Below are 576,716 nucleotides of genomic sequence, written 5' to 3' on the forward strand. Positions count from 1 at the left end.
CTCTTCAAAGCTCACCCATCTCTGTCCATCCTCTGCATCCTATCACACACACCCTCTCTTTCTCTCTGTTCCCTTCTTGTGGCTGTCCCTTCCTCTCCATCAGCTGTTTCCAATACAAAATCCCACTCTTCTGTCATAGTGGGGAGTTGAGGTACAGTATGGTCTGTTTGCATTTTGATGATTCTTCACCGATAATTAATGACGAACAGCGGGACACTGCGCACAGCAAGAGCTGGGATCAATTCACTGCTTTGCCAATGAGAAATGAGTGAAAGTGCAGTGTTTTTCATTAGGAAGGGAGCATTTGGTCCTAATTATTTTATAATGTATTTCACCCAATCCCATTTAGGAGGAGAGTGCGTGGCCTGCCTTCTGAGAGCCATTGTTAGGTTTATAACAGAAAGGGGAAACCAGGAAGGAAAATGGATTAGTGTCACAGGCTGGAGATTATGTACATGTGTTTGGAAGAAATTCTATTGTGGTATTTGGGGTTATAGAGGGAAAGAGAGTAAAATGTACTGGTGCAAAGGGAAAGTGAAAAATTATTGTTAGGGTGTCATGGGAAATTAAATGGTGGGGGACCTGTGAAAAGGGGGGGGGGGGGGGGGGGGGGGGGGGGGGGGATATACAGCAGCAGATGCCAATGTCTGAAGCCTATATCACAATAAAATAACAGAAGGATTATCCACCCATCAAGCGCACAGACACCTCTGTCTGCTGGTAGAAGGGACATGTACCATACATACCCCCTGACATAAACGCCATCCAGAGAGAAACAGGCTTTTACGTTCACACACGCAGCAGTAGTGTAAAATGGAGCATATTGACTCACAGTGTTAACAGAAGCTGCTTAGACACCCCCCCCCCCCCCAGCCCCTTTCTTCACATGCTACAGCAGACTGAGGCTGGACACTACAGCGAGCAGTCACAGTGCATGCGCGCCGTGCCGTGCCGTGCCGTGCGTTGCCGCTCATCGCCGAAGTAGCCAAAGGGAAAGGCTTAACCCGTCTCGCGCAGGCAGCGACAAACCCGGCACATTAACATCTCGTCTGCAGACCCTCCGCCGGTCGCGCGCATTACTACTACAACTCCTGGTGGTGCGCTGCTGCCCGGTGCTGGACCCCGGAGCGCACAGAGAGAGAGAGAGAGAGAGAGAGAGAGAGAGAGAGACGCGCGCGCAAAAGGTGTGGAGGAGAGGGCACAATGGAACCGAACCAGAGCCGCTAAACGGTTCGAGGATACACACAGAAAACACACACAGACACACACAGGACCTGGGGAGGATCGCGGCGACATGGCGAAAACCGGCAAGATCTGAACTTTGGAGGATCCACTGTGAGGATTACCGTACAGAACCAGCATCTGACCGGTTAGAGGAGGATCAGAGTTAGCATCGCTGTGTCAAAACGAATTAGTCGGTCCTATGGCGCGCTGTGACACTCGTCTGTGGACCTGGCAGCTCATACTGACCATCTCAATGGTCATCATCCCCCTGTCTGCTCACGGTAAGTCCGCTGCACTACCGGAGTCCCACCCTGTGCGTGCACGCCTGTATATATATGTGTGTGTCTGTGGAAAAAAAAAATCAGATCACACCTGCATTGGCATGACATTGTAATGAAAAGTAACATACCATGGTCAATATTGTCCATGCATGCGACATGGGGTGTCATACAGGTGTCATTTCAAATTCGAGTAGTAATAATGAATCAGTCATCCACCTGCTGTCAGCACGGTCCTTCCTATAACTGCTGGGCACTGATCAGCTGGTCCTGAATTCTCTAGTAATGACACATTTTAACATTTTAAACGCATTGATGGCCCAATCGTTTGCATTCAGACATTATTAGGTTGATTGGAAGGAGACCAGACATATGAAACTGCGTTTTAAAGGCCGTCAATCATTTAAAATGCGGTGCAGCCCAATCCACTGGTATGATCTGATGTTTTCTGTCCCTCATGCTGAGAGCTGCTGGATCGATTACTAATGACACTTGAACCATGGCTGTGACCACAACCCGGCCAGTCTCCATTCAGAGTCTGAGCACCCCTCCACCCTCCCCACCTATTTAATACAAAGGTAAATGACTTGTTCTAGATATGCTGTAGCATCTTCATAGAAAAGAAAGACCTGTGGGTGATCAGACAGCGACAGCGACATTTGACAGATCAGTGCTGCAGCTGCGGCTCGCTGCGGCGCTGCGTGGCCCAGACAAAGGCTGGATTTGTTGCACCGTGGCCAGGCTGCAGGAGGCCCATTCACCCAGCTGAAAAGACCAAATTCCTCCAGACATCCACTGGGTCCGCTACACCTCGCCCCGCCTTCTCTCTTCTCAGTGACCGTCCATCCCTTGAGACACGAGTGTGAGCGAAAATCTCACACAACCAACCTGGCGCGCACACAAACGCGCACACACACGCAAACGAAGCACTGGAAAGTGAGAATATAGAAAATCTTAGAAATTCAGGAATATGCACCCCTACCCAGCAACAGGGTGGCTCGTGCACGCGGAAGGTCGCCGGGGTTCACGCGAGCAGGCGCTGTACCACTGTACCGCCCCCACCCTCCTCGCCGCATCTCGCGCCCTCGATGTGTAACCAGGCGTTAACACTGTGGCATATTGACCGGTAAATACGCGCCTGGCGTCTCATGCAATAAACCCCCGGAGAGCGTGGCTGTGGATGTGTGATTCATTAGGAACAATATACATGACCATTTAGAAAGCAATAAGAGAGAATCTCTTCTTCTGTGACCTTTAAACAACAGCTAATAGTCAACCCATCTTAAAAGAAAAACCACAGTACAGACATAAAAAGAAAAATATGACTTTAACACTCCTGTAGTGTTCCTCTACCTGCTTCATATAGGCCTCACCATGATTCTATCTAATCTAATGTTTCAGGTTGACTGCGCTGTAACTCCTGCAGACTCCTGCTTTCACAGAAGGTCTGAACATAGAAATGCAGGATAAATGAACATACAAGCCTAGAGCTGCACCAAAACCTTATTGTTTTAACACTGGTTATAGTGGCAGATGTTTCATTGATGATTCATACAGCCATTTGGCCTGTACATGGGGGGACTAAGATTAAATACATATTCCTGTTTGTGAAGTCCAAATGTTTTATTTTGTGTCACCTTTGCTTAAAAAAAAACAAAAAAAAACACTTCAGCGATTATAGAAATGGTTGCCAGGTTACAATATATTCTGTCAATCAGCTCACCAATCAGTCGGTCTACACATGTATGTACCCTGGAACTCACATTGTCTCATTGTTGACACTCATGTAACGCACTAGGGATCAAATCCAGACTCTTGGGTGCTCTGCCATATGTGTTTGTGTGTCCACTGTCTGAGTGACTGCATACTGTGAGGTCCATCTGCCCTGTAGCCCAGGAAAGCTCATAATATGTCACAATAGATTAGATCAGCGTCTCCTTGCTTGTTCTCCCACAGAAGACTACTTATAGTTTAGACAGCTTCAATGCACACAGGTTAATAGGTGGAGTTTGCACCAATTATAGGTCTCAAACGTTTCAATAGCGATCAATCCACTCAGATTTCCCATTATTCACTACTAGATAAATTGTTTCTAATTTATAGATGACCTATTAGAGCTGTATCCATTACCGTGGTATAATGAAGTTTGAATGATGAGATCTTTGTCTTGTCCATAGCCTTCCAGCTATAGGTGTCCCAGAACAGTTTTATATGTGGATATGTTTCAAAACAGGACTAGCTTTGTCAGCACTTTGCAGGGTACGGATCCATAGTTCACGCTAGCATGGCAAAGGCTGCTGGGAAACTACACTTTAGCCAATCGCCCCTCAGGTGAAACTTGTTACTATGGTGACATATGGAGTTGCCAGGGGTGAAGAGCTGATTCGCAGTTAAAGGTACAAATCGCACCATTTCAAAAAGCTGAGCAAAGGCTTGTTCATTCAATTTGCTCATCTTCCTCTTGTGATCTCTTTGTTTTCCCTTTTGCTCTTATAATCACTATAAGACGACCAGCTGCCAACAGGATGTGGCAACCAAGTGTCAACAGGGAACAGATTGGCAGATTCAACCTCTAAAGGAAATTTGAATCAGTTGTATTCAGTTTTAACCAGGTCGACTTTTTCACAAACCGTGAAGCATTTCACGTCAGCTTTCCGAGAAATGGAGTTAGCCTACTGATGGCGGAGACAGAAAATGAACACTGGATTCTCTGTCTCTGCTGCAACTCCCTCTTTCCACTGCTCCTTTCTACATGGCACCTCTTTACATCTCACCATGGCAACAAGTCTGTGTGTGTGTGAGGTGAATCTCATGGTTCCTTGGCCACCAATAGTCTTCGTGACTCCAGGCACGTTCAGATGGTTTTTGTATTAGGTCTGAATGAAGAGCCAGACACTTAAAGCGGTGATCCCATTGGACCTGGTGATTTCAGGGTGGCCATGGGAGAGGAGCTGTCCAGCAGATATATCAGGCCAGTGGAAAAGGTGTGAGAAGAAGTGGCTTCTTAAAAATCAGTCATCTGTGGCAGAAGTACTAAGGCCATGTTTGTCTTAGTTTTTTGCTTTCTTGCCAAAAGAAGGATCAGAAGATTAACACTACACTCATGTCTGCACACAAAATACGAAGCTACCACCAGCTACACTTAGTTGTGGTGTCGTAAAAAATGTTATGATGGTATGGTGGTGTGGTAATGGGCATTTGTCACTTCATAGCAAGAAGGAAGGGTTTGAATCCCAGTCAACTGTGGGGTCTTTGTGTGTGGAGTTTGCATGTTCTATCTGTACTCGCGTGGGTTTTCGCTGGATACTCCACAGTCCAAACACATGCAGGTTTGGTTGACTGACTCTACATTGCCTGTTGGTGTGAGTGTCTGTCTCTCTGTCAGCTTTGTGATACCTGGTGATCTGTCCAGGGTGTACCCCGCCTCTCAGCCAGTGTGAGCGATGATTGGCTCCCTCCATGCCCCTGAATGCACCAGGTTAAGCAGTAAATCATGGATGGATTTTTGATAACCTTAAAATCCACTTAATTTTAAAATACACTTCTGTGTGTTTGAAAAAATGTCTAGCTGCATAGCATGAGTTTGTTTTGATGCATGGGCAAACAGGTGTGTGTTACAAGATTTTAAGAATTCCTATTTGTCTGTATTCTTCATGTTTTCCCTTTTCTCTCTGAGGTGATGTGTGTGCATCTTTCTCAGCAGATTGTAGTACAGGAGACGTGCCTGACCAGTCTGCCTCTAACCTGTAGCTCTAAATCCTAATCTAATCCTCGGTCACCAGAGCACATTAGTCCATCACTCAGTGTGCCTAATCCTGCATCACCAGTCTGATTACACGACAATCTTCAGCTCTTCTTTTGAATTCTCTGACAATTAGTCACTTAACTTTTAACTGTGAACCAAAGCATCTGTTTGCTGAACCACACTTTCCTTAAATCAGCTCTCATGAACAGATTTTTTGCATGTTGCACTTTTTTAAATTTATAAAATTAGTGAGATATAGCTGACTTTGCAGTGAAGGATCCAGTGACATAATATTCTCCTAGAAAACCAGCCAGGAACAGGCTTTAGGCATTTCTGCAGAATACTGTCGGGGTCCATTTACATTTTTCATGCCTCTTCCTTGGGCCTCAGTAGTTATTTAACAAAACAGAGTCAGTCCCTTGGGAGTAACTCTATTCCCAAAAAGGGATATGTGTGTATACATGGCTTTGTTTATTCATGTGTCATTTCCCACGGTGCTCTGCCACTGGTGCAATGTTGATAATAAGATTATGTTAAGGTGGCACTCAGTCGATTTTGCAAAGTCAGAGTCAGTTCACCTGTTCTGTGGAGGACTACTAAGCCCATGAAAACACCTGTATATTGAAATCTGTGGCTCTGGAGGAGCTCTGTCTAGTCAAAGCAAGTAAAACCTGTAGTCACAGTTTAGAAGCTATAAATTTGTAATCAAAAGTCTTAGTTGCCCTTGTGGGAAATGTAGGATCCAGTGTTTTCAAAGTCTAATCAATGTTATGGACCATTACTAAGTCTGGGGTTTGTGAGTCAAGTGCAATACTAAATCTCTGGACTACCTCATAATGTTTTTGTGCTTGGTTGACAGGGAGGCATTCACTGGTTAGGCGCCATCATCACCACAACCAATCATCTGTCAACAAGGAGGCCCTGAACACCAGGATGGTGCTCAGTGATGACTCAGCGGAGAGAGATCACCTGATCGAAGCAGGGGTTGGAGCCAAACCACCACTCAGCTCCACCAAACATCACCGCTCTCATAAACATGTCCACCTAGACTTCGTAGAGGAAGACCCGCCAGTGGGGGAGGAACTCACTGCTGGTGGGGCAGGTCCAGACCAGCCTGGAAACCCCTTGTCTGATGATGTCATCACTGTAGAGTTTCACAGCCAAGAGCCGGATGTTGTGCCCTCTGATGTTGCTGTGAATTGGGCAAAAGCCCCAAAACCACAGAAACAAAAAGGGGGAGACCCGAACGCATGGACGCTTAATGACTTTTATGAATATCTGTCCCCTGAGAATGATCTCTCAGCGCTAGATACGACCCCAGAACCTGAGCCCACTCCTTCACCCCCAGCCGACATGGAGGATGAGAATCCCCTCCTTGCTGGTTCTCCTGCCGTTCCTGATACAAAGCCTAAAGAGGATAGCAGGCTCCCATTACCTGCTCCTGCGGGGCCACGACCGGACAAGAATGATGGGTTAGGCTTAGGTGGTGCCATGGGTAGTGACGGCTGCAGGCTGGGGTTTGTGCGCACCGGCCCAGGCGTGTGTGTATCTCAGTGTGACATTGAACCCAATTTCTGCTTCAATGGAGGGGTGTGTACGGTGGTGGCGGGGATGGGGGCATTCTGCAGGTGAGAAAAACACGAAGAATGTATATTATGTATAACAACAATTTATGACTGGTTATGTTGAACTTGAGTAGATCATCATGTTTAGTAATAAAGAATGAGGAAACATTTTTTTATTAGCATTTACAAGCAGGGAATGACATTTTAGAGGAAAAGTGGCACACATTTTAGTGCAAGCAGGTGGTACGGGGGAGCTGAAACATTCTTCCTTTTAATTTTGTGTTGATGGAGTAATTTCCCTCTCCAACACAAAAGAAAAGATTAAGGGCACTTCAGACAAGAGTACAGGCACTGAAAACACACACCAGCACAAAGACAGAAGGCAGGCTTAATGTGTCATGAGGGTTCGTCAAGATCACAGCAGGGTCGCCAAAGGATTAGTTCTGTTTTGGAGTCAGACTGTATGTGTGTGTGTGTGTGTGTGTGTGTGTGTGTGTGTGTGTGTGTGTGTGTGTGAGTATGTAGTTCTTCCTGTCTGTCTGTGTGTGAGTTGGCTGGTGACACCTGATTAAGATGTGCACATAGAAAGTATGAGAAACATGACAATAGAATAAGGTCAGGGAAGAACATGCACACATCATGCTTTAGTAGGACCATCTGTTCTATCCTGCAGCATCACTGTAAGCTTAGAGGTAAACTGTTGCTCACTTTCTGCTTTAAATGTACACACACATGTACATACACTTATGGAAGCGCACACACACACACACACACACACACACACACACACACACTGGGTGCTTAGCGGTCAATTACCTGCATTGTAATAATCCAGTGATAAACAGGAATAAGGAAAAGATGCAAACACACACACACACACACACACACACACACACACACACACACACACACACACACACACACACATATGCATGCATGCACGTGTCCTGATCCTTTGATCTCATTGAGGGCTAGGCTGCTGGTCGAATCCCTGCTTTGCTGGACAGACTTCAGGCCACCATGTCATCAGCACTGCATACTATTTTACAGGCTTTCCTCTGGATAACACACTGTGGCTATAAATATGGTAAACATGCTACGGCCATTGGCGCACACTGATGATGAATCTCTTGGCTTTTAACTTTTTGATACAGCAGGTCAGGAGATAGGAAAGTTAATTACCAAAGCTCACAAGTTGACAAAACTGGTTCCTTGGCCAAGACAAACTGCGTGATGGTTTAAGAGTGGACAGTCCTCTTTTTTTCCTCTTTGTGTCCAGGTGCAATGTGCAGGACTACATCTGGAATAAAGGCACACGTTGTGATTGGGCGGTGACAGAGTTTCAAGTGTTGTGTGTGGTGGTGGGTGTGACCTCCCTGGTGTTCCTCCTCCTCTTCATGATCGTTGTATTCTTTGCCAAGAGGCTGCACCGCCTCAAGAACGAGAACAAGCGCCTTCGCAAACGCAGGTGTGTGTGATGTCTGACTGTGAGGTGAAAATGTGTGACTCTTTCTGTGTCAGTTTATTTGGCACAAGACTTTACAGCAACGGATAAAGCAAACAGGAATTAACTGATAAAGAGAAGAAACTTGATTTTAGAGACAGCATCCACAATGTAGTCTTTAGAGTTGACCTAATTCCTTTTGGTATCCACTGATTTATTTACAATCCCCAATTGTGATGATATATTTTTGTACATCCTATGAAAGTGTCTGTGTACGACAGAAGTTTTGACTCCAGTTTCACACTTTCCATAGCAGTGTAGGTAAATATAGTCCTGGAAAGATACAAATGAATGCCAAAATAAAATGCTGCTGGAAGTATTTCTCACTCAGCATCTCACTCTCTCTTCTATCCTACTGCCCCTCCTGCAGCAAGTACCGCCCACAGAGCAGTGAGCCACAGACGGACGGCATCTCGGTTTCTACAACAGCTGATGGCTCGCAGCCAAACGTAAGGAAACTGTGTGACACCCCTCCGCCCGCTCCCCAAGCTCACACTCACAACATGGCGTACTATGACAACATTATCTGTCAGGTATGCCCCTACTCTCCTCATGTTTTCACCCATTCCATTCTTCTTCTTTTCCAATGACTTGTTTTGCGTTTTTTGTCATTTTCCTCCATTTTCCTTTTCTTCATTATGCTCTCTCCTTTGTTGACGCTCTCACTTTGAGTAGTGATTTTGTCCATGTATTGCATTTGCCTGTCAGTCTGATTTTATGTCTGTATGCATTGCTATCTGTACTGACAACATCCACAGAACTGAAACTTGCAGTGCTACACACACATCAAGCTTCCATAATTTCCTTATTAAATCAGCAATTTCACCTTGGATTTTTCACTTGGGGTCGTGCATGTAGAGCATGTGTGTGTTTAATGCTCTTCACACTCACCGATTCCCTCAGAGACCATCTACAACCAGCTTTACCTGGGAGTATAAACCCAGAAACCCTTATAATCACTTCCAGGTAAGATGACCATAATGCCTGCAGCAGTTTCCCTCCCTGGCTTTTCCTAGAACTTAGCCACTGCTAGATGCCAGATTTTGGCTCTCTACAAATCCTGACTTTCATATACTCCTCCCTATCTTGTGTCACCTGTATTCCACATATGTCTTAATCAACTCCTGCAAGCCTTCCTGCAACCAGTTGTTCAGAGGTGTTATGTAGAGGTGTCAATAAATAACAAGTTCACATATTTGCTGCTCTTTTTAAATGTGCCTATGCGGGTTCACTGAAAATCCCAGTGAGTAAAGGGATCCTCCATTTTGTTTTAACTGCTAACTTCACTCTTGGGTTCATAAAGCCCAGACAGCCATTTCAGGGTCCCTGTGCAGCAGTTCCCCCCTTAGAACCCATTTTTTCTCCAGTCGTGCATGTACAGCTGCTGAACTCAATAATCTGAAATTATTTACTACAGAAATGTACAGCCCATAAACAAAGCAATTATGGACTCATGGCTTAGAAACTTTTTGAACTTGTTGTCTCTGATGTGAAAGGGCATTTAGTGAGTAGTGTCCAGCAGCAGCCAGTGTGACTGATCGATGGTGCTCTACTTTCTCTCTCCTGTGCCCATGACCTTCAGATGTCTGTGACATGCCAATCAATCAATGGCTTGAACATTTACAAGCTGACACATATACACGGACACAACAGTTTCTGTAGTCATGTAAGCGAGTTCTCTCTTAGGCATTTAGAACATTTAACACAAATGCACTCACAAGCACAAGCGCCAATTCACATGTTCGTTTTCAGTCCATTACCCATACTTGGCTGGGCTTAGTGAAGTGAACAAATTGTGACTTGCTGTTTTAATATAACCTACTGCTCTGGCATTTCAGTGCAGTTGTTATAGATGAGTTTCTGTGATTTTCAAACGCTCTAAATGTCGGGTCTAGAGGCTAAAAAGCCCCTGCAGGCACATGGTCGACAATGCAGTTATTTAAATGTCAGAGGTCTGATAGGTATGCTGAGGTATTATTAGTTGATTAGATAAAGGTCTAAACATACTGTTCATGTATTAGTCCATACAATTACCCATGTTATTTCAAGGTGATCATGAGAAAACAGCTATCGGATGGGTGATTTTGCTTTGGGCATTACTGAGCTGCATGATTTTAGCTTCAGCTTAGAGTTTTAGATTTGTTTTTAAGTTACATTTAATTTAGTCACATTTTGCAATTACCCTGCAATGTGCCTGTCACTGCTACTTCCACTGTTAACTTGGGTGCAGACTCCCATGCACTTTCTCTAATGCACATAGTGTGAAACTAGTGGCTTTTTCTTTTTTAATCTAGTCTTGTGAATTGGACATGTCCAGAAAGTGTGTAAAATATAAATGTGATATGAGAGATTATACAGTACAGTAACATATCAAGACAGGAACAAACATGATTTTATTGCTGCACAACCTTGTGTCCCTTATGTTCTGTGTGTCTTTATATCTCAAAGTGTGTTTATAGGTGTAGATGTAAGCCGTGTGTAACAAGCAATTAATTCTGCGTACAGGATGAGCCTCAGAAGCAGGAGGACCCAGCAAAGTCCCCGCAACCTAAAGAAGAGGGGTCCATGAACATCCTCAATTCTCATTCCCCAAAGCACGAGAACAACCGCCCAGCCTCTGTCGTCCAAGAGCATGGCCACACCCCCAACAACCAGGAGGAAAATGCAGAGGTAAACATGCTCCAGAATAACCTGGTATAGTGTCACCATGTGTAAAAGTGTGCTGCTGGAGATTAAAAATATTTAATGCGCACACAAACAACAAATCACTATAGGATAACATTGTTTACACCTTGTAAAGTACATGCAGTGTGTTTTAATCAGGCCTAATGTTAAAAGAAAGCACAATATGAATTTAAGGATACAACTTGAGAAGCACAATAGTTCTGTTTACAAGGCTATGCCAACGCTGGTCACATAGTGGTGCCGCTGCCTCCTCCCTTTCCTCTATCCGCCTCCTTTGCTGGACTAAAATCTCTGGCTTGGACCAACTAATTACAGACTTTCCACTCTACTGATGCCCTGCCTTGGTCTTTGACCAATGAACACTTGCTCCTTTATTGTCTCTTTTCCTATTTATCCAGACCTTCCCCTTACCTCTGCCTTTCCCGCCTTACTGTCTCTCCCTGCCCGCATGCATTGGTGTTACATACAAAAAGTGTCTGAAAACGTAATATTTGCTAAAGAAGTATGTGGAAATCAAGTGAAACTGTATTTGAGAAATATTAATGTTTGACATTGCTAATAAGTGGATATGTCTAGATTACACAAGGTCAAAGTAATAGCTTGGAGTTGATATTTGAATCTATATACATATATATGCTGTGTCTTGGTTTTCAATGTAATTTATAATACTTTAATGTACTTGAGGTTCTTTTGTACTTTTTTTGGTATACATGGAGGATTATAGCTCACAGTTGTTGAATAAATCTTTTTAATTTAATCCAGCTTGCTCCTGTGTGTTGCTATGAGCTCTGCTTACCCTCCAGACTCTCTCTCTTTCTCGCGCTGTTTTTCTCTGCATGTCTCCTCATTATGAAGCTAACTACTGCCCAACTGCTTCCATGCTAATAATAACTGAACGCACGGCTGCCCCTGCTTTTGTGCTACAGTAGGCTGCTCACAGATTATGCTAAACACACAATAGTGACCGTGTGCCCATTCAGCACCACGGACAGCTCTCCAACTTCTATAGAAGCCACTATGAGAGATTGGTACTTTTATACCAAAAATATGTTTTCTTGCACAAATTTCAACTTCTAATATTCAATCCTTTAACGTTACATATGTTCACACTTAAACACACATACATCATTGGTTTTCCTGTATCTGTGGATGAATTGCTGAATGGGCCTGCTGGTTAAAGGCACAAGGATCTTACCTGCATTGCACCTTTCAAATAGTGTCAATTTAAAGTTTATTTATATAAAGCAAATAAATGTGTTAGAAGAACATTTAATATCCTGACATGAATGAAATAAAAATTTCAGTAAAATAAAATTAGATAAAAAATAACATAACATAAAACACAGAAAAGCATCACATATTATAAAGTGCAGTTTAGTGCAGCAATAAAATGATGGTTGAAGTTGTGGAACAGATAATCAGAAAGCTGGTAGTATTTGTGTGCAGCTACCAGCAGATTCATAAAAGCTGTAGTAAAGTAACTGAAATATGTTTGACGCATGAGTAACTCTGTTTTAAATACGTGTAACTGGCATTACAGATTTTCTTTGATGACTTTCTGTAATATTTTATATTGTATGTTGTAGTAGTTTGTATCATGTCCATGGAGAAGTGTGTGAGTGTGGATTTGATGATTTATATGGTACTGTGTATCTCAAATATCAGCAAAACCCCAAAACCAAAACCCTAAAATTATAGTTCTGTATAAAAACCTCATTGTACCCTGCCTGCTAGGCGCCAAAGAGCAGATAGACTGGTGATGACTAGATGTTGAACACAGTGGAGCTAAAGAACCAGGTATTTCTCTCAGGAGTTGGTAGAACCCAAAACAGGCATAAAATGAGAGCAAATATTGGATATTCATTTCAAAAACATAACTCCAAATGAACGATGATGTTGCTCCATGCCCTCTGGTTATGTAAATGAATAAAAGTATGCTAGGAAGTCATAGTAACTGAAAAGGTGGGTGTCTTTTCATTGCTGTGGATGCTAAAATGAAGCAAATCAGTTATTGCTATGTTAAGATAGATATCAAATCTCTGCTCAGAAACTCAATGTCTGAAAATCCATTTGTGTGTATTGGTGTGTGTGTGTCTTTATTTCATTATTTTGCCTCTATGACTCTCCCTACATTGTTGCATCCTTCTCTACTTGCCATATTTCCACATCAGGATGGGGTCACTATCGGCCTAGAAGTGCTCCTCCCCAGAGAGGCCAAGCTCCACACAGACACCAGCTCACCCCTTCAGTATGATGTCTTCCTCTACAAGGTAGCCAACAATGGAGACTCTGCCTCTCACAGCCAAGCTCCTCTCGCTCATGGCACCAACTCTTGCTCTAGCTCTCATCTGGTTCCCAAATCACCAAAGTCACCTAGAATGCCTAACACACCCAAGACCCCTCAGTCATCCAGGGTGCCTAAGTCACCAAAATCGCCCAGACACACCAAGGAGGTCCCACCCAGCAGCCACAAACCCTTATCTGGAAGGCATTCCTCTCCTGGCCATCATAGGTCGCCTGGACGTCACCCATCACTCAGTCGACACTCTGCACCTGGGTGTTATTCTTCCCCCACCTGCTATCCATCTTCCCAACACTCTCCTTCCCAGCACAAATACATGCCCACCGCTAGCTCCACCCCACCCCAGTTACGCCACACTGGAGGTTGCGCTCAAGATCCTGGGACTGGGAGAGGGTCCCAGAGTGGACACATTCGTCCATCCCCCTCTTCACCTCATCTTACCCAGCCTCCTCCATCACCTTGCAAGATGAAGTACAGCCCAGTCAGCACCCGATCCCTGCCACCGCTCTCCTGACCAGGTCACACCCAGTATAACTCAGTGTCCATGCATACCAACACACAAACTTTTATCATAATCTAATCTACCCAGTGATCTGATCATCATGACTCTAACTCTTTCATTAGTGATTCATAGCTCATTTATCCATCATCCATTTTTGCACTGCCCATTTTTATACCCAGAGCACAAGAACAGCACCTGGTCCTGGTCCATGGAGCCGGAAAACCATCACTGGGACAACTCCACATACACTAACCTCACTCAAACACAGTTAAATCACTGTGTAGTCAGTGCAGCTGTACATTCACACCTTCATGTAAAAACAATCTCTCAAAGCTCAGGTGACTGCTCACACAAGCACAAAATGAACCACTACATGTGAACACTATGGTGCCAATGTCTGAGACTGCTGAGGGTAATGTTCATAAAAGTTTCATAGAGGTTTGCTACAGTAGCTCTAGTTTTATCAATGGTTTATATAAATCTTTTCTTATTCAGTGTATATGATTATTTGATGTTTTCACAGGCATTTTGTTATGTTTTTCATGTTTGTAATCCTCAATAAATACATGATATAACAAAAAATGCTTTATTGTGTTGTGAAGATGGGAAAAGCTGAACAGAAAAAAATGGAACAAAGACCAAAAGAGACAGCGAGGGTAGAAGGAATAAAGAATGAGGATTTGTCTTTTCTAATTTTAGTGCAGCCAAGCATGTTAAAAAAATATGAGGAACTCTGCTACCCCCTTGTGGACAATGCAGGTATTCAAACTTTAACACATTAATTACAGAGTCCCACGGTAGTTACACAACAACATCTATCAAAACATTTGCTAACATTAGCCACAATAATGATGTTATTATTCTATATGAATGCTTTTGTAATGAGAAGAGAAGTCAAGTACAGCTTGAATGCTCAGCTAAAATCATAACTGACTCTTCCTTTTTGTAATCAAACAATGTCAAATCAAATGGAAGAAAAAATGTTCAGCAGGGAAACAAATAATCTTAATTTTCTGGTAAAGGGCTACAGAGGACAGAGAACCACGATGGTAAAGTGAGGCCCGGGTGTAAGGGGGCCCTGGAGCTCATCTACAAAATATCTCAGAAAGAAACAACAACCACAATGAAATACAATGCAACTACAATTAAGAGACAAAAAAAAAAAATAACCAAGAGATGCAAAATGTCTTTACGGTGACACACAATGACAATACCTCTGTGGACGCTGTGTGTTCTGCATCTCTTTGTAGATATTTTTACATATTTTTCTGTTGGCTCTATGGTGTGTCTTTGTCTTTGAACCCTCAGGCTGCCCTGTAGGTCCATTCAGTGGTCCGTCCATGATGCCATTAAAGACTAGTCAACTGGAAGAACATTGTTTCTATGATAACCTGCATTTTACATGCCCTTTTTTTTTCCAGAATCAAAAATCTTTTGATTCATAAATTCAATTGAGAGTCATTTTGACCACGACCCAGTTAACCTTGATGGCATATAACATGGCAGCACTGTGACATGAGGCAGAGAGATTATGAGGAGATTTGACCCTTTAGTCTCACATCTCTCCCATAAGGACTTGGAGACCTCTAAAGCTCAGAGCTGAGCTGGTCAGAGTCTCTGCTCCAGGCTAACTGGAGGGCAGGTGCCTGGGGTCTTTCTGTGTGGAGTTTGCATATTCTCCCTGTGTCTGCATGGGTTTTCTCTTGATACTCCAGCTTACTCCCACAGTCCTGGGTCATGCAGTTTGAATTTAGGCTAAGTGGTGACTCTAAATTGCCTGTAGTTGTGAATGTTAATGTGTTTCTTTGTCTCTATGTGTCAGTGCAGTGACAGACTGGTGATCTGTCCAGGGTGTACTTGCACAATGTCAGCTGGGATCAGCTCCAGCCCAACCTATGTGACTATGAATGGATGGATGGATGGACTAAGCTATGTGCAATCACACTGGGTCCATATTTCATATGGCCCCTACGGACAAGGCGCATACAAAAGTAAAAGCACAAACATTAAGAAAACCCATTGCAATTCCAAAAACCCAGGCATCATCAATAAAAATAAATATACAATTGCATATGCAACTAATACCATAAATAACAGCAATAGCAATTCCTCAATAAGCTGTGCAATTTGATGTTTACATGATCTTAATGACACAAAGTGTTTGGGAGTATTTTTGGGACCAACAAATCTGAAATGTTCAAAGAAATAAAGAAATAAAGCTAATAAAACACTTATACTTTGTATACTAGCAGCAAGTGGTGACATTTTTTAGGAAATGTTGCAACATTCCTTACTTGTACAATATGACAGTGGAAGTGTCTGGTGTATAACAATGTAACCAGAGGCTTTCAACAAACCTGCCTAGTTCTCAAGTTTAACTTTGCTAAAGTCACTGTTAGTCTTATGGCAGTAATTTATGTTTCCACACCAGTTATTGTCCATGGAAGCCTATTTTCAGCCTGGTACTCAATGTTTTCATGGATCCAGTCAGTGAAAGGCTGCAGGGGAATTTCAGCACCATGGACAGAGACCAAGGCCTGCACTAGCAGTAGGCTGACTCTCCACCTTCCTTTATTTCATCAATAATTAGTTCTGTCATTCACCAGATGAGTGAAATACTGAAATCCTCTTAGCAAAACCTTGTGTGATTCTTTGACTTTGAGTAATAATAAATCCTGTGTAATAAATAGTCTTCTCTGAGTACTGTTTCTTCTTCACACCCTTTTTAATGGGCAGCGATTCCCTACTGTCCCTATTTCCTGACAGAGAGTGTCTGTTCTAGCTCAAAAGGCATTAAGATCCAATCAGCTATAGGCCACAGTAGCACAATAGCTGCTCCAGTCTCCCTTGAGGTGCACTCACTGATCATGCTGAAGCTCCTACAATGCTGTCCTGCAGGCTAAAACGTCAGGAGTGCTCTGTAAGTTTGCTCCAGAACATTAAAAAAATCATTCTGGTGTAACCTTGAAGGGCCATTTGCTTATACCCGGCAGGAAAAATCCCCTTACCCTTTGCAAAAAGTTCCCAAAACTACAAATTGTCTTCTGGAAGATGTTATTGTGCCAAACTCAGAGATATGACTGATATAGCAGAAACACAACCTATATACTTTCAAGATAACAATTTAACACAATAATATTTATTTCCTCTGTCTCACTGTGTGTGTGTGTGTGTGTGTGTGTGCAGCTCCTGTATGAACCACTGAGTGGCAGTGTTGTCCCACTGTCTGACTTGCACTGCTACTGTATGTACAGATAAGACCTGCTGGCACTTTGAAACCACTGATCTGCATCTTCATTAGCATTCACTCTGTGTCGACTAAAGGAATGTGTGCTGATTCAACATGATACTGTGATAATTGATATTGTTATCATGTAGTATATATCAGGATGATGCCAGGCATGTTCAAAGCTTTGCATGGGATGAGCTGGGATAGTGTGGATGGACATTTGTGCAGGCCTGGGCGGATACCATGTGAGTGAGTGTGTTTGTGTGTGTGAACTCCTATTGTCATTAGGCAGCTTCATTACCGCCTCTTTAAGGAATGCTATAGTATTTTTGCTGACCCAAAACAGATGCAGACACACACACACACATGCACACGCACGCGCACACACACACACACACACACACACACACACACACACACACACACACACGCATCTCCTGAGATGCTTTCAAAGCAGACGAAGGTTTTAAGAATGAGTGAAATCCTCACACAATTAATTGAATTGACTGCTTTTCCATAGAAAACCAATTAGATTCTTTTTTTTTGAAACAGCTTTGACTCTTCTGTTGTATTTAGTGTCACCAGCTCAAGAAAAGGTGATGAAAAACATGAGAGTTAAAAATATTGTGTCTGTCTGTCTACTCTGCACAGGCTATTATTAATCAGTATAATCTGGATAATTGCATGGAGTTGCTGTTTCTATTGTTCACCCTCAACAGATACACAAATCCTGCTTTGCTTTGCTTTGAGGTTTCAAAATGATGCTTTTAAATGTATTTAACTTCTCACAATATTAAACCCCCACCAACACGACTTTCTCTCTCCCTCTCTCTTTGTGTGTCTTGCCTTTGTGTCAGCTCCTCTCTGTGAGTCAGGCTAAATGGCTTTCTATTCAGAAATGAGAAATGTCATCACTTTCTGTGTGTGTAGGTGTATGCAAGAGAGGAGAATGTGTACCTTTGAGGAAATGAGAAGGTGAAATTCACTACACTCAAAACACTAAAATATAGAAGTTAGTGGCGTCCAGTCACACGGTCAATATTTGTTTAAAGTGCATTTTTGACACAAATGTTTACAAGCCTCCACTGTAAAGCACATAGCACATAACTCTACCTACGTCCTTCCGTACCACTGAGTTTGTGTGTGTGTGTGTGTGTGTGTGTGTGTGTGTGTGTGCTTTGGGTGAACTGACCCTTTCATACACATGCACATACACCTCTGCACTCAGATAATGTTAGATTAACCTGCTCCTGGAGTTTTAAAGGTCAGACAGGAAGAGTTAACCTCTTTCAAAATATAATCCTGACTTCGGTCTCCTCTTCCTCTCGTCTTTCTCTCCTCTCTTTTTTAAGTCTCTCCTGCTTCTCCCCCTTTTGCTGCTGTCATTCTGTTTTTCACCTGCAGTAATATCCCTATCTTTTTACCCCCCCCCCCCCACTCCTGCCCTCATCCCATGGCTTCCATATTGATTTACTCGATATCCTGTGGTTACATTCTTGTGGCGAAGGTTTCCGGCTGAAAACCGCTGACATTTACCTTGCAATCACAGCACAGCTCATTTAAACTGCACAAAATACTGCTCGCTTTTACAGTGCATGTGAAAGTTAAAGGATGATTGCAGCCGTTTTGAACATCAATGTGAACCACATTGCTATATCTAAGAAAAGTGAGTCAAAGGCTTGAGTGATTATAAGCATCTAAGAACATGTATAAACATGCTTGTCTATATTTGTCCCCAAAGTTTCCCACCTTCTTGTTTCCTCAATTGGTCCTTGTTACCATGGAGATGCATTAGATTCAAGGTGGGCTTTAATTGAGGGGAAAACCAAGAGACACAAAGATACAATGAAAAGTAATGAAAAGACTGCTTTCTGGAAGGTCACATAAGTAGAAGCAATGTGCACACACACACAAATATCTGAGGGCAGGTTAGGGACACCTGTGGTGAAGATGATGGGGACCCAAAGGCTGCACCCTGTTCTCACCCAGGGGTGCTGGGAGGAAGGAACCCGAATTTACCAGCGCGTGGGTGGGTGGCATCACACGCAAACACACACACCGATGAGACGCAGGTGTGTACTACTGGGAGGGGCTAGGCGCAGCAGGATCACCGGTAGTGAGGGATGTGAGATTGTGCACGTAATTAATCAGCAGGGTTCTTCTCTCTTTCCCCATTTAGTCCTGAAAAAGGCCTCACACTGTAAATATAAATATCTATCTATATCTTGAATAAATATATGTACATAATTTGAAAACTGAAATGAGCAATGCAGCTCCTAGGAACAAAAATGTGTCATGGCAAAACATTATGCAGTACATGATGCAGTGCAAGAACTCCAGTGAGTCAATTCACAATATTCTAATCTCCAAATGTTACTCGGGCGCCTGTGTTTGCAGAGGGTGATTAAATCCCCTAATAAAAAATAACGAATCTGGTGAAAAGATTACTTCAATTTATTGCTTGTGTTAATTGCTGTTACAGCTCTAATGAACACTGTATAATATCATTGCCTGCCAATATAAGTCAGTGTGAAATTGCATTAACAATCTCCCATTTCATTTTCTCCTTCTCTCCCACTTAGTGACTTGCTCCTGTCACTGTAGTCTTGTAACTGGCTGTCTGACTGAGATAGTTAATGTGTTCAAGAACCAGCTGTCCCTCAAATAACACACTCAATAATTCATATTGCAAGGCCCAGGGAGATGTGTGTGTGTATGTGTGTGTGTGTGTGTGTGTGTGTGTGTGTGTGTGTGTGTGTGTGTTGAGATCAGGGCCAGTTCAACAGTTTTTGAGTAAACTCGGCAAGGAAGTAGGAACATAAGCGCTGACGTGTCTTAGAGAACCTTTGCTTGTTAAGGAGGCAATCAAAGAAAGTGTGTGTGTGTATTTGTGTGTGCTATAGCAACAGTTACAGCAGGTGTGTGTGTGTGTGTGTGTGTGTGTGTGCAAAGCAATCGGAGAGAGGCTGTGTATATGTGTGTGTATGTCCTCTTTGCTAATGGAAATCAGATCTCTCATGTGTTGAGCCAGCAGAAGTAGAGCAGTAGATCCATCTTGTCAGGTTCAGGGTAAAAATCAGCAGGCCGACCTTGACTCAGACACTCCAAGTACTCTCTCTAAAATGTTTCGATTCAGCCCAAACTTGGCCGAACTCTTTTAATTAGCAAATGCAAATGTATTTGGGGGATAGATATTAAGGAAAGGATTATTTACAGGAAAACAAATGAATGGGGTTAGTGGGATCACTTATCTAGATTTGCTGTATTTAAATATATAGATTTGCAAATATGTGTGTTTTCCACTGACTCCCATGAACTGCTGCCTTAATGGAAATGTCATGAAATTTGTTTCTTGCTCCCACAACATCTGCTGCATTTAGGTGCTGCAGGTCAAGTCAACGTTTGCCAAAACAGGTCTTCAAAAGCAAACTGCTTGCTTAGTGATTCATGACTGCTGACCATAAAAACACAAACTTTTTCCTTTCTAAACTGTCTTAACACAGTGTCTTTGCACGGTGCCATGTAAAAAACACAATAGTGCTTAGTCAATGTAAAATTAGCTGATCAGTTGATCGCCTGAAAATTAATTAAAGAAATCTTGCTTAGAGAGGATTGAATTACCTTCATTCAACAAAATTACAAAAATTCTTCTGGTTCTAAGAGCTTATTGTGAATATCTCTGATAATCAGCAGAACAATCACTAATGAAGGTAAGTTAGTTCCAGCCCTAGATGACATGAATGTTTTTTGCATTCGTCAATTTGTAGATTAATGTGAAATTCACAGGACATATTCATGTTCCCCTAAAGATGATTTTCATTTCTGTAATCTCTGCTTTTCATATAGAACCATCAACGGGCCAAAACGTCAAAACTTAAACTTGGAGACATTCCCATCAGCCCCAGCTAACACCTGATTTGTACTAATAAGTGTTAACTGGCGAATGTTGATGATGATGGAAGCAACATCAGGAAGATGTTAATCTCATTTGAGGCATGTTAGCATGATGATGTTAGCATTGAACAGGCCCAAAGTAAATCCTCACAGAGCTGCAGCAGCATAGATTGAGACTCTGAGACCTGATTTGGACTCTGCCACTGGTGTTTGAAAGCACTTTAATGTGGTAAACCAGTAGCTCAGAGTAAGATGCTGATATCCGATTGTTCTGGGTCTCCTTAAACTATTATGGCATTAGCTATTTCTATTTATTTATTTATTTATTTGTTTTTCTATCTCATGCAAGCACCCACACAGTAAGCTAACAATCCTCAGCTGAATCAGAGGAGACCACAGCTACAGACGCTGGGCTGGATTTTATTGTCTTTTTCTTTCTGCTCTGCTGCTTTAACAGGCAGAGACCCCCCCCATCCCCCCACTCCACCTCCTCTCATCCACCCCCACATGAGCCTGATGATGTGCAGACTCCACAGAGCAGGACTTTGAAACGATATCATTACCATTTCAAAGAACCTGCTGCTGCCTTATGGACCTACAAGCTGTGGCATGTTATATGGAGCAGGACGTTGCTTGTCACAAACTGCATCATCACCTAACGTCTTTTTATCTAAATGACACCGAGCTACTGTACGTTACGCATCCCCGAGCCTGCCGGCTCTTGTGTGTTGTTTCAATTAGGGGAAAGGCATCAGTTCTGAGTGTGTATTGTTGCAGGGTACCCTGTGAGGCTTGGCAGCATTTCAAACAAAGCCTTGTTTTTTCTGCTGTCAAATTATATAGCAGATATAGATCAGAGACCAAACCAGAGGGACTGAATCACATGCAGGCCTCTGAGGATACATTTACACTAAACAAGAGTCAAACACCTAAGAGAACATGATTCTCATTTGGTTATTTGTCGCCTAAAATGGGGAGGAGGGGTCCACACAGCGCAGGAGGGGATTTGTCAGCCCCTCCATCCCCCCAGCTTGAGATTTTTCTCATTTCAATACCACCGAACACAAACACACACACAGACTTAAGCGCCCAGTGGTTCCTGCTGCAACATTAATGTCCTCATTTATCCTCTTATGCACAAATGTCACCCTTTGTCAACCCCCCATAACTGTCTCTCCCTCTCTTCCCCATTTAGCTGCCCTCCACACCTTCAGCAGCTTGTCTCTCCACTTCCTCCCCTTTCTACTCCTTTGTATTTGTTTCTGTGCCTTCAGTTCCATTCATTCCTCCACCCCCTACATACCCTTTCCCTCCTCTGTCTGCATTCACCTAAGTCTTTCACTGTTTTCTGCAATTTATTGTATCCAGCTCACGCCCTCCCTCCCCCCTACTGCACATTTCCCCACCATTTCTTTCTGTCTCTTGTTTTATTTCACTGCCTTTTTTCCTCCTTTCTCGCTCTCAGCTTGGGGATCCTCTAATGACATCATCACTCCTACAGTTACCATGGTTTCGAGGGAAAGGGATCATAATAATTGTTTGGATCAAACAGACAGGGCTTCTTTATGCTCTTGTATCGCACACAGAAAATGAAATAAAAAATAAACAAGAGGGTCTTAAGACATTTGAAGGAATCACACTTTATTACAGGATCCAGATACGTTATGGGGGTATAAGTGTAAAAGTAATGTATGCAAGTGTGTGTGTCCGTGTGTGTGTGCAAGAGATCAGGATAGTGTTAATGATGGCTCTGTGTGAATGAACAAGTTGTCGTCATACAGGTCTTCATCCAGGTCGCCTTCCTCTTCAGTAAAGTAAGTAGGGAAAGGAGGGTTGAGTAATGTGGAGCTCCTGGTTGGCAGCACAGTATCTCTTACCTGAAAAACACACACACACACACACACACACACACACACACACACACACTTATAACAATAGGTCTGAGGACAGTCTCATCTTAGGTGCTGAAAGAGTCAAAAGACAAACTGTTGCTAATAACTTTGATAACTGTTCTCAAATTGGAGGATTTAATAGTTTTCTCTTTTGATTGATTCAAAATGACATCTTTTGGATCTTGGATCTTTAGGAAAATCACCCACCATTATTATACCATTTATGATCCTTTTAATATGCTGTAATGGCACGTTACATTCTTAAAAAATGCTTCTACAAAGCTACTGTTTGACTACACTGTTAACACATACACTCGCTCAAAAGATGTTTCCAATTAACTGGGACTGACATCTTGAGGATGACAATTTTATTTCAACAAATCATGAACAAAATAGGCCTTTTTTTTTTTTTTTTAAGTATTTAATAAAATTTGTGCCATTCATTCTTTCGAACAGTTTTCAACCTGGTTAAACGCACCAACCCTGCAATGGCTCTGTGTCCTCACTAGACCATGACAACCAATATGACTTGGCTAAATGATTAATCAATTTACCAAAAATGTCATCAACAGATCAGTCAATAATGAAATTTATCACTTGCAGCTCTAGTTTTACTTGTAATCAATAAAACATATTTGTTCCTCATTTACACAGAAACATTAGGGCTGCCCACAAGAGCAATAACAAATAATAATGAATAAGCATTATTAACCTGCATATGTACCCTTTAGGGTAATTTGGAGTGGATCCAGGTGTGTGTGTGTGTGTGAGAGAGAGAGAGAGAGAGAGAGAGAGAGAGAGAGAAGGAGAGCTGAGCTGGGTGAAATACAAAGCTCATTTGTATTCATTATCGCTTGTCTGCAAAACAAATAATAAGCTGCGGGTGTGTCTGCACACATACATCCGCACACATGTAAGGTGTGCACAACATGCTGAGTATGGAGATGGATGGTGCAGATATAACTAATATCATTAAGATACACTATAATTTTCCTCACAGTAAATACAATATGCACACACACACACACACACACACACACACACACACACACACACACACACACACAGACACACAGACACACACACACACACAGACACACAGACACACAATGCTGATCTAGCACAGTGTTGATGAAGATGGATCGCACTGTCTTGCAGACGTGACAGTGTTTTCACAAGTGCAAGGTCGCTCGTCCCTGTCAGAACACTAGGCATGCTGGGTTTGACCTTCGACTTTACACTTCACTGCTGAAAGTGTGCATGATTGTTTTTACCTTCACTAAGCAGTTTCTGTGGCCGGGGACAGAGCCGTTAACATACAGCACATTATACTTGGTATTGACTCTCCATATCTGAAGACAGAGAGACAGAGAGGGGGCAGATGAAAAAAAGAGTGAGGGTAAAAACTATCTCTGTGTGCGTTTGTCTTCTTGTAAGTGTGTGTACCTTCAGTCCATAGGCTGTGATGTAGATGTTGCCCATCATGCCAGGCATCTTCTTCCCTTTGAAAACTTTGGCTGGATCCTAGTCACAGAGGATCAAAGACACACATGCTCACTTTGCTGGATTATGAAGGCCAACTGTTCAATTCTGGCATGGATGAGTATCTTATACAGTTTTTGTGTGTGTCTTACCCCTCCAGGTCCAGAAGCTCCTGGCCTGCGATGTGTTTTGGTTTGGCCGTGGCTGGCTGGCTGACCTTTGAACCCCCATCGCTTCATTACACCTTGAAAACCCTTACCGATGCTACACACAAAAAAAAAAATAAACATATGAACTTGCTCATATTTTCAGATTACTTCCATGCTGACTTCTGGCACCAGAGGTTAATGAAATAAAAAGAGAAGTTTACAATTTCTTGGAAAGTCAAAAAATAATCTGTCTATGAAAAGTGATGCTGATGCGAAAAGGCCATGAAGTAGGAAAGGCAGCAGAGAAAGAGAGTGCCAGGGAGGAGGGAAAGCTGGCAGAACATAACTTACGATTTGGCTGTGACGTCCACAAACTGGCCTGGACGGAAATGTGCTGCATACAGAGGAGTGCCTGAACACACAACAAACAAGATAATATTACTAAACCAATATAAAAGAGTCTGTTGTGGAACATGGGAAGTTTAGAAAATGAGTATGGTTTTAATTATAAACTAATGCATTGTGTGTACCTGGCTTTATGAGGGCATTGTCTGTGACTTTAAAGGTGGTGACTTTCTGTTTTGGAGGCACGCCTGCATTCCTGAACATCTCCATCTCCTTTTCAGACCTCTGTAAGTCAAAAGTATCATGATGACAAGAGGGAAATGAAGTGGATAAAGTAAGAGCACTGAGCAGCAGTGGGAATTTGGCATTTTAAAATTAACTGTGGGCCTGTTGTGGCTGTACAGGAGCCAAACACACACACACTCTTGCCGGGCATATTCACGCACACTTGGCAGTGAGTGTCTCTGACATTTGCTTTCACTCGGCTCGCTCTCATCTCAGCCCCTCCAGTCACTTGACACTCTCTCTCTCCCCTTCTGTTGACTGAAAATCAGCTTGCCAAAGCTTCTCGCTCTGACAAACTCTGCCTCTGACTGAGGAGTGATGTGGCTGTGTGAGAGGGATTCAAAACAACTTCGACAAGAAACCCTTACAGCAATCCATCAAGAATCCATCAAGACCCAATGAATAAATTACACTTTGATTTATTCACCCATGTTCTTTTGTGTTTATCTAAAAGATGAATGCAAAATATAAAAGGAGAGATTCTACCTCATACACAGGTGTTTTTCTTAAAACTAACTTCCTTCAAACTGTCTGCCTTTTTTGTGGGTATTGTATTGTGGGTTCACAGAGCAAAGAGCTCGTACGCTGACTGTCTTGTCAAGGTTACATTTTTCTAGCTCTGAGAATCGAAGCAAGAATAAGACCTTGGAATATATTACAAACCTGAACATCAATTTTTAAATGAAGTGTGCTGTGAACTGTTTGGGGAGGGACATAGCTGCAGTGAAACCTGCCATGAGCTCAACACTACAGGAAAATAGCAAAATTCATTTATCTTTCCGTAAAGCTGTCACACACTAATTTGATTTTAACAGTATGAAATGCAGCCAGAACTAAAATGAGCCAAAGTGTTAGGTATGTACACTAGTGAACAGAGATTGAATCATTAATTATGTGTGACAAACACTGCTGATAACATTTTGATGTGGTAAAATGTTTTGGCACTAGCTGATTGATTGTGGCTGAGTGCTGAGAGTGGTATAATAAAAAATGACATTCTCACATGCTACAACTTAGTAAAAATCCAGAAAATACAAACAGAATATTACTGTTGCAGACCATGATTAATGAAGCTGACATTTATGTGCCACGAGAGCAGCCTGATTATAAATACCGGTGTCTCATCACCAAAAACACAGAAGTTTTTCATTATGCTTTTTCCCCTAAAATGTTTCTGTTTACAAAAGAACTTTTCCACTACACTCAAACCATTTTATGTTTCTGGAAATCAAGAATATGCCATTTCTGAGATGATAATTTTAACAGCAGTTTCTTACATAGAATGGTGATATGTTTTTTCCTCCTACAATGAGAGCAGCTGTATGTCCATCAAATTCCTCTTTGGACACAGACTTTAGTACATGGCAGTCCTGCACCTGGAAAAACAGATTTCAGGCTTAGATTAACAACCAGACGAGAGTATGAGTGCAGTATTTCATTTAATGATCATCTGTTTGCAACACTAAAAAGTACTCAAACATGCAATTAGATGAAAATTCCATGTTTTAAACATTTTTAGGTTTTGGTTTCTTTATTATTAGATTAGTCAATGAGATTCAAATGTTCTCTAAATAAACCAGATCAAATATCTCCTATTTGCACTGTGCTGTAAGGGAGGAGTGGATTGCTAAAGAACACAGAGGAGTAGCAATTACAAAATCTGATCAGTGTCTCCAGGCAAGATTTAAAGCTGTTCCTTTGCAGCTGTAGCTGGTTTGGTGCAAAGCTAAGGCCCAACAGAAAACATGACAGGTGTGTGTGTGTGTGTGTGTGTCTCTGTGTGTGTGTGAGTTACCTGTAACATGGTGACTACATGTCTTTCTCCTGTTTTCGTCCAGATGGGAGCCATCCCCAGCTTCACGGCAACTAATCCAACCCTTCGACTACCTGGGAACAGAATCAGATGAAAAGATGGTAAAACTGCGAGCCAACAGGAAGAGTACTCATTGTGAACACAGCTGTCACTAAGCGTGACACCTACCCTCGGCCCATTCATGTCGCTGCCAGGGCTCGTCTTTGAGTGGATTGAGTTTTTCAGCTGTCTGTCTTCTGTATTCCTCTGCTGCGGTCTTCCTCATGTACTGCTGGTTGTCTTCTGTGAGGTGCTCCTCAAACCATGTTGTGGTCTTCAGTGTCCTGATAGAACCTACAAATTGTGCAGGGCTGCAAGACAAAAGATTCAGGGTATCACGTACTGTCATTTACCTGGAAGACTGCCTTCCATTATCCATTTAGAGTAATAGTGGCCAAACACATACTCACAACTGTTTCCCAACAATACTAAAGCATTACTTAACACAAACACAAACACAAACGCACATGCACACACACACCACTTATTTATTGGGCTGGAAATAATGATTATTTTGCCACATCAATCAATGTTTACATTTTTACCTGAATTCCAAAGGAGTGACTTTTGACGCTTAGTTTGTTTGACAAACTTTCAGCAGCTACTTATTTACATATTGTAAGATGGCTGGACATTTCTGTTATTTTGACAAATGAATTAAATAATTATTAGAATTGTTGCTTAATTGTCTGAGGATCATCATTCCAGACCCAATTTATGTACACACTGAGTCACTTTATTAGTTACCAGTTTTTTTCCCTGCAGAAATAAAAAATAAAACTGAGTTAACCCTGGTGGCATTTTGTCATATTAAAGTCTTCCCACGTCTGCTTGATGGTTATCAACACATTACTCATCAGCAAACAATCACTTGACGTAGCAAACTAAAAACATCAGTGTTTCCATGCAATTACAATATAGAAATACCCAAATAATAATATGAGCTATGGCAAACAACCTGCACAAATGATAGAATATATTGATCATTAAAAGGTAATGACTAAATAATTTATTACAGACTCACAGTCCAGAATAATAAATAAACATACATACCTAACATTAAAGATATAAAGACATAAAAAAGATATCTCATAACTGACAAAGACACCTATACCAACGACTGATAACGAGATGCACTACATATAATGTTGGCCAAAGCCAAAATAATCTCATTTTCACATCTGTCCACACAACAAATAAATGTATACATGAGTTTTCTTAACACTGCTTGAAAAACATTGACTCATAAAGTCACAAAGAACTCACTAGCACTACGCCATCCAGAGCTCCTCTCATTATACACTACCTGATGTCTTCTCATGCTAACTTTTTAAAAACCTGTCCACAGGTGTGGACAGAACTGTACAAAATCCTTTAAAGAGGATCACAACACACACTAAACCTGAACTGTCTATAAATATATCACCATCATCAGACAAGTTATCAGTAAACAATGTCCAAGATTGTTTACTTTGTTACAAAAGCTATGATCATTACCTGCAAATTTAAACAAGTATTTTATGATTAACATGATTGAAAGCTTTATCAGATGAATTAGCTAATGAGTAACTCATACAGTCACCATAAGGACGCAATGGCTTTAACGTTACTGTAATGGCAACATTAAAACACTAGCAAATATTAGAGAGTCAGTGAATTAAACTGCAAAGCTCTCTGCATTGACATTAGCCTAACTAGCCTGTTAGCATTAGCACCTGTGAGCTGCCGCTGCTCGGAGACAGATGAGCGGAGCTCCCCGCTGAAGAACAAACCGACAGCTCCACGTCGCCATTTTGCTATTTAACGGGTCCGCTTATACATAAATATAAAAAACAACCACGGACAAAAAGGACACGGGCTCTCACGACATATGGACAGCCATGCCTGCGTTTTTGTCCCGTTCTAAATGTCACCCTCGAAACTTCCGGTACAGAACCAAAACACTTCCGCAGAATTGAGGATCATGTCAAAGGTTCCGCACAGCCACAGTTATAATTTTAAGTTTACCGCTTAACTTGCTGACCTATTAAACTTAATATGCACAAGTCCATTAAACTCTGCAGTGTTTTAACATTGTTGACGGTTTGATACAAATACAAACCCAGCAGGGACCTTTCTGTGTGGAGTTTGCATGTTCTCCCTGTGCTTGTGTGGGTTTTCTCCAGGTGCTCTGGTTTCCTCCCACAGTCCAAAAACATGTATGTCAGGTTGATTGGTGACTCTAAATTGCCCATAGGAGTGAGTGTGAGTGTGTGAGGTTGTTTGTCTCTATGTGGCCCTGTGATGGACTGGTGACCTGTCCAGGGTGGACCCCTGCCTTCCACCCAAAGAGAGCTGGGATAGGCTCCAGCAGATCCCTGTGACCCTGGTTAAGGAATAAGTGGGTATAGATGATGAATGGATGGATTTTATATTGTTCTACCATTTAAACATAAAAAATAGAGAATGATATTAGGTTTCAAAAAAGAAGAGGATTTTGCTCATTTTAAATGGTTTCTACCAGCCTTTATAAAACTGTTCCTCAGTCTCTCTCATTGAAATACCTCTGAAATCAGGAGGCTCATGAGGTGAATACTGATCTGGTCATCAGAGACTGAGGCACATAAGGAGTGTACTCTCAGGACAGCCCACCTTTCGTTTGCCCTAATCACCTGCATGGAGGTTAGCAAAACAACTTATCCTTGCATTTTAATGTCTGACTAGCAGAGAGAGAAAGGGAAAGAGAGTGAAATTCTGTAGGGCTGACAGCGTTATTTTTGTCTGTAGTAGAAGTACGTGTTGCAGTTTAAAGTATAGGGGAATGCTCATTCATCAGCACCAAGACCAAACAGGGCTGTCCATGAAAGAAAGAGATATGTGTGATATGTAATCTCAGTGAAGGTGTGCACATACATCTATTCAGTGGCAAACAGGGAGAGAAAAAAAACTGGAATGGAACTGGAACTATAAATAACAAGGTACCAAGTTTTTCCTCCAAAGTGTATGTCTGCACAGATACACACAAAGTTGTTTTTCTCCCCTTGGAGGAAAATTTTGTTTAACATAAATTTCTTGGATACCTGAAAAAACATTGGCCCTAATCACAACCTGCCTAACTACTGTGTACCAAACACCAAGCTCTAATTTCATAGTTTACCATGAGCCCCTCTTTTGTGACAGTGTGGACATAGTTATGTCCCCATAGTTAGGTAATTCAAGTATGCACACACATGCACACAAACATGAGATCGAACCAAATTGAGAAAACCAAAGTTTCTTTAATATAATCATCATGCAGAATACATAAAAAGTTGTTCAGCTCACAGATGAGTGTCTACCACATTGCTTAGCTATCCTCGTAAAACTCTTTACAATGTAAGAAGGTTATTAAGAAATTATTACAATTATTCAGTTAATTTCCATTTAGTAAAATCTCAAAAAAATCTGTAGAAAAAAACCCAAAACACCCGAGACAACCCTGAATGTCACTCAAATGACAGAGATACTTTATTTCATAACTAGCAAGCAGCTACTAGAGATTGGATATTAGCAGGTTTTGAATTATGCATGCATTTATGCAGTGCACTAACAGGGACACTACCGTTGCCATAAATAACATTTGCAATGCTAATTCTAAGCATTTCAGGCTATACAGTCACATCTTTTAGCTTTTCTGCACACAGATCTTTTGGTCTATGTACTTGCTAGTTACCTAAATAAGGTAAGAGTGTCATTTCTTTGGGTGGGCTATTGTCTGATCCTGCATGCTGGTTCAGAATACTGCTTGTATTTCTATAAACATCATTCAGATATGCAGTAGATATTAATAATTTCCCAAGTAATGCCACTGTGGCCAAACATGCAATAGTCATGAATGGAGTAGTTCAGATTTTTTTTTCACCAGAACAAGCTAATTCTCTGAGCTAGACTATTGTTAGTAGTATGAAATATGTTTGTATGTGTATATGTGCTTGTGCTTCTTGTATGTGTATATATATTATACAGTACATCATATATATATATATATATATATATATGTTTGCCAGAAGTCTATTGTCAGGGGCTGAAGGTTCTTGTGGATTCGTAGTCTGACATACACTTGGGTTTGATGCCTTTAGCATTGTAGTAATCCACCACCTGGTTAGGAACTTCAGCCAAAACACTCTTAGCCAGGGCGGCTGGGGAGGCCTGGAAATGAATATATATATAGAGAGAGAGAGAGAGAAAGAGAGGAGGAAAGAGGTCACAAATACACACACATGACCAGTCATGCGTGATTCTTGAATGCCAGCATTTACTGTTTAGTCCGACGCTGTCAAAGGTCTAGACCAGTGAGACTGATGTGATCAGACAAGCTCATTTGACAACTTCGAAACATCCCTGCTTTCACCTTTTTGTCCTCCAGTACCGAGCTCGGTTTCATAGGTATTTAAGCAAGAAAATGGCACAGGAGAAAAAAATGCAGCAGATCCTGTTACAGCCTATGCATAAAACACTTTTTACCATTAGACAGTTGCTGTATGAGGAAAACTAAAACCTGATGTAGTCCAGCTGTGTTTGCCCATATTCACTCTATGGATTTTGCTTTTATTTAAATGATTATAACTTCACTTATGGTGGATTGACATAGCTTAAAGAAAGCCTTTCAAAGTATTCATGAAAAGGGTATTCCTAGAAGGAACTACTATGCAAACACTGGACTTTTCTTATCATTTTGAATCATACTCAGGACACATTTTATTAAAAAAACTGAGACCTTGCCGTTTAGTCTATTGAAAGTTAAAGAAAGGTTATAATCTCAACCAAGATTTAAATATTTTATTGTACTCCGATTATGTCCTCCAGATATTTATCTTTAGGGGATGTGTTCAATATTTCACTATGTTGGAACGTCTAAGTGCCTGTGTATGACATTTCACCTGTTCACTTTTTTGTCTTATTTATACAATATATATACTATATATATTTATGCAATTCTTGATCACATTGTTTATGGGCTCAGTTCATGTCTCCTATAAAACAAGACTGCCAGATTGTAACCCAGCAGTAGTAATATAATATGACTTAGATAGTAAATCTATTTCATAAATTCAATAAGCTAAATGTTTTATTTTATCAGTGAACTTAATGTTTAATGAAGAATGTACAGACTAAAAACACAAGATGTTCATATACAGCAAAAGTACACACCACTATAATTAGTGAGTAAAGACCCTTATTGCAATGCATAAACAAACACACACATACATAATTGCACACACCCACTGGCCAACCACTTGTCTGCACAGGCACAGATACTGCCACACCACACGCTCTTCCAAATCCTCGCAGTCAGAGAGCCTGTCGTACTCCGTCTCACATAATTCCCCGAGACAATGCATCATCAAAGTGCCCCCCCCACACACACACACGCACACACACCCTCCTCCGCCTCCTCTCATTTCCACCCTACCTCCTGCTCCTCCGCTGCTATCTACCTGTTATCCCCCTCTCTGCCTGTCACACAGCTGCTCTGTCCTACTAATCCCTTCTGAAAAGAAACGACAGAGCAGAAAATCACCTCTCCACCTCTGTCACACACTCCCTCGCTCCCTTTTGTCTTTAGCTCTAGACTCCTATTGACCTCCCCTCCAACACCACCAACACCACCAGGGGGCTGACTCTCTCTCCACCCCTCTGTGCTGTCTCCCCATTCTTCCCTCCAGATTTACAGTATTCTTAACTTCTTCCCTCTGCCTGTCACTTTAAGTATGCACTTTTGATTCACGAAATGTTTCTTCTTGTATTTGCTGAGCAGTCACCTCACCTACCCGCACCCACACAGACATACCCTCTTTCTGTTTAGCAGCTGAGTAATTGGTTGACTTTTTATTCCAACCTGTCACAGACCAAACTCACCGTAACAGACACAGCCAAACAGCCTCTGTCAAAGCCAGGCGAAATTAATGCCATCAGAGACACGCACACAACGCAGTGACACACACGCGGGCAGTGTGTAGACAGCTGATCTGTTTTGACGAGGACACCAACTATATTATGCCCACACGGTCGCAGCCGCGACCCCCCTGGATACAGCACTTCTTACCACCCACTCCCTCAAACACACACACACACCTACATCCTGTTGAAATGTAGCTTTTTAAAATTCTGCTGCCTATTTGCTGCAAGTGAACAAAAAGAAAAGCCTAACTTATAACTATGCTGGTTATTGAATCTTAATACATTTAGGGTAATGACCACACCTGGTTATGAAACATCAAGTTCTGAAAGCTAATGAAGATAAGATCATCTGATGTATTAACTGAAGCAGCAAAGTTGTAGCTTTTATCAAGTGGTCAAATATTTAGCTACAATGCTGGATTTGACTCATGGGTTGCTATTTGCCTCCTACGGGATAAGTGATATAGCTAATGGATGGATACCAGTACAGGACAGTACCTGCAGTATTGCACTGGCATCAGTACTGAAACAGTTAAAGCCACACACCCTACTTATAGTCTTTATTCACTTTGTGGCCCTGATGTGAAATTTAACGTTTTATGAGTGGATATGCCTCTGTAGATGCTTCCAACATTTCTTATGCTCTTTAATGTTGTTATTCAACTTGAGAAAGCTTTAAGGTTTTAAAGTAAACATGCTTGGTATTCACTATAGTTATGCTGGCTGTGAGGAAGTACAAAGTACAAAAATAGCTGAGAAATCGCATCTACTACAAAAATATGTTATAAAACTAATTTTGCTGCTTTTTTTTTTTTTTTACTGTAGTGAACTATCTGCACATCTTGATGTTTCCTGATTTCTCCAGGGAATTTGTCACATTTTCTGACCTGAATGCATTTGCTGACGTTCTATGTTTTTTCCAGATATGCAGGACTTCTACCCTCAACCCATCACCCATTTGCCCCACTGCCACCCACATGTTTGAAGTCCTTGAAGGGGACGAACTGGACGATGTCACGAAGGACAGGCTCGCCTTTGGGTGAACGCAGGATCCCGTCGTCCCCGTCCAATATCTGCATGTCTGTGAAGTCTGCGTTGCCCACGCCGACAATGATGACGGACATGGGCAGGTGGGAGGCATGAACGATGGCCTCCCGTGTGTCTGCCATGTCGGTGATGACGCCGTCTGTCAAGATCAGCAGGATGAAATATTCCTAATGGGATGGAAGCGGGAGGGGAGAAATCAGTGGGTAAAAAGGGGAGTAAATGGGAGGTAGGAGTACATATTAAATGAATTTTATGTTTTGACAGTGGCTTCTTGTAAGGGACTAATTTGAATAAAAGTCATTCTAATCCACTAGAGAGCCAGAGAGAAGCAGAAGGCATTAAGGCGGAGAAGAATTTGTCCTCTAAAACTTGACTGGAATTGAATTAATATCAATCACCCCCCTCCCCTTCAATTCATCTATTTGCTCTTCTTTGTCTTTTTGCTCCTCTGATGTGTCGGTTTTTATCTTTTTATTGCTATTTGTCTTTCCAGCATACCAGTGCAAACACAAACAGTCACAACAACAGGAAAGAAATGATATAGACTTTCTTTTTTTATATCTTTCTCAATTTCACTCTCACCATGGCCTCTTTGGTGTGCATCTCCTCTGAGGCAGCCGAGGCCACTTTCTGGATAATTGGGGCAATGTTGGTGGGCCCATACAGCTGAATCTTAGGGAGGCAATTCTGATAGGCCTCCACCACACCTTGGATCCCTGCAACACACATGTGGAGTTTTTTTTTTTTTTCTTGTTTGTTGTCCTGTCTACTTGTCTATATATTCTACTGCAATGACCTTGCCAAGTCAAAGTTCTTGTACTTGTAAATATCTGCTAAAACAAATCAGATTCGGTGCATGTGATTGCACTCCAAGGTGACTGGGCATTTTTCAGAAAGCATTCTTTCATAGTCCACACAAACACAAGGTGACACACACACACACACACACACACACACACACACACACACTCCTTCATGACGGGAATGCAGCTATGTGGGGAGCACAGCGCAGAAGCCCATTTCACACATACAGATTAGTGTTGTTTTTCTCTGTATCTTAGAGCCTGAAATACTTCCTGCAGAATAGTGACAAATCTCCCAGCTGCATGTGTGCGTTTGTACCTAAGTGTGTGTGTGTGTGTGCGCATGTGGATGAAAGCGAGTGTGAGGATAGATATAGAGAGAAAAATATGGGACTGACAGTGACAGAGAGATGAGAAGCGTGCTGCAGCGATACTTTAGGATTGTTTTGGTCCTGCGATGTCTGTGATGCCCCTAAGTAAAGTGTGCATGCGTGTGTGGGAGCTCACCAGCACATTCAGGATTGTCCTCATCGAAGTTCACAGCGAAATCATGTGAAACCTTCGAGTATAGAACACAGGGCTTTTCACTGCCATGGCAAACCAAACATCTTCAGTCTAATTTACAGGTTGACAGATGCATTTTCCTTTCATGGTGATCAAAAACAAGCTGTGCTTCCGAAAGAGATCTAAAATCTGCACCTATAAACAGCCATCCCATATGTCCTACCTTAAAGTCAGGTGGTATCAGTGCTCCAAAACCAAATGCTGGGAACATTTTATCACTGCAGAAAAAGAGATACACGATTTATTGTAAAAGATGAAAAAATGTACAGAGGCAAGGACAAGTTATGAATAAAATCTGTGAAATTTATAAAACTGTTTACCTATAAGTATATAGAAATCCCTTTTTGCAACCTTTCATCAAAGGTCAGAGGAAAACTCTGTGTGTGTCTGTTTGGATGTGCATGACTGTGTGTCAGCGTTAGCTAAATGATGATTGATGAAGTGGTGATTACCTGTCATAGTCTTGGCAGATCTCCCCTACAGCCACCAGCGCTTTGAGGTACTCATTGGGCTGGTAGGGGTGGATATAGTGGAGAGAGCAGCTGTTTCTGGGATCTCCGTTGGATGCTGTGAAGTCTATTGCCACCTGGGACAGAAACAGAATACAGCATCAGTGGGCACAAACAAACAATGACATGATCCTGTAAATACTGAGGATGTTGAAATGTTGAGAGAGCTTACTGTGAACTGAATTTGGCAGCCTCCCATGATGTAATCCAGGAAGGAATACATTTTAATGATCTGAGAGTGAAAACACTGAAATTTAGGTTCACTAGATATGAAAAGATACATTTTTAGTCTTTATTGACCCATAAGGAACAGATTTGGAGAAAGGAAATGGATATAAGACTGATATTGTATTACTTCACCTTACAATGGTTGAGAATAACAACACCAGAGTTTCTATAATTCTTCTTCTTCATCTGATATTTAGGGTTGATGCACTCCCACTGAATCTAGGAAACCAGACACACACTCACGTTTAATGTTGGTGGTGCAGCTTTGGGTGTGGTGTGAATATGAAATGAGTGTAATTACACATTCATCACACAAAAGTGTAAAACTAAACAAAAATAGCGCCTGCGGACAGATTCCAAACCACAAACGTATTTCCAGTATGGACAATGTCGGGAAAACCCAAGAGTGTTTAAAAACAGCCTAATTGAATGTAACCCAGAGGCATTTCACTAAAGCACAAACACCACAAGAAATATAAAATGTGAAATAAAATCATTCTTGCAAATGAAGATGTATTTATTATTGTATAGATTCTTCTTGGTAGCTGCCCATATCCTTTTACAGAAAAAAAACATGAGACAGACTGTATGTGTAAAAATTGTGCAAACAAATACATTGTTAATGCATTTTCTCCACATGGCTTGAGTTTGTGTGTTTACCTGTTTGCCCTCCTGCTCTGCCCTCATCTCCTTAAAAGTGGTCTGAAACTCCCCAATAAAGTCGTGTTTTCCATTAGAGTCCCAGTCCCAAACTGTGCACTGGAATATAAGGAGCACACAGCCGTTCAGTTAGAGCGCAGCTGCGGCCGTCACCTAAATGCACACAAACACATGCACTCACAGGCATGCAGGGAAATGCCATGCTGAATGATTGATAAGGTGGTATTAGTGGGGGGGCAATGGAGCGGTGAAATATTAATCTGAGGCTGCTGAGAGGGACGCGGCTTAAGAGGCAGGTTCATGTTTATGAATGTGTGTGTGTTTAGTTGAAACAGTTTGTTTCTCTCAAAGGAGCTACTAGACAAGATAAATGGGCTTAATCAGTGGTGAAATGTGACGGTCGAGGCTTAGCACATCATAAACAAACAAGCCTATAATTTCAAAAGGTGACAGGAGGTATTGGCCCGCAGTGTGTACAATCAATAAAATTCAATAGCAGTGGTCAATAGAGACGTACACTCCAACACACACGCAGAAAACTGCTTCCACCTTTAACACAGGTTTAATTGCTGTGAATGAGTCATTTCGCTTTAGAGCTTTGTGACCTTCTTGTCTGAGGTCACCCAAGCAACTAGAGATCAGAACCAATCCAACAAGACCTGATTAACAGCAACGACCAACAGTAATCCCCTTATTTCCTGTCTCCTCCTCAAGCTTCCAAGAGCCTGTACCTGAAGTGTGCGTGTCTTTTTTTTGCCTGCCTGTGCGATCATTTGTGGACCGTATGTGCATCTGTGTCTTTGACACTGAGCAAACACCCAATTTTTTTGCAGCCACTTCAAGCTGCTGAGAGCTGTGGGAGAGCGTAATGAAAAAATGAAGAACCTCGGTTCCATTCGCTGAATACTAACTGCTGGATGTCGAGGGAACGACCAACAGAGGGACAGAAAGAAAAGTAAAGAGGTGGAGAAACTGCTAAGGAGAAATACAAAGGGGAGAGACAACCAGACACTGCAGAGAAGGGTTATGCATTTATGTACTGGTCAGTTAAGAGCTTGGTGAAAAGGAAGCTCTAGTCTGAATAGAAATCTCTGCTGTGCCATTTCTCACTATAGCTCTGATGCTTCAAACAGGTAGCCCTGGAAACCATAGTCGATGGCACGCATGAGCGTGCATGTGTGAATGTGCAAGCCCTTTCTCCTGCTGTCAGGAGCCATGCAGAGTTAAGATGCCTCTGAATATTTAATGAATGAGCTCATGTTTATTCATGATGGAATAACTGTTTGCAGTTGGTGTATGGCCACATATATTCTGTCCAGCAGCGGTGAGAGGTTAGGATGACCACTGAGCTATTTTACACCCACCCAGGTTTATAACTATCACAGTTAGTGGTGTTACAAAAGGCAGCCCCATGACCTGAGCTCAACTTCCTGACTTGAGGAAGAAAATTAAAGGAGATGACTGAGGCTGATTTGTGATTTGCTCACGTTGTTCGGTTTCAGTTAAATCCTTGTGGGTATGTGGCACTCAGGCAATGCCTATGTTTTACAAATCTCATCATTTGTATGCTGCACCAAAAGCAAAGCATCCTGAAAAGAAATACCTGCAGGCCTTCGGGTGCTGTTTGGGCCTCAGCACTTTAAGTGTGCATTGTGTCTCACTGGGGAAGCTTAAATAATGAAGGAAGCTGTGGCCAAGACTTTGTCATACTGAGTTTGTTGCAGATTGTGTTAAAAAAATGATGTTGGCCATCTGCTAAAAATAGATACAGTTGGATACTCACCTTTAGCTCCCTGTCATGGTCACCGCTACAGAGTGTGTTGAAGGAAACTTTGAAGGATTTCCAAACTGGGCTCAGGTTGTTCATGACCGTCTGTGGAAATACAATACACAATACAATAAAACCAGAATTATTCGTAATCACAGATGTGAGGTAGTCAGCTACATCTTTATTGTTTTGTGTTTGCATAATTACCTCGGTCCTGTGCACGAGCGACTCAGTTCCGTCGTCGTTTATTCTAAAAATCTCCAGGAAAGGGTCTGATTTGCTGAAGAAATCCTTCAGAAAAGAAAGGTATAAGGTATGAGTATATATGGAATGAAATATAAGGTATTGTCTCAGAGCTGCCTCTGATCACCTTAAATCATTCATACGCTAAGTGAATCATTATTTCACCCCTCTTTACTCTCTTTCTTTGCTGTTTCTTCCACTCATCCTCATCTGGTCCTCTCCAATTTATCCACCCCTCCTGCACTTTTTTCCATCTTTCCCCTAAGGCACAACTTGTTTGGATTAGTCATCCATGGCCGTGCATGTGTGCGTGTGCGAGTGGAGGCTGAAAATTAATATAGTTATCTGTGTGTGGTGCGGTGTGGGGAGATAGGAGGGGGTTACTGGGGGAGGGGAATGCCCACCTATCTCGCCAGGCCTCTTTCAGTCCCAGATTGTATTGTGCATGAGTTGCTTCATCATCAAGTCCCATAACCCCTCCACCCACATAATTAAACACACATTGCGAGTGCCCTCTACTTTGCTGTAGCCAGTTGGGGGAGCAGCACCACCAAGAGGGACATCAGTCGGATCAACAAACTGATCCGGAAAGCAGGACACATTATTGGCAGGGACATGGAGACGTTCGAGTCAGTGAGGGGCAGGAGGACACTGGACAAACTGCTCTCCATCATGGACAATTCTTCACACCCACTTCACCAGATCATAGAGGGTCACAGGAGCTCATTCTCCAACAGACTCATCCAGCTCCTCTGTCACAGTGAACGGTACAGGACTTCGTTCATACCGTTCTCCATCCTTCTGTTTAATAACTCCCCCCTTTGCAGCAGATGACTCCACCATCCTCCACCACAGTCTCTTCTGTGGTGTTGACTATGTATGTTTGTATATAGTGTATATTTACTTCTATATCTGTGTATATTGCACATATTCAAGTGTGTCTGTATGTAACTGAGCTACTGTGACCAAGGAATTTCCCTTGTGGACCAATAAAGTTTATCTAATCTAAATCTAATAAACATACAGATGTATGACAGAAAACACAGATATAAATATATATGTGTATGTATATATATATATATATATATATATGCACAGTTGCACAAACCTTGTCATCTAGTTTACGAGCGCTGAAGGAGAGTTCAACGTAATCATCATTACCAGACAACTCCTCTGCTGTCACCTTTATGGGAGGGGAGCGGGAGAAGGGGAAGAGGGGCAGGGCAGACAGAGACAGAGGTAGAGAGAAGAGAGGTAGAGAAGGAGATGAGAGAAAATTAGATGGAAATGAGGAGCTGAGCAGATTGAACAGGCAACATCATCAAATTAATTATCTTCTGAGTGTCTGAGTGCAAGAGGTGGTGTACGTGTGTGACTTTGGCATATGTGTGTAGCTGAGTCGGGCTCAGTTCTTCAGAAACAGTATCGTACCGTTATGGAAGACTTTCCAGCGGTGTTTCCCTGCTTCAGTAGAGCTTTGGTCAGTTTCCTCTGTGAGACGATCTGAAACAAACAGAGACTCCATACATGTCATCCAGCGTTTCACTTTGCTCATGTTGACAAGACAAAGTTGGTGAAATCTACTGGGTGTCAACCACCAAAAGAATAAGCTGCAAAACGTTGCAGAGTGGGGTGTTGATTCTCAGTCGAATCAGTAGCACCACCTTAAACGTGAAAGGACTCGTTTGATTCAGTGTTAATCCATCCATCCATCTTCTATACCCGCTTTTCCTGGCTCAGGGTCACGGGGATCTGCTGGAGCCTATCCCAGCTCTCTCTCGGGTGGAAGGCAGGGGTACACCCTGGACAGGTCACCAGTCTGTCGCAGGGCCACATATAGACACACAAAGACAGACAACCACACACACTCACTCCTACGGGCAATTTTAGAGTCACCAATCAACCTAACATGCATGTTTTTGGACTGTGGGAGGAAACCGGAGTACCCGGAGTAAACCCACGCAAGCACAGGGAGAACATGCAAACTCCACACAGAAAGGCCGGGATTCGAACCCACGACCTTCTTGCTGTGAGGCAACAGTGCTAACCACTCATCCACCATGCCCTTCAGTGTTAATATAAAATGTTTTTTTACATCAGAGGAAATAATGCTTTCATACAATTTAAACCTGCAATAACACATTTTTGGCCTCTTGGGGGAGACCAGAAGGAAGCAGTAGTATTTTTAAATATTTTCACTGAAAACAGCCTCCTACAGCTCATCACTAGAACTAGACACCTTCATGCACTTTATTGTAAATATAAAAAATATTGATTATAACTTCTTTAAATATCTATACCTTCACAACATAGTATATCAAATCTCAAAACAGGGGTTTTTATTATCATAGCAATTACTTTTTGTTTCTTTTCAGAATGTTGCTGTTCACACCCAGAAACTTCTCTGGCTCTTCTTCCATGTCTTTTATCTCAGTTCTCCCAGCTATTCTAAATCCCCCATCTTGACAATGAAAACATGATTCCAGTGGAAACCAACATGTTTTACTCCCCTCCATTGCCGTCTGGACCTTAAAGCTATGAGCTGCTGACTTCTTTCCATTCCATATGACAGTTGGTAATTCCCTGAAACCAACTTATCCAACTTGGTATTGAGCACTACTGCAATTCCAATATTTACTTTAAAGACTCTTGGATGTTAAGTGAAGAATGAAAATAAAGCAAATCTTTAAATATTGATTAAAACTTTATTTTAAAGAAGGGCAGTAATACCTTTAGGTGAGCAACAAGGTCATATGCAATAGCATACACACCTATAAATGCTTTAAAAACACGGTGTGACACACCCTCAGGGCGTTGCAGAATTAAGAACTCAAGGACAGTGAAAACACAGTGTAATTGCAGATGGTGAGAGTAACCAAACATAAGTGAAAAGATCACATTAGCATTCCATCCACAGCTAACACTGGTCTCACTAATCTTAAAGTTGCTCTTTCACCCTAATTAAAGCAGACATTACCTGATACATCCCAACAAGCTCAAGGGACTTTACAATGGATTATATATTTCAGCTTGTTATTCTTATACTCAAACCATGCAGGCTGCATTCATACATGTATAGGACTGACACAGCTGCACACTGATAAAAACATACTGGTTAAATGCAATTTGGTGGTTATAGCCACACACATTTCTGGTTCATATGGTGAGCACACGCAAACCATTATATGAATCTCTCCCACATGTATACAGACTGCGATGCATTGACCAATCAAATGGTGCGCTAACCTGTCCTAAGGTGCACTCCATGGCTCCCAGGAAGTCAGCATCGCGGAGGCCATTGTTGCCAGAACTGATGTCATGAAGTTCAAAGCGAAGCCTCTGGACCTCTTCAAAGTAGTAATCCACCAGGAAGATCTTGGAGAAAACTGGGCTGCTGCTGCTGCGGATCACTTCTGTACGGTCCACCTGCAAACACACACGTGCAATGAAAACACACAGGGATCAGAGAGCATGGAGGCAATTCTAACGCAAATGAAGATACACAATTAATGCTATTATTGTTTGGCTTGGATTTACTTTGTTATTTTACCTTTTAGATATTTCTGTATAAATCAGTCAATTTTGTTCTCTTTATACTCCAATTAATGAATATTTTGTTAGGCTATCCCATTGTTGATTAATAATATTTTTAATCAGTAATTAATCAGTATTTATTCAACACTTTTCATCCCCAATTAAAGTTAGTGAACTACTTTATATCTATTTCTGACACCAATGAGGTCTTTAATTATAAGTTGAAATAAATATTAAACTTCATATGTTGTGTTACTTTTATATGAAATACTTTTATTTTTCTTATGGTAAGGGCCCGTCCATGTAAAGCTAATGTTTTCTCAAACTGTGCTATTTTATTGATTCCATTTATATCAAGTGAACTGAGGTACAAGGATTTGAGTCAACCACACTGCTACTGTGCCTTGTTTGGGACTTCAGCAGACCTTTCAGCATTGCAGCAATTACCACAAACAGTCATTACCCCATTGTTTACGCTTATCAGCTTGAGAATTGGGATTATAGATTTTTCTTAATGGCTAAAAATCACACAAGCTGTTTGACTATATAGAAAAGCATCAATGGTTTTAATATTGATTTCACATTTTTTCTCTCTAACTGCCTGACATAGAAAGGAATAAAAGCCAAACAAAAGTCTATCTCAGTACTGCCAAGAAAACCTATCCAACACTAGCAGCAACAACTGGGTCTCTTTTATTGTTAATATTGGCACAAGCACATCTACAGAGACAAAAGTGACTCGAAGTACATACAAACATAGAGATTTGGCCTTTTTTGACACTTACCTCAATGGGCTGGCATCTCATTAAAACAAAAAGAATCATGAGCACACAAACACACACACACACACATATAAGCCCAGTGGTTTAAATTCTCTCTCTCAAGCAATTATTCAATTAAGAAACTCTGAAGGGCAGTGATAACATTTGTACATTTCCACACTACAACAAAGGGGCTTATCGTAACACATACATACACATTTACACACATAGGCAGCCCAAAATCACTTTTTCTGGTGTCTCCGTCTCAAAAGAAAGAATAATGCTGCACTTCTTACTGAGCACTTGATCTGGAAACACAGTGGAAATGGTATCTGTGTGTGTGTGTGTGTGTGTGTGCATGTGTGTGTGTGTGTGCATAGTGGTGCCTTTGTGCCTGTGACAGTGTATGTGAGTGTCAAATGTGCAAATCCACATAGATGTTTGTACATCTGTTAGTGTGGGTCTCTGTAGCACTGAATGTGTGAGAATGTGCATGGATGCGTGGGTGTAAGTACATATTTTAAAGGAAGGCAGGACACTCAGCATGTGTCTGTCCACTGTCTTGCAGAGATTAAAATGCTAAAAAATAAATTCTAGAGTGATAATTTTCCATCTATTTGACCTATATTACTGTGCACAATGAGCCCAATAAAATTGCCCATAATTCTAGTAGCTTGGTGCTCTCATTGTTTTCAGTATTATTTGAGAGAGCTAAGATTAGCTTAGACATAACGGCACTTATACACCCCTTTTTAAATGTTTTGAATCAAAAGCATTTGATTGGATAAATACAATCTGTCTGCAAAAGTTATTATTTTTTCTGCCGTCTGTGACGATTAGCATTCATAATTTAAAAGAAACGAATACAACCCGCAATCACATCTCTGTATGACAGCCAAGGGCCTTGATTACACATAATAATTTAGTCAAACATGAATTCAATTCAATGCTTCAATAATTTCAAGTGCTCTCTGAAAAAAAAAATTAAAAGGAATAATCTGTAACAGAATGTGAAAAGTAGATAAAGAAACTTTTCACTCTTGTACATCTCATACTGGTAATCAGGCTATTTACAAAAAATCTATCAGTTGTATTAGCTTCATGCACACATGCCTACAGTTCTCATCAATTTTTTTTTTTACTGTTATCAAATACGTGTTGTGTGAGCTGACTCTTTCAGCACACCTTCATCTTCCAGCTATGCATCTCCCCCTCTCATCCCACCCCATTACTATACCTCAAACCACTGCCCGTGCGACTGCATTTTCAGTACCACACAGGGGTCAGGTTTGGAGAGGGCGTCGCGGTCCGAGATCCCCCGACAGGCAACTCTCAGCTCCACTTTGGTCAGGCACGGAGAGCTGATGAAGCCCAGCGTGGCCTCGGCAGACTCATAGATGTTACTCATGTTGAACACACAATTACACACTGAAAGGAGGAGGAGTGAGAAGAAAAGATGGGTTTAGTTTGGAGATAGATAGATAGATAGATAGATAGATAGATAGATAGATAGATAGATAGATAGATAGATAGATAGATAGATAGATAGATAGATAGATAGATAGATAGATAGATAGATAGATAGATAGATAGATAGTATGCACTGCAGTTCATTTAAGCTGCTGTTTGCGTTGACATGAGCAGATGCAATGGCCCTGACTAAGCAGACAGTCGCCAAAGTGTTCAAGGTCAGGACTGTGAAGCTGCACTTATAATCCCGGGCAAGCTCCCCAAATACAAACACACTATACAATTTAAACACAAACACACACAATCATGCACTTACACTTATATATGCCAACATACGTTAGCACATTTCAACATGTGATATACCGGTTAACAAAAACCTGCACATTCAAACACACACATGCTCACACACACATATATATAGAGTGAACTATGCTGAGTGACCAGAACAAATCGTTAAGTTTCCGCTCAGGTTTCTGCAGAGCGTATTGTGTTCGTTGTCCCTAAATAGAATAATGTCAAGCATATAATCACTGCATCACAGATGTTTTCTCCTGTGAAAATGGGAAATGAATTATGTATAAATCACATCTTACATTAAAGTTTCCAGTGTAAAATTATCTGTTGTTTGTGAGAATGCATCTTAATTTAAAGTGAGGAAATGTTGCATGCATCTTTTAGTAGCATTTCCACACAGAAATAAGTCCGTATGGCATACACATGGCAATAACATTTAATAGGTAACAAGGGATAAGCCTCTTCATCTTAAAGGGCCCACAAATCCATCAACCGCCATTCAGGTGTTTTACATCATTCTGCTTGGTAGACTCAGAACTGTGTGGGAGTGGGCACACTCAGCTTGACTGATATCTTCCTCACTTTCCTTTCAGTTTTGCTGCTCCCTTGTGGAAGTTACACCTTTATAGTTCATAATAATACACCAACTTTAGTAATCGCACATAATTCCGAGCATAACGCCACCCACCTCTGAATTGAAATATAACTCTAATCACCTTGACGTAATGAAAGGCCCTGTGTGGGTATGCAGGATCTTTAAAGGGATAGATCAGCATATAGAGAAAAATGTTTTTTTGTTTTTTTTTGTCTAGGCCTGTTTAATATGAAGCTGCAGCCAGACTCAGTTAGAGGTAGCTTAGCAATTAAGACAGAAATCTGGGGAAACAATTAGTCTGGCTGTCTAAAGATAACAAAATCTGCCTACCAGCACCTGAAACACCATCATACTGTATCTCATGTGATAAATAATTAGGTGTAAAAATTGTGACATATTAGTGAGATTAAGAAGTGTTGAAAGGCAGATTTTTTTTTTTTTTTACCATCCAGCTGTTTCTAACCAAATCAGCTTCCAGCTGGTAGCTTTAATTTAACAAACCAAGTGGGCAGGTTTCTTTCTCTGAATGCGTTAAAACTTACTAACAGTACACTCAATAATAGTAATTAATTTCCAAACAGTCTTTTTAATAAAAGGTTACAAGGTTGATAATTTACTCCAAGCTATAAATGCACTGGGAACATTGTATTGTTGTATATTTAATGCATGGGTCCATTTTTCCTGAGCATATTGTACATGGAACACTGGACTGAAACCTCGAGTACCCTCAAGTCTATAGTCCAAACTAAAGGACAACCGCAGGTCTGTTGTGCTAGATGTTACAAACTGAATATTAATGCCGTGGTCTAGTAGTATCATCCTTTGGGAGTGAAGCTGTTGGAACTGGGTCTGACTCTGACCTGAATCTCTCTCTCTCTCTCTCTCTCTCTCTCTCTCTCTGTCTCTCTTCCATAATTCATGTTCCATGTGTGTGTTGGCTGGTGGTAATTATTTTTAGCTGAGCATACTGAATAAGACATATATAGACAAATGGGTGTGGACAGAGGCACCTGACAGGTATGTGACATACAACAGGCCTGTGTAGGTGCCGTGTGGTTAGTTGTGTTTTTATATACGCCCATATGGGTGGCGGTTCATTGCTAACTGTGTGTGTGTGTGTGTGTGTGTGTGTGTGTGTGTGTGTGCGTGTGCGTGTGTGTGTGTGTGTGTGTGTAAGTGTGTGCGGGCAGCAGCAGATGTCTGTCTGTTCCGGTTGACAGCAGATGACACTGATAGTGACAGCCTATGTGGAAGATTTCTCCAGCCAGAGCTACCATATAAGAGCTGTGTACAGAATGTGCCTTCACAGTACAAACGGAAGCTGTCACATGTGTTGCTCATTGCCAGAGGTGACAATCAATTTACATATCACACTTCATCACAGGAGCATGTGGCTTCTTGGGGGGGGGGGACAGGAAGGTTTAAGTATGACTGTCCTTACTTTGACTACATTTGATCTTTTTTTTCCCCTCTTGTCACAAGGTATGTTTCAAATATTTATGTCTCCCTGTTACTGCACATAGAAGCTACCGCCACAAACAGAACAACCTGCTGAACAAGAAGCTAAATCTTTCTAACAAACTGGTTTGTGTGAGCTGAAATTGATGTACAAATCAAAATAATGCCCTGACAAATGGAATAGTAATAATTGATTGCAGCGTGGTGAAAGACGTCTTTAAATCATTCCAAGGCCCATCACTGTGTGCTCTTATTTTCCACACTGTCGTTGCTCAGAGCTCAACTGACATGACCCGTTAATTTATGTCTCAATGTGTCGCCCGTATGTGAGCGTGTCTCTTCACGCATGTACAGGTGTATGGCAGCATTAAATAAAACTCTCTGCCCTATATATAATATTTGTCATGACAGGTTACAGCGATGTGCTCTGAAAGCACATGAAAAGATTGGACACATAAAAGGTAGCTGGGTCTGAGAAAAGACGTAGAGGAGTATCAGAAGTGAAGCAGTCTGGTGTTGCAAACACAGAGTGTTATTAGAGTTGACGGAAAGAGGGAGAACCAGTGAGAGTGAGGGAGGCAGGGGTTGTGAGAGAGGGGATTAGAGCTGGAGTGAGAAAAAGAGCTGGAGAAAAGGCAAGCAAAGAAGAGTGAATGAAAGAGACACGAGAGAGGAAAAGCAAGAGGGACAGAGGCTGAAGTGGATAGCCCCCTCTTATAGGGCTTATTTTAGCACTCTAGCTGAATAAAAATAAAGCAGGGGTTTAGAGTGACCAAGGTGTTTTCCAATATTTTCTCAAATAAATCACAAATCTCAAGTCCCTGTAGATTTCTTTAGAATAATATTTTTGTTGCCATATCATTGTCTCTCTCTCTCTCTCTCTCTCTCTCTCTCTCTCTCTATATATATATATATATATATATATATAGATAGATAGATAGATAGATAGATAGATAGATAGATAGATAGATAGATAGATAGATAGATAGATAGATATACCCTAAAGTATAGTTTATACACCTATAAAGTCACACAACCAGTTAAAACAACACATAAGTAGCTGCTTATTTACACCTTATGATGCTGTACTAGGATAAAAACATCTAATGGCATCACATCATTTCTAAGACAATCCAGAGAAAAGGGTGAAATATTTGGAATAGTACATCTCTCATGCACCGTGTAAGACATGCAGCATCCAGGATGTTCTTGTTTCCTGCAGTGAGAAAACTCACCTCAACGACCTGGAGAAAAGACCCGAGCGGAGCAGAAGAACTTCGCCGCCGTGTACTTGATAATTACGGATACCTCGCCGCCTCCGGACCCATCTCCCTCTTTTCACCTTCTTTGTCTATATGTTTTCCTCAATCCCCTACACTGCAGAGCTCGCTGGGTTTGGCGCTCACAGCCAAGCAGAGCTGATTTCTAACTCCCACAGGACGAGTGCGGTGAGGCTGCGCTCCGTGCGCCTGGGTACACTCTGGGTGAAAGATGGGGAGGAGGAGGAGGACGGTGCGCCACTTAACTGGAGTTTCTAATCCGCTGGCTCCATCGGGGGCCGCAGAGAGCGCACCTTACCCAGGGACCAGTGGCCTCGCAACACAGTGTGTCAGCGCCATCTAGTGGTTTTCACTGCGAACTGACACTTATAAAACGGATTCTTCCTCTTTGATTGGCTGCGATACGCATCAGTGGTTTTATAATAAGCGATGACCGCACACCTGAGACCAAATGGTGGTTAATTTAAAGTTCAGGGTGTACCCACCGCATTTATTGGTTCAGATAAATTTAAACCGCTTGAAAACAGGTTACTTAAAAATAGAAATAATAAGAAAATAACGGATATCATAGGTTAACTTTTTATTTTTATCGTTTGACACTGTGTGTGCATTAGTTCCCAAATGTTTTACAGTTCAGATTTAGTCAGTTTTAGTATCAGGTTACCAGTCACCTCTTATAGGAAATAATCAAAATTAAAGGTGTTCTACAAATAAACAGGCTACTGATGGATTGTTACTGTGCTTAAACTACTTCAACGTCAACCTAAATTAGTTTATTTAAATAAATGTAGGCTTCTTATGATTTATATAAGCATTACTTTGGGATTTTAAAATTAATTTCTTGGTATTATTTTGGGCAGAACGGTGGTTGAGTGGTTAGCGCTGTTGCCTCACAAAAGTACAAGAATATGAGAGTGTGTGAGGTTGTTTGTCTCTATGTGGCCCTGTGATGGACTGGTGACCTGTCCAGGGTGGACCCCTGCCTTTCACCCAAAGAGAGCTGGGACAGGCTCCAGCAGATCCCTGTGACCCTGGTTGGGAATAAGCGGGTATAGATGACAGTATTATTTTGTCTAGTGATTTTGCTCATTATCTCACCTTCTAATATATCTTATGCATTTGAAATGCATCCATTTTCCTCCAAGGTATTACAGGTTTATCCAGATCCTGTAGGCTTAGGCCCGGTGCCACATTACTCATAAATCAAGGCACTGATTTGAGGCAATGTATTAAAGAGGATATTTTGTTAGCAATGGATTTGTGTGGCTCAGTGGGCCAGGTCATGCATGCACATCATTTTATAAAATGCTATAATGTTTATAATAGACAAGGCTTTTTGGTCCATTGTTTATTTATCAGCCCTAATTATAACAATCAAAAATGCCCTGTAGCCTGTTTATTGCAGCTGTGTTTTTGACTTGAAGAGCAGACTCCCGAGCACACGGCTTGGTGTGGTCCAGATTTGTCACTTCATGGATGAGATCATGTCATGTCTGCGGCTGAGAGCCCAGCTCTGTGCGGGCGGACCACGCCCCGGCCCCGGCGTGCGGTGCACCAGGCTAGGTTAGCTCGCAGATGCTACATCCGGGCGCTCCACTCGGTTTACTAACCGTGCGAAGATGGCGACTTCAGGGAGGAGTGCATTATTATCCTCCAACTCAACTGGACCTAAGAGCGCACTGGAGAACTCCAACTCAGACGAGGACGATGGGCAGAATTTATGGTGGGTGCTGGTTGATCCGGTCTGGATTGTTGTGAGCGGGGTTTGCGGGTTTAGAGGCTCCATTGCACTGGGATGAGGATGGTTTGACAGCTAGCCTGCTAACCAGGCTAGCTAGCATCAGCACCAGACTCACTGGGCACTGACTGGCTTGTTTTGTTAATGAATGACCAGACTGGTTTCGCTGTGTTTTAACGGGGCCGCTGTTTCTGCAGGTCCACGATCCTGAGTGAAGTGTCAACCCATTCAAGATCGAAGCTACCGTCTGGGAAAAATGTCCTGGTCATGGGTGGGTATCTGTGTCTGTGTGTGGTTAGCTGGAACAGCCCTGGAGCAGGTGATCATCCCGGAGCACTTAATACTGCTCGATAGCTAAGCTAACGTGCTCTGGACCCATTGTGCTTTTTGTGCTCTGCCTGGTAGCCGGTGCGTCGGCTGGCAGAGGGAGACAGGTGTATTCTCCGAGCGCCTGCACGCACACGCACACGCACGCACAGTGATTTTATGTGGGAGAATCGGGCCGCTTGGAAACACTGCAAGTCATTCTAGCATCCAGGGAAGCTAGTAGCAGCTAGGTGGAGGTGATGCTGAGGGGGGACAAGACAAACCACCAGGTCGTGTTTGGAGCGAGCCTCACTGTGTCCCTTGGTCCTCATGCTGTCCACACACACACAAACACATAAACGCATACTAACCAAGTCACACATCCACCTTGGATAATCCGAAAACTGCTACCCTTTACCACCAATCAGTGGTGCACAGTGTAGCTGTAAAGCCACTTGTCTGTTACCACCAAAGCAAGCTGTGCTTTATGATGCATTTGAGGCCCCCTGTCGGTTTAAGTTGATATGAATGGATGCAGCACAGACCTTATACACAATAGCAATGGCCATATTGTCAGGTTTGGCGTTTTCCGTAGTGCTGGGCTAAATGCAGAGACAGTACTTTGTCAGTAGAGGTGCAGTGCATTAGAGCTGCCTTTGTGAAAACTGCATAATAAGTGGTGCTAGTTTACCGTTTGTGTGTAAACATAAATATCCAGCTTCTCAAACACAAATATGTCATGTTTTTCGTTTGTTTTCCATAACTGCTGGTATGACAGAAAAAAATTATTTTAAGATGTCACCTTGATGCTGAGGGGGGACAAGACAAACCACCAGGCTTAGACTTTGAGGACGATTTCATAAATTAAGAAAGTAATCAATAATTAAACTCATTTTAAATTGCAACCCTCTATCTGTGCAGTTTTGTGCAATTTTAATGGTGTTTTGTGTATGCTGGTGCACACTATTCTTTATATGAACCCTTCAGTGTTCCTTTTCTTCTTCTTCTATTATTGTTGTTATATCAGTGATTGTTGATTTGGAAAAGGCATGTTTTAGTCTGTCTGTTTGACCAGATGCTGTGATTTCCTGTGCATATCTGTTTAGGGGAGGTGGGCTCGGGGAAGACGACTTTGGTGGCAAAGTTACAGGGGGTCGAAGAGTACATGAAAGGGCGTGGCCTGGAATACCTTTACTTCAGTGTCCATGACGACGACATTGATGGTAACCAGTGACTGCTTGCAGTTACACTTTCTTTTTGTTATGCAAAGCACTTGTTATGCATTTGTTATGCAAAGCACTTCTAAAATAGGAGTGTGTATTTATCTTGGTGCATTTTGTGTGTTCATGTGTTTAGACCACACCAGGTGTAACGCTTGGGTGTTAGATGGAGACCTTTACCACAAAGGTCTGCAGGGGGTAGCTGTACCAGTAGACTCCATCAGCAACACGTTGCTGCTCATAACGGTTGACATGTCACGGCCATGGAACGCACTGGACTCCCTCCAGAAGTGGGCCGCTGTCGCTAGGGAACACATCGACAAACTCCGGGTCGCCCCAGAGACGCTGCGGGAGCTGGAACACAAACGTGAGCCATACTGACAACTCAGACCAAGTAGTAGAATCGAATACAAAAGAGTATGCAAAAATGTTTTTTTAAAATGTTTTTAGAGGTATAAACACATTTTTTGATGGAGAGCATTTCTATCATACTTGTAAAAAATACATTGGATGAGACTCTCATAGGATTTTGTCAGGCCCACTGATGAGAATAGTAATTTTACGTCTTATGTGTTTCATGTTGTTTGTGGGTAAAATGTTGTTTGTGTGTGTGTGTGTGTGTGTAGTTGTAAAACAGTTCCAGGAATACACAGAGCCAGGTAGTGGGGAGGACGGCACCCCGCAGAGGAGGAGTGAAGAGGAGGAGAGTGTGCTGCTGCCGTTAGGAGACAACACACTCACACACAACCTGGGGATACCAGTGGTGGTGGTCTGCACCAAGGTACCCACACTCACCGCCCAGATTATAAGTATAGCTTATGCATGGACATGTATATCACTCATAGTTGTTCACGGCCAATGAGTAATATAAGTTGTGTTATTTTAGAACTTCAGAAAGCCATTGTTTGATTAATAAAACTAAAACTTAAAATCTTTTATTGTTTGAAATGAAGACGTTTCATCTCAAAGCAACATAATGCTGCTTTATTGCATCTACTCACATATTGACCTCTGTCTGACACCTACTTATCCGTCCTCAGTGTGACGCCATCAGCACATTGGAGAAGGAGCACGACTACAGAGATGAACATCTGGACTTCATCCAGTCCCACATCAGACACTTCTGTCTGCAGTGTATCCTTTCTCTTAGATGTTACCTTTGGCTGGTGTAAGCTAAAAGTTGTTTACACTGAAGGTTTTACTGTCACAAGGGCAAAATGAAATTGCAGCATATTTGCAGGGCTGCTGATCAATACCACAGTGTCTGTAATTTCCTGGTGCTAACAGATTCAGCTGTTCGGTGATGAGGGATGGTGATACAGCTGAGTGACTGGCATTTCAAGGTGTTTTGTTCTTAGGCCAACAGCTATGTTCTCAGCTGCATTATTATTATTTTAGTATGATGGCCTACATATGCTGTGTTGCTTTGTTGAAAAGACAACTTGCTAAAAGTTGTAGATCACTCAGAGCTTTTTTAAAATTGCTTCTTTTTCAGAAACATTTCTTCAGTGGAAGAAGTGTAACATTTTTAAGGGTTATTTTTTTATTGCTACAGTTATTATGAAGACTTTCTGTCAGTACGGTGCTGGTTTTTATTTCTGCTGCTTCTTTAGACATTGTGCTGTTAAAAATGTCCTTGACACTGGTGTCAGATGGGGCGTCTCTGGTTTACACATCAGTGAAGGAGATGAAGAACCTAGACATCCTGTACAAATATCTGGTCCACAGACTCTACGGCTTTCCCTTCCACTGTCCCGCACAAGTGGTGGAAAGAGACGCTGTCTTCATGTAAGTCTGTATAAGTTTTTCAATGGTTGCGTGGACACGTTTCAGTGTGATACCATTTTTGGGTGGACTATTCGGGGTTGTGGGGACCTTTTGGCTGGTCCTTACAACTTCAAATGTTTTTTTTTTTTTTAGATTTAAAACCTGGTTTTAGGGTTGAGGTTAGACTTAGGTATAGGTTAGGGTAGGAGGTGGGTTTAGTCATTACAATTATAATGTGTATTATGATTAAGGCTAAGGGGTCTAGTGAATACATTATGTTACTAAGTGTCCTCACAACTATAATGAGATAGGACTGTGTGTTGTGTGTTGTGTGTTGTGTGTTGTGTGTTGTGTGTCCATCCTAGCACTGTTGGACCTCTTCTATTTGATTCATATTCCTCTCTCTCCTTTCCCCAGTCCATCAGGTTGGGACAATGAGAAAAAGATTGCCATTCTACACGAGAACTTCCAGACAGTCAAAGCAGACGACAGTTTTGAGGATGTAATAGTCAAACCACCAGTCAGAAAGGTATGGATCTCACAAAAAAAGGACCGACTCAAAGAGACCCTGCTAGGCAAGCTAAACTTAGAGCACAGCGGATTTGTTATATCATGTATCATTACCTTTCTAAATTATTTTTGCAGCCACTGCACTAATCTTAATCCCATATCCCTGCAGGGATCATGCGAGTTCTAATGTATTAGCTGTTGAGCTATGAAGAAGAGCTGAAAGTAAAAAAAGACTTTAAAACAACAATTTCTTTTTCCTGCCTGTTTTCAGATTGTACATGAAAAGGAGATTCAGGCAGAAGATGACCAAGTGTTTCTGGTAAAGCTGCAGTCGTTGCTCGCCAAACAGCCCGCTGTGACAGCTGGGCGACCAGTGGTGAGTGCTACTTGTTTCTGGTTTTGGGTTGTAAGATAAAGGGGACCGCCTTCCAGGTGTGTGAAATAAACTGTCGTGCTTCACAGGACACCACAAGCAGAGCACCCACGGGCTCCCCCAGGACGAGTAATCGCTCCGCAGCGGCCAACGTAGCAAACGCCATGCCACAATCGGGTATGTTGTCCATGACCATTAGCTGTTCCTAAGTCAGTGCGTGGTTGTGTGTTTGAACTCTAATCCCTGTGTGCTGCAGGTCAGACCAGTGAGGGTGTATTGGCCAACTTCTTCAACAGTCTACTGACAAAGAAGGCGGGGACAGGGGGGCCTGGAACGCCAGGTGGTGGCAACAACACTCCAGGAACCGTACGCAAGTCAGGTGAGAGAACCACCAAAAAGTGATGATTGATTTGACTGAACACCATCCTTACCCACTCTTCATCACTCAGCTTCTTTTTGGTTTTACCGTCCATCTGCCACCCTTAATTTTCTCCCATTTTTACTCTACCCTCTACTCCAGACATGACCATAACACATGGTAAACAGAATTACAACATGCTCTGAGCCCAGAGCAGCCACACCCATCATCTCTATGCCTGTGTGTAGCTCTGTGTTACAGTGTCTTTCATTCTCATGGTCTTTGTTGTGGATTTTTCACTATTAACATCATTAATGTATGTATGTGTATGCACTAGTCAGAGGATGCTGGCCACGTTAAGGTGTGTGTGAGAGAGAAATTCTTCATTTATTATTGCTTGTGTCTGTCGTACAATCTGAGAAACGTCCCCCTTTTTTTTTTTTTTTTTTTATTTCTTATTTCTTTCTCTGACTCACTCTTCCCTGAGCCTCCTACTTTCTCCAGCATCCAAGGAGGAACAATGCTGGGACCAGTCCTCCTGTATCACATGTTTACCTTATGTACAAACACACACAGATTATGCTGAGGGCTAGAAACTATTAATTTGTTGTTTTCATATATAATGTATATATGTATATATACACACTTATATATAACCTTTCAAATTTGCACTCAGAAACTACCCAAGCTAAGATTTGAAGTAGTGGTCCAGGAGATGATCCCATCGCTGTTTATTTACTTTTGCAACACGTTTTAATTTTGTCCATTTTATTGATTTCACACCATAGCTTCTGCTAATAAGTCTTTATGAATGCCACCAGAAAGCTCAGGCATATCCATAACAACAGGTTTCTTGGATATAGTGCAATGTACCGTATTGACTGCATATAATTGGACAGATCCATGACCATGTGGAGTTAACCAGCAAAAAAATCAAGCAGGTCTCACAGCTGCAATTCCTTTTTTTTTTTTTTTTTTTTTTTTTTTTTTTTTACATGCCTGAGTGGGGAGGAAACCATTTCACCCCAGATCTTTCCCCTTTTGTCTCTACTTTGATCCCCTACATTTGATTTCTTTTTATGTTTACGGTTTTGCATGTCGCATTGCATTTCTTATAATTGCCACAACAACAATGCACATGGTTCTAACCAAGGCTGGGCAATATTGACAAATAAAAAAATATCTTGACACTGTCAGACATATTGGTTATTGACATCATACACCTCAACATTCCTCCAAGGTAGATATTTTTCAGTTAGAGCAACATTTTCACCCATAAGCCTATAAAAAGCTTCAGATTAATAAAACACACAAAATTCAGTCAGTGTTTTGGGGAAAAGGTCCAGCTTGGGTCTAAATAAAAAAAAAAAAAAAAAAAAAAAACATTTAAAAGAATTTCAGTATGTAATGTCTGTTTGAAAGTTAATAACTACACAGGATGCATCCACAGTGAACTAACACAACAAGGTGGAATTTCATTTCATTTGTCACTTATTGCAATAAGGCAGAAAGGTATGAAATGATCAAATTTCTATTACTGTAATATGGTGCCACATTTTTACCCAGCTCTTATTGTAACCATGTGTAATTGTCCTACTGCACTGTGCCTTAATCCCCCAGTGATTCACTGGATACATGCTTGTGTGCCTCTATAGTAGTTTTCTCTCTCTGATATAGTCCTAATATTTATGTTTTTATGATGTAGGTTCCAAGCTGGGCCTGAGCGATGTACAGGCAGAACTCGACCGCATATCCAGCCGGGACACTGACTCAGATCTGCCCAATGCCAACGAGACCCCTGCCACTGATGGCCAGGACACATGAAGACCTAAACACTTCACCCTGCTCTTCTGCTCTCCTCCCTTCCATCTCGCTCACCCGCCACCTCCCTTGTCCTTCCTCCCTCCACTCTCACTCTCCATTTCATCACAAAGATGTGGGGGGGAATAGGACACACGGTTTTTTCTTCCCATCATCTTTCACTCTCCTCAAGGAGAAGACTTCACCTTTTCTTCCCCTAAATCTTTTTCCACAACTCTTTCTCCTTCCCTCCTCTTTCATCTTCTCCTGCCTGTTATGCTGAGGGCGAGTATTTGTCACTGTTACATACAAGACTGTGTGCTAAACAAGAGTAAATGGGTATGTGGGGAACCAATTGGGGTTGCGAAGGTTGGAATGTGAGGACATGAGGGGTGAGATCGAATGGAGATTGATTGCAAGAATGAAAGTGAGTGTTTAATCCATCCATTTATTGTGATGGTACAGTTTGAGTTTTTACAGTAGAAAATACTGAAGGGAACAAGACACTGCACTTAGGTACTGTAGGGATGATGGTGTGTTTAAAGTATGTGGGGCAAGTCACTGTTACCCAGTGTAACAGATTCAGAACAAAAAAAAATTTGCAAAGTTTTTTTTTTTTCATATGAAGGAACAAACAAATCAGTATTTGTATGAGTGTGAGAGGTGTGGCACGGGTGGCCAAAGGTGTGTGAGAGTGGCACAGATACAGAAATGTAAGGAAGTTGCTTCAGCCTAGACCTGTATGTCGAGATTTTTGGCTGTTTGCATTTCAACCAAAAGGCAACAAACATTACTATGCTCTTTACACTACAAGCTCTTAAAACAATGCATACACTATTATTATAGCAGCCTTGTCTGCTAAACTACACAAGCCAAACCTGGCAAAAACAAGAGACATCAGAGTTCACACTCAAGCATTAGTCCTGTGCAGCAAGCACCCAAAGTCCATCATGGCACCCAGTTCTACAATTGGCTAAACTTCCCCTCATGGTACATACTGTTCAAACCTGTAGATAATAGACTGTGCACTGTAAAAAGAGGGTGGCAGAGGGTGGGTGGGTAGCTGAGCTTTACTTGTACAGAAAGAAACACTAGTAATTCAGTTCCATAGTTACTGCGGGTTGGGTGGTGGGTGGGCAAAAAAGGTCAGAACTTTGGAGAGTCACTTCAAGAATGTACAGTCATTGTCTCGCTGATTGGTCCTGTTATTTCAGAGCTCTGTGTTGGCGTTTGTATAATCAGATCTGTTAATCAGTCAAATAAAAGGTGTATTTATTCGGATTCATCCACCTGGCTTTGCATGGTTTCTTGACTATTGTCATTCCTTTTCTTCTCACTCTAAATAAAAAGTGATATTTTGAAATGGTCCCAAGAATACAAATATGGCACAGTTGAGGATCTTTTATCTAGATGTCTTAGGTTTGAACCCTCATTGACAAGCATACACCTAGTGATCCTATGCAAGTATATAAATACTTCACTTTCAAAGAAAGAAAATATTTATGTAGCATCTGATGTGAACAATTTCACCAGAGCACAAATAGAGGTGATTTAAATTGAGAACTCATTATTCAGGCCCCTTTTCCCACACTTTATGTTCCTAATGAAAGTTGTAATTCTAGATAATTAAAATTGCAATTTTGTCTATCAGATTTTTCAATAATCCACAATGACATGACATGAAATGATTTTTTTTATTTTTTTGAGAAGATATTAACCTAAATATCCATGGAGCCCTTCAGGTGACATTTGGGAAAAAATATTCTTTGGTCATGACAGCAAGATACTGACGTGTGGCAATCAGTTATTAACATGTGGGAATGAGATATTGAGTTAGAACAAGATATTAATGTGTGGCCACAAAATATGGGGTTATTGCATTCTGAGTGGTTTCTGTTATTTTGTTCACCTTGTCAAGACACTGTGGCTGCTACTGTCTTATCTGATTCTGATCTCTAACCACTCTCCATCAGGGTGGATGGGTCTCATATAGTTTTATTCTTAAACTTTGATGCTAGTAATAATGGAAATCCAAAGGCAAAAAAATGTCATTGCCTTATGAGATTCATTTTAAGCAGGTTATGAAATAATATATTCTTACACTTCCATTTCCTCTGGTACTGTAGCATGTCGTCTAACTTATTACTCTGCTTGTTCTGATATCATTCATGCCCCTTGCAAACATGTGACTGAATATTTTTTATTAGCCTTTGAGAGATGGTATGAATAGAAAATGTGTTTCCAAATAAGACTTTGGATTTTGAAATTTTCTGATCAGTGGCATGTGTCAAACATATGACCATACTATGCATGACATCTTCCGTTTTGATGAAGAACTGAAACAGATGTAGACTGTTGCTTATGTGTCATGAGATCAAGATTTAGGTTTTTGTAGAAAACTTAAATTCAGTCATAAAACGACACACCTTCCTCTAAAGTTACGTTTGTGGTTTCTGTATATTTATCTTCTCTTACTTTTTTTAACCACCACAGTTTATTATTTGCAAACAAGTACCAGTTTAATTATACATATGTGAAACATAATGGACAGACTGTCCTCTTCTGGTCAGATTAGTGATTTATATAAATGAATGAATGATATATATTAACAGGAGGAGAAATGTTTATCAGAGTTAACTGCATGCTAATAAAACCCATCTATCATATCACACAGCACAGCAACTCATGAATCACATTCCTCTCTAATGAAGACCCCCTCCCCACACACAAACACACACATACACACACTACCATGACATTTTACATAAGTGAAATATCTCTAAAATGAAATGGCCGACGGATCTTAAGATAAAAATCCACAAATATCTGATCATCCCGGTTAAATAAGAGTTTGGCTTCTGCATTTAAAACGCGACCTATTTTTTCCTAGTGCGGTAGAATACGGTATTTTCTCCTTCGCCATCTTGATGTTCGATTGCACAGGCGGAAGCAACATCTTCGGCGGAGCAACAGCGGGTGTGGTTCGGACTTGTACGGGTGGTTCACCTAGCAGCCCTTTTCCTATTTTCAGCCAAGAGAGAGAAGAAAATTTTCCTGACAAGAACCACGGAGGAGCCACTCGACTCTGGTAAAGATAGCATGTTTACTACAGCTGTTATATAACACCTGTACCGCGCGTCAAGGTATATTTCGTCAAAGAAAATCATCTTTGGCCAGGGAGGGGGCTCCGGTGGGGTTTGATTCGACTGGCAGCAGGTTTTGTACGGTGGCGCTTGGATCTACTTTTCATACGTCCTGGCTAGCTCTGCTAATCAGCCCAGAATTAAACATTTGGACTCTCTGCTTGGAAGCACGATCCCTGTAATGAACTGACTTGTGTCGATAAATGCTTCTAATACTAGTTGCACCTCGGGCAACACAAAACATTTTGACTTTGCGAGTGAAGCTCTAAACAGGATTTGTTTATATTAGCTGGGCAGCTAACTAGCGCAGGGGTTAGCCGCGCACGTTAGGTTAGCTTAGCTAGTCAACCTGTTAGCTAGCGGTGGGGGCTAATAGCAGCTAGCGCTCCGGTCATGATTTGCCTAAATGTCAATTAAATGTTTGTGGTAGATTTAAACAATGTTTTTCCGTTTAGTTTTGATTAGGCAGCGTGTTAGACTCTTAGACCCGCCACGAGAGGAGGAGTCGTGGAAGTGATTGCGGGGCGGAGGTGGTAGTTTCTCTCATTGGAAACCCAAGCTGCGAGGTCGGAACTTGGCCGTGGTTAGGGGGGAGGGGGGAGAAATATGCCTTTGATGTGCTTTGCAGCTGAATGGTGAATTGTGTTCGTGCTGGCCTTGGAAATACCCACGGCTTTGCGCTCTCGGCTGGAGGTGGAGGCTCGGTATTTCCCCTCATAGCTACGTTAGCAAGCCAAACAAGCGTCTGAATCAGGGGGAGCTGGTACAGGTAATGCAGAAGCCTGTGGTTTGTAACGTTGAGACCACGTAGGAGAAACGCAAAAACAGTACTATTAGGTTTGACTTCGACAAACAAGACGTCAAGGTTGAGTGTGTCTTATTTTCCCCCTGTGTACTTATTTCCTTTTATACAGACATATCTGCTGTGCGGGCTGAGGGCAGGCAAGAACAATGGCTACCCAGTGTAAGTATGAAAAACTTAATCAGACAAAAAAGAAAAAGATTTGCTTTTTAATATGAACAATTGCCTTCATCATTACTTTTATGTTCCTCATAAGAGTTTCTGTGTACATAACAAAATACTATAAAACTGTTGGATTTAGAAAATGGGAGCCGACTGAACACGTCACATTTTCTTTTTCTCAAGAAATTGAGTTTAACCTTCAGGGGAAAAAAACAAAAACTTAGGGGGCACAGAGGAACATAAGGGTTTCCATGGCTTTTTGTTTAGTTATGTTCCATTTCTCTAAATAGATAGATTTTAAATTTTCTCATTTGTTTTTTTCCTTTGTTCTCCTGACAGTAAAATCTCAGCTCATTAAATTCTACAGCTTCTATCATTAACATTCATATAATACACTAATGTTAAAGATCACCAACACTCATAACGCTTCAAAGTGAGAAACCAAGTTAATAATTAGTTGTCTCCTTATATCATTTCTTGTGTTTTACTTTTTTTTTAATTGTGTAGCTGATTTGATGGAGTTGGACATGGCAATGGGAGACAGCAAGGCTGCTGTGAGCCAGTGGCAGCAGCAGTCCTATCTAGACTCAGGAATCCAGTCTGGAGTCACCACCACTGCACCATCTTTGAGCGGCAAGGGGAACCCTGATGCTGAGGAGGAGGATCCAACTCTCTACGACTGGGAGTTCAATCAGCCTTTTACTCCTGAGGCCACAGGTATACAACATACTGATCAGATAGATATTACAATATTTACAAAATGTAAATAGCTATAAACGGTGTTGTAGAACCTCTGATTGACATATTTCAATAATCTCCTCATATTAATTGTCACCTCACGTTGATTTCAGACATTGAGGGGTATGCCATGACTCGGGCACAGCGTGTGCGTGCTGCCATGTTCCCTGAGACTTTGGAGGAGGGCATCCAGATCCCACCTACCCAGCTGGATGCTGCCCACCCCACAGCAGTGCAGCGCCTGGCAGAGCCTTCTCAGATGCTGAAGCATGCTGTGGTTAATCTCATTAACTATCAAGATGATGCTGAGCTGGCCACCCGTGCCATCCCTGAGCTTACCAAGTTGCTCAATGATGAGGACCAGGTAGATGAACATATGTGTGAATTACATCACATGAACACATACAAATGTCAAAACAGTAGTGGCAGAGTAAAACAGTGTATCATGTGGATATGCAGTTTTTCATTCCTGCCATGACCCTGTCTCCCTAACAAATATTGCTTCTTCTCTAGGTTGTTGTTAACAAGGCAGCTGTAATGGTGCATCAGTTGTCCAAGAAGGAGGCATCGCGCCATGCCCTGATGCGTTCACCACAAATGGTTTCGGCAGTTGTTCGTGCCATGCAGAACACTGGTGATGTGGAGACAGCTCGCTGCTCTGCTGGCACCTTGCACAACCTTTCCCACCACCGTGAGGGGCTCCTTGCAATCTTCAAGTCTGGAGGCATCCCTGCCCTGGTCAAGATGCTGGGGTAAGAAATTGGACTAATTTCACTGTATAGTGATAGGAGATATTCAGTGTCCAAATCCTATTGGTCAAATTCAGCAATAGGAATGTGGAGAATTTTTTTACATGTCCATGTTGCTGGACTTTGTGTTGTGTACAGTACTGCTTTGTCACTCATAAGGCAGACCCTAAAACTATGATACAGACTTGGAACTCAGCTCATCAATGTTTTATGCTCAAATGTATCCAGCAGGCTGCAATTTTTGTGCTTGTGTGCAAAATGAACTGAAATATACTGTCACTCTGATGAAGGCCAAACCACTAGCAGCTAGAGCCTTAACCTCAAAACCAAAGGCCAGCGTTGTAATGTCAAAACCCTGACTGTTGCTCACTCTTCCCTTCTCCCTTTCTCCCATGCTTTGCTCTGTGGGTAAAGGTTGTACACTGTTAAAAATGCAACACTCTACTTTGTCTACTACTGTGCAGTCATTAAGTAAACAAGTCCAAATAAAAACCAAGTTAGTCAACCTCCACATGCACAGAAAGCCAGATCTTAAAAGAATCAATGCAGCTAGCAAGTGTTAGAGTACCAGTGTTAAAACTGATTTATCAGAACATAATACCACGCTGGTGATATCCTTAAAAAGCCAACTCTTAATCTTCACCATCCAGCCACATTTCCATAAACAGAATACCACAGAGCTCCTTTGGTAACAGTTGTCTTCCTTCATTATTTTTCATGAAAAGTCAAAACACAACCATTGCGGTCTGCAAGTTCCAACCTGTTAGATATCACGTGTGTTTGAATTTGCACCTGGGATCACAGTACTGCACTGTAAATGGTGGCTAGATTGGGTGGGCATTAACTGCCTCATCTTATTTAACTACAGAGAGGTGATCACCCAATAGATATGAATGCTGGCAATCATTTTTATTTTTAGGATTATCTAACGATCCTTTGTGAAAAACAGACCTAGTGTAGTAATTGTTTTGCATCATAGGGACACTAGAGTGACCAACAAATATGCAGTGCTTGAATTTTCTCCTTGTACTTTTAAGTTCCTTGATTCTTGGATTGTTGGGGCGGATGTGGACTATAGCAGACTGTCCTACTGGTTCCGTGTTCCAGGGTACCTGCAGTAATTTGCACTGCTATACAGTGATTGTGAGCACCAGGTCATATCAGAGAGTAGACAGCCTGGTTTTCTTGTGATTTGTGATTTAATCATTGGTCTAAAATTTACTTTGCAGTTCTCAAGAATGCCATGTGGGTATTAAGAATAAATCTTAGTGTTAACTTTTAGTGGTTGAAATCCAGTGTTTATTTCATCAGTGAAAATCAGCTAATCAGCAATGCAAATTTTAAAATGACTAATTGAAGTCTTTATTTCAATTAATTTTTTGGTCACAGTCTGCAGTGCTGATTATGTGGCTGTATGATGTGTAAGCCTGATTTATTTTATTTTTTCTGTCATCTGCTGAGTTTTGACAGATTGTGGTCATCATGTCCAGTGTATGAAAAACTTTCCACTTAGTGTGTGAATAACCTGAAATGCTAGTATTTAAAATTGTTTGTGACCCTGGTTCTGACTGCATTTGTTTGATTTGTATTTATTTTGTTTTTATTTGTATGGTTTTTCAGCTCACCAGTGGACAGTGTTTTGTTCTATGCCATCACTACACTACACAACCTGTTATTGCATCAGGAAGGGGCAAAGATGGCAGTGCGCCTGGCTGGAGGACTGCAGAAGATGGTGGCCCTGTTGTCTAACACAAATGTCAAATTCCTGGCCATCACTACTGACTGCCTGCAGATCCTGGCATATGGCAATCAAGAAAGCAAGGTATTGAAATAAAAAAATGATTTACATATATATATATATATATATATATCAGTTTTATTCCTCTCACATCTGCTCAAACCACTTGACTGCCAGCAGTTTGTAGCATGTATGAACATAAACCTGTCTTGGTTTTAGCTGATCATTCTGGCCAGTGGTGGCCCCCAGGCACTGGTCAACATCATGAGGACATTCACATATGAGAAACTGCTGTGGACCACAAGCAGAGTGCTCAAAGTGCTCTCTGTTTGCTCAAGCAACAAGCCTGCCATCGTAGAGGCTGGTATGTACATGGTCATTTTCAGAAATGGAACGGAAATACATTTAGGTTTAAAATTCATAAATATTTTCTGATCGAACTCATTGTACTCCAACAGTGGGTAATACAGCAGGTCTTAGATGCATTTTGTGAAGTGGCTTTGTTATGAAGGGTGAAAGCTCTATGATGTTCTTTTGGCTTGTATGTGTAGGTGGAATGCAAGCCTTGGGGCTTCACCTGACTGACCCCAGCCAGCGTCTGGTCCAGAACTGTCTCTGGACTCTGAGGAATCTTTCAGATGCTGCCACCAAACAGGTATGGTGCAGTTGTTCAATAGTCAGAAATGATAACATCATACAAGGGCCAGATTCCTAGTGTAAAGCAGATTTACCAATGTACAAGGCAGAGATGTTTCATTAATATGCAGTAACATATTGTGTAAAACTACTGGGAATTTATGGATTCCTTATCCCTGTTACTCTGTCCTCTGCATTCTCCAGGAGGGAATGGAGGGTCTCCTAGGGACACTGGTCCAGCTTCTGGGCAGTGATGACATCAATGTTGTGACATGTGCTGCTGGCATCCTCTCCAACCTGACCTGCAACAACTACAGTAACAAACTCATGGTCTGCCAGGTACAGGTTGCACACACAGCTTACGTGAAATGTATTTGTGGCAAAGAAACAAACATTGACACTATCAATATTTCAACCATCACTGTTTATTTTGATTAAAATTTTGTCTGCAGTTTTTTTTTTTTTTTTTTATACTCATTAATGTCATACATCTTAGGTTGGCGGTATTGAGGCTCTGGTTCGAACAGTCCTTCGGGCTGGTGATAGAGAGGACATCACAGAGCCAGCCGTTTGTGCCCTGCGTCACCTGACCTCCCGCCACCAGGATGCTGAGATGGCCCAGAATGCTGTGCGCCTACATTATGGCCTGCCTGTGGTGGTTAAACTACTGCATCCTCCATCCCACTGGCCACTAATCAAGGTTATTAGGCATCTCTTTTTTCCACATGTACACATTTTTCAGAATTTCATTTCATCCAACTAAGATATGTGCGATTTTCCTCCTATCTAGGCCACAGTTGGTCTGATCCGCAACCTGGCTCTTTGCCCAGCCAACCACAGCGCTCTGCGGGAGCAGGGAGCCATCCCTCGCCTGGTCCAACTGCTTGTCAGGGCTCACCAGGACACACAGAGGCGCACCAGCATGGGAGGCAACCAGCAGCAGTTTGTGGTGTGTAACCAAGCCAATATCCTCTCAAGCTTTCCTTTTGTGGACATAGAGAATTGTTAGTTTTAATTAACTTTTTTTTTTTTTTTTTCCTTCCCTTGTAAACATTTACAGGAGGGTGTGCGTATGGAGGAAATAGTGGAAGGCTGCACAGGAGCTCTCCACATCTTGGCCCGGGATGTCCACAACAGAATTGTCATTAGAGGACTCAACACCATTCCACTCTTTGTCCAGGTAGAACTCAAGCCCTCAGTGTGAAATTTTACTATATATGAAATCTCAGATGTATATATATTTTGAGACAGGATTACAAGTAACCAGTCTGTTTATTTGCAGCTTTAATTTGCATGATACCAACTCCCTTTTTGTTTTTATCACATTTCTGCCATCTCCAGTTGCTGTATTCTCCAGTGGAGAATATCCAGCGTGTGGCAGCAGGTGTGCTGTGTGAACTAGCACAGGACAAGGAAGCTGCTGAGGCGATTGAAGCTGAAGGAGCCACTGCACCACTCACTGAGTTGCTGCATTCCCGTAATGAAGGCGTTGGTGAGTGTATATTTACACACAAACTACACACATACAGTGTCACCAACAGTAACTTGACTTGTTTTGGTGTCCATTCTCCACTTCAGCAACCTATGCTGCAGCTGTTCTGTTCCGCATGTCTGAGGACAAGCCTCAAGACTACAAGAAACGACTGTCAGTGGAGCTGACCAGCTCTTTGTTCAGAACTGAGCCTATGGCCTGGAATGAGGTACACAGACACATTATCAAACAAACTATAGCCAGGTACAATGCAAGACTTAGGTTTTGAGTATGCAGTGTCTTTATGCTCAGGGAGTGAACTAACATACTAAACAAGGTTTTTCTTATGTATTTTACAGCATTGTATGTAGGAAATGGGACAAAGACATACTCTATCACAGACTGGCTTATGTTGGGTTGTACTTAATCATTTGCCTTTTTCTAGACTGGAGACCTCGGCCTGGATATGGGAGCTCAGGGAGACCCTCTGGCTTATAGGCAGGATGGTGAGTGTTGGTTGTATCTGATAAAATCACTACTCGTCTCATTTGATCATCCCTCCGGTTTTGTTTAAATTCATAATTAAACACATTTGATTTTGTTGTTTAATTTTAATGTGATAATTCTAGTGGGTCTGTATTGTATTTTTCCCTAAGTCAAACACAATAATATATATTGATTTATGAATGTAGCATTAATTTTCATAAATTCCCACAGAATAGCTAATTGAATCTAAAACTCAAGTTCAGTTTTTTTTTTCCTCAACTATATGACTGTGATGACTGTCATTTTATGCCACTTACAGTTAACAGCTGTTAGCCTTGCATTTTATGAGAAACCTGTTTGTAACTGGAATTTTTGTACTAGTTTTAAAATTTTTTTCTTTTTGCCTTTCAGATGCAGCCTATCGGGCCTACCCAGCTGCTTATGGTCAGAACACCCTGCTGGACCCTATGATGGAAGGTGCTGACTACCATGCCGACACACTGCCTGACTTGGGTCACCACACTGACCCATTGCCAGACCTTGGCCACACCCAGGACCTGATGGACAGCAACCAGCTGGCCTGGTTTGACACCGACCTGTAGGATTGGTGAGAGATTTTAACAAAATGTTTAAATTAGTATTTTAGATGAAAAAAACTGTATTGATTTAAATAGCAACACAATAGGTCACATTTTTTTGTCCTGTGCTCTTTTGCAGTTTTTCTTTCCTGATAGAACCTGTATTATGATTGGCCTGTATTATCTGAAGCAGCATTATGATTGGCCTTTAGAGTTGTTAAAGGTAAAGGGAGGAATAAGAGGTCTTGGGAAGTGCCTGACACAAGAAATCAAAGAAGATGGTTGCCATGGGAATGTTTAAAGCAAGTTGAGATGAAGGAAAAGAAAGAGTTAATGTATCAGAGACATGGAAATCACACATTGGAGGTCTTGGATCATATATGGATGAGTGCACATGAGGTGGATCTTAAAAGTTTGAAACACATATGTTTTGGCCTTGCCTGTATTCCTATCAGTTTTGTTTCTAATTTTCTTATTCTATTTTTTTATTTCTTTTTGTAATACTCATTCTCTGTTATGGTACTGACCCAGCCTGCCTTCGCACTAGCCATCTTCATTTTATCTTCAATGCTAATCATTTGTAATTTTCTAAACGTATATTACATGTAGTGTTAAGTTATAGTGATATTATACAATGTTCCTTTGGTTCCTGGCCGAATGTGTAGAACACTAATAATCAGTTGAATTGTACTCTGACTTAAAGTGTAACATTGTGTAGTTTTTTTGTTTTTCTTTCTTTCTTTTTCTTTTTCTTTTTTTTTTTTTTTTTATAATCTCGACAATGGAGAATTATGCATTCTTAATATGTGCTTGTTTAAGCATAAAATATGTCAGTGTCACAAATGTTCTAAAGAGGGATATGGGTGAAATTGAGGGTGGGTTGGGGATAAATCTAAAGACAAGTGTTTTATATACAGTATCACTGGTAGGTTAACTATTTTGTATGCTATCATTGGATGTCTGATAGAAAAGTCTTTAACGCTATCATTGGTGGTCTGATAAAACCCAGTTTTATGTGCTATCAAGGGTAGCTAGGTTGACGAACCAGTTGTAGTCCTGCTGTGCTTGTATTGGAGATGAGGTTATGACACGGCTGAACAAATAAAATGGCATTTTATTTCAATTAGTGTGTCCTGTGTTTTCTGTAGTAGACATGCCTGTGCTCTTATAAGCTTTCATTGTGCCAACAGATGGGATGTGAAATTTTCAAGTTGTGCCACACTTGACAATCAAAATTCAAGTATTTCTCAGGACCTGAACTTTATTTTATTTTTTAAGTGCTGTTTTTGCCCATGCTCAAAGTCGGTGTCTTCGGCACTCAATTGGTGACATCAGCTGGACAAAGTATTAAACCTGCAATACATGTGTACTTAAATTTAGCCAAGGTTAACAACCACAATGAGCTAAAAAACTGAGCTGAGGCTGTAACTGAAACATCACCTCACCAATTTAAAAAATAAACTCTTTAGACTTGTTACTGTATCCATGTACACCTCTGTAAACAAAATCATTAAATTCACAGATGAAAAGATGTGTTCAAATTTGTTCCATTCTTAAAAATAGCTGTCATATTTAACTAAGATAAACATTAGCTAAAGGACAGTTACCATAATATAACTATATATATATAATCTAGATTTTTACACATCCACCTTTGACAATTTGACAAGCCATCACTCTTATACTGGACTGCCAGCTGAATGGAAAAGCAAAAAAAAAAAATCAGTCCGCGGCTGGGTAATAACTCCCAGCAGACCTACAGGTCTTTAGGGCTATCAGGAGGCAGTTAATGTGTGCACCCAGAACTTTTTTGGAATAATTTACCATCACAAGACCTTCAGACAGGCCTTTCAATTAGATGTAAAAGTCAATGTGTGTATTCCATGTTAAGAAGTGAATCACTGGGTGGGGCATGTACATGATAATAGAGCCTGTTCAATGGGTCACCTGGATGTTCAGAGGCTTTGTCAATGTAATCTTTCCCTGTTTAGCTCGTTTGTGTACAGATCTAGAGGATGACCTGACTGTGGGCCTATACTTTACACCAGCAACATTTAACAAATCATACTCTTTCAGTAATAAGGATATGGATACTCAGTTACATACTGGAAAACTGGAATGAATGTCATCCTCTTATGAAGAACAATGTTTGCTCAAATCAAAAGCAATTGCACTGCTTCAATTCTGACCTTGTTTTTAAAGGTGCAGTCAAATAATTTTAGGTCTGTATTTTTTTTTTTTTTACCTTTGTATCAGTTGTCAACTGACAGCAATAATGTTTCCACTGCAATATAAGTGTTGGCCTTGTAAACACACAGTTTTAAAATAACTGACCACAGATAAATACAGAAGACATGTAATAGAAAAGCACAGATGAGTAAAGCAGTACTTCAAAACTGTTCACTGTGTGTCAAAAAGCTTCACCTGCCTGGTCACACCTTTGAATCTTTGCATGGGGTCTGATTAGGTGAAAACCACTGGAATGTTGCTGAAAGCTTTCCATGTAAAGAAACTTCAATTAAATCCTATTGTTCTTGTTTAATCACCCACATTCCAGGGTTTGTCACCTCATTTATTCGAGCCGTTGTCTCTGACAGCCCTTTCTGTCTTTTTCATTGTGAAAAGACAAACTCGGTGTCCTGGACTGAAGAAAATGTGCAAGGATTGCAAAGAGCAGTGAGGGATAAATTAGGAGCATTTCACTGTATTAAGTCTGTTTTGTTAAACTTTGGCTGAAATGTTGGCTTCTGCAGAAGAAAATACAGTTTAGCTGGGGTTATATTAATCCTTTAAGGAATCTAGTGTTGTATGGTTTATAATTTTTCAGGTAAAATAATTGTATTATTTATACTTTATAAATAATAATCTAAATAAGGAAGGGAATTAATCATTTGCATCATTTAGTGAATAGTTTTTTTTTCAGACAAGTTGTTTGACTAGTGTTATATGAACATTTTCATGACCCTGTTGGTTTCATGTGTGGGGGAAAAAAAATAATATTAAGGTTTTAAAAATGTAACTTTTCATTCTTACTGAAAACAAACACAACAGTTTTATTGAAAACATTTTATTGAAAAAATAAAGTGCTCCAGATATATGGACTGTCAGGTACACAAGACATTACAGCCAGAAATGGAGAGCATCATGGGTAAATGCTGGTACAGAGTAAGTGATGTAACTGCTCTGTGGGCTGGTGAAACAAGGAGCAAAACTGGCTCTACTGTACATGGGGAATGAGGGCTCAGTGCACACATGCATCCTCTTGGGAGCTCCAGCAGCAGTGAGTCCATGGTGTGTGCTGCCCCCTGATGAGCTGATGGGGGAACTTCCAGCTGAAGCCTGAAGCAGCAGAGGATCCTCACAGTCCCAGCTGAAGCTCCTCTTTGTCCCGACTTGTCTGCGTGTGGGCCGAGGCTGCAGCTCCGCTCTGACCGGGACACTGGACAAAGGAGACGCTCTGGACGTCTTAGCAGAGGGACTGTCTCTGTTCAGGAGGGATTCGATGGAGAAAGGACTGCTGAACTTCACCTCACATCTGATCTGAACAGCTCTGCAGGCTGCAGGTTCAGCAGGGTGGAGACCTGAGCAGTGCTCTGACGGTCTGCTCACGGTCTCCATTTCCACTTTGGAGGCCAACTCAGGGAAGAGCTGCAGGATTCCTTTGAAGTGACGACGCACCATCTTTGCTGTGATCTGACTGGAGTCCAGTTTCCAGTAGTTCCTCTTACTCACCAGTGAACCTGCAACCACTGGAATCTGAAAGACAACACGGCAGAGTTAAGACTTTATGCAGACTGAGGCTGTTTGACACAGTTAATAGGTTTACCTGACAAATTCCAACTTTCCCATTAAACACTCACCTTCACGAAACATTTGTTGGTTGATAAACAGACTCTGATTTTGTTCTCAGCACATTTTCTGTCTTCACAAATTAGTGGTGCCAGCTTGTCCATCAACTGGAAAAAGAAAATAAAAGGTTTAGAAATGACAAACTGCATTTGATATGAATGTCTTCTTAAAAACAACAATCATGAGATGTTGCCTCTTCCTTACCTGAATGAAAGTCAGCATCTTTCCTGGAGCATCCTGGAGGACGACAGCAATCTTAGCCAGGTAGGTGGTGTTCTTCCTGAACAGACCTCCCTGCTGCAGCTGATCTCCAGACATCTCAGTCCTGTTCTGCATCTTGTTCACAGGAGAATGGGTCTCACACACAGAGTAGTGCTGTCCCAGTCACTGCGCACAGATATGGACCTGAGGTGGTCAGCTCTGAATATAAGTCCTGTTGGGACAATGGGACATGAAAGGGTGTGCACTGCAGGTTAATGGGCACCTTTCAATGAGCAGATGAGCCATTACTGCTGGAGGTGGAGCCACTGAGCACAGTGTTTGTTTCCAAAAGTTCATCTGCATCTTTGTTCACAGCAGGCGACACATTTCTCCATTTGCTCCCTCTAAACATTAAATAACACAACATTAAAACTTTGCTATTTGTTTTACTTTAAATTAATCCAAGATAAGCAGACATTTATATATTTTATACATTTTTCTATAGGACACCTTGTTTTGAGGCCTTGTACAAATGACTTTTACTTATCACCAATTATCTCCAAAAACTTTCTCCTATCTTTGTTAAAAGCTTTTTCTTCAACATAATAGAGATTCAGAGATTACACTCTTTATGTGTTTGTTTCTCTCTGTCATTGTTTTGTTTTGTTGAACTTTTTGTATTATTTTGATTTTGGTTGTATGATGTGTATCTGCCCCCCACTCTATCTTTGGGGCATGTGGTGGTGGTGATTTATAATTGGAACCTTTTGTTTTTTGCCTGTTTTTGGTATTGGTTTCCTACTATAACTATTAAAATCAGAGGCAAAATATCATCAAAAGTACCAAATAAACTTTGACTAAAAGTGGCTCTTTTACACACAGGGTCTAAGATCTGCATTGACACGTCAGTATGTTGCCACATCACATCTGCCAGAAACTGTCTGGCACAGTCTTCAGATGGAAAACACTCTAAGTATTAAAAATGTTTCATTTACTGTTCAGACTTGTGTCACATCAAATTGTTAAACTTCTTTGATTCAGTCCATTATAGTGTCTTGAAAAGGCTCAATCACATTCTCTCAGTTTAGACAGGTAGATTTTTTTTTTTTTTTAGGTTTGACAGTGACTGACCTGGAATTAGATTAAATTACATCAGTAAATCACTTACTTACTGGATTTAACTGTAACTACCTTAGGATTTTAGTAGTTTCTTTACTGCTGGTCAGTTTGTGAATGTTCTACCAGGGAGTCTTATGATTATACTAAATGTGGGATTATTAATCTGATTATAAGTAAGTGAAGTTACCAAATAAATGCTAAAATGAATAAGATTTAGTGAAGTATGAAGTAGCAAAAATTGGAAATAGTCAATAACAAAAAGTTCCAAGGTATTTATTTAAACAAAAACACTTTCATCCAGTTACCTTCTGTGTGATATTGCTCCTCACAGAGCACAAAGATCAATCAAGTAATTACTTTTTAAAAAATGTATCAAGCTGTATTTGAACTTTGTAATACTTCACAGACAAATAAATCACTTTTACAAACAAAGGCAGTGATGATGAGGTGACACAGTGGACTGTAACACTTCAGTCGAGTGATTAGAATAAACACAAAGCTGGACATTCCAGTCATTTTCACCTCATCTGAGCTTCATTCACATTGAATTCAATGGCCTGAGCAGACAGCTAAAGCATTTCTCTAAGACACAAACAATATGTTTTACATTTTGAGATCCCAATTCAAGGTCATGCTAGCACTTTTCTTTTTTAATCTCTACATGAACAAATGTATTGAAATATCAAATGTGTAAATGATAGAAAAAAAATTATATTATATAATTATATAATATAAAAATTATATATATATATATATATATAATATGACAAATTGATAATCTGTTCTTGGCAAGTTTTAATATTATCCTAAAAAATGACACAACTACAACCAAGATGAGAAGTTTTTTGTTTCTTGCTGGGGATTCTTGTTTCACGGATCTTTTGCTCCTGTTTTCATAAGGGATTTAATGATTTATGAAGTGAATATTGGTTATTTTCTTTAAATTACCTACACACCAAACCTCCCTGAACACTACTACTAACCTATGGCATCTGGTTCAATTTCTATTATTTCTAGCTAAAGGCAAAACCTCTGTTCCAAGTTCTCAAATTCTCCTGAATAAAACTTGCAACTTGGTCAAATCTGAATTGACCCATTGTTCATACAAAGATGTTCTTCTGTTTACCTGACAAAACCTGTCTCTTGGGACTAACCCCAGCTGATACTAGCGGTGCACCTTCAATCAAAGACAAATGAAACCAGCTGCTGTAGTGTTTGTTCAAACTGGAATCCCCCAATCTCATAGTGCCTCCCTCTGAATCTGGTCCTGAAGCCATTTAGGACAGGTAATGTGTTCATGCATCTGAATGAGGATCACTGATGTAAATGATCTTTGTCAATATGTGGGGTAATGGGTCTGACTTTAAATGAGTGATGATTGGTGTGTTGAAAGTGAATAGATTGCTTAGAGGAATGTCAGTGTATTGAGTTTTACTAGAGTCTGGTCCTATTTATATTTGTCACTTTAAAGCAGATCATAAAAGCTCCTGAAGTTTTCTTAATCATATACAGAAGTTGACACTTCCACAGTCTAACAGTTTGAAACAGGATCAACACACCCCTACATGTGGTTGAGACTAACTAGAGGTCTGGCTGCTGCTTCACTGTGACTTCAATGTGAGTACTGGCTTCACCTTTACTGAAAACCTTAACATACTTTAATAAAAGCACAATATTATGTATATATTGACTTAGTATATTAATATAGCAACTATTAATTCTTCCTGTCAATAGAGGAAAGTATTTAGATGTACAGGGATTTCTTACTGATCAGTTGTGGTTATCACACAAATAGAAATACAGCACAATGAAATACAAGAGCAGACAAGCAGCAGAGTTGATCAACTTGGTGTCACTGTATGTCATGTTGAGCTGTGACTGCCTGGTTTAAAGTTAGAGCTAAATATGAAGGCAAAAGGTAATATAGAGATCAGACTCGGCACATTCGCATATGTTGATGAACTGCTCAGGGAGCAAATGGAGAAATGTGTCGCCTGCTGTGAACAAAGATGCAGATGAACTTTTGGAAACAAACACTGTGCTCAGTGGCTCCACCTCCAGCAGTAATGGCTCATCTGCTCATTGAAAGGTGCCCATTAACCTGCAGTGCACACCCTTTCATGTCCTATTGTCCCAACAGGACTTATATTCAGAGCTGACCACCCCAGGTCCATATCTGTGCGCAGTGACTGGGACAGCACTACTCTGTGTGTGAGACCCATTCTCCTGTGAACAAGATGCAGAACAGGACTGAGATGTCTGGAGATCAGCTGCAGCAGGGAGGTCTGTTCAGGAAGAACACCACCTACCTGGCTAAGATTGCTGTCGTCCTCCAGGATGCTCCAGGAAAGATGCTGACTTTCATTCAGGTAAGGAAGAGGCAACATCTCATGATTGTTGTTTTTAAGAAGACATTCATATCAAATGCAGTTTGTCATTTCTAAACCTTTTATTTTCTTTTTCCAGTTGATGGACAAGCTGGCACCACTAATTTGTGAAGACAGAAAATGTGCTGAGAACAAAATCAGAGTCTGTTTATCAACCAACAAATGTTTCGTGAAGGTGAGTGTTTAATGGGAAAGTTGGAATTTGTCAGGTAAACCTATTAACTGTGTCAAACAGCCTCAGTCTGCATAAAGTCTTAACTCTGCCGTGTTGTCTTTCAGATTCCAGTGGTTGCAGGTTCACTGGTGAGTAAGAGGAACTACTGGAAACTGGACTCCAGTCAGATCACAGCAAAGATGGTGCGTCGTCACTTCAAAGGAATCCTGCAGCTCTTCCCTGAGTTGGCCTCCAAAGTGGAAATGGAGACCGTGAGCAGACCGTCAGAGCACTGCTCAGGTCTCCACCCTGCTGAACCTGCAGCCTGCAGAGCTGTTCAGATCAGATGTGAGGTGAAGTTCAGCAGTCCTTTCTCCATCGAATCCCTCCTGAACAGAGACAGTCCCTCTGCTAAGACGTCCAGAGCGTCTCCTTTGTCCAGTGTCCCGGTCAGAGCGGAGCTGCAGCCTCGGCCCACACGCAGACAAGTCGGGACAAAGAGGAGCTTCAGCTGGGACTGTGAGGATCCTCTGCTGCTTCAGGCTTCAGCTGGAAGTTCCCCCATCAGCTCATCAGGGGGCAGCACACACCATGGACTCACTGCTGCTGGAGCTCCCAAGAGGATGCATGTGTGCACTGAGCCCTCATTCCCCATGTACAGTAGAGCCAGTTTTGCTCCTTGTTTCACCAGCCCACAGAGCAGTTACATCACTTACTCTGTACCAGCATTTACCCATGATGCTCTACGTTTTCGTTTATGAAACTGTTTTTTTTTTTTTTTGTTTACAAATTGCACTTTTTATATATGTCATGTTTTTGACTGAAACCTAGATTTTAGAAAGACCAGACACACACTTTCAAATCACAACTTTCATAACCTTTCATTTATTTGTGGCTTTTTGTTATTAGAGAGCTCATGTTTGAAAACATATTTGTATTATATGGCCATTAGGGTTGTTTTATAAATTTCTAACAATATGTTTTTGCCTTTGAGGTCAGACCACAAGGGAGAGGATCTTTTTTTTTTTTAACCTTAAAATGCAAGTCCCTTGTATTAAACTCAAAAATAAAGGTGTTTGTTCTGCAGCCCAGTCTGTTTACCAACTATAATATATGATTTTGTTGATCCTGAAAATTGTTCATGTAAAATTGTATTTTTCTTGTGCCCCCGGTCTCAGCTGGACATGTACTGTAGTTGACGCCATTTTAAAGGTGTAAACACTCTTTTCATGAAGCCTGTGCATTAAGATGCGCACTAGAAAGTACAAACCAGTCCTTAAACCAAGTTAATTAGTTACATTTGAACTTTAAACCATTTTCTTCACCCTATTTAGTGAGTGACATCATGGGTTGATTGACCACAGTGGCGACGCTGAGCTGAGCAACCGTGCAGTCAATGAAATCTGCAGCACATCTGAGGCACAAGGTACATTGACTGGCCTGAACCTGAACCTTCTTAGTCCATCCAACATGTTTTGCCACGATTCACACCAACACTTGTTCACTTCTCATGACTGGAAATGGGAATTTGCAAATAGAGTCATCAAGGTATTCCTGAATCATCTTTCCTCTACTAAAATGTGATGACTGGTGGATGAATCTCTCAAACACATTATGCAACTTTAGGCTCATAGGTTGTAAACTCTGTAGGGTGGAGTCACATTAGAGAACCAGCCATGTAGGATTTAGTGAGGGTACTAGTGTCAAGAGTTGGGGATTATGAAAAAATAATTAACTTTTGCTTGCACTGTGCTATACAATATGGCATCCTGACGAAGTTTCATATGGTACAGCACAGACAACACGCAGCTGATATGTCAGTGAACCCGGAGGACGAACGTCAACATTTCGCCCTGCTAGGTCACTGAGAATGCATAAATACAGGCAGGATCTTTGATAATTTATGAACCACTTAGTCAGCACAAGACATGAACTCCCTAAACAGACTTCAACAAATGGTGAGGGAAACTGTAAATAGTGTGCAAGTATCATGGGAAATATTTACAGCCAAGAGCTCACTTAAGGGTATTTCAGATCCAGACTGACAATAATTCATATATGCAGCCATATTTAACAGTTACAGTATAAAGAAGATGATACTGTCTTTGCGCTCACGTCCAAACTCGCCATCATTTTAAATCTTGGCTACCAAGTTGATGGTGAATACGTTTTAAATGGTACATCTACAGTTTTAATCAAGTTTGGTTCGGTTTTCATTCCTGTGATTTTGTTTTATTTTAAAAGCAGTGATTTTGAGTTATGAAACAAGAAACTTTAAGAGAATGAGGATTTTGAGGGCCTTGCCCACACCTCACAGGCCTTATCAAGGTCAGGAATCTTTCACAGATAGCATCAGAGCATGTGAGTCCAGGGCAAACTGTGGGAGGTCTGTCAAAGGAGCTTGGTGAGCTCAGCATTCAGCACTGAATGCCCACGACATACTTCCACTCCGTGGGATTACTGGTGGACGACCTAGATTGCGGCGCACCCCTCCTCCCCTCCATCTTTTTTCGTACTTCCACTGACTGGTAAACAGAGATTACACTCAGAGAGCAGAGCCTGGCAGTCGGTCAGAGCAGCTGAGCATGTGACCGATGGGAGACAAAAAAAACCCACTTTTTTTCCTTTTCAGCACTGCTTTTTATTTATTTTTTTGTCTCTAACTTATTCCTCATTTAATGTCATTTACACGTTGCCTTTCATCCTCAAGAACCAATCTGGGTTATTTTTCAAAGGTCTTTCCCAGGATACAAAAGGTCTTAGATAAAAACCCAAACTGCTTTGTTTACAAACCCCAGATTTTCCATTGAAAAGTGAAATTTTATAGGAGTGATGTTAAAATTATACCCAGAGATTTAACGTACAAGATTTCCTTTAATTGCACAGTCAGACGAAACTGGACCTTGTCTCTCTCTGTTGTTAAGGATTAGCCTGAGTCGCTGGTTTGTATTTACTGACCGAGTAAACTGGTTCAAGCATTAATACCCTTGAATGCTGCATTACGCAGAGGATCCTCACTTTTGTTCTGCTAATTATTACCCCTAAAACTAAATGTTATTGCAATTATAATTTTGATGTTAGTCCTTGCCACTGAACCAAAACACACCACTCTCTTTTTAAAATAAAAATTAACCAGATTCTTGCCTTGGCCTTTAACAAGCAAGTGCACAGTCACGTTAACGTGTTATTTTGATGCAAATTTACAGGAATCAAGTTACGGTTGCTGCAGATTTTGCCTGATCACCTTTGGCCTTCCCCTCTGACCCAGTGCATCTATGTTTAAGCCTGTAGCTCCTTTACATGTCGTCCAGGAGAGACCATGTGACTGGAAAAACAGCTTACTGTCATTATTTCTCAATGTCTCATGCTATTTTAACAAATACTAGTAAAAATACCACCTTTCCAAAAGTAAAAGTAAAGCTGCCCATTATGCAATAGAATGATTCCTGACACAGATATGTGATTATTGTGTTAATCAATTACTAACTCCAGTAACTATAATCTATAGTTACTATAGTATAGTAATAGCATTGGCTTGATTTTTCTTAAAGGTACAGTAGATATTATAAAACCTTGGGATGAAATCAACTACATCAACTCATGGAAATCCCTGCAGGCCTAATGCCATAATGCCTTGGGTTAAGTACCGCAGTTGTCCTAAAGGTGTGGCCCTGGGACGTAACAGGATGAAGAGACCACCACGCTGACATCCGTTCACGGCAAATAACAATCGGAGAAGTCACGTCGCGCTCGTCTTCCTCGTCCCAGACCCGCCCCACACCTCCGCAGCAGCTGAGGAAACGCTGACACTGTTATCATTACAAGCGCGCTCATTCATGCAAGACTGTGCTGCATTCAAGTGCGCCACATAAAAATCATACCTTCTGGTGTTTTGACTGAGTAGTCATGTGCCTGTTGTTTTAGTAGAAGCTTTAGCTACAGGAAGGAAGTCTGAACAGTCTTCTAAAAATAAATCCTTAAAACTCTTTTCTACGCCATCATAGATTTTAAAAAACAAAACATGATCGGCTTAGCAAATATGATTGTCATAAATGTGAATAGGCAAAAGCAGCCCAGGTTATATAAATGATGGAAATTGGCCTCAACATAAACAATATTTATAGCAACGCTAGAAGACAACATTACAGGCAGTTTGCAAGTGTTTTTAAAAAGCACTGGTGAGTTGACATAAAACTGGTTCAAGTTCACTTGTACCCGTTTGTTTATTATTTATCTACACACATGGTTTGTGCCAGAAAGCAGAACTTTCCAGTACTGGGAACTGTTTTGTCTTCAGGCAGTCTAGGGGTGACCTTTGATTTACAGCAGCAATATTGTGGGATTGTTTTACCCACATCTGAAGAGCTTGCTGATTGTTTATTCTCATTATAAGGTTAATGAAGAATCATTAACAGCTCAGCTATCTGGGGCCATTTACTGACTACTAACTTACTAACCAATATCCACAAACTATTAACAACAACTCAGGCAGTGAAATAGGTCACACAATATCACAGTGCTCCTGGTTTGGGTCCAATGTTCCCTAAACTACAATGTGCAGTTTTTCATTGCCTTGAGCAGTGAGCTGAGTTAATCAGCTGTAAATTTTCCTTGGTCATGAATGAATATATAACACAGTCAAAACATCACACACACACACACACACACACACACACACACACACACACACACACACACACACACACGTGTGTTTTCATTCCTCATGGGGAACTTTACATTGACTAACACTCATTTCTTGGAGACTTGACCTAACCTTAACCATAACCACTAGTTGCTTAACCCTAACCCTAACCTTAACCTCACCATAACCTTTCACTAACCTTACACCAAGCCATCGCAGTTAATAGAATAGAATACAATCCTTACTGATCAACATGTTGTGTCATCTGTTTATGCTGTACAGAAACGGAAGCATGAAGCCGTCAAGTTGCAGTTTCAAAGGGACTTACACATGTGACTATTGGTGAGAAGCAATACTTCCTGAAGTTTCAGCTCAGTGCTAAGGAAAGCTTACAGCTGCTGGTGCTATAGTTTCATATGTATTGTGCAGACATGAAAGGGGTATCAGTCTTCTCATTTGTTGGCAAGAAAATAAATAAGGTCCATTTCCAAAAAAGTCAAACAATTCCTTTAAAGAATCTTCTTGATATTTCCCACATCTATCTGTGAGGTGACCCTCAGTCCATAATCTCAGTCCTACTGTTCGTTTTGTCCACTTTCTCTATCCCGTCCATCCCATTCTTTACATCCCTTTTACTCACTCCCAGTTCAATAATCCAAACAGCTGTGTCCACTGTTTATATATAAACCCTGTTGTTATGCTGTAAATCAACTAATTTTCCTGTGTGGAGGACTAATAAAAACAGAGTCCCACCTGCGACACAGCAGGGGCTGTTATCACAGTCTTCCGTCCAGGACACGGACCTCCCCTTTAATAGGTCCAGAAAGAGGCCCAGGTGCAGGGTTAGATATGAGATTTCACCATTACACTCTAATGATTCTCAAAAGGATTTTAATATAGGGGTGCAGTCTCACCTACCGGATAATGTCCTATCATCCTGACCTCACATAGTTTCATCATGAATCAAAACAGAAGTTGGAAAAGTGCAGTTTTCATTTTAGTAACTGTGCCAGTGTTATCTAGGGGGAGGCTAACCTGCTCTCGGTGGAATGCATTGACCCTGCCAGGCCTAAATGTAGAAAAATACCTTTGTAATAGGTGCAGATTTTAACATGCATGAAAAGTGACAGCGTAGTGGTCAGCTTGGAAGAACAGAAAACAATCTGTTACCAGTGTAGTTTACATATTCCCTGTATCTACACTTGGTAGTGGTGATAAAGATATTGGAGATTTGATGGAGAACTTGAACAGTGAATGCCACTTTGACAGGATTAGTTCAAGTCAACTCATGGCTTATGTTAGTTCTTGTACAGTCAGTCAGATGCTGGTCATTCCTACAACCACCATCCCCTTTGTGTTCAGTGGCAGAGCTGGATAATAACTATTACTCATTTTTACTAATAATTTACCTGTTACACTTACCTGTGCACTTTGGGTGGGTAATGCAATTTCCCCATTGTGTAACTAATAAGGGTAAATAACTTAACTTAATTTATTGTGGACTGACATTAAAGGGCAACACTACACGCCAAATTGTAACTTGACTGCACTGTACATAACAATTTGTACTTAGTGTGAATACATGAATCAACACACTCATTTGTCACTGGTCTTGTGCCTTTCTTAGAAACAGCAGACTGTCGTTCATGACCTTTTTAGATTATGGTCTTTAATAATTACACAGACCTGTTTGTCTGAGAGCATGTCAGCTGATTTTTAGTGGCTTTCACTGAAAGAAAACCAAAAAAAAAAAAAAAACAAGAATAATAACAATAACATATTTTTTTCTAAAAAAATTCACATACAGTTTTTGAGCATTTGGACCATTTTCAATCAGATTCAGTCAACAGTAAATGTTCCTGAAGTGTGTGTTCACATTAGATATAGGTTAACCGTTCTGCGCAAACTCTTATAGAACAAACAAACACGGTCACTGAGGTTTTACTGTTTAATGCTAACTGTTATACATACGTATTATTTTCCCAGCCTGGTTAGTCACTCAGTAACAACCTTATCAACATCAAGAAATAAGAGGAGAGTCTTATCATATCTGTTATTGCACCTTATTGAGACAACCAATACTTAGCACAGGTCAGGCTGAGGAAATGATCCGAAATATGCAGGAACTGAACCCTCCACTGCTGGCATATACAGCTAAATAAAAAAACAAACAGGTAGCGTTGGTGTATTGACATAAAACAAGGTGCTAAACTTTCATGCTCCATCAATACAGAAAACACCAAGCAGTTGCTATCAAAAAAGATCTATTTCCCTGATAGAAAACCACAACATGCTCTAAAGTGCTGATACAACAATCCTCAGTGACAGGGACAAGAAATATTCTGCTAAGCTAAACAAACATAAACATGAGTGCTAGCCTGCCTTTTACACCAGAATAGCCCATTTGGTACATGTAAACACAAATTAGTGAGTTATTCAGCATGTTTTAAATGTGCTAGTTGGTGTTGAATTTGTTAGCTTTGAGTAAAACCACATTTTCCAGTGTTTATGCATAACTAAGCTAACTGACTACTTGCTCCAGCTTTATATTTAACATGATGGTAGTACACATCTTCGTATCTAACAAGAAGAAAAAAAAAACTCAGCATAAAGTATTTTTCAAAATGTTGAACTATTCCTTTAATACTATTTCTGACTAACAGGAAGCAAAACTGGGCCACAGGATCTACATAATAATTTATCTGGACTCTACAGGTAACTATGGAAAGTAGCCAAAATATACAATACACCTTTCTACACTGGTCACAAATTGACATCACTTCACAAAACCTTTCACTACGTGACCTACAGACACATTCCATGTCATGTGTGTCTGACTCACCTATTCTAATGAGCCTATTTCATCACTATTGCTGGGATTGGTTGACTCATGATAGCTTAGAGGAGAGTCACACAAAGGCTGTGGAAAGGGTGGCTGTTTGCCGTGAATAACACCTGAACTGAAAAACAACAACAAAAAAAAAAAAAAAAACCAAGATGTTGAAAAGCATAACCTGTAATCTGTAATCACGTTGTATTTACTGTAAATACTTGTGATCCACAGGATCCAGAAGTTGTCAGTGAGATGGAGCAACTCTGACCTTTACCTTCTGTCTTTTATTAACCGCTCTGTTTACAGTGAACAACTCTGAATTCAGGTCATGATCTTCAAACACCCTTCAAATGGATGATCCCTGACAGGCATACAGCAGATAGAAAATACAGAGGGTAGGAGGCAGTCTCAGCTTGTGCTGCTGCTGGATAGGAGGTCTACTGTTTGAAGAAGGGGAAGAAGGAAGCAGAACGAGAAGAATGGACGACACAGTGATAAGGATCTAATTTGCTCTAATGTTCCTTGAAATTATGTTCCTCTTTTAGCCTTTCTGTTTGACAGGCCTTACATGCCATGTCCGTACACCACTTGGTCTTATGACTTATTTCTGTTTACTTGCCACCAAGCTCCTAGAAGTCACTTTACATATTTTTACGGAGAATACTAATAGCTGCATTTGATTTGCATTGCCAGGGTTTGAAATCAGAAAAGTGTTTCACAGGATTAACAGTGAGAATTTATAATATACTGTACATAACTAACTCTGACATAAAAACAACAGAGAAATAAAAAATGATTAGAATGACGAAGAGAGAGAGAGAGAGAGAGAGAGAGAGAGAGAGAGAGAGAAGGAAAATAGAATAATGACATAAAAAAGAGAAACTTAAAAACCCACAGTTTACTGATGCATTTGAGACAAGCGAAGTAATTTCAAACAGATATCTAATCTGAAGTAATGTCTATATCTACACCTGAGGAGCTCTGGCCTTGGTTTAAATGAGGCTGCAGCTGCACCGATACCACAATCAGTCAGGTGAAAGTCCACTAGTTTTATCAGTCACTGACACATTCACAACTGACCCACATATGCAGCCAGAGGGCTCACATATTCTATAGGAGGTGTGTCACTCACTCACACACACACACACACACACACACACACACACACACACACACACACACACACACACACACACAGATGCTTAATATGGAGTGCTTTTATTAATGATCTGTAAGAATATTTTTCTTTAATGCATTGCTCCCCATCCTTGTGCTCAGTTTCCAGTGCACTTTGTGACTGACCTGATATTAGCAGAGTTCTTATATTTTTCCTTTCCAATGCAGCTATTGTCAAATGTGCTCCTATTGAGGGCCTCACATTACAATCCCACAGTGCAGCTATTGTATCTTGACAAGGACCTTTCACACACTCATTGCCAATACTAACACTTACTGGCAGATTGTCAGTGTAACAGTCAGTCATATGCAGGTGTGGAAATTTCCATGAAGATCCCTGCACTGGGATGCAGGGATCTTCATGAAGCACATGCCTAGTAAATGGAACACATGCGCCTGGAATCACAAACATCATGTTTATGACATGCTGAGGCATGCATATTATTGTATTTACACAGGGCTCAACACTCACACAATACATGTGCTGTTAGAATGTGTCAAACCACAAACAGGCAACCTAATACAACCATTACCGCAGATTAGATATCTGTTTGAAATCACTCACACAGGGGATATTAGCCGGATAACATGTCTGTCATCTGAACAGCAGCTCACACAGCAGCAGACTCTCCCTGTTTTGCTATTGATTAGTGCATGTGTGGAAAAAGCTATCTTTGATTAGATGATACCAGTGCACTATTAACGAAAGGCGGTGTGATCCAAGACAAGGGAAGGGCTTCCCTTTGTACAGACTTATCTCCACTTGGCCTCAAATAAAGGTTGTAGGCCTTTCTGCATTCTTCAGCCTCATCTAACCACACCTAATTATTGGATACATTTAAAAAAGAAAATGTTTGAGCATAAAAATAACATTGTGAATTCTGCCCCTCTGTTAAGAGTGAGAGGAGTTAAATACAACTTTGGGTCAAGATTCCTGTCCACACCCTGTAAGTGCATAGTGGAAAAATGAGCTCTGGTGATTTGAAAACACAGGGACATTTTTTTTTATCTCACAACTGAAAAAAATACAACTGCACAACTTTAAAGGAAATATTTTAAAAAGAATATAAAGTCAAAAGTGAGTTTTTAAAAAGAATATCACAGGAGATAAAGCGTCACTGAAGGCAGAATAAATCCACAAGTGAGTATCACAGGCAATTCGGTAATCCCGTGAGTGTATTGGTGATATCATGGAGAGATCAAATCGATTTTGGCATTTCACCCATGAGTCGGTGCCATCAGCTTCCTCATCGTGCCGCCTCTGGAAAGAGTCACGCTGTGTTATCAACCCCCCTCCAGCTGCGTCCGCCCAATTGCGAGAGCAGCGGGGGAAAGTGGGCAGGACTTTATAAGAATTCGTCATACATCCGCCTTACCCTGCGCGTTATAAACAAAGCAACGCTTCTATCACGGCGACAATTTGCGCTGCTTGAAAAGACAGAGAAAAAAAAAGTTACTGTGGACATTTTTTTTTAGGGGGGAGTGTTCATCTCAGGACAATCAGAAGTTAAATCCTCGGGTAGGTTTCTTCTCTAAATGATACCCTTATTTTATACTTTTGTGATCTTATTTAGAAATGAACCATACTTGAAGATGCTTTGCACATCCAGAACGCCTTGTTAGACCAGTTCAGATTTCCAGTTCATATCAGTTTATTTTAGACGTGCCAGTTTTAATCAACTACAAACAAATAAGCAAGGCCGACGCATAAAGCGAAACTTTTCCCATGTGTTTGGGGATGTTTCCAGATTTTTTTTTGGTGCACATTATGGAAAATGCAGAACATGTTTAGTACACGCACTTGTTAGGAGTGTGTTTTCAAGTGTCCTTTAAAAAAAAAAATATATATATGTATATATATATATATATATATATTTCTAAAGTGCATGTGTTTCTGTGGTACGGTGGAGCACTCCCATGTGTGGCATGTTAATAGATACAGGAACTTGTTCATAGAGCGACAAGCCTTTCACACGTGACTGTGAAGCGCGCGCGTGCACGGAGCAGGAGGTTTTTATGTCAGTTGTTGCAAATATAATAGGTCGATAGTTGCATAACAAACCCTCTTTGCTTTCTAGCCTTTAAGACAACAAATAAAAACATGCACATGGTGCAGCTGGAAGAGCTAATGTCTTGTCAGAATTTGTTTATGACTTAATGGCATTCAGCCAGGATAGACAGCAAATCCTCCAATGGTGGCTATTCAAAGCAGACAGCATCCCTGACCCGTTTTCAGCCTGTGTTTAGTATTTGCAGCTAATTCCTATGTTGAGATATGAAGTAATCCTGTGTTGAAGATTATAAAACTGATCTCAGATGTTCACAGGCGGCCTGGTGCTGATACCAGAGGATACTTCTCACAATAGTTATTGTGTTTTTCAGATTATGGGGATCCCATCTTTACAGCCCTCCCCCTCCTCCCTCACCACTACCACAAACTTACCATAGAGATGGAGACACCCACATTGTTATATATCTTTTACACTCTGAAAATGTAGGTCTGTGACAGCTTAGTCCTGCAGGCTTGCTGCTTCTGCTGCTGCAGCGCGGTGCTGATATTTCAGAACCAGGGATTTGACAGATTAAGTGAGGTCCTAAAGATTAGGGAAGCAATCATTGTTTCTGCAGATGGATGCCACAGGATCATGGATTTAAAAGTGTATGGATGCAATAGAGGAAGGATGGCCTTGATTCTGGATTCCCTAAAGTTGAAACTCACTGTCCAGCTCTAATCAGTACATATGTTGGTCTCTGTCAGCAGAGAGAAAAGAGTTTGAGCTCATGCTGTTTTGTAACACAGATGTTCTGACCTTAAGTAGTTTGTCGTGCCTGTGGATTTTCTGTGGGAACAAGCGTGGATGCGTTATGTAGGCCTGCATCAGCATTGTTTTCCTCTCAAGCAACATTATCTCGCTGTCAAGTCAAAACACTGGCTTTGCCAAAAAACATCTACTATTTAGGAATCAACCCATACAACCTAATCATAAGAATCTATGATTACTGTCAAAGTTGAAAGAGTAATTGAGTTGTACAGTGGCGTGGTGGTGAGACAGTAAATTTATGCTTATCTTTGAATTTTGATTGAGACACACCAAAACCTTATCTGTCAGTGTTTCATAGAAAAGTGAAGCCAAGTGTTTATGTTCTTTGTCATGCAGAAAACTTTGGATGACAGATCCTGAATCATCCTTAGACTGCATCCTCCCACTGTTTCCTGTTCATGTTTGCGCAACGCAGTCTCACTTCTGCCAGGCTGAAGATGTTCGACTGAATTGTTTTTTCTTGAAGAAAAAAAATCTTAAGTGAATATCAACAGAATTGGTTTTACTTGGTTTAACACAATGAGTGAAAATTTAGTTCTTAATGTTTGTCCTGCTTATTGGATTTTATTGTAAAAAGTATGAATTTTCCCATGAGAATCGTTTGACATTAAAAAGCTATGAATGAACTTGACAAATCAGCACATGAGAAAGGCCAGTGGAGCAGCTCTCACGTCTCTTTGCTTGGAATTAGGAACCTGTGGGGTGTAACAAAAACAGCTCGCTCCCCGTGCTCCTGTCCAGGTGAAACATTAGCTCAGCAAGACAGAGAGTTAGAGGTGCATCACTGGTGTAAACAGCAGGTGACCTATTTGTCTCAGCCTGTAGCCCAGCCCGACTTGGTCTCTGCTGCCAACCTCCTAACAGGTGGAGGCCAAGGCCAGAGGAAGTCTCCACGAAGCTTCTTTCTTAACAAGCTGATCCGGCTTTATGTAGCTGTGTTGTGTTGTGGACGAGCTAAAGGGATTCCCCCATGTTGACAGTGAACTGATGTTTCATATTTCTAAACTGAAACACCCTGAGTTGTTTCATCTTTGATCATCACATGATCATAAAACAAACTTTTTCTCTCCCATGCCTGTGGAATCTCAACGGGGGCTGATCCCTTGTCCTCCTCAACAAAGCTCCTGCAGTGTGATGGCGGCCATGTTTTTGAAGGCCTCAGCAGAAAAATGAACCTGTTGTTTGATACTCTTCCTCTGTGCTATTGTGAGATCCGGCTGGCTCCGGTCCCTTTTCTCTAAGTCAGAGGAGTGTGTGTGTGTGTGTGTGTTTGTGTTTGTGTGTGTGTGTGTGTGTGTGTGTTTGTGTTTGTGTTTGTTTGTGTGTGTGTGTGTGTGTGTGTGTTTGTGTGTGTGTCTAGAGCATTATCTCACAACCATCATCTCCACATTTGAACTGTAATGAATCACTTCCTCTAAAAGACCACCTTGCTCTGCGTCCCTGTAGGTTGATGTTGATTATTTTTCTGCCTGGGCTGTATACAAACAGCATGGCAGATTGCACAAAACAGATGGAAGGAGCCTGGAAAGAGCAAACAGAGCGACTGCAACCAAGCAGAAACCAAGACAAACAGAGAAAGGCGACAGAATCCACAGAGCTAGAAAGCCAACACAGAGATGAAAAGAGCTTGGGATGTGTTGATTGAGACCAGGGTGTCTGTTGTTTCCTCTGTGTGAGGGTGTGTGTGTGTGTTGGTGGGGGGGGGGGGTCAGTTAAGGCGCTGTTCAGTAGGCGGAGGGAGGAAGGGCAGGCCTCAGGCTCTCAGGAGCCACTGGGGCCTGTGGACAAAGACCTCTCTTAACTGGCTAATTTGATTTGCATGCAGAGCAACAGCCTGCCTGCTCTTCTCCAACACAGCATCCTGATCCACACAGCCTGGCTGATCTTTCTCGGCCTCTTTCTCTTTGTGTGCCCCTCTCTCCCTTTTTTTTATTCTATTAAAAAAAATCCCCATTGAATATGACTTGAGTGTTTATTTGTTTTTTAAATATGTTCTGAACTATCATCTTAGAGGGGAGTTGCATTGTTATTTAGCCTTGTGTGGTACATTTAGTCTATGAGTCAGTGTTTTTTAGGCATGTGTCCATAGGGTGAGAATAACTCAGAAATAACAATTCCTCTTTTCCCTTGTAGCAGCCCAACACCCAGTGTGTCAGTTGAGACTTTGTATAGCCTGATAACCTGAGTTCAGTATAATTTGGAAAATATGTGACCACACCCCCCCCTCACATATTATCTAAACGTATGCAAGAAAAATTTATTTTTGAAGAACTGACAACACAGGTTGAACCAGCCACTCACAACAATGTCTTATCTCCACAGTCTCTGCACATCTTGGAAATGGATGAGATCCAGGTTGTTGAATCCAAACCCTTGATGGCTGACAAGGAACTGCAGGTATGTATTCTGTTCTCAGTGTGTTTTGACCTGCATTCTTCTTGTTTTCTGTTACGGACTGGTTCCAGGTAGATCACGTCAGTCTAAATTACGACATGCTTTTCCAAGATTTTCTTTGTTTGACCGATTCTATCCAAACAGTTCACTCCATCATTGATTGTCCGTCCCCACCTACTGTACAGGTTGTTCTTTGTAATACTCTGTGGCAATAATCTGTGGCAGGATGATGCCTTCAGGATATTAGATTATATCACGGCACACTGTAATTTCATTAGTTTCATTACTCTGTTCTTTCTCTTTAGGGCTTGAGAGAGGCTGTACAGCAGCTTGTTATCAAGGTACGTTCTCATAAACATGAAATGTGATCCTGCCTTTATCATTCTCACCAGTTATCTGATTTATTATTGTCTTGACACATAATACCTGTTATCAGTTGTATACATAGTTGGTATTCTATAGGTTATTATTTTAGCCTGTCTAGAGCCATCTAGTGGTTGATAAAAAGAAATACTCAGCTTCGAAGCAAAAGTGGTTGCAGTGGCTCATCTATCTTGGTGATGACTTTTCATCTGCAGTGGTTTTATTAGAATTCAAATCTAATTGAGACTCCACTAACTCAGTCAACTACTGAAAATGATGAAATGCACTTTGAGTTGGATCTGTAAGATAACGCAGCTACAGTGCATAGACCTTTCTACATTTTTCTCCAACACGTATTTATGAGTGTCAGTATATAAGTTTGTTTGTTATGTATGTATACCAGATATGTATATAGGTGCTGCAGAGCCTTGGGGCTTCTCACTTTGGACAGTGCTCAGACCCCTCAGAAAATGTTTGTTGACACTTACTTGCTTTCATGCTTCTGCCATTTACAGTAAGTGCATGTGTGCATAATATGAGACATGCAAACCCACAGTCTTTCTCATTCTCGGTTTCACAGATGAATACATTCATGCAAACCAAACATACACGTGGGCACTTGCAGGATTATCTCATCTGTGTAGCCTACGTGATCGTGTGCTTCCTGCAGGGGCGGAGGGTGGGTGGAGCCTAGGATAGTTATACGTACCTTACGTCCAGTAAATCGGTTATTTGCTTCCTTGGATTTTCTTCTAGAGCGGATCCCATGCAGTCAGAACTGGTTTGAAAACCATCCAATAGGTCATCTTGTGTATTGTTACAGACATACAGTACAGTTCAAACCAGATCACCTTGGGGTAGCTTTGTGTGTTTTTTTTTTTTTTTTTAATTTTTATTTTTTTATAAATTTCTCACAGAAACAGATTGATTTCAAAATGTATAGCTGTTTAGGACTTTTTATTCTATGTCGTGATTGTTCTGAGATATGAGACAAACAGCTTTATACTGAGATGAAACAATTTTCCTGTACTATTGCATTGAAAACAATTTTATTTTAATGTTTTTGTGATAAACTTTGGGCATCACCTGTGTGTATGTTTTACAATCATGTTATAATCTATTCCTTTTCTTGGAGAAAACACCAAATATTTAACCAGTCACTGACTATATATGCAGTGTTTTTATCAAACATGTAGGTTTCCGTTGCTCTTTATAGCTTTGATAGACACTTTTCTGCTATGTTCAGCGTTGCTATATTTTGCATTTGTTGTTATACTCAACTCAGCCATCATTTAGAAAATATTTTCCCTAAATATTGCGTGATGGCTGCTGACTTCCCCTCACTCATTCATTCAGCATCTTTACCCATTGGTCATACATCCATGCTTACTTGTCATGTCAACACAGTAGCTGATGGCCCTCTGTCTGACATTGGCTGATCCAATTTAGGGATCTCTTCATCTAGAATTAGCTTGTTTTGACCGGCCTGCAAGGCACCATGGGAGCCTAGGAGATTAGACCAACTGGTAAGCAGCGGGGGTATAAAATGCAGCTCTGAGAGAGAGACGCAACAACTTCAGAGGTTTACCAGCATTTGGATCTGTAGCTCAGAGAACCACTGCAGCACTTTTTTCACTAGTGAGCAGCGTTGAACTTCTCTCCTGCAAACATGGTTCTGGAGGATTCCGATGTGGAAATGATTGTTGCCGAGCTTGAAGTCACTGTGAGTCCAACAAGGCTGTACTTAAATGTTGCACTCAGTAGCCTTCAGAGGATTTTTTGGATTATACTGCCATGCTGGACAGCAGGTTTTTCTTTTGCAGAGTTGCTGTTTCTGTGATGGAGTTTTGGTTAATGTTACGTTTGTGTCTCACTGGGAGAAATGGACCGACTGTTAATCAACGCTTGGTTGGAAAGTAGTTTAAGAAATTAAGAAATGACATGGAAAAAATCAATAACTAGACGAGGCAATAATGAAGTATTATGTAATGAATTGTAGTACATGAATGAAAGTCATGTAGTTTGGTTTTGCAATTTGTGTTTAAATTTTGGTGGTAATGGCAGTAAAATGATTCACGTCTTTTGGAACCTAGTGCTGAAGCATGACATACTATTTGAATTGCTTTAATGCCTACTTTTTATGCTAACTTGGTCTTTTTTTTTTTGGCATCTGAAGGAGCATGATGTGGAGACTCCTCATGGAAGAATCCACTGTACAATGAAGGGGGTTCCCAAAGGAGACAGACCAGTCATCCTCACTTTCCATGACATCGGACTGAACCGTAAGCCCAGCTCCTTATTCAGCTCTCTCGATGAAAAATCTGCTGTAGCACATAAAGCCTAGGGCGTTTTGAACTACCACACCATGTGGGATCAGATTAGGTTCACCAGGCTAAGTTTATCTTGTTACGCCTATTGCATTATAATATGTAGATTCTTCCAAACTTACTTTTTATGACAGTTTTAAATGACAGTTTTTTTTTTTTTTTTTTTCCCCCAGACAAAACCTGCTGGGACACGCTCTTCAACCATGAGGACATGTCGGAGATCATGCAGCACTTTGCCGTGTGTCATGTTGATGCCCCTGGGCAGCATGAGGGAGCTAACACTTTTTCCACTGGGTGAGCCAGATGTACAGACACAGACTCACACTTAATGTATGCCAAGCAGTCTGTGACCTTTGATTCAGTAGGTAGCTCAGTGCGGATGTACTTAAGACTAACCTAATTTGACAGGTGTGTTGTAGGGACAGGTGTTTATCTTGTTCAGTCTAATCTCTGCTAATGCAGATGGCTGCTCTAGTCTCATATCTACTTACTCATTATTACATTATTATGTAAATGTTTGTAATGACATGATGTTTGTTTTCCAGATATGAGTACCCATCTATGGACCAGCTCTCTGAGACTCTTCCACTGGTGCTGAAGCACTTTGGGTAAGTTGAGCTGCCGTTTTCACACTGACTGCTTACTCTCATATTTAAGATATTTTCTAACCTGTCGTTCTAACAGTATCCATATATCTTTGTGTACACCAGGCTGAAGAGTGTTATTGGAATGGGCATTGGAGCCGGGGCCTACATTCTGACCAGATTCGCTGTAAGTTTCCGCCCTTGCCCTCTCAATCAGGCTTAATAATTATTTTAATCAATCTGGGATTAGCACGGCCAGCTAACATTTATCTTCATTTTCCTGATTTTGGCAATATAACACTACTTATTGCTTGAGCCTGCTGAGCCATGAAAGCCTCAGGAATGTTCCAGATCAGCTCAACACTAACACTGTGCCCAGTAGGAAGTCTCACTGTTGACACAGGGCTGAGATGCAACCTTTAACTCCTTGGTGCAACTTTCTCTTAAAGTAAAATAAGTGTGCATTATTGCACAATATACACATGCTATTTAATATATATTTAGCAAGGAAAGCCTCTTTGGTTTAAAACTATTTTGATAAAATCATGAGAAAAATTATAATGCAATCATGTGAAAGATAACATATTACTTGCTGTTTAGCTAAATGCAGCATTGTGGCTTACAGTATGTATCTTATGTTGTGTGTGTTTTAGCTGGACTATCCAAACATGGTGGAAGGCCTGGTGCTCATTAACATCAACCCATGTGCTGAGGGATGGATGGACTGGGCTGCTCACAAGGTACCAAACCAACGCTAATAATATATAGATGTTGTTGCTTTTTAAATAATAGTAACTGGAAACTGAGAGTAACTGACATGAAGAGAATCGCTGCATTTAAGGTAAATGTAGTTTTTATTTCTAATTTAAGATCAGTGGCTGGACCCACGCTATGCCTGACATGATCATCTCCCACCTCTTTGGAAAGGTACGGATTCATATCCTGTTTTAGTTTCTTATGATGTTCACATCCATAAATTTCACTGCACTGTTGTTAAATAGCTTTTTGAGGTCTCATTGAGTTAACTGACTGTGTTTGGTCACGATAGGAGGAGATCCACCACAACCATGATCTAATTGGAACATATCGCCACCACATCTTAAATGACATGAACCAGTTTAACCTGCATCTGTTTGTCAAGTCCTATGAAAGGTAAACAAAACAGAAGCAGGTTATTATGTTGCCTTTGCAGGTGGTAATAGTGGATTAATAAGTGGGCATTAAAGGCTGGAAAAAAAAAACATTCAATGAAGTACAACAGAGATGCAACAGTTTGTATGGTCCTAACTTTTAATTAACAGTTGAAATTGGTTTTTTCCATAAAATATGTATGTTTCTCTCTTCAGTCGGAGGGATCTGGAAATTGAGAGGCCAGTCCCGGGAAGCAATGTCAGAACCCTCAAGTAAGTTGTCAAGAAGCAACACGCAAACAGCAATTTTTTTTTTTTTGCACCAATTTGTAATCGTATGCGTTTCCCTTAACCAGGTGCCCTTCTTTGCTGGTGGTTGGTGACAGCTCCCCTGCTGTGGAAGCTGTGGTGAGTTCACACGGCTGACGTTCACACAGCCATTACAAACAACACTCCAACGCTAACGACTGGACTTCCCACCACTATAATCCGGCTAACGTGTGCTGGACGTGTTTTCCATTCACTTCAGAGCCCTGTTTAAGCCCAAGAGATATGCAAGATTAAGCGCTTAGCAACAGTTTAACATGACTTGACAAGAACAAAGTTGGAAGCAAAAATCAAGTGACAGGTAGAAATTAACTATCAAAGTTGAGAAACCTCTTTGACTGTTGCTGCTTAAAGAGTATTCGTACATTGTTACCTTTTATTAGTATTGAGCAGTGCATATAAAGCCTCTTTAAAACCAGATAAGATATACTTTTATGAAAGATTGAGCAATTTTATAATGTGCAATAGATAATCACATGATGTATCTGATAACTGAATGTATCTGTTTTATCTGTATCCATAGGTTGAGTGCAACACCAAGCTGGACCCAACAAAAGCTACCCTGCTGAAGGTAAAGAGAACTGTTCCCCTCTGTCCTCCTGTTAAACCTCCTGTCCCATATTCTCATTCAGATTATAATAACCTTGATGGAAACGCATCACCTGATAAGATTCCAGTGGCTCAGCATTTACTTGGTGACATATTAACCCGGGGTAGGACGGCTGAATGTGTGCTCAGTTGCACAGTGTGAATGCATGTTGCCACCTAGGAAGCATTAAGCTGCAACTGACCTACTTGTAGTGGCCTTTGGCAGCCATTTATGATGCACAACTGAAACCAAATGACTGTTTGAGCTGAAATGGGCACATTTTATTGGGGTTAACTGTTTAAGGTCTAGAGGAACATTTGATTGGAGATAGCAGCGACAAGGTGTTCAGCTTGTTCAAATGGGACATGCTTAGTGTAATGGAGGAATAATGATGTGTGTGCATTGCAGTGCGAAAGTACAAGCTCCAACATGCTAATGTTGTCTTTTGTGTTATCTCTCCTCCCTCTAGATGGCGGACTGCGGCGGCATGCCACAGGTTGACCAGGTGTGTAAGTGTGTTTGTGTGACAGCTTTGCAGTACATTATTAGCATTGTAGAGCATGTTGGACGGGGCTGAATAATCAGCACAGAGTGGTCAGGTAGATGGGTGGATGTCATAAGAAGGTTCCACTTAAGAGCATTAGCAAGTGACGGGCATAAACCACAGTTGTCAGGTTGTAATCCCCCACCCTGTGCAGCACCTACTCATAGCAGCTGTCATATCTCGGACCCGAACTGTAAGCTGCTGGATGAGAGGCTGAGTCTGTCAATGTTACATAAGCAAATGTGTTAATTAACAAGAGGACTGATTATCTCCCTCCTTGTGTTCTCCTTCTCCACAGCCTGGCAAACTGACAGAAGCTTTCAAGTACTTCATTCAGGGCATGGGATACAGTAAGTATTTAAAATATGCAGTATTTTTGCGTTGTTGCTATGCATTTCTCAAATATGTTGAAGTAAAATGTGAACTCTACATAATGATAACTCTTCACTTTTGTAAAGTTTTCTGCCACCTTGTGGTGAGATGAAACACTTCTGGCCTTACAGTTTACATTCTCCTCTTCACACTGGTGTTGGTTAATAAATAACTCAGACTCACTTGGGTATAACTTGAACTCCCCTTAAGGTCAGCTGCAGATGTTTATTGTATTACATTTCTTATTTATTGAAAGTAGCATCTCACTGGAGTAAAAGCGTTCAGTAATGATTTTTATTAGTAAAAATACCTGCTACGCTGTTATATATTATACCACTGGATAGTTACTACTGGGGCATTATGCTGAGAGAATTTTAATGTATTTAATGCATTTGCTCAAAGTGGAGTTTATTTGAGCTACTGTTGAGTGGTTAGAGTTACTGTGGAACAATACATTGTATTTTGTGCACTCTTAAATATGGAAAGTATGAAAATGTATTAAGTTATTGGCTTGAAATTGCAGTAGGACCACCTTCAGTTAAAACAGGGAATTTGGTAAACTGTAATCCTCCTCTCTTCAGTGCCCTCTGCCAGCATGACCCGCCTGGTCCGCTCCCGCACTGCCTCCGGCTCCAGTGCCACCTCCTTTGACGGCAACCGCTCCCGCTCCCACACCACCGAGGGCAGCCGGAGCCGCAGCCACACGGCCGAGAACCAGCGGGGGCGATCCCACACAGATGGCTCCATGGACGGCACGGGCAACAGCAATGTGGACCCAGCCGTGCCCAAGTCTACCGAAGTGTCCTGCTAAGTGAATCTCCACTCTCCAGATGTCCAAACCCGTCAATGTCCCTTCAGTTTGTGCTGCACTGCCTCTAACTGACTGACACACATTCCTACGCGCACACACACGCACACACACACACACACACGCACACCGAGATGGAGAAGGACGCCAGGAAATCAAACCTGGATTTGTAAAAACGCACAATGGACACTCACCTGCAGAATATTCAGTGCAGCTGAGATGCCCCAATTTGAAAATATGATGTCTTTTGATTAAGAAGTCGAGGACCAGCTCTGTGCATGTAATGTCATTCTGAGGGACTCGACCATTCCTGAACATCAAATGCTCCCGAGTGTGCAGTTAGGGGCAACGCAGCATCTGGGGACACCGAACCAGAGAATGTCAAAGAAAGCTGTGGCTACGAGTACACCAGCTTGTACATGTATCTTTCATAATCTCTCATACATTCAAAAGAAAGTTTTCATTTTCATTTCTGCATTCCTTCATCCCTTCATCCTGTTTTTATCCACCTCACCATATTGACACAGCTTTCTCCAATATACCTGACTGTAATTTACTGTTTTCTGTTCTCATGTAACTGTTTAATCATTTATTACTTTATTTTCCATGTCTGAAGTGTTGCTGTTTCTATGTAGGAGCAAATTTATAGATGTGGAGAGAGAATGGGGAGGCACTTAGATAAATTAAAAAAAAAGAAAAAAAAAAGACAGTTTGCAAATATATGTTTGAAAATTAAGGGACTTCAATTATATCGTGTGTAAACTACAAACAATAATGCTTCATTTTACCAATGTGTATTATCCTTGAGGTTTTTCAAAACAACGGTAATTGAACAATGTTCTAGAAGTTACACATCCACCGTGAATCTTTTCAAGAATCAAATGATCATTTTTAGTATATTCTAATGAACCTATAAGCTTTGCCGTTACTCAAAACACACAATGAAACAAACAAAAAAAAGTTTTTACAACCAATGCTTTATTAATGGATCAAGGCTTTTGACATAAACTTCTTTTTATGATGATTTCTATGCAATCAAACACAGTGGAACAAAGATGTGCCATTGAATTGCTCACTTTTATAGATGTGATGCTCCTATGTGGTTGTGGAATTTTGGATGAGTGAAATAACAGGTCCATATGTTAACATGAGCGTAGCTGTAGGACTTACCTGACACCTGCTACTCCTATATTTTACTTGCACTACAGCAACATTTTGCTTCGTAGAACACATACACAGTTTTGTAAAGATGTGCTGCACAACTGTTTAATGCCGTAGAAAAGCATTAAAATGACATAACAGTTTGTATTTATTAAAAAAAAGACAATATAAACCTCATAACTGTTCATCCCTGATTGTGTCTTTTATTTGAAGATGTCTTAAAAGTAAGCTCTTCTCAATCCATCTCTGCCTTTTTAATGTTTATTATCAAGAGAATTTAATGATACAAGGGAAAATATATATAGTCAAGCCTTATTACCAAAGCGTAAATTTAAAGGTAAAGAAGGTTTGATGGTTCTCAAAAGCATCTGATGTGTTATTCTGCCCACCAGAAGTAACATAAATAAATTAAGCTTTTAGTCACTGACAGACCGAATATTTCTATTTGTTTTATGAGTCCATTCTGGAGACTGATATATTTTATATTTACAGATTTTTCCAATAGGAAAAAAAAGACCACATCAAAATCCCTTGTACATTACAAATACAAAACATTGCATAAGAAAAATAAGTCAGATATAAGTCAAAATGCTCCTCCAGGCAGAGAGCGTGACTGGCGTCATTTCTTTAGTTCATCACTTCTGGGTAACCATAGTAACTCTCCAATTCAGCAAAGATGTCATTGGGGTTTTTGCAGCTGAGGTTGCAGAAACAAGCTTGGACCCACAACATCTTCCAGGTGAAACCCGTCCCATTAGGACACTCGAACTCTACGTCGATGGTTTTGGACTTGTAGGGGATGCAGCAGCGCTCGTCTGTGCAGACGCCACAAAATTTGGGTCTGTACTGTTTCTTGCTGGTGCAGCCAGAGATGGTGAGGTTGGAGGGCTGGTCTTCCCTGTATATGTTTAAACACTTCTTTCCTGGCTGAGGGAGAAATAGAAGAGAACAATATTAAGTCCGGTGTAAACACTAATTCAGTCTCAGTTTAACTGCCTGAGATGAACTTGTACCTTGATGTGTTTGGTGATGTCGACCTCACAAGGCCGCAGGTTACAGAGGCGGGACTCTTTGACCATCTCACATTGATCATTGGCGTTAGAGATCCTCATGGACAGGCCGCGGCCACAGGTCTTTGAGCAGGGGCTCCATGAGGTAGTCTGGGTAATGCAGTTCTTGTGCCAGCTCCTGGTCTCAGCTGGGAAATCTGGATTCATGTAGAAACAGAGAGGTGAACCGATCATGTCATACCCACAAACTGCAACAAATTTCAGTTTGACATGCACTGATAGATTTGGTAAAGTTTAAAATCACAGTTTCCACAGCCAGAGGTAACTTCTTCAAATGTCTTATTTTGTCATGAGGACAGTCTAAAAACTCAGAGATGATGAGATTTGATTTCTTATTGAAACAGTTACAGATGAATTTTCTGTTGATCAGACTAAAAATTGATTTTGCTGTATTGTAACAGGTACAGGTTCCAACAATGATGAATTTAAAGATAAGTAAAAAAAATGTACAACTTTGTGGAATGCCTTGATCATCTTGTTATACTTTTTTTAAAAATCAACAATCACTTGTTCCCACATTTGTCATTTTACCATAAAAACAGAGGAACACTACAGCTCCTTGTACTATATCTGTTTTTAATCTGACGGTTTAAAACCTGTTTTCCTAACAGTCTGGATTTGATTTGTGTCCCTTCTGCAACACAAAGAAATCATTCGTTCACATTCTTCCCTCCACGGCTCACAGCACAGACTGGAATCTGGATGTGACCCAAAAACACTCTGAGGGCTTCCACAGGAAGGGACTGGCCTGTCCCTGCACACACACACACCCAAACCTCCCGATCCTCCCGAATTACAAACTATGGGCTTTGTGAGTGCAAGATTAAAAACTACATGAATTCAATGAGAGCCCACAGAATGCATGTATAGTACAAAACCTTCAATGGTAGAGATCAAGTTATCTAGAGAACTCAATGTATTGTGAAAATGAACAATTCTCCAGATAACAGGAGTCCTCCGGAACCTGAGAATTACTTTATATAACAATGCCTTTAATACAATGACCTTGTGCCAGAGTAAAGAACAGTCTCTAAAGGCCCAGGCTTTATTTGAATTAGAATTTTATGTAGTGTTTGTATGGTCTTACATACTTTTAGCATACGGAAAGGGAAATAAAGGGATTTGGTGATACTATGGGAAATTGTAAAAATGAATTGAAGTAAAATGAGGACAGCTTGGTTAATAATTTCCAACCTCCACAAGTGAAAGAATACACCTTCCTCCAGTAGTTATAGCCTACCCTCTTCTGCATGTCGCGGGGCCGTCTTGCGACCTCTCTTGGGTTCATCACAGATCCACTGCTCACAGCACTGTCCCCGGACTTTGACCCGGCGTGGGGTTTGGCACCACACCCGGGGAGGCTGGGACTCTGTGCACAGCGCAACACAGCCGATGGCACCGTTCACACACACACACTGGTATTTACAACTTGGCTTGAAGCTCTGCCCGTTACGGTAGATCACGCCATCATGCTCACAGCCTGTTCCCACCATATCTGGTATCGTAAAGAGGAATGACGGGCAGTCATATAATGAGTTACAGAGATGTACAGCAAACACCTGCATTAATTAATTTGTATTAATGTATGGCATTCATCTAAATATTTATGAAAACATTTGTTACGAGCAAAGATCTGTGACATTCTAGGATAAACAACAGCCTGGTTCGATGCTTTTTCTTACAGGCTCATATTACACAGTAGTGGGACCAAAGCCACAATCCAGTAAAATGAAAGATTTTACAGGATCAATAGTACAAATATCAGCATTAGAGAGGCCTTTCTGCATTTCTACATGGACAGTGAACCTAACATACTTCAGCAGACACAAAGAGTCATTTGTTTTGTTGGTTTTGGCGAGGGACACTTACATGCACACACTCCTTTTTCGTACCTAGGCTTGTCTGAGCTGTAGTCACAGTACAGTCCCTTGTGGTAGTCGCATGTGTCTGCTTCGTTGCACACCTCGCCCACCTGCCGGGCGCAGGCCTTGCAGCAGTCGCAGCCGTCCATGAGGAGGCTCACACCTGGCGGACAGGTAGGAGTGACCTGAGGGCACTCGCAGGGCCACTTGCAGTACTGCGTCCGGTTGTACAGGTCTCCAGATGTGGATGTGACAGTTGTAGCAGGTGGCATTGCAGTGGAATTCTGGGAGTAGGCCTGGAGAGAGGAAAGTCGACAAAATAAGATTAGAGAACAACTGTTAATATGTGCAGCTCATTTCTGTAGCACTTGACTGAAACACTGACATTTTGTCCATGACATGACTCATAGAATTTGTATTAAACATATAGTTAATCTCTATACCATCATGAATAAGACTTCTTTACACTGAAAATCCAGCTGCAGATCACACAACCTCTTAGGCCTCAGTAGCTGCCATTTCTTTGTCTATTCAGAATCCAAATGACATTTTTTTATGACATGAGAGGTATTTGACACATTGTAGTGAGACAATATTTTTAATCCTGAATTCTTTCCCAGTTCTTTAGCCACCCGTCTTTGGTAAACCTGCCCCAGTACGTCACTGAGCCGATAGGTCTTAAATCCCTTGTTTGTTATTCCTTCACTGCCTACACAGGTGATACACATGGCAGCCTGCTAACGTCTGGTCATGCTGTGCAGTAAATTAAATAAGACTGTAAAAATGAACAGAACATCTCAGTGGAAATAATCTCATTAAACCAATGACAAAGTCTTGTATGTACCAAACATTTTGGAAGTGCTCCATCATCATATTTAAAATCTGCAACTGTGCTGAACGGTTATAAAACTCCTGCCAATGAAACCTAATTAACATGTCTCCCCCTCAGTGTGTTTTGACTCTTACAAGCTGCTGTGTGAAGCCAAAATCACACAGTAAAGCTGATCTGCTGCTCTTGAAAGCAGATGTCCTTCCCAAAACAAGCCACATGAGACACATTAACAGCACAGCACATGGAGGTTAGTTTTGGACAGTAGATGCTAAGTCTCAGCCGAGGAATTTATGTGTTTGTTTCGTTTAACCGGAGGGGCTTTTTTGACAACAAATCGTACTCTTTAGAATGTAATTTCAAATCAGTTTGTTTTGAGAACATGGTGTGCTTGAGAAAATGCCAGAGAATGATCTCTGGGTTATCGTTTAATGAGTGAGAACCAAAATTTTCTTCTTAGGCCAAGACACCTCTACATATTCTCAGTTAGAAATATGCTAAGACAAAACTAAAAGTTCTATTTCTGGTTAAAAAAAAAAAAAAGACACTGTAAGCAAAGTGTTTCCATTCAATTCAAATGCAGTTAAACCTCACAAAGCCTTTGATTAAGACACTGAAGCTTCAGCAGCCACCACATCCATCATAATTACCACGGTGCTTCTAGACAGGGAGTGAAACATTTGCGTGGAGGTTCAATATTATTTGTATAGTCATAAATCATCATATGATCCATATGTCTGATAAACTAAAAGATTTCTTAGTAAACTCTTGTTGCATGAAAAACACACACACCCATACCCACATGCAGAACGTGCATGCAATTAATTGTGAGAAAACCTGCTTAATGCGTGGCATACCGTGACATTTCCCTGACCTTGTTCTCAGAACTTCAATAGAATTATTCTCATATTAATAATCGCTGCTTACGGTCTTGAACACTAATGCAGATAAATTAGTGTTAGTCATGGTCATGCCACTAAGCCATTTCTCAGAAGAGTTAATTTACCCTGCAGGCTGCAGAGGGAAAAAAAATAGAAAAACAAAACAAATTTAGCTCAAAACCTATCACTCTAACAAAGATAGGACGGCAGAGAGGGGTGGGTGTTTCACAAGTTAATTACGAAAACATGGACTGAAATTAATCATCAGCCTTGAAATCGTTCATCTTTAGTGAGTAAATACAGAATCATTATATTTAATAGGTATTTAATCACTGTCAGGAAAGAGCACCACACCGAATGAATTAGATAAACACATAATTTAACCCAAGAAACACAAGCAGAGAAAAACGCAGGAATAATTTAGTCCTCCGCTCAGAGGCTTAAGCACATGTACATCCTCTCTTATCTTTTTTCCCATTCTGACCATATAAATAGCTGCCATGTTTTGATAAAGGTGGTTAATAGAAACTTTTTTTTTTTTTTTTTTTTTTGTGGCCCTGGCTCTCCTGCTGGTTGGAGGGTTCCTCCCTGTCAGCCTCTGGTCGGATCAGATGACTCTGGGAGCATGCGCACAGGCATGGACAGACCCTTCCTCAGGGAAGAAGAAAACATAAAAAAATAAAAATTAAAAAAAAATGCTTTTCCAAATAACACCAGGGGTGAGGAGGAGACTGCCACTCAACCATAGCTGTTTCACACGTTAAAAATGGATTCAGACTGGGAAGGAAGCTATAAAAATGCTGTACCATATTTTTTTATTAAAATTAATTAATTTTATTATAGTTTATTATAGTCACCAGTTGTGAAATGGCTTTAAGACCTATAGAGGAAACAAAAGACACTGCTAAAGGCTAGTTTATGAATAAATGATAAAATGTGCCAGCAAATATTGACAACAGATTTACTTTCTTTTGTTTTAATTTTTCGAGCATCCAATTTCCAAAAGCTGAAAATCAGGCTGCTCTTTGAAGTTATTATCATTAAAGGCTCTAGACATATAAGGGCTCCCTGTGTACAGTTTCCACTATATCCACCAGGTGGCACTAAAATATAACCAAAGTATATAAAAACGTAACCAAGCTGCAGACTGACGAGTACCACCACACTGTCGGTTCAACCTCAGGGTGACTGACGACAGTGATGACTACATCTGCAAATACTAGAAGAAGAATGAAGAATAACAGTGTAAAATGTGCAGGGCTGTGGCTGTAAGATGTTATCTGCTTGTTTACAACAGGGAGGACAGCAGCTAAACAAAATAAGTTATGATGAGGTCACTTTGGACTCATAATTAAACATTCAAGTGAAAGGCCCTGCAAGAGTAGTAACGACTTGGTTATACCTCTCTAACTATAGACTATATACATATAGCGCAAGACACGGACGCTTTAGGGGGTAGAGCCTGCACAGTCTGACTATAGTAAGAGTTAGGAAAGTCACTAAGACTAGCAGCTTTTCTGGCACTGCCGAACAGAGAGGTGTATTTTCAGCTTTTTATTATTTTCCTGCAGAAGAATCAAATGAAAGTGATCTGAGAAACTCATCCTCCGTCCCACCTGTTGAATCCCGGCTGCTGTTAGAATCCACAACAGGAGCCAACTCATCCCTGGTGAGGAAATGCAAATGCATTGAAGCCAGAATTACTCCCGTTTTAAACGCACGGCACGCAGCTCTCCGCAGGTGTGCTACATCCTCTCCCCGCCGCTGTCCTCTCCTCGCACATCCCGTCTGCGTCCGAACCTGGCCCGACAGCCTGTTAAAGAGTCCGGGCTGACGTAAGGTCTGAAAGGATGAGCCTCGCATTTTTGTGACAGGGGACGGTTTCTTCTCTCCCTCTGCTCCACTTTCACCCGATCCTCCTCCTCCTCCGAGCCCTGGCAGCTCCTGTGGCTAGGGCGTGTCAGGAAACCCAGAGACTCTCGGGGCCACACTCAGGTTTTGAAACACTTTTCTTACTTCATTTAAAAAATAAAGGACAGAGCCACATTTTTCATGTCTGTCTTAAACCAGTATCCCAATCATTTCTCCTCTCCATGATTAAAGACATTACAAAATCCACTGTCCACATTATGCATTAGCCTGTAATGTTGTACACTCATGCATATATGCACATTTTAAACACCATCATTTAGATTACATGAGTCTGAGCTGGCTTAGTACTTACTATATTAGGTTTTAAAGCCTGAATTCAGTAGGTAATATCAGAGCAAAACACTTCATAAGCAATGTACTGAATATTTACAGCACTGAACTGCCCTACGGGCCCTATTTTCACTGTTTCTCTTTTCATGCACTATTCTTTGTTGACTTGAGGTTGTTATTCTCCAGTCATTAGATTCAATTGGTTTCATTCAAAACGTTAATAAACCCACCCACTGTTTTAATCACACCCTTGATCTTGTTCTGACCTATGGCATCGAAATTGAACATCTAATAATTTTCCCCCCAAATCCTGTTTTGTCAGATCATTCTTTAATAACTTTCGAATTTAAAATGATGGATCATGCAGCGTCTGGAAGAAAATTCCACTACAGCAGATGTTTATCCGACAACGCTGTTAATAAATTTAAGAAAATGATTCCATCTTTATTTGCATCTATGCCAAGTATAAACATAATGGAGGGCAGCTGCCTTAATCCTACTCCCTACCAAATTGATCATGTTGTTGACAGCGCTGTAACCTCACTGCGTGAAACGCTTGATTCTGTAGCCCCTCTGAAAAAGAAGTTAGTGATTCAGAGAAGACTAGCCCCATGGTATAATTTACATGTTCGTACCTTAAAGCAGGCATCACGAAGGCTGGAAAGGAAGTGGCGTTCCACAAACTTAGAGGAAATTTTTCTAGCCTGGAAAAACAGTCTACTAACATATAAAAAAGCTCTCCGTAAAGCCAGAACTGCATACTATTCATCACTAATAGAGGAAAATAAGAACAATCCCAGGTTTCTTTTCAGCACTGTAGCCAGGCTGACAAAAAGTCACAGCTCCGTTGAGCCCAGTGTTCCCTTAGCTCTCAGCAGTGATGAATTTATGAGTTTCTTTACAAATAAAATCACAACTATTAGAGATAAAATTCAGCAGATGCTTCCTATACCTGCAATAAATGAATCTTTTACTACAGTAGCTCTTGAATCATCTGTAGGACCTCAGTTATGTTTAGACTGCTTCTCTCCTATAGATCTCTCTGAATTTACATCAGTAGTTGCTTCATCGAAATCATCAACGTGTCTCTTGGACCCCATCCCGACTAGACTGCTTAAAGGCACCCTGCCATTAATGAACTCATCTTTATTGGACTTGGTAAATTTATCTCTAGTATCAGGCTACGTACCACAGGCCTTTAAGACTGCAGTAATCAAACCTTTACTCAAAAAGCCTAGTCTTGATCCAGGTGTCTTGGCTAATTATAGACCAATATCCAACCTGCCATTTATTTCTAAAATCCTAGAAAAAGCTGTTGCTAAGCAGCTATCAGACCACTTACACAGGAATGAACTATTTGAAGATTTCCAATCAGGATTTAGAGCACATCATAGTACAGAAACAGCACTGTTGAAAGTTACCAACGATCTTCTCTTAGCCTCAGATAATGGACTTGTTTCGATACTTGTCCTCCTAGACCTTAGTGCAGCATTCGACACCATTGACCACAACATCTTATTACAGAGACTGGAGCATGTGATTGGTATCAGAGGAACAGCGTTAAAGTGGTTCCAATCCTATTTATCGGACAGATTCCAGTTTGTTCATGTCCATGATGAACCTTCCACACGAACAAAAGTTAGTTATGGAGTTCCACAAGGTTCTGTGCTAGGACCGATTCTGTTCACCCTGTACATGCTTCCTTTAGGATATGTCATTAGGAAGCACTCTATTAATTACCACTGCTATGCGGATGACACTCAGTTATATCTATCTATTAAACCTGTTAACACAAACCAGTTAACCAGACTTCAAGCCTGTCTAACTGACATAAAGGCTTGGATGACCAGTAACTTTTTACTTTTAAACTCGGAGAAAACAGAAGTCATTATATTTGGGCCTAAAAATCTCAGAAATAACTTTTCTAAAATTATAGCTACTCTAGATGGCATAGCCCTGGCCTCCAGCACTACTGTAAAAAACCTTGGAGTTATTTTTGACCAGGACATGTCCTTTAACTCACACATAAAACAAATTTCTAGAACTGCATTCTTTCACCTGCGCAACATTTCCAAAATTAGGAACATCCTGTCTCAAAATGATGCAGAAAAACTAGTCCATGCGTTTGTTTCCTCAAGGCTAGATTACTGTAACTCATTACTATCTGGATGTCCTAATATCTTAATAAAAAGCCTCCAATTAATCCAGAATGCCGCAGCCAGAGTCCTGACAGGAACTAGCAAGAGAGATCATATTTCTCCTATATTGGCTTCTCTTCATTGGCTCCCTGTAAAATATAGAATAGAATTTAAAATCCTTCTTCTCACATACAAATCCCTTCATAATCAAGCTCCTTCATACCTTAAAGACCTCATAGTACCATATTATCCCAATAGACCACTTCGCTCTCAGAGTGCAGGCCTACTTGTGGTTCCCAGAGTTCTCAAAAGCAGAATGGGAGGCAGAGCCTTTAGCTATCAAGCTCCTCTCCTGTGGAACCAGCTCTCAGCCTGGGTTCAGGAGGCAGACACTCTCTGTACTTTTAAGGCTAGACTTAAAACCTTCCTCTTTGACAAAGCATATAGTTAGGGCTGGCTTCAGGCAACCCTGAACCATCCCTTAGTTAGTTATGCTGCTATAGGCCTAGACTGCCCGAGGACCATCGGTGCACTGAGCTCCCCTACCCTACCCCCCCCCCCCCCCCCCCCTCTCCCACCTCATGTATATTCCACCATTGAATGTTACTAACCTTGTGCTCTCTCTCTCCCCTAGTTTGTGCTCTCTCCCTCCCTCTCTCTCTCTCTCTCTCTCTGTACCTTCTGCAGGTGTCCCTGGTCCTGGAGCTGTTTATCGCTGATGTGCAGTTACTGGCCCCACCAACTTGCACTGTCTATTTGTTGTTTATTGTTGCTGTTCTTTTCTCTCTGCTCTATCCACTCACCCCAACCGGTCGAGGCAGATGGCCGCCCAAACTGAGCCCGGTTCTGCTGGAGGTTTTTTTCTTCCGTTAAAGGGAGTTTTTTCCTCTCCACTGTCGCCAAGTGCTTGCTCATAAGGGAATTGTTGGGTTTTTAGTTTTAGTTTTTGTAAAGTGCCTTGAGATGATTTGTATTGTGATTTGGCGCTATATAAATAAAAATTGAATTGAATTGAATTGAATTGAATTGAATTGAATTGAATTGAATTGAATTGAATTGAATTGAATTGAACAGCATGCCATCCTGTCTCACCTCACCTGGTCTCAGTTCGTCTTTACGCATTCAAAGGCCACAACGTCTCTACCTCAGCTGACCTAGCTGTATCTGTTCCAAGATAAAGCATCTACCTGAACTGCAAATAAATTATTTAAACGATCGTTTGCTTCTAACAGCAGTGAGAGGAAATGTGCCTTAGGGGTCGCCTGCCTCTTACCTAAAGGATCTATTTTATGGCTGGGGATGTGTCTGGCCCACAGATGTTCAGTGTGAATCAATGATGTCATCTATCTCACCTCTTTGAGGCCAAAGTCAAAGGCCGAAAGAATTTCGCTTTGCACGGCCATCCAAACATTAGGGAAATGTGCATTTTTTCATATGCTGTCATGCCACTGATCTGCTAAAGAAATCATCACTGAAGAATTAGGTGTTGTAGTTAGTGGAGAGAGAGAGAGAGAGAGAGAATGATAGATAAGAAAAAGAGCAGTTTGTCAAGGAGGAAGGTGGCCCAGGTCTGAACCCCTATTATTTACAGGCAGTGCTCTAATCCCTGTCAGAGAGCTGTCAGCCTCTGAGCTGATCTGAGCAGCATTTCTCCCTGTGCTCAGACCGGGATGAGCTAACCCCTCCATAGCACAATGTACCCACTCTCTCTCCCGCTGGTGTTTTCTTTCTCTCATGCTCAGTTTCTCACTCTTTTCACTTTTCCATCTCTGCTCTCTGTCTTTCTTCCACTTCTGTCCTTTTCATCCATCTCAATTCACTTCAATGGTATCTTTGTCCCATTTTATTATAGATACCTATGCTGCACAATCTAAAGTTTTGCATATTTTCTGTTTAATTTGATGTTGTTTTTAAAATTATTCTATGAAATATTTGTGAATTTCTATTATTTTTTTTGCTTTTGATGATGTCTGCAATCCTGAATCTATCAGTGAATAAATGGTGAAATTTCACATACACAGTACCTCTTATGCAATTTGGACATTATCAGTTCTCAAATTGTATTCATGTAACCAGAAATAAAAAAAGGAGATTTTCTGTCATTAAAAGTTTCTGTGCATTGCTCACTTTCTCTTACTCCTTTATTTTTCCTCTAAACTTCCCTACAAGTCCGTCGTCCTTTTCACATACCCAAGGTCTTTCCATCCGCCACTGAGAAAATACCAACACAGGGAAAAAAAAAACACATATTTATGCTCACATCTGCCTTTGATACAAAAGTCGGTGTGAAGTGTGGACCTTTAGATGGACCTACAGTATGCCTCATTAAGTGAAGCCAGTCAAAGCAGTGGAATGTGCTAACTCATCTGTGTTCGTCATTTGTCTGTTGTGGTATGTTGTGGCAAAAAGAGCACATAATGAAAGTCAGGTGACTACTGCTTCACTCACACATGAAGTGGATAGTGCTCAGTTTGTGTGAATATGTGAATGAAGGTTTAAGCTGCAGGTAGTTTAAGAGAAAGGCTTAACAAAGGGAGGCTTCTTCATGTGTTCGACAAATGGAATCACTTGGAATAGATTATTTTTGGGAAATCGACTTAGTTGTTTTCTTGGCCCATGTGTTAAGCTAACTGGCTGGAGAGTCTAGTTTTGCATTTAAGTGTATTTACCAATATCTGATGTCCTCTTATGCCCTTGAGAATCTCCCAGCATGCACTGTGTGGAGTGCTGGAAATGCAGATATGTTGCCATTAATCATTCAGGGGCACTGATGGTGAATTAAAAAGTCTCCAGGTGATTTGAAAACATGCAGTGTGTATGGAGCATGTCACCCAATAATAACATGGACACCTGCACTTTCTTTGGGTGTGTCTCATTCTTGTGTGTGTTCTTTGCAGGTTAAAATAGCTTGACAAAAAAATTGACTTTTTTTAAGTTAAAAGAAATATTTGAAAGTTACTTTAAGTATAGTAGTTAATGCAAAAACAAATAAAACAAAAACAGTAAAATCCATCATCTCATCCTGACACATGAAATGATGGATACTACTCTCATGTTTGTATGGTAAAGAAGCTCCTGCCAAAAGAGCAGTGGTTTAGCACAAACTGAAAACAAGAAAACAGGCTGGCTTTGTTTGTCAGTAACAAAATTTACATGCCCACAAATGTAGAAGTCAACAATTAACGTTTGGCTTGTTCTGTACAAATACCAAAGTACACAAAGAGAACCCTGTGGTTTCAGGTGGGGCTCTGCAGGAAGTGGTTGTACCCTGCCAAATGGAGATATAATGTGTTATTGAGGTGCTGGTAGAGAGACAGAGCAGTTTGTCACCTCTGACAGAGACAGGATAGCTGTTTCCCTGTTTCCAGTCTTCATACGAAGCTAAGTTAACCACATGTAGTCAGGAGCTTCATATTTTTACACACAGAAACAGTCATGATATCAATCATCTCATCTAACCCCCAGCAAGGTGTTAGCTGTGTGTTTCACAAAATCTTACAGCAACTGTTCTTCTAAAATGTGACTGAACTTTGTCAGCCATGTGGCCTTCGTGCCGAAGCTATATGAGTGACTTGTTGCTTGTGTACATGAGCGTGTGTGATTGAGAAAGGGCATGGCAGGTCTATACTCAGACCAGTCCAGTAATTATGCCGTCTTTATATAGCTGTGGGCTGAGACTCCTGGACTGAGGAAAACATCTGTTGAGCTCCACAGATACAATTCCACAGCACACACAGTACATGAGCTCAGAGCAGTTTAATAGTGATCATGTGGCTTCCTACGACGTATGCATTTGTTAAAGGTTTTTACCACTGAATACTCTAGGCCTGTTATAGCAGTGTTGGCCTAATAAAGCCAACAACACACAGAAACAGTTCAAACAATGCTTAACACTGGGTTCACAATAAATATGTTAATAATTCATGTATTATTGTTCTGTCAGTTTGTGTAACACTGTGAATAATCCTCCACCTTTAGTAGCTTAAAGTTCTTGAAGAGAGATGTTTATATAAAAATCAAATTTCTGTTCTTGCCTAGTTGCTCTTACGTGGAAAATCTGACAGGCTTTGCAAACATTTAGTAATTCAGTGCTCTGCCAAACACAACTTTTATTTCACCTCTTGTTCCAAAGCTGTTGGGTCTCTATAATAGGCATTGTATCAAAAGTGACGCATTGCTCGGTATGTGCTAATGCATGGACATATTTACACACACGTTTACACACCGAGCGCTAAAAGCAAAATGTTAATTTTCTTATGATTAGAATAATTTATACCAAAGGCTTTAACGCCTGTCATTATTGTCTCCTAGGAGTTTATTTCCACTGGCTGACCCAGTAAAGCTGGATTTATAACTTGGAACATTTTTGTCTGACATGCCCTTTTTCTATCAGAGATCTGCTTTAATACATCCTAACTGTCTGCAGCTTCCCACCTCAACAATAACAGATCAGTCATGATAGTACTAGTCAAAGTAAATGAAAATAAAAAGTTTAGAGATGCAACCTTAAGTTCAAGCCATAGTTGACACGTATATTTTTTTCTAGTTTTCTTTGAAACTTAAAGGACTATTTCAGTTTGATGCTGAGTTTATTGTTATCAAAAATACATCTGCAATAGCTTTGGTGCTTGGGTAACTTAAATTGAAATACCTCATCTCACTTCAGCCTTGTCCTCTGACTTAAGTCCAGGCTCAGACATGTCTTAATGTATTGCACATACTGGTACTGTTCCAGCCTTCAAGCACTATATGTGGTGTGTATGTGAAAAAGACAGAATCCATGTATATGTGCCATTGACCTCCGTTCCTTATTGTGTGTAGGAACATGTAGGTAAGAAACTAAAACTCCTCTCAACAGACTGGGGTTCACATCTCATCCATGAATTAAGGGATAGCTGCACTGAGCACCGAGCTTTAGCTACGCTTTCTTCATTGTTTGAATATCAGCTATGACATGGGATATGACATGGGATAGGATATGACATGTAGGCAAAGCGAGATGGTACGATAAGATCCCAACTGCTCCCAAGATCATTTTTCACAAAAGCTGTCTGTGAGAGCCTATGTGATCGGGTCAACACCAGGCAGCCCAGTGAGGCGTATATGTTTCAGCTCAGTATGGTCTTGGCTATAATTCAAATCAAACACTTTGTGCTTGTGTTCCTTTTAGCTTTGTGCAAACATTGTTTGCCATTTAACATCAAAAACAGAAAAACATGGCTGTTTTTGGATATGACTTGGTGATAAATGAGTGTTTTGTTGAGGTTCTGGCATTTTTTGAATTCACAAGCCCAGCCCAGTGTAGGAATGCTTTGTCTTAAGAGTATTTATCCTGGCTGACCTGCTATCTCTAAAGGACTAGCCTCAGGATAAGTCATTATGAAGAGCTTTAATTTGCAGCCATGGACCAGCACAAGGTGCAATCTGAGTTACAGATGAGTCCATGGCACAGCGATCAGGACTCTGCTGCTGCTTTTCACCAGATGTTTATCACAATCCCACAGGGGTAAATGGCTTTAAGGCCACATCCCTTACATCAACAGCTAATCCCTTCAGCATTCATAGAATCAGTCATTCACATTTTTGCAGGTATTTACCTTCACTGATTGTGATACTATCAAATAAATGGATGGAAATGACAAAATCCCAACATAATTAGTTTGTATGGCTTCAAATGTAAAGCTATCATATTATTATCAAAATGCTACTGTACATTTTAGACGTCAATGTCAAATGAAGTGAAAGAGGGCAAAGATTATGACCAGCGTGAGGGTCCAGTCTGCATATTGTTGCTAAGTATTTTAAATATTTTCTCAAAGTGAAATGAAGGCGTTTATAGAATTTGTTGAACTTATCCCTGGAGAGCCTGCTGTTGCTAAAGCTGCACATAAATCTCTGTGTGGTTTATGCAAACACAGCTTCAAACCTACAGGGAGCAGTTAAAAGTGAACCCATATGACTGGGTATATTTTTTTTTTTTGTTTGCTCTGTCCTCATATATTTGTAAAAGAAAGATAACTGTGAAAATGCAGGCAGTCATTGGTGATAGCTCCAGTCTTTTTCCTTTGACCTGCTGCTACTGTGTAAAGTTGGAAGAAGGGTGAGTGAATGAGGGCCAATTACACAGTGAGATGAAATGAAACCTGTACAGAGCGGACATCTCTCCAGTAGCATCTGCACTCAACCATGAAATATGTTCCTATTTAGCAGTTAATAGCAAGACAATATGTCAGTATATAGACCCTGTGACCCTGGGTCAGATCCACCTCGGTGTATGTGCCTGCCAACAGGTTATGCATGGCCTCAAGTGCTTTCTGTTTGATCAGTACAATTTGTTCCATTCATGTACAAAGTATTTGTTATTGAAACCACCTCATGGTTTCCATGACTCTGATGTCATTAAATGTTAGGTCTTACAAACAAAAAAAGGCTTAATTGCATTTCGAGGTATCCTCTTGGAGATTAAATAAACCACTTAAGTGAAAAAGATGAAGGCAAAGTTGAGGGATATCACGACAACCGAACCACTTTTTGATGGCAGAGATAGCTCGTAAGCATCTTGTCCAGGATGCTCTGATGAAAGAAATGTGAATGAGCACCAGGTCAGTTCGAGATACAGTACCTCGATATGTTGTACACTGTACACCAAAAGACAAGGTGAATCCCAACATTAAAAACATCAAGCAGGAATGTCAAGAATGAGGGAAATGACAGGAATCACACCATATGTACTTAGTATTGTTCACATCAGTGGAATGAACTCCAAAAAGCATTTGGATTTTGTGTTTTTTCCTGCATTTAAAGCTGCATCATATGTTTTTGTTATTGCTGTTATTGCATTAAGAAAACACGTAAGTATATAGTGAGGATAACTAAATATTTCCAAGAGATATTCAGACAGATGTCAGTTCAAAGAATAACGGTTATGCTAAGTAACATTAGGTAAACACCAGCCCATGCTTTAAATGCTAGCATTAGCCACCATAATTTACTGATCTTTACCTTCGCCAGCTGTATGTCAAGTATCACTGTCTTCATTAGTTCTTTTTCTCTTCGAACACACTGGTATGTGTGACACTGGAGATTTTCTCCACAGACAGCTTAAACTGTTGGCAATTCATTTTCACAGTTCCATTGTGGATTGTTTCTCAGAAAAGTAAAGGAGCAGAAGATCTGCCTGGAGTGCTAGCAGGCGATGAATGATCTTGAAAACCAGCCAGTGGAAAAGTACGTTTTAAAAGGTTCCTTTTGTTATGTAACATGTGGCTTTAGTTTTCCTTTTACGTATCATCAGCTATTCAGGGGCCACGTAATATCACTTAGATGGTTCAGTGTATTTGTTTTCATTCACATCCTTACTTTGAACAAAAGTGAATGACTGAATAAATTATTATATTCCACATGGTTATACATCACTCATTACATGTTTGCAGTGAGCCAACACATGCTTACACTAAAGCTGACTACAGCATTAAAGTCTTTATCAGATGGGCTCTTGGGGCTTTTTTTGGGTTTCGCCTGTCTTAAAAACAGCACTGTGCCTGTATGTTTGTAGGGGGGTGGATGTACTTTCACAGGTGCACAGTGAAAACATGCATCATGAAAATAGCTTGCTGGCCTGTAATGACTAGGTAATAGGTGATGATGCAGCGATAAATGTTAAACTCCCATCTGGATAGTTGAAGGGAGAGACTGGGTCCACTGATGCACACACTTAATTATGGGCTTGGCAACGCTGGCTGGCAAGGTAACTGATAGTTACCCTGCCCTGGATGTGAAGGCTGGCATTATCATTTATGTGTAGGTGTGTTAGCATGCGTGTTGAGGTGGAGGGTGGGGTGGCAAGAATACACAGGTGGCCTACATGGAATCACTGAATATAGAGCTTGAATGATGACCTGACATTAGGAACACTTTCCCTCTTTGCAGAGCACACCTTTAGGGATTACACTGCAGGGAGAATTTAGTTTAATGGAGCAACTAGTGCAAGGCTGTATCTGATCCACTAATGGATGTATGATGTCAAATTTGCCTTAGGTTAACTTTACAGTATACTTAACATTACTGACTTTAAGACTTTGAACAAAACCAAGCTTGATGACTTTTCAGCTGGGGCTTGCAACCTACAAATTCAGAAATTCATACAGGATTTAGCAAAAAATGTTACTAGGGTGCATTATGGGAATAAGTTTAAGGTAAGTTTAAGGTAAGTATATTTAAGGTAGGTTTAAGGTAAGTTCTGGGTAAGTTAAGTTTAAATTTAAGGTAAGTTTAAGGTAAGGTATATTTAAGGTAAGGGTTGGTTTAAGGTAAGGTATATTTGAGGTAAGTTTAAGTTAAGGGTAAGTTTAAGGCAGGTTTTGGGTAAGTTAAGTTTAAGGTAAGTTTAAGGAAAGGTAAGGGTAAGTTTAAGGAAGTTTTGGGTAAGTTGAGTTTAAGTTTAAGGTAAGTTTCAGGTAAGGTAAGTTTAAAAAAAGTAACAGGATTGAATGCATCATTTTTTGTGAATTAGTAATGCGTGCACAGGCAGTACGGGAATAGTGGACTCAATTACAAACAATAAAAACTTAATTACAGACCAGAAATACCTTAAATGGTTGTTGCTGAGAAAGGCCCAACATAAATAGCACTAAAGAGAGTCTAATTTCATGAAAATCATTCAGTATATGAATGAAGTTGAAGGCTGGCGTCAAAGGATCAGTTCTGTTGTATCCATTACTGCAGTTTTTCTTCATGTTAGTTATTTTTCCAAGAGGGTCCTGTCACACTTCTCTTAAGTAGGCTCCCATCAGACAGCCCCGTACTGGATTTTTTTTAATGGTTGCCGCGGTTCACAGTAATGTCAGTGATCTAAATCTTACGAGTAATAGTTTCCTAAGCCATTAAGTTAAGTCTCATTTATGGTGACAGACTGGAATGAATGTTTCAGGTCTGGAAAGGTTTTCAGGTCTAAAAGTTGTTGATTTACTGAAGAACCCGTGTTTTGCTGCCAGAAAGGCCTAAACAGAGGACAACTATGCAACTGTGCATGTGCTTTTCTCACAAACTTTGTGATAATGATACAGTAGGTGCAAATACAGGATCACGATTTCATAATGCAATTTCACCCAATTATGTTAACATTAAAATCACCATAATGATTATGCTGCATTGCTCAAAGGGACAAAATAATATGTTATTAAAACAGTTCTAAATCACTAAATAAGCAAATAGAAAATAACACTGCTGCTAAAACTCATCAGAGGAATATTCTGAGGAACGCTTTTAAAAGCTCAGAGGAACACATTAATGCATGTGAGAACTAGGGAGGGTTGATTTCTTGTGCAGACGGTTTGGTGGACAAGACGCTCCAGATGCCTGAAAGACCCACATACAGCAACCACATTGCATTAATGATTACAGGCTGAATGGTTTGGGGTTTTTTTTATATAAGTATTTTTGGCTCAAAATCTGTGGATAAAATGATGGCTAAAAAAATTCACATGCAGATACAGTACAGCCACACACCCCGTTCCTGTCAATCCTGTGGTTTCGACTCCAGTGGGGTCAGCGTTGCTTCTGTTTTTAGATACTGCTTATTACAGCAAGAGATCCCAGCAACCACATGGGGACTAACTACTGGTGCCCAACCAAGAGAAATGTGTATTGTTTTTAGAAAAACAGGAACAGTGGAGAGATTCACTATAACAACACTTACCTCTTCCTTCCAGTCCCTACCAGCCATATCAACAAGTCTTGATTTAGACTTATAGAAAAAATAAATTATGATGGCACTTCCTTACAGTCAGTAATTTTGTAATTTTAGATGGAGGGTGCGGAAGTCACTTCTTGAAATGTTCAAACAGATCCAGGCTCCACCACAGCAGCAGCTGCTGGCAACGGTGTCCGACCAGTCACAGACACAGAACATCTGTCTTCGTGTGTTGCCCAGAAAAATGTGATTATAAACCACTGACCATCTAGTTGGAGCTGTCAAAATCCCCCAACATTTGTTATAAACGGGCACTGGGACATCACTCATGTAAAGCTCTTTAACAATTATCCCTGTGAGGAAAGTCTCTGACAGCCAAATATCAGCTTCACTTCCAACATAACACCTGCAAACACCTGTTAGACGGCTTTTATGAGTAATATGTGAATAAAGACCATTATTACATTATTTTTTGGTTCACTCAAGATAAAGGGGTAATATTTTAATGCATGTTTGTCTTATATAATTTCTCACTTTCATCTTAACTGAACTACCCTAAAAACACCATTCATGGAATTTGCCAATTTTAAAAAATCTTTGTTAGTGATTTATTATTTAGATATTGATTATGACCTTTGTTACATCTAACCATGACAATTGTATTTTACTTTGTGATGTGTGATAGTGCATTCGCTTCACATAGTGGCAGTTGTTTCAACAGTCAGAACTGCTGATAATGAGGTCCAAGTATTAACCAATGAAACACACAAAAACCTTGTATGTGAAACGTCAATATCATTCAGGAACAGACAACGAATTCATCAGTAAATTTCAGTAATTTTCAGTAAAAGCTATTATGAAATTTAAAATTGTATGAAACTTACCACAGGAAATACTGCAAATACTAGTTTAAAAAACTGTGAGCACATGACACCACACTAGCTACATGTACACCACTTGTATTTATTTTCATCTGAAGCCGATAAAGACTTCCTTTCTTGTAGCCACAACAACAGTCACAGTCCTGGCATCTAACACTAGCCACCACCTACAAGCCACAGTAGCAGCATATTTCTACCCATAGCAGGAACATTGTTCAGTTCAGCCTAAAAATATTGTTTAAGTACACCTCGGTTTAGCTATGACCTAGGATTCCTGCGTATTTAATATGAAGAACATTTATCTCTCCAGACTGAATCTCCTTTTCACAGTACACACACACACACACACACACACACACACACACACACACATGCACACACACCGGCCAATGAGCCAACAAAAGGTACTGCCAGCTCAGGATTTTCTGACACAGGAAAAGATTCTTATGTCACATTTATTCATCTAAATCCCCAGTGAATTTTATGATAACTTAAACATTAAGATCAATCTCTTCCCGTGGACTTTTTTTTTAATTGCATTGTGCTTTCAGAAATGAAAGGTGGCAGGAGAAAAATACCTAATGGTCTTGAGCAGAATAATCCTGGTTTTAAAATGGAAAATATAAACGAAGTTGTCCTGACAATAAAGTGTGGCGTAAAGTCGATAAATATAGTTATATATAGCTTTAGATACACACAATGTGTTTTTAAGTAATGATTGAACTTGATATTATTTGGTATTATTTTGTGACCTTTTGATTGATATTTTTACAGGCCTGCTATTTAAGACATAAAAGTAGAAGAAAAAAGAAAGAAAGAAAGAAAAACCTCTGCACCAGACATGCACAGCCCATATAAAATATGATCATATTATATGCAGCTTTCACACACATATATATATATAAAAAAATGTATATAAATATATATATATATACATATATATTTCACACATATATATATATATAAATATATATACATATATATTTCACATATGTATATAATATATATATATATATATATATATATATATATGCAGCTTTATATAACATAGATCTTGGTACTAGTCGATTCACTTCTGTTTCTGTTTGGTATGGTATAGTATCACTGTGATACTTTTTCTAGGCTTGGACATATTTTTCCATGACACATTTCTCAACAGTGGCAGCATGTCATATAAAACCTCTGTCTGTCACACCACACATGAAAGCTAGTTAATGCTGACTTCCTTTGGGGCACACAAGCAAGCTGTCTGACTAAAAATAACTTCATGGTATATGTAAAACATGTTAGTTCCAGTAAATCAAAGGTTTTGCTGATTTATTTGAATATTTTATCTTGTCTCCCTCTCTGAACATCGTTAAAAAAGAGGAATTTCGATTTGTTCCTCTGTTTAATACAAAATGTCCTTAAATGTTTAAGTTCGTTTAGTTGTGTGAAGCAGAGCACTCTGCTGCTTGTTGCACATCTCAACTTATGTATCACAGTAAGAATATGGTAACAACGTGTTTATATTTGAATGCATAGTAGAACTGATAGAACTAATGATCATTTTCATTTGAGATGCAGCAACAGTCATGTTAGCTTAACTTAGCTTTATTTTGTAGATGGACAACCCGGTAGGATCTTAGTGTCACCCTGGAATGAATAACTTCAGGAGTCTTAGCTTCTGATCCGGCCAAAAGATGAGCCACAGAGCCTGTATCGCCAAAAAGGACAGAACTGTGGAAAATAATTTCCTAAAAGCCCCAGACGGGCTCTTCAGATATCTTGTCCACATATGAAAAATATTCAGTTTACTATTATATAAGACAAAGAAAAGCATCACTTCTTTATGATAGAGAAGCTGGAACCGGGGAATATTTGGTATTTTTGTATTAGCAGTCACTCAAAGTTCAGATCGATTTCTAGTTAAAAACATTTCCTTTTTTTCTGCAATAACAAAGAATAGTAGCAAACAACAGGTAAATTAAAAAAATTATTGTACCATTACTAAGATTACCAGCGTTTTGACATAATAATAATTCTCATTTTAAAAATATCTGGAGGAACACTGGCCTACAATAACACTTTCAGATACCCTAAATAAACTCTATATAGCTGTCATTTACTCTCTTCTTTTGTGATCTGTGTGTGGGTGTGTAACTCTGTTTTGGTGGCCCTCTTCCTCATTTCATTACAGGAAGTGAGTTTGCAGCCGAACGCAAAGCTCACCACACTCTGACAGAGCATTTCTGTAAGCTCATGAACATGGTGCCTCTGTAGTTCCAGACTTCGCTGCTGCCACCATGGCCTGCATGGGCCATCATCTTTCTTATCACACTTGATGACATCACACCAGACGGGCTTTGATTTGTACAGGTAGGCATTTATAGTTTACTTCTGCTTCTGCTTCATATCAATTGCAGTGTCTGTGCATAAAGGAACTTAGTTCTCCATAATAATAATATATATCACATAGGCCGGACGTGTTGAAATGTAGGCGCACAAATGTCTCCTTGTAATTATTATTTAACTCTGACTTGCATTTCACAGTTTCGAGCATGATTTTGCAATATGTGAATTTATTATCACTGTTAGATGTCAGTACCCTGAGCTAGGTATTGCAATGGAAAATTCAGAGTGATAGCATCTAACCTCCGCTTCCCCATTCTGCAGTGTGTCAGTTAAAGTAGTTCAATGGTCAGCTTAGGAAGTTACAAACATCATAGTGAAGCAACAGAGAGAGGTTTTGCAGCATAAAAAAAATAACAATTAGTGCATGACCCAGAAAACGGAGAGGACTGGATGCTTATATTCGGATCTCTTGAGCTTCAGGTTGGCGTCTGGTCCATATAGAGGATGGGGAATATGATGAAAGCTGGGAGTTTCAGGGACAAGATCAACACTGAAAACCCTGACAGCCCTCCAAAGAGTAAGATCTTCCTGCAAATTTCATGACATTATTTGTAGTTTAAATATTTATTAAGAGAGCGGAGTGGAAGATTTGTTACAACAACTGATATGTGCTTTTTGTGATAAAGTTGTTTCCACTGGCAATATTTTGCATGATCACTGCACTGAAGCTTGCTGATTTCATAGAAACTATTTTCATTTTGCCAAACTTTGGTTAACGCTATCAGAGATATCTTGATATATTCAAAACCTATTCAAAACAGTCACTGAACCTAAATTTATTGACTGTTCTGACTGAGCTTTATTCTTGGACATTTCCATTTCATTATGTCTGTGTATCAGCATTTGGCTGTTTGAAAATGCTGTAAATATTGTTGTTGGCAGGTTTAGAGGATGACATGGTGGTGGTGCTTCAGGACTACCCAGCTCCTGAAATCAGCGAGCCCATCTACAGGATGGGGGAGAAGCTCAGACTCATAGCACAGTATGATCAAATTTTGCGTTCTTGACTAAAAATACTGTAGTTTTCCATTCCAGATGGAAGATCACAAATAAATATGAGGAAATAAAGTTACAAAGAAAGAAAGAAAGAGTTACATGATGCTTTAAGTTCACAATAACAGGAAGTGCTCAGACGAAAGGTCAGTTGCTGATTCCTCTTTGCCTCTTTATCATGGTCAGGGAGGCTTATTGGTGGAGAGTCCGCTCTGTCCAAACTGGGAAGGAGAACTACATACCCAACAGCCACGTGGCAAAAGTGTACCATGGGTAAGTCAAACAGTAATGATACAGACTTTCATTAATGGTCTTGTTGGTGTGATTAAACTGGTATTTTTAACATTATCTATGATCAGTGTCTTAAGGGAGGTAACATGAATTTTTATTAACAAACTACTAGTTGTGTTGTATGTTAACAGCTGTATCTGCTGGTTTTTGTGTTGAAAATGCCACAAGTACTTCATATGATCTCTAACTGATATGTTTAGTTGGCTGTTTGAGGGAGTGGAGCGGCAGAAGGCCGAAGAGCTGCTCCTCCTACCTGGGAACAGAGTGGGCTCCTTCCTAGTGCGGGAGAGCAGTAGGGAGAGAGGTGAGAACACACTTTGTCCCACAAACACTTAATCTGAGTTGGCCTTTTAGTGATGGTTGGAAATATATGCTTGTCAACAACTAAACACGCACCAAGATTAGATCTGTATGAGGTTGAGATGAGTGTGAGAGTAAACACAGGCCAAGGCCAGGTCTACTTAGATCTAATTAATGAAAGAGAAGGGGAAAAAAAGTTTCCACTTAAATATTTGCATTCTTAATTAATTAAATTAAATACCTGGAATAGGTCGATTTTATTCTTGGCTTATTTTACACTGATTAAAATTAAACAAAATTTCAGACCCGGGGCGCATGTTTCTTTATTGATGCGTACATCACATGCGTAAATCAATTATCCCTGACAAATTCTGAGAGATCATATTTTTATCTGAAACCTTGCTTTTCTTATTAACACAAAAAATACGGACTACGAAGCAGAGGAGATGCACATTGCAGTACCAGATTGGCCTTCGTGTTACTTCTGCTCTGGCTCGTTAGCAACTTATTATTGGATTCTGGAAAAATTACAGTGACCTCATACCATTAATACCACTAATTACTTGTTTTTAAGAACAGAGCAGCTTGGTGTCATAACTGAACGCTTGTATCATTAAGTGTATGTGCATGTCACATCCTCAGGTCTGTATTCACTCTCAGTGAAGCACAGGATCATAAAGCACTATCGTATCTTCAGACTGGACAACAGCTGGTACTACATCTCCCCCCGCCTCACTTTCCAGTGCCTTGAGGATATGATCAACCACTACTCTGGTGGGTTCATACACAAAACACAAACAAGTACATAACTGAACAGAAAGATGTTGATCCAAAAATTAACAGGAAGCAAACATCACAATATGTAGTGAGCTACAAATAAACACACAGCAATCATACATTCATTCACCTATCCATCCGTTCTCCACAATGCTTAGTCCAGTTCAGGGTTGCGGTGAGCTGGAGCCAATCCCAGATGAAATTAGGCGAGAGGATACACTGGACAGATTGTCAGTCTCTCACACGGCTGACGGGCAGAGACAAACAGTCACACTCACGTCCACGGACTCCTAGAGTCACCAGTGACCCAAACCCCAAACTTCATGTCTTTGAGTGGGTTTTCTCCGGTTCCTCCAGCTTCCTCCTGTAGTCCAGATAGAGGAAGAGCATGCATACCCCCCACAGAAATCTCCCAGGGTCAAACCAGGTTCTAACCCAAAAACGTCTTGCTGTGAGGCGACATTGCTAAACACTGTTAACCACCATGCCAACCATCACAATTTATCATGTTCTTAAATTAGAATTCTTTCTTATCAGTGGTTGACTTTCTATACATTTCCTGCTCCAACAGCTCATTTTTGGAACAAAACAGGAAATGAGATTAATATGTGTGCTTTATAGTGACCACTGATGCATGCACATTGAAAGAAGTGTTCTCATATACTGTTGCAGGAGTGGAGTTATTTAATGCAAACATAGATGATAAACAAACCCACTTCATAAGTTTGGTTTGTGTGTATGCTTGAGCAATAGAGTAAGAGAGTGGTTAATGCAAATTATGCAATGTAACATTTCTTCTTTTTGTAAACCTGACAGCAGTATTTTACTTCCCTATCTTTGTCTTTTCAGACTCTGCAGATGGCCTATGTTGTGTGTTAACCTCCCCCTGTCTGTCGGGAATGATGCCACAAATAGATGAAAGTCCTGGACCTCCACCTGTAGTCATGCGTCACAACTTTGACTGGAAGCAAATAGACAGGTAGGCTTAGTAAATTTCAATCATATCAGTATAAAAGTATTTAATGGATGTTGAAATAGAAAAGATCGGGTGCAACAATATATATTACTGCTGCAACTAACAGTTGTTTTTACTGAATATTGTAACACATCACTAATCTAATTAATCTCTAATTAATCTAATTAAAAATTCAAATGGATTGTTTCATTTTAGTTGTAAAAAAATCAATTTAAAAAAAAAATTATTTATAAAGCACATTTTATTTTATTTTATAAAGCACATTTAATTTTTATTATGTATTAAGCACATTTAAAAACAACCCAAGTTTGACCAAAGTGCTGTACAGACCATAAAAGTCGAATAAAAATACAAATTATAATCTCTCCCACAACAAATATAAAATAAAAGGTAATAAGTTAAGAACCCATAGTGAGAAAGTGTGTTTTAAGTTTTGATTTAAAGGAGGAGAGTTAGGATAGCATTTTTTTCACTTCACTATCAAATGTGTGAAAGGTAAGCAGCGTTTCCGTGAACGTATTTACAATGACTAACTAACTAGGTAATTTTCACAATAGTCAATTTTGACATTTTGAAAATGAATTTTTTTCTCACTGGATGAAACATTTCAACTGGAATATAAATATTCAAGTAGCTCTTTGTGTGCTTGTTTGTTTTAGCTGATTTTAGATTTGATAGGGAAATTGGGCAGCAATTCCATCCTTATTTCACAGATCAATAAGAATTGCAATGCAAAGTTGTTCATTAAATTCATCATCTTCTCCCTTGACAGGAAACAGCTGGTCAGCACAGACAGCTGCGGTGACAACATAGTGAGCTATGGCGTCAGAAACAGTATCGCTGCCTACCTATCCTTTTCTGGGTATCAAAACCCGGCAGAGACGGGGGCAGACAAAAGGAAGAAAAAAAGCAAGTCTGTTTATGTTCTTCCTGAAAACAGCCTTTCAACCATTGACTATGAAGACAATATCTAGAGACAGCAGTGCGGTTCAGAAGCCTGGACTACCTTTAATTGGAGGGCAGTGGAGGCCACTGTCTCACAGTCACCACGTTTTTTAAAGTGGGCTGAACTGAACCTGGATTTGTCCGAATGGCATCCGAAAGTGTCAAAGTGTGTTTGAGTTCCTAATGTGAGCACTTTGAAGTACTTTAACATTAATGTAAATTGCATTCACTTCCACTTTGGCTCAGCTAATAAGAAGGAGCTATGAGGAAGAGAAATGGACGATGGTGCAATTGAACTATCATGTGTGTGTTGTGCACACAAACCAGAAAAATAAAAATACAGCCTGGCATTATGATAGTGAAAAAAAAAAAAAACTTGAATGCTGTGGATATTGTTGTAAATATTAATGTGTAGGCTATATTAGTAGTAGTGCCTTTCAAACTATTTTAATAAATGTTAATTGGTGATTTTGATTTTGTGACACCAACTTAAACTTACATTAACTATTTTTTTTTTCTTTTTACTTTTTGCTTACAATTATTCTTATTGTGCTAAGAATTTAAGCAATAATTTGGGCTTGTTTGTGTCCACCTAGATGTCCAGGATTAACTCTTCTTTTAGATCTGTTTTGGTCTTAAACAACCCCTGAGGGAAATACTGTATCCAGCTCTTTAGCAGCTGAATTCTCCACTATGTTTACCAGCTGCTCACTAACTTTGTCTCCCTTTATTCTTGGCTTTATACAAGTTTTTTTTCTTTACAACATCCTGTTGTGACTGGAAACTCAATATTAAAACTGTGGACTACAAAATGAAACAGTGAATTAAAATCTCCTATAAACTTCCATACATATAATGGGAACTGTAAAGATGAGGGGTTTCTGTGGTTATTCTAGTCTGAATGACCTCTTTCACACACACATATAGTCATTAGATCAACTGTTAATATAGAGCAAATTTGTATTAGGTGAAATGCTGGGTGTTTAGTTGGTTGAGATGAGACATGTAAAACTTCACAGATATATTTATATCATGATTCACTAAGAGGAAGAAGCAGCTCGCAGGAACAACGCACAATCACAATGATCTACACTGTGTAATTATATTTGAATCATACTAAAAACATCAGAAACTGTATTTTTCATGTATGTGTAATTTACCAAGTCAGTCACTTTGGGCATTTGGAAAAATTTAGTGTTTTTTGGGGGTATACACACACACACACACACACACATTAACATTTTTTTATTTGCGCTTGAGCAACTTCCTCTTTCATGTTTAGGAGTGTCATTTAAACATGTTGAACAACTAACCCTCAAGAACAAAGTGACATTGAAAACAAAATGTCTAAAACATGATAAATATGTCCAAGAACGTAGACAGACGCACGGCTGAGTCGGTCACTGAGGAGAGGTTCAAGTCAGCTGATGCTCTGGTTTGAAGAACCTATGACATTTTCGTTACCAGTAATAAAACACTGGATGTGAAACCTCACTGCTGCTGTGCTAACTTCCCTGGGAACATTAACAGAAACATGCTGTCAAAGACTCAATTTACGTACATCTCCTCAAACTATGACAAAGTTTGGAACCTGGCCAATGTTTTTTATTAGTTTTCATTAAACTGTGTGACCGGTACAGATGAGCTCAGCACTTTTAACTTCAGTTACAGAGAAGGAAAACAGTTGTGTTTTCGGGTTTTAAAGTCTCATAAAATACCTGCATGTAGCTGACTGGGAGAGAAGTCATTCAAAGTGTGTATGTGTTGACTGGAACAACCAGTGATGCAGACATACACACATCTGGGACCCTACTGCTGCACCCTGTGGAGACTCCTGTCCAGTCAGCATTAGTCACACGTCACCTCAGACTGCCTCTCCACAAGCCACGTAGAACCAGTCTAGAAAAGACTGGAGACCAACCCAATGTCAGATGGTGCTCTTAGGTCTATGTTGATGATCAAAGACGATTGTAAGTTTGAGAGTTCATCTCAGAATCTGAATGAAGGGAAAATTTGGGGAAAATACGGTTCATAAAAGGCCACATTTGAATTCAAAATAAACGTAACTTTCCCTTTATCCCATTTATTCATCCATATTGACTCAGGCAAACATTCAACAACTTCCCCGAGATCACATGAGTATTAGTTGTAACAGCCATGTAGATTAGAAAGACAATACTCCATCACCCTGCCAATCATCACACATCTGTGTGTACATGGTGAAAAAAAAAGGCTCTTGGTGGGGTGAAAAATGGCAAAGTTACAGCTCAAACGTAATAAAATCACAGTGCATGTTGTCTTATGAGAAAACCCCTGGTTCAAGATGACTTTATGATGAGACAAAAGGGATTCTAAGTTGAGTCCCTAGTTCTCCTGTTGAATTTAGTTTGATGTTGCAGAGGGTGTAAGCACCAGGGAAAACACTTGAACAATGCACTCGGGTCTTTTTTTTCCTCCCCAGAACAAAAACAACAAGAGGAGGATGAGCTGAACCTCATTCATGTTACTGTCTTTAGGAGTAGGATCATGGCACAGAGAGAAAAAGAGGTAAGTGAAGGAAATGAAGTGATGGAAGGAGATTTTGCTTCCTTCAGTCTGTTTTCTCTTAATCAGCCTCTTCTAATCTCATCACATCCTCTCCTCTATCCTCAGGCCCAGCTGTCCAAACCTCAGAATGCTGAACGCTCTCTGCTGAGCCTCAAAAACAGTCCAGATAAATGTTTGCTTTGCTTGATCAAAAACACACTTGTACATTCATTAAAACTACTTGTTTCACTCTCGATACCACTGCTTTCATAGCAGTGAGATCATTAAGTATAGCTGTAAAGATCATTCGGAAAAACTCTTGTTAGTTTCCCCCCGTGTTCTTTGTTTGTTAGTCATCTATGTATAGTTAGGTTGTTGCTTTCTCATGAAAGACCCTTCACACAATGTGCTGATGTGACTTTGTGTCTAATTTGGTGCAAAAAGTGATACCCTAACGCTGACCACTTCCTCCAGATGTAGAAACAAAAGGAGCTTAGATTTCTGTTCTCTAGCTCCAATATAGACACACATATGGCAGCTACCGACCGAAAGATAATAAAGTTTTTAGAACCAGAAAGTAAGGAAGAAAGAAATAGTCCACTTGTGCTGGTGATGGTTAAACAACTAGAAACATTTATGCAAAATGAGACCAAACTTGTGAAATAACCTCCTCAAAACTGTGCTGTCAACAGTGTGCAGCGTTTGCCCTCAGAACACATGAGAACATTTTCTTTAATGCTGCAGCAAGGGCCTCGGCCAATACACACAGTCATATCCAGGGCTGTCCAAAGAGCCAGAGCAACACAAACAACAACTGAAGACTGCAAAAAAACTCCAAAGGACCACATCTTTGCCAGAATGGGAATGTGCTGTTCTTATGTGACCTACTAGGAATCTGTGTCAACTCCCAGTTTCTTCTAAACACTGAACTAGGCTGTGATTGTGCTCCTATAATAAACTCATTTTGTCACATTCTGTAATATAAAACTAAATTACTAAGGGAAAATCAAAACAATGATCAATGAGCTTTGTAATTTCTGCATAAGGAACATTTTGTTTGCTTTATTAGCCAGACATGAGTGATCCTGATCCCTGCTATTTAAAGCAATAATGTTGAACAAAACTTAATGAAAAAGCTGAAAAGCCTATCTGAACTGCCAAAACCTGAAGAAATATTTTTGAAGAAAACAACCATTGGATCTGGAAAGTGTCAGTCAGACAGTGGCATAAATGAGTTTTTTATGGGAAGGAGTGGAAGGATAGATCTGTGGATAAAAAGCAGCAACCTTGCTCTGCTGTCATTCAACCGCCAGCTGAGTAAGAGCCCAGAACATCCTGCTTGCTGCTGCACTACAAGCAAACACCAGAGGTGGAGAGTTCCTGTTGGAAGAAGGTTCACTTTCCATGAGAAGATTTTCAAGCAGCTGTTTGCCACGTGGCTTCATACAAATAATTAGCACAGGCCCTGTTCTCCGCAGGCACTTTCTTATTAGAAATTCAATTGTTTATTAAACCTAAATAAGCCCAGTTGGAGTATTAATACATATGCATACACATTATCCCTTTAATAAACAGATCTTGTTCAATTTTACTGCTTTGGCAAGAGAAAATATGTGGTTAGAATCCAAAGCTGAAATCTCCCAATACCTTTAAACTACTCCTCATGTGTACAAGAGGATTTTGTTCTTTTCATTGCCATCAGCTTCTGCTGTGTCTGGCAAATGACAAGCAAGATGGCAACTGTGAACAAGATAGTGTCAGAAGTGAGTCACGAGTTGTTTATAGTGAAATAAAAGAATAACAGAAGACAATGAAGACGGACAAGCTAGAACTCAGACATTTGGTGGAAAGTAGATCCACAACACATTTGCAGGTAGGTATGCAGCCCAGCTTGCTTTTACAACGTATTAATGGAAGTGCAACATCATGAGCTGAGAGTCAGCAGCTAAACCAAACCAGTGCAGGCTGCTTCCTTTTGTTTTCACACTTGTGAAGCCAAAGTGAAATGATATCATTGTCTGGGGTGAAAGGCTCATGTATCTTAAAAGCTGACTTTTAAGGAAACCAAAAGAGAAAACTGTCTAGCTACTGTGCATTTTTCCATTAGAATGTTTTCCACTCAACACAATGGATGACGTTGGAGCATTTTGGCTCAGACGGTCTGTAAGTTCAACATTTAATTATTTTCTCTCATGTGTACTGTAGATGCACACTCATGTCTAGCTGATATCTCTTATATCCTTTTATCTCAGCAGATGTCTGAGCAACTGGTTCTAGTTATTCTCTCTGTCCATCAATATACTGCCCATGCAAACCACTGTGTCTTTAAAAGAATAGTTTGACACTTTTGGTAAATGCAAGTATCTGCTTTCTGGTTCAGAGTTAGATGAGAAGATAGATGTCAGTCTTGTATCTGTCTGTGAGAAGTATGAAATGGGAGCCGCCAGTTGGTTAGCTTAGCTTAGCATAAGAACTGCAAACAATTCTCCAAGTGAAGTGAAATAGTGTAATGCACAAAATGTTCAGCGAGACAAAGGAAGCAAGAGATCAAGGAAAACAATACGCTTTGTTGCTAATGACATCTGTGTTGTTGCCGTGGTAACAGTAATTCACTTATAACATAAGCCAAAAATTGTGATCATCTGCTCAACATGCAGTCTGATCTTTTCAGCTGTAAATTATTGGAGTGTATTTCATTTATTGCGTTGTGTGTGATGAGATACCACTTCTTTTTCTGATGAAATGTGTTTGAAGCTGACAGGCACACACAGACACAGACACACACACAGACACACACACAGACACACGCACACACACACATTCTACACATTTTCTAGAACCTGTGGCCTTGCTGGAGAGTGGCCAGAAATAACAGAAGCAGCGCTGACATGATTGATGGACCCTTTGACCACTGATTACCAAGGAGAGCCCTAATAATAAATTAACATGGGACAGGATTATCAGAGCAACACCACTCCTCTCTGTGGACATGACATTTGTAAAGCTCACAGGATTTTCAAACTATGCTTGGGGGCTCTGGGTTTTGTGCTGTTACAGTGCATGTTGGCACATGCACTGTCACCAGACTGACAGTATCATGCTTTTCCATCTAAGGAAAACTAATCAATTAGGTAAACATATCCTCAAGGCTGTGACACTGTAATGGCTCAGCCCTTTCATCCATCCATCCATTATCTATACCCGCTTATTCCTTAACCAGGGTCATGGGGATCTGCTGGAGCACATCCCAGCTCTCTTTGGGTAGAAGGCAGGGGTACACCCTGGACAGGTCACCAGTCCATCACAGGGCCACATATAGACACAACCTCACACACTCACACTCACTCCTATGGGCAATTTAGAATCACCAATCAAGATGACATACATGTTTTTGGACTGTGGGAGGAAACCGACGCAAGCACACGGAGAACATGCAAACGCCACACAGAAAGGTCAGGACCTTCTTTCTGTGAGGCAACAGTGCTAACCACTCAGCCACTGTGCTGCCCTAGCCCTTTCATTAAAGCAGTAAATCTGCTCTTACTATAATCAAATTTGAGACCCAAAAGTGTCACCCTGGAGTTACACATGCCATAGTACTGAATCAAGAATGCTTTAAATATATATTTTGCAAGCATATGTCTTGATCTGTTCAATGGAAAATGCATGTGTGTGTGCCTTGTTGCTCTCCAAGAAAAAGACAGCAAGACTGCAGTATTTCTAACTGCAGCATACCTCTCTCTATTTTCCTAGACATTTATTTAATGATGAGATACTGCATATAATTCTCCCTCTGGACAATGAATTTCTGGAAGTGTTATTGATAGCTTGTCTGCATGAACCACTTAGAGGGAAAAAAAATCCTCCTTTTTGCAATAATTCTCTCCATCTGCATCACAGCAGAGGAATATCTCATTTGTCGCGCCTCCTAAAAACATAGCTAACTATGTGTTACAAACCAGGAAATCCTCAATTTTCTAGTCTGCAACTTTTCTTAGATGAGTTCAGTCCTAGTGAGAAAAAGAAACCAAAGATTTCTATAAGTCCAACAAGTCTCACTCCGATTGGTCAGAGCTGCTCCCTTTCCTTATCAGGCTCTTCTCTGGCACAGAGGACCGTCTACAGAAACAACCTGGACAGCTTCCAATTGGAGACAGAGAATGCTGGAGCCAAACACATAAACAGCAAGCCAGAGAAGAAGAGCTCCCTGCTGCAGAAGTGGCTGACGTGGAGCTACAGTACCTCATGTGTACATCTCATGCATACACACACACACAACCCCGTGCAGCTGGAGACACTTGAGATGCCTGTCTGATGGCCAGCAAGTGAACCTAGAAGTCGAGTCTTGAAGAGCTAAAGACCTCATTTTCATTCCAACAATATACAGTTGTTAAAAGGCTGGGAATGTACACAAGCTGACAGATACAGTAAAGAAAAGCAGTAATAAAACTGATACACTCATACACACTCGTGCACATACCATTCGGTATGGTTACCTGGAGAGGATGGTCAGGCCCATTTCCCTCCGATTTTGTGAAATGAGAACATTTTTTTTAGAGGATCTACTGTATACTGTATCCTCTACTGTAGACCTATTGCATATACACAAGATCTACAGTATAGTCTGTGTGACAAATCACACTGAGGTGATTTCAGGTATTGATCATCTTCTTGTTGCTTTAAAGCAGCTGTAACAGACAGTTTTCTGTAATAAACCTCAGGAAATGATCACAAGGACAAGTAGGACAAGGATGAGCTTCTTGACTGGACATGGCTCTGTCTATGGACATAATGGTTTTGTGTTTTCATGTGTTTGAATTAATTGCAGATGAACTACTGCCTACCACAGACGAAGGAGTAATGGAAAAACTCATTACAATGGGTCTTTACAGTAAAACTTTCCAAGACTTGGTAGTGGTGATACATGGAAAACTCATTGTGCCCCTAAACGTTGGCCAATTCTCTCTTGCTCCTGCGCTCTTTCTCTCAATTATTTGACCAAGATGAAGTCATCATTACTTAATCTGCCATATGCCAAAGCCATTCCCCCAAAAATGATCCCTCAGCATTGTCCACAGTGTTTAAGTAGCACATCAAGCCAGATATGTTCGGTATGTGACTGGTCTGGGTCAAAGTGGTGCTATTTGACAGATTTGGGAAGGGGAACGTTCTTTCTCTCCTGCATTCATTCCCTTTCAGACCTCTTCATTATATAATCCAGAATGAACGTATGTCAGTCTGCCATCTGCAAAAATCATTAGAGCTAAGTGGAAAAATAACATGACAGTTCAAAGTATGGAAGCTGGACACATGACTGCAGACCTGTGAGATGGCACATAACAACTAGAGTAAATTCTTTATGCTGTGGTTGTTTTTTATTGTTCACATATAATATAAATGCACTTGAGTTAAATATAAACAGGTTTAGTTGGAGAGATTTTAAAGCTATGGGTATAAGGAGCAGCATCAGGCAGAGGATCTGCATTTTTATTAACACTGATGTCATCTGAGCAGTTTGCATGTTTAGCATTCAAACATAGTGACTATACTTTATCCTGTAGTTGTTAGCGATAGTCTGACATCTTGTGGGGGATGTGAAAAACTGTTCTTACAACGTGTCCCAAGGAGTAACAGTTTACAACAGCATGAGCACAACCAGACCTGCTACAAGGTCTGCCAATGCAAACTTAGAAAAAAAAAGAATCAAGAAAATAATTAATTAAAACTTGCTTTGGGAGCTTTTTGGCTTCCTATTTCTAGTATAATTTGTAATAAAGTTATTTAGCAGTACTGTTGACCCAGAGCCCTTCTACAAGACTTTAAGCCGAGTTCTGATTAACTAGTGATCAAATGATAAGTAATCTACTTCCATAAAGGTCTGTGTGTAAGTAACTGTAAGTGAAGCAGTTATTAACCCTGTCTCTTCTGATTGACAAGTATATTTCTTATAAATAAATACGTGATGTTTGGTTCATTGCTGTACACGATAAAGATTTTATTCAATGTGCTCTTCTTTTCTAAAATGTCAAATTCATTACTTCACCCCCTACAAAAAAACACCTCCGGAACCATTTGCATCTGAAGCTACAGGATTCATTTGAAGGACGGACACAGCGCAGTGTCACACAATATCCTGCCCGTCCAAAACAGAGCAGTAGACAAATTGAAGCATTGTAGTGAGGTGGTCTTTTTGTTTTAGAGTTTGTGTCGTCAAAACGTCAGATGGACGGCACAGAGCAGAAGGACACGGAGACAAATGCTCCGTCTGTTATCGACCGATATTACACACGATGGTACAGAGTCGGTAAATAAAGTCTCACCGATATTATACTGATCTTAGCTAAGTTAGCCGTTTGGTAGCTAAGTTAGCTAACGATAAGTTAACTTAAGACTTTAGAGAGAAAGAGCACTAAGTGATTGTTTTAGCCTGCATCGTTATACTGAAAATATCACCAATATGTCACTTGTATTGTTTTATTTAGATATGAAAGGGAAACCGTGTGAGGACCATTGCATCCTGCAGCATTCAAACAGGTAAGTTTGGTGATAATTAGTCGTGTTGATAATAAGGTATAACGAGAGATCATTAATGTAAAGATGGCTGTCATGAAATGTAATCTCCTGAGCTTTATGTTTCATTTCTTTACCTTATATGGAGGCCCAGGGGTGCAAAAACACAAAAACATTTTGCAAAAGATAAAACACTTTCCATTTCACAAAACACTTAACATTTCACTAAACTCCGAATTGACTTGGGTCTTGTCCCATCACAAATAAGAACTGTTGTCCTTCCTTTACTATAATTTAAAAATGTCGTGCTTTGTGAAGTGTCGTCTTTTATCTTTTGCTGTAACACTTCCAAAGTGTTAATGTTTGCACCTTAGGGCCAGTAGTATTTAAATGTTTTGTGTCCCGTTGTTTTAACAGGATTTAATCCACAGTGAGTGTGTCTTACACACACTGACACTTATAACCTTCTGTTTTCTGTTTGGTCTGAACAGAATATGTGTCGTCACGTTAGCAGAGACTCACCCGATCCTTCAGAATGGACGTGCGATCAAAAGCATCAATTACCAGATCAGTAATGGCTGCAGTCGGCTGAACAATAAAGTTTCTGGAAAGTCCAAGCGGGTAAAGTCATAACATTGCAGCTGGTTTAGTGTATGAATTAGTACTTGTGTATCTAGGCTTCACACCTTTTCATTAAGCTAGCTCAGTTTTGTTTGTTTTTTCCCATTACAGGGTGGTCAGTTTCTCACTGATTTCGCACCTCTGTGTAGGATAACATGCACAGATGAAACTGAATACACTATTTATAGGTGAGGCAACAATTTTGCTTTTTAATAAGTCCATTCCACATGCTTGTATGTCCCGGTCACTAACAGAAATGTCGTCTTTTCAGCTGTATCCGTGGGCGTCTTCTTGAGGTCAATGAGAATATTTTAGAAACACCTCACCTATTGTTAGAAAAGGTAAATATATATGTTTATGTTTGACCATCTGTAAATTCATTGATTCAAAATGTCCACATTTTTAATGCTATTCACATTTTTAAAACATGTTTTTAAAAATATTTAACATATTTCAATAGGACTTTTTTTTGTCACATTTGTCATCAACAGCCATCCACTGAGGGATACATCGCTGTTATCCTGCCAAAATTCGAGGAGAGCAAAAGCATAACTGAGAATCTTTTGAGCAGAGAGGAGTTTGACAGTGTTGTTTCTAAAAGGATTGCTGCATCACAACCTTCTTGACAGGAGTCCATTTTCCTTTTTAAGCCCAAACTGCTTTGGAAAAGCTTCTCTTCCTATAAATTCCATCAGGTTGGGTAAAAACTGTGGACTCTATATGGAGAGTGATGTTAAAGTGTGGTCACTTCTAAAGGACTTTCACATGTAAAGCAAAGAGTGGCAGACTGCTCAGTACAGTGCCTCTAAATGAGTGATTTTCATTGTTAAAAGAATTTTGATGTTTGAGGAAGCACTCATCTTTTGAAGTGTTTTATTTATTATTTGGAATACGTGACAAATTATTTGAATTCTGGAGTTAAATACTCAGAATATATAGTTTGAAGTATTTTTGTTAAAAAAAAAAAAATTAAAAACCACCAATGATTTAAGAAAAATATTGTTTATTTTGTCACTTTTAACTTTTCAATTGTCAAAAGAATAGATGGTCCAAAACTAGATCTATGATTTCTTCACATCTGTAGAGCCTCTACAATACCCAGCATCCTTAGCTGTTCTCAAGACTGTACAAAGCATCACTAAAGTTTAAACATATGTTATTCGTTTCAGTTATTAGCATATCCTCTCATACAGTACCAAAATCATTACCATAGGATAGATACTTTGTATATATCTACGATTCAAGTACCATACCATACATAGAATATACTAGGCAGCTTCACAATGATAGTCTTCATAACCAGTACGCTTCAAGGTTCCATTTGACGCAGGTGCTGTTATCTTACATTTCTGAGGAAAAAAAAGTCAAAAGTATAACAGTATACACAGAATATGGTTTCATAATACTCAGGACGTTATGATGTAAGGTCCTGACTTCCCAAAAGAATCTGAGTGAAAAAAAGATTCACTAACAGTTGATGTTTTGGAGAAACCAGGCCCAAATAAAAATTAATCTCCAGTAATTAACACTGAAAGAATAAGAGCTTTATATTTCATACTAGTAGCAAGCTGAAGATCACAGCATCTTAATGAGGACCAGTGTTTTTGGCATAAAATTGTGATTTTTGCATTTTGTTCCAAACATGGCACATATGTTCCATAGTAAATGTTATGGAAATTAGCAGTAGATATTAATCACATGATGTGGCTGACTTTTAAAATACTTATCCTTACTTATGACATACTGACTACAGTGCCAGTGATCAAGGACAGAATGTACCACTATAGTTAGCATTACATAACTGTTAACATTACAAGCCTATGACACATTGACCAGAGGAGACAAACACAAGGATTTGGTGATGATGGCATCATGCATTGTGGGTTTAGAGTGATTTCACAGTCTTTTTCTCATTTGGCTAACATGTGCAAGACATTTACAGTACACCACAAAGCAAACAGGCTTGTTACACAGAGGCACGTAGTGAAGACAGATGTATGGCTGAGCTGAGTACTGAGTGGAGTTTTTTTTTTTTTTTCCTGATTCATGATCAGTTTATCAACTCAATGGCCAGAGCAGCCATAAGAATGACTCTAAAATCAGTTTGTGCCAAGCCCCACTCTGGGGACGCTCACTGCTAAGGGCAACATCTGACTGTTGGCTGATTGTCTCCATCTTGTGGGCTGGGGTGAAACTGGTGCTTCAGGTAAAACTGCCCCTGAGCGCACAGACCTTGAATCTGCCTTTTTCGTCTGTAAGTCATATAATTGATCATTCAGACAGCACATATAAACTCTTAACAGACCCAATGCAACCATCTTCACCGCATGGCTCTGGTCCACACTATGGTGGGTGCATGAAGATGAGGGGAGTAAAGAAAATATTCTGGATTGCATGTACTCCAGAAAGGTCAGGTTGGCTATGTGCTGCTCTAAAGAAGAGTGGACAAAGGAGGTGCTTAATTTCTAGATTATTTGCTCTCCAGTAGGTTGAGACCGGCCATGTGCTTCTCCAAGGATTTGACACCAAACCCATTGCTGTTTTTGCTGTTATGAGCGCCGTCCTCTTTGGCCGGTGTGGATGCATCCTGCCTTTCTCTCCAGTCTTGCGGAGAACCCAAGCTACTCCTCTCAGACTTACACTAGCGATGGGCACAAAAGGAGCAGAAAAGTGAAATGTGAAAACTTGTTATTAAGACAGACTTTCATAACAATAAACACATGTAAAGACGCTATATGTCTGAGTAATGTTTTTGAACGTCAAAGAGGTTGTAAAGAACTCTCACCAGCCAGCTGCTGAACACTGCACTTCCCCTTATCTCTATGGAATATGTCTCTCTTTTTTTTGTTGTACAGCCCACAACATTTAAGTGTTTGGTTTACTCTCACTTCTCTGACTGGTGATATTTTAAGACACAGCAGGCAGCTGTTTTCAGCGAAAAACCTGCTTAGCAAGCAGACACAACTGGAGTCTAGTTGATGCACTCAGAGGATTTAGCAGCTAAAGAGTCAGGTATTTCCATAAACAGTGGCAAGAAAAAAATATGTGAACTCCTTGGAATTAACTCATTTTCTGCATCTAAGTCACAACAATATACAAACACAATGTGCCTAAGCTGATAACACACAATTCAACTTTCAAAGTGGTGAAAGAAAAAGTAAGTGATCCCATAGGCTAATTTCTTCAATGTAAGTTTATTGGAGTCAGTAGTTTGCACACAGATCACATTTAATGGTAAATTAATTAAGAAAAACACTTAATTCCAAGGGGGTCACATAGTTTTTTTTTTTTTTTTTTGCCATTATAGCAGTTGAAAGAGACCGAAAACAGCTAAGAGAAAATTTTGAACATATATTTCCCAGGTGGCCATGACATGACTCCAATTGCATGCTAATGTAGTTTCAAACGTCTTGGATGTAGAAGTAGGTAACTCTTCATAGATTTGCCACTTTAACTTACACCCTCCTGTTCCAGTTATTCAGCCATAAGTCTTGTTCAATGGGCATTACCTTTCTGTTGAGCTTGTTACACAACGGAAGGAGGGAGAGGACCACAGCCAAAATGCCTCTGGTTGTCTGAATGGATGAGTCCACCTAGAAATAAAGAAAGAAAATGATACATCAACACTTTAAGATTAGATAACACAGATACACATTGGATACAAATGCTCATGCACAACCCAGCAGCCAATCAAACACACACATGCACACCACCATCTAAATCACCTTTGGCATTTCATTTTTTTAAACATTTTTCCACCAATCCTGTGCCAACCCCTGACAAACATACGCTGTCCTGTTAGCGACGAAGCGCTAACGTGAACATCAAGATAAAGAGACAGAGAAACAGGAGTCAATACATATCAAAGAGATGCTCATTAATCAGCAGAGGACACACCATTCTTCATCCCATCCTTCAGAGTCCAACCTTTTATTGCAGGGTGACCTGAGGCGACTCATCTCTGCTCAAGATGCTCATTAATTCCTCATAGACATTCATTAATCTGGTGCCCTGTGTTAGATAATGGTGTTACTTGCATATCACATTAGTCATGCTCTATTGTGTGTTCCTTCCTAGAGTGATGCCTGTCTGTTGTTAGGGATGTAGTTTGACACTGTCAAGCTGATTGCACCTTTAACCTAGAGTGAGTTTGTCCTGCGAGCTCTGTGTGACATTACTATTTTTTTTTTTTGTGGATCAAAAAGGAACAGTCTCGATGCAAAAACAACTCACTGATTATTTTTCTATAGCGACCGTAGACAAATAAAAACAGATGCAAAGAGGGACACACACATGCACACACAGACGTAGTAATGGTACCTTCTGGAAGGTGGCAGTCTTGCCCTGTGCAGGAGTCTTGGCCCCCATCTGCAGCTGTTGGCATAATGCCACCAGTTTCTCCATCTCTGTCATCACCACAGACTTTTCCTCATCAACCAGCTGGAACAGAGAACGACACATAAAGAGGGGGAGACGTCTTTGAGGACTGTACCAGATTTACACTGCTATTGGTTAAACATAAATCAAGCATCGCAAGAAAAAAAAAAAAGAAAAAAGGATAAAACAAATTAAAATTTTGTTGCTTGATGTAATTTATCGCCAACAGCCAGCTCGTGATCTACTGCTTAAATCTGTTATCCAGCTGAGTTAATCCCCAGAGCTCAGTCATGCATGTCATCAGTCTCCTTCAGTTACATGTGTGCACAAATAGCCTAAAAACACAAACTTTCTTTATTCGGGGGAAATACCATGACTGACAAAAGTACACAAAGCCTGTTCAACCTCAATTAAAAACTCTTAAGCTCATTTGCATAAGTAGCTTCATAATTTTCGGCGAAGGCAACACAGGTGTGCTCCAAGCGTGTTGGATGGCAAAGAACTATGGAGGAGGAGGGTGAGACAGGAGGACTCCATTAGCACCGGTTTGTTTGAGGTAATTAATCAGAAAGCATGAGGCAAGTTGAAGAGCCCATCCTCCTTCTTCTGAATTAGTCCTGGGCGGTCGCAGTAAACTCCACTCCCCCACTCTTTTTCCCTTCACACACACACACACACACACACACACACACACAATCACACACACACACAATCACACGAACATACACGCCCACATACACAGCAGTGACAAATGCCAGTCGTTAATGGCTGTCAAAAATAGCCGTTTAATTAAACTTGGAGGACCTGGGAAAGAAGTTAGTGGAAGGTAAAGGGAAGGAAGGCATCGAGGCTACATTTGTTTGTTGGATCCCAACTGAAGGGGGAAAAAAAAAAATCACAGGGAAAGTGTGTGACAGCCTTAATTTCCTGCTCTCGCTGTCTGATTTATAAGGTGGATCTGGCACCGTGACATGCCAGAATGGGTGATATGGGTTTGTATGTGTGTGAGAGGTGTAACAAAGGTGGGGGCACAGGTGTCAGTGTGTGTATGTGTCTGCATACAAATGGGTTAACACCTGAAGCTGTTCAAAATAAAAGAAAGTTTATTTTCTCTTTGGCTTTATCTGTTACTTATTGCTGACGTCTACAGCTTTCTACCAATATACTGTAATCAGATCCCAGTAGAAGGAGCAGTATAGTAATGCATACAAATAAGTATATATATATATATATATATATATTGTTTATTTTTAATATTCCATCGCACTAATTTTGTTGCTGTATCTTCTTTGTCTTATACAATGTTCATTCATTTATTTTTTTTCTAAATGCTTAATGTGCAAAGTGCACAATGATTTGGTATTCAGCCTTTAACTGCGTGGGTGTCTACATTCAAGGAAGAGAGATTTATTGCATTAGTATATACCTGAGTGGAAAAAGTGCGGAGAGATGAGCACAGCTGGAGCCCCTCTTCAGAAAGAACCTTAAGAGTGAGTCAGAAAATAGACAAAAATCAAAAAAAATGCAAGAAAACAATGTGATTCTTTTAACCTCCACCAGGAAGACGTTCACTAATAAAAAGCCATAGTCAGTAAATGTTGCAGGATCTTGCTCTTTCTTAGCAGTACGCTTTCCCACGTCTTCCCCTTCTTGTCCCTTTTCCTCTCTTACAGTTTCTCTCCTGCTTACTGCAAATGAAATTAATATCGGCTGACATTTTGGGCCCTGATTCTACAAATTGATCCCAATTTAATAAGATTCCTCCCTTTTGTTTTTTTTTTTTTTTTTAATCACTGGATGTATCCAAGGTGGCCAGGAACATGCTGCACTTTTTTTACATCACCTGATGAGTTCTTGTCTTACCCTGTCAGACCTGCGAGATGGAAGGTAATAAAGGGAACCTTACATTTACCAACCTATTGATCTATCAGCCACAGAAAGTCTTTGGTTTAGTGCAACAACAGATGCTTTCATTTCCAACTTTAATAGGGCAGGAGGAAAACAGAAAACGAGAAGGAGAAATTAGCAGATACAGATGTTCATACCTCAGCTTGATGAAAAAGATCTAGGGTTGTTTTCAGCAGCCCCTCCCCTCTGGAGAATCAATATCGGAAACACAGAAAATGAGGAAGGGAAATATGATGAGAAAAATGGATGAGCACAAAATGCATCCACAGCTATCAACCAAAACGGCAACTTAGATTACGGGCAACGATTTTATTGTCAGAATGACTCATAGTCACATCAACTTTGTCACTGCGTCTAACCATGCTCGAGAATCTCATTAACACTAAGCTTCTGTGGACTCGTGGACGTTTAAGAGGCTTTACAGAGTTGAGTTCTGAAATGACTGTAGTTGTTCAGCAAGCTGCAGATATAGCTCTGTGTAGTGTTTAGTAGCGGTGGGCTACCTGGTGAACAGGTACATGTTGTAGGCCATACTGGCTAGGCTCTGGCTCTGACGGACAATGTCATGTTCTTGATCCTCCCACTTTTCCAACTCGGTGTCCACGTCTGATGACAGCAGACGGAGCTCCAGACCCAGCTTGGCTATGCTGGTCTGTTCCTGCACACACACGCACACACACACACACATGGATCATGGATGTCATTTTAGAAATGTATATTAACAAACATGTTTTTTTTTCTCTTTGTTAACACACTCAAATGTTCTATAATAAGCACAATTCTGCTTCCTGTGGTGGTGCAGGACATGAAAAATTGCTGGCCTGCAAAAATGCAGCCTATTACCATACGAACATCATTAATCCTTCAAGCCAGCGATGCAAAGTTTGCTGAAGATTAATATGCTGCTGCCAGAACAGGGTGCAAGATGTGACATGATGTATTGTGCCAAGTTCATGGTATATACTACCTCTGCATCCAACTTGACAGCCTTGGCAGTCTTCAAGTTAGCCGAGTGTTTCTGTGGGGAACGACAACTGCATTGATCACAGGATCACAAACCATTGTATCATTGGAGTTTTCATGAGGATGGATGTGAGACTCACCCCGGGTCTGGGAAGTGACAAATAAGGTCTTTTGTCTCCTGGGAATAGAGAGTTAATGTGTTCATCTGAGGCCACAAGTTAAAAAAAAAAACAAAAAAAAAAACAGACATGAAATAACGTCTTACATGATTTAATAATATCTGAATCATTTAGAGAAAATAATATAACTGCTGTTGTTACAGCATTTATTTTTGAGTAATGTGTGTAGATATTCAGCTGTTTTTCAACAATTAGGGTGGGAATTATGGCTATTCAGTAATTCTGGTAATAAAATACTTTATCTTTCAGCAATGTCCATTTTTATCTCTTAGCATAAATACAAACAACACGGTTCATTGCAATCGACTATGGGGGCTGATTAGATTAACACAACACAGCAGCTCGCTCTATGGTGTCTGTAACATTTTAACACAGTATTTTGGTTTTGTGGCAAGATGATGGATGTGATCCTTTCACCCACTGAGCTACACTTCAAAATATTTACTGCACTTTATGTGAGAGTCACAATCTGGAAAGCAACCATGTCTCGAAAATATGCCAAAACATTGTTCCCGTGTTTTAGAGATTCCTCAGTAGTCGAAAGCCCAGGGTTGGTAGCTGTTAGATCCAGCACTTCCTGATAAAAAAAATACATCTATCTGTCTGCAGTATATGCAGCCACATAGGCCTAAGTATCTACATGTTTGAACAGTTTAGATAACTGGCACAATAATGTGTAGAGAGGAAGAAAGGAGGAGGAATACATGAGTCCAATGGTATTGACATTTCTTTCACGAAATGATTCCCACAGCCTGTGATGATTAATTTTATAATGTATGTTCTCACTACTTGCTTTGCATCAACTTTTAACTGTAATAAAAATTTTTATTGAAGTGTTCAGGGTTAAAAATGAGTCACCAAGGTTTTAAAGCAGTTTTTTAAAATCTGATTCTTTCAGTCAAAAAACTGTTTACTTATGTTTGCTCCTGCTTGTGATCTGTCTGTCCCGCCCCCACCAAACCAGCCAAATGCACACAAGTACCATTAACTGGACAAAAACGTACCTCGCTTCCCTTCGAAGACATCATTGATCTCTCTCAGCAGCATAGCCATGTCACAGAGCTGTGACTCCCATGCCTCGCAGAACACCTCCAGGTTCTCCTTAGCGATCTTACTAGATGGGTGGAGGGCCAGTGTCTGGGCTGCCGAGATGATCTGAGTGTGAAGAATTGTGACGGGAGAGAAGGAACCATTAATTGACGTTTGTATAAAACCAGAGACAAAAATTACAAAGGGCAAAAAACCAAATGTGGTGTAATTCTCAGGCTTGGGTGATTTCCAGTTCAATCAGTTTCAACTAATGGACCAAATGTAAAACATCTAAAAACTAGACAAAAACTAAACCCAAGTCATTAATAAGTAGGAACTAAACTTATCTTGATGCACAGGACCTGAAGAGGTAACTTAAATGTTATACATAACAATATTTTTAGAGTTATAAAGAAGTACTACCTGTGGGAGTAATAACAACAAGACCACTATATAAAACTATATAACAGTACAAAGATAAAATAATGGAACTAATATGAGCAATGTTAAAGCTTGTTTACATCTGTAACAGGAGTAAAAATAGTTTAGATTTTCAATTACTGCAACTAGTCACACAAAACGTCGACTGCATTAAGAAAAACTTTGCTAACGTTTACAAAATTATATGGTTGAAAGAATTAACCACTGGGCCTTTAAGGTCTGTCATTAACCTTTAACATTTCTTTTATGTTTTACAAAATAAAGGGACCTGCCATGCTCAGTGACTCACTGTGTGCGGAACGGAGCTCAAGCTTGCACAATGTTTGACACCTGGCTGGATCGTGGATATTATAGTCTGTTTCATAACTCATTGTATCAGCAGTCATACCTTTTTTCTAGACTCAAAAGAAATATACTTTTATATACCTGAATTTGACAAATAGAATTTAAAATAACATGCACAATAAGTGTGCAATACTCATACACACACACACACGCCCACACACACACACACACGCACACACACACACACACACACACACATGCCTATCCCCTAAAGTGTAGTATTTAATAGCCAATTACCCCCTGGGCCATCCCTCTATTACTTTGGGTAGACGCAGAGTGATATCACTACCACCACCCTGTACTGCAGTGTTATTGATTGGTTGACCTTTGAACTTAGGAGGCGAGTCATTACTGCAGAGTCATGCGGGGCCTGACATCAGTGCCCCAGGACAGGAACATTCTACATTGCTGGATAATTACTGGCATTGATGGTTTCCAAGAACAAACATAATTAGATTGGGGATAGGGGGACTAGGTGGACAGCATGTTCTCAGCCATCTTGAAGGAATGGCAGGTGTAGGAGGTAGTCATAGGAGACCTGAGGTAATTTGTCTATTTTCCCTCCCCTCTGCGTCGAAGTAGAATATTACAGAGGTTTGATTTCACTCGCTCAACACTGTGAGACCTGTTTGACTTTAATGACTTACAATAAAAGGGCTGAACTGAACAAGATGGGTCTTAAGTTTCATTAAACTTTTATGTCTTTCTATATTTCTCCGCTTTCCCTTGTTTGCCGCCATTTGCACATCAGGTGAATGGGGCATGATTTTAAGAGGTGCCTGAAAACAACAATCCATACAGAAGAAGTTTTTGAGGATTACCTGCGGACCAATGACATGGAAGGTCTCCTCAGCGTGTATACAGGTAATTTCTAGTGGCTCCGTCCCTGAAACGTGGCACAACAGCCGACATGTCTGGAGTGAAAAAGAGGAAAATTTTATATTAATGTAACACTCGATGACTGAAATCACAATCGTAAATACATTACAGTCAATCCATCCATCCATCCATCCATCCATTATCCATACCTGCTTATTTCTTAACCAGGGTCACAGGGATCTGCTGGAGCCTATCCCAGCTCTCTTTGGGTGAAAGGCAGGGGTACACCCTGGACAGGTCACCAGTCCATCACAGGGCCACATAGAGACAAACAACCTCACACACTCACACTCACTCCTATGGGCAATTTAGAGTCACCAATCAACCTGACATACATGTTTTTGGACTGTGGGAGGAAACCAGAGTACCTGGAGAAAACCCACACAAGCACAGGGAGAACATGCAAACTCCACACAGAAAGGCCGGGTTGCAAACCCAGGACCTTCTTGCTGTGAGGCAACAGTGCTAACCACTCATCCACCATGCTGCCCTACAGTCAATCCTAAGACCTGAATTTTATGTATTTAGAAGTTGCAGAATATGTCTGTCCTTTTTCCAGTTACTTGAATTTCATTGCATCTTTGAGAAAAGTTTTCATACTGAAACACTTTTTGTTCACCTAAAAAAAATAAATAAAACAGTCCTAAGAAGCTCTTCATATTTTCTAAGACTACCTTTACCCACACACATTGTGAATGTTTTTCAATCCATACTGTACATTCTGCTTGTTAGGGCCACTAGCAATGACATGACAAAGCCTGCAAGACATTTCTCTGCTCAGCATTTACATAACAAAGCTACATGGCTTTCATTTGGGATTTAAAGTGTACTCTACATTTTCATTCATTACCAACAGTCTGTGTTTGCTCACATAAACAAATGGGCTTCAGGATGCTGGTAGCACAGGAATTTCAATGTGTCTTCAACAACTTTAACTGGTGGCATATTTTTTCATGTAATAAGAAGGATGACTGATAAGTATAGACATACATGAAACTAAACTAAACTGCTCTATAGATATTTATAGTGTATTTTTGACCTTCTACAGGGCGGCACTACCACCAAATCTCTCCCAGCCTCCCTGCTCCCTTTGCCCCTGTCTCTGCCTACCTCCACCAGCTGTTCCTTCTGCTCGGTGAGCGTGCGCGAATACTCCGCCACTGCCTCCAGGTTTCCCTCTGCGCCTGCAGCCTTGAGAGCACGCAGAGGCAACTGCTCCCCGTGAACTTTGAGCAAGTCTGAGGCACGACCGACTGCCACCTTATGGAGCTGGAGGAGAAAGGAAAGAACCAAAGATGAAAAGTAAAGTAAAAAGAAGAGAACAAAAGATGAGTGAGAGGCAGGAATTAGGGTGGATTCGAGGAGGCAGAAAAAAGGAAGAGCAGAAGTGACTGTGACATACCGGAGTTGACAGAAAGATGGCAGGTGAGTTGAAGAGTGATGTGAAAAGAGAAATGTGGGAAACCAGCTACTGAGGCAGAATAGCAAGTGAGAGACATCCAAGTCATGTCTGTCTGTTTCTGTAACTGAGTACATCCATTCACACTCAGAGAACAGAGAGAGCGGAGACAGACTGCTGCTCACCTCACGTTTGAGATCACTGACACTCTGGCATGTCTTCAGGATGGCCACCTCCATGCTCTCTGTGGCCTCTTTGGCATGAGCAGACTGCTGCTCCGGTGAGACAGAGAGAGGTAGGAATACAACATGAAACCCAACGCACTCACAAGCCTACATGCAAACTTGCATTGTTACCAGGAAAACAATATATTCCAAAAAAAGGCCAGGATGGAAAATTTAATAGCAAACATTTTGACTTTCCAAATACATGCGTGACCTATGATGTTATTATTTAAATATTGCATGAGAATTTTCCAAATTTCAGACTAGGTGAAATAAAAGTGCAGCCAAAACAAATACATATTCAGCTAAAGTTAAACCACAACAGTCATCAAGAACACAAATTGGACTGGACAGAACCCCAAAGATTATTTGCACATTCAGATGCTTTCTTTGCCATTTCAAAACACCGGAGTGCTCTGGTCTTTTCAGTTCTCCTGATGACCTTCAATTGCAAATGCTAGATGAATCACTACTGTTCAATTATGTGGCGGCAGACTTTCTATGTGTTCTGAACACACTGAAAAAGAAACTTATCAATGAGAAACTGCAACATAATGACTTGTGTTTCATAAGTCCATCAATTTTGAAGACCAAGAAATCTCTGCTGAATGGCAGGAAGACAAGGAACACCACGTGATGTTTCTTTCAGCTGAACGAGCTTTAGTAAAAACTGCTATTCAGGTGGGTTATTATCATAAGTTGTTCCAGGAGAGATGTGTGAAAAGAAAGTGAGTAGGCAAAGTGAATGACTGAATGAGCCAAGGAGAGTCTTAAAGTGCGTGGGTCTGTCTTTATGAGTTTCTGCCTTTGTACCTAGCCGTGTGCGTGTTGAACAGCCCGACCTAAGCCAAATCTCATTTTCTTTGCTTGGATAGCTCTGTTTTGCACCTTATTAGTAGACTTTTCTTTTGCAAGTGTTGCAGAGAAGGTAATCATATGGTAGCAAATGTTTTTTTTATGAAATATTCCTGTAACTGTGTGTGCATCTGTGCAAGCGTGCCTGCTCATGCCAACATACCGCTTCAACCCAGGCGTGCACCAGCTGCTGAGTGTCCTGGCGCGCCAGCTGGCACAGACTTAGGATGGCCTGTCGCTGCTCGTGGCTGGTATAGGCTGAATCAGTGAAGTCCTCTGTCCGCTCAACCAGAGCCTCAAGCTGACTGTCCATGCTTTGAGGTGACATGGAGTACAGGTTCTCCCGCAGGCACTCCACACTGGACTGCATCAGGGTGGAGTGAGGGGAAGAGGAAGGTTGGGAATTGGGGATATAAGTTGAAGGAGCAGTTGAAAGATGGGTGAGTAGAGAAATGGAAAGATGTGAAGCAGAAACACACACAAGAGCTTTACTAACCAATGTCCTGGGGGAAAATATGTCCTGTGATAACAGGTTTACATAAGCTTTTAGTTGAACTCTGCTATTAAGTGCAATGAAGCTATTTATTAAAAGCCATAAGTATTTAAAGGTCCTTTCATGAAAATACCCTTTTCTTCTTTCCTCTCAATAGAAGAGGCCCCTTCACAGTGTTTTTTAAGTTAATTCCTTTCACAGTGCCAGTGCACAAGGAAGTGAGGGAAGATTAGTCAGAGTGATGTAGGTTTAGTAGTGGTTCACAAAACAGCATTAACCAAATTAAAAACTATAGGTCTGGTGTTTTTTTTGTTGGATTTTCTGACTCACGTCTTAACATGTTTACAGCGCACTGACTAGAGACGGAGCTGGAGTGTGTCCTAATAATGGGATCAGATTGTGTTTCTGTTATTTTCTCAGCAGGTAGTGGTTTTTAAACACCTATAAAAGACTTGTTGACTTGACTTGTTTGGCTTGATATGCTCCTCACAAGACCACCATTACTGAACTCCACCAGCCACGTCAGCATCAGCATCACTAATCTTAAACCTTTGCCACGACATATATCGACTTCTTCGCTAAGTCTTGTTTCTAAACCCACCTTGAAGTCCTTGATGCCATTGTAGATGCTTGCAGGAAGGATCTTGGTCTCCCCACTGCTCCGCGCCTCAGTGACTATCTCGATGACCTGCTCCAGGGCACAGCGCATTCGGTGGAACACAGCATCTTTGTTCATCCGCGCCGACTCACAATCTGGGTGCCTTAGGCAAGTCTTTGGAGGGAAATAGATGTGAAATGTCAAAGCTTGTGCCCTCTTACTCTTTTCATCGTCACCATGAGTGAGAAACCTTGAACTAAATAAGACTTGAGAGGTCACAAATATTTAAGCTGGATGTAATGATGTAGTCCATAAACGTGTGTTGGTGCACCAGTGGTTTACCTTGGAGGCCGTGAGGAGCATCATGGTGCATTTCTCCAGCACTGCCCTGGCTGCTGCCATCCGTGCTTTCTTCTTCTCATCCTTCAAGTCCTGCAACACAAACAAACAAACACACACACACACACACACACACACCAGATGGTAATGGGTGGCTTTCCTCCAGCTACAACTCAGAATTCTCGGGGTGTCCGAGGGACATGAAGCATCAGAGGTATTCAACAAATCTCTTTAATGCTGAAAAGGGATTCATAAATGAAACACATTCCTCTCCACGTTTACACACACACACACACACACACAGACGCACGCACACACACACACACACACACACACACACACATATACACACACATTCAAAACCCACTGGATTAATTGTCATCTCATAAAAAGAGATGCTACCAGAATAAGAAAGAAGATAGTGTGTGTGTGTGTGTGTGTGTGTGTGTGTGTGTGTGATTGCATCCCTTTCCATGTATTCCAAACAGAAATAGCTCAAAATTAGGTAGGTTTGGAATTTGGAAAATGCAGCTGAATCAACTCCTCTCCAGGCACTTTGCCATAGATTACAAAGATGATGCGATTATCTGTCATTATTTTTGCCTCTGTGCTTGTCTGGCTTCAATAGATGAAGATGGTAGATTTTCTAAAGGACTGTGTGCTTTTGCATGTGTGTGCATGAAAGCGCGTTAGTAAAAGTGAAAAAAAACGATTAAAAAAAGCATGGTGGCAAATGAGGAGAGAGAGCAATAGCTGCAATGAGAAGAACTGGAGAGAGACGTGATGTGTGTGTCAAAACACAAGTCACGATAAAATTCAGAAAGAGGCCTGGTCGATCCTCTCTCCGTGTCTTGCCATCGCTGCCGCACTTTAAATCAGCTCCTGCAGAGGCTGAATGTATGCATCAGAGTAGGATTAGCAGCCTTTGACAGTGCAATGTTAGAACCCCTAAGCTGGAGTGTTTTTCTCGAGCTTTGAGCAAACCTTTTGTTTTGCAATTCTGCAGAAAGAATGCATCACTGAAAGCATGGGTCAGCTCATATCGACACTGAATCATGATGTAAACAGTCTGTGAGGAATTTGAGTCATAACTGACCTGTATGTATCTTTTACGGATCAAGACATGGATTTGAACAATGTACAGACACAGACAAATAAGAAAATCTTGCAGAAATAAGACGCCTTGTTACTTCAAAGTTTTTGTAAAGTATAAATATTTGGCTTAAATTATTAATATATTCTGTGTTTCCCAGCATAATCATACTGAAACTATGACAGGCTTCACAGTCTGATTCTATCACATGCTTGCAAATTCAAAGTATCATATTTAAAAAATCACTGCTGGCTTCAAGATTACATTACAAAATTAAAAATGTGTTCGGTGTTGCATGGCTTTTTGCATTTTTCACATGTACATTTCACTGACTGAGAGATATTTAAAGGAAGCTGATTTGGACACTCACAACAGAAAAGGGTTGGTTTTTGCTCATGCTACTCACGTTCTGTCTGTCTCCTGTGAGGTGTGCAAACTCCACCATCTCATTGCCAAACTGACTGAAAATCTGTACAAATTCCTGGAAGGTGCTGACTCTCTCCAGATGGTCAAGGGTTACCAGGACCTGAGAGGAGTGAGATCAGAGTAGTGTGTTGAATAGTTTGTGCTGTTTTTGTCCATCCACGCTGTAACAACTTATTTCTGATATTGCATCACATAAGCAGGAAGTCTAAGAGCAGCCCAGAATATTACATAGCATGTTTATATCCCAAGAGCAACCCTTACCTTACATCAAAACTAAAAAACCAAAACAAATAAATGAAATCTATTTGACTTCTGATGTGTGATATATTTATTTATAATATTTTTGACTTTGTACTTTCCATTTGTGTCATTACACTCCCCCTCTTTGTGGTATTATTGCTTAAATTTGATGTAATTATACCGGTAATACCTTAAAATAAAAGCAGCAGATTAAGAATCTCCTGACCTGCGTTTTAGTTAATAGTAGTCCATGTAGCTGCTAATTTAGCTGTTGAGGGTAGACTAGCTGGCAACGTTATTGCTGCAGCTTTTAGCCATGCCAGACAAAGAGGAAGAAGAGATGTAATTGTGTTTGCCAGTAATGGAGAACAAGGGTCTGTCGACTGTCCGTCCAAACGAGGCTAACCAGTCGTGATTAGGCCCCCTGTTTCCATTCTTGGCTCAGTCTACAGCTACATCCATATCACACTGTCTGCCTGAGAGCATTGCCAGGTATGACCAGAGAGAGGCTCTGTGTTTTTGTGTGGTCTCTAAATGTGCTGCTTACCTTCAATTATCTCCAGAGTACTCTTTGAGAGAGCCAGTGCTCATCTATTAGAAAATAAAGGACTCAGGATGGAGTGTATGTACTCATGTGCAGGCAAGTGTGTGTGTGTTTGTGTGTGTGTGCAAGAGTGTAAGAGAGAATAAACAAGAGAGAGTTTATGCTTTTGGTACAAGGTTGTGCCAGCTTACATGGATGTGTGTCTTACCTTGTTGCGTGACGTGATTATCTGTTTGATGACAATGCGGTCAGCTAAGACCAGAACTTTAGTGACTGAAGAGAGGAGCAAGCGCGCAGCTTTCACCATCCCCGTCCGATCACTGAACACCGTCACACGTCCGTCCGACTGAGAAGGCAAAGTGGCTCCCACATCTGTCAGCTGGGCTATGGCATCACCTGAAAGAGGACAAAAAACACGGCACAGTGAGCAATAGCCTTCGTGGTCTCACAAAGAACAATATGAATAAGCCTGATGAGAATGGAAGTGATTTCTATTTCAGACTCCTTAATCAACAAAAAGCTAAGTTCGAAGCAGTCAACAAATATGGCTTTTGGTTTAAGACTCTGGTTTAGTGTCACACAAAAAAGTCTTCTCCCAGTTGGGGCAGCAGACCCAGAACATGCTGGAGGGTTTACATATCCCATCTGGTCAGTGAGTGCCTTGGGATCCCCAAGGAAGTGCTGCAGGATGTCACTGGGCAGAAAGACCTCGAGGCTTCTTTGCTTTGCCTGCTGCCACTGAGATCTGGACCCAGATAAGAGGCAGAAAATGGGAGAATGGAGGATCAATTGATAATTTTCTAAATGCCTTCTGAGTTAGCCCAGACTTCAGATTACACTGTGTCATCGTGTTCCTGCAATCTGCTATGATTTACCTGCAGGAGAACATAATTTCCTGGACAGAATGAAACACAATGATCTTATATTCAGTACAGTGGCACAACAGCTATGCCACCCTGACCCAAACACTGCTGCCATGTTTTCCGGGTTATCTGAGTCATTTTGGCAGCCGACAGCATGACAGGATGAATTCATTCTTCTATTTTTATATGTGGAACTGTTTTTGTATGTTGAATATTTTCTCTCTCTCTAACTCCCTGACACTATACCCAAAAGTGTAATAATACAACATTTTTAGTCAAAAAATCCATCACCGAAATAGTCCCTATCTAGAGACAAAACGTTCAGTGTTAAGAGCAAGAGCGAGGAGGAGAGAAGTCTCTGAGAAAAAGAGAACTCAGGAAGGAGGGGGAAGGGGAGATAGGTCTCTATCGGGTCATGCAGCTTGGCTGTCTATTTGGTTTGGCTGGTCTTTTAAAAGAAGCGGCACTGACGAACTGATTGCATCCGACAGGCTGCTTTTTGGTGCCAGCTCTGCTAACCAGTTAAAACATCAAGTCCCGGCTCACAAAGAATAATGCCCAACCCTGTGACATTAGCAGGGTGGAAAGCAGAGGCCTGAGCTCAGAGGTCCCTCTTCAATACCTGCCTTCAATCCTCATATATAAATTGTACGGAGTATTAAATGTCATTATCTCAAATGTGAAACACTGATCCTACTGATCCTTTAGTCATCATCTGTATTTAGTCAAGACAACTGCAGCTTTTATTCTTTGTAAAAAGCAGCATTGTTCCCAACAGGGAAAATCATGTGTCAAGTATCAATTCAACATTTTCCGCATGATCCATATCCATTTATTATTTAGAAATGAAAACTTGGAGTGTTAGTACATAACTTCTAAGAAATGAATCTTATGTTGCTCTATGGATGGACTATTGATGTGATCTTTCTGTGGCACAAGGGGAGAGTGAGATGGAAAATGCACAAATCTGAGACTGACACTGACAGACTGAGACAGAGATCCAGCACAGATTGCCTTCGCTGACCTGCCTCATTGGATCTCTCCAGCGCTCTGATGATGGGTAGCATCTAATTAAACTACTGCTTTCAGCCTGCCTTTATTTCATTCATTACAGCACACAAGGCTGAAGCCTGCCTGATTAAACTCTCCCTGTGGCTAGGTATTAGAGAAATGTCAATCCTTTGCTAACTAGCCCTTCTCTTGCTGGGATACTTAAATACTCTAAAAAGACTTTCTTTTTCATCCCAGAAGAGATGCATCCACAGTTTTTGAAAAAAATGAATAGCAATGAGACAGAAAGTTCTTTTTTTATATAATCAGGGAATCGTTGTACAGAGTGTGTCAGGATACGTGTCAGGAAAAACTAGTCATAGCCTCACCTACAGTATGCACACACACACACACACACACACACACACACACACACACACACACACACACAGACTCACATTTTCTCATCAGTGCACTCTCCTCCTCCCACCAGCACTCTCTTTGTGTGAGTTTTAGCTGTCTTTACAAATCAGCACTGTGTGAGGATTAAACACTCAGCTACGCAAGCTGGTTTCCCCTAAATAAACCTATTATCACAGTGTTGTGTCTAAATTCTTATCATGTGTGATACTGTTTCTGCTCTGCTCTATAGAAGGCTAAATGAGGTCCTTGTTTTGGGGCTGGTAAGAATGAAGTTGCTAGATATGAAGAAGAGCTTCCCCCCAGGCAACTCTCTAACCAAAGACATGTAAAAAGGTTTAGGCTGATGGGAGGACACAGTGTTGACGTGTGTCTTCGGTGTGTATTTCTAGACAGAATCTTAATAGTATGTCTTGCAAGAAAATGTAAAAACAGAGAGAAACACATTTCTGACAAAACCATCACCTCTTCTTTCTCGGGTTCAGCAAAAGCTGACAGCCCCAGTTAGGGTGAGCCACACTTTCTCGCTTCTTCACAGTACTTGTCACCGTTTCTGTGGCTCTTTGTCTCTCTCAGTTTTTATTTACACTCGATATATCCACCATTTAAAAGGATTATCTGTTCAGGTTTTGTTGGGTGATGGAGTCTCTTGCAGTGCACATGCGAGTCTACCACCTAACCTGCGTGTAGTGGAATAGATGGAAAACTACAGAAATGAGTTAAAATTTAAACTCTGCACAGAAAATCACAGCCAGAATTAAACCCTGGAAAAAATGAGGAAGTCTGACCTTAGGCTTAGAAATATTTTTCTGTGAAACACAGTAGCAACCTATGAAGCAGTGACTATGACTTCTTCAATTTTCCCAACAGTCTGATGCATTAAGTTTCCAGGAGCCTTTCTATCATAATCTATTATGCAGTGCTTTCCATGCCTGTGCAGACACATTCATTACTTCTCAAACTACAGCACCCTTGGGTGAAGAAGCACTTTTTCAGCCTTTACTGTATTTCCAACCTAATAACAACAACATCCTTAAAGCACTCTGGAGAATCTCTGGTGTAATACTGTCTAACAGGCAGGTCGTCGACACTAATCACAATTTGCACAAAATCAAAAAATCAGGTTGAAGAGCCCTCGTTTAGTTTAAGAGTGTGATTTTGTGACTACAAGGTGTCACTGTTGTCTCCTCCAAAAGAGAAACACTTGACAGTGTTTAAGTGCAGTAATTGAGTGAAATGTCGAGTACATCGTGAGATCCAGCCGAAGCAGCCTACCTGCTCTGCGTGCCTCGAAGCACGCTTGACCCATCTCATCCTTCAGCTCTTGGTTCTCCGCGGCGATGGCCTCTCCGACTGCGACAAAACGCCCCACTGCTGCGCTTACCGCCTGACCCACCCTGTGTATGGCTGTCAGGGTGCGCTCAGACTTTTTTGGCTTGTCTTTATGGTTGATCAGAGTGGTGATCTGCAGAGACAAAAAGCAGAATGTTATTTATGTGAGAAAACAAAAACAAACAAAAAAATAGTTTTTTGTCAGGTTTCATAGATCTAGAAATTTTCCTAAATATATAACCTCAAATTTAATTACATTGCTTACTGATTAATCTTATAGATTAATCTAACTTTTTTATGGTTGACTGTTTAAAGGTTTAGTCTATGAAGAAAACAGACGATTTTTTAAAATGCACATCACAGTTTCCTATACCCTAGTGTTTCAGTGGTCAATTTCCAATAATATAAAACAGAAAAGCAGCAGCAGGAACAGGAGAATGTTGGCATTTTTATTTGAACATTTTATCAAATAACTGATTATCTATCTTGCTATTTAAGTAATTGTTTCAGCACAAATGACATTGCTCAGATTTCACAAAAGAAATAAAACGCCTGATAGTCGAGCATCTGTAGAACTCAGTAGGGCTGGCTGTGCCTGGGGAAAAGATTAATGAATGTAAAACTCGCATGGTTGCACATTTCCAAACTAGATTCATAACTCTTTGTTCAGCAGTGCATGTATGCTGTGATTATATCCAAACAACATATTCGATAAGGGAACATAGTGAATCTGGAGCATGCACTCCATTTGCTTATCAGAGGAGAGGAGTTTCCTGCCAGTACAGCTACAAGTGGAGATAACACTATGGAATACAGCAAGTGGATAACTATGCATGTCAGATAGAGAGAAAGCATCTGTGCAGCATGCACACATCCCCAACATCACTCAATACGCAATAGTTCATAAAATGGGAAAGAACAGCAGACTTTACAGAACAGTATGTCACTTCTTCTCTGACATACCGAACAAGACAGTCCACCACCAGGTACACAGAAAAACGCACACAACGAGGTGGGGCCTCTTAGTGATAATTGAGGGTATCAATTATGAATGTGTAGAGCCAATTATCATCTATTATTTATTAATTGCTTCTACTCTCTCCAGCTGTTGTCGTTGTAAGTGTTGTGTGTTGTGTGTGAGTCAAACCATTTGGGTCAAGGAGTGGTGGGTGGTGATTTTAATTGGTCCGCCGTAGGTGGTCCAGGTGGGGGATCTTTTACAGTAAAGCCTTTGTGCGCTAGAGAAAACACGCTAGTCCTGCTTCAGCTCAGACAGTTGTTTGAATGTGATGGTTTGCTGACACAGGAATGTAACACACCAGGCTGTTTCGGTCATTTGTTTCCCACACGAAAGAATCTGAATGAAACCCTTTTGAAACATGCTCAGTGTTTTTCTTGTGGAGAAATACGGTGCTACAATCATTTGGTAATTAGGGGAAAAAAAGATCATCTTAATTCTAATTCGACAAAACAACATAGAAACATGTATTGCTTCGATCCTTTGGACAATAAAGATCTTAAAGGCATAAAGGCATATAAAAAAAAAAAAACACAATTGCTTTGGTAACTGCACTTAACAAGAATTTCCTATCAACATACAAACCTTATTGTTTTTTCTTTAAAATAGCAAAAAGTATGTTCCTTGTCAGGGATATATAGTAATTCTGTTATTTAAGGCATGAAAAAGAAACATTGGGAACAAAAGGGAAATAGAGTTGATAAATTAGGGGGGAAAGAATATATAGCACAAGATGTTTATTTCTACATCACCCTGTATGTTATGTGCTTTGACCAAATTCTATACCCAACAAAGGAAGAGCACAAAGTTGCATTAATGATCGTGAACATGTGAGAATGACATATTCAGGTTAATGGCACAGGTTGAAAGAAATGTAATTTAATGCTGGTGTTCTCTCTTTTAGTCTACTCTGTAGCAAGATGACAACCCTCACAAAGCAATTTGGTCCATCACTCATTACCTAATGTATCACTCTGTCTTTATTATCTCAGCAATACAGCTTCTCTTCCTGCGAGCCTGGTGTTTTTCACCAACTCATCTGCACAGAGTAACATACTCCTCAGAAAACACTAGCACCGGCTGGCAGGACATTATGCATCCTAACAAAAGGAATTCGGTCACAGTGACACATAATTCAGATCTGTGTCATAAATGGACTGTTCAACATCAGGTGGGATTCATGACAAACCACCTCATTAACACTTCTGTGATGTTACAAATAATGTTTTAGATAACCAAAGCTTTTGTCCTGTCCCCTCAGGTCCTCAGCTTTTCTTTAGTACTAACTTGTGTGTGTCTTGCGAAGAACTCAAAGTGTGTACATGCACGATGTTGTACATGTTTTTTTAATGTCTGCAGGGTGCATGCAGGTTTGAATTTGGGAAAAGGCAAGTTTTCCCAGAGGACAGGCAAATGGTGACACTCATTAACACCCACAGGCTGGAGTTGATCCAGAAATAAGCATCTAAAGAAGGGTGACAGCATGAGGGAGGAAGTCAGCCTGAAAGTATCTGCTTGTGCGTCGTTATACAAACACTAACACCTCTAAAAGCAGTCCGTGATTCACAGAGTGATGTGTGGAAGAGAAAGTAACAGAAAGAGGTTGCAAGAGAAGAACACAGAGGAAAAAGCAACGGTCAAAAGTGACATGGCAAGAGGAAACCTGATTATAGCGCTTCCTCTGTGAAAACGTTGCAGTTAAGGAGACTAAAGTCTAACAAGCTTAGGACAACTTGTCTTTGAAAAACAGAGAGAAAATGACTGTTACTTACAAAGAGAGAGACAGAAAAAGAGAGAGAGAGAAACAGCGACAGAGGGAGACAAAGAGAGAGAGTGAGAGAGTGAGAAAGAGTGAGAGAGAGAGAGAGAGAGAGAGAGAGAGAGAGAAAGGGAGAGAGAAAGAGAATGAGAGAGCGAGAGAGAGAGAGAAAGGGCAGAGAGAAAGAGAGTGAGAGAGCGAGAGAGAGAGAGAGAGAAAGGGCAGAGAATAACCACTGCCTGGGATTTCCTCCATTAGGGATTACTAGGTGGGTACATTTGTGCAAACAGGAACAGAGCTGGGTGGAGAGAACACAAAGAGACAGGCCTTTGTGAGTTTATGTGTGTCAGAGGAACTTATTGTGCAGAGACAAAGAAAAGTGTGTGTTCATTCTACACTGTCAGAAAAACAAAAGAATCAGTGAAAACAACACTCTAATTTCAGGAGCAGAAATTCTGTTGAGTATTAAATGAAAATGTTCAATACCACTGCTAACATGATACCTGGGTACTCTTCACCTTCTGATATCTTGCCTTGAGGAAAACATTTTTCTGCAAAACCCTGTATTATCTGAAGTTATTCACTGGACCTCTGACCACTGGTGGCCTTGTGAAGCAATGTTTTGCAGAGCAGCCCAATTCTGCAGGTTTCACACTATTCTGCCGATTGACAGTTGGTGGCGATAATGCAATGCAACAATTACAAAAAACCTAGCAAACTCCAATTGAAACAGCAAGATTTAAAACATAAAAAATATAAAATATTAGAAAATATATACAGAAAAAAAAAGTTTGCAAAAGTTTTAAGAACACTTCAGGCTTCAAGGATGCACAAAATATAATACCTGTCAATAAATAAATATACAAGATATAATTGTACATTTAAAGCCATCTTTCTCTGTTCTACAAACTTCAGGTCCATACCACAAAGGTACAGCGGTTCAATAGGCAGCTCTACTGCTCAGTCTTTGCCTTTAGGTCAAAGGTTAGGAGTTCATTGAATGTGGCTGTCTAGTCATTAAAAATGTCTTCTCGGTTCATTCTTCATCTCTCTGTTTCTCACACACACTCTCACTACACTGGGCTGCTGCGCTCTGCTGCACTCCAGCAGTGTTTGAATACCAATGAGCACAATCAACCAAGCAGGACTCGGCCCAAAGCCTCCAAAACCCACCAAGGATTTACACAATTTGAAATCTGTGAAATAGGCACAAATGTTGTTTTAGCTGCAAAGTCAGATGTCCAACAGATTTGTTTATTGACAGAATTTCCACAACATTAACAAAAAGTCTTTACTCCTGCCTTGTCTGGCTGCGCTCCCCATGCTATATCAATACGGGTTTTCTGTGGAGAGAAACACCTTAATCAGGCATCTAATGTGATAAATATGGAAGTCAAGTTGAAATGCACAGCAAGTGGCACATATGTCCTCATTACTCTCTTACATCACCATGAAGAATGTGACAAAATATCTGATGTCCTTGGTTTGGGAGGAAGCCTGTGTGAATTTCACACACACACACACACACACACACACACACACACACACACACACACAGCATTCTGAACGTAATCCCACAATGTGTACATCTCCCACATGAACACAGCAGAGCCCTATTGTGCTGTCCATCCCCTTCTCCTTACTTTCTCCCCTGATAGACAACCAGTAAATTCCCACCCATTCACCTCTCAGCTCTTTGTTGCCCATAATTAGTGAGGACAATTACAAAGCCATAAAAAACACATCAACAGCTTACTCTGAGCAACACAATACACGAATAGAGCCCACCCATTGGTTAGTGGGAAATCTAGACTAACACCTCAAGGACACAGTGACCAACTATAAATCAACGGTGAACAAAAGCTGGAAACATTTGTGGCTGCCTCCCATGGCTACTTACTGAGATTCACTGAATGGCAATGCTGGGAGAAAGTTTTATCAGTCATTCTTTCTCTCTCTGCCTGTTTTTCTGCTCTGAGTCTTGGACTGTGCAGTTTCATAAATGTGTAGATAAACAGGTGTGTTTTGGAAGGGAAAGTACTCAAAACAGATCAATTCAAAGCCCATTTGCCAATGGCAAATTTACATCACTCTTGTCATTCAATAACAGCTAGAAATCCAAACAATGCCTGTGAGATAAAAGTGAGTGTGAACAAGCTCATCCTGGAGGCCTGACAGGGCTTTTATTAAACACACACTGTAGCCATTTATCATGATAATTGCTTGCTTGGCGAGTGTTGTGTTTACTTGTTTATTTGCCTAATTTATGAAACTCTGATTCCTTTTTAAACTTTACGTAGCCTGCAGACAAGAATAACAACTCAACCTGAACTTTTTCTTAGTTCCTGAGCAAATGTAGAGTTGAGATCATAAACAGAATCTAAGGAAAGGAACTCACATCGGATTCATCCACTCAAGCCCAATGGTTTCCATATGTGTGTGAATGTGGTGGTGTAAATCAAAAAAGAAACATTCAGCTCAGTTCAGTCTGCTTAAGCATGTGTGTGTGTGTGTGTGTGTGTGTGTGTGTGCAGACACAATTTATTTTATTGCAGTACTGCTGTATGAGCTGTTTTGGAGGCAGGAAATAATTGGGCAGTACTGTAGTTAGTGTAAAGAGAAGGAGACAAGGCAGAGAGAAATAAAGGTTAAATGTCTGAGCTGTATTTACTTGATAATCAGATGAAACTGTCAGCATTATTATGTCTGTGTGAGATTTCATATTTCTGCCTTGTTAATGTGAAAAAGAAGGTTTTCATCTGGTTAACTCTGGTAGCTTCCTGTTTCTGCACCCTCAGATTACACAAACGCTGCAGCATATGGATCAGTTTGTTAAAACGAACAGGAGTACTTCCAGTACTCATTTCAGGCTATTGCAGCACAAAGAGATCATTGTTGAAGGGACCCAAAAGAACAGGCTGAATGTTTGTCCTGTCCATGTGAATTTCTCCTGCAGGTTTCCAGACATTATTTTTGTCTTCCACAGAATCTGAACTTTGGTGCCCTTGAAAAAGCAGAGCTAGTGTTTGGTCTTTATTGATGCAAAGCAAAGATGTTGTTGGCTGTTCTCTGGGGAGCATAAGAGAAAGAGAAGAGAGAGAAAGAGTGAGAGAGAACATAAGAGGGGAGGGATGAAAGTTGCACTGAACATGCACTTTAATGGGCGACCAAATTCCTTCCAAATTGGCCCAGGCAGACAGCAGTTCGATGCTGCACTGGTCGAAAGCCAGACTGGAGAGGGGATATGAGTAGATGAAAGAAAGACAAGGGAGTGAGGAGAAGAGCAAAATACAGAAAGATGGCAAGAAGTGAAGAGAATAAAGAATAGGACATTGCATCTACATCGCACATTCCCCCGTCTACTATCTGCCTCACCGTGTATCGAGCCTCATTCTTCTTTCTTTCAAACCTCCCTCCCTTGTGACTTTACCAATCTGTCTTTGTCTCTCCTACCTTCATCCATCTCTTCTTAGCTGTCTTTGGTGCACAGTAAGTGATTCAAGTCTGTCCCTAGAGCCATGCTGCAGCAGTACAGTACAGTGTGCGATGTTTAAGCTGCATCCTTTGGACTATACTGTAAAACCGAGTGCTCGGAGCAGCAGAAATATAAAATAGAGGTGCTGCACTATCCAACTGTTACGCTGCCCTTTCATTCCCTATCAAAATGAAAAAAACATCTGGGATCCTAGTTTTAGGTGAACAATGCATAAACTGACGACAAACTGAGAAATTTGTTGAAACAAATATGGGCAGTTTTCTAAAAGTTGTTCACCAGTTGGTCATTACAGACCAAAAACATACCAGGCCAGCAGCCAGTTTACAGCCATGTTCTGCAACAGTGAGTCGTGCCCTCATTCAGCAAAGTATGCTGTAACTCATTTTATGCTTTTTCAGCTGTTTAAAGATTCAATGGAAACAGAGGCAGCTAATGGGAGAAGAATGCATATTTTCTGGTGTACCCTGTTAAATTAGAAGCAGCAGTTAAATTCTGCATAAACACTATGCTGAACCACACCAATATATAGTCTTGATTTGGAACTACAATGCATATACACAGACATTCATCATTGAGTGGCCTCTGTCTCTTAGACACAGACATACATGCTGAAACATTAACCCTGTGGATGAGCACCCCACTGCTCGCTCAGTGTCAGCTGGGATTGAACCCTGTCCCCCATGACCCAGGATGTACCAGGATACGCGATAGATGATGGATGGATAGTTATTTTACCACTTATAGATAGTTTGCACACAGCAAGGCTTTCTGGCCGGACGCTTATAACAGTTGTTCAGAGAGTTAATACGTTTTGATTAATAAGTCAGCATGTGTGGGGAGAGAATGGGGGAGAGATAGAAAAAGCAGAAAGTGAAAGTATTTCTTATCAGCACAGACAGGCTCTGCTTGTTGTAATGAACCTGCGCAGGCTGCACAAAAAGCACCTACCAAACGGAGGCTCCAGATTTCCCAGAGATAAAGAGGGAGAAAGCAGTGATTTGCTGGTAGTAGGCTCTCTGGGATGATTGAAAACAGATGGTTTTACCCAGCAAAGCAGATAATTCCAGCGAAAAGTCAAACCAGTGCGTGCCTTTACAACCACAAGATGACAGGGATAATACCAGCTGACTGCCAAAGAGAGAAGCAGAAGGGAGAGAAGGGCACCACACACAGAGGAAGTGATGAATGTGGGAAGACTAGAGAGGCCAACAGACAGGCAAGCTGACAGCCATGACTTGTAGCCAACAGATAAGCATCGTTGTGGATGTATGACAACGGTCAAACATCTCTGTGTGCTTAGAGGATTTTCATTAGATTCTTATTGAACTTCAGTGCAGTTGCATGAGAATGCTGCTTTTTTCTATATTTATGCATTCATTTGATATCAGTATCCTATTATAGTTTCTAATAGTCAAGGTTGAGTGTAAATTTCACCCGTGTTTGTCCCACTGAGTCAAGTGGCATATAATCAAAATCTTTCATTTGTTCTTATATAACATCACACAGTCTGGTAGAAGAGTTTAATTACAATAGTATCGCGTGGACTCTATAAGTTCTGTTAGTGCCTTATTGCTTATGGTACCAAATTATTCATATATCAAATTACTAGAGGAGGCATTTTACTAGTTAGTAAAGATTAGCTTCTGATTCCCCTGATCATTTTAAAGGATATAAGAGTACTGGTACTATTAATCTTCTCATCTAACAAATAAGTGTAATTCTGTTGGAAATACTAAATCCTCTGAGGTGTATTAAGCTGTTATTTATCAGCTGAGCTCTATTTGATGGTTTTGTTTCATGTTAGAGACTCAAAGCTGACAACCGTGCAACACAGTTTTCACTTTGACTAAGGGGCGACATTTTGACAGTTAGAGATCAGAAAGCGAGCGCACAACATGAACCTTAGCCCACTGGCTCGTGTAGGCCAACAGACATGCAGCCGATGAGACAGACACCGAGAGAAATAGATAGAGAGAAGTGGTGGAGTGTAAGCAGGAACACTGAGAGAAAGGCTGATGGACAGTAAAGACAATCTGAACACTATGTGGGCTAGCAGTTGAATGAGTTTGTATTTTTATCAGATTGTACCCCATTGGAGTTGTTTGAGAAAAGGGCACTGTCTGGCCTTCAAGGTTTTGGCTCAGCAATCAGAGCTGACATTTGGATATATGGACAGAGAGCACGAATCCATAGCAAACATCAGTGAGAAGGTTATCAGTGATGAATAATAACCAACAACTCAAGAGGAACAATGACCAACAATAGAGTATCATGTCTTTAGTGACTTGGAATAACACAGTGAGTCTCTTATAAATGCACTGTTGAGGCCTGAAAGAAATTAGAGCCAGAAATAGTCAATACCTACACAACCAGTACCACTTTACAGCTGGGTAATAATTGAAATGTATTAATCCTAGAGTTAATACAATTCTCTTTAATACCAAAGAAACCAATCTCTGTAAAAGCTGAATGGTGGGTAAACACAAGCAGCAGCATAAGAACTCTTAAGAGTCTGATTTAATAGTTTAAATCAGATATTATGACACCAAGGAGTGAGCAAACAAGAGCACAAACCTGTCAATGCTAACGCTTTTGGCACTTGACTGTTTCCAATACTACCCTCCATTTCTGTCAGTACTGAAGGAGTATTAAGGGTTTTCAATACCCAGCCCTAGTACTAGTGCATGATATTCCCATTTCCAGAAATGGTGAAAACATAAACCCCAATCCTCTTCTCCACAGGAAACAATTTTTGCTTGCTTTTAGACTCATGTTGGGGGCATGATGAAATATGTCTTCATTCTCACTGTGAGTAATCACATATGCCTCCACTTGCATGCTGCACAGAAAGAGGCCAACACATAGGCAGTACTGTCTAAGCAGTATGTTAGCAGACTGTATTGTGGTTATGGGCTCTTTTCCAAAACATTCTGCCAAGCCATTACTATGAGGTAATGTGTTATGTTTAGTGTAATTTTACTAGACTATGTTCCACTATCTACATTATTCAATGGCTAAATGAATTTGTAAAAATGTTAGGTTGATGTTACAGCAGCATGTGTGTTGCATGTGAGAATGGACTCTTAAATATGGAAAAGATGACAAATATGACATTGGATAAAACATGTTCTTTGCTTCTTTGACCACTGTGGCACGCCAAGGCCACAGTGTGTGCACAGTTACAGCTCTAGAGTAGAGAAAAGACAACCACTGAAAAAGAACACACACACACACACTCACACAGCTTGCAATCAACAGAAAACAATACCTCTTTTCATTCCCTCTTGCTCATGTTAATTCTCTGGACAGTAGGTGGGAGGGAGACAGTAGTCAGAGACAGACAAAGTGAAAGTCAGGGACAGGGTCAACCAAGGAGAGGAGGCATGTGCCCTGAACACAGTGTGACTGCCGGGTCAAACTCCCTCTGGCTGTTTCAGCTGTTGTCTTGACCCATCTCCAGTGCACCTGGAGATGCATCTAGGAATATACTGTGGGGGTAAGCATCAGATACAGAGCACCCTGAGGTGGTAGCTCACCCGGGCCTTGAGACCTACATGTGCTAATATGACGGGGTCTCCTCTGTGCTCTAGCCATTTACTTTGCTGCAGAAACTGACTGCATTATATGCATTATACATATTTTCAGCAACCATCAATACTATGTACTAATTCTAAGTGTCTATTATTATTTTTCTTTGGAAGTCACGACTAAGGTGGCCACACATTTTGCATCAGTAGTGTCAAGATAATATAATATTCATCTTTTTTCTACACACTGCTTTTAGAAAAAAAATACCACATTACTCAATGCATCAGTCTTGTCTTAAAGGAGTATGTTTTGGAAGCTATTATAGGAAATATGTTTCTTTTCTTTCTCGATGAGAGTTAAATGAGGAGAATGATCAGGCTGTAATGTCTGGTAAATATCTAGCTGGGTTCAGTAGACAGTTAGCTTAGCTTAGCATATTTATCATTTTTACATGACACCCTGAGGACAAAAAACAAACTTTTTAATCACTGTTCTGGTGCAGGACTGAGATTTCAGCAGCTCTTGCTGTGCATTTTCACGGTCAGAGAAATAACATGATTTGCTAACCAAAGTGTTATATCTGTTCTCTTTGCAGTTAAATCTCTGCAGGTGACTGTGACTTTCCCATTAAAGCTGAGGCGGCATCTAACCCTTGAGTAGTCAACTGAAATGTTTGCTCCAGGCTGCTCATATGACTCACAGCACGGCAAAGTGTCAAACACTATACTCTTTCTCTCCTGTTTCAGCTTCCACGACACAACACCAAGAGCTGCTGCAGTGTGCATCATCACTTTTTAGTGTAAAGAACTCAAGCTCAGTCAGATTAGCTGACTCAACACTAACCCCCTTGACTAGAATGAAAAATGCAGATTTATTTTACTGGACAAAGCATCAATTTAACATTTAGTCCATCAATCAAATATATTTTCAAAGCTGATTATGTAGACTCGCTCTCTAACTTTGTTTTGGCTCTGCCTCTGAAACAATGTCAGGAGTAGATTTCATTGGCGGGTTATTTAATTCGACAAGGTTACAGTGAGCTGAATGTTGGAAATAAACATGTTTTTAATCTGGTCTGAGGGCCTCGGTTGCTTCTTTTGCAAGTGCAATGATTGCGAAGGGCAGCTGTCTCTATATTACTGCAATCTGACAATCAATCAGCTATCTCTACCCACGTGTATGCAGAGAAGCCAAGTCAACACAAAAGAATAGACTGTATGGTTGGCACACAGTAGACAAACCAATAAACTCAACTCATATTTTCTTAGGGAGCATTCACTGTCAAATAAACGACAAATATAATCCCACTTATTGCGTGGTATTACAGCTTGGCATCGATCCTTGGTGCTCTGCCACAGTTGGAAGTGTTCACAGCCTCTCTGAAACCTCTCTGAGATGCATTTCCAAATAGAGGAATGGAAATATGGCCCAGGGTTTCCAGATTACATTTCTGTGATTGTTTCACATGAAGAGAAATATTCATCTCTGGGGCCTGGTAGCAGACTGCCTTACCATTTGTGCGGCAGATTAGTGTTTCCACTCAGGAAGTAGAAGCTACAAGGAAAGCAGAACAGGCTTGTGTGCTACCTGGTACTCCATCTCTTCTGTCATAAAATAATGGGAAATCTATCAAGCCTTAAGTGAGCCCATTGAGCGTGCTGAGCACCAAGCTCACCAGAATCACTCTGACCTGAGCCGGTTGCAGTTTCCCATATGACAAATTCTGACAAGCTGAATCAAATCAATCTCTATTAAAACATTCGCCTTTTATTAGCAATGCCCTTAGCGTGCTTTTCTTTTGGTTCCCACATGCACGAAAGCCTTATTTGGTGGCTTATTTGAGTGGATGCATTCCTAAATGAAATAAAGAACATACTCTGAAGAGAAATAGGAGCCCACTGACCTGGTTTGTTAGTGCAACAGCTAACAGTAACACGTAATCTCTCTTAAAAGCAGAGCTTTGCTACAGTGTAATCAGTCATGCTGATATGAGGTGCAGGAAGCCTAGAGGAACCAGCAGCAGCTGATATGAGAGAACGATAAACCTAGGAGCAAAACAGATGGACAGCTGTGATGGAGAGATAGACGGGAGGATATACAGTAAATAAGACAAAAGGGAGGATGGCTCAGACGGAAAAATAAACAAAGAAAGGCTGAGAGGAACTATAAAAGAAAGACACCAGATTGAATCTTTACCAGCTCACTTAACTGTTTCTAAAAACTTTTTAAAAAATTGCTCTCTCCCAGTTAAGAGTGACACTGGGGTGGATGAGGTGAGACAGTGTGAGTGAGAGTGACCTCTGAGTCAATGGTCTTTGCTGGGGGGTGGACAAACACAACATGGCTGTGGATCAATTTTTGCTCTGTTAACCACAATCCAAGGTTAAATAAGATGGGAAGGGGAGCAGAGGGAATTGATCTCCTCTGTTTGTAGAGCACCAGAGTGTGACACAAACTACTGTTTTGGTTCACCGCCCTTGTTTCTCTTTAAAACCTTTTACAGTTACCGTTGAGAGAACTGCCAATCCAAAAATTAGATTACATCATATTTAACATCAAATATTAATTAAAAACAGCAAATGAACACATGCAGCCATTACAGCTGAATTCCCTTTAAAGACACTGCATCAACAAAAAAAGGAAGCTATCTTCCAAATGTTGTTTTCTTATAGTACTGATATGATCTCACTGTGAATGTTCTCACCAACAGATTTGTGCTATTATGCAGTTACATCTCTACAGTATTTACATAATGTCATACGTCATAATGTCATACACTTACATGACATAAGTCTAAAGCAAAGCGTGTAAAGCAAACAGATCTCATTACCAAAGGCTTTAGTGGGTTAAAAAGGGACCTGATTGTTTATTTAGCTGATGACAGTGATGGTATTCTTATCATGCACCAATGCTCCCATTTTACTAAGCTCATTGAAGGTTTACAGTTTCTTTTGTGCTTGATTTGGGCAACGCACAATATGATGCTCCCACATGGCCTTCAATAACAAAAACATGCATATTTTTATTTCAAAAAGTACTGTAGGTAAAGTGGCCTAAAAAAGAAAGTTTGCAACAAACTGAAGACAGAGCACAGGAAGCCGATGACACAAACAATTTACTTGGTTCTAACAATTTTCCATGGAATCACTATCATTGTGGAAACACAGCAGCAGCCTGACAACACTGACGTCTTTGATCAAAGCAAGTTTTCATAAAACATCCAAGACGTAATATCAAAGACATCTCTGACCCAGGCAGCAGGGCAATACAGATGAGATCCCACCCATTTGGAAATATACACCATATGCAGTTACACGTTTCTCCAGGCTACACTGGCGTCTTTGTTCCATAGAAGACCTGGTTATTTCAAAGAGATGTCTGCTTCATACTGTTGCCTGGGGCTAAATCCTTTTCACAGATATGGCAGTTGTTTGATTTGGCAAAGAAATGGAAGAAAAATAAAGCAAAACACATCATTGAGACATTACATATTATACCTGGATGTGAGGTCTCTTGACTTTCGGATGCCAGGAATATTCAGGAAACAGCAAATCTCAGAAAAAAAAAACAAAAAAAAAACTGCCTGGATTTTGGATTTTGTTTCGCCAACTGAATAAAATTTGCAGCTCTGCAATTGAATATTCATATAATTGTATTAGGCTAGTGGTTGAATTCCAGGGAAAGGAAAGGAAAAAAAATAAAACAAAAACAGGATTTCATTTGCAGACATCACCTGCTGTTGGTGTGCATAAACAGTCCAAAATTTGCAATTAATGAATAACTAAAGCTCATTATCACAGAGTGCGTGGTGTTCTGTATTAGGTATAAGAGCAGACAAGCTCCTCAAAGTCAACCGTGAAAACAATTTTCTTCTATGAGTTGAATAATTTAGATCAGTTTCACCTTCTGACATGAAGCACCTTCAAAAGAAATAAGGGGGGAAAGTAAAACATTTACATAGGCTGTAACAAATCTTTTTCTTTGAAACCATTGTAAAAAACACGAAGTGGCCCAGAGCACTGTTCTTACTTCGTTCTTTCTATCTGGCCCCAAACTTTGATTGTCCCCCTCCATGATTACTTTGTGTTGTTAAAATCGGATGTGAAAGCACCTGAATAAGGCAGACTCCAGTTCTTGATGAGAAACTTTTGTATTCTTCATTTTGCTCATCATCTACCTCAGTGAGGATCTCCTGGGCTGTCAATCAAGATTGATTAGTGACTGTTGTAAAACCAAAGAGCTGTAAATCGATGCCATCTGTTAGGGATAGATCTCAAAATCCATCACTGACCAATACCTTTCAGGTGAAACCACAAGTTCAATTAAAACTAGTGAAGACAATCAGAGCCTCCATCCCTTGTGCTCGAGTCCCTTTCTCGGATGCAACATAGCATGACGGCAGCAGCCTGCTCCAGCAACCTGGAGGTACGAACACGACAAGCTAGCTGCCGGCATGTCGCCCCCCTCAGGTTGTTGTCACACTGAGCCGTGTTTAATGACTGGGTAATTACATAAAGTCCTCACCAGGATAATCCTAACTGCTTGCCAACTCAGCCTCAAAAACATTCCATCAGTCATCATGATGGGTAATTACAAGTAATGGACAAATAATAGTGTGTGGTGAACAGTGTGTGAAAAAGGCTTAACCAGGCTCTGTGACAGCCTCCCACAGCATTGGCATGTTCTGTAGGGAAAAAAGGATGACTGCAGTAGCTGCTGGAAGAACCCGGACCAAATACACCTGACACAAGGGCAGTGGCTGACATCTAAGTTAATAAGGCTTATTGTTTTTAAATGAAGAAACAAGGGGTTGTTTCTGAGCCCACTGAGGTTCAAATCAAACATGTCTGATAAAAACACTAACATAATTCTTACAAGCTACTAATACTACTACTAGTACTACTACTACTACTAGCCCTTCCACCTTTGGGTTGCTTCACAGACGAAAGGAAGATAACATGTCAGGTGTGGAAGAAAGTCAACATAACTGCAAACTACCCTCACACCGAGACAAATCCTCACCCAGAAGGAGAAGCAAAAAAAAATTTCTGCAGAATGTGGCATGGAAGGTTTGACATTTGAGAAGAAAGAGACTTTAAAAAGTGAATAAATGCATTAATAAATCAATGAGGTGTGTCAAACCAAATATCAAAACCCCTCAATGGACAGAGATAGTGGCTGAGCAGGATGATTCATTGATGAAATCGGGGATGAAAGAAGTGAGGCGAAGTTCAAGGACACTCAAGCATACCAACCAGTATAGAGTGCATAAAGGTCTCACCATTTGAGACTTTGTCTTTTGACCCCAACCATGATGCCCCTATAAAGAATACATAGACACAGTCTCAGAAACCAGTCACTCTGATACACATTGTAGGAGCTGGAAACATGAGCCCATGAAGGAATGCAGCCCCCCTGTCTTCAGACTGCATAATGGCCTGTGTTGTGACATAAATTCTCTCACACATTCACTGGGGGCTTAGGCAACATGCTTTCACTACATGACACATACTCATGTCTTCAAGTGATTGGAGTTCTACTAGGATTCTGTTTGAACCTCACTTTTTAAAAACTAGGACCTAGAGCCTCTATGACCACATGCAGCAATTTGACCTAATCACAAAAATGAAGTCCCATTGCTCAAATCATTCTTGATATTATGAAACACCTCAAAAAGTTGCTTTCGCCCTCTTAGATAATGGACAAGCAAACATCCAGAAGAACCAGAACTATATTTATAGGTGAGTGACTTTAACTTATTTATAGGGGTTGGCACTGTGTGTTTCTGTTTGTGCCCACACAGAGCTGTGTTTCCAGGCTGGCTGGCCCTCAGCTGTCACCCGCCAACTCCAGTCTCCCAAAACAGAGACAAGATAAGAACACAGTCCCCATACTGCTGGGGTTAGGTATTGGGTACATTCAGTGCATTGATCAGGGACGAGCATGAATCTGTAGTGGACTTTTTCTAATATTTGTAAATTGCCAAAAAAAAAAAAAAAAACTGGCAATTGCACTGCATTTGAACAAATCCTATTTTTTCAGAAACAACATACCCACTGTGTAACTTTATCAACTTCAAATGACACTGTCATATCTTTTGTCTTTTCATAGTGTTTACAATGCTATCTGCTTAGATTTGAGCTTAGAATTGTGCTGGCTCCCAAAAACATTTCCCTTGAGGTTATCTGACACACAAAAGACAGAGAGAACATCATCTTGATCACTATTCTATGTCATAGAAAGGGGGCAGCCAAATCTGGCTGGGCTGGTTACATGCTGTTCCTGTTACTGTTCTTCAGAATAGGTGCAAGTCTGAAGATTACATCTGAGTTTACAGCAGTAAAGAAAAATGGAAGGATCCTCAATGAAACAGTAAGACTGTGCTTTTAAGCTCTGTGTGCTACGTACAGCCACTGGCTAGGTTTTCACTGAGTTGCATAATTAATAAGGTGATACAGGGACCCTGGACTCTCTAGAGAGGTTTGAGATTAAAAGTGATAAAACAGGGGGATAAGCAAAGAGAGCTGGGAAGAAACTAAGCACAAGGTTGAAGGCAGAGAATGAAAGAGCAAGAGAGTAAGGTGTGTGACAGGAAAACAAGATCAGGAAATTGGGCAGAGCACCAGAAGAAGGGTGGAAAGCATATAAACAAGGTGCTATAGCATCTTACATGCTGATCCTTACAGCAGCACCCTCGACTCACATTACAGAGTGAAGGATTCCTAGTTCTTAAACGATTTTCTCTACTGGGTTTTATGGCTTCACACTGAAACCAACGCTGATGCACAATGTCAGAAGTGACACTCTTGCAAATGTGAAATTTATTACAATCTTTCAGATAAGTCAAACAATTTTAGTCAACAGGCGGCTTAGTGTTGGCTAGCACTGTTGCCTCACAGCAAGAAGATTCTTGGTTTGAAACCTGTCAGAGACCTTTCTGTGTGGAGTTTGCATGTTCTCCCTGTGCTTGTGTGGGTTTTCTCCAGGTACTCTGGTTTCCTCCCACAGTCCAAAAACATGTATGTCAGGTTGATTGGTGACTCTAAATTGCCCATAGGAGTGAGTGTGAGTGTGTGAGGTTGTTTGTCTCTATGTGGCCCTGTGATGGACTGGTGACCTGTCCAGGGTGTACCCCTGCCTTCCACCCAAAGAGAGCTGGGATAGGCTCCAGCAGATCCCTGTGACCCTGGTTAGGAATAAGCAGGTATAGATGGATGGATTTTAGTCAATATTTTCAATAAGAATAGTGTGGAAATACTATTACAATACCTTATACAGTAAGTATAAGGCATTGTAATACCTTAAACAATACCTTATACTTACTGTATAAGGTATTGTAATGGGAAGAAGCTTGGGGTGACAGCAAAAGAAAAATCTTGACTATTCTGAATTTAAGAACGATAAGAAAATGTTTGGTATTCTACGTTCTCTGTGTCCTTCACACTCTCTTTGTTCTGTCATGTCAAACCTCATCTCTTTAAAAGAACTCATTATCGAGAGGGGAGAAGTTCAAAGACGCTAGAAGAAAGCAATTAACACATACAAGCCAGACTGAAGAATTCCTCAGTGGTACAGTCAGCAATGTTGCTGTTAGATGAGGAGAGAAGAACAAACATGCTGACTTGAAGAGCTTTGGAGTGTGCATCAGATATTTTTTGTTTATGACCTTAAAAGATCATAAATCATTAAGATAGTTATATTTCACTCATTTAAATAATACCACAGCAAACAGTATTCAAGAACTGCAGTTTCTTTTCTAGTGTCACTAGAAACCTCCAGTAAATCAACATCTTAGAAAACATCTTTTCTTTGTTTGTTTCCTAGAGATGAAACAGTGACTAACTAAATAAATGTTCAACATGCCTGAGAATCCCCATGTTTTTACGTTTTCTGCTGTGCTGAGGTAATTCAGTGATAGTTAACTGTACAGTACATGGATGTGGTAAGAGTTAAAGGGGACATCTCAGTTTTGTCTGAGGTGAGGTCTGAATAAGTCAGAGTGATAAAATGTTTTCAGTGAGGATAAGATAATAAGCGAAATGTATGAAGGCAGATTTTGAAAAAGCTTAATCTAAAGACGACAAGACGAATTATGATACTACGGTTTGGTGCAACATTTCATGACTTGGGAAATGCTGAGCTCTCATAATCCTGGGTGAAGGATTTGCGGAGCTTCCCCTAGCAAGGCCCAGGACCACATGGCGTGAACAACTGTCCTAGTCAATGTCATGTGCTTATGTCTGGAATCATCACTACACTGAGCCAAAAAACCCTAAAACGGAAAAGCAACAGGGGACAGACTGCTGCCCAGTTATAATGATCTGTTTACCTGCGGTTGTCCAGGCAGCAGACATTATAGATAATGCGAATGAGATCTCTCACAGTATGTGAGGAGTAGGAGCGTACATGCCTGCTAGATTACAGTAAGTGGGCTATCATGTCACACTCTTCAGTCTCCTCTGTCCTGACAGCAAAAATAGTCACACTTTGTTTCTACCTTTCTATCTCTGTACCTGCTTTTAACTACCGTAAAGAGAAAGCCAGATGAAAAAGCAATTCTCTTTACGTTCATTACAACTTGCATCATCATATAAGGTACTCCCGTTATAGTGGCATAGTGGAAGTAATACCTCTATATACAGCTACAGATGGCCTATGTGTGCCTATAGAATCTCAATAAGTGTGTGGCCTCGTCCGTGCGTTTTAGTGAATCTGTTTCAGTTCACAGGGTGCTTCCAGTGAGCACACTTTCCCGGGAGAATCCTGTTATTTCCTACATGGTCAAAATTCTTCCACATTTTTCCCCCATTTATGACCAAATTCCTCACCTTCCCCCCCCCTTTTGTTATCATAACCTGTTCATAGTACTGTGCATCGTAAGAGTATTGTTTCCACCCAGATAATACAATTACACCCTCTTGGCATGCATACAACTCCTCCCACGCTACATAGGAAATGGAGAACAAAAGAAAGAAGAAGTCACAGGAGTTCACGTTTCTCACATAAAGTTTTGGAAACGGTTTGCAAAGCAGAAGACAACTTAACCTTCTTTCACATTAGCTCATTAGGCTGACAGTTAAAACTGCAAGAAATCTCAGGCTGTTCATCACCCTTTTTATAAATAAATGGTTGATTAATTGTGTTTTCAGGGTGTTCTTTGACATCTTCGTTGTTTATTTGCTCTTTTTTTTTGCTTTTTAATTAGGGGATTGAGCTGGGTTATGAAATCATCCCTGTTTTCTAGGTCTCAAGGTTGACAAGTGTGCCAGTGAGGCTGATCAAGACGAAACACCACACTACATTAGGCCCAACATCCCTGCTGATAGAGATCTCTTCCTGTGTGCCAACACATTTGAGACATCTCATCGTCTCATCATCATAAACTGGGAATATACTGTAAATACAAGCTGGTAATGAGCCAAACAGCCGCTTGATATTAAACCACAACACTAAGGCTCTAATAGCCTTTGCAGGACTTGGAGGACATTTCACACTGGATATATACAGGCTGGGCATGGTGAAGAATCATTTTTCCAGGGAACTGAATTTCATTTTCGGCAATAATTGAATTAAGAATAAAATTTGAAAAATTAATACATTCAGATGTTAGTGGATAGTTAGGAGTTCATTATCACCTGCTTGTGGGGATGATTCCTTTCACAGAAATCTCTGTGTTTGACATCTCTGAATAATCTCCATGAGTGAAATCCACTAAAGGACCCTACTTTCTAAATACCAGCTCCCTGAAATTGCTTTCCATTTTAAGTTGACAGAATGGAAGACTTTGAGCAATGTGAGCACAGGTAATGCTACTTCCAAGTCTCTCTGATAATAGGAAGAATGTGTAATCAATACTTTATCAACCTCCCAGCTATAGCAATAGGTCTTGGTCAGAGGCAGAAACTTTCTTTGAGACAATTAGTTATCGCTATTAGCGACAGCAGTCAGATAACTTAAATGGCAAAAGGGTGAGATAGCTTTTTTCACCATTAGGTTAACTTCACTGTTTGCTTTTGGTGGCTGATCCCTTTAGGCTGGGTTATTTAAGGGTTTCCGACACTCACACACAAACACACACCTTTCTCATCTGGAAGTATATTAGCTGGGGAAAGGTCAATGGATCGACATGTGAGACAGACTCTTTTATCGACACTTAAAGAGAACAGCGATCTGTAATGACTCCCCTGATAGCAATACTGAGAAGAGTGCAGGAGGGAGGGCAAGGGGGAAGCAGTGATGACGCTAGTCCTGCATGTTTATTTATGTACTGTGTGCATGTCTGTGTCAGAAATATATAAAACAGAATACTACAGAGAGTGAATGTAGAAAAAAAAAAAAAGAATTCTCCAAACTGGTGCAGTTAGATGACTAATGCAAACACTCTACCAAACAAAGAGGGTGGAATTACATCTCATTTCAATTTGATGGTGCTATGCGTTTGACCATGTGTATACTTCTTATTGCTGGGTGGGAACTTATCTCAGAACCCCTCGTTTAACCAACAATGTTAAACAATGTGAATCAGGTTCAATGTGAGTTATATAGTTAATGTTTGAACCAGGTGGGATCTGGTTAAACAAAACACTACACTACACGCCAATCTCAAATTTAAGGAGAAGAAAGGTAAGCAAAACTATTGGGAAGTGAATGAGTGTGAGTGTTGGCATAAACACAGGCTGTTCTTCAAAATCTTCCGCTGATAAAGGCGTGACAGGAAACCCGGCGGCCCTGTGGTCCTGTGGCCCTGACCTGCACTGGAAAAATGTTATCAGACCCAGTACTCTTTTGGTTGAGGCCTCAAAGGACTGAAAGGTGATAAGGTGACTAGTCATGGTGGGCATGGTACACATAACACGTCAAACACCAACATATTCATTTAGTTTCTGTCGTCCAAGAACAAACAGTCACACATACCAAAGTGCCCAGATACAAAAGCACACAAACCACACTGGAATCCCCCACCCTTCTTACACACAGTAACAGACACAATAAAGGCTTATTTTGTCCCATTCCCAGGAGGTAAATATATTTAGGTCTGTGAGTGTGTATGCACACACATGCATGCTTGTGGGGCACTGTAATCCCTGTGTGGTTTCACCTTCATGCCAGGGACCCATTTGTCTTCATTATCATCATTCGGCTGGAGGAAGCAGATCTGCTAGGGCTCGTGGCAACAGTAATGTCTCTCTGTCTGAGTATAAAAAACAACTTCACTACCTGGACGTTTGTCATGTCACCCCACCACAAGAGCAGGGACATTAAGAGGGAAAAACTGCCTCGTACTTCAATAAAACTGCATTTCCAGTAAGACAGATGAATATCTGACTTGCGGCCGTGCTTACAGAGCTGTTAAGTAAGGTATATGTTTATACAGTGTCTTTTTGTCAGCATTTTGTTTAATGTGGAATTTATGTGTGAAATTGCTAATGCTTTGAGCAAATCCCATCCTCAAACCTGCCACTGAGCTTTCATATGGGTGATAAATACACTATTTTCAGTCCAGTTTGTGAGAAAAATGTACATGAAAAAGCTTTTTTTTTTTTTTACTCACATTCATTTCTAGCACATCAGAATGCAAAACTGCAAACATTAGAGAACCCCTGGAAGCATGGCAAAGTTGATGCTAACAAACTTGGATGGAGATCAGATTTTGAAGGCCCAATTATAGCTGAAACTACTGGCTTGGCCTTGCAGAAGGGAAAAAAAAGAAACGATGGAGCTGGCATTTCTTTGCAAGAACAAGGCCAACGTGATACAAGTATTTAAATGTTCACCTATCAGATCAAAGCCTCAGATATTACTCTCTTGCCCTTTTGTTCCCACACATCTTTTCGTCAAAACAACACCCCTCTTCAGCCTGAGGACCACCATGCCCACACCAAGACAGGGCTGTTTTTACTAGGAACACACCTCAATTATAAAGACCCAGGAACAGAACTGTTATTTCACTAATCACTGCTTCAAAACAGGAATGAGATCGCACGGAAAAAGCAGCCAGATTATCACTAATTGCCTTCCAGCTGGCTACAGACCACATCACAGGTAGGACACACACAAGAGCAAGCGCATTCGCTTAGTTTCCCTTCTTTCTGTGTGAGCCCCACAGTGCAATTCATTACCCTTACCATGCTACTCACAATACAAGTCCATTGGTGTTGAGATGGCAGAAGGAAAAAGTAAAGTAAAGCACATTAAGAAATCCCCTAGCTGAGGAGAGTGCTCCTGTTAAATTAAGAAAAGCCTCCTTCTGTTTTGAAAGGGGGTGAAGTGAATGGTCAAAATGATGGAGGGTGCAGCCAGGAAACATCCAGCTGGCCAAATTATGAAAACAGGACTCAGACACATTTAGACAGAATTTAAATTGCAAAATCACAGCAGCAATAATGCTGAGAATGAAGTTGACTTTCAGACTTGATGTCAAAAAGATAAATGCATACACAAAGAATCAGTTTGACAGGTGAACATACAAGCATGAAAAGAGGTGGGTGGGACTGTGTGCATGTGTCTATCTAAAGCGTACATGTGTGTGTCTGTGTGCGCAGTGCAAGGCCAGGAGCCTCCCAGGCCTATAATTACACCCTGGTGGGAGTGAAGCTGATAACAGAGGCCTTAGGATATCAAAGTGGTAGCCAGGAGAGGAGAGGAGAGGAGAGGAGAGGAGAGGAGAGGAGAGGAGAGGAGAGGAGAGGAGAGGAGAGGAGAGGAGAGGAGAGGAGATACATAATGAAAGAAGGGGATAGTTCACAACATAATATCTTATCAAACCCCAGCTTTTCTGGCTGACACTGCTTTTTCATTTCCTCCTTGATACTTATCTAATGACCTCTGTAACACATGAGCATGAATGCACACACAAAAACACACACACATACATACAAAACTCTTTAAGAACAAGATCTGTAGAAACACAACCCACGCTTATTATAACAATTCGATTAAAACCAATGTAAGGCAGTACTGATTCTCAGAACCATCACGTAAACCCCTAAACCAAATTATGTTACCAACATTAAGCGAATAATCAGAGTAGCCAGTGATTTTGATTCTCTGCACATGCTTCAAACACACTAATATGGTAAATGCAGAAAACAATAAATCTTTTCAGCTGTGTGTTATACTCCTATATCATATTAGCCAGTATGCTGCTACAACTAGTATTTTCTTAATCATTTTGTCTATAGAATATCAGCAAGAGCAAAAAATGTCCACTGCTAGTTCCCAAAGCCACTGGCAGCATCTTTAAAGGACTTGTTTTGTTCAACCAAAAGACAAAAATACTTAACTGAATCAAAGAGAAAAAAAAACTGCAAATGTTCACATTTTGGCAGCTAACTATGTGGCATCTCTATTTAAAAAAAAAATTCAATTATTCAAGTGAAAAATTAATCAACAAATCATTGAAGTGCTACAAGCTCTATGTCTGAGTAATCTGCACTGTCAACAGGAGAAACTAATGGTCTGGTCATCCCTGACTTAGTGACCATCCTCCCAATGACATCACAACAAGAACAGCAAAATATCACATATGGATGTGACGTTCCTTAGAAGAGCTGTTTATTTCAGGATTGGAGGGCTATGTTGCTATGGGGACATGGCTCACACTGAGAAAAGAAAGTTAGGAAACATTGTCCTTGAAGTGCACTATTCAGTAGTGGACCGTAATAATCTGAATGCATTACAGTGTACAGAACATTGTTCTAAAGTATAGACTGGAGCACAGCCAGTCTTTCTCAGTGGACAGGAGTGCACCACAAATTTGCTGCAGCATAAATATTATTAAGATAACACAGAGTACAGCAGATTTACTGGATAGTTTTCCACAATATTCCACCAGTGCTTACTATAAATATTCTTAAAGAAACTGCCGCTTGCATCAAAGGTTAAAGTTTACCTGGAGATTTACCCTTGATTTCTTTCTAAACTTTTCTGGTGTACCTATGAAAAAACTGAAAATCAAAATGATTTCAAATGAACAGCATGCACAAAAAGCAGACCCCAGGGGTCAGGCACTTTCCATCGTGGTATTGTCCAAACTCTGTTAACCCAGCGGTGACATGCCTCTCTCCACCACTGTCTCTCAGTAGAAAGAACAGAACATTTAAAAGTTTCCGCCCCTTTGGCCCCCTGCACAACAAGGGGATATTTGCATTTATAAGACTAGTGCTCATTGCCTTATTAAGTAGATCCAACCCACCTCCCACCTTTGGTGACATGCAACATTAGAAAACATCCGCAGTTGTTGCTCAAATGGAAATGAACAGCCTAAAAATGACATCATCGTTTGTTTGGTTTTTTTTTTTTTTAATCCTTACAAAACACCCCAGGAGTTTTAGCCCACTTTGTTTGACTATACAGTACAATGATTAATTAACTGATGGGCCTAAACACCATACTTCTAAAGCTGGGGCTACTGATTCCAGTGTTCAGCACAAGAGTTGTTGAAAGACTGCAGTGGCCCTAAGTGGGTCTTTCATCGTCTTGTGTTTATTGAAAAACAAAGCACATGCCCTGAATGTGGCTCATCAGAGAAAGGGGAGCCACAGTGGGGACTGGCAAAGGGGAGCAAAAAAAAAAAAAAAAAAAAAAACAAACAAAAAAAACTTGTATGCCCTCTTGAAGAGTGATTCCTGTTGAGTGTGAGTTCTTCCAGGACAGTTTCTTATGATCTCCAGCAAAATAAGACACTAATATGCCCTAAATCGTCATTTTATTGGTTTTTGGGTCGTTGGTTTAATTGCTGAAACGTTTACTTCCCCATTTACAGTACAGTAGCTTGTTATGTAATTCTCAACCAAGTCCTGCCTAACAACAAGAAAACCTCTCTTTAGGCTGCATGGCTCAGTGGATGCCTTACATGTTGAAAGTTTGATGACACAGAGTATGTTGTGAAGTCTGTGTGCAGCTTGTAAGAAGTAGACAGCAGCAGGCTGCAGTGCGCGGTCGTTACTGATAATACATATAGCTTGGTTACAGTGTAAGTATAGTTTAGTTACAATGTACAAATCTCCACACGTGGGAGAGTCTTTAAACGCAGCACAACACGGAAACATGCAGTCTGCCACACAAACAGGTAAACAGCGGGAGCAAAGTTGGCCTCATGAGTCAGAACAAGACTGTTGTAGTGCAGCCGGAGTGCGTGTTAAAAGTACACAAGGTTCAGGAGACACGACGCGACGTGTTGTTGTCCGTTACTCACCTGGGACACTAAAGGAATAAGCGTTTGCTCCACCGAGCGAGTTTTGATTTCCAGCCCGGAGTCAAAGTTACTGTTGCCGCACGGAGATGAAGCCATTCCCGCCGAGCTCTCCCTGCTTCACGCACAAAACACAGCACTACTCACTTCACCAACAGCTTTTTCCTCTGCTGTTTCGCAGCTGTACACCTCTATTGCTTGTACACGCAGGGGTTTCTCACTTGGTCCCAGTGGGGGTTTTTTTTTTTCGAGTGGAACCTCCACGCACGCTGTTCTAATCCACTCTGGCTCGGTGGTTGTGCCGCTGCGCCCGCTAATGTCCATGTAGTTTACTCAACTACGGCAGGGAGCGGACTGCAGCACACCACTGTGGGCAACCGCACACACACACCAGAGCACGCACACACACACACACACACACACACACGCCTTTTTGGGTTTCATTTTGCACAATCAGGAAAATGAATGTGATGCATTTAATCTGCGTGTTCGCTTATTTGCTGCAGTTATGTAACTGTAGGCGAAGCGGTTTAGGTCAAATCAAACAAATTTGGATTTTATTTTGTAACACCAGTAGTTTACAGCACACGCAAGAAGGAAGAGTTTTTATTTAACGGGAGTTTAAAAGCGTCACATCCAAATTCAGAATCCAGCACGCTCCAGAGGCAAAGAGGCAAAGCTCTGGTTTGATCCCTGAGACAAAGAATCCCATATTATCCCCCTGGAGTTTGAGAATCTCTTATCATCCTCTCCAAACACACAACAGATATGCCAATCAAACCCAGCTGCACTGAGCTACATGGAACAGCTGCACACTAACTGAAATTCAGGGCTTATCCTCAAAAGTTGCAATCTTTGCCTTTTGTATGTCTAGAGAAAGCATGAATTCAGCTCTGAGGAGCTGTAGATTATCCAGGATCCAAAACTGAGGAAGGGGCCCTTAAATAAATTGACCTAAGTGGTTCCAATGTGCAAACCAGATTTCAAGATAGAAGATGTTATAAAAGGAGGATTCATAAATGCCAGAAGGGATAAACCAAAATATCAGCAGATCAATACATAGCGTTTTAGTTTTGGTTTCTATATATATGTTTGTTTGTTTATAAGGTTTTAGAGGGGAATGTTAGAATGGAGGCGAAGATAAGTCATATGGATGGCTACTATTTCCAGAAGAAATCATTTTGGTGTGGGGATAAGAAGATCCAGTATCCCCTGTGTGTGATATAAGAGCCTTAAGTACTACCTATACATTTGATATTTGTATCTGGCATCTTTAATATGTGCAGTTTATTTGCATCAGAGGTTCTTTATATCCTGCTGTCAGATTCTAAACGTTTTGTTCTACAAATACACCGGCCTTCTTATTTTCCAATCCACTGATATGTATCCAAAATAGGCCTCAATATACTTCAGTGTCATCTGGATCTAAGCCTGGCCAAACTATTGCCAAATTCTTTGTATACTCAAGAGGCACCAGTAGCTATTTCTAACTTTATAAGTGCAGCCACTGGATGACAAGTGGTGACTAACATTTCGTATCACAAACACAGCAGATAGCTCAGAATGCAGATGTGACTTATAAGCACTATGGTTGTGTCAGTGAGGGCTTTTGCTGCCTGCTTGATCATCAGCTATAGTGGATGCCTAGCTCTCTGTCAGCGGTGGAGACAATGGTAGTGTGTTTACAGTATGTGTGTGTATGTGTGTAAAGACTGTCTGCAGCTCACAGGCCCTGCTAGTATTTATTTAAAACCCCAGAGCTATGCTGTAATTTAACCCCCTTTGTTTACATAGGTTCCACTCTACAGACACACAGGCATATATGCACAAACACACACACACTCTTACACTGCATCGTTATGAAGTCATGCAGGCAGTTTGGCGCACAGGGTTGTGTTCTACTTTGATGAATGGCTTTACTACTAGCTAGATAAAATCTGTGTGTTTTTTTGGTAATCCGCTCCGAGGCTCTCTTCCAAGTGATAAGATGATAACAAGCTCCACTCCGGCTACTTGCATTGTGCTGTATCAACTTGTGTTGACTTAAATTATTCTGGTTACAGCAGATAAGTTCAAGAGGCGGAGTAAGATAAGAAATGATATATCCTGTAACTTTTCATAGACACAGTTTAGTTATCATCTAGACAAATAGTTTTCTATGCACAATCTCAAAAACAATAGTGTTCATATTCTTGCTTAATTTGTCTGTGCCATATACTTCTAGCTGAGAAACAGGCTTGTTTTTCTAAACAGTATCTCATTTGTTCTGGAATATTCAATATTTGCTCCTCTGCTCCTTTTAGGCACATTGCATTTTGACGATTTGCCTAAAACCCCCATACAAGCAGTAAGTCCCATTTGTGTAAACTCATCTGCACAGTATAAGGATATTACTCATTAAATAAAAGATGCTTATGCATGGTGTGATTGTGTTACTAACAGCTGCTACTGTCTCTTTCCGTGTGTAAAAGTGCTGACTCTCTCTGGATCATTCCTTCTGGCTATACTGCTCCTGGGACAGGGTTTGCTGAGCTTAAATAGATAGTGATTTTGCACACTGCAAGATGTAAAATGAGTGCACTCACTCATATTCCCCAGTTGGATAAGTCGATTGAAAATTTTGGGATTCACACAAAGGAATGTGGTGGAAGCTTAAGGAATTTCTCTCCACCTTTTAAAATGGTAGAATATTTCCAGTTAGAGAAAACATTTCACGCCTGCATGAAAAAGTGTGCTTTTATGAGCGTATAAAGTGTCCTTACATGACTACAGCTTCCTTATAACTATACATTCAAGATTGTGCTGTCGCATTTGTCTCCATAACCTTGAGCCTGTTGATGAGATGAACTTATTTGAAAGAAATCACATTACTAAGAACACTTGCATGTAAGTTGCTATGGCCTTCTCAAAGACCTGCAGCTGAACTCACCCTCTTTGTGTGATACAGTGACCGGAGAGGCACTGTGAAGGAGAGGAGGTCAAACTGAGGTGAGGGATCCTGGCTGGATGTTTAGTTGGCTGCACACAGTTTTTACTGACTGACCCTGAATGCCTTTACAGTTTAAAGCTTCAGGACTTCTTTTTTCTAACATCATAATACTCGATGACTTTAATCCTGAAGGGCTTATAGGTGTTTATGTTAATATGCACTCTGGTCTAAATTATACCACATCTAGTATAAATAATATACACCACAGAAACAGATAGAAACCAGACATTTCAATATCTTAAAAAAATTAAAGCTGCAGTGCTAATAATGAATAGGTCATCTGTCTGTCATCTGCCACTCTCCTGCCAAGTAGGTACCCTCAGGGACAAAGCTAATTTAATTGCACATAAACAAAGCTAGACATCTAGACAACAGCAAAGTGCATTGCAGACACCCAGCCCAGTAATCTTAGCTTTTCTGTGTCTCCATTTCTGATGTTACATAATCATGGACACTTTTCATACACTCATTATCTTTCAGTTACCACCAAGAACAAGAACAGTAAAGTAATACATTAACAGATAGTTTATACATGAGCTGCAGGCCTACTGTCACCATATGTATGCACTCACCTTCACTCTCAAACATGGAAATGTGTCCATGGACATCAGAGGTATTAATACACTATATAATCAACAAATACAATAGAACTGAATAATCCTAAATTCAGTTCTTAAGAGTTTCAAGCGAGATGCATCCTGATGAGAAAATTTGCAATTATCGGGTTAGGATTAATGTGATCTGAATCAATGTCAAAGAAATAAAACTGTTCAGAGATTCCAGTATAAAAAAGATATTACTTCAGGATTTAATGTGTCAAGAAATATAACCTATGATTTTGCAGTTGAATTTTATTATTCAAACTTGGAAACTGACATGTTGTACCTTCTTCACGGTAAATCTAGGTATTTTACATTTACACAGTGATTTACACAGTGAAATCTTTCAAAATACTGTGCTTAGCTGCAATCTTAAAAGTGTTATAGTATAATTATAGAGTCATTACATGCAGCTTTAGCCTGTTCTAACCACAGTGTTATAATATGCCTCAGGAAAATGGCACTGGCATTGTAAAATCACAAAGATAGGTAAATAAATAACAGTAAATAAGAAAGGTCTCTTTATCATTATCCTTTAAATCCTTAATGAAAGTTCAGCTGACAAAAATATGGCCAGGAAAGGTTAGGAAATCCAGATCCAGCCATCAATTAGTTACCATTTATCCTTCTAGGGTCGTGGAGGGGCCTGAGCCAATCCCTGCTGACGCTGCGTGAGGCAGGGTACAGTCTGGACAGATCACCGGTCCATCACAGTCCATCACAGTGCTGACACATAGAGATAGACAAACACTCTCAATCACATGCACACCTACAGGAAATTTAGAGCCACAAATTAACCTGTGGGACTGTGGGATGAAACCCACACAGGCACAAGGAGAGCATGCAAAGTCCACACAGAAAGGCCCTAGGGCTGAACAGGATTCAAACCTAGAACCTTCTTGCTGTGAGGCAACAGGATTATACCTGTTGGGTAAGAGAACCAGTTTAACTTAGTGAATATCAAGGGCCATTATCATCCTGGTATAAAGACATGTTCACAAAACATCACAGTCAAAAATGTATCTGTATACTCTTTTGTCCAGGGAAGGGAAAACAACACAGGCTCTGTTTGAAATAAATCTCTTCATTTTTTTCAATGATCAATTACATTTGAATGAATTTATCTCACAAAATGTAAGCAGGTAGAGAGATGTCACCGCAAGAGGTTGATAAATGCATAGTCGAAGCAGTACATAATAATACATAATAGAAATGTTTTTTTATATAGACACAGCTGTTTGGCTGCATCCCCAGCTATCATCTAGCTGCCACTCGTGTGATGAGAACCATAGATGCATGGGTATCCTCCACTGAGAGGTCGTCTCACCCTGCCAATCCTGTCCAAATCCTGTCTCGCTGAGACTGAGTGAGGAGGGACAACAATAGCAAGATGAACACAATCTATTTTCAACCCAAGTGTTGATGACAGCGCGTCTGTTTTGTCTTTGTCGCACAAATATACCACAATTCAGCACGATCCGAGGCAAGCCAAAAAAGACCCAGCCGCCCCTCTTTCCTCCCTCCATCCCTTCTCACTTCCTCATATTATTTGGCTCGATCTCTGTTTGCTACATTGTCATTTATCATATCGTCTCAAGGGTTCACAGATGCCCCTGATCATGTCAAGTGGCTGTCTGGAAACTCCTTGTGACAAAAGTGTCGCCTCAACCTTTGAAATCCAAAAGGCCCAGGGGATTTTTTTTAACAAGCAAGGCTGTCGGGCTGGCAGCTAGCTCAGCTGCAACCAGTCACCCTTAGTCAACATTTGGCAAGAGGATAATGCAGTGCGATATAGCAATGTGTGTATACTGTGGCAATTTGATTGTTGATAGAGCAATTTCAGTATAATGTGATGAATCATTTAGTTTGTAATCACACACACACACACACACACACACACACATATAGTGTTATATATTTTCAGTTATTCTCTGCCTTGATCAGCCCAAGGCAAAACAGATAAGCAATCATAAAGTCTGAAATCTTTTACAGTGCTAAAAGAGCCTGAATTATGTTGCCCCATCAAAGAAACACAGTGTGGTAGATTAAGCACTTGTGCCATAATAGCTATCAACTAGAGAGCAATATTACCATTTCCTATTTGTATACTGTAAATGCATGGTTCTCCACAGTGCTATTTACTGACACAAGACAGATGCAGCAGAGTGGTTTAATGAATGTGGGGACCAACATCTTCCAGAAGACCAATGTTCAAATCTCCAGACATCCATTCGGGTGAAATGCGCTCAAACAAGGCCAAGTTAAGCCCTAGAGCTAATAAAATATTAATAAACAAAAAATTGGCAATCAATAAAATGCCTCTATTTTTAAATTCCAGTAGCCTCTCATCGGTTTGTGATTGTCTTCTGCCATCTAGTGGACATTACGCAGCAGTGCACTCTATTAGATAATTTATATACGAAAAAAATATCTAGAGCGATATCGTGTGCGTGTGTGTGTGTGTGTGTGTGTGTAAAAAAACTTTATTAAACAACGTTTGTTAAAACGTAGACCTTTTGAAGCGGAACTCTTGTGACGGAGCGGTTTACACGGGGTGTTATTGACAGTAACGCCACAGTTTCGGCATCCAAGATGGCGGCGCCAGTAATTGAAACATGCCATGTAGCTTGTTGTGCAAACAGGACACCAAACGTTGTTTCTTGGGGTCGTGGAGGGATTATTGCTTTTGGGACGTGTAACTCAGTGGCTCTGTACGACCCACAGGTAGTAAAATCCGTCTTGTCCATATGTTTTTTTTTATCTAATTAACGATAACCGAGCACGTGCAGACAGTTATTTCAGTAAACTCACAATGTGCTGACACTTTAGGAGAGAAGAGTCGGCGCTATACTGAGCGGACACACGGCCAGAGTGAATGCAGTCCGCTGGGTTTACAGGCAGGACGGTGGTAAGTGTCAAAGTCCGTCTTCTGGGTCAGGACAGCTGGACTTCTAACTAGTTTTTAGGTCGAAACGTTTCACCACTCATCAGGCGGCTTCTTCAGTCCAAGAGGACCTGGTTAGAGATCTCAGACTTATCTGTCAGGTTGGTTTCACTCCACCTCTAACCCTGAAAAGGTGTGTTATACAATAGAAGATCCACAAACTGGGTGTGGACTGTGTCCTCCCTGCACGACATGTGAACAGTTCCTGAACCCCCTGGGAACAGATGACAGGGCAGCCTGTTAGACTGAAGACAGGTTGTCTGGATGTCTTGGACATGTATAGTCTGTCTCTCTCAAACCATCAGCCCTGTCTGTCCAAAATATGTGCATCACTGTCTTTTAATGAGTGTCTGATTCTGGTCCTGAGGAACTGCTCCTCCTGTGCTGGGCCATCCCCGTTAACTGCTTATTTAGTTTCTTCAGTGTAGAGATCTGAGCTACACAGGACCACACACACTACATTGCTCACCCACCACATAGGGAATGACCAGGTTTTTCCTCTGTGGATCACAAATCTCAGCTTGTTTAAGATGGTAGAAGCTAGTGGCAACTATCTATTGATGTTCAGTCACAAACTGAATTCTCAAATGTGCTGCATGGGATCAATGCTGGGTTCAGTGCTGCCCAGTTAAATCTGAAAAACCATCCCCTTCTGGACTCATAGAACCTTGCCTGAACCGCTGCCTCAGAGATGGAGGCACTCCATTAAAAAAAAAAAAAAAAAAATACCAGTATGTATCAACCTTACCATCTACCTTGGTTGTAGCTAAATTTCATAGCCAAATATGTAAATAACACACCCTGACTTCTAGTCACATATATGTAGTGTATTTTCACTGAAATGTGTAGTTTTGTTATCCCAGCCCTGGAGAGTCATCTTGTCTCAGGAGGCTCAGACAATCGACTCATCCTCTGGGAGGCTCAAAATGGGAAGGTAAGCCACCTATTGCATGAGACAGTGCTTCTCACACACAGTGCCCAGCTGCTCTTTACAGATCTATGCTGTAAAATGCGCTCTGCTTTCCCTAGTTCTACCAGTCAGTGGAGTGCAAGGGCCACACTGGTCCAATTTGTGCTGTGGATGCCATCTACATGGAGGACTCAAATATCCTGGTGGCCTCCGCAGCATCAGACTCCACTGTCAGACTGTGGCTCTGCAATGAAGCTAAAGAAGGTAGACGATATATAAAAACACTGGCAAGTGCATTTTCCTCGCTCTCTGTGGAGTTGGTGTGTTACAGTACACTGTTGCCATATTAAAGTTGGAAATGGTGCAAAAGGCAAAAGAATTGTCTTTAATAAGTTTAATATGGATAGTTTTGCTTGTGTCCCTCTTATAATGAAGATGCTTGAGACCCGTTTTACAGGCTTTGAGTTCTGTGCAGTTTATCAAATAGTGATTTTCATTTGTCAGGCTTTAATTTTAAAGGCATAAAGTGCTCCTTAAAATAAAAACCATCACTCTCAAGCTACCATCTGCCCCCTAATGGCTGCTAGTGGACCTGACAGTGTTTGCTACCAGTGTTGCTGAGCTGTCGAGGGTGCACCGCATCTATGATGGTTTATGTTTTTATATCACAATAGACTGTCAGAATTGAAGGATTACTCAACAATGTTTTATCTGAAAGACAAAACAATCCATCAGTGATAGACAAAAAAATGCTACACGTTTTTCAACAGAAATGAATATAAATATTGCACATCCTAAACCTAAATGATGTAAGCTGACAGCTGCGTTTATTTGACATTGCCTTAATTTCTTCACATAGATGAATCAGTGCTGTTCCAAGCTGTCAGCCATAAAAAGATTCCCTCTGCTCAAAGTTTCTGTCCACCTGTCAATGTAGATGTTGATGTTACTTGACAGTCAAGGAGAAAAAAAATGTGTGTGTGCAGACTGAGTAGAACCCTGGGGTGTATTCCCATATATGTTATATTGGTGCTCATATGCAGATTGTGCCAGAATGAAAGACCCTTAGCCTCCCTTGGCAGCTTTTTCTCAGAGTAACACTCAAAATAATTCTTTACATGTGCATCGTTCACACAAAGACCACAAGCCACGTATTTCACCACAATATATAGTGTTTTTAAATGTGCTGAAATTGAACTCATTCTGTATCATGAAGTTTAATTCCATGTACATGTGTGTTCCTCAGTTGAGTGCCTCCATACCTTATCATTTGGCAGCGGTTTCATGATGGATGTATCTCTGGCACTGTTGCCAGGCAGCAGCGGTAAGCCTAATCCTTTAGGTTGTGCACCACACACACACACACACACGTACACACATACACATTTTTCCTTTTATGACATCCATTTCAATTTGCATCACTACTTTAGTGCCTGTAGCCAAATGTCACATTCAAAACCCAGTCTGTGTTTGAAGTGTCTCGTATCAGTGTGCCTTTCTGTTTTTTTTTTTGTTTTGTTTTTTTTGATGCTATAATTCATCTTTTCTTTACACCTTCCTCCTAGATGTAAATGTTTGAGGCTTGCCGTATGCTTGTACTTCACATAACTCCTGAAAAGCCTCAAAAAGCTAATATGCCTTGTTTTTCACAGTTCCCATTCTGGCCTGCGGGGGTGATGACTCTCGGGTGCATCTGTATGTGAGGTCCAACGGACAGGTAAGCTCAAATCAATACTCACTCAGGGGGAACTCATTCATGTATTCTGTGCAAACTCTTTAATTTAAATGTCTAAAGTTTTAAGGCAGCATTTGACCTTTTGAAATTGCTCTAAAACAGCTCCAGAAAGTTATGTCACTGCAAGGACACGAAGACTGGGTTCGTGGAGTGGAGTGGGCATTTATAGGTGAGTGCTGCGGTTTGGATTAAAAGTTACTGCTACAATGCTTTTGTAATTCAAAAAACATTTGAGAACAGGGAAAGCTCACATCAAGTCAACTTGAAGACATTCTGCACAATAGCCAGCCTGTTAAACATCAGCTGACTTTTTTATGGTACCAGGGCTGAGATCTGAGCCCAGGATCTTAATATGTGGTGACAGTAGTAGTGCCAGTTTCAATGTCCTGTAGAGGCCTGTAATATATGTGTAATATAGTAGTCTTCTGTAGTAGTCTTAGTTCACTCTTCACTGAAAATTATGAATCATTTTTTGTAAGTTCAGAGTCAGTAAATGGCAGTAAACTGTAGTATTTTCTAACTTCAATATGTAATTAGAAATAAATATGTGGATTCCAGATATTCCCTTAATGAGGTAAAAACACATTTAGAATGTTTTCCAGTTTTATACGTGGATAAATGCATCTAGCTTTGAAAGAGTCAGGTAATGTGATGGTAATGGTGTGCAGCAGGAAGAGATTTCCAGCTTTCATTCACTTTGATGAGAATGGCAAACAACTGAACTTCCTAAAGGAAAAAGCAAGCAAGCAAAAGAGCAATAGTACTTTTAAAAAAAAATCTAAACTATGCACTGTCTCTAGTCTTTTATACCAGTTATTTTCAGTCCAGTTTCACCAACCAATGTGCTATTCATAGTATTGTGATAGCACTTGCCAATGCATGGATCCAATCCAAGCTCTACTAATTGTGTAACCCTATTCAAGAGCACTTGATTACTTCGCTGTTCTGAATGTGAAAAAGCTATTTCATCTCCTTAACCAGCTCTCTCCACCAGTGCCTCCTTCCCACTCACAGTCTATGACTACTTTCTTACACTATGCTGCCAAAGCAGGAGTCTGCTAAGAGACAGAGAAGTTTGTTTATGTGAAATATCCCCATAGAATGACAAAACCCTCTCTCCACTGTGGTAGTAGTTAAATAAATCATTCTGGTTTTATGAGTCAGCAGATGGCAAATTGCAGCACTAGAGGAGCAGCTTATCATAGCTAATAAATACTGGGGCATGTATTCAGATTCAGTGTTCTCATCTTTAATATGTTTTCAGAATCGTGTTTTATCTTTCCATCAGCCTCAGAGGTAGCTTAAAGTCAGTACTAGTTTAAAATCATCTGTCATAAATTGAAGACTTTATGAAAAACCGACTGTCTATACCGCTTTGGTGTTCTCTTTGAAATTGTATTTTTATTTGCTGACATAATTAAATTATCCCGTATTTGCTGAAAGATTTTGAAGAAGCAAGGAAAGCACAATATTTGAAAAGTTGTAAGTAATGGAAAGTTAGTGTAAAAGTTCATTTGGAGTTTCTTGCCAATGGATAATACTGATTATTTTAAGTTTCAGAAATAGTTTTACATAAAAATAGTCTGCAAGGCTTAAAGATCAGCAGTGCAAGTAGCTTCAGCAGAGTTTCAGGCAAGTAGCAAAAGACTATGCCATTATTATCTGGGCCATGACACCATGATGGCAAACTACTCTGGGTATTCTCTTCCAGCATTCAGGAGGTCTTAGATGGCAGCAACATTAACTTTTATTCCGTGTTTGTTTTGGCAGAGGCAAAACTAGGCCAGTGGAGACTGTACGAAGTCTGAAATACACAATGTGAGAGACGGGGACATTCAGGGATAGTGGCATGTGCTTTGTTTACCACCTGTCTGTGTATATTTGGCCCCTGCTCCTGCCCTCTTATTGGTCACATCACATTCAAGGGCGATCTCCTCTTTGATTGCAGCTCTAACAGATAACTCATCAAAACAAAAACCACAAGTCTATAGACATGCCACATTACTCTCACATTACTGCTGAAAACTCGTGGGAATGTTAGTATTTCTCTTTACATCATATTATATGACACAGGTTTCCCCAAAGTGCCAACGGAAGAGTAAATAACACAGAGTCAGTTTTGATAAATTCAGTGATAGGGTCGTTTGGGGAGCTGACAGAAAATGTCTTTTGGTTGCCAAGGTTTTCAGGTACTCTCTGATTCATTCAGGTGGGGAGCTGTTATTAGCCAGCTGTTCACAGGACTGTCTCATCAGAGTGTGGAGGCTGTGTGCCAAGTCCGGGACAGACGCCCACACAGAGGACGGTCACACCATCATCAAAATGAAACAGGATGTTTTCGAAGTGAAGGAGAGAGGTGAGCAGGTCACACTGACTTGATTATGAAAATGGTGCTAATTAACCAAATGAAGAGATTCCATGGTTTAATGGCACATGGTGGTTGCCTCTAAAGAGTCAAGTGCACGTATGTGTTTATCATTGTAACACATTCTTCATTGATTTTTTTTTTTTTTTTCCCCAGAATTACATGTAGTTGACCATAATAATCAACAGATTTTTTTTTTTTTTTAGGAAGAAAATATATATAGCCTGTAATTAATATACATTCTTAATAAGTAGTTTATGGCATGAAACTGATATTTTGGTAACATTGTTCACCTTGCCTCTCTTTCTTTCTGTTATAAATGTGTCCTCAGAGTTTGCTGTGTCTCTTGAGACGGTCCTGGCAGGTCATGAGAACTGGGTGTATGGAGTCCACTGGCACCCTCCTTTCTATGAAGGTACCTTGATTTAAAACCACAGAATGCATAGAGCATAAAGTACCTTTTTAGTACAGTGAAAGATAATTAGTCAATACCTTGCTAGAATCTTCTTTCAAACTTTTTCTTTCAGTTCATTTGAGTGACTTCTTTTATTTTCTTATTTTGTATTTGTTGCAACCCAATGAAGTGAATTGATTGGCTTTCTTGCAGTGCAAAGAGCCATTGTTGCTCATCTTTAGTCTTATGAAGTTATTGCTTACAAAAGCCAGGAAGAGACTGATCATTTCTAAGAGAAAGAAAAAGTTATTGGCTTAATTAGTTCTCAGGGGAAAGGCTGATGGCTGTGCTAAATGTTCTCTTTAAACTTCTGGGTGCCTCAAAAGCTCATTACATCCAGTTCACTACTGTTTTAAACCATTTTTATTGCCGTTAAGAATAGGTTATAATAATTGTAATATGACCAAACGTATAAAAATGCAAATATAAACAAATCTCCGCATAAACCTCTACATAAACTCATTGCACTTTCTTTGCAGTCAGTCCTTAAGGATAAATGCCTGCAGTTGCTTAATGTTATTGTATTTGTCCTGTTAACCACTCACCTGTGACTGGTCAGTCTTTTTTACCTGTGAATGCATACTGGGAGCAGTTGGTTTGATGAGTTGATCTAGCAGAGCAGTTGAAAACCACTGGCATCATAGCTGACTGCTGTCAGTTGTCCATTATTGACAGCGTCTCCCCCTGCAGGTGGTGAACTGCAGCAGCCTCTTAGTCTGCTCTCCGCTTCCATGGACAAAACCATGATCCTGTGGGCCCCCGAGGAGGGATCTGGAGTCTGGGTGGAGCAGGTCAGTTATGACTGTAATACAGTCTTGGTATCAATCACTGTCTGAAGGGAGCACAGGGTTCAGGCACATTCCCACACACCAATTTCCCACTCTGTTTCTGCTAGCTTCCCTTTCAGCAGCTCTTGACATGATCTGGAGCCCAAGCCCTCCCCCAGTATCCTCTCTCCCGCTGTCAGTGCCACAGCGTCAGCTTCCACTCTCCCTTGACATTGAGGTGTCAGGAATAGAAGTGAAAGACAGTGATGAAGAGGGGCAGAGCCTGGCACACTACTGTGAGTTTAGACAAGCAGAGGTTGTCCTCCCCCATCTTCCCTTCTATCACTCACTCACACCAAAGCCCGTGTTTTACGGTCTGTTCCCCAACACATCTGGCAGAGAATGGAGGGGATGGTGTAAGACATGGCATAGCCTCTGCGTTGTCTTTCCTCCTTATTATTTTTTTGTCCTCCATGATCTGTTTCTCTTTCACTCCTGACTTCCATTATTCCATTATTTTTCTCCACTGCTTGACTTCCCTTTCTCTTTGGTCTCATCTCCCCTCTCTCACATGATGATCTGTCTCCTCCTTTCCTTTCTTTTCCCTTTACGTCGTCTCTCTCAGCTACCAACAGCAGCTGTTGTGCCAAAAAAAGGGGCTAAATTTAACACAAGTGTGGACTGCAAAGAAAAAGCAGTTTGCTAACCATCTGCCCCACAGCTTTTTTTTTTTTTTTTGAATATGACTCGCAAATTCTCAGGTGGTTCAGGATTACCTCAGATTACCTTTCCACACATCTGACCAGAATATAGAAACACTCAAAGGCAGAAATATCAGACACAAACTCCTGATGAAGACATGCTCACATGCGTAGACATCCTACAGTGTGTTCCATAAATGCACACACATTACACATCCCAGAAATGGTTCACCTCTCCATGGCAGGCACCTTGAGCGTGATCACACTCTGAGGTGATGAGAACGATTCCACATTTGATCAGTGACATTTTTGCGCCTTTGATCTCATCATTCACATCCACAGTGACAAGCAACAAAGACCCCAGAAATGAGCAACCGTAAAAGTCTCAGTTCTCCTCTTTGACAATGGGACAGTGATTAGGGCCTGAAGCGAGAGCTGATGTCACATGTTCTTCTCAGTATGATTAGACAAAGATGGCCAGTGGAACCGAAAAGCAGCGGCTTTTGAAATCAAGTCTGGTGTGGCCAATCTCCCTCCATAGCTCAGGTTTTCTCTCTTGGTGCCCAAAAAAAAAAAAAAAGAACCCCACCCCCAACCTGGAATAACCTTTTCGTTGAATGTGAAAGTGCATAGTAAATGAATCTCTTCTCCATTTCTCTTTTCCTCTATTTCTCTTCCTTCTGACCTGTTTTCTTCACTTTTCAAAAGAGAGCCAAACCCTTTGAACTGTCAGGTTCACTGTCTATAAAGGAGGCTTAACCTCTGAAGCTCTGTCACATACACACACAAACACACTTATGCGACAAGGAAACGTCAGTGAATTTAAGCTATATATACATTTTGTCTCTATCTTTAAACGTTAGGCCGAGTTAAAAGCCTTTGGTCCCATTTAAGTGTTTTCTGTAACCTGAATAGGCTTTTCTACGAAATGGTGAAATTTTTGGCAAAGCAGCTCTAAATGTGTGTCTTAATTAGCTGAGTTTTACAAAGAAGTGCTCCACTCCTTCACGCTGATTAGAGTAATTGGAGAGATTTAATGGAGAGCGGGGTTAGCAGTAGGGTGGCCGGAGCCCACCGCAGCGTAAAGCACATCCTACTAACGAGACACACTGGTAATTAACATCTTAGTCTGACCACAGTGGGTCACCACAACGCCTGGAGGGGTAGTTGGTTTATATGTATGTGTGTTTGAGAAATAACCTATTTTCATTCATCGCCTTCCAATGCAAGTAAAACCAAAATTCATATTTTTGAATAGTGTGTGTGTGTGTGTGTGTCGGATGGTGTGAATGAGATCAGTAGATTATTTCATGTCATATTAATAAGGAAATAGGTGTTAATTTGGTAAACTGATAATTAAGGAAAGAAAATTTAGCAGTTGCTGCAGAAACCTGAGATATGGACAAAGATTCAGAGGGTGTGATAACTGAAAATATCAAACACCTGCTTACTAAATATGTGGCTTTTGTACATTATTATTATTACTATTAAGGATGATGATAATTATAATGTAATATATTTGAATTTTTACTGTTGATCGGACAAAACAGAATTTGGAGAAGTCACATTTGACGTTAGAATTTTTTCAAAATTTTCTCATTTTTGTTATTTTTGGAATTTTTTGCCTTATGTATGCCAAATGAACTCATGAACGCATATAAAACACGTAAAACTGTTTTCCTTCACAATCTTTTCATACTGTGCTCATTTTAAAGAAAACAGTGAAATTGAAAATATATGATCAGATATTTTATTAATTACCTTCATGTGTTTACTGTCACAAGAACTAGCACAAAAAAATCTGCAAGTTTAAACCAAGAAAGGTTCATTCCTCCTAACTATCATCTCTAAAATCTAAAGCAATGAACTGTCTCCATTAATAAAGGAAGCTATTAGTATAGTAATCCTCAAAATCGCTGTCTATTGCATAGAGAATATAGTCATGTTTTGTGGACTAAACAATTGGTAACAGTCGATCAATCACAACGTATTATGTTTAAAATGATCTTTAGTTGCAGCCCATATTTTATGTCCTACAGCTCAACATTAAGAAAAATTGAAGGAAAGAGTCATTGGTCAGTATTTCAAGCAGAAAAGCTGAAGACCTGTGCTCCACACTGTGTGTATGTATTTTCCCTGCTTGCCAAAGCTCATTCAGACCTCACAACTCTTTTTTCTCTCCCTCCAAGAATGATATATGCCTTCCCTTCTTTGCTGTCCTTGTTCCATTCCTCCACACCCCCGCTGGCCAGCGATAAGGCACGGCACGCATCCATATTGTTCCCCCTCTCGTAAACAAGACAGATGACGGCTTTTTTGCCTCTGTGAGTTTTTGCATGATTTACGGCGGGCTCTTGTGTGCAGAATTTTAAAATCAATCTGCTTAATGTTGCATCTCATTCTCTCTCAATCTCGCCATCTATGTTTCTACCTGACTGTTCCTCTTTCCCCTCTCTCTCTTTCTTTACGGATAGCTGGAGGATCGTGCCATTCAAAGTGAAGGCATGCCTTTATGGTTGTCATCAGTTCCGCTGTGTTGCTGCCTGCAGACAGGCGTTATTTTGAAGGTCATTGATGACCAGCATAAGCTCACTAAGAGCGCCTCATGATTGAGGACAGCATTTTACTGCCACATACAATAGGCAGACGTAATGTGTGTTCCTTCCTATGTGTTTCTCCTGCAGCTAAACATGCTCTCACTTCCTGCGTTAACATACCAGACTAAACTCTACATCTTTGCAGATTTTCATTTTCATTGAGGATGAATTTACCACAGTTTATGTTTCCATATCATTTAAGGCACAAGCTAATTAAAGATGGAAGAGATACAATAGGGCGTTATCTGGATACAGAGTGGTGCTGAGGGAGCAGTGTAGCACTGTCTAGGGTTGGCTCTGCTATCGATTTGAATCATCCCACTGGGCCCAGTTTACCTCCAAGGCCGCAGGGCCTGATAAAGCTTTTAATTGTTTGAATTCCTCATGACTGTGAGAGTCTGGCCCAGTTCATGTAATACTCTCAAAATCCTTTACTGACTGTTTTTTTTTTTCTGGTTAAGGGTCAGGTTAAGGTCACAAGAGCAAGTACATAATGAAGATTTCTGACAGTGAATGTGAACACGAATTTCTAGATGCAGATATTGTACTGTTTATTATATTTCCAGGTTCATTTTTTTCGAGAACAAGCCAATTACGGCTGTAGCCCATGATTAGAAAATCTGTGTTTCCGTTAAACAAGAATTTTTATAATATGTCAATTAATTACAGCCTTATTTCAAGTTATTTTTGCCTACTCCCCTTCCTGCATTGAATCTTACTGCTTATACAAGCAACAAGAGGTGATATTGCCTTGTTTCTTCTATTACAGTATGCAATTTATGTTCTCTATGGCTATTACTTATAATGAAAGGACTAATGAAAGCAGCAATTTCTATTTATGTTTTTCAAATTGAGAAGCTTTTTATTATGGTTGAATATGGTTTTTAGCTGTAATCATTTTTTACCTCCTACACTTGTGTTTACTTGTGTCCTCAACTCTTCAGAAAACTCTAAAGTTTTAGAGTGACCTCAGAGTATGATTTTCCATTTGTCAGTGTAATTGGTAACTGCATGCACTGTAAATCAAAATGGGCTTTCTATTCCAGGTGGTGATTTGAATGTTCAAAATTCAATACAGAAATTGTTTTGACATACAAAAAATGAGCTGTCTGAGAGGTTTTTTTGAGCACTGCTCTGAGCCGAGAGGCAGTGATTATGGCCGTTTTTAAATTGGATTGGTTTTGCAGTGGAAGCTCAAACCCCATGGAGGGTTTACACTGTCTATATGATCTTCACTGTGAACATGATGCAAGGGTCACAGGCTCTGACCCAAATCCAATTTATGAAAATCCTTCTCTGTTCTCAGTCTTTGCCACTTTTCATGATTATTTGTTTAATGTGATGCTCTGTGCTGGAGTTGCATTCATTTTGTATTAGACAGATGTATTTTGTTTGAAAAAAAAATACAACACAGTTTATTCAACTCTAATTAAACCCATTTTGCATAATTTCTCATTTGACTTGTCAGCTTAATTTACTGTATTTTTCTCTCCTTCTACCAGCTATTATGGAGGGTGTTAGTTAATAAGCCATAGAAAACAAATTTGACAACCCTGACTTATTTCCCGTCTCCCTTCTTTCCTATAAATCCCAGGTGTTTAATGGAACAGATAGGCTACAGTATGTTCTGCGTGTCATATAGGGTGAGAGCAGGTGCTGAATCCATAACTCAAAAATAGCTGCGTTTAAACCCCCCCCCCCCCCCCCCCCCCCCTTTAGTCAGTTGCCTTTTGTTGCCTCCCTGTGTGGCAGTTGATGCACCTTTATGCCGTTGCAGGTTACTTTTATCTTTCTCTGCAGCGAGCCTGTGTCTCTGACCCTAAAACCAAATGTTCTTCACACAGACACATAGCTGATCCGAAAGCAGATGATGTGGTCATTCTGACTGGCATAACATGTGTTTTTTTTTTTTTGTTGTTTTTTTTTTTCTCACACCAGGTGCGTGTAGGAGAGGTTGGTGGCAACACTCTGGGTTTCTACGGCTGCCAGATGAGTCCGGATGGCTCAATGGCTGTGGCTCATGCTTTTCATGGGGCACTGCATCTCTGGTGCAAGGACCAAGACAAAGAGGTGAGAGTGATTGCCTTGTTACAAATCAACATAATGCTATTAATTTTTTGTAGCAATATGTGTTAGAATTGTTTCTTTGATTTGCAGTACAAATGTATAAACTGAAAAGTGTGTCTGAAGTAAGATTCAGTGGACTGGAGAACAGCACTTGAATTGTAATCAACCACTCTCGTGTGATTGTCAATCACAGGCACTAACTGTGGGGCTTAACATTATGTGGCAGGCATGGTGGTCATTGAGGGGACTTAGATGGAAATTTAGTGGTTGAAATAAGTGAACTGATTATTAAAATGCTTTCTGCCTAAGGGAGAGTGGAGACCTGGGGTCGTGATATCAGGTCATTTTAATGCAGTCCAGGATCTGAGCTGGGATCCTGAGGGTGAGTTCATTCTCAGTGTGGGCTCAGACCAGACAACCAGGCTCTTCACTCCATGGAGGAAACAAGATGCTCCACAGGTAAAATACACTCAGTGTTACCTATAACATATTGAAGTAGAGGAAAATAGTAGCTCAAACTTAGTGACTGTTTTAGTTATTAGTTTTAAATAGTTAGGTCAAATAACCAGATGGAAAAATCTGTTTCTGGCTACTTAAAGATTATTTATCAAGCTAATCCATTCCAACTATTTTGTATATCTAATATTCTGTAAGTCATTATAACCATTAAACAGTCTGGCTCACTGCTGGCACAGTATTACGCACACTGACCTTATACACTCAGAGATAATAAATGAAAATGACATTATACATTTGTATAAATGTATATTATACAGTATATCATCATATTATTCTGGCCTATTAAGAATATAAGGGTACACTGTTAACACAAATTCATCAGACATTTTAGAGGTTTAAATAAAAGTACTGTTTGTGGTTTTCTTTGAGGGTCTTGTAGTGTATATGAAGAACTAGCATGGCACTTTTCTTGAGATAATATAGAATATAGGTCATGTTTCTTCTTGTCTCCTGTGAGGACTGGCTGCTTGTTATGCTTCTTTCTTTATAACATTAGCTAGATGTGTTAACCTTTGTGGGATAAAGTCAGAGGCTTATATGTATTCTACCTTCTGCCAATGTATTTTATGTTTTTATTATGTAGGATACTTTTCTGATTGAATTATAGTACGCTGTGATTTAAATCAAGACTTTCTTCTTTAGAGGTAGCAATATAATTTTAAGAGAAGAACAGGATTGGTTTCATTGGTCACCTGTGGCAGCACTTCAGGATACTCCTTAAAATGACTGCTGACATCAGAGTAAAGGGCTACATAGCCCTCTTCAATCTTCACCTCTTCTTTATCCAGGGAAAAGTACTAGGAGAGTAAAACATGCCAGTTTGGTGTACAGATTAGGCAGGAACATGAAGAGTGTTCTAGTCTTCAAAATACTTTTGAGTGATCTTAAATCTTTTTGCCAGGAAAAACAGCCATTGTAGTGAAGCTCTCCCTCATGAAAACACTTAGCATCTGTGATGGAAATATTATTCTGAATGCACTTGAACAGGAGAGACAATGTTGTCTGTCTTAGTTTCAAATGCCTGGATTTTGGTCGAAGAAGCCCAGTCCCACAACACTGTAGATTCATTAAAATGCTGCCACATCCACTGGCCATATGTAGCTGGTTAGGGTCTTCATTTATTCTTATTACTTTCTTAATAAAATCTGTTTTTTTGTCCTGCAGGCCACCTGGCATGAAATCTCACGACCACAGATCCATGGATATGACATGCAGTGTCTGACTATGGTTGGAAGGTTTCAGTTTGTGTCTGGAGCTGATGAGAAGGTCCTGAGAGTGTTTCAAGCACCTCGTAACTTTGTGGATAACTTTGCTAACATCTCAGGGACTTCAAGAGAAAAGCTGCTGGCCTCCAGTGTGAGTGCACAATTCAATTATTAATCTGTGGTTATATTTGTTAAGTTATTCTTACTCTCTGTGTAAGTGATTAAGATAAGGTCACAGTAGCAAAAAGAGAAGAATAGCTGCAATACTGTATTTACAAAGGTATATACAATAACAATATAATAAAAAATATAAAGTCCATGACCTCTAAATTTACATTTGCTCTCTGTCCTACATTAACATCTAATGAAATCTTTCCCTCCCATTTCTTCTTCCTTTTTTCTTCCTTTAAAATGTGCTGAGTGGACTGCCCACTCTCCATAAACGCTGTGCATTGTTATTGAATGTGTGTCTCTCTTCCTTTATTTATTTGCTCCTTTCCAGGACTCTGCCAACCTTCCAGAAGGAGCCAGCACACCTGCCTTAGGTCTGTCCAACAAGGCTGTATTTCAAGGTAAAACCCTGTTTCAGTGCTCAGGTTGGGGCCAAGGCTTGTGTGATAATCAATTCTCATGACAGACAGTTTCACATTATTAAACTGAAGGCTTGCACAATACATTTTGTATTTTCATCACTGCTGTGTAATGTGATTGTTAGAACAGTTTGTTAAAATACAGTTTTAATGTACAGGTGACCTTGTCCCAAAAAACAACGAAGGAGCCGAGCAGTTCAACAGTATATCTGATCAATACCAGGAGTCTTACTTCCAACCGCTCAACCTGACCGGTACTGTATAGCCCCATAAATTACACTCTCAAGTTTTTCTCCAACACAAGGTACTAATCTGAGTAAACCTACATTCAATCTAACCCTCCCTGATGCATAATCTTAGTGCCACAATGCATCTCTCTCTCTCTCTCCCTCCCTCCCTCCCTCCCTCTTCAGTCTGATGTAGTAGTCTGATTCATATTCCTCATTGCTCAGCAGCCATAGCACATACTTAAAAGTTTCTGTCAGCCTGTCGCTTGATGTTCTTAGAAGAGACGATGATATGCAGCCAGGCAGACAGATAGTTATTACTTATGGTGTTAGGAAAGTTTTTTTTTTTTCTTTTCTCAATTTGGGTGGAGGATAAGGAAAGAGACCAGAAGTTGGATTCTTAGTTAAGGTTTTATTGATGAGCTTGGGACAGAGGCCCATGGACAGATTGGACAAAGATCAACCTGTCTGGAGTCATATTTGTACCAGATATTTACATAATGCTTATCATTTTCAGTTCCAGCACATCAACTAGGGTACAGGCTGCCAACTATAGACAAGTCCCAAGCTAAGATCCTACACCATCCTCAATAGCTTATGGAGAAGAGACAGCATATTTGCTTTATACATAGTTACGCTTCTCATGCCTTCTGCCTTTATGTCCATCCTCTGAAGCTCTTAGTAATACTCCAGCATAAGCCATAAGGCATTATCATTATTAAAATACCCTTGTATAATCAGAAAAACCCTTCTCTGAGCTCTGGCCATGCTCCACTACCACAGTACCTGAGGTCAACTGGAGGCCACCAGCAGGAGAAGAGTGGTGGGTGATAGAGGACCAACCACGATGTGACAGCAAGAAGTGATGTATAGGAAAATGACATGAAAATTGCATAATGCCTCCAAAACGACTGAAAACTGGAGCTAAAAAAATAATATAGGCAGATTCAGGATGGAAATAGCATTGAATTTGTGTGGAGAGAGGGCACAGAGGAAGTGAACAACACAAGAAACAAAAGGAAACTAGAGAAACTAATTGTAGGAAATGGGCAGATGGGAAATGGATGAGAGTCACATGAAGAGAACGCAGCACAGTGCTTTAAAACCCCTGGGCTAGAGGGTATGAAGGGCTGTCATCAGCATGATTGAAGCCACTCCTTAATCTGCAATGCTAATTAGAAAGCAGGCTTATGTGATTGCAGAGTTTAAGTATTGATGACCCCAGGCTATGTAGGGAGCAACCAAGTGCGGAGACTGTTGTTAACAATGCATTTTCATTCGTTTGATTGGTTTCCGCAGGCAGGGGGAGGAATGAATAATTAGGCAAAATGGAAAGCTGATGACCAATAAGAAAAACACAAGGAGTGTAGCTTTCAATTACATTCAATGTGAAAGCAGCACAGGCTTGTGCAGGGCCTGCGGTGTGAAGGAAAGGACTGGCGCCCAGCGAGATTTGATCCCCCTCAAAGACAGCAGCCATTAAGAAAATAAGAAATAAAAATGCAGTTGTTGCAAACTAGCTGTGTTGGGTGAGAAAGAAGCAGCAGTTGCAGGGTTGTAGATTTTGTGCAGGCTACATGCTAAAAGAAGCTGTGAATTTGAGAGAACATTTTTTCAAAGCAATCAATCATGTTCTCAGTCTGCCGTGTAGCTTTTAGTTTACTTTTCTCTCTCTGTGTCTCTTTATGGTTTTTCCCCTTAAACTTTACCCATGACTCCCACATACACACATTGTGTGTCATTCTTAGGGTTAACAGAGGGTAAATTTTAACAGACATGTGGGTAATCCTCATCTAGTAAATTGGAAACTGTATTTGAATTTTAAAACGGTTCAGTTTTCATGTCTTTCCAAATGAGTTATGTAAGGATTTTTGAAGTCTGTGGTTAACTGTGTGTCTGTGTGAACAGAGCCCCCACCGGAGGATCATCTTCTCCAGAACACACTGTGGCCTGAGGTCCAGAAACTGTGAGCATTCCAATGTTTCTCTGCAAACAGTGTATCCAAAGCCTCTCTGCTTGCCTACAGTTTCACTTAGCTGCTAGTACAAACAATATCCACAATCTCCACATCCTGTTCTCTGTTTTGCCTATATAGGCATCACGATTCTGTATCACTTTAAATCAAGCAGCAATTCCAAATAGAACTGTATGGTTTTGCCCAAAAGGTTTAATTGTATCCAAAAATAATGAACCTCTCGAGACATTTGGTTATTCCCCCCCCCAATAGTCCTCCACCAGTAAGAATCTAGCATCCTGTCATACTATGAGCATCTTCACCAGGCTGAAAGTGCTAAGTCCCTTTACCTGCATAAATATGACACATGTAGTGGCTGTTTGAGGTGTGGGCACCGTGTGTGTGTTGAAAAGCAGTTTTTTTTTACCTCCATTTGGCTTCACTGCCTTTAATCATTCAGTGCATAACAGATACATTAAAATGAGTAAGTGGCTGAATTAGTTTTTGTGGCATAAATAACACCTCACGGTTGTAGCCAAATTGCTGCAGCATTTGAAAGCTTCCTGGTTGGGGAGGAGTGACCGTCCATTGAGTTGCATGCTGTGATTTCACTTTGATGACAGTTTTAAAGCAACCAGGTGATAGTCAGCAAGCTAAGAGTAATTAGGTTGTGAGTGATTAGCTGGAGCATATTCATTGTTCATCTCTGTCAGCGGGAAAAGGGCCAGTCATTGCAAATCAGTATTTTAATTTCACACTCCGTCTGCTTATTTACCTGTCAGCAGAGATGGCTCGTGCCTGGAAGCTCCTCGGGGTGATGCTTTGGAATAACAAAATACTAAATTCACTGCCAGAATCGGAGCACGGGCTATGTTGTTGTCCAAACTTCACCCGCCTGTCTTTCAGGTCTTTTGTGTCCTTGCACATATTAAGCTTGTCTGTTCATGATTTATCTCTGTGCCATTGTCCTCCTCTGTCTCTTGCAGGTACGGCCACGGCTTTGAGATGTTCTGTCTTGCATCTGACAGCTCCAGGACAGTGGTGGCATCTGCATGCAAGGTCAGTGTGATCAGACCAAAACCAGACACCATGTCACAGTCTGCATGACTCACATGAGCAAAAGGGCTTTAGATCAGAGAAAAGAGAGCATCATGACATATTTGCACATATTCGCTACCTCACATGCACCAGCAAGGTTAGGCTGTGCTGTCAGGTATTGATAGTAGTAACTTTGTTCTGACCTTGGTTGTACAGATGCACTGATATACACACAGCCAGTAGCCACTAATTATGTTTCTGTTTCCTCTCTTCCTATGGCACAGTCACTCGACTTCACTTTGGCTTTCTTTGTCTGCCTCAACCACCTTCTCCCCGTGTTTCTCCCCTTCTTCCCTTTATCTCCTCTTCAACCAGCCGTCCTTCCTCATTTCCTCTGCCCATCTTTGCTTTATTCCTGTCTCCTCTCACAGTCATGTTTCCTTTTATTCCGTACAGCTATCATCATCCCTCAACCCACTATTTTTTCCAGCACATGGACTTTTAAGATGTTTTTTTTAAATATGTGCCTAATCTAAACTCTCTTCACAGGCATCTAAAGCCGAGCATGCGGCAGTGCTACTGTGGAGCACAGCTACATGGCGTCAGCTGCAGACGCTGCCCTGCCACACCCTGACTGTCACACAGATGGCCTTCTCACCTGACGCAAAGTTCCTATTGGCTGTTTCTCGGGATCGCACCTGGTCTTTATGGAGACGGAACCTGCCCACACCTGAAAGGCCAGGTGAGAATGAGGGGTCGGAAATAGACAGTAAAGAGAGGTCCAGCCTAAAAGATGCCATTATCGAGTTTTTGTTAGACTGTTTTCAAATCTACTTTGGGTGAGATTATAGTTCTTTGTGGTCTTTGAAAATAAATTAGCTTTAATTAATAATGGTTTAAGGGAATTTCAAGACCTACAGAATTACTAACAGCCATCCCAACATGAATTTGATTTCTGAATCAATCCTGATTGGAAGGACTCCCCTAATTAATACTCTGAAGAGCCAAAAAGGACCCAGTAAAGGAAAAAAAATAACCAGATTTTCTCTGCATATTTATGCAGTTTTGTGCAGTTTGCACAGTTTGAATGTTACTGTCCCACCCTGTCAGGTGATATTTTGCATCGTAGATTCAACAATGTCATGGGGGAGGGGGAGGTTCACATGAACACTATGCAGAATACAACAGATGTCTTCCTGTATATTTAATTCAACCTCATTTATTGCCAGAAGGCTTGTCAGTGTAGCAAAGTTGCAACAGATTGCAAGAGCTGATCAAATCTGTGCTTGAATATATATCATGTCAGGATCAAGATGAAGAAGAAAACTATCAATGTTGTGAACAAATTTCAGTGTTGTGAATTGTGCAACCCTTGCTTGAAGAAGTTCAACCTAAATCCAGTAGTAGCAGCCTGGCTTGACCTTTGGTTTAATTTCAGGCTTCTGTATCCAGCACCAGAAAAACCTATAACAATATATAACCTGATGTTATTTTGTCATATTACAAGTAACAACCTATAAGCCTTCTCTATCACTCACTTTTCCTGTTTTGCTTGACCTTTGCCCTGTTTGAGATTTAACTCGATGGCAGTGACATTAATGTTTAGAGAAAGAGATTTGTTTCTGGAAGGTCACCACTGTCAGCATCCACACGGTCTGAGAGATTAAGTGAGTTAGAAATCATCTCTGGACCCAAAAACTCTGGACACTCCTGAAGAAGTAGACTACCAGTGAGGTTTATATGTTTTTACAGAATAACATCAAGGAGGAAAATTTAAATATTATACTGAAATCAAAAACAAGTCACAATTCTACAGTGAGCAAAATACTGTTAATAATCTCACACACTTTGCTTCATGTGTGAGCATCTTGACAAATGTGTATATTCTTTACACAAAGCAAAGGACTTTTTTTACTCATGATTTCACCCATGAGCATAATCTTTTTGATGTTTTATTAATATGGGCCCAATCATCACTCTCCATTCAACTCCTGCAGGGGCACTGGTGTAAACAAGTTTGTTTGTATGGCAGAATCTGAGTACTTGACTCAGACAAAGTAACCCAGTCCTGCATCCAAGGAGAGCAGAATGTGAGATTTAAGCTCACAGGATTACCTCCCACCTGCACCTAGTAACATCTCCTGGCTCTGCTCAGGGTGGGGCTTAATGGGCATTGGCAGCAGCTCACCAGTTCTGCACTCTCCTGTTGGCCTGTATGGTGGACTGCAAAAAGACAGGATGTTATGTTTGTGAGAGGGGAGGGTGGAGGGTCCCGTCTGATCTGATTGGCTGCTGAATCACTCAAGGTGATTGTGAAGAACACATAGTCTCACAGGCCAGACCAGGGAAGGTTAAACAAAGTCAGAGCTGATCAAAGGAACTGACTCCCTCTGTCCTCACCTCTTCTTCATACCTGTCTTGCCTTTCTCTCCCTCATGAGTCAAGCAGCCAGACGCTATCACTAAGAAGGCTTTGGTCTCCATTTTTGTGTGGTCAGACTGAATAGCCTGTCATTTCCCTCAGATGAGAGCGTTAATGGAAGGAGGCGGGGGTGCAACACCTGCGCGTCCCAGACAATACACTCTCAAAAATGTGTGTGTGTGTGTGTGCATTTTGCAGAGGGAGAGTGTTAAGAGTGAACAGGCAGACACAACATGGTGGTTAACTCAGACTTTTGTGGTGACACTGGTTTTATGGCTGTGTGTACATGTCGCTTTGTGTGTGTCTGAGTGAGTGAGTGAAAACCAGTGGAGAGCAGCACAAGTACGGACACACAGACAGGCGGCTGCCAGCAGCATACAAACAAGCTCTCTGGGGAAAACCAATCTGGGGTCTGAAATGACTCAGGCTGTGGAAATAAACAGCAGCAGGTCATAAACTAAACTGACTGGAATGGAGGGCTGCAATGAGGTTCTCTGTCTTGTTGGGTTGTTTATATGTCGCTCGGGAGAGTCTTGGTCTCTACAGTGCAGTGAGACAGCGATCTTCACATGCTGATGTCATGCGACAGTAATCACGACGAAGTTTTGACTGCCAGATCATTGTAGTATGTAGTTATATATAAGAATGTTAAGTTTGAATTTGTTATATAATCTCAGTTATTGCTTATGTTTGCTGTTTCCCTGCAGAGCCCCAGTTCTCACTGCACACACACACTGGAAAGGAAACAGCCATACACAGCCGAATCATCTGGTCATGTGACTGGAGCCCCGACAGCAAATATTTTGTGACATCCAGCCGAGACAAGAAGGTCATTTTCAGATGCTTAAAATAAAAATCAACCTTTTATTATTATGATGTCATCAGTTTGTTCATTGCTCAGTGTTTTGTGCCCAGGTGATAATTTGGGGCCCCTGCAGACAAGATGACTCTAGAGAACCTGTGCTTCCACCTGAGATTAAACCCTGTTCCTCCATCTTGGATGTGGGTGATTCTGCTACTGCTGTGGCTTTCTGCCCTGTACTCTACTCTAATAACAGGTACATATGCACAAACATCCAATCTTATATATTGTATTTATGTATTTTTTTACAGGTTGCTGGTTTTGTGGAATGGAAAGTCAGGCTGTTAAAAAGCTCAGAACTAATAACCTGGCTGTTTATCTTTCATTTGATAAGACATAACTGTGATGCAATAGTAATAAGTAGTTTTTAAAGCAGTGTTAATACAATGGGCTAAGGGACTGAGTTACCTACTGACTAAAATAGCTCACAGCAACCACATATGTGAAATATCTCTATAGGCAGTAATACACAGAGCACTAGTGGTGGGTGGGTCTTGGACATAATGGGTGTATTTTTTTTTTTTTTTTTTTTAAGATGCCAACATCAGACTCACTTTGAGTGTTTTTTGCATCTGAAGGAAACAGGGGAAAAAGTGAAAGAAGTGACACATCAAAGCAAGTTTATAGGTGTTGAATTTGGAAATGGTGATAAAAGATAGAGGGGGAGTAATTGGTTCCAAAAAGAAACAGTACTGGATCCATAGATGGCACTGGTGTGCGTATCACATTTCACTTAACAGCTAAAAGCCTATGTGCGCAATTGTCTGGTTTGAACAAATAATGCTTTGTTAAATTTTGTTGCGATTACTCCTTTTTGCATGGAAGATTAAAATTGTTCCAACAGGAACCATTATTGAACTTTGTTGAATGTTTTAATAATGTTGCAGAGACTGCTGGAATCATAAGTAACATTTATAATAAAGGTGTAAATCACATAATTTATTGTTGCAAGATGTATCATGAATTCTTGATCCTCACATTATCAAAGGCGCAAGTCACTATGGTTTTCCTTTATACTTTGTTACTGGCCTTCATATACTTTTTTGTAATCATTGTTTGTTCTAGCTTATATATATATCTATATCTATATCTCTATATCTATATATATATAGAGATATATATCTATATATAGATATATATCTCTATATCTCTATATATATATATATATATAGAGATATAGATATATATCTCTCTATATATATATAGAGATATAGATATATATCTATCTCTATATATATATATATATAGAGATATAGATATATATCTATCTCTATATATATATCTATATATCTATCTCTATATATATATCTCTATATATATATATATATATATATATATATATCTATATATATATAGATATATATATATCTCTCTCTCTATATATATATATATATATAGATATCTATATATATAGATATCTATATATGACATGAATACAAATGGGCGGGCCAAGCAGCAACATTTCAATGAGAACAGCATCTGCTGTGCTTAAAGAAAAGCACATGCATGAGTCTGAAATGAAACTTTATAACTGGATTGCAGCTAGTTTTGCAGCATATCAGTAAAAGTAACTGATCTATTTAGTATGAACTAATGACTTGATCCTCTGTTATTGGTGAGTAACAGGAATTCAAGACATATCTTGCAACAATTCATGCAGAGTCATACAATAATTGAACATTTAAGTATATGATTTGTACCTTTTAAAGTGTTACCAATTTACCTGGCTGGTGTGATTGCATGCATCAAATGGTTAACCTCAAGCATTTACAAAGATTCAAAAATATTAACATATATAACTTATATTGCAATATATTGCAGCTACCTGCTTGCAGTTGGCTTGGAGTGTGGCAGGATCCTGCTGTACAAGTGGAGTACTGGTGAAGAGCCTGTCAGGGGACACGACTGGAGCAGCTGTGGAGAAACAGACAGCTCGTATCCTTAAAACTCATGATCACACAAGTCATCAGCTGCAACATTGAAAGGCTTCCAGTAGTGACCGGTAGATGACAGAACATAACAGGCAGCAGCCTTGAATTGAATGGCTGCAGGTACTGTGAGCCATTATCTGTAGAATCCAGGAAGTGAATTTAAGACCAGTAGCTTTATTGTATCATATGGCACGCAACCACATTTTGCTCCTTGTGAAATCAAGTCTAAGCAAATCTTTACAGTATAGTAAGATATTATACAGTATAAAATAGGCTTTTGAGATTTTTATTCTAATGCTTATGTCCATCCAGGGCAGTACCCTCGTTTCCCTTCATTCTGTCCTTTCTCAGACAAAGCCACGCTTTGGCGGTTAAGAGGCTCCGCTGGAGGCCGCGGGCTGGCCGAGCAGGTCAAGACAACAAGAAGGATGGACAGACTGGTGGAGAGAGTGAAATCGAGGAGAAGAGCTCCTGGGTCCAGCTTGCCAGTGCCAGCGCAGACCACTCTGTCAAAATCTTCAACATCAACAAATGGGCTGTTTAGCACCACCAACACTGACACTATTATGTCTCTCGCATGCAGAGAGACACTTGGACTGAGGGCCACAGGCCTGACTGGGCCACCAAGGCCACAGCTGCTGGCTGGCAAGCAATTCAGTCCCTGTGACAGCAAGTTAAGTCATGGGTCAGTCGCAGGACAGAGCCACAGAGCACATACCCTGCAGTCTGTCTGCACACAGCTGAACACATTTGATGGGTGGAAGCAAGATGGTGAAAACACCATGACCTAAGAGTGGAACTTTGCTTAAATATTCTAAAGTGCTTTAGATTCAGAGAAGGAGATGCTGATGGGTATGTATTTAAAATATATAAATATATGTAGTCAGACAAGTTATCCAAGTAAACATTAGATGGTGAACTGTATGCTATATCAAGTAAGTGAACAGGTCATGCTTTTCTTTCTGCTTATATAGGGTGTCATTAATTGCTTTACTTGGAAGGTGTTTTTTTATGCCCAATAAAATGAAATGTTTTCTATATTCACAATTTGACTGTTTGATTTCTAAATGATGTTGCAGTGACTAACAGAACTGTTAAATACAAAGTTGTGTAAAATCACAACACATGAATAGTGGGTCAATTTAACTGGGCTTCTGTTTTAGAACAGTACAGTCAGTTCCTCCTATGCTGTGCACAACACAGGTTAACACACGGCATCTAACAGGATAATGTGAGCAGTATGATATGCTAGTGTATTCATACTTTAATACGTCACTGTTTTTTGGCAAGGTATTACTGGTCTACATTTAACAACCTCACTTTAATGGAGACCATGAATTAAATCATTTTCAGGACTAACCATTTCCTTTTAACCTGTCACAGCTGCAAACTGATGCAGCCCCCAGAAAGAAATAACAAATACAAAACCAAATGTAGGTACAAGAAACAAATTTCCAAATGTTCTCACTTTTTCAGAACATAAAGATTTTGAAACCAATACCTATAGTAGGTAATGTATGGTTGAACCCTGCAAACTATATCCAGGGACAAGATATATACTGCATATTCACTTGCCCTGCAAAGGGCACAGCAGGCTCAGCAGACAGAAAACAACATTAGAACAAGGCAGCCTGTGTACAATACAAGAGGTCTTTGTTTACCATAAACTGTGTGGGTGTGTCTGTGAGTATGCCTCTGAGTCTGTGCATGGTTAAAACATGCTTGTTCTCCATACAATGAAGTGACGGTTAAGCTGACATTGAGTGACAGCTTCTTGATGTGAGAAAAGATATGCAATAGATCCATACCTCCAATGGATGCACATGAAAGGTACCTCTCTAGTTCTCCTGCTTCTGGTTTTTCCCAACCCCATAGATGCAAAGAAGTCACCGTCATCAGAGAGACTGCTGTTTGTGCTGACATCATCTAAGCCTGTGTGTAGGTTATGTCTGATGAACTCAAGGCCTGTGGAAAGATGAATGACCAGTGCATTATTCTTCCTCTTCTACTGTATAGGCTGCCAAGCTGCAGATGTTTGACATGAAAAGCTCCCTGAGCTTCTAATTGTTGCCACCCTGTGGTTTTGTCAATGACACTAAATGACATTGAACTGATAAACAAGTATATTTACCAGCTTTTAAGATGTTCTCCTCTGTGGTCCAGGATGTTCTGAATCTTGGTAGGACTATTGCTGCTGCGATCAGCTCAGGCTCTTTCATGAAGTCTCCAAATCGTTTCTGGGTCCTTTCCTACAGGCCATCAACAAGAGGTCTACACATTTTGCATGATGACTTCAGCCTCTTCAGCTTCTCCTGCAACTGGTAAAGTGTTGGCAGCAAGAAGCCCATGTGCACAGATGATACCCCTTGGAGGATGTTAAGGGCCATAGCAACAGGCTTCATCACAGCAGTGTATTCAGCCAAAAATCCCATTTCAGCAGGACTGAACCTAAGAAAGATGTACTGATTAAAAAAAAACTCATAACTAGCTCATAGTTATTTCTAGTACAATGAATTTACTGTGCAGTGTCAATGGTAAATACACAATTAATACAAAATAAGATTCATCCATTAATTACTGATTGGGTCGGAGAAACAGTAGCTTGCATTCACACACCACTGTTTCATAAGCCATGGTTGACCTGCTGGTTTTAGTCCACAGAGCATGACATTTTGCATAAGCAGGCCGAGACAGCCTCTTGTATTTTTCATTGGCAGCTCCTGCGGCAGTGGCATTAACTGTTGATGTAAGCTTGAGTAGATGGCCTGCATACTTTTTGTGCCTTGGAGGTTGCTACTCAAGGCCTGTGTTTAAATCGATGTCATTAAAACAGCAGACACACCTTGATACTCATTCTCTTCTGTTGCATCTTCAAGGGTGGAGTCTGTATCCTCTTGTCCATCAGCAGCTTCTTCCTATTTTCCCTCACCGTATTTTCAAACGGCTTTAAGGAAATTTGAACCACTGTCTGTTGTTGTCCTGGTCACTTTTTCCGTGATTTGATACTCAATGTATTTCCTCTATTGTTGCAGCAAGAATGTCAAATGTGTGTGAGCCTTTAAAAGGTCTACCAGCCAATGCAGCAGAATGCCTCTCTAGAGTGGTGTCATCTATCCAGTGACAGGTGACACTAAAGTAACTATATTGTCTGGTAGACCCACAGTCTGTTGTAGTAGCAACATAGTTCATGGTGCTCAGCTTTTTGATGTTTATGCTCTTCATGTTGTTTGCAGCTTTCTGTATTTTTGAACATAACATTTTCCTTGTCATTTCCGTACACTGAGGTTGCAAGGTTTCCATCATAGTTTTGAAGGATGGCATCTCAACAACAGAAAATGGTAAGCTGGCCTTACACACAAATGTTATCACCAGCTTGTCAAAAGTTGCCTGTGTTACCCGCCGAGGACCAGTGACAGAATCTGTGAGTTCTGCATTCTTCATAGGTGGCTCATTAGAAGAGGAGGACTTTCGCTTTCTGTGGGAGTCTATTAATTCAGTAAACGTCTTCATTTTGCTGGGGTGAACTCTCTGGTGACAGAAAAAATATAAATGTGGCTACAGGGAATTAAGCCATTAAGATACACTCATTATCACATAAAACTATATAGATGTGTAAATCATAATGCTTTGTAGCAGCAGGTTGCTTATCAGTTGGAAAAACTATCTTGATTATTCATGCAACCAAGCTTTCAATTATAATAAATAGGGAAATAAAAATAGCCTCTCAATTCCAGGGCAATTAATTTACATTTATATTTTATATTTGCTATTTGGAGCCTAATGCTCCAGAGTCAACGGGACTGGTGGTAGCCCACACTCTTATGAGAGTGAATGATGGTGCTACAGTGGCCTGCCTCCTCAACACCACAGGAAAAGAAGTGGGGCTCAGGGAGGGGCTACATCTTGGACAATTTTATCCCTTGACAGCGGATGACCTAGCACCACAGCAGCCCCCACTCTCGGAAACTGCCAAAGAGCCACGATCATTGAGAGCACCTCCCTTTTCGTTGGAGGAGTGCCTTATTACCATAGACCAAAGTGCAGTACTTGCCACCCTTTTGCAGAGATTCAAGAGTGTTTTTGACCTGTCTGACAGAAATACTGGTAGATGCCCACTTCTAAAACACTACATTAAGACAGGTGAACATCCACCTATTAAGCAGCGGGCATACCAAGCTTCTCCAGAAAAACAGGCAGAAGTTGAAGACCCAGTTGCTGTATTACTGGAAGATTTAGTGGTGGAGGAGAGTTGCAGCCCATGGGCTTCTCCGGTGATTCTAGTGAGGAAAAAAGGGGGACAATGGCGATTCTTGATTATTGCAAACTCAATGCTGTGACAATTAAGGATTCTCATCTCCTTCCCCGGACGGATGAAAGTTTAGACGCCCTGGCTGGCTCCCTCTGGTTCAGCACATTGGACTTCTCCAACAGCTACTGGCAAGTGGATGTAGCCGAGGAGGACAGGGAGAAAATGGCTTTTACAAATGGCAGAGGCCTGTACCAGTGGAGACCCATGCCTATGGGCCTGACCAATTCTCCAGCTACTTTCCAATGTGTGATGGAGCTAGTTCTCAGAGGTCTGCCATGGCATGCTTGGTGTATGTTGATGACATACTAATATACAGTCCCACCTTTCAGGATCACCTTGCACATCTGCAAGAGGTGTCCAGGTGTCCAGGATACAGTCTGCTCGCTTCAAATTGAACCCTAAGAAATACCATTTTGCCTGGGACCATGTAGCCTTCTTGGGTCATGTGGTCTCTAGACATGGTCTCCAGCCGGATCCCAGAAATACGGATAAAGTGAAATCTTGGCCACGTCCTTGCACTCCCTCCGAAGTCAGAGCCTTTGTGGCGTTGTGTTCATGTTTCTCTACATGCAGACAACCCGCTGTAGAACACGTTTCTCCTTCTTTTTTATTAACAACACCTCAAACACTTCCTGTTACCCTGACAACCACCGATGTCCCGGAGGGACATCTTCACTATAACACCCAAAACACGAACAACATGTTAGATTCATATTTTGCGACATTTGGTGCCTGACGCTAATACATTCCCCCATACAAAACGTGTCGTGGTCTGCTTAGCTCATGGCACCATTTAACATAACGTTTATTAACACTAAAAGGGTACGACAGACTCCTTTTTAAGACTGAATCTGTAACCTGACAAGACTAACATCCGCCTATTCACAGCAAAAATGAATTTAAGGAAAACTTACCGCGACGTCAAGGTAAGTTAGACGTTGAGTTTTTGTATGTTGAAATGTCGCTTTGTTTCGTCAGACACAGCAGACACCGCATTATATAACTGTTCTTTTGCAACATGCTTTGTATGTGAGGCCAGGGGTGTTCCTCCTTTTCACTTTCAGCATTGGAGACAGTCGCCTCTGACATTTTCAGCTAAGTGAAGAGTTTGTGCCGCTATGGCGCCGACAGTTTGTATGTGGTCATGTGACTGCATGGCTACGCCTGATTGGGAAATAACGTCATGTGATGATTGTTGCTACGTCTGATTGGTGAACCACAGTCATGCGGCGGGTAGACACTGGCGACAACAAAGCGACAATAAAAAGTTACTTAAGTAAATGTAACGGGAAATAAATGTAACTCGTTACTACCCACTTCTGCTTATATATCACTGTCCTGTCACTGTTATTTTTTATTTTCCATGCTAGTCACACAGAAGGAGACAGGTAGAAAGAAACTGAACCGTCACTTTCTATGTTTAATGGGTTAAATAAAGACCTGAAAAAATTATGACTTTTTTTTTTAATCAGCTTACAAATATTGTTTTTGTTGATATTTGTGATAAGACAAGTGACCATTCACCTATTAAGTGATCAGATCACATTCATACAGAAAACGAGATTGCAAACATTGTCCCAACATACTAAGATCATGTATTTATATCATGTATTTAAACAACATATTTTTATGGTATGATATATATATACAATGTGTTTAGATGGCGTGTTTAGGTGAGCTTGATAAGGTTTTTAGGGAAAACTGTCTTGTGTCTCCTCAGTTACCTTACAGCCCCCATTTATGGAATAGTCTGCATTCAAAAACCTTTAGCAAAATTACAAGTACACATGAATTGTTGTTAAGGGAATAAAACACAGGTATGGTCCTTTACAGGCAGCACTATAAATATCACAGCAGCTTAGGATAAATCAAAGCAGCAATGTCCAGGTAGTGAATACTGCAGCCTTAGATAGAGGTACATCTGCTTTTTGGAGTCTGAGTAGAGACCTTAACAGAATTCTCAAGGACAGAGGAATTCCATGTTTTGGATTTACTGTGGGCTCATTCGAGTGTGCCGTCATTATATTGTATGTCAGCTATAAATTTATCTGCAGGAGATTGTAACTGCTGGCCATAACTCTCTCTCTAATCACATATCCTGGTATGTATGGAGGCATCAGTCAGCCCAGGCCACACAGGCTGCTCCAGGAAATGGCTGTTTTTCAAAGAGTGAAATGAGGTTTTGGGACAATACAGCCATATATCACTGCATTTTCTGCATCATATATAACTTTACGTAATTATTGAATCATTATCAGTGATGTTTCTATTTAAACATGAAGGATCATCTTGCTGGTGATTTTTTTTCCCATAGCGTTTGCGTGAGAAGCCCACTCAGCCCTTTGCCCTGACTAGCATATTAATACACAGGGCAGGCATATGCTCAGATGTCTTCTCCCATGTGCCCTTGGCCACTAATCTTGATGAGGTTGGATTGCCTTAATGTGGTACTAAAGCGGGATTAGAAGTCATGTAGAAAAATCCATATATGCTGCAGATTAATGGGAAAAATGGTGACCAGTGCCACAGATGATAAACCACTAACAAAGGTTACTAAGACCTCAAAAACCCAGCTCTTGAAAGGGACTGAATGTAGGAATATTGGAGATGAATGTGTTTCTGTGTCAGCATTGGTTCTCCAAGGTGAATAGTCTGAGATTTTAATGGAAATTATAAGTCTGTTTTTTAAAATTGTGATGTTTCAACTTGTAGTAAGATAGTGTGGCAAAACATGCTTTTAAGGAAAATTATTGTGATTATAGTTCTGGGTTTATTGATAATATGCTATAAATGTGAGTGTAAAGTATATACTGTATGTACTGTTACCTTATGTTTTTTATTTTACGTCATATGTCAGTATAAGTTATTATTACGCATTGGAGTGTATGTACAGTATCTTCCTGCCTCAGTGCTTCCTAGAGGAGTGATGCTTTCCATAGTAAGATAAACTTACAATTAACTGTGCAAAAGCAGGTGTGGACTGCAGGTCTGGATCAAAGATAATCTCGAAGGCAATTTACAACAAAACATCATTAATCACAAAATCCTATTAAGAGTGGACAAAAAAATCGAAAAGAAGGCGCAACTTCTTTAGCCTGTAAAAGTTTCACACTCTTTGCCATCTGCTGGGTTTAAAAGAACTACACAACACCATAATTCTATAAAAACCAGCTTGCTGATGTCAGTTAATTAGTCCATCAAAGAGTGCACAGCCATGCAAACGGGTCTCTGGGGTTATGGGTCTAGCCACTGCAGTGATTTGAGCTAAAATGCAGGCACACTAACCTACAACAACAGACTTACTGTCATCAGCATCTAAACTTTTTTGTTATAATGGGCATTAAACACAAAGTACAGTTGATAACAAATAACTGGACAAACTAAAAGTTAGAACTGATAAGTTTTTTCTGTTCTGGGACATGAGTCTACTAAATTTGCTCAGAAGCACAACTATAAAGGTAGCACTCAGTACTACTCATCTGTGAGTGTGTAACAAAATTTCATGGCAATCACGCTGATACAAATCCTGTTCATGCTGTCCAGTGAGAGAAGAGAGAAGAGTTACTGAGAAGTCAAATTCAACACATGAAACACATTGTAAGTTAATGTTACTCCCTGTTGGAATTGGAACATCCAAAAGCAGTACAGAATTTGGTGTTTACAACTATGTGAAGTCTACTATAAATCAATATCTCTGAAAGTCAAACACTGGTTTGGAGCAAAGTGAGAGAGAGACTGACACCCAGAATGGCTGAATAAATATTTCTGGATGATTCTACACAAGACTGAAGATTTGTCTATGCTATGTTGGTCAACACACATCCAGAAACCTTCTGTAAATATAGTATGACCTTGATGTTGCTTTTCTACACCCTCATAAAATGAAGTTATTGTGGCATAAAAACTGTCATAGAGCTCCTGTGAAATTCATGTGTGTCCTTTATATTAGTCTGAAGCTGCATCCTACATGTTTGTGCATGAGTTGGGTAATTCAGATACAGGAGTGCAGGTTTTTGTACTTGGCATTTTTGTCATCAACCAAGCCTACCAATACAGCCATCTCCTGTGAAGGAGGATACATTGAAGCCTCCCTTCCACTGACACCCAGGTCAACTTAATCAACCCGCCTTCCATTTGCACAGCATGATCCTGCTGAGATGAGATAAAAGGTCATGCAGCATTTACACACACTCCAGCGTCTCTTCCTGTGGAAACAGATCTGCAAAATCTGTGGTTATCTTTGTATCAGTAGGCAGCAGCAGAGACATCACACAGAGTTTGAAAGCTTATGTTCACCTCATGCTGCTGAATCGTATGGACAGAGCAGTAATAATCATTACAGGGTGATCAGTTGCTCTGTAAAATCTAATATCCAATTTAACATTTGGGAAAATATGCTTATTTACTGCAAGATGCAAAGACTAATGCTACTCACAGCATTTATTGCTGTTGAACAATTTAAATGTGACATTTTTCATGTGAACAGCATACATGTAAATCTATTCACCTGTATTGAAAGAGAAATTACAGAAACTAAGTAGGCTAATCAAAATGTATTTACCTCCTGCTAATAAATCACCATCTACAAAGGGTCTGTGGGCCTATGTCATAACTAATGGCTTTATTAATGGTTAAAAAGTCATTTACTGATGCTCAACACAGTAGCTGTAAGCAATTAATAAAAACATATTTTAAGTTATTGGAAAAAATCCTGCTGCAGTAATTTATCCTCCCCAGGGCACTTGTCTTTTGTTATATATTTAACTGTACCATGTAATAGCCTATAATGGACTGCTTTTTTGCAATTTGTGTGAACTGACCCTTTAAATTTAGCTATTTTTCTACAAATAGGTATATCATCTTAGTGTAAAGTATGATAACCATAAAAAATTCTACAAAATATTAAAAAAATATTTCATTCTGTCAATCATTATGTCTGGCTACATCATGTTTTTAGCCAAAGTCAGTTCAGGAATAGGTACAGTCTTTGTTACTTACTGCCAGATGACAATAGAGGATTTGGTCAACCACGGTTCCAGCCAGCTGCTCCACTCCTGCACACTGCACCCACATGCTAAATATTTGAAAGTGAGGATAAAGCTTAGGATCTGCACTCAGACACACTGCACACAGACAAATGACAGACAAACACAGATGCAAACACACAGTGACACTGTCAGGAACACACTCAGGCACACACTCTTCCCCTCCATCCTGTTTGCCACTGGGTACCTCCTAACAGTTCAATTATTTATTGACCTCGACATACAAGGCTTTTCATTACAAATTTATTCTTCCTTCTCAGTGCCTCTCTGTGTGAGGGCAGCAGGCAGCTCACTCACCGTGTGTGCCTTTTATTATGCCAATTTAGAGTCTTAATGTTGATTGGCTGCTGTATCACATGGGTGCACTTCCTCCATATTAATTTTTTGCTTTTGGAGTGAGAGCTTTGAAACCCGCAGCAAAAGGGTATTTGACAGCTCTGTACAGTCACAAAAGAATGTGTGCATGTGTGTGCAACATGCATTGTGGTCTTACCTGGACTACATGGTAAGCTGCACTGATAATTCTTGCTGGATCTAGTGAGAGAACAGTGGAGGTGGATAGACAGTTATACTAACAAACACTACAGACCAACATTTGGCATATTTCCACATGAAAAAACAGAACAATAAAATTGTTTATGGCTGAATTCCATTCAGCTGTATATGTCTCAGGATATTGGTACTGTACACGACACTTAAAACACAAGCAGCACAGCTTCACCTCACTTCAAACAACCTGTACTAGGTGAAAACAGTATAGAGTAGAATTTCATAACACTGGGTAGCTCTGTGTCATTTTGAAGTTGTGTAGCAGTAAACTACAGTGAGACAGAGAGGAAAATGATGCATTTGTTTGTGATGTATTTTCCAAAGGCTCCGACAAGCTGCTACTAAGGAGTTTTTTTCTTACATCGTCAAAACTAAAGTGCAGACTGTCGACTGATTTTCCATCGACTGCCTCTCACTCAGCATTAAAATTCAAACATGCTTTAGAGCACCACACGTATTATCGAAAGTCTTGTGTGCAGATGAATCAAACACCGCAGTATTTTCAGTCTCACTTTATTTAACGATGATGTGAAAAGTAAAAGTTGTCCATAACATTCAGACAATAAAAGAAAAAATGTTATTCAAATCCTCCCATGACAACTAATGGCTCCAAAAATGTTCAGGTGATCCAAGTGCGATACTTATTTTATACAACTTTTTCATATCTATACCTCATCTGTACATAACATAGTTACATTAAAAAAATGACTTCCAAGTATCCATGTGGCGTATTTGTGAAATAATTCTTATGTAAAAATGAGAATGTAGGTAAAGATCTTTACATATACATATATATAGTTCTCTATTCTTTCTGTAATAAGAAAACAAGTTATTGCCCCTCTTGAACATGTTGCATTTAACAAAGGTTTTGTTTACCGTTTTTAACTCGTAATTGAACTTAACGCCATGTGATACCACATATCAAACTGACAAAACAGTAACAGTATGGACCTGTGTGTTTTTCCACTTAATATATACGTCATATTGTTATATTTTTGGACACATATGTTTCATGTTCTCCAGAAACCCTGATAATGACACATACAAAGATATAATTATATACGTATATGCCGCTTTGATCTTTAAACCAAAAAAAAAAAAAAAAATCAAACAGGCCTATGGCAAATTAAACCATTAGCATGATGTAATTTATTACAGGAAATTATGAGCCCTTGACCATTTGAACAATTTCTCATCCACGTGGAATAAATATCGGAATTAACCATATTGAAAGGAAAAAAAAAAAAGATCAGGGCACATTTTTAAAAAGAAAACAAAAAAAACACTAAAACAATACCTGATGATCTGCATTTGGCATTGTGGATGAAGCAAAAAAAGATCGTATCATAATTTGATAAATGCCAGGAGTGAAACCGATCATTTGCTACTACCTTCACTTTATTGCCCTCAGTGAATAACTGCTAAACCAGTAGGATAGTCGATATGATGGTGTTGAGTTTTTCCACTGAGAATCTTGGCATTGACGTGTGAGCTGATCAACAAGTTAAAAGAACTTATGTTTTGTAAGAAAGAAAAAATGTGCCAAACCAAATTGTGGATGAGAGGATGAAATGACGAGTGGGTTTGTCACGACAGTCGCAAAAACAGAGATAACTCTGAATTATACATTTTATTTCATGCCGTCTTGAGAAAGCCAAATACCAAATATTCCATACATGGACACCACCATCAGGGTATCAGCAAATTGTACACAATCACATATAATGTATAATATAAAATGTGCAGTTGGTTTTTCTCCTCCTGAAGAAGAACCAACTCTCTGTCATTGTCTCTCACTCACTTGTCAAGTGTTTCTCTGGTCGGCAGAGGTGCGGGAGAAGCCGTGTTTCCTTGGAGGTCAGTGCTCGGGGTTTCCCTGCTCCTGTGCTCGCCATGGGCTGAACGGGGAAGAGCTCTCACAGGAAGTCTCCCTGATATGCCCAACAGCAGGTGGATCTGTGTCTAACTCTGTGTCCTCCACTGGCCTTTGAACTGAACTTTTGGATCGGACACCAGCTTGCAGAGGAAATCTACTCAAGTGGAGCTTTCAGCAAGTTCTCCCACACTGTCCCACTGAGCCATTGAATTCAGACCTGTCTATGACACATACAATTAACAGATCTGTGGCCAATGTTGTAGTTTGCTGGGTCTGCGCCATTTTCACCCTATTATGTACTGTGGGTCCTGCAGGCTACAATATAAGACAACAGGCACAGCGCTCAACAAACGGTTTTAAAAACTAGAAACCAAGACACCAATGGTGAAACATATGCTGAGAACAAATCTTCTCACTATCCATAAAAAGTCCTTTTTTTGTCCATAGTCCCTGTTTGCTTTAATCCTGCAGGAGGACAGTTTAAAAAACATAATAATAATAAAATTAAAAAAAAAAAAGATGAAAATACGACACCGTGTCGATGACCATTGCTCAGCATAGCCTTCTTGGGCCAAGTTCAACAGCACAGAATTACATTTCCATAGCAACTGAGGTACGTTCACTGTTGCTAAGTGTGAAGTGATGTTTCATGACACTCAATATTATCTGTGAAGAAAGCCCTGTGTCTGTGCTTTATGATCTATCACTGTGCCCAGCAGTGGTGTCATCACCGTCTACTACACGAGGCTCCCATGTGTCCATTTTCTTTACTATCGCTCACGGAAATTCAGGTCAACCATTTAATCCAAACTGGTAGACCTACATCCTTTCCACCATCACTTCTGGAGTTTTGAGTCTTCCGAAAATGTTCTAAGTCTTGTGCCGTTTTGCTTTTCACATGAACCCCATCGCCCTTAACTGTGCTGGTTAGCTGTGAGGGCAAGATCAGATGGACATCTTAACAGTCTACAGAAACCACTCTACAGGGATCAACGAGACCAAGCCCCTCAGTAACGCCTTGTCTGTAGAGCACCTGAATTCGTAAGGTGCTCATTTGCGTTTTAAGTGTATTTCTGAATGTGTGCATTTCTTGGCATATAACACACATAAAAGACAACTGTGGAACACTCTTGTGGTGTCTTTTATCTCTATTTTCTATTCATCATCAATATTCTGTATAACATGCTTTCTGAGACATATTAGGCAAGTTGTAAAACATGAAAGGCCTATGCAGTCTGATGTGTAATCTCTGACAAAAATCATTGGTGCAAAATTAGCAAAGTGGAAAAAAGAGCCATGTGCATCTTACTCCAAGTCAGAGGAATGGGCCCCTGTTGCCTTTTCATGTTCTGTAGCTTACAGGCTTTGATGTAGCTTACTTTGCTGCCCATAAGCTTTGTTACACAAAACAATTCATATCTCATTCATACATATGCCTAATTGTTTGCAGGGTGCCATGTTTTATAAGCTTTCACTTGAAATTTTCATGACTACCTGTCTCTGTAACAAGCTCCTGACTAAGGACCCCTTTAAATGTCCATTCATGGCCTTTACAAAGCTTACAGTACATCAAAATCAAAAATGATGATATTTACATGTCTCCACAAAGTTGGAAAGGCGAGGGGGAATAAATTGGATGATTTCCTTTGTTGGTTTCCACACTGGTATCCAGTTATTGAAGCAGTGTAATACTCATGTTAGATGAGAAGCTCACATGTAGCCGCAAGCACATACATACAACAGGTAAGAAACATAAACAGACAATCCCCTCTGAAGCAGATAAGGCTACACGTCAGGTCAGGGCTGGTCCACTGCTGCTCTGCTATTGGGGGGGGGGGCTCAGTGTGTTTGTGCATGTGTGTGTATATGTGTATTTGTTTGTGCATATGTGTATATGCCTAGGCAAGGGGAACAAATGAACAAGGGGACATTGCTGTGAATTGTGAGAGCTTGACAGGGTCATCCAGTGCCCACTCTCTCTCCTCCCACCCCTTCCTGATTGAGGGTTTCAGTTCTCAAGAGAGGCCGGGGTGAAGAGGTACAAAGAGTGAAACTCTGCCCCCCCCTCCCTCTTTTCTCCCCCTGTCCTCCTTGTTCCAAGACGAAATACGCACATACGCTGATGATATCAGTCTATTTTTTGTAGAAAAAAGAACCATATATGTCTCCTTTGCAAAGAGCCAGGTGGGAGAATAAATGAAGCTCACAGGCCAGAGACCATTACCCGATAGGAGGGGGGCATGTGTCTGTGCCGTGGGCTGGAACCAGGGCTGCCATTGGGGCTGGTGCAGCTCGCATCAACCCCTCCTATGGAAGGTAGGTAGGCATGGTGCAGGATTGGCAGCTGTAAGGACAGTCGACGTTGTATGCTGCAACAGAGAAGGAAGGTTACAATGTAAGAGACTGATAAATAAAGTAACTAACGTAAAGCACAATGACTGAAGTTGACTAATTTTGAAATTCCACATGTCCATTGAAATTTTAAATGCCAGAATGTTCAAAATGGTGATGTTTTTTTAATAAATGCACATTTAAAATCATTTATTAAACCAAACAAAAACATCTCCAAGCTATGGCCTTATCTCACTATTTGATTAAATATAAAGCGAGGCTATTGTATTGAGTTATTGGGTTTTGTCTTTTGTAACAAGCTGTCAGTGTCTGCCTTTTGCCTTCTACTTATTTGAGCACTCAACTTCAGTATACATTATTTGAAAACACTCATCAGGTCTCAAGACATAGCATTTTGGTGGGAACCTACCACAACCCAGAAGTGGTACATGTAGTGAATCTCCCCAGTTTACTATTCACAGTTTTGGATTGGTGTTTTTTAAACGGAGTGTTAATATAATCACACCCACCTACAGAGATAAAACTGGACAAACACATGAATGAGGACTTACAAAATATAATTCATATGTGCCCTCAGCAATTTTTCAAATTGTTTTCTCTGTATTCTTTAGCACCTTCCACCTCCTTCCCTTCTTCATTTCTCCTTCCTAAACCCCTAATCCACCGAGCCTCCCGGCTTTTGGGATCATCTGACAAAAAGAACATTTCATGCTTCCGCCTGGTGCGACAGTTCGCACCCTACCTCATCAGAGCCAGCACCAGTGCCAGCCGTTTGCAAGGAAATTACATAACCAAATGCCAGTTATGTAAAAAATAAAGAGGGAGAATGAAAAAAGGCGATAGACCTAGAAAAATGTCTTAATTAGGTGACTGAAATATTAATGGTCCTCGGGCCTAATCAGTTATCCTAATGTCTCAGATTTCACATGGAAACAATCTTGCTTGCTTATGAAGGATTTTTTGCGTTACTGATGTTTACCACATGACATGCAGATGCAACACTTAATCACATGCACTTAGTGACTATGAATTCATCCTGTCACAAAGTATTACCATTTGTCCTCCTTCACCATCCCTCACTTCATACCTCTATTCTAACTATTTTTGTGTTTTCTTTCTTTCTCACTGCCTCTTCTTCTCTCTTACCTTCATGAGATCAAACATTCATGCGGCATGGGAATAGCTCAGTGTTCCTTTACTTGTGTTCTCCACCCTGTCTATGTTCAGAGCTGCTTCCAATGCATGCTGTAAATCACTGGTTATGTAAGCCTCTGTGAGTCTCTACCTCTTTCTTACTCTCCTTCTTATCTGCCTCACTTTCCTATCTAGAAATCCTTCTCTCTCAATCCATCTTCTCATTGCAAGTGTTATCTCTTCAATATTTTTCCTCTCCCTTCTTTCCCTTTTCCATTCATCTGGCCCAATATGTTGTGCATTCTTCTGGTCGTGGTTAAATTGAGTGTGGGAGGGAGAGTTCTCAATCATGCATGGAGTGTCCCCCCTTATTTGTTGCCTTGTGAATAATAAGTGAATGTAGTCTGCTTTTGTCGCATGAAGATTTTGTATATCCAAGACCACCATCTTTTACAAGTTGGAGCCTGACACCAGTCGGCTGCATGTACATGTGAGTGTGCTGTACATGCACATTAGTTGATGTTTTTATTCAAGTGCTAACTACACATGGTGCGGTAAGTCCAGCGTGGTGGCAAAATTCATGTAAACTATGTGCTTATATGCATGTTGATGTGCGTGGGAGCAAAAAGTACAGAGCCGGCCCATGCTCTTGCAGGGCTCTGTTGCCAGAGCAACCGCCTGAGCTGCTGGTGGTTGCGGTACATGTGATGTGTAGTCTGATGAGAAAGCTGACAAGAGTGAAGTGGAGTTTGGGGGGGGGGGTGCATGGGGGGAGAGGTGCTGAAGAAATGGGAGATCTCACTGTTCGGGTGAGTTGATATCCTCCAGGGGACCCCTGTTTATTCTGGAAGGATCCATGGAGCCCCACTGTGCCTGAGGCTTCTGCTCCAGGTGGTTCTTCAGTATTGACTTCTCTCCATCTGCATTGAAAATACATGTAGGCATTAAAAAGCATATGATAGACTGTGTCAAATGAGCTGTCATACTGAACTGCTCAGCTGTTATAAGAGGAAGATATACTGTATATATAGAGAGACAACATCTCTGGAAGGACATTTTTTCTGCAGTGGTGAAACATAGATGACAATAGGTTTCAAACCTTGGGAGCCAGTAACAGAGGTGCTGTTGAGTCACTGAGTTCTAAGCACATTTTTTAAGGTCAGAAGTTGAAGTGATGGTTGTCAAATGTAGTATATTTTTGACTTAGTGGTAACTATCACAGACTCAAGCCGAGTGTTTGGAATATTATTTTGGCCAAAAGGTGTGTGACATTATATACAAAATATTGCACTGGAAGATGTCCATTGACTAGAAAAAACAAACGTGTCCAAGTCTTAATCTTAACAGTGATCTTTCATCAGATATCTGTCAACTGATGTTACATACACATATTTTAATTGCATCACATGTGCAGAAGGACAATTGATGCACAGGTAAAAAATAGTAAAAAAAAAACTGGTACTGTGGGAGAAATTCAAAAACCAAAGAGATAGAACCAAAGTAAAAGAGCAGGGACAAAACAAAAAAATAACTTCCTAACATGAATTCAGCATTCCTCTAATGTGTCATGGGATGCTTCTTGACAGTAAAACAAATTAAACAAACTAAAAAAAAAGGTAACCTTGAAGTTCTCTGAGCAGTGGTTTAAGCACAGACAGACATTTAAACTCTAAAGTTATGCATTCAGATGCAGAATATATATGTGTGCTACACAGAAAGTACTGGGAGCTGAGTTTCTTTTCTAACTGACACAGAGTACCTTTAATTAAGACATTTATTATAGTAATTACTAACATCAATCTTAATATCTGCTCAGTTTGATACTTGATGTAGTGTAGACGGAAAAATAGTACAGAAATTCATGATATTTTACCAAACTAAATAGGGCTGAAACAAATTGATTAATCCATTTATGAAAGGAAATGTTTAAAACATTCACATAATATTTAGGTTCCATCTTCTCATGAGAATTTTCTGTTTTCATCTTTGGTTTATCAACTGTTTGTCAGACAGAACCATTTGAACCCATGTTCTTCAGCTCTGGTAACTGTGATTAGCAATTTTACCACCTTTAAAAATGCTCACAGCACTGTGAATCAATAACACGATGTCTAAATTCGAAGTCTAAAATCAGGCCTCAGCTCCCAATCATGCCAGAGAACCACACCTTAACTGCTATCTGCTGGTGCTCTCCAGCATCGCCATGTGCTTGTACATATTTATGAAGTGAGACAGAAAGAGAGTGAGAGAGACCGAGAGAGACAGAGAGAGGTGGAGTGTTGCTTCTCACCCTTTGTGAGTGAGTGTAATCGCTGTTGACACGTCGTTCTACTCTTATAACAGTCACTCATTCACGGCCCCCAGTACATTTAGACCTGCATTCTGATGAATACTGATGACTACAGTTAGGAGCCAGTGATGATGATGATGATGATTGTCAAACACAAGAAGTCTGAGGCTGGTGGTGGTGGTGGTCATCAGAGGAGGCTTAATGACCTGTGATTTGATTTCCATAATGTGCATCAGACTGATGGTTGCGAGCACCACCTCATGTGCCGTCTCTCATTGTCTGAACTCTCAGAACTAGCTTTGTCCTTCGCTCTCCAAGAGATTGTTATCAAGAACATCAGAACAGCCTACACACTGGCACAATCTTCTCTGTATGAGTTTCAAAAAGTAAAAGTTAAGGCAGTAAGTGGCTGAATGTATGACCAGCCTTCAGTCCACACAGACCAGATTTAGTATATATACAGTACATACCGCAAAACAAAATGAATGTTTTAACAACTTTCTATTATGTATACAATATATTATCTCATGATTAACATAATTTGATGCAGTTTACTTTTTGGGATTCTTTAAAGGATAAAAATAGGGTGTGGATCTGGTGCAAATGAAACAGAGAAGGAACAACAAAATAAAGCACAAAGAAGAAGCATTATACACTTTCTCACTGAATGTACTCATTAACTTCAGTTCATTACATAACCATGAACTTACACAGGAGAAACTTCTTAAACATTTCCAACACTCTGTTGACAATCCGCAGGATGAGAGCAGCTGTCTTACTCTTTTACCTTCCCAAACTCACAGATCCATTAGACACCCCTGAGAGCAGCTTTGTGCATCAGATGTGCCGGATGTTGTCTGCTGTACATCACCATCAGCCCGTGTCTGTTAAAATGTTGCCTAATGCAAAGCAGTGCTGCTGGGGTGTAACAATTCACTGGTTCAGTTTGAGGAACATAACTACATAATGTCTAAGACACAGCTGAATCAATTCAAACAGCATGTGTCCGTAAAAAGCTGGGAGCTCTCTCTGCTAGAAAAGTAAGCGATGACAGGTTTTGTTTCTACTTTAGCACCTGACAGTTTATTCCTTGTGTCTCCGCATGCTTGTCTCCCCCCAGTAACAATTTACCTTAACTGTTCCCTCTTCATTTTTTACTCCTCTCTTTACGGTTTTCTCGACTGCATTGTTCAACATTCAGCAAACAACACCCTAAACACCAAATAATTAGGTGCAAATTCAAGTGTGGAGTCACTTTGGCCTTTACACCAAAAGGTGAGTGGATTGATAAAGTATGACTACGTGTAAAACTTGCCAAGCAGCGGTGGAGTATTCTGGTACTGTAGCTGATCTCATGACTCATCCTAAGAGACGTCACAGACTCGCTGTCAGACAGACACAGCGCACCTGTGTTCCTTCTTCACCTACAGCTGACAGCCGCTCCAGCAATGAAAAAAAAAAAAAAAACCCGTCAAGATATTGCTTCAAGCTGCAAATCCTTTGCCTGAAGAGTCTAAACGTGTAAACATAGTTAATACCTGGAATTATTATTAGCTAATATGTGAGAGGACTAGTTTTCTATTTCTTTTCATACCATTCTGGATTCTGGATGCTCTGATGGTCGTGAAAGTCTGATATAAACAGTTTAAAGTGCATTATCTTTTTCGGTAATGAAATAGAAGAATATGCAGAGACGTGAACATCATCACAGCAGTTTGCATTACTGTACGCAGAGTTGCATCAGACTGAATCACTGCAGTGAGACGCTGAGCTGCTCAGTCCTGGCTTATAGTGAGCAGCCCTCTTGTCACTGAGTGAGGAAGAAATGAAGACTGGAACATGTTCCAGGACGCAAATGCTATAAGAATTAAATGCGTCAAATGAGTAGGGTCACACAGATAAGCCAAGCAGGATGGTGAGATACAGTGTGACAAAGCTCAAGGATTAGGGTTACATGCAAACATAAAGCTGACTTCTCACCTTTGCCCTCTGTGAAGTTGCGTATGCTGAGAATGTTGTTGGCGTCCGGGTAATGGTTCTGTTTGGTGTAAGGAGTTTTCTCTGGGGTGTCCTGCAGCTGCATGGTCACTTCTTCCAGCTCCTTGTCGAGCTTTTTTTTTTAAAAACAGAAAAACATAGAGATTGTTAACTTATGCTCTTTTATTTTTTAAAAGTGGGTAAAAGCAGTATAAATACATTGTGCAACAAAAACTTAATGTTTTATTACATCAGGACTGAATAAATCATTCAAGGACAACCCAGCTCAACTCGGGTACAAGGTTATGAAACAAATATTACTTAGTGCTGAATCTAATCTATGGACAACAAACTGCAGCAACTGCTTCTTTAAATTTCAAAACACAGTGAAGAACGTAACAGGCCGCTGTCTGCCAAACACATAATAAGTTTACTTGTCCTCCAGGAGTGTCTGAGTAGCTCCTCATTTACCACAAAGCAAGGACAAAAGCAGTAATTCATCTCAGAGATATGATAAAAAAATACTGGCTGCCTATTTTTCAAATGTCTCTCAGTGTTAGTGAATGTTTTTAAGTAATGAAGCAGAGTACAGCTCCGTACAAAGACCTGCTTATTTACAACATAATGTCTGAGTGCTAAGAATTGTTTTTAACAACTAACAATGATTTCATTCTAATTAATCACTGATATTTAAAAAAAATAAAATGGCTACAGGAGTGTTAGTTACTTTTCAAATTTGGTGGAGTTAAAAGATTTGGACATTTGGACATTCATTATTCTGTGCTCAAATATTGTAGCTTTAATAATATTTAAAAGCTTCATCGTATCCCACAGTTACGTTATGGGCTCTGCTGCCCAATCACTCCTCATTCCACTGTTGCATTAAAAGCCTTGCTACCCACTGAGCATTTTCCTTCTCTTGTAAAATGCTGATGGATGGTAAAAAAAAAAAAGGTGTACAACATGTCTGCGTGTTCAGCTCAGACCTCTGTTATCCTCATGCGGAGGCGGTGGTTATCAGTTTGAAGCCCGTCCAGTCGCGAAGTATTAGCCTGGTTAACACTGGTGACTGAGGTTGAGGTTTTGGAGTCTTCCTTCTTTTGGTTCTGGGTGAACTTTAACCTCCGATTCTGGGTGGCTGCATCTGGGTTGGTTCTCATCGTAATTAACTGGAAGAGGGGTTATATGGGTTTTAGTCACAGCTGCATTCTGGGACAAAATTATGTAGAGTAAAAAAAAAAAAAAAAAAGCCACTCATAACTGTTTACGCTACATTTATAGCTTCCTGGACTTCCCCTGAAGTGTGATGTGTGAATGTGGTGATAATTAAGCACTCGACATTTTGGCAATGCAGAGTGATACAATCACACACTCACACACTCCCCTCTTTCCCACAAAAAACTGACCTTGGGAACAAAGACGAGACAAAGTGTAATGGTGCTGCAAAAGATGATGACCAGTGCTACAATGCAGAACTGGACATTGGGCTGGTCTCTGGTGAGAAAAGACACTGCGGCACCGATGATGCACATGATGCCCACGTTGTACACGCTCATCCCGATGTATTTGCTGTCATTGAGAGCAGGGATGCTCACGTTCCTGGTCTCCCATGCCAGGAAACACCCAAACAACTAACAAGGAAAAGAGAGGGAAAAAGGGAAAAACAGTTTTATAAGAAGTCTGAGAGAAGGTTACACAGATATCAACTGAAATACTGCAAGCGGCGTTTGACTTTGCTTACAGAAACTCTGAACTCGTTTCTCTGGGTCAGTGCACACGAGTCAACGGCATCAGTCAACCTCAGTGTTTTAAAAGTATGCAGTTTTCTTTTTAGTTCTCTTGCTGCTAGTCTAAACATGAAAGCTTTATAAAACCAATCAGGACTTCCTAAATCTTAATTTTTTATTTTGGTGCTCATCATTGTTCTTCATAAATACTAATGGGGTGCAGGCTTCAGAACCAGTAAAAACAAAAATCAACTTCATTATATGATAAAGCCTTAATGAGGCAAAAAATGAGCTAAAGACACCAGTTTAAAGCAGCCCCAGGTCTCATGCTGGTAAAATGTTTATTTAGCGAGAGTGAATTGTTTGTTTAGTGCAACATTAGAGTTGCTGCAGCAGCAGTAGTGGTCGCCTGCTGAATAATTCACTGTGTGCTGTGTAAGGCGGTCTGCCTGCTTATTCTAAAGTCTAAATGAGAGTTAGTGGAATGTCAAGCAGCAGAATTAAAAGAGCAGTCATCAAGGATTAGTGCTCCTCAGGTGTGTGTGAGTGTGTGTACACAAATGTGAGCTACTGTGAGGTGTGTGTGTGTGTGTGTGTGTGTGTGTGTGTGTGTGTGTGTGTGTGTGCAGGAATGACTTAAGCCTTAATGCTTCTTTTTGCTGTGCTGTCTCTCTCTATGCCTCATACAGATGTAGGATCCTGTCAATCACTTGATACAAACTTATTTTTACTGCTCCAGTTTTTTGTTCGTGTCTTATTATTTTACATCAAAGCCCATCTACTTGTTACCCTACAATTTTCTCACTCCTTCCATCTTTCTGCCTTTGACATTTTTCAGTAGTATTTTTTTTTTTTACTAAGCCTCCTCTGCAATCTCTCAATGTGCTTAAGATGATTTACTGCTCTGTCTCATTCTTTCTCCTTCACCTCACCATAAATGTAGTGAGGTTTGCATAATTTACAGGTGTTCCTGCTTTAAAGAGGTTTTAAAATATATTATGTGGTTGGGAAATGGGTTTTTTAAATGTACATTACACTTTAATTAGAACCCTGTGTTTCAAATGCCAAATGCAAATATGTGCAGTCCCAGGTAAAGTTGTGGTCCTTGCTCCTTTCATGCTGTTAGTCCTTTAGTGCCCTTGTGAATCGAACTCCTTAAATGTTATTAACAATGATAATAGACATAGAGATAAATATTCTGTGTCCGTCTGTATTGTACTGTTCTCTGTTGCTGTGCTTGGAATAAAGTAACTCAAAATCTGTACAAACAACAAACAGTGGTTTTTCAGAGGTTAACATCATCAGAGTCAACTCGTAGCAATAAGGAAGAGACTGGTTGTAAAGAAGGCCAAGATGACCACCTCATATCTTTTCATGTCCCTGTCATGGCGAAGACTGTACCTATGTGTTGTCTTGCGTTCGAGGATGGTAGGTAGTTACACCCAAACAAGCACACACACACACACACACACATCCGTATGTTCACATAGTATTGTCAGGATCTTTGATGCATTTACTCTTTGTTTAACACTTGCACATATTCTGAATTAACATTACATAGCAACATTAGTTAAAGAAGGTCTGGTATCAGCAGATACAGTACAGTGCAGATGTTTTAGGCACTTTAGATGTTCAGGATTCTAATCACACAACACCATCAGGGGTCCTAGTGATCCCAGGTTTATTGTGCAGACCACTGTGAAGGAGAACATGCCCATAAAGAACCCACCAGAGTTCCTTAAGAATTATTTTCAGAAGCAAGAAGAACCAGGAGTCCTGCAGCAGATGGTTCCCTCTACTGCACTTTGTATGACGTTAACTGATAAATCAAAAACTATTTTTGTAATTTATCTTAAAAGCATCCCCTGTGTATTTTTAGTGCCCAAACCTTTTGCACCGTACTGTACATTATTACATCATAATCATATTAGACTGTAAATGTCCAGACAGTGAGAACGTGAAGAATGTTTTTTTTTTTTGTTCTCTCACCATTAGCAGACCCTTGTAGGCATAGACAATGCCCAGCCAAATGGTCATGTGGGTGTTCTCACAGTGCTCCAAGAAGGGACGGATGGCAATGTCTCTGCCCTGGGGGTCCGCCTGTTGGCAACACACACACATAGACACCAATGAGAATTAAGAGCAACGACTAAAAAGTATGTTAACTGTGTTGTTAAAACAAATTAATCCGAAGCAAATGCCAAATGAAATCGAACAGGCAGCATTTTCCTTCAGGAAGGTCACATCCAACAGAGAAAACTTTGTAAATTAAAAAGGTGCAAATCCTCAGTAAGACTGTGAACTGAAGGTGCACAGTCAAACTGTATCCCACCATGGCCACTGGGCTTCTCCAATATCAGCTGACGTTAAATTAATCCGTGTTTAGGACGCTAATGGGCACGACTAATGAAGCTTATTCATTAATGTGATTTGCATCTCCTCCTTTCTTTCTTATTTCTCATCCAATCTCCTTCACGCTATCTCTCCATCCTGCCCCCATCTATCCATTTCTCTTTCTTTCACCACAGCTGGTGACACAGGTGACTTACAGTGTAAATTAACACCTGCGGTGGATATTGATGAGCTAAGATACGTCACCTTCTTTCTCTGACTCCCTTCATCACTCTCTCACAGGCAGAGCTTTCAAAAGTCTTTAGTAAGAGCATGAGTTTGGCCTGCATGGACTCATCAGAGGCCACAGCATCCGATCCTGGGCACAATGCCCTGCTGCTCTCTAGGTGTGTATATGTCTGTGTGTGTGTCTCTTCAGGATTATTTGCAACAGATGGTTTGTGTGGATAGTATTTGTACACATGCATCTACAGTTTTATCAAATTCCTTTAAGGTAGAAAACAAGATTAGAAGAATAGTGATGTTAGTGTTGTTTCCATCCACATGCATAGCAGGAGGAAATAGAGGTCCTGTACAGTAGTTTAATGTGCTCCCATCATTGATAACTACACGCCCACTCTCGCACATCTAGGTGCTGCAAAATATCCACTACTCATTTTGATCCGCATATTCTCAGTTGAGGTCACATTAATGAAAAGTGCAGCTGTTTTTCTGTTTGACCTGGATGAATTTACATTAGTGGTTCTCCATAGGATGATCACTTAAAATAGGAAATTATTGGTGTTTAAAGAGTTGCACAAATTCACCTAAAAGAGCTGAACAGAAACGGGTCAGTACCATGAAATTTCTAGATATCCACTCAGTGTTGAATTATAGTACAGTTTTCTAGCTTTAATTTCTATGGTACTACCTTAGAAATCCAACTTTTACACAGAGGTCGTCATCCAGCTTGTGTTTGCCATTTTTCATTTTTATCATCCAATTCTGCAAAGGATTGTGAATGCAGTTACACATCATACAGCGTTAGCAAGAAGACACCATAGCAGGAGGAAACCCCACACAGCTCAGATGTAGACTCAACTTTTCCACCATCTGCTGAAAAAGTTCAAAACGTCAGATGTCTCAAAACAGAAACACATTAAAGAGTGAGGATTGCTTCAGCGGCACTGAGCTCACACACTTTGTCAAAGCACATTTGTAACTCGCTCTGAGAGTTCCCGTTGCAAATGCATGGCTCATGTCACTCATATCTATGAATAATCTGGGACTTGAGTATTGGATTCTTGTTAACTTTAGGTGAAGGGTTGGAGAAACCGTGTTTCTGCCTTAAAAGCCATGGAGGTGGTAGAAAGACAGAAAAGTGGGGCAGGAGGTGGCACACAAGGAACTGCAATTAGTTGACACAGAACAGAAAAGGGTTCCTGAGATTCAAACATGAGATTTTTATTGTACAGCTAAACAGAACTACGTGATGAAAGAAATAACTTCTTTCAACCTAAGTCGTGTTTTGAGACTTTGCATGAGAAAATCATGGGTATGGGAAAATCAGCTATAACTGTCTCTTCTGGAGAGTTTTTGGAGATTGGTAGACTGACTACAATGAACTACCATGTTTGAAATGAAATTAAAAAAACACTGCCGTGTCTCTGTGACTACACAGCCACAGTCTGGACACGGCCATTCAGGTGGATTGGCTAACTTGTTACTGAGACAACTGGGAATCATAACAGTCCAGCAATAGTCATGGCGGTGAACTATGTGCTATTATCAACAAGCAATCGTGCACAAATGCTGTGGTTGTGTCTAAGCGGTGTCTCTCTGCTGGTGGAGTTTATGGCCGTGACGTGCCGCCCATCCTGTCTGCTGAGGGAGTTCACTGCTGTTGTTACTGTGGCTCTCTACCTGCTCCACTGCATCAGAGATTAACAAACAGCACATCCTGATGGATTTTACATCAGAGCTGGCTTAAAGAATCCACTAGTGACAGGGGATGAGTGTCATTAATTAGAGTTTTAATGACAAGACAAACTTCAAGATCCATGAGTGATGCAGCCCGTGAAAGAACTTTTCATGGTTCCTCCTTATCAAAACATACAAAATATCCTGCCTGCAATGTGGCTCTTTCCATCAAGGCCCTGTATGGTAATAAGGACGATTTAACTTAGGGACACCTCATCACATTTAGTGTAATATTAGCTACATATTCAATATGCATTCAATAAAAAAGAAGTTGCTGTGGAAAACCAACCATTACATAGGAGAAGATACAACAGGTTCATAAAGATTGAATGAAAAATCTACAATAAGACAGCATCAGTGTTTGTTCATTCATGCTGTACATTGGTGCTACCTTTACTACTGTCAAGGTCTGAAGGAGCAGCAAGGCTCCAAAAAGTCATACTTCTTCCAAATCATTTTGTTCATGACTCTAAGCAAACCAGTGTCATTAAAAACAATGCTAATGGACAATAGTAAAACAAGACAAGACGTAAAGCTTATAAAGCTCAGGTCTCTATCGCAGCAGAGCAGACAACGCTTGCATTTTGGAGGGAAGCTCTCTGGGGAGTTGCCAGGCAACAGGGCTGTAGGCATCAAGCGGCCCCAAAGCGGTGGTGATGGCAGTAAAAGTGCTGGTTCACTGTCATTTTTCACAGCATTAGCCCTCTAACGGGATCACTCTGGGAGGGCCGGAGTGAGCATAGCACTGGCAGATTGTCAATGGAGAGATGGAGCTAGATGAGGCGATGGGACTGAGTGATGGAAGGAACAAAGAGAAAGAAATGGAGGGCAGGAGGAAGAACTATGGATAGGAAGATGGAAGCCGAATTGAACTGTATAATAAGGGGATAGCAGGATAAATTGAAAGAAGATAAAAACAATGGCACAGAGGGTTAAGAGGGATTGATGCTGTTAATTTCTCATTCTGTGTTTCCTTAAGTCAGTATGGGAAGGATTCCTTAAAGTAAAGAAAAAATAACCCACAATAAGAGCAATAGACAGTGCGAACTATGGAAAGGCAAAGCGAAATAGAGGTCAACAATGAGGAAAAATAAAGTCTTAATGTTTGACTATTTTGCCATCCAGTTTTGATTCTTTGCTGCTCCAACAAAGCTTATGAAGGTGATGCTGTGCTGTGACTCTTTAGTTTTCAGTTATCATTCAAGGATGTACAAAACTTTGATGAAAAATAAATAAAACTAGCCATGTATGCATTTGTTGTGATGAATTACTTTTCTCCAGTGACTCTAAAGTCTCTGAAAGTTGATTTTCATATTGTTCTGAATGAATTAGAAACCAGAGGTTAACGGAAAAGAACCGTATGTTATTTTAAAAGTGCAAAATCATGAAAAAAAAAAACCCATACATCCTGCATCCATTTTCTTCCACAACAGCTACAGGGACTTGTATTAGATATGGATCTCACACTTACTGTATGATGTCCTCGGGCCAGTTAGGGAGCAAGGACAGATAAACCAAGTGGGGGAGGAAATGGAGAGCTCGCTCATTGTCACCTGCAGCTACTTCACACAGAGGTGTGTATGTGTGCGAACATATGTCTCTGTGGCTGCCAATGTTTTCACATTCTGTGAGCACACATATGTGATATGATTGTGTTAGTAATTGTGTGTGTGTGTTTGTGTACAGGTGAGCTATCAGGTGAGCACTGACAGAAACACTCCATCACTCAGTGGATGGCAATGGCAATTACAACAGAGAAGATTCCACCAGGGTGACAGACAGCGAGAGAGATGAGGACAAAAGATGAGTATTGCTGGTGCAGCTTTGGACTTTATGGCAGCAATTTATGTCACTCTAGTATTTTGAAAAAGCAAAGAAAATGACAGGAGATAAAAATGACACAGGGAAAGTCACGAAGGCTTGTGCAGAGGAGGGAAAATGAGAATCACTGCAAAAAATAGTCAACAAATGATTTTTCTGTCCACAGGGGAGATCATAAAAGTTCTCTCACAAAAACACAACAGAGGTTACATAATTTGTATTTATTTATGCAGAGGCTGTTTAAAGTGTCTATCAGGACTGTACAGTGTCATATGTTGTACATTAAATAATAATAAACCAGTTCTGATTTTCTGATTTGTCATTGGTAATATGCTAAACAACATCACATTTAGCTGATGCCCAGGGTTCCAGCCTCGCCAAATGTTTGCCTGGGCACAGAGTCAGGGAGAGAAACATGGTGATGCAGTGCTGTCTGATAGAGATGTCACACAAACATAAACACATCATCCTGTGCAGCAACAACTGTTTTCATACATGCAAAAATTACCGTAATTACGGCTACGGTAGACCAAAAAAGTGCCAAAAATTGAAGTAAAATCTTATGCGTTGAAAGTAGTTCTAAGGAGACCCAAGAAGATTCATTTTAACTGTACTGGTGTTTATCAAATGCAGTTTTTAGCACCCAGTGAAAAAATGTTAAAAAGGATAGCTGTATTTAAAGAATGAATAGAGGAAAGTAAAAAAAAAAAAAAAAAAAAAAAGCCAGGATGAGGGATGTGGAGAGTGGCAGGGGGAGGAAAAAAAAAAGACTTCAAGAGCACAGAGGGCAAAAAGATAGGAAGATGAAAGGCATCCTGGTGCTGGAGTAATTTGTAGGAAATAATTTGAAAAGCAGCGAGCACCGTTTTCACAGGCCCTCCATGAAATTCTGAACAGCAATAATGGCCTTCAGACAAGAAGAGAGAAGTACATAGTGGGTGATTAGCTCCGCTGGTTGGATATGAGGAGGTTGACGCCACTGATGCCAAGAGATTACCCATTTATAAGATATTTTCTTACAGGCTCACTGTGAAATGCAGCAGCAACTGCATGTCCAACCATAACCCGGATGTCAAATTTAAGCTAATTGCAGAATTCAAGACAGCACCTCAGATGGCCTCATCCTGACCAAAGACCCTGTCGTCTTTTTCTTTTGAACTTTTTCAATTTTGCCCTAAATCATTCACATGGTAGCCTGGGACTCCTGTAACCATAATTACACCTAATATGCACCCAATTTTCCCCTCAAATTAATATTCTTCCTGTGTGTCCTAGTTTACGTGTAGCCAGTGAGTAGCCTTTGTCACTGTGCAATCTGGTCGTACTGCTTTTGCACTGACTGATGATGCTACAAACATGTTGTTGCCAAAATGCTGCTTTGTACTTTTAAAGCACAGAAAGTTAAAGCCCCAAAACAGCAATGGACAAAGATAGCACAAACAGCAAGTGCAAATCCTGTGATGACAGGGAACTTAATTTAGATCTTCAAGAGTTTGGTCCTACTTATGAAAATAAGTTTAAATTTAGGTTTAGTAAAGAAGGAAGGCCTTTAGCATTATAAGTGGCATACAGAATAAACTAATGTAATGTACATGAAAACTTCAAAAATGCTTATATTTGTGTACAACTGCTTTATAGACCACTTATAAACAACAATGGCCAAAGAATTTCAGGGCAGATACTGAGCAACTTTAGCCTGCAGGCTGTGATCATGCAAACTGTGCAGTGTGTAATGTCACCTGCTTCTCAGCTGCTATGAAAAGTGATGTGACATTAAAAATCAGCCCTGGGTCCTAATTTAAACCTCACCCTCTGCACTGAGGTGATGAGATTATTAAAGGACCTTTTCTTTGTTTCTGATGCATGTGTTTTTGTGCAACAACAACAAAGCACCTGATTCTATCAGCTGATGAGGCTCATAACTTAAACATCAGATGACGAACATCAGATGACGAACATCAGATGACGCACAACCATCACCTGCCACGGACTAAAAAGTTCTGTATAAGTGGAATCAGCCAAGAGAACTTCATAAGGAGGCTTGCACTGCTTCCCATGATAATATTTGCTTAACTTAAAATATTTACATTACATAACATATGTATCTTTTAAGTAGATTTTAGTACTTTTGTTATGTGATGTGGTCCATCTGGTTCTCATTTGTGAATGCAGCTGGTTTCTATTTCCATCCATCCATCATCTATACCTGCTTATTCCATAACCAGGGTCACAGGGATCTGCTGGAGCCTATCCCAGCTCTCTTTGGGTGAAAGGCAGGGGTCCACCCTGGACAGGTCACCAGTCCATCACAGGGCCACATAGAGACACACAACCTCACACACTCACACTCACTCCTATGGGCAATTTAGAGTCACCAATCAACCTGACATACATGTTTTTGGACTGTGGGAGGAAACCAGAGTACCTGGAGAAAACCCACACAAGCACAGGGAGAACATGCAAACTACACACAGAAAGGCTGGGTTGCGAACCCACGACCTTCTTGCTGTGAGGCAACAGTGCAAACCACCAATCCACCATGCTGCCCAATTTCTATTTCATTGTATGAAAAAATCTTTTGTTTATTGACTATTACTCCTCTTTTTTTATTTTCTTAATTGGACGGTTTGGAGATGTTTTGAGAGTGCAGGAAAAGACAAATACTAGCACTTTGCCTGTGGCCAGAGAAACAATGTGTCTTCCAATTTGAATTTTTTTAGATTAACTAGAGGACTAAGTGTTCCATTACAGGTTGTCAAAACTCTCCTCCTTTTTAAGTGAAATTAGGAAGTTGGTGATTTGGAGAAACATTATTTTCACAGGAAAAGAAAGCTTGCTAAATCAAAAGAATATCAGGCCTACACCTGCTGAATAAACCATGGGATGTTAATGTAATACTAAAAGGCTGCATTATGGTTTGACATATGACAAAGTAAACAAAGGCAATGTGAGGAGAGTTTAACTGAGGGAAACTTTAAGTATTGTATGAATAACTGAAAGTCCTTCCTGTAAAAAGAAAAATGTGAGGAATCCAGTGATGATGGGTTGGAAGAAGTATTGGAAGGGAGCTGTGAGAGAGGGAGGGAGGGATGGAGGGAGAGTAAGGGTGCCCCTGGCCAACGCTGACCTACATGCAGAGGGGCTGTGGTGGCAGGACAGCAAGACGCCGCTGGCGCTCCAATCCATGTGGGTGTCAGCCATCCCTCTTCAGTGTGTGTGAACACCACTTAACTGTACATGTGTGTGCCTGTGTGTGCTTTACTGTAATATCCTAGTCACACTGGATGGGTGACCAGGATATTCCACCCCAGTGCGTCTTCAGAGATATTATTCTGGCTCACTTAAGAGAGAAAGGAAAAGGTAGAGGCAGACAGAAAGAGAAAGTAGATGAAAAAAACAGAAGTGATAATATAAAGCAAAACATAATTTCACCATTCTCTATTACACATATACTGCACACACACTGTCAAATCTTTCAAACTTTAAACCTCAAAAAATTACAGCTCTCACCATACACTTAGAGTTAAGACGGTCTCCTCTCCCCTTCTTCCTCCTTCCCTACTAATAACAGAATGATCTCCTCACTACAGTTTGGTTTTCTCAGTTTATTCACTGCTGATTGTCTGTGTTTAAGATATGCACCTTGCTTTCCTGTCCTGTTTCCAGCTGAGAATGTCCAACATGCTGTTTTTAGAATGAATGGATTGGTGTTCATGTGTCAATGTACAGTACCATAGAAATAATGTCTCACGTTTTACCTCAGCATCACATTTTAGTGCCTATGCTGGGACCTGATGGCTTGTGAAGTGAAAATCTTATGAACCGTCACATTATTAAAGAAAACAATGAGTTGTAAATGCACTTCCATAATAAAATGTCAGTGTGGTACATCAGTTACGGTCAGCACAGACGGCAAACACCCTAGCCAGCACAAAGCCATGTTCTACATCAAAATATAATATGTTGAAAAGACCAAACACATGTAGTTTATGTGTGTTTTTGATTACCCTGTCATTTCCATCACAGCTACTGTACATGACGGTTGAGTAATAGGTGCAATGCAAGCACAATCAGTAAAACATATGACAAAATGTGACAGAAGTAAAACTGTACAATACACAGTAAATGCTGGAAGGTCAAGTTTTTAAACAGAAATAAAAGGTGAAGAAATAGAAAATCTTTTTTCTGGTGAACTGGTCATACCACAAAAGAAGAAACTTCAGAGTACAGGTCCTGGAGACTACTGCTGCTTTCGCATGCACAACCACACAAAAGGCATGCAAAGCACACATCTAAATGCAGACTAAAATATGCTGGGACAAGCACTAAGATGGAAACTGGTAGATTAGTACTCACAAATAGACATTCACTCACTTATGTCTTTTTGCAAAATGACAACATAACAGCACACAAGAAAAAATAAACAGCAAAGCACACAAATACGCAAAGCTACATTTGAATGAAATATGCACAAAATGTACGCACACACGTGCACGCGCGCGCACATACACAAACACAGACACACACATGGGTTTCAAATCCCTGGGCTCCAGCAGGGAGCTGCCTTAACTGATTTATTAAGAGCTAAACGCGTCATTAGTATAAGCAGCTAACCCTGAACACTGGACTCATTAGAATATGCAAATGCTGTGCTATAGCCTAGCAGTCTGCTAAAGTGCAAGCTAAGGCTTTTTGTTATCATAGGCAGCAACTGATTTTATGGCTGCTATTCTTTAACATAACTCCCTATCATAATGCTAAGTTCCATCACAGCACCCATCTGCACACTGCATAGCTTAATGCTGTATGGTGCAACTGTAACTGCTTTACGTGATTGTTGCCACAGTTGGGAAGGAGGTGGGTACATCATTATGTGGATTAGGTATATTTCTTCAGAGGTGGTATGTCACAGATGTGGGGATGCTGTTAATGACACATGTCTACTGCTGGGAGGAGGGTATGGCAGTATGCTGCTGCAGAGGCAGAGAGGGAACTTTCTCTTCTCGGTGTACACAGTCATGAATTGCACTGGATGCATCAATTTAAAGGTAATCCAGGCCTTTAAAGAAAAGTCACTGACAGTCAGTTAGCACTGATGAAGAGCCCTTACTTGTGCCAACTTCCAGCTTTAAGAAGCTCCACATAAGCAGACCAGACTCACTTGATACTTGCTCAGTTGGAAAGGTCTCAGATTCAAATTATTATTTTGTCCCCCAGCAGAGTTTTATTTCGCTGAAGAAACACAGTTGCATAAAAACCTCTTTGATGATTTTACTATTAGTGATGTGCTGTTCTAGCATCATATGCCCACCACCGTATGTTATTAGTCATGCTTACAGTGGTGTTGCGTCTATCTTTCACATTACACGTACTGTGCCTGAACACATCCTGTGAAGACACATTTGGAGGACTGAAACTGCTGCTACTCTGCTAATGTGCTTTTCCCCTATGCAGGCTGTGCACACATGCCCCTCCCCGTTACCCAGGGAAAATTAAACCAACCACTCCGCACAAACCCAGCCCTTTAACAGGTGAGTGCTATTCTTTATCTGAAGGACCATAAGCAGGACTTGTAGCTGTGAAGATGCCCGTAATTCTTGGTCGATTTCAGTGACAAATGAAAAGCACCAAGAACCTGGGATAAGCCATCAGAATATGACAAGTTGCTCTCCCACATTACCCCACCTTAGGCATTTCCCCCCCTCAAGCAACTCTCTTCTTGAAGTGCATAAAATGCTCCTCATTCTGGCTTGTTTGCCAGCTTGCAGACAGGTCGGTGGTTGATGACTCCAAACGTCATCTGCAGGAGGACAGACAGTTTAGTCCAGGACAGATTGACCCTTTACTGTCCCTCTAAATCAACAGTCCCAGAGATTAGTAGGTGTGTGACTAAAGCGAGGAATAACACGCAAGGAGTAGGTTTTTTATTCTAGGTTTTCTAACAACAAACACACACCTCTGAGCTGCCTGCCACAAAAAATGATACAATGCATAAATCTCTTTTTAATGGCAGATATCATATACATAATCCTGCTCCAGCTCCTTATTGAAGGGCTGAGGATGATATTCACTGATGACCTTTTCCCTCTTCTTATTTCATCATTTCACTTGCTATACTACTCTTCAACCCATTTTCATTTCTTTCCCTTCTTTTCTCCTCAAGGTGATGACTTTCGATTTGGTCCAATGTGCTTTGGCCTTTGGTGCCACTGCACCTTATTGCAAACTCTATGTAGTAATTATAGACTACAATACTCCAAAATAAAAGTCCAGTATCATTATGTCCATAATAACCACATTTTCATTTTACCTGCTTCACTACATATCCCATCATTCTTTCACAAACAAATTCAAGCCAGCCTTTACTTCCAGGAAATAATTTCCATTGTTTTCCATTCATTTTATTGTCTGTTTACACTGTCTGAAACAAGACCATCCTGTTATATCATATAATATCTTCCTCAGGAAATTACAAGAAATGATCTGCCATGTTAAACATTAATTGAACAGGCGGACCTCCTGTATTTCTAAACCCACCACGAGTGACTGGAATTTGTTCACAGAATGAAATTAATTTGCTTGCGGATACTTCTCGCTTCAGTACCTAATAACATCAAATGCAACAGTGACTCAACACAATAAGAATGCAGGCGATAAATGACCTATTTCCAACTTTCTGCGAATATTAATTTTTCTTATCCTTTATGCAGAAGGAGAAAATTGTATAGAGAAATCCCTACCAGGCATTTCTGAAATTCCAAATTAAAAAACAAACAAACAAACAAACAAACAGGCCAACACCATTATACTGTGGAAATACACTATAATCATGATATTTGATTACCCATGTTGCATATGGACAGTAATAAGAATCTATATTTCCAGCAGAGGGAACCCACACTATTCTCTGAGGAGTGTGTCTCTTTCTCTCTATCTCACCCTCTGTCCCTGCAAACTGAGAGCAGTAATTGAGTCCTGGGAGGCCCCAAGTTGCCATGAGCCCTGTGTGTTGTGGCTGCTTAATTGGCTGTGTTATTCACAAGCGAACCACTGTGTACTGTACTGTGTTAGTGGAAGAGGCCTCTGAGTGCTGTTTCTCCACTTTTCCAAGGGAGTAGATGGCAATATTTATACTGACTGCCATTTTGCAACTTCTACTATGAGGCTGTGGATCTGTGAAGGGAAGTGTGCCTTTTACAAAGACCTTAAACTTTTCTCTTTTGTTGTTATATAAATCCTCTTACTCTTTCTGCATTTTATTTGCTATACCCCTTGTTATCTTTACCATCTCAGCTATCCTACTGCCACTTCCTCCATCTCTATCTATTTTCAGTTTATTTCTATTAATTTCAACCTAAACTCTCCCTTCAAATTCTCACTCTTAACATATCACTTTCCATTGCATACTCAATCTTAAATCCTATTTTTACATGTGAAAATCAGCCACTGGGTAGGACTAAAATGTATTGTGGACTAAAACCTATAAAAATAATTAAAATATGAATAAAACAACAGAAAAAAAATTCATTAATTATTCAAAAATAATAATAATGTGCCAAAACGCACACCAGATATTTCTGCAGTGGCTTCGAGCTTAAGTGTGTGTGACAGTGTGCGGATGCTGATGGGAGCAGGCAGCATAACACATCCCCTGTACTCTTTAGCCCTGCATCAGCTGGCCTCAGCTCCAGGACGCAGGTGTTGGGAGAGCCATTCTGCAAAAAATATTGTACTTTCTTTTCCATCTTCACACAAGTGAAATGCTTAACCTTATGTCAACCTTATATGGTCCCTTTGATAAATGCCTCTTTGCAAGTAGAAGGACATTAAACCCAATGAAATTATTCCACCTCACTGGCAGTTTGCAGTTGTTTCAAGATATGCAATAGTTTAAAGCCTCTAAATTAGATTAAACAACACATTAACAAGAATGTTTTCCGCAGTACAAATGTAGAACCTCTGGGCTGGCACTACAGTGGTTTTCAGTTCAGTTCATCTTTCTCACATACAGTTTATTTTCCTCCTTCCCTTCTGTCTGAAAATTTTCTTCGTGGTCGTCTCATTCTTTTACACCTTGTGCTCCTTCACTGAATCTCCATATTTTTAGTTGCCACAAAACCCTTGTAGTTCTATTTTTTCTATTTTTATAAATGGTTCACTCATTCTCTTTGCTTTCTAGCTTGCTCATTAATACACTGTTGTGTTTCAGTTCCTCCTCCATTCCTATCTTCTCATTCTCGCCATGCTTTCTGTTCTGTGGTTCCAATCCACTGCCTGCGGAGTCCACCCTCTTGTTCAACCTTCGGGAAAGACCTAATGATGCAGAAATGCAGCAGTGCTCCGCAGGAGCGCCGTGATGTGCTGGATGTGGTGTGAGAGCAGGAAGGAAGCACACGCAAATGTATGCACACATACAGCCCTGCACACATGGGCACAGTTTCAAAGGCGCAATTGCAAATGTAGTCCCACCTGTCCGTAAGCACATGTTAGGGGCAAGTAGTGACAAGAACGTGGCCAGTGTGCTATGCTGAAGGCAAATAAGAGAGAGTTATATGATAGGAGGATCAATAGCAGCCTGCAGGAGCTGACACAATGAGTTCAACCCCATTGGTTTAATATGACAGCCCTGCCAACACCTCACAGCCTCTGCATGGAAGACACGCGCACGCACTCACATACCCACAAAGCCATGGGTGACTCAGACCCTCCCAGGAGGCATCTCTCCACCTAGCTAAGGCTTGGCTCTGACAAACACAACACCTTATGGTCAGCTCCTGGTGCCCAAGGAAAAACAGCAACACAGACACCATAATATTTCCATTCCTGTACTATATATTTTTATAATAGTTTATAATACTATAACTGTAAACACGGTCCAACCACGTCCTACTTCTACTTTGTATACAGCACATTATACCTGCAGTGAAGGAGGCATAAGCCACTATAAGATGTACACCTCGCATTGTCTCGCTAAAAGTGTGAGAGAAAGATGGTGGATAAAACAGCATTGTGTATACAGTACAGGCTAAATCAGTAGCAGGCAGGAAATCCATAAGAGCTAAACAGTCAATTACTTCACCTGTCACTGGCTTGCCACTGCCCGCCTCCCCAAAGACAGCAACCACTCACACCCAAGAATGACACAGCACCACTAATCACAGCACAGCAGGATTCCACCACAATCATGGAGGTATGTTCTCAGGCAGGAGGTGAAGCCAGATATTCATTACTACAATACTGGAATGAGGACTGTTCATGGGCGCATAAATAGTTAATTACAGCGCACCACTACTCCTGAATATTGAGTGCCACTGCACCACAACCTGTGCTTCCTACACAGTGAGCAGCAGCTGACAGTGGCTATTATGAAACAAAGGGGACCATAACACACAGCCATAAACAAATACAGTACACGTCATCTCTAATCCAATACAGGCTGCTTGTAAAAGTATGTGTATTAGTGGGAAAATGTAATTGTTAACATCACAAAAAAACTGAAAACATGGGTCTTAAACTTTTACTAAGCGCAGTAAAGCCAAATAGAAATTACAAACTAGTCAGGGTTAAAGTAAATCAGGGTTTTGTTTTGTGCAAATGCTTGTATAACCTTAATAACAACAATTCAAAGGTCATTTTAAGATATTCCTCATCAGAGATGTGTGCACAACAGTACCACTGCTGAAAATGATTCTAGGGGACACACTAACTTTTATTGTCGCATAAGGTCGCGTACAGGTCTTCTGGTGACGCGAAGATGAACATGAAACAAAAAAACAGAGTTATATTTTCAAGTGTGCTGTCCTCAAGGTAGGGACAGCTTTAGTCCACATTGAACAGAGCTTTTCCCTTTGTCAAGTATGATACATACTGTACACCATAGTGGCAGCCTCTGAAGCACAAATACACATTCATGCAGCCTGAAACACTTACTTTTCATCCAATTTTAGCCCATTTTCTCACCAATTCAATATATCTGTGCTATGGTTCAGAAAACAAGCTCATTGGACCTCTTTCACTGACGACTGCCTTCTCTAGTCCAGTTGAAAAGGGAAAAGGATGGTGATGATGAAAAAAATGCCTCTTTAGAAAGGAGATCAAAGCACAAGACAAATGTTTTTTCAACAACTAGTGCCCCATTGTGTTCCTCTTTTAGCAGGAACACATGCTCTTCACAGTGATGGAGGGAAACCTGTTAAGGGTAACACTGTGTCCACACAGCCATCCAATGTGTCATCAGGAGCTTTCCGATATTTTTTGCATCAAATCAGCAGTCATCGCCATTATCTGATGCACAAAAATAACCGTCTGTCTTAAAAGAGTCACGGGCCTATCACTCCTCAAACCAAAGAATTGTTACTGGTACTTACAATCATACACGTCATCATCTTTCTCTTTTGTATCACATGCTATCCAGATTCATCGCAGTGAGAGCTTCATGCAAAATTCAGGGGTCATAGGTAGTGCAGGTATAGTGGTTATGACAAGGTGAGCTGAGTAACACCTGCTTTAAAGAATTTTCTTTCTTTTAATATGCTGCACTTTGCTTATGCATTTTTTTTTACTGTGCCATTCATAGAAGTAGACAGGGTGGAGGGGGTAACTATTTCTATACACAAAATATAGCATCCACCATTTGAACAGAAGAGAAAAATAAATTCAAGTGAGTAAATCCCAGCTAAGTAAGTGAGTAATGGCCAGAAGATGTCCTGACCACATGGAGCTGGCAGTGTGACAGAGAGATTATTATTATCGTCGTATGGTGGTTGTTTTAGGGGCTCAGCTGTTTGAGTTTGGCCATCGGGATCATCACCAGGTGCTGCCACAATCTCTCTGGGCATAGACCCACCATTGGAGGGCACTGCAGGGTTACCATCCTTATCAAGCAAGGTTGTGACTAGAATAAAATTGAAAATAATATATATATATATAAAAGGAAGGCAGAGCAGGAATTAAAAAAAAAGGGAAGGCAGAACATAAAAAACAAGGGATGAAGAACAACAGAACAACTGACTAAGAATAAAGAAAATAAAGAACAAAGGGAAGAAAAAAGATTGGAGTACACAGTGTGTTTGAGCACATGTCCTTGAATTAATTTAATCCAAAATGTAAGAATAGAATTTCTATTTTGATTGAGACAGATTAATTAAAACCAAAGCCTTGTTAATTATACCCATCTATCTCAGACAGATGAGCCAATGTTGTCTGTCCCTCTTTTTGACGCTGACCTCAGCTCCTCAGGCGTTGGCCCACTTTAGTTCCAGCTCCTCTGTATCTAATACATTTATACTTCTGGGATGTGGGTTCACATTTCAGACAAACCCATCAGCTCTACATTGCTCTATGTCCTGAGAACTCTTTTACTGTTAATTTGAGCTCAAACATTGTGCTTTAGTAATAGATGAGGTTTAACTACTGTACATTATACATGCTTTAAGAAGCATAATGCAAAAGTACTTCAGGGAAGAGATGGGACTGTGCTGCAACAAAACGGTACTACTCTCTCACTGCTGCTTCTCTCCTTCTTTTCCTTAATAGGTGTAATGAAGAACAGTGAATACATCTCTCCCTCTCTCTCTTTCTTGCTCTCTCTCATCTCGTGTCTCTCCATTTCTCTGCCACCTTATCGATCCCCCCAATCCAATCAGGCTCTTGTGGCTACGTGAATCTCATTCTGAGGACATGGCAGCACATTTGATCTGAGCACCAATCAATAGGACTATGTCTTGTGAAGGAATGCAAATTGTATATGTTGTATTTATGAATTATGAAAATATTTTTGTGTGTGCATAAGGACAATATACTGTAAATCCAGCCTTAAAATAAATAAACATGAACTGACTAAAACAATTTTTTCCTCAATTTGAGGGAAAAAAGTGTTTTAACCCAGGGCAAAATAAACAAAATACATTTCTAACAAGATAAACCAACATATTAATGCTATATACTTTTAACTAAACTAAATTATACTTTGAACTAGCTTAATTAGGAAGATGCTATGCAGATCAGTATATAATCTGTTTGCTAGCATGATCAAAAAAACTAAATTAAGGTTCATGATGGGGTAGAGAATCATACAAATTGAGTATACAGATCTATACTTTGTAGTGGAAATGATATAGATGAATAAGGTAGCACAGGACAAGCAACTTTTCCATGGGTGCTTGCAACAAGACACCTCACTGCAGATACACTACTCTTTTTATGAGAAATGCTGCACTGCTGTTATGGCTGTTTTGAAACTGCAAGGCAACTATTCCATCTCTCTCTCTCTTTGCCTCTCTCTCTCACACACACACACCATATACCCCTCCCAATTGTTTATAAAGTGCATGGCAGGGTAAGTCTGCATTTCTATTTTCACAGAGTATGAAATATTAATGTGCCTGTGTTAGGTAGTAGCAATATTGCTGTTTCACACATTCACTGTCCTCAATCACATACTGCTGTTTTCCTCTTGTACTTTCTCTCAGTAAGTATCATTACATTCAGTCCAACCCTCCCTCCTCTCACTACCTTAAGTAAAAGAGTTGTGTATATGTAGGATGCTGTAAATGAATGCCCCCCCCACCCCTCACCCCCCGTCTCTGCATCAGATTAATCACAGCAATGAACACAGGCACAGAGTGTCACACATAGAGGACAGCCCCATCCATTGGGATCAGAAGGTAAGAGGTAGCTAGTGTGCAGGCGAGCAAAGTGAAAAACAGGTGGACAACACACACACACACACCCTCACACACACACACACACACACACACACACACACACACAAACAGACACGCAGTTATTTGGTGAAGGGCAGTAAGGCAGTCGATACAGCACAGCATGTCAGTCAGGTTAATTACCGGACAGATGGCTGTCAGTGATACTGAATGGGTGTGGATGTTGGGAACAGAGGGGGGTGCCATGCCTGAAATATAACGACACCTCTTCTGTAAACATAGCCTACATATTGTACATTTACAGAGGCAGGTGATAAGCAAATGCGCAGACACACATAGACGAACCAACCGACAATCAGCAGATTCCGCTTACGGCCTGCAAGGATCTCTTCACTGCTATCTAATCATCTCCCAGCTATTTTCTCCTTCTCTGCCATCGCCTCTTCTTGCTCTTTCTCTCTTTCTCGTCGCTGCCTGCTCGCTAATCCACAGTGACACATCTCACCATTCAAATCTCACGCAGAGAGCGCCTGCCTCGCTGCAGCTGATAATGTGCAATGCGCCACAGAGAAGCAATCAGACGATTTAACACAGAAATAAACAAGCAGTTCACACATGACAGGTAATTCATCATTAATGACTGTAATTTTCAGCAGTCATTTCTAGTTCTGGGCCTTTGTAGTTAATGTGTCAACATGCTACTGCTGCTCTATTCCACTGTGACAATCATACAGTGAAAATAACACCTAAAGCTTTTGGATGGGATTGAATGAAAGGGATGACATGGAAAGTAAAAAAAAACAAAAAACAAAAACAGATCACCCGACTTAATCTACTTTGATTCCACTGTCATATTAAACTTGAAAAACATGCGATTTGCTTAACATATAAAGAAAAAAGTAGCCCTGTAAGAGCCAATAGCTAAGTGGATGGACTATAGTTCAAGTAGCACCATATGGTTTACATCCTCTCTTTTCTCTGATGTACTTTCTGAGTGTATTGATCCAGGACATCCATAATCTCCCTCTGCTCTTTGTGCTTCCGGAGGTTTGTGGATGGCAGAAGTGGCTGACGGACAGAGAGGGAGGGAGGGAAAAGGAGGCCCGTGAGCTGAGATCAAGCCCAAGGACAGCTTGTTACACTCACTGGAGTGTAACAAAGATCACAAATATGGCCCATTTACTGGTACATTAGAAAATTATAACTATCAGTTGCAATGCAGTGATGCTGAGTGCAGAGATTTTTTTTTTATAGCAATCGTATAAAAATAGGCAGGAGACAATAAACAAATTTGAAATATCTCCTAAGCCTTATCAGGCTGAGACTAGTTTAACCGAGGTTTATCAGAATGAAGATATCAGTGGCTTAACACAAATTGGAGCCATTTGCTCCTCATGAATGTTTTGTTCCCATTACCTTCGCATCCCTTGTTCTTTTATTTAAAGAGCAATATTAATATTCCCTGAAGAAATATTAATGCTCTAACTTCCAAGCTGACAGCAAGAAGTACGCTGTCTCCTTTAAAAAAAAAAAAAAAAAAAAAAAGATGCATGCTAAGATCAAAGTAAGTGGAAAATTCACAGGGGTCAAATCCAATCTCACCGTGCTCCAAAGCCTAAAAAAAAAAAAAAGCTCTGGGCTCTTTGAAGAGTCGACTTTGGAAAAGGAAAGGGAACAAAATCACTAAGGGTTTACACAGAGGTGAAGTTGACATGCACACAAACATGCAATAGCACATTCTGACAGGCAAGAACACTGTCACAGCACAGACAGATGAGAGAATGGCAGATTCTTTGCTACATACAGTCAGTCGGCAGTTTATTAAGTACACCAAGCTAAAGCTACCACAGCCTAATAAAGCAGTCCTGCAATAAATCCTCCCGTCATGAAGGTGATTATGTTTTTCTGAAACTGTTTCAGAGACGTAGAGAGAGGTATTTATTCCTCTAGTGAGCGTTTAAAGTAAAATTAACAGCTGCTTATATAAACAGTACACGCAGCACGTGCTATCAGTCATGTCATTTATTATTTGTGATGCTAGATTATGCTCTACAGCAGTTCACTTTCTGAAGCTATTTCTTACTTACTGTATACTGTATTCCCCCCTTACACACTGTGCATCAAACCCACACATGTCCACGTACATCAAACACAAGTGAACACAAATGCAGGCAACAACAACTGTTCGTCTCATCCAGCTGCAGTGAGTTTGGGGCGGGAATGAGACCGGCATAGCGCCAGCATGTTGCAATGCCGTTGAGTTTAATTATCTGACCTTCCCGTCGACTGGCTCATAGGCTCCCTGCCGATGGCAAGTGCTAATCAATGTCACCCTCGGCAGTGTGATGATAAGTAGCCGTGACACCCCTTATTCTCCCTTCCTCCTTTCACTCTGCCTCTCATCAGATATCTTCAGCTTCATCCCCCCTAACGTCTCTATCTCATAGTAGTAGCTGCTCTGCTGGCAGACCTCTCCTATTTTGGCTCCTTCTATCTCCTTGTACCCCTTCTTCCCCCCCTTCTTTCTTTCTTTCAGCCTCTTCTTCCCTCTCACATGCTTCTTTTTCTTTGCTCTTTCTTCACCTTTCTTTTCACTTTTCTCCCACTCTAATCTCATTTCTGTGTCATCCTTCAGTCTCCTTGAGTCCCCTATCATTCTTCCCCAGTTCTCCTATCTTCAGGCCTCTATACTGTTAATGTAAAGTCTGCAGTGTGCCGAAGGCTCAAGGTCTTGTGTAAAAGAACCCTTCCACTTAGTTGAATGTATTTGTATTCCTGGGCTCATAGTGCTGAGGCAGCGCTGGTACTTTGCTCAAGCTGTGGCAAAGTGCTCTCATCTCCCCATCACTGGCCGACCTTGGTGGTCTCCTATACCTGATTCCTAGGGGCAATTGTGGATGTGTGCTAAGTGTGTGTATGTGTGAAATAGTGTGGTATCAGCGATTAACCTTTCTCTAATTGACCCGTCCCCACACATAGCGTTGAGCACCAAAGTCTGTCAGAGAGACCTCCTTGTTCTTGAGGTGAACGCAGGTCTGGAGAGGCTGTGTAATGTCAGTGCAGTGAGAGTTCATGCAACAGCTTCTGGGTTCACATGAAAAGTCATTAGGAATAAGAGTGAAAAAAATCAACAGCAGTGAATCTTGCATCAACACCACTCTCATCTCACACTGCAGCTCATTTATTTATGGATCCATCATTGTGGTTTGCAGTTTACAGGATATTCTAGCTGAATTACATCACACACAAGGAGAATAGTAGGCACATTCATGATATGTCATAAACACCACTGCTTAAAAATAATAATTGTCCAGATGAAATTACAACAGTTAGGTGTGATGCCACATGTGTCATTTTGGGTATAATGTGGTTACTGGACACCATGGACATTCCAAAAAAAATGAGGCACAGTACAACCAGACACTTAATGAGCCCTAGATTCATAACAATTAACTCACAAAGTTTTTTCCTGTACTGTAGTTTCAGGCACACATTTGTGCTAAGACAGTCTGAACTAAAATCAGTCCAAGTACCACATTGATTGAGGCTATTGGATGTTGCAAATAAAAAAAAATCCAATCCTCCACCTAGTTCAATTTCTGGCTGCAGTATTTTCAGCTTGTCCAAATCCTGGGTGGCAAGCCAGCAAAGGTCATACATTATCCTTGGCACTGGTTGGTCGTTCTATCTTGCTTTGTGCTGTCTACACAGATATTAACAGTAATAATGATGGTGGCATAATTTTTGCAATATTTCCATATAACATGTTTTGTTTTAAAGATGCATGTTGTCATTTGAGAAATAAATGAATTAAAATAAATAAAAAATGCACTCAGCAGTCTGTATTATATTCTATTCTCTCTTTATTGCAAAAACAAAAATCCATAAATAAATAAATAATAAAAACCTTACTTGGACTTGTGCAGTAATTAGTCTGCATGTTTAAGAGAAGATTAAAAGAAAAGAATAAAATAATCCTTAACATACTACAAGGTTGCTCGGTAAAAAGCACCTGCTGGGATTTAACTGATCGGCTCGGGGTGAAGAGTTGCGCACTACATTCAGATTCACACTTTCTTCTCAAGACAAACAGCTTTCTGGATGATAACAAGGCTAATGGTGGTCAAATGGATTGAAGGGCTGAACAACTGTGAGAAACAAAGCTGTGCCTAAGTGCCTCATCACTTCACTGCCTCTGGGAGCACTACCACCATCACCATCATCATCATCATCACTGCCATCAACAGCTGCATCACTATCCTGAGTTTCTAACTAATCACGTCATTGCTTGTGGCCAGACGAGAAAGAGCAACCTTTCCCTAAACTGTGTGTGGACAAATCTTATTTCGATACATTTGCGGTGATGACATTTTGGCAGGTTCTTACAGCTTCAAAGCATTTCTTGAGGGTTAAGACTTGGCTTTAGGGTTAATGTTAGAACTATGTTGAGGTTAGGGTTAGGCATTTAGTGGTGGTTCAGGTTAGGGTTAGTTGCTAGGGGATGGCTTATGTCAGTGAGTTCCTCACATCTGTAGAAAGACAAATGTGTGTGCATGCGTGTGTGAGTGTGTGAGTGTGTGTGTGTGCGTGTGTGTGTGTGTGTGTGTGTGTGTGAGCTGCAGAGCCATAATGGAATCCTCAGGGCTGTGGCTGAGCAGACACGAAGGAACATTTATGGATGTGTCTGGGCATTGATGGAGGGTGTCTCTGGTTTGAAAGGCCGATGGAAAAGAGGGAGGGAGATGGAAAAAGACTGAATGAATGGAAAAGAAACATGAGAAGGAATAAGACCTATAGGAAATGGGCAGAGAAAACAGATAAAACAAAGAGAGACAGCATTATAGTAATACTCAAACATGAATGCAAGCTGACGAAGCTGGATAATATAGATAAGTACATATGTGTTTTAGATATTATAATAATATAAAAATTTCAGATACTATAATGAACTGAACTGAATTTTCTGCAATTAAAAGTCCATTCTGAAAAAACCCAAAGAACGACAACAGTTTCTCTCCCATACATTTGTACATGCACATTTACACACATGTAAACAGAAATATGTACATGTACATACAGTAGCCTAAATTATCAGTTGCCTTAGCTGTAACCGCGAGAACCACTTTTCATTTGGAAGACTTCTAATTGGTCAGTTGCATACCCCTCATGCTCAATCAGCTGTTGCCTAGCAACTGTAGTCTGGGGGAGCAGGAGGAGAGGAGCAGGGAGGAAAGGGCTTGGAAAAAAATGAGAGGAGCCCAAAAGAGTGGTGCGGGTGATTGCAGAGGTCGGGGGTAATTTGATGTGTTTTTGCTTATTTTGTTAGGGAGAAAGAAAGATGTATGGAGAGCTGAAAAGAGAAAAGCAGAGGGAAGAAGAAAAATCACATAGCACAGAGATGGAGAGAAAGCAAAAGGAGGTACATATTGCCACCCAATTCCATTTTCAGCAGATTCACTTGAACAGGCTCAGTCATGCACAGCCACATGTCCAATTTACCAGCAAGAGTGTCAACAAACACTGTACCTCTGAAGCAGTCCTTAGAGTGCTTTCCCGCATGATTCACTGATAACGCTGTCAGCTTACACATACCGTACCCTGTTGTCCCTCACAAGACAAATAACAGTGTATTGCCAAAGCATGACAAAACATACTGGGTAAATATTCTCCACAAAAATGATGAAATTCTGTGTAAACTGAAACCTCTGTTGACTCGCCTGGATATCCAGGTTCCCCTCATCTTTTTCTCCCATAATACAATGAGGCAGAGATCTACACAAAATAAAAAAACAAAAACAAAGCAAACATAAAAATGCTTTTAGACTTTTAAACAGCTTTTTAGATTTAACAAGTTGTTGAACCACTGCAGACATAAAACCACTAACTGCAGACTATAGAAAGAGTGGAGGAGGGTCTGTAGCATTAAAGGCACCTGTATTAAACCTACAACAGAAGTTATATCTGTTGGTCAATTTGAATCACTTCTTTTTGCAGGCTCCCAATATAATGTGAGAATATTGGCCACACATTGCACTTTTAAGAGCAATGTGACTTAGTCTCTTAAAAGTGCAATGTGTAAAACAGAAAGATTTAGCAGCATCTAGTGGTGAGATTGCAGAAACATTTGTCCTTTCTGGGCTACTATACTATAGAAACATGGAGATTCAACTTGGCTGCCTCTATGAAAGGAGACCTGCTCCCAATGTACATTTAAAGAGTTCATTCTAAGATTAAGAAAATGCAACAGTTGGTATTTTTCAGTGATTACACACTAATGAAAACTAGTAGATCGCTCTAAATATTACACCTTGAACCTTTAAATTGTCTTAGTTGTCTGTGATGGTGCCAAAAACCTTACTTTAATTTCTTTTAGATGATTTGTTATAGTTAGGAATATATCATCAATAAAGAAAATTATGTTAGTTGGTTTAACTGTTGTCAAGTCTTACCGTTCTTTGTGTCCTACACATTTAATTACCTGAAGCTTTCAGCCACATGATTTATGATGCTACTGAATTTACAATAACATTTGATGCATATCAGCTGATTCTGCGTCCATATTCTTGCAGTACAAATATATAATGACCACTGTACAATGCTGACATGCTGTTATTTTGAAAGTTTGGTTTTTCTCATGTAATTTCTTTTCCTCTGGTTTGGTTCTTTATGTGTTGCATTTTTCACATAGCTGATTACAAAAAGTACATGTAGAAATATATTCAGCTTCCATTATCATCCGTTCAAATTGTGGCTCTCTTTATTCATGTAGGTTGATGTTTTTGTCCGGTCCAGGTGGAGTTATGTCGTGACTCCTTGTGCTGGCTGGGATATGTAAAGGCTATAAACAGAAGCGGGTATCCCCAAGGTAAAAGCTATGACACACCTACTTTGGATACCTTTGAGGACTTCAAAATAACTGGCTAACGTCATGCTGCTCTGTTCCCAGCACAAACATATGGCCAATCCCTCCACAATATTGTACTTGCAGAAACCGTTACAAGAAAATGGGACCGTGGAGGAGCCTCATAGCGTATGCATGTCTCTCTCTGAAGTTGGAATATTGAGGTGGTTGTAATAATTTCCTTTCAGCTGGATGATCATTACAACTTAGCCTCTTAGAATAGGTTGTTAAAAATGCAGTTGCCTAGAGTAGGCCCACATGTCTTACATTCACCACAATACTGGAACTTGATCTAATCTAATAATGCAACACATGTAGCAACAATGCCTTACTATAACAATAACAATGCATAACCATCCTTTTGGGATAGACAGGCTCTCAGACGCTTATGCAGCCATACAAATTACCAGGAATGTGTGAGGTCTATCTGCCCTTCCCTTTTGTTCTCTTCCTCCCTCCTTTCTTCCCTCCAGAGGTGGTCGATGAGAAAATGCCTAGGTGGGTGGTGGTTATCCCTTAATGACCCAGTTTACTTTGAAAAGGCATTGATCTCAGCCAGCGCTATACTCAACACTAACAAAGGAGCCTCAAAGCCTATCTTAACACAATCTTAGCACTGTCAGTGCTGCATGGATAATACTGCAGATGACATTGTTCTTCATTCTACATAATAAATACTTTATGAACCTCAGTTCATGTCATATCACATCTTTGTCTTTGTCTGTGTCTCTTGGAAAATGATTACTCTTGGATAAATCTCTGCTTAATTCAGTTCAGATGTTGTTTAACCTGGCTAATTCAGAGATAAAATGAAAGAGACTGGAATGAATTTTGAGAATGGATGAAATGAAATGTAAACAGGACTATCTTTTCTGCCTATTTTTGCAGGGCAGACTGCAAAAACAGGATTGTGCCCTTCAGATGGCATTCACACAATCAACAGTTAACTGGGACTGTAGTGGAGAACCTGTGTGAGAGTGCAGGAGGAGGGGCAGGACCAACACTGGGGAGGTTTGTGTGTATATACAGTGTGTGGGTGTATAACAGCACTGTGATTTGACATTTTTAGTGCAGACCACTATAAAGTACATATTCACATCAAAACTTGTTTATTTTTTTTATTCTACTATTTTTTATTGTACAATGAGACGACCACTGATTTCAGCTCAAAAATCATTTGCAATTATAAAATTAGGCTATTACCATATTAGTGGAGTTACAATCACATGTTGTTTTTAAACTTCCTCCATACTGCTGCATACAGGAAATACCAATATCTAAGATATTCCACTGATGAGCTGTGTTGAAGGAGAATGGCTGAGCAAGTACTGCATACACACACTATCTAGTTACTTCATGTAGGCTACTAAAAAATATTATTGTTTGGCTTCCTATAACACACTCACAAGAAAAGACATTTCCCCCCCAAATTGTTTTGACTGCAGTGGTGACACAATCTTCACAACGCTGATGGATTATCGATCTGATGATTTTATTACTGAACTGAAATCAACTGAAACCAGCGGCTGCCTGAAAGACAGAGTACGAAGTAAGAATTCTTTTTTTTTTTATTAATCAAAAACTACGGTATGAACAGTAACATGGACTGCAGTATGGCATAGTAAATAAACACTGTGATAAAAATTCAAAAACATTTAATAAGACCTCAGGCGTGTTTATGCATGCTGCCTTTTAGACCTCAAACAACACAAAATCTCAAAGGATCAGCACCGTCACTGTCAGCCACACTCGTCATCTGTCTTGCTGGAGGAACTCTGCTGGCACAAGTCTCACACCCTCTGGCCACACTTGCCACTTTCCCCAACTAGCCCTCCCAACAGTCAGTCCTGCCTAGAATTGGGGACATGGCCAGATGTCTGTCCATCCCTTTGAAGAGGTAATACTAAATTGGAAAACTGAGATAGCAGGTTATGGTGAATTAAGAGGAAAAAGAAGTAAAGTAAAGTAAAGTAAAGTAAAGTAAAGTAAAGTAAAGTAAAGAGAGAAAGAGAGAACGAGAGGTGGACAGAGGACAAGAAAAAAATAGAAGAAAGAAGGGGGAGTGTTTCAGGTCAGTCTGAGTCTTGTTCACTGGTACTGCTGTCACAATCTTGTTTTTCGATTTTCTCTGCTTTTCATTGCACTCCCATGGGGTAGGAGTGTCCAAATGAGGAGAAGCTTGAGAGGTATGGTGCAAGATGGGAACAGGAGGTATTGAAAATAGAAGGGGTCTGCAAATAGAAAAGAGGTAGGCAGGGACGACAGTGGTAAAATAATAGATGACAAAGGTAAAGAGGAAGAGAGAGACAGTTCTAAAGAAAATAGACATGTTGAGGGAAAAAAAACAGAATTAATGTGAGAAAACCTCATGTAGGTGGGAAGAGGAGAAGGTGTGTTAGCAGGTCTGTGAGAGAAGTGAAAAAAAGCTGGACAGAAACAACAGGTGAATGAAATGTATGCCTTACATTGAAGCTTAACTATAGTTAATCAACTCTCAAGTATTTTCAAGCTATAGGCAAATTGAACTTAAATGCATAAATATTCTAATAGGAAGACACAGTTTCATTGTTAAATCACCTAGAAAGGGGATCTGAGATGCATTTTACTGCAATAATACCAAAACTGAAAGCCAGTACACACAGCACATAGAATTCATATTATGCAACATTGCCAAAAGACATAAGTATTTGGGAATAGATTTAACAGGAGATAATTAAACAGATGACTGGGAGTTGTGGCACAGACAGTAAAGACAAACTTGCCACATCCGTGTAGAGGGACTAATCCAAAGTGGCGTAAAGATCAATTGATAACAGGTGTTTCCTGTCAACCTGGCCTAATGTGATAATTAATAGAAATTACAACAGTGCAGAAATGTTCAAAACCTCCCAGCTTCATAGTTTACAATGATACATCCCCCTTCTTAATAACCATGTGCATGTAAATATTTTGACAGATGGTGTTTCACAGCCTATCAGCAAGACGAGTAGCAATGCAGTCTAAGCACGGCTCTAGAGATGCGTTTACTGGTCTAAGTTAAAATTGGTTACCTTACATTTAAACACAATATGTCTATAAAGTCAGTTTAGTGCTGCATCTCATCCCCCCACTTTTTGCTTGTTCCAGGGAGAGGGGTCTCCACAGCTGATAGTGATGGCCCACATTCAAGCTAATCACCACAATTTTTCCACCATCTCATCATCTCATATAAAAGAATATTTCAGCAATAAACTCTAGTAGTGAGTCATATGTTGGTTTGCTATTGGAGCGATATGATATTGGGAACAGATGAGTGCATTGTCAAAGCATTGAGATAAAACTCCCCCTCCTTCTCTCCACCCCCCTCTCCCTCTCTCTCTCCCTCTCTCCCTCGCTCTCTCTCTCTCTCTGTCCTTGTTCTACTGTGTACAGGTAGGGGTGGCAGAGGCAGGGAAGCAGAGGGAATCTCTTTGAGTGCTCCTAAAGCTCTGCATGGAAATAATCACACATGAGTGGGCATGTGCATATAAACCTTTCCTGCTCCTCTGATCAACCACTGTTTTATCTATCTGTGCATGGATCTCTCTACGGATGTATAAAATCTTCTCAGCATGTGTCACCATGCTGAAGAGGGTGCCCTAACCTGCTATTTTTTGTTTTTTTGAATCAACAGTGCTGCTCTCTGTGTTATGAATGTCAGAAACCATGGCCGTTACCATGGTGATGCCACACTGCAATATTCTTTTGCAGCCTGCTCCCCTGCCTGGCGATGCTTGCAGCAGCTTCCAAGCTGGGAAAACGACAGAGGAGGGAGGGGAAGAAAGCGGAGACAAGAGGAGAAACTAGAGTAGAGGGGTCTGCGGCAGGATCCACCAGAATGCTAATCACGCTTTCTCGACAGTTTGTCCTTCATTATGCAGGAGACGATACCCAGGGCAGCAAGAAAGGACGTTAAAGCGTCCGTCAATACACAGGCATATCTACAAAAAACACTTCCATGCATGAATGAAAACATACATTCCACCCATATGTAGATATACAGGCTGAAACAAACATACAAGGTCATATGCACACACACAGGTACGCAAAATAAACCAAAAATTAATCAACTACATACTCAAGTGTCAGTACCCACATGCTGTACAGGTACTGCAACATGTGATGTGCCAGTACTGTGGGGCTTAATCTGATGGCAACCCTCAGTCTGCACTGCTGCTGAAACATCCACGCCATTAACAAAAGCTCAATTATTAACGAGCCACAAAATGATCTAATTGCACACTGCAGTCTCCATCACCATTCCCAGGACATTCCCAACAACAGTTATTCCTGCTCTCAGCAAGCTCTGATGGAAAAAAAAAGACCCTGATATGCAGAATATTCCCTGTGTTGTTATAGGATTTAGGGGTCATACCACTGTAAAGGATCAGAGAAAGTGCGAGCTGCAATTACAATCTTATCAACATTTTTATTGAATTTAAGACAGACACACACTGAAGTGCAGATCACAGACCAGGCTTGTTTTAAGGAGGTTGGCAATGCCAAGGTCATAAGTCATTTCTGGTAAAGGCAGATCTCCATACTGTAATTAAAACTGCAGGCTTGAAGAACAGCCCTAAAATACGACTCAGAGGTCACTCCTCTCATTTTAGAGACACAAAGACTTACTGTAACTCCCTATATGATCCCTGGCTTTTATTTACTTTGATTTTGGAGGGTATTAAATCTGTCATGCATATTGAAGCATTCCACAGGGTCTACTGTCAGCTTCTTCAGTTTCATCATGTTGCTAATGCAGATAAAGGATACAAGGATACAAAGTTCTGTCTTTGTTTCCACAGGGTAAATCTAACTGCACTGTACAACATGAACAAGATTATTTTAACCACAATCTCAAATATAGCCAATTAGCCACTTACAATACTAAGATGTACTCCTTACCTATGACCATGCATGGCATACTGTAAATACATGTATAAGCTGCTTGCAGTACAGCTGCATAGGTACAGCAGGTAGTTACAGCTCTGTGAAGCTCTGTAAGCCCACTGGAAACCAGGTAAACTAGTGGTACTTCTCCAAATGTCAGTCAGAGCTCTCTCTGGCTCCATAACCCGCCCTCTATGGTCCCACTCCCCCATAGCCCTCACCAAATCACCCACATTCCGTTTAAGTGGGTTTTTGACAAAAATAGCACTGTGTTAATAGAAAAAAAAAAAAAAAAGAAACAAACCAGCTGTTGCGGAGAAGGCATGTTGTTACAGCTAGTGGAAAGATTATTAAAAGCAGTGACTTTAGAAACTATTCGGATCCATTGACTTTTTGCACTCTCGCTGTGTTGTACAACTTTTTTTTAAAAAGATCAAATGCCACATTTAATAACTAGGATGGCACACACAGCTCACACTCCATGTCAGGATAAAAACTGGTTTTAGCTCTCTGTTGAAATGGAAGAATTTTGGAACTACCCGGATTCTTTCTTGAGTGACAGAAGCTTGCTTTGTTTAGAGTTCACCAGAAGATGGTTAAATGTCTCTTAGAGAATGCGGAGGAAGGGTCTCTGGTCTGATGTAAATAAAATTCACCATCTGAAAACAAAATAATTCTCCTCTATCTCTGGTAGTGTTGTTTCTCTTTTAAATTCCTAACATTGCTTATTACCATAATCACAGTGTTTGTCTATAATATGTTATCGTTTTTCCCTAGCCTCCCTCCTCCTCCTTAATCCCTTTCTGGGTATTTGGGTTGCCTTCTGGTTTCTGGTCCCACCTGACAGGCCTGGAGCCCCTGGGCGCAGAAAAGCTCCAGGCTGCCTCTCCCGCAGCTGAGCCTCAAGGGTCCACTGCTGCTGGTGCTGGAAATCTGGCAGGCTGGGCAGGCATGTGGAGCCTCAGCCTCAGCCCAGGCATGCAGATCGACAACCCCAGGGGGAAACAGACTCCTACACTGAGTGGTTAAAATATTCACAATACTCCTCTGGCCAGGGGCTCAGAGTACAAGACTACTCCATGAGGACCTGACTGCACACACTGGCAACATTCACAAATGAATATGTTAAGGAAGGCTTTACTACACCTTTTAGGCAGGTTTAAATATGTAATATATAATGGAAATGTGGCTGTGTCTAGAGTTGTACAAGAGTGCTAAGTATACCTTCAGTGTGCAGCATAAAGATATATTAATAATAATAGATTTTGTTGAATGTATGAAAAAGTCAAAATAGGTGCCAGACATCGCTTCCATCAAACAACCTTCATTCAATACGATCAAGAGAAGTCTCCATAAATAACCACTATTACCCCCCCGCCTTTCACTGCACTGACCTACTGATAACCTGTGTTTAGTGAAAGGTTGAGGAGTCAACCAATACTGCCAATTTAAGAGAAGTTATAGCTCTTGGGAGGCAGGTATCTGTGGACTACATACAGAAGTATAAGGGACCTGAAAAAACTCATTAGGGAAAATCGTCACTTAGTGGTGTCCATTGTCCATGATCTTCAAAGACGGATGATTTAATCTAGATTGCAGCAGAATAACTGCTTTAGCTCATCAGTTATTAGCCAAGAAAGAAAAATAAACATAATCTCTCTTGTTTCATTGAGTTATTTGTTAGCACATACAGGGAATAATATTGAGAAATGAAAAATAGATTTTCCAATAATGCTATTATTGCTTCAACAAACCTACCAGGAGCCTTAATGTGAAATTACTTTAGACAACATATTATTGTCAGTCTTCTCTTGAATCCTTGCCTCACTAGCCATTTTATGTTTCACAGAGACTGGACAGAAGTACCTTGATATATTCAGATTTAACAACCACAGCTGCAGTGTACATCATTACTAACAGTTTAGTATCACACACAAATACAAGACCCATCCGATTTGTATGCCTCGGTGCACCAGCTCTATAGCTCCTTTTTACCATCACACTGGGTTTGCAATACTGCAAGCCCGTCTTTCTGTGTAACAAGTTAATAAATTGAGGAATGAATGTGTTCCACAGCCTCTCATGTTTAACCGGTGGAACAAAGAGCCATCCATTTAATGCCATGAGCAGACATTCTCAAAAATACAACAAAAAGAAAAGGCTCAAAGCTATTTTATTTATTTTAATATATGGTATATACTGTAGCTCGAGATCTTCCTGACTCATGCATTTAACCCACTAACATTTAGAAGGAATGTAAAGAAACACAGATGCACCAAACAGTAAAATCATGCTGCATATCTCACATTACAGGAATATTAGAAAAACTAAAAGCGCAATGTGCCTTGTTAACCAAAGTGACTACATTTTCTGAGAAAATAAGTATGCAGCTGTGCCTTGGTAATTCACACCATGCATTCCCTTCATACAACTGATAGTTATGTGCTAATATTACCTAACCGAAAACACACCGCACAGATCATCAACCTTTAATGCCAGAGCTACAGTATGTTCATTTTAGCCATTTGGGCACAACTAGACTAATCCCAAATCTGTAATTTCTTCTCAAATCAATCAGAGCAAAGCAGAGTTCATTACTATTCTACATTACACCACCTCTCCAGCAAAGAGAAAGTGATGCCAAATGCCTGTTTTCCAATGGGCCTTGCCAATGTCTCACATCGAAGCTGGCAAATGTCCGGCCAAGGGATGAGCACAGGAGGCATGGCTCACATCCTGACCCAAAAATACCAAGAACAACAAAGATGCTCGTGCTACAGCCCAAGGCTGACATTTTGTTTGCTTCAACTCCAAATATACAGGCATTTTAGCAGAGAATCTGTGTCACTGGAATCTTCCCAGCTGAGTCAAACCATGTTATATCAACAAAAACAAAACCATTATCAAGAGCAAGTACATGCAAAAAAAAAAAAAAAAAAAATTAGAATGCACACTGACCTCCAAGCTGTATTCTTCCACGGTCCTCCTAAGTGGGTCCACAATCTGCCAGCAAATGAGGATGCATAAGTCGATTAGCAGCATCCCGCCAACGATAATCAACAATTTCTGGTCCTTTATGATCTGGTGTGAGAAAAGAAAATGAAATACTTGTGTTAGCCCAATGGTCCACACCTGCTAATGTTATGTAATTGTATGTGTGTCTGTACAGCCATTTTAAACAACATCTCTTATTGTCCACTGTAATTATGTGAACCAAGTGATTCTCATCCCATCACAGTACCCAGACCCCTGCTGGTTTCATTCTAACATCTAATCAGGGACTGATTACAATGCATTTAACTGTAATAAACCACCTACTAGGACAGGAAACCAGCCAAACTGCGAGTCCAAAATACCTAGTCCTGGTTCAGAATTCAGGATTCTTCACACTGTGGTTCATGTATCGTTAAGTATATTTAGCAACATGTAATCCATTGGGCCAGGACTGGCAGACATTCAGTTTTGTCAATGCTGGTTTAGAACCAGAGTTTTGTCAGTACTACTAACATCAAGCTACTATTTTACTACCTTTTGGCCAGAGAACGTGAAAAAGATCCAACTAACAAGAGCCTACATTCTCGAACACTAAAGCTCCTCTTTTGTACCATGAACTTTAGAGGGATGAAAGCCATGACCTCTTTGTGATCTTTATTTATAATAGCGTTTGACTCTCTGTAACCAAAGATCAGAGGAAAGGTCAGGGATCACAGGCTGGGATGTGCATGGAGAGTATTGCATATCCCAAATGCAGCACATTGGTCTTGCACAGGTCTCCATCCACCGGTGGGCTCAGGATGAGACGCACGAAGGGATTGTTTTTTTATTTTTGATCATGTGTCGTTTGATGGTGTCGGCTTTGAGGACATTTTGGCAAGGCAACAAATGTTTCTTGTTAAAACACCACTAAGCTTTACATCAGGGTAGCGAAGCAGAGCAGGTCAAATGAATGTTTTCAACTCAACGAAAAAATCTATTTTTTACGCCAAGATGGACAATGATTAAAAATAAATTACCTCAACATTATAAGAACAAGACTGAGGTAAAAATCAAGCTGATGAAATTAATAATGCATGATTCTAACAAGTAAATACTTGTAACAAAGATATGTGACGTGTGATATTTTAGGAAAAATTACAAAAAAAGCTCTACACCACCATCTGCTCAACTGTGATACAGTATGTTACTCTGCCAACTGTGTCTGCTAGACAAACTATGTAATGACTCTAAATTACCTGAAGTGTTAGCTACTATTTTCTTTCCCCTATTATTATTGGCACTGGGACATATCAGTTGGATTTTAGTGTCTGTGTTTCTCTTGATGAATCTGACTGAGATCAGGTTAATTTAAAAAAGTATTTCATGCGCACATGGCCATAACACGACTGATGATATTAATAGAAATCAACATTTCTAAGCACCACCTAAACTCTATCTGCTGAGAGTGAGATTTAAAAAGCTAAAAAAAAAAAACAGTAACTAGACATGATTTATGTTTACATGCTGTAGCCTGGGTAACCAGAGGGCACTGTAAAGACTGTATACTACTCGTTTATGAAGATACAGAAAGTAGCTTAACATTTCAGAAGATATTTTCAGATTTTTACAAATGTTTGTTCAGCTTTGCCCTGTGTCTATGTGTGTGAGCATATTCAGCAATATGACACTAAGGAGGACTTGGTAAATTACCAATTACCAAGAGAGGTAGACTGACCAATAGCTGCTATAGGGCCCTGGGGGCTTGTGTAGGTGGTATATTTATGTTTATGTGTGTCTGTGGTGTGTGTTTGTGTATATTTGGAGTAGAGGACATTGATTGACAGGCCCCCACCCGCCACATGCTGTCTCCAACACTGAGCTCTTTAAGAAGTGAAGGAGTGCTGGCTGCCGCTCACCAAGTGGAATCCTTATTGAACTCACTCCTGATTTACAATATGTGGACTCTCGGTGTATGGGAGAAGAGATGGAGGAGAGGTTGGGGTGAGGAGTGAAAAATGCACTTCCAGTCCTACAGTTTGAGAAAACTGCAGCTAACACTTTGTCCTTCCCCTGACAGCAATTGGCGGAGATGTCAGGGAAGGAAAAGCAACTGTCACTCCACTGAAGCCAAGGCACCTGCACTCAATCAGTGCGGAGGAAGTGTGAAGAGTGTGTGTCCTACACACAGACCCAGGCCCTGAACCAACAGAACACATCTTGTGGTTTAAGGACTGAAGTATGCGAAGGGGTGAATGGTGCTTGTGAAGAAACATTTGTTTTGTCTCCGTTAGCAAGGGAAAGAGGGTGAAAGAGGGGGAACTGAGCAAAGATAATTTGCTTTGAAGGGTCAGGGCAAAGCCACTGCGCTCAGAAATGGAATCAGTTTTGGTTTCTTCAAAGGTTTAGTCTGAAAATACAATGGATTAAAAAAATTACAAAAAGCTAGATGCATTGTCATTCAGTTGGAAACAGCTGACAAATATGATGGCAGTGATTTTGTTTTGACCTGACCACAAAAGTGCAATGGACACTCAAGCAAAAGCAGAGTTGAGTTGTGGGTCTTTGTCATTCATCCTTTTTTAAGCTTTTCTTTTCAGTTTTCCGACCTATTTTTTTTATCATTTGTGCCCATTGTTTGAGTTGTCCCTTTCTTTAGCCGGCTTTGACTTCCTCCCTCTGTCTCTCCACCCTCCCTTCTGCCACTACTTCCCTACATCCCCTCCAACCGCTCAGACTCTTTGATCCATCTTTATATCCTTTCTCTCTTCCCACTCACTCTCTGGCAGGCCACCCACACTTCCTCCAAAATGCAAGAGGGTGACACAGAGAGAGTGAAAGAAAGAGAGAGAGAGAGACATCTGAGAGGGGGAGAGCAAGATCTATAAATACAAAAAAAGGCAAAGCATGGTGAATTCATCACCACTTTATATAACTAAGCCAGAGAATCAGATTGAATCATGTGTTTAAAAAGCCATTTATATTTATTTATTTTTTACAACAGAAGGTTCTCAAAGCAGGTTCCAGGGGCTGCCAGTCATTCAGAGTGTTTGTTGAAAAGTCTGAATACAAGCACCCACACATCAGTGTTGGACTATAGGACTATTAGCTCGGCATGTTTCAATGGAGAAGCTCATGGTTATATAAAGTTGTACTGTAGTTCTCCTACTGTATCTAACTTATTCACATGGAGTGTCTAAGAAATTAACGGTTTAGAACCAGAGTTAACCAGGAAGGATCATACAGCCTGCTCCTACAGTATAATGACCATCCACGAGGATAGCCGCCTGTAATTTGGTATAAATAACAAAGCACATTTGTCAAGGAGACATGCAAAGCACCAGTCTTTGCGACGTGTGTTGTAATTTGAACAATCTAATGTATCAATAAAAAGTAATTTCTACAATACCTTTTAAAAATCTGTAAGCCTGGTAATCACTTTTTAATTATTCTGAGTTCCTCTCTTATATTTATGTTAAAATATACAGCATTTTTCTATACCTTCTTCTTCATCTTCACATTTTTGAAGATAGCGTGCACCCTCCAGGTCTTGGCAAACATGGCACCAAAAGCTGTTGTGTATCCAACAATGAGAATCCATGTCCGAACCTGAATAAGGGGAACACACACATTTGTCGCATTTCTTAAACTGGCTGAAGAGCCTGAAAACAACAACTGATCTGACAGAGATCAGTATTTTTCTCAAAAAGGTCATTCAAAATAGCATTGTGACACAATGTCAAAATAAGAAGCTGGCAGGTTTATTTTTGATGAACACTGGGAGAATGCTGTCACACTCCTGAGATCATTTCATCTTAATGAGGAACAAAGTAGAGCATTTTCACTGCCTGGGCAAAAAGGATCCCACTGATGTGTTTTAAAAGCTGAGAATCTAAGATAACTACATTACATAGTCTGCATGTGTGCAAGCTTGTGTGCTTCTGTACACTGTGTTCGACCGCGGCATGTGTCGCATTTTTGTTGATATGTTTGTATGTGTCTCTATGTCAGTCACACATTCAATACTTTTTCACATGCAACTCTACTATATCTAAACAGCAGTAGGGACAGACTGCTGGGTATAGAAGCAGCAAAAAACAATTACACCATCTATTCTCAAGGAGACCAGCACATATTGATTGGTGGTGAATGGATCAACCTCTGTGCTTCTTTCCTGACAAGCTCTGTTTTGACTCGGCAGCAGAGCTCCAGCCAGGTGGTGGCAGCTCGAGATGTGCTCTGCCTGACATTAGTGCATGTGTGTGTGAGACTCTGTATAAGAGGGTGGTATCTCAGTGGAAACCAGTTATCACTGTAATCAAAACTCTTTAATTAATCCAGCATCTACACAGTCACACAATTATGCCACCTGAGGGAGACACTTAATGTGCTTTGTGCTAGCTTGAGAACCAGAGATGCAAGCAGCTTTCACTTACTGGTCACATAGTTCATATGATTAGTGTTTCAATAGTATTCTCCATGTTTTAGCTCGTAAAGTAAGAAAATGATTTTATGTATTAGTGAAAAGTGTTGAGGAAACTCACAGTGCAGAGCGTCTCAAACTCCTTCTCAGAGACGAAACCTCCATCCAGACCAAACAGGAAGATAGAGGCGTAAGAGAGCATGCCTCCAAGGATGATCAAGTTGTTCATGTAAGGACTTGACATCTTGATTAGTCTAGAGGAGAACAGATGATTAGATTATTAATATAAGCATAGATAGATACAAGATGATAGATAGACAGATTTAAACAGAACTCATCAGTCCAAAATATTATACATATATACATATATATATATATATATATATATATATATGTATACAGTATGCTATAAAACATCCTTGTATAGTGAAATGTGAAATCATAATGTAACTGCTGGTTAAAGGTTAATCAGCATTATCATGCCTCATCATTCTTTCATCTCCATACTGTCTAATCTCCCATCATTCCTTCCATCTTTCTTTCATTTGTCTCTTTATTCTGCCTTTATCTGCCTCACCATCAACAGACAGCCTTCATCCTTTTCATCCCCTGCTTTACTCTCAAAGTGTTTCCCCAATGCTGGATGCTGACCTGTGGTTGCGGTTCTTGATGTTAAAGAATAAGAAGGCCCCGGCCATAAGCATGCCCAGTATAGTAATCGTGGACAGGATGCTGTAGAGAGGCACATTGATGTGGCGGCGCTGCAGACGCACAAATGTTCGATCCTTGGGAGGCTCGACACCTAAGAAGAAGAAGAAGTGTCATGCCAAAAAATCATTTCTTTGAAGACAATCTCACAAAAGTGAGCCTACAACATAATACAAAATCGAATGCAATTTTTTATGGCATAGTTTCCTGTCTGACTGTGGTTTGACTTTTTCACTTTCTATTGTGAGGTTTCTCTTTTCACTTTGACAACTTAAGACCTGCTTCCCTCAAATCATTTTCTTTTCAACTACAAAACTGTGACACTGCAGCAGACATCCAGTCATTTGAGACCCATTTCCTGGTCTTCCTCTACCTGAGAGCATGTATCTCTATGCGCCACAGTCAAGTTATTGTGGTTAGACCCTGCACTCTCTTATCCTTTGCTCTATTTTTCTCCCGTCAGTGTGCCAATCGATTGCAATGGCATCATCTTACACATCTCCACTTACTGTGGTCAGAGAGGTGGAAACAAGCATTTCAGATGGTACTGTCCTAGAATGTATGTGGGGCAGGGCTAGAGAATATGGAGATAGAGTGGGAGGGTGGAGAAGGGAAGAAAAGCCAGGCGGATCGAACAAAGTATGTCAACATAAGCAAACCAGGAGGGGTGAAAAATGGACTGCTAAATAATTTAGCTGAGAGAGGACAGCTTAGAGTGGTAAACGGGAACGGTTTGTCTCTATACTGAGATGTGGTAGAGTCTCAGTATATCTGAGAATGTATGTGTGCAGTGAATCAGTGAATGAGCGAAGAGCGTGCTGAGGCGGTAAGTGACGGGCATCTTTCTCTTCTTGAGCGACTTTCACATCTCAGTTAGTGTTTACACAGTAACAACATAAATGCAGGCACATAAACACATATTTATCTTTCTTCTTACCTTGGAAACGTATGGAGTTGTTGATAAGGTCAAGCACATCAGCAATTGCATTGTATTCTCCCACCTTCACTTCCCGGCCCTCTGTTTAAAAAACAAACATTATACATGTATAGCAGTTAAACCATTGCTTTCTTTCTCTCATCAGTTTTTTCCCTTCCAAAAATCTGTTAAATTTACTGTGTATAATAGTTTTAAACAACACATAACAGGCTACAGCTACGATCTGGAAAACAAAGCAGTGCAAAATGCTAACATGCAAAATGATCATCATCATCATTTCAGTTCATTTCAGTTCTGTAGCATGCTAACATTTAATAATTAGCACTAAACACAAAGTACAACTGTCATTGTTGCAGGTGTTTTGCCACAAAGCACATTATTTGACTAATTCCATTTTTTGGGACGCTATTTCTCTTCATCTTGAAACAAACACAAAAATATTTAGTATAACCCATGTTGTTGTATACAACAATGTTGTATCAATGTTTATTTTTAATAAGCATGGATGATGTTGTGGCAGTAGATGCTGAAATATTTCAGTCTGGATCAAAGTGGTGGACCAACCACCTGAGCGATGCTGCATGTACGATAAAAATGACATTATATACAACATGATCATATGTAACCAGCCCAACTGGTTAGTTAAATGGTTATCCCAGTTTCGGACATTTCTGGCTTGGTTTTGTGAAATATTCCAGGTAGCCAACTTAATTCATCAAGTGATGGAATAACAGATCACAGATACAAAGCAGATTGCTGGGTTTATAAAATGTAGCTTCAGTGATCCTAATTTGGAGAAAATGTAACAGATGCTACTTTGAGTGAACAAGTAAATCTAATTCAAACAGTAATTGGACACAATGAAGAATGGTTCTGCTTTAAGCTATACAGTCTGGCATAGGGATACAACCTCACAGAGAAGTTAAAATCACAGGGAGATCCTCCAAAGCCCATTAGTAATATAACAAAATATCCATAAGAGAGGGTTTTAATGCACTTTCCTTTTAAGATTCTCTACTGGTAGTGTTCAGATGTACTTTTATGTCTCTACTATCAGTTTATTTTACCTCAAGAAAAACCTAAAGGGCAATAAAAAAACAGATACCACTGACACCAGATGACAGCTGAGACATCAACCTACTCAAATGTAGCAAAGGGCAGACTTCCAATCCCCAGAGGGATATTCAACCAAGAGGAAACAATAAAAAATACAATCTGGTTTTGTATTTATATTGCAATATAGATTGACATTTCCAAATACAGTCAAGGAAATGTAAATTTCTGCAATCCCTGGTCTGTAAAAACCCAGTCATTTCAAAGTTCTGCCCAAACACAGCAATTTCAGAATTTAGAGTTTTCTCTTTTAGAAATAACAATGAGTCTCTCAGGTGTGATATTGGAGGAAGCATGACCTTATTAGAGAAACCTGGGCATTTACTCTCCGTCACTTATAAAGATTACTCACTTAAGAGTGTACACCAGGGAGAAGAGAAGCAGGGGATGGCAAGAGAGGATGGATTATTCTGATTCTTTTTTGGTACAAACAACCTGCAATTTCTACTGATGTGCATGCACAAATCTCCCTATGCTTCTTCCTGTTATCACTCTGATAGGCCCGCTAAACTGCTCTGTATTATTGTCCTCGACTATGAAAATGACAGATAACATCAGCTTTTACAGCATCACAGAGCACCGTTTTCCACTTTCTTCTCCTTTCAGTGAATCACCTCATTTGATCTTCGATTCTGGCATCAAAGCAAATGTTGAAAATGTTAGACCATACATGAACATATCAGTACAGTAAATTTGATGTGCATACATAAACAGGTTTTATATTTCTCAAACTATTCAGTACTGAATGAGAAGCACTGACTGTGTTTCCCTGGACCATGCTCTTGGTAGGGATCACAACAGCAGAAGGGATTGTACTGTTCCTGTACTGTGTCCCAGTAGGGAACATCAGTGGCTGCAGGAGGCTGGCAAAACGCAACCTCTTGCTCAGCTCATGAAATCACATCTTTATCTTTTTTTAAAAATTGAATTAGTCACTTCAAACAACTGTAAATACAATGGTATATATAATATATAATTATAATTATATAATAATATAATTTTCTTAATTAGTATTAAGATGGATTGAACTTAAATAAGACTCCTGACATGACATATTATGTAAAATACTTTAAATCTGGATTTTTGTGTTTGACATAATTTATAATTCATAAATGAAATTCTCATTTTTTTAACTGCAGCACCTGCAAATCAAGCACAGATGACTTGGCCCTGTTTGAGCAGAGCCTCACGCTGATTTGAAAACTCAAATATGAAAGTGGTGATTGCTAGAACCCACTGGGAGTGCAATTGTTTTACAGTGCTGAGTCAACACAATCTGGCCACTGTCATTTTTTTTGCTTTTTTTTTTTTTTTTTTTGTCTGATCTATGAAAGCCTAACAAGAATAAAATGCTGCTTCTTTTAAAAACAATGGTAGTACATTTTAATGATATTCCAGTGAGCTAATTAAGTTGAAAGGACTTGAGAAGACTATTATGTCGAGCTAAACTGACAGCAGTGAGGCGGGATCAAATTCCTGCAGACGATGATAGAAAAGCAGGAAATTAATACATAACTGCTGTAGATCTCTGCAGATCTAAAAAAAAAATCACAGCCTTTCACCTACACCCTCTATTGTGCTGATAAAGAAACACATCAAAACTTCACCATACCAAGATATCTAATATTGGACCTATCTTCTCCTTACACAATGACAAAGGCCATGTTGTCTTTTCTACATTGCCTGGTAGTGAGTTGATTTAAATCTGTACCCAGTGGAACTGCAACTGCGATCAAGACCTCTGGTAGAGAGCAATATCTTATCCCCAAGAGAGAGACAGTGGGAATAAGCCATTGAGGCCCCTGACTAAGAACACCTGACAGTTTAAAATGGAGGATCAGAGGCTGAGGACAGATGATAGGGTCATGTTGAGGATCACTGCCTTTTGAAATATTCAGTTTGGGGTTGCCCCCGTCTCCACTCTATCCAGCTCGGGCTCTTGGTGTGTCAAAAGGGTGATAAATTCACGATCCTTGACAAGTGAGGAAGAAGTGATAGAGTGAAGGTTAAGGAGAGATGGGGACTATGATATCGCTAGAGGTAGACACTGAGAGGCAGCTGTAACATACACCTTAGGGATAGATTTAGTTGAGGAAAGTGTGTGATGGAGACCCAGGAAGACACAAGGATGAAAGTATGAGGTATGAAGGTTACGGAAAAAAAGAAAGGCAGACAAAGAAATAGGGGAATTGGTGTGTTACAAATAAGTTGTGTGGCTATGATTCAGGGTAAGGCATTTTCAAATAAATTCTCTCAAGAATTTCTAAAGATCAGGCCATAACATGTTGCATTTCAGTAATAGTTCAGATATTACTTCTCCTTCTTGCTCATCTGGTGCTGCCAAACCCTAATTTAGACCTGCCACCCCATCAGGCCCATGCTCCTCCCGTGTTGGCTGGACCCAAGAATATTTAAGTTGGCTCTGCCATCTGTCTCACAGTTGCTGTGTCCTACTTCCATAGCATGTGAACATTCTGTGGTTACAAGTTAAAACATAAAGATAAAGACATATAAAACCAGTACATGTTCTGAAAAGCACTTGGTTTTTATTTTTGTCTTAGATAAATTTGTCAAACCCACTGAGTCTGGGCAACATACTGAAAACATACAAACCCCTTACTTGGGTCAGTAACCAACAGCTAGAGCATGTTCTTGAGCGCACACACACACACACACACACACACACACACACACACACTGCTGCTCTCTTACGCTCTCAGACAGAAAACACACACATACACACACTCACCCACAGATTCTGATGTAAGCAGCCAGAGGGATCAAGCCCTCTGCAGTGAGGAAGATAAGATAGTTAAGCAGAGAGGACTGAACAGCACCATGCATGGTGCTCCATACAGTATGGGGAGCCTGGGAGCTGGGAATCCCCTGCATTGAGATGCAATCTCTGGGTTATTCTGCCACTCGGCAGGCACTGCAGGCTCAAAGACAACCTCAGGATGAGGACAGAGGGTACTGAGGGATGCTTAGACCTACAAACATTTATTGTTCATACACTGAGAGGATCCTTCAGGAAGAATGTGATAAACTGACTAAATTGTGCAAAGTCTGTCAAGACCTACACAAAAAGAATCAATGCTGTAATTGCTGTCAAGTTAAAGATTTCAGTTTTTGCTTTTTAAGCAATTTATTGAGCACAGATTGATTGGCACTGTAAATGGCAATATCATTCATTTAAAATTACAGTGAATAGACCACAAATACACCAATAGGGTGGGGTGGAAGTGGTGGGGGGTTAATATACATCATATCAGTAGAAAAGAGATCAAGCACAGTAAAATTACAATGGCCCTTGGAGACTTTACTGTTCAGGAGAAAAACAGACAAATAGTTTAAATGATCATGTTTATGTTTTTGTGCATTTGTGCAAATAATCCTCTCCAGAAAAACAACTTACGACTTTAGACATTTATCTAACTTTATAAGTGTGAAATCTACTTGGCTTCTCATTCCTGAGAATACGACTCTGCTGAAAGCTTTTCCTCAGTCCTCTTGGTCAGGATCCATTATAGGTGCCAGTATATCAACTGTGGCAGCCTCCTGACTTGAGAAAAATTGTAAGTGGCTTTTCAAAAGGTTGTGGTAATGCTGCACATTTTCTGAAACAGTTACTGAAGGTTTTACTGAACATAGATGTGAATAACTGGTATTCAACAAACTATGGCAATAATTCTAACTGCAGCTCAGTGGAATTTGGTCAAAAGCAAGTGTGGATTGTTGGGAGTTGTTGTGAGAAGGTGAGTAATGTCAGTAGTGGTGTTACACATACCTTGAAACTGGTTGAATTTTATCGTGCCCATCCTCTCTCCGTTCCGAAACATGACTTGTCCCTGAAAATAAGGAAGAGCAAAAAATGTGCATCTTCAATATGGCACTGAAAACAAGTTATAAACACATTGCCTGCTGAAGTAAATGCAGCATAAGCATTAAAGTAAATTTGAGTGTGGAAAAATTTAAAGCTTAGTCCAAGAAAATTTATGCACAGTGCTTTGCTGATACTGGAGCATTGGCAGGCAAAGGGCAGAGTCTCGCCTGCTGCATACTGCATCTCATTTGATTAGAAGTGGCCAAAATTGATCTGTTTATAGAGGTAAACAAAATTATCTTTTGGCCAATTCATTTGCTAATATCCTTGGAACAGTATCAGGTCAGAAAGGCTGCCTGACTTAACAGTGTTTAGCCACTTACTGTAGTATTGTTACAAATCTGGGCTCAGCCAGCATTTAAAAAGCAATTCTTTAAGTGAGACTAATTTGCCTGCATGTTTAGTGGTTAGTGAATATTTCTGAGATTTAATTCTTTGTTTTATTTCTAAATATTCTGTTTATTGGTGAAACAACCTACACTACCTAAAATGATGAAAGAAATTACAAACGGAAATATTGTAAACCATATCCAGATACATTTTGGCTACTATTAGTTTAACGTCTCTCATTTATTTCGATTATCTTTTGTTTTTTTCCTTCATTCTCTTTATCTCGCTCTACTTCTTCATCTACCAAGATTGTTCAATTAATTCAGCCCACCATCTGCTTACAGGGCTCCTTAATTACACATTTAACTGGGTTTACATATTAGTGGCTGGCTAACAAAACAGGTGAGAGACAAACAGAAAGAGAGTGAGAGAGAGAGAAAGAGCAATAGAGGGCAAGAGAGAGCGAGACAGAGCATTTGCATTGGCTGATTAAAAGACAGCTCAGGGGGAAATATGAGGAAGGAAGCTGGAGAGCCAATTTTGCCTCAAAAAGATGGCAAGCTTTGAAGTAGCAGAGCAGGTCCCACCCCTCTGTTTGAATCCCAAGCTTTGTGTGGCATCTTTGATATCTGTATGAGTGTGTGCGTGCATGGGCGGCTATGATCTACGTGTATGCACTTCATATGCTTATGTACGTGCATGTATCTCTAATGACATATGTGTGCGAGCTCCTCCTGGGACACAAGAGTCTCCAGTGCTGCATTTACCTTGGTGATATACGTTGGATCCTCTGCTACCAATTTCACACCACCATGTCAATCTGACTTGCTGATGCTAACAAGTTCCTTTCTTAACACACAGCTCTTTCTTTCAATATGCTGTGTAATTATGCCTTAAGTGTAAGTAGGACAGTGCAGTGCACCTCGGTTCAGCTCATTAGGTATCACATTCAAATAACTGTGCTGTATAAACCGGGTCAAACTATGTGGGTTGACTTAAACCTGTAATGACTCTCGGTGCATGGATCCAGCTTAGAGTAGCTACACTATCATATCATGGTCCTGCTGTGCATTAGCACTGCCACCATAATTGCCCTTCACATCAGCAAAAGTGGACCCATCACAAACCTTACTGAAATACCGTGCAGTTATTTTAACAGCCCTTCTTTTTTTTCTCTCTCAAATGTATGTACAGTTTGGAGAATATGCAGAGGTACTGACTCTGCTAAGATTAAATTATTTACCTCATTTGAAAAAAAAAAAAAAAAAGCAAAACCTTTTTCCACAGAGCATTATACTCCTGCGTGGTTAAGGCAACCTCAGCGGGGCATACTGACCCAGACAGGTGTCCCTTGTCTAGTATTCAAAGGATGTTCAGACCTATGTCACAAGGGTGGCTGATGGAGTAATCACTGTGTCTAGGTGTGTGTGTGTGTTTCTAAGGTGAGACAGTGTAGACAGTGTAACTTTGTCTGTGGAAATGAAAATACTGTCAGTTACAGGAGCACTGGGGTCAAATGAGATGTCGGTCTGTGGGCTCCAGGTGAGACATCCTCTGGGGGGTTTCAGAGTTCAAGGTGGGAACACAGTTGTTGTGGATGTAACTGTGTTGCACACACACACATGTGCTCATATATATTTAGATTCACATTAACAGAGAAAAACAGATGCTCATAACCCTCTGTCTCACCTGTGTTTCTGTTTGAGATGAATGTCAAGCTGTGCTAACACTCATTGCCCAGAAACACACTGATAACAACAACAACAACAAAAAGATGACCACTGACCCCAGATGAGCAAACTGTGGAACACATCTAAAGCCACACACTTTTTATATCTCAATTACTACCTGTTGTCTCACTTCCCATTCAACCCTCTCTGGTGATTTCTAGCATGCATCATACTGTTGTAGCAGCTATCTGCACTCTCTATGGTCTGGAAGTCTCTCCCAGCTAATGTCAGCCTTCTTCACTGTGGCCCTGACAGCGGCCAGGTCAATACTGTGGAGCCCTCAGGCAGCTGCCACCGCTACTGGTTCAGCAGCAGGACTGAGATCAGCTGAGAAGCAACATTGTGTGGTCCCATGAGAGAGATGTACACAGCAAACACAAAGGAAAGACAGAAGGCTGTCTACGATCCCATACGATCAAGCACTTATGCATATGTAATATTTCAACCAAAGGTAAACAGCCAGAATTCACCACTTCACTGGTGCTTACACATGGATTAATTTTATTGAAAACCCAATAGAAGTTATTGCAATTCAAAAGCAAATTGGGTTTTGTGTAATAGCTGCTTCATATGGCTGAATTCAGAGATGTATGCAGTGCATAAGGGAAATTAGTTTCCCGTATATGTGACTGATAAGTCTGTGCTATCGACAGAACACTTCTGATTTTATTTCACCCTTAAAAAAACTATAATAGCTTAATCAAATCTTTTGATACAAATTAATGTGCAACATCATCTTTAAAGATCATATTTGTTTACAGCATGCACACTAATGTATCATTGGCAGATTCACAACTGAATCTTTTACAAAATAATCACATTGTAATATAAAAACTGTAGACCACCTAAAACCTTATAATGAAGTGGATATATGTTTTCGTCATAATTTACTAGATCACTCTCATTAATAATTCATTATTAATAATTCGAAGTTGATTTACTCAATAATGGATCAGAAGCAACTAATTATATTTAAAGAATATACAATGCACAAAAGTACTTGAGCTTATCCTTCAAGACTTCTGCTTGAGTATTTTAAATGAAGGATTTGCATTCTTTTTTCACCACTGAAGGTTAAGTATGTAAGATCAAAGATCAATAAGATCAATTCAGTTATAAAAGGGGAGAATGAGATTGGCAGTCTAGTCAAACAACCTAACAGCACTTCTTCATCTGTGCAGTATGCCTGGGGTAAAAAGTGAAGGCAGTATTACTGTTGTTATCAATATTCCTGCACTGCTTTGCTTCTCTGAGTCTCTGAGGAAAGGCTCGGTGTCTGCCTGCTTCTGATCAGCAGCCCAGAGTGGGTTTGTACTGAAAGAGGTGAGGGGTGAGGCTACAGGGATAAGGAATAATGACTCAAAGGACTGGTATAGTGCAAAAAATACACATGCCCCCTGGGACATTGGCCCCCAAAGGGGCTCATAACAATAAAAGTCAGCAGCCTGTGATATTCTTCAAGACTATTTTCTCTCTTTATCGTTCTGTAACCATCTAAACAGTACAATAATATATATCTCAATTTTACTGTCTCATTCTTTTATCTGATTGGATTTAATCTCCCAGATTTGGTGACAGTTTATAAGAAGAATACTTAAGATTTTCAGAAACTGTGTGTTTTATTTTCAGTATAGCTATTTTTTTTATCCACGCTTGCTTTTATTTGTACACACAGTTATGAATATGATATGAGTAACGTCTTGCTGCACTGCAGGGCCCATGCCCACTGGCAGTTTAGGCTAAGAGCAGCGTGGCATCATCTAATAATGGAGTGGCCTTTACAGGGAAACAGGAGATATCCTCTAACAGCTCAACAGACAATGAGAGTGAGCACATGAACACACACGCAGAGACACACACACACACACACACACACACACACGCACACACACACACACACAAACACACACACATACACACACACACATACACACACACAGGCACATACACAGACACACAGGCGCACGCACACACACACACAGACACACACACAAAGCTTGAAGCTAGCATAGCTACCAGGATCAATCTTGAATGCATTGGAGTGAGTCGGAAGCACTTTAGGCTTCATACAGAGACAAGGATGGCTAAGTAACCTTCTCTGCAAACATGCTTCCAGCTTTACAGGGCAGTAATTAATGACTCTATGTGTTGTTTGACATTTGCCTAACCCACACAAACATTTTATATATTTCACTTAATACACAGTGTTTTACGAACATAAACACTCATAGCAAGACATCTTAATTATCCCCAAAATACACCTATTAATCAGCCTTAACCAGTGTTTTCATCATTGCTTTAAACCATACTTGTCTGTATATGTACAGTATGCAGTGTATTAATGTATACTGTACATGTATACTTCATCAATGTTAAAAAAAGCCTTTTGTTACATGTTCAGTAGATGTAAAATTACATTATGAAAGTGTCTTTGTGTTCACATACAGTATGTCAACATTATAAGCATGCAATGCTGATGGATCCATGTGCAATATGAAAGTAAGACAACTGAAAAAAAAAAACGCTGTTTACCTTTCAACACTTCATACTGTGCCATACATTCACAAAATGTTGCCAGATAATAAAAAAAAGAAATGGCAAGCTTCTCCATAGCGTACCGTAACACCGTAGAAGTTTGTCTCGTTCATGACATCCAGCACCGTCTTTCCGACTTCACGGTCATCCACGGTGAAGTTGTGGTAGATGTTCTGCCGTTGCTTTGTCCGTAGCAGTTCCATCACCCGAGTCAAAGTTTTGGCAATGACCCATATCCCATCGTAGGCAAAGCCATGGAACTTACTGGCCTCCACACCTTTCTGCTGAAGCTCTTTGCTGTACTCCCTCTCATACTCCTTAGGTGTCTGAATTGAAACAGATTTAAAAAACAGGAGTCACTGGAGCTAATCAGTGTGTAGTCAAAGAAGTGCAATCACACAAAAACAAAGGGTAAGGGCTGTATTTTGAGAACATCCGGCTGCCACACACTCTTTAATAAAATACCATTATTGAAGTACTGTAGATTTTTCTCACTTATTCTAATTAAATGTTGACTTCAAGTGTCCTGTCACATTAAATGACTTGTTAACAAATTGTACACTCTGCAACAGCGGCACAACAGTGGGTGTCACTCACCCTGCCAGAGATGCCCTTAATCTGCCGAGCGCTGAGCGGCTCAAAGTCCACACTGATGTATCCCTCCATGGCTGTGAGTAGCTTCTTGGTGGTGCAGTTGGTGCTGTTGGCCTGCTCCCACCAGTTGCCCTGGTACCACCCAGGGATAATCCACTGGTATTTACTGCCGAACATGTTCAGGTTATACGCCTAAGAGGTTGAAGAAATGTAACAGCAGAGAGACAGTATAAAAAATATCAATAACTAATGTGAAATTATTCTGACGTGAACTGCGGTCTTTTATAATAGCTTGGGGTCTAATGCTAACTGAGCTTGGAAAAAATCTTGTCAAATCTTGAACTGAGCCCCAAGGGTAAAATATAAAATGAGACCAAACCATTTACATGCAAAGACCAAATTACAAGACACCAAACAGTTAAATGACAAATTTAGCTAGGCCTGTTTCTAACTGGGCAAAATTTGTTCCTGTCAGCTTTGGACATAAATGTCACACTCTATTAAACGTTTACAGGTTTGGATTACATAGTCATAGAAGTCCAGTACGTCATGTTCCAATCTTGTGTTCAAAGCAGCACTGCACCAACCATATTTCAAACAAAAGTGGTATAAATTGGTTGGACACTAAGCACTGAGAAGACTGATATCTAAATATTCAGTCATAATGGGTGAAGATTGAGGACTTACACAGCAGAAGACCTTGGAGGCCAGGTTCTCATCAAACTGGCCAATGATGATTCTCACATCATTGTCCTGAAAAGAGAAAGAATAAACATTGTGACTTAAATGACAAATAGTCCTTGTATGCACAATATGTAGTATGTAATAACAATGAACCTCTAAACTGTGAAATATGTTTGACATGAAATGGCATTATTATATTGCATGACTGTCACCGTACAGTGCCATGTTCATAACATTGTGTGCAAGGCTGTATTGAGACTTTGTGAGGCCCGTGGAGCTACAGTAACTTTGCAGTACGTCTTAGACATTTCTATCAAAGACAGTCGTTATCTGGGAACTGTACTCACTGCAGCCATTAGGAAAAAAGTATATCTGTGATAGGATCACTTTCCACGTTTGTGATGCCTTCACCACATCACACTTTATTAACAAATGGACACAGAATCCCCATTTTGTGTGTACTGTGTTTTCTTCAGTATGTCTACCTCATCAGCAGCTACAAAGTAGGTGACAAACCAGTGGCTGAGCGGCTAGGGCAATATCAAGTCGCAAAGTGTCGATCCATAACAACAGAGACATTAGTGTCAACAGGCAGAATTGCCATCCTTGCCAACCAGGCTGTAGAGCACACATTTACATGGAGATTCAGAGCACAGAGGCTGCTGATTGACTCTGTAAATAATTCAGATAGCCCAGGTGGACGTGCAGCAGGTTTCACGGTGGAGAAAAAAGATCAGTCTCTGGGGCCAAGAGTCTGTCATTTAGTGTGCAAATACATGTATAGTAGAAACACAAGCACAGGCCTACATGTACACACATATGCACAAAAGCAGATGATCACAAACACTCAAATACACACAAACACAAAAGTGTTTGAAAGTCTGTTATATGGCTTTTATGGATCTGGCAGTGCCCTGAGTACCAAATCTGAAGACTGGCATCATCAATATATTTCACTAAATGTAATAGAAGACCTACTATATTATTTAGTTTTTTGTCAACAACAGTCATCTTGTCATATGATTCTCATTCTTTAGCAAAACATAATGCTGAATAAGTTTTCTGTAGTAATATTGCGTACTTAAATGCAACACGTAGTTCTTAGGTGTTCATGTCGGTCTCACGTGAAATAGTTGAAAAAACCTTACATTACAAAAGCAGGTTTTCGTCTTTTTTTATTTTTTTACAAAAGATAATAGTCTGGAAACATTTAACAGACTGTGGGTAGAAATGTTATGAAAAATTAAAACAAAGGCAGTTTTAAAAACATAAACAAAAAAAAAAAAAAAAAGCAAAAAGTCCTATGGTGTCCTGCTTTTATTCTGGATAATGAGAAACCATTATGAATACAGTTCATGAATTCCTCTTCCCTCAGGCAGTCTCTACCATATGTCTTGCATCCACAGATCAGGGGAGAAACCAATCATTGTCCAATTCCTTGAGGCGACTGGGCGCACAGAACTTCCCAACAATCGAACGCTGTAGTTGTTCCTCTGAGTAGACTGGATATGTTGGACTGATTAGATAGATATGTTAGGTAGATTCAGAGAAACAAATACTGTAGATGCTAATGCACCATCTGCCCTTAAGTTCTAAAGCCGCAGATGACTTCCATTGCAAACCATCTATGAAGGCTCTTGCTCATGGAACAAATACACACACACACACACTAAAGAGGATGAAAGGTTTTAGAAAGCTGAGCAGCTCAATCAGAAGGTTTTCTGGTGGTTTTCCAGAGCCAAAAAGCATGCTGGGACATTTAAAGGGTCTTTTGTATAAAGCCGTGAGTGTTTTTCTGCTGCTCTGCCACAGTCACAATGTGTATGAGTGTCCATGTGCAAGAAGGGTAGGTAGTCCAGACTCCAAACTTTTTTGGGTTGCACTCTTGCATTGTTTTGTCTGTGTGTGTGTGTGTGTGTGTGTGTGTGTCCTGGTCTCTATTCAATAACCCTGACCAGCCCTGGAGAAAAGGCACTTAACCTCAGTGACTCCAGCTGTAGCCAAAGACCACAGCCTCAGTATAAATTCTGACCTGCCTAGCAACATGAAATAACTGCATAGTTGCGGGCAAGGACATGAATAAATGTGTTCTGTTTGTGCACTCCAGATGGAGTGGGGCACTTCAGGGTCCCTAATTACCCTGACTGCTTGAGCTTTTATATAACTATAACAATAATTGTTCTCAAAGAGGGTAGTTTTAAGGGCAGCCTTGGCTGCTTTATCCATGACAGGGTTGTTTGGGAGTTTACAATTGTGATTTATAAGTGAAAATGGTTTGAGTAATATTGTACCTCATATGCCCAATCAGGCTCTGTTAAGGCTTATTAGGCAGGCATACACATACACGCAGATACTGTACTAATGATGGTCGTTCATGAGCTTGTGGGAAATGTGATTTGTGGACTCGGCTATGTGTTGCTTCGACCCTCTAAAGCCTTTCCCCGGTCTATTAGTGATGATTACTGTGCAGCAAGTGTGCAGGCATGATCAAATACATACACTTGCAGGACACATCTGTGTGTGTTTGATCACTAATAGGTGAACATTAAATGTATACAGACTGTTATCTGACATTATTATTTGATGTAGGCTGCTGCTTTCAATAAAGAATTGATTAAAAAAAAAAAAATCCCTAAAATTGTCTGCACCCAAACATTAAGCATTCCTGACCTGGACACTAAACTCACAATAAAGAACTAACTCAGAAACAGTTCAAAAACTGTTGGAGTCTCAGACCTAGATGTGGTGTGGATTGAGGATATCTGAGGGTTTAGTGTGCACAGTGTAAGAATCTTGCTGCAACTCGGTGCTATTTGGGGATTTGAAACAGCAGAGGTGCTTCATCAATTTGAAAAGAGAGCCAGCAAACAACTGCAGTCCATGAGAACAGCACAAACCACTATGACGACGAATGAATCAATGAGTTTTTCCATATTACGCTGACAAACATATCCAGGAAAATATCCAGTTTTCTTAGCTGATTGTGTGTGTCTGTGGGACTACAAGACACAGGTGCATGCAAATCATTGTGCAGTAAAAAGAATAGGCCATTATATCATACCTACTGTATATGTTAAACAATTCTATTAATTACAGTTACTGAGAGGCTGTGTATGTATTCCTCTAGACATTGATGTATTTATGTGATACAGTGGTGAAGAGTGGTGCACTGATGAGCAATCATATAACAAACCTGCTTTTCTATAGGTGGTGTCACAGATAAATTCACCACCCATGCGGAGAGCTGAAATAGCTGCTTTTTAAATACTCTGCTAACTAAATGAAGGGAACTGAATTTCATTTACGATTGATGGAGAGCTGCCCAGCGACACGCTGCTGTATCTGTGAGGCAAAACGTGTTTTAAAAGAACTGAAACATTCCCTGCTGTGCCACATCTAGAGGCAAGGGATCTGAATGTATAATAAATAATTAAATCACAATAAATAATAAAGGGTTCTGGTCTTAATTTAGATTTCAGGACATATTTTCTCATGTGGGTCACTCAATGCAAGCTCCCTAAATTACATCACAAAAATGATAAAAAAAGGCGTCTATAAAATGCACAGTATTGTAGTTAGTTAAGTGTTGAAATTGAAGTATAAACTCCTTAAGACTGGAAGGTTGATTGTAGGAGTGTGTGCATTTGTCTGCCATTGCTTTCTGATGTTCTGCCAGTCTGTGCAGTACCAAATGGGGAACTTGGACCAGAGGACAAAAGATAAAGATGAAAAAAGTAGAAAGCAACAAAGAAATGTAGAAGGCTGCTTCAACACCGTGTTGCAAAGATTCCTTTACTTTTTGAATAATCCAGCTAGAATTTCACAAATGTGAGTTCTATTTGTGGATCACACAGTGACGCCATGGCCCCCTTATGCCTTCCCCTCCGCACACACACACACACACACACACACACAATCAAACATAGAACAAAAAAACCAAAAAAAAAGACCAGCTGTCACAACGAAATCTGTGTCACCAGCTACCTCATCATATTACGTCGCTGACGAGGAGACAGCAAACTGCTGCTGCGAGATGAGCAGGAAATCAGACCCCTCCGCCCCCCACAACCACCGCCCCCACATCCACACATCCTGAAAAGCTTTTGAGGCGACATTGTGATTTGCATATTTGCAGTTGATCGAGGAAGGATGGTGTCAGCTTAAAATGTCAGGCCTCAACATGCAGAGTTACACATGAATTTTAGGAAAGACAGCCCATCTTCCTTTACCTTGTCTGTCCCTGTCTCATCACCTCACTGTTCTTTCAACCTGCTCCATCTTGCAAACATCTTCCAGTCACATTCAGACCTCGCTATTTCTCCTCCTCTGCTCTCTTCACTTCCATCATATCTTCTCTCACCGTGCCATCTACTCCACTTCCTATGTAAAAATTCAACTTGCACCTTGTACTTTACCAGTTAAATTTAGCACCTACTAGTTCACATGTTTCCATTGGCAACGTGTTCTACTATCTACTGCTGCATATTGCCCATGTAGTCACGTCTGATCAATTATGTGTTGCATATTAAAGCCAGGAGTAAATAGTGTAAAGATGCATAGGTCAGAATTCTGTATATTGGACTACGAATAGTCTTATTGGATTCTGTCCCTGGTGACCTGTCCAGGGTGTACCCCTGCCTTTCACCCAAAGAGAGCTAGGATAGGCTCCAGCAGATCCCTGTGACCCTGGTTAGGAATAATCGGGTATAGATAATGGGTGGATGAATGAATGGGTTCTGTCTCATCTCATTTGAGTGAAGAGGAGATAAAATAAGAAAACCTGTGTGTTACTGTAAATGCCCCTCAAACCTCCATTTACTATTTAGAGCAGGTCATCACTATACACCCACCACCTGCCATTATAGTGTCCTTATTAGGGCTCAGCTAGTCTCACTGAGGACTGCATCGCTCTGCCTCATACACAGATACAGTATTACAAACAATACATTTAAAACTTGCAGCACTAAAATCAATAGAACCCAAGTCATTTGGTGAATCTGAGAATTATCTGAATAACACACACCCTTAATCAAACTGTAAAGTGCACTGGCTGGATCACTTACCTTGAGCTTCTTGACATTGACACAGGGGTCGTTGGAGAAACTTTCTGTATCTGCGATCTGAATGTCTGCTTTCTCCAGCTCATTAGTCAGGTCATTCCTCACCTGAGAGCACAGGAGAAGAGAGAAAGAAAGAGAAAGCACATGACCATGGTTGGGTAATTTGCAATGTGGTATGTTCCTTTTTCCAACCTTTTTATATTTATCATCCAATCCATTGGATTTTCCTGGCAAGACTCTGGCTGCACACGTCTCTTTCCCGTAGAACTATTGAGACCCTTGAAATCCTATCTATTCTTCTTTCAATCTGCACAGACTGAGCTGTGCTGATTTAAGTCAGTGGCTTAAGATTAAAAGTTACAACTGGCAGTGTTCACTAGTGGGAAAACTTCTTGGTTGAGATCTGCTGGCTTAAATGAAATCCTCCTATAACCTTTAAATTTAATTAGCATCATTTTGTGAAAACATATAATGTTTTCAATACACATGTTCATGTTAATTACTACATATAGTGTTGCATGCTTTAAATGGCATTTCCAGCAAATTTACAAATCTTTACAAACATTTGTATGCAACTTATATATAAGAGTGTACTGCATATATTGCTACTATATAAAGAGACATTAGATATAATGTTCTGAGTCTGTCTCCATTTCACCATAAATTGTTGATGAAAAGACAGAGAGACAAGCAGGTTGACAATTTAGCATGACTGACCTATACCAGCTGCATAAAACATCAAAACCATCATCATTCTAATTTGACTCACTGTATTTACAATACCCAGTGTGCATTTGTCACAGTGATTTGCATTTTTTGTTTCCACACAGTAACACAAATGTCTGCTATAAATGATCTCAACCTGTTTTCCAGGCCTGACGCATGTGGAGTAGTATAAATGTATCTGCAGCAGCTGTATGACTTTTTTGATGCAGTGGTTCACAGGAATGGTGAGTAATGGAATCTGAGAAGGAGAAGAAGAATGGAGAGGGTAACCCACCATGATGGCAAGCTTGAGGTGGTTTATCATACTACGTCTCACGCTTTCTCCCCCTCAGAAACACACTATGACTCCCTGCGGCTTTGCTGCTGTACGCTACAATTTAAGACAAGGCTTTTTCACAAAAGACATTTTGACTTGTCATTGCTAAGTTGAAGTAAAAATGTCTGCTGTGAGTAAGACCTACAGTGCATTTTGCAGTACATGCTGAGGTTTACTGTTGACAGCTCCTCTTCTTTGGCCAGATTTGTCAGATGTCCTTGGCCACGGGCCATGCCCTGTAGCATTCAGCCCCTCCATCGTCACCAGAGATTTTGGCATGGGGGGCATGTTGAGACATCAGAGGGTGCGCTTTCTGAAATGAGCACGCCAAGCTCATTTGGCAGACACAACAGAGACAGCAACTAACAGATGAAGGCCCCGTGTGCCCTATATTTGTCTGAGCAATGCATTTGTGCCATTACCATACTTATGTATCCTTTATTGCTTCAAATACATATTGATTACACCCTGGGCAATAAATGGAACACACACACTCACTTTCACGCATGGAAACACATTGTTACTTAAAGTGATACTCCACCCTGAGTCTGCAGTCTGTTTGGATTGAATGGGGCTCCGACACATTTACAGATTCCTTACTAACAGAGAATGGAGGGTTGGGCCAGCTTGAATACATATTATGTATAATGACATGTTGTCATGACAGAGAAAAGGCATCATAACACCCATAGAAAGTTTTCAAAACCTTCCTACACCATATGCTTCAAGCAGAGTCTTATATGCTGTAGTCATTGAAGGCAACCCTGTCACAGGTAAATGGCAGAAACACAGATTATTCTAAAGGAGTTTTACAATGTTCATATATTAATGCTGATTGTGTGCTGTTAAAATGTACAGCTGTTAGAATCAGCTGCTAATTCAAACTGACCAAAGCGTTATTTTATGTCAGACCTCTAAACTGTTCCCTTCGAAGCGAGTGTTTGAGTGTTTCTTACAGAGGATGGATTTGAGCATCACTTCATTTATAGCTACAGCAGCTATACACCCAAGGTTATAAAACTACAACTACTAACACAATCATCATTAGTGCAGTTATATTTGCTATCGCTGTTAAGATTATTAAAACAACTAATTTCTGTAATCAGATAGATGACTGTTGATAATCAGTGCAACAAAAAAAAAAAAAAAAAAAAAAAAAATCAATGAGTCTGAAGAGCCTAAGCTTTATTTCCCTTATGTCTCTAAATGTCTACTGTCATAATCGCCTCCTCTTCTTGTACCCTGGAGGGAGCTCTAAATCACTCTGTATATCACTCACTCCTGTACAAACATTCCCTCCAATGAACTGCTTGCTGAGCTGAAACAACAGGGAGGCCAGAGTGGATCAATACAACCAGGTTTTGCTCTTGAGGAACAATTGGCTTGGTGGTCTGGACAAGGTATAGTGTCCTGTTGTGTTAAGCGCTGATCTAAAAGGCCTGGCTGCTGCAGTGCAGTGCTAAATGAAAACTAGCTTCAACGAGAGGAAACAGCAGCTGGTTAGCTGGTGTTTGTAGAGGTGTGCTGGAGCAAACACACAGGCGGGAAGAACAACATGCAACAGTGAAATGCAGACAAGACGTACGGAGATGCCAAATTTGTGTTGTACAGCAGCGCACGCAAATGTATACTATACAACAACACAGTCATTCACCTCTTGGATGAAAGCCCTTGTCACAAGAGGATGTTTTCTTTTTTTTTTTTGGTTTGGTTTCGTGTTTCGTGAGATGAAAAAGACAAATACATCTGTGCTGTGCTGGACTGAGCGTGTTGGAGCGAGAGATAGATCGAGGGAATGGGGACAGATGGACTGATGGACGCTGGGAGGGGAAAAGTGAACAGCTTTACTGCATAACAGCATCCACCATTGTCTGGGGCAGCCTGGGAATCCCCAGCAGCAAACCCAGGAGCAGCAAATCTCAGTATGCATGCACATATACATGCACATGCAAACATACAAGTACACACTTAGGTTGTGGAAGTTTTTATACTTGTCAATTATATATATATATTGTAGTTTGTACATTGCTCTATGAACAGTTATCAAAAATGCTTTACTATTGTGTCATATTGGACAAAATAAAGCACCGAGAAAGGGTAAAATAAATGACTCAAAAAATAATGAATACCAAAATTATGAATAATTCTGCAAATTAGTTTTCTTAGCATTAAACCTCAGTAATCCCATTTTTAAGCATGATCTCAAAATAAGTGTTTGTACTGACCTTCATTCAGAGCCACTGTACTTTCCAAACTTTAATGCAACCGCAGCAAACCAATTACACGTGTACCAAATATAAATCACACCCTTCAGGCAATTGTAGAAATACTAAAGTGAGTACCCTGATGCAGACTAAGTGAGTAGCTTTTGATGATTCAGATGATACCAGTATGACACTGTGAGGCCAACACACTGCAGTGGTCTAACCTCAAATCATTAAAACATCATTTCCAGGCACATTCACAGCATGAAGCCCCTTTGCACTGACAGCTGCGACTGCATGTGTGTATGTCTATTAGTGTCAAACATATCATAGCATTAGCAGTGCTTTTTATCATTTTAGATATCTGAGCTTTGTGCATGTGCACGTATGCTTTTATAATGCATCTGCGTGGACCATCTGTAGATTTACAAAGAGAGGAAAAAATGGTATGGAATTTAATTTTTACTAATGTGTGTGATGGCTCCTCGAATACATCTCTCTCACACACGGTGTGCTACTTTGCTACACAAATCACCATGCAAATCCCAGAGTTCAGACTATAATGCCAGTCATGTGCTTATACAAACTAGCGTGACAAATGGTTGCGCCACAGCCTGATGACAAGCTCTCCACTGGCTTCTCTAATGGCCCTACATGCCCTGTACAATGGCATGAATGAGTCATTCTTAAGAGGAATTTATACAACATTACATGGTTATTTGTAACGAACATCAGCTGATGGGCTACAGAAAAAAAAAGTAAAATATACAAACCAACATAACAACCGAGCAATCTTTAGATTTAAAGCAGGATTAGTGTAAAATGAAAAGAAAGACTTGCATGTTGAGGGAGGAACTTCCGCTAGATTTGTCAGTGGTCATAGTGTAATTAAACACTTCAGCTCAGTGGGTTCCAGGCAGAGGGCAGAGTCCTAATCCTGTACTCAGTCAGGTCTGTTATCCAACTGACTGATGATAGCTGCTGTGTTCCTGGGTACGGCCTGTTTGGCAATCTCAGTAATGTTGATTATGTGTCTGTGGATGTGTGTATGTATGTGTGTGTATTAACACACATTTTCATCCTAGCAAATACCCAGTCTTCACTCATTGTCATAATCTACAATAAACCACCAATCCTCCATTACTGGAACATCAGTGTCCATCCCTCTGTGTATGTGTCTATATGTTTGTTTCAATAGTGCCTATAAATAGAAGTGACAAGCTTGCTTTAGCTTACAGGTTACAGTCCCAGGGGACGCCATACTGTACAGTATGTGTGTGTGTGTGTGTGTGTGTGTGTGCTGTGCATGCCACTGACTGAATCCTTAACAAGCGTTGCATAACATTAACCTTGTGAGCAGTCTCCCTGGGAAACAGCACTGCGGATCAGTAAGGATAGAGAGAGTACACCAGGGAAAGAAAAAGAGATTTAGAGGTGGTGGTGATGACAACGCTGTCAATAGTATACTCGTTCCTGACCTCTTCATAATTGTCATTTCAAACGCAACATATGTTTGATTATTATATATTTGTTTTATTATTTTTTTAACATACCACTAAGTAAAATGAGCACATCCATGAATACCGGTTAATGTTGGACAACACACCACCCACGAATGGAACCTGCATGTGAAGGTAACCAAGAGACTCATAACGCATTTAATTGCTACTTTATTTGTCTATGCTTTAGTGGCATTCAAACATTTACTGCTCCTTGTGTCATTCAACATTTGTCTCACTACATGCTGCCATAAGTTCCGGATGCACAAAAAAAAAAAAAAATAGTATGCTGTGAACCTGACAGACGATTGTATGAATCATGAAATATGGGAAGTGATGCTTGCATATTTGTAAATTAGGATTAGAGCCCAATCTTGTGGCAGGTTGATTGAATCGGGCTGTCCGTCTTCCTGCTGTCCTAAGCCCCTTGGCGCTTCCAGGAGGGGAGAGATAAAGGGATTTGGGCTCTCTTAGATTTGCAATGAAACTTTTTATACTTTTTTCATTGGTTTTAATGCATTACTGAAGACATGAAACATTGTAAGCGATAGTATTAAGTTCCAGTTTTAGTTTCAGTATTTCCTAAGAATCCAACATGGAGTTTCACGTAGGTGGAAAAATGTTAATTCAGTCAACTAGTGGAGAAGCGGTTGAATTTAACTGATTGCAACCTACTCAACTTCTTTTGGCATCATCTGAATGATAATTGTAAAAAATGATCAATCATTGTTTGGTACATTTACTACTCCCAGTGACTACATCTGTAGAGTATATGACAAAGAAATCCCCCATAATGAAAATGCAGTCAGTGTTTTATGATAGTGAGATGTTAACCTTCACCTTCCGATCAGCACGGAGCTATGGGGTTGGCAAGTCTGGAATGAATATAGCTGCACTGACTTTATGAACTCCTGTGCAAAACAAAAAAACTGTAAACGGTGCTGTTTTAGCACAGAGTTGTAAATAACCGTCCACTGAACATGGTTCACTGGTGGACCTTTTTGTGGCTGAGCTGATAAATTCAAGCTGCCTTAATAAATATGTACAGTACATGTCCACCGGCCACTGTGGGATTAAAACCTACAGCTACAGATATATCTGTTATTTACTTAACTCACTTAAATTATAAACAGTTTTATGTGCAATAAAGGAAAGCAGAGAGAAACAAACATACACCTACTGCAATTCATCAAATCCACACTCACTTCTTTAATTTTAAGGTTAAACTATTCAAATATTAAATTGCCATTAAAAATTAAAAATAACTGACTGGCTGTTTCAAACCAACAATGAGGATAATAATATAGTGTCTTCAAGGAATGAACAAGAACTGACCTCTGAGAACCTCTGAACATCTTGTGTAAGTGTCCCCACACGACTCCAGTTGTAGTAGTTGAGGAACTTTACTACAGCAGGGTTCACAGCGTTGTCTGAGGGGACAGTGCGAAAGAAGTTGGGGTACTTTTTCTTGTCTGCCAGGACTGGGGTTGTAGCTGCAAAGGACAGCTGTAAAGAAGAAAAGAAGGAAAAACACATTGAGCACTCACTATAACAGTCATACTGTAAACGATTCTGGCAACAAACTGTCAGATTAACTTGGTTTCACTTGGACCATTAGTACAGTAGGTGTGTTAAGTACTACACCCCTGATGACAGATGCCCTTGCTTTGGTCAGTGGCCTTTGTCATTTCAGGATTTTAAGCCACGGCAGTGCAGCCATGACCAGCGTGAACACATTCTCATTCATAGTCTAAGGAAGTGAACAAACAATCATTTTCAAATTACTTCAAATGTCAGCAAAACAGCACCTTTAAAATGTAGCTGTAAATAGCTCTGTAAATATTGGGTGGAATTGATGACCCCTGTATCCCTGAACCTTCAATCTGTCTCTACACTGTGCCTGTATGTGTGTGTGCGTGCGTGCGTGTGTGCGTGTATGTGTGCGTGTATGTGTGCCTTATTAGCTTAATGAGGTATAAGCAAGAATACACAAGTGCATCATGAAAGTCTTACAGATTGATACACACCTTAGTTGGAAACAGTTTGTGATTGGTCGCTGTACATTAAGGATCGGAGGAAAGGACGTAAGTTAAAACGTGTTTCCTTGAGTCCTCTCTCCTAGCAGTTGCTTCTTGCATCTCTTTCTTGCATCTTAGGTGGGCGGGACCAAGATGCATGAAAAGACACAAGTGAGTGAAATGTAGATGCATTTCTTAGAATTGGGATTCACCCACTGACTTACATTCCCTTCCTACAAACTCCATCTAAACAGCACTACCTGCCTAACCCTAACCTTTATTTAACCCTAACCTTTCACTAACTTCACACCAAGTCCTCGCTGTAAAATTCAGTGATTTACACGGTGGGGACCACTGAGTGTGTAAGCAGTCTTCAGTTCCCACAGTGTGAGTAATACCAGGAGCTCCCACACACACACACACACACACACACCAAAGAATGAAATGTGCTGAACTTCAAACACTGATTGCCTTTTTATATACACCTCCTATTGAGTTCAACTGCTGCAAACCAAGCAAATCTGAAGCACATCTTCTGTAAATCAACGCATGTAAAAGAAAAGTGTAACAAACTTTGAAAGACAACATTTTAAAATATTTTTTCAGAGCATCAACATGCTAATGAATTAAAAATGATGCAGCAAGCATAAACCCTCACTGAAAGCAATAAAGTTGGAAATGTCTGAGTGTGCAGCTTATACCGGTGTAGCCAAAGTAGTTACGATTTATTGAGCAATTAATATAATGCTAATATAGTGCAGAGTAATTAATATAATGCAGATACTGTATTCTCATGAAGAATGATGATAATATCCATGTTATACCAAGTGACTTGAAATTCTCGTTGGTGTTTCTCCACTGCAGAGTTGCCACATTAAAATACAGAGTATAAAGCCCTTTCTCTTAGACACACACAGACTCCATCCCCACCCGCAGTCACAATTGTCCTCCTTTCTACCCATCCCACCTTTCACTTGTCATTTCAATGCTACTCAAGTTTAGTTCTCTCGCTCTCTTCCATTTTGTAGCGCATTTTCAACAATAGGTCACAAAATTTCTCCTGAGGCAAAAATAGCTGTAATTAATTTCTGCTCTAAGACTTGAATTTGAAAGTATGCTCAATGTGACAACCAGCATGTGCCAGATTAGACCAAGATCTGCTACTTTATTGTTTAATTTAGACTTTTTATATTTTGTCTGAACGATTTCATTAATTACTGGCATCATCATAGTATTATAGCTGTAAGACTATAATTTGTGTCCTACACAAACAACCTCATAGTTATTTTACAGACACCTTTAGCAAACACCACAAAGACATTGTGAACATGTATATCTCTAGGACTAGAGGCCTGGAAGGTGCTGAATGTTTTGGCACAGAACTGAGCTAATAAAGCATCATGCTCTATTTTCAGTGTCCTATCTGTGTTAATTTAATGAGCGATATGAATCAGTGCAGGGTTAATTACATACTTTGTAGAGATTAAGCAGAACTTGTGATTCATGATAGTGATCAACACAAGGATATTATAATTCTGACTGAGACCAAGAGGTATACCAGTAGATTTCCTAAAAGTGTACTAAAGCCTTGAGGAGATCAAGCACCCTCCTAACTTTGAGGATGAATGCGATCTTCTCATTAAGTATCTATCCACTTCTAGACATCACCACCACTCATTAATCTTAGTATAATCTAAAACCTGATTTCTACTGAAAATGTACTGCGTGGCTAAAAAGAAAAAATCTGAGCAGCAGAAATATGAGAATTTTACGAGAGCATCAGAGGACTTTCAAAAGCCAAATGTCATTTTTTAGATAACACAAGTGACAGTCCCAGGATAAGATTTAAGATAGCATGACAGATATGATAGTACAGCTTTACTTGGTAGAAATACAGTAGTGGATTTTTGACTGATATGTGCGGCATTTAATATTTTCAATGAATCTTCATGAATTATGTGAATTATACTTCCAGTTACAGTTTCATTAACCTCTATGTTATCAGCAGAGCCATTTCAACAAGTCTTAACCCAATCAGTGGGAAATCCTCAGTTTGGCCCAATAAATCACCACATTTTGCACAGACCCACAGGGGTTTGTGTTCATATGTCAACAAGAAGGGCTTTTAAAACAACACATGGATTACAGCCATCAATTAAGCAGGAAGAAAGGCCTTTATCTTGCTTCTGTACCGCCGCTAAATCCAAAATCACCCACCAGGGCTTCAAGGGATCTTTCCAGCATTGCCTTAATCTCCATTTAACTAAAGCTATGTGCAAACACCCACAATGGGAGCTGCTCCTATGGATCTTTAGTAAGAGCTGAGAGACCTTCTCAAACCAAATTGATTGTATCAGTTCTCTCGCAGCTGCACTGGAAGGAGACGTTGTGATGTACAGTGAAGAAGCTCCAAAACCTCATCCTTTTTCACCCTTGGGTGTTTTGTGTTCACCTGAGTTATAGTGTTTTGTATGAGATGTTTTGGCTTTTGGCACAGTTTTATTTGTTTCATCTGTTACAACCCTACACTGAATCCCAGCAGAACTACAGACAACAAATGATTGGAGTGCAGGTGCTACAGTACTGGTCATCATTTTTGCTATCTTTTGCAAGGGCAATAACACAAATAATAAAACTCATGGGGTCATGAGCGAATGCAAGCAATGACACATTTGATAGTGCCAGTTTATGAGGTCACTTAAAGGTCAGCAATAATGCTCTGAAAAACAGAAACTAAACAATGAATAAATACCAATGATTAAATTTACCTAGCACTGTTCTGTTAGGATGTTTTGGTAATACAAATATGGAGAATTCATTTACTCATATTTTTTTTTTCTACTTGTAGTATCAGAGAAAAAGTAGTTTCAGCCAACATTGTTCATATTGGCTATGCTGATCAATTATTAAAAGTCCAATAACAAGCAACACAGCACTATAAGTAATCAATTTTTCATTTCTTTACTCTTGTAGGTAAAACTCAGTCATGCAGTAACTATTGGTTCACTGAAAAATGAGATGTGTGTAAGTGCTTCACATACCTAATATCTAATATTGTATGCAGTAATCAAACTAACAGCTGACTCAAGATCAATTCATTTGTGAATGAAAACAGAACATGGATAGCAGAAAATATTCTTTGATTATTAATGTCTAATCATAACATTAGGTAAGTGTAGCAATTTCTTTATCGGTTTCACATTAAAGTGACATCCATATATATATATATATCTATTTATATATATATATGTATATATATATATATGTGGGGACACTTAAGCTTAAGGAGGTTATTATAAGATAAAATACATGATTCTTTTTCTTGACATCTCAAAGACTGTAGGTCAATTTAAATCAGTTTCACCATAGTTTTGTGAAGACATTGTATTAAGACAGTGAAGATGACAGGGAGCTCCAATGTATTATTTAAAGAATAGGCCAGTCTTTATCTAACACTGAACAGCCTTTTTCAGAGGAACAGCCAAAAATAGTTCCATGATATCACACATCTGAGAGTAGTGGCTTATGTAAGAGCATTTTAAAGAGGGCCAGCCCAAATAGGATGGTCTTCTGTGGAGAGCTCTACACTTGTGTCAGATTCACACATGCGGTGTGCACATACACACAGATCACGCACAGGTTAAGGCACATGGATTCACACACTCTCAAACCACAGATTTCTCTGATACACACAAACTCCAGCAGTCTTCCTTTGCCGGTAGTAATTAAAACTGTGGCAATGGGCTCCAGGCAGCTTCACCCTGTTCTCTCTACAAGGTCACAAGGCTCTTGGGAATACAGCTGAGGATCTATCTGGCCCCACTGAAACAACGTTTTTGTGAAGACTTGAGGTGAATCACTGATACCATCACAGCGGTGATCTATTCAGACATTCTGTACACAGAGGCGCTTATCACATTCCATTTGAAGTGAGTACAAAAGCTTTGCTGCTTCTCAGTTTGAGCTTATTCAAAACACGATCAAACTAGTTTTATGTTTTTGCATGGACAAAAGGAGAGAGGGGCCCAGAATAGAAAAAAAGAGGTACAGAGAGACAGAATGAGACAGCAGGGTGCTGTTTACTGCTGACACATATACCAAGAATGAATAAGGGTTTGTGTATCTATTCCATAACCCTTTAATTTAAAGGGTTATAAAGTCAATAACCAACAGGTTTTTGTGGGATTTTAAGACCTGTTAATGTCAGTGGTCCAGGCTGCTGATTATGGAGCTGCACTGAGCTGATTTTAGTGACTGGGGTCTTGCTAGCAGAGCAATAGTTACACCATGTTATTCCAGATCTGGTTTGCTGAGGCTCAGATGCCACTGCCAGAGTTTCTGAATTATTCAATCTTTTCTGTGGTCAGATAATAATTCTCCCATAATTCTCTATTCTTTTCTAGTTTTGTGTTGACTACAAGTAAATATGTGCCATCTCCATTTCTCTATGTGGTATCTGATGCAATAAAATGTTTTCTACATTTACCAATTCATGGACAAACAAACTGATATTTCCATAGAGCTGCACTGTTATTGTGGCTGAAATTAGTTAAGTAAATTGACATTTCAGTTGCCAGAATCTGTAACTGCTTCTCACATGGTTGGTTATTAGTGTTCTTTGAAGTTAGATGTTGTGAGTCAGTGGAAGCGATAAAGGTGGTTTGTCTTTCTGACCACGTTGTAACACAGCCACAGAAGATTAGCGCAGCTAAAGACACAGATATAGCTGTTAAAGCCCTTATTAACCACATCCACTGCAAAATGTCTCTTTGTTTATATCTTCTGCTATATAGCTGCCTGATCTGCCATGGGATTGGGAATCAATGGTGCATAAATTAAAGTCAACAAGCCTTACAGCCTTTCCTAGCACAGGCAGTTTAAGGGAGAAATAAGGATGGTGCAAGAGTGCGTCTAATCACATTGATGGATCTAATGTCATTGATTGGTCCTGGCGGGACTGCTTCACAACAGGATCTGATGGTTCTAATTGCATGGTTGGCCTTTGAATAATGAAGTGGCTATCTTGGAGAAGCTGGATAAAAAATGAATGCTAGGTAAATATCAGCTAACTCACAGTGCTTTGGTCATACCTTTCATGTTTATTATATCAAAGAACTATGGGTTTATAATTATCAGTGTAATCGAAACACAAAACGTATTCTCACATACAGAGGTGTGAGAGGCTAACTATAACAATTGTGCTAGTTATAGAAAATTAATGTTAGTGCACTAATGATTAGCACTTTTCCAAAAGCAAGTGATAAAAAAACAAGCTCCTACCTATTAAATATCCAAAAATAAACACTGTTCTAAACTTAAAAGAATTATTTCTCAACACTACACACTTTCCCTTATAAAGTCTAATAGTTGCTTGTTACAATAATGATTTTTTTTAAATAGATGGCAAATGAATTTTCTGGACATTTCCTGTTTTCATTTATCAAACATTCCTAACACATATAATAATTAGCAGGTCACACAAAGGTCATGCATAATGTCATGAATGGCTTCCTGTGATGCTTAGTCAATATATGCCTGAAAGAAAGCAACACTCGCGCTGAAAGAAATATGTATAGACTGAATTTGAATATGGCTATGACTAGCAACTACACTGATCACTAAAAACAGGAAGTTATTTTTTTAGGATTCTCTCTTAATGCCAGTAGTGCTTATATATTATATTATATTCTATCAGGGGGTAATCTGAGGCCACAACAATTTTTACACATATACAGCCAGTGTCAGAGTTAGTTCAGTGTCAGACCTTGATTGGATTCATCCCAAAATAACACACATTTGAGAGGTGCTTTGAGGCAACTTCACCGAGGGATAGTATCAAACAACTTCAAACGTTCAACCCACCCGTGCCTATTATCTCCACCTTCACCCACAACACAACAGATTCAAAGCCCATCCATCCTGCCGGAGCCACGGGATTCTGTGCAGAGTAATAGCTTGGTAATAGTAGTGCTGTTGATCAGGAAGCACAGAGGAGGTCTTGGGATTTATTCAATATTCAAGAGAGGCATTTGGTGCACCGTAGGAGCACCCAGCTGGAGAGGCAGTAGTGAGGGAGAAGCTTTGGACCCCACACCAACCACATCCAGAACTCATTAGCATGAGGAAGGAAGGAGAAGGACATGAATACTGTAGGTAGAAGATGAAGAAATTGTGTGAGAAGTCCAGCAGTACTAAAAGAGTCCCGTATGAAGGTGGAGAGAAGGTGGGGGGAGTGATACAGACAAAAGAAAGGAAAGAAGAAAAAAACGAGATAAGTGCTGTGTTTATCTGATTGTTGATCTTATAATGCATAGTAAAGCTACATAGCGTGGGTTGCATCAGCATGTGCAGACAACGCACACATCCACAATATATGCATATCTGCTTTACCAGATCATCATACGGTATCGCTCAGTCAAGCATGTGTTGGCTGTGCTGGTGGACGCCCCCCATTATGTAAAGCGAAGTGAGAGTGCAGTGAAGTCATCTGATTTTAAAGTTGGGGGTTAAATTGAAAGGGTGAAATTTGCTCGACTCCACTGCAATTTAACTCTGCGACGTGAGAGCGATGCTGAACATTTTACCACATGGATTGTCAGAGAGGAGATTTTTAAAAGCACACACAGAAAAAAGTGGCTTCAGGTCCACAGCATAGAGACATTACTATTTCACGTTTGTCATAACGTCCGTTGTGTAGTACTGTGCTGATGCATGAATGAATACAGCTGTATGGCTTGGTTTAAAGGGTCAAATCAATATTACCAGCCAAATCAATTTTATATTTTTGAATATGTGTATCACAATACAGGAAAAGCATTTTACATCAATTACATTGTGTTTAAAACTATGCACTACTGATCTGCATTGTATTAATACAAAAATGTAAAATATCCAGTAAGAAATTAAATTACTAACTTGTTTTTAAAAAAAATCTTTACAATGTTTACAATTATTATACAATCCAATAAAAATCTCTCATTAATTATACATAATATGTGTGCCACCCTACTCACATCCCATCAAAAACACAAAACAAAAATGCTGCAGGAAAGAGAAAGCTCCACCCTCTACTGGACCTTTTGACCCTGGACACACTCATGCACACACAAACGCAGGACTGGGGGTGGGCAGCACAATCGATTTTACAAGGTAAATGGCTGGAGCTATTTGAGATGAGACACATTCGTGTGTGTGTGTGTGTGTGTGTGTGTGTGTGTGTGTGTGTGTGTAAGTAACTATAGGAGTAGGCTACATGCCGATAGAAAATTTAAGAGTAATAACAGAGGCCATTCAACCCCCATTACTGTTGGCATACCTGCTTTAGGAGCAATAAAACTAAACAGAAGTTTGAAAAAGAATGAGAAACCAAATATTGTGTAAAACTGATACTAATACTGAGAAAAAAAGAAAACAACTGTTAAACATCATCGTTAAATTTCATTCCATAATAATATGTCGACTACACAAATTACTGTATATTAACAGGTACTCTCCAGTGATGTCTTCCTGCACCCACTACTTCACTAAAAATACTTAAATATTTACTTCAATAATGTGAAATTCCTAAAATCTAATAAGGGAGAAATTGCCACAAGAACCTTTTTGCACTTTTTATTATGAGGATTCAAAATTGTTGTGCACACAGTATAACACTTGTGCCAATTATAAATGGTATTTTGTTCTTCAATTCTTCTAAAATAAAATACGTAATCACATTTGGATGATCACAGAAGTACAGAGGATTTAGATAAAAATTCCACTGAAAGATAAAAATCAAACAGGTTGGCTGCCACCTAAAAACAACAGTGAACTGTCATTCGTGCAAATAAAAGACCCTGAAAGCTACTCTTCCATTCATTGTGGCTCAATGCTGCACATCATCACATACTGTGCCCACTAACTGGCCTCTAGACAGGTGAGTGATGCGGTGGTGCCTCTTTATTAATAGTCTGTGGCCTGCTGCAGTCCCTGCTCTAACATGTCAATCTTGTTCCAGCTGATGCTGACATGTACACATCCAACACACACACACACACAATGAGCAACAAGTCCACCATCCTAACCAACCATATAGGTCACCTGTTCCTATACTCTGATACAACCAACAGGGAGCTCAACATGTAAAAATAGTGTCTACATGGCAACAAGCATTGTCAGGGTTACAGTGATAAACATTCATTTATGGTTACGATTATGTTTTGGGCAAAAAAGCAATTTGGTTAGCTTTGGGGAATTATCATGGTTCGTTTTCATGACTGCACTAATAGGCACACACCTAAGTCATCACTATGGACATTACTACTCTATATGCTACATCGACTGGACTTTCTCCTTTGCTCCCATTGAAATTACTATGAATGCTAGAGGTTGACTACAAAAAACAAGACTGAGTGACACTTCTGTGTATTATTTAAGTTTCTACTGCAATCTCATACATTTAAACAGGCTGCACAAGGTTTGATATTTAGACCGCTCTTGTCTGAGCACTTGAGTGCACACTGCCACTAAGCCTGTGCTGTGTGAGCATTCAACCTCTCCTGCACTGTGGTCACTATTCGCTCATACAGTACATGTACTGCCACTGAAATCACTGCTGTGCAATGCAGAGGCTTTTATTTACTCGCCGTAGGTATTCCAATCCACCGTGCATGGATATATCACCCACGCACACGATGCTAAGGTTCCCCTTCAGTATGTTGCACTTTTGTATGTCTAAACCACAATTCATGTTGTTATACCAGAGAGATTTCTACAGTGAAGAAGGGTCAGGGAGGACTGAAAATAAGGAGATAGCTAAATACAGTGAGGACAGAGAATCCTGTTCGACTAAAATCAGTAAGCATAAGCATCCAACCACAAAGTGCTTGTTGCATCAGAATAATTAAGCATCATGAAAACCCAAATAGCAAAATGTAAAACTCAGGATTAAGGGTTCTGGCTCTAGATAATCATCAATAACCTGATTGTTGCTCATCTCACCTGAATAAAATATCTATCTATCTATCTATCTATCTATCTATCTATCTATCTATCTATCTATCTATCTATCTATCTATCTATCTATCTATCTATCTATCTATCTATCTATCTATCTCACTTAAAGCAAACCAAGTACTAAAGCTAGTTAGTACTTGGTTTGCCTGACACAATCAAATGTGTAAAGATATGCTGAGCTTCATTTGTCGATTACATGTTCTCATATCAATAGTAAAACAAACTGTAGTAACAATGCATGTCTACATGGATTTCGTTTTTTTAAGCTATTCAGTTGTTACCTAAAGCTCTCATTCAAACATGAAACATGCACATGTATAGAGGAAGTTGCCACCCTATCATCTCTCATCTTACATCACCAAATACATCGTAAGGACGTATTCTTTATTTACTATCAGCTCGGCATGTTAGACTGGGCACTTCCAATGAACATTCATCAATAGGAGGTGTCACTTGTCACCATCGTGTCTCTGGAGTGAGAAGCAGGAAAGATCAGACACCCCACTCTCATCGGCTCTGCCATAAGACAAGCTCATGTGACTCTGCCATTCTTCATACGACCATCTGTCAGAGTGCCAGCCTTGAACGATGGAGACGAGTGGCACTGAGGCACTGCTGCCACAAACAGGACTGAGGAAAGCATTTTCTTATCTATCCAGGTGTGGTGGAGTGTAAGGTGAATATTGACAGAATCGGATATGAAATAAGAGGAGAGGACATGACACTCACTTAAGCTATAGCTTGAGAAGTCACCAGAGCATTTTTAGGAGGATGTTTGATATATTTTCAGAAATCTATGGCTGCAGATGACAAACGGCACATTTGAGAGACAGCAGAAATACGACCATTTCAACCCTTATTTCATCAGATGTAACCATGATCTATTTCCAAAACCACTCCTAAACAGTATGTGTTGATAGTATCACTGCATTATAGCTGATAGCCAAATCTTAGACACAGAGAAATCAGTGAAAGCTCAAGGGGAAGTGAGAGGAGCTGGTTTTTGAGTGATGGTATTCTGCCACACAGCTCTATAACTATTCTATTTATAAATTGAGATTTGATACCGTAACCTGAAATCTCACTGTGCTCCCTGCTGCTGCCACTTCGCTGCCTATGAATGATTAATGTGCAGATGCTGAGCTGCAGAGGCCATTATTGTTCTTTTCTCCCCTCGCTCTCTCCCTCCCTCCCTCCATCCATCGCTCTATATACTGATTCTGTTCGGGAGGCAGGGGATTACATTTCATGAGCTAGTATTTTTCTCTGCTTACTACACCAAGTTGTGGAGAACACACGGCAAAAAATGTCGACATCCTCATATTAAGAATTAAAGTCATACTCCTGCCCAAACCCTTTGAGCATCAGACACCCACTGTAGACTTTAAGGTGGCTGTAAAAAAAAAAAAAATAATAATAAAAAAAAAAAGTTCTTCTTTCTGAAGAATTGCAGCTGTGGTCAGCTTTAAAAACTTTTTTTCTCAATCAGCACCTCAGCACCACTGCTGGGATCCTACATGAACAGGCTTTTTTTTTTTCTGGCTACGTTAAAACAGCTTTGTTTATTTCACCCTTTAAAATGTTTGTTTTTCTTTTCATGACTTTAAAGTAGGTGGGAAATAGTGGGGTTGTGTGCTTCTGTGAGCCAACATTATAATTAGACTCTCATGACAGTTGGCGAGTTGTTTGGTTATTGTCAATCAAATCTTACCAAACCACATCCACACAAATAACTGACTGCAAGTAATATGCAGCATATGCAGTACTGTAAGAATTGTGATGTTGTCCACATTTAGCTTTCAATCAACATGTTGTTTACCCTACAGTTCATGCATGAGGTATCTAAGGAAGTATGAATTTATGAGAAACAGTCATTTCCAAACACAAACTGTATGTCCCTGTTTTAACATGTTGTTTCATGACTTAGCCTCAGAAACCAAAATGGGGGAATCCGCATAAAAATGACTTAATAATAATCATTTTAAAAAAACAGCAGTCCATCCTTTTACCCAGGAGTAATGTGCATGTTTACCAATGCTCAATAAAGTAATAGATTATTTCACAGAACAGTCAGTAATCTGCACAATGTAATATTAATTTTATAATAGGTTATGCATGGACGGTGTAGGGAAAGCCCACTCAAAGGCGATTCATGCTGTGAGTGGGAAAACATTTCACCGGAGACAGCCCTCATTTGCAAATTACTATCTTTTAAGTTGGCAGACATCTAGTTTTTTCTCTTTTTCCCTTTTGCTGGAGAAAGCATTTACAGTCCATACTTATGGGACTCTGTCAGTCCCATTTGGTCCAATAATATTCAGATGTGACTCTTCCCCTCGCATTTCAATTAAATTGTTAATGGAGGCAATGATAAATAAAGCATGGATACACAGAAGAGACGCAGCATGTAGAAGAGAGAGGCAGAAAAGGAAAAAAAAAAAAAACAGCCTCTGTGCCAAAACAAGAGGATGATGCTGGGAACACCCAGATGGTTACATGAGCAACGCTGTGTTCCTCTTTTATTTTTGTTCTCCTGCACATTCCCTTTTTTCTCCACCACTCTCCAAGGATGGCAGCATCATGTTTTCATGCAAAGGAGGTTGAAAATATGAGAAATAAAAACAGGAGAGGATGCATGCTGGTTGTTCATGAACAGTGACAGCTTGGCAAAATAAAACCAAAGGACTGGCATTAGGGAAACAAGTGCTTTCTGCTGCATTGAACAATTAGACAGTGGGCAGGAGGATAACTGTTTTTGCAGAAACACATTGTCATACCTGAACATCCTGTATGTCTGTTAAAGCCTGACCAATTTCTGGGCCGATATTAGCTTCTCACGGATTTCTTTATCGCTGTTCAGAGATAGAACGAAATGCAAGTGGTGATTTAAATTAAGTGTTGGCATTGCATAATTTGTCCATCAGAGAGACACACCAGTTTATCTGCAGTATGTAAAACTCAATACATATTTTGGTTTCAACTGAGAATGAAGTAAAACAGTAGTGAGCTGAAAAAACAAAACAATGAAATGAATAAAGGAATCCTTCTCTGTGGGTTTCCTGGGGATCTAGATCAAAATCTGTTCATTTTGTAGTTATTTTATGATCTGGTTACCACAATGGTGTCAGTTTCATATATTCATTATCTACCGATCTCTAATGTCTGTGCCTATGTGTTGTATCAGTGTTTGCTCTATAGCTGTTTATATGCATGTGCATGTGGATTTCATCACAGACGTTAGGCAATATAAAATGTAATACAGCACTGCAACACTGCTGAAGTTCCAGTGACTTGTCCCTAGTCTGACGAGAGGCTTGTGGATGGGGGAGCCACTATAACTGGCTATACCTCCTTGAAAAAGCTCCCCTGAAGTCAATATTACTCAGATCACCAAACCTATTACCTTCTTTCATGCACTCTCTTCATCCATTCACAAAAAAAAGACAATAACGTAATGTTGCAGATTTATTGCGACTGCTCCTCGCTCTCTTCTTGCTCCTTCTCTCTTCATCTCTCTCCATTAAACAGCTGATTTCATTTGCAGGCTATCTCGCCTCTACGTACAGCAAGGGAAGAGATGGCCTGGAGATATCAGTCACGAGATGGAGTGGCATAACATGTTGTAACATGCCAGTGTTTCCCTATGACAAGCACTTTGCATTAATTGTGATAATAATCAGCACACCAACAATAGGGACTGTTATCCTTGGATAGTATTTTTAAAGCTATTTCCATTCATACAGCCAAATGATATAAATGTATCAATCAGACTGCAATAGATTGAAACCAGCAGTGACTTTCAATGCTTTTTGACAAGGACAGGAGGTTAGAGCAGAGTGTTGTGTTTGTGCTGCCAAAACTGGTTTGGTCGACAATCAGACATAAGACACCTGAAACACGAATGTAGTTTCATACAGGTGTTTGACATCTAATATCTACTCCATACTCATTTACACACAGAGAGAGAGCCCATGTGTTGGCCCATGTGTAGTCAGTGATATCAGGTAATACACATGGTTTTGGAGTTTGGGTAATTTGAAAAAGTTTGATGACTTTAAGGAAAAATATGAAAAAGGCTTCAGATAAAGGAGGAAGAAGTGGTTAAATATCTGCAGTTAGGTTTCAAATACAAAAACAGTGTGTCTGACACTCTTAATTACTCTTGACACCTAAGATTTATTCTTGTGAGTGCTCACTGATTCTGCCATGAGACAGTGTTGAAACATTTGAAAAGCATCTAACCAGACAGTATAACTCACCCAGACACACACACACACACACACACATATTAATATTCTTACATCTCAGATTAGTGAAAATAGCCTCTTTAAAATCAAACCACTACTGGACAAACTTGACATAGTCTCTAAGCTGCTTACATCCCAGCCGTACCTCCATCAGCAGCACAATATGTAAGGTTGGACTGCTACATAATAGTTGCATGAACCACAGAGGAATGGAACTGAATAGTCAAATGTGGCTCTTCACTCAGCCCTCATTTCCCAGCATGTGACCTGCCGTAGGCTTGCTGGATTATTGCTAAGAGATTATTCCTCCAGACACGGAGGGGAGCCGTTCCCTGCAGCTTCAGGCAGCCAGGGACAGCACTCCCCCCTGAGATGAAGATGAGGCAGAGGCTGGGTGCTTACTAGTTTTCAGGGTTTCAGTGCAACATATTCAATGGTTGTTCACACTTTAAAAGGAAAGATGCACATTACATGCACATACATGTACTGGGACTGTGAAATACAGTATATCCTGATGCCTTTTCTACATTAATGGTGCAGAAAAATACACCCTTGAGGCAATGAGTCTTGCCGCTTTTGGTCCATATAATGCCTCTTTCCCCTCTCTTACACAGAAAGCATATAGCACCACAAAAATCACTTGGAAGGCAGTGGAATCAGAAAAGAAAGAAAAGTGTGAAAGAGACAGGCAAATGGAAACACATCACTGTAAATGACACCCATATATCTTTTACATGCAACAGTGGCACACTGGATTTCATAACTGCTGCTGCATTATGTTTATTACACCCAGCAATTACATAACATGCTTTGCTTTGTTAAGTGGAACTACAGGGAGATTTACTTTCTGGGGAAGGAAGCACACATTATGCACATGGCAGCAACACCTCATACCACTCCAGCTATCTATATACACGAATTTGTCATTTGTCATTTATCATTATAATGTGAGATTTTTTTTCCATATGTCATTGCTAGTCCCATAATAACCTGCCAAAGATTCAGACAGTCTGAATTCCCCCTTCATGTCAAAAATGGATGAGCCTGGTTCTTCTTCCCCTCACAGCCTGTAAGTACCAGTTAAACTATATTTATTATGAATAACAGCCATCATTGAAAAATATGTCCTCTTACCAAGCAGTTTTTTTTCCTTTTTTTTAGGAAGGACCATTTTCTGCAAACGTACCTGATCTTTATTGACATCCTGCTGTATATTGGGACCTCACTCTGTCTCTTCAGTATGACACACAATCTCTCTCAAACAGACTTGAAATAGGTGTGACTGTAAACTGGCATCTATTTCAACAAATCCACTTTGGCTGAGTCTTGGGAATTATCTTTATAGCTACTCTCTGACCAACTTCTTTTCCAGTTTGAACATATGAAATGTTGAAGGAAATGCAGATGTGAAAAGGGGACTGATACCAAGCTTGTCTGTATATATGAGTCCTGATGATTACTTTTCTCACTTTAGGTCAATGGTTTACTAAACACAATGCTGTACCTATGTTTAATGCCACATTCATATTGAAAACATAATAATCACATTTGTTTATAGAGTTTCCATTGCCCATCCTTACAGTATATGCATATACACTACATTCAGTATAGTATGTGCATGCAGTACAATGCTGGTGGCTATAGACATACAAGAGTAGGTGTGGTTGACTATATTAAGTAGTGAGAGAGCAGAGAGGTGCACATGGACAGACTTGGACAGAGACACACACAGAGAGTCTGAAAAATTCTCCCCATATACCACATTTCTTCTGGGGCCACTAGGCCACTGACAGTAGTCCTGGTGTGCCATTGATCGCAGCCATCTGCTTTAGCCAAGACACTGCGACTGCACTTTGCAGTAGTATTGACTTTGTCTTAAATCCTGTTACAGACAATTCTGCATTTCTCTAAATGTCCTCTGTCGAGCTTCCCATCTCATCCTTCACAGCCTCCACAGCCTCTGTCCAGTCATGTCATAGTGATAGATATGTGATATGTGTTTTTCATAGTAGCATAAAACAGCAGTTAATAAACAACTGGAAAGACTGCTGAACTGCTGATGGCTTCAGCCTTTAACAAAACAACTAGAAAAGGTTTCCAGTAGATCAGCTGATTAATGAGTCTGTACAGGATGAGTCCAGAGTCCACTTGCATTGTCCCTAAATAAAAGATGGAGAGACTCCTACTCTTAAATTACAAAAAAGGTATTTTGGCTAAATTACATTAAAAAAAAACTCCTCTGCTGTCCATAAGTATGTTTGAAACACTAACTAAATACTCCACGTCTGTTGAAAACATGATGCATGAACCTTTGGAGATCACACATCGAGCATTCATTCACTGCTCTTCCATCGGTCAGAACTGCTCAGCTGTTCTTATGATCATCTGATCACCATGTACACACCCATTCATATAGTATCTTTTTTTTTATATCCAGCCTTGGAAAGTCTTCTCCAGTCATTGGAACTGTCACATTTTCTCATTTGAAGCATATGAACACTTTTTTTGTGCAACTGTAACATGGGGAAAGAAACAAATGAGGAGAACAGTGTTTCTGACTCTGAACTGAAGTCCTGCCATGCTGACACATGCAAATACTTGCACTTAATTTTGCAGAATGTACCCAAACTGTTTTATAAGTACCTCCTCTCTCTTTTGCCATCTCAGTTTCTCTCCTTATTTCAGCCTTTTCTTTGCTGTCTGGCTGCATTAGTACCTTTATTTGATATTCACAAAATGCATTACTGTGCTGTGCAACCTTCTTCACCCTCAGGGAAGGCTACATTTGCCGGTTTCTCCAGAGAAAAGAGAGAACAGCAGATTCCTCTCCACTGCTCAACAGCCGTCCAGTCCTCCGGGCAACAACTCCGCCGCCTCCCTGCTTGTCAGAACACCTCTTTGCCATGCAAATTGCTTTGTTTTTTTGACGCTCTTGCTCCTCCAAAGCATCCCCTCTGAGCAGAAAGCAGTTTGAAAGAAAAAAAAGGTTCTTTTCTCTCCATTTCAAAATTAAGCCTTTGAATCAGTTTGTGCCCATGCTGATAAAGGAAATGCTATGTCCTGATGGATTTATGACCAAAGGGTCAAAGGGTTGGGTTTCCAATTGGGGGTGAGGGGTGGGGGATTAGTGGAAAGACTCTGTTTAACTGAAATCAGTTAGTGGTTATAGTTTGGAATAAAATTATCAGTATGGGTTGGCTTTACAAGGTTATTGATTGACGCATGATGATATCAGGTGTATGTGTGACTGTGTATTTCCTTGTTCAGAAACAGTGTTTATCCTCTGAGAGACTAATATGCCTGTTCAACAGCAGGAGTACTCTGAGTTCACAATGACACCTTTTCTAAGCCACTTTTTTGAAGCTGTCTCATAGCTGTCCAATATAGACGTGGGACACCGAAGAAGAAATGACATCAATAACTCAATAGGTTAAGTAGCAAGCTACTTTCAAACAATTTGTGATCTTTCTCTCATACACACAGAGAGCTCGAATTTATCTAAGTTCACACCATAATTTATTCTCCCACCTCCACACCAAGCCATCGTGCATCGTATTTGAATTTGTGTAACTGATTGAGCTTTGAAGGGAGTAAAAGCAGCATTCCCCTCGACTAGGCACAGATGCAGTACACAACACTCAAATGCCCAGACTTTCCACTTTTCTGCATCAACCCAGGAGGAAGTTTAAACTGAGGTTTTGCAACACAGGGGCTACAAACACATTGAAAGTGACTCCTTAAATGTGTTTCCTACTGTCAGTTAGCGGGGTATGAAACAGTGGTTAGTGGGTTCACTTCTGGTAGAAAATAAGTAAATCTTACATCTACTTCTGAGGAAAGATGATGTAGCCAAAAATTTGTAAATACTTCAGAAAAGACTTAAGTGTAACTTAATTACATTAAGTGACAGTGTTACAAAGGTGGGTTGAATTTAATTTATTTCCTAATTAGCAGTTTTTGTCAGCAGTGAACAAGGTCTAGGGTTTTGATGGCTTTTACTCTGTAGATGCTTCCCCTGGGTCTGGCAACTGAGAAACACTGTTTATCCTTTCACTGGTATGCAGATGATGTATATCTATATACATTTGCCTATTATGAACAATGCTGGTGCTTCGCTACAATCCTGTACTGACTATCTGCATGATATAAAAGCTTGGCTGGCTAAAAAATTTTTTGGCCTAAATGAAAGCCAGATGGAGGGTATTATCTTTGGGCTGACGGATGACCTGAACTTAAAATTGGGCAGCTTGGCTGGTCAGATTACTCCCACTACTCCCATTTTGGACAGGAACCTGAAGTTTGACAAGCAGGTCAATGTTGTAGTGAAGGCATGCTTTTCCAGCAATGGATATTGGTGAAAATTGAGACATGGGACTCCATGGGACTTCGTGAACTTATTAAGGGGCGGTTGGATTACTACAGTGCTCTGTGTGTTGGGATCAACCAGTCATTGATTTTATTGTTTTAAGTATCTATGGTTGTTTTTGTCTGTAGCTACAGCACTTTGGAGTGAAAGACATGGTTGCTGGAAATGTGCTATACAAATAAAGTTGAGTTGAGTTATGACTTTTTAGAACAACATGCAGCAACTCACAATGCAGATGTATCAATAAATTATTGAATAATTTTAATAACACTGATTAGTACAAAAAATACAAAGACAACTGCTTTTAGACATGCAACCTAATGAGTCCTTTGCAGCAGTATTTGCTAGCCTCACTGCCACTGTTATTAGAAAACTAAAAGTTCTGGTTATCAGTATAATTTTGTACTCTGACCTATAATAAGGTTATAGTGGCTACAGGAGGAACAATAGCCTGGAATCTGCAAAACCTTTACAGAAAAACTTAGCATACAGTGCCTGTAGGGTCCCTTCTATGCAGTAAAATGTCAAGCACTGCATCAAATACGACCATGGCAGGAAATGTGCATTTGTGAAATGTTTCTTGGCCTTTTTTCGTGCTTTCACTGATAGATGAAGAGATAATATAGATTATGATACATATACAGACACACTTTTACACTTACACACACACACACACACACACACACACACACACACACACACACATGCACACACACACACCCACACACACACATCATGGTAGTCTTAGGTGCCAACAATCAAATATCAACCATAACATTGAGTTAATCTGGAAAATGCCTTTTTCCCCACAGAACTGTTACTGGGAGGAAGACCTTCAGTTCAGCTGCCAGACACACACCCCTCTCTTTGCCTCTTTTCCCCTTCCAAGGTCTGACTATGATTATAGTGCCACACAACGCTCTGCAGTGAACGCGACCTGGATATCAATGCAGTCTTTTCCCACACTCAACGTGCTGGTTGTATATCAGTAACTCATCTTCAAAACACAAGCTCCAAGGTCCCTCAATGAGACAAGCCATTAGGTCTCTCTCTCTCTTAGCTGGAACTCTCAGATGTCATTCCTGTAAGATGTGATTGCTGTTTCTTTCCATGTGGTTTTATGGAGAATATAAAGGTGGATTCTGTGACCTGTATGCTGTTTGTATCAATGTCACATAGCTTCAGGGGGTCTTCTTCTAATTAAAAAATAGTATGGTAATATTCTGCAGCTGAGGTATAAGCCATGCAAAAAAAAAAAAAACATGAACATATCTTATCTTACCTCTGATTTACTAGTCATCAAGGAAGCTCTAATCTACTAATGTCCTGACCTAAGAGTCCTTCAGCCATGCTTGTTGCATGCCTCTAAAGACGTGGATGTGTGCCAGCCCACTAAAGGTATCCCCCCATTGATCAACAGTTCAGTTGGAATAAAGACAGGTAGTAGAGCAGAAGGCACCTTGAGCATCTAGCTATCAGTCACCGTTATATTAGGCACAATTTAGGGGGACTAAATAACAGGATTGGACGTGAGCCAGGACTCGGGCCCTTAAATTACACTACCCATAGAATCATAGATCATCCTCTGTCTTTTTTGCAGTCCTTAGTAATCAACCATCCCAGAGAGCAGAGATAAGAAAGGGGAAAAAGCTGTCACATGACTGAGACTGTACAGCATTGCTTTGAGCTAACATCAGGATGCCAGCATAGTCACAGTGACAATGCTCCATGTTCACCAGCTTAATTTAGTGATTGCTAATTAGCACAGATATTTCTGTACTGCTTAAGGTTGTTCCAATTCATTCTGAGGGAGACAGGAATGTCTTAAATTGTCTTAAAGCTTTAAAAACAGTCCTAACCCTTGTCCTGATGATTTCATGGAGGTCTGCTCCTTTGGACTTCATGGCTGTTGTGTGTGTCCTGACATGGAGTGTGAATTGTGGAAGCTTATATACGCAGGTGTTTTCCTTTCTAAACTATGTCCAATCAATTCAGTTTGCCATGGTCAAATAAATGAGAGATTTGTTTTTTGCTTTTAAAAAAACAAAACATATTTTTTACATTGGAGTTATAAGTTTTTGAATTTTGATTAATGAGCAAAAACAGCAATTTTATCTTTTTAAAAGTACATTTACAACACTATAAAGTAAAGGGATCTGAATAAGCTAGTTCCATGTGGGAAGCTGACCCAAACAATGTCAATATTACCTCAGTGCAGCAAAAACCACCACAGGTCTTAGAGCTCTGCAACTGAAGGAAAATTAATTACCAGGGTTCTGAGTCAATCAGCCATGGATTTTCAATTACTCTTCGAATGGTGGCCATGAAACGGCTTTAGCTGCAGAGAAGTCTGAGAAAACTGCAGCCGGTCTAGGGATTCATTTCAATGGACTGCCCTGAACACAAGCTGAATTTTTCAATGATGGCATCTAATAGTGTTTGGTGTGCTGAGAAAGAAGAAGAAAAAAAGAAGTGGCTGAGATTTTGCTATAGGGTAATACAAAGTCTGTCTAGCTACACAGAAACCTCTCTCCATCCCTTTCATGGCCTCCCTCCCTCCATCTTAGCTCTCTTCTTTACTCTCTCTGACTTTTCAATTTCCAGAGACCTACAGGGGCCAAGAGGCTAGCTCAAAGAGGACTCTAAATTTTTAAAATTCCATCTCCTGGGTTGCAAGGGAGACATGGCCAGGGTCTGAGGGGGGCTGGGAGTCAGACATCAAGTAACATGAAAGACCCCCTGAGCACGATGACACCAAAGACTGAATACCATTCAAACCTTTGGTTTCTAGAGGGCAGTTTTTCACTTGTACAGAAAGACAGTTTGCTACCTAAAGACATGGAGGAATACTGGGCAAGTTGTGATGAATTCTCAAACATTTTATGTTATTAAACTTAAATGAAAAGACGATGAGTTAAGCAACCAATGAGTTAACCAACCTTGCCTCCTAAAAATTGCCTTTATTTACTACATTTAAAGCTTTTATTACCTAAACGTTACTCAAATTATTACAACATAGTGTTATCTTTATCTTTGGCTTGTTATTGTTCAGTCCTGGGTGGGAATTTTGACAGCAGCATGTCAAAATGAGGCAACTCAACCAGGAGTTTGTAAAGAACACGTATCTGTTTATTTGGTGATATATTTTGGTAAGCCACTCTAAATAATAATACTGGGATTTAGGGAAAATACTGCAAGACGACACGATCATCAGTAAGTCGAACAAAAAGACTGGTCAATGGATTGGATCCTGTGTTCTCAGTAATGAACATGTACAGATTATACCTCCCATTCATAGATAAAAGAGACGCAGCTAAACACTGCTGAGAAGAACTTTACCCCCATAATCTGCAAATATCCGTTTAGAAAAGCAGAGGCGTGTGTTCAAGGGTTCACTGCTTACCCCTTAATTATACCAATTAAGCTGATTACTCCCACTGTTCTCTGCCGGTGGGGGAAAAGGAAGTAATGCCACAACAGAGCCTGAAAACAAAGTTTACCTCTGCAGGATAAATACCCAGTCCAAGCAGAATATCTATCCAGGCCCCATGCTCTCAGTCTGACAGATCAATAACAGCAGGTTGTAGAGTTCATAAGGAGGGGGGTCGGTATGGGTGATAGTGGGAGGGAAAGAGTAGCTGTTCAACAAATCAATCGATAGACAAAATAAATATTTCACACTCACTCTACTTTGTTGTCTTTCCATAGCTGCTATGACTTCTCTCAAGTTGTGTGTGGTAGGTCTCACAGTTCCTCATTTTAAAAGCACTCTGGAACGGATGAGAGGATGCAGGACCAGTCGTAAATCAACATCAGTTGGATAAACCATGTAAAGCGTGAATTGGGTGTTCTTTCATTTTCATGCACTATCAGAAAGTCTTAAGTTTGTGTGTGGTATTTGAAGTGTGTCCTAATGACACCGCAGAAAATGTCAAGATTATTACTGGCCAAGTAGTACGGCAAATAATGTGCGGTTGGCTCTGAATCTTCTAAAATGTGTGTGTATGTGCACGTGTGTGTGTGTGTGAGGGCTGGGGTTAGGGAGAAGAAAGTGCCAGTGGTTACTTTCAATTATGCCCTTATTCATATTTAATGGTGTTTATTGGAGCTAAAGGTCATCGGTGGTGTGTTTGTGTGTGTTTCCTAACACTGAGTGAGGCATCTGGCATCCTGCTGGTAAGTCTGTGCTGTCTCTTTAAAAATGCGCAGGTTCCACCACAGGAAACGGTGACCCCCTTGACGTTAACCTACTGAGCAGTAAATATCAGGTGTATGGTACCATCTTCCTCTTCCTTCGCAACCTTCCACAGTGATACTTGAGAGTAAACACAACGGTATCTGCTGTATTTGATGAAAGGAATTTATTAATGAGCACTGGACGTTTGAGCACTGTATCGATTTCCTGTGCATGCGTGCATGAGTTGTAGCACAATAGGTCTTCTGTGAATATCATAGGACGAGGTTGGTGTGGCACCTTTTGTTTCATAACGGAGATTTATCAACCAACGTGGGAAGCGTTTCGAAAGGCCAAGTGCCAGGATGTCTGAGGGGGACTTTGTTGCTGTGTCTGTATTTAGAGAGATGAATAAATCCTGGACTGTTACTGTGATCAGATGTTAGCTGCATTTCATGCCCGATTTTAACTAGGACTTGAAAGCGCTCTCATCAGGTTATGCTAAAATACGGGCGCTGCTGTTCGGGTTAAGCAGCACAAGACACCTTTGAACTGAAAATTAAGCAATCACCTTCTTCGCTGCAGGTGGTATTAAATATGGGACTGAACTCACTGAATACAAAGTTTTTAATGAAAAAAGAAGTGATCCAAATGCAGCCAAGAAAAATCTGAGTACAATGCAAATCTTTTAAAGAAGAAGGATAAAACACAGTTATATTTATTCTACATTTAAACTGAAAATGTGACTGATCATAAAAATAGCAACACAGTTCAGACAGAATTGTATAGCTAGAAACCTCAGTACAAGAATTAACCAATATACTATTTGAAGTCCAATCAGAAAACTACCAGTAGTCACTATTACATATTGATTACCATCAATAAAAACCAATAAAACTAGATACTGTAAAGGTATAAATAAAGCATGATTCTGCAGATACATAAACTATTATTTTAGACTTATTTAGAAACAGTCAGTTTACCTTTTATAGCATCTTAAAGCTAATACTGTCAGCCCAGCATTTAGTTTGTGTATCAGTCAGGTGCTGAAATGTATATATGTAGTTGTCTACAGCTTAAACATAAAAACAAAATTGTTAACTTTTGTATGCAATAGAAAATATCTGGTTCTAACTCTCGGTCTAAGCGTATGCAAAAGGGAATGTCCTGTTGAGTTCACCACAGGAACCAAAAACAACTTCTCTCATCCAGTAAAAACTATGACAGACAAGGAGAGCATCTAAAATGAGATAGTATGATGAGAAACTCAACATGGATTTGGATGCGGACGTCACAAGTCAAACTCAAACCCGCCTTTAATATCACATGGATATTTATAAATTTAAAGGCTGGTATGAGTTTAGAAGGCCTACCTAGTCAGCGCATCTACGTGTGTGTGGGTGGGTGTTGTTGTATGAGCAGATCACATCAAATGCACATCGAACATTCTGCCCTACTTTCCCCTTTTTCCTTTGCCAACCTGTGGAGTTTAGTGGTCATCGGTGTATGAATGGATAACAACATACATGTACATCTATTTGTCTGGGCAGGCAAATCCTCTCCACACCTGTGTGACTGTGTTATATATATTTCTATTTAAATATAAGGACAGACAAAATCCATTCTGTACTAATGAGCTAGCTGAGCTGATCTCTCTGCTTTGTCTCTCAGGCCCTCCTGCTTGCAAACCACTAAAAGGTTTGAATTAAAATTTTAAACAGAGCTGTGCCGTGCTGCCTGCATCTCAGGACAGTTATATATAAAACACACTTCACGTAACTCAAAGCACTGTGAGTCATATAGCTTTTGTGCTGTCTGTCAGGAAAAAAAAAAAAAAAAACTCTGGCTGTGTTGTTAAAGCTGTTCATGAAGCTCAAACACCTACCAGTCAAGACATTTCAAAGTTTCATGTCTAGTGTTGCCATACCTGTGCTAATGCTCATTGTACAACATTTTTCATGTTGTTTGGACACACGTTGTCCAAACACAGTCTGAACATCTATCTCCATATTACATTTTTAAAAACTGCTCCGTCATTTTGCTCATCATGCCACAGATTTATATGAAAATGTGATGCTGCATCTCCAAAACAAAGATCTTATCTTATCTTATTTATCTTTTGAGAAATGTTACACTATAAACATATCGTGGTGGAACAGAAAGCAGGATATAACTACACATGAAGGTACTGTAATTTCCTTGCCACAGCTTTATGCACTCCATCCTATGCACTCTAGCCAAAAGTACATGCCCAAGTCTCTGGCAGCATAATTAGAATATAATACTTCCTTGTGCCAAACGCTTCACCATGTCTTCGCCAATTATAGCAATTCCTACTTTGTGTGCCCACAGGTTTCTGAGGCCCTTTGACAAGGAAAACACTTTTTGTTAGAGAACAGACTGAGGGAGACAAAGGCAGAAGAGGGCTTGGGTTGAAGGGGGGATTGACAGACACCAGAAATTATGGTGGAAAGTGCAAGCCTAAGATTGTCTGCATGCAAACTGTACATACACGTCACTGCTCCTACATCTGTGCATGTATGGGCATGTTCATTTATCCATCTGAACAATGGTTTGTCTGATCAGAGTCTAAGCCTGAGCGGCACAGCTGTTCAAAGAGGACACCAACTGGCAGTGGGATTTGTGATTTGAGAGGAGAGAAGTTGTTTTTTGCCTACTGTTCACTGTCCCTGAGAAGTCTTGCAAATCAAGTCAAATTTACAGACTGGGTTAGTGAAGAGGCAGTGGAGAATGGAATTAACCACTTATCTATAACATGACAACCTCTGAGCTGGAAACACAAAGTTCACCAGTATGCACAGATATACATGTATAGAAACTGCAGGAAAAGAACATTTGAAGTATATAGTTTATGTAAATTAGTAACTAACTTTCTGTCGATTGCTGGTATTAAAGCGTATTTATACTTTCTGAATTGTGCAAATTAAATTATTGTTAGCTTTTTAGCTACACAATGGGGTCATTATTTTCAGTAAGTCTTTGTCTTTATTCTAAATTATTTATAAATCAGATGCTCTCTAAAAATACATTTGGCCCTGTGAAAAACACACTGTAATTTGGCCTTTAATATTGATGCTTTTCCATACTACAGTACAGTTATTAACAAAATAACATAATAAGTCATTAATATGTGTTCTCTGACTATCTTTCCATTTAGGTCCTCTGAGCAAAGCAGAGCTACTATATAGGGCTATGCATATGGTACAGGTATATGTATCCGCATATGTGCAGACCTATACAAGACAGAATAAACCTTTTCTTTTACTTTTTACATCAGTTTCTATGGAGATCACACCTTTAGAGACTAAGTTGATGTGGCCTCAAGCTAGATAGATATTATCATTTATCACGACTTATCATACTGGATTCCATTTGGAGCCGCAACCTAAAAAGAGAGGCATTCAACGCCTGCACCAATAGGGAATGAAAATAGCATTGAGCTCAGTATCAACCTCAAGGAGGCTTAACGCTTCCGCGTTTTGATGCCCCGATAAAGGGAAAGAGGATCATGTGGGAGGAAAGAGAGACAGAAAAGAGTGACAAAGAGAAAAAGGAATTTAATCAAGTAAGGAGGTAGAGAGTTTTTTTAGATTTTCTGCCTGGATCTGGTGTTTGCCACATAATAATAACACACCTTGATCAGCTTTTTTGATGGGCTGAACAGTATGTTTATCTTTTTTAAGTTAAACACTTATTTCTATAATGCTATAAGACTATGCTGATTTCCTGTGTGTAGTTTGCTAGCTTCTTAATGTTTATGTTGAGTTTTCCTACATGGGTCAGTCTGGTGTGGGAAACAGTTCATATATTATTGTACATGTTTACTGTGCAGCAGGGAGAAAGACGGAAAACAAGGAGGAGCAACTAAAACGATGCAACGCGCTGCCGTCATGATCTCAAGAGTTTTCTCTTTCCATTTCCTCTCACTCACTTACTAAGTTTGTCTTCATCTTCTATCTCTTTTTCTCTTACTCTGTCACTCTCTCTGAAGGGGCGTTGGTGTTTCACATATTAGTGAGCCATGTCAGACAGTTAAACTGCCCTTTATCGATCCTCTAAGCTTCACTTTTTCCAAGCAGCCATTATGGTTTTAATGGCTTGTAATGGAGCTGGGTCCTCTTTGATGTCCAATTGTTCAGCAAGTCCGCCCTTGTTTTTGATATTGTTTCACAGGGGCCTTATAATGTCAGCCTGAGAGAAGCCCATTTCCATCACAAATTTTTTGGGTCGATGAGGTTCCCAGCCCTGCGATTCTAAAATGCCCCTACATTTAAAATAATAACAATAATAATTCAGATGAGATAACAGTGAGTGAGGTTGAATTGGGATCTTTGAGGATTGTAGAAAAGCTCACTGGCGTCACGGTGCTGTGATGTAGAATAGTTGAAGCTTCTTCAGACTGTCAATAAAAACACAAATGGACGTACTGAGGTTCAAACATGATCTGCAAAAACACTAACATGGCTAACTTGGTGGTTAACCTGCACCTCACAACTCCTTCTCACATTTATCAGTGTCAACCTATGTCACAAAAACTCTTAAAGGAATCACTTGTATCTCTTATCAAAAGTAACTAGTGAAGCCAGCCCTTATGTTTACACTTGTCTGTTGTATCTCTGGCATCCTGGAGCTGATGTCTGTCTTTGTTCCTTTTTGTCTCACCAATTATTTTCTCTTTCCTGCTGCCTTACATCTTAGCTCTTAGGATCTCTTTTCCTTCAGGTCAAAATGCCTCTCTATTAGCATAAGTAAAATTGCAAATTAAGATGTTTTGACTCTTGAAAATAAAGCCAATCAACCTCTACATGCCCCGATATACTAGAATAAATTAATTTTAGATAGAGATTAATAACAAATTCAATTTATCATTGGATTTTGATGTTCAAAGCTTTATTTTTATCTGGAAACTGAAAGTTGTATACACTCAGCTAGCTCCTCAAAGTGCTATGGACTCTATGACCTAAATAAGGAATATCAAAGCCTGGAAACCCCAAAAGAGAAAAGAAAGAAACTGGAAGAGAACCAGGATTTGGGGCACAGGAAAAACATATCTTCCAGTCTTCACAAGATGGGTGTGCATGATAAAGTCCCTGTACAAAAGATCAAAAACAAGCCTGAATGTGTCTAGTTTGTTTATTGTTGCTGGTGGCTGGCAGGTCCCGCAGCATCATTAGTGCCGTGATTATGACACGCTGATTTTCTTTTTCTCGCCCTCCCTCAGAAAACCACTGGGGGATTGATAGTACTCGAATGTAAGAGTGGAATTCACCATGCACTCATCTTTTTTTTTTTTTTTTCTTTTGAATGTGTCTCATTGGTGTCAATAATATGTGTCAGTGGTAAAAAGAAAGAATATGAAACCGTTTCCGTTTGTTGTTCCCACTTCCTAGGAAAGAACGGAATCAGAAAGATTTTCAGTCAAAGCTCTTGTTGTTGCTCAGTGCCTAGGAACTAGCATGTTTATTCAATATGCGACACTAACAGTTGCAACCCGTTAAACGGATTGTATTCAACAAATGTTGCTAATTAGCTAATTACTGTGTTTCCTGTCAAATGGTGTGCATTCGACACTATGAATAGGTACAACAGCATGTGTGAGCTCAGTTTTATAGTACATGCCGGTGCATTATACAAATGCAGGCAGTATTCATGACCAAAAAAGTCTGATTATAGCACAGTATAGCATATAATTAATATTTTCTTCTGCCTCTTTTTTTGCTTTTAGGGGTGAAAGGGAGAAATGTGACAGAATCAATGAGAAAGCATTGGAATTAAGAGGAAGCTTTTCTATTTTTACATCCGTGCAGCAGGCTCGTTTGTCTTAGAATTAGCTTTGCTTCAAATGTCAACATTCGCCTTGTTTAACTTCATCAGACATGTCTCCCACAAATCTAAGGTATAATTTCTAACCCATATAAAGGCCGTTGACTTGTCCTCCCCTTCACTTCCCAAATGTTATCTCCACATATACGGATAATGTGACAGAAGCACGTCTCTGCTCAATGAAATGCAACAGAGACATCAAGTGTTTCCAAAGCCAGGTTGTGAAATAGCATTAATCCAGACATGAACTGGTTGAGATAGAGAGAGGGACCTCAGGTTTCTTGTTAACCTGATTAATGCAGCTAAAAGCTCTTTGAAAACCAGCATTCATTCTTTAGCATCCAGCTTTTGTCCTGTGATCCTGCTCTGAGTCACACAGAAAAAGGTTAAAAAAAAAAAAAAAACACAAGAATGGACTTTGTAGTTTATAGAAATATATAAACACAAATGCAATCAAATACAAATATGAATGCTATGAATGATAATGAATGATATGGGGTCAGTCAAATCATTGGAGGACCATTTAAATAACCATTAGTTGCCGAGTGAACAAAGGCAGCATACAGGTTCACTAAGAAGTGAACTTGAACTTTACTCATAATGTTGATATATGATGATCTATTGTGATGCTCACACCATGCCTGCCCTCGCACTCTGAGATTTTAGTTTAAACTTTCGAAGTGATGAAATATTGATATGGTACACAGGAGGATTTGACGTAAGTGAGGCAGAATACTGCAGTGCCAGGCATCACATGTTTTATTGAACAATCCAGTGTAGCACTCAAGGACAGTAAAAGAATGAAAACGGGAAAAAGAAGACCCTAAAGAGTTGGTAGAAGCTCCAAAAAAGAGAATTTTTGTACTGCAAGGAGGCAGAGATGCAACTTCCCTGTCCCTAAATTGCCTGGTTTAATGAAGCATCGACGATCAATACAGCAAGTGGCGAAGAAAAATGGGCTTCATATACAGGTAAATATTAGCTCCATGTCTAGGTCTTGACTGTAATACCTTGAGAAGGTGCATCCACTTTGCCCTCCTCCAAAATATTGACTTCATTATTCAGTGTCTCTAAAAGACAAATGAATCAGAGGTTTGGTGCTAAAGTTTTGCAAGAACTACAGTGAAGCACAGGACACCAGGAAATATCTAAACTAGGACACAAAAACACAAGTTAACAATAGTGTTTTTCTAGATTTTCTAGTCTCCCTCACCGAAAACCTTATTACACATCTACAGTACGTGCCGATCAAATCTCTGCTTCTTTCTATACTTAACTTAACTTTAATAAATATCTAATACACAATATCACATATCATATTACACAAAAAAACGTACACTTCAAAAAAAGTATTAATTTCATATGAATAATACTGTCTTGTCTTCTTCTTCTCTTCCAAATTACAAGGAAGTAAAAGGATCGGGAAGCATAATTTTTCATTACGCACTCGATGTGGCTGCAAATGAACAGTGCCACCACTGATAGGCCTAATTGGTGAGTGAGAAGAGGCCAGCAAATGGCAGGAGGGTGAATTGGGGCGATTTCCTAGCACTCAGTGAGCCATTTAAAGAAAGCAGACATCACCGCTAGTAGAGAAGAAAAGGATATTGCCTGGCTAGAGATACCTGTGCTAGCAAGTATTTAAAAGGCTGGCCAAATACCTCCTGGAATTATATAATATCATAGTGAGGAGAACAAAAAATTAATGACACACCAAGATGGCTGCTATGATGATGGCTTCAACATTCATTGTCTTGCGGAAATAAAAACACAGCAATCAGTGGCATTTGTGGCTGATGGCAGCTCAGAAACACAGATGTGTCTTGCCCTGTTTTTTTGAATCTCAATTTTATGCAATTACAGTCCTGCTGCTCTCTGCCTATTCCTCCTCCTTCCTTCCATCCACCCTCAATCCGCTCCATGCCATCTGTCCATTGGCCCTAGTAGTTTTCCTCTCTTCACTGCAGACTCTAACAAATGTTCCTAGGGCTGCTTTGTTCAGACCTTCTTCAGCGTTTATCCTCTTCTACAGTACAAATACACAAGGGCTAACGAAAACTAACCTGCTGGTGATGCCTTTGGTTGTCTTCACTGGTCACATGACCCTTGGCTTGCAGGATATAGCTTTTCCTCTTCACCTTCTCATAATCAGTATTTGTTTTACATCTCAATAAGGAGATTTCACCATTTCATAAAAAATAGTATGACTTACAATAGTATCAGCATTAAAACATTGCTTCAAAAACACGCTCTGCTTTAAGCATGTGCATGGAGTGTAAAAGACGGGTATGCAGTGGGAGTTTATTTTTGTTGAGCCTTTCAAAGCTGACTTCATTAGGCATCAACACTGATTGAAAGCTATTTTTATGGGTGTATGATTAAGCTTTATCCAGGAGTGGTTGTTCTCTCAGCTATCTCCACTATAGATAGTATCTGCCAGTTCTGTGTTTTGATGTGGAAATGATGAGCTTGTTAAGTCTGGCCCATAACTTCACCACAGAAATGTTTCTATTTCCTTCCACACCAACTCAAGTCTTAAAGACAGGGTGCCAGGCCTGGGTAATAAATACGCAGTGTGACAGAATTAACTTTTGAAAACCAATTCCCACTGATGTGGAATGCTAAACTTTGTATTAGAAGATGCTGGTTTCAAAACTTCCAATCATCCAGTCCAATCATCTCCTCTCCTTCGGACAAAAACATTATGTTGGCTTGGATTAATGACTATCTCCCACAACAGCTGCTGTCAAATCAGGGAGCTGTCTTTGTCATGAACACATGTAAGCATACTGTGCATGCTAACATACTAGCACTTCCGCACACATATATGCAATTGTAAATATGTGTAAACAAACACATAGATTCATTGGGACTATGTGAAAGTCCAGATGAAGAGAGAGGCATAGGCCAACACACCTGTCATCTTACTGAGCAACCAAAAGCTGTCTGCTTACATCCACTGATGTGTCTTACTCCAGACATCCAGAAAATATTGCAGGTTCTTGGTGACTCATGCTCTGATGAGGCTGTAGCTCAGGTCTGCAAAAACACCTCGAATATCAAAACACTCATGTTATTATGCTGTGCCACACCTAAAACCAAGAACGCAACAAAACTCTCACACATAAACACTTGGTCAATACAGTAACAGTAGATACTGTGTCTCATACAGTATGATACACCAAAACACAGTCTTTTAGTGGATGATGCAGTATGTATTAAGTCTCCACACAGTGCTGGATAGCTGCTTTTTGAGTTTTTCACCCAGGTGCTCTTGCAGCTGCACATCTGTTGGCAAAAAAAAAAAAAAAAAACGCTTCTGGCATCAAATTCAACTGTGTATTCTTAATGTGCCTTCTAACACAGGCACAGCATATTCTAGGTCTTTTCTTAGCTATTCACCTGCACCTTTCTCACTGAAACACTTGTAGTATTAAGGTAAGAATGTAATGTGTATTTGGGACCAGGACAGATTTGTTGGTGTTGGTCTGCATGATGGTGAATAGAGCCTAGTTGGTAAAGTGCTCCGGAGAACACACTGTACCAGGCAGAGTGCACTTCTCACAGGTAATGCCAAACAAGCCTATAAATTGAGAGGGGAGTGGAGATTCACACAAACACGAACACAAACACACACACACACACACACACGCACACACAAATACTTAAGACTGCTTAAAATTGAACTCTGACTTGAAGGCATCTTTCTAAAGATAATTATCGCTGCAAGAAAATAAAAACAAGGAAGGAAAAAGCAACAAGAAAAGTAGCAAACTCACATTAATTGCAAGTGGAGTTAATGCCACACGCGGTGACATGCACTTAAAAATGCAACCCCTGGAATTATGCCATCATTTCCAAGCATACAGTAAGCCTTACTCCTATCTTATCTGCCCTGATAACCTTCATAGGGTTCACAGCAAATAAAATGTATTCTGTAGGAGCAGACATTTCCCCTCTTTGCTACTGTAGTAGCGTACATAGTCACAGAAACTGAAAGCAATAACTCAGGGGGTCAAAAGTGTACCAGATGCGCATTGCAATGATAAAGCAATACAAGCACACCAACACATACTACCTATGTTAATGGAAGCAAATGCCATTCAGCAAGCAAGAGTGGTAAAATCAATGGTAAAATCATTTATATGAATGTCTAGTAGGTAATTAACAAAAACTATCTTCTGCACCACATAAAACAGCACTTCACTATGAGAGACTATCAGCCCGTTTTAGAATTTCATAGCGTACTTCATTTTATTTACCCAAGTGCTTTTTAGAATTTGAGCTCCCATTATAAAAAACGGATTTAATGTGCTTTATAGTGGGTTTAGGCCAGTTTGACTCTGCCTCTGATTGCAAAATGGAAGAGGATTCTACAAATTAGAGCAATGCCAAGCAAGGTTAATGAAGGATTAACTGATAAATTTGAGTCCCTGTGAGATCCCAGGACCTATCAGCATGCAGTAAAACTTAGGGACACAAGTTTTTGGAAACTCAATTAAGTAGAAAATTCAGGTTTTCTGCTAGTAAAGCAAAAACAAGAAGTTGTCTTAGGCCATGTATGAAAAAGTATGCAAAGTTAGCATGTATGATTTGATCTATTGTATTCTATGCACCCACAGGCTTGGCACCACAGGTACATAAAGGTTATATACCACACTCACGCATGATGACATATACACTAGGTTTCCTACCTGCACCAGATTCCAGCCTTCCAAGGATTCTGCAATGATGGAGGTCACAGAGGGGCAGACACCACCGAAGATCATCAGGTGTTTGGGACCGTAGCATATGGCATCAAAGAAGGCCCTCAGCCCCTTGGCGTTGTCACACTGCACACACAGAGATAGGTGGTAAAGAGGCAGACAGAGAGACGGAAGGAAGAGAGAAAAGACGCATTTGAATTAGTTGTCGTAAAAACAGGGAGACTGAAAATAACGGCAGATAGATATGGAGAGAAAATAAAGGTAGAGGCGTATTAAATAAGCAAAAAGGTGAACCAGGAGGAGGGAAGACATAGATGGTAAATGGGTAGAAGAATATCCACTGTGCATAAAAGGTCATTAAACTTGAGCATACTGTGATAGATGGTGTCAGTTTATGGTGATGTATACAGTTTATGAAAAACGACGTGACATTTGAATAACATTTAACTTGTTACACTCAATGCAACGTGGCACATGCTAACATAATTGCAGCCTTGTGCGTGTGCGTGTGTGTGTGTGTGCACGCGCGCGTATGTTTTATACCATCATGTAAAACAATGCAACTCTCACACTGCAAGTACAGGCCCCTGATCCAGTGCTGCAGAATGCAGCCATTTCACGTCACTATGGCAACCAGAGAAAAAGATTATGCGAAAAGGAGAGAGAGAAACTAGAGAGGAGAGGAAAAAAGATCAGTGTAGGTTCCTATTGATTGCTATATGAGCTGGCTAACTGCTTTTGCTGATTCCCTGATTTCCACAGTTTGTAATAATATTCCTATCAGCAATAAACCTCAGTCTTCTATTATTGCCACTCAGCTTATGATGTGTTCCTGTGTGCAGCTGATAGATGGACTGTCTGACTGGCAGGTGATGTGTGAGTTTGCACCTTCTGACACAGACTATCTCATCTGGAGAGTCATTTGACCTTGTTAGTGATCAGAATGAGATTTCCCAGTGAACAACACAGCACAGCAGGCCCTACACAGTGCAGATTGAAAAAACTAAAAACTCACTGTGGAGGAAAAAGACTCCCTACTAGACCTGGGCTGACAGTGTGTTGTGATCTGTTGGTAGCTTTACTAAGACAGCTGCAGGTGTCATGGCTGCAGGGTTAACCTAAGCCTGCATTTATGTTCTTCTCTTATCTATTTCATTTTATTAAGTGGTAGTTGACAATCTTGATGTCCTGAATTTCTTTGCAGCCTGTGCGGAGGACACAGACATCTAGTTACTTGCAAATCGCACCATGAACTACTGTACTATGGCCATCTGCTTTGCACTCACCCACCACAATCAAATGCAATCATTTGCTAAGACTCAGACTATTTTTAAGTGAAAGCCTTTCAGGTTTAAAGGAAGAGACCAATTATTGAACATACATTCCTGCCAGCAGAGGAAAATATATGCCGTAATGCCAGTCAAAAATAGACGAGATTGCGGATATGCCTCAGGTGAAATGAGAAGGAGAAGATGTGATTAGACACAGTGGGGATTCCTTTTCCTGGCCACACAGCTGAATAAAACAGCAGGCTATTAAAGGAGATATCCCATTTGCATACCCTTATCATTCATTTCTCTCCAGCTGGTCATAACAAGGTGGGTTGGTAGGACTGTGACTCTCAACTTGTTACCATGCAACAGAAATGTGGGCAACTAAACTTGTTAGTGTGAGCACAAAAGAGCTTGGCGATGCAGGTTTAAGCTCATTATATTACGAAGAGTGACAACGTGGTGTAGGTGGCACAGAATGGTCATGTTCCCCTCTCCACTCTCTCTGCAGCAAATAAAGCTACAGCAACTGAAGGTCTATGTGTGTGTACATACACGTGCAAGCATGACAATTTTAAGCTAAGCCACAGATTGTTGCGACTGAACTATATTTTTACATGGAATAAACCCAAATTGAAACCTGTTAGTAAATAAATCATTTTGTCTAAATAATGTAAAAAAATAGTTGTAGTAATAGTCCATAGCCCAAATCTCAAAGATCTTGAGTTTTTGAAAGTTATTCTAATTAACTAAACTAAACCTGCTTTTCATTTCTAAAAGTAAAAGTTAAAAATGAGCTCATTTTAGTTATCTACTTCTCTGTTCACCCCCCTGGCTTCATTCATCCTCTCTTACTCTCAGTGCACATACATGGACACAATCTGTTGTGACTGCTCACAGAGTCTTGACCGGTGTGTTGTCATGCCAACAGTGTGACTATCCACACTTTGTGCGTTAGTTGAGGGAGGAGGCCGCAGCAGGGCCGATGTAGAAATGACTATATTTAGCCTCTCATTAGGTAGCAATACCACTCAGACATTAATCAATACTTACTCAGCTACGGAGACGCTGTAAAGCTTAATGTCAGAAACACAAAGCGGGATAGGAGGGAGAGCAGCAGTGGAATATAATGGGACACAAAGAATAAAGGGACATGAAGATAGTGGAGGTGATGGTGGGAAAAAGGGGGCGAAACAAGCAGTTGAATAGAGGAAGAGAAAGACAGGAGTGAAGAGGCATTAGCCTGACATTAAGCACACACTAATAAAGCCGAGTCAACCAGTATTATAAACCTGCCCTCCATTACAACCCCACAATGGAGTAATTCATGAGCGTGAGATTGATTCAGCAGCTCTCTATAATGCTCAACAGCTGCACGGCATAGAGATTTTCCTACAGTCTAAAAGTAATGGAAATAATGCATTTTAATATCAAAACTAGAGATCATTTTGACTGATTATATTTTAGATCTTTAAATTGCATTATTGTATTTCAGTACATGAGCCACTCCCTCTTTTCCTCCTGTTTTACCTTCTTTCACTCTTTTCTCTTTCATATCTTCATTCAACAGTGCTGAGACATTTTTTGCACTTTTTTAAGGATTTTAAGAGGTTGAGGTACAGGCTGAATTTTACATCTTAAATACGATTTTAAAAAGAGACAAATAACACTGGCCTTAAAAAACACAAATAAGTTCTGAGGGGGAGAAACAGAGGGAGCCATAGCAGCACTTAATTCCCAAGTTGAATGGCAAGAAATACTACAGCACTTTATTTCCCTCTTCTCCAGTCTGAAATCTAATTCCTGGCATTTGGAGGCCATTTGGAGCAGATCGATGAGGTTAACGCCCGTAGTAATCTGTTTGACCGCCTTGGGAGACGGCCAAGGAAGGTGTGCGTGTGTGTGAGCATATGAGGAGTGGGGTTGGTGGGACGAGGGCTGATGCCGGCAGAACCTCGAGATGGAAAACTACATATTGTAATGCTGAAGATTCACAAGCATAATTAACATTCAATATCAGAACATCTATTTCAGGTGATTATTGCATGATATCCTTCATAATCATAGCCAGACAAATACTCCGCTTATTGGATTTAGAGATACTTGTTATAATATTCAGGCTGTATTACTGGTTCTCCACAACTTGACATTTAAGTGCTGTGAGTTTGCACCACAACCCTCACCGCTATACTGATGGGACAGAAGGCCAAGGAGGAGTTTATTTCAAATGCCTCTCTACTGCCTCTAGTACATTTCCTTCACTCTGACCTCACACAAAGCTACTAAGATTCATCTTTATTGATTTATCATTACATGATGACAGTAGCCTACCGTTATTGTACCACTGATGAATCGCAGACAATTAAGCTAAATGTGAGGAAACAGCTGCAATGGAATAGAGTGCTGCAGTGAAATGCATTTTTTTTTCTAATCAATCCATTGCAATGCAGTCCATTTGTTTTATGTGTTCATTTTCATCAATCATGTATTCTTAATCAAAAATTCTATAACAGCATATCTTTAAAGATCTGCATGCACCAATGCCTGCAGATATGTGTAATACAAAGTATTATTAAGACAAAATGACTGAGACGGTTTTTGGCATGTACAGTTTTACAGTTTTAGTCTCCACTACACAGGGTCAAGCATAGAACAGCATACTTCAGCTAGCAAGGGCTTTTGAACCCAAACCCTCCATCCCACCATCACTGTATGTCAAAAACTACTGTGAGACCACTAGAGTGTATCAATGTATGTACTGTATATGTGCGTATGCATCTGTGTGAGCATTTGTGTGCGTACATGTGTGTAATACTGTGATAAGAACAAGAGCTGATCAGAGCACCAGGCCGGAGCTAACCATGATGAAATGCCTTGTTAGTGCTCCAAACAGAGGCAGCTGCACCTGTCTCTCATCTAATGGCGTATTACTGCACCCAAATCAGCAACCTGAGGCCCAATACAGCACACACACACCCATATGTGGGTGTGTGTGTGCTGGATTGGGACAGAGAGACTAAAAGACAGAGAGACTAAAAGAGAGAGCACAGAGAGAAACAGGGAGGGGAAAGCCTGATCTGATGTCAGAAGCAATCTGTTCTTCACACACTGCATTTTTTCATGACAAGGCCAACAGCACAGGTGATTACTGAGTACAAAATCTGCAAAAATTGCACCAGGGAAAATGTGTCTGGGAGTTAAGACTGGATATGTTCATGTTGCTGCCTCATCTGTTACGATAAAGTGATGTAATCTACCAACAGCTGTGAATACTATAGGTATTATAGCTTTAACTAGCTTTAAACAACCTGAACTAAGGGACAGATGATAACCCAGAGACATGCCCCAGAGTCAGAACCACCACCCACCCCAATCCTAACCACACACAAAATAATGTCAGGAAGAATAAACTTAGAATTGACATGCCTATGAAAGTGAAAACAATAGTATCATGAAATGTATTTCCACGCTATACAGGACATGGTTGCATTATCAACAGAAACATACAGCGTTGTCAGGGTTGACATAGCTTTTCAAAACATCTAGTGATCCACAAGTTAACATCCATCCTGCATTTGTGCTGCATGTCCTGCTGTTTTGAGAGGTGTCAAAGCGGTGCAGCAGTTGCAAAAAAAAAAAACAAACAAACGCTCTAACAACTACATCTGCCTTCTACATGCACTCCTCATTGAATTACTTCCACATCTCCATGCCAGGAGAGCAAATGTGAGCCAGGCTGAATCCAGCAATTGCTAAAACATATGCTTGGCATTATAAAGCCCTATAGAGTTGGCAGGGTGCAGCCAATAGGTCAGATCTAAAGGAGATTATCTGTTTCCCCATGTATAAACCCAAATAATCCTCTAAACTCTGTCATGGCTGTCAATACCAACTACTGTTGGAAAAGGAAAAAAAACAGGGGGAGCTGTAGTGTATGTGAATCAGTTTGCAGCAGTTCACTAATGTTTTACTATTTCAGCAGAAGGCAATGTAATTTTATTATATTCGATTATCCTAATGGTATATCAATAGTAATGTGATAAAGACAGCTCTCTAGTGTTTACTGAGGTCATTCAGCTGTCAATTAAGGTCAACAGTCCGCACTGATGACTAAACTTGTAACACAGCTTACCCACTACCATCCTTACACTCAGAGACATTAGATCTTCAACAAGCTAAAGCTCTTTGTTCCGCCTCAATGCATTACTCACCATGACTTTTCTTTCTAGTTCAAAATGACGAGAGATAATTCACAGACGTAAAAAAAGAAAAAAGTATGTTAAAAGCTCGAAGTGAGATTTTTTTTGGGGGGGGGGCAAGGATAGCAAGAGAGGAAGAAGAGGTGAGGATGAAGCTGAGTTGCGTATGCAGCGAGTATCAAGGATCCTTGTGGTAACATTTAGACAGCAGGCCCTGGAGTATCTGAAGAGAGTACATATTGATTGAGTGAGAGTGGATGAGGTAAAATTGAGAGCAGGAAGAAGTGATGGAGTCAGATTGGTTCGCTTCACATTGTATGCCTGCAACACAGTGGGGGAAAAAAAAAAAAAGTGAGGAACCCCATTACTTGTCTGGGGAGAGTCTGGCCTTTAAAATCCACTGCGACAGACTGACTGGGCTGCTCAAGCCGATGGCTGTTTGCCCTCCCTCTTCTCCTCTTTCCCTGCAGTCTGGCTCTTGTTATTGCACTCAGTCTTTCTCTCACTTTCTGGAGCGCTCAGATGGCCACCAGGATAACCATGATGGTACGTTGGAAGCCTCTTCGGTGGTGACAAGTCTCTTTCTCTCCTTTTCACGTTCTGCATCTCCCACACATACAAAATTCTCCCTTCTGTGCACATGCCTATTCTCAACCAACATTCACTAGATAAATTATCCTCCTTAAGCAAATGCATGCCAAAACACAATGAAACAAATGCACACGCTCTAACACACTCACACTGACTCAGTCACGAATTCGAGATAAGCTCATATTGGCCAGTAGCACTAAAATCAGGGTGAACACATTGCACCTTTATTAGCAATCTGTGCTGTGCAGGGAGCAGACGCTGTGTTAAGCCTATTACAGGTTGTTGTGCTTTTGACAAGGTCTGACAACAGCTGGAACATGTTGCGCTAACTATTCTGGGGGACAGACCAAAGTATAATCCCACTGAAATGAGCCAATCAGGACACAAAGGACAGGATGGGATGGAAGAATAGGTTAGGGGAGAGGAAATGTTTCATGTCATTCTTCAGTCATTGACATTTTGGTCTTTTTTTTTTTTTTTTTTTTTTGTGGTTATTTTGAATGCCTGTCAAAGTATTGCTCGGTCCATAAGGAAGATAAGTGGTTTCAAAGAGCTGCTACAATAACTTAATGTGTGTCACGTTGATTGCACATATACACTATGTTAATTTAGCCTCTGATTTCCTACTGTAGGTGCTTCAGCTGGTACAGCTGCTAACTGGTAAATGATAAAGGCTGAGAGACACAGGATGTGGACAGAGAGTGGGAAGAAGAAAGAAACAGGGAGAGAGCCAATTATCAAGTTAATTGTTTCTTGGCCCCAAAGGTCTTCCTCTCTCTCCTTCCTGTGGATGAATCCAGTAAAGCGAGGCAGAAGAAAGAGAATGAGGTGGGACAAAGGAGGATGATTCTGGTTAATAGTACTGTAGTTATTGAGTGCAATTTTGGGTTAAGTGTCAGTTTGCTGGTGTGCAGGTGTCCTAGGTTACTGCAGAGAGAGAGAGAGAGAGAAAAAAGATGTTAGCATTTCTCCACTCTTCTTGATTTGGGGATAGCCATGATATCTGCTGGTACAAAATATATCTGAGTCGATTTTGACTCTAGGCATTCCTCATATAAATTTTCTCTTCAGTTTTATCACTGACTGCACAACCCCAAAAGAACTCAAAATGAAAAATTGCTACTGTTGAAGATACTTGTTAGATTAGTTTTCCTCAACCAAAAGCAGCCTAGAACCTGAATAATAAGGGAGTTCACAAAACCCCTCTCACATTTCTTGTCATTTGGGGATATTAAAGCTTTATGGACAACAACTGTGAGAAAGTTTCACCTGAATCCATCCCCCTTCTGTCCTTCTCAGCCTTTATGAAAACTCTTCATGAATAAATACAAAAGCAGACCTCTGCCTTTTAAATATTTACATCAAAGTATGTTTACCATACTGTATATAATGCTGTCTTCAAGAATAAAGACAGTCGCATGCGGGTTAGGACAAATGAGAGATGAACATTTTTTTTCTATTATAGCTGAAACATGCACCAACTAGATGGCAATGGCCTGCATCAACTCAGTTCCCAGCTGAGGGAGGGGCTGAAGGGCATGGAGTGATGATTTTCCAGGAGTGCAGGAGCCTGGTGTGTGGGCCTGTGCATGAAAGGCATTGCTCTGTCTGTCTTTTTAGTTGAAGAAAGTGTTGCTACATGTACAATAAATCTGGAGTAGTACAGTATGTGGAACTGGAAACATAAAAAGAAACACTCAAAAGTTAGAGTTTGTGTCATCACAGTCTTCTATTTAGTTCAAGGATATAAAGATTTTTTTTAAAAACTGTCAAAATCAAAGCAGCAGAGGCCAAGATGTGCTGACATTTAAAAACAGAATCCTACAATTCCCAGAATGCAGCTTCCTAATGTATTTCATCCAATTTTCTATATCTATTAATAATCTATGTTTTAAGTTCACGTTTGAAATGCATGTTTTCTGTTTATAGCCAACTACACTTACTTTGTTTTGCTGTGACTGCATCTGTCAATCACTCTGGCATGATGTCCTAATTAATTTCTAACATGTGACACATAATGGGTGTTTATTTTAGGTTCAGTTTGACATTATCTTTTGAAAGGGTGCTTTTCCCACCACAATCATTACACAAGTCACGTATGTGCTCAGGTGTTCCGCTGACATTGCCAGTCGTCCTTTCTATGATTGGTTATCTAATAACAGCCATTTAGAAAGTGGAAAAAGGCACATATTGTCGCTGACATTTAGTCAGGTCTGAAAGGACAAACACTGGCCCATTACTCATGGCTCTCCAAATTAAGAGAACCATCTATTGACAACTTTTATGGTCAGGCACAGAAGACTGCAGCTCATGTCTTTATTCTAGACAGAGGTCTTGAAAGTGTAGGCATGGTGAACTGTGGCGCTGGATTAAAAAAACTGCCTATCATAGTGGTTAACTGTGTGTGTGTGTGTGTGTGTGTGTGTGTGTGTGTGTGTGTGTGTGTGTGTACTATATAGGAGCACAGTTCAGACTGTCCCCCTCTGCAGCCTAGGGATCCTTCTGTCCATGCACATCAATCTCGTTACAGCAGAACGCCACCTCCCAGAAATCCTGGCCTAGTCTCTGTTTGGATTTAGGACCTCTCTTTCCAAACTCTCTCTTCTCTCCCCGTCCACTGCTTCTTTCTCTATTTCATCACCATCATCACTCTTTCACGCACACTCTTTCTCTGTCTCGCAGTCACTCGCACCTCCCTCCTTCTCTCTTATCACCTACCTCTCCCCTATCACATCTCACTTCCCATTCATTCCTTCTCTCTCTCTCTCTCATCTCTTGGCACCAGGAGCTTTAAAGTTATTAAGGGTCATGTCTGTAAGCATTGCATCATTAACACGTCTTCTCTGGATGTTAACGTTGCAGTTTTCTGCTCAGTCCAATTAATTTCTTAGTTAATCACCTAACCATATTTTCAAAGGACGCTTTGAAAGAGTGGACTGAAATAATATGGTGAGCAAATGTGCTTATCAATCATTAACGTAAGCTGAAAACTGATTTAATAGACAGTGACAGGGGTGCAGATTAGCTGTTGAAGGTAAATGGATAAAGGCATCCAAGAGAAATGAAAATATATAGGGGTGTAGTATGCAGGATGAGTAGTAATGTGATTTATTTAAGCCGTCTCTAATGCTTTTGTTTATTAAAAAATAGTTTGGCCAACAATAATTTTCATCATTAACTAACAGTGACATCTAAACCACACACGAAAAACATGTACATTTTTACTTATTTGATCTGTTGCTTTGGCTTCTAAAACTCCCAAACAAGTTCACACATCCCAACAGTTTTGTCTTGTTGGACGTTTTTCAGAGCTCCGATCATTACACTGTGAGGGCAGGCTTTGGAGCAGCAGTTCTTCTCCACATCGACTAGGAGGTCCACTGCCACCAGCACGCAAGCACTAACTGTCACCAACACATGCAGGCACCCACTGACATGCACAAACACCACGCACCCTGGGATTCATCAGCCAGCGCATATTTAACCAGGCTGTGGGCCGTGCCAACAGTGTTCACAAACAATCATCAATCACAGGAGCTACACACACACACACACACACACACACACACACACACACACACACACACACACACACACATGCGCGCGCGCGCGCGCGCACACACACACAAACACACACACTTGTCTCACAATACCTAATTTCTGGGCCAAATAAACACTCCAGTTGAAGGCACTGACTGTGAGCGGTTGTCGTGTCTGATGAATCGTTTATTGACTGGCCTTTATTCAGGTAACTATAAAGACACAGGGGCAATAAGAAAGAGTCCCTCTCCCCCACATTCTCTTTTTGTCTCTCCCTACAGGGTAACGGAAAAGCAAGGGTTTGACGGCCCGAGCAATCAGACAATACTGTCTCATTTGAGAAGCTGACGTACAACACTGTGTTGCCATAGCTACAGAGAAAGAGGTGGTGGGGGGGTATGATTGAGGGAGGAAGGAGAGAAGGGGGCTAGACTGGAAAGGAAAATTAATTTGTGTACAAGGCCATGTCGCAAAGAAATTGCATTTTTCTCTTAGATGGGGGCAGAGGGAGAAGCTGTTGTTAGTCCAACGTGTGTGTGTAGAAAAAAGTGAACGTGGATGTTTATGTGTGTGTGTGTGTGAGTGTGTGAGTGTGTGTGTGCATGCGTCTAGGACCAGCCAGATGCCATCTCAGTTGATGCTGGGCACAAGTGTTGCAGGATGTCAGAAGACTCTTCATTACAGAGATTTTTACATCAAACAGACTGAAAGGCTAAAAATGAGATGCAGCCCATAGAGCAGGATACACACAATAATGGACTGTACAAAGAAAAACGAAGGTAAAGGAAGACTTGAATTTACTGCCTGTGTGTGTGTGTGTTTTTTTGTGTATATTTGAGAGACATCTGTCACACACAAACACAAGCAGGCAGAAAAGAACATGTGCAAGCACACACTTTGCATACATACAGAGAGTGAGAGAAAGATTTTTGTGGCATGACGAGTCGTCTGAATTCCACGGCTCTCTAAGTAGGTCATGCAGCCTTTTCAGAGTTCCACTCCTCCCCACGCTGCATCAAAAATGCATAAATCCCTGCATATTCTCCCTGCTAGCAGCTTCCCCGGCCAGCTAAAGCACATCTTTAATGATTCTAATCCCATCAAAGGTTGTTCTGCTGGTATGTAAACACAACATGAGATAAAAATGCCTTCTCTGGCAGTTACATTCATGGCTGCTCCTCATTTTTTGGAGATGTTCATGAAGGTATAATGCTCAGCAATTCACTTAGTGAATAGGTGCTAGTGTTGGTAGAAAGGAGGGATGTGCATGAAAAAAGACAAAACTGTGGCTCAAGTTCAAATAAAAGCGATCGAGTATTTCGGTTGCCACCTGCAAAGCTTTAGGCTGGCCGGCGGTGCTATCTCCGCAGATATACTCCACTCTCTGATGAGTCGAAAACAGGAGGTACAAAGTGAACGCAGGTGAGATATGCATTGGCATCCCTCCTGACAATGGAGGAGCAATGAAGAGATTGTACAATTACACAGTGTGTTCCCAGGACCTTCTGTAAGAGTTGAAGTGTGGTTTCTTTTAACTTTTTGTGGAGTTAAAATGTAATGTATTAGAAGTAAGAGGTCTTCATTATCCTGCATCAGAGAATTATATCAATGAAATGAAACATCAATGACAAAACTACTTTTACAAAATCACTCTTTGCCTTTGTAAAAGCGCTAAATCCACTACACGCTTAATTTATGAGTACTTCATATTAAAATAAGGACAGACATTTTATATTTGCTCCAGCATATGACAGCTATGCTTCAAGTCAACCCAAAGCTCTCTCTTTCTCCCTCTCTCTCTCTCTCTCACACCTGCTCAGGGTATTGAGTTCATCCATAGATGAATAATTGAGTAGATCACAATAATAGTCTTCCTCTGTTACATCCCAATCTGTGACCACTGAGCCACCCATGGGATCGCAAGTGACAGTCACCACCAGTGACTCTTCACAACTACATCACCTATCACTGTGCTCTGTGCCCGTGTGAGGGTTCTTTGTGTGCACGTGTGTGTCCCTGAATAATTTAAAACAGAGCAAAGTACCCATTCTAAATTACATGAAAGAAAACCACATAAATTAAAGCTCTGACTGCACAGCTGAATAGGTATTACATAATGCTAACCACTTTATCCAGTCTACTTATAATTCTCTTTAACGTTTGGCATCTCTTCCACCATTTGAAATGTTAGACTGTTACCCCAAAGCCACTCTAATTTCCTGCAATGTAATATATAACATGGTGATCCTTATTGATTTTTTTTTTACTGCTGGTGGAGATCCAGCAGTAAAGGAGACTTATTTCTCTTGTCAGCTGAGCAAGATACGTTTTTGCTTGACCTGACCTTTCAGAACAAAACTGGGTAAATCAAAGCCGCCTCAATCTTGCAAACACTCACCAAACCAGTATGGCTCAGATTTAAAAAAGCAAAGATAAAATTACAAATGTCTCACATATCACTGATTAGTTTACCCTTCCAAAGATGCATTATTTTAAATTACAGTGGAAAAATCTCAAATCCACCAGATTTCAACAGGAAAAAAAAGAAGACTTCTTCCTGTCAAAGGTAGGATAAAAGCACTAAAAACTTTATTTTGCTGCTCCCCTCTGGGGATGCATATCTGTCAGCATGTCACAAATGCTGTCAATAAGCATATACTATAAGAGGGCAGCCTTAAAGACAGGCCGAAAGCCAGTATTGAAGTCTCATAAATAAATCAACCAATGTTAGCCACCTGCAGTTCCTCCACAGACTGTATCTGTGGAGGAAAGAAAAGAAGAAGAAAAAGCAGAGAAGGAATCATATATTCATGCCTGATGTGTCACCGATGGACAGTAAATACACAGAGATAGTCCCTTATAGCAAAGAACGGTGGCCTTGTCATGAGACACAAATATTACACAACTGCTCATCTTTAATTTCTGACTTGTCTTATAAAACCAAAATAAAAATGGTACAAACCTGCATATTACTTCTGTGAGTTGACTTAACAACCTGTGCCAGGCTGTATTATGATTCATTATGCATTTAATAATACTAATTCTAATAATACCAATAGTGCTAAAATAATCATTATCAGAAACAATAAAATGTTTGAATGAAAATTTGATGAAAATTTTGTTTTATGTCTTCCCACTGAGCTCTCAGTATTTGATAATTAAATATTAATTTAAAGTGGAGGAAAAGGGAACTACTGAGCTATGACATATGTTTTTTGAGAAAAAACGAAAAGGAAAGTGATTCATTTCATTCTTTTACAGACATATTCCTCAACATGTGCAATCTCATATAGGTCTCAGGTTGTGTGCAGAATAAAATAATTAAAACATAAACTTTGGAAATCCTGTCATGTTGTCACTTGACTGAAAACAGTTTTATCTAAAATGCCATTTGTTTGATATCTGAATTAGCATAAATACATTTTTCTTTTGGCACCATATTTTTTATTGGTTCAAAGCATTAACAACACACTCTGCACACAGCGATACCACTTGACCTGACTGACTCGGAAAATACATGTACAGTACTTTTATCATAAATATTTTCAAAATCAGAAGAAGAGTTATTGCTCTAATGACAGAGTGCTTCCATTTAATATCAACATTTCAGCACAGTACAGTACAGAGAATGACCCTGGAAAATAACTATAGACTAGTTTATGTCTCTTCAAGCCAGACAATCCAAACTTATTTCCATCTGAAGAAAAAGCCAGGAAGATACAGTCTAATTCTGAGGATGTTTTGGCCTGCAGGGTTAAGGATAGAAGTCTTATTCAGTTTGAATCTCCCAAACTTTTGCAGCACAGGCAGCTGAACTTAATGAGTGTTGCTGAGCTCCGGTAAGCATGGGCTACCAGGCAGTTACAGAACACACTCTTTCTTACCTTTCCTTCTCTCTTGACTCTACAATGCCCAATGGCTTCTTTTCTTCCCCCAGCAAACAACCCCTCACACGCAACGTGTCATACAAAGACCAAGAAGCATCACTGAAATAACTACACCTCCAGGGCACGAAGACAGTGCTCTGTTGCCCCTTTGTGTCTGCCGCCTTATACTCTGTTTCCATTTGTGTACATACTACTGAAACATACTACTGTTTACTCAAGTGAGAAAAGCCAGAAATCCTCAACAGCAAGTGCCCAAGGGTTCTCTACTAATTGCCCCCACCACATGTAGGCCAAAGCAGTTCATCTTAAATTGACAAAATGAAAGAAACACAAAGCAGAAGGATAGCACCGCAGGCTGCTGGGGCTCTTATATCTCCATTTAATCCTCTGAAGGATTCAAAGCTGCTATTTAAAGATGTGTTTAAAAGCCTTAAGCAACTGTAATGAGCCTAAGTGACATTCCATATAAATAGTGTGTGTGTGAAGTAAATAAACAAGAATAACCATTGTGAGATAAAAATGACGATGTTGAGAGAAAGAAAGAGGTAAAAAAAAAAAACGAAAGAAGGGAAACGCTACATAAAAATGCGATCTTCTGCCTAACTGCCCACCTGATTGCCTGTGTGTATGTGTGCCTACAGTGTATTCACTGTTATGTGTGTGTCTGTTCCCTTCTCCGACAGGCGGTAATGAATAAAATAACAGTGGAGGAAGATGAACTACTTCCTCTGTGAACTCATCAGGCAGACATTGGCATGCACCACTGCCTCCAAGATGGCTGCATCTCTGCCCCCCCCCCTTGTGAATACTGTCTGCTATAGCTGGCAGTGGGAAAGCACACTGCAGGTGACAACAGGGTAGAATATGTTATGGAGCACAGAAGATGTCTGTATGAATTTGCTCTGTGGTGGAAATGAGAGACGTACAGTTAGTTTTATCCCAACAGAAACTACCTCGTAAAACAGATCCAGTGCACTGCTCAGAAAAGCGGCTTTAGTACTTTGAAATGTATCCAATGAATAGTATTCTTTATGATGTTGTCCTGTGTGAATGGTAAACCTGCTAAGGGGAATATTTAGTTTTTCCAATTTATAGCTCAGATGTAAAACCTAAAGCTATCGCTACATTTAAATATGCTCTTATACCTAAAAGCAACTTGAAAAGTAGTTTAAATAAAACTAAAACAGATTCTGTGGAAATTTGGTAGACTTCTGCACAGTCAGGTATGATGTTAGATGTGGACTTCTGTGATGGAGCCAAAGGCGTGTGACTCCGGAGGTGCTTCTTTCATGTGTTTGATGTGTCTTCTGGACGATAGCAATGCCCCAGGGGAGCAGGCCAGGCCAGAAGGCCTTTGATGAGCCACCTTCACTGGCTGTGATCGGATAAAACTGCTCCCCTCTCATTCACCTGCCCCTGGAGATGACGCTATAAGTCTGATGGTGAAATGGATCTGTTGAATAATGCAGGGATTCATTGCCATTGTATCAACGGTTGAGCTTTGATACTGTGTATAGAAATATTTATATGGTAGGAGTTCAAAGCAAAATACCAAGACAAACAACTCTTATTTGAGATTCTGTCATCAAATTGTACTAAAATGTATCTCTCTTTTTTTTTACAGGCACAGCCACAACACAGTAATTGCATCTTTCATCCAAATCTTAAATCAAATGTACTTATGGGTGCATTAGTAAGACTAGGACTCTTTGACAACATTACAGTGACAGCAGAAACTTTTAAAACCTCATATGCTGTCTCAAGAGTTTTGGTGATACATGCAGGCGGAGAAATTATTTAAAATGTGTTTTCTCTCAGAAAAGACAAGTACAAGGGTGGAGATGGAGGGACAGAAATAAAGAAGAAATGGCAGAAAGTAGAAGGTAAAGTTCAGGGATGAGAAGCGTGACAGAAAAGGGGAGAGAACATATGAATAGGAGAGAGAAAAGGAGCTGAGAGTGAAAAAGCGAGCAAGGGAGGAGGCAGAAAAGTTCCATCACTGCTGCGATGATGTGGGTGGAAGGCAGCGCGTGGGCAGATTCATGGGAGAGAAGAATGCAGAGGGAACTGGCTCATGACTCTCTCTCTTTCTGACTCTCCCTGTTTCAGCTCACACACGAAAATACAGAATGAGCAAGAGACTGTTCTCTTTTCATGTCTCCACATTCCTAAACACAGCCACAAACCGCAGGTAGATACATGATGGCTGAAGTCATTAGGATGAACAAAGGGAACTGTGCCTGCGTTTATATGAATGCATACATGTCACTGCGTGCAAGTGTGTGTGTGTGTGTGGTGTGTGTGTGTGTGTGTGTGTGTGTGTGTGAGTCAACTGCCTTCACAAAGAGTCATGTCAATCACTGAGGAACAATCCTGCCCCTTACCTACAGTCTGTTTTTCATTGGTGGGAATGAGATGCAGGGTAGCATGTACAGTGATGAGATCTTAACACTCTCATATAAGCACACATCAACTCATTCATTTTATACACACACACACACACACACACAGGCCATTTGATGTTACTGCATGCTTCCTCTGGTCACCAAGGAAATGGGTTTTTCACTCATTCTCATGCAGTCAACCTGCAGCCCGTTGCCATAGCAACAGAGAACCTGTTGAAGGGGTTAACTGCATTGCTAATGTTCTGCAAAAAGTATTTCATGTGATGGTATTTGCAGATTTGAATCAGTCAACTGCCAAAAATATGTGTGTTTGTGCATGTGTTAACTGTGTATATCTATGGCTGACGCAGCATGCCGATGTGCTTCTGCTTCTTTTCTCGTCTGCATGTGTGTGTGTGTGTGTGTGTGTGTGTGTGTGTATGTTGTAGAGTTAGAACAGAGTACAAATAAGAGAAAAATCACTGATCATGCTATTGTCTCCATGGTGCCGATATATTTTTAAATGAGCGACTTCAATCTTAAACCTGTGCTGAGTGTGTCACACAGTCTCCCACTGAACATGTAGCAAATAACCAGAAAGGTTTCAAACGCTCTGAGGCTCTGCAATTAGATGCATGACTGTCATTATGCAGCCCACTCAGCACATACACATTCTCACACAAGCATGCCCACAAATCAATAGACTGTCTTTGTGTGCGTAAGAATGAAACTGAATGCCGATCGATAAAATGATCATCCTTATACCTGGATCACTAGTAAAAGTAAAATCAGAGAATTGTTAGAAATTCAGAAAAATGTTGTCTTTGAGCAAGCCTACATCTAATCTAAACCACCGAACCATTAATCGGCACATTTTCAAACAGAATTTGCAACAGCATAAACTGGCCTTTATCAAGATGCAGTTCCCTGCAGCATCAACATTGTTGATCCAAGTTTTTTGTCTGTCTTATCCACAAAGTCAACTTGTGCCAATGTTCAAACAATCTTACCTCACTACTTTCCACACCCTGCAACTGCACTGCAGTATGTCGTCCAACGAAGCCAGTAAACACACTCTTATTCAGCTGCCTCCTTTTGTTAACCAGCCTGAAGGAAACAGACTATAGGTGTTAGACTGCAGGTAAATGTAAATATTTTTAGAGCCCTAAACATACAAAAAAGATAAATAAATTATGGGAATGTTTGAGTCATGGTTTCCCCAACCAGATCCATAAAGTTATGTGTCAGCTTCTGACTAATGTTCATATACTTTAGGTGTAAACATATATTTTCTTTTTATCCTACAAAATAAATTACAACTACAGCACTTCCTGCTCTAAATCTCAGCTGACGACATAAGAAAGAAAACTGTGGTTTAAAGTTTTATGCAAACATGACAAACTTTAATTATTCTTTTTACACCAGGCTCCCTTTTCAGAAGTGTCCTAACAATGAAATATGTTATGGCATATGTGACGCCTTTGTGGTTGCTGTTTTTTGTTACAGGGCAAAACAGTGGAAAACGCTGACACTGTGGTTTGTTGCTGATAAATATCATTAGTCACATGGAGAAGCAGTTTACTGGTCTTCGGGGGTCAACTACCAGCACTTCTTGACGACTACTGCTGACATTCTGTGCGATGAAATAATAATGTAGGAGTTTTATTTATTTATTTATTTATTTATTTATTGCCATCTATGACCAGCTTAGTGTTTTTTTTTTTGTTTGTTTCACTGCCCTTAATCTGGATTATTCTTCTCATCACTGCTATGTGTGTTAACAGTGGTCCATGCTGACTCTTAGCCCTCACAGCTGCTTTAATTCTACGAAGGCCATTCATTTTTGTTTCTAGATGTTGCAGTCACACTGTAAGTGTCAAATTACTAATGTGCAACCACATTTCAGTGTAACCATGACAAGACATTCATATGTATTTAACTTATGGTTAAAATTTGAACAAATGCTTGTCTGTTTATTAGGTATAATAGATTGTTCTAGCCCATAAATAAATTTGACAAGTTGTTTTTACATTATAGTATAAATTACGTGATAACAAATTCAAAATTTGGTGTTTACTTCAGACTGTCTTAGAATGTGTGTGTTTAAACGCCTCCTATTTTCTATGTTAATGTGATTCACTTTATTAGCATAAGACAACCACACAGTGGACACACCTTTACTGTGCCACTGAGGTTAACTTCAGTGAACAGTGAAGACAGACTGAGGCACTTCTACATGTATGAACCAACCATGCGCATGGAGCAGTGAAGCTGGAAGAGGCTGTCTAAATACAGAATACAGATTATAGAACTGAAGAGTTTAGGAAGGGCCTGATGATGCTTGGTTGGACACAGGGCCCATTACTGCAGATTGTGGTTGCGAAAACATCAGACGGTACATTTAGATCAGCACAAACTGAGCTCCAAATGCCCACAACTCTGTCTAAACGTGACTTTTGTAACACTACACAAAACAACCAAAAGGACTCAAATGGAAAGACTTTGGTCTCTGTGGTAAGTGTATTTTGTTCCTTTTGGTTTCATCTTGTACCCATCAAACTTTCAGTGAGATTGATGTCACCTGTCACTTCTCTTTGCTCATTGTCATCACAGCTAAATCTCAACATTAGGAGAATAATATAGCAGAAAATACGCTGAAGACATTGAACTGCAGCACAGACAAATGACCCATGGTCTATAATCCAGATGTGACTTGTAAATATGCCAGAATAGCCTCAGGATTTTCACAGCAGGAAATGTACACAATGAAAGTCTAAAAAATATGCTGTTGTGCACATATACACAAAAGACGAGAACTCCTCCTCAAAAACACATGGACACAAGAGACTAAAAGTCCGCCATAACTTTACATATTCTGAGGAAGAAACACAGCAAAGAAATAAACCATTTACAGTGAATTACACTGACAGATTGTGTTGTCTGTCCTCAATTTGGACTTAGCTCCGTTTTTAAGAGGACAGAGACAAAGCTCTGACAGTGATGTGTCCTGACATCCCCAAAATGTAACCTGTGTTTTTCTGCACGTGCACATCTGTGTGTGCATGTCAGCATGTGTGTGTGTCTGTGTGTACATATAGATGAGTGTGTATGTGGCCTATTCATTTGGTGGTGAATCACTCAGCTCTGGGGGTCCCAGCTGACTTCCTTTCCCCCTGCCAAGTCCCACTGATCTTTGCCTCTTCTCCCTCTCAAACCCTCCCTTCCTGCCCTCCATCTCTATGCTGCCACAAGAAAACATCGTGGATTCTACAAAAAAGATCAACATTTCAGGAATTAGTGAAAGAAGTTGTCAGATTCATGTTGAGGCAGTTTACATAGAGCCCAAATTATTACCGTAACAGACAAGAAATAGACAGGATACTGAACATCGTAAAAGTAAATGCATTTTATAGCAACAGCTATGGATGAAATGCATCTGCTTTTCACTGCCGAAATAACAGCAGTAATGAGCGCCATGCCTTGTTTAGGGTGGGGAGTCCATGTCAGCCGTTCTGTAAACCTAACAATCTGCACAGAAAACATCTTCCAACCCCTCTGTAACCCCTTTGTAGGAGCCTTTTTATGGCTTCGTCACAACCAACTGACTGCTCCATGCCGACACTGCTCGTGAAACAGGATGTTTTATCAGGCAGAGTCAGTGGGGACTTGTACTGTCTGCCCTCTGATCTGTGTTCCCATCAGTTGGGCCAAGCTGCTGGACTAATGGGCATCTGGGCAGATATTAGAGTGTTGTGCTCTACAGTTCCCTGCTAACGTAATGAGAAAACACTAGTTCCCCATACTCCTCCTGACGGAGGAGACAGAGAGAAAAACAACAGGGGGAGAAGAGGGGAAACAGTGCAGTGTGTTAATTATAGAGCAGAAAAGATAAAAAGTAGAAAGGAGGGAGACAGAATGGGAAGGTGATTGAGATGTTGAATATACTGTTAATCAGAACAGAGGGGTGCAATGACGTAAGAGGGCAAGTGAGATGTAGTGTTTCCATACACTGTACTGAAACACCTCTGACTAACTTTCAAGCACAACCAAGATGATCTGACGTGGTCATAACATGATTTTTGTGCACACAGCAGCCATACGTCCAATTACAAACACCCCACCCCCAAACCAAATACCTCTCTCTGGCCTCAAATCTGACTCTCCTTTTTCACCTAAGCTAGTCAGGTCTAATGAATAAACCAGTGCTGTGACTCTCAGCCCAGGAGAGGGCCATGCATTACTGCTATGAAATGTTAAATGGCTTGCAGAAGAAGCCCGGGCTATAAAAGCAGCAGCAGCAACACTTGGAAGGGGAGGAGAGAGGAGGGGGAGCTGGCTGCGTTTGCTCTTCCTCTCCTCGGCACAAGTGTCAGCTGTGGTCCCCGTCTTTTTAGCCGTTGGTGTGGAACGGGGCCCGGCTTGTTGGGGGTTTGAGCAGTGCAGTCAAGGAGTTTGTGTGTGTGTGTGTGTGCGTGTGTGTGTGTAGGTGGGAGGATTTCAGGGTGGGTGTGCTACAAACTACAGCCTCAGCTGCAAGAAAAGGGTGCCTCTGGCTGGGTTCAGGTGCATGTATGATCTTACACACTCTCCCACTGTCTTTTTATTTTTACTTTTTTCTGCTTTTCTGTTCTTCTCTCTCTTTCAGTGTGTCTTTTCTGTCTCCCTGTGGCTCTGGAATACTGACTGAGCTAATGAAATCTGGGACTAAAGCTCAGTAGAAACACACGTCTCGCTTCTGATAACTGTCACATTTGAGCACTGCAGGAAAGAATCACACACACACAAAAACAACACGACAAAACATGCGCAAATACAAATACACATACACACAAAAAGCGAATTTATGATTGTAGGCACACGCACACAAACACACACTTTAGCAGCAATCCCAGCTCATTAGAGATCCCCTCTTTCTCAGCCCTGCAGGTTAAAAACATTTCATATTAGCCATGCTTCAAACAGTCGTGCTGGAGAGAGATAGGGACGAAAACCCAGATTTCTTTTCTCATGTTTTCATGCATTTGCCCATACAGCATATTTTATGGAGCGACAACATACACTTTATGTTTTTTAAACATGCAGTGGTTTAAATGACAGAGGAAGTCAACTGCCTAAAAAAATATAGGGAACACTTAATGATTACAATATAACACAAAGTCAGTTAAACTTCAAGGATACCAATCTGTCTATTTAGTAAGCACAAGTTATTGTGAATAAGTTTCATCGGCTTTGGTGCAAAAGAAAGTGACAATAGGTGCAATGGAGAGGCAACAGCGAGACAAGGGAAAGAGGTGGTGACCACACACAAATGCTTTCTCATTATTCTTCCTGATGGATTCTTCTCAGGTTTTGTGTTTTGCTAGTGTCCTTGTTACTACTGGTAGCATGAGGCAGGACCTGCAGCCCAATCAGTTGGTCAAGTAGTTCAGTTTCTCCAAAATGGCACATCCATGTGTGCATTCACAAGAAGGTTTGCTGTGTCTCCCAGCATAGTCTCAAGACCCTAGGGACGCTGCCCGGAGACTGGTCATTACACCGGAAGAGCCGGACAGGGCTGGAGAAGGGCAACAACCCAGAAGCAGAACTATCATTTGCTTCTCTGTGCAAGGATTAACAAGAGAAGCACTGCGAGAGCCCCACAGAATGACCTCCAGCAGGGTAATGGTGTGCATAATTCTGACCAAACTATAAGAAACACAGTCCATGATGGTGGAATAAAGTTCCAATGTTCCCTAGTACGACTTGTGCTCGCAGCCCAGCACCATGAACTCAACTGGCACATAACAGAGAACAGCAGTTCTGGCAGGTCAGAGATGAAACCCAGGGTTCCTCCTGGAATAATCCACCCAACACACTGAGTGAAAAAGTCACTGGTTATGACAATATCGTGATCGTTTTAGCCTAAAGAACTAAAGCCCCACATAAAATTGTTCTAAAATAATACACACAATTTGGAAACATAGATTTTACCTGAAAATCAAGACATAAACTTTTGCTTTCTTGTGTTTTGTAGACGTTTTTTTTTCTATCTTCTGCACACCTCCTCCATCTCTCCTGATCAACTCTGCTTTACGCCCTCCTTCCTCTGTGCTATCTTGTCTCTAGAACCGCTTTTCCATCATCCCATCTCTTCAGCTATTTAGTGGCACACACTCTCATTCTAAACCTTAACCCTTAATCTCGCCAAGAGTCAAATCAGCAGATTAGATAGAGAGTGACTCTCGCTCAGACTTTGCAGAGCAGTTTAATGCTCTGTTCAGAGAAAGTTAGAAGCAGATTAAATCCAAGAAATCTCCTTTTCTCCTCCCTTGTCAATCCTGGCAGAGGAGTGAAGACATGAAACAAGCAACAGGAAATCTTACTCAGTGCCTTACTCAGATGAAAATATCACATTCTAAAATATTTTGGTCGCGTCGTGACTTTTCATTGTATAAGCAAATGCTCTACTAGTCTTTATTTTTCATTAATGACTAGAATTTAGACATTTGCTGTAAATTCACTATTCTTCCTATATATGCTAAAGCTTATTTAAGGAAGAACTTATTCACTTAAATTTGTGTTTCCAGATAATGTCTTCATGCAGTGTTGTATGTGCTGAGACACTACTATGATTAAAGATTTAAAATATTCAATGACATTAAATTTGCATCTTGTATTTATTCCTTGAATAAACAACTCTTACGGTAAAAAGTTGCAGCATTTACCTCTTCATAAATAATGCATCATTTCCAAAAACGCTTCACGCTCTGCTTGTCAACACGTACAAATTTGCTATTGCTTTTCTGAGTGTGTTAATCAGTAGTGCAAGAAGAACAATGGATAGTGGAGTGAGAAAGAGCTTACACTTGGATTAATCAATCTCTCTCACAATAATCAGGGGACGTGACGGCACCAGGGTCCAAAGTTTAAACACAGCCACTCTCGGGCGCATGATGATGCATGACAGAATCATTCCTCCAGGCTGCCGTACGCCACACACAGCACACATCCAGAGGTGGGGAAGAACATGGGGAAGGAGTGATGGGAAGAAGAAATTAAAGAGGGAATGAGGGATGTTGTAATACAAGTGTGGGGGTGTGGATTGCTGGTTGCCTTGAGGATCAAACAGCGGGAAGGTAGGGCGATAGGGAAACGGAGGTCTTCAAAGTGATGTAGGCTGATGTGGCAAGTGTGCGTGTTGATGGGTTAAAAAAAAAAAAAAAAAAAAAAGGCAGGTGTTTCTATGGGAACCTAATCTGTGTTTGTGTATGTTGCTTCATGCACCGAGCTCACCGATATATGTTTCACACTGAGCAGACCACGGACACACGCAGCCACTTTCCTATAGAGATTTAAAAGCTTCCTCTTTCTGAGTTTTCATTTTCATTATATCTCTTAGCTGCTCTCTCTCTTTTGCTCCTTATTTACAACACATTTGATGAATATTTCTCATCAGAATCCAAAATATCGAAACAATGCATTTACATACTGAATGTATTCCCCCTTTTTTGACACACTGAGCCTGGATGTATTTGTTTTCCTTTGATCTTACTTAAGATGTCTCTTGATCTAAATGAGTCTGGATCTCGTTTACAAGTGCACACACCTGTCAAAATGGTCCCACCATTCACGATGCATTTCAAAGCTGATTTTTTTCTTCTTGACTATAAATAAATGTTTGTTTGAAACCATTAGCAGCACAACTGTGTTAAAATAATACAGTACGTTTACTACTGAGTGATCTGGCCCCGCTATGGATAGATCAGATCAGATAAAGCTTGAGAGGGTGCGCAATCTCATAACCTAAAAGCTCATATGTAATTTCAATCTACTGAATAAAATGTCTTATTCAAAGTATTTATTTCACAAATGTTTTGATATATTTGAAGAAAAAGTTAAAAATGTGTTTGTCATTGTCACTGTAATTTATTGTCTAAATATATACATACATAGAGAATGCATGCATCTTTCTCTCTTTGGCGCACATAGTGTGCTACTACTGTGATTGTTAGTGGCAGATCTATCTCTCTGCGTTTTATTTCTTCCCTTTGATAAAGCCTGAGGAAGAAGCGCCAGCTCCACAGTCATCCTGCTCACCCAGCCCCCACGCCCACAGTTGCCAGTGGGTGGTGTTTTCCTCGCCCGCCTGCCGCTCGTCCGCTACTGTGCCAAGCGTGACATGTGACAGTACTAGCACATGGCCCTCCGAGCACCCCAAACCCCCCTGCCTCAATCCTCTGCAGGCCTCTTTCCCCCCCAACTGTCTGAGAACACCCCGCAACAAGCTTGGCACACTTGTCATGTTCCTTCAGTGCTTCCCAGCCAGCATCCCCAAATGACTATCTCAGAGGAATGCACATGCACACAACCACACGTACGATACACATAGACAGATACCTGTGCAATTAAAGTCACATAATGACACCCATGGTTACAGAAAAGCAGGTACACAAAGCCACGTGCCTGAGAATCCTATTCATGGCCCATGCAGATCAAACCCTTCAAATGCACAAATGCGGAGATGTCATGCCTCCCTCTGACTTTCACCGCACACAGCTTTTCCAGAATCGCTCTCATATCATTACAGAGTGGTAAACATGCCAGGTTGGGTTCATACTAGTCAGATCCAGCTGTACCATTGTAATTTAGCTGCCGTCTTCCCTTTCTTAAAATCCTGTTCTCTCTATGCCTTCTTCACATCGCTTGTCCGCTCTCCTCCTCTGTGCCTTCCTGCTTGATCCGTTGTCCTGTTCACTTTTGTCTTTTCACCACAATCACACAGTTATGAATTGACACTTTACATTCAGGTGCTCTGATTAATAAGATGTCAGGTCTCTTTGAATGCTGGTAATTTACGTACAGAATGTGTATGTATATTATCTAGTTCTCTGCATATGACAAAGTGAAAACTGGCCATGGACTTTTGTGATACACACTCCTATTGATTTATGATGTAAGGGATGGAATCTATGAGTATATAAAACAGTCAACAGTTGTCTTTGGAAAATTGAGCAGGATCTGAGTATTGAAGACATTCAGTCTCCAGTGTCTAACCAGCTGCGTTAATATTTCAATTACCCTCATGAATAAATAAATTACACAGACCCTAACATTATTTATGGTCTCCTTTTGGTGTGATGGGAAGAAGCTGTGACATGCGACAAGACACTTCTGCCAAAGCCTTCTTCTCTAATACGTTCTGACTGGGGCTCTGCAATCCCACAGTGATTTGGGACATATGGACAGGAATATCCTTCTCAGACAGAATTTGCGACCCCTTTTTGCATCGGTTATTATACAACAACAAATTTAGACTTCTGGGTCCCTGTAAACACTAACAAAAGACATAGTGCCATCAGCATTTTAAGCACTACCAAGGGTCACATCTGTATTTAGGCTTTTAGGGCAAACCATGACTAATCAACAGAATTCAGTCAATGGATGATTTGCATATAAATAAATTACCACCACAGCTTTCAAAAAATAAAATGGTTGAGCAGCTCTTCTATTTGACAAAATATCCTGTATCTACATATTACATCAACAGTGTTTTCTGGTAATAACATGCAACTAATTCCACAGAATATTATATGACATATTAAAGTCATCAAGAGTTGTCGGCCTCTCCTCACTGGTTCAAATTGGTTCAAATGATTCCTCATTTTCCTTTTCCTTCTTCCAGTATTACTTTCTTCCTCTCAGCTTCGCCTCCATAAACTGTAGCTTGCAACGCCTGTTCCATCTGTCACAGCTTATTTCGTGTAGCATCAGGGACAAGAAGACCTTTCTTCTTCAGACATCACTGGCATTTACATTTGCCCTCTATCAAAGAAATAAGAATAGTTGTGACCCTGCGTCGCCCCCTTGCCATCAGTGTCACATACCCTGGCTTGAGGAACAACCAAACTAGCACTGATTTGCCCATTGATTCGACGCCACTGACAGTGTGAGTGGGTGAGAGGAACATGCAGACACCACCATTTAATACAGCAACATTTTTAAAACAATGTTTTTAGACTCTCTCTCCCCCTTTACCTATGAGTCATTTCCTTTCTTCGCGCTGCTTTCTTCATTCATTATACTGTAAGTTCCATGGTCAGGGAATAAGAACACATTCAGTATAGTATGCATAAAATCAACTGTAGGCATACTACAAATTCTTTCCCCAACTTCTAGTATTTTTATCAACACTACTAATCCAAATCAACTTGTTTGTTTCTCTTTGTACAATTTGTGAAATAGGAATTGTGATATAAATAACTGCATACTTTAAGAAGAGAATAAGTTGGGATGCTGTGTGCAATGGGAGGGTCTTGAAAATGTGATTCCAGAGAGCTAAAGAAACCAGCATGAAGGCCTTCTAGAAATCAATAGAAGCTCCCCTGTGTGTAAGAGCAAGTCAACAGAGCAAAGAGCGAGCAGAGAGTCGAGGCATACAGATAATATTTATGTAGAGGGAGGCTGCCAATAACCGCCAGGGACCATGTATAATTCTGATTCATACATCTTAAAAGCGGTCATGTAGTAAATATGAGGCATGTTCATTTTATTCAGTCAGAATACATCCAGCAACAGATTAGTGTTGGGGAATTGTTTAGTATTTATAGATTCATGCATACAACCCAAGGACTGTTTGCCTTATTCTTTTTTAAGTTCAGAGGATGAAAACACAGTCTTGTTTGCATACCTTTATATCTGGTCAAGGCGTTCTGTGACCACAGCTACAGCACTGTAGAAGAGAAACTGAGTTTCTCATTAGTCGTAATTACATTAATCCAAACAACAACATGCTAGTACATTTGGAAGGTTTACCAACCTTATGAATAAATGCAACCAACACCAAATTATGTCCCATTTCCACACAATTTACATACATTAGACAGCACCAGAGAACACTTTACATATTTGTCTGACAAGTCCAAAAGGTGAAACGCAATTACACTAACACAGCCATGTAAAAATGGCTTAAAACACACATTTTAGCCTCATTTCTGTTTTTCTTTTCTATTTTTCCCCTCAGGAGATCCTTATGGTTTTAATGGCTATGCTAATTGCTAATGTTCCACTAGAATACTAATAAGGGTAGTAATTAATGAAGCATGGCCCGTAGCTCAGTGTGGACAAGAGTTGGATTTGCCTTTTAAAGAGTCTGTAAAATGGAACTGAAATCCCTGGCAGGGAATGGACATTTAAAATTAGTATTTGAGTCGTAACAAACTTTACACTTTAAAAACTACTGCAACACCAAAAATGTCACAGTTGGCAGACCTTTATTGGTGTCCTTTCCATCAGATAGAAAACAGCTAGCCTAACACCACGCCGGCCAATGGCAGCTTGTTTACAATTACATTAGCACAGGGTTGTGATAACTCTGTCTATGTGAATATAAATGTTGATATGAATACGCCTAAGGAGTAATGTCCTCCATCCGTCCAGATGGCCCTTGGAATTATCTGCTTTACGTGGGATAATGAAATCTCACTCACTATCCAACTGCTTTCTATTGAATTAACATGATAGGCATCCTTCCTTCTCACAGCGTGGGGTGTCATCAGCCCAACCAGCACTCTCCATTCACTGTGCACATTAATCACAGACAACGGAGGCAGTGAAAGCTTACAAAAGGCCAATAACCATCATAGTATGAAAAGCAGGAGTGATACATGGCAGGGATGTTCCTGTACTGGAAAATAGGGGTCTCCTCATAAGCACAGGCTGTTATCTTAAAGATAACTGCACATCACTCTCCTGTCACTGCAAGACCTCAACATACTGTATGCATTAGCCTGTAGATTTAATTGCTTTATTTATCTTGTATAATGTGTTGAAGTGAATGGTGACGTTCAACCCCTGACCGTCTTTTACCTTGGAATTCCAAACATAACGAAAGGCGCCCCCCACCACCCCCACCACCCCCAGAGGTGCATTCCTCAAACATCCCAGTGTGGCCATGAAGCATCACATTCTGGACAAGGTGTGAGGTGAAAGCAAATATGCCAGTGAAATAGGATATAATTAAAACACTACTAAGCTGATGGCACATAAGGTGATGAAATTCAGGTGTAGCTGGATCCATATTTTCAACAAGCTGCACATTTTTAAGGAGCAGCACAAGGGTGGCATCAATTGCTCTTGGATATTTATCAGAAGGAAGAATAAAACAGACATTTTGCCATTACTCTGTTTTAGCCTAAAATCAATACACACAGTTGAGTTAGATGAACTGAGGAACTGTTTTCTGGCAAAAAAAAAAAAACAACAAAAAAACTGTTGTGCGTTTGGACAGGGACAAAAAAAAATCAGCATGGAAGTAAGAGCTTCTAATCATGTAAATCGTGTTATCACCAGATAAGACTGTCTGAGATGAGGATTATTAGATTATACTAAATATATCCCCCTCAGTCTCCATTCAGCATGTCAATTATGAACCAAGATTTCCTGATTTCATGTTTCAAAAGTTCTTTGGAAATCAGTGCAACAAAAATGGATGTGGCTAAATTTTGATTTACACAAGTCAGATAACCCTTTCTCAAAATGCCGGACATATTTGCTGTTATGCTTTGGGCTTCTCTAGACGATGAAAAAAAGCCTACATGATATGTCAGAAAATGTCATGTGTTCTTTATCAACAAAATAAATTTCTTATATACAGACTGGTAGTAATGTAAGAACCTGAACTATCACAAATGTTTACATATTTCTCAAAGTGATTACAATAAATGAATCTAAACTAGAGGTTGACTAATATGGGTTTTTCTCTGGCTGATGCCAATTTTCAGAAATCAAGAAACTGTACATCCAAATAAATATATAAAATATACTTTTTTGTGTAATTGCATAGCGAATATGTGTAATTTCATCATATGCGTTTTGAGCATGCTGCTGTAGCTTAACCCAGAGTGACCTACAGACCCTGCATCTAATGGGAATTGTAGCAAAAACATTAGTTTCAAACACACTATTGGCCCACACTTCTGGACCAGCACTTTCTCGTATGACCCTGTTTATGACTGTGTTTGCATGTGCATCTGTGCATGTGTGTGCACAGTAGGGCCAGACCTGAATATTCAACTATTCCCCCTGCCCCCACTTGCCCCCCTATAGATCTGCCCCTGCATTCTTAAATATAGACCTACTTTTAACTGCATTATGACATGGAAAACATGCTATCTCATTTTGGGCACCTGACGTTCCTTATACTCAGAACAGTGAACGTCACAAATCTAGTTTACTTTGATCATTACATGTAAGGCACAATGCAGAAGATCTCAGCAGTTTGAGAACTGTAGTTTATGTCTGTTGTTAAGTTTGATTGCATTGAAAACTATATCATTTAAAAAGTAAAAACACATGGTGGATAATTAAAAGATAGAGAGAGAGAGACATAACAGACATCATAGCAGGGTTAATAGTGGGACTGGAGGTGAAAAAGTGCTTTATAGCGCTGCTTTTGGTGTTAATGCAAAGGACTGATGAATAAACACATTCAGCTTAGTTGAAAACAGAGATGTGAATGTTCAAACATCAACAGCCATAGTGCATGGCAAGAAACTAATGAGTAAAAGGAAACAATAGGCCAAACCATCAGTGTGCCCTCTTCTCCTCATTAAGAAGGAAGTGAAAGGGGCTTCTACCGTACAGTAACAATTCATTCGTCAGACAGGCAACCATCCAATCAGGATTCTGCACCATCTTCGCTGCAGTCTGATGAAGGCCCACTAACACTATCTACTCTTTACAGCCACGACCACAGGCCCTGCTCTACAGCCTACAACATGGTTTGTTTACAGATGCATTAACAGAAGAGAAGACTTCATTACGACATGTGCAGCAGCCAAGACGAGCATTTATGGTGCAGTTGCTTCTGTGTGTAATGGTGTGAGAGGGTGTGGAGATATGGAGTTGTGCTCATGTTTTTGGATGTTTTCACAGACAAAATGCAATTCCAAAACAAAGTACACTTTAATCTGTTTTGCATTATCCACACAAACATGCAAGCAAAAAGACTGGACTGCAGATAAAGCCACACAAGATAGAGCTTGGATGCAATTGATCTCTTATCATCATTGCACAGCCTTTTGTGATCGCATGTAGTATGATTCCCTGCTTTGGAACGACGCGACAGATGTATACCACTGTTGTCGTTCATGGGTATTTAGGGAGTGTGACAGGGAGTGTTTGTGCATTTGTGTGTAGGTTGCATCTGTGATTTTACTGTCTGTTGTTATCACTCTTGGCACACAATGGGCTCACCAACCGCTTTCTGCTAACAGGCCCCGGCAGTCCTGGATGGAGAGCTCGTAGCCATCCACTACGACTGGGCAGGAAATAGACAAAGGTCTGATGTGTATCAGAACCTGCTGGAGCAACGAGCTGCATTGTGCCACATAAAAACATTCTGGGACACTATACCTGCAGGAAATCTTTGCATTTTACACTTTGAGACAAGCCTTGTACATTTAACCAGCATGTAGTCAGTTAAAGGAGGAAAACACTGGAAAACACACAGAGGATTACAATCGCCAAATCAAAATGGCACACACTGAAAGAAGAAAAGCAAAACAAGAACCGACAGTTTGTCTCGACACAACTGGATGAGCAAATGATCCTGGCTAGAGGAAGCTTTAACATATTAAATCAAACAGTCTATTTCTGTAAAATAACTGTGAAGGCTGTGCTTCCGACAGGTGCACCACGAAGGTCCTTATCATTGTGATTGAAACTGTATAATTGATCCTTCAGCTAAGCATCTCATTCTAGAGAAGGACAGAGAAACAGCACTGACAATTACATGTTCCGGTATCCCATGAAGCAAACCAGCATGTAAGAAAAAAAAAAAAAAAGGTAGAACCCATGAAAGTAGAAGTGTGTGCTATTTGGAATTGCTTCTATAATGGACCAATCATGCCAATTTGTATGATATAAAATCTTTATCAAAACCTGGTGCGTAAATATTGAAATTGAGAAAATGATGAGGAAAGATTTTAAGAAAGGATTATTACAGTTCTCTGAACTCATCACTGATATATAATATAGATAGTTCAGTTTTCATCTTATTGTTTAATGGCATTCTTTAATTGCTTTTTAACAGCAAGAAAGCATCCATTACAGGGTATGCTGCAGCGTGTACTGCTGAAACATTGCACCTAACTGGAAGTGGCTCGAGACTGCTGGTGATTGACAGTTACTCCTTCGAGTGTCTGAATGGTAATATATAGCTAAAATGTTGGAAGAGTTTAGGTATTGATGTGTACATATACTGAATTTGTATAAAGCAATAAGTTGCATTGTGGGTGGAAGTGGTTTTCTAAATAAGCTACATTAAAACACCATTTAGTGTTAGATTTTGAACAAATTGAGGGTCCGTGACTCTTGTAAATTGCCAGTTATTGTAAAGAAGAAACTTGTGCAGTGTTAGGTTGATGAAATAAGTGAAGTCTCCTGGGCAATATGACAAAAAAAAACCAAAAAACTGGCAATTCTACCTGTTTCCAATTATCTATCTTAGGTAGGCCAGTCCCTGGTGCCCTCCGTTGACCACTCACAATGGGTATGTGTGTGTGTGTGTGTGTATGAATGAGAGTGAGTACATGTGAGATGGGAAGATTGCTGAAAAAAGCGTGTGCATGTGTAGGCGCCTGTCATGGTGAGAAAGGCAGAGACAAAGGAAGAAAGGACATTATTCTTTTGTGGCATCTGAGTCTCCGCACATCCCAGCTGCGGCCATGACAACCAGCTGCCCTCTGGGAGCTCGTGTTAAGTGCCATTGACCCCTGGGAACAGGGTGCACACATGCTATAATCATACACATTGCATGGTGCTAGTATCCCGCAAATGCACGTGCGCAATACACACACATATAATCAGCCCTCAAACAAACTTGTACCAATATAAGTGAGTATACTTATGTACACCCTATACAGATGTATACCCATGTGTGCACACATCCCTCTCCCAAAAAGCAGACAATGGTTTGCTCCTCTGTTTTAGCCAAGAATTACATGAGCTTTAATGTAATTACAGGACTGACAAGGACAGACTCTCTCCGCTTATTGCTCTGTGCAAGGCCCCCATGAGAGCAACAGACAGGAACATGCACAGAGTATTTGTCCAATCTCTAATGACAACGGCACACCCTTTCCACGATAATCCTTTCATTTCTGTCCACTCACAGGAGAGAGACAGGGAAGCACAGAGGTGACTGTGGTGTCTGTGTGTGTGTGTGTGTGTGTGTGTGAGTGAGTAGTGGTGGAGTGAAAGGAGCAGACAGTGATGGAGTGAGGGAGTGGATATGAAATTTTAAGGATTAAGGCATAAAAATGGTGACAAAGGTGATATCAAGCAGAAAACAAGTCATCTATTTAAAAGGTCATCTGGAATAGTAAGGCCTTAGTTCATGTCTGGTGTTTATAGGTTAAAGGTCAAACAACTTTTGAAGAGAAGCAACATTAAAATATCCGAAGCTCATCTCACACGCACAGCCTCTCTTTCCTTTGCCTGTCTCTCACGCTCATACATTCAAACACAGTCTTTTAGTGATGGAAATTCTCCAGACTTGCAACAGCAGGGCACCTCTCTTGGGGTTGGTAACCATAAGTACACAAACATATTCTCCGGGATCTTGTCTGCAGAGTTTAGTAAACAGACTGCAACATCTTAAATATCATTTTGAAGCAATTCTCAAACAGAAACAAAAAATAATGAGATAATGCTAAATCTTACACCATCTTTGAGAGTGAGGAAGAGTGAAGAGTTTTTTGCTGCAGCAGCTGATAAACATCCACAGTGTTAATTGTCTGGCCGGAGATGGATGGCAGCACCAGGTAGGCCGACTTAGTGCTGCACACATAGCGGCAGCCATCTTGTCAGGCTTTTAAACAGCGCTGAATAAAGACGGGAGATTTTCATCCTCAACCACTTCTCATCTATCGCTAATTTTAAGTGGCATTTACAGTGTTTGTTTGTTCTCCAGTTTACCTGCCATACCTGCTATCTCTCTTCTCTACATCTCCTCTCTTTCGTCCTCCTAAAGTCCCCATTGTCTGACTCCACCACCTCTTCTTCCATCCTCCCACCCTGTTTCTATCTCCTGGGTGAGTTCCCAGTGGGTGTCTCTCCTTCAGCACCACAATGCAGCCATGTGACTCAGAGAGTAGCTGTTTGTTTAACGTTAATGGCAGCCAGATGCCTGATTTGCCACCTTTCTGAGTCATTGTGCATCTCAATGACAGTACAGTCTTAGAGAAAAGAAGCAAAAAGATGAAGAGGGGCCTTGCCAACAGATGTCTCATCATAGCATCTGCTGGGAAAACACAATAGGATGGCACAAAGAAAACAAGATTAAAAAAACTGACAATGACAAATTTATTTGAAACCTGATTATCACAAACTGAATCCATTAAAGTTTTGACTACAGGAGCATGTCACGATTGTAATTAAGATGAAAGGAATTCAGAACAACATATGTGGAGCTTTAGATATTGCATTAATCTTTTTATTCTTTGGCTCAAAACTATGCTAGAATGTTTGAGGTGTGCTATTAATAATATTTTTAAACATTTTTCTTTTTGCAGGAGAGGTTGCGCTTATTTACAACTCGTGCGACTGTGCAACAACACGCATTTACGAATCCAGTGCAATTGCCTCTTTTTTAACAGTATCAATGTGGGATGATTGGGTCCATCTCAAAGAATTACATTTACCGTCCACTGATATATTCCCATACTGTAAGTATCTCCACCCACACTCCCAGTGTGGAGACTATTTTCTACTATTCCCAATCTCCAGCAGTGCTCATGCACAAACACGATTTTGACTGCTTTGCAAGCATGAAGACATGCTTAAGGTGCTTTTGAAATTGAACTCAGTCATTGTCTCTTTTCATGCAAATAGCCCCTGACTTGGTCAGTGTATCAGACCCACAGAGTGCACAGACATGAGGTAATGCCAAACACACTCTCTCTTGCTCACATTAGCAACAGATGCACACAAACAATGAGATTCAGTCAAAAACACTAATCTCTTTCAGACGAATGCCAAGTGTTCTGCAGAGAAAGCCAGAAGGCCAATTTGTATTTGGTACATTTAACTGCATAAATTGAATTTTAGTGTTCAGAATACCATTATTACTGTATATCAAATAAAGATTTGTGTTAACATATGAGAAAGAAAATGTTCTTTATTGTTCTATTTCTCTTTTTAGGCTTTAGGACAGACCTCAGAGACAACCAAGACATAGTGGTCAATAGGTCAGGTCTAGTGTGGTTAAAAAGCAGTGGTGAAGAGATGGGCGCACAAAAAACAAGAAGTTTTAAATCCGACACTAGTGAGACAAAGCCCGGGAGGTCTACTGTATCTGTTTGTTCTAATAAAAAAAAAAAAAGATGACATATTTTCTTTAATATTGTTTGGATTCGATGCAATCTCTGCATCTTCCATTTACAATTTTCCATAATTAACAATAGAACATTAGATCTATTTTAAAATCCCAAGTATACTTTAGTTAATTTATGAGACAGATTCAGGGGTCATACGAGCCTCTTTCTGGTTTTCAGTCTCAAGCCCTACAGGCTACTGGACGTCTGTCTTTGACAAAAGGTCACCCACCATATTAAACAGTGAATCAGAAAAAATTAAAATAACAAAAACACAATACTCTTATGAACCTGCAAAATTATCTCACTGACAGAACAACTTGATGGTAGCCTTTAATGGATCTACAGTAATGTGCATCTCTCATTGCATGCAGTAATTGCTTTTTTCCATATGGCCATTAAATGGTGTAGCCTCAGAGAAACAACGCAAATGGCATTACATTATGAGCCAATAAGAATTAAGAGGCTGTCCATTTCCTCTTCCTGCATAGAAGATGATATAACCCTATTTCAGGATCGCCATCTCATAACCCCACACACATCTCTTTCTCTCTCCCGCCTCTCTCTGATTCTCCCCTGAGATCCTGTTCATTCTATGAGAAGGGCTGCTGCACATTGATCCCTCACTATCTGTGTCAGGTCAGTGCATACAGCCACACTCAGCACTTTCTGTATGCCTGGAGAGTACCCAGGCTGTCACAGGCTGCTTTTCCTTACTACCCATGCATATTCACTCTTGTAGGAATAGCAACAGGCAATCTTTGTTGACTACCATGGGTCACCGCTACAGTGCTGAATGTCAGATATTTGGATAATACCTGGCGTACAATTTGAGACTCTGACATGCAAGACGACAAGAGGCGCTGCTTCATTTGATCCATGTCAGGTGGTTTTACACAAAAGCCCAAAACGTTATGGTGTGTGAACCAGTAAAATTACACTCTGTACCTCACAGTGTCAGTAAAGGGTACTGTGGGATACTCATTTTGTATAAATATATAAAATGACTTCCACTGTAAACAAACGACACATTGCTAAAACAAATTCTCCAAAGCCATCTAAAGACCAACAGGTCTGAACCAGCTCACTTTGATTCAAGACCAGCACTCAAAACTCCATTATGGTAATGCCTTTTTGCTGAAAACGTAAACAATTCTGACAAAATGACAGAATACTTCATATATGCTCAGCTGAGGTATTCTTCCTTCTGTGAACAAGTGTACCGTACAGTAGTTTCAGGCCTTGCCAACAAATGTGACACATTGCATCTAGTCCTCTCAAGACAGAAAGGACAGTAGTTTATATCTGTGTGCAGTCTGTCTAAAAATAGGTCATCGCTAACATCTGCTAAAAAGGCCCATAGTATTGTATGAATGTACAGTCATATGCTATAAATATCCATATTGTATCTGGTGCATTACACATGAGCAAGAGCTGCATTTCAAACCACAGACGGTATGTCTTTGTGTTTGTATTGATTTCCCTTTAAAAAATAAGTGTTCATATAGGAAACCTGATAGCAAAGGAGCATGTTCCCTTATAGTACATAAACTAAATTTAAGTTTTCCATGAGCAGAGGGAAATGGGAACTGCACTTGTTAAGATGATCACAGACATAAAGTTTCTAAGAGTTTACAGCAAATTGCTGGTCGCTTGAAATCATCCACCTCTGGTGTTATGACCCCTATGGGTAAGTTGAATAACAAATAAACTAGTTTGAGAATATGAGAAGCCAAACTGTTTTGTATTTCAGTCTTTTGTTGCCATTGGGCCATTTTTTATTGGGCTTCATGGCAGGGAGTCTAAAGTACATATGATTAGTTCATTAACTAAAATTTACCACCAAAATAATTAATTTTCTGACAAGACAACGACATACAAGAGAGCTTTGGACTAGGTAGGACCAAGTAGTTCACAATAGCCAATACTGTGTAAGCAGTCAGCAAAAACAGTCATAAGGCCTAGAAATGCAGTTTCTCAGCCCCTCCACTGGACTGTGATTAGCTGCAGGTTCCCAGGTTCACCAACAAGTAGAGACCAGGAAGAACTAGAGTGTCACTTACTATAGCAGCCGCCCAATACATTAGAATATGGTGTCACTTACACATTAAACTGTGTAGGAAAGTAACACACCGACCTATAAACAAAAAATAAATATAATAATGTTTGTTAATCTTTGCACTCTGCAAAAAAAAAAAATCTGCCCTAAAAAAGGCATCAACCACAACGTTATTGCATCCTTTTATCCTTCACAGAGCGTAACACAATAGGCTGTGCCTCGTATCCATGGCGTGAACATAAACTGCTCTGTTATTCTGTTCGTTAACACAAAATGAAGGCAGTGAGTTATGCATGGATCACTGCACCAAATCATCTGAGATCTGTACAGTGTAGCAGCATTTGTTTTTTTTAATTTGACACAATAGGTGAAAAAAATGTGGATTATCATGCGGCTGCTTTCTGCCTTCACAAAACATAATGACCTGCAGTAACATTACCCCAACAGCAAATTTCAAGTCAGCTGCAAGACTATCAGTGGATGCACTGGAAATTAATGCACCTAGGCCAGTTCTTCATTGTATTCTCCAATTAGGCATTGTGACTTTGCATTTAGATTCAACATATTATGATAGTGTTAATACCTTCAAACCTAATGATTTTAAAGTAGAAATTGCAGACAGCTCTCTTATTCTATGAGGTCTATTCTATAAAACCTCTATAAAAATATTAGAGGTTTATATTGATCTGTTGTCTGATATGATTGGTCATAGTGGACCAAAAGATGGCAATGAATTTAGAAACTTAGGCTACCATTTTTATCTACTCTGCTAAAAAGTTATTTTTTTCTCTTAAGGGCCTGTCACATATCCTATAAGTTGGAGAACTAGCGTAGCTTAGCCTAGAAGACTCTCACGCCCCAAAGTCTCTCCTCCATCCTCTTCCAGTTCTTCCTGTCCTCTCCAAAGCTTTGATCCTCTAAGCCTGTAGAGTTACAGTATCACGCCTCAGTTACACTAAAACCCACAATCACACACATCTAGAGCTATACTGGAGAACCGGCTCTTGCTCCAGCACTAAGCTTCTAAAGAAGAAGCACTATGTATAACTTATTCTGTTTCTTTTCTACCTGTAATGCAATTGTTACAAAGCAAAACTATATTCTGCAATTGCCTGATGCACCTACAAATTTAAATCATGTTCAGCCTGATCAGACCATTTACACCATTCTGCATTACATCTAACCTCCAGGCATTCCACATCAGGACATCTGCTCTACTTCCAGTAACCATTTCTCCAATTCTCTAACCTCAAACTAACTCATTCTAGCAGCACAGCCTCAGCTCGTTTACTGCTAGACAGTCCCCCAGTGCCTCACCATCCCCATCATCAGCACCACCACCCAGCTCCACACCACCTGGGGACGGACTGGACTTGCTCAGTCTACCCATGGCTCCACCAACAGGGGATAAAGGGATAAAGAGCCTCTGCTCAGGGACTGATTACTTACATCTGCCAGGCTAAATCCCAGTGCCCACCAGTACAGACACACACACACACACACACATTTACAAATACAACATAGGCAGATACCTGGCTAAAAAGGAAGGCACTGGTGCATGTATTGTTTTCTGACATAAGCAAGTGGTATGCTGGGAAGCTGTGTGCATGTGTGTGTGTGTGTGTGTGTGTGTGTGTGTGTGTGCACGTTAGGACTTTTAGTTCATGTATGTGTAAAAGATTACATGGCAATAAATGCATAATGAACACATGTATGATAAATTGTTATAAGCAACACCATCACTAACTTCAGATTATTGCTCCCATAAACATGTCACAGGCTCCAACAGCAATATTCTCAGCACTAAAGCAATAACCCTGTCGTGGGCAAAGGTCTTCGCTACCTGTAAATGCACACAAGTGTTGAGACACTGAACGCCTCAGACCACTTCATCGGATAAAAAACAAACAATAATAGAAGCTCATATCTTACGTTGTTATTGAGATCATGTTTCTCTCATTTGTTTCTTTATTGCTCTCAGTAAACATTTCATAATGATAGTCTGTTGCAGTAATACATTGCCATTTGGACTTTACAGTGCTCCCTGTGGTCCCTTGTTGACTTTGACCATGCCAGGCTGTGCCAGATTATTTCCAACAGCTTGTAAATATACTCTAAGCTGTTGGCACCATGGGTTTTTTTTTCTTTGAGTTATTAAAGCCTGAGCTAATGGGCTACCTCTGACCAGTGCTCCTCATTAACACAATTCATCTAGCACAGTAACAGATGCATCTCTTTCAGGTCTACCACTAATACACAAATGAAAAGAATGTGTTGACTGTATTTCAGCATGTGTCTGTGCACGTTATCGAGGGGGAAGACTTTTAGTACAGGGATGGAATATTTCTGACATTTCTAAAACATGAGCAGAGTGCGGATATTTTGCTGGCCTGTATACAAAACAAACGTCAAATACCATGAGATTGGCAAGGCCAGAGTGTAATAGAGTTTAGCCTTTGACTACAAAGTCATCAAATAACACTGTCCTCATGAGTTCTCATTGATTGCCAGTATTAGAAAGCTGGCATCACTATAAGACATTTCCAGTGAGCGGATGTCACGCTGGCCCACTGACCTCTCGCTTCCAGCTCATCTTTCTCTCCAGGAGAATAAAAGGCGGAAAATCGTAACCCTCATAAGAGCATATTAATCACATAGTCTGAGTGCACGCCGCCTGTGAGGGCTTACCTCTGTCAACAGAGATTTGTGTGGTCTTTCACACCGACACACCTGTGCAATACAGTACTCTGAATTAATGCTGAACAAGAAATCCAAAAAAAAAGATATATTGCTATGTCAGGCACGAGAGAAAAGTAATCATAGGAAACCTATTTCAACGTAATAGTATAAAACAGATTATAAATACAGAAACGATTTACTAATTATTATTATATTTATCTACTTAATTTATTATTAGTATTTATCTTATTCGACAGATTTGTCTTGGTGAACTGTTAAAGAGAGATCAACACCCTGAAAAGTTAACATGGCAACAGTAGGATGCTGCAGCTTCAAACTCCTCCACTGGTGCTGTGCTCTCAAAAGCTCATAGATCACATGAAGGCCACTGTAAGTTCTGTTGACTGAGTCAAATAATTCACGTGTAAACAAATTATGGAGAACACGCCTACATTGTCAGAGCGTGCTGAGATTCGAGGATGACTAAATTTCAAGAGAACTTCATCTGGAGTGGTATATTATTGTTACCAAATAAACAGATCTTAATTTGGAGCTTGAAGACTGTGAGATGCAGCTCTTTTCAAGTATGCAAGAAGTCGGGGGGGGGGGATCGCACATCCAATTACCGCCATCTTCAGGCACGACGAGAATCAGCCCTTTAATCGGTAAAAGATATACTGATTCGTGACTAAAAATCTTTATATGAAAATCATCTAAAATCATTTCACCATCATGTATCAGTCGATCACAAAAAAAGGGTAAATGCTTGGCTTTAATCAAAATTCTGTTGTGTGACAGGGATTGATGACATGTATCATTACAAAACCCTGTCACTCCGTTTCATCCTGATATTGCGGTAAGCATTCAAACACAGGGAGAGCAGGCGCGAGTACCTCCGGAGTGCCAGAGTGATGCAGTGTCTTATGATGCCAGGATGCGTTTAAATGCACTATCAAGCTGCGAGGCAGGCAAACGTGGGATATAGGCACTAACATCTTCTTGTCACTTAAGAGGAAAAACTGCGACAGCAGTTGACTTTTGCGCAACGAGAGCACGTTCACAAACAAGAGGCTGCGCAAATACCAAACATAACAGATCCCCGCGTTTCCCTTTGGACGCGCACCGTGTGGAGCGCTGCGGGACAATGACGCGCGTGTATAAGCACGTGTACATGTACACACATACGCGCGCGCGCAAACACGAACACGAACACACACACACACACACACACACACACGATATATACAACTGTTTTAAACACGTCTGAGCCAACCAGCAGGTTCGTGAAAGGATTTACTCTGTGTGTTTACCTCGGTGTCGTAGATTTCGGTGATGAGTGAGAATGAGTACTTCCTGGACTCCCGTATGTGCTTGATGGCCAGCTGGACCGCCGGCTCGATCCCTTGGCTGATGCTGCTCATCAGGGCAGACTCGTTCATGGGCATTAAAACCATAATGGGCAAGTTTTCCCCGTCCCTGGTGAACCAGCTGTTGTCCTGTGCGTGTTTGGTGCGGTCGTTGCACACCTTTGCCAGGGCAGGGTGAAATAGCAAAACAGAGAGGAGCAGGCATCCCGTCGGGAGGAACATCTCCCAGCCGCTGCAGTCCCTCCGGGCTGGAGCCATGCTACCGCGCAGGGTGACCAAATGAGATCCCACTGTACCCTCAGTGTTTGGGCATCGCAAAGTCGGTTTCGTCCGGGATGCTCAGACGCCCGCCAGTTCGTCAAGGAAATCGTATGTCAGGACAGGGCAGACACGAAAACCGCAGCAGCCCCTGCAGTGGGCAAACTCGCCCTGTGGATTACGACTGCAAACTGAGGAAATATTTCTATTCTGTCACAGTGCCTCTCTAAATTATTCCAAGGGCGCAGAGATTTGCGCTGCAGAGGGAGAGCTACTCGGTGTCCGTCATCCTAACGATCTCTTGTCAAAACAGCCTTGTAATTCAACCCCCCTTGCCACCTTCAATTTCAAACACTTATTTCAGAATCACAAAAATGTCCAGAAGGATGCTGGAGCTGACCGCCAAGTGCAGCCAGAAATCAAATCACTCGTTGACAGTTTTTTTCTAGATAAAAAAAAGAATCACCTTCGAAGTAAATTCCCAGCCAAGAGATGGCAACTGTGGGCATCCCTGCCAAGCGCAGCGCTGAACCAGACAAATTGCGATGCAACGAAGGGATACGGAAAACAAGGCTAAAAACTAGTTGGTGCTAAAAAAAACTTGACTGAAGAGGTCCGAGGGGGAGACATGGAGAGAGTCTGCCTTGGCAGCCTGTGGGACTAGGATGCTCACCTCCGATTGTGCGTCAGAGAAGCGCTGAAGCTGTTGCTGCTGCTGCTGCTCACCGTGCGCGCAAGAGGGAGCACTGAACGTGGAGGAGGAGAGGAAACGAGGGAGGGAGGAAGGAGGGGAGGAGGAGGAGGAGAGCGATAAAACAGCCTGGTGGAAAGGCTGCACAGGCTTTATGCAGGGCAGATCCATCAGCGGCTCGATAGCAAAGGGTGATTTACTTGGCTCTTATGTTGTAGCAGGCAGACAGTGTTTCAGACAAGCAGGGAGCGGACTAGTTAAATATACAGGGCTGGATACATGTGTAGCCACGGCCTTATTACGCCGCACGTCACGTAACAGTCCCATCAAAAAGAAAAACATGTCTTCGAGTTGTATTTCCAGTGATCCATAATACATGCTGATGGTGAGATGGTTCACACAGACAGCTGCCGAAGTGTCCTTGATAAGACGTAATAGCTGGATGTGCGCGTCTTAACCCAATAATGAACACGCAAACTCCCAAAAATATCAATTAAGAGCATACAAATATTAAGAATCTACATTTGACATGAATTCACTCGGAAGGAGTGAGGTTTCTTGGACGTGATTTAGTGGAAAGTCTCATGAACAGTGCCACCTAGCCAGCACTTGTACCAGAAAGTGGCTCCTTGTTAAAGGGTGTCCCAGGAGAAGTTACTGTTCACAATACAAGTGAACTTCAGCTATGCAGTTTAAGAGAGAGTGTATTCAGAAAGATATTTGGGGAAGAACTGGATTCAGCACCATGGATAGAGAACTGTCGCTGCTCGGAGGCCTGTGCGCTGTCCCTGGTCCTGAACCGCTCAGACTGGTTACACTCTGCCTCTGCTGGCAGGTGTACATTAACCCATTACATGTATACTTCCCCGGGGAAGCATAAAGAGATTTTTATTGACACCTCTGTGTACAATGATTTTTTTTTCTCATGTAGCACAGATAAACATAAAACAGGATGGTATTATAAATTGTGTTGCAAAGAGGCATGGGAAGAAAACCGAATGTGGTGCTAGGGTATAAATCTGCTCCACATGTGGGAAATACATCAGAAGCTTTTAGCTGCAGTATTAGAAAACAGAGACATCTACAGTTTGACCACAACAATTATATCACATGCACAATTCTACAGAAGACAGTGTCAGCATATGTGACGCTATGAAAAATTCATACAATTTACATACACACAATAAACTCATCACACAGCTCTTATTTTCCCTCTCATCTCCATAGTCATATTTTTTCCCCAGTGGTCCAGATGAAGAAGTAGGTCAAGTTGTCGTCCCATCTGTTTGTTTCACACAAGACAACATCCCTCGCTGCTCAAATCCTCCAACACCCAAACAGCACAAAAGCAGAAATAAGAGGTAGAGTACAGAGATTGTGGACCAGAACGCTGCATCCAGGAACAAATGAATCTCTTAAAATGCAAAGTGAGGAAATTATAATTCAATTAGCAGTGAAGGAAATTTTGTTTCTTAATTAACATATAGTATTGTTTATAAAAGTACAATTCCAGGCACAAACAATCAACAACTCGAAATTGACACAGCATTTATATAAGAGGTGGCCAACTTATGATTGTTTGCAGATACCCAAATGAAAACGTCCATTTCATTTCAGATTATGAATCATTAAGCCTTTCATCACAGCTCTGCAAGATGCCTGTCCTCACTAAACAGAATGTCAAGCCAATATATCACCACTAATTGCAACATACCTGTGTGTGTAACGGCCACACGGTGAAGTAATTATGCAGATGTTTGTAGTGGAGCAATCAGAAATGAAAGTTGATATTAGGACTGTAGAGTTAATGTTAAAGTGTTTATTTTACTCTATGCATCTACCCGATGCTGTTAGAAAGAAATATGAAATAAATGAAAGAATAACCAAGTTCTAAGCAACTGCACTGCCAAAAACATGACATTCACTGTTGAAAAGACTGACAGATACATCATCCAATCCAGAGACTTACTGCATATACACACAGATGGGTGATATGCCCCTGTTTAATAGAGATTAATGGGGTGGCCTGTAGACATCCCTCACCAAAACCCTGACAATAAGCCACATGATGCTCTATGAATTTTAAATGTCAGGTATTCAGTACCAGATGAATAACAAATTATATTTCCCATGCTCTCATATTTCATCGCTCAGATGGTTTTGCTCACTGAAGTAATATCCCTGGACATCTTTTGTGAGTTGTTTACAGAATGAACAGATAACCGAACTGCATAATGGATAATTAATCAACTTCCTGTCACTTTTCATGCAAACTCATTTTTAACTACATTTGATCACACCACTCTGTGCGGTTTGATTAATATTTCAGTAAAGTGTGACTGGAGGTAACGTTTGTCCATTTACCCATCCATCTGGCCACTGATGCACAAGCCGCAGCGGGACATTATGCTGTGGGAGTTCTGTTTATGTCTATGTCATTGAGGCTTAGCTTTATTTGGTGCCACATTCCACATCCCTGAAGAAAAAGAAAACTGCAGCAAATTATATTCTTAGTACACATAGTAGAAGTAAAAGCTAGAATTGGTTTTCATTTATCCAGATCAACACTTTAGTTCAGACTCATCTCACACATCACTGATCTCAAAACTCCATCCCAAGGACACTGGACTTTATCTTGAAAAGGCACAGGCAAGTAACTCTACTATCCAGCTGGGAACATTTTATTATGAATCTCTGAGATACTTCTCTCTCTTGTTCTCGACACGCTTGCCCTGGCAGTTACAGTGGCAGCTATTTGAATAATTGGTTTTAAAATCTGGAGTCACAGTCCTGCGAATTCCATGCATACCAACAAGTTGAGAAGTGATTCTTCAACAGGGCGGGTTCCATGCGTGGCAGTGGAGAATGCATGTTTTATGAGTTTGAAAAACATGAAAACACAAGAGACTGTCAACTAGGAAATTTCCCCTCGGGATACAGAACGACTCACGATGACCTTCACTGGTGAACTATCTAATGAGAACTTTTCCTACTTGTGATCTAAAGAAGTTTGTGTGACTCATTTAGTGAGATATGCAATGTGGCACTGCCTCTAGACAAAACCTGCCAGATGTTTGCTGGTCATCACTGTGTAAGACCCACAAAAACAGTAACATCTATCTGTCTAAGCAGATAAATTATTTTGTGTCATGCACAATAAAGATACAAAAATAAACAGCATTTGACAACAATTACTGAATCAGCTATTCTGCAACATCTATGAGATATTATGCCTTTATATTTAAGTTGCCTTTGAATATCGTATTTAGGCTGAAACTGAGGGTTCTAGTGATGTAATGGGATAAGACATTTTACAGCTGTTTAGGTTAATCACATGCAGACTTATCAGCAACTTAAAAAATACATTCATTAAAAGGACCTTACCTTCAGATGTTCAAAAAGACAGCCACTAGGTTTCTCATATCACCATCCATTCAGCACTCACTGTCTGTCTGCAAGTACATGATGAACTGAATTACAGTAAAACTACTAATACTGATTTTTCAGCACAGACATTTTGACATAATAGGAAAAAAATACATGCTACTAACAATGTTAACAATGGCTCAGATTTCCAGTAGCCTGTATGCACAATACAGAGATGCTGAAACTGAAGTAGCTAAATGTCATTTGGACATCATTACTGTTATTCTTTTAATTAAACCTATGCTTTTCTCATTGTGACATGTCAAAACAACTTCCAGCCTATAAACATGACAAAGGTGTAATTTGTTCCATCGTTGCAGCTGGTGGGGGAGATGTCAATCAAGCTCTGACTATACAAGGCCACTCAGTCCAGAGCGGAGGGTCTAATCAGTCAACCTAATTAAAATCACCCATGTGGGTTTAACATGGTTGTACAGGGCAGGGTCTATAAAATAATGGTACAAAAGAAGGACTTCACAGATGACATTTTACAAGCACGGTTTGAATTAACAGCATAGTGAAAACTAAATTGTAATTGATAAATTGTGGAATATAGCCATTGTTAGTATCATTAAATATGTCAGTGCTGTTCGCTGCCATGAAATGTCAAAATATCAGCAGCGAAAAAGGTCTATGGCATAGTTAAGGTTAAAGAAGGGTCGTGGTTTAGTTCAGTGTAAAGAACACACCGTCCCCAAGGCCAGCTCCTTATGTCAATAACATTATCAAACCCTAAAGATAGTGTTTATTTATATATCAACTAGAATTTCAAACCAAAGTGAAATGAAAAACACAACAGCATTTAAGAAATATAAACACAAAAAAGTCAGCCTTTTTCATAATTGATAGAGATGTGAGCTTATTGGTTGCTGTTACACCACTGATAGGTTATATCAATGAGACTAACATGAATAACTTTACACAAAAAAATGACCATACCATTGATTCAACATCTACAACCTGCATCATTTATCATTCTACTGATAAAGTTGGCTCAGGTTTGTTTATTCAGATATTTAAAAATAGTTTTTATGCTTAAGCTACAACTCCAAACCAAACCAAAATGTCTATAGAGTCCTAGAAGACTCTTGAATTGAGCCACAACTAAATTTTAGAGTCTCATGCTTTTATTATGATGCTCGCCGGAAGTGACATGTAAGATGCACAACTGAGGTTTGTGTATGATAGACAGGGAAGTAAAATAGATGCTTAATTTTGTGACTTGAATGTAGCCTAATCTTTGTTGTAAAGGCTTGTGTGGTGATAAACAGAAGGCAACAGAAAATACAACTGGGCACGACACTGACTGATGGCTACCACAGCAGGGTGTAGGCTACTCAGGGCTGTGTAAGAATGGCCAGAAGATGCACACAGCATTTTTCCGACTTGAAGGATGCCCTCTGCTCTGCACCCTAGAAAGATAATCTTGAATGGCTGTGCTACATTTGTCCTGGTCAGAAAATGTTATCATACCCCCCCTCTTATTTCATTCTGAAATTAAATCAAGAATATGATAAGAGACGGTTTAAAGTAGGCCACTGCCTTCAGAAAGGCGTCAGTCGCAGTTGTGCTGTGGGAGGACACTATTTTGATTACTGTCAGGTCCTAGTAATAGCAGGAGCTATCTTACATAATGACAATGAATATTTTCAGTGTCATCTTCAGCATCCCTGCTTTATAACAGAGCTGATCATGTTAACAGCAGTTCCACATACCTGTACATCAAATAAATGAAACAAAGCTAAGCATGTGTATGTAGAGCATTTGTGAGGGAACATTATATATGTAAGAGGTTGCATATTGAGACAAAAGTGGAAATTTTCTGCTGAATTACAAGAAACACAGTAAGAATCTAGATCTGCAAACTATTTTAGATCTGCATTTGAGAGTTCCTCATACCAGAAAAACTACAGTGTCTGAATCATACACTGCCTATGTTTGACTGCTCTTTCTAGAACATTCTGTTTGAAAAATATGGCAACATGTGTTGCCATGTTGTTGAAATCAACTAATCACTGTCTTATATGCAAAATCTGCACAAGGAATTCTTAAATCTATAAATTTACAATCACTCAGACAGATTTAGGATTATGTAGATTTATAATCTGGGCTCAGGGCAGTTTGCAGACACGCTTACAGGCTGATGGACAAGATGGAACAAGTCCATTGAATACAGCATAACCTCAGGTTTAAAGAGGTCTGGTCTAAAGTCGGAAGTGACAATATGTCAATGTGTCATCTCTGTTTTAGTGGTCGGATGTCAGATCGTCAGCTCGATAATTAGGACCTGGGGTGGCAAGAGAGCAGGGTAAACGAGCTAGTAGGAAAGCTGGAGTCACGCTATCACACATTAGCCCCAAACTATTAATAAAAGTGTCACTCTAATTAGTGAGTATGAAGAGATACAGATACACAAAAGCAAGCACAAGTATATTGACTTATACAGACAAACATGCTCACAGGCATTTGTACGCACACAGCCAAAGTTCTCAGATAAAGACTTTCACACTCATCCATTCTTCTGCACACAAAATCGCAGTACAAACTGTCGCTCAGCGCGATGATGCAGACGCTTTCAGGAGAGTGAAAGGGAGATGCAGACAAAGGCAGACAGCGAAGAGTTCAAAAGAGGAATTGGGGAGAAATTAAAGAGTTGAAGACTAAACTACACAAAAAAGAGGCAGAGAAAAAAAAATTCCTGGGTCACAGGTCACAGATATTGGCGCATGCTTAGAGATGGGAGGAGTGGACAGCAGCTTTTCAGGACCTCCCACCTCAGCTCACCCCACCAACATTAATTATACATAAAACCTTTCTCTCTGCCAAGGCAAAGAGGTGTGTGCTCTTAAGAGGTTAAAAGATAGTGGCTGATTTATGTACCTGTGAATGAATCGGAGTGGCTGTCCATGATAAATATGACTTCACAGGGTGAATGAAGGGCACTCAGGAATGCAGTTTCTATTTCTTTGCACCAGTAATTGGACTTATGGGCACAGGTCATCCTCTCTGACCACCAGCGTCTATCAATCAGGGATTGCCTGTGGAATATTGGCAACTTTGTGTTGGTAGCTCAGAATGTGGACTCTGGAGCGCAGTGTCAAGTCCATGTGCACAGAAACACTGCTCAGTCTCAGGTGTCTTGTATGTGCTTTTACAAATCAGAGACAGTCCTCATGCTCTAAACATAGACAGCTCTGACAAGACGTGCCTCTGAGATCTATGTTCAAATCTGGGTTATCATCAACATGACAGACCTGTGAACTGTCGCGTGACAGGGAATAGAAGGTTGATTTTTCAAACCACAGGGTATTTTCAGCTTCCAGACTCACCTGAGGTTTACTCTTTAGCAACGCTCACTGTTCAGAAACACAAAATGTTTCTTCAACTGTGTGAAATGTTCATTCATTGTCCCATAATCATCTCGAGCATGTTTTTTCCCAGTTGACAGGCACACACAACCTGACCCTTGAACCTACACACTAACACCCAGACAGACAGACAACTGTTATCATAATTGAAAAGGACTAACACACACGCATAAATACACAAAACTATGTAAATACCCAATCCCCAACACAGCACTGTGTTGTACAATATGTCGTCTCAATTGTGATGTCACACAAACCATGAAATGAAAAATTTTAATATCAATTATGATTATAAAGGCCCATTCAAACAGATATTTTAACCCAATTCCCCCTGAACAGTAATAGTCCCACAAACCAGAACATTATGTTCTGTTGTATAATAGACCGACTGCTGCCGCTCGAGCACATTATTCACAACCGTAAGGGAACATCTAAAAATATTTTTGCAGGCAAATAGCTTAACAAATGAAAGCCATGAAAGATGGATGAGCAAGTCAGTGCTTCATTCATATTTGATAGCTGGGCTTAAGATGCATTACCCAGCCAACACAACAAGCCACAAGCTGACAGTCCCTGGAATAATGAGTTTGAAGGAGCATCTGTGATGGCAGAGGTATGTGTGGTGAATGTGTGTGTGTGTGTGTGAGTAGATCATGCTGGACAGTGGCTTAGAAATGCTGTGTTACGCTGCGACAGGTGGACAGCTGTTGTGTCTTCTGCCTTGTCTTCTCTGGGGCTGAGGTAAAGCATTTCAAAAAAAGACAGGAAAGAGCTTCAACATTAAAGACAACTGATTCATAGCTATAAATATATCAAAGCGCCCACTCACACATCTCGAACCGTATGTGGGGAAAGGTGTCGAAGTATTCTCATCCATCACATCGACTCACAAAGAAATTACTCACCTCTGCATTTCCTCACCCACTCAAAACATAAACATTGCTGTTCCCATACAAGCATGCACACACCTGTTGTGCACAAGGTTTCTGTCCTCTGTGTATGTGTGTGTGTGTGGCCCCAGGTGCTCATTAAAGCCCCCCTACCCTGAGTCTGTCAGTCAGCCAGGCATCAGATCAGCTGATGTGGTCTGATCAATAAGCAGGCAGGCAGACTCTTCATTAGGAGTCCCTGGGGCCAGGCCTCCCGCCACTCACTCACCGGTTCCTCCCTGGCAGAAGCTCCAAAGTCTGTCTCTGACTACCGCCACTCAATATTATTTTTTGTGTTTCCATTATGAAGATATGTTGGTAGTGGAAAGATCTGCATACAACAGCGATGGATGTGATGAGGTATGGTCGATGTCTGCAAGAAACAGTGTACCATACCTATATCATTCAGGTTGTTTGTAAAATAAATCGATTACAAAACATCAGAAACCTGAATACACATACTGTATATCTGGTGGATGAAATGAATATTCTCATCATCCTTCCTCAAAAATTGAAATTGAAATCTGTTCATTCTATAAACTGCATTGTCAATGCACCATCACATTTGATGGATTTGTAAAGCAAAGTAACACAAAAAATAAATTAAAAAGAGATTAAATGTATTCACGCAGTATGTTAAAGAAATCAAAATGCTTAAGGCTAATCATAATTTTGAGTAGTTAATCAAAGGGCTGCTGTGGGAAGCAGATTGGAAGTAGCCTAGCCAACCATGTTGGCACATTCAGTTTCCCCTCTTCAACACTGCACAAAGGTCTAATAGCTGTGGCACTTGAGCTTGATGAAAGCAGGGTGATGAAAGCAGAGTTGGGCAGCAAGAGGAGCTGGCCCTGCTTGCTGCCACTCCTTCACAAGTCTGCAGGTTCAGTGAGAATAGTGGCATGAGGCTTATGTGACCCAGTATTATAACATATATGATACAAATTGCAGTTTGTGGGACTTTATGTATGCATGCCAGCAGTATGTATATGTGCTACCTTATGTGATCTAACAGATGCACAGTGACTTATGTGTACACAGTGTTTTACGGATCCCCACTCCAAAGAAGGGCCCAGGAAGGCTGGATCACACCACTGACTTCCACCCAGCGGGGGTATGTGAGGTTAGCAACCACAAGCAATTAGCGCATTATCTGAGTCTCCTGCTTCCTGTCTCTCTGCTGAGAGACTTCCAGAGCCCTGCGATGTTGAGCCGTATCGATCAGCATGCTGGAAAGGTCAATGACTTGACTCACTGCAGGAATCCGGCCCCACCCACCCCCCAGCCCCACTCTGGCATTCGCCGGAACTCTGCACCCACAATGCTCTGCTGCCCAACCAGGCTGGCACCAGGAATCAGAAGAGACTGTGGGTCTGTGTCTGTGTCTGTGTGTTTGTGTGTGTGTAAAAGGAACATCTTGCTGTTTTCTGCAAGCAAACATACTGTAAACCTAACCTGTCAGTCATCATTAAGCTTCTACCAGTGTCATTCCTAAAAACTCATCATAATACCACTCTTATCTCAGATACAGCATCGTCCAATCCTACAATAAAACACAAGATTAAGGGTTAATTCTTAATGGAATACTTTGGAAAGAGAAGCCATTACATTATATTTCATTTAGAAAGTAAAACTACTGCTAAAAATGTGTTCTTAGTGGGAGGGTAACCACATCAGCAGACATTCCCTGATGAATATATTTTATCAGCTCCGGATAAAGCATCAGATCAATGACTTAGATGATTAAAACCATGTGGATGCTGCATCAATCTAGGCTAAATTTCCATTGCCAGGGTAGTTGGTTGTCTGTCTGACCAAGCACATCATCACCACATCAGTAATGAATTATGCAGTGGCAGGGATAGATTTTTTTTTTTTTTCCTAGACTGGGGACTGTTAAAGACTCCAAGTGCTGCCTCTCGCTTAAAAGAACATTAGCCAGTTCTCAGACGCTTGAGTTTGGAGCTTTACTGCTTCCTGCTATTTTTTCACCACTTTCTTATCCACTGCCACTGCACCAACAGAAAGGCTTAATACATTACACTAATTAATTCCCTGCCAGGAAACCATAGACAATAGACTTCTGAGGCTACAGTCAGCACACTGATACATGCTCGTGTACGTATTGTACATGTAGAAGACCATCGCAATTAACTTCCACAGTTGACACTGCCACTGCAAAGCGATGAGGTGTTTAATTCATACATGACTACACCCAGATACCCAGGGATCTGTTCATCTGACCTGCAACATTACACTCCCTAACTGAAAAAAAATCCTCAAGGGGGAGAGAATTCAATTTCATCATATGTTGTGAAAAGCAATGTCACCGTCTTTAGCACTCCAAATCAGGAGCACGCAAGGTGGAGGACTTATGTCATCTCCTGGGAGAGCGATGAGAAAACAACATCAGGCAGTGAGATCTCACTCAGCCATTTATAAGCAGCTAAAATTAAGTCCCCAGTGTGTCTAAAAACAACACCTTCACTGAATCATCTCATAAAGACTGTATAGAAATATCAATTTCTCTAGTGTATCCAATGTAAGAAGTTTACAGCAGTGGACATAAATTACATAAAGCTTTTCAGGAAGTTGAAGCCTGATCTGGCTCTGAGATGGGTCAGAGATGGGGCATACCAGAATGTACACTGTGGTTTAAAGAAACTGCTCAACATGAGACAACATATGTGCATGTGCCCATGTTTGCTAGTGTTCACTGCATTTGTTGGTATTTCTGTTCATCATTTTCATTACTACCACCAAGTGTTGATACATAGAATGGTGTAAGGATGTAAATTGTATTGCCCATAATTCAAACTGAACTGGGACTGACTTTGCTGCATAAAGTGAGTTGAATACAGCATCGCCACTCGTGCACCTGTGCTGTTTTCCCCATAGACTACAATGACACAAAGGATGTATACAAAACTGTAAAAACACTTCAAACTACTAGTTATTACTCTGTATTATAAATTTTTAATCCATGGAGGTTATATATTTGTAAAATGCTCACAGTGCATAGGCAGAATGGGAGCACATGGTCAGGGTCAAATGGGGGCAACACTACTGTAAGTGTGCAGTACAATGCACAATGTGGAATCAAACCAACAAATTAGAAACACTTTTAAACTCATGTGAGTAGATGTCATCTTTGAGTCCAGCATCATGTTGCTGTAATACATTAAAGCAACTCAAAACAATTGCTCCTTACTGGCATCAGTGGCCAAAAACTCCAAAACATTCCTTTAAATATGCAAGTTATAATGTGCACAGGATGTAATGCTTTCAATTTTCTGATCTAACTTTATATGCCATGTACTGTATGTAAGCTAGGGTCAACAGTCCAGAGCAACGGAGAGTGTGGAAAAGAAGTGAAGAGACATGTGCAAGCAGGTTGGAACAGGTGGAGGAAAGTGTCAGGTGTGACGTGTGACAAAAGAGTGTCATCAAGAATGAAAGGAAAGGTGAACAAGACAGTGGTGAGACCAGCAATGTTGTCTGGTTTAGAGACAGTGGCACTGAGAAAAAGACAGGAGGCAGAGCTGGAGGTAGCAGAGCTGAAGATGTTGAGGTTCTCTCTGGGAGTGACCAGGATGGATAGGATCAGGAATGAGTCCATCAGAGGGACAGCTCATGTTAGATGTTTTGGAGAAAAAGCCAGGGAAGCCAGACTGAGATGGTTTGGACATGTTCAGAGGAGGGACAGTGAATACATTGGTAAAAGGATGCTGAGGTTAGAGCTGCCAGGAAGGAGGCCTAGAGGAAGACCAAACAGGAGGTTCTTGGATGTAGTGAAGGAGGACATGAGGATAGTTGGTGTGGGTGAGGAGGATACAGAGGATAGGATTAAATGGAGGCAGATGATTCGCTGTGGCGACCCCTGAAGGGAGCAGCCGAAAGGAGAAGTAGAAGAAGAAGTACTGTATGTAAGGTAGATATTAGGTCCCAGGCTGGCAACTATTGAATGATGAGTTTGTGGTCTGAAAGTGAAACTGCCTATTGGATTCAGTCTACATAATTTCATTCAATAAACTACCACTGAAACTTTCCCAGTTTCACTATTCATGACCTGAAAGTCTAAAACAGCTCAAGGCTAATATATAGACCTGAATTTAAAATATGTGTTGGAAAAAATTATTAATAATAAACTGAGGTACACTTGACCGAACAGATGGAACATCTAAAAACACAGAATGTGAAGAAAAAATAAACCACATCTCAATTTGTCCAACGGAAATACATACAGTATATTTCCCTGGGGGAAGAGGCAGTCCATTTAGCAAGCAATCATGTAATCTGATGAAGTGAGATGAATGGGAGTGGGGTGGAATGGTTAATCGCCTGTGGAAGCATTTTATCTCGTAGGAACACATTAAAGAGGTTTTCTGTCGATGTAGCCTATGTTGGGGGAGGCTGTGAGAAATCACAGTCTGCCAGGGTGTGAATCAATGTGACTCTGGTGTTCTCTTTAGCAGAATACATGATTTCTGCCAAATACCCTTCTGCCACAGTCTGAAGAGGAACACTTCAACATATAGAAAAATGTGCGCTTGATAAGAAACCACAGTACAGAGTGTTGTCTCCATTCCTATTTATATCCCAACTCATGTCGTCAACATTGGAAATAACAGACACTGCCATGTCCATTTGCTGTGGGAAAGGAAAGAGTGACAGACTCCGGTTTTTAGCAGACAAGTGTGATATGTGCTGTGACTGTTACCAGCTCTCTCACCAGGGAAATGCTTCTCATAATTAATTCCATCGGCAGTGTCGCCATAAATATCACACATGATTTGCGATCTGAGATTCAGATGTATTACAACAGCAAAGGTGGTAACAGAAAGTCATAAAACGCGAGCTTAAAATGGAGCTGTTTAGAGCAAAACGCACCACGTACAAATGCAATTTTATACAAGAGTTTGACACATTTCCAAACCTCCAAACACATGAGAACACACAGTACGTTTTCAAGTGCCTGACTCTTTATCATATTACTGGGCAACATAACAGAAGCTGCTTCCTTGTAAACTGCAACCAGCATCTCATACCTCTCCAAGTATAACGTCTAATATTCATCACACTAAGAACTACGATTACCAGAAACTCCAGCTCCACAAAGAAACTCTGGTCATTGATTAAGAGCCTCTTTTTAAACTAAGCCACGTCGCATTTGTGTGTAACACCCGATGTATTGTTTTCCATAATTACTCAACTAATCCAGACTGTGGAAGTAGCCTCATGCCTCAAACCAGTTTCATGCCTGTTGTATCATTTATTGTGCGGCCTCCACTGCCACTAAGATTACAATTAATCAGTTTATTAATAATGCATAAAGCATGACACATCTTAAATGGGTTTTTGATGCTGCAGTGCTAATTTTCCTGTTAATATTCCCTCAAGTAAAAAAAAAAAAAAAATCAATCAATCAATCTTGATCCATGCTTTGTGACTTAATAACAAATGATGTTATCTGAACATCTGTGTCATTTTGATGGTTAAACAAGTACCTTCCTTTAGGACACAGCTGTTTTTAGTAACGAGACATATATGTGTAACAAGAACTATGAAGCGGTGATGGTTGATCAAAAACCACCTGTTGTATTCCTCACTCTGCAACACAGAGTTGGGTAGCAATCATCTGGGTAGCAAGTGGCAAGTGACTCATTATCAAGAACTAGTCCACATGATGTCATTAACAAAGCGATGGTCTGCTAATTTACTGCGACGCTGTGACTGTGGCAGTAATTGAAAAGGGTGAGATATTATCCACAGTCACCATCGTAATAAAAGTTGAGTATTCAGATTTACTCATTTTAATGATTCACACTTATATTTAAAATGCTGAGATTGAGAAAGGGATTATCAGTTTGTGTGTGTGTGTGTGTCTGTGAAGAAGGTGAAAGTATTTTCCTGAAAAAAACAGAGGGGGGACACTTAAGGAAGATCTGCCTTAAACGCAGCATTGGCTGGTTTGAAACAGACTGGATGAGAACCAACACTGAAAAAGGCTTTTAATATCTGTTGTATTGAAAACTGGCATAATCGATTAAGTTTATCTTTGCTTTCTGGATTCTATGAAAGTGTTAGGTTCTGCCAAATGGAAATGACGCACACGATACTGCTATAAAAACTGCAGTATTACTCAGACATAAGTGATAAAGTGCAGAATTGTTGGTTATCATTATTTAAACTAATTAACCAACTGTGTTCATAGAAGCCTTGCTGTTTTCTTTACTACATGATCCACTGCATCAGATGCCAGGCAGCAGCAGTGCTCAGGAAATGCAATGCTATCTCTGTATCTAGGCCTCACATGTTTACTGCAAGGAGTCCCTCCTGAAAGTGAAAGTGTGTCATCGAATGTATGCAGCCAACAGCCACTGCTCCTGAGCTGTTCCGGGTGTTGGAGATTACATAAACTAAACCGACATGCAGTGTAGTAACGGCGTCCTATCATGGGCGTGGGCGTAGGTGGGTGTGGGTATGTGTGTTTGGGTGTGTGTGTGGACTGCTACGGTTTGTCTCGCTCCTTGACAACTGAACATCTCCAAAGCTTTGCACCACGGAGAGTCCTGTTTTGCATTATCATTAAAGAGGCATATGGGGTGTGGGAGTGCTGCATGTATGTCACAGCAGATCAAAAAATAGGGCTAAGCTATAGGCAACAATTGCAACATACTCCCCTTCTGTGGACACATTTGCTGAATTTCAAGATATTGCTGTTTTGTAACGTGTATTCTGCAGCAGGGCTTCTCACTTTCTTAGGAAGTGATTTGTCAGAATGAGAAGATTTCTGGCACGTTTTCCATCAGTGAGTGTCACCCTGTACAACACAGAAACCAGCACATTTCATGCAGTGCGTTAAGTCGGCACATGTTCCTCTAGTATTTTAGGCAGTGCGGTGCAGTTTAACAGCTAAAAATTAAAGATGCACTTATGAATTTGAAAGTCAAGTCTGTACTTTTTTTTTAATGCAACGGAGTGACATTGTCTGTTCAGTCGTTTATTATTTATGTATAGACCAAGGTGTTTATATGTCTATGCAGTCTCTATGTCCACTCCCTGGATGTTCACTGGTTTTACCTGCACCTGTTAATTCCTGCGAAATTCTGCCACCAACTCTTTGGTCTTACTGCTATTGAGCTGGAGGCTATTGCACTGACACCAGTGGGTAAAGTCCTGGCTCGCAGATCTGTATTCTTCCTCATTTTCATCAGTGATGCAGCCCACAACAGCTGAGTCATCAGAACATTTCTGCAGGTGACAGTGTGCTATGTGTGAGTTGCTGTTGAAGTGCTACAAATGGATGGTGAAAAGGAATAAAGCGTACCGTGGTCTGTTGGTGACATAGTCCATAGGTCCAGGCAGTGGTCCACCATTCTGTCCCTCAGCACTGATGGCTGTATAGCGGTGAAAGCAAAGGAGAAATCATAGAACAGGATCCTCAGAGTGCTTCCAAGCCTCCACAATGGCCTACCACCCATGAGTTTGCCTACCTGCTGAAGTGGAACCCCACTGCTGAAGTGGAACCATTAAGAGCAACGGGGGAACACTGATGGTGAGTGAGTTGTCTGAGGTTTCGGAGGTTTTGTCAGAGTCAAATCTTTTGAAGAACATATTCAGCTCATTCAGCTCATGTGCCTACTCAGTGCACCCTTCAGGTTCCTGGCACTGGGTGGTTTGAATAAATTTATGTAAAAATACTAAATGCTATGCAAAAAAAGTGCATATTTTTATTCCCTATTCACTATTCTTACATGTTCCTCACTCCTTTTTCATGCATTTGACAAGAAGACATAGCCTACACCCACCCCATAACGTGAAACAAACTGCAGAGCGTCATCTATGAGTAAGACTGCAGTGTCAACAGCAGGGAAAACAGAGCAGCTTTGTACAGGCACAACATTTCACCATCTCATTCAGCAGCTGGTGATCAAACCAATCAGATATGGTTGAAAAACTCATCCCCTCCTTTCTATCTCTCTTTTTATTCTCTCATTATCCTCCGAGCATCTTGATTCACATCTCCATCACAGCTAAATCTGGATGATAGCCCATTTAACTCCTCACGGATGCAGATGAGTCAGTGTTATAGATAAACAATGGTGTACTGTGGGATCGAGTATTTTTAGTAGAACATTTTTTTGTAAATGAAAACTGCCATGCTTCCAATGTTGATACTCATTTCAAATACATAAAACAGGCAAAAACACAAATATAACATTCTTCATGTGTTTACTTATTTTGACTAGTCAGACTATATCAAATAAATACAAATGTTAATAACATTCTTAACTTTTAATAACAATATTAGGCCACTTTAGTTACTGACAGTATTAATAGACCAGTGTTATTTGTGTGTTTACCACTTAAATAATTCTAATGTCCCCAGTGGGAATTGTTTAACTATTAAAAACAGAAAATATAAATGCAGATTTGAAGATATGCACACAGCAATGCTTGGTCCATTAGGGTTTGATAACAGTACAATCAGCCACTTTAGTGGTTTAAGTGCTCACACTGTTTACAATACAGGTTAGGTTGATATAAAAGCCCTATATGACCTGTCAGAGAGATATGATCCCCGACTGGCAAATATTAATTTTATTGTAGCTGTGTGTGTAATATTAAATACAATATAATATATCAAATATAACACCAGCATAAAACACGCTTTACGACGTGGGGCATGTCTAGAATAACAGATGACCCTATTGGAAAATAAATAACCCCTTATAATAACAGAGAATATTTATGCTGCACTCCCAGGCTAAAGACACAAACTGACGGAAATGGCAAAGCTGTCACTTCTTTAGTACATGAAGCAGGAGCAGAGTATTAAAAGAGGAATTTCACCTGCTTTTGGTGAAAACGATTTCTCATGAATGATACTCATTGTAGCAGCTTAAGTGATGAAACACCTACAGGATGGCCATGTGCACCATGAAAATTTCAAACATGTTACTAAGACTTTCCAAGATGAAGTACCATCACCATGCACAATCAGCATTACCACCCATCACACAGTCTTGAGATGGCTGTCCTCTGACCCATTCCACTTATTACCAAGTGTCGTCTGCACAATCATGTGCTATTCATAATGCTACCAAAAGCCTTTATGCACTAGTGGCATCCTTAACCCCAGTAATTTGGTCCATTTACCAACACACTTGAAACTTATTTTGTGCCGTCGTCCTACTCATTACTGTGCAATGCTCCCTGCAGTACAATTGCAAATATATGGCAGGTAAAATACATCTTGTCCCTTTAGGCTTGTTGTATAGCTCCTAAGCAAAGATGTTGTGATGTTATTGTAAGTACTCATCCTAGTACATTACTGTAAATTCATGGTATTTGGCAAATGAAGATTCTGATTCTACTCAAGCCCCATGCTTCGTACAGGCAAAGTAGTCTTTTTCCCCATCTCCTATTGTGAGTATAGATTCTAAATCAATAGCAAACATCTATTTCAGTATGATCCTCCTCTTACATTTCCTAACAGAGCTCTTTTCAGACTGATGGGCCATCAGCATGTGAAGGTTAATGGTAAAGAAGAGATCGCAAATTGCTGCATCCAGTCTCCTCCATTATCTGCTTCTACTGTCAAAAACTAAACTCTTGATGACCCCTGTTCATAAATCAAACCTCAATCACACGAGCATACATGTACTCATCTGAGGAGGATTTTCCTGGCTTGAGTTCAAAAGGTTTGTCCTCTCCCATACACTGCTGACACACAGAGGGAGAGGTGCTGATAAAGAATTAGGGGAGGACCAGGAAATCAATCAGGAAGCAATCTGGCATCCCAGCACTCTGGAGACACAAGACCTACTCCTTCCCTCAGTGCCACTACATAGCCTGAGTGACAGCCACACAAGTGACCACAGCTCCAAACAGAGGGATCAATAGTTGTCCGATTCTGAAAAAGAGGCAGTGTGCTCGAATAACCACAAGCCGCCAGAGTAAAATACATTCACCCAAGGGAATAACTCCTTTCCTGTGCATAATCTCAGCAGGGGTGTATAATACTCTAAGCGTCTAAATACTTTGTGACACATCTTAACTAATGCTCTCTTTCTGTCTCATTGTGTGGCAAAATATCCATTCAGCATGAGAACATTCCTCATGATCCCATTCACCTGATGGGATATCTTAAAATAGAATAAAAAGGGTTTTTTTTATTATTATTTTATGCCAGGCCCTTCGAATAGACTTCAAGTGCAAAAGTGAGATGAAGAAGAATACCTGTATTCAGTGTTTATGCATTTGTACTTACCAGCATTAAATGAATACAATTCCACTTAATTACAATAAAAATTTAGATGTCTGGAGTGATGCTATGAAATAAGAGTCATTTAGTCTCATAAAAACATACATAATTTAAAACATAACATGATGTAAATACATAATATGCAGCTACAAATGATTTAGCCATTTGAAGCTGCATATCATTTAAAGGGCACAAAAGATAGTAAGTACACTAAGTTGGGTGGATTACTTTTTTTTTTTTTTTAAACAACTTCAAAGGCTAGTATAATGGCTAATGCCATATTATTTCAGTTAAATTTGCATTGCAAAATTACCTTGGTCAAAGCAGAACAAAATAAGACTAGAGTTTCTTCTGTTATCAGTAGTCAGGTGATTACATTTAAGAGGTACAAGGCACTTATAATGCCTGTCATCTGAGGCTTTTTTCTAAGTCACATGTGTGTAAGAGCAGCAAGCACTCAAAACATCCTGAAAAGGTTCTTAACAAAATACCTGAAAATCTGTCCCAGTTTCTCTTGACAAATAGAACACAGTAAAAAAAAGAATGCAGAAAAGGCACAGTGGCCCCCTCTACAGGAGGCGATGTAAATATTATCAAATGCCTCATGTGGCTCTGAAAATCACTGTAATGCCAACCGGCTAGCTCATAACAGGCTCTAGGTCTGTTGACAGAGGTATGAAGCGGTTTCTTTCTAATGGATGCACACACGTTCGAATCTTTGTCTGTGTGTGCATAAAATAAGTGAGCTACATTGATCTCCATGATTAGAAAAACAATACATATTCCAGCAGGCACCCGTCTCCCAGCAACAGCATCCAAGAAAAATATTTTCATATATATTTACTTCAGAAATTCACCTGCCTGTAGTTATCTTTTCCTATTGGTCCATAAAATCCAGCAGACGCAGAAATGTGCAAGTGTTAAAAGGAAACACGGAAGTTTCCTCCTTTGGGGAAGGCAAATATATTAAAAAAAAAAAAAAAACATTTAGCAATCCAATCCACCCACATCCCACCTCAGGGTGTCGAGCCTGAATAAAAAATATATTTGGATTGATACCATTAGCTTCTCTCCTCAAAGAACCATTTTTGATGGAGGCTGTCAGAGCAGGGTTGGAGTGAGGGGGCTGGTGTCCCATTGTCCGTCTTGTCTACTGCCTCAACACACTTCTGGCTCTCCGCATGGTACAGACTCCCATCCTGAAAACAGCCAGGTGTAGTATATCCATTATAAAGAAATGTAATAATATTATACTAAAACACATTACTTACATGTTTGTTGATTGTTAATTGCTCAAAACACTATGGGGGTTAAAAAACTTACTACTGGTGCTATGTAATATGCACCTAAATGATCTAAACTGCTGCTCAGTAAAGTGAAAAGATAGTTTTCAGTGTTTAATCATGAATTAACAACACTGTTTTGAAAGCACCAAAGCTTGCTGTGCTTCTCATTGAAATGCCTGTTGAGCTACCTTTCGTGTGATTCTTTCTCTCATCCTTGTTCCTCTACTGACCAATTCCAAGATTTACATTTAGATAATGTGGTTTAGGTACTGACACTGGTTTAATGTGACTACACTGAACACATGCTCAACAACTCCCAGCACTGTGTGTTGAATACCGAGCTCGATGATGCTCTGTGTTGTACAGTTAAGTATCAGCCACACTGGCACTCGGCACCTGTGGAGTGGCTCAGCGTGACATTGACATGACTTTGACTGTGGCACAAATTAGATTTGGTTCCTAGCAGGGACCGCATGATGCAGTTCTCTCATCTTGAATCCAATAATCCAGTTTACATTATTACTGTATCACTTTGAAAAGAAATATTCTTGAAAACAGACACATTTTGAGCCTGCAACAGAAAGAAAAAGGAGATATATTTGTATGTGACTCGATGGTTGTGGAAACAGGAAAAGCCAGTGTTTGAGAATCTGGTTCACAACACATTCTGAATCATATTTGGTGGTTTAAGAGGGAAAGTAATAATTAATGTGAACGGATGAGCAAATTCACAAAGGAAACTATTTTGTGGGCCCCAGCTCAGATTTCATGTTACACTTCTTTTTGTCTACCAGACAACAAATTGAAAACTCATGCTACCCGGTGCTTTCACTGCTACCATGTCGCTTCCTGTCTGACCATTGTTTACATTTGGATTTAATCGATGCCAAAAACAGAAATATATCCCTTACCTCTCGGAAGACAAATTTCTGAGCTGCAGGTACAGGCTGCCCCCGTTTTCTGCACAGCTGGAGGGTCAGGTAGGTGCTGACGTCACTCCCAACGCATCCAGCAGGCTGTCTTGTGTTATAGCGGATCTCACCATCCATGGAGTATTCAAAAAACTGCAAGAGGAAGCAAAAAACCTCAGTTTCGATCTAGATCTTTTCAAGCAAATTGTGTAATTAAAAAAAAACAAAAAAAAAACAGCATTTTTACAACAAATTTGTATTCTCTCTTGAAAGTCAAAAGAAAGACTGTATTTGGTGCATGTATCTATTTTACACTTTAAATCAACTGATTAAAACAACTTCCGTTTAATTTTTACAACATTTCAATTATAACAAATGTTGTTTTAGTCACTGTCAAGAGAATCTGTACATGCATATGTATGTGTGTGACTCAGAGGTAAAAGATATGCAGCAAGAAAGCAAATGGGCACAGTGTACTGAGAGATGGCTTGGCTGTCAATGTTTATGTGAGTGCGCGTGCACACACACGCACACGCACACGCACGTGCACACACACACACACACACACTTGCTCAGCTATACCTGTGAGGACACACATTGATATAATACATTCCCTCTCACCTTACCTTAACGATCACGACTAAATGCCTAACCCCAGCCCTTAGCCTAACCTTACTCTAAGTACACTCTGCTGCTGTGTGTGTGCAGCCTATGAATGAAAGTGTGGAATGAGTGATGACTGGGAGTGCTCTCATAAGGCAAACAGCGCAAGCACTGCAGAGCTCGCTTCCTACAGAGACAGCATCAGTGTGCATCCACAGAGGGTTAGCAATGGTAAATTTCACGATGCTTCCTGGACTACTGTCAAGAAGAGAGGATAAAAGCTTTGGGATATACACTCTTCTTTGTATCAACAAGGCCAAAATATCATTTTTCAACCTGGGATCTAGCAATCTAGTCCACTACTCCCAGATCTATAAAAGTGCAGCTAAAATCCTTTGCTGTTTACTATGAAACAAGATGACTGCATGAGTCTCACTAGCTATTTATGGCAATGATTGCATGTTTAACATGTTTAATAGTAAAACTGAGACATTTAAATGCCATTAAAACATACTGAAGTGATTTTTCACCAAACAACACATAAAGAAAACATTACGTAGGCTGTTTGCCTGAAAGGCAAATGTCCAGTACCTGGTTTTGGCCCATGCCGTGACAATGGTAGAGGATGACCCTTTGCCCTACAATGACATGGTCATCTGCAGGATTGTAGTCAAAGCAGTAGTTGGCATTGCCTCGGTTTTTCAGCTACAATGAGGAAAAAGCAGTTATATACTGTATATACATATAATATCGATTTTTTCAGGTATTGCTAAACTACAACTTACAGCAGCTCACACAGAGGCAAGGAAATGAATGCATGGGCTAATCTTATAACATGGAAATGTCATATTTTTCTTATATTTTTTTTAAATCTCTAATCTGCACTGCTCAGCTGGATTCAATATAATTAAACAGGAGATAATTAGTAAATTCATATTCCTGTTTGAAGCTGACAATCAGTGACTCAGATGTGTTCTCACCATTCCAAACATGCCTGGCCGATCCTCTGGGACATTAATATCAGGGTAAACATTGTCCAGATACCACCTGAAGCTCTTACAGCCCAGCTTCTCTCTAAGCTTCTTCCGTTCACTCACATCCCCAAAAGCCTCCTAGAAACAAAGACCACAAATGATAATGGCACATCATTACTTTAGTTATACTTTCTGCCTTAATACGCTGAGATTCAAAACAATATTAGAAAGAATGAAAGTGCTGTAATGGATATTACATGATGCTAAGTATCAGGTTGATGGTATCTTTCCATTTGTACAGCCCCATTGCAATGATTGTCAGATAGCTGCAGTATTTGTAGCATAGCACCGTGCTGAAATAGTATACAATAGCACCATCTATTGTTGCTCCATAACTCTACACAATTACAATATATTTCAAAATATAACACACTCTCAAACAAACAGCTCCTAAGTGCCAACCACTCCTACATCCTAGTCAAACAAGAAACAGAGGATGGGCTTGTATATTTTATACAGGCAAACACTTCACTAAATGCTTTATATTGACATAGTTACACATACATGCATACACATAAGAGTATCTATGCAGAGGGTTTACTTAGGTTTAACACTTCCTTATTTGCTATTAAACAAGAGTTGTGCACATAACTCTCGTGGACTGACAGGTTACTCATCATCTTGACAGTTTCAGTGACCCATCATCCTGCAGCACACTTTGTTTTATATTTTACTCCAGCGAGAGTTGGCAACGTAAAACCCTAACAGACTGCCTGGAAAGATTAAAAACAGTCATCAATATATAAATTAGATTGGCTCAGTTTGGGCTTGGTGGTGGGAAGATATAGTCATACTGAACCTCAGCTGCTAATTTATGCAAGTACACATCTCACTTCCTGAGATGTGTACTTATACTTCTTTAGCAAAGGAAGTCGACTGATCATGAAGTGACAAAAAGGAGAAACGTCTGTGTTGACTATGTTGTCACAAGGGAAACTAAATAAGAATATGCAAAGAATTGCTTGATATGAAGTCAATATATTGAAAAAAGTATCTTTGATCATCTGCATCTGCTTATCTTAACCTCATAAATCTGCTGGAAAGGCTGTTGCATACTGAAAAATCATAAGAATGAAACTTCATTTAATTAAATCTAGTGGGAAACATTTGAAGGAGTCTTAAAGAGCTTCCGAAAGAGAAGATCAACACTGCTTGAATACTGGTGTATTGAGTTGAGATGTCATGTCACTGCAAGGTTGGCAGGGCTACCTCCTCTCAGGGAAATGAGCACTACCTGATCTGTGTTTACAGAGCTTCTCCTCTTTACTACATGGTCACATGCTAACCCAGCTTCTCCGACGTAATCACACGCACAAAAGCAGGGCACCCCATGGGTTAGCGGTGCCCTCACCCTGTCAAGGACAGCTAGGTGACACCCGCTGGCACGGAGTGACACGGAAAGGTGGTAATCACACACCGGAACGCCCTGACACCGCTGTCACCTTGGGTGTCACTTAATCAGGGGAGCTTTTACATCACAGCAGGAGTGCAGTGTGTGTGGAGTTTTGTGAGAAGAGCCAGTGTGTGTCATTTTGTACCTCTGGTGTTTGGGACTGAGAGTGTATTCACTGGTGAAATCAAGCAATTAATCAATGAGACAGTTTTGTGATGAGTGCAAATGCAAATGCAAATGCAAAAAAAAAAATAAAAAAAAACAAAATACTGCTTCACAATGCCACATAAAGAAAACAAGTGATTCAGTCATTCAGTGGCTCACAATGCCTGCTAAAGAAATGGTTTGGGTTGTGTTAGATACCATTAATGCATGCACACCATCTGTGCAGACTCACCAGCCGTGCATGGGGGCTTCGATGGTAGTAGACCTCTTTGAATTCATCCAGCCAGACCTCAGCAGCTCTCACGCTGTTTGCCAGTGCTTTGCTTCGTGCATACGGGGCTGTTTTAGGGAACACATGACCCACATGGGAGCATGGGTGGATCTCGAGGCTGCCCCCACACTGCCAAATCTAAGACACATCAACACCACCACCACAAAGATTTGGTTAGCCTCTCGGGCCACAATTCGATCATTTAATGAGGCAACACAAAGCACGGCTTTGTTGTGGAAGTGCTTGGAAACAGAAAGGCGGTTTTGCTGTTAGAGAGAAATATTTTTGGTTCATTCCCTTTGGGAAATTGCAATATTGGAGAAAAGGGACATTCAAATTCTTCACTGCAATTAAAGTATTAGAATCTTTGGCCTGTTTTCACTGGTGGTTTATTTATAATTCTTTCAGGGTGGAGGAGGCTTATATGCAGCTCTTGGAAAATGTAAACCAGATCTGGCTTTTTTGTCGCTAAAAGCTCTACATATTTCATGTTGATATGGACATAGTGTGGGCATGGTGCCTATTTTGTAGAATATAAGTATACAGACTAGTACGCACACTCAAACACATACAAATAACTTTTTTTTTTTTACCCTGAAGGAGAACTCCAGATTCTCTCCTCCCCAAACCTCCATCCCTGTGTCATATGTACCCAGGTAATGGAAATAGCGCTTGCTCACAGCGAACAATCCACCTGCCATAGTAGGAGACCTGAGAAGAAAAGAACAGTTCAAGTCTAGAACACCACTAATAAATTATAACTTACCTGGATGAGACAAGCAACATGTCAGCATGGGGTTTAGTACCAGATGACAGCAGTGACAGACGCATTAGCGAAAGGTGTAAGCTGTGTCCTTCAGAAAATGTTCAGGTGACACACCTGATAACATCAGTTGGTGAACGACGGCGTTTCTGCTCATAGTCTGGGATAGTGTGCCAGGTAAAGACCAAGCGCCAATCAAAGCCTCCAATCTGAGGTTCTCCAGAGTGGCCTAAATACTGGAAGGTGTTCCAGTCGATCACATCAATGATGGGACACACGACGGCCGATGGCTCCTCTTTGATCCTTGTGGAGAAATGACAGAAAGGCTGTTGACAGGGTGAAGGTATTGTAGTGCTACAACGCAAGCAATTTGTTCATTAAATTTCTGTCTCAACATCTTGTGTCGCCCTTTCTTTAAAGTGAATTGCTGAGCCTGCACCAAAAAACAAAGTGAACATGCCCCAAAATCTAGGTACTACTCAAAATAAAACAGAAACCTTTTCATCACCTATTAGTACAAAGTATAGTATAACCTCAGCGTGCAGTTATCTCTATCATACGTAGCCTGAGTCAGCTACATAACAGCACTCCTGTTAGTTGACTTGTAGTGATTTGGTGCAGCACTCTGTGACCCTTCAGCAGGACTAAAGGACAATCTTTTCACCAGCCTTTCCAAAAATACTCAAGAGCAAGAATCTGTTCTCTTCCTGCTGAGGGTTTTCTCACCTGTGGAGCAGGGGCTCTAACCAGCCCTCATGACACTCGCAGTGACAGTCCAGGAAGGTCAACACGTCACCCGTGGAAATCGATGCCCCTACCAGCCTGGCCCGCACCAACCCCTCCCTCTTGGTGGTTCTGATCAGACGCACCTTCCTCAAACCTGAAATGTACTTTTCCAATGGCTCCTTGAGATGAGCTTTGGAAAAAGAAAACAAGCAAATGAATGAACTAAAATAAGACATTTAAAAAATGTGTTACACTCTAAGTGAGTGGGTAAAGGCCATGTTTGTGTTTGCAGAGAAGTTATGTTTCACAAAATCACTTCCATCAGTGAATGAATGAATGAAACAAGGCCAATGGGTACAACAGAACAACTGCAACGTGCCACCATCTTTTAATAGCCGTTACAAAAGCTGATTAAGAAAAAGAAGCTTCAGTGTTTCAGACTGGTTGACACACTACATTCAGAACATCTATCGGGTGTCTTGGCATTAAAACAACAGAGCTGATCATTGAATTCAATGAAATCGGCGGTGGTGAGTTACCTATCAAGCATGTGGTCAATAATAGAACATAAAAACAAAATATTATAACTTGACATATAAATATGTGTACTATTTATCTCTAGCAGGTTAGATTACTGTAACGGCCTGTTCACAGGGCTCTCAAAATGAGCTGTAAAGCAACTGCAGTACATTCAGAACGCTGCTGCTCAGGTCCTGACTAAAACCAGAAAGCACAACCACATTACTCCTGTTCTCAGATCTCTGCACTGGCTTCCTGTCCCTCAGAGAATAGACTTTAAAACAGCACTGCTTGTGTATAAGTCTCTTCATGGCTCAGCACCACATTACATCTCTGACATGTTGAACCATCTCAAACTCTGAGAACATCAGGGACAGGCCTTCTGCTCGTGCCCAGAGTCAGGACTAAACAGGGAGAAGCAGCGTTTCAGTTTTATGCAGCTAAAACCTGGAATAGTCTTCCTGATGATGTTAGACAAGCCTCATCACTGGCAATGTTTAAGTCCAAGCTAAAAACCTTTCTTTTTAGTGTGGCATATAACATATGACAACTGACGTGATTTATTTATATATGTTTATATTTACGCGCTGTGATTTATCCAAAGTGATTTATCTGCACTCAGTTTCCTTTAATATTAATTTCACTATTTTTGATTCTTGCTTATGTATTTTTAACTTGTCTTTTAATTATGTAAAGCCCTTTGAATTACTCTGCGTATGAATTGTGCTATATAAATAAACTTGCCTTGCCTACTATGTATGTATGTATGTCTGTCTTTTCCTTTATATTTTTCATTTTGAGACACTGAGCTGCTCTCACATTCTCTTTCTCCTTTCCCACTAGTCAACCCAGGGCAGAGGGAGTGGCAGGTATTGCACTCCAAATGGTTTTAGAACCACTCCTTAAAATGTCTCAGCCGCAGATTTTCAAACTGTGCACAGTGTTTACTGCAAATTACTTCAATGAATCACGACAAACTGGAACTGATTTCCTCGTCAGCAAATCCCTCTTAATTGTCAACTGGACAAACAACGTTCTTGATTTTTCCTGTTACAATTATGACAACACAATGACAAAGAATTCATTCATACAAGGTGCTAAGTACTAAATTTTACAACTCTCCTTCCAGTCTGGAACTGATAAAATCCACAGGCTTCCCTCAGGCCAATTTAGATGTATTTTGTTATTGACTGTTTACTAACAGCATTTATTTACAGGATGTTTTTGTATATTCTTATGGAAGATACATGACACTGAAACATGTGAGTCTATCAAAATGCGTATTACTTTTGGTTTCACCTAGATTTTATTTTCCCTACCTCCGTGTATCTCTTTGATTTTCCTAACTGGCTGCATGTCAGTCTAACCTCCCTGCTACCTGTCTGACAAACCGTTGACTGCCACCAGTCTGTGTGTCTCCCCATGTGTCTATATGACAATCTTTCTGTCCTTGCTCACTGTCAATCTGCCAGCCTGCCTGCCCACAGCCCATCTGCCTGTCCATCAGTCTGTCCGTCTCAGCCTCCCTGCTTTACTCTGTGCCGCTACCTCTGTCGCTGTAGTCGTCCACCAGCACCACCTCTTTCAGCAGGATGTCAGGGGATGTCTCCAGCACGCTGTGGACCGTCCTCAGCAAGGTGGACCAGGCCTCATTGTAGAATGCGATCACCACAGAGGTTGTAGGCAAGGACAGATAGTCATACTTCAGCTCTCTGCAACTGCGAACAGACAATGTAAGAGAAGAGGAGGTGAGGCTGGCGTTCACAAGTACTGCAGAGAGTAGAAAGCTTTATGTTAGCTGCCCAAGTAAATACTCCTCAGTGCCAAAAAGAAGTTAATGAAACAGAGGACCTTCAGTTAGCAGCAGCTGATATAACTCCACCTCAACAGCAGATTGCTCAGAAAGAGCTTTTGTGTGTGTGTGTGTGTGTGTGTGTGTGTGTGTGTGTGTGTGTGTGTGTGTGTGTGTGTGTGTGTGTGTGTGTGTGTGTGTGGTAGTTACTGAGTTGGGTTTTAGCTTTACTGTAAGATCCACACTGTAAAATCCATCTAAATGCGACTTCAGGGTGAGATTAGTGTTGACACCGCTCAGCTGGTTACTTACAGCGGGTTCCATATCTCTGGCAGCCTGCGATGTAGTGACAGCCTATCACTGACATAAATGTTAATCTGGTGTTTTTTGAAGCTCTCGTCCTCTTTTCTTTTCTCCTCTTCGTTCAGGTCGAGTTTGACAGCTCTCCCCAGTTCACCCGGGGCATTTAAATCCAAGGGGGGCTTCTCGTAGACCGGCTTCTTCAGCTGCTCATAATCCAGCTCTCTCACCCCAGGGGCGGCAGCACTCGCGTCCCCGGAATTGTTCCTGAAAAATAGTAGATACCCCACTAAAGTGCCACTGAAAATAAAGATAATGAGGAACTTGTTTGCAGTCCTTCTTCTGCATGCTGCCATCGTGTCGCTTCTTTCCTCGGTGAAAAGTTGGGCTGAGGTTTCATGCCCTGAGGAGGAGGCGCGCTCCGCTGTTAGCCTGACCTATTCAAATCTAGTTTAACCACAAAGTTTTCCATTCTCAGTGATAGATAACCAACCAACCAACTTTCTGGGTGTTGTTTCTTCTTGGGCGGAAAGTTAACGTTATCTTTATGGGCGGACGTTGGACCAGCTGGACACTCCTCCTGGCCGAGGAGAGTTAAGGCTCCGCAGGTTAACGTTAGCTAGCTGCCCGACCTGTAGCTTCCTCCTGAGGCAAAACAAATCTGTGGCGTGTGCTTCGCTTAGCTTTCAACAAGAAAATAAAATATTACAATTAAATATACACACATTAACTCGGTGTCAGGATGGAGTGATAACCCCTGACCGTGATGTAATTTCCTGAAGTTCACGATGCTAAACTTTACCCTTTAGTTTCTTGAATATAAGTTTGAAACTACTGTCAAGCTAGCCGAGCTGGTATGTACATTTCCGGTGAAGGTGTTTCAAATTAAAACGCTGCATTTTACCTTAACTTTAAATGTCATTAAATGAATAACAGCGGAAACGCTATATAAACTGCAAAGCTATATTATCTGCTGCTATATTATAATGGTCCCGCTCCCTTTTCGAACAACAGTGCTCCTTAATACCCAAAATGTATAAAATGAATCGCGACAATTTTACGCTTTTATTTTTTATGCAAAAGCGGACATGAGGTGTATTTCCTTCTTTAATTTCTTCAATTTAATCGCGTTGAATTTTAATATAGCACCGGGCATCTGGTTTTAATCCTTAGAGCAGGTAAATTATGGATTGGTAGCAAACACGAATCTGGCATTGAGTACAATATTCCATTTTTTATTATCCAGCCATATTAGAAAATAGTATTCAACTCTACCTTCTGAAAACAATTACAACAATTTAACTTCTGTTTTCAGGGGGAAAAACACATTCAGAGCCGTGAAGGAAGGACGACTGGCCCGAGTTTCGAAATCATTTACCGCAGTGCCTTTATTGCACATGAAGCCAGTTGTCACTCATATGAAACTGATATGAAAACTCTTGACACCAAAGATGAAATCTGACACAAAATGCATGTTTAAGCAAATTAAAATGCTAAATAATTAAGGCGATCATTGGAGGCGAAGCAGTAATTTGAGTGGCGTGCTGTTTGATCGAGTACTCATATTGTGAAAATTACAAAGAGACAAGGGAAGCCAACAAGTCAGCCGGAATGTTGTAATATACCACGGTAGACTGGGCTTGTCGTGTCTGTCAGAGATACAATAATAATCTTAATGCATGATGGCGTTTTCATTTAGGACCGGGTGACAGAGAACATTTTCCATGCAACAGATATTTTGTGAAAATGCCTTTATTTATTCAAGACATCAGGAGTGAAGTGCTACTTTTCTTTGTTTTCCAAACGACATACTTTAATATTTCATAAGTCTAGTAAAACACTGTCATTGTTTTTAAAAAAAGTTTAAACATACAGTTAGGCCTAGAATCCAGAATCACCCAACAAAAAAATTAAAAAGATGAGCCAATATCAACATTGTAATATAATGATATAAAACTAAACCCAGGCGCTGAAAGATACACTCTGAATATTTTATTGCAGCACTAACAATGCCTTCCTGCTCTCTCTGTTGCAATCTGGAAGTACAGTGGTCGGTCCTGTCTGCCACACCTTGGGGAGGAGGGGGGGGGGACAAAAGAGAAACAAAAGAGAAAACAATAAGAAATTCCCTTGGAAGGGAATGATCAACATGATCCACACTAAGCAGTCATTATTAAAAGATACAGACTTAACAAGATCAACCTGTTTTCAGTTACATCAGGCATTGTATGATGTGGTACAGGGCATGGATGGGAATATTTGTCAACTAAATCTATGTTTGAAAAGCCCTAACAAACATCAACAAATTTAATAATAATAACCAGTGTCGTTACAGGTTCCACTTGGTAGGAGTTAAAGAATATCTACTGCTGGATGAACTCAGTGAAGGAGAAAATTTCAACAATTACATAGTACATATCTCATAAATACAAGGCAGTACTGCACAGTTCAGCTCATCCACAGCTAAATTAAAGAGAACAATGGATCCTTTCATTAAATACCTACAAATAGCCTACAGTAGACAAGCCATGTACTGTAACGTTTGATTGTGATTTATAGTGATGAGCTGACACCTCCAGAAAACAATATGGAACAAAATACAGGTGAGCTGCAACATTAATGTAATATCACACTGGTGTTAGTGGCTTCCACTGTCCTCAGCTGTTTTCTTGGCCTCAACCCTGAGGCTGGTGATCAGTCTATGTCCTGCCATAGGTGGTGAAGTTTTCCTTTAAACCAGTAGGTGGTGCCAAAGGACTGTGTGTCATGTGTGTAAACCATGACTAAATTAGATGAGGGTAGTGCTGCATTGTTGTGGAGTTTGGGCAAATGGCATAAAGGACTGAACAAGTTGGTTGCATGTTGTCATTAAGAACAATGTTTTTGTTAGATCTTGCATCACTATTAATGGATAAAAGCAGGTTTTCATGCTCTGTGTGTAGAAATGACAGTAAACCCAGTATGACAACTCATGATTAGTTTTTTATTCTTTCAACCATCCCAACAGCTTTAAGTTTTAAACATCCATTGCATTTCATATCAAGTAATCGTCACCATCATCATACAGTTTTCATCATCAGTAGTTTTAGAGGTGCTTTGTGCCTCTTTTCCCTTAAACCAAACATTATTTACAAAGCAGGAGTAATCTTACATATTTGCCTACTGTATCTCCTGACTAGTTTGAATATCTCCCGTTACAAACATTGCTCAGTGATAAGTAATCATTGGCAAACACAGCTGCTATTCAATAAATTTCAGACAGTTACACCACATCTCTTGGTCCTTACATCCCAGTAGAAAAACCAATGAGGAAAAAAAAAACAAGACTGGAGTGTTTTGCTCTTTCAAGTACAGTTTACAGGTACAAATATGTGTCTGGCACAGCCAAGTTGAAGGACTAAATTAAACAGGTGCCATCTTTAGGTCTTTTTGGGACTAAATAAAATTAAGTGCATCAAGCCAGTTTCGTTTTAGATTTCAGCATTTAAAGTTCTCTAAATGCATTTGACATCCACTGGCACATTTCATTTCAGCACAAGTTCTGTTTAGGCTGTCAACCTTTCAAAGGCACAGTGACAGATGAGTTGAGGGTGTTGTTAATTTTGCACAACACAGAGAAGAAAAGATTACAATATTCCTGTCAACTCACTACGCCCTATGGGGCAAATTGCACTTAAGATAAATGCTTAAAGAACTATTCAAGTCTTGTTCAGGCAGCATTTTACCATAAAACTGGCTCCACAGACAAAAGAGAAAGTTGAGAGGCAATCTAGTATGTCCGCATTGCTCTCCCCCAGACTTCCTCTCACATGACGTTTGGGGTAAAATGTTGCTGACTTTACATTCCTGGCAGAGCTTCTCTAAGCAGCCCTTCTTAAAATTAGTTGTTTTTTGACAACTAAACAAACAAGCATCACGATTTAACAATAATAGTTAATTGCACTTCAAAGTAACAGTAAGTAGTGCAGCATTATTTTGCATCCACTTTTCAAGGATGATGCTTTGTCTTTAACCCCTCTGAAAGGCACTTATTCATGTGCTGGTCAGTCATACCAGTTTCAATGCTTTCAAGTTACAAGAACACATTAATGACACTTTAGATACAGACTCTATTTTGGTTGCAGAGGCACTTGGATAAAAAGCAACACAAAAGTAAAAGTCTGAAGTTCGGCTGGTCTCCATAAAAAGACCAAACAGACTTCACCTTTGCAGTTCTCATTCACTCCTCTGCTTGCACTTGTCTTAAAGTGACTTTCTGCCACCTTCTACTATCTGCCACATTCCCATTCAAATGGAAGAGTGCAGACTTGGAGAATGAGAGAATTGGGAGCAGCAGAGAAGATGTCTGTTGTAGTAATTGCACTCTGGTCAAACAAGGTCACTTGAGATTCCTGGCTACTTTCTCTCTTCCTCCTCCTACCACTCAAACTTCCATTGCTGGCTTTTGTCTCCTGGGCTGCATGCCCTCATCTGGGTGTCTGCACGGCCCTCTGATGTGCGATATTCTGTCACACACATGTCCGAATGGGGGTGGTAGATAGTCCCATCCTGAAACAAATGAGGAGGAAATCCAGATTAGGAGTAGCATGAGAATGTTTAATTATGTGGAACAATATGCGGCATGTGCACACACGCTCACTTGGGTTTTGTTTAAATAAGAGACAGCGTGTTTGTGTGTGTAAATGCGTGCACCCTTCACCTGTCTGAACTCCCAGATGACACTGGGCGGCTTGAGCTCCCCATCACGAGGGCAGTTCCTCATCCCGATGGAGGTCTGTCCCTCAAGCACTTCTGCACACAGCTCGGTCACTGAGTTGAAACGAATCTCCTTCTGGGATGTGTATTCAAAATACTGGGGCAGAAGAGAGGCCTAGTTATCGGCTTGCTCTGACTATACAGTTAAAACAGGCTTATCAAATATCTTTAAAAAAATCACCCTAACTGTTAAAGCAATGACTAAGTGCTTAAAACTCTGCCCTACATTTTCCCCCAGCTATTTCTGCACATCTCTTTTTCTACCTTAATCCCAGAATGTTTTGTAACAGGCACAGCAGAGTGGGTTGGCATGTTTTTTTTTTTTTTTTTCCTAAGAGGTTTACTGGATAGTTTTTACTTCCTGTGCTGTGGGATCAGATGTTGGGTAAACACGGTTGCGTGGCGTGTCTACATGTGTGTCAAGGGATCTCATCAGTAAAGACGGGGCCTTGCCCCTCTCAATCAAGCAAACGTGAACATAAACCCAACTCTTCCTCCGTCTGGTGTCATTTCAACATCCTGGCACATCGGGACAAAAAAAGGTGCAACACTCACTGGGCTACCCGTTAAATGGAGGGCCAGGTAATCAATCTTCATACTTCCCCATCCTTCTCTTCACATCTCACACATCTTTCAGCTGCATCAGGGGCAGTAACGGGTTCTAATAAAAGACTCACTCGGGGCTCCTGTGTCTGGATTCAAACTTATTTACCCAGGCTGTGCCATTCATGCTGCCTGCGAGGCTCATGTATCTTTTAAATGGATTGTGGTTCTTATGTGGGCCAGGGAAGGGAGAGCTGGAGGGAGGCAGTGAAGGGCCCTCAGGGTTTTGTTTCAGCAGGGAGCCATTCAAACATTGATTTTCAGTCACACATGGTGCTTTTGTGCCTGGGGGACACCTGATGCGGTGCATGAGTGGGGTAATCAGAGATCGACTGTCTGACTCCAGCATTAAATATACATCCTCACAGACAAATAATCTGCTGTTTGCTAAAGCATCCATCACCGGAGCTGGCAGGTGTTCAGTCAGAAAGTACCTTTGATTCAAATGCACAATAATTTTGAGTGTATGTGGATGTCATACCAAACCAGGTTTTTCCCCTTCATTGCATTCAAGTCACCAGCAGAGAGCAATTTTCTGGTTGTGAATCAACAGTGGGAGCATGTTTTAGAGGTGAGCAAAAAAGCACTGACATTTTAAGATATATCTCCCACTGGGCCAAGTGAGGCAGTGAGACTGTGATGAGAGAATTGTGTACGTGCATGAGAAAGGCGGAGAGCGACGGACAAAGAGCGAAGAAACAAAGTGTAAAAAAACTTGATGTACCTGATTGCCTCCCTGGCCATGGCAGCCAAACAGAGAAAGGTGGGAACCTGTGGGATTATGGTCTGGAGCATTATAGTCCAGACATTCTGAATGTATCCCTGAGCTACGCACCTACACAGGAGCAGAGCAATAAACATAAAGTTACAATTCTGCACTGTACTGAGTGCTGTCAGGAGGTTCAACTGTTGCTTTTAACCTCTACAGCTAGGTCAGATTGGAAGGTCATACAAGGAGCAGCACTAAATATGAAACAATTTTCCATGCTTTCACATAAACATGCCAATTCCTCAAGCCCCTGAAGCATGCCATATTTTCAGGTTGTGTCATTTTGTGTTGGTACTATAAGCCTGCAAACAAACTTTGAGATTTCACAATTGTCAATTTGCAACAGGAAGGTACTTGGCAAGTTGCATTTCTGGATGTTAAGAAACCTTAAAGAATTTGTTTCTCTTAGGTAAGACACAATAGTTACATGGTTGTGACTATACCAGGTATCTGGATTTTAATGTTCTTGAGCCTGGGCCAAATAGGTTTCCAAGCTTTCATTTGTTTTAGTGCAGACTTTAGTGCAGTGGGATTGTTCCTCAAGCCTCTGGCAAAGACTAAATAAAACAGATGGATTTAAGAAAGCAAGACACAGATGCAACGGTATCTCTCTATGACTTCTATTTCTAGGACTGCAAATCAGTGGGAATTCAGATATGAAAGCAGACACTTACAGCCCCATGCCAACCCTCCCTGTCCTCAGGTACATGTAGTTCAGGATATATATTCTTCAGGTACCAATCAAAACTTTTGCACTTCAGCCTCTCCCTGAGCAATAGCCGCTCTGAGATGTCCCCGTAAGTCTCCTGGAGATAAGGACACACTGTGTGAGTCATCTTTCCAAAGTTGTGGGTGAAAAGAGATTCACGTTAATGACATTCAAATTATGACTTTGTTCATTACATGCACACTGCATGCAGTGCAGTACATAAGAAATTTTCTGATCTATCTGGAACCTGTAAAAGAAAACAGTCACATTGCTAAAGCAAACTTTCACATCCTGGATATCACGTGTAAATCCTACAACCTAATGACAAAGAAGTTTACTGACTAGACAATTTGTATTGGACACGCCTACTGTACATAGTTTAGATAGTTTTGTTTGCTGTGGTGAGGAGTGCCACTGTAATCAACTCAAAGTCCAGAATGTGCACACACTTTTGCACTGCCTGGGGTTGGAAATTCAGTACAAGATCACAGGAAATTAATTCAGACACAAGCTCAATTTTTCAACAGGAGTATCGAGATCAGACTGCACAGAAAATATTGGCAGGATAAATAATGAAAACAAGCTTTAATCACTCTTTAATTCCTGTGGCCAGTATGGTAACTTAGAACCTGATCATAACAAAAAATCTGGAATGCACAGTGAAGTGGTTGTCCATGTGTTCGAACCGGTGAATGAATGAGTGTCAGATCAATTTATCAAAAGTATAGTAAATGTACTTAATGAAACAGTAGTATGTATAATTCCAAACCAATACACTGTCTGTAGGTCTGCAGTCTGTTAACACATAGACCCAGAGTTGGTGACCTGGCCGGGCCTTGCTGTTTTTATTCTTTAATCAAAAATTCCTAACATTAATAATGTACTTTTTTTTCAGTTAGATGAAGTTTAGATACATGAATTTTTGCTGGTGCCCAATACTCAGAATCTGATAGGCATGACACACATATCACATGTACACACAAACATACACATGCCCAATTCAGACATGCAGCGTTTCATCGCATGTTGACACCTGGACAGGTGACTCATATCATATGAAATATCTAAAGCGTACAGAGTAAACAAGCCACTGTCTCTATAGTATTAACATATCGCTGCTAGTTAGAACATGGTACACTTCAAGGCTTCAATTCAGTACCAGCTGAATAAATAAGTGTGTAACAGGCTGGCAGGCTCAGTGCTTAAAGAATGTATTTAGGCAGCATTTAAAGTATTTAACATGGCTTTTTAAATATAACATTTAAAAACTTGCTTCCTTAAATTTGTAAGCAGCCTCACCTTTCTGGCAGGTGGATTCCTGTTGTAGAAGTGTTGTTTATAGGAGTCCATCCAAACCTCTGCAGCTCGTACAGTATTCTGGAGGAAGTTGGGTCGTGCGTAAGGGGCCTTTTTAGGGAAAACGTGGCCTACATGAGAGCAGGGGTGAATCTCCAGGCTGCCCCCACACTGCCACACCTGTGAGGATTAAACACATAGCATACCATGTATGAGATCTTTCTACTTCTTTCTGGTATTTCTGGTCCATTTTGAATTTTTAGTGGAATCCTGTTTTTTTTGTTTGTTTTTTTTTTTGTAGTTAAACCATCCCCCAAAGCAAGTTTATCAGATGCTGGTATACATGATATCTATTCCTTCATATGCTCACTGCAAGACTACATAATGATGAAATAATAATAATAGTGAAAATCAGGTGTGTTTGACAGCTGTGTGGAAATGTTGTTAGCCTCCACATTTGTGCTGTTTCAATGTATGCACATACACATATATAATGAATCTGCAATCTGATAGTTCATGATTAACCTGCTACATGGTTCATAGTATGTTATGTGCTAGAGAGAAATGACTCAACAACAGGTGATCAAGGCCACTTAAGTTTACAGCTGTGTTTATGACCTTTATCTTTCAGATTTGACCTGCCAGTGAATTGTTAGCTAATTTGTAAGCTGGACATGGTAACCTTTACAAACTGGCAATATGAAGCTAATAAAAATAAGTCTTCTTGATGAGAACTGCACTGTGCATGTATTTAACCATATGTTCAGATTATAAATGTTTCTTTGAAGTGGGATACAAAAAGGATTATAAAATTCATAGTGAAGGATGATACCCACAGTCTTATCTAAATAATGAACAAAGAATTGTGCTCTTCACCTTCTTTCACACCCATGAAATTTCAGCCCCTGCTTCTCGTGAGTAATACGACCGTGTCTGAATAAAGCTAATTTGTGAAATTAATTTGCTTGATCTTTCACCATGGAAAAGCAAAAAGAAAGACACAACACCCTTAAAGAATGAAAGGTTGTTAACAAGGTTTTCCTTAATACTTGGCTGAGCTATCATCCAATTACACAAGGCAAAATCATTATCATGTATCCATAGCCAAACAGCCATTACATGACACTCATTTCCATCTTAATTCACCGGGCATTTTATTCCCCGCCATATTTTTTTGGCACTCCAAAAACAAACCTATTCACTAAACATGAATTATGTATGGCAAAAGGTCCAAGTGAGAGGCGTTTTTATTTCCACATGCATAACACATCACTCAGGGAAACAGCCCATTTATCTTCACACTGCAACCACATACACACTATAAATCATGCACATATCATTTACATTGCCTACCCTTGCTCGCCCCTGCTACACACACGCAGCCTAAAATCTCTGCCTGTTTGATTGACGCAAACAAATGAAAAGCGACACCAACGTCACAACAAGATATCAGCCAAATCAGGGTGCAGTTTCAGATGACTGTGATCTGACACTCACACGCGTCTCTCTCTAACATCAAATACCCACGACTGTTAGATGGATGAATTGAAGGAGCAGGGGTATGAACTATGAAAAAAAGATTCCCTTGGATAATGAGATGCCAATAAACATACTTTTCATCAGAGTGACAAATAGCCTGAGTCAAAAGATGTTCAGTCTAAGCAAATCAGATTACTCACTTGTTCCCAACATTTTTAAAAACTGTACTTTGGTCTCGAATTGCTGGTACCTCACAAAAGAAAAACTGAACTCACCCTGAAGGAGAGCTCCAGGTTTTCACCTCCCCAGACCTCCATGCCCATGTCGTATGTGCCAAGATACTCAAAGTAGGCCTTGCTCACAGCAAATAATCCACCTGCCATCGTAGGAGACCTGGAAGAAAAACAAGGTCATTTTATAAAGGTAAAATGTACCTCCCAGTGGTAAAGAGGAAAGTGGTTAGAAAGTCAGAAGGAAACAGTAAGTAATACAAATGAGTGACAACTTGGTAGTTAGAGTGGTATTAAATTTTTGACAGCAGAGCCCTACACTAGTGGGTGTGAGTCTGACAATCTCATGTGAATATCATCGTCACCTGATAGGGTCCGTGCGAGACTTGCGCCGCTTGCGCTCCACTTCGGGGACCGCATGCCACTGAAAGGTGAGTCTCCAATCAAAACCTCCTATCATTGGCTCATCTGTTTGCATGTAAAACTCAAAAGTGTTCCAGTCAATGGTGTCAATAACAGGACACACGATGGTACTGGCATTCTCAGCGATCCTAAACACACAGTATAGCCAACAACAAGCAGAAAACATGGAAAGAAGACACAAATATAGGAATCTTTAAGTATGCTGTATTGCTTTCAGTTTAGATTTACATTCACATTGGGTTTGCACTGTTTCAAGATTAAGCTTTTAAGCCCACCTTTCCAGCAGAGGCTCGACCCAGCCAGGGATACACTCACAGTGGCAATCAAGAAATGTCAGGACTTCTCCTATAGCATAGGTGGCCCCAATGAGACGTGCCCGGACCAGACCTTCTCTTTTGTTGGTACGGATGAGCCTCACGCGTTCCAGTTTACTGATATAATCAGCCAGTTGGGATTTCAGATACCCTATTATTCATGAAACACACACAAAAAAATCATACTTTACCATTATTTGTAACCATGTTATTTTCTGGGCTTACTTACATGTAAATTCTTCAGTGTATGGATCTTAGCTACTAAAATGCCTTTATTTGCTCATCAGTTAGTGGCCAAGGTTAATTCTCTGCCCCTGGTATTGGGTAGGGAGTGTAGAGGTTTTCTGTGATTTCAGAAATCTGACATTCTCTTTTTATTACACAGAAATTGTGTCATTTGAGTCACTGCTAATATTAAAACTATTGATTCAATAAGATTTTAACCACATTTATATTAATTAAGTACTACCTAGAATTTCTTTTGAGAGTTACCTAAACTCCTTCAACCAGCTTGGAGACAAAAGAGAAATCTGTCAGCCCTCCAGACTGTCTGCAGTAACCGTTCTCATTCAGGAGTGGTGTCTGGCATGCCATTTGGTCAGGGTGGTCAGGGGAGAGGAAATGAGGTCATGGCAGCTTAATGCTCACTGAAGTCATCATTATGGTGTAATGTCTCCAATACACACAGACTAGACTAGCTGGGACTGAATACTAATTGCATTAAGACAGAGAAACATCAAGCTACTCCTATATCCAGTTTCTGAAAGAGAGTGGTATCGTTCTCAGACTTTGCACAGGTCTGCAGAAATCAGCTGACCTTCAATTTACTGACAGAAACTGTGAGATGCAGTTGAAAGCAAGCATGTGGGCCTTTCAGTTGAGACTGTTGTTACTGTTCCCAAGGTCAAGAATGAACTTCCTTACTTGCAGCTTTAGCATAAAGATGCAAACTGCACAGCTGAATTTAAAAATACAGAATGATATGGAATGTCCTTGAAATGGGGGAGTCCTATCAATGCAAGCCCTCACATTCGCTCACACACACTAAGAATGAGACAAGCAGATGCAGGAGCAGAGCGACAGGGAATATGAAAAATAACCACTTTGCCAAGAATTTGTTCATTTCTAATAATAAGTGTATTCTTTTCAACTTGCATTATCATAATATTTAAAATATTGTCTAATAAAAAGCCAACCCCTTCAGGGAAGTCTTGAATTATCTATACTTCATTGCATCATCAAGGAATGTGTCTAAGTCGTCTAAAAATATTTTTGGACTCCATAGTTAGTTTCTTTTTTCTATTCTTTTTCTATTCTATAAATAGAATAGTCCTGCTTGATTTGTTCCATTGCATGTTGTCAAAATACCAAAATCAAAGCACAACTGAAGTTTGATTTGTTCACTGACTGTCAGTCCTCTTTGCCTTTGAACCTGAAAGATTTTTTTCCTGTCAGTTTTATTTATACGGACAAAAAAAAAAAAAGTATTTATTTCTTAATGATGAGTATCAGACCTCGGTCACTGTAGTCATCAATGAGGATGACCTCTTTCAAAAGGATGGCAGGGGTGGTCTCCAGGACACTGTGAATAGTCCTCAGCAGGGTGGACCAGGCCTCATTGTAGAACGCTATGATTACAGAGGTGGTGGGTAAACGCTTGTAGTCGTACTTCTTACTCCGGCACCTGAAGTGCGTTTGTGTGGGTAGGGTAAAAGGAGAGACAGATTTGACCATAAGCAATAGTACACATGTATATTACATATTTACTAAAACAAAAAAACTGAAGCAGCCTCAGCAACTACTATGACAGGAGGAATCTGGTCTTAATCCAGATGGCAGTCATTAAGACAATAAAGAGCTGCAGAAATATGGACGGGGGTGGGGAGGGTATCACACCAATGGGCAACATACCACAGCACTGCCGTGGGAGAGGAGACCACAGAAACTTGAGCAAACAGAGACAAAATGAACAGAACAGAGGGGACGGAGGCAAAGTGGGCTCCATTTTTGTTTATCAGTGGTGTACAACGCTGTGGACTATAACCACTGGCACAGGCTGAGTGTCCTCTGGTAATGTTATACCAAGATTCTCAACTATGACTGACACTGGAGTGCCATATTAGTCACAACCAATCAAATCCACAGGTTTTCTTTACTTCAAAAGTAAAGAGACTTTCATGTCGGAAAGACCAGTTCAACCACAAATCTAACGCAACGCTAACGCTACTAAGATGAAACTGATATAGTCACTGAATATATGCAGAATTGCCTCAAGTGTCAAATTACACATTTTAAAAATAAATTAGATTGTAAAAGCCTAACACATTTGCAAACGTTGTTGCGTGGCATAAAATCAAATTGAGAGAATGACGCACATGGGACAGTCTGACAAGAGGAAGGGACATCCCCCGTCCATTCATTGATATCTGTTAATGTTAGTATACACAGCCCATAGCAGCTGCCTATGACAGAGCTCTGTCATTCACAGCACAGCTATATGTCTACACCTGTAACAGCAGTTTTTCTCAAATGTAACATATTAAAAGTCTCCAGAGCCAACCTTTAAGCTTGTGAATGAGATTTGTATGTGCTAAACTACATGCATGTGTCTTTCCCTGTGCACCTCTGTCATGGTATGAACACCAAAGCACGAACACCAAACAACCAAAACACCAAAACCAGTGAGTCTGTTTTAAATTCTCCACAGAATGCCACCACTGAATGTTATTATGCTGGAGCCTGATAATGACATCTCTTGTTTCGACTAAGCACAGGGTTTGACTTTCAATGTTCCAGGCAGTGTCCTCAGCCCAGCAAAAAAACCAGGCTAAATCTGGATATGTAGGTGTCTTGCTGGTAAAATACAACAGTCCAGTTTCACCTAGACAATCTTTGAGATTCATTTTTCTGTTTCAGTTAAGATAAATTAAGCATGAAAATTTTATAGTAAAAGTAATCTGATTTAGTGCTACACTCCAGGGCAAAGAAAACAAGCACAGTCAAACGATTCTTCTCACAAAATACTGGATGATACCACATCTCGGCTTCATTAGGATGACAGCCAGTAAAGGACAAAGCAGAAAGGAGAAACTATATCATCCTCTGCGTTTTGGTAGGCTGAGCTCTAGAAGTGACAACCAGAATGACTTTGGTTGGAATAAATACATTGAGCCAGAGAGCTGTTTACACTGGCTTCCATCAGCAATTTTATACCTCACAAGAGCCCCGATACTTCTTTCTAACTGCCAGTGGAAAACTGCTTCCACTCTATTTAGCTCTATTTAGTAAATTATAAAATTTTAGTAAAGTGGCTTTAAAATGTATTCAGACCTCTTCATCTTTTGAACACTGCTGTATTGTAGAGATCAATTTAAACTGATATATGCCCTTTTCTCATGAATCTAGATTCAATAATCCACAATGACAGAGTAAAAACATGTTTTTAAAAACAACATGGGCAAGGAGAGCAGTCAGAATATAGGAAAGGATGAGTGGAACCAAATACAGCGAGGTCATTGAAGTAAACCTGCTCCAGAGTGCACACGAGACTGGTGTGACGGTTTACCTTTCAGCATGACAATGACCTGAAGGACAATGCTGAAGTAGCTTCAGCACAAGTCTACTATAAATTTGCAAAAACATGTTTTCACTTTATCACTCGGGGTTATTGAGTTTAATCCATTTAGAAACAAATGTACAACACAATGTGCAAACAGTGAAGAGGTCTTAAACCAATATATATACACCACCAGTTAAACGTTTGGAGACACATTCCCACTGAATTTAATCACAAAGTGTATCCAAACTTTTGACTGGTAATGTAGATGTTTTGGCAATAAAACCTCAAGAAAAACTGCAAGCAATAAAAAATGAATTAATGATCTGCTGAAAAATAATTTTAGCCAACTGGCTGTTATAGCCCATTAAGTGATTAATGGGCATTTCTGTTGGATGACTTGTTTGACTCACTCAGACATCCTGTTGTCCTGGATGTGCCGATGGAGTGAAATCTTGTCACTGACATAGATATTGATGGCGTAGTTCTCTACTGTGTCCTGCTCCTGTTTCTTATCTTCAGGGCTGAGGTTGAGGTGTGTGGCCCGTCCCCACTCCCCCGGCATATTTTTGTCTGGTGGTGGCTTAACATAGAGGGGCCTGGTCAGCTGCGTGTCGGCCTCACTCTCCTCTACAGAGAGCTGTCTTGGCAGAAGACCATGGTCCTCATCTTTCTCCTCTGCGGAGGAAGAAGAGGGGAAAGAGGAGCGTGCTAAAAGGAGGTAGCCGAGCCATAGTAGCCAGAGCAGGAAGCCAGCCTTGGCCAGCATGGCCAGCTTTCGGGAGCAACGCCCCCTCATGATGCAAAGCCCCAGGGAGGCACTGTCACTGGAAGGAGCTTCAGGGTGCCCTACAGGACACAAGCCTCTGGAGAACAGAAAAGCACACAAAGTCATTAACATTATTACATCACATCAGGTTCATAAAACAGAAAAGAAAACCCATTTAGGCGATGCATGAAAAACAAGAAAAAAAGAAATGCTACTAAGTAACTACCACTGATTAGCAATTTAATTTGATTTCTTCCTGTTTGGATGAGGTTTAATCAAGTAACAAACCCATTCACCGAAACACTAACACAAGAGACAGTGGCAGCCTCTAAATTCACAAGTGCCCTGAGGACACAACTCCAACAGACCAGACTAGTAGTAATCAACACCGACATCATGAAAATAATCGTATGCTCAGGGCTGCATTACGATGCTCATTAAAAACAAACTGCAAAGATGGAAGATACTAAATTATAGCTTACAGTACAGTAATGTGCTGAATAAATTGAGTCTATGATGCACTCCATTGACAGATTTGATGACCTAATGAACTTAATTACAACAGAATAGTTGTAGTCACACTTTATCACAGGGAATCATTAATACGGAGGAGTTATATATAAGATGTTTTACAGTGATGCTTTTTTTTTTTTTTTTTTCATCAGCACTTGCAGCAAAAAACCTGGGAGGCCTTTTATTCCCATGTGCAGGAATTCTTAAGGTATAATTTTTTCTTAAAAGCAATAGCTTTAGTGACAACTAAAATATCTTAAGGAAGGCTCCGATTGATGATTCACATCTTCAGCTATGCTTTTGTACCTCTCATACCACCTATTCCCACAATGTAATTTAGACATTCACAGTACTCACAGCCTGTTACACAAAAGCACAGTGACAGAAAGAGTCAGGTTTATGCAAGCCTATTGTTTAGGTTTAGAAATACTTTAAAGGGTTCCTCATTTGAGTATTTCCATTGTCTTCCACTGAGCCAAAAATAGAGATTTCCCTAAACACTTGGTGGAATATTTGCAAAAAGATAGATCCCTCTGTTGCTAATTTCAAAACAGGATTTTCCTAGGTTTGTACACCCACAGGCAGTAATTTAGGTATTCATGTCTGACAGATCAGCTTAGTGTACCAGATTTGATTTGCGGTATGGTAAAAAGAGAAAAGAGACCACTTAGCTGTGTTGACACTGAATTGAATGTAATCACATAATTGTGTTGCATTAATATTAGAGCAGGATGCCACTTAGAGTAGAGTCAGCCAGTTTCAGACAAGCTGAGCAGCACGCTCAGACATATGCCGCCCTTCACCTTCCTCATACCAGTACAACTTATTTCCTAATTCCACAGAAAATGCTGTCAAATAAAATAGAAAACAGCATTAGAGTGCTGTGTGAGAGTCTATAAATCTACGGTACAGGGTGAGGGGGGAGTCCTTTAAGGCAGCACCACTGCTCTTTACACCAGTCTAGGCTCTGGCCAGAGGACAAGGGAGTCCTGAGGTTACAAAATGGAGATGCCTGCAAACAAAACCCCCCTTTTATTGGCTGTCAATCACACCTTCCACTCTCCCTACATCTGATAGCCATACTGGGGAGCTGTTCGGAATAAGCAGGATGGGACATACAGAGCTTAAATTCTGCCCCACTTTTAAGCTAAGAGGGAAATGACATGAAAGTAGGTGGATGAGAAGATTTACATTTGCTTCCTAAGCTGCAATCTGTGATGCATGGTTGCATGACAGCGATAAAAAAAAAGATGGGTCAGTAATTTATGTTACAGTTAGGCAGTTAGCCTGGAATAAATAGTCAAGAATAAAATGCATGGCAAGAGAGACGGACAAAGAGCTGTAACCTGTGAAATCCAACAAGCACCACTGGAGCAGGGTACACAAACAAGCACCACAAACCAGTTGGTCCTTTTCAGTGTGTATAAGACCTATGACACACAATCACTCAATCCTAACAACAACACAAGCAGCTTTTTTCGCTGATTACATACATGAGTGATGACAGGCTTAATTTAAAAGTTGGATACAGACTTTGTAATCTGTATGTGTGTGGCACACATCCACATCTATCTGGACTACAACTGTGCTATAAAACAGAGCTTTGACAGTACTCCTCTTCCCTGGCTTCACTTTGAGCAGATTAGATGCAGAAAATCCTCCTCTTGAAAGCAAAATCAAACAGAGGCTCCTCCATATTTATAACGTGAGACCATGTCTCTGCTGCCTTACTTATAGTCTGACTTTTATTTCTAAAAAAACAAACAAAAAAAAAAAAAACTTTCGGTTGTTTTACGAAGTTGATGAGGAAATAGAGAACACTATTTTGAAAGGGACAAGAATAAACTGAAAATAAAAGCAAAGAATGTCTGCCACGAGTGTAGCGGTCAGGGGCGGTCAAAGGCACCACAGTTCAGCAACAGGTCTCCTCATCTGTCCAACTAAATCAGTGTTAGAATCATAATCTGTGTTAAAGCTGACAGGGTGAGACCATGAGCAGATCTCTAGACGTAACTTGACGTCGTATTAAACATGAAGAGTAGCGTAGCAGTCGCTCAGAGCGATAATAACAATTCACCACTTCACAAAGGAGACTACGAAAATAGACGTTTTGTAGCTAAATAATGAGTTATTGTCAGCATCTAAGCGCTAATTTTGCAGTTAAACCATCTCCCCGACTAACCGCGAGATTTCTCTGCGAAGCAAGCAAGGAAGTCAGGACTGTAAACTGAGTTAGGGTTACTTACATGCGAGCTATACTTTGAAAATACAGTAACGCTGCGTTAACAGTTACAAAAGCACAATTCTCTACAAAATAACGAGGTTAGCTTGTTGGAGTGAAAACGGAACTTACCTACACAGTAAGTTACATGTCTCGGTTTTGGTCGAAGCTGCCAAGGCCGTCAGTCTCTAGTCCTAGTTGAACTTGTAGCTTGCAGATGTCAGCAAACCACATCCTCTCCTCCACGTTGGGCTTGTGAGCTGTGTCATGGCAACCACAAAACCTAGAGAGGTTCCGCTCCCACCTTTCATAATAAGAGCACGGCGGGGTCAGGCTTAATCTTTGACATTACATACACAAGGTAGGGTGCAACAACTATTTGTGTGACTTCAATGAGACGGCTGTGTGTATATTCAAATTGAATTGTTAATTAGGAGCGACATTATCAGAACTGGACCTGTCCAGGGTGTACCCCTGCCTTCCACCCGAGAGAGAGCTGGGATAGGCTCCAGCAAATCCCCGTGACCCTGGTTCAGGAAAAAGCGGGTATAGAAAATGAATGGATGGATGGATGGATGGATGGATGGATTATCAGAACTGTGAACGTAGTAGTTGGTTTAATGCGAGGTGCAGCACATAAATTAGTTTATGGTGGCAGACGTTTTATTCAGAAACATTATAAATGAATTAAAAATAAATAATTTGGTGAAATTAAGTGGAAGAACTATTATGTGTTTGACTAAGTGAATATTCATTATTTATTTATTTCTTTATTGTACTTTATATCCGTTTCTGTTTTTATGTTGTCTGTTTGTCAGAAGCTCTATTTTAAAACACATAGAAAAAATCCTGGAATAGCAAAAAACTGATGTACAAAAATAACTATGCTCTTTATTTTTTGTCACTTTATTGTGAAATCTTTTGTCCCTGTAAGGATCCTGTACAAATGACGACTCAGATTACAGTGATCTGATTGGTCAGTGGTAAGACCTATACTGGGCAGGTTAACCGTACAGTGTGGGTTGCCATGGTGATCGTTTGTCGTACAGGTCCCAGATGAAATATACAGTAGTAAATATTTAGTTTACATGTATTGTTTTAAGTTATTTAGGATAGTAAATCTCTGAATTAACTCTGTTGTTGACAATTAAACATAAAGATTAATTCAGACACGTAAAGTTACTACTCTTAGCATGTAACTAACATGACTAACACGTAGCTAATGTAGACTAACAAAGCTATAACTAGTTTATATTCGTGTGTGAGTCCTCGTCTTCACGCTAACTTCCTCATACAGGAGGTGAAAAAAGTAAAAATACATAATTGTACTGTACTTCCGGCGTTGTTAGTGATAACTTGACGCAGCCTGTCATTTAACTGCTCTGATTCGCCTTCAGCTATAATATGTCTGATTTTGTATCTTGATCTTAATCTTATTGATCTTAATTGACAGTGTATGCTCAGTGCCAATAACAAAGGTAAGCCTTTTTAGTGGTTTAGTCTGAAACGTCCAAATCTTTTTTGATATTTCTTAGTCAACAAATACTACAGCAATAGCTAGATAAATAGGCCTATTCAGGATGTTTACATGACTGACACTTGTAAAGGAGTATCTGAGGTGCTGTCATTTTGTTTGGTTTAAAAACTATCCTTCCAGAGAAACAATTCCCATCTAAAGTTGGTTGATGTTCACCCTAGTGAACAGAGGTTTCTATAATGCCTATTTGCAGACAGACTGGCTCCTGAATTTTAGCTCAGACATACTGCCTGATCTGCAGCATATTTCTGAGCTGACTGTACTACAAGCACTGAATCACCTTTACTCATTGTGTGTCAAGGGTGTTCCTGTTTTTACTGACAAATGCAGCCAACATACAGTAAATATTAACACACATGTATAATAAACACATAAGAAAGAAATGTTACGCACATTTATTTATATTTGTAATGTGTCCCCATAATGCAGCATATCAACAACATATACACATTTGGTTTTGGATGCAGCATTTTTGGATGAGTTTCAGATTTATAAGATTTCAAAATGTATGATTTATGGACTGTGGTTACATGGTGTAGTTTCACTTAGACTCAGGACAGATCTGACTAAAGCTACAAAGTGTCATATATCCTGATGTACAAAAGGCTCAATTTGCATGAATGTGCCACACAACCCCTCCTCTACATGGTTTGTTTTCCCATAGTCTCTAGTTCCTGCTCAGACCGGACCACACTTGCCTAGAGTGTGCAAAACCCTAGTGCATCCTGTTGTTGGGCAGACACCTGCACCACTTGGGCGCTTGCCAGTGTCTTTTATTCCTCCCTTTCGTTCCTTCGCTTTTCCTCCTCCTTTTTTCTCCTCCCCAGTTGAAACCAATTGACACCTCTCTCTGTGAAGCTGATGTGCCCTCATCCGGAACTGAAAAGGGTCCCGTTTCCGTGACAGGGATTCACAGCGACAAGTAGGACTCTTCTACAGGTCTTGAATTTCAACCTTTCCCCACATTCAAACTATTAATTAGTTTGTGTGCCCTGATTGCTCTTCATACCTAAATTGTTGGCAAAGCCCAGAAACCATTTTATAAATTTAGATGGTTTTTTTTTTCATTGTGAGGGAACAGAAGATTTCCTTGTGCAACAGATTTTCTACTGACATTTAGATTTTTTTAAAGCCAAAACTTAATCTAGTTGGCTTATTTGTCAAACAAAAGACTTTTCACTATAAAGCTTCAACTAAAATTAAACAAAAGTCACCTAATTCTTACAAGGTTTTACTGAAATCCAGAGCAATCCCTTTTAAATAGGTCTGTGGCTTATGAGTTGTTGCTCAGAGGCTAACTAAGCATATCACTGCCCTTTATGTTAATCTGCAGTTGGGCTCTGCTAAGCAGCTGCAGAGCCCCAGATTGAAATCTCTGTCATTTGATGGATTGGAGGAACATAATTCAACTGGACTTGAAGAACAGGATCAGTCAGTCTTTGACCCAGTGCCATAAAGGCAACAAGTGCCTCTGAAACAGTTCAAGGAGAGAGTGCCATCTAGTGACTGCATAAAATACATCCCATTTAAATGCATTTTACATAAAGCAGGAATAAAGACCTCTAAGTTCAAATAATCAGATTTAAGATGGTTACAGAACAGAACTAACACAAAGATATAATATCCTCAGATAGCTTGGTATCTAAATCCAACTGGTGCCAGTTTTTGCTCAAACTGACCAGTATCTCACTTTCTGTATCCCTTTCTACTCTCTTACAGTATAACGTAACCTCATGGCACTCTAATCTATTTGAATAAATGGTTAATATCTTGAGTTGAAAATGCATGTAGGATTGATTGATCACTTTGCAGGATTCCAGTTTCTGTTTCCAACAAATGAACGCCGTTTAATTTGAGCAAGTCACTTAATCTCCAAAATTAGAAGCGCAGAGCTGAAGTGCATGCCGAGGTTGTCAATGGGCTAATAAACTACAAAATCTGCACAACACTAATGCAAGCAGTGTGTGCGTGGGCCTTTTACTTTTCCACGACTCTATTCAATTACAGCTCTATTCACATCTGAACTGACTTAACTGTTGGCCCGATGATTTCATTAGCTGGCCGTCCTTTGCACATGATGTTCATTTATTCTGTTCGAGCAATAAATAATAGTGAATAGAGGTCATACTGTGGGACCAGGCTACTTTAATTTGATGGAGATATATTCTAGCCCACATGCTCCATTAATCTATTAGCTCCCCACAGAGCAGAAGACACAGTGACCTTCAGCTATTAGCACTGAATATGGTTATCAATTAGTGATTCTAAAAATCCAGGTAAGGCCTATTTTATGACTCTGTTCGCAATATAAGTGAATGCCCAATATTTATACAGAGCAGTCAAATCTCACTCACTTAATGAACCATATGTGCCTAAACTGATAACTGAGAACATTTGTCATCGATGGATCATTATGCACATAGTACTAGTTAATATTTCACATTTTATGACTCTGAGAGGTAGTTGTTTCTTTTGAATGAATGCATATGCAAGTTTGACATGTTTGAAATGAGACACATAGGGTGAAAGAGAAAGCAACAGAGAAACGGTTATAAATTTTAAAATTCAAAAAGAAAAGCATATTTGTTCTTTTTGGGCAAAAGGACATCACAGATAAGGAAGAAAGTGAGCAAACAGCTATGCATTTTGTTCAGATTCTGCTGTTGATCTGACACTTTTCACCTTGTAAGGAGAGCTGCGCACAGCATTTAGTGTGTTGAGCGGTCAGAGGTAGGACAATTGGCACTCCCATTTTGATTCTGTGCCAGATATTGCTCTGTCTGTGTTTGTGTGTGTGTGTGTGTGTGTGACATCTCAGTCACTCTGAAGTTGTGCTGCTTTGTATTTGACTGGAGAGTAAAGGTCACACCAAGGCATTTAAAATAAAGTTTTAAAGTATTTCTTTATAATATTATTCTTCATCAGTTTACAAACAAAACTCAGCTGACCTGCTATTTGCATGGCTTGATCAGATTTCACTGACAGTGGTCTGGAAAGTTCACAATAGTTTGGATTCCAGTACTGTGAAATACAGTTGAGATTTTCACACATAGGAGCATATGTAAAAAATGTTGAGAAATTATGTTAAAGTTTTAAAATAGAACTTAGAAATAACTACATTTCCAGTAATTACAGTGTTGCATGCAATTGCTGCAAAGTTGAGTCATACTGAGATGTTAGCAGGAATTTTACAGTGATTTAAGTGCTGCATACTCCTGTCAAGTATTGTTTCAACTTGTGATCACAGTTTTTCAGTCATGTTGCTGATGATTTGGTCTTTTTAGAGCATTATCTGTTCTCTCATGACACATCAAAGTAACGTCTGACATACACTGTGGCTGTGCAGTTTTGTAGATGTGTTTGTAATATACCCCTTTCCACTGGAGATATTTTGATATGTCACAGTAGGAGAAGCACTGGTGTAGATAATAAAATGAATGATGGCTGAACTCCACTGAGGTCAGTCTTAGTAATGTGCATGGAACAATGGTTAATGTCATTAGAAAGACCTGTGCTTTTTCTCCAAGTCAAAATGTCTCATGTTGTGATGTAGTAGATCAAGGAGTGTGAGTGAAAGCAGTGAAAAAGAGTTACTTTAGCACTGTGCTGCTTCTGCTTGAAAGTAAGAATGATGGTTTTTAAGGTCAGTGTGCTGAGCTGTTTTCTCCCTGCATGCTAATTGTGTATGGCAAAAAAGTCGGATCACTGAGGACGAGTGTCTCTTTCCATTAAGTAGCTGACTTTATGTCTATGTTTGTCCTTTTTGTTGTAGTGTGTATGTTGGATGACCATACCAAGGTTGCAGGACAAAGCACCTTCCACTTGTTTATGCAGCTGAAGAACCAAAGCCGAACGTATCATCAGTAGCACAGCGTGAGGGAGGAGGAAGACGAGGGGGGGAGGTGAGAGGGAGGGAGACAGAGAAGAAGGTTTGGTGGGGAGGGAGTTGTCTGTGTGCCAATCAGCCCACTCAGCAGTCAGTCCTCGCCAGCCAGGGGGCTCAATGGGAATGTCTAAACATACACACATACCTCACTTTTCTCCAGTGCCTCAGCCAGCGCCAGACTCCCCAGGCCTGTCCTTTTGTTGTCCAGGCAACGCATCACATTCACACCAGTGAGCATCTAAGTTGTTTGTTTCACTTCTGATTCACAATCGGAGGGATAGGCTGGAAAGAAAGAGACGGGGGGAGAGGGAGAGGGACAGAAAAGGGTGATAGGGGAAATTTGCCAGAATCAGGCAAAAAGTTCTGTGCCAGGCATAAAGCCAGGTCTGCTCCTTTGAAATGGAATCCGCTGAAAAATGAGCATGACTGTCAAATGACTATAATTGGTTTCTTTTTAAATGAGTGTGACAGCTGCTGACGGTTTCTTCCAGGGGGTTTTCTGATAAAGAATCTTTTCTCTCTTGCACTTTTTCTTTAAGGATATCATTTGGGTAGCAAACACCCCAAAGACTAACAGTCTGGAAGAGTGAGCTGTTTGCCTCTCAGCCTCATTGGTAGGGAAATAGTGTAATATTTGTAATTAGGAGCAAGACAGATAATCATCACAGGGAATTGCTGCACAGCTACCAAAGATAAAAATGCATGTGTAGACTTTAAATAATGATGAGATTTACAATAGCTTAGTCTTCAAAGGAACTCCCACATCAGGTAATAAGTATGTGCTCTTATCTTATTTCACTGCACAGTATTTACATCACACGACCGGTATAGCTGTGAAATGCAGCATGATGGAAGTTCTTTTTTTGGAGGTGGCTGGTAAAACAAATGGATTGTGTCAGCAAGGTCAAACCAATCAGCAGTGAAGTGCAGTGGAAGAGAGATTTTCAATAACGGTGTAAACACAGACACACAACTCTCTCTGTCCCAGCTGTGGGCCTACACACATACATACACATACACACACACACACACACACACACACACACACACACACACACACACACACACACACACACACACACACACACACACACACACACACACACACACACATGTAGGTAAACAGAAACATAACCCACATCAAGCACTATCAATCCAGCTGTGTGAATCACAGCCAGGCAGCACTGGGACCCACTGATGGGGCCCCTGCTGAGCTTGAGAGCCCCTTGTCTTCCTCTGTTTGCTCCTGATAACACTGTTGGAATTGTTCCTCAGCCACTATTCACATTAATCAAAAGCCCTGGGACAATACAATTGTTCAGTGTTGGTTTGCACAGTGGTGCTTTCATGGCCACTGGGCTCATAAAAACATCCTCACCCCACCACCAGCAAATAATGTATACCATCAGCAGCTGCAGCACCAGAGTCCTGCTCCCAAATGAGCGACTGGCAAGTTCCAGTGCATGACTGGGGATTTTTAATATCTTCCTTTCCGCTCTGGTTATGAGGGCCATCATACTGCAGCTTCTTATCAGGTTTAGATTTCAGAAGTTTCTGCCTTTGTCTACTTTTCTTTTTGAAGACACCACAGCTTTATTTCCATCATAATGAGTTCAGATCTTTTTTGCAAGGCTGAAAGTATGAGGTAAATACTTTCATGTGGCTGCTGCTAAACCAAAGATGTGTTGATAATGGAATGGAAAATTGCATCTTGATAGTAAATTAAAAGAGGAACCTTGCTTTTACCCTCCTGAGCTTTTGGAACCTGAGCACATTAAATTCACATTTCACTGACATATTACTACTGTTTTCTATGGAAAGGCAGGGTCTGTTGAAAACACATTATCCCAGGCAGTCAGGAAATGCAGCAATTCATCACTTTAGTTTTTGTCTTCTTAACCCATTTTACAGCCCTGTCCCTTTAAGGAACACCCTCATAATTGGCCTTATATAATTTCTGAGCGAATCTGACAGGGTCAACATTTATGCGTTCCCCGCTATATCTGATGCGACTGCCCTCTTTTAGTGTGTTTTGCAACCATTTTGAAAACCAAGCAAGATTTAGTGTAGGTCCAAGAAGGCTTCATACTTGTCCACCCTGAGGGGTTTTCTTTACGTTTTGAAGTTTTACATGAATTCAGAATGAATGAATAAATCGTAATGACAGTGTGCCAGTGGGAGCTGGGAGCTGAAAGTGAACACCTGTCACTGACTGCAGTCTGTAGCTCCCTGCTACCAACTGGCTGATTCACAAAAGGTCACCTTGTGTCTGTGGGATCTGAGCAGGGGACTGGCAGCTGATAACTCAGCACTGGACTATACTCCCACTGAGGATACAGAGTGGGACAGTCATCATAACTGACCCCATCTGCTGTCAACTGGAGATTCATTGCTCATGTTCTGAACCTTGTATCACTCTCTGTCCTCTGTTTCTCCTCCTTTGTCCTGTCCTCCTTTTTTTGTCTCTGCCTGAGACTTTTTTAGCAGGTTTTCTGTTACACCACCTTTGTGTTCTCAGTTTTTTGTGTGCATTACTATTTTTTTCTGGCTTCGCTTCATTTATAAAAATGATGATGTTACTTCACTGAAACCCCTTCTTTTTTCTCTAAATTTGTCTGTTTGCTTCTTTATTCACACACACACACACACACACACACACACAAACGAACAAACACACAACCCTCTCCAACCTGCACATCGCAAGTCCTTGAGCCAGAACAGTGGTCCACATGGGAGCTGACACAGAGAAAAACAGTGATCACCCAATAAAATGCAGCATATGAGAGAGATCTGATCTGATCCTGTTTCTTCAAATCAGTCGATGCCAGTCTGCTGTGAAGAGGACACATAAAAGACAAGATTTTATTTCATTTGCATATATGGCCTGAGAAATCAAGCTTAAATTTATTTTTGCTTGCCCTAAAAGTGGTGTCAACAAAGACACCAAGTAAATTCCCCCCAAACTACAGGCCATCAGCCCAGTGAGGTCTAGCATACTGTATGTTGGCGCCTGCATCATCCAAGTCACACTCCAACAGCTTCCAAGAGCTTTCAGGGGCATCACAGAATGTCTGAATGCCTGTTCCTGCGACACAGCTCAGCTGACTTACAGGAAATCTGTGATCTGAATCTCTCCAGCAACTCAATGAACCTTTCAAGGGCATCATCCCGGCATGAGGACCTACACACATGTGCCGATATGCGCGGTCAACCCTACATGGACATAAAAGTACAATATGTAAACGAGGCAGATACAATTATGTAAATGAGAAAAGCCTCTATATTCGAAGTAACCAAATCAGCATCACACTGATAGGAAGGTGGAACATATAGGGCTGCATGACAGTTTGCAGATTTTAACTTCCCTATAACACAACCAACCTGGGAATGCAGTTTGTAAAAGTAATTTTAGACTGCTCCTCTTGGTATAGTAATGAACCTGAACCATGGTAATGATTTGCCTTCCTTTAAGCTCTCTAATTCATTGCTTTGAAAAGAAACTGATCAAAGTGCACTGAGTGCTTTCAAAGTTGACACTGAACCTCAAATAACCTCCCCACAGAAGAGTGTTTAAATTTCTCATTATGTTACTATAGAATATGTTTCCATTATGTGTCTTATTTTGTCTCTGCCCAGTAGGTGGGAAAAGATCTATTCCACACATCTGGTAATAGTTGTTTTGTGTGCTGACACTGCAGATGTTACTGAGAAATGTCTCTCATTCATTTTTCTTTCAAAACTGATTATTCCAGATCAGAATGAATGAGAGTGTATCCTTGCATGCATCAGGATTTTTTTTTTTTTTTGCTGGGTAAACAGCCCCACAATAAAAAAATGTCAGAAACAGTGCAAGGGAAATGGAACCCCTGCACTTCTGTCTGCACGTCCCACCACTGTATTTTATTGTTTTCTGGGCATGTAAAACCTGAGTGACCTTGACTGCGGGTTTATTAGACACTGTTCAGAACTTTTTGCTGAGTACTTGAGCAAAGTTATTGTTTCTATTGACCAATGTGTCACTGTCACTCGCCTTGTCAAAAACTTGGTGAAAAGTGGCACCTGTCTCTGAAGTGCGGCCTCGCTCAGTTTTAATAAATCATCCCCGGTCCTTCTATTCTCCACACTCTTCAGCTCTATACCATGCCTCTCTAGCTTCATTCCTTTCACTACTTATCTAAACCTGCTGCCTTTCCCTCCCCGCCACTCTCTATCTCTGTTTTGTCATTCTTTTCCCTGCCTTTACTTTCCCCTTTCTGCTAGTCTGTCTTTATCTCGCAGCTGCCAATCTCTTGGTCCTTCTTCTAACATCTCTAACTCCCCTACTTTAATACTCAGCTTCCTCTTCCCTCCCTTTCATTCTCCCTTTCCTTTCCGGTCTCTCTTTGGAGCCTCTTATCGTTGCTAAGTTGCTCAAAAAGAGCCACTTCCTCTGTCATCTCCCCTGAGAGTGCTCGTATATTGAGCTAGTTCTAAAAGTGCAGGGCCCTTGGATGGAGGCAGGTTCTGCGGGTTCTTCACTTTTTGTAAAATGATTGCAGTGGTATGGTATAATTAATGAAGGAGAATCTTTCTCACACTCTCTTCCCCATTTCTCTCCTCCTGTCTCTCCTCCTTTGCCCATCTCACCCTTTGTAATAGGCATCAAAACACAAAACACATCACGACCTTGTGAGTGAAAATGGATCTACAGCCAGTGGCATAGACTGGGGAATTGATTACACTGTCACATACTCCATCTTGTAAAGGAAGTCGATGTATATTGCCAATCTTCTATCACAGTGAGCAAGCCTGACTTTATGAGGCCTTGGTGTCCAATCTTTGTCTTTGGCTAGATTTAATATGCTGTAATTGATTATGAGCATCCATCCATTTTCTCCTTTATCCCTTTGTTTACACCTGCGCTTTAGCATGGATAACTTCACATAAAGTACAGCTTATTAGTCTGAAAACACTGTGAAGCTATCAGATGTGATGCTGGCTACACTTTTAACCCCCACTCTAATTTTATTTATTTATTTATTATTCAGACCACAACGCCATGTCATCATCAAACAAACATCAGTTTTTTTGTGGGAGTGTGACGTTCAGCCCCGAGGTGCCTGCCATGTCATACGCTGCACACACATATCCAATCTAACTCAAAGTGACAAGATACCTGTGGCAAGAGGACTGTGCTTCTGGCTCCCTCCCACTCCCAAACCTGCCTCCACCCTGTCTCTTCATCGCCCTCACTGTGAACTGAATACATTTCTTGACTAGATATTGTTTGCCATAGTATTATCATAGCAAGCAGGGATTTAGGGAAGAGTTTAAACCACAGCAGCAAGGGGGGTAACTCCCTTTCCCTCGATCTGTAACTGCTGATTGCAGACACAAAGTGCACTAGTGTGGAAAAATATGCAGCACAGCATATCCTTGTTAAAACCCAGCAATCTGTTAGATCTCAGAGTGACCTGCCTCATTTCTGTGGGTGTAAGATGCTAAAGTGTCATTTAGCTAATTAGGTGTATTAATTGTTGAGCTTTTGTTACCATGGGGGCTTAAATCATTTTTATTACGGAAATAAGAGTGAGGAATTAATACGCAGTATCAAGGGCAAGAGGCAAAACTCATTGTCTTATCATTTATTTGAGGAGATGCTTTGATTTTTCAGGAAATGATGAGAAAAGAAGATTTAAAGTACAGTTGTGCCAATTTGATACGTTTCCTGTGCTCAGTGTTAACAGCTAGTGTTTAGTTGAGTTTAAACTGGACACGGGGAAACAACTGTAATGACTGAATGTGTGACACCTATAAAGGTCACACATTACATCTCATCTGTGAAATCTAAGAAGACAATTTCCCTCCTGACTGGAAATGGGGAAAGAGCGAGTCTGGCTCTGTCCGAAGTTTGCTCCCAACCAGTACGTATTGCACCACATAATCCCCTGTAAATTTGACAACAATTGTACAGATTAAACAAAGTCTACATTTGTTAAGTGGATTTTGTGATGTGCATGCTGCTGATAGTAGCTTCATATTTTAATTATACAGGCTTGAGACTGGTATCGTTCTTTTTTTTTTTTCAACAAATGTTTATTTTCCACTTACAAGTATTAAACAAAAACACTGAAATTTTTTGCATTCAAAATGTCAACTCTAAACATCTTAACCAAATGGAGATGGAAAGTTTGAACCGAAAAGTTAAAGTAGTTAAGGCCATGGAAAGATCTACATCAATCATATCAATCAATCGTTTCATTTTAGGCCTAAGATCAGGTCATGGAATAGTCCAGGAAGCACAAAAATTTGGCCATGTCACATTCCACATAATAATATTACTTCTGAGACATCTGCACCAACACGAGGTAAACACACTCAGCCAATATCAGCTCACACAGCATTCAGCACACAGCCTCTTTTCAATCCCTTTGGTAAACAATCCGGGTGTGGGGAGATTGAAAACAGCTAGCATTCGCACCCGGATTTACATTCCAATCAAGTGACACCCCTGTCAGAAAATGGCTTCATTTTCTCTGCTCTAAAGCCCACACACATAATCACACACACTCCGTTATAACAAAGATGCACACATATAAAACAAGCACAACTTCTCCTTGCCCCACTGTCCTCCCTTCTCTTGCCATCATGCACACGGTGATTTCTGTTGGACGGACAAAGGAAGGTGAAATGTCACATCTGGTAGCAGGAGGCATTGTACTGCATTTCTCCCATCATTCCCACTCTCTACTTCCCTCATCTTTTACTCTTGTTGTTTAGATGAGAACCAAGACAAAGGCTGTCTTGTGTCACTCTCCAAGTGCTTCATCCATGCTGCTGGTTTGGAACATCGGGGTAAAACGATGAATCATTTGAAAGGGCTCAGACAGCTCATGCCTCAGCACCTGCCTGCCTCACCCAGAGGTGCATCACTGCTGACCTTGTCAGGAACTGTTACTTCACAATGACATTTTGTTCCCTAGGAAAGTAAGAAGTGCTGCTTCATTTGACGCAAGACTCATTAAATACCTATTTGGCTTGCCTTGTGTTTGTAGTTTCAAAAGAATAATAATCCTCAGTGGTGCCAACTTTGCTTCAAATGTCACAGTGCAAATGTCACCAGGGAGGTGTCCCCTGAGGCTGCAGTCATGCCAGATAAGCTAACAAGTATTGAATCTTGACAGGGGACACAGAGAACATCCCATTCTAATCCCCAATAAATAACACTCCTGCTGTTATCATTACAAATAAAACCGGACTAACATTTTTCTCAAATGTACTTTAATGCCTTTCATCTGTGAAAAAAGACTATCTATTGATTTTGAAAAACCACACTGAAAATGACAGAGATAAGGCACAAGCTAATTGTAAATTGAGAAGCAGGGTCAGCAGGTCCACAGCTGGTAGGATCCATCTGTTCTGGGAGCTCGGTCCATCAGCGGGGGCAGAGAGGCAGACAGGCAGCTCCACTGGCTGCAACACAAGACACGAGCGGGGTGAAGAGGTAGGACCCATGTCCTGTGTTGCAGCCTCTGGCACAGCCAACAGGTCACCTTCAGCTCAGGCTGGCAACAGCTGATCCACTGTGAAGGGTAAGACAGGGAGGTACAGAGGAAGGAAATGAGGGAAGGAGGGGGGTTGGGGATCGGGGCAGAGATAAAGTCAATTACAATAGATTCTGTGTCAGAGTCAGAGGGAGCAAATGTGAGAGAACGAGACGAAGAGAGTGACAGCGAATGGTGGGACCAGAGCATGAGATTGCAAGCGGGAAGAAAATGAAGAAGAAGGGTAATAGAATGTAGGAAAATACTAATGGAGAGGGAATGAGGGTGAGAAAGAGAGCGCCAAAAGCGCGATGCACCTCCACAGACACCACATTCATCACCTGGCCAATGAAAATAGCCTTTTCCACCTTGTGAAGAGGGGGTTGGCCTTCTCAGACACAGCTCATATCTAGCCCTGACATTGAGGAAAAAAAACGCTTCTCTGGCCCAAATTGCCTGACTAGAAGGTTAATGACTACCAGGGCCACGGGTCCACAAAAAAAGATCTCTCTGCAATGTCCTTATATGGAAGTCCTGTGGCAGAACTGGAGTATGTCATTGGAAATGAATGCAATCATTACTAGTGTTTTGCATTGCACATTGACAAGAAACAAGATTTGTTGGGGTTATTTGGGTGTAAAAATTAGAAATGTTTGCAAGCAAACTGCAGTTTATGCTGTCTGTTGGTCTCATGGGGTACGCAGTTTGTCATCAAAGAGGTAGAATCCATACAGTCATTTCCCAAACCACCCCCAAGCATCAGTTATTCTCTCTCACTTTCTACTCATCTCTCTTGGGGAGTCGGCCATGTAACAGGCATTAAAAGGTCATAGTAGAGCGAACTCTAAGCTATGTGTATCACAAACAAAGGTCTGAAAATGTCAGGGCATCACAGACATGTCCTCATGTCTATAGAAGGAACATCAACAGGCAAAACAACAAATAATCAACAGCCCTTTTTTTTTCTGTGACATTTATCCCAGATTTCTGACTCTCGGTTCATTTTCCAATCTCTCAGCAGACGCTTACATCAGACTAATTGGTTAAACCAGACTTCTGCTTTTGTGATGCACTATGGATAGGCAATTTCATGAGTATCTTTCTCTTGCCTAGTTACTTGTATGAAAATGGGTCCAACCTACATTTTTGCCTACAGGGATATGAACTCAGAGGACAGAAGAAAGGAGCTGAAGGACAAAGAGAAAAACAGAAAGTAGAGGAGAGTGAGGAGCAAAATTCAACTCATTTAACCTTTTTTTCTATTCTGAATTTTAAAAAAAAAGCTTCTAGAAAAGAGTACATATGCTTGAAGAAGAATGAATGCTACTGGGATTTTCAACAGGTTTTGGGTCAGAGGGAAGACTTTAGAAGTAACAAGCTTTAAAGGTAAAAATCTAGGAGGGAATTGGAGAGGTATTCTGACACTTGTGAACTATTCGTTTGAAGTATGCTGTCAGGAATCGCTAATCTCCTGCACCCGGCATTGGCTCTTTTATTAATCGAAGTCAGGGTGCATCCTTACCTTCATATATAGGACAGCTGTCACAGAAAGGTGACTATTAATGGATGGCATACTACTGGAGACTGCTTAAGGCAACTTGGCTGTGGTGAGAAAGAGGCCATCCAGATTCCACATTTAATCGTTTAGAAGAATTGCCTATCATTACCAGAGCAACAATGGCCCTCTGGCAGAGCTGAAATGACTTTGCCTGACAAAAATGCTGCAGTCACAGTGTGTAATTAATGGGACTTGTAATTGAAGTATTGATGTTGCGTAATAAGTCCCACTTATTCTCGATAATCAGGACAGTGATCGCGAAGAGCGTAATGAATATGTGACGCTCATCCATTTCCTAAAACCTTATCGTTCGAAAAGATCCTCCACTATTGAAAGATTCACACAATAGACAGCTCAACAATGGAGCATTGTGCCAGTTGTGACAATGGTGTGGATCGTCTGATAAGTGTGTGACGTGAAGGCAGAATTTCAGTTGACTGGTAAATCATAAGGGGAGGGACTATGGTGAAAAAACAATGCACAGTGATGATTGATTCCTCATGTTTCCTACATTTATGATGAAACAGTGTGAGGAAACAAAAAAATCACCCTATTATTTCCCAGAATTTACATCATGCTTGTGTCCCTATCTTGCCCCACCTCCATTCGTAGTTGGTGTTCATTAATATCACTCTATTAATGTGATTATATTAAGACTGTACAGAGTCAGAGTGAAAGAATACAGATGTCAATTACTCATGGCTATTACTCAGGTTTTTTATGATCGCATTTGGCAAAAGGCATCTCTTGATCCATCCCAAGTGTAACAGTTGTGACACTATAAAATTTCATGTGCACAGGCATGCATTAATTTGCATGTGTCTGTATGCTTTAGGCTCTGCAACAATCAGTTAGCTGTCTGAGATTTGACTTAAGAGGGAAAGAAAGGTCTGGTTTGGCAGGCAGTGTTGGTGTGAGACCGTGTGCCCATTCATTTACTTTTTAGGGAAGGCTACAGGGAGCTAACAAACAAAGAGGAACCATAATTTCTACAATAAGATTTTACAGTGCACTTAACTCTTAGGCCTGACATTCATGTGGCAACCTTTAAAAATAATAACCATGAATCAGAGCACATGCCAGACATTTACTGTAGGTACATTTTTGATATCTGTCAAACACATAAGTGCAACCTTCTTATTACAGCTATGCCAAGCTACTGGGCGAAGGCGTTTTCTAATCGTTGCTTTATCATGAAAGTTATGTAAACCTATGAAGCCTTTCAAGGCATGTCTTTGAACACTAAACCATCATTTTATTATAAAAAGCACGTAATGGAAGAGGGCTTTACTACTCCCCTCTCCTTGTTATTCTCCTGCATTACACAACCTTTTGCAGAGACCTGAGCTTGTCCCTTCTCTGGGTCCCTTCTTTTGGTGTCTTCTGAATGAGCCACTGTTCTCTTCGGTTCTGGATGCCGGGATCATCCCGATCCAAACAAACCCTGTTTGTAGAACCAAGGTCTTTGTTCTCCTCGACCTGATTATGCATGGTGTAGCAAAGTAGACTTGTACCAGAAGCCCTGCTTCCCATGCTGTATATCCACATACAGATATGTATGGTCTTGTGCAGAGACAAAAAAAAAAAACAAAACACACATGCTCTCATTGTCTAAAAATGGACCTCGATATTAAGATCTATAAAGAATTCTGCTCCGAGGCATCGATTAAAAAGCTGTGATAGAGGAGGAATATGTAACAAGGTCAAATAACCAGATCACTTCCTTTTGAGTTTTCACATTCCTCCATCACGAAGTACAGTACATGAGGAAAGGTTTAGTTGAAAATAGCACAAGAGAAAAATGTAGTCTCTTGGTCTATGCAGCCCTCTTCACAGATAATACTCTGTGGAGGGAGTAATCACTTCAACTTTATATATATATATATATATATATCAAATATATATATAAAAAAATTATATTTATCTCACAGTAGTTTCTTGAAACAGCATTTCAAAGCCATTAGACTACTGACTTTAAATGAAGAATGTGAGAGCTGCTGTCCTTGAAGTAATGCGTATGTGAGTGTGTAATAATTCCCCGGGAAGTACAGACAACATCTAACTTGCACACAGATGAAATTCTTTTTGACCAAGTGATGCTGTGACCTTGGTCATCTCTCACTCTGTGTTACTGCATAAGACTACTCATCTACACTAATTCGAAGAAAGACTTTGATAAACGCATCACAAGCTGGTGTGCTTGACAAGTTACTATAAAAAAAAGACAAATGATTCCAAGAAGCAGAAGTATAGAAAATGTGGGCACACAAACACGCAAGTGCACGCACAAGCATGGACGAGAGTCAGTAAGATCGGGATTAGTAAGAACGTAGCACTAAAAGCAATGCAACCAGTTAGCAGGACACAGAATAAAAATGGATTCACTGAGTAATCTTATCACTATTAATTCGTTCAAGTGGATAATTACACACATTAGAGAATATGGACTTGTTCCAGCTGGAGATATTTCTGCCTGACAAATGAATATCTACGATACACATCTGCATGTAGGAGAAAACTGACTGAAGTGGACTCTTGCGTTGTTTTAGCTGCACGGCTGTGAGAAGACTTTAGAAAGATATACAGCAGACAGAACTGACTAGTCACACATGTACATGCACTTCAGCACACACACACACACACACACACACAGTATTACAGCGCGTTGTGCCTTGTCTCCTGGGCTTTCTCAGCACTATTGGAGCTGGTGTAGCATTACAGAAGTGATAGCTGGCCTGGTGGCAGCCACTATTGGGACTGGCCTTTTCCTGCAGATGCTGACAGGACACTTTGGGGTGTCATGCTACCCCTGTAAGGTTCTCCATAGGTGAAAGCAATGTGGGCCCAGACCTGTCCCACCATAGCACAGTGGAGACAGGTGTGGTCCTACATGGCTCACTGACTAGTGCATTATTTCCATCAGTGCTGCAGGTTCCATCATCTATGAGTCAGCAGAGCACTGCACTCATCAGTTTTAGAGGCGAAATTCCTGTTGGTTTAAAAATGTACACAATGGGTTTCTCATGTCACTGTGTGGAAATAAATTTCCTTCCACTTCCAGGCAGCCTTCAAAGATTTACTAACATTACAATACCGCCTGGTAGCTACGTGATTTATGCCCATAGGCTTCAGGTTTCCCATGCAGGAAAATTAGGTTCATTTATTATTGTGCAGATCAACGGAGAAGTATTCTACAAGTCTTTGATCATTCAGTCTGCAATTTTGGGCTCATCGTGCCAATTTGTTTTTGTTAGTCCCCAGAATCCGTGAAAAGGAAAACATTCACCCTACCTTTTTATCAGAGTGCTGGTCCTTTTTTTTTCATTTCAGCTGCATGACAGTAAAGACGGGCTGAGGATGTGGTTGCACTTTGAGCACCGTATCAACCTCTATGGCTGCCTGTCTCTCTGTCTGGCTCGCTCCCGGAATCGCGAGTCAATTTAGTCCTGCTAGTGAGGGAAAATCCGTTTATCCGCGGACTACACTGACGCGGAGCTGCGGCGCTTGACTATTCCAATCTTGTGTGGAAGCGCCTGCCTGACATCGCCTGATAAAGTGAAGATTTACTCGCGGACAAAGTGAAGAGCAATCCCTCACACTTTAGCTTACTCCATCAATTTCCGTGCGCTGTACACTGGCCTGGTGATTTAATATCTCTTCAGTGTGCCCCCCCCCCCCGGACACACACACACACACACATCTCACCCCTCCTTTCCAGAAACGCAGTGTAAAGAAAGAAGTAGGCTATAACCTGTGAAGAACATTTTAAAAGACTTCGCAACTGATCATCATTATTTCAATAATTTCACTAAATAGTAGCCTGTACATGCATGAAATAATAAACTCGCTATGAAGACTTTACACTGTGGCCTACTGATAATACTGTATAATGCAAATGCATCATTTTTATTTTAACTTTAAAATACCAGTTTCAAAACATTCAAGAATGAAAATGATCAATTGAACGGATGGCGTCTAAGATTATTCCTGTTTTACTCCGATTCACTTGAGGCCATGACTAATTGTAGTATGCTACAATATTTGAACTAAAATCACAGTTTGTGTCATGAATGCAGGTGTTAAAAAAAAACAACCTACCGTTTGAGAGGATGGATATACCGGTCTCGGAAAAGATGCGCGTAAAACGCACTGGTCCGATCAGTCATTGGACACTCTGATACGAGCAGAGCAGCAGCTCTGATGCTGCTGAATGAAATCCCCTCTTCTGTCGAACAAAACCTCTTTGTAACTTCTGTCGTGTCATCTTAGGCTGTGCGTTTGTTCCGCCGGGCGTGTGTCTGACCGGGTTGCTTCTCTTGATATCCGCACACCAGAGGGTAAGCCACCCATCGGTGCGCACTCATTGGGCTCTTCCTCCCTGCCGCTGCTTCAAAAAAAATAAAAAATAAAAAAAATCCAATTTCAGATTGTGGCTCTCTTTCTCCCTGCAGAATTGTGTTTAAAATGCCAATAGATCCGGCAGGAGTTTTATACTCTGTGATACATCGAGTTTTTGTTTGATGACATAGTCTTCATCACTATTATGTGTTTTTGAAGCTCTGTTATCGCCCTGATATGCGCAACATAGAGATATAACGATGTCAATATATCCCAGCGCCGTCTAATGGTAATTCTTACTGTCCAATAAGATCTAAGGGATGATGACATCAAAGGCTACCGCTCCAGGAGCGCCGCGTTGGGCTGTGCTTGCGCTAAATTAATAACGTGCCATATTTTGTTATCCTAGAAACGAGTTAGTACTGTGTGAGGATTTAACTTTGTCTGTAACACGCCTGTCTGATGACTGATCATTAGCAGCCTTAACCTTGTTCCCTATTGTGTTAAATGAACCATTTAAAAGTTCATTATAAACCAGATTCATCATTGTGAAGGAATACGCATTTATTATTTCTAAGTTATTTTATCTTTGTCTATACGTGAGGGTCAAGTAATAGCCACAGCCACACACATAGCTTCTCTCCAGGGTGCTCCTCTTTTACTCAGTTTCCCACAATGCACAGCACAGCAAGCAACGTCAGAATCTCGCGACCCAACGTGGGTTTCTGTCGTGTGGCGGTAGCGGCGGCGCAGCCTTAGTGGTGTCTAAGCTAAAGTTCGCACATTTTTTAGCGTTTTTTGTTGTTATAGCTCCTGTTGTGTATGTGTGTGCCTGCGTAGAGAAGCTCTTTTAACCATCTTTTTTTGCCAATTTAAGCGAAGAAGAAGTTTTAAGACCTAATTTGCGGCGGACTTTCCACATGTCGCACGAGGACACTTTGAAAATGAAGACTCCTACCGAAGCAAATCCACACAACTTTCTGTTACACGCCTCTCTGTTGTACAGAGACACATGTCCGGAGCTATCACGGTTTTTCCTGTAAGAAAACTTATTTAAATTCCTACATGAACTGTACTTTCACAGCAGTCCTTTTGTTGTTGTAATGGCGGCGTCCTGACGCTAGAGGGCAGAGCCCGACCTATGTTAGCATTTTGACTTCCTGTCAGTAAAGTTATATTGGATCATACAGGCTATTATTTCATATGTTTGTACATAATATTGATTAGTTTGATTTAGAAATGAAAAATCTGCCTTTAAAGGTTCGATTTGTAATGTTTAGAGTAATCTATTAGCAGAAATTAAATACAGTATTTATAAATATGTTGCCATTGGTATGTAATCACCGTAAAATACAGTTTTATTTTTTATTTGTAGAATGAGTCTTTTAAATAGAGATAGCTAGTAGGTCTCGTTCAAGAAGGCAGCCATGCTTTGCCACCATGTTTCTACAGTAGCCCAGACTGGACAAAATAAACACTGGCTCTAGAAAGGAAACACATTTTTCTTCAAAGGTGATAGCATGGTCGCCTCTGAAAATGTGTCAGGGTGTCAAAAGGGTGTCAGGGCTGCACAGAATATTGCATTCTGCAGTCTTACCACTAGATGCTGCTAAATCTTTTACATTTTACATATTGCACCTTTAATCAAATATAAGCTTCTTTGACAGGCATGTTAACAAGTACTGACTTCTACAGGCCTTTAACAATATCAAGAAGCATCACTCGTACAGTTAATAGATGTCTGTGTCTAGGTGTTTTTAAAGACCTGTCACTCAGTTTGATAGTGCGAACAGGCTCTGCTGTAGTCCTCCTTTAATGTTGAATCACTGCTCCAGGATAGGGTGTGTGCAGGTGTTTGAGAATCAGCTGTGTGTTTGCTCATCTCATCACATATCAATGCATTTTAAATCTTAAGAAATCTTGATTATGTGTCACACTCAGTTTCTCTCCCTTTTCAAATGTTCCTTAAAATGCTGTTTTATTGCCACCTTAAGTGTTGACAGAATGTCAATAACTGATCTGCATTAACATATTGATTTGTCATTGTGTTTGAACCTGCTTACATTTGTCTTTAGTGATGCTACAATCAAGATATTTTTGTAGTTCATTTCAATATTGATTTCTGCCTCTTACTGTGAAACATGAATGTTTGTCTTGTAGAGTGCAACATGTTTGCTGCTATTTCAGTTATTTATTGAAGCTGGACATGAGCCAGATGTGAGTCCAGTGGCAGTGGGTAATTTTGTGTGTGAGTTACTGCAGCTGTTAAATTCAGTTTAATTTTACTGTCATCAAGTCTTATGCAGTTGCAGAATGAAATTGTTTTCTTTGTTGAGGTCACAGCACATTCCCAAGAAGTCTAAAAATGAGAGCAGCATGAAGAAAACAAAGGGGTGCAAGCAAACACTGTCCCTCTAATTATCGAGTTGGAGGAATTAGAGAGCCCCCCCGCCCCTCCCCTACAGTCTGTAAGCTCCTTTTCCTGTCTTGTATCCTTTTCATGGTTGTTAAAAGGACCCAAACAGAGCTCCAAGTATTCCCCAGTGTTCCTCCTTCATCTAATTAGCCGTCTGCAGTCAAGTCTTTTTATTCCTATTAGAATAAGACACAACAGTAATTAATGGCAGTTTCTAATTTACTTCATCGTTTATGGTTCACTGCTTTAGTTTTCAGTGTTGCTTTGGCAGAAATGATTCCATTTTCTTCTGGTTGCATATCCTACACAGTGGTGATTGCCTTATTGTGTGGAAAGTAAAAGCCAAAGTAATTTTAGGACAAATCCTTTTAAGGCATGGCTGTTTAAGAAACAAAGAAATGTGAGGTTATGTGGACTCTGCACACTTACATCTACTCAAATTTTCTACATCTAGGTTAATATGGAAATGAATGGCTCTAATGTGTGTAATGGTGGTGTATGGAGACTCTTGTGGGGAATATTTGAGTTGGGGTCCAACCGTGTCCCTGTATTTGAGTTTTTCACTTTCACGTGAGCCAGGAAATTTGTGGTCGGAACCATGAATGGAAAAAAAAAACAGTGGTTTTAAAAATGAAACCCTAACTCTGGGATATTTTGCGGATGAGTCTGAGCCCACTGCTGCTTTAATGCATTGATTTGTTCCCCAGATTCCCTGGCTATGATGAGCTGTGGTTATAAAGAACATTTTGAGCATGTTTAACTATTGCCAACAGTCAAGACACAAATGTAATGTTTGGTTCAGTAGCTGCAAGACCTAGCTGGTTTCATGCCAAAGTACCTGGCAGAGAAGACACAACCATCAGCCACAACCAAAATGAACACTTAGTGTGATGAACTAAGTAAATGATCTTAAGCTGATGAGTGAAAATATGGAACACATACAAAGAAGTAAATAGCTGTTAACAATTAACGTTTCAGATAGATGTGTTGGACATGCAGTCAAGTTAGCTGAGCGGAAATGAAAATGTTTTTGTTAGTATCCATTCAGGTGACTGGCATGTGTGATCCTTGTGTGTTGATGATGTTTTTAGTCTTAATGAACCACAACTGTCACTCTGTGTTCCTCTGTGGGTTTCCAGTGTCTTTGCCTTCTCTAGTTATAGATTTGTCCAAGTGTCACTGGAGTGTTTGTTTCATTTATGTATGTGCGTGTCATTACTCATACATACTTCTCTGCATATTTGTCGGTGATCGTGCTACTGCCTTCTGCCACTCTCTTCCCCTTCTGTCAGGCTGGTGATGATGCGTGTCTGTGTGTATGTTTGCATTATGTTTCTAATATTGTCATTTTTATTATTTATTTTATCATTTATTAACATATTTTCATATTAATGTTAGGAGCTAATGTGTTTGTACTTGTATAACTCCATGTTGTGGGGACATTCATCTGTTTACACAGTCATACTGTGGGGACTCACTTTCCTTTTGAGGATAAAGAAGTCCACAAAATGTAAATGATCATTTTTTTAGAATGAAGACTTTAAGTTTCAAGTTTAGGATAATTTTAATTTTAAAGTTGCAATGTGTAAAGTGTACAATTTAGCATCTAGTAGTGAGATTGCAGAATGGAAGCTTCTGATTACCCCACACACCCTACTCCCATGTTTCCAGATGCAAGGGAGGGAACGGTGGCAGTCACCTTTAAAACAAAATGTGAATCCCCGTCTACAGCATGTGTTTTGTCCGTTTTGCACTACTGTAGTAATATAGTGATGCGACATGGCTGCCTCAGTGAAAGGAGACCTGCTCCCTGTGTAGATTTAAAGTGATCATTCTAAGATTAAGAAAATGCAAGGGTTGGTATTTTCTGGTGACTCCATACTAATGATGATATATTTATGAATATTATATTTCATTTCTGCTGATAGATAGCTATAAAGATTACACATCGAACCTTTAACACTGGCTTGTTTTCTTGAAAAATGAACAGAATGCTTGATTATCAGATCAGTTGCTAATTTATTTATTTATTTATTAATGGTTTCAGCTCTTTTTGCTGTGCCCAGAGGAGTTTCAGTTGAACCTTGTCAGCCTGTTTTCACCTGTAATTCTGACTTTTTTAAGTTTTTACTTCCCACTAGCACCCTCTCCCTGTCTGAACTGTCTTTACTCTCACCCCTCTTTATCCATCACCCATTTCCCCTCGTACTGTATTGCTTGTCTGCATCAGTGAAGGTTTTTCAGGATAGGCAGGGTCGCTCAGGTTTTCCTGATGGTAGCAATACAATTTTCAGAATGTTTTTCATTTGTTCATTTTGCCTTAGCCAGCACTTCTGTCTGTAATTACATTATTATGCTGTAGCCAACACATAATATCATAATGTCCCCCTTTCCCTCCACCCTGCGGCATCCTCCAGGCATCTGTCGATGTCATTGCCTAGTTGTCAGTCATCCATTTGTAGAATCATCCATCCATCCATTTTCTACAGTGGGTACAGAAAGTATTCAGACCCCTTTAAATTTTTCACTCTTTGTGTCATTGCAGCCATTTGCCAAAATCAAAAAAGTTCATTTTATTTCTCATTAATGTACACTCAGCACCCCATCTTGACAGAAAAAAACAGAAATGTAGAAATTTTTGCAAATTTATTAAAAAAGAAAAACTGAAATATCAAATGGTCATAAATATTCAGACCCTTTGCAGTGACACTCATATTTAACTCACATGCTGTCCATTTCTTCTGATCCTCCTTGAGATGGTTCTGCTCCTTCATTGGAGTCCAGCTGTGGTTAATTAAACTGATTGGACTTGATTAGGAAAGGCACACACCTGTTTATATAAGACCTTACAGCTCACAGTGCATGTCAGAGCAAATGAGAATGATGACGTCGAAGGAACTGCCCAAGGAGCTCAGAGACAGAATTGTGGCAAGGCACAGATCTGGCCAAGGTTACAAAAGAATTTCTGCAGCACTCAAGGTTCCTAAGAGCACAGTGGCCTCCATAATCCTCAAATGGAAAAAGTTTGGGACGACCAGAACTCTTCCTAGACCTGGCCGTCCAGCCAAACTGAGCAATCATGGGAGAAGAGCCTTGGTGAGAGAGGTAAAGAAGAACCCAAAGATCACTGTGGCTGAGCTCCAGAGATGCAGTAGGGAGATGGGAGAAAGTTCCACAAAGTCAACTATCACTGCAGCCCTCCACCAGTCGGGGCTTTATGGCAGAGTGGCCCAACGGAAGCCTCTCCTCAGTGCAAGACACATGAAAGCCCGCATAGAGTTTGCCAAAAAACACATGAAGGACTCCCAGACTATGAGAAATAAGATTCTTTGGTCTGATGAGACCAAGATTGAACTTTTTGGCGTTAATTCTAAGCGGTATGTGTGGAGAAAACCAGGCACTGCTCATCACCTGCCCAATACAATCCCTACAGTGAAACATGGTGGTGGGAGCATCATGTTGTGGGGGTGTTTTTCAGCTGCAGGGACAGGACGACTGGTTGCAATTGAAGGAAAGATGAATGTGGCCAAGTACAGAGATATCCTGGAAGAAAACCTCTTCCAGAGTGCTCAGGACCTCAGACTGGACCTAAGCACACAGCTAAAATAACAAAGGAGTGGCTTCAGAGCAACTCTGTGACCGTTCTTGACTGGCCCAGCCAGATCCCTGACCTAAACCCAGTTGAGCATCTCTGGAGAGACCTGAAAATGGCTGTCCACCAACGTTCACCATCCAACCTGACAGAACTGGAGAGGATCTGCAAGGAAGAACGGCAGAGGATCCCCAAATCCAGGTGTGATAAACCTGTTGCATCATTCCCAAGAAGACTCATGGCTGTACTAGCTCAAAAGGGTGCTTCTACTCAATACTGAGCACAGGGTCTGAATACTTATGACCATGTGATATTTCAGTTTTTCTTTTTTAATAAATTTGCAAAAATTTCTACATTTCTGGTTTTTTCTGTCAAGATGGGGTGCTGAGTGTACATTAATGAGAAATAAAATGAACTTTTTCGATTTTGGCAAATGGCTGCAATGACACAAAGAGTGAAAAATTTAAAGGGGTCTGAATACTTTCCGTACCCACTGTATACCCGCTTATTCCTTAACTAGGGTCACAGGGATCTGCTGGAGCCTATCCCAACTCTCTTTGGGTGGAAGGCAGGGGTGCACCCTGGACAGGTCACCAGTCCATCACAGGGCCACATATAGACGCACAAAGACAAACAACCACACACACTCACTCCAATGGGCAATTTAGAGTCACCAATCAACCTGACATACAGACATCGTGAGACATACCGGAGTAAATGCTTTCGTGTTCATCACCACAACTAAGTGTGCACTTAAAAGGAGATGCATGACAAGTATGTTAATAAGATTAGTGCAGTGGAAGAGGTCTTTGCGGTGTACATTTTTTGAAAGCTGCCTCATCAGTGGAGCAGTGGGAAGGAAGCTTGTTGGAAAACAAAAATCCCTAAGTATCCTGCTTCCCTACATTTGAGTTAGCAGTGGCTTGTTTCCAGTTTTTTCGCAGGAGCCTAATGACCACTGATTATACATTGTGAAGTAGCTTCAGGAATTGTAGTCAAAACTTCTAACTTTTTAAAGAAGACTTTCTATTAGCTGAAAATAGTGAAAAACAACTACCAAAAAAGTGTTTGGGAAATTGTTTAAGGGACATGAATCTTTATTGGAGATATATTGCTCCCTTGAGTCACAAGCCACCCTGCAGGCCTCCTACTGCTTGTCTTCATTTCCAGTATTTTCTGACAGGGCTTCTATAAATTTGATGGTTTAATCCATCATTGATTTTTAAATTCAAGGGGGGATCAAGCGACAGTGATTCTGACAGTGAGATGAGCACTGGGTGATATATATATATCAAATCTTTTTCTACCCTGGCATGGATCCAGCTGCATCCAGTGTCATCCGGCAGTAAATATGTGATCTCACATATGGGGTTGTTGAGAGTGCAAGTTGGGAGTGACAACAAGCTACTGCAGCCAGCTGCCACAACAGCCAACAGGTCAGCTCCAGATTAAAGTCAACCTCACACTAGAGCCAGCCCTGTTCCTGTCTCTCCCAGCTACACGTGCTGCTGGACAGCACATTTCCCTTCATTGATTTAATTCCATGGCTAATTTTAGTGGGACTTAGCAGTGGCTTAGTTAAAATGATTGCGCAGATATCTCATTGTGAAAGTTCCAAAAATGGAGACAGCCCCAGCAGTCGCCAAGGCAGCTCTGTGAGGGGGAGAGGTGGAAGCCACTGAAATGGATTGGAGAGTTGCCCTGTATTGTTTGTGAGAGGTCTATTTGCCTTTCCCGTTGCATATTTTCCACTACACATATCAGGAAGCTCTGTCCATGACAAACAATTCTTTCCATCTTGCAATGTGTTTGTGTGCATGTTTGTTTTCTAACAGACTAGCTAGTTAACCACTAGGAAAACAAGGAACAAGATTAGTCCAAATATTATTTTTCTATCACGTTACTGCTTGTTTATTACATCATTGCAATCAATTGCAAATTGCATTATGAAATACATAAATATGTTTGTTGAATTACAAGTAATTTTCTCCAGTAGAGAAACCAAAAACTTTGTTTATTGAAGAGCAGATGTATTTATTAATGTTTTGCGCTAACAAGCACACAAGTTAAACATTAAACCCAGTTGTAAATTGTATACTGGTGTCTGATTTTGTGTCCTCTTTTTTTCCCTAGGCAGTGGCCTGCAAGTGCTAACAGTAAGTTGAAAGATCAGTGTATGTTTTTTTTGGTCCTCAATTCATTTTTGCATGTTTTCTAGACTATAATAACCATGTAGAGCAGTAGTAAGTAAGACCTTGTCACCGGTTTGTCATGGTTGATAAATCTTGCAAAACACTCAGCCAAACACACTGAGTCAGCCAGTTGTCTGAAGCAGATTGCCTGGTGGGATCAAACACACAGTTACACACACACAAAGACCCAGCCAAAACCACATCAATAGGTAGTGGTGCCATTTAGTAAAGCTGTCTAGGCTTTTCCTCTCCAAATGACACATGGACTGGTCCCCAAGAGAATCCTGGGTGTTCAGAGAATAAGCAGAATGTCGCATAACATTGTTTGGGAATGACAAAAATATTGCAATGTGCATTGTTTTTCTGTGGATGTAGAAAGATGAGATGTTGTAATGAACAAAGTTTCAGAAGAGAATTTGTACGCAGTTGCTAAAAGTCTTTGATATCTCTTTGCTCAATATGCTAAAAGGTTAGCAAACCATCAGAAGATTTCTTGTTCTCAACCGCAACATTTATTTTCCTGGTTAATGGGGAGGTTTTTTTTTTTTGGTTTTTTTTTAGAAATAACTATACATGAATGTAGCAGAATATTTGCTCACATGTTTTATTTAATCTGTCTCTCCCTTCAGCACAATCAAAACAGAAATCCTGCAGTTTGTTGCAGAGCACCTTGGTTTGCCCATACTGTTATCAGTGGCTACAGCCTGGCAATCACCGGATGCGTCTGAGGCCCAAGAAGCGTCCATCAGCAAGGATTCAGAGCATACTGCGCAGAAAGGCCCAGGGCAAACGACTCAGCCTGATGCAGAAGAATCTGCTGGCCCGCTTCCAGAAGTCTTCCTCAATAATGGTGAGAAGACAAAACACTACAACCCCACTGCACTGCATCATATTGTCCTTGATATATGCTTGATCTGTTGTCCTCAGTTGTAGTGGTGATCAATTAAGGGTGGTGTGGGCAGTAGTATATATATACTATTTTTTATAACAACTTTTTTGTGTAGATGCTGGTATTGGTATTTACAATTAATAACCTCTGTAAACCTGTAATGAAAGAGATTCTAATGGACTGCAGTGAATTTGCATGTATTGTTCTATATGGATTTTTAACATGTTTTCTTGTTAATGATGATTTATGTGAGAGACCTAGACAGAAAAACACAAAACAATTTCCTAGTTCTGATCAAAAATGTATCATATTATTATTCATTATTCAAGTTAACAAGCTGTAAATTTTATCTTAATGTTGTTTCTAGCCATTATTTCTCTTCGGATTGATGAAGTAATTTGTACTGATTGCAAAGAAAGCACCTGGTTTTGTTATAATTCTCCACTCGTCATTACAGCCCTTGCAGTGGTCCCTTCAAGCTTAACTGTAAGAGAAGAGGGCTGTTGCCAGACTGTGTTTTGTCAACACTCACCCTGTTCTCTCCCACAGTCCCCTAAATTGTCATAGTTGTCCTTTTTGTCAGTCCTCTTAATGGATGGCACCAGGCAGCGACCAAATGGAAAGCATCTTTTAGCTAGCACCCACCCCACTCTAATGATAAGCCCATTTGGACAAGGAAAGTGGTGGTGGAGCTTGTGGCATTTTCCCCCATACATCAGAGAGCAGTAATAGGAGAGAACCACTGAAGAGGCCCTCTGGTGATCTGACATCAGTATAATGAATAGCAGCTCTAGTGGAAATGCTGCTGCCTCATTAAAATGTGGTTGGGTTAATTTAGTATGCAGGTATTCACCGCACAAGGCACTATGGGCCTACTCTCCATTACATATCTGTTGACTCTGAGGGTCAAAGAGACAGACAGAGATGGAGCAGGGGAGCAGGAATAAAGAATGAAAATGAGAGAAATAGAGAAGAATAACATAGGAGGGTGAAACAGGAAAAAAAGGGTAAATTGCCAAGAGCATGGAAGGCAGATTGATGTGAAACGTGAACAGGAGAAGTCAAATGATGACATCTACTAGAAAAAGATGCTGTCTTGTATCCTAATTGTGTATGTAACTGTGTGAACCTTCCCAGTTTACTTCTGCAGATTGCTGAAGGTCACATCCAGGGTCAACTAAAGAAGTCATCTGGAGAAAGTGGTTTGAAAGAATCTTTACCTGATGGGGACAGTTCTGAAAAATAATTAATATTATACTTTCAGCATCATAGAATAGTTCATGCCCAGTTTGTATGTTAATAATGACGAATTTTGAAAAACCTGAAAATGAAAGTCAGTTCAGGTACAGATGATGTAATATATAAGGGAGCAAATAAAAAATCTCTTTATGAGGCCCCTAATAATGTTTGTGGGTACCTAAATTTGCTGAAATATAAGAAATATATACAGTCCCAACAATAGCAATATTCAGCTAAATATAAAAGTGACTCCACAAATTCTGTGTATAATACGTCTTCATTGATACACATAATTAGCTAAATATAACTGTTGTGTGTTTTACACTAGAAAGGCTTCACTTTCCGAGCACCTCTGGTCTTACTCATTGTCACCAGTGTTTTGTTCATGATGGGGAATGTTGATGCTTTAATATCACGTGATGTAAACGAAGAGACCTTGAGCATGTCCTCCAAGGTATTTTTAACATCTGTTTTCATGGTTGCTCATCTGTCATGTACTGGGTCATGGTGCAACAAGTCGGCACACAACACCATACACCTGTGCTCGACAGAAGGGTGCTCACAAGCCGATACCCTTAAAATGTGTTGGAGCGGTGAGATAAGTGGAGGAAAGTAGACTGCTTTCCTTTCTTTGCTGCTCTGGCTCCGTGCTGATGAACAGCAACCATGTCAAAGAGAGGGGCTCAACATGTGAGCCTTAACAGAGATTAGCACCCACTCGTCTCCTCTTTAAAGAAATGAGCATTGGGTCACATCAGGATAATGAGAAAAGATCCAAAGTTATCTGAAGTGCATTTTTTAATTTTTTATTTTTTTAACTATATACATATATATATATATATATATATATATATATATATATATATTAAAAAAACTGTGTCCACAAACCTTGAATACTGCCTGGCCAAGATAATTTGTCACAGTGACCATGAAGCTTTAATTTGGTCTCTGTTAGTGTTTCATCATTTTATTGCTTTACTTCAATGTGCCAGAGTTGAGTGTTATGGCTGTGTACACAATAGTCTGCTCTCCTTACTGTCAGTCACGTGACATCTCCAGGAGGAAGCGGAGGATTTATCGTAGAAATAACCAAAACACATTGTTCAGTGTCTCATTCATGCCATTTTGTGTGTGGCATGATACAGAGGTTTATTTAAAACACGTTGCGAGTATTTGCAGGCACAGATAACAATGTTTGCTTATGGTCTCAGTGTTCTTTCAAACACAAAACAGTTCTGGGATCTTGCTGCAGATGAGAAGTGTTGTGGGACATTTTGTAGAGCTAATTGGTTTTTATTGTGTCTGGATTAGTTTGCATACTTTCTCAGGGCCAAATGTCATTCATAAAGTATCCTCTACATTCTGTATGTGCATGCTACATACATACTGTGTAGTGTACTTTACGGATCCTTTATAACACTGCACAGCACAGTGTACAGTTAATGTATGTTAAACTTGAGGACGATGTCCCTCTTTTTACTAAATTCAAAGCATGAAAACAGCTGACGGACAGAAAACATGACTAGTAGATGCATATTCACATTTGTGCACATGGTGATGTGTGATATTTATACTCTAGGTGTAAATCCCTGTTATTGCACGCCATATTGTGCTTCCTTTGTGGTATATGTATGTGTCCTCATGGTGGTTACCAGTGCACAGTCTGCTTTCCTAAGATCTGAAGTTATGTCTTAGAGGTATTATAAATCAGGTATGTTTATGTATGCTGGGCAGGTTATCTAACAGTGGATATGGAAATGACTTGGATTGTAGCCCCACAAGAGAGGCAGAGACCCTAAATGGAGCGAAGGATAGCACACTGCTCCTCCTCCATTCTTTTTTTTCTCCCTCCTTGGGCATAGATTTGTACTTCCCTGCTGAGTTGTTACAAGAAAAGCAAATACAGTTCTGCCGTTTCCTTGGTCATATACTGTATATTCATGTTGTTTTGTTGGTGAAAGTGTGCCTAGTGCCTAAATTCAACTGGTATTTACTAGGAAGACTAAATAAATCTATTTCATAGTTCACCAGAAGAAAAACAGGTGCAGTTATCGAACATGGAGTCATGATGCCATTCTCTGGAAAGAACATTTGTATTGCTCTGAAAACAACACTTTAAAATAAAAGACTAACCAGATGTAACAGATAAGTGGTTGGAAAATCTCCCCCTTTTCCCAGAAGGGCCATTACTTTCTGACATGAGTCTAACCTCCCTTCAGTGTAATCTACTTCTTCTGACCTCACTGACCATCTACTGTCCTTTTATTCTCATTTTTTAGCTTTTTCTTTACAGGCCCCTTTATTTCCTTTCTCTTGTGTTCTACCTCAACTCATCTACCTGACCACCCTGTGCCCACTTGTATCATCATCCGTTTTCTCCCCTCCTCCTTCCATTCTTGGCCAGCTCTTCACCGCAACCCCCTATCGTATTTATCTCGACTGGAGTAATGTTGCTGGAGAATGAGCCTACTGAGGAGATGACAAGAAACAGGAGACAGCGATGTCTGGCTGGTGCTTTGCCTGTTTGGAATCATGGAACGGGAAAAGCTCCACAGGCAGGTTTGAGGGGTGGGCGGTGACTGAGTGGATGACAACAAGAGACAGAATCTAGTTCAGCTTTTTAGATCCAAACAAGGGAGACATGCTGGGAAGTAAAAACACTCCCTGATGTCTCACATGTGCAGGGATTTTTCAAAATGTGTTCTAGTTAATGTTGAAAGTTCCATATACACAAGCTGTGTAACACACCTATTCAGAATGCATGCATATTTGTTTTCCTCTGACTGATGGACCCAAAGTAAACCCAGGGCTAGGATCAGATATACTTTTCAGCTCCCTATGGTCTTCATATTTAGAGCTTAGCTCACAAACAGGATAAGCCCCATTAAAGTAACTTGATGCCACACCGTAACAGCATGTCATTACTCAATTAGCATCTGCGCCTCGCTTCATTTTCTTTCCACAGCACTGTTGAAAGTCCACTTTGAAACCTGGCAATTCGTACTCTACGCTTAACTGTAAGTTGGCACTGGTGTCGAGGTTTGGAAGGGGCCGCTTTTCAGTTTGTGAATTGAAGTCTGGTTATCTAAGCCTTGTCAGGCAGTGGTGTATGTGTGTTCTGCATAGTAACAAACGCAATACGTCACTCTCTGGTCTTATAATGAATGAATGTTGTTAAATATTAGTCAATGGAAACACTTATTTGGCATTTTCAAATGTCTTAAATCATGGGCAGGTTTTTAGATTTAAACCAAGTTCTCGCAGAATGTTCCTGGTAGACCTTCCACAGATAATACGTAAAAATATTTCAAGAAGCATTAGTTCTGTTTATCTGAGGACATTTCTATGGTATATCTGGATAAATCACAAGTTAAAATCTCTGTTCTTTATCCAGCTTCTGCTGTGGTTTGTTTTGAGGCAAATTCGCTGTTGTGATGCAGGATAAAATGTGAACTTTATCACCACTAGCAGAAACAGATAGACATCTTTTTTTTTAATAGGCGTGTAGCAGCTCTGCATTCAGATCCAGCATCTGTGTTTTTCAGGCAGCCTGCCTCCACAGTGTGACTAAGTGGCTGTCTGCACCATCACAGTACAAGGCCATGGTTAGAGGAAGGTTTGCACTGCTTACCTCGATTGATCCCCCAACTGCTCTTTTGCTTCCAGCTTCATTGTGTTGTATTGACATGTTCTCAAATGACTTTCACACACAGTGTGCTTTTGAGTACATGCACACAGAAAACTGTCACACACTTAACTCTTCCAAAGTTTTTTTTTTTTTAACTTCTTTTCAGTTGAGCCTATTTACACACCTAATTCTGTCACTCTCTTTTACTCTACTCATCTTCATCCTCTTGGGTGTATCAAACTGCCAAGGTCAAATTAATCAGCCCAAACTAACCTGACCTCTGGCAGCACAGAGAAAGACGGGAAGGGAGGTATTTGTGGCGCATGGGCTATTAATAGAAGAAAGGTCCCAACTGCAGAATTGATTTATGTGGGTCTGCATGTTTGTGTGTCTGTGTCTGTGTAACTTTTTTCCTGCTTCTCTGAAACAATGTTAGATTTATTTTTTTTTTTTGATGATGATGATGATGTTGTTTTAAATTCAAGAGCCCCCCCCCCCCTTTGAATTTCGTGCATGGTCATCTTGGCACCATAACAACTTGTCATATTAATTATTAATGTTTGTCAATACTTAGCTGAAGTTGATAGAATAAAGGTTTATTCTTCCTTCATAATGGTATAAAGGAGATTTAGATAGCTGCTGTTAATCAGGCATACAATGATTATATTTTGTCTGTTTTTATGAATAAGAGGATGAATAGCAGGTGCTGACATTGTGCACTGTGTGTCAGAGCCAGTGCTTAACATCTGTAATGTAAGTGTATGGGGTTTATCTGTGACTGTGGCTGGCTGCATCGGCTTGTGTTCTATGTAAAACACACATTACATTACAGGACAGAAACCAAAAGGCCCATCATCTTGTTTAGAAGGGAAGATGAAAGACTCACCCAGTGTGAAAATACATGCAAAGATTAGAAGGAATACTAGCATTCTCTTCACTGTTTCTGTATGGTGGAGTTCAGTTTTATATTGTAATTGCACATCACACTTGAACCAGAAATTCTGCTTGCTGCAAAAAGCAATTGTCCTTACACCAGCTGTGTTTAGGTGGTTGTTTATCCTCTTCATGCCCTGAAGTGCCAACATGCTGCCTTTGCCATATGCTTGATTTGGCCACAGTGCAGGTCTGTCTGTTGTGAGGATCAGCAGCCGAGGATGAGGACATCAGATCTGTCTGTAGCACCGACATGTGTGTTGATCCAAAGTGCATGCGCTACACACAGCATTAGAGCAAATTAAACAGGTGGAATTTCATTTTAGGTTATGATGATTGGTCACCACTATGTGTCAAAGCATACCATTAGTGTAGTCAGCTGTGTCACTTTTTTGACACCATGTTCACCATGGTGAAGTTAAGATTCCACTTGTACATGCACACACATATCCTTTAGTTTGTTAAAGTCTCTAATAGCAGTGCCTCAATGCAGATCAGCTGATGATACTGAGGCACTAGTGGTAACTAGAGGACAAGATGATAAACAACATGAGGACATTCTGACTAAACGTGCGTCTGCAGCCAGCTGTCCGTCTATACTTGATTCACTTTGTTACAAACACAACTTCTCGTTTTGCTTAAGTGCCCCCCCCCCCCCCCCACCCCCACCTACCCACCCAACACAAACGCACACACCCGACCCAGTAATCATTAGAGTCATCTGAGTTTAAACCTGTAAAATCTAGGCAGTCTCAGCCCTGATAACTAAGCAGTATGTGTTGCAATTGAGATTGCACTGTTTATAACTGTGAATAAATATTTTTTGTTTGAGTATTTGACACCGGCATCCTGTTTAGATTTGATTAGATGAACCTTTAATGATCTACAGGAGGAAATTGAATAATTGCAGCAGGAAATAACATGAGATAGTGATGGAAAGTTTAAAAAAAAAAAGATACAGAGTATGAAATATAATAAAATTGGATCGATAGACATAAACAAGGATGTAGGAATAATTGGAAATTATGCAAAATGTGCATTGGTGGCAAATTTAAAGAACAAATGTATGTTAACATTGTCAATGTTATAAAGTGCACAGAAGACTGGGTGATGTGTAGACATCTGGTTTGAAAAGAATCACTTTAACAAGCATGTGTTCTCATATTAGGTCGGGACATTTCCAGTTTTCAAGCATACATTTTCTAAATGCAAGAAATGATTAAAATTTCCACATTTATTTGGGACATGCAAATATGATTTTATCTGTGAAGACTGTGTAGTATAGATGTTAATCCTTCAGGAACTATGTTGTACAAGCTGGAAACATTAGAAATTCAGTGTTGTGCTTGAGTACTCAGAGTAGGATTGCTATTTCCCTCTTTACGTGTGAGCTCAAACACTCTGCACAGGACAGACCATACCTCTGTGTAATCATAATTTGGTACCAGTATTATGCTTTTCCATGTATTTGTCATATTATGCACTTCTTTTGGTAGAAGACAAAAATAAAATCCTTGTGCTTGAAGGGTAAATTTGACCAGCCATCTTCCTCCTCAGTGTGTTGGTCTACACTGCTGTTCCAGCTCTGTCTGAATCATCAGCATAGCTGCTATGAGTTGTTTGACTATTTTCTTATGCAGTGATCATAATCACAGTATAGTTGAGCTTTGCTAAGTTCAGCAGGGTTATTTTCAAGTTCAGAAGAGATAAGTTTGATGAATAAGGTTTTATGGTTGAATGTTCTGTAAATGTGCAATACAGGAAAATAGTTATAGCTTTTTTTTAAATTTTTGTATTTTTTTTTTTTTTTTCTCCTGTAGAAAAACTTTTTTCCTAAATTTAATGGGCTGTACTTTTCTGCTGTATAGGCTGTGAGAACTCTGCATGCTGGTCACCATAATGAGCTTTGCTTTTGCAATATGATGAAATGTTTGATACAGGAAGTCAAAACTACATCTAGCTAATTTATGTTGTGTAGTATTTTCTTAATTAGTATTAATAATTATAATAATTATTTATCCTCTTGTGTATAAATGGAATTAATGGGAAAATGAATTTTCCAGCCTATGTTTGGATGATTATATGTAATTTTTTTATTTTATTTTATTTGTTTATTTATTGCCTTTTCCTTTTTTTATTAGCAAGCAACAATGTGTCTAGATGAATCTAGTTAGTGTTGAAGTGTCACTGCTGGCTGCGTTGGTCAATTGTCCTTTGCCACACCCCTTTGCAAAGATGGGTGGGTCAGTTGCTGGGCTTGGTCCATATAAAGCTAGACTCATTCAGACTCATGTAGTAACCACTTCACACACAGTCACGTAGAAAGAAAGAGGAATACAGTCCCAGCAGTGCATTGAAACCTGACTCTGCAACATTTGTCAACAGACACCTGTCAGAATCTGAAATGGCTACCTTCGTGTCGGTGAGTTTTTCTTAACATCAGCATTCAAGGCTGTCAACAGCTTGGCTCAGACTTGTTGATCTCTGCAGTGGATGTCTGTTCAGTTTTAAACTTGAGCAGCTCTGGATGGCTTGTGCCGTTGATGGGATTCACATTACTGTGAGTTGGGAGGAAAGTGAAAGTGTGAGGCTTCACTTTGTCTCTGCGTTGGTTAAAACTGGCAAAAAAATATATAATCCTGCAATTGTTCTTATACAAGTTTATCTCTGGGATGATTGTCATTGTCTAGTTTATCTGCTGATGGTGTTTTACTTGTGAATGTAGGTCAGTTGCAGTTCCGTAAGAGCATCTGCCAAATTCTATGATTGATGACGTTTTGTAGCTGTTTAAGGAAGTACTGTAGTATTTATTTGGTAAAGAAGATAATTTCTGCATCATTTAATTTCTATTGATTGATTATAGCTAATTTCATCACAGCCTACGTGCACCCCGTGACAGGCTTGGACTGTAGTCTGTCCCAGTCAGGCTACATGCACTATACCTCGTAAAACAATTGCTAATTTTATCTTGAATCATGAGAATCTTATAAACTTGAAGTTGTGCCAGTGTCAGCATGCTTTGCCTTATGTAGGGTGTCATAAGTTTTTGTTTTCCATGTGTGCAGTCTGTGTCAGCAAACTGTTTTGAGTTTGTCACATGAGCAAACCCAGCTGAAGTGTCAAAATTGTACTTAAAAAAACAGATTATAAAGTTTAACAGTAAAAGCTGAACCTTGGCTTCTATAGCATCCATGGCCTGAATAGGTGAAACTGCATGACAATAACCCCTCCTTGCCATCTCACCGGCCTAGGTCAAAGTTTTCCATCCTGCTTTAACTAATCCAGCTATTTTCACATCAGTACAAATATTCAAAGGTGAGATTATCTCAGAGATGTTTGGCGTGGCCAGTGGGAAGCGCCTCAGCTGTTTAGTGAATCATCTCCTGTCATGTATTTATGTCCTGGACCTCATTGTGAACTTTTCCTCAGATGTGAGATGGCAGTACATGTGCCTGACCTCCGTAAGGCGTCACACAGGGCGTATGTGCTGCACTCGGTACAGCCACCTTACCTGCCACAACCATAACTAGTCCTGTTCGGTGTGTGTCCCTGGACTCAGTCCCTGCAATTGATGACAAAGTCACAACAAACTCTTTTATGCAAGAAGGTTTAAGTTTGAAAATAAAATTAAAAATACTACCCCCCACCCCCTAGTTTAGCATTATTTGGTGACTGTTTTGCTATTATACAATAGAAAACCTGCAGGAGTTTTCAAAGTATCCTTAGGGAGATAATGTTTACCTCATTATGTATGAGAGAAATATAAATGCAGGTCTTACAATATTAATGAATATGCTCCTTTCTTCTTTTTATCCCAGATGGCCACCTGCCACACTTGCAATAAGACATCCAGACACAAAGGAATGAACAGGGACTTTATAGCTTCCCTAACTAAGACGCACAGCACACCAGGGAGCACTGGCAAACACAAAACCCCACAGTCAGCCAGCAGGTCCAACATGAGTACCCCCAAGACTCCTGGCAAAGACAAGACCCCTGTTCACACACGTAGGTAAGTAATTCGAGGTTGCTGTTATTAATATGTAACCTTCCTCGACTAAATTTGGTAGGTGACATCTGAGCGAGTGATTTGTCAGGCATGTTAGCATTTGAATGATTAGGTTTCTATTTGTTCAGCTTTAAAAAAAAAAAAAAGTTGTGGCCAGCTGTACGGGTGGCACGTGTTGGTATCCATGCCTGCCAGATCGTACACTTGAGAGCACACTTAATATTTCCTGTCAAATAACAAAATCTCAAGCTACTGTGTCTCACATTCTATTTGCTTTTTCTCCTTCCCCAACTCTCTTTGTCTCCCTACAGGTCCTCAACCCCATCTAACACTCCAGGATCAGGCTCATCTTCCTCCAAAGCTCCGTCTAAATCTAAAAACTGGGTCGTCCAACGTCTCAGCAAGATTCTCATGCGAGAGGACAACCAGGGCAGCAAGAAGGGGGGGTTAAAAGATTTTCTCTCCTCACTTTGAGTGATCTCGCCTTCTCATTATGAAAAACAGTGGGTCGGACCCATGTTGTAACCCGCTCGCATGAAAGGCTAAAGGGGAACTAAAGAGAACAACTTTGGTTTTTTTGAGCTGGTGGGGAGGGTTAGTTTGCCCACCAACAACTATTGCTGGGCTGTTGAATGAGTGCAGCACCTGGGAGCACTGGGCTGTCAACTTTTAATCAGGGTTACTGCATCCTCTACTCTTGTGTAATTTAGCACATGCCTCTTGTAATCGCCTAACGTGGGGATATCGCTTTAAGTGGAATATCTGAGAAGTTAATCGGTATTTATCAAATGGCTGAAACATCAGAGGGTAACAATCTTTATTCTGTTTGTGATAAGCTGCTTCACATGCCAATATCCATTTCTATTTTAGATTTTTTTTTCTAAAGTTGAAATTTGAATTTATATGTTAATTATATATAAAATTACTTGATGTTAAAACTTTTGTATTTGAATTTATGTACTCACTTTATTTGCTGAATCTTTCCAGTGGGGAGATGTTTTTGTGTATTGTTGAAATCTTTGGCTAAACATGACAGATTTAACAAATATGCTGTAAATATGTTGTAGCTATAGTTTTGTACATATAAATGATTTCAAGTCAACAATGAAGATATTTGTTATTGTCATCTACAATGGGACACATTAGTTTCTGTTTACATTGAGTAGGCATAACATGTACACTTTTAATATTTTCTTTGAATTAGCTTTTTTGTTATCTTTTTGAGAAGTGTGGGAATTTAAATATCTACTACATTTTATACTGCCTGATTGCCTACCTGCTGTCAATTAGCTCTTTAATGTCAGTATGTGATTAAATCTTGAAATACCTCACGTTTGTATTTCACCTATACGCTGATTCTCTGAAATTAAACATATTCAGTCTGTGAAACTCTGCTCTTTGTTCTTACTTCCTGATAATGTCTGAGGTAAGTGTGTGTAAATATTTTATACTACATCTTCAGTCCTGCTGATTTTACATTATGGAGGTTTGGGGGGAAAGAGTCTACACTTCACCTTACTCTGCCAACTTCACAACAAAGACACTAAGAAAAATCATCCAAATTTCATCTAATCTTCTAATAATCTAAATTTTAAGTAAGTAAGACAAACATATACAACACAAGTCAATGTAGTACAGTCAATATTAAAGTAAATGTGGAACAAATCTGAGGACATTTAGTAGCAAAATAAGAAAAAAATCAAAATAAAATACCACATAATTATAACACCAAAAGGGGAAGAACAATTTTGTTATAAAAGAAGGAATATGTTAATTCTGACATGTTTCTTTTTTTATACTGAGAAAATATGCAAGAAATGATCAGTAAACATACAAAAATAAAATGAAGCCTTCATGCACAGCAATATAACAACAAAAATAGTTCACATTTAAAATTTCAGACGACACATTAGTGTTAGCAATCTTACCCAAACTCAACCAAGCTGTACAGAAATGGGGTGATTAATGCTTATAATTACCATACATTTGAAGGACAATACATTTGTTTTGGTTGGCGTTGCCGTATTTTGAAAAACTTCAGAAAATGTCAAAAAGCAAAAGAGGATCCGGCAGCGCTTCGTGTGTTACCGTGTTTGTCCTGCAGGTGGCGCTGGACTTTCACTCACCACCCCCGGCTGCACAGGAAGTGCAGCAACACAGTTTGCTATGTAGCCGCTAGTTAGCACGTTAGCGCTATTTTCTGACTAGTTAATAAATTATCCCTGAATGCCTCAGTATTTATAAGACATCGACTTTTTTCGGGAGGCCACGGTTTGTCGAAAACAGGACAATGTCGGACAGAAAGCGAACAAGAGAGAAGGAGGACAGACGAGACCACAAGAGACACAAGACCTCCAAACATGATTTGGAGAAACTTAAAACCCACACGAAGAAACTCAATCAAGAAGTCCAACAACTGAAACACGTCGAGACATTGTGAGTAAGACAAGTGAGAGTTTTTTCTGTTTAACCTCGAAAACTTGTACATGAATTATCAATGTGTCTGAACCCCCTGTTTGTTTTGTTTTTACGTAGCTAACGTCGATTGTTAGTTAGTTAGTTAGTTAGATATAAGTTCTTTCTTCTGTGCATCATGGGAATAAAAGTTGTGTATCTGTTATTTGCTTCATGCAGCTATGAGAAACCTCCACCGGGACTCATAAAGGTAATGCTGACACAAACACAAAAGGCAGCTGGATTTGGTTAGACTTGTGTTAGCGCATGTGGTGCTTGTTTGGATGCGCAAACGTGGTGATGATGACGGTCGTTGCTGCAGGAGCATGAGGAAAAACCAGAGGACTGTATTCCTGCTGAACCAGGGAATGAAGAAGCCAGGAGCTTCTTGGCGCATGCCCCCACCAAGGGCCTGTGGATGCCCCTGGGGAAGGAGGTGAAGGTGATGCAGTGTGAGTACTCTTAATTCAGCTTTGGGGTTGCATTGCCAGAGAAAATGTACCAACCCCAGTTGTATCTTCTCAGTCCTTAACTTTTGCATTTCACAAAAGTTTCAACGCACTTTATAGTGGCATTAATTGGCAGAACAAAAGAATTTGAACCAAATTAAGATTAAAATAAAAACCCAATCTAAGATAGAGTGATTTTGACAAATGGACCAACCAAAAGCAAATGAGAAGTGTGATTTTTAGCTTGGACTTAAAAGACTTAAAGTGTTTACCTATTTTTAGGCAGCACAGCACACATGGTTACTGCAAGTGTCCTGGGAATGTCTTAAATGGCAGGAAATTATGTAGTTTCATGGCCTTAAATCTTTTGATTACAGTTACATAAATGTTTCCAACACTAAAACTCAAATATTTCCATCTAAATAGTAATTTATGGTGTCTTCTGACTGGATCACAGTTGGATTTCTTATATTCACACTAAAACAATGTCTGAACTCTATTGTGATAGAGCACGTCTATACAAGTAAGTTATTATTGTTGGTTGTAGCACTTATTGTGTGAGAACTGTAGGTGGGAGTAAACCTCCACCATGAATGTGCAGTAGTGCTGATAGGTGATTCTGCAAATGTAACTTGACATTTGTCTGTTGTTTTTCTAACAAATGTGACAGGCCTGAGCTGAATAATGGTGTTTGTGGAGATTACCTTCTGTCCTTTTGGTCAAACAAACACTGCCATTATATTCAGTGTCCATTCATTCCTTCGTCCCACTCATTTTCATGCTGTGTGAACAGCCAGGGACTTCAGAGCACATACGTACACGCGGGGCCTGTCCACAAGTTGGCATTTGTTCTGCAGAATCTGAGCATGACTCGCTCTGACTAATGTCATCATGGTTAAAGGAACGGAGAGAGTGATACAGGCATAAAAGAACTGAGTAAATGATTAAGGGCAAAACTACTGTTGCTGGATAACGCAGAGTTTGTGTGGTCATACTTTAAAAGTTATTTGTCATAGCTACAATGTCATATAAAGTGAGGAGCATTAAAATACTGTGATACTTTGATGTAACTTCTTGAAGAAGTGACTATGAATTTGAGATGGCCTGTCTTTGATAATGAGTTTGCTTCTACTTTACTCAGTGAATGTGTTTTTGTTAGTGTATGCTTTATTAAAGGTAGGCTTCCTTAAATATAATAGTAGAGAAATACCGTGCATGTTTTTTTCTTTTTTTTTTAATTCGTGTACCTGAAATGTTGGTCATCCTTTTTTTTTTTTTTCCCCTTGCAGACTCACTGATTTTTGTTTTCTTTTTTTCACAGGTTGGAGATGTAAGCGCTACGGTCACAGAACAGGAGACAGGGAGTGTCCTTTTTTCATCCGAGGCAACCAGAAAATAGAACAGTTCAGAGTGGTGAGGTTCTTACTTGTGTCAAAATAAAGCTCCATAAATATTTAGGAACGATGTGACATAATGGTCAACCATCAAAATAAATGTATACAACAACAAGGAGCCGCAACTGAGACAAAGGTTTGTGTCTCAGACCTGGGGCAGAGGTCGATCACAGGGTTGGGATGTGTTCAGTTCACCCTGAGGAACATATGGATAGCAGACTTCTTCACACAGCCTTTGAATGTGTGTCTGTGATGGAACAATATTTACTGCAGGAGGATACAGCCTCTGCAACTATTACCATAACTGCAACTGCTTCATATTTTCCCTACCTTACAACTATAAAACTGCTGACATTACACTGAGAGCAGTGCAATGGTGGGAATGTGTTTAGTTTGGAATATTTCCTCTAACATGAATAATAGCAACTCTGCTGTAGGTAGGTATGATTTTTCTTTCCTTTCTTCATAGCAGATAATGACAGATTGTATTTAATTCTTTTAGGCTCATGAAGACCCAATGTACGACATAATTCGGGAAAACAAAAGAAATGAAAAAGAAACCAGGTAAATACATTCTTTCTTTAAGTGTATCTGAATTAGAGTCAGATATTTTATTAAATATAAATGCAGTTAAAAAAAAAAAAAAAAAAAAAAAAAACAGCTTCAAGGCTGCTCTCCAGTAGTTAGTTCACACACTTGAGGACCTGCAGTTTTTGACTATTTTCCCTCAGAGGAATGGGACAGTCTCATGTGACCTGAAAATCCTCTCATGGTGGCTGATCTGATTCTCTGTGGCTCTTGCTAGCAAATAGTGTTTGACACCAGGATGTTTGGGGTTTATTTATTCACTCTAGGTGTGTTTGTGTGTGTGTCTGTGTGTGTGTGTGTGCAGAGCAGCAGCACACGCATACTCACGGGTGGTTTTGCATGCATTACAAAAAGGTTATCCAAAGGCCAGCGGCACTTTGAAGTCTCAGTTGTGCCATGTTCATTTTTGCATCGTCTCTGAGGGGTGAAATAGCCCAACCTCTCCCAGCTAGCTTGCTCTCTGTTCCCACGTTCAGTTTGAGGCACAACTTGAGATGATATCCTCCTGTCACTGCAGACATTAAATGAAACAAGTTTAGAATTGCCTTCGTCTGTTTTTATTTGATTGGTTCTTACAGCTTGTGGCTTTAGTATAAAGATGTGGGTTTTCTTTGTGAATTTTGTGGCTGGAGGTCTTTGACTATAATCGCTGACAGCGTTTGAGAAGTCTTTTTCTTCCAGAAGTGCATTTGAGGAAACAAAACACTTAAGTGAAGGAAGGGAAATTTTTAAGATTTGACAGTAAGTCATGGCATACATTTATGATGGAGTTCACGTAGGGGACTAGAAGTAGCGTGATATCCCAGGAGTTCAGATTATCATTTTTCTCTGTGTGAGCTTAGCCACTATAATGAGGCCTGATGGCCACTTCACAAGAGCCTGTCGGCCTTTAGTTAGACACATTTTCATGACTGAAAGTTAACAGCCTCAGATGTCTTCAAAATAATATATTTCTAGTATCACCATTCCCTGAGCTAGTGATGCTTATGGTCTCCAATAGTATACAACAAATATCTCTTATTTTCTCTTCTTTCTGACAAATGTTTTATAGTTTCCTGACAGATATCTTATGTTTTATAGTAGTGGCTCATGTTAGTTGTCCCTCTTTAACCTTATTTGACTATGAACAAGTCAAAACTTTCATCTGATGTAGTTAGAGAGCAGCTGAAGTAGCCTGTAGTTTCTTGTGCCATTCAGCAGACGTTAAAATAACTGATTTTACTGCTGACTTGTCCTAGTCGGTGAAAAGTGTGTGAATGTTCAAGTACTTAAAAAATAAATGTATAATAATGATCAGATGCTTGCTTTAATCAGATTTAATGGCCGTTTAATCACCTTAAATTAGTCATTTCATTGTCCTCATTTGTTAAGGTTTAGGTGAAAGTAATGCAGCATGGCTTGTTCCTGTTTTGTTAGGATTGCATTTTTAAAAAGTAATCTGAGCTCGAGCCTTGTATTTAAGTGACAGGGTGACCTCATTATCCAGGCGAGTCGCAGTGTGTTCTCAAAATCCTCCATGCGCCCTTCGTTTTAACGGGTACTTGGGCACTGTTGGCAGTTACTGGAAATATGTAACACAAGTAGACACTTGGCTAACTTAGCAACCATACAGAAATGTCAGTAGTGGTATAGAGGCAGGCGCTTGCTCAGGGACACTTCAGATGGTTGCCAACGCAGGCAACCGAGTCTGCATCAGTTGTTTTCCTCTATTCACTTCACTCAAATGCCTCCTCTCTGACCTTCTGTTTTCTAGGATCCAGCAGCTGCAGCAGCTGCTCCAGGACACCACCTCCTCCTCTTCCTCCTCGGACTCAGACAGCTCCTCTTCTTCCTCCTCCTCCTCCTCTGACCAGCGTCGCAGCAAGAAGAGGAAAAGGAGGAAGGACAAAAAGAAGAAGGACAAGAAGAAGAGAAAAAGGAAGAGAAAGCACAAGTCATCCAAAACCAGTGACTGCTCAGATTAGGAATGACATCTGAAATAAGTACCTGCATCTACGTGCTTTAAACGTAGAAATATGCTGTGAATGAAGGTAGGGGTTACACAGCAGGGAAGTGCATTCACCTGAGTGCATCAGTAGAAAGTGCACTCTGAAGATCTCCTTAAGCCTTTTCTCTGCAGGTTGAAATTGTAAAACTACATCCAGTGAGCATGACTCCTCCCAGCCGTTTTATTTGTTCCAGGGCGAAGGCTTTCATTTGCATCCTCTCTGTTAGATTGTACAGTACTGGGTCAAATAGAATAACTATATAAGTGTGCATACATGTGCCTTGGTGCATGTGTGTGTGTCATAAAGCATTAGCTGCATGGGTAATGAATCTAAAGTGTTATGAAATGAGCCAGCTGGTGAAAGAGATAGCGTTGGGTCTAATAAGATAGCATGTCAGCAAATACAGTGTGTCATTAAGAGATTGTGCTTTCCACCATATTTATATGCCTGCCATCTCACTGGTATTAAATAACTTTGATTGTAGTGTGTGTTTAACGCTGACGGGTTGAGAAAAAAAAATCGAAATTATATGTCGGTACAGTTTCAATTTGTTTGCCACATAAGCCTGAATGTTTGAATGCCTGTGACTGTACATAAATATTTGGAGTGATTTGAGGTTGGAACAAGCTTATTTGCTTTTTTTGAAAAAGAGCCACAGGGATGGGGAAAGAATGTATGTGAATGTGTTCCTTTATTCTGAGAATAAAGACGTCTCTTTTTCTCCAATGTTTACCCAAATCTGTACTGCAGAAACAATGTTTATCATTTTGGCCTGAACTTAACAAGTATGACTATTATTCATGTTGATGATGGCTTAATCCTTTGAGGATTGCGCAGTAAAACATACACGCGCACAAGTCTCGTCATTAAAAAGTACAGAGCCCAATCCTGCCGTGACCTTTCTGAGCAGCATTTTTCTTTTGATCTTGTCCTGCTAGCAGTCTGAGTGTACTTCAGAGAGAGTTTCTCCTTCTGTAGCTACAGTGCAGAGAGAGAGACTCTCCTCTTTCTGCTGAGCTGCCCTCGACAACTTATCAAAATCGTGTTTTGAAACAGCAGAATCGTGTTACGTAAAAAGTTAGCCATTTAGCAGCTACTTCACGTAAGACTTTGCCCTTTAGGCCACATTCGAGGAAGTGTGCTTTTCTCCTTCATGAGCAGCGTAGGAATCCCTGAGGAAATGAACTAGAAACATTCCCTCTTCTTAATGACCCTGACAGACAATTACAGGAGACCTACAGGGATCGAGCAAACTAGATTTCCATTTAGATTCCTGTCTTAGGCTTTCTGAGTAGCTCAAATGCTGTTGGGAGTGTTTGTGTGAGAAATTACAACTCCATCAAAGATTATACAGATGACAGATTACACCACCATGAAAGCATTTCAATTCCATTTTATTTGCTCTCATCCCTCCTGCTTTCCATGGCAGCTCTGTCCATCCTTTTTCTGCTGCTTTGACCAATAACCTAAGATAAATCAGCTTCATTGAAGCAATCTGTTCTATGCTGACTTCTCTCTCTCTCTCTCTCTCTCTCTCTCTCTCTCTGAATAACACAATGAATCTCCCAGATGAGATTCAGTCACAGAAGCAGCTCAGAGGGAGGTTGCGCCACGTTGAGAGAATTTCGTCAGCAGAGTCTTTATTGAAGCACTTTGTCTTCCTGGACAAAGGACAGGTCAGATCGAGTGCCAGGCTGGACTCGTTGATCTTGTTGGAGCCTCAACATATTTGCAGAAAACTGCAAAATTAAGCCTTTATGACCAGATCACTGCGTTTAACTTACAAATAATAATATGTACCTAAAGAGACAGATGTAGCAATAAGGGTTAATTCTTCTTGGTTATGTGATTTCATCTTCACACCAGATGTGCAGATGAGTAGAAGTTCATCCAGTGGTTGTGAAACAGACACTGTATAATTCCAACGAAGTTACACAACCAAGCAAAAGTGACAGCGGAGGTAAATATATATAAAGAAGCCAGGAGAAGGCTTACCTTGTAAGATGCAAAACAATATATGAGTCTGCCTGTGAGTGACTCTGCATTTTACTGAATGCAGAGCTACATTCTTCTGCACTGTGAGTCTGCGCTTTATTGAATGCATCATGCAAGACTTCTAACCATATGGGCTTTGTTAAAACCACTCCACTGTCTCTTTGCTGTCTGAGATAAAAGGATTATCATCTTCTGAGCTCTCTGATGTCATTTTGACCGCTCTGAAGCTGAGAGCTGAGGTGCAAAAGTCATCAAAAATGGGAATAGAACCGAGGAATAACACAGTGGTTTTGTATAGTGACTGAGGGCTGAAAGCAAAACAACAAACAAGATGATAAAGTTAAGAAACATCACAGATTTCACGTGTGCATTATACACTTTCTGTATTAATTTTCATATACATTTAATACTACTTTTTCGTTTAAGTAAAGAATATTTGACAATAGTATTTGACTATTCTGTCTGTCAACCTCTTAGTAAACAGTATGTCAGCCCCTTCATGTAGTAATTTGTGAGGTTACTGAAGTACTTGTGTAGTCTTCGTGATCCTATACTTGTTTTTGCCACCTTGTTCCTTGTCTGACTGCCTGTTACCATCCCTGCCACGAGTCTGGCAATAATCAGTTTGTTTTCTGTTATTTTTGGTTCAGTCCTGCTTTCCTTCTCAGCTCGTGTATGCAGTCAAATTAACAATTTAGTCGCGTACACAGACTGTCATTTAAATGGGCAGAGCTCTGTGTCCTGTGTTTTTCACAGAGAACAACAAACAGGGAGAAAGAGAGAGAGAGAGAGAGAGAGAGAGAGAGATTTCTGCTGGATGTGTCGCTCCAGATTATTTACCAGGACGGACAAGGCTCCTATATTAATCCTGCTCCTGCTGAGTGGTGACAAGGATGAGCTGCAGAGTGTCTGCTATTCACCATTCTCTCTCTCTCTTTCATTCACAAACACACACACACACACACACACACATACGCTCAGTTTAATATCAGACAGTCTGTAATCATCACTGACAAAATTAAAGGGAAGTGGCCTCATATGGCTCAGAGCTGCTGCAGTCAGTCTGTGAGGGAGTCATATGTCCTGTTGTACCAGCGAAATCCAATGAAACTGTAGGTTTATGCTTTATGGAGCCACTTCCGAGCTTTATTAAAGCGGTTCCCAACATAATCTAGCATTAGAAGATCATAATCGCTCCATCCAAACAGTTGTGCGAGTCTGTATGGAGGGCAGAGTGCGTTCAATAAACATGAATTATTGAAACCATTGTTCCTGTTTGTCTTTCCCTCCTTCAAGACTAGAGGCAGCCATGCTTTTCTTTCAATGATGCACCTGAACCTCACATCTCCCTTAGTCATTGGTCTGTGTTTGTTTAAGACAGTGCAGGCAAAGCTGCTCTCCACTATAAAGAGCTTTGGGTTTAGTTGTAACATTATCATATATAATACCATATTTTTGAACTTAAAAATATATGTAGTGCTATACTTTGTTCACATATTCTTAAAAAAATATATTACAAAGCATGTTTTTGGTAGATTTGGTAGATAAAAACATCATTTATTATCTATGTTAGCTCACTTTATCTTTCATTAAACATTTACCTGAATCTATTTAGTACAACACTGACACCTAAACATGTAACTATGAAATTAATTCGATTTTTGGGTGGGAAAAAAACAGCAGTAAAGTGCACATTCACTATTGTGTGCTGGTGTTTCTGGGAACTGTTTCTTGCTTTCTCAAGAATAATATTTAGATAATATTTAGTCTTCCACCCAGAAAAAAAGCTTTGGGAGGGGCAGGCTTATGAACTTAAATATGAATTAGTTTCCCACATAAAAGACTAATAAAAACACTGCATTTGTATTGTTTTGGCTTTAAATGATCAGAATAAACACTGATAAAACAAACAAAACATCTTTAAATTCGAAACGTGCGAGGTTGAACATCAGGGGGCAGGGTTACGTCACTGAAGCCTGTTTCTGATTGGAGGATATGTTGACTTGTACTTAATTAAAGTGTTAGACCCATAATTCACAGCTGAGCAGGCAAAACCTTTAAAAATTAAAAATAAATATAAAATAAAAGCAGTTTATTGGTGAGTCGGTGAGTGCGGCTCTGCTCCCTGGCACTGACGGGCCAGGCCAGCAGACGGCAGAAGGAAAGAGGAAGTGGAAACATCAGGGCTATCTCCAGTGCACAGGAGAGAGAGGGAGAGGAGGAGGAGGAGGAGGAGAGGGAGAAAACAGCAGTGACACACACACAAACTCCGGACATCGGAGCTGTAGTGGAAGAAGTGTCCTCGCCTCGTCAGGTATGTCATGTATGCAGGAATATTGGGCTTGAGCTGTGTTTTCGGCTTCACTTCCTTTCGCGTTTTGTGCGTGTGTGTGTGTGTGAGGGAGAGATGTTGCAGTCGAGGGGGGAGATTGTGCTTTGAGAGCGTTTCTGTCTCAGTTACACTGTAGCGAGATAACAGTGTGTTGCCTTTTCTCTCCCCCACCGCCTGTTTTTACTTTGTCAAGTGGCCTTAGTGGCTTTTCTCTTAGGGAGGGGGATGTTAAAGGCGCTGTGCTGTTATTGACATATGTCTGATAGAGGCATCGTAGCTCACTCCGCTTTCACACACACACACACGCACACACGGACACGGACACATTGAAGTGCAGCGCAAATGAAACTGCCGGTAAATCCGTTGAGTTGCCGGTGCTTTTGTATTAAAAGCTGCAAGTTGTGTGTTTTTGCAGCAGCTGCACTGTGGAGGAGCCGAGGCTACCGCTCCCCGGGTTGTTTTGTTTCACTGCATGCTGTTTGCTGTTGTGCCTGATGCAAAAATAAATAAATAAATAAATGAATAAATAAAGTGATGCGGGTACAGACGCCTCTGTTTTCACCCCAGTGCTCACTGAAGAGGCTCAGGACAGGCAGGAAAAGCCTCTGAAACAAGTTGAAACTCTCCACTGTCCCCCATGAGATGAAAAACAGTGACAGCGAGGATGCATTATCATTTCCACTCATCCTCTAACAGCATGTTTCACATGCCTTTACCTCTTATCAAACCTGCACATCGGAGCATCCTCAAACTTTTCATCTAACCCTGTGAATTAGCTCAGTGTCTGCAGTTTGACGCTCCTTAAGCACAGGCAGTTTTTGTTCTGCTTGGATTTTATGATTCGCTTTTTTTCTGATTTTGTTGACCTGCTGGTTGTTGTGAAAGCCTAGCGACTTCCAAATGTCACTGTTAGACTTCTGTTTGAGAGGAGTTTTGCCTCAGGTAGCCTTCTTCATCGTGGTTTTTGTTGTTTTTGTTTTTTTTATTTGAACAAGAAATACCAGAAATGTGCCTACTGTAGATAAGTGATTCTCAACCAGAGCTATTTGTACCCCAGGCTGGACTGCAGCAGTTACTGGGGTGTGTGTGAAGTGGTTGTGGAGTAGTTCGTCTAATTTAAAAAAAAAAAAAAAAAAAAAATTATAAAGCTTGATTTGAGCAAATGAAATGTATCCAACTAGTTGTGTTTCAGGAGGAAATGGATGTAACAATAGAGGTTACATGTTGGTTTAATGCTGAATATTGGTACGTTTGGCACAAAAACCTAGTGGCTGTGACAGGACCAGTCGAGTCTGCTGGAACAACTCAGCAACAAAAACTACTTTAAAATTGATGGGTGAAAGTAACAAATGGTTGAAAGTTAAGAGTTCTGGCAATCCAACCGGCCGTGGTACAAATACGAACTTCAACAAGAACAGAACCCCTGGTCCGTGTGTCCTCAGGTATCACTGAGCAGCCATTAATGGACCACAGCAGCATCCGGCTCTGCCTCAGCTCTGTCCTCCTCACATCAGCAGTCGTGGTGCCTTCCAGGGACTGGGCTGTCATCTTCTCTATGTACCCCCCCCCACCCCCCTCCCCCGTGTCCCTTCAGGCCTCCAGGCACCTCACTGATAGAGCGAGAGCCCATTTACATGCCCTGTTAGACACCAAAGACGCCCCTATTGTGATGGGGCCGCATGCATGCCGGCATCGTCGTGTCAACTCAACAATAAACACGGGCAAACATAGCCTAGATACAGAAGCACAGGGACATATGCAGCCATGGCTCTGACACAGATTTATGAGCGGTAGACTTCAGGGAATGTGTGAGACAGCGGTTCTGGTTTCAAGTGTCGTTCTGTCAGTATCATTGAAGTAGAAAGTTAGAGGTTATTGTCTGGTTCTTCCTTGCTGTAGTCATCTGTGCGGATGTAATGCATGGTTTGATGTGAAATCTGATTTTCTGTCATGGAGACATTCCAGGTTGAGAGATTCTGTGTTTCATTGTGAGGTTTTGGCCTGTGTGCACCCCCGTCTATGTGACTGTGGTCGATAGTCGGTCAGAGATGTTTGGTTAGAGATTTGGGTCTGGCAGATCTTTAGCAGTCAAGGAATGCAATGTTCAACACATACTTTGGAATAAACCACTAACTTAAGCTCGCTGTCCCATTAAACAGGCGTAAAAAGTTTAGTGTGTGTGTGTTCAGCTTTGGCCAGTAGCTGTCCAGGTCGGACGCGAAGAGTGATGGAGGCATATTTCAGTTTTACAGCCACCTGAGGGACCTCTTTGTCAAAAGTAATGCACACACATGCAAAAACAGGTTTTATTAGCCACAGCAAACCTCAATTTCTTGTTAACTTTCACGCCCAAATAAATGTTTATCCCTAGAGGGTGTTAAAAATCTGATAGAAATGGTGTGTCGCCACACGAGAGCAAATGAAGAGTGAGGAGGCACAATACGGCAGCTCTGACTTGCACCATAAGGCAAATAAAGCGATGGAATTAAATTTGAGTGCTTGGGTCTTTTGTTTTAAATACTGAAACATAATCCAGGAAATTAGATTAGTGGGAAGAGGCAGCTCGGAGTACTTTTTGGAAGAGGAGGATGGGTGCTTGCCCTCGCTTATTGAGTTGCATCACATACGAGATCCTGGTGTGTAACTGTTTGACGCTGCCTACTGTTTGGCATCCTATCACCGCCTCCTGAAGTGCAACCTTGCCAATTTCTGAACTGTGTTTCTCTCTCCTCTCGACTGTAACCCCCCCCCATTCTCCTCCCTTTCCAGCTTGTTATCTTTCTCTCATTAACTTACTCTCTTACACTTGCTTTCTCACACATGCAATCATAGTGTTACTCTCATTTTAGCATCCTTCCATCCCCATCTCTTGCTCTTTCTTCTCATTTGCTTACTCTCACATTGCTGCTCATCTCCCATCTACTTTCTCACTCTCTGTTCTTACTCCCTTATGGGAAATGGAGCTATGTAAATAGTTTTTTTTTTTTTTCCTTGATGTATGCCCGCCTGCTATCAGTCCATCTTAATGAACTCATTTCCCCCCATAGTTTCCTGAAAGCCTGGGATTAAAGTAGCACCAAAAAGTTTTCCGGTCATCCTTTATGTCTTCATGTGCCAACAGCCACAGAGAAAGCTTATACTGGTGTTCCTGTTTGCAGCACACACTGGTATGTTTGTCCTTCTGCAGCTTGAGGTTAGATTAATTTGCAGATCCAAATGAGATGAATGTTGCCATGCATAATTGCTCCCTGTGGCATGGAGTTAATTAAAACAGCAGGTAGATACTGAAGGTGTGATGGGAAGGTGCCAGACAGCTAGACAGACATAGGTGGGTGAGAAGAAATCTCATAGGTACTGCTGCCATCTTCTGCTCTTTAGTTTACTGATTGTTGCTTCGGGCTAAATTCAGAGGCAGGTAGCTTTTATGATTGTGAAAAAGTGTGATAAATAAGAAAAAAAAAACGATAGAAAGCCGTGTTGTTTCGTGAAAAACTGTGATCTCTTGCGTGAGTGCACTCATGAGTGCATTGTGACCCTTTACCCCATTCTTCTGAAACTATATGTTTTGTTCATCGGGTACAAAATTAAACCACTCTTAGAATATGGAGCAGTTTAAGCAGCGAAGATCCACAGGCGTGTGTTTCAGCCTAAGTCTAGACTTTATGTGGAGTGAAGCAGCCGTAGATGACCCAGAAACTGATACGATTCCCTGTACATGCTCACTCTGCCCGCTGCATTCCAGCTGTGGTGGTGCCGCAGAGCTCAGTAAATATTGAGTGAGAGGTTAGCCAGCTCTTTTGCTCTGTGTGGGTCTGTGTGTTTGTGGGGTTTAGCATCTCTCAGCTAAGAGCCTCTCATCCAGTGAGCCTACTAACCCAGTAGGATAAGTGGCTAGATCGTCTTTCGGTCTAACCAGTATACCCCCCACTGCAGCTGTGTAGTAGGATCGTGCCTGCGAGTGTTAACAGTGCACAGGGTATGATTTATGGCATGTGTGCACAAGCGCTGCATAGATTTGCAGATTTTCAGTGCTGTGTTGCTGTGGTAGTTTTTTTGTTTTGTTTTGTTTTTCTTCAAGGCTCGACTGCATCATTTTCACTGTAGCGACATGCTGGTGTGTCAGTATGACCCAGGTTCTAAACACTGTTTTTTTTTTTTTTTTCTCCCCCCCAGCTCGAAACTAAGTATAACTTTTCCCTTGTGCATGTATTTCATTGTATTTGTCTGTGTCTCATTCCTTTAGGTGGTGTGCAGTAGTATGGGTCATGACGTGATCCTTCTGTTGCTGTGTATGTGGTGGTCCTTTGCCTGTACATCACTCCATCCATCTGTTCATACTCCCATGCTTTCCTAGATACATGCATGCATTCATCGGCTTTTTGTCAATCATCACATATGTGGATCATTGCTCAATCCCTCTATATGAGTTTGAATCCCTTTAGGACCTAGAGTGTGTGCTTTTCCCTGGCAGGATTTCACTCTGATGTCTTATGTGAGTGTGAATCAATGAAGGCGCTCTAGTTGTCTGCACTGCTGTCTTCAAAGTGTGCTTTTTTGCTATCTACAGAAAAAGGTTAAACCAATAGTTCATGAATTTTTTTTTTTTTTTTTGTCTGATGTGATGATGAGTTTTCTGTTTGATGTTAAAGCCATGGAAGGAATTGAGAGATTGTTATATATTGTGTTTGTGTAAGTTGCTAATGTGTTATTTGCAATTTTTAACAGTGTGTATCACATTTTGAGCATATATGTTTTGCTTTAGGATGGTTGCTAGTGGGAAAAAAAATTAATCACAATGTTTATTTTTTTTCTTTCTGGAATCTCTGATCGATCGGTTGAAAGTTAAGTTGCATTGTGGGTAATTTAAATGTCAGGTTTTGATAAGGAGGAAGTGTGCATAAAAACCAATTATTGGTTCTGCTTTTACAGTGTTTTAAAACTGTCCTGCATGAACTGTCCAGTTAACTTGTGGTACTGTGTGTCCTAAGCTGAGAGGCTGTAGAGATGAAAGTAAAGAGTACTATTGCACTATCCCTGAAAAATCCTTGAGGTTTCAGGGCTGTACTGCTGTAAAAACAGCAAGTGCCTGAGGCCTCTCTGGTTGACCTTTGGTGCTCTTTATGTGCCCTTTCCTTAAATGTTGCAGACTTTGCTTTAAGAAATCACCTACAATTCATAATCAACTCACCTTAGAAATAGGGGAAAAACAACATTGAAACCCTACAATGTTTAGAAACTGATAACACAACATTGCTGATAATGTTATATTAAGCAAATGAGCTGGTAACGCACACATTAGTATCACTCTTTAATGGGTAGAGAAGTGCCTCAGCTCAATGCACTGGCACTGCTACATGGTCAGCTCAGTCTCTCAGGCCCAGTTTTGCATCAATCAATACACAGAAAAAGAAGAGGGGGAGAGGAGTTTTTTTCTAAGAAAGAAACAGTCAGACCATCTGTGTATGTTTGCAGTGAGTCACATGTGAAAAGCCGCGGTCCAGTCGGAGGAGGGCCCGGTGTTGTCTCTCTGTATGTCACAGGCGTGCTCACGCAGCAATGATCTTGTCAACGCCATGACTTGATGAGACTGGACAGCACATATGGAGGTGCAGAGAGGTGCCCCTGAAATAAAAGCAGCCTGTTGTTAAACTCGATATAGGAGACGAAGGGTGTGACACTATTTCTAAGAAAACTACAACCTTATTCATTTCTTATTTTACACTTATGTTCCTACCTAATTGCCAGTGGCCACTTTCCTTGTTTTCATCTTTTCCTCTATTAGTCAATTTAAGCAATGATTATTGAGTCTCAAATGTTTTTTTTTAAATCTGTTGAGACTTTGTTTATTCCTTGCTGTGACTGAAAGGGAACCAAAGATAGAAGCTCCTCTTGGTATTTTCTCCGCCGTTTTTTTTAATAGGTGCACCGAGATTGTTCATTTCAAATTATTTCTGTTGGTGTCGACCAAGAGACAGGTGCAGTAACGTGTTGGATAATTAATGCATGGGCTGAGATTAAGGATCTGAACCCATTCTGTCACGATGCTGGCCCCCACGATGTCAACATGCCTCTGCGGTGTTTTCCATTAGACTAGTCATAGCAAACCCAAGAGAGAGAGGAGATAGAGGAGGAGTGGAGGGCCTCTCATAACACACCAAGGTCACCAGCTTGCTTGTTCTCTCTGGCTGGGGAACTGCAAGCCTTGAATTGAAGGTGTGTTGCTTTATGTCGGGGCTGCCTCTGAGTCTCTGAATAAATCAAAACTCTCAAGGACACAGGGAAACACACTTGGACATCACATTCTTTCACTCCTACTTTTACTGTCAGGCTTTGTCTTTGTGTCTCCTTTTCTTAGACCTTCCTAGGTGATGCACTTTTGTCTTAATTTATTTATTTTTCTTTCATTTTCATCCTTTTATCACTGCTCACCACCTCCTCTCCATCATTCACCTCCAACTTCTCACCACGTCTTTCTATATTGCTCAGTTTCTGACCCTCGCTGCCCACACATGGACCAGCAGCTCCACTGTTCAGCAGACAGGGCATCTGGAACAGATCGTCCTGCCCAAGGCTCCAGTGGTCATCTCTCCTGCTGCTACTTTTAAGCTCAATAGCAGCCTGAAGTGAGTTTCTGCTGGCTCCAACCAGCCAGTAAAAACAAACCATAATCACCCTCACACCCCGACGCTGCCTTTCATCACCCGTTGGCAACAAGTAAGTGCGATCTGTGGCTGGGAAAACAACCAGTGAAGAAGACTTCTTTTGGTCATACTAACGCCTCCCCCCACAGGGCTCATGATGCTGTCAAAGAAGAACAACAGGTCAGCAGGTGGATGTCTTTGAGAGGCTTAATCACAGAGCTCAGCGATGGCTCATATTTTCTTTCCTCTTCAAGGGTTGAGGTTTCAACTGTCTGCCCTTAGTCACTGAGATTTGAAATTGAAATTTACACGTTTGTGCGTATCATGATGCTTTTATATGTCTCTTTTCTGTCTTAATTACAACTTATAGGCAGCTGGTGTCGTTACAAAATGAAACTGCAGTAAAAAGTAGTAGTTGTATTTGTGCTGTGGAGTCACCCATAGGACAAGTGGGAGTGATTTTTCTTCATGTTTTGTGCTTACTGGTGTTTTTTCTTAGCATCCCTGATGCTGTTACCTCAGACTCAGATGGGCCGTTGTTTTCAGCTTTGGATTCTGTTGCTGTTTGTGGCCTGACATGATTCCCCATCTGTGGCCCACTTGCCTTACCCCGTGTCACCCTAGCTGGTCTGTTCTGTCCACATGTCAGTGTTTTCCATTTCCTGTGGATGTCACACGCTGCCAGTTTAACCTTCATCTTATTTTCAGCTTTGCTAAAAACTGAAAAATAACATAGTGCAGCTCACCAGGTTGGTATCAGAATGGTTCTCTATTGAGAGAAAAGGGGTATTGTAGTGGCAGACTAACTGGGTTTAATGTTGCCTTCGGGGTTTGTTGCTGCGTCTGTTCTTTTGTTGTCTGGAAGGGAAGCTTAACACTCTCTGTATTTTGCTATGTGTGCGTGTCCGACTTGTCTGGGTGGATTTTCCAGCCCAGACAGTGCTCTGGAGGAGAGGCACAGGAAATACCAAGGGCATTTTTACAATACCAGGAGAGCTCCTGGATGCAGAACAGTCGTTAGACACGTGGTAAATGTTTGTCACGTGCAAACAAGGAGAAGGTGTGAATAATTGCCATGAAGAGCAAAGGTGTTAACACTGAACCTAGATTTTAATACACAGGAATGCGCCTCTTCTGAACTGACGGTGGAAAGTGAGCCACTTCCTGCTAATATCTGCATGTGAGCCGATCCGTTTCCTGTTGACAGAAAGTGTGAAGAGAAAGGTCAAAACATGCAGGCACAACTTAGTGTAATGTGGTTAGTTGTTAATGTTTTTCAGTATCAATTACAGGGCAGGCAGAAATGAAACATGTCGTGCCTGGTGTGTGTTTCCATGTTCTCAGTGAAGAGACGTATGGGGGGCTGCTGCTATGCGCCGATTACATCATTACAATGACATCGTACCCACAGCAATGAAAGCCTGGCCTGAGGAATGCCCTTGACTTGTGTTTTTCTTTTCCTCTTTCTTCCCCCTAGTTCTGTCTTTCCGTTTCACATAAATGTGGGTTACATTCAATTAACCCATAAAAGGCAAAAATCTGGTTCTTTGAATCCTATGCCCCAGTCCATAAATAGCCAGAATTCAACCTCATTTTAGTTCTTGTCGCTGCATCTGTACCACAAGCAAAGCTCCCACCCTCAGTTTAACTTACATCTAGACAATAATAAGGCAGCCATGAGCAAAACCTCAATGAATGACTTCACAGGGCTTGGGCTGGGCACGGAGAGGGGATAAAAGTGTTTTAACAGTGGCCGGTCACCACACTGCAAGGGTGGAGGCCGAGCTGGCATCGGAACGGACTCGTGACTGACTAGGCAGGCAGGGCTGAGGCCTGTCAGTGGGTAAACATAGAGAGGGTAGGGCAAGATTGTAGCATATGGTTGGAAAAAAAAAAAAGATGTGGGGGATAAATAAATAATAATAACGCTATGGAGAGTGGGAGGCTAAGAGCAGAGCTTTGGGTTTAGCAAATTAAAGGGTGAGCCCAAAGAGTGGGCATGGGGCATCTGTCAGGAGATGGAAAGGGACTGTGGTGACAAAGGGTGTGGCATGCACAAAGTCAGGCAAAGAGCCTCAGCAGGCAACAGCAAAGAACAATCTGAGAGGCAGTGCTCTTAAGGCAGGAGAGACGGGCAGGCCACATGGAAATTACTCTAAAAATCAACTCAAGTGTATTATTCGTAACAAGCATGAGCACATGTGTTGTGGTTGTGTTCAGTGGTGTGATACTGATGAGCTGTTGGTGGTTGGTGAATAACATTGTGCCTCCAACAGTGCACTAAGTCAGTCAATAGGGGTGGATAGGAGAAGAACACCCAGTAGGGAGGATGAGAGTGTTTTGGTGAAGCCAGGTCTTGAGGCCAACCCAACAGAGGTGTGTGCCGGTGGGCGTGTTTGTGCGTGTGTGCGTATGTGTGTGTGTGCGTGCGCGCGCATGGATTTAAGGCTTGGTTGATGTATAGTCACAGCTGGGGGGGAAGCTGTGGGAGGGGACAAAGAGAGACAGCTGGCTGAGCAAAGGGTGAGTGTAACGAGGAGTGTGTGTGACAGTCACAGTGACTCCTTTGTTCCCACTCACTTGTGCCAGTCACAGTATGTAGATGGCTGATCTGTGAAGTGACTGAATCCTTTCACAGCACCTAGTCCAGATACACAGCCTAGCTTTGCAGGGATGGATTTTGATAGCCCGTCTTATTTTGGATCTGCTTCCAGTTTAATAAAATACCCGGATTTGTTAAGCTCTGCGGCCAGCACATCCTTTATCCTCTCTGTATAGTCTCTGATGTTCTCTGACTCCACCGACAAATAAAAAAACATACATTGATGACATGTAGAAACAGCTCGGTGATGCTGAGGTAAACCAACATCCCGAGCAGCTTAAATGTTTCAAAGTCACGTTCGACAACTACCGCTATAAAAGAACTGTTCCGAAATAAAATGCTACTGAACCTTATCCCTGTGTCTCCAATGTTTGCAGCACACAAGACAGCCCATAACCATTTCCCATAATGTCAGTTCTCCTGTAGAGCGGTTATTACTCTTGTGATGATAGTCATCAGTGTTAACATAATTGTAGCAAGAACCTGTTCACTATATGCTTAGGTAATGAGTGTTGTTGAAGTCCTGAGTTATAGTTTAATAAGAGGGAGTAATTTTTGCTCGGGTGAAGACCAGAGCCATGCATGTGCAGCAGTCCTGTGTGTGTGTGTGTGTGTGTGTGTGTGTGTGTGTGTGTGTGTGTGTGTGTGTGTGTGTGTGTGCGTGTGTGCGCATGTGTGTGCGTGTGCGCGTGCGTGGAGTTTATCGAGATGCAAGGTCACTTGAGGCAGCTTATTCCACCTTCCTTTTATTAAACCTGTGTGGTATGTGAGTGTGTGCTCACATGTGCATTTATCATTTTAAGCATGTTAAGTTTCACTCCTCAGAATGCCAGTAGCCCTTACATAATAGACCAATGGATGGAGGATGTACTCTGTAGCTTATTCCCCTTTAATATTAAAAGGTGTTTTTATTTTTCTCTCTGCATCTTAAAGTATGCACTCTACCACCTCCATCTAGCTTTCCAATTATTCTTTTTTAGGAGTTCAATAAGCCTTTCCAGTGCCTGACTTCTTCCTCTGAGTATCTGAACCATTTAGTTCAAGTAGGACGAGTAAAAATAGCCACAAATCAATCCCAAATGTTCTCGGGCTCTTCGCACATCTCGATCTAGGCTAACACAACCCAACAGGGGGATGGAGTGACACAGCGTTCAGCGCTGGGCAGAATGACTGGCAGTCTGGCAGGAGGGCATGTTCAGTAAGAAACGTGGCTGGTGACAACGATTTGGGCCTTGACACACTTTAAAAGCCATTAAAGAGGCAGCGGTGGATTATGGTTTGATGAGTTATGATGAGGACATGACCTTTTGGTTATTACATGCTCCAGTGGAGATGGTAATCCTCCGAGCTATTGAATTTAGCTAAGTGGAAACCATGTTGCCATTAAGAGATGTATATGACGTGTACAACGTTGCAGCAGCACTTCCCGGCAAACCAAATTATCAGTAGCACAGAAATGTCACATACTATAAGGTCTGGTGTGTTTCCATAAGAGAGAGAGCAAAATTTAAAAAAAGACCTGCAGGCCTAGGGAGTTATGTGTTTCATCAGCAGGTGAACAGAGCATTCATACATCTTCAGATTATAGTTTGTGTGGGGTATTTATACTTTTTAACTTTTTTTTTTTAATGGCCTCAAAAGGGCATTTTGTATCTTTTTCAACTGTATCCCATTGCTCATGTCAAGTAGAAAAATGGTGTCCTCCTTTTCGTTAACAGAAATAACCACCGAGATTTTCTAATTTGAAAGCCAGTCTGACTCCAGCAAAGTCGGTGTGACCTGCAGTATCGGGTCTCTCAGCATCACTTCACTTCAGCAGCACATACAGCTTAAAGTTGAGTCTGGCCCAGATACAGATGTTAATGTTGCCACAGTTCTAGTCTAGTTTTAAGCTTCTTTTTGTTTTTTTTGCATTTCTGTTCGTGCAGTTTTATTCTTACACGAAAATGATTGTGCATTGTGTGCAGGGAGCAGCTGGGAGCTCCACTGCATCAAACGGAGCATCTCAGTTTCTTAAATCTGATGTTAGCATGCAGTGGTAGTGCTACAGCAGCAGTGTTGAGACCTTGTCGTTGTGTGTTAGTCCTGTCCTCACTAGGCACCCAACATACCAGAAAGTCTTTCTCTGCATCTGAGTTTGATGGGAAAATCTGCTATGCAATGCACACACCTTGGCTGAATGTATGACATGTTTCTGTGTTTGCCTGTATGGGCCTCACTAATATGATACTGTCTAAAAGCAATTGTGGTTTTGTATGTTCACCTACACACTGAACAAAATCAAAGTCAGGTATTGGTGCCTCAGATGTAATTTACAATGGAAATCCCCTGACCCAGGATGCCCAATCTTTCACATCCCATTTAACAACATGTCTTCATGAGGAATTAAGCTAATCAAGTCTGAAAAAGCTTTCTAGTCATCAACGTACCAGTGATTTTGTGTTATTTAAAATGAAATTTCTCTAACATTAATTGGTTTGATTAGGGATTACATCATCTTTGTTTTTACAGACCATTCATTGTTCCCAAGTCCAAACATAACCTCTAAAAATAAATCAAAATACATTGTTTACTTGTATTGTTGTATAACAGTATTTCACATTTAGTATCCACCTCAACTCAACCATGTATTTTTCTTATTGTTGTGTCACTTGGATGTTTAACTTTCACTGCACAGAAAGGTTTTAAAGCTGTTTCCACATTTATCTGCTGACACACCAGCATGATTTGTTTGGGCAACATGCAGCTTAAAAACCTCCAGTGCACACACACCTGGAATGAAAATGACCTTCAGAGAAGTAGGAGAAACCTCGTGTTCAGTAGTAAAGCTTTTCAAACTAAGCAATATTTGCATATTCATAGTTTCAGTATTTTTTTTTTTTTTTTGTTAGAGGAAGAAAAAGTAGATGTTATTTTAAAAAAGTGTTTTGTGTTTTTTCTTTTTGTGGAGAAACTATCAGACCCAAGTAGGAAGTATGCCTACACAGGCTTCATGTTTCACATACATGAACGAGCAGTTGAAAATAAAATGCTTTTATTCTTCCTGTTTTTGTGCGTGCGTGCGTGCGTGCGTGTGTGCGTGCGTGGTTTACTGTCGACACAAGCACATAACATAAAAAACATTTGGACGTCATACAGTGAATGAGCTTATTTTCTCCTCTAAATATAGAAAAGTTGTGAACTCAGTACATTTTAAATCTCAACTACACCACCGAGAAAGTGAAACAGTTTCAAGTCACAAAGGATCCATTGGTCAGTCAGAAGTAATATTTATTATCATCTGCATTTGAAAGGTTCCATTTTTTTTTGTACCCAGGCACTCCAGGTTTGTATAAACATCAAGTTAATACAGTAAAGAAAAAGATGCCTCTGATATATTGCATGAGTTTTTGCGAGTGTTTCATTGTGGTTCATCATTTGTTTTTGCTCATTTTGAGAAGAAGCTTGTTTAACAGGATGTACACCATAACACATGAGGCCTTATGCATTTAGTAATTACCATATTGTTCTGTACTGCTGCCTTTGGGCAGAGAAGTTTCTCTTTTCTCTGTAAAATGAGTGAAACTAAGCCTTTAGCTACAGTATTGTTCTTGCATAATCTCCTCTGCTCTATTCTGGGACTTGCACAGAGCTCATGGCTGGCCGGCAGTGCAACCACGCTATTCATATGTTCGTGAAACTTCCCATAGCATCTGCCATTTGGTTTTCAATTAGCAAACAGAATCTGTACCAAGATTATCTTTATCATGAACAGCAGTAATCCAGTTAAGGAATAGAAGGTCCTTTAAGATCCCCCAACCACCCATTTTTAAAAGTCTGTTGTATTTTGCTTGCATATGCACTTGTGGCTGTGTGCCCATCTTTTCCATAATAACTTCTTGTCTGGTACTTTTTTCCTGCTTTCTGCTGTAATTTTAGCACTTTGAGGAAGTGGGATTTCAGTCTGTTATTTATTGCTAAACTCTTGGTAGAACAGAAAGACTCTTAAACTTGACCTGCTGAATTGAATGTAGGGGCCAGTTAAAAATTAATGAATGACTGTAGGTTTTTCTTCCTTTTCAAAATTGATTTTTTAAGCGTGAATAGAAAGCATTTTGATTTTCCAACTGCTGCTTTTGCATGTTTTTTTTATTTTTTTTTTTTATTTTTGTGACCAGAGTTTCTGTGGGCCTGACTAGCAGGCATGTGTATAAAACACATGGTCTTATGGTGCAGTGATGGAGAGGACTTATTGACGTTCCCATCAGTAACATGGTTTGATTAGCTACATAATGTGGAAGCTGGAGTTGTTCATAATAACTCAGTCTTTTTTTTTTTTTTTTCCAATGCCTGCTCAGCTTAATAGCCTGAACTGTGTCAGGATTTTTATAGACAAAAGGCAGTTTATGTTTGTGTGGTTGTCTTCTATGAAATGCTCCCACTTCAGAATGAGAGGGGGTGTGAGAGAGACGTGCTCCGATATACTCGTTGTTCTGCTGGAGTAGTCGAGGTCACTTTATGATGGAGGCGTTCTTCTTCTTATGAATGAAGAATGCTGTGCTGGTCCCTCCTGATACTACAACGCCTCCCGCCTCCTCCGACACACACACACGCATACTTACATACCGGTTGCACAATTAGACAATGGGACTATAGACCTGTTTCCATGACTTCACTTTCTGACCAACCAAAAAGCACCATTCATTCCCATGTCAGTCACATGACCAGGCAGGGTTTTTGTATGGTCATCTCTATATATAACCCCCACCACACACACATACACAGACATAGACATAGGGTGCCAGTGAACTTTTTTCAGGATGGTTTGTTCCATCAAGCATGGCCCCAGAGGCCCCAATCATTGTTTTCTGCAGTGATCAGTCATGGGGAAGCTCCAGTCAAACCATTCCCCGGTCCTCCCCCTACCCTCTGCCGCTTTTGAAGAATTGCACTTTGATGGATTTCTACATCACAAACTGTTGTGTCTTTGCAAACAACACTCTCATTGCATTTCCTTTAACTCTCTTGAGCGTATTCCAGTTTTTGCTGTTTGTTTGATATTTCACATCTCTTCGCCTTTGATGACGAAGAAGGGAAAGATTAAGATCCCACAGTGGGGAAAATGTTTTTCTTTCTCCTTTCACTTCCGTCTTCACTCTTCAGTTTCCCATGTGACAATATTAGGAGTTAAATTTTACAGTTACAACATCTCTTAAAAAAATATTTTTAATTTTTTTGCAGTAAATAGCAAATGTGATTTTAATGAAAAAGGGACTGTTCAAAATTCGCTTCTTTTCTGAGATTCAGATGACAAGATGAACAACGCAGTTTGTTCATTAAAAGGTTTTAGTGTACAAGCCATTGCAATTTGGAAACACTTGGGTTTTTTTTTTTTTTTTTTTTGACATATTAGTGGAAACCCTAGACAAAATATGTATAGTAGGTAAAATATGTGTTGTGGAGTAAAAGTATATTCCAATAAACATTTGGTTGAGTCCTTTCCGTAAGTTGCAGGGTGATTAGCTGTACATTGTTAATATTCTGTATATTAAAAAACAGTCCTCTTCCTCATTCCAGTCTGTTCCTTTAAATATCCAGGCGCTTCTTTCTGGCTTCGTCCGAACACTTCAACTATCTAAGCTGATTATACCAAAGGCCCGATGAGCCTGCAGCCACACAAGCAGCTGTGGTGACTTCTGGGGATGCACGTAGAATAGCTGACATTTTCATCTCCCTGTCACACATCTCCCCTCTTGGCAAAGCTGGAGTAATTTCAGGTGTAGAAACCCCTGTTATCAGACTCAGAATTTCATCTGAGCTACAGAAAAGGCTTTGGTGAGGATCAGAATGGCTGAGTGCACAGAATTTCTTTGTGAAAATCATGTATAAATATGCACTTTTCTTTCACTGTGACTGTAGCTGTGCTTGTGAAGTAGTAAAGCCTTATTTCTTATTCAGATTCCCAGCCTGTTTGCCACTAAAATAGATACTAATGATTGTACGAGTCAGGGTGCACACAATATGGTACATTAATTGTTTCCATCACAACTAGAATCCAACAATTTCCGAAATGTTAATGTTTCCCGCTGCTGCAGGAGTTTGAACAACAGCACTGGATCAGAGTATTTCCATAACTCAGTCCTATATCTGTCAGTTTTGAAAAAATACACAGTGGAGAGTGGGTGTTTGACCTGGATAGGCTGTTTCCAGCAGGGTTGAGAGGCCTGAGAGCAGAAGGTCACACTGTCAGTGAATCACTAAGCTCGTGGGCACTCTCACACTAATACACACACACACACACACACACTCTTCCTAACTGGCAGTGAAAAGGCTTGCAGGGTAAACACCTAATTGTGCTCCTCTCTTCTGTTTTTAAGCTCTCACCACTGACCTTGATGCTGACTGATATTGAGTTATGTAATGGGGGGGATGGCATGTTATTTTTAAATGGAAAGAGAAAAGAGATTGTGTTTGAACAGAGCACATAGCCTATTGTGTTTCAGTTAGCGAGGCAATGGAGGAAAAAAAACAACATGCGTAATAGTCACCTTATGTAACACTCTTGAATACACATGTTGTAAGTGCAGAGAATTCATATATATATATATGTGTGTGTGTGTGTGTGTGTGTGTGTGTGTGTGTGTGTGTATATATACACACTGAGGTATTTTAATGGTATCGCTGGTGTTTTATAAGCACTTCAATGTCCGAAAATATCATGAGTGGAGCTCACAATGTTTGTTTGCTCAGAATTTTCTAATTCGGGTGTCAGATGTTGTTAAACGCCAAATAAATTCAACTGAAAATCACAATGAATTAAATCATTATCTGTTGTGATATTTATGACGACGCGTGGCTTTTAAATGCATTTAAACAGCAAACATTTCGCTTTTATTAATGTTCAATATTGGCTGAAGCTGTAGTTAGGTTAGAACTTGTGTATCTGTGTTGTAATTATTTATACCTCTGTTTTCAGGTTTCATGTAATTTTCCTTTTTTCAATAACCTGAAATTAATTATTTTATTTTTTGTTTTTTCCATTTCAGAAATGTCTTTAAACCCCAGATTGCAATTTGGCACTTAAATAGGAGCAGTAATATTACTGGCTGCAATTTAAGCAATGAAAATATTGTTTTTTCTAAAAAGGAAACCAATTCACCAATTATGTAAACATGTCTATTTACTGTTGCTCTTTAGTAAATCACAATGACTTCTTATCATATTACTTGACTAATCGATACAGTACATTTGATTACTACAGTAATCGATAGCTGCAGCGTTACTGCATAATATAACTTCACCTACATGATTCACTGTCTGAAATTCTGACTCTGAGTTTCGTCTTCCGTTTAAATTTGTTGCAGGTTAAGTAATTTTGTGTTCATTTGCATAATTTAGACGTTTTTTTTTTTCTTGCTGCATCACAGATGGGAGAGAAGAAGAAAAGGATCATGTCTTGATGACTGATAATCAGATTTTTCATGGTTTACTATCTAGCTATGCACAGATAGTTAAGGATTTGGGTAATTAACACCACTCATTACACTAGAGCAACAAAACAAAAGAATAAAATGTGCAAGACAAGGCAAAGCTCAGCATGGTTTTACTTGTAATGTGGCAGATTTGAGTGGTTTTGCTTTGCATACACACAGGTTTGGTCCATTTCCCTCTGAACCTGCGTTGTGTAAAACAGCTGTGAGACAAGCAAGGAGTCAGCAGTTAGCTGCGTGACCACATCTCGATTATAATTATTATAAACTATCACAGAGGATAATAAGAGGATACTCGAACCGCCTGTGGGCAGTGAAACCCAACTAACAGTGAAACTCTACTTGACATTTCATGCAGCGAGATAGACAGAGGAGTGTTTGGCCCAGTTAAGTAGGTGCTATAGCCAGCAGGTTGTGTACCTATGAACTTTGCCTTCAGAAAACACAGGAAACAATACACTACGTATATGTAAGAACTCTTTAAGGCCATGCTCTCATTATGGTGCTGCTTTGAATTGACATCCCTGTAGTCTTTTCATGCATTACGCTGTGCTTTGATGGTTTGCAGACCAGCATATGCAAACATGGAGGAGAACTGGACTCACAGCTGTAATTCAATGAAGATCATCTGGCCAATGGGAATGATCTGCTGTTACTACATATGGTTCATGATAATTTCATTACAGTACAGCTTATCAAGCTCAGACTTCCTTTTTAGACAGACAGGAATCCTGCCTCCCTCCCAGTGTCCTATTCAGTATGGGAATACTGGGGCAATGTGTTTTTTCAGGCAAATACCGTGTGTTTAATCACTGAAATGAAGACAACTTGCATATATTAGCTTAGCAGCCAGGCACAGGCAGCTGCTTTGTGAGCAAAGCCAACGGAGATAGTTACTGTTCTGTTTTTAGAGCTTAGGTCTTTTCGGAAGCGATATATTGTGCGATCATACACCTATTTTTGAGTTTTTGTTTCACAAGATGATGTGCAGTTCGGAGAGTTTTTGTTTATAGTAATAATCAATAACTACCAGAGTTTGGTGTTTACAACCAAGGCAGGCTACTCCTTTTCAAGCGGAGTAAACCTTAGTGTGGTTTTGAATAAAAGATGATCCCCTGAGGTGTCGTGGAATTATCTTCGTCAACAGCCTCCTCTGCAAGTGGGATCGTGCAAATTAATTTGGTTTTGAAAAAATGGGAAAGAAAAAAGGGGTTATGAAACAATAATGTACCAAATGATGTTAACACCTGTCACATGTTTTTTTTTCTAAATCTGCTTTTACATTTTACATTTTGGGTTTTCAACTGATCCTCTTTCATTAGAGTTCACCCATAAGCTCAAAGTCCTGAATTAGTCAGGGATTAATAAACATCAAACAATTAATTATTTATTACATGTATTTTTTTTTTCTATAAAAGAAGAACTTAACTAAAATGTAAAACATTCTTTGTTGTCTTAAGTTTTTTCTTTCGAGCCGTGCACAGTAGGTTACTGCACTTCCCATGATACTCACTATAAACTGCTGTTTTACTGCTGCAAAATTTAAGCATTTTTGTATCCCTTAAACAGATGAAATAATCGCTCCCAAATCACAGCTGTACTAGCGTGATTCTCTGTGATGGCAGCCGATAACATCTGATTTTAAAATACTTAGGTCATTATGTTTGTGGTAATTATGTCAAACATTTATCTTACAAACAATGCTTCAACGCAACCAACTTTTAAACAAACAGTTGTAACCTCTTTAGTACTCAATAAAAAAATAAATAAAAACAAACTTGTAAATGTATATTCCCCTGTAATGTTGTGTCCAAACATATGAGGTTTTGAATTTTGACAAGAGCAGCTGGTGGAGGAAGTGCAGGAGGCAGTGTCTTTGGAAAGGTTGATGACAGACACAGTGCAGCATCCTGCATGGGTCAGTCGGGCTGAAAGAGCAAACAGAGCCAGGGTGTTCACGAGGGAGCTGAGATAGTTTGGCTAGATTATTAAAGCTTTGACATGGAGTTGGTCCGACTCCCCGGTGAGCGCAGCACTCTTCACTCCTCAGATTTTCATGGCATCCCATATCTGGATTCAGTAAAATAACCACTCACATGACATCTCAGTTTACATGTCTTGTTCTCAGCTTGGCGCAAGACAGAAGTGAATATAAGACATGAAGTGCTTCTATCAGCTTGTTTTGTTTTCTCTGCTGCTGTGTTGAAATATGTGCCATTGTAGGCTCTGTGGGAGTTTGAATCAAAACTGAAAGTCAACTCGATGTTCCATTTGTATGAAGCTCATAAATGCAAAGTTGACCTCAGCCTGGGTGGAGGCAACATCTGTTTTTGTGTGACACTCGTACAGATGGTCTGAGCTCTCTGCTTTAAATGTCATCGCCCTGCTCAAACAGTAAATGTTTCTTTTTTGGGCATTTAGACTCTTATCTCGTGGTCAGCGCTCTTTTGTGACAGCCTTAGCAATCGGACACGTACTCATGCTTGTTGTAGACTGCTCTGCCTCCATTCCATCATCAGTGGCCATTTGGATGAGCTACAACTGGAAATTGTGAGCTACTGTTTATAAATTTGATGCATATATTCACTAAGAATTTTTTAGACTTTCCCTCTTGGCCCTTTGCTCTCTAGTATCCTGTTTCTCATAACTATGTTGCCTGCTGAGATGTGTGGTACACTGAATAAGACTAGGGATGAATTTGTTTCAGGGTTGGACATTAGAGCATATTGCAGTATAGCAGGAAATGCACTTATTTGCTTTTATCCAGAGCGTTTGATGAGAACCAATTTACAGCCAACAGATGGTTTGCTTCAGTTACCATGAAGACTGAAAACAGAAAGAAATAGGAAGTGGCCCTGTGATGGACTGGTGACCTGTCCAGGGTGTACCCCTGCCTTCCACCCAAAGAAAGCTGGGATAGGCTCCAGCAGATCCCTGTGACCCTGGTTAAGGAATAAGCGGGTATAGATGATGGATGGATGGATGAAAGAAATAGTAAGCCTGCCTCTGCCCAAAGATAACAAAACACTCCACCCAGCACCTCTAGAGTTCACTAATTCCTTTTTGGTTAATTTATACTAAAACTGAAGAGGAAAGACAACAAATTGGGTTTTTCTGTGTAGTAACTTCCTGAAGCAGCTTGTTTACACACTGATGATAAACATGATCAATGCTGCCTTCAATATCTTTAAATTTTGCCGCATTTCTAGCTGAAGGACCTGTTTCCTCTTTTCTTGACAAACGCCTACTTCCTCTTTCTGTTTGTCTCTCGACAAGCTCTTGGTCGCTTTTTTTTTTTTTTTTTTGTCTGAGGTGAGGCAGTGCACAAACTGCTGTAAATTCTTTGTCTATGGCTTATGATGCTGAAGGCGCTTCACTCCCAGGCAGACACTCAGGCTAAACTTGCTTAGAAAGTGTAGCCTTCTTTTAATGATTGTTTGCACAGGAAGCAGGTTGATTTGAGGAAAAAAATACAAAGCCTGTGACTGTCAAGTTTTCCGGGTGAGTCCTCACGTCTTTAAAGTTTTTTTTTTTTTTTAACTGTTTATTCACGCTACACAGGATGCAGTAGGCCTCAGGGTGCGGCACCATGTGTTCTCCTGCCTCCTTTTTTTTGTCCAGTGTGTCACCACTGGTCACGAACACTGTGGTTAGGTGTTTGTAGTCTGGACTAGTGAATGTCTTGGTAAGTACAGTACATACTTGGCTGATCTGAGTTGTTCCTCGGTGTGGATTTTCCAGATCTAACCAGAGACGAATGACAGTGTCAAAGAATGGATATGTGTTTTAAGACAGTTGAACACTGTAACCTCATAGTTTTGGGGGAGATGGAAATGTGGTGTCAGTAGTTTATGATTTTGGAATGGATAAGTAAGTGGATACTTACACAGCTCATAAATCTGCAGCATTGAAAAGTAATTACTTAAGCTATAACATTATGGATTAGTTGTGTGCCTGCAGGCCTAATTTTGCCTTGTTTTTTTTTTTTTTTTTAATTTTCTCTGGCAATTGCCTTCTTATTTTTTGTCTCCTTGTGTCTAAACGTTCCAGTGTTTATCTGGGTTTACAGGATGCCATCCAAGTAGCTCTAATTGTTTCTGACTCACTCAAATTGCTGGCTTGCTCTGCTCGCAACACACGATTTAGGCTGTGCTTGTACCTTGGTCAGCAACACACTGCGATGCCGCATCGCTCGTTCTTCACATTTGGATATTAAAATGCACACATACAGATTTTGCTGTATGTGCTCAGTCTAAGTGCAAGAGCTGACTTGCTCACACCTCTGTGGGAGGTCGGTTGGCGGCTGCAGAGACTTGTTACGAGCTGCTGGTACCGACATTTCACAGGATATCCTGGTTGCAGTAGTGCAGAGAACCAGGGCGGGTTTGTGACACAAAGAGACCTGCTGAGAGGCACACAAGCCCAGCAGGAGTCACACTGAGAGAATTCAACTGACTGTTGTGATGCATGTCAGTCCAACGTCCAAACATTTGAAGATGCTATACTACATTCATGAAAGCCATCTGGTGCTTTCGTTTGTGAGGACCTGTTCTTGTTTTCTTGGTGGTATATATTCATGCACTCTGAAGCTCTTAGAGCATAACACTTCCTCCTTTGGTTAAATCTGGAAGTCATATTTCTAAACCCTGACCCCAGCCTCCCCCCTTTTCCTTTTGTCTTTCTTCTTTATTTGTAGCTGTTTTGTCAGCCCTTTGTCTTAGAGCCAGCAGCTTTTCCTGTCAGATGGGCACTGGGCATGTGTGTGCTGGAGAAGGATTGGGCACAACACAGCAGTGTTTTTAAGATTCTTTGTTTCAGTGACTCTTTCTGTTATGTTTTTCTCTTGAAACGACAGTACCCCAGGAGGAACCTTTGCAGTTTCTGCCTACATGAACAAATTGATAAACAGTTCTACTAATTTGATAAAATAGACATTATGGTGCCATTAAAGCAAAAAAATACACCTATTGAATCAGCTGTAACATCTGAATAATATTGTGATGGGAAATTGCAAAGCTGGTTACATTAACTTACTGAATTAATGATTGAATTCATGTATGCATTGTTGAAATCCTAACTAAAATAGTGCACAATGGGTAAAATAATGGGTAAATGGTTAAAATTGTTAGTTATCCTGGATAAATAGTTAATAATTAATGCTAATCTGCATTATATGTTTGAATTACTGGATACATATTTAGAATACTTCTGCCATTTCATGCGGTAGTAAAACATATTCACTGTTCACTACTAATATAAACACTTGCAAGAAAAAACTATTGTAACATTCACTATTTATGTTTGTATAGTTCGTCAATAGATGATAGTTGAATAATTTCCAGTTTAAAATAAATTCAGATGAAAAAAGAAGAAACATGACAAATAGTTTGGTAATTGAGTTAATTTGGGGCTGAGGTCTGGGTAAAAAGGTTGGGGGTGGGGTGGGGGGGATGGGTGCTCATTTCTCACATGCACCCTCTTCTTCTTCTCAAGGGTGTAACATGACCACCCTGTGGCAGGCGTGTGTAGGTGGGGAAGACGTCACGCTTGCAGCAGCAATAACTCTCAGTCCTCTGCACCGTGTCGGTGGCCTCTCGTCTCAGCTCTCAGATAATGGAGGGTGCTCTTTTTGTTGACACATGTACGCATTCATTGAAACAGACGGCACACACACATACACACACACACACACACACACATACACACCTACACTCTCACACAGATAGGCCCCTGTGGCAAGGCGGGCCGTTTGTAGAGGCATCAGATGCAGAGCTAGAAGGGGTTCTTTTGAAATCCACCACCCAGCACACTAAGTTATAGAGTCTTTGACTGACAGGGTGACCTCATGTTGCTGCCTGTTTCATGGGTGCGTCGGCACAAGGGGCTAAAAAGCATGTTTGATGTCCCATATCTGATTACATAGGCTGCTAACGCTGCTTATGACGATGGCAGATTAAATAAAATCAATAAAAATAATTTGTGCCACATAAATACTGTATACATGCTGGGTTAGATTTGCATGGGGAGAGCTCATCATGGGAGATCACAAAGTCTGAAGTGTGGTGTTTGTCTATTGCATCAGACCACTTTGAGTTAAGGATGATTTATAGTTTAATAAATGTATTAACAAAGGCTTTTCCTGTTATTCTAAAGTTTATCAGGGTTCAGTGCTTGTTGGTTGACTTTGTCTGTAAAAACTGCTGCCTCATGTTCTCTCACACCATTAGGGTTTGTACTAAAAGGTCCCAGGAGGAGCTGGCAGGAGAGGATGTGCTTTACTTAGATCATGTTCCCCTTGATAGTGATACCCCCAGTCTCACTCTGCGCCTCTCTCATCTCCCAACATCTGCATGTCTTAAGTTTAATTAATCTACTTCCTCCCTTCTTCCTTCTTTCTCTTCTCAGGTTGCTTTGCGTTTCTTGCATTCGCTGTGCCATCTTCTTTTTCTTTCACCTCCCTCATCCCTCTACGGATGATATGACTCTTTACACATTACATATCATGAATTATTGAACTGAAACCCAGCACCCAACAAATCACAGGATTTCCTCCTCTCTGTTTCCTCTCTTCTTACCCTCTCTCCTCCCGTTATAGATGGTTTACTGCTTAAACTTTGACCTTTGGCAGGTCAGATCACCAATTTCTGAAGGTAACATGATATTTAGTCCCCAGCCCTCACCCACCTACCAACCTGGAGGCACATGCCTGTGGTTACAGCAGGTGAGCTGGCGTTTGAAGAGAGAGTTGTTGCACATATTCACATATTACAATTCTTTGCTGGACTGGGGCCCTGTTAGTGGTTTGATGGGTTTAGCAGCATGCTGTTGCATACTGTGTGGACTAATATATATCAACACACACACACCTGAGATATCCCAGTGTGAGATTCTAAAAAGTTGTTCCCTGAATCGGTGTGTGTGGCAACTGTGGGGAAAAAAACATGTTGATCAAATGGGTGCTGGACTATTTGTAGCCCCTATGGTGTTGTGGTGTGTTTAAGCGCTGTGCCTCACAATTACATTCAAGCCCATTTTCAAGGGATTTACTGTGGTTGTCAGCAATGAGAAAGGTGTGTGTGTGTGTGCGTGCGTGCGTGCGTGTACGTGTGCCTCCAATCAATAAGCCTCAAGGCCGTCCATTTCTGAGTCATCTGTAGTTCTCAGAAGATAATGACAAGATGCTCGGAATACACACACACACACACACACACACACACCATCTTTACTGGAAAAGCAGACCTGGCTCATCAGTAACCAGGCTTGTAAACATTTCCATTTTAAAGGATAAATCCTGTTTATTACAATTTTTATCTCACGTATGTTTTTACTTTGACCCGTTGTGATAGTAATGTACTCCCTAAATGAACTGCTGTGAAATAGAAATGTGCCAACACATTACAACGATCAAAAAAAAAAAAAAATCATTTAGACAGATGCATTTTAAATAAATAATTATGCTGCAGGTAAAACTGGAGCCAGGTGAAATGTTTATACACAAGAAGATTATTTCTAATACAGATCAACCCATAATGGATTTTACATGCAAATAGTATAAAAATCATTAGTGTTCCAGCACAATCAAAAGTTTTTGTTTTCCTACACGATTCACATGTTCACCATGTTGACCATCCTAGTGTAGCATGTTAGCATAGTAACTCGTACTAACCAGCAACAAACACTGTTCAAGTTCAACTGAGCCTAATGGAGATGTTGTTAGTTGAGCATGGTGAGTTTATCCTAAATGGGAAGAGAGATGTCTGTAGAAACTTTCATTACAATCCACCCAACTGCTCTTGACATTTAATTAAAATCCTTAAGAGTGAATGTCATAGTGGAGGTAGAGTAAAAGTCAGACGATCACTGGAGTTTTTAGGATCCGTCTTCCCACCGTTAATCTCCCCTGTACAAAGGGACAGACCAACAGGTCGACCCTGAAATTCCTGGAGCCATGCCGCCATATCATGGCTACAAATAAAAATCCTGGCTTTAGTCAGTAGTGAGAAGGATGAATATCTCTTTATTATGTGTATACGACCAGAAAAATCATATATTCACACATCTTGTGTATCTACATTAATGTTTCTTTTTGTGAGACTCATTTTTATTCTACCATGGCAAACACAGTGGTGCTGCTGAGATTCTTTAAAATACACATTTTCAGCAGTTGGTCTATTAAGTGTGCAGTTTGCAGGGCTGTGATTATCTCGATGTTTACATGTATCTGCTTCATTGTTTCCTTTCCATTTTGCTCTCTCTGCAGCTCATTCACTACCCTGGTTTTCCAAGAATGTGGCCCAGAAGCGATATTTTCTCTGCATAATGTTACTGAGGGTTGCGGCAGACAGAGGGATAAACAGCAGCATGAACCCAGTGTCATTTAAAATACTCGAAGTATTTAACATACTTTATAAAACCACTCTAATCTTCAATGAACGCACTCGGTCACATTTCGGTGGTGAAATTCAAAGCAGAGGGCTGGAGTGAGTCATTTTTGTGGAGTTGTGACAAACGTGACTTGAGTATGGCATGCGCTTCAGAAAGAAAGATGCATCCACATCTTGAGCTATTGATGCAGTGGCTGCCATGGCAACGGGCCCTTGAATAAAGGCTACGTGGATTATTATGGGGTGACTCAAACTGAACGCCAAACCGGTTTCATTATGTACACCACCTATACATTAATATATGTTCATCGATCACTTGTGTGGGCAAATGGTCACTCCCACTCCAGCCAGTGTCACAAACACACACTGTACTGTATGTACTGCGTAGTAGTGAGACTGTAGCCGTGAGTGTTTGTATTACTCACTATTCCGCCTGTGTTCAGGCACATAAGCTGTATATATATCGACACTCACACTTTTCTGCTCAATAGTTTTCTCCCAGGAATTAGTCTGAGCCAGTTGTTATGCATTATGAATTGAGATTAAATATGTAAACAGGCTTCTCCACCAGGAACTGGGATGATCCAGGCTGAGAAAGTAAATTATTGATACCTTGTTCAGATGGTTTTGGGGATATCTATGCTACATTTTCCACTTGATAACCATGCACTGGTGGGTTTCATTACACCTCCTCCAGCTCCCACTGTGTTGTTCAAAGTCAATGGGATTTGCCTGTTTTTTTTTGTTTGTTTGTTTGTTTTGTTTTTGTTTTTGTTTTTTTGACCATGGATCTTCCGACTGCCTTATCTTAGAAAGCCACAGGGTTTCAGGTCAGTCAGACTGCCTGCTTCTCTTTCAGATATCGTGCTTTTGTGTGCTCTCTCAGGAGTCCTCTGCACAGGGACAGGAGTCAGGGAGGAGTCACCCTGGATTACAGGCTCACTGTTTCTGTGTTTGCATGAAAGAGCAATGAGTATTGATGTGCTATGCTGTGACTGAAACACACACTACATTGTTATAAGTACATATTCTTCAGGGTCGGCGCATTACATTGTGTTGACTGATAAAAGAGAGAATGATTATTATGCAAATGTTTTCAGCAAACTGACCTTTATGTGTAAAATCTGAGTGCCTTTTTAAGCCGGTCACATGGAGCACAGGGAAATTCTCTGTACTAGTAACCTGCTAAAGCTGCTGCTGTTGAGTCTTGGTTGCTGGCTCACTATTGTGAGTAATTACCCTGCACTGCTTCATCTCTGCAGTTACTCCTGCACTTTCATTGCTTCGGAAGAGCACAAAATGATGTGTAAATGAGCTGCTCATCCTGGAAGTTGTGGTAAGATGTTGCTGGATGGCTTGCGTATTTTTCTGCTACATTTAAATGACTGAGCTGAGGCAAAGCCGCAACAAAAACGTAGCGGATCTTTAAAAACACTAACGTCTCCAGTCACTCACCTGCTCTGACCCTATTAGCAGTTAAACTTTGATTTGAATTAAACTCCTGAGTGTTTTTGTCCCATCGGCACATCCTGATGCTCTGTGTCAACAACCGCAAATTAAATTAAGCAGCCGCTTAGAAGGAGCTGACCTTACAGCAAAGATTAACAAAAAAAAAAAAAGTGTTTGTGTGTCTTAATTTGTATAAGTGGGTCTTAACAGTTGAACTGTGTCTTTGAATATCATTTTTAGCATGGCATTGTTAGGAATTTGTATGAAGTGCTCAGTGTTTAACAAACAGAGTGTAATATCTGTGGGCTAATGAAAAGAGATGGCGAGTAATCTATGTGTGGTTTCTGTCTCAGCACTGATGATAGACCCTCATGATTTGCAGCTGTACAGTGTGACATTAGATGGTTTTGAGGTGTGGTCATATTAGGGGCCAGCGTCTATACTGTGTGTGTGTCTGCACAAATGGCCGTAAACCAGTGAAAGTAGGTTGATTGACTTTTTTCCTCTAAACCAATAGATGTTGTGTGAAAGTGGTTTGAGCTGTTCAGACGCCTCGTTTAGAAATGTGATGTTATCAGCAGAGCTGTCACACCCTTACTTTTGACTTATGTATTTTTCAGCACTGCTCTTGTTGACCCTTCCTGCTTAGCCATGTATAGTATTGTTAGGATTTATAGGAAGTTAATGCAAGCAGACATCATCTCAAGAAACCAGAACTAGTTTTTGACTAATGCGCTCCATTTTTTTTCTCTTTATCCTCTCTTCTTATTCCCATTCCTCCCCTGTTTTCTTCTGTTATCTGTCCTCTCCTTCTCTTCGCTCCTGTCCTGCAGGTTTGGATGAGATTCCTCCAGTATTGGTGACAGAGGTGTGAGGCAGCGACAGCCAAACACCCGCCGCACCGCCCGGCAGCCATGCCGCCGCCGGCAGACATCGTCAAGGTGGCCATTGAATGGCCGGGGGCATTCCCCAAGCTCATGGAGATAGACCAGGTAGGCGTCTGAAAGCACTGTCCGTTATATCAATACATTTATATCCACTGAGACCAAGGTTTGGCAGACACAACGTAGGGAGCGTAATTCTTACTTTTGTCACTTCAGCTGGTTAAAATCACATTATGTCAGCTGTAACGGTGACATAAGGTTTGTAAAAAGGCTGATATAAAGCTTTGGCTGTAGTTCTGTCAGTGTGCTCTGTGAAGTTGAGTTTTTGTGCCAAAGATTGTAAGCGAAAAGAAACACACTAACAGCACTCTGTGACTGAGTGGATTGTGTTTTTGTCATTTAGGTCGACTAACAAAAAGGTGACTCTTCTTGAGTCAAACGATCCATTTAATAGCGTTGCATGAATTTCAGAAAAATCTCCCTGTGAATCTTCTCAGCTCCTCTCGAAATTATAGCTCTGACTCTGCAAGTCCAGTATTCAGAGCAGGTGAAATAACAGGATGTGAAAGTACAGCTACAGCTAGGTAAAGTAGGTTACACCTATTAATACAATGTCATGATACATATTTAATCAATAGCTCACAGCTTCAGCTGCTTATCTCATTTTCATTAATTAGGCTAAAGTCTGTAAAGTTTGTGTAGATCTGAATTTATTATTATCATTATCATCATTTTAGTCATTCATGACTTCAGTTACATAAAAATGTTGATTGCTAAATGTCGTTAGTTGTGAAATTTATTGCTGATTTGGATTTGATCAGATTCTATCAAACCCCACCTATACATCACAGCAAATTCCAGTGACATATATGATATGGTTTGTTATACTTCCTGATCAAAATGTTGGACACTAATATTAGATTATTAGTGTGATTCCTATGATTATGATCAGTGAAAACCAACACAGACTCAAATGTGATTCCACAGATAAAGGCCGTAGTGTATGTCAGCGATCGTCTGGGTCTAACAATCACTGGATATGTTAATAAAATAATTAGCCCAAACAATGACTACCTCGTGTGGGGGGATGACACAAATGCTGTTACGTTGTTTGATTACACATACAGTGTGTAAAATTGCCTGTTCTCTGTGTGTGTGTGTGTGTGTGTGTGTGTGTGTGTGTGTGTGTGAGTCACAGATGGGCTAATGATTGTATAAGCTATGAGTCACCGTGGCAACTGGAGTTACGACTGCCCTCCTGAATGGATGAACCTCTGAATGAAACATTGAACTGTGGAGTACATGTGCTTGTGGGGTTTGCCAGAAGGTGCTTTGAGCACTTAAGTGTGGATTTAGAAATGTAGTTTTTGTATTTAATGACCCCTTATCAGCCGTGCTCCTGCAGCCTGAATTATAAAACATCTATAGCTCCTGTTTGGCCTTTTTTTTTCATCTGTACTTCTTTAAGCCACTTCTCCTCCTCCCCTTCCTCTGCTTTTCTCTAATTCTTTTATCTCTCCCTGTCATCTCTCTTTTTTCTCCTATCTCTTGCCTCCTCCTCCTGGTCGTTCTTTGCTTTCTCTCTTGTTCATTCTCCCTCTCACTCCTCCTCCCTGTCTTTTTCTTTTGTTGTAACTGTGAAATTTGCGCCGTGCCTCCTCCTTTCTTCTCCTCCACCATCAACCCCCATCTTATCCTCCTCCCTCTGCATCTCCCCTGTACAATAGGCCCTGCAGCAGCATATGGCTGTCTGAGTCATGAGATTGGGAGTGGGCTTCAACTGCTCGCACTGACATGAGGCCCAGAGAAAGTGTGTGTTTGTGTATGAATATGAATTTGTGTGTCTCGTTTTTGTTTGTTTACAGGGTACAACTCCACATAAGTGAAACTGTGTGTGGGTGTGTTTGTGTGGCGACATGCGTACTTGTTACTATTCATGCATATTATATGCTGACAGCTCTGCATGTGTGTGTGTATCCATTTGTATAGGGATTTGTGCACATATATTTGTTGTTTTTCTCGTATGTATATCTCTTCTTCTCTCTGTGCTTCTATGGTTGTGTGTGTCTGCAAAGCTCACGCTGAGATTTCTGTATCTACGTTGCCTTATGGGCATAAAAGTCCAGCATTTGTTTATGAACGCTGGAGAAATGGTACACGTTCAGACAAACTGTAATAAGTGTTTTATTGTTATTATTTGTCAGAAATTCAATAGAGAAACAGGGGAGTAGGAGGTGATGGGGTTTCTGCTGTGATGTGTTTGCAGGTAGAAAAAAAGAGCAGGAAATTTTATGCAAACGAGGGAAGGGAGACGAGCTCTGAAGGCCTGTTGTCAGTCAGCAAGTGTGTTCTGTAGTTTATTTTACCTGTTACTGACCGTTTATAGCCAAGCCAATGTTTATACAAAACATACATTTTAGACGTCTCCCTGCTGCAATAGTTAAATGTGGTAGTTAAATCAGACACACAAAATAATTTTTCTTGTCTCGGGGGGACAATGTCTATGCGTACCTAATGACTTTATAATAGTAGCAAAATGAGAATGTTTAAGAAGATGCAATAAAATGCATCCTTGTGTATGTAAGAAAAGCTGAGACATTGAAAAATGACAGAAAGACGAAGTGTACTTGTTATCCTTCCTGTTAAAAGTGTTGTGTCATTTTAACAGGAGCTGAAGATTTGACAAAACTGTTAGAAACATGAGCTTTGATATTTTATTACACTGTTGATTTCAGCTTTGCTTTTTACCTTTGTGCCAATGCACAAGGTGAACACTCATACACAAGGTGTGCGTCATTGTGCTCCTCACTGTACCACAGTAAGAGAAGGTGCTGCTTTGGTGTGGATTGGAGGAAATAGTATGGGAGAGCAGACAGGGAAGTGTGATGGAGTAGGTGAAGAGTAGTGCAAATGGTGCAGATCCTGGAGAATTAAAACGGTAGGAGAAAACATCATCAACAGTTCTTAGATCTAAAGTAAGCAGGACTTGGAGGGACCGTGTGTGAATGTATAGACATATATAATTGACCTACCATGATCATTTACCTGCAATACTGTGGAAAAACAGGAATAAAGGGAGCAAGAAGTATTTTGAACAGTGCATAAGTTCATTAAAAATTTAAAATTCAGTATTTCCTTATTATGTCATTTCAATATTCTTGCATTTAAATTGATTAGATTATTAATAATACAATACTGAACTAAAAAATAGCTTTGATCCTGTGTGAGACAAAATACTGCTCCAAGTGATGCACAACTGGTTTAATGTCTTTTAAGATACTGCAAACCTCTGGTTCTTCTTTGACGACTTGGTGTGAAATGGTTTGTACATAAAAAAAATGTAGAACTATAAAAACCCTAAACATTCCCAGTGTAAACTTTGATTATTCAATTAGTATTCCGGTTGTTTTATGTTTAACGGGAGAATCATGGTTTTCCGTTCCTTTTCTCTTTCTTTGTTTTCAGTTCCAGGTATTAAAACTGTCCTAAAATGGCTCATTAGTGGCATGTTGTACGCCCCGGAGAGCGCAGGAATGACAGAGACCGCATTAAGTTAATGCAGATTTGCACTGTGCACATGCAGTCCTTGTTTGTCATCTCATTCTCCCATATGTATTTTGCCTGTTTTTCATTTTCATCCAATCCCTCTTTCTCTTTGTTCAGCAGTCACTTTCCCTCTTTCTTTATTTGCTGTTGTTTCTTTTGATCTTATTCACTTTCACTTTTTTTGTTTTTTAATCCCCTTCAGTTCACGTAACGGGCCACTCTTCTTTGCCCAACAGTGCTCCACTGTTACCTTCTTTCTCTAAATCTCCATCATTGCAGCTTTTCCTCTCTCTCAAAGATCAGGGGTAAACCTAAGCAAAGCAGCACTTTAAAAACAACAGCCACATTTCACAGTACACTGGTGACCGTGTACTGAGGTTCATTAAACTGCTGTGTGTGCATGTGTTTTTGTGCACATGCTCATGACTGAGTGCTTTGAAAAGATTAAGCTTGGCACACTGGGAGACAGGAGACCCTCAGCATGGACTGGTGGATAAGTCTGGCTGAAATTTCTCCTGGCTTTCTAGGCAGAGCAGCACTGGTGGAAGTACTGTATGAGTACATGAGTAAAAATAGCTGACCTGTACCTAAATTAAAATCTGTATCTAAACCATAAAGTTGAACTACTCACAAAAGACTGAATTTAATTCAGCAAAATGGTCATTGGAGCAGAACTTTACTTAAATGAAATATAATCAAACTTTCAGATGTTTTTTTTTTTATGAGCGGATCAGTTTCACTTACAGAAAGAATGAATGACTGGAAAAAAATGGTGCAACACACATGGTCAGTAGTTGGATAAATGCAGGCTGTGGATGAGCAGCCTCTCATTGTGCCATTGCTATAATATAAAATAACTGCAGCCCACTTGGAGTTGAATGTTGTTTTTAGGAACTCAAGCTTGGAAAAGTGAACTAAATGTAGTTTTTTTTTTTTTTCTCCACAGAAAAAGCCTCTCTCAGCCATCATTAAAGAAGTGTGTGAGGGGTAAGTTTGCATTTGCTTTTGTCTGTGTGTCTGTGTGTGTGTGTGTGTGTGTGTGTGCGTGTGTGTGTGTGTGTGTGTGTGTGTGTGCGCACAAATGCATGCCTTAGAATTAATTCTCCAGGGGTGTCTGGGGTTCTCTCTCTGCAGTATTGTAGCTCCATACTTGAATCCTATTAGCTCGAGTTTACACAAGATGCTTCCACTTTCAATACCAACTAGCAGAGATTTTCTTCCTCCCCTATTCCATGGCTTTTAGGTGGTCCTTGGGGAACCATGAAAACTTTGCTCTGCAGATTGCTGATGCAACAAATTTCTACATCACAGAAAAGGTTTGGTTATCTGTTTTTAACTCCAGGCAGCAGAATCAATGGTACAAATACAGCTCTAGTGCGTACTGACTTCTGCTTTTATCTTGGTAACCCTCCACAGAATCGCAATGACATAAAGAATGGCTCAATCCTACGCTTGACCACCTCTCCTGTAAGTTTTATTCCAACTATCAAAGAAAAAGGCTTGTGCATTCGCAGTCCGACACATGTTTTATTTATGTCAATATCTATATAATTTCCTCTCCTCCAGTACCAGACAGCAGTCCAGCTTCATGAGCGGATCCAGTCGTCCAGCATGGATGCCAAGCTGGAGGCTCTGAAGGACCTGGCCAATGCATCCCGAGACATCACCTTCGCCCAGGAGTTCATCAACCTGGACGGCATCTCCCTACTCACTCAGATGGTGGAGAGTGGAACTGAGTAAGTCAAATTTCTTTCCCATCTCTTTTGCTATTTAAGATTTTCTCCACTGCTGGTTTTATCCTGTGATATTCAGCCTATAATGTGAGATTTACATAGAATTGATATTATACATGGACTCAAGGGTTTTGTTGACATCACATATTGTATTTCTAAATCCATATTGCTTTTTAATTTCAAATATTTACCTTGTACCTACAGTATTTCTTTGACAAACCAGGAGTCTGTCACAGCAACACATCTTCACCTTACTTAAGCTATTTATGGTTTTTATGCAGTCAGGTTGAACTTTACAAATAGAGATCTGAGGTCAGGGAGAACCCAGGGGGTCTTTGGAGTAGCACTGTGCGTTCTGACTGGCTAAGTTCAAAGCAGCTGGATGATGTGCACTTTCAGCATCGCTCTTGCAATCATTATATTAAAATGGATTTATGCCTTTGCATCAGGTGTTACAGCTGGCCCCCTCTGTGCTGTGTATGCCTCAGTGTAGGAATTGATTTGCGGTTACTGTAGGATTTTATTGTGCCACTGCAACACTAGATAGATGTGTCATTAACAGGCTGTGCTGCAAAATTCATTATACACAGCACCTAAAGCAATCTTGTTTACATTCTCCCTTTCATCTCGTGACTCCGAGTGATAATGAGAACATTTGTCCTCTCTAGACACTAAAATGAAAACAGTTTCCTTGCAATAAATGCTCTACCTTGTTAATGAAGTGTGGAAAGCAAAAGGTGTGCAGTGAAAATGTTTTTGTAAGATGATAAAATATGTATTGTAAGTTGCTCAGGAGCACAAGTGGCCTCACCTGATCAATCACAGTTCGTTGGGTCTTCATGTAGTATCCCTGCGGGAGACAGGTCTGTATTTTAAATCATTCTATTTCTTGCCTTTATTTAAAACAAGTTGGTCATGGAAAGGCACACAGGAAAAAGGCAGCCTGACCTGCGATGGATGTCAGTGGCTTGGTAGTCAGTGGGCTAAGCACATGCACACAAAGTTCATACATACATGGCTCCCCCTGAAACCACTCTGCCATCGGGGCCCCATGCACAGTTACATATTTCTGGAGGTCTGCATCAGTTATAGTGGAGTCTGTGTCATAGCTACAGAAGCTGTTTACAATGGATCCACAGCTGGGCCGTGATCCCCTGACACACTCTGTAACAGTTTCATCTGGGTGTGTTTCTGCTGAACAGAAAATAACTCACTTTTTAGTGTGTAGCATATGCACCAGGGGCTCCTGTTTAGCTTTGTTCACCACAGTAATTATACTACAACAAACTGAGAGGAGAACTCTGCACTGCTGTTTTGCACATCCAAAAACTCACAATTTGTGTCTATGTGCATGTGTGATTGTGTCAGAGGGGTGGAAGGCCCTGGAGCCCATCTCTGAAGGTTATAGCGAGGTCTTTTTTTTTTTTTTTTTTTTTTATGCTGAGGTGGAATTTCTCAGCTTTGATGCAAGGGGGACGGGTGTGCGCGTGTATGAGTGTGTGTGTGTGTGTGTGTGTGTGTGTGTTTGTAGCACAATGTGTGAGTGCAAGGCGCCAGCCAGCCAGAGTCAAAACCCAGAGGAGAGTTACAGTAGGAGTGAAAATACACACACCCACAGGCTCACACACAAATTGGCAGGGATGGCGGCAGCAGCTAGCTGTCCGGGGCGCTCTCATTTTCTGGCTCATACAACTCTCATTATTCGTCTCTCTTACCCATCCAGAGAAAATATAGATTGAAGAATTGATTGTACAAAAAGTTTGCTCCAAAGACACAGCCATCGTCAAATGTCTGCTCTTGGCACTTAACAAACCCAAACACTTGTGTAGAAGACATAACTACACACTGATGGACACTCAGTCTGTTTTTATGGCTCGGAGCAGTGAACTCTAAAAAGCGTTTCAATTTCAAAGCATTTCATGAATGAATTCCCAAATTGAACAATAACTTCTTAAACTCCCTTCATGCCCCTGGTTGTCTTGCGTGTACACAACGGGTCAAAGTCTGGTCAGATATTTAATGTCTTCTCCTCAGCAGAAACCATTTAATGATCTCCTATTTCTGCATATTAGACAGCAGCGCCTCTAGCATTACATTCACATTTATTATTTGACAGAAAGTCATTGAAGGCTCTTGTCCTCATCCTTTTGCATATAATGTTCAAATTTGCAAATATTTGACCCTGTTTGATCTTACTGCCAGGGGCCATCACAGCAGCACTGATGTTGACTCCACTCTACTTCAGGCCCTTCCATTAAATATGTTTTATGTAAATTGCCATCTCATCAGTTATTCAGCATTGGAGAGTTTAAGAGTGGACTGTGTGTGTGTGTGTGTGTGTGTGTGTGTGTGTGTGTGAGAGAGAGAGAGAGAGAGAGAGAGAGAGAGAGAGAGAGAGACAGAGAGAGTGTAAGTGGGAGAGACTGAGTGCTTCTGCTTCATTTTCATATCAACAGAAGGAGCTTATGAAACACAGACGCGGACATCAGATAGGTATCGGTGTCTGACACACACACACACACACACTCATACACAGTCATTAGTGTGCGTGCCAACCAACTTGGTGAATTGTAATTATTCAAGAGGCTCAGTGCAGGAGGCTCGAGGGCAGAGTGGTGCTGTGATCTAATGCTTCTGTCAGAGATGTTGCACTGTATTCAGTCAGCTGGTTGGCTGCTGCTGTCTTCCACATGAGTTCTGTGCATCAAAGGCTGATATCGCCCCCTACTGATAAAAAACTTGCAACAACCGTTTCCCGATAAGCTTTGACAGAGAAGCTTTTCAGAATGCACAGTGCAACTTCATCCAGCTCATTAGGAAATGCTACCTTTATATGTAGTCCCTAACGCCAGATAATATACAGACAAGACATCGATCCTGAAACAATATATTTATTTATGTTTTTGCAATGACATTTTTCAGCTCTTCTGTTTTTAGTCCAGTGCAGTCTTTATTTGTGCGTCTTGTCATTGCGGCGCCATTTCATTCATTGTTTACTCAGCCATATTAAATGTGGAGGAGATATCTGAGGGTATGGTACATAATAGGAGAGTGGAAAACTTTTTTGTTTTGATACAGGCCTTGTTTTTTCTCCATTGCATCTGACACTCGAGACATTTGAAGTGTATAGTTTTGATTATTCTTCTTGTTAAATAAATGTTTTTTGATCATTTCTCTACATTGTTAGCCAAGCTTGCTGAAAGTAAGGTTTGCAGCAAACTGCCTTTTCATTTTTTTTCTGTTTGCCATGCTTTGATGTCGGACTAGACTAAATGGTTAAAAGTATTTACTGTACATCAGTGTGTAATATGAACATTTATGTTGAATGAAATATTGACCTTTAATTACCGTTTGCGTGTGGCTTTGTTTGTAAAATAAGAAATAACCTGGAGTAGACTGGACTTTCCTACAGTCTGGTCTGGTCTGGTCCATTGATGTTTACATTTAAGCCAGATGGTGATGGTGTTGTTCCCTGCTCTGTGCTGCCAAAGACTTAAAGGTTTGGTTTGTCTTGTTTCCCACCTGTGACACCAAAGTTTCTCAAATCTTTGCAGGCGCTATCAGAAACTACAGAAGATTATGAAGCCCTGGTAAGCCCCTCCCCTCCGCTTCCCCCTCGGGGTAACGTCATTGGCTCTGTGCTCTTCCTAACTTGCTGGTTGAGTCTGCATGATTAAGACTCTGGCCCCAGTGTCTTATGGGAAATGACATATACGTGTAACACAGTCACCCACAGGCTTCCATTTTTGAAGTCTGTTGCACTTTTAAGTTTTTGCATGTGGTTTTGGGCAACAGCTCTAAAAAAACTTCCTAATTCTTCTGCAAATAACTTCTTCTACACAGGCCAAAAGAAGATCAAGACTCATTTGTAGCAATTCACTGAAGTAACATTTTTATTAAAACCTCTAAATGCAATACAATAAGCCTTTCCAATTAAAGGCTTAGTACAGCCAGATATAATTGCTTCTTTCAGTACAAGTCAGTGCTTATCCTGAAAATGAATCTTGGTGTTCTTTACAAACCGGTGCCACTGTGGGTGAAGGGATTTTCTGCAGGCACGCTGTGAACCAATTTGTTAATTCAAAGATCTTACTTTTTTTTGTTTGCATTTTTAGCTGATAGCCTCTTTTAACACAGGAACATTATCCATCCAATAGGGTTTCTTTCCTCCGCCATAATCTGTCCACTAATTATATTATTCCATGTAGAGTCGAGTAGTTAAGCAGAGCGTGTCATCCACATGCCCATTACCATCTGCAAAGCCTCTTCATCCTTCAGCTTACTACTGGGTTACTACTTATTTGACTATTCACTGACACTGACCCATGATGCTCTCTGTTCATTCATTTTCTATGTAGGAATATTTATTTCCTGAGGGCTTATGTCTTCAGTTGTCTTCAGGATGCCTCTTATTTATGTTCAAAACAGATGTTTCAGCAATCATCTGTCCTAAAGTGTCTTATAAAGTAGCAAAAAGCAACATTCGATAGCTTAGACTCTTTTGAAGATGCATGAATTTTGTTGGAACCTTTTTGTTTTGATTAGAGCTTCATAGTAGAGTCTTCATACAATTTGACTAGAATAGAAAAAGCATAAAGATTATGCTTAAACACTCTAGTGCAGGACAGTTCTGCAGTGCCCGATTTGAGCAGCAGAGGTCACTATTGTAAAATTTATTTTTCCAGTAATGACACACCGAAAGCCTTACACTTACTGAGCAGTTTGAAATACAAGCTAGCAAGAAAAACTTTCCATTTTTTCCATTTTATCATGAGCGCCAGTGAAAACATGATTGTTAAATTTCTCATTAAGTACATCTAGCAATAATAATAATAATATCTCTTCAGTAACAGCTGTTTAATGTGTTCCCTGCTTTGGTGCCCTGTGACTCTTACAGAGTTATTTATTTCTCCTGATATTTATGTAACTGCATGACTTCACTCTATAATGTAGCTTTCTGGTCCTGATTGAACACCACGCTGTGCTGCCCTGCTCCTGCTGGCCTCCTGACAGCCCCTGCTGTTTCTTAAAGGCCACTCTGTCTGCATTGCATCGCAAACCTCTTTCCCATTTTTTCCTCTCTCCATCTCTGTCTCTCTCTCTCTCTCTCTCTCTCTCTCTCTTCAGCAAGTCTGGTCGTAGCATTGAACTTATGTCCTTCTGTCCCCTTTCCACCTCCCTCTCTCTCTGTCTCTGCTGACCGCTCTTTCCTCATTATGTTCCAAGCCATCTGGGCTTTGCGGCTATACACTGCTCCAAGCCATCTGCAAGAGAGAAATTTCCTATGGTTTGTGTGTCTGTGTGTGTCTGTGTGTTGTGTTGTAGTTTTGGTGACCTGCTGTCGTTCACTCTGACGGCCTTTGTGGAGCTGATGGACCATGGCATTGTCTCCTGGGACACGTTCTCTGTTGCCTTCATAAAGAAGGTCAGCCAAGAAAATGACTCATTTAACAGGGCTGGGATTTACACTTGGAGCCATAATAGTGCTTTACTTTTAAAAACACATACACACAATGGTTGTGATGGCATCTGTTACAATTTACTTACATCACAAATGTTAAAGTATGTTATTGTTATAGGATCAAAGTGTGTAACAGACACCAGAGAAATCTGTAATATACTAAGGAAAAGGTGTAAGTGTTGTTTAGCACCTTCAGCTGAAGATATATTTTTCTTTTAAAATACCACAAGTAAAAATATATGAAACACAGAAGTTAATCACAAAAGGACTCATTTGTCACATGTGTAGGATTTTTTTTTTCCTATCTCATCTGTTACTGCACACTGGGAATGATATTAGTAGTTATAGTAATAATAATAAAAGCATCAGGACAAAAGTGTTTTTTAACTGTCCACCATTACATTTTAGTATCTGTGTTTAGAATCTGATTTTTAGTGAGTCCTTCATCGCTCCTGTCTGTCCTTCCTGTAGATTGCCAGCTACGTGAATAAGTCGGCCATGGACACAGCAGTGTTGCAGCGCTCCCTGGCCATCCTGGAGTCTATGGTGCTCAACAGTCAGGATCTGTACCACAAGGTGGCACAAGAGATCACCATTGGACAGCTCATCCCACATCTTCAAGGGTAAGTGAATAAATCAGTACATTGTAATTACATTGCTTTTTTTAAACTGTCTTTAAATAATTTTATACAGTTATAAATGTGTTTCACAACACAGTTGTGATGATAATAAACTGCTTACTACAAAATTGAATACTATTGTTTTATTTGTGGAATTATGTGATTACAGGACTGACCAAGATATCCAGACCTACACTATTGCAGTCATCAATGCTCTCTTCCTCAAAGCTCCTGAGGAGAAGAGACAGGTGAGGCTGCAGTGAGAAGACTTTCACATCGTACTGAATATAATCACCCATGTTTCATGATGCAGTGAGCTTTACATGGCACATTTATACATTAACAGCTTTTGCATTGTAACTGTGTTTGTACTGTAAATACTATCTGTCTCTCTGCCTGTCTGTCTATCTGTGCTTTCTTTTCTCCCTTCCAGTCTCTAGCTTTCTCAACTGTATGTCACGTTTTGCCCTGTAGTCACATGATCCCTTGTATCGGCACCATAGGGTCCAGCGATGCGCGATGACATTAATAATGAATGATGCTAACCCACAGTTTTCTCCTATGCAGCATACAAAGCTGAAGGCATGCTATGTAGTGCCTACATGTATTTTTCATTTCTTTTGCTGGGGTTAAATTAGTACATTTGCAGGCACTTTGACAAGGGTCTGCTCAAATCAGATACATGTGGTTGGACGGTAGCAGTTTTATTTTAGGTGATAAGTGTACGGTGTCTCTTTTTGCTCAGGTGGAGTCATGTGTGGTCATAAAAATGTATTTTATTTCTGCAGAGGCAGCTTTATAATGTGACATTATGGGACAGGTTCTTTTTATATGCAGATAGATCACAGATAGGTGACATGTTATAAAACATGGTAAGGACTGATGACACTATTTTAGTTGACATGACAGGACAGATGATCGTGTGTGTGTGTGTGTGTGTGTGTGTTTAGTGTGCTTGGGTGTGTGTGGTAAGGACTAAGCATTCAGTAAAGCTATTATTATGATCCCCCAGCCTCTCGCCGTTCTGCTGAGTCTGTTGCCTCCCCCTCTCCCTCCATAAGCTGCACAGCGGACAGAAATGATTTTTTTTTTAACCTCCTTTCAGACTCCGTTTTCCCCACATTCACTCACTCACCCTCTCTGTCTCTCTGTCTCTGACTTTGTTTCCTCACTGCACACGATAATGGTAGTTTGATGAGCACATTGTGGACATCCTAAATTGTCCCCTGACAGTAAGTGCACCCTTGATAAGCACACTTTGTAGTTTGCACTGTAGAAGACATTAGTTAGTGCATTTAGTGTCCCTTTATAAGATTAAGTTCTTTTTTTTACTTTTTTTTTTTGGGATGGCTTCTTTATTTCTTTTTTTATGGCCTGTCACGGCATACTTTGCAGTGTGCCGTGACAGTTTTATTTTGGTTTTTGCCCACATTCATTTCTCATTTTAGTGTAGTTTTTGTTGGTATATTGTTGTGTCTCATTTTAATTGTTCCTTTTCTCTCCTTGCTCTCTCTCTAAATTCTGTCTTTCCCTTGCTGTCTCTATTTCTCCCTCTTCTTTTTTCCCCCTATAGGAGATGGCCCATATTCTTGCCCAGAAACAGCTGCGCTCCATCATCCTCAGTGTAAGTCTCACCATGCTCTCCTCCTCATTACATCTCCAGTATATCCCTCTGTTTCTTTGTCTGTCTCTTTGTCTTTGTCCCCGGTTGGGTCTTTGCCTCTGCATCAGTGTGATATCAGAGAGGAAGAAGACACCTTCCACTTCTGCCTCTGTCTCTCCTCCCTGGTTATTATCTACTGTAGTCATTTCCTCACAGCTGTTACTCTCTCATTCACCCTCTCTCCTCTGTTAAATCTCAGCTCTTCTTCTCCTGTACCTTCATCTGACTTTTCGTTTCTAATCCTTGTCATTCTCTCTCAAATCCTCTTATTCTGATTTATCTCCTGTCGTCTTCCTCTAAAATTCATATCCAGCCTGACCCCAAAACCTCTCCTCTCTCACACGCCTTCTCTCTGCACATCTAACACCTTTTTCTTACACTCTCCTGCTCCTCCCCGCCCCTCCCCCCCTTCCTCTCCCTTCTCTGTTTGACCTTCACATTGTATAGAACGTGATCCGCAGCCCCACACCCATCAACGATGAGATGGCCCACCAGTTGTATGTGCTGCAGGTGCTCACCTTCAACCTGCTGGAGGACCGCATGATGACCAAGATGGATCCCCAGGACCAGGTGGGGTCTGTGACAGGGCTGGGTGAATTAAATGACAAGTGAAAGGGTTGGATGGATGAGGAGATGGACAAAAAGAGTGATTCTGGAAGGGTAAAGGAGTGGATGTCAGTATCGTCAGTATCAAGCTAATATAAAAACTGTGGATTTGTCTGGAACTGCTTTTACTGGTGGAATAATACACATTTGCTGCTTTAGCGTATTTTTGCAGCATCAGGACAGCAGCGTTGACGTAAAACAAACAGTGTGCCTCATTATTGTGATCATTTTAGGTTCCCCCCCCCCCCCCCCCCCCAACAGTGTTTGTTGTGCACTTGAATAAGCCTGTGTAGGCGCGTTACCCTATGTTGCACATGTAACCTCAGACCCTGCAGGTGAACAAAGTACAGTTCTCAATAAAACATTTACAAGAAGAAAAAAGAAGGTACATGTCTGCATCCCTTGATCTTCATGTCTGCATCCCTCACCAGCACAGCTGAACAGGCTACAGTTGCCAGGAGTAAATAATCATGAATTTTTTATTTAACAGCTTGTGGGCAATTTGGGCCTGATCTGGCCAGATTTCAAAAACCATCCATTGTAACTTTGGCCAAGTGATCGAAACAGTGGAGAGACATGGCCACAGGCCAGATTGCCTTAGGCACTGAAAGACCCCAGTAAGCAGAGATGAGGCTGAAGTGTTCTTAAATCATAAAATGGTGAATGGAAGAAAAGACAGATGGGTTTATGAGCATCACTTTAATATTCTTCTCTGTGTGTGCAGGCTCAGAGGGACATCATCTTTGAGCTGCGAAGAATTGCCTTTGATGTGGACTGTGATCCCAACAACAGTGGCAGCATTGAGAAGCGGAAGTCCATGTACACGCGCGACTACAAGAAGCTCGGTTTTATCGTAAGTTGTGTGTATGCGTTTCAGAGGGCCTCATAAATCTGCTTGTTCTGTGGTTCAAGCTACTGCTAATAAATAGACACAGGGCTCAGGATTGAGATCAGAAAGGAAAACACAGCAGAGTCTATCCATAAGGGACGGCTGTTAATTGGACATGATTGTCCTTCACTTCAAAACCTGCATATCAAAGTGTGTGTGTATCTGTGTAGGCATGCCAGGATAGAGAGGTTATCACTGGCTTTTTTCTCTGTGTGTAGTTTTCTCTTACTCATATTATTGTACAGTAGTTCTTCCTCAGGCTTTTCAATCCTCAACCTCTTCCTTATTCTCTATAATGTTTTCACTTACTGCTTTCTTTCTCATCTGATTTTCCTTTTTTTAAGCAAGCATGTCATTGTGCTGCATATGTGAGTTTTTTTGTGCTTGGAGAGACCAAAAACCAGGACTCCACTCACACTGGGGGACCTGTGTGTGTGTGTGTGTGTGTGTGTGTGTGTGTGTGTGTGTGTGTGTGTGTGTGTGTGTGTGTGTGTGTGTGTGTGTGTGCGTGCGTGTGTGTGCGTGTGTGTGCGTGTGTGTGTGCGCGTGCATGCGTGTGTGCGTGTGTGTGTGAGAGAGAGAGAGAGAGAGAGAGAGAGACAGAGAATTTGTGTGGTATGCAGTGGTCTAACTATAGCATTAAGAACAGGACCTAGTGTGACTTGGTGTAAGCCAAGAGCTGTTTCAGGACTCTTCCCCTCCATACTCCCACTGCAGTGTGCTCACTGAAGATAAGGCCAGCTGGACTGCCTTGTCTTCACTAGTGTAGAGAAAAACCCACCCTAAAATCCTTACTTTGCATTCCAGCAGCTTGCCAGCACGCACACAGAAAACACACACACAAACACACACAGTCCTTAATTCTCTAGATAGACCTTATCACTACTGAGATCATTTGCATGCCTACTAACGCCTCAGGGTTTGTTGAGTAGGGATTGTTGCATATGCTGGAATATTTTTCACATGCACATATCAGTGCATATTTTTTAAAGATAAAAATAGTGTCTGTTTCTGTTTTAAGCCTATACGTTAGCTTCTTGTCAGACAGAATTACAAAACAGATGAGCCACATCTCGATGTCCTCCATTCCTCTTTCATCCTTTGCTTTCCTTCCTCCTCTTCCCATCACTTTCCTCTTCCACATCCTGTCTCACCTTTTTAAAGTCAAGACGGATTTTGATGGATGTGTTTGCATGTGTAGTCAAATGCATTTTCTGCAATATTTGAGAGGAATTAAGTATGATAGATTATGGCAGCACAGGCAGTATCTGTCTGCAGATCTCATACAATATTTAGCTGTCATGGGGAATGGTAGAGTACTGTAGAGACTAGAGATGCTGGCTTGTTATTGCAAAGAATTAGGTTTGGTGGTTTTAGTATAAAGGATACTTTAATATAAACTATGAATTGCATCCAGGCAGCTATTTCTGTTCATTTATTTATCATTATTATTACTATGTTTTAAGGGTTTTGAACCTTAGTGTTTGCATTTCAGCAATGTCAAGTTTCATGCATATGCATTTTTAAATAATTCAATTATTCAGTGATTTTTGTTATAAAAATGCAATAAAATAAAACAGGAAATAAAACCAATGTATCAGAGGTTTTAAAAAGGTAAAAAAAAAATGCAATGCTCCCATAACATTACTCCAATGGATTTCCTTTTCCAATAAAGATTAAAGCCTATTAAATTATATGAATTTAATGGTTAGTAAAAATACTAAACTTTGGTTCTTGAGCCCAACAGTAGTGAAGCTGGTTATACTGTGTAACGCTGTGTGACTGTTGGTTTGTGCAGTGGAATAAAGAGCATATTCAGAGGATTACACCTAAAAGGATAAAGATTAAAAAAGAGATTTGACAGACTGTGTGTAAGTACATGTCTCACCCTCCTCCTCCTTTGTCTTTTTCAGAACCATGTGAATCCAGCTGTGGATTTCACCCAGATTCCTCCAGGCATGTTGGCTCTGGATAACATGTTGTATTTTGCCAGGCACCACCAGGATGCCTACATCAGGGTAAGGATACACATACACTAGTGTAGACACAAAGACACACAATGATTTCTATAGTATTATGTTTCTCCTCATCCCCTCGGCTTCTTATCAAAACTTCTTCCCTCAAATTCATTCACTTATTTTAGTTTCTGGCTTGTTCACAAATTTTCTTCCAGCTAAAATGTGTATTTCATGAGGTTGGTCATCCAAGGCAATAGAAATGATTTAATTCCTTTCACCGTTAGTCTCTGGGAAATAGTGTAATGACTTTACACATTTTTGTCAATTTTACATTACAGTCAACACAAATTTATGCACCTCGTTAACAGACTAATGTGATATAGTTCAGCTGCACTCTTTGTCTTTAATAGGATGGTATTCGCTGACTTTTGTGATAAGTAGGTTTGACTTCCTGCAAAATCAGGTTAGAACAGTTTTGTGGCTGCTTTCCAGTACTATATTGTAATTAAAATTAACTACACACACACACACACACACACACAAATTTAATCACCACAGCTGCAAATCTGTGTGTATTAGTCTCCCTCGGAAATGAGAAAAGAGGTGTCTCGGTAGTGCCGACTCAGCCCTTATCAGTCGACGAGAGGGGGGAAAAAAACACAGCCTCCAATTTCCCAAATTGAACTGTCACCAGCTAAAATGATTGGGACCATGATGGTCTCATTTAGGGCACAGTGCCACCAGCCACACAATTAGTGATTTTTTTTTTTTTTCTGTTGAGGTTTGGCTTCCAAACAGATAGCTAAGAGGATCAGATAAAGTCAAATAATGAGCATAATGGGAATGTTTATGGCAAAATGTCCAAACCAATGAGGCACTGTAAATTAATTCACATATACACTTAGATGGCAGTTTAGTAGGTGCACTAAGCTAAAACTAATGCAGTTCAAGCCAACAGTCCTGCAATAAATCCTTGCTTTGTGAAGATGATCATGTTTATATCTGTAAAGCCTTTACCTGTAGGATTTGAACATGTGTGTGATTTCACAGCTCCTATCAGCAGTGTCAAATAGATACTCAGTGCATGCCAGTACCATTCAGTGACACTGAAAATGAATGGGGCGCAAGCAACACGACACATAGCACATTAAAAATAGAAGCTTCCAACTGCATCTGAAGTCACATTTGCAGCCAATTTGAAGCTAAGATTCCAGGAATATTAGAGAATTGTACAAAAATGAATTCACTAAAATGTCTGATGATCACTTTTTACTAGTATTGTAAATTATATTTATGTTGCTATAGCCCCACTTATCTTGAATTTCCTTTTGGCGATTAATAGCCTACCTGTCTACCTATCACAATTCATCAAAGGTTTGATCATCTGTATTTCTAGATTGTCCTGGAGAACAGCAGTCGAGAAGACAAGCATGAGTGCCCGTTTGGCCGCAGCAGCATCGAGCTGACGAAGATGCTCTGTGAGATTCTGAAAGTGGGCGAGCTTCGTAAGTCAGCACTCTAGAAACACAAATGTCCAAAATCGGTGTACATAACACTTCTTCTTGATCTCACTTCTTTCGTTTATGTGATCTTCAAAGTGGCAATACAGACATAAAGAAAAAAATACAAATACCCATATACACATCCTTAAAAGTACACACATTTCCTCCCTGTTAAGATGAAAGCAGCCATTATGCTCAGTAATTGTGCTGCTGGGAGTTCATTATTTAGTGATGCTCTTCGCCCCCAGTGAGCCCCTTTCAGCCTAATATACCACCTCTGGGAGGCACACTGTGCAGAGGACGAGATGCTGTGCCCACGTCCAGTCCAAATTGATGTGCCCTTTTCATTTGTCTTTACTTGTTTAAATCGGCGGATTGGTCTCAGTTCCGCTCCAGACTGACCCCTGCTGCTCCCTGTAGCAGGAGAGATGGAATTTCTAGCTCAGCTTTAAACCGATGTGCCCTTTTCATCTGCTCATTTCTTTTCCTCATAGAGGATTTAGACTTGGTTGCATTGCAGGGTTCTTCACACTATATTGCATGAACGGATAGTGGCCACTTGTGTTGCCTTTAAAATCTTCTTTTTACCGTCACCAATAAAACTCGCAGGTTAGGTTTCAAGTAGGTGCAGAAATACATTTTAACACTTCTAGGCATCTTATAATGTTCCTGTCTTATTTTGAATCTACTATGGTCCAGTGGAAATTGTCTCCACCTTACTAAGCTTTTAGTTTGACTGTTTGTGGATGTGGTTTTATCGTGTTTTCTCTGTGCAGCATGTCTCAGTGCCTTATTAGTTTTTATCCAAACATGCTCTACTGCACATGCCCTTTTGACCTTCACTCTTAGCGGACTGAAATTGCTTCCCTTCCTTCTCTGTTACAAATATCACTTTGACCTCATTCATATCAAAATGCAGATTAAGGAACCAGGCTTGTTCTAAAACAGGGAAACGTCTTTATCTCTGTGGCGTTCCTAAGCATATAGTGGAAAGCTTATGCATTAGAATTAAATCCATGCCTGGCCATGATTCTGAATAAGACTTGTAAAAAAAACACAACTGTGGAAAGTGGAGGATTTAACACATCTTACTTAGAAGATACAAGAAGAACATGCAACCAGACTTATAAACCCGGTCCAAACAGGTTTTGATGCTTATGGTAGAATAGTAAAACGATAATAGCAGTTTGTATTTCTTATTATTTTTTAGATATTATTATGATGCTGAAATTCAATTCAATTCAGACTGTGTATAGCACCAAATCACAATAAAAATGTACATAGGTCTCTCAAAGGACTGAATGCTGGAGTTGAATCATAGTGGTGACCTTGACTCATAGCTGTGGGCCTCTCTATTCCCAGTGCTGGTATAATGTCCTCTTTACTGAGGCTGTTTGAGATTGAACCTATCATTAATATTTATGATGTGGTATATTGTGTTTATGTTTGCATGGGTAAAATGGGGGAACAAATAAGAAGTAGTAAAGTGAACCCATAACCTGCAGAGAATGACCCATCTTTCTATAGATGCGGTCTGCTGCCATAATAACACCATGCACACCTGGCGAAGACATAACAGAATTCCCATATGCACAAATCGGTCATCTCTGGGTACACAGAATGAATTATATGTGAAGGGAATTTAACAAAACAAAAACATATATATCTTGCACAAAATCACTTGGGACAAGTGGGAGAAGACTTTGATATATTTCTATTTACCGCATCCCAATTTCTAATGTTTCCATCCATTTTTGTCACACTCCAGTAAATATTTGCACAGATTGCACTCACAGAGCATTAGACTACAGACTAGTCATAATCCACACTGTATCTTCTCTTTTAGAGAGCTAAGTGCATTTTCATGCACGCCCCATTAGCCCTGTGTATATTAACACACACTAATGAATGTATGAGTAAGATAAATGTAACATTACCAGGCAGGTGTTGTAAGTGAATAACAGCTGGTCCTTCGAGAAAGTGTGTGTGTCGGTGTGTGATGTAGGGGGATCAGTGTGCAGTACCCAGAGGAAAGCTGAGAGAGAAATGAGTCTCAGCTCCGCGCTGGCTGTCATCATTCGGCTGACCTTTCAGCAGAGAGACAATGAAATACCTGGCGCTAATGAGGATGTTGCAGGGTGTGTCTGTGTCTTTGAAATGTTTTATTAGTTGTGATAGTGTGGTATTTGAGTCGTGCTGCACTATTTCATAAAACATAAAGCGAAGGGTTGACATTTTGAACATATTTTTTTTTTTTTTTATGCTTTTTCTGTTTTGAATAAAAGTACCATAAAATCATTTATAGCTACTGGTACACTGCTTGGGGTGCAATGTTGGTCTGTCACTCCAGTTTAGTCCAGACTGACTTATCTCAAAACTCTCAAATGGATCACCATGAAATTCTCTTCATGATCCCTAGTGGATGCATCCTATGAACGTTTATGTTTCCCGTTGGATGATTTGCATTAACATTGAGGATCCTCTGATTTTTCATCCACCTGCACTTGGCTTCATGACTACATTCCTGCAAAGTGAATGTAAACATTTACATTATCCTCTGCTGTACTTTGTGATTAGTGTTAATTTGCAAATGTTAGCATGCTAACATGCTAAACTAATATTGTGAACATGGTAAACCTCATGCCTGCCACTCATCAGCCTATCAGCATGTACCTCACAGAGCTGCTAAGGCTGTTTATTATGGGTCACTGAAACTTAACAGCTTTTATTGGAATCTTGGTATTAATCTTTCACAAATGAAACTTGGTGCAAGGTTGGGGTACCCTCTAAATGTTTCCCCATGCAGAGCGAAACGGTGACGCACGACTGGTAGACTCCCAAAACTTGATTAAAGCAAAAGCAGAAACCAAGTGCTCTGTAATTCTCTGTTTAAAAAGTGGTGGTTATCGTTCAAAACAGTCTCTATAAAAGCAGTCCAAACCCCTGGTGCAGACAAAACAGTTCCCCCTGTCTGCTTCACATCCCTCTGTGGATAAAGGCAGAAGAAAGAGACAGAGGATTAATGGTGACGGCAGTGACGTCTTAGTGGCTCATTTGCTTCCTCCATCTGTGTGAAAAGCCGGTATGACTCTGGCAGGGGCCAGGCACACTCTTGTTCTGTCATGAAGATAAAACACAGGGTCTGGATTAGCTGGGGGTTGTTGAAGTTGCCTTTCTTCCCCACTCATCTCTTCAAGCTCTCTTTCTAGCTTAATTTTTCTCACTTTGCTCACTCTCTTTTTTTTTTTCCTCTCTGCGGGTGCATCTGGCATCTGTCCCTCTCGGACTTGTAATACATTCTGATGCTTTTATACTTTGGCTTTGTTTCTTCATCCCATGAATTTGACACAAAAGTAACACAGATACACAAGCAGAACAGCATTTGACATTATCATAAACAACAGAGAACCTACTCAAAATTTCTTCTGTGACATGCTCAGTGCTTTTTCAGGTCAGTGCATTGTCTTTTTTTCCACTCTTCTTTTAGACGCCATCAGCTTTTTGAGTATTTTGACATTTTTTCTATGATGTCAAGATATTTCTGGCCTGGAGACAGGATGTAAGGGAGCCTGTCTGGTTCAATCAGCAGTCACTGACACTAGATTCTATATAATTCAGGACAATATCCAAGTGTAAGTCTCCCTTTCCTCCATCTCTCTTACCTTCTTCCATTAATTCATTTCCTCTTTTTCTCTCTCTTGCCCTTGCATTTGTTGTTGCCCCACTTCAGATCCTAAAAGATTAATTGTCTCACCATGTTTCTGCTGGAACACCGAGCTTAATGGAATCTGTGTCTGTGACTTTTCTTACTCTCCTGTTTAAGCCAGCCCATGGAATATTTATGAAATTATTTGGAGAGGGCCAGGCTCGATGACTAATGGCCCTGCTTGCTGATTCATGATTTGGCGTCCCATTACTGAGATGGAGAGCTGGGTGGTGAACCGTGGCAGGTCCAGGCATGGACGAACACATGCTAGCAGATTCACACATGAAACTCAATGAGAAATACTGTACATATGCACAAAGACATACACACACACACACACACACAACAAAAGGCCATTTTCAAGCATCAGAGACAGATCTGTCGTACTTCACAATACATCATGTGGAATATTTTAATTAGTTTTCTGTTTAGGTGTATTTATTGATTTTTCTGTCTTTCCTCCATGACAGTATTAGGGTTTATATGATCCTTTAAATTCACATCAAAAAATGTTAGCCAAGCTGAATAAAACTTATGTTATCCTTTGCTCTTAGGTATTTAGATATTGGTGCTGTATGTGTTGCACTTTAATAAATAAGTATTTTTAAATATTTAGAACAGTTCTAGGGTTTAGTGTTATGCCTTTTATCTTTAAAAAAGTATTGAATTTCATGGCATCTTTTGTTGTTTCTCAAAGTTGAAAACAAACCTCCTGCAAACCCTGTTGCTTTTTGTCCTCAATAAGCTGTGGCAACCTGTCTATTTCCCTGCTTCTGCTCTGTGTGTTTCCTTTTGTGTCTTCAAACAATAGTGAATTATAATATGTTGATTTGTTCCCATCACCTGTCATCACAAGAAAATCTAAAGCTCAGTACGTGCTGGAAGATTGGCAGTAATTTTGTTTGAAGTCAGTTGAGTGTTACCAGCCTGCCACTGTATCCTGTTGTTGTGTGTGTGTGTTGTTGCTTCAGTATGTGTGTATAATATGTCCAAACCCAGCAGGTGATTCAGCGTCATCCAAACTCATTAACTGGATAAGTCCCACTGTAATGACCCTGAGCTGGCCCTGTAAAATAACAGTACACACATGTATCTATACTTCTATCTTTGCAAGGACCTTAATTGACATAATGTATTCCCTAAGCCTTAATCCTAACCTCAGCAATCACAACTAAATGTTTAACCCAAACTCTTACCTTAACTCTAACAAAAGCCTCATCTTACTAGTCTCGTTGAGATTTATGTTGCCTAGTGGCGTGGGCACCACCATGTAGCAAATCTTGCACAAAATATGTTTTTGATCCCCGTCTGATTCCTCAAATCCAAACTTTTTACAGAAAATGGAATCCGTTGTAACTTTTTGCTGACCCAACACTGCTGCTGCTCTCGTTCCAACATCTTCATTCATGCTCATTTTTAAATACCGCCAGACATCACGCACGACTCGTTTCGACAGGATAGGCTGAGTGAGTGTAGGCTTCAGGAGCGGCAAAAGATTTTATTCAGAACACAAGAGGAAAATAAGCAATACGCAATGTGGTAAAATAATTATTTTCTCTCGATTGCATTTTGTGATTATTTGGTGCCAAAATTGAAATTTCAATCAAAACTCAATTAATTGCACAGCCCTTACATCGGTGTTAAAGATTAAATTAAACGTAAAATATAAGTCCAAAAGTCTGAGATATAACTTTTATACATGATGAATATTTGAAACTAACTTGGTAATAAATGAAATCAATAAAAATTACTGTGCTAGTATGAGTTCAAGCAGCTGTAGTTCTTCATAATACCTAAAAACTTTAAATCCACCTTTCATGTCTACAGGGGGTGGCTGTTTCACTTTAATAGGATTCATTACATTTCTGACCCACTGAGACACATTTTTTCCTCACATGCTGACAAGTCATTACATTATCTAGTAATTAATACAATCCATTAGCAGTTGCTTAGAGCAAAATATGAACAACAGTATCACTTCCTAAGAGGTGATAACTCACCGTTTTCTGTGAGTTTTATGAAACCTGATGTTATGGCATGTTGAATTATTGTGCCTTCAACTTACCTTTCATGATCGGCTGGTATCTTGTGTCATTTATCATCTTCAGTGAGCTCCCGTTTGTAAGCAGTTGCTTCTACTAATGGACGTATCAGTGGAATGAAAGCATGTGTCCGAGCTGAAACATTAGTATGCTAACATAATGTTAGCTGAACATTAGCTGGGAAAACTGATCCCATTTGGAATGACTTTACAAGACTTACGGTTTTAGCTGCTAATCCCTCCCATAAGTCTCCCTCAGTGAGTCATGAGCGAAGTGGATGATGGCGAGTGGAGGAAAGGCCGAGCGTAGAATCCCAAGTATCCCTCAAGTCGTGACATGAGCATCTGCTTGGCAGTCAGCAACCACTTCACACAGTTGTCAGGTGCAGTGAGCAGAGAGTGTTCTTCAGGGTCCACTTAGTAGCCTCAAGCATACGGCCGGAAAAAGTCTTTAAATTGGGGTGCACAAACAACAAACCTGACTGATCGGTACTTGAGAATCTCAAGCTTTGAGCACCCTTCTAGTTTTCAGGCACCCCTGTCCCCTGTCAGTTCTCAGCAACAACTCAGTGGACTGAAGTAGTGCAGTGGATGAAACGCAATCCATCCTGTGAAAGTGCTGCTGCTCACTTTTTAGCTGCACGTTTTCATACTAGGAGCTCCTTGAATGTAATTTGCCGTCAAATTCTTACATACCTGTCTTCCTTACCTACACACTCTCACTTCTGAGGAGCTATATGTGTTTTGTTTTTTTGTTGTTTTTTTTTACTGTTATAGACCATAATGCAACCTTTGATAACACCTAGACAGCACATCTTTAAGCAGATAAAGACCTGGCGTGTCTGGTTCCATAAATGTAGCTGATACACATAAAATAAAAGCTAAACCAATAAAAAGAAAGTAAAGTTGAATATAAATACATTGTAAATGACAATTTTTGTAGAAATTACATATTGTTCCCAAACTTTATAGAAATTCCTTTCAATAATTAGTAATCAAATTAAAAGAAGGCAATGTCTGTTATTAATTTAACTAAATTACTCTTCCATTGATAAAGAATTGTCCTTAAAGCACCAATAATGGCTGCTAGTGTTTGTGCAACTACTCCTAAAGTATCCGCTTTTGTTTTTACACTCCCAGCATTAATTATCCAGGTGCAACTGGAATATAATAAAACCTGCCTGTTCTTCAGTGTGTAAATTTGCCAAACTCAGGGCTCAAAAACTCAGGACTCAAGTGTAATTATGATTTATGCACATACTGTGTACAGGCTGTGTGTGAGAGCACATATGTGCTTGTAAGCTGGAGAATTTTCAGTTGTTTTGTTATGATTATGGGCAAACTCAGACAGATTGTGTGTTTGTTTACGTAAGCATGACTCACACCGTCTGATTTGAGATTTTCTCTTCAAAAAAAAAATCTGGCATGGGGTGTGTTATAGTTCAGACTGTAGACCCATGTCTGCTGTATTAAGATATGAAAGATATGAGTTGTGTTTAGTATATTTAATAAATGCACCCTGGCGCGGCTCTGATTTGATAGAACGCTTACAGCTAGACGCGGGTGCACAAGCCTTATTGTATTTGTAAGAATATGAGAAGTCTGTGAAAGCAGATGTACTGCTAAATTTGTTGGCTATTACAGGCCCTCCCTCTGTCTCATTTTCCCATCTCTCCATATGCTGCTTTGATATTCCTTGCTGTCCCTTGTCCTCTAATGCATTTGGATCATTGTTGGAGACTGTGCATCCTAAAAGTGTTTAGTTATGTAATTTGAAAACAGTAGGAATAAGGCTTTTCCCTTTTCATCCTTATCTATTAGAGGCTCTTTGTATACAGTGCTTCTTAGTCCTTGGAATTAAAGATCTGTGAAGACTTTGTGTAAATAACCTTAAAATGAATTTATAAAAAAACAATTCATTACTGTGCAGTTGCAGTTTATTTATATGGCTCTTGCCATGAATATTTTCTTCCTCTTTGCATGTTGCAAAGCAGAGACTTGTACCAGAAAACCTCATTCCTCAGAAATCTTTATTTAATGATCATTAGTTTCGGGGTAGAGATACTCAAACTGGAAGTACATCCCAGCAGCACTGCTAGAGTGAACCAACCATTATAAAAGTGATTTATCATTTCACATATTGCAGATTCTAAAATTAAAACCCAGAGACATTATGTTTTGTGGTGGCGTGTTTATCAGCCCAGAGTAGCTGAACTCAAGCTCTAACCTTAGTTGTGGTTCCTGCATTGCTAGTTCACCTGATATGTGTTTGCCCAATTGAACATCCTCTGATGTATTGAATGAATGGATGTTATGCATTTTAAAAAAACAACATATGGTTTAGTTAAAAAATGGGAAAGGGTTTTTTGTTTTTTGTTAGTTTTTAGGATTTGATGAGAAAACTGTAACAAATGAGATTTACCTCACTGACTCAGTCAACTCCCTGCAACATGAAAGGCAAACACGTTGAGACGCAGCTCTGAGAAACACTTCATTGGAACTAATGTCTGAAATATAAGAGGAATTTGGCATTTTTAACTGATTTGCAGTCATTTAATGTGTTGTAAAGACTGTGCCTGGAAAAGAGTCTTTCTGGTCCACATAATCACATAATCTGCAATTTGCAAAGTAGCCATTATAACTGAATTACCACACAGCTTGGTGTTTTTCCTGGGAGCATGTTAAACTAGAATGATCTTAGCCACACCCACAGGTTCAAAATGCTGTGTCACTTAGAGCAGGACATTGGTTTGCTGTGACAAACGTCCTGTTTTGATCTGAGATAGACCTTATTTGCATTACCAATGCCTGTATTTTTATGCTGCAGTAGTGTTTGCAGCAGTCGTCCAGCCAGACGTGGTTTTCAGCTCTGTGTACCTGCTGCCTTGGCATCCTGCATGAATGCAAACAGCGACTGGACTAAAAAAAAAAAAAAAAGATGGTGCTGACGCTGTTTGCTGGGCACACGCATCTTCTCTCTCCTTGTCACGGTTAGACATCAGGGCATGCTGGTATTGTAATTAGAGTTAGGATGACACTTTTCACTGTTTATCAGTCATGTGGCATAGCTGCAAGGTGACTCTGAGGGTTGTTGTGCTTACTTTGTGCGGACACATATACACACAAGCAAATACATGCTGGACCTTGACAGATGTCAGAGTGACATTCAGCCCACATGTCCCTCTCACTCGTTCTCTCACACACACAGAGAGAAACACAAACGGACACACACAGCTGCACACACATAGACTTTTCAGCACACATGCTTAGTCACCTCTCCTCTCTCATGCCCAGGACTCATATGTGGCCAGTTGAGTAATTAGCTCTTAGCTGACGTCACAGAGCCCTGAGAGTCCTCACGTCGAACGGACTCTAATAAGAGCATGACAGATGACAGATGACAGCTGTCACACACCCAGTCACATTTGCATTCACATACACACACACATATACACGTAAACCAAATCGCACGTTCACTTAAGGAACGGTGACAGTGACCCCTGAACTCCTCCGAGTCATTTGATGGATGGATGGAGAAACAAGAAAAACAGGAGCAGAGAACTGTCTCCACGCCCTGAGCTGTTTGCCTTCATGATTACAATGTGTGACATGGAACATGACTGTCCCAGTGTGTCTGATTTAGTCAGACAGCAATGACTTGGAACTCACTGTCTACAGAGCTTATCATGTTCATATTGTTCAGGCCGTATTCATGAGGAAGCTGACTTCCCATCAGCATTTGAGTTATAATTCGAAGTCATAAATATCAGGTACTTCTAACAGTTAATGTTATCTCCACTAAATAGAGCTGCAAAAGTTGAAACAAACAGTTGGGAAAATTACTGCAAAGCCAGCACGGCCGGGAGGTGCATCTAAATAAATTCCATTAATACTAGTACAATTGATTCAGCTAATTTAAATGGAGCTATACACGTTTTGTTGGTGTGCGACTACAGTAGAGTGTGGTCATTAGTAGACAGTATTTAAATGACCACAGTGCAACATTTGTGTGGAGAAGAGTTTCTGGTTCTGCAGCAGGAACATTGCTGTCAAACTACTCAAAGCTCTTTTTTAAATTACCTCTTAACATTTTGTTTTCTCAAGAGAAGCCTAGCAACAGAAAAGCAGTTATTAAGGACCTTAAGCTTTAATAATCGAGGTTGTAAATCATTTTTAACATTAGGGATAAATTAGTAAACAATCCTCAATCAAAAATGTCAAACAGTTGCTGGTTCCAGCTGTTCGAATGGGAGCATTTTCAGCTTTTCTCTATTTTCTTGTTATTCTTGAATTCCTCCCTTTTATTGTCCGGGGAGACAGTGTGTAAATGTTCTTGCACTGTCTCTAAGCAGTGGGAAAAACAGAACCTTTATATAAGTGACACAACAAAAATAACCATCATCAGACTATATCTGTCATCATTTTATAGTAGATAGAGTATTTCACAGTGAGGACACAGGATCGAGTTCTGTTGAGCCATGTGGGCATAAGGACCAGCACTTGTCGTCACAGTGTCCTGTTACCTAGTTTATGGGTGGTACAGGCACTGAACATCTGGCTGTGCAGATGGATGGATGAAAAGCATACAGGACAAAGAAAACTTGTTATTTCCCATCCATCCATATGTCTGCTGTGGACCCATATGTTTGGCTAAAAAGAGTCATAAATTGTAACTTCAATGGAGACAGAGTTCTGTTGTTTCAGTGCTACAAGCAGACTGCACTTTATGCATGCGCGCCCCTGGCTGGGTGACTCATCCATCAAACAGTGTCAGTCTCTTCAGGCACTTGATGTGTCCAGTTGTCCAGCTCTTGGACCATGTTAGCCTGGTTGTGGGAGAGAAGGCTGTTTCTGACAAGAAGGAAGAAAGGAGGGAAAAGTGGTTTTACATAAACCGTGTCAACCAATTACAACCATAGTTAGGAAGCGCTTCACCTCATAGTTCGTAGCAACTGGGCGAGGATCATGGCAGGTGTAGTTTCCCATCAGTCAGTTTAACAGGTGATACAATATTTTATTGTTTTGCATATCTTTTTATGTTTATATTCTAATTTTAACATCAGTATCACTCAGGATCATCCAGAACCACAGCTCTGTCATAACCCAAAGGGAGTTTAAAGCTAGTGAGCCTTAATGCAAAAGTCACATAAGCACGATAACATGACTTTGCACTCACATGGTGCCATCTCGATTCAGGTAGATAATTTTAAGTGCATTTGTGCAGTATTGACCGAGATTCAGTCGTGACATTTCGGCTAGTTGGAAAGCAGCTCTAGTTATAAAAAACAGAAGTACATTTTCTCTTTCCTTTGGACTGTTCTACAAAAATATATGTATGTTCCAACAGCTGCTAATTCCTAAGGCCTTAATAAAATACAGAGCAGGCTTTAAGTGTAGGGATAGTATTGTTTATATTCAATGAACCAATGTAGATTTTTTTATAGACAGTGCTGTACACAGTGGCTGGAGAAACCTTCAGACATTTAAAAGCATGTATTCACTTTAGTTACGACATAATAGGGTGAAGGGATCGGTAAAAAAGAAATGCCAAGAGTCATAAAATCTAGTGTAATGGAGTACAACAAAAACAATAGAACATTATATTTTCTGTTTCTGTGTTTATGTTTCCCATAGACTTAAGTATTATACCCTGTGCTGTTGTGTTTTTATCTCTGGATTCTGTGACTACAGAGCAGCTGCACCCAGATTTCTCCTTTTAAATTATTTCCTCTCTATGGATGAATTATGTTTGTTTGATGAAATATTCATCCACACTCTGTACCAAATTGGGTAAGTTGGAAATAAGAGTATTACAGTCCAGAACACTGATCGTATAACTATTTTGCACATCAACACAATATGTTTTTCCCCCCAACCTCCATCACTGTGGTGCTTCAGGTCCTGCTGAGTCCAGTGAGAGGTAATGAAACTGTCTGCGACTCCGCTTGCTTTGCAAAGCCTCAGGATGGAGAATTTTCTGCAGAGCCACATGAGACTGCTCACTCTCACTATCTCCCAAATAAGCCTTGACATGTAATTCCCCTCACCTTGCCACCCCAGGCCTCTGTTAGTCCTATCAATAAACAGCCCATTTAGCTTGGAGGTCAGTCCAAACCCTAACAACAACTTTTGCCATCCAAAAAAAAAGCTATTTGATTCAGGAAGGATTTCTTTAAATTTATCCTTTTTTCCTGTTTTTTTTTTTTTTTTCTGCACCCAAGGGCAATGTACTGTTGACTAAGCAGCCAGTCAGCATCTGTTTTGGCTCACCTCCATTAGTTTCCTGATTGACCACCAGCACCAGTAGCACATCCTCCAGGATTTCTCATCGTCGCCCTCCTCTTAATCTCTCATCCATCGCTCCATATCAAGGCTCAGGTCGCTGTGTCCATGGCCTGCAGGCATCACTCATTATACTGTGAAGTTTCAATTGCTGCCTGTCCCCTTCCATCCAATTTCATGGCAGCTCGTGCTGGGCCATTGCCCCTGCTGCTCCACGCTGAAACTCTTTAAATGAACCAACCTTTGGCTCGAGGCCGCCACTCATCTCAGCAAGATGAGAGGGAGACGAATTTAGTTCAAATGAATGTCAAGCCTTGATATTGTACCTCTTGGTTAATATGGTTTGGGCACTCAGGATCCATGGCATTTCCTTCTTCCCCCCTCATCCCTATTTTAAACATATACTCACAAACAGTTTGGATTGAAGTGCTTCTCTACACTGCTAGTAAAGAAAAGAAACCACCTCTGGCTTCAGAAAATGAAAAATCTGAACAATGTTTGCTGGTCAAAATTTGTCTCCAAGGAATATTTGTGTTTGAAGTTGATGAGGAGCTTAATTTTCAATAACACTGAGACTTGCTTCATTGGTGAACTGCACCCTATTCTCACTTATCCCTTTGACATAACTTATAAAAACATCAACTTTGGGCTATGTCTGTAATACAGAATGAGAAAATGCCTCACAGGGCAGTTAGGTTATCTCTCATGGACAGTCTGTCACATCCCATATTACTCTGTGTTCCTTATCTTGGGGAAAATGGCATATTCTGAAAATGAGTCAAGCGTGAACGCGCCCGATGATTTATTCTTTGTAGCTAAAGTGTCAGAATGATCACGAATGCTCATCAAGCACAATTTTTCACTTTAAATGTAATTCAGAACCTTTCAGCAGCAGTTATTTGATGACTTCATCTGTAACATTTTCCAGCTAAGTGGTGTTTGCTTTGCCATAGAACAGTGTGTGGGCCGCAAGTCCCTGTTGTTGTGCATTAGTCAGATGTTGAGGTGCAGACTAGGGGCCCCATTTCTTCAGGCCCAATTACATATTTAGGAATTGAATGCCACCATAATTAGCATTAGCTGCTGAATGAAGGAGAAAAATAAAAAAGAAATGAACCTTTGTTGGTCAACTTGCTGTTCTTTGATGAATATGTCACTGTATGTGGATGTGTAGTGGATAGGAGTCAACTTCAGGGATTAGATGCATGAAACTGTGAGGGGCTGCTGTGGTAACATGTATTCAAATAAAGGTCAAATGTAAACTGTGAATGAAGCCAGTGTCTGCATTCACTTATCCTGCTGCTGTAGGTGACACTCTCTCTCTATCTCTTGCACCCATAGCCAGTGAAAACTGCCACGACTTTCACCCCATGTTCTTCACCCACGATCGCTCCTTCGAGGAATTTTTCTGCATCTGCATTCAGCTACTCAACAAGACCTGGAAGGAGATGAGGGCCACAAGTGAAGACTTCAACAAGGTATGCTGCATGTGTGTGTTTTTGATCGGTGGGAGGTTCATGCTGAAAACCTATCATCACTGTTTCCCTGTTTCCTTCCACCCTGCTAATTGTGATTGGGTTTTGTATTTGTTGTGCATTCAGACTGAAAAAGTGACCAAGACTACTTGATGCATCACTATACATACTTTTGATTTGATATTTAAGTGTGATATTAATGGGCTCCATACAACTGGAAGAATCAATATGAGGCAGCTCCAAGAAGATTTTACAAGTTTACTGCATAGATTTCCTTTGCAATTCAAAATGAGAATCATCCCTTTATATTTCATGGCAAAACAACCGAAAGGTGATGACAGAGGACCAAAACAGTGTGGTTAAAGAATGGATCATTTTTTTATATTTGAAATAGAACGGTGAGCAGGATCATGTCACACATCAGTAACTTTTTGTCGTAAGCTCTGGCAGGAAGCCGCTCATTCCTTATTAACACCATGAAAACCAAATCTTGGTTTCTGTTAGCTTTTACTGGCATTCACATTTAAATATCAGGCACGATTAAGGTGCACAGACATGGAAATGTTTGCACAGAAAACATGAGTTTTCTTTTTAAGGAGTGCAGATTGAGAGCAAGCTGGATGCACATCTTGAGGGACTTTTAGATTTTAGTTTTTCTTTTTTACATCTAAACATCAGCTGTCTCCGTTTCCTGAGCTGCTGGTTTAGAGCTCAGTGTGGTCTGGGTAAAGATGGAAAAACTTCCTTTAAGCTGTAAGGAAGTACGTGTGTGTGACAGTGACAGTCATGAGGTGGTCAATATGGACTCTATTTTATGTTGTGTGTTCAAATGAGCATCGGTTGTAGCAGTTAACGGTTGTTGTGTGCTTTGAATTGTTGTTTTATGATTGTCTCATGTGTCAAGCACCAAACAGAGCGACACAAGCTACAAGCTGCCTTGTGTCCAAGTCTCTGTTTACACAGTGATTTGTCATGGTCCAGTCCTCTGCTCATATTTACTGGCTTTGATCAGTATTGGAAATGGGTCTCACACATTAGTGAGCCAGTCCTTAATCCTGCATTTACTTTGCAGGTACTGTTTTCTCTGTCCAATATATCCCCCATGTACATAAAAGGTCACACTGGAATTGTTAATTCAGTCATTTATTCATTTTTTTCTGATTGTGAGTGGAAAGCCTTTCAGTGTGTATAAGTTAAAGTGATGCTGAAGTTGCATCATTTTTCACTTACTTCACTCCAAGATATATGATAGGAGACAGCAGTGTGAGTTTCATAAGCCAGTCTGAAAATAATAAACAAAAGTCAGTATTTGGATGCAAAAATGAGTAAAATAACTGAGATGAAAAATGTATTTTGGTTTTGAGACCAGTTTCTTGATCTACTACAAAAAGCTATAAATGAGTCAAAACATAAGGTAGTGAAGATGAAAAAGAAAAATGTACTTGTTCACTGTTGTGGTTTAATAAATGTTAAATCCCCATACAGTACAGTCAAAAAATCCTCACCACCACCAGCAAGATTGTATTTTTGGTTTTATGATTTCAGAACTGAGAAGAAGTATTTTTCAGCACAAGACAGAAGATTCGTTTTGTCAGTCTGTTGCTATAAATGTTGTAATCATGAACTGAAACCTTGTGTTATTTGGTAATGATAAATGATAGTAATACCAGAAGTGATAAGGCTATTTCTAATGGGCTTGAAATGACTGCCACATCTCAAGTTCAGCTCTTCTTCTAGTTCATCTTGGGGGAGAATTCACTCTCCTCTAGCAAGCAAATTATCCAATCCCATCTTTCACACCACTCCTCTGAAGGCGAGAGTCAGTTTCGATTGAGTTGGGACTGATGATGCTCCCCTTCCTTCTCCTCTCTTCCCTCCCCAACATCATCTTTCATCACACGGTACCTTGGGAGTTTGAAATTCAGCTGCAGCTTGTCGATAGCAGGACACTTTGGTCTCAAGGGCTTCCTATCAGCTAAATGGTGCGTGTGGAGTCTGCACTTCCAGCCTCTAACGCGGCGTCTCGGTTTGTAACAGCAGTGAACTTTAAAACACTCTCGAGGCATCAGCCCCTCTGATGTCTGAAAGTTGTCATTTTCTACCCAGTTCTGTCAAAAAAGAACTTGAGTTGTTTATCTCTAACTGAAACATCCATTGACTTCACATTTCATAAAACAAAGCGGCTCAGTGGTAGAAAGAAGGAAGATGTTCCAAAAGTGCACGCTGGGAAAAGTTGATGTAAATCCACCAAAATCCTGAGCATTAGCATGTGCAAATAACAGCACTACAAAGAATACTGTTGAGGACAAATAACATAAGATCTTAGTTAAAGTGCATTAAAAGGAGAGTAAATGATGTATTTACATGTAGGGATTAAGAAAAACAAAAATCACAAATATATACACACATGAAATAATATGGAGCTGTAGATTGGCCACATGTCTTTCATTGGGGCTGCAGAGAATAAAGTTGTTGCTATATAAGAAGTCAACACAGACACAGTAGTGGAGCTTGTTGCTCATTTATTTCCAGAATATTTAAGACATATGAATTAGAGTTTGGAGGAATAATGTCAAGGACGGTGCTGATTTGTTTGCAGTACATGCTGATGATGAACTGTACAATCATAACAATGGCAAGAGGTCGGGATCAGTAATACATAACAACAACACTGTAGATGCCCAGTGCTAATGATTTGAAGCACAGTGACTGTCTGTTTAACTGCCACCCATCGGTCTTTTTAACTGCACTGTTGAACTTTGTAGTTGAGCTGCCCTCTTTGAGGGGATCAGTCATGTAATTGGTTATCGGTGTCTCAGTCAGTTACGAAATTTACAGTCTTTTTATGACTTCTTTCTAGTGAATGGGTTGGAAGGGAAAGTTACGGCAATATTTGCAAAATATGCTTAATCTTTGAAAAACCAAAGAGCTCAACTGATCTTACTTGGTGGACAAAATTGTTTCAGTTCAATCAATAAGCAATTTGTCAAAAAAAAATCATGCCTGTTTATTATTTTCATAAAAAAGTTTTTCCTTCTGCTATTTAGTGAACCATAGTGTTTAAATGTGTCAATGTATGCATGTTGCGTTTCACTCCTTTGTGTCCATAGAGTGTGTGAGGTTTTATCCTCTTTAGGGTGTGTGGGAAGGTAATAAGCTGTGTTAAGGATCGTTCTGAGGGTGTCCACTTCAAACGTAGCTAGGGCAAGGCTAGATTTCCCCCCAGCTACTACAGCTGCTGCCAGACACAGACAGCACTGCGCTTTCTGAGGTGTGGAATACTAAAACACCTCGTTTGGGTTGTATCGATGGTCTGATGTGCACAGCGCTGTGGCCTGCTAGTGTGTGAGCGTTTCTCAGACGCTGATGTCTCTTTCAGCGGCTAGATGTTCATGGCCGACTGAGCATCTGCCTTGTGTACATACATATACACAGACATGCGCGCGCACGCACGCACACACACACACACACACACACACACAGTCTTACATGATTTTATGCTCATTTAGGACAAAGGCACTGAAGCTTAAAGGGAGCTTTACGAAAGCACGGCTGTTAAGCATATACACACACACACACACACACACACACACACACACACACACACACACACTTCATAGAGCCAATCTTGTATTTGCTTTATGAGTGTGTTTAGTCAACGACGTCACTATACAGAACAAAAGGTGGGTGTATGTGTACATGATCTGTGTATGTATGTGTGTGTGTTTAATGGAGGCAAGTCTGATGCTCCCAGGGCACAGCTCTGACCGTCAAGCAACCGTTTCCCCTGTTTCCATAGCAACCCCTGTCCAATTACTGCTGCCTCGCTGCTTTGCTCTGGCTGTGTTTTGATAAGATGGAGCCACTTCTCCGCCGCATGTGTACACGCTTGTGTTTATGGGCATCAGTGTTTGTGTGTTGTGTGTGTGAGCGTCTATCAGAGGCTCTGTCTTGTACGGCTGCCTGTCATCTCTTCATCCAAACGTCTGTGCTTAGAGCTTCTCCTCCGCCTCCTCTTACCCACAAGAGGAAAAAAAGCCCTCCATCTCAGGCTCTTGAAAAAAAAAAAAAAAAAAATCCTTCACTGATGTAGTAGCTTGCAGCCACTCACAATACCCCTCCTCCTTCTTCTCCTCTTCTCTCATCCCTCCCTCCCTCCCCCTTCATCTAAACCCCACTCTCTCTCTCAGACACACACATATATACACTTATCATGTGATCCACTTGCTGCACCACCATTGGCGTGTCTGATCGTGGCGTGTGTCCAATCAGGGCATAAGCCCGGAGATCAACATAAGCGAAGCAGAGCAGCCTGGCTGATGCTCTTAGAGTCACAGAGGGAGGGAGGAAAGCAGAGAGAGAGGCATACAGAAATAACATAGTAGAGGGGAGATAGGTAGAGTTCATCAGAGAAGCAGCAGGGAGGTTTTTTTTTTTATTTAAAGGGGAATATGCTAAAAAAAGACAATCAAGCAGGAAAATAGAAAGAACAAATAGCCAAGACAGGAAAGAAGAAGAAAAGGAGGAGGTGCATGGGCTGTGTTGACAACGAGGGTTCTCCTATTGTGGCTAACGCTGAAGCTAACTGTCCACAACCAGCTAGACTGCTCTTCCAAGGAACCATCTGCTCACTTCATCCACCCTTCCATCCATCACTGTTTCCTGCCGAGCACTAAAAACTCCTTCTCTGGCAAAAGCAGAAGGATTCATCGGCCACTGTGGAGAGTATCACGCCACACTTGGAAATATGGAGGTGACATGTAAGTACTAAGAATGGACAGGGGAATGAGGAAATGAGAGTGATTTCAACTGGAATGTATAGATGGAGCGAGGGGAGATGGTAGTAAGGGAGGAAGTGGTACTGTTTGTGTTGTTGCCTGGTGGAGGAGGGGAAGGAGCAGGGGAGAAGGGGGGGGCGGAGGTAGAGAGGAAGGAGAGAAGAAGAAAAGGCAGGGAGAGATGGAGAAGATGGGACAGGGGCAGAGCGGAAGAGAGGCAGGAGGGACAGATGGGACCATGTGGACTCACTGAGGCATAAACAGGTTAGACAAGGACCTAGATCCCAATGTTTTTTTTTAATAAAACACAAACAAGATCTGCTCTGATACAGTTTCACTTATGTCTTACAAACACACACATCTGCATGCATGCATACACTCTGTTCACCCCACCCACAGTCATGCTCTGTTCATCCATATCATCTGTATTCCAGTGTACAGTGTGTGTGTGTGTGTGTGTGTGTGTGTGTGTAGGGTGGGGGGTTGGGCTTTGTTGTTGTGAATGGGATTACTCCACATCACCAACACCCACCATTTGTCACCAGAGGAATTCAATGCCACAGCTACTGCTCCCCTCTACTCCACACTGCGTCTCTGAGCCTTGGATGAGCTTCAACCAGTGTTTTAGCCAGAGGGGTTTGACACAGGATTAGAGTGAGGTCAGCCCCAAACTGTGGAGCAGGAGTGTGTGAAATACTGCCAGCCCCCGATTTCATTTATTTTGGACCATACACAGTACCACCCAGTATTCAGTTAATGCGCTTTTTAACTTTGTACGGAGGAATTGGACCTTTTTTTCCAGGTGATCTGGGCCTACTACAGTATAAAGAATTGTTTAATCGGCCCATTGAATATTCTTTAGCAGTTTTAATGAATGATGAATCATTAGTCATTCAACAAGTAGCTTCTTTTGGCTGAGAGTTGTATGAGAAGGTCAATCCCCTTTGCTTCCTTTTTTTTTTTTTAATTGTTTGTTTTATTCATGCAAAAACAAAGCAACCTACTGTGGTTTTCCAGTCTTTATGATAAGCTGGATCCAGGTTCAGGTTAGACAGACAGCTGTGAGAATCATCTTTTTAAAAATTCCTTTAAAAAATAAAGGACAAAGATAGTTAAGTTGTAGCCCTGCTACTGTTTCATAAAGCAGTGAATCAAATTAAATCACAAAAAATAAACTGCCTTGTGAAAAAATACATCCTTGAACAAGAGACCCTGAACCTGGCCGCATTTTTTAAGTTACTCTGGACAAGCACTTCAGCTGAATGAACCAAGCTAAGATAAAGAGCAAAGCCCTTTTTTATTGGTTATTTATTTATGTTGTGGCCTGGGGTGATACAGCGAAGAGGAGATAATCTGCTTTGTTCAGCCGTGTTGAAGACTGGCCTGTCCCATGTGGGATTATTCACTCAGCAATCCTCAAAAGCCCCGGCAACTGCAGCAGAGCGACCCCTCGTTAACGCTTATACACCACTTACTATTTATTTGCTATTTCATAATATTCAGATGTGGTGTTTATCCGCTATTTCAGTCTTATTTAAAGCTGCTCACTGCAAATCAGTTATGGATGCTTAATGCAAATCAATGCAAATGATTTCTGCTGCTGCTCTTTAGCAACAGGACAGTTCCTCCACTTTGCCAGAAGGTTAACGTGCTCGCATGCATGATTAATGAAATGGATGCTGGTGCGTCCAGTCAGAAGTGATTTGACAGTAATGATGTGAGTGCAGGTGCCAGAGGTTTTGAGTGGGTGCCGTGATTAGAATCCAGGAAACGGCTGAGGGCAGTTAGTAAAACCACTGCACACGATGCCATATGCCAACCACTGTGACTGCTGCTTTGTATGAAAGGGTTCATCTATGACGCGTGATCAGGACACAGTACATCCGCACCTCCCAGCCCTGCTCCTCTCCTGCAATGACACCTGCCGTTTTCTCATTCCATACTGGTTTTATTTACCTCATCAGTGATCTAGATCTTTCCCTACTCCTTTCTACCCTCAATGCCTTATAGCGCTTTCTTTTTCTCCCCTGTGCTCACTCCCTTTTCCTTGTTCTTGTCTCTCGACCCCCCACCACCTCTATTGTTGAACTCAGACAGGCTATTTATATCTTTCTGCCCGGCTGCCTCGCCTCCCACTCCCTTAACAAGGTTTGCTTTATTGTTTTAGCTTGTGTACTTGCACGTCGGACAGTGCGTGACTGTGTGTTTGTGCGTGCGCAGCAACAAATTGGTGTGTATATTTCCTTGTAAGGAGGTGTAAGGTTGTATGACTTTGTTTTTGTTTGCTTATTTTGTTTTTTTACTCGTTTGTAGATGTTTCTTTAGCAAGAGCAGAGGGTGTATGTGTGTTTGTGTTTAATACAGTATTTTTTTTCATGAGTGTGTGTCTGTGTGTGTGTCTGTGTGTGTGTCTGTGTCTGTGCCTAAGGGCAGAGGGGGATCTCTGATCTCAGGCAGCGTTGGCCCACTCTCACTGAGAGCACCAAAGCTAACCTCACTAATCACACAAGAGAGATCATCAGTCATTAGCATCAAAGTGACATAGTTGCATGAGCAGAGTTACAGAGCTAACATTTTATTTTGCTGCTTATCAAGATAATGATACTGTTGTCTCATCTCTGCTGCAGCTCACTGAAAACCCAGCAGGGAAAAAGTAAACTCAAGTTTTTGTCTTTTCATTTAGTTATCTATTCATTTATGTCTGTATCTTGAGAAGTACATTTCTATGAAGTGTGTGTGTGTGTGTGTGTGTGTGTGTGTGTGTGTGTGTGTGTGTGTCATCCTTTTTTGTGCAGATTCCACACTATGTTTTAAACTTCTTACAGACAAAGGCTCTTGTGTGTGGGTGTAACTTATTGTGTCTTCATGCTGGGATATGGCTGCTGTAAGCCTCATCATTAGTATTTTATGATAATCAGCTTTTGATGTGTCTATGCATCTGGGTTTCATTTGAAGCACTTCATCTGTCTTTGTGGGGGTGACGATACATGTAAGGAAATGAGACTAAAACAAATATGTATTATTCAGAAGTTCTCTGTCTTTGGTCATGGTGCTTCTTGATGATCCACCTTCTTTCATACAATAATAAAACAAGTGCTAGACTGGATCAGAAGCCACCGTGACTTCCAGTTCCTGCCGATCCCCGAATCCCCATTATCGCACAACCAGTTGGAAAATCAGAGAAGAGCGTTCTGCAATGGCTTGTGGGGAAAGCAGTCAAAAAGTCCTCGTTCTGTGCAGTGTTAAAATCTAACTGACCTAAATCAGAGCTATTTTCAATTTTTATGGAGGATTTGGGTGACTTTATTTTTCCAGGGGAATAATCAGATCCAGAGATGCATTAAAAACAGATTTGTCAGATAGTATAACTACCTAGAAATGCAATATGGATAATGCCTGTCCCCAATAAAAGACATCACATACAGTATAATGACAGAACACCTGTGTCAAAGCCCTTGAATAGATGTTTAATCACAACCAATTTATTTATCCCTCTGGGACAATTAATGCAGAATGTTCATACTTCCTGCAACAACTGTGTCGTAATAAAACATTGATGCTGCGCACAACCAAGGTCAGCACTAGGCTTTCATCAGCAGTTTTTGAGGGGCCTTGCAGTAAGTGACAATTCCCAGGCGGCTTTGTTAGCCAGCCATCTGTATGGGCTGTGCCGCACCTCTCATGGAGCTGGTTGTTGAAAAAGAGCTCCTCTGACAGTTTGTCTGGGCATGCAGAGCTGGCCCTCTAAATATGGCAACAACAGCAGCTAGCAGCAACAGCCGGTGTCAACCTGCATCACTCATGCAGGAGGAAAATCAGGACTGATAGAAGGGGAAGACTCCAGATGTGTTTTGTGCGTGTGAACTTGTGAATGTTCACATGGAATCGTCACTGTCAGTTTTGTTTCATAAATTAGTAATGTGAAGTCGAGCTATTGTATGTACATTGAGAGTGTGTCTGTCTGCCCTGCCTATAATGCAGTATGTGCCATAAAAGAGATCCCTGAGGCTACGAGAGAGAAGAGCTGTTTTTTTCACTACACTTTAGAGTTATGTTCCTCTCACCATTCTTTTTTTATTCTATTAAAATATCCAGATACAGTGCCTCCTTTCATTTGAGCCGTGAGGGGGTAGATACATAATTGAAATTTTAATGGATGAAAGTAGTGCCTTTCCACTTAGTTGCTCTCAGCAGACTTAACATAGAGCAATGACAGGGTTGTCAGGAGAGTCTAACAAGAAGGCTGAATATATAAATATAATATGGAAATCAGGCTGTGGTGCAGCATTCAGTCTTGTTCACCACCCTCTCTGAAATGGCACTGTCTCTGGTTTGGTTAGATTCTAGTAATAGTATATATCTTCTGGCAATAGACTTTAATTGATAATGTAACTCTTGATTTGAGTGATGCTGAAGACGCTCAGTATGTTCTGGTTCTCTTCTGATGTAGAGTGATTCTGTACTGGGAGCATTATATGGGATAGTCATCTATTAAAGTATACTGTCTCAGATTAATGTTAATACTAGGAGGGTCAAGAGATGCTGCCCATACTCTGACAATGTACACGGAGTGATTATTACTGTTTGTAATAAAATACACTAATTAATTAATTAAGATGTTGTCATACTGTGGGAGGTATTCTTTTATGGGAAATACACACCTGGAAATAGGAATCAAACAGGTCAACAGTTATAAACACAAAAACACACACTAGGTTATGTCACAGATTATAGGGAAAGTGGACACACTATACATACACTGAAAACTCAGTGTTCAGATAGTCTACCTGTTGGTCAGTGCCAAATATTTGTATTTGGTAATCTAGATCCCTTCTAGATCCCCTCAGATGAACACATTGGCCAAATCTAAAACTAGCCCAGTACCTGATATATCAGAAAATAGGGTTAACCTACAGAATTATGTATTTATAGAGTGGTCTAGGATGGAGTCAAATTCCTGGCCTGAATTAATGTTTCAGTCGGCCCCGGACAACAGCTGACACACAGAGCAGCATGGATTGTTATTTCAACACAAGCTCCCTGTAATCCAAGCCCGCGGGGCACGTTTGATACACTGCACTGTGTTGTGACCAGAGTGAATCTGTGGTGTGTGTCAGACAGAGATCTGTGTTTTGTTGTGCTTCCCTGAACATCCTCTCATACTGACCACGGCAGTGATCAAGAGCAAAACCCAGCACAGTTTATCATGATCAGTGTCATTATAGTTTTATAAACAGAAGCCAGAAGAAAACGATATGTGTGTGACTACATAGTGGTCATCTTTAACTGGTCAGTCATTTATTTAACCATTCTTCTGGTTAAATGGCAAGTCATATTCAGTAGCTTTGATGTCTATTGTATTAGGATATAGAATAATTAACAGCTTCAGTAGTAATTTAACCAGAACAAAAGAGCCCTTGCCTTAAGTTTATTACAAGTATAAATCTTTAACCACAGCTTTTTTTATTTTTCATTCCTGTCAGCCACCACAACACATTTTTTCATTTTTATTCAGTGCAATTTTATCAGCTTCTAAATTTAATACAATCCGCACCAGCACTCCTCTGACTGTGGAGTGTGATAAGAGACAGGCATCCTTTCATGTCCATCTCCATGGCATTGTTTTATTTTTAATGACATCATAGTCAACTTTGAAGGAGATAATTATTAACTGAACACGGGACTTGGTGGCAGGGAGGGAAAATGTAATTACCATTTCAGTAACAGGGAAATAGATTCCTTCTATTCTCTTTTTCTTCTCAACACCTAAAAAAAAAAAACAACAGTATGTGGATGTGTACTTTGTGTGTGCTTTTACATGTAGGTGAGTGGGTCTTTTTGCGTGTGCATCGTCATGCGTGTTTTGTCTTCAAAGCCTTAAATGCAGAGACGCAGTTCAGCAACGCTCCCATTATCACCACGTGAGGTTGACTTTTTGATTGCTTTCAGGGAGAATCAGCAAAGTCATTATTCTGTGATTACCACCTTATTATTTTCCCACCAAAGTCTCTTCACCACACATCTCTCCACCCGGATTTGAGTGGCAGGTGAACATTTGACTGACAGCTGGTAAATGATGTCGTTAGCGTCCTGTAAAGTAAACGGAGCAGCGGCGACAGTCGATTGGTCGGCGAGAAGGGGATGGTAATTTGTTACGGCTGATATGGTGTCGATGATGGATGGCAGGGCGACTGCAGGAGAGAGGAGTTGCCTGACTGTCCTGTTTGAGAAAAGATGGGAAAGAAACAGGAGGAGAGTGAGGATGGGCGAGCGTGGCAGACGAGTCAGTGCAGCCAGTGCTTCATTACATGTACTAGATGGCTCATGGAACAGCATCTAATTGCTTTTGCTGACACTTGCTCTGCTGTCTAACTTTCCCGAGAAGAACTACAAGCAAGAGTGATGGCCCTTTGTTGGGAAGAGATTAGGGAGTGTGAGAAAGAATGTAGAAATGAAGGTGGACAAGATAGAAGCAAAAAGTCTTAAAGCAGCAGCGTTGACTAAAGGGAAAGAAGAGAGGAAGATAAACACTTTTGCACTTCCATCATCCACAGCGTGGCTGACACCAATACAAGACTCTGCCTAAATTTATCCTGAGCGAGCTCAGCCTGCAAAGTTTGTTTCAGCGCTAACGTCATCTCACCTTCTACCAAGGTGCTCTCTGAGTGCATAAAAAAGAAAGCTGAGGATAAAATATTCATAATACCCCCCACCCCCACCCTGTTGTGAGAGGACCATGTGTTCATATTAAATGTGATGAATATTCACAGAGTTAATTAGCGTGAGTGCAGCCACATGGGCCAACAGAATTGTTTTCCTGCTGGAGACATGAGTGCAAACAAGGCATATTAATGAACATTCCCCAGGGACGGCTCTGCTGAAACACCAGGTCTGCATGACACTCAGTCCCGAGAGATCTGGCCTAGGTTGGGACGCAAGCTGCAGGTGACAATGAAACTTTAATGATTTCAGGAAACAGTTTGAGGGGATTGTGATTCTTTACCAACTACAATCTTTTGTGTACTCCACAATTTAATTAATCTAATTTCTTTTATTTGAATTAGAATATTCCTTCTAGACACAGTGACAGACAGATTTGTAAGCTTAATGGGAAAATAAATAAGGCTCGAGGCTTAATTACCAGGATTAGAGGTGTGTGTGTGCATGTGTGTGTAAAATGATGATAGGCAAGTCTGAGAAATTGTGATTAAAAGTAGTGTACATGAGTGATAAATCATGAGTGATTAGCCTGAATTTAAGCTGTGTGTTCATACGTGTGTGCACATTGCTCAGCTGAGAAGGGAGGCCAGAGGGAAGGGCTGAGACTGGAAGGTTGTAAGTCTGCGGTTAGCTGGACGACTGTTTCTCGACATGAAAATAGACCCTGAATGTTACAGGGAATCACAGATGAGGACAACATACAGAAAACAGCCTTACACTGAAATGATATCCAGCAGTGAGAGGTTGATTCCAGCCATTTCAGCTGACAGAAATGGGTAGCTGTCTTTATGCATGGACTGATAAAAAGTTGGAAAGAGACAATAAAATTCCTCATTGTTATAAGTACTTAGATCAAGCCTGCATGTTGGTGCCAAATATTTGCACGCGCTAGAATTAGTGTTGTTTTATGGGGAGTGAAAGTGTCTGTCTGCGCCCTGTAGTGGTGGTGTTCTTTTCCTTGCATTTATTTACACGTTCGCTTTAATTACATTGCGGCAAAACAGCCGAGATCTAAAGGTATGGGAACAGAGTGAACATGGTCAAGAAAAGTAAGTGATCTTGCTTTTTCTATGACTATAGTGACGTCTAGCTCTAAACTACAGACATCTAGATGCTGCAAGCTTGTAATGTCACAGCTAATATGTACTAAAACAGATTTCAGAGCTCAACTTATGAAATGACCTGGGTCACCTTTTCGAACATGTATTTGTCTTTCTAGGTCAGTTTGAAAGCTAGAAAATACATTGATTACTGCCTGTGAACATATTTACAGTCTAATAGCTAATCCCTAGATTAAACTGTGGCATTTAGAATTACTGTGGGGAGAGCTGACTATTACCTTCAGGGTTTATCAGATCTACAATTGTAAATGGGATAAATCCTTTTCCTGGCGCTCTCACTGTGCAGCACCAATGTCACAAAAGGAGACTTTGTGTACACACCAGTTTTTAACGCATTTTTATATGCTGATTGAAGAGGATTATACTCGATCGCCTGCGTTATCTGGAGTTTTAGAGTTGTTTTGATCCAGGGTCGAGGTTTATGCTGTTCATGTTTTATCTTCAGTAACTCCAGTCTTCTATTTTTACCTTTATCCCTGACTTAGTCCGACTAGTGAGAGTCCAGAGGTTTGCAAGTTGATGAGTAATCGCCTTGCAGTAAGCACAAACCACACAAGAGCAACATTATGTAAGATTGTGTTTGGGATCTTGTCTCAGTGTGTTTTAGCATTGTTGTTAAGGCTGAGGAGCCCAGATGAAACAGAAGAGTAGTGAACACTGCTATGAGGAAAAAGTCCATAAACATCATCAAACATCTATGTTCATGTTTAAGCACATGTATACAAAGTGTCAACCCAAACCCCTTTTGTCTCTCGTTATTATAGAGTCGTCATACTGTGAATAAGTATGTTTGCAGAGGCTGGAAATACTTGTGCAGCCTCAAGCATCTGATCAACAAGGCAAAGTTGAAAATAAAAGAAAATACAGCGGAGCAAAATCAAAGAGAGCAGAAGGGAAGACAGCCTATTTCTTCCTGTCATCTCGGTATGATCAGTGAATCAGCATCTGCAGGCCCACGGGCAGCTACTAACAAGGCTGATGCATAATCAGGGCTGCTTGTCACGTCTGCCATCACACTGTCTGCAGCAACTAGAACAGCACAGCTCAACTTGGCTAAAGAAACATTACGGAGCCAATTGAAGTTTATTTTTATAGTCGGATATCACATATATTGTTTCAGGAGGATTTACATGCCTACATCAGGCCAAGCTTTAAAAGCCACTCTCGGTTTTCAGAGAGGAAACCACAGTTGAAGGGAATGTTCTGTTGTATTTGAACAATTTTAGCACATTAAGCGTAATGTTTGCACTCAGACGAGTCCCTTGTGTGAAGGCTGAATACCTTCACAAATGATGAATCTATTTTCAAATAGATTTAATCGTTCAAATTCTAATTATGCAGAATGCAAATTTCCTGTCAGAGTGAGAAGCTAAATGGAAGCTGCTGTCAGACTCGAGTTTTTATACTTTGAAAAGGATCAGTGCTTTATTAACTGTGTTAAAAATCTGGGCTGTAGTTCCATTTGACATCTTTATAAGTTGAAGTACCATTGTGCTCTGTCTCCTAGATTTGTTTGGTCACGTCCAGCGCTCAAAGACGGAGCTCCAGTGAAAGCAATATTAATGCATGTATGTTGAGCTCACAAATAGTCCTTAATTATTAACCTTTCAATGAATTAATAGCGATTTTAACTCTATTGCTGTAGCTATTACACATAAACCTTGTAAGATAAGATGATAATTTAAGATAATATCATTAATTATTCAGATTCATTTTCAAAACATCAGCCTTGTATGTGTGTGCGTGCGTGTGTTTCTGTCCATAGCTCTGAATTTGTCTGTGTCCACCTGAGGACAATGTGAGTGAGATTTAATTTTCTCCTGCCAGTAATGGGCTAATTGATCTAGGCAAACACAATGTGTTTGATGTGTTGTTGTCGAGTGCTTTTCCATCTTTACTTCTGTTGATCACAAACCTGACTGATACCTTTGAACACCGCTTATATCGTGCTTCCTTAACCACAGTCTAATAGTTCTCACTTCCTGGTTTTCTGATACATGATCCTGGGGCTGACATTTGACTAGTCACAGTTGAATTTTTCCACTCTTAAGGCTCAGTACACTAGACTAGATTACAGGCTCTGCTTCTGAAAAAAAAAAAAAAAAAAAAGATTAATCCTGTCGGTTACGGAAGTGAAGTTTAACGCTCCCTTGATCCCGACAAAATTGGAGGCAGTTACATTATACTTCCTAGCTGTACTGACATTGTCTCTGGCTAAAGTACTTTCCACAGCCTGTATGTGTGCTGCATCCCTGACGATCTCACCCTCCCCTCCTCCTCCTCTGTACCTTTCTGCAGGTAATGCAGGTGGTGAGGGAGCAGATCATGCGAGCACTGACTCTCAAGCCTAATTCCCTGGACCAGTTCAAGAGCCGTCTGCAGAACCTGAGCTACACAGAAATCCTGAAAATACGCCAGTCTGAGAGGATGAATCAGGAAGACTTCCAGTCCCGCCCCATTCTGTGAGTCAACCAATCAGTGTCCAGTATTATGAATCTTAGTATGAAATCCAAAAAAGCACCTGCATATGCTCCTCAGGGAGGTTTACTACAAGTGTCCCACAGGAAACTGCTGGGTAGTTTAAATTGTTTATTCTCCCTATCTAAGACCAAACAATGGTATAATCTACTTCTGTAAAAAGAGCAGTGATCATTAATATGGCTGTAATGGCTTCTCTTTTCTCCTTCCCATTTGCAACTAAATACTAGCTACTGGCCTAAAGCAGGCTGCACCTGTGCTTTTCCCTCAGGATTGAAAATAAGCATTAAATTCAAATTGTCTGCAAATGGCATTCCCAGTGAATACTCCATTAACAACCCTCCAGCTCATTAAGCATGGTGAGCTAGTCTGTATGAGATTACTCATTGATTGATCATGGATGCGGGCCCTGTAATGGAGATCATCATTTTGTCCTGCCTGTATATAATGGACTGGCAAGCACTGTTGAAAAATCTTTTCACAGATAGAACTTGTTGCTTTGAACATTAATCGATATTGACTCAAGGCCTTGTAAAATCAGTGCTGAGAGGGTAGAGACCAAACTTTAGCACTTTAACCCCAGTCCAGGAACCATAACAAACTGAGTTGTTTCACTTTCAGCATTTGTTTTCAAAGACAATCATTTTAAATAACTGTAACAATAGAGATGTAAAGAATGAAACGAGTTCAGCCCAAATCTCAATCTCAACTGGTAGTAAACAGAACAGTACTCTCATAGCTTGTAAACATAATGAGCTGAACACATCAAATCGCAGATTTAAAGAAGCTCTGTATTACCTGCTTGCAGTTACTGTGGAGAATGACATTGGGCATTAACAGGAGGTGAAAATGAGCCATTATAGCTTCAGATTATTTTTGAGGTTTCGCTATAATTCTTTTTTCCCGGTATATATGGGAAGTTTATTCATGAAAAGATGCTGTGCAAATAATAAATGTTAAGCTTAATTTTATTGCAGTTTCCAGTACATTTGGATGAAAAAAAAGTTTGACTTGATTCTTTATTAATTTCCTTTTCCACCTGTGGTCTATATTTTACCAATATATACTGTGAAAGTATTGCACAGTTCCTCAAGGTTTGAAATGGGTTTTTGTGCCTCACATCTTTCATCATCTGAACACCTGATACCATCCTTTTTAAAGAGGTTTACCAGTACAGTACCTCAGCTCTTTCATTCAATTCTCTGTGATTTTCTGCATTTGCTGGAAAGAATCAGTTTAAATTGAAACTCAAAAGGTCTCCTAAGAAGACAAAGCAGCCGACTCATTTAAAACAAGTCACACCTGCGTCCAGCTCAGTCGGAAGTTCAGTATCTGAGGCATTAAAGCCGGGCCATCAACAATCCTTTCTGCGATGAACCACACATTCCCCAGTGTTTCTTTAAAGGTGTCAGAGTGAATAGCCACAGATCAATGTAATGACTGGAGTCACTGATGAGGCAAACACAGATAGGGAGGGTGACCGGGGAGACAGATGAAGAGAGAGCAAATGATCCTAAAGGAGATGAGGAAAAAAGGATAAGAGCCTTTATGTGTAAAAAAACAAAAAAAACAAACCTGAAATCCTGCCAGCATCTGCAGTTCTGGAACACAAAACCAATAAAAAGTAAACTGGAAGAGAAAGGACTCAAGTATAATGATGAGAAATAAATGGGGAGCAGCAGAAGCACTGCTCAGGCAGATATATATACGAAATATCATTTTGGTGACTAGTCGTGTGTGCTTTGCATCAGTATGCAGAATAGACTCTCATATATGTAGATGTATGAATACACAGAATGACAGCAGTCTGAGCAGGAGTTGTTGCAGTGCAGATTTCCATTAAACAGCTTATGTGGAATATTTCTGAGCGTGTGTATGTACTGTACTGTACATATGCATGCATATGTGCAGGTATATCTGTGTTTCTCTTCCCCCTGAGACTCATAATCCACAGGATTTTGTCAATCAGATAAATCTTGCATGCTGCTAAAAAACCTGGGGGAATATAATAGAATTCATTTGCAGGATTTGGATTATCTTACTGTCGTTTTCTTGCCATACCAGATGGGTGTGGTTTAGAGAATTTAGATAATTCTCTTTAAATAGTACGTGCTTGTATTTTTTGCAGGGAGCTGCGGGAGAAGATCCAGCCAGAGATCATGGAGCTGATCAAACAGCAGAGGCTCAACAGGTTGTGTGAGGGGACCTGCTTCAGGAAAATCAGCAGTCGCAGGAGGCAAGGTCAGACTCAGGACTCACACGTACATGCACGCATACACAGATCATAACCACAGAGGCACTGAAATTCACAGCTCCCTCTGGTCTGTCCAGGAGGACTCTTGTTCTACTTCCTTCCCTGTCTCCCTTTGTTCTTTATCCCTCCCCTCTGCACCCCTACTCATCGCCTTATTCCTTTTAAAAAAAAAAAGAACGATCTTTGAAGTGCTGCTGTCGTGAAGCTCATGCTGTTTGCTGACTCTCAGTTGATATGGCATATAGACACATAGTGACATGCCACCTCTGTTGTTCAAATACAGGCAGAAATGCAGTGCACAGTATGTCTTTCTGTCTGATGCAAAGTTTCCCCAGGACACACAGATATATAACAATGAAATACGAAGACATAAAGAACCATAAATCACATTTATGCTCTGGCCTTATGATAAATTCTTATGGAGGCCTTAAGAAAAGACATAAAAGATCAACAAAAGACAGACTGTGGTAACATCAGGCCAATATGGAGGGTATGCAGCATTTCTTTTTCTGAGACAGAATTTTTGTGCCATGCAGTCTCACACAGTGTGTGCCTTTGACTTTGTTTAGTTTATGTATTGAGGCTAGAGGAAAAAAGGATGGAAAGGAAAAGCCCAGCAGCCAGCTCAGATAAGAGCATGTTCGACTCATTCAGCCTAATATCGTCTTTCACGCTGACTTCAACGAGACAGAAAGTGATAGAGGAGTGAAAGAGGGAGAGAGAGGACTAGCAGTGGTAGCATTTAGCCTGTGTAATATACTACTCCTCAGTCAAAGAGGATTTAATCAGCTTTGAGACCTGATCCCTTCATTTCTGTCCTCCCTCCTGCACTTCCCTTCACCCCTCTCTCACTTTCCTGTCTGTCTACATAAACAAACAAATTAAAAACCCAGTGAAAAGCACACGGTTCAGGATGCCCTGCAGGACCTGTTCTTTCAAATGAGTCAAATCAAATTGAGTAAAACCTGATGTCTTTTTCTTCTTGCACCATTCACTGACATTATTGCCTGATTTTGATGTGTCTTGGCAGCTGTCATCCAGATGTTGTCAAAGCTGGATTATAGAAACACAGGAGCGAAATAAAAGAGATTTGAGGGCAGATGTTGAGGTGCAGAGCATCACCCAGACTGACTATCTGATCGTTTTAGGTGCTTGAGGTCAGCTGATTTATGCTTGACTGGCATTTGTGCAGCTACATTCTGTGTATGTGCTCATAAAAGCACATGATGGTTACTCCTGCTAGATCCTAGAGAGCTTGTCGGAGGAACTAACGACACATGCACATGTGCGCACACTGCCACATGCATACTAAACACAGAAAGAAAACCATTAGCCATTCAGGAATGGTAGATCCAGTAATAGAATATAAAGCAAGTTATGAGCCTCACTGGATTTAATTTTACAGAGTAGCCTGTTGGGTTTCATCTGCTGCACCAACACACCGTAGGCAAGTCGTCTGCCTGCTCCCAACTTTTACGTCTGAGGACACTCGAACGAGTCAAGGACATGCTGTTTCTCCACAATACTCCCACATTTCCTTCTCTATCTGCTGCTCTTTGTTCTCATGCTGCAAGTAACAGTATATACTGTGACGAGAACTTTGCAGACCTCAGGCAGTAGTTTAATTTTCACATAGTGCTCACATGGGATGAGATGTTAACTCAAGATGAGGGTGTATATAATGGTGAAACCTTTTTTTATTGGTCTTTTCTACAGTCCTCAAACAAACTTTTACAAAACCTATACTTACATGTGCTGGCTCTCTGTCTACTCTCTATGTATCTAGGCCTTTTTTTTTTATGTATATAAAATGTGCATCCCTCCCCCCCTGCCCTTCCTCCGTCTCCCACTCTTCCCCTAGAATCTTGCACGACTATTTCAAAGTCCTTGAGCCTGCGGGGACTCAAGTACCTACATCAAATATTAATTTAGCTGACATCAGTGCAGATGACTCTTAGTTCTACCTTCCAAAGTGCCATTCTGCCCAGTACAAAGGGTTGCTTCTCTGTAAAAGCTCAGATTGATGGTGTTTTGAAGTTTAGAAGAGAGAGTGGTACCTGTAGCATCTTAAGTGCTGCATAACTGGCAGGTAACAGAACTTGAGGAAAGTGACTTTTAGGTAAATGCTGCATTAAGTTTTTCAAATTTGCATGAGTCTGTTGAATCTTTCTGGAGTTTGATTCAGATTAAGACTTTTTTTGTTGTTGTTGTTGTTTTAAATTATTCACGGATGACATTAAATCCAAACTAGAGATGCAGAGTCTTCCAGCCAAAAATAAAACATATGTCTATGTATACTGACACATGATCAGTTAAGCTGAATAGCCGGCACACACATCTCTTTCTGCTCCACATGGGCTGGTGCCACTCTGCACAAGCCTGGCATCACCAAGTGTCTATTTTCAGCAATCAGGATTTGGATTGTACCACCCATGAGCACGCCAGCCAGACCTCCCCAGTCACTGCCAGCTCAGTGCCGTGCCCACCTTGGCAGGGAACCTCTGAAGAACACCAGGCTAGCCACAGGAGCTGGCAGAGGGGGCAGTGACCAGTGCTTTTACAGCTGGTAGATAAAGGATACTCATACAAGCCACCAAGAGAAAACACAATCAGCTCCATCAGCTACTCTGTCTTTTCAAAATGAAATAATGTATTTCTTAAATCTAAAGTTGACACAAAAAGCATTTAGTTGCATTTTGAACACGTAAAAAAGTCAGCATGTGCGACTTTAGACCAAACAACTGTGGAAATTATTATATCTTTGGCATAAATGGACCATCCTACAGTTGCAACTCATAATTTAAGGCTTCTTTGTGCTTTTCACTTTCACTAATTCAAAATCATTAGATTGCAGCCTCTTAAATGGTTGTATATCCTTGGCACAGTCTCAGAAACAGGTGCATATAAATAGTTGCATAAACAGGATTTATTACACAGTTGTTACTATTTTCTGTGTTATACTTTGACATCTTTTAATCACCAAAGTGTAAAACAGTTTTCTGGGACTGCCTTGTAAATATTATGAAGATTAGCTTAACCAAAACTGGTGTGACTATGAAGAAATGAGAATGAAGAAAAACAATCAGAAAAGCAACCCACTCTGGAAGGCCTGTGGCAGCTGCTGTGGCCTGCTTCTGCCCGTGTTTTTATTTCTGTCAGTCAAAGATGCTCCAGACATCCTTCATGTAGGCTTGAATTTGTAGTGTTTTATGAATTTATATGCAAATATTAACACTCGCAAACACACTGAAAGACAAAATGTTATCACAAGCTGCCTAAAACCTGCAAGCTGCTTATTTTCCTAAAAAACACCCTCCATCTGGATATATACCAATATTTCAGTCCAATGGGCTGGGCCTCAGTAGCTCCTGAGTCAAAGCCACGTAGTGACTGAGATGAACACAGTTAGAAAGTAAAATTCATCCATGTGAAATCAAGTTTCACCAGGTCACTGTTAATGTTCCAGAGGAAAAAACAAAACCCAAGACGTCCTTTCTTGATCTTGAGTGTGTATATTGTTGTTGAATCACTGTTAAAATGATGAAGGCCAACTGTCTGATTTGTTGCCCGTCAAGATTCCTCCCTGATACACAGCCCATCTGTGGATTTTCCTCTTGGCTGTTTTCTCTTTCCCTCTCTCTATTTTTTGTCACAGTTTTTTTTTTTGTTTTTTTTATTTTTTTTGCCTTGCTAATTTTCTCTTCTAGTTGATGACTAATGCTGCCCCATATGATGTTTTTACCAGCCACTGGCTTATTTTATAAATTCACTCAATCTGTCTCTTCCTCTCCCCTGTCTTCCCTTCATCTCATCATTACGTCCAGATAAGTTTTGGTATTGCCGTCTGTCACCAAATCATAAAGTCCTGCACTATGGAGATCTGGAAGAGTGCCCCCAGGGCGAGGTGCCCCACGACTCCTTACAGGACAAACGTGAGTGTCAAACAGCCCCAGCCCACTATTTTAACCCAGTGCAGCTCAGAAGATTTATTAAAAATTGTATTTTAAGTCTGTGTTCTCTGTCCCTGTCAAAGGCAAACACAACAACAAAATACAGTATATGCAGTGATAAGCAACTGTCACTGACACCATCTGGTGTTAAGAGTCAGTGTAATGATCAGTTCTAATCAAAATTCTTGCACAGTAGCAGATCAGGGGAGGATTTTAAGTTTTAATCATTTTGAGTAAACCAGCCACCCATCTGGGATGACACAGTTGTCACCGGGAAGTTGTTGTTGTTGTGAACTCACTTCTGTCCTCTCTACAGTGCCTGTGGCTGATATCAAAGCTGTTATAACCGGCAAAGACTGTCCTCACATGAAGGAGAAGGGAGCCCTGAAGCAAAACAAGGTGTGTGTATGTGTGTGCATATGTGTACACGTGTGTGTGTGTGTGTGTGTGTGTGTGTGTGTGTGTGTGTGTGTGTGTGTGTGTGTGTGTGTGTGTGTGCATGCATGTGTGTACACATTGCATACGTGTGGGTGGGTGTGTATCCAGGCAAGAGAATGTATTTCTGTGTACATGGGAGTTGCATAACATGATGTCAGTTACATAATTTTGCTCTGGCAAATATCACAATAACTTGCATCTCGTTGCTCAGCACAGAGAGACGTATCCATCAGCAGCACTGTGTGGAAATAAATCACACAGTATTTATTTAGCTGCAAGCCCCAATCATCCAAGAGCCACCAAAAACATATTGACATTTATTTTATTTGTATTTATTTATTTATTTGCTGTTCGAATTTGAGAGTAACATATCAGCATGCCCTCTGTGGTGCCTTGAAAGAATGAATGAAAGAGCCATTTTGTCTACGTCTGTGTACACAATGGTCCTTCATCTCTGGCACTTTGTCTCTGCAAACCTTCATACCCCACCCCTGGGACTCTGATTTATTGGATCTTGGATAAATAGCCTTGAACACAAAGCAGCACACCTTCTTCCTGCTTTGTCTCCTTTATTACCTTGTCAATAAGTGCAGGTCTAGGAGAATGTCCTGGGGGGAGGGGGACTGTGGCCCATCTAGCATGCCTGTCGTGCCTGTTGTGAATGAGAACACAAGCGCATTTCATTACTCACTGTTACAAGGCCAGCAAAGTCACCTCTACAGGGTTTAGAGCAGAGCTAGATGTGAATCACGTGTGTGACTCTGAGAAGGACGAGGTGGCGAGCAGTGTTTTCAGAGTGGCTTATTACACATGTATTCATCACAACCATTGATTACTTTAATTATGGTGTATTTCTGTAATTATTCTATACATATCTCCTACTTTCTGTGCCTCAAGACATGCTTGTTATTTAGAAAATGGGTGCACCGACCTGGAAGAGCAGTTTTCCTGTCAGCTGTGCTGCACTTTGCATCTCATTACTGAAACTAGCCTTTTAGCTTTACGTGCATAGTAAAAGGAGGATAGAGCTAATGACTGGGGGATACATAATAACTGTGGATGATTGCACGTTCTGCTGCATTTACGAATATTCATGCAGTTTCAGATGGGTCTGGAAAATCAGGTGCAGCTTTGTGCGGCTACAGTATATTAAAATAAGAAATGTTTTGGGGGGCACGGGAGAAATTTAATTAACCGGCATTTCACTGAAACTAATTGATAGCAGACACAGCAGCACAAAAATCGGGGCTGTATTTAATTAGAACAAAGACAAAACAGTAACAAACGAATGCACTAGCTATTTTATTACACCAAAGACCAGAGTAGTGTTTTTGTGGTCATAAACTTGAGCTATCAACATAGCTTTTAATGCTGTCTGGGGGTTACATGTAACAAATGTACATTTTAGTGCAGCTCTGCTAACCTGACTGTAGAGGCAACTTACTTCTTGTTTATACAACCTTTTATTGAGTATTTTCTGTGTTAAGGGTTTACATGTCTATAAAATAAGATGAGGTTTTAAAAACTTGCAGAGCATTAGTTAGTCAACTTTTCAATGAATAATAAATCGTATTTATTAAGTAATAGATCCATTAGATGCTATATATACTTTTTTTCTTGAATTTAATTATGACAAGAAAATATTTAAAATTTCAGTTGCTTCTGTAATAAGTATTTCTATTTCAGCAGCACTAGATAAATTTCTGAGCCTCCTAATCTTAGACTGTATCTTTTGAACTCTCCATCACAAAATGCACCTAGACTGCAGAACCAGACTGTGTAATTAACTTGCTGTCTTGGCAAATCAGACACTAATGTCACACAGATTGCAAGCATGTAAACAAATATGGCTCTTGGTGTCCCTGATCTGTTCTCACACCGTGTTCAATTTATTTCGTACAGAGCACAGTGGGGTTTTAGGGAATATACCTGAAATCATATTATATCGCATATTCCCAGCACCCCTAGGCTTTTTGCAGCAGACTACTATCTAAAGGCATCCAGTGCAGTTCTCTCTGACTTCTCTCTTGCTGATGCCTGATGAGTTGATGTGCAGCTGATGTAACAGATGGTGACGAGAGCAAAGGTAGATTGCACTGGTTTGACAGCATTGTGGTGTAAATCTCACCTGTTATTTCTTCTTCCCCCTTTTTCGTTTACCTCCCATCCCACCTCCTCCACTCTGTCTGGTCTGTATTTGCATTTTCTCTTTCTCACTCCTCCCTCCGTGCCTTTCACTCTGTCCTCTGCTCCAGGAGGTGTTAGAGCTGGCCTTCTCTGTCCTCTATGAGTCTGACGAGTATTTAAACTTCATCGCTCCTGACAAGCATGAGGTAAGCAAACGTCCCGCCACCGACGACGTGTTTGGCACACAAACAGAAAGTTTTTCTGCAGTATGTCATGTAAGTCAATTGTATATACATGTCATGTCACACACCTAATGAATTAGCTTATGATTGTAAAGCAATAATAGAGCGACTGGTATGAATTAGTTTGCTAATTTGTCTAAACATTTATAATTTGCAGCTTATAGTTAGAAGTGGTATGTGTTATTAAATATTATAATGGATTACGACAAGATATTTTCTGGAATATAAGTGCGAGTCCATTGATGTATAAAATATTTGGATTATTCACAATTTCACATTGCATCACAGTGATGCAAAAATCCAATACAGATATAGCAAGACTATAAACCAGTCCTGTTTATGGGTTTGCAATATTCCCCACAATAGTCTGATGTGCTCAGAAGTATTTATGGAATAATGTATAATAATAAAGTGTAAAAGTCTCAGGAGATAAATGTATATCTTCTGATTGTCCACTATTTCACTCGACTCCTTGGACTGCAAGCACTTGGGAGTTAAAGAGAGTTTGGTTTATTACAGTAGTTACTTTAACAACTTGGCAAAAAGAGAGGGGTTGTGTTTTGTTTATTATGGCATCATTATTACACACCAAAGACAAAAGCATAAAAGTTCTCTAAGGATAGTGCACAGCATTTTCGTGGTGCTTGTATCCAAAATTTTATTTTTTAAACAAAAAACTTTGTATGTAGGACAAGAAAGAAGAAGGTGTCTCCTGCTCTAGTTCTCAAGATACAGTGTACACAAACTTTCCTCCCTTGGTGGTTAGTGTCTTTTATTTCTGCGTGTCTCTAAAGCAAGTGAAGTATGTATGCTGTCAACAGCATATGGAAGATATGGAAATATTCTTACAGCCATCCATCATTTCCCACTTATTTTGGAACATCCAGGGTCATGAGGGGGCTGGGTTCAATCCCAGCTGACATTGAGTGAGAAGCGGGGTACGCCCTGGACAGATCTCCAGTCTATCACAGGGCTGACACACAGAGACAGACAAACACTCACAATCACACCTGCGGGCAACTTAGTCACCAATTAACTTAACCCCAAACTGCTTTGTGTGTGGGCTGTTGGAGGAGATATGGAAATATATCATCTTTAAATGTAGTTTGGAGATGTTGGAAGAATTCATTTTGTGTTTATGATCACTTTCTTTTTGCTGTTACTGATTTGTTTTCATTTTGGCTGCACCTCTGTGTATCGCTCTCTGCAGTACTGTGTGTGGACAGACGGTCTAAACGCCCTCCTCGGTAAGGAGATGACCAGCGATAATACCAAATCTGACATGGACACCCTCCTCTCCATGGAGATGAAGCTCCGCCTCTTGGATTTAGAGAATATCCAGATTCCCGAGGCTCCGCCCCCAATTCCCAAAGAACCTAGCAACTATGACTTTGTTTACGACTGTAATTAGACCAACAACCCACAAGCCTAAACCCCAGACCCCCCAGCACCTACTGTACTCACTGGACCAATCCCCCTTTTCTTAAAAACTGGAACAACAATGAATAAAACCATATAATGTAAAGAGTGAACTGTGATATGAAAGAAAATGGATTTATTGAAACCGTTTTCCTCTTGCTTCTTGCTAGACCCTTATAAGAGAGAAAACGGTCGTATATTATTAGTATCACTGCACATGAGGGACTTGGGGTCGGTGGAGAAGAGAAAGCAGGAAGTATTTGTTAGGCCTTTTATTGGTCGCCCTTCGTGTTCTTCCTCGCTCTCCTCCTGTGTCTGATATTTCGAAACATTCACTTCTTCTCGACTGCTTGAAGATTGTTGTAGACAAATGCTTAGAAATTCTGTTTGATTCAGCTTCCTTGTCCTTTTTATGTTTATTTTATTATTTTTTCCTCAGGGCTTTTGTGTGGGGAGGGATTGTGATTGTGTAGTTCAGGTTTTTGTTGTCACCTGCCCAGTAATATTCCCTGTCACATTCTCACTTTCAGTATTTGTGGCAGCTAACCGTATCCCAACAGGCTGAATGGAAGGCTAAAATACATTTTAAGACCAATACTTCTTAAAAATATATTTCTTATATCCGCTCTGTCCTGCTACACATATCCTGAAGACTGTTAGAATAAGTCAATCCTCAAAATCCAGGCACTGTACTACAGTAAAAAAGCCTCTCTTTTAAAATATTCTTTATGTTATTATCCCACCGCTGCTTATGGCATATTGCACACACCTACACAGTGGCTTTGCCAAAAACAAGCCCCAAGCACCATCATTGTGAAAGACACACTCATCTCTCCCTCATTTAAGTCTGTCGTTGTAATGACTGCTGTACACAACATTCCTAAGCAATATTTGAGCTTTTTTTTTTTTTCATTATCATTTATAAGATGGTCAGAATTTTGTGATTTTAAAATTGTGAAACTGCCAAGTAGTTGGTATAACACAGAGGATGTTAGTATTTGGTAAAGGGAAATTGTCTTTTTTGTGTGTGTTCAGGACTATACGGCCACTAAATTGAAAGTTTATGTATTTTTTTAATTTAAAAACGGATCATGGTTGTTATTTCTAGTATGATTTATATATTTGCCCCTTCCTATTTAATACCTTCAGATGTTTTTCTTTAGGATTTTTTCAAAGCCCCTCAAAACTGCTGTTTACATTAAAGATTTAAGAACTGTAATCGCTTTTTGCATTTCCTCTCTTCATTCCTGTACCTCACGAACCTAAATGTATAAGTGTTGCAGACAAGGAGGTAAAAGGTTTCCCCTGAAAGCACAAGTAACATGAAATTTAAAAAAGGAGAATCTAGAAACATCTACATCAAGTAAAATCCCATCTTATCAATAAATAAAGAGCTTCTGACTTACTCTGATCCTATTTTTTTTTATCATAGATCTTTAGAAAATCTTTTAACCTTTAACCAAAAAACAACAGAAATTCAGCTAAATCAACTTGAAGTCAACAATGAAAAGTATAAGTATTACAAGAAAAAAAAATCAAATGTAATATTACTGTCATTATTTCCATTTTGGGATTTTAAATCAGCACTTGCTCATTCAGTCACTTATTCACTGTCTGTATGAGAAGGATTAAAGACTACAGCACTGCTTGGCACTGCTTGAAATTATTGGCTGATCACTTAAGGTGTTCCTCATTACACCTCGTGGTTGGCTGGCTGGGGGGATGCTGGGCACAGAAGCGCAGATTCTCTGCCATCCCACCACCTCCTCCAGAGACTCCAGGTTAATTTCCTTCAGTCCAGCTTGCAGAGACAGCAGGCGTCCGCTGAGATGCTGCTCCAGCCAAAGCACCATAAAATGTGGCACTCAGACAAAACAATAGCATTTGATGAAAATGCCTTGGTCGCCTCGGTTGGATCACTTTGAGAGCTGCTATTTCTGAAAAGGTACCTTGATGTGTTGTAGACAAATAATCGCTCTGGCAGCAGCCATCTGTTATATTTGTGTTGTTTTATACTGGGATGTCATTGTACATCTGTAATAAAGCTCCGTTTTCATCTCAGTTTAACTTGTTTTCCACACATTATAGTGAGCATAAAATGCGGTTTGGAAAAGTAATATTTGTTTGGACCACAGAATGCACTGGTGTATCTGAACGCCAGAGTCAAAATACTCTGACATCAATCACTGCGAAAAACTGTCATCACACTTAAAAATACTAATGTAGAAAAATAGAGTCCAACTTTATTGTGATTTATGAGCAATGATCTGCCTTTGTTGATCAAGCTGCATATTTTATCTCAATTTGTCTTTGTGTGTGTGTGTGTGTGTGTGTGTGTGTGTGTGTGTGTGTGTGTGTGTGTGTGTGTGTGTGTGTGTGTGTGTGTGTGTGTGTGTGTGTGTGTGTGTGTGTCCGTTCTTGGTTTTGGTGCCTTGGTTTTCCCATTACATGCCTGGCTGTGCCACAGGATATTTATTTCCCTACATGCAGGTCGTAGCAGTCCTCTACTCCTCAGTGTGTGACACCATTTCTTGCTTGACAGCTATATCTTCCACCCAGGTCAGTAACCTCCACTGAGCTTTGTCTTCAGGGGAAGATTGTTCACTCACTAATGGATACTGATGCCAGGGTGTTCATTAGAAATGTAAGCCAGTGCCTAGCAGCATCTGTCTCACACTCTCTTGGGCAAAAAAATAAAAGAAAACACTCTCTATCTACCATCCCTTCTCAGATATTTGAACAGTCACACTTAAATGGGTCCACTCCTGGGATGGGAAGCTGTGGTGTGTTGTGGGCTGAGAAGAATCAGTCTGTGGGGTGTCTTATTCAGTGGAGCTGATGGAAACCTGATGAAACTCTACTAGCCACTCACTTTTTCTAAGGGGAGGAAAGAAAAATACTTAGCATAGACAAAACATAAACTAAATAACCTAAATATGATTATTTTGTTTTGCTCAGTTTTATATGTATATGTATATAACATATAACAACAAATCAGCAAATGAAAAGAAATTTGCCAAAAACATAACATAGCCAAGTATGGCCCCAGTGTTTTCTATTCTGAAACTTAAGCATTTAAATAAAGGTTCTCCTCATTAATATCCCCTCTATTGGTAAAGGTTCAGCATATTTACCAGGGTCTGGGTCTGTAGTATTTATCTCTGCATGATTACAAACTGGGAAAGCTTTTCTCTTAATGCTGCATCTTCTTTGTTCAAAAGGTTTTTCCTGTCCTAGAGTCAAAGTTTAAATTTGGTTGAATTGGTAATCAACACATTAAGGTTATGTTGTATTATTTTTTCCTAGTTCTTATTAACCTTGCTTTTAATGAGATATTCATCCAGATTTGCATCACACTCAAACCCACATCTGACCACTGATACAGCTCTTTGGGAATCTTATGGTTAAATAAATCCATATGAGTTATCTGTGGTGGCCCTGATGAGCAATTTTAAATTGTCATCTATTAGAAAAATAAATGCAGACAATGATTTAAAATAAAATATGGCAAATGCTATGAAGTGACTAGTCGAGCCCCTGAGAGAAGGTAAACATTGCAACAGTAAAGCTCTGTGACTCTTGAAGCCTGAAGTGTTACCTAACTGTATCTTAGAGCACTTATCTGTGATCATGGGGATTTAGGTCTGTAATGGATGCTTATGGAATTGTGGAGGATTGGAGGACAATGTTTGAGTAGTAGCAGGCAGATGAAGGCCCATTTGTGTCAGGGGATGTTAGGCTTTTTGATGCTTTATACGTATTTGATAGGTCTGTTTTTCAGCATCTAGTCAGCAACCTCAATGCTGATTTTAACGCTCTGATAATACAGGCAGCAGAGATTCTTCTAGCTAGTTTTGTCACAATATGCAGTTGCATGCTGGCAGACCATCTGCAGCCTGGCTCTTGCTCTGATGTAGCTTAAAAAAGCAGCAATTAAAAGTGTACCAAAAAAAAAAAGGATTTTGTTACCTTTGATAGGCTACTCAAGGAGAAGGCCTGGGCAACTGTGATTACTCTGTAAGGGATGATGTTTTTTACAGAGAACAGGTCCTGGAAGTGTCTGTCAAGGTTAGATGCTAATAGAAGAGCATATATTATGTCTGTAGCCTGAAAATCTGTGCATGATCAGTTGTAAAACCCAAACTATTAGTGATGAGCGAACAGAGAGAGCTACAAGAGCCAGACAGGCTGAGAGGGAGGTCAGGGATGTTTCCACAAAGCAAAGTCTCACACTTGAGATATTTAAAGAGGGAGGCCTGTGGCAAACAGTTGGAGAGATGGATAGTTACAAGGTTTAGATAAGAAAAAGCTGCACGTAGTATCACCACATCTGAGAATCAGACATGTTGTAATGAAAAATGTGAATGTAGTTTTCAGCCTTAGCATGAAGAGGAACGAAGTTACCATTAGGTACTCTAGTCAGTAATCTGAAGTGTTGCAGAAACTGCTTGTTAACTGACTGTTACTCTAGCTCTCGCTCTAAGTCTAGTTTCTGCATGTGGCAGAAATGATCTAGGGATCCAGGTGGGAGGAGAGGAAGGGTGCCACATGTCTTTAACAGCTGCCTGCAATGAAAAGGATCGCAGCAACCTCTGGCACAAGGCTATAGTATCAGACATGAGGGAGAATAATGATGGGTGGTGTAGTGGTGTTTTGGTTAGTACTTTTCCTCACAACAAGAAGCTTTTCCTTTTTCAAACATCTGTTTTTCTTTCTTCTTTTAAACTTGAGGAAGATTGTTCTTTTTAATTTCAGTTCTGGTTTTGTGTTTTCTCCTTTTTTATCGTTTGTATTTATTTTTCTAATAGATTTTTTCAGGGCTGTCGTACCTATCCCTACTGTGACAGTGTGTATTTTTAAAAGATGTGTGTATGTTAGCATCTCAGCACAAGGCAAAGTAGTTATTTTTATGTAACTACAAAATCCTGATTTCCCTGAGGTAGGCTACTCATTGCCAAGTGCGTGTGTGTTTCCATGTTCATGTCCATGTTCCATGTGGGAAAAACCTCATTACACCTTTTTCACTCAAATTCTTTCACAGGTTCACACAGACACAAACATCCAGACTTGTTCACCTCCTGGCCGTGCTTGTATTATTTATAATACCATATCATGTGAGTGTCATCTGCAGATATCTCACATGTCTCAGCCAAATTAAAACCATATTTACAGCTTAGAAAGTATTTTTTGATATCGGTGAAGCAATTCTTTCACCTTTGTTGTTGTTGTTGCTTCTATCTATAGTGCTGTCATCAGACTTCAGCTTAGAATGCACAGGAATTCTTGAAAGAGGTTATACTGTATCATCAAAGTGTCTTTAAAGCAGGGGAAAGATTAGGGTGGGAGAAACACAAAACAGGAACTATACTTGTCGTTTCTCGTGTTTTATTATTGAATGTGCTGCCATAGTTCAGTTGTTCCTAAGAGTTTTATTGACCAAATGTCGCCTTACTCGAGTAAATCACAAATCTAATGGTGCCAAAGCAGCAGCTAAAGGGGCAGAGAGAGGTCTTGTAAGTCTCTCTGCTTATCACTTTATTGACTTGTTTTCTCAGCTTGTTCTCTACAAGTCTCATCACTGGAGACATTTATCCACTGTGTATTATTCACCAGACCTGAGGGCAACAATGTTCAGTCAGCTTAAAGTAGACAGCCTGGTGCTGGATGTGCTAAGTCACTATGATGGACACCTCAAGGTGCTGAGAATTGGACTGAGAGTTAATGATAGAGATGGTCTCGGAATGGGATGGCTCACTTCGTTTTAACATGTTGTTAGTCCAGTCCTGTCACAGCTGCAGACAACTGAGTAGGGCTTTTGTATCTGATGTTTCAAATCAGACATGTAGGTTATAGTATGTGATCACTCCCATTATTAATGTCTGGCCATGAGTTAGCCTGCTGTCTCAAACTCATTCCCTCATGTTGTTAATGCATTTTAATTTGGAACCAGATTTAATTTTAGATGCACTGTCTTTTTCCTGAATTTCCTTTTGGAGAAAAAAAAAAAAGTTGATGTCATTTTTTGAAATGGAAATCTTTTTTTTGTATGTAGGCCTATGTGTTTTCTATTTTGCTAATGTTAATCAGGAACCAGCGTAATACATGTTTGTACAGTGGTTCCTAGTCACCTGTTGTAGAAAGCGGACCTCAAATAGTGAAACACACAGTAGACGCACATGTAACATTAGCGTAACTGTGGCGTCTTCAGGGTGTTAGTGACTATTTTAAAGCTGCTAAACAAAGAGAACAGAAAAAGACTTTCCCGGCTGAGTTTTCAGGACTGACGGAGATATTTGATCAGCCTGTGGTGTGTGATGATGACGAGGAACCAGGAGCAGCAAGTTTCTGTAAGTTTGTTTGGTTGTCTTAAACACTTCGAGTTACATTTTTACAGAGAAGTCAGTGCAGAAACAACAGTGTTAAATTCAACGTTACATTTTTGTAAAATAGACTTTATTTGGTCGTGAATGAGGAAAATGAACCACTCAAATTTGACATAAAGTTGCAAGAAAAATGGACTGCTGACTTTTTTCAGCCTATTTTAACCAGACTACAATACAATAATAATAAAATAATTTTATTTTGCCTTCTAGTCTATGAGGGAAAGGTGGAGTAGACACAGTCACAGGTGCATTGTTGACTGTTATTGTGTGACTGAAATAAATTAGAGCACTGTATAGTGATCAGCCTGTTATCAGGCTGGACTATTGTCCAAAAAGTATTTTAGATTTGGAGTACTGTATTTTGCATTACATGAAATAAAAAATGCCAAATATGTTGCGTAATACAGCACACATGTATATTATGGTCTGTTTATTATTTAGAAGAAGAAACCTTAGCATGGAGAGGTGTGTCACCACCAGTAAGTCCCAGTGCCACCGCACAGTACAATTTATGTAAATGATGCCTTAGTATTGTATTTGGTAAAAATTATGCCTTACTCTAGCATATGGTGAGAATTATGCCTTAAATACTATGTGGTTAAAATATGCTTTAATATAGTATATAAGATTATGCCTTAGTATAGGATGTGGTGTATATGATGGCTTAGTATAGTATGTGGTGGAAAATGATGGCTTAGTATAGTATGCGGTGAATATGATGATTTAGTATAGTATGTGGTGGAAAATGATGGCTTAGTTTAGTATGTGGTGAATATGATGCTGAATATGATGATTTAGTATAGTATGTGGTGGAAAATGATGGCTTGGTATAGTATGTGGTGAATATGATGCTGAATATGATGATTTAGTATAGTATGTGGTGGAAAATGATGGCTTGGTATAGTATGTGGTGAATATGATGATTTAGTATAGTATGTGGTGGAAAATGATGGCTTAGTATAGTATGCGGTGAATATGATGATTTAGTATAGTATGTGGTGGAAAATGATGGCTTAGTTTAGTATGTGGTGAATATGATGCTGAATATGATGATTTAGTATAGTATGTGGTGGAAAATGATGGCTTGGTATAGTATGTGGTGAATATGATGCTGAATATGATGATTTAGTATAGTATGTGGTGGAAAATGATGGCTTGGTATAGTATGTGGTGAATATGATGATTTAGTATAGTATGTGGTGGAAAATGATGGCTTAGTATAGTATGTGGTGAATATGATGATTTAGTATAGTATGTGGTGGAAAAATTATGCCTTAGTATAGTATGCGGTGAATATGATGATTTAGTATAGTATGTGGTGGAAAATGATGGCTTGGTATAGTGTGTGGTGAATATGATGCTGAATATGATGATTTAGTATAGTATGTGGTGGAAAATGATGGCTTGGTATAGTATGTGGTGAATATGATGATTTAGTATAGTATGTGGTGGAAAATGATGGCTTGGTATAGTATGTGGTGAATATGATGCTGAATATGATGGCTTAGTATAGTATGTGGTGAATATGATGATTTAGTATAGTATGTGGTGGAAAAATTATGCCTTAGTATAGTATGCGGTGAATATGATGATTTAGTATAGTATGTGGTGGAAAATGATGGCTTGGTATAGTGTGTGGTGAATATGATGCTGAATATGATGATTTAGTATAGTATGTGGTGGAAAATGATGGCTTGGTATAGTATGTGGTGAATATGATGATTTAGTATAGTATGTGGTGGAAAAATTATGCCTTAGTATAGTATGCGGTGAATATGATGATTTAGTATAGTATGTGGTGGAAAATGATGGCTTAGTTTAGTATGTGGTGAATATGATGCTGAATATGATGGCTTAGTATAGTATGTGGTGAATATGATGATTTAGTATAGTATGTGGTGGAAAATGATGGCTTAGTATAGTATGTGGTGAATATGATGATTTAGTATAGTATGTGGTGGAAAATGATGGCTTGGTATAGTATGTGGTGAATATGATGATTTAGTATAGTATGTGGTGGAAAATGATGGCTTGGTATAGTATGTGGTGAATATGATGATTTAGTATAGTATGTGATGGAAAATGATGCTGAATATGATGGCTTAGTATAGTATGCGGTGAATATGATGATTTAGTATAGTATGTGGTGGAAAATGATGGCTTAGTTTAGTATGTGGTGAATATGATGCTGAATATGATGGCTTAGTATAGTATGTGATGGAAAATGATGCTGAATATGATGGCTTAGTATAGTATGCGGTGAATATGATGATTTAGTATAGTATGTGGTGGAAAATGATGGCTTAGTTTAGTATGTGGTGAATATGATGCTGAATATGATGGCTTAGTATAGTATGTGATGGAAAATGATGCTGAATATGATGGCTTAGTATAGTATGCGGTGAATATGATGATTTAGTATAGTATGTGGTGGAAAATGATGGCTTAGTTTAGTATGTGGTGAATATGATGCTGAATATGATGGCTTAGTATAGTATGTGATGGAAAATGATGCTGAATATGATGGCTTAGTATAGTATGCGGTGAATATGATGATTTAGTATAGTATGTGGTGGAAAATGATGGCTTAGTTTAGTATGTGGTGAATATGATGCTGAATATGATGGCTTAGTATAGGATGTGGTGAAAATGATACCTCAGTATAGTATGTGGTGAATATGATGATTTAGTATAGTATGTGATGGAAAATGATGCTGAATATGATGGCTTAGTATAGTATGCGGTGAATATGATGATTTAGTATAGTATGTGGTGGAAAATGATGGCTTAGTTTAGTATGTGGTGAATATGATGCTGAATATGATGGCTTAGTATAGTATGTGATGGAAAATGATGCTGAATATGATGGCTTAGTATAGTATGCGGTGAATATGATGATTTAGTATAGTATGTGGTGGAAAATGATGGCTTAGTTTAGTATGTGGTGAATATGATGCTGAATATGATGGCTTAGTATAGTATGTGATGGAAAATGATGCTGAATATGATGGCTTAGTATAGTATGCGGTGAATATGATGATTTAGTATAGTATGTGGTGGAAAATGATGGCTTAGTTTAGTATGTGGTGAATATGATGCTGAATATGATGGCTTAGTATAGTATGTGATGGAAAATGATGCTGAATATGATGGCTTAGTATAGTATGCGGTGAATATGATGATTTAGTATAGTATGTGGTGGAAAATGATGGCTTAGTATAGTATGTGGTGAATATGATGATTTAGTATAGTATGTGGTGGAAAAATTATGCCTTAGTATAGTATGCGGTGAATATGATGATTTAGTATAGTATGTGGTGGAAAATGATGGCTTAGTATAGTATGTGGTGGAAAATGATGGCTTGGTATAGTATGTGGTGAATATGATGCTGAATATGATGGCTTAGTATAGGATGTGGTGAAAATGATACCTCAGTATAGTATGTGGTGAATATGATGATTTAGTATAGTATGTGGTGGAAAATGATGGCTTAGTATAGTATGTGGTGGAAAATGATGGCTTGGTATAGTGTGTGGTGAGTATGATACCTTATTATAGTATGTGGTGAATATGATGCTGAATATGATGATTTAGTATGTGGTGGAAAATGATGGCTTAGTATAGGATGTGGTGAATATGATGATTTAGTATAGTGTGTGGTGGAAAATGATGGAAGATTCATTTATTGCAGGTATAGGAAGCATCTGCTGAATTTTATGTCTAATAGTTGTGATATTATTTGTAAAGAAACTCAAAGTCATCACTGCTGAGAGCTAAGGGAACACTGGGCTCAACAGAGCTGTGACTTTTTGTCAGCCTGGCTACAGTGCTGAAAAGAAACTTGGGATTGTTCTTATTTTCCTCTATTAGTGATGAATAGTATGCAGTTCTGGCTTTATGGAGAGTTTTTTTTACATGTTAATAGACTGTTTATCCAGGCTAGATTAAAATTCCTCTAAATTTGTGGAACGCCACTTCCTTTCCAGCCTTCGTGATGCCTGCTTTAAGGGAAGAATATGTAAACTTTACCATGGAGCTAATCTCTTCTGATTCACTAACTTCTTTTTTGATGGCTTAGTATAGTATGTGGTGAATATGATGGCTTATGTATACTAGATAAAAAATCAGATGTCATTATTGTGTCAGAGGACTGCACAATGAACCCAGATTTTAAAGAATTTCCACTCTGAATTTGTAGCGGCTGTTCCTGCTCCTCCAGCTGGAGCATGTGAGCCCCTGGGCCAGGATTAGCAGGGCGAAATGATTGCATTAACCCAGACACAGATCATGCCAGCAGAGTGGGGAACTGATTTTGATAAATGGATGCAAGTCTGAAATATCCCCATCCACCCCAACAATTGGTTAGTGTCTTATTCATGTTGTGTGGTGACTGATTGAAGAGCTGTTCACTGACTGCTTCAGTCAATCTGCAATTACAAGCATTGTACAGACAAAGCAGTAATAATGCATTTCTAATGGGCTGCATCAAGTGAGGTCTGCTGCGATGCATTCAGTCTGTATAGCACTAGACTGAGGTTCAATGGTCATTTTGGGCCTTGGAAAAAGCAGTAGAGAAAATAACTTGTGAAAAGATGAACTAGCTTTTCTGTAGCTTTCATTAATATCCCTGGATTTGTAGATGTCAGTTTTTAATTCAGAAACCAAATTCAACAATATTTAACTTACCTCTGTGAAGTCTGTCAGTTTGAAGAGGATCCAAAAACTGTGAACCAGAAGAGCTTAAGCTTTCAAAGCATCTATTTGTGTTTTAATCACTGGAGCTTGAATAGCTACATAATCCAGACAGTACTGTTAAAACACCTTACTTTTTGCACCTTTTGTCATATTCCTCCATGCCAAGAAATGTACCTGTCAAGAAGAAACAAAACTTAACCGAGCTAAAACGGTCCCTCGGTCGTCTGTCATCTCTTTCACTTTCTTTTTTTTTTTTTTTACATACATTTTATTCAAACCCCACCAAGCTGTGTTTTTATGCCCTCTTTATATCACTAAACCACCTTTATCTCTCTTCTGTTTCCACTTTAACACACATACGCATCAAAATCTATTGTTCTATTTTGGTGGAAAAGCACTCAGCAAGTGAACATGCCATACACAAGTCTTCTGTTCTCCTGCGCATCACTCAGGATCTAATTCTGGTGAAGGTTGACACCTTTTGATGTTGTAAAACTTTGTTGTAAACCGCAGCCAATGATCACTTGGGAGGACTTGGCGATAAACAGCAGACTGTATTTTTTTTAATGTGACAACAAATGAGGTGAACTTTGCCTCGGGTGCCATGATGTTTACTCCTGTAATTGCTCCAGAGATTTCGAAAGTCGCCACATGCTTGGTGGTGTCTGGCTTTGATAAAGAGGATGTGGGGGAAATGACAGATGGATGATGATGTACAGATTACCACAGGGAACGTCTGACTGATGCACCAATAAATCTTTTGAATTTCTCTACTTCCAGCTCCACCCAAGGCAGCACTAAATGAAACAAACGCCTGATGGATGGAAGGAGTGTCCTCCAACTAAGAGACCTGAAGACGGTGAGCAGAACATTTCCAATATCATGATCGATAAGGCATCAACAAAAATCAGGTACTGAGTCCAAATCTGGGTTGTCCCCCCTCCCCTCCTGTGTTAGCATGCACTGCATCAGACAGTCCATGAAACAGTTATGCTTCTCATCAAAGTCACCGATGTCATTTTTGTTTGTTTCTTCTCTTTGCACATTTTAAAAAGAACCTCCTTTACTAATGATTCCGTATGTCTTTTCGTTATCATCACAGGTGTGTGACAGATCGATTACTGAGGAGAGAAAAGTCTCCCACTGGGCCATTTTTATACAGCATGGTGTGGGATTGACAGAAGAATAAGGCGAGCCAAATCTAGCCCTATGCATCTATATTTACCAGTGCAGAACCTGCCAGTGCCAGTGTGTGTAGGATGACAGCAAAACATTGTCAGGACGGCGCACAGAAACAGCCAAAGAACAGGCTGAAGACTGCTATTGCAATCTCAGGTAAGAGTCTCAGCTCTTTTAGAAGCCCTATTACCCTTCAGTTAAGTTACTGAGGCACAGAACCTGCAGAAAGTTTCTGCTCTAGAAGTTGAAAACAAGTAAAGAAAATGATGGCAACAACAAAGATGAAAAACTGAAGCAGCAGAAGAGTTTTAAATCTTTTTCAAGTTGTCCAGCCTCGTCTGTCCAATGCAGATTTTCTCTCTACTGCACATAGGATTGTCACTGTCATCTGGATTGGAGTGTATCTGATAGAGAGGGAATTTAATTTAGAGATTAATTTTAATTACATTTTTAAAAAATGCATTTGGAAGAAAACTATTCAGTCTCCATGTTTTATTGAATCCATAATATTATGTTAATTTGCCACTGAAGCCTAGACCTCTCAGCCATCAACATGCTGCTAAGTAACATTCAGCCTAAAACATACTTGCATATCTCTACTAATCCTTGTGATTGTTACTTACAAGATTAAACCATAAAGCAAAATGTGTGAAGGCACATATTTGTCCAGACATTTAGTACAATCCCTGTTAACTCTGCTGGTTGTTCTAGTTTTATGGCAGGAAAGTTATATTAATGAGCTGTCATTACTATCACAGCAGCTTCTGTTTCAAATTGTTCATTTCATTACTTACAATAAATCCCTTCTCAATTTTTATTTATATGTGAAGCCATTAAAATAGATTAATATTCTATTTTATATTAACGATGTTTGTAAAACCTCATCACGGATTACTGCCTATTAACCAGGGAGTTTTTAAAAAAAAAATAAATTACCATACAAGCATAAGAAATATTGATATTATGTGTAATTAATTATACTAGAGTCTAGACCTCAGCAAATCTAGTGCAAATATGCATTTGAGTGATTCTGATCCCTGCACACTGCAGGGAATGAGCAGACTATGCTGCATTGAATTATCCCCAACACAGCTCCACCCAATTTAACCTGAGCACTTGACGTCAGTAGAACACCTTTGTGCCTGTGTATAAAATGACCAAGACATATGTATAAATATGAACATATTTATTGCTAACAATTACATTTTTATTATCTAACATTATACATATGTACAGTAATTACAATTTTAGTTGTTAAATATCATTCAATTCAAGTCATTAGAGAATAATTTATACAAACATTATGTTCCTTTATCATGTCTAAACTTAAACAGTTAAGACTCCAGTGAATGTTAAATTATTAATGCATCACCAGCCTTTTATTTAAAGACATCAAAATTAATTTGGTGAGTCAGACTAATGTGTTTGATCAAGCTAACGTCACCCGCTGTCCAGGTTTAAATGGAATGGAATGAAGAGATTTTCCATCTCCTGAACTGCCAAACCCTTCATATCTGGGGGGAAAACAACAAAATCATCCAGTTAATTGTTAAAAAACAAGCAGGGATGTAGTTTTTGTTTCTAAATTCCAGAAAGACATTTATTTTATTCATTTGACACGGGAGATAAAACAGCAATAACATATAGTTAACTGTGCAATTTCTCTGCTCCAGCTAAGATAGCCAATTCCAGTGAATTCAAGTACCTCTAAATGTGATAAATCACACTGAATATTGGAAGGTTTGTGAAACATTGTCTACTCTCCTTTACGTGAGACTGTTGTACCATTTCTTCCAAAATAAATGTATGGCTGTGAGTTTGTTTTTTTTGTTTTTTTTAACACAGTTGTTTCATCAATCAGTAGGCTAATTTGTATTGTGGCTGTGTGCAGTGCGCATTATCTGATACTCACAGTTTTGTGTATCTGTTCCAGTCAGACTTGCTGAGAGAAGGTGTGGTCACAGCCAGGGCGGAGTTTAAATGAGCACGACAGAGCAGCAGGCCTGACTGGCTGGAGGCTGACTGCACCCGGACACACTCCTCCTACACATGAACACAGGTCTGTACAGTTATCTTTATGAGGACACTTACAAAATGCATTCCCTAGCCCCATGCTCATTACCCCCTACCCTAAGCCCAGCCTAAACATCATTCTGACCTGAATCCTAAAACCAAGGCGTAACCGTTTCACAGCCCTTTCGAGATGTGAAGCCTGATCAAAATGTCCCAACAAGGACAGTACTCAAATAAAATTTGTCAACACAATAATATAACAACATGCACACACAAAGTACACTATTAATCATGCACAGTAGCTATTATTTAATAGTATGTTAAAGTAATATAAAAGTGTTCCAAGACCAATATGTAAAGGATAATTAACTACTTGGTTTGGACTTGAGTATATAGACTTACATTGGTTCTTCTGCAATTGTTTTTGATGTTATTAATGTCTTGCTGTAGGCGGTCCAGCTCTTCCAGGCCTAGCTCTTCATATCCAGTCTGAAGGGAAAACATATAGGCAGGAGGGAGTGAGCCAGCGTGGTCACGCACCGATGTCCCTGTACAGTCATGGGTCATAGAGTCAGGTCCAGAGATGCACTGTGAATTCTGTCAAGGAAGGCAGAGGAGAGAAAATGGACACACACAAAAATTAGGTGAGAAATAACTGAACTGCATCACTACATATAAGGTGACATAATTCCAGACACCTGTGTTTGAGTTAATTTAGCAGTTTATTAGGTACAGCAAGCTAAAAATAATGCAATGTAATTCAATAGTCTTTTTAAAGTTATGTTCAGGGTTTGTTCATCTGGTTTTAGGGGGTGTCAATTCAGCTGTATGGCTGTTTTGGAGAATGCAGTTTGTGCTGCTGTTTAACTCTATTGCATTATGCTGACAAGTGTTTCTGTTCTGTCCATCGTATTTATATCAGTGAGACTGCTCTAAGTACCAGAAACACCTCTGTCTGAGCTCTGTGTAATTCTGTTAGTCTGGTGAACTGTGTCTCCTTTTAAAGAAATCATGCCTTGGTATTGAACTGGATCAAGTTATGTAGTTACACTGAAGTGTCTACTGATCTGGTTTTGTGAAGTCTGTGGTTCAGCTTAGATATATCTGCATCCTCAAACTCCTAGAAGCAGTTATTGTCACATGATTGACAGAACAACATAGCCAGTTGTGTGAGCTGCAGCAGCCTCAAAGATGCTGATTAGTCAGAAGTTGATGATCCTGCTCTCTCCTCTTATGGGCCAAGTGGTTCTTTAACAAAGCTCTGCTCACATAACTGACTATGGGCAGAAATCTGTGTAAGTAGAAAATGAATTTGAATTGCTCTACTTGAAATTTGTAATGACAAACTGAAATTGGGTTGTTTGTTTCAGAACTGAATTCCAACTTGGCATTGAATTAATTTGATTTGAAACAGTACAAAAACCCTCAGACGATTCAACCTGCACAGGTCCAATTCAGCTCTGAAAATTCAATTTCACATCCAAGTCAAGAACAGCAATCCAGTGTAGATCATTGTACGGATTCTCAGAAGTCCTTGTTGGCCAGTCGGTATCTACTGCTTGTTTTTGACATTTCCTTTACTCCCATTGATCCATAGAGCTGTAGGGATTTAAACACATTAAAGAACATTTTTCTGTCGATCAGGAATGAGACTGGGACGTCAATACAGTAAATCATTTTACTGTATCTTTTAACAATCAGTGTTTACCTGATGTTAACTTTTGCTGGAACTGTTTATAGCCAAAACCTGCTTTTTGACAACCAAACTTTTACAAGTAAATTAGCCTGCTAACAAGTGACCATAAAGATGTTATATATTTGCCAACAAAGGTGGTTAAATTTTGCTTATACGGGGTTAGGAACTGTGTGTATACACAGTTGTTTCTGCAGTGTCGGTGCTGTAGACATGTATACATAGACAACAGCCGCTACACCTATATGTTAACATCAATTAAACAGACAAAAGCTTGTTAAAACATGGCAAACTGATTTACTAGATTTGACCTGTCCTGATCGACAGAAATGTTCTTAATCTCTCCAGCTTCGTGGATCAGTGGGAGTGAAGGAAATGCTTAAAACACCCACTAAATGCTGACTGCCTAAAAGGTTCTGTGAAGCTACACAGTGATCTGCACTCTCCATTAAATCTGAATATCTTGATAGAACTACTCACCAGTCCTGAAATCGGCGAATTTCCCAACTCTGATTCGTAGGAGCTGCCAAAGTAGAGCCTCCAGACGTTGCTGCACTGTTGGTCATCTTCTGTTTCGTTTGGCTCCAGGAGTGCCGTGGACTGGTCCAGGCCCACGCTTGGATCTCCTTCTCCCACTGAGTCATCTGAGCCACTGCTGTTGTTTGGGAAGATCATGGAGGACAGGCTCATGTCGCTGTCCGAGCCAGAGGTCAGCTCCTGTCTCACAGAACCAGAGGGCCAACGATTAGATACTAAACTACAAAAGGCTTTGTATTACTTAAACATATGAGCAAACAAAATGACTGTTACTACAGTAATAGATAGCTTATTTTAAGTTAGTTAAATCCAGTTCTGCTCTCTTGCTGTTTAATAATTCAGTAATTTTCTTGTCACTGAGGTTGGGAATACAGTACTTTGAATTATGTTGTAAATTGAGCAGAGCAATTCAAACATGCTGAGATGACACATACCAAATACCTAATTCAATTAGCCTTAAAGCACATACAACTTTGCTTGGCAGCTTTAACATGAACTATAAATAATAAATAATGTAATGGCCAGCATTTCCTTGTCTTCCTATTTTATTGTGGCCTAAGGCAAATCCATCTCAACACGATAAACTCATCAATGCTGACATAATGAAAATATAACAGACTTACATGTGGTGTGCTGGTGCCCACGGTATTGTGGACAGCCTCCAGCTGTGCATTGTAGAGCAGGGCCTTCAGGTCTGCCCCAGTGAACTGCTCTGTCGCTGCTGCCAACTGCTCCAGGTCCACATCAGCAGCCACAGGGAGGCCAGCACTCAAAGCCTTCAGAATCTCAACGCGAGCCTCCTGGAAACGTGGCACAAGAGGAGACAGTTTGTCAAGAGTTGTCATAATAATGATGTGTCTTGTCTCTTTACTAAACACTGGTTTCATTAAAAGATTCTGTACACAGAGGACCAAATTATACTGAAATGTTGTTAGTGGTACAGAATGGTGATTAGGAGTGATTGATTATAATTCTACAGACCAGGTCAGGAGGGGGGCAGTAGAGGGACTTGTCCAATCGTCCAGGTCTCAGCAGGGCTGGGTCAATAAGGTCTGGACGACTGGTGGCTGCAAGCACATACACACCTACAAAGACAAACATGACAGATTCTCATTTCTTTAAAATAATGGAATAGTTCCACAATAATCTTTTTTACTTTCTGTCCATGACACATGAATCTGGAGACTGTTAGTTTAACTAACTCAGGGGGGAAGAGCTAGCCCCACTGTGTAAGAAAATACACCTACTCTTATTAAGAGTTTATCTCTTTATACCAAATGTTCTGTGTGGACTATTTCTTGGTCAGGCACAGTCACTTCATTGAGTCTTTATCGTGAGGTTGCCTGGCAACCAATAGAAACACTCCAGGTCAACAACCCTCGTGAAACGACTGCTTTTCACACTTCAGTATTTCTCTTAAACATTAATTCCCAAAATGTTAGATTATTCTTGCAGCACTGTACTCAGTTTAACATACCCTGCAGTCCCTCCACTCCATCTAGCTGGGTGAGGAGCTGGTTGACCACACGATCTGTCACACCTGTGCTGTCGTGGCCCCTCCGAGGGGCCAAGGAGTCAAACTCATCAAAGAACAAGATGCACGGCTTGGCAGCTTGTGCCCTGGCACAGATAGGGGAGGGAAAAAACAAGGGGTACAATAGAGAGAGATGCAAGGGACGTTATTCTAATTGCCTCAATATTCACGACTTAGGCTTAAAATAACCATATATTCAAAGGTGACAATGTGGTATTGTGAGGAGCATAAATGTTTACTAACCTCTGAAACACATCACGGACCCCCTGCTCACTGGCGCCAATGTACTTACTCAGAAGTTCAGGACCCTGAGAAGAGGTAAACATCGTGTGTCACTGAAGCAACTTGTCCACGTAAAGATACTTTTTTTTTTTTTTCCACTGTCCAAGCCAGAGTTCAGCCTACCTTGATGCTGATGAAGTTCATGCCACTGTCTTTGGCTACTGCCCTAGCCAGCAGGGTCTTCCCTGTACCAGGTGCCCCATACAGTAATATTCCAGAGCGATGGCGAATAGGAAGGTTGGAGAACAGCACAGGATACTGAACATACAAAACACCCACAGTCAATTACTGTACAACAAGTTATTTTGGATTTTAGATTATGATAATCTGTTAGATTACAAAACCCTTAAAATTAGTGTGACTTTATGTAAAACAATGACATTTTTTTTTCTTATCACAATGAGCCAAAATAAAGTTCCATTGGGTTAAAATATCAGTTGGTCAGTAGGGTGCTGTAAATACGGCTACACAGTGAGCACGTCATCCCTAATTTAATGCTAATATTAAGTGGTTTGTCTTTTAAGTTTATGCACAATACTGTTAGTGTGCTCTGCCCCAAAAGCCTTAATTTCCAGAAACAAAACAATAGCAGCAGAGAGATAAAGGTTATGGGTGCTGGCATTATCAAATATTAAATGATAAAATTATATTCAATCAAAATCACTTATCTTTCCAACAATCAATAGCATTAATTGTGACAAAGAATAAATAAAACATTACTGTGCTGTTACTCAATTTCATTATTTCTAGTTTCCTACATGGCACAGCAGTTTCCATCTTACAAAAAAAACACACACCAGTTTGTTTTGTGATTGGCTGCACTGGCACTGACCTTAGCAGGGAGCAGTATGGTGTCCATTAGTTGCTGTCGCACCTCGCTCAGGCCTCCCACCCTCTCCAGACCAACTCCACTTGGGGTGTGGAGATCTACACCCCATAATGAAGGTGGTGTGAATCCCTTAAGAGCCTGCGCAAAGTCCGTCCAGGACAGATACACACCTGACAGATACAGAGCACAAATTATGCAAAAATGTCACAGTAGACTAACTTAATTAGAATCACAAAGCATGAAGAACTCGAAGAATGATAAAAGCAATGCTGAGTAAGCAGCATAAACTTTATTAAGAAAGATATAAATCTAACTGCAGTGTAACTGAAGTCTTTGTTACCCTGGTCACTGTGCCCTCTCTGTACAGTGTTTGCATGGATAGCTCGTTCCAACAGCAGTGCCAAATCTTGAGGAGTGTAACCCTCTGTTTTCTTCGCAACAAATCCCAGGTCCAGAGTCTGTAAGGTCTCCTGAGACAGAGTGGCCTTCCTGATGATTAGATGGCGCAGGATGTCTGCTCTCTGGGCCTGTAAACAATAATACACAAGCTGCTTGTTTTGTACTTTAAACCTTCACCAGCAGCATGTCGGTGTCTGTGTGAGGGTTGACCTGGTCTGGTGGCTGGATGTGTGCAAATCCCTGGATGAAGTGGGAGCCCTGCACTTCAGTCAAAGAGGGGTGGAGGGTGTGCTCACTTTGGCTGGTGATGATCAGACACACCAGGCTGGCATGAATCACCACTTCATCCACAACATCTTTCAGACCTGCAGGCACAAAACAAAAAAAATAAATAAATAAATAAATAAACATTTACACCTGTAATAATTTTAATACTGTCTCTGATTATACATTTCGACAAAAAAAAAAAACCCATTACAAATACAAAATAAAAAAAAATTTAAAAAGTACAAGGTTTACTTTGTGCAATGTTCTGTTGCAGCAGTGCCTCAGGGCCATGCTCATTCTCAGGTGAGGTTGGTGCCCCCGTCACATGATCCAGGTCATCAAGAAGTACAACTGAAGGATGCCTCCACTCTGCCAGTTCAAAAATATCCTGCAACAGCTGTCTCACAGTTTCTGCTCTTTTCCCTAAAAAGCAATTTAAAAAACATATCACAATGTTAAATTAAAGTTCTGTAACTTATGAGGTTAATCATTACATGTGGTGTGTTTATTGAGTACTTTGTTGACCTTGTAGCTTTTTGCAGTCCACCACCTCCACATGTGCATCAAGCACTTCTCTGGCTTTCCTGCACAGGGCTCGGGACAGAGTGCTCTTTCCACTCCCCTGCACACGTCACATGTACAATATTGGTTTCAGCAATAATGCATTTACATAGCTGTCTGGTGAGTTGAAGCTGACATCAGTTCTTCAATAGCACTGCAGAATCAAATTTGCTCGGCAGTTTTTAAATATTACCATTACTGTTATGTAAAGAAATACCTTAGCACCAGTAATGAGTAGGGCTCCTCCTTGAAGTCCCTGTCCATTGGTACCGAGCTCTCTTGAGAGGAGACTACCCAGAAGGCTGTGAGAGATGAAGTCAAATCCAGTCTTACTAAGCTCATCAATCCCACTGGAGAAAGACAAAAGTGTGAGAGATACAGAAAAGAAAAAAGGAAAAAAAAAAAAACACACAAAGGGATCCTCATTTAAACCACACTCAGGGTCATTCTTACCCAAGAATACTGAGGGAGGGAAGCTCCGGGTTGAGCATTTCAGCTACAGGTTTCACTGCTGGCATGGTCACTGGCTCTCTGTCTACCTGCAGGTGACATAAAGTGGCATCATCAAAGAAACAGATTTTTATCCAGCATTTACACTGCAGTATGGAAAGAAAATCAACATGGAAAAATCATTTTGTGCCAATTGTATAAGTATGGACATGTTAATACCTGTATGTCTTTCTTCTGGATAAGAGTGGGTGCTAGCAGAAACAGTTGGTCTGGAGGATCATTGTCAGGTTCTGGTTTCAGCACAGTTAAAGCAAACTCTAGCTTTGCTATAAGTAAGAAAAAAAGGTTGGAGACCAGTGGCATTTTTATTGCAGCTGATAATACTGTCATTTGAATGTTTTCATTCTGATTTCAGCCTTTTTGATATCTTGATATTTAAAATTTGATCCTATAGTCATTTGCAGATTTGTCTGTTTAGGATTTTCTGACAGCCTGGTAAAAGAAGTGTGGAAATGAATCACCATCAGTTCCATGTAGGAGGATGGTGCCACACCGTGCAGTCAGGCAGGCTAAAGGCTCATGACTCTGAGTGTGCAGCCAACCAAGAAAAACTGCTTGGATCTCCTCAAAGTCCTCCTCAGGCTGTAGAGATAAAATCACGTTGACATGAGAGGAATAATTAGATTAAATTTTACAAGTAAAATGTTCTGACATGTCATCATTTATACCACACTGTAACAAAAGATAGATACTCAAGCACTCACCAGTATTTTTAGAGGCTGTAGACGAATAGTGGAGGCTATTTTAACAAATGATTTCACTGGCTTAATTCTAACTGTTGAATGTGGGATAATATTCAACATGATGGCCAATTCCTGTGGGATCTAGAACAAATCAGAATTCTTGTAAGAAATTACCATTTACAGAGCAGCATAGTGCTGTTAATCAGTGTATAAATTGATCACTCATACCTACCCATACTTTCCCTCTATGGACCTTTCCCTTGCTTCTTTGTTCGCCTGCTAACTTCTCAATACTATGGCACACCACCCTGACCACCATGGCGGCATCATCATCTTTCATCTCATTTCCATTTACAGAGGCATCAGCTTTTGTAACTCCTGTGTTCTTCTTTTTCTCCATAGCCTGTTTGGCTCTGTCCCTTGTTTCTTTAGGGGAAGGAACTTTGGAGAGTAGACCATATGTCACTGGTGTCTGACCGCCACTCAGTCCAGTATTTGTCTGTCTCCAAGAAAATAAATGAATGACACCAGTTGCTACTTGGCTGATGGAGCAAAGAGAATCAGGGGCTGCACCGCATACTCTGTAGATCGAATCAGTGAAGAGCGCAGGGATGTCAGGTACTGGTGGTCGCTCTTTACCAGGGTCATAAGTTCCCTTTATCATACAATACAGGAGACTCTTCAGGTCAGCTATACCTCCCCACTGGTGACTTTGAGGAGTATGAGCAGTATTTTGTAACAATGGGCCTGAAGGAGAGGAGAGATCTGACTTTCGCTGTTTCTCGCTGGTCGTCACTGAAAAACCACTGGGGTTGCCAATTCCAGCACGGATCTTAGGAGAGACAACTAGCTCTGTAAACTGCTCCAGGCGACCATAGCACACAGATGGCAAAAGTGAAGCTGCACAAAGGTAAGAAACACATCAAACTGACTTAGTATAACTTAGGATTGTTAGCATAATTAAACATTATAATTTTGGTCATAAAGTTCCCAAAGCCTGTGTTTCTTCTCACAAAAAAGAAAGATTATTTGCTATTGAACTGACAAAAGAAAATAATTATTGCATTAACTCTGACCTATTCTAATGTAGATGACTGTGTGGCTGTCCACCCACACAGGAAACACAGCATCTTGGAACACCACTCTGATCTGATCCAACAGGTGCTGTTCCAGTGCAGAGGTATGTAGCTCCTGCATGGTTTAGTCACAGGAAAAGATAATAAATGAATGCTTGTCAAATATGGTTCACATCTCTATCCCTGACTGGTCTCCTTGTGGTAATCAGAGAGTGCATATGTATATTGTGTATATACTATATTTGTATGAAGGCATTAGTGTAAATCAATATGTTCACCTACCAGGATCTCCCAGTCATCAGGTGAGAGAGGCTCCACAAAGACTTGATGCACTGACGAGACCTTGTGACATGGTCTCAGAAAACCCTAAAGGGAAAAAAAGCATACATCCACTGAGTAATAAACACATTGCGTTTGTGTCACACACAGACAATTCAGAAATCCAATACACAAAACAACTTCTTCACTGGGAATCCCTACCTGCTCGCCATCTTTCAGGCCCAGCTTCTCTCCCAGTTGTCGACACAGCTCCACTTTATAGCCGTCAAGGCTAGATGAGGTTCTGTTTTGAGTCCAGCTGAGGAAAACTGAATATCCATGGCCCCAGGACAACTCCAAAGCCTGGTTCTGAAGCACAGACACTGTCACTGTAGAACTTTTTGACCACTATGGCACTTTAATGAAAATTAGTGTAATGACTGCACTCCTTTTTCTGCTGGCAAATGGTTTCTTATTAAAGTCACTTTAACACTCAACGCTAGTTAACACAAGTTTGATTTTCATGTAAAAATAATCAATAATTCTTCTGACCACTGGCCAAACAGGAAATGATTAAGGCCTGAACAAATATTGTAAAGGCCTCCAGATATCACACAATGAAAGATCTATAGTTATAAAGATGCTAATGTGCCACAGTAAAACAGGACAAATGGCATTCACCCAGTCATCTGCTCTACCTCTAATGTTATGCTTTGTCTCCACCAAGGGAGACTGTAGAGGTACTACCAGAAAAGAGGGATTATCAAAATTGAAATCAGTAGCAACAGCTAGCAACTTTGATGAGCCAACTTCATAACGTTACACCAATTCATCAATACTGATTAACTGTTACTGCAGCTTAAGAGAAACCACATGGATTAAATCATTGCAGTCTTCAGGAGGACATGTAGCTAGTGAAACCTGTCGTGTCACTAAAAACTCATGTTCCCGTCTAGTTTCTATTTGTTGACTAATGAGCCTAGCTAGCTTACTTTTGCGACAGAAATTAACAGTGTCAAAATTAAGAAAAGCACGTGGGCATAAAAGTCAGATACATTTTTAGCAAACATTTTAACTTTAACATTTTTTGCTGGAGCGTTGTTTCACCAAAGTAAACGTCAACTAACTCATTGTAGCTACATGCGTTAACGGATACATAGCCAGATATAAGCTAACATTAGAGCTAACGTACCTCATTCAGAGAAAGACAGGATACCAACTTTGATGGAAGATGAATAAAGCAGTTTTTTATGTTGTTAAACCCCACAGCTACGGGTTGAATGCCCTGATTAGTAAACATTTTTTTACATTTTCACATGGTCTGACTAGCTCTGTAAATGCTAGCTTTGCTGTGCCCCGCTAGACCAAAGTAGTCGATATCGAGCTGCATCACTTTTCAAAATAAAATATCCCACTAAAACACATTCGATGAAACAGTATTCGAGGCAGAATGACTAGCACTTATTTTGAAGTGTGTCAACCGGAAAATGTTTTAAAATACTATTAGTAGAGATGAGTTTAAAAAGTGTAGTAGAATTTGGAAAGAAGGAGAGAGGAGGAGTACTGGACTAAGAAATAAAATATACAGGAATAAGACGGTAACGGTACAGACATTAGGTGGCAGTAATGCAGCTTGAGGATGCCAACAGCTGAAAAAACACCAAATACGAAGAAGAAGGAACGCTAAGGTTACTTCCAGGAAAATGGCGGAAACTGTCAGCAGTAGTTCAGACTGTTGGGACGTGCCAGAGGTTTATAAACATCACGAACAGCAAAAAATATGCGTCTCTCGACCAAAGTATAGAGAGGGAAGAAAAGCAAAAGCGGTAAAGGTACGAGCATGCCTATGTGTGCAAAATATCAGCAAGAAAAAACTCTGTATCTATGTGAGACTACCTAACAGATAACCTACAGTATATTTACAGCCTTTTCTTAATGATCCCACCTAGCCATTGTTATTAACATAACAGATTTTAGGAAGTGTAATCGCGTTTGTCTTGTGCTATATTAGGTGTACACTATCAATTTAGAGTCCCGTTACCTCATGGTCCAGGGAGTCCCAGCCATTGGAGTGATGGCAGAGCTGATCCAGCTGTGTGCCCTGTATGGCGCTGTGGAGGAGTACAGACCCCTGGATGAGTATCCTGCTGAGGAGTTCACAGAGGTTTACCTCATCAAGTTCCAGAAACTCACAAGTGCAAGGTTCAGGATGCGGCTTAACTTGTTCATAATACTGTACCAGCAAAGTTGACAAGATCTGCTATATAATTTTGTTTGAAAATGTTGTTTCAGAGCAGCCAAACGACACATGGATGAGAAGAGCTTTTATGGTGGTGTGTTGCATGTGTGCTATGTCCCAGAATATGAGACTGTGGAAGACACCAGACATAAACTTCAGGACCGGAGAAGATACGTAATAAGGACAGTTCAGAATAAAGGTACACTTGAACATCAAATTTAGATTTACCCTCAAAGCTAAATCTGTCAGACTGCTGAAAAACCTTAAAAGTTATCCTGCATCATTTTTTACAGTTTGCAATATAATCTATGCTTTTTTCATAGCCAAGATCATGTTATTGATACTTTTTTTTCCCCTTGTATTTTGTTATGAAGCAAGGGAAAACAAACAACAGGAGGGAGCATATAAGGAGCCTACAACATCAGACACAACAACCACATCAGAGGGGACCATTGCCAGACAAGGCAAAACCTCCAATAGTGATCATACACTGGTGACTTCAAACACCAGCCATTTTTTAGGCTTTCCTTTATTGCCATTACCTCCTCAAGAGCATTATTTCTGTGGACATAAAAATCAACACAGGAATATACCAACAGAAGACAAAATGGGGACTTTGCATAATGCTATAACTGAGACAAAACACCAGCCCGAGGAGAGGTCAACCTCTCGTCAAATCTCTTCAGACACAGACAAAAGCTCAGGACGCAGACTGACTCCAAATCAGGCTTCTGCTATGAGATTTGTCCCAAGAAACACAAACTTGGAGAACAGGAAACGCAGAATGGAAGAGGCTGCAGAGCACTCACTAACTGATGTTTCTGGAAAAAATGAACCTTTGATTGGCCCACAGCTACCTGAACCACCTAAAGTGGACATGGAGGATGAGTCACTGAACACAACTGTCAGCCTCATCAGAAACACTATGAAGCAGGTAACCAATGATCAGATTTGTTTGTATCAGTTAAGAACAAAATTAATTCTTCTATGCTATAATTAATGCCACTAAAGTCACTGTCGTCTCTCTCAGGCGGGATCCGTTTGTGACCTCAGACCAGTGGAGAAAAAGATGAAACCACGTCGCCGGATTTGATCAGACTAGCTGTCTTAGTGTTAGATTTTTACAGAAATCATTGCTTTTACTTTGGAAAATAACCATTTTCTAATGGCAACTAACTTTTATTTATACATTTTACATCGTGGTGAAAAGCACTATTGTAAACACTTTTGTATTAAAGAAGATGTAACTGAAAATGTGCATGAATAATTTTTCTTCATTGTTCCAGTTCTTCATATACATGCTGCTCAAATGCCTTGATACTCTGAAAAGAAAAACACAGACTGAAATTAAGATTTCCTGACTCAGCAATTTAAATTATTACCTTTCTAATCAGCCCTTAATTTGCAATTACCGCCATGTCAGGGAGGCATGTTCCAAAAGCCTCAAGTAATAGGTTCTCCTCTCTCACAGCCTTTTCAAAGTCAGCAAAAGACAGCCTGCCGTCATGGTCATGGTCCTGTGGGTGGGAACAGTGGCAATAGGCTACATTCAACTTCTTTTTTATAAAGTGGGTAATGAATGAAATCATTTAGTCCCCTTCTCAAACATAAATATTTCAAGCTAGTAATTCCGCATGTTACACCAAAACATGTTTAAACTGCAACCATCCCCTTACCATCTTCTTAAGTGTGATCTCCACCAGGTCTTTGACTCCTTCATCTGGGTCCTCTTCAGTGGGCTGTCTGATGAGACTATTCTTTAACATGTGAAACATCTCCTCCCTTGAGATGTAGTTGTCACTGTTCAAGTCGTACACATGAAAGCAGTCTGAGCCATGCACAAATACAAGAGTTATTAGGTTTGTAACTGCTGTTTTCATGGAGGTGTATATTTAAGCAATAATAATTATTTTGGAAACTTACATTTTATTTTTTCTTCTAAGGTCCCTCTAAGGAAAACAGACAGTCCCTCGATCCATTCTTTCATACTAACGAAGCTGTCGTTATCTTTGTCAAACGTCCTGAAGACTGAGGGACAGATCATCAGTAACACTCAGATCATGCAGCCAAATAATAAAGTAGCTATTTTGCATCCAAACTGCTGCTAATTTATGAATTTTTAAATTTGATCCTTCCAAATAGTTGTCATCCTGCACACTTGTCAACAGCATCAAAGAAGCAAAAGCAAATGTGTTTTTACATGCTAAGCCCAGAATACCTCCATCCATGATCATGTCATCAGTCATCCCAAAGGTGTTGTGCAGTATGCTCCTGAACTTCCCTCTGTCCAGCCCGTTCACAACTCTCCCCATGGTAGTTGTCTCCCCGACCAGCACGTTAAACTCTCGGATAAGGCACTCGACCTCGTTTTTATTGACTAGTCAGTGGGAAAATGGCTGACATTTTATATTCTAATGCATTAATTGTATAATGTTTTGCACTTGTATCATAGATAACTGACAATCAAAAGTAACAAGACTAACGCTAGTTAACAGCGTGGAAATTGCACCTACTAGCGTTAGCACAATAGACTAGGTTACCTAGCTAACTTTAACATAGGAAATTACACAAGAAAAGGTTTTAGCCGAATACTTACAGTGCTCCACTTGTTTTGAAATTGTTTCAGCGAGAGTTTGTATTAACTTTCTGCTCACAGCAGAAATTTCTGACATGTTTAGCGGTAACACGCCGGACAGCCAGACCTCCAGTCTTCCCACAGGGGCGATGTTGATATGCCGTCGCCTTGGCAACCACTTAGCGTTCAATGTGCTGCGTGAGACTGAAGAAAGAGACCTGAGAAAAGTCTCTTTATTTACTAATAAACAAAAAAATGAACAAGCAGAAAATTCTTCTAGGGACGTGCGTATATATTTATTACTGTCTGTGTATATAAGAAATACATTAGATGTACAGATGAAGGAAGACAGACTTTGACCAGATGAGATCGCTGAATGGACCGAGAACTTCAAAGACATAAAGACAAATGAGTTAATAGAAATGGTTTCTAGATTAAAACTCATCCCGGGAGTGACACATAACCCATATGGTCTTATTAAACTTTATTTCGGAAACCAAATAGGTCCATTTCCGGGTTTGTTGCAGCTTTAAATAGGAATATTAAGACTGCCCTCTGCTGGACAGGAGCTCTGACTCATGACAAATGTCTTATTTTTACTGTTTAATGAAGGGAGAATGGATACCTGATGTAAAACAGTTTACTTAGAATTTTTTTTTTTTTTAATTACCCAATAGTGTCTTCTCTTCTTGTGTTCTTGACGTTATTCTTCACGGTCCCTTGTTTAATTTGGCTAGAACAGCATATACAAGTACAATCTCTGACCACAAGCTGGTAGTCGGCTAATCCACCAAAAGGAAAAACCGAATTTGTTCGACTTCAGACATTTTCAATCCTATCCAATCACTGCAATTTTAATAATTATGTGATGTGAATAATATCTACATGCTGTTCCAGGATGAAAGTGATTAGGCCTATTTTTCTGACATACTTTAAGAAAAGGATACAGAAAATCAGCTCATTTGTGGTTATTCTAAAAACTATCATCATTACCTTGATGTCATGTCAGTTAAGTAAATCAGAAACACTTAATGATTAATCACTTCAGGCTATTTAATTAATAAACTACAATGGATCACAAATGGACTTTTGTCAGATGAGACAAGCTGAACTAAATCACACAAGTAAAACATTTGAAATGCAGAGACTTGGTCATTAATTCAGAGCACTGCACCACTGCTGACTGCTCTGTTTCTGCGTTAATATGCATGAAACACAAAAACAATACGTGAGTATAACTGTGATAGAGAGGTTACATTTGCCTATGAGCTGAGCGTCCTTTTAGCCCAGCCAGTATTTGAACAGGTGTGTGTTTGTGCAAGGTGTGACTGACTCATTCGGGGCGTCGTGTGAGGTTAGTTCTGATTGGTAGTGATGTGTCAATCCAGTGGTTTGGGTTTTCGATTACGGAGTTCCACGCGGCGACCTCCTCTTGTGTGGAGTCCATCCAGCTGACAGCCTCACCGTAACTCTGGCCTACAGTGCCATTAAAAGGAAACACACTATTCATTATTTATGTTAAATTCACCACCGCAAGCCGCACACTGTGGAGTGATGCCCTCCATAATGAAGTCACGAAAACAATCGCAACTACTTTGTGCACAATAAAAGGCAATGTATCAATGGTCGTGGCTCACCTACAGATAGTGCACAGGATCACTGGGAAAACGATTCTTCCAAGAGAATAAATGTCAGGTATTTAGAACATGCCTGAACTCCAGAAATCATAATCACAGCCCCTAAGCTGAAAACAATAAACGTCTACAGACGGAGGCCTGGATACTCTGAATACTAATTTCTAAGGAGATCTATTTACAACAAGCAAATTCTCAACAGAGTGGTCACTTCCCGACACTCTACTGACAACAGGAAACCCACAGTGAGGCGTAATGCAAGGCTGTTGCTCTGTCAGTGGTTTGAGTGCTACACACTCCTAATCATCAATAATAAGTATAAGCATAACAACATTATCAATATCAAGCTAAACTTCTTCACAACTTAAGTCATAATTGTTTCCCCAAGGTCACTAGTGACACTAACTTTAGCTCATCCTGCAGTGTAGGTGGTAGATTTCAATAACCCATGATGGGAAGCAATGTAACACCCACACTCTGGTAACCTCGAAACGACCTTGTGCTGATGACAGGCTCATCTGAAATGCCTGAAATGCCAACAGGACAAGATGAAATAAATGCAAACTACTGAACTGAAATACGGTCACCATGCTGCTCCTAAACACCAGTGTAGATGAAGCATAAAACTGCTTTTATGACACTGACTACAAAGCTGATCATAAAATAAACCAACCAGGCAACCACCCCTTTAATGACCCCTCCCCCTGACGCAGAAGCTGTTGCAGTCCTACAAATCAATGAAACGTCACAGCCCCCATGTGATAACTGAATTTATAATCACAGCTCAGCACAAAAAAATGGGAGGGGATGTTGTCAACACTGAATTTTAACAGGAGACGCTGGACGCTTTATTTATTAATCGCCCTGCAAACCTTCTGTAATATCCAGTCAAGTCTCCAGTTACCTGCTACCTGACATGAGTGAGTTCATTTAAAAAGCACCTTGCCAATGCAGCCCTGAGCTGAGAGTTGCTGGAGAAGAGATAAGATAAAGCCAGCAGTACAGACCAGGCTGGTTTCCACAAGGACTGCAATACTGAAGGATGCTCTCAGAGCAAAGTAAAGACAGGACCATTTGTTTTTCTACTGTACTGTTGCCTACAACATTGCCACAACAGAGGGCCTCCCCTGAAACAACAGAGAGCTCCCTAAACAACCAGTCTTATCAACCAGGCTGATCAAAATCTAAAATGGTGTTCTCTGCTTTCTATTGCCAGCTGTTTCAGCCTTTATCTGCTTCATGTATACTAATTACAAGCTTCTAAATGCCTGTGGGTCCTACTCCTGAAAGTGTTAGGATATGAAGCATTTTATATTTTTGGAAACAGAAAACAAGAGAAACAATAAACTGAAGTATCTATCAAACAAACAATACCTGATGACAGTAAAAAAAAAAAAAAGAAGAAGAAGAAGAAGAAGCAAAAATCAAGAATGTGTCAAGATGTTAAGCACTGGCCCAGGTCAGTTTGTTTGTGCATGTGAACATCTGCCTCTAGACCATTTTTAAGAGCAGAAGTAAGAGCTGTAGCACTTTAATGTGTATTAAAGTAATAAAATGTACAATGTAGAGACTCACCAGTCCCACAGCTCAGACGAATCCCTCCTAGGATGTGCGTCTTTAACCCGTCGCGATGCCAGACAGTGAGCTCAGCGCAGGCCTCTCTCAGGTCACTGGTGTGGAAGCCGTCATACACCATGGTGTGGTTGTAGGTGGGGCTGATGGAGCGCTTCATCACCCGTGTCTTTTGACCGCTCTGTCGACTTGCATCTGGGAGTATGTAACTTGTGGGGGTTTAAAGTATGATTATTAAAGCCTGCGAGTTAAATTCAACCACGGTTTGTTTCAGCAGTTAGATCCAGAGTCAACATACCTTCTAACAAACGAGTCTATGTTGCCACCTTTGTTGGCCAGGAGACCCTGAGCCTCCCGAAGCCAGATGTGCAGCTCTCCTGTCAGTGGCAGACCACCACCTTTACACACACAGAGAATGTAGGAGTCTTTAGGTGATCGTGGTATCCACCTTAGTGTCAAACTATACTTCGCTCATGTGGGCGATGTCAGCGAACATGCTTTTAATCATCTCACAAATATGGCTGAATTTCCTCCAGTTTTATCTGTGAGCAACATCAAGCAGACTGACTATTTTAATTCTTTCATATCTGGTCTAGCCTTAAAAACCTTACAAAACCAGGTATGATTGATTTAGAAATCTGCTGCCTGAGACCTGACCAGGACCAGAAGGAGAGAACACATCATGTCACTGTTTCAAAATTCTTACATTAGTTGCCTGTTCATTTCTGTATTTATGTTAAAGCTTCAACTTGTTTTAAAGCACCCCATGGTTTCCAACTATTTGTGTAATGTGTATCCAGTGTGCAATCCAGAACTGCCTCAGATCCTCTGCCACTTTTAGTTTTATTCCAAAAAAATAACTTTTAGCAGCTTTTATGATAAAAGCAAGTGGATCCTCTTGCCTGAGGATCTGAGAACGGCTGAAAGTGTTTATGTTTATAATGGGAAGTTAAAAATCTCTCTTTAGTCTGGCTTTTGATTAGAATATATAATGATTATTATTTATGCTGTTTAATCACTTATTATACTTGTTTTTAAATGTTCTACTTTTTCTATCATATTTTATTTGCCACTGTGTTTTATCTGTTTTATGCAGATGTTATCTATTCTAATTTATGTTATTCATTTTTTCTGTTGCATTATCAGCTAGTCAGTGATCTGTAAATCATTATTAACCTGCACAGAAGGTGCTATACAAATGAAGTTTGACTGATGGATTGATTGATGATGTGCTGGATTTGCTCTGCTCACCCTCAGATCCGTCTGGGATGAACTTAAGAGACAGTATGATGGTCCCACGAGTGCCAACGGAATCTGGATTCAGATGAACCTGTGGTGGTGGGTGAACAGGGGAGTAGGAAAAGAAGAGGAGAAGACAAAGGAAGAAAAGGGAGGAAGAGGCAGAGTTGTGAATGCTGGAAAAGATTAAGGTTATGTAAAACCTTAGTTGATATTCACAGCGTGTCTCTCCTCAGCTCTCCCAGACACAAGAGACGCTCCTCCCTTTACTTTGTGTAACAAAGCTGCTGAAACTACGGTTACACAGAGACTCGAACGAAAACAAGTGTAGATGCAGCCAACATAGAATTTTAGTGAATATTAGTCCTGCAGTATTCAAACACACATGCTAATCTATGTGATTACATGAGTGTTTATTAGCATGCACGTCATTCATGTCATGTCTCCTCTACCCGCGGCTGCAGGTCCTGCCACAGTGGCTGAGTGTAGGTCCAGTCCCAGAGGCTCAGAGCCACTTCCACCTCCCCCAGGAACACGTTCCTTCCCAAGGACTCGGCATGCCACACAGACAGGTTCAAAGTCCGACTCCGCAGCTCCCCAACCCTCACTTTGTACTGAAGGAGGAAAATCAGAACAGAACACTTAGCAGGATGGAAGGGCAGGCCAAATACTATCTGACCTTACATTGATGGAGACATATGGTCAATTTAGAAAATGCTCTTCTCTGTTGCCATAAGATGCAAAAACTTTAAATTTGGTAATTTAGCTAAAGGACATTTTCATGACGGGGGAGAAAGTGACTGCAGTGCATGTTGCAGGACACGTGGGGAAGAGCCGAAGGACAAATGGCAGATGGGGGATTTCTGTGAAGGCTGCCGCTTTATGTAATATGTAAATGAGAGAGTGTCTCACTTTGAGTGTCTGATCATAGACTGGGTTTAGTGTCTTCTTCTTCACTGAAGTTTTCTTCTTACTGTGACTCGACTTGTCGGGCAAGAGATAAGCTTTAACATATCTGTGAAACACATGCACGCACACAAACGTTATTTGACTGATTTTGTATGTGACATTATTGCTGCAATATTCACAGGCACATGTCTACACTGTGACTTACGGGTCAGAGCGGTTCTTGCGTGCTGAAGCAATGTCTTCGCAGCGGTACACTTTGACTTGCAGCTCCTCCTTCTGGGTGTCGTAAACCAATGAGAATTGGATACGGCCCCTCACCTCCACCACACCAAAATCTCCTGAGCTGAAGAGACTCATCATGCTTCCACCGAGCTATAACACACACACACGCACACACACACACACATACGCAGAACAAAGATCAGCTCCTACGTCACTGTCCTGAGCTGAGTCATCTTGCGTCGCTGGATGGCCAATTTATCAAAGGTGCCTGCGTGCATGCACGTATGTGGGTCTCTGTACCGTGTAGCTGGAATGAAGGCTGCTGGCAGAGCTGCTTGTTTTCAGGGAAGATGGATCTGGCTCTGTCAGGCTGCTGCTCAGAGAGTCAGTGTCCCCGTTGTGACCGTCAAAGTCATTCTAAACGCGCACACACACACAAGTTTCTCCAATGCACTGTCACTACAGACCATCCATCAGTTGTTTTTTATTTTTTTATATCTCCCTACGTACATTAAGTCTTTAAATCTATTATCCTCCGTTACATTTAAGAAACAAAATGTGTGATTGATTTTTACATTTAAATAATTAAAAACATTGGGTCTGTGTGTGTGTGTGTGTGTGTGTGTGTGTGTGTGGAGTGTGTTTGAATGGGAGTTTAAATAATCAGTTCAGTGCAGTGTTTCTGTGCAACCATTAGTCGTGGTAATGTGCGGATGTGGGTGTGTGTTACAGTCACCTCGGGTCCCTCTGAGTGGCCATTACTTCTCCTTTCACAGGCTATAAGCAGAATGATTAGTTAATAATAGTACACAGAGGTACCTGCAGTAGATGGGTACAGACGTGCTGAGACAGAAACACAGATGTACCTGTCCCTTTGGATGATGAGGAACTATTCTTATGCTGGAGATCCTGGAAGTAGAAGATGGTTTATTAATATCTGAGTGATTAGTTAGAAAACTGATTCATGCACTGAAACAAGAAACTAGCATGCACACATGCACACCTGTTTTGTTCTGGGCGTAGGTGTAGGTTTCAAAATTTCTTGACTCCTGAAGGAAGAAATGAGTAAAGGTAAATGCAGTTTCAGTCTAATCTTGCAACAAGTTTATATTATTTTTCTCTGCCCACACTGACCCTCCGCACTCCTCTTCAATGTTGTCCTTCAGTCTTTGCTCTGCCTCGAGAGACGGGTTGTTATTGTTGTTGTTGTGGGACATTTCCTCTGCCTCTCCATTAAACAGTCCAGTCAGGGGCACATCTGTTACCATGGCAACAACCACAGACCCATCACTGGGATATCCCAACACCATCAGAGAAGCAGCTCAGAGCATTACACTGAA

General features: G+C 40.4%; 21 protein-coding genes and 2 long non-coding RNA genes across 33 annotated transcripts in view; 12 read left to right on the plus strand and 11 right to left on the minus strand.

The window, feature by feature from the left end:
* The first annotated feature begins 1,278 nt into the window (after positions 1–1,278).
* On the plus strand, positions 1,279–11,132 carry LOC113126626 (chondroitin sulfate proteoglycan 5-like). Its single transcript, XM_026300746.1, has 5 exons — positions 1,279–1,505; positions 6,107–6,875; positions 8,092–8,280; positions 8,687–8,849; positions 10,822–11,132. Exons 1-5 carry the CDS (start codon positions 1,424–1,426, stop codon positions 11,014–11,016), a joined length of 1,398 nt encoding a protein of 465 aa, XP_026156531.1. The 5' UTR covers positions 1,279–1,423; the 3' UTR covers positions 11,017–11,132.
* Positions 11,133–22,548: 11,416 nt separating this feature from the next.
* mrpl3 (mitochondrial ribosomal protein L3) lies at positions 22,549–28,855 on the minus strand. 3 transcript variants are annotated; one of them, XM_026299525.1, is made up of 10 exons: positions 28,649–28,855; positions 27,063–27,244; positions 26,877–26,968; positions 26,359–26,457; positions 24,982–25,081; positions 24,803–24,863; positions 24,455–24,566; positions 24,267–24,344; positions 24,095–24,172; positions 22,549–22,805 (listed from the first exon to the last, which is right to left on the minus strand). In XM_026299525.1, exons 1-10 carry the CDS (start codon positions 28,723–28,725, stop codon positions 22,656–22,658), a joined length of 1,029 nt encoding a protein of 342 aa, XP_026155310.1. In that variant the 5' UTR covers positions 28,726–28,855; the 3' UTR covers positions 22,549–22,655. The 3 variants fall into 3 exon arrangements, with proteins under 3 accessions (XP_026155310.1, XP_026155312.1, XP_026155311.1); XM_026299527.1 differs by lacking the exon at positions 28,649–28,855 and adding an exon at positions 27,479–27,606; XM_026299526.1 differs by lacking the exon at positions 24,095–24,172.
* Positions 28,856–30,939: 2,084 nt separating this feature from the next.
* On the minus strand, positions 30,940–44,385 carry cpne4b (copine IVb). The gene is made up of 15 exons (XM_026300405.1): positions 44,207–44,385; positions 41,921–42,100; positions 40,106–40,177; positions 39,783–39,857; positions 38,639–38,722; positions 38,447–38,536; positions 36,664–36,762; positions 36,136–36,222; positions 35,948–36,007; positions 35,719–35,852; positions 35,430–35,484; positions 35,210–35,261; positions 34,482–34,615; positions 33,830–34,066; positions 30,940–31,100 (listed from the first exon to the last, which is right to left on the minus strand). The coding sequence occupies exons 1-15, from the start codon at positions 44,375–44,377 to the stop codon at positions 30,969–30,971; spliced, it is 1,662 nt and encodes a 553-aa protein (XP_026156190.1). The 5' UTR covers positions 44,378–44,385; the 3' UTR covers positions 30,940–30,968.
* Positions 44,386–49,640: 5,255 nt separating this feature from the next.
* dync1li1 (dynein, cytoplasmic 1, light intermediate chain 1) lies at positions 49,641–56,635 on the plus strand. The gene is made up of 12 exons (XM_026300404.1): positions 49,641–49,789; positions 50,002–50,075; positions 51,217–51,333; positions 51,467–51,697; positions 51,957–52,111; positions 52,371–52,464; positions 52,983–53,118; positions 53,515–53,626; positions 53,879–53,983; positions 54,070–54,157; positions 54,237–54,359; positions 56,044–56,635. Exons 1-12 carry the CDS (start codon positions 49,686–49,688, stop codon positions 56,160–56,162), a joined length of 1,458 nt encoding a protein of 485 aa, XP_026156189.1. The 5' UTR covers positions 49,641–49,685; the 3' UTR covers positions 56,163–56,635.
* Positions 56,636–59,082: 2,447 nt separating this feature from the next.
* LOC113126274 (catenin beta-1-like) lies at positions 59,083–67,764 on the plus strand. Its single transcript, XM_026300240.1, has 17 exons — positions 59,083–59,226; positions 60,196–60,245; positions 60,753–60,962; positions 61,097–61,347; positions 61,497–61,735; positions 63,353–63,554; positions 63,690–63,834; positions 64,022–64,125; positions 64,311–64,445; positions 64,603–64,806; positions 64,897–65,055; positions 65,167–65,286; positions 65,448–65,598; positions 65,685–65,806; positions 66,023–66,083; positions 66,475–66,670; positions 66,781–67,764. Exons 2-16 carry the CDS (start codon positions 60,233–60,235, stop codon positions 66,663–66,665), a joined length of 2,307 nt encoding a protein of 768 aa, XP_026156025.1. The 5' UTR covers positions 59,083–59,226; positions 60,196–60,232; the 3' UTR covers positions 66,666–66,670; positions 66,781–67,764.
* Positions 67,765–84,381: 16,617 nt separating this feature from the next.
* On the plus strand, positions 84,382–96,600 carry ndrg1a (N-myc downstream regulated 1a). Its single transcript, XM_026299682.1, has 16 exons — positions 84,382–84,521; positions 88,147–88,221; positions 88,524–88,559; positions 90,758–90,863; positions 91,082–91,202; positions 91,454–91,516; positions 91,619–91,679; positions 92,146–92,232; positions 92,363–92,419; positions 92,541–92,644; positions 92,839–92,895; positions 92,979–93,030; positions 93,473–93,520; positions 94,008–94,043; positions 94,381–94,432; positions 95,036–96,600. The coding sequence occupies exons 2-16, from the start codon at positions 88,165–88,167 to the stop codon at positions 95,263–95,265; spliced, it is 1,167 nt and encodes a 388-aa protein (XP_026155467.1). The 5' UTR covers positions 84,382–84,521; positions 88,147–88,164; the 3' UTR covers positions 95,266–96,600.
* ccn4a (cellular communication network factor 4a) lies at positions 96,221–103,355 on the minus strand. The gene is made up of 5 exons (XM_026299683.2): positions 102,682–103,355; positions 99,363–99,651; positions 98,734–98,988; positions 97,437–97,630; positions 96,221–97,350 (listed from the first exon to the last, which is right to left on the minus strand). The coding sequence occupies exons 1-5, from the start codon at positions 102,727–102,729 to the stop codon at positions 97,051–97,053; spliced, it is 1,086 nt and encodes a 361-aa protein (XP_026155468.1). The 5' UTR covers positions 102,730–103,355; the 3' UTR covers positions 96,221–97,050.
* A 14,819-nt stretch (positions 103,356–118,174) lies between these two features.
* On the plus strand, positions 118,175–124,000 carry sla1a (Src like adaptor 1a). Of its 2 annotated transcripts, none has more exons than XM_026300824.2 (8): positions 118,175–118,335; positions 118,786–118,888; positions 119,254–119,353; positions 119,551–119,637; positions 119,856–119,959; positions 120,598–120,729; positions 121,582–121,711; positions 122,481–124,000. In XM_026300824.2, the coding sequence occupies exons 2-8, from the start codon at positions 118,816–118,818 to the stop codon at positions 122,680–122,682; spliced, it is 828 nt and encodes a 275-aa protein (XP_026156609.1). In that variant the 5' UTR covers positions 118,175–118,335; positions 118,786–118,815; the 3' UTR covers positions 122,683–124,000. The 2 variants fall into 2 exon arrangements, with proteins under 2 accessions (XP_026156609.1, XP_026156607.1); XM_026300822.2 differs by having other exon boundaries at positions 118,176–118,335; positions 118,792–118,888.
* A 7,317-nt stretch (positions 124,001–131,317) lies between these two features.
* Positions 131,318–133,724, plus strand: abitram (actin binding transcription modulator). Its single transcript, XM_026300470.1, has 6 exons — positions 131,318–131,483; positions 131,662–131,713; positions 132,181–132,310; positions 132,422–132,498; positions 132,582–132,651; positions 132,802–133,724. The coding sequence occupies exons 1-6, from the start codon at positions 131,402–131,404 to the stop codon at positions 132,934–132,936; spliced, it is 546 nt and encodes a 181-aa protein (XP_026156255.1). The 5' UTR covers positions 131,318–131,401; the 3' UTR covers positions 132,937–133,724.
* On the minus strand, positions 133,294–177,599 carry ctnnal1 (catenin (cadherin-associated protein), alpha-like 1). 2 transcript variants are annotated; one of them, XM_026300468.2, is made up of 19 exons: positions 177,245–177,599; positions 152,191–152,380; positions 148,851–149,038; positions 147,839–147,958; positions 146,343–146,432; positions 146,004–146,174; positions 145,073–145,273; positions 144,016–144,102; positions 143,542–143,700; positions 142,374–142,466; positions 140,742–140,892; positions 139,699–139,763; positions 139,563–139,613; positions 139,099–139,253; positions 138,733–138,781; positions 138,114–138,170; positions 136,631–136,750; positions 135,820–135,903; positions 133,294–134,951 (listed from the first exon to the last, which is right to left on the minus strand). In XM_026300468.2, exons 1-19 carry the CDS (start codon positions 177,338–177,340, stop codon positions 134,781–134,783), a joined length of 2,298 nt encoding a protein of 765 aa, XP_026156253.1. In that variant the 5' UTR covers positions 177,341–177,599; the 3' UTR covers positions 133,294–134,780. The 2 variants fall into 2 exon arrangements, with proteins under 2 accessions (XP_026156253.1, XP_026156254.1); XM_026300469.2 differs by having other exon boundaries at positions 139,699–139,736; positions 177,245–177,598.
* A 5,822-nt stretch (positions 177,600–183,421) lies between these two features.
* Positions 183,422–207,160, plus strand: elp2 (elongator acetyltransferase complex subunit 2). The gene is made up of 22 exons (XM_026300195.2): positions 183,422–183,553; positions 183,659–183,737; positions 184,637–184,707; positions 184,803–184,947; positions 185,930–186,007; positions 186,336–186,400; positions 186,521–186,587; positions 188,628–188,774; positions 189,115–189,198; positions 189,928–190,028; positions 195,241–195,372; positions 195,679–195,828; positions 197,053–197,244; positions 197,596–197,665; positions 197,842–197,937; positions 199,819–199,876; positions 200,851–200,923; positions 201,452–201,644; positions 204,031–204,152; positions 204,239–204,381; positions 206,007–206,120; positions 206,468–207,160. Exons 1-22 carry the CDS (start codon positions 183,422–183,424, stop codon positions 206,658–206,660), a joined length of 2,505 nt encoding a protein of 834 aa, XP_026155980.1. The 3' UTR covers positions 206,661–207,160.
* Positions 202,873–211,540, minus strand: LOC113126235 (uncharacterized). Its single transcript, XR_003295290.2, has 4 exons — positions 211,340–211,540; positions 208,248–208,564; positions 206,011–208,081; positions 202,873–203,125 (listed from the first exon to the last, which is right to left on the minus strand). It is a non-coding gene; the product is annotated as an uncharacterized LOC113126235 (long non-coding RNA).
* An 8,558-nt stretch (positions 211,541–220,098) lies between these two features.
* On the minus strand, positions 220,099–362,627 carry gabbr2 (gamma-aminobutyric acid (GABA) B receptor, 2). The gene is made up of 19 exons (XM_026300632.1): positions 362,313–362,627; positions 322,028–322,165; positions 289,026–289,196; positions 282,949–283,050; positions 277,889–277,954; positions 277,205–277,393; positions 276,691–276,933; positions 271,917–271,977; positions 267,017–267,097; positions 266,023–266,173; positions 265,493–265,625; positions 264,450–264,557; positions 260,934–261,056; positions 229,365–229,475; positions 227,055–227,279; positions 226,635–226,817; positions 225,652–225,781; positions 222,184–222,301; positions 220,099–220,264 (listed from the first exon to the last, which is right to left on the minus strand). Exons 1-19 carry the CDS (start codon positions 362,625–362,627, stop codon positions 220,099–220,101), a joined length of 2,814 nt encoding a protein of 937 aa, XP_026156417.1.
* A 16,631-nt stretch (positions 362,628–379,258) lies between these two features.
* On the minus strand, positions 379,259–391,912 carry galnt12 (UDP-N-acetyl-alpha-D-galactosamine:polypeptide N-acetylgalactosaminyltransferase 12). Its single transcript, XM_026300362.1, has 10 exons — positions 391,084–391,912; positions 390,528–390,697; positions 388,461–388,650; positions 387,852–388,037; positions 387,565–387,682; positions 386,933–387,109; positions 385,089–385,220; positions 384,700–384,813; positions 383,506–383,658; positions 379,259–382,507 (listed from the first exon to the last, which is right to left on the minus strand). Exons 1-10 carry the CDS (start codon positions 391,425–391,427, stop codon positions 382,370–382,372), a joined length of 1,722 nt encoding a protein of 573 aa, XP_026156147.1. The 5' UTR covers positions 391,428–391,912; the 3' UTR covers positions 379,259–382,369.
* A 2,119-nt stretch (positions 391,913–394,031) lies between these two features.
* poc1bl (POC1 centriolar protein homolog B (Chlamydomonas), like) lies at positions 394,032–408,973 on the minus strand. 2 transcript variants are annotated; one of them, XM_026300319.1, is made up of 11 exons: positions 408,845–408,973; positions 405,619–406,071; positions 403,164–403,333; positions 401,611–401,800; positions 401,278–401,463; positions 400,958–401,075; positions 399,207–399,383; positions 397,873–398,004; positions 397,154–397,264; positions 395,771–395,923; positions 394,032–395,619 (listed from the first exon to the last, which is right to left on the minus strand). In XM_026300319.1, the coding sequence occupies exons 2-11, from the start codon at positions 406,002–406,004 to the stop codon at positions 395,488–395,490; spliced, it is 1,755 nt and encodes a 584-aa protein (XP_026156104.1). In that variant the 5' UTR covers positions 406,005–406,071; positions 408,845–408,973; the 3' UTR covers positions 394,032–395,487. The 2 variants fall into 2 exon arrangements, with proteins under 2 accessions (XP_026156104.1, XP_026156103.1); XM_026300318.1 differs by having other exon boundaries at positions 408,841–408,973.
* Positions 408,974–428,267: 19,294 nt separating this feature from the next.
* On the plus strand, positions 428,268–447,837 carry rmp24 (ribonuclease MRP subunit p24). The gene is made up of 5 exons (XM_026301102.1): positions 428,268–428,589; positions 435,692–435,714; positions 436,380–436,600; positions 446,258–446,451; positions 446,760–447,837. The coding sequence occupies exons 1-5, from the start codon at positions 428,471–428,473 to the stop codon at positions 446,920–446,922; spliced, it is 720 nt and encodes a 239-aa protein (XP_026156887.1). The 5' UTR covers positions 428,268–428,470; the 3' UTR covers positions 446,923–447,837.
* Positions 447,838–448,584: 747 nt separating this feature from the next.
* Positions 448,585–454,047, plus strand: rp9 (RP9 pre-mRNA splicing factor). Its single transcript, XM_026299484.1, has 6 exons — positions 448,585–448,884; positions 449,083–449,113; positions 449,225–449,354; positions 450,673–450,764; positions 451,248–451,309; positions 453,087–454,047. Exons 1-6 carry the CDS (start codon positions 448,739–448,741, stop codon positions 453,295–453,297), a joined length of 672 nt encoding a protein of 223 aa, XP_026155269.1. The 5' UTR covers positions 448,585–448,738; the 3' UTR covers positions 453,298–454,047.
* Positions 454,048–457,526: 3,479 nt separating this feature from the next.
* elmo1 (engulfment and cell motility 1 (ced-12 homolog, C. elegans)) lies at positions 457,527–543,305 on the plus strand. 3 transcript variants are annotated; one of them, XM_026299766.1, is made up of 22 exons: positions 457,527–457,630; positions 485,027–485,185; positions 489,570–489,610; positions 489,867–489,939; positions 490,040–490,090; positions 490,190–490,359; positions 493,911–493,946; positions 495,682–495,781; positions 496,289–496,440; positions 496,607–496,685; positions 498,011–498,061; positions 498,548–498,670; positions 499,431–499,559; positions 501,509–501,613; positions 502,950–503,058; positions 516,426–516,562; positions 531,477–531,640; positions 533,785–533,897; positions 537,735–537,842; positions 538,177–538,259; positions 540,554–540,631; positions 541,878–543,305. In XM_026299766.1, exons 2-22 carry the CDS (start codon positions 485,108–485,110, stop codon positions 542,076–542,078), a joined length of 2,181 nt encoding a protein of 726 aa, XP_026155551.1. In that variant the 5' UTR covers positions 457,527–457,630; positions 485,027–485,107; the 3' UTR covers positions 542,079–543,305. The 3 variants fall into 3 exon arrangements, with proteins under 3 accessions (XP_026155551.1, XP_026155549.1, XP_026155552.1); XM_026299764.1 differs by lacking the exon at positions 457,527–457,630 and adding an exon at positions 477,677–477,861; XM_026299767.1 differs by lacking the exon at positions 457,527–457,630 and adding an exon at positions 477,913–478,045.
* A 4,958-nt stretch (positions 543,306–548,263) lies between these two features.
* Positions 548,264–559,114, plus strand: LOC113126133 (uncharacterized). Its single transcript, XR_003295274.2, has 6 exons — positions 548,264–548,433; positions 553,946–554,076; positions 554,268–554,500; positions 556,278–556,403; positions 556,808–557,001; positions 558,571–559,114. It is a non-coding gene; the product is annotated as an uncharacterized LOC113126133 (long non-coding RNA).
* On the minus strand, positions 555,514–566,475 carry pex1 (peroxisomal biogenesis factor 1). Of its 2 annotated transcripts, XM_026299975.2 has the most exons (24): positions 566,179–566,475; positions 565,209–565,355; positions 565,011–565,094; positions 564,729–564,843; positions 563,885–564,552; positions 563,674–563,793; positions 563,431–563,551; positions 563,129–563,235; positions 562,913–562,998; positions 562,677–562,809; positions 562,424–562,520; positions 562,151–562,321; positions 561,842–561,996; positions 561,573–561,759; positions 561,236–561,402; positions 560,527–560,661; positions 560,365–560,429; positions 560,065–560,207; positions 559,569–559,672; positions 559,211–559,387; positions 558,531–558,767; positions 556,760–556,954; positions 556,257–556,387; positions 555,514–555,858 (listed from the first exon to the last, which is right to left on the minus strand). In XM_026299975.2, exons 1-24 carry the CDS (start codon positions 566,284–566,286, stop codon positions 555,774–555,776), a joined length of 3,738 nt encoding a protein of 1,245 aa, XP_026155760.1. In that variant the 5' UTR covers positions 566,287–566,475; the 3' UTR covers positions 555,514–555,773. The 2 variants fall into 2 exon arrangements, with proteins under 2 accessions (XP_026155760.1, XP_026155761.1); XM_026299976.1 differs by lacking the exons at positions 564,729–564,843; positions 566,179–566,475 and having other exon boundaries at positions 565,209–565,246.
* A 79-nt stretch (positions 566,476–566,554) lies between these two features.
* Positions 566,555–568,479, plus strand: rbm48 (RNA binding motif protein 48). Of its 2 annotated transcripts, XM_026299979.2 has the most exons (5): positions 566,555–566,818; positions 566,998–567,188; positions 567,279–567,424; positions 567,600–568,159; positions 568,256–568,479. In XM_026299979.2, exons 1-5 carry the CDS (start codon positions 566,690–566,692, stop codon positions 568,316–568,318), a joined length of 1,089 nt encoding a protein of 362 aa, XP_026155764.1. In that variant the 5' UTR covers positions 566,555–566,689; the 3' UTR covers positions 568,319–568,479. The 2 variants fall into 2 exon arrangements, with proteins under 2 accessions (XP_026155764.1, XP_026155763.1); XM_026299978.2 differs by having other exon boundaries at positions 567,600–568,479.
* Positions 568,425–570,696, minus strand: clxn (calaxin). 2 transcript variants are annotated; one of them, XM_026299980.2, is made up of 6 exons: positions 569,822–570,696; positions 569,444–569,602; positions 569,149–569,253; positions 568,902–569,053; positions 568,638–568,742; positions 568,425–568,547 (listed from the first exon to the last, which is right to left on the minus strand). In XM_026299980.2, exons 1-6 carry the CDS (start codon positions 570,243–570,245, stop codon positions 568,500–568,502), a joined length of 993 nt encoding a protein of 330 aa, XP_026155765.1. In that variant the 5' UTR covers positions 570,246–570,696; the 3' UTR covers positions 568,425–568,499. The 2 variants fall into 2 exon arrangements, with proteins under 2 accessions (XP_026155765.1, XP_026155766.1); XM_026299981.2 differs by having other exon boundaries at positions 569,444–569,621.
* A 143-nt stretch (positions 570,697–570,839) lies between these two features.
* The window catches only part of sytl1 (synaptotagmin-like 1), an 8,959-nt gene continuing 3,082 nt past the window's right edge, over positions 570,840–576,716 (minus strand). The window contains exons 4-15 of the mRNA XM_026299977.1: positions 576,511–576,634; positions 576,380–576,425; positions 576,243–576,285; positions 576,113–576,153; positions 575,677–575,793; positions 575,360–575,526; positions 575,158–575,260; positions 574,698–574,859; positions 574,258–574,336; positions 573,305–573,404; positions 573,010–573,215; positions 570,840–571,276 (exon numbers count right to left, since the gene is read on the minus strand). Of these exons, the coding sequence (XP_026155762.1) occupies positions 571,134–571,276; positions 573,010–573,215; positions 573,305–573,404; positions 574,258–574,336; positions 574,698–574,859; positions 575,158–575,260; positions 575,360–575,526; positions 575,677–575,793; positions 576,113–576,153; positions 576,243–576,285; positions 576,380–576,425; positions 576,511–576,634 (1,331 nt within the window). The 3' untranslated portion in view covers positions 570,840–571,133. The remainder of the gene's footprint in view (positions 571,277–573,009; positions 573,216–573,304; positions 573,405–574,257; positions 574,337–574,697; positions 574,860–575,157; positions 575,261–575,359; positions 575,527–575,676; positions 575,794–576,112; positions 576,154–576,242; positions 576,286–576,379; positions 576,426–576,510; positions 576,635–576,716) is intronic.

Source organism: Mastacembelus armatus, chromosome 11 (assembly GCF_900324485.2).
Source record: "Mastacembelus armatus chromosome 11, fMasArm1.2, whole genome shotgun sequence".
Lineage (NCBI taxonomy): Eukaryota > Metazoa > Chordata > Actinopteri > Synbranchiformes > Mastacembelidae > Mastacembelus > Mastacembelus armatus.

Coding starts and splice junctions, on each gene's coding strand:
- ctnnal1 (XM_026300468.2), bottom strand. CDS start 177,340: ATGGCTTCATCTCCGTGCGGCAACAGTAACTTTGACTCCGGGCTGGAA. Junction 146,433..147,838: donor TCACAGGAGACAGACAGAAC/GTGAGTAGCATG, acceptor TTTGTGTTGCAG/GACTTGAAGGATGAGAAGAA. Junction 139,614..139,698: donor TGTCACTTCCCAGACCCGGG/GTGAGTCTCACA, acceptor CGTTCCCCACAG/AAACACTCGGCTAACTTGAA.
- galnt12 (XM_026300362.1), bottom strand. CDS start 391,427: ATGGCAGCATGCAGAAGAAGGACTGCAAACAAGTTCCTCATTATCTTT. Junction 390,698..391,083: donor CCAGAGATATGGAACCCGCT/GTAAGTAACCAG, acceptor GTCTGTTCGCAG/TTGCAGAGAGCTGAAGTATG. Junction 387,110..387,564: donor ATCTGGAGTTCTCCTTCAGG/GTAAAAAAAAAA, acceptor GATGTGTCTTAG/ATTTGGCAGTGTGGGGGCAG.
- LOC113126274 (XM_026300240.1), top strand. Junction 60,963..61,096: donor TTTTACTCCTGAGGCCACAG/GTATACAACATA, acceptor CGTTGATTTCAG/ACATTGAGGGGTATGCCATG. Junction 65,287..65,447: donor CCATTCCACTCTTTGTCCAG/GTAGAACTCAAG, acceptor TGCCATCTCCAG/TTGCTGTATTCTCCAGTGGA.
- rbm48 (XM_026299978.2), top strand. CDS start 566,690: ATGGCGGAAACTGTCAGCAGTAGTTCAGACTGTTGGGACGTGCCAGAG. Junction 566,819..566,997: donor GAAAAGCAAAAGCGGTAAAG/GTACGAGCATGC, acceptor GTGCTATATTAG/GTGTACACTATCAATTTAGA. Junction 567,425..567,599: donor AAGGACAGTTCAGAATAAAG/GTACACTTGAAC, acceptor TTTGTTATGAAG/CAAGGGAAAACAAACAACAG.
- poc1bl (XM_026300319.1), bottom strand. CDS start 406,004: ATGAGGGGGCGTTGCTCCCGAAAGCTGGCCATGCTGGCCAAGGCTGGC. Junction 399,384..400,957: donor ACCTGGAGCTCTCCTTCAGG/GTGAGTTCAGTT, acceptor TAATCCTCACAG/GTGTGGCAGTGTGGGGGCAG. Junction 398,005..399,206: donor GGAATCCACCTGCCAGAAAG/GTGAGGCTGCTT, acceptor CCTTATCTCCAG/GAGACTTACGGGGACATCTC.
- elp2 (XM_026300195.2), top strand. CDS start 183,422: ATGGCGGCGCCAGTAATTGAAACATGCCATGTAGCTTGTTGTGCAAAC. Junction 197,666..197,841: donor CAACAAGGCTGTATTTCAAG/GTAAAACCCTGT, acceptor TTTAATGTACAG/GTGACCTTGTCCCAAAAAAC. Junction 200,924..201,451: donor TGGTGGCATCTGCATGCAAG/GTCAGTGTGATC, acceptor CTCTCTTCACAG/GCATCTAAAGCCGAGCATGC.
- gabbr2 (XM_026300632.1), bottom strand. CDS start 362,627: ATGGCTCCAGCCCGGAGGGACTGCAGCGGCTGGGAGATGTTCCTCCCG. Junction 271,978..276,690: donor CAAACTTCTACGGTGTTACG/GTACGCTATGGA, acceptor CCTTATTTTCAG/GGACAAGTCATGTTTCGGAA. Junction 261,057..264,449: donor ATGTGAAGATGAAGAAGAAG/GTATAGAAAAAT, acceptor TTCTCACACCAG/ATCATAAAGGACCAGAAATT.
- elmo1 (XM_026299766.1), top strand. CDS start 485,108: ATGCCGCCGCCGGCAGACATCGTCAAGGTGGCCATTGAATGGCCGGGG. Junction 485,186..489,569: donor AGCTCATGGAGATAGACCAG/GTAGGCGTCTGA, acceptor TTTTCTCCACAG/AAAAAGCCTCTCTCAGCCAT. Junction 503,059..516,425: donor TCTGAAAGTGGGCGAGCTTC/GTAAGTCAGCAC, acceptor TTGCACCCATAG/CCAGTGAAAACTGCCACGAC.
- LOC113126626 (XM_026300746.1), top strand. CDS start 1,424: ATGGCGCGCTGTGACACTCGTCTGTGGACCTGGCAGCTCATACTGACC. Junction 1,506..6,106: donor CATCCCCCTGTCTGCTCACG/GTAAGTCCGCTG, acceptor CTTGGTTGACAG/GGAGGCATTCACTGGTTAGG. Junction 8,281..8,686: donor AAGCGCCTTCGCAAACGCAG/GTGTGTGTGATG, acceptor CCCCTCCTGCAG/CAAGTACCGCCCACAGAGCA.
- sla1a (XM_026300824.2), top strand. CDS start 118,816: ATGGGGAATATGATGAAAGCTGGGAGTTTCAGGGACAAGATCAACACT. Junction 118,889..119,253: donor CCCTGACAGCCCTCCAAAGA/GTAAGATCTTCC, acceptor TGTTGTTGGCAG/GTTTAGAGGATGACATGGTG. Junction 119,960..120,597: donor GGAGAGCAGTAGGGAGAGAG/GTGAGAACACAC, acceptor TCACATCCTCAG/GTCTGTATTCACTCTCAGTG.
- abitram (XM_026300470.1), top strand. CDS start 131,402: ATGGACGGCACAGAGCAGAAGGACACGGAGACAAATGCTCCGTCTGTT. Junction 132,311..132,421: donor TTTCTGGAAAGTCCAAGCGG/GTAAAGTCATAA, acceptor TTCCCATTACAG/GGTGGTCAGTTTCTCACTGA. Junction 132,652..132,801: donor CTCACCTATTGTTAGAAAAG/GTAAATATATAT, acceptor TGTCATCAACAG/CCATCCACTGAGGGATACAT.
- ndrg1a (XM_026299682.1), top strand. CDS start 88,165: ATGGATGAGATCCAGGTTGTTGAATCCAAACCCTTGATGGCTGACAAG. Junction 92,233..92,362: donor TGGACTGGGCTGCTCACAAG/GTACCAAACCAA, acceptor TTCTAATTTAAG/ATCAGTGGCTGGACCCACGC. Junction 92,420..92,540: donor TCTCCCACCTCTTTGGAAAG/GTACGGATTCAT, acceptor TGGTCACGATAG/GAGGAGATCCACCACAACCA.
- rmp24 (XM_026301102.1), top strand. CDS start 428,471: ATGTCGCACGAGGACACTTTGAAAATGAAGACTCCTACCGAAGCAAAT. Junction 436,601..446,257: donor AGAAGTCTTCCTCAATAATG/GTGAGAAGACAA, acceptor TTTTTATCCCAG/ATGGCCACCTGCCACACTTG. Junction 446,452..446,759: donor ACCCCTGTTCACACACGTAG/GTAAGTAATTCG, acceptor GTCTCCCTACAG/GTCCTCAACCCCATCTAACA.
- clxn (XM_026299980.2), bottom strand. CDS start 570,245: ATGAGTTTTAATCTAGAAACCATTTCTATTAACTCATTTGTCTTTATG. Junction 568,743..568,901: donor AGATCACACTTAAGAAGATG/GTAAGGGGATGG, acceptor TCCCACCCACAG/GACCATGACCATGACGGCAG. Junction 568,548..568,637: donor CATGCCTCCCTGACATGGCG/GTAATTGCAAAT, acceptor TTTTCTTTTCAG/AGTATCAAGGCATTTGAGCA.
- ccn4a (XM_026299683.2), bottom strand. CDS start 102,729: ATGAGTTGGCTCCTGTTGTGGATTCTAACAGCAGCCGGGATTCAACAG. Junction 97,631..98,733: donor CCCGCGACATGCAGAAGAGG/GTAGGCTATAAC, acceptor ACATGAATCCAG/ATTTCCCAGCTGAGACCAGG. Junction 97,351..97,436: donor ACATCACCAAACACATCAAG/GTACAAGTTCAT, acceptor TTTCTCCCTCAG/CCAGGAAAGAAGTGTTTAAA.
- mrpl3 (XM_026299525.1), bottom strand. CDS start 28,725: ATGGCGACGTGGAGCTGTCGGTTTGTTCTTCAGCGGGGAGCTCCGCTC. Junction 24,173..24,266: donor TCACAGCCTATGGACTGAAG/GTACACACACTT, acceptor CTCTGTCTTCAG/ATATGGAGAGTCAATACCAA. Junction 22,806..24,094: donor ACAGAAACTGCTTAGTGAAG/GTAAAAACAATC, acceptor TGTGTTTTTCAG/GTAAGAGATACTGTGCTGCC.
- dync1li1 (XM_026300404.1), top strand. CDS start 49,686: ATGGCGACTTCAGGGAGGAGTGCATTATTATCCTCCAACTCAACTGGA. Junction 53,984..54,069: donor TGACAGCTGGGCGACCAGTG/GTGAGTGCTACT, acceptor CGTGCTTCACAG/GACACCACAAGCAGAGCACC. Junction 54,158..54,236: donor AAACGCCATGCCACAATCGG/GTATGTTGTCCA, acceptor TGTGTGCTGCAG/GTCAGACCAGTGAGGGTGTA.
- rp9 (XM_026299484.1), top strand. CDS start 448,739: ATGTCGGACAGAAAGCGAACAAGAGAGAAGGAGGACAGACGAGACCAC. Junction 449,355..450,672: donor GGAGGTGAAGGTGATGCAGT/GTGAGTACTCTT, acceptor TTTTTTTCACAG/GTTGGAGATGTAAGCGCTAC. Junction 450,765..451,247: donor AAATAGAACAGTTCAGAGTG/GTGAGGTTCTTA, acceptor TAATTCTTTTAG/GCTCATGAAGACCCAATGTA.
- pex1 (XM_026299975.2), bottom strand. CDS start 566,286: ATGTTTACTAATCAGGGCATTCAACCCGTAGCTGTGGGGTTTAACAAC. Junction 562,521..562,676: donor TACTCATTACTGGTGCTAAG/GTATTTCTTTAC, acceptor TGACGTGTGCAG/GGGAGTGGAAAGAGCACTCT. Junction 555,859..556,256: donor TGGAACAGATACACAAAACT/GTGAGTATCAGA, acceptor TTTTCCCCCCAG/ATATGAAGGGTTTGGCAGTT.
- cpne4b (XM_026300405.1), bottom strand. CDS start 44,377: ATGAGTAACATCTATGAGTCTGCCGAGGCCACGCTGGGCTTCATCAGC. Junction 39,858..40,105: donor CTGGAAAGTCTTCCATAACG/GTACGATACTGT, acceptor CCTCCCATAAAG/GTGACAGCAGAGGAGTTGTC. Junction 38,723..39,782: donor CTCGTAAACTAGATGACAAG/GTTTGTGCAACT, acceptor TCTTTTCTGAAG/GATTTCTTCAGCAAATCAGA.